The sequence below is a fragment of the Castor canadensis genome, chromosome 11, assembly GCF_047511655.1.
Source record: "Castor canadensis chromosome 11, mCasCan1.hap1v2, whole genome shotgun sequence".
Taxonomy (NCBI): domain Eukaryota; kingdom Metazoa; phylum Chordata; class Mammalia; order Rodentia; family Castoridae; genus Castor; species Castor canadensis.
Genome location: NC_133396.1, coordinates 23,789,749 through 24,305,691, shown reverse-complemented (window position 1 = coordinate 24,305,691; position 515,943 = coordinate 23,789,749). Strand labels below are relative to the sequence as shown.

The 515,943-nt window shown below is 47.6% G+C and overlaps 17 protein-coding genes, 2 long non-coding RNA genes, 13 other non-coding genes and 2 pseudogenes across 49 annotated transcripts; 13 read left to right on the top strand and 21 right to left on the bottom strand.

Moving 5' to 3' along the window:
* Positions 1-22,193: 22,193 nt before the first annotated feature.
* Trnaa-agc (transfer RNA alanine (anticodon AGC)) lies at positions 22,194-22,266 on the bottom strand. The gene has a single exon. It is a non-coding gene; the product is annotated as a tRNA-Ala (tRNA).
* Positions 22,267-49,631: 27,365 nt separating this feature from the next.
* Epop (elongin BC and polycomb repressive complex 2 associated protein) lies at positions 49,632-52,119 on the bottom strand. The gene has a single exon (XM_020153756.2). The coding sequence runs from the start codon at positions 51,651-51,653 to the stop codon at positions 50,535-50,537; it is 1,119 nt and encodes a 372-aa protein (XP_020009345.1). The 5' UTR covers positions 51,654-52,119; the 3' UTR covers positions 49,632-50,534.
* A 21,715-nt stretch (positions 52,120-73,834) lies between these two features.
* Positions 73,835-94,930, top strand: Mllt6 (MLLT6, PHD finger containing). 2 transcript variants are annotated; one of them, XM_020182881.2, is made up of 20 exons: positions 73,835-74,025; positions 75,237-75,316; positions 75,772-75,826; positions 76,064-76,173; positions 77,741-77,844; positions 78,041-78,134; positions 80,266-80,496; positions 81,143-81,241; positions 83,623-83,761; positions 84,378-84,992; positions 85,407-85,588; positions 85,781-85,889; positions 87,007-87,073; positions 87,237-87,382; positions 87,794-87,991; positions 88,073-88,161; positions 89,235-89,584; positions 89,972-90,062; positions 91,348-91,704; positions 92,258-94,930. In XM_020182881.2, the coding sequence occupies exons 1-20, from the start codon at positions 73,917-73,919 to the stop codon at positions 92,297-92,299; spliced, it is 3,267 nt and encodes a 1,088-aa protein (XP_020038470.1). In that variant the 5' UTR covers positions 73,835-73,916; the 3' UTR covers positions 92,300-94,930. The 2 variants fall into 2 exon arrangements, with proteins under 2 accessions (XP_020038470.1, XP_020038460.1); XM_020182871.2 differs by having other exon boundaries at positions 83,623-83,845.
* A 1,075-nt stretch (positions 94,931-96,005) lies between these two features.
* On the top strand, positions 96,006-99,882 carry Cisd3 (CDGSH iron sulfur domain 3). Its single transcript, XM_020182802.2, has 4 exons — positions 96,006-96,329; positions 96,605-96,637; positions 97,133-97,252; positions 99,490-99,882. Exons 1-4 carry the CDS (start codon positions 96,279-96,281, stop codon positions 99,667-99,669), a joined length of 384 nt encoding a protein of 127 aa, XP_020038391.2. The 5' UTR covers positions 96,006-96,278; the 3' UTR covers positions 99,670-99,882.
* Positions 99,883-100,095: 213 nt separating this feature from the next.
* On the bottom strand, positions 100,096-113,443 carry Pcgf2 (polycomb group ring finger 2). 4 transcript variants are annotated; one of them, XM_074045901.1, is made up of 10 exons: positions 112,933-113,443; positions 104,793-104,944; positions 104,129-104,225; positions 103,753-103,808; positions 103,621-103,671; positions 103,300-103,408; positions 103,095-103,149; positions 102,911-103,006; positions 102,118-102,198; positions 100,096-101,653 (listed from the first exon to the last, which is right to left on the bottom strand). In XM_074045901.1, the coding sequence occupies exons 2-10, from the start codon at positions 104,902-104,904 to the stop codon at positions 101,276-101,278; spliced, it is 1,035 nt and encodes a 344-aa protein (XP_073902002.1). In that variant the 5' UTR covers positions 104,905-104,944; positions 112,933-113,443; the 3' UTR covers positions 100,096-101,275. The 4 variants fall into 4 exon arrangements, with proteins under 4 accessions (XP_073902002.1, XP_020038429.1, XP_020038422.1 ...); XM_020182840.2 differs by lacking the exon at positions 112,933-113,443 and adding an exon at positions 111,829-111,997; XM_020182833.2 differs by lacking the exon at positions 112,933-113,443 and adding an exon at positions 111,506-111,814.
* A 1,840-nt stretch (positions 113,444-115,283) lies between these two features.
* Trnan-guu (transfer RNA asparagine (anticodon GUU)) lies at positions 115,284-115,357 on the bottom strand. Its single transcript has one exon. It is a non-coding gene; the product is annotated as a tRNA-Asn (tRNA).
* Positions 115,358-116,153: 796 nt separating this feature from the next.
* On the top strand, positions 116,154-126,711 carry Psmb3 (proteasome 20S subunit beta 3). Its single transcript, XM_020182790.2, has 6 exons — positions 116,154-116,304; positions 116,601-116,785; positions 119,961-120,068; positions 123,593-123,770; positions 125,490-125,584; positions 126,598-126,711. The coding sequence occupies exons 1-6, from the start codon at positions 116,302-116,304 to the stop codon at positions 126,644-126,646; spliced, it is 618 nt and encodes a 205-aa protein (XP_020038379.2). The 5' UTR covers positions 116,154-116,301; the 3' UTR covers positions 126,647-126,711.
* A 1,612-nt stretch (positions 126,712-128,323) lies between these two features.
* On the bottom strand, positions 128,324-156,979 carry Pip4k2b (phosphatidylinositol-5-phosphate 4-kinase type 2 beta). Of its 2 annotated transcripts, XM_020172261.2 has the most exons (11): positions 156,712-156,847; positions 152,388-152,440; positions 145,745-145,842; positions 143,537-143,633; positions 140,687-140,839; positions 139,635-139,781; positions 138,322-138,360; positions 137,717-137,830; positions 133,676-133,934; positions 133,153-133,256; positions 128,324-132,441 (listed from the first exon to the last, which is right to left on the bottom strand). In XM_020172261.2, the coding sequence occupies exons 3-11, from the start codon at positions 145,807-145,809 to the stop codon at positions 132,361-132,363; spliced, it is 1,059 nt and encodes a 352-aa protein (XP_020027850.1). In that variant the 5' UTR covers positions 145,810-145,842; positions 152,388-152,440; positions 156,712-156,847; the 3' UTR covers positions 128,324-132,360. The 2 variants fall into 2 exon arrangements, with proteins under 2 accessions (XP_020027850.1, XP_020027849.1); XM_020172260.2 differs by lacking the exon at positions 152,388-152,440 and having other exon boundaries at positions 156,712-156,979.
* Positions 156,980-157,894: 915 nt separating this feature from the next.
* Cwc25 (CWC25 spliceosome associated protein homolog) lies at positions 157,895-178,547 on the bottom strand. Its single transcript, XM_020172259.2, has 10 exons — positions 178,359-178,547; positions 176,051-176,223; positions 170,916-171,152; positions 169,179-169,248; positions 167,683-167,810; positions 166,912-166,975; positions 165,401-165,603; positions 164,468-164,566; positions 160,132-160,293; positions 157,895-159,269 (listed from the first exon to the last, which is right to left on the bottom strand). The coding sequence occupies exons 1-10, from the start codon at positions 178,374-178,376 to the stop codon at positions 159,155-159,157; spliced, it is 1,269 nt and encodes a 422-aa protein (XP_020027848.1). The 5' UTR covers positions 178,377-178,547; the 3' UTR covers positions 157,895-159,154.
* On the top strand, positions 160,933-161,065 carry LOC141414483 (small nucleolar RNA SNORA51). Its single transcript, XR_012439510.1, has one exon. It is a non-coding gene; the product is annotated as a small nucleolar RNA SNORA51 (small nucleolar RNA).
* LOC141414175 (U1 spliceosomal RNA) lies at positions 170,228-170,397 on the bottom strand. Its single transcript, XR_012439255.1, has one exon. It is a non-coding gene; the product is annotated as a U1 spliceosomal RNA (small nuclear RNA).
* Positions 178,548-183,335: 4,788 nt separating the features above from the next.
* On the bottom strand, positions 183,336-183,407 carry Trnac-gca (transfer RNA cysteine (anticodon GCA)). The gene has a single exon. It is a non-coding gene; the product is annotated as a tRNA-Cys (tRNA).
* Positions 183,408-184,621: 1,214 nt separating this feature from the next.
* On the bottom strand, positions 184,622-187,711 carry Spmap1 (sperm microtubule associated protein 1). The gene is made up of 3 exons (XM_020172244.2): positions 187,467-187,711; positions 185,668-185,767; positions 184,622-184,840 (listed from the first exon to the last, which is right to left on the bottom strand). The coding sequence occupies exons 1-3, from the start codon at positions 187,671-187,673 to the stop codon at positions 184,680-184,682; spliced, it is 468 nt and encodes a 155-aa protein (XP_020027833.1). The 5' UTR covers positions 187,674-187,711; the 3' UTR covers positions 184,622-184,679.
* A 3,204-nt stretch (positions 187,712-190,915) lies between these two features.
* On the bottom strand, positions 190,916-197,161 carry Rpl23 (ribosomal protein L23). The gene is made up of 5 exons (XM_020172250.2): positions 197,095-197,161; positions 196,450-196,533; positions 196,032-196,160; positions 191,266-191,379; positions 190,916-191,160 (listed from the first exon to the last, which is right to left on the bottom strand). Exons 1-5 carry the CDS (start codon positions 197,105-197,107, stop codon positions 191,078-191,080), a joined length of 423 nt encoding a protein of 140 aa, XP_020027839.1. The 5' UTR covers positions 197,108-197,161; the 3' UTR covers positions 190,916-191,077.
* Positions 196,286-196,418, bottom strand: LOC141414458 (small nucleolar RNA SNORA21). The gene has a single exon (XR_012439486.1). It is a non-coding gene; the product is annotated as a small nucleolar RNA SNORA21 (small nucleolar RNA).
* A 1,307-nt stretch (positions 197,162-198,468) lies between the features above and the next one.
* On the top strand, positions 198,469-198,571 carry LOC141414361 (U6 spliceosomal RNA). Its single transcript, XR_012439411.1, has one exon. It is a non-coding gene; the product is annotated as a U6 spliceosomal RNA (small nuclear RNA).
* Positions 198,572-202,376: 3,805 nt separating this feature from the next.
* Trnac-gca (transfer RNA cysteine (anticodon GCA)) lies at positions 202,377-202,448 on the bottom strand. The gene has a single exon. It is a non-coding gene; the product is annotated as a tRNA-Cys (tRNA).
* Positions 202,449-203,427: 979 nt separating this feature from the next.
* LOC141414555 (small nucleolar RNA U13) lies at positions 203,428-203,531 on the bottom strand. Its single transcript, XR_012439570.1, has one exon. It is a non-coding gene; the product is annotated as a small nucleolar RNA U13 (small nucleolar RNA).
* Positions 203,532-206,607: 3,076 nt separating this feature from the next.
* Positions 206,608-206,679, top strand: Trnac-gca (transfer RNA cysteine (anticodon GCA)). Its single transcript has one exon. It is a non-coding gene; the product is annotated as a tRNA-Cys (tRNA).
* A 1,573-nt stretch (positions 206,680-208,252) lies between these two features.
* On the bottom strand, positions 208,253-208,324 carry Trnac-gca (transfer RNA cysteine (anticodon GCA)). Its single transcript has one exon. It is a non-coding gene; the product is annotated as a tRNA-Cys (tRNA).
* A 634-nt stretch (positions 208,325-208,958) lies between these two features.
* On the top strand, positions 208,959-247,205 carry Lasp1 (LIM and SH3 protein 1). Its single transcript, XM_020172258.2, has 7 exons — positions 208,959-209,199; positions 215,266-215,360; positions 225,143-225,227; positions 232,311-232,418; positions 240,831-240,984; positions 241,342-241,445; positions 244,354-247,205. The coding sequence occupies exons 1-7, from the start codon at positions 209,131-209,133 to the stop codon at positions 244,525-244,527; spliced, it is 789 nt and encodes a 262-aa protein (XP_020027847.1). The 5' UTR covers positions 208,959-209,130; the 3' UTR covers positions 244,528-247,205.
* A 2,934-nt stretch (positions 247,206-250,139) lies between these two features.
* Positions 250,140-254,106, top strand: LOC141413742 (uncharacterized). The gene is made up of 3 exons (XR_012438607.1): positions 250,140-250,451; positions 251,005-251,184; positions 252,152-254,106. It is a non-coding gene; the product is annotated as an uncharacterized lncRNA (long non-coding RNA).
* A 7,068-nt stretch (positions 254,107-261,174) lies between these two features.
* Positions 261,175-283,399, bottom strand: Fbxo47 (F-box protein 47). The gene is made up of 11 exons (XM_020172251.2): positions 283,229-283,399; positions 280,269-280,475; positions 279,302-279,472; positions 276,386-276,462; positions 273,269-273,346; positions 271,022-271,130; positions 268,186-268,362; positions 267,102-267,248; positions 266,317-266,459; positions 263,077-263,236; positions 261,175-261,483 (listed from the first exon to the last, which is right to left on the bottom strand). Exons 2-11 carry the CDS (start codon positions 280,447-280,449, stop codon positions 261,371-261,373), a joined length of 1,356 nt encoding a protein of 451 aa, XP_020027840.1. The 5' UTR covers positions 280,450-280,475; positions 283,229-283,399; the 3' UTR covers positions 261,175-261,370.
* On the top strand, positions 281,155-281,244 carry LOC141414526 (small nucleolar RNA SNORA40; annotated as a pseudogene).
* A 145-nt stretch (positions 283,400-283,544) lies between the features above and the next one.
* LOC141413741 (uncharacterized) lies at positions 283,545-320,613 on the top strand. The gene is made up of 3 exons (XR_012438606.1): positions 283,545-283,691; positions 284,578-284,646; positions 320,121-320,613. It is a non-coding gene; the product is annotated as an uncharacterized lncRNA (long non-coding RNA).
* Positions 301,192-306,308, top strand: LOC109691951 (peptide chain release factor 1-like, mitochondrial; annotated as a pseudogene).
* Positions 320,614-321,478: 865 nt separating the features above from the next.
* Plxdc1 (plexin domain containing 1) lies at positions 321,479-383,617 on the bottom strand. 2 transcript variants are annotated; one of them, XR_012438605.1, is made up of 15 exons: positions 383,377-383,617; positions 374,956-375,134; positions 357,224-357,367; positions 356,930-356,999; positions 356,273-356,395; positions 355,584-355,702; positions 354,606-354,705; positions 340,388-340,483; positions 337,030-337,111; positions 333,610-333,670; positions 331,488-331,623; positions 328,477-328,512; positions 326,466-326,626; positions 324,234-325,126; positions 321,479-321,700 (listed from the first exon to the last, which is right to left on the bottom strand). XR_012438605.1 is itself a non-coding variant. In XM_020172249.2 (14 exons), the coding sequence occupies exons 1-14, from the start codon at positions 383,450-383,452 to the stop codon at positions 325,007-325,009; spliced, it is 1,503 nt and encodes a 500-aa protein (XP_020027838.2). In that variant the 5' UTR covers positions 383,453-383,617; the 3' UTR covers positions 321,790-325,006. The 2 variants fall into 2 exon arrangements, 1 of the variants encoding a protein (XP_020027838.2); XM_020172249.2 differs by lacking the exon at positions 321,479-321,700 and having other exon boundaries at positions 321,790-325,126.
* A 1,816-nt stretch (positions 383,618-385,433) lies between these two features.
* Positions 385,434-385,505, bottom strand: Trnac-gca (transfer RNA cysteine (anticodon GCA)). The gene has a single exon. It is a non-coding gene; the product is annotated as a tRNA-Cys (tRNA).
* Positions 385,506-386,162: 657 nt separating this feature from the next.
* On the bottom strand, positions 386,163-386,234 carry Trnac-gca (transfer RNA cysteine (anticodon GCA)). Its single transcript has one exon. It is a non-coding gene; the product is annotated as a tRNA-Cys (tRNA).
* Positions 386,235-386,886: 652 nt separating this feature from the next.
* Positions 386,887-398,451, bottom strand: Arl5c (ARF like GTPase 5C). Of its 2 annotated transcripts, XM_074045900.1 has the most exons (7): positions 393,616-398,451; positions 393,135-393,292; positions 392,515-392,575; positions 391,124-391,271; positions 390,218-390,301; positions 389,923-390,074; positions 386,887-387,682 (listed from the first exon to the last, which is right to left on the bottom strand). In XM_074045900.1, the coding sequence occupies exons 2-7, from the start codon at positions 393,178-393,180 to the stop codon at positions 387,634-387,636; spliced, it is 540 nt and encodes a 179-aa protein (XP_073902001.1). In that variant the 5' UTR covers positions 393,181-393,292; positions 393,616-398,451; the 3' UTR covers positions 386,887-387,633. The 2 variants fall into 2 exon arrangements, with proteins under 2 accessions (XP_073902001.1, XP_073902000.1); XM_074045899.1 differs by having other exon boundaries at positions 393,135-398,451.
* A 142-nt stretch (positions 398,452-398,593) lies between these two features.
* On the bottom strand, positions 398,594-418,948 carry Cacnb1 (calcium voltage-gated channel auxiliary subunit beta 1). Of its 6 annotated transcripts, none has more exons than XM_020172252.2 (14): positions 418,663-418,948; positions 416,070-416,156; positions 413,010-413,129; positions 410,777-410,899; positions 410,136-410,272; positions 409,848-409,924; positions 409,317-409,471; positions 408,226-408,306; positions 407,748-407,806; positions 407,449-407,558; positions 407,138-407,289; positions 402,589-402,684; positions 401,970-402,155; positions 398,594-400,456 (listed from the first exon to the last, which is right to left on the bottom strand). In XM_020172252.2, exons 1-14 carry the CDS (start codon positions 418,744-418,746, stop codon positions 399,992-399,994), a joined length of 1,932 nt encoding a protein of 643 aa, XP_020027841.2. In that variant the 5' UTR covers positions 418,747-418,948; the 3' UTR covers positions 398,594-399,991. The 6 variants fall into 6 exon arrangements, with proteins under 6 accessions (XP_020027841.2, XP_073901996.1, XP_020027842.2 ...); XM_074045895.1 differs by lacking the exon at positions 409,317-409,471 and adding an exon at positions 408,567-408,586 and having other exon boundaries at positions 418,663-418,947; XM_020172253.2 differs by lacking the exons at positions 416,070-416,156; positions 418,663-418,948 and adding an exon at positions 414,669-415,990.
* A 2,906-nt stretch (positions 418,949-421,854) lies between these two features.
* Rpl19 (ribosomal protein L19) lies at positions 421,855-425,706 on the top strand. Its single transcript, XM_020172256.2, has 6 exons — positions 421,855-421,987; positions 423,064-423,170; positions 423,725-423,847; positions 424,586-424,706; positions 425,069-425,179; positions 425,512-425,706. The coding sequence occupies exons 1-6, from the start codon at positions 421,983-421,985 to the stop codon at positions 425,633-425,635; spliced, it is 591 nt and encodes a 196-aa protein (XP_020027845.1). The 5' UTR covers positions 421,855-421,982; the 3' UTR covers positions 425,636-425,706.
* A 5,392-nt stretch (positions 425,707-431,098) lies between these two features.
* Stac2 (SH3 and cysteine rich domain 2) lies at positions 431,099-444,556 on the bottom strand. Of its 6 annotated transcripts, XM_074045893.1 has the most exons (13): positions 444,310-444,556; positions 444,032-444,202; positions 437,421-437,466; positions 437,160-437,303; positions 436,625-436,722; positions 436,390-436,480; positions 435,195-435,310; positions 435,028-435,100; positions 434,869-434,930; positions 434,126-434,223; positions 433,724-433,775; positions 433,258-433,395; positions 431,099-432,688 (listed from the first exon to the last, which is right to left on the bottom strand). In XM_074045893.1, the coding sequence occupies exons 1-13, from the start codon at positions 444,508-444,510 to the stop codon at positions 432,584-432,586; spliced, it is 1,395 nt and encodes a 464-aa protein (XP_073901994.1). In that variant the 5' UTR covers positions 444,511-444,556; the 3' UTR covers positions 431,099-432,583. The 6 variants fall into 6 exon arrangements, with proteins under 6 accessions (XP_073901994.1, XP_073901992.1, XP_020027834.2 ...); XM_074045891.1 differs by having other exon boundaries at positions 437,160-437,466; XM_020172245.2 differs by having other exon boundaries at positions 437,160-437,466; positions 444,340-444,556.
* Positions 444,557-467,032: 22,476 nt separating this feature from the next.
* On the top strand, positions 467,033-481,104 carry LOC109699892 (rho GTPase-activating protein 27-like). The gene is made up of 12 exons (XM_074045890.1): positions 467,033-467,210; positions 470,677-471,108; positions 471,828-472,010; positions 472,868-472,948; positions 474,304-474,408; positions 477,620-477,725; positions 477,859-477,981; positions 478,054-478,163; positions 478,327-478,411; positions 478,508-478,642; positions 478,742-478,847; positions 478,968-481,104. Exons 1-12 carry the CDS (start codon positions 467,154-467,156, stop codon positions 479,143-479,145), a joined length of 1,701 nt encoding a protein of 566 aa, XP_073901991.1. The 5' UTR covers positions 467,033-467,153; the 3' UTR covers positions 479,146-481,104.
* The last annotated feature ends 34,839 nt before the right edge of the window (positions 481,105-515,943 follow it).

Below are 515,943 nucleotides of genomic sequence, written 5' to 3'. Positions count from 1 at the left end.
AATTGAAATCCAAGTCTGCCTGACTCACAGGATCCCAACCTCTTTTCTATCAGCACCATCGTCTAACCTGTGGGTTAGCCTAGGATCAGGATTGCAGCTGTGACTTAAGACAGTAACAAGGACCTGGACATAGTCCTCTAGATAATAATTGGAAAGATGCTTGTCCCATCACATGGAGATTTTTCTGCCTTTACACTAAATGCCAAGAAGCCACTGGTCAGGACTGGTGGAAAAGGATCTGAGAATTACCCCGTTGGGAACAGATTCAAAGGTGTCACAAGAACAAAGAACCTATTTCCCCCCTCCCTAAGGAGCTTATTCTTGAGGGTCCCTTCCATGCTCAGAGCCTCAAATTAGACTCAGATAGTGTTTTTCATTTGTAGCTCACTTTTTTTTTTTTTCCCTAGCGGTACTAGGGTTTGAACTTAGGACCTCTAACACTTATGCCACCACCCTTTTTGCCTTAGTTATTTTTCAGATTTCTTTCTTTTTTATTCATTTATTCATATGTGCATACATTGTTTGGGCCATTTCTCCCCCTGCCCCCCACCCCCTCCCTCTCCCCCCACTCCCCTATTTTTCAGATTTTCAGATTTCTAATTAACTCAGAGCTATGAGTTAATTTGATTTCCCCTCCTCTCTAAAGATCCCTCATCCTCTGAAGATGCCTCATCCACATGGTGCCTACACACACCCAGGAAAGTTGACCCCATGGGTCCCATAGAAGAATGAGAGGAATAGGACTCATTTTGGGGGGTAGGGGGGCATTTTGGGGGGGAGGTTTGAACTCAGGACTTTGTACTTGGAAAGCAGATGCTCTTTCCAAGCACACCTCCAGTCCATTTTGCTCTTGTTATTTTGGAAATGGGATCTCAAGAACTATTTGCCCAGGCTGGCCTCAGACTTGGAGTCTCCCAGTCTCATTCTCCCAAATAGATAGGATTACAGATGTGAACCACCTATGCCTGACAGGATAGGGCCCTTGGACAGAAGCAAAGACCCCAAGGTACCAAGTGGAGCCTGAGGTAGATGGCCTGGTACCCTCACTTTTCATGGATCCCCCCTGATCCTCTGCTCTGACCCCAGGGAAGATAGATGCCCCTTCTCTTCCCATGAACCCTCCAAAAGAGGGTTATGAAGTAAGGAGGAGGCTGGAGATGCCACTTCCAGATCAGGGTGAGAGCAGCATGGGTGTTCCTTCTCCAGCCAAGAGAGGAGGATTGCTTCTATAAGCTGGCACGGTGCCCAGCACAACCAGCGTGCCAGCTGCCTCCACCTGAGATGCCTCAGGTGCCCTACCCCAGCTCTCATTCCTCAACAGGTAACCCTCCCTCCTGTGACTCTAGCAGCTCTCTGCTCCTTTGGAAGGGGCAGTTGGCACATTTGGGGATTGGAACAGCAAGTCTTAACCAGTTACTTGTCCTTCTGAAACCCTGCAGCCCTTTTGCCTGTTCTGAGGCATGCAGGAGGAAGGTATGAAGAGCACCTGGGAGATGAGGATTCTCAACCTTCCCTTTCCTTTCCCAAGACTGTAGGGACAGGGGTGACACCTGGACAGGAAGAGGGAGAGGGGCCTGCAGTGGACAGAAAGGAGCACAGGAGCTTCCAGAGTAAGGTGCAGGAAAAATGGTGATGCAGAAGTAATGGCTTGGACCCCTGGACTGCCATTCTGCACTTCGGAGTGTTCTCCTCAAGATTGCCTCCACAAAAGACCCTTCTGCCTCTCACCCGTTGGTCTGGCCGGGGCATTTTGTGAGCCCCATGGAGCCATCTACACTACACTGAGGGTGGTCAAAGGCAGTGGGAGGTCTGGGACCTGATCTTGTTCTGAGGAGAATAACCAGGCATTGGGTCAGAAGCCGGGATGGGAGAAGCTATGAAGAGCATTTTTCTTGGCCAGGCCTGCATCTGGGGCTTTTTGACCACAACCTAGTCTCCATGCTCCCCTAAGTCTGCCCTCACATTCCTGACTGTCCATTCCCACTCCCACTTCCCAGGAGAGGAGTAAGTGGCAGTAAATTTCAAAAGAGACCCTCCCTATTCCCCGAGGGCCCTCTCCCCTGCTTGTTATTGTAATGAATGCAAATGGTGCTCAATAATTTATGCTCTCATTAGCACATCAAACTGCTTTTGGAAGAATGGAAAGAGAAAGTAGAAGTGGTTCACTGGGGTCCAGCCCCCTCCAAAAACCCTTGTCCGGGCCTGACTCCCGCAGGAAGGGGCCAGAGAGGGGCTTGCAGTGAGGAGCCTGGGTGACCCCGACTGAGTGGTGATTTCTGAGCCCAAGCCTATGTCTTCCTTGTCTGATGGCAGGGGTCCTACTATCTCTTCCATCAGACTGGGAGCTCTTTGGAGCAGGTGCTAGGACTCCCTCGTTAAACTAGGGCTCCCCCTGCTGTTGGGCAGTAGCTCCAAACTGAACCCCTTGGGAGGCTTGTTGGGAGAGGGGTGCTGCCCGGTTACTGCACACCCAAGTTTCACGAGAGTTCTGAGACTGTGCTTTTCTTGAAAGTACTGCTATTCCTGCTGGGGAACTTAGAGAACCAGTGAGGTGGGGACTCTTCTTGCTTTCCCAGCCTAGGGCTTTGCCCACAAAAGTGGCTTTGAGGCAAGTACCAGCAAGGCCTAGCACTCATGGGGAGTGTCTAGGAGACCTTCCTGGTGCTAGTGAATGCCCCTCCCTGTCCCCTCCTCACACCACTGCCAAAGCCAATTCCTGTCACCATAAGCATCCCTGGTCACTCCTTCCTCCCTAGACCTTGATCTTTGATATTGAGGGACAGAGATGACCAGAAGACAGCCTCCTGCTGTGTCCAAGTTCCATGCTTCCTTCTGCTAATGCCAGTGGGAGTCCTCTGGCAGGAGGAGGAGATTATAATGGCTTCTCACTCTGGGGTGACCTCCTGGGGTGTGAAGCAGTAGTCCATGAACACACATTCAGCTCCCACCTCCTTCCCCACCTGCTCCGTGCCCTAGGCATAAGAATTGCCTTGAGCTGGGCACAGTGGTATTTGTCCATAGTCCTGATACTCAGGAGGCTGAGGAGGGAGGATAGCAAGTTCCAGGCCAGTCTGGACTACAAAGCAAAATGCTGTCTAAAAAAGAGAAAAAGAGCTGAGCACCGGTGGCCAAGCCTGGAAGCCAAGCCTGGGCAAATAGTTTGCAAGACCCTATCTTGTAAAAATAAACAAATAAATAAATAAATCACAAAAAAAGGACTGGTGGAGTAGCTCAAGCTGTAGGCCCTAAATTCAAACCCCAGTACCACAGAAAATAAATAATAATAAAATAAAATAAAAAAGAGAAAAAGAAAAAGGACTGCCTTTAGTGTGTATGGTAAGGTAAATGAACTACATCCTCTGAGCTGTAGAGGAGGAGAAGATTGAAGCAATGGAAAGGAAGGGGAGAGGAGGACAGACAGAAGAGGGATGGAGAGCAGGTGAGAGGCAGAGAAGGGGAAAGCAAGAGGGGGAGGAAGGAGAAAGAGAAGAGAAGCAAGGATGGATAGAGAGAGGGAGGAAGGAAGGATAGAAAGGAGAGAGGAAAGGGGAAGAAGAGGGGCCCACGGCAGGGAGGAGAAGGAAGGCAGTCTGACCACAAGACCAATATCTGCAGAACACACCCAGATTGGTTTCAAAGCTGTAGATTTCCCCATCTTATCAGAGACACTGTCCTTCCCCATCCAGCCAGCACCTTCCCAGGCCTGCTGACCAGTCAGACAAGCCTGCTGGGGATGAGGGTGGGGAAGCATGAGTGAATGGGGAAGACATCAACCAGATCCAGTTCACCCATGCTAGTACCTGATAGCCAGCTCCTTACCCTCCAAGGTCACACAGTCACCTGTTTAATTATGAACCCGCAGACATTGCTGGTGGAAATGAAACTGAAGTTTTGGACCCAAGGCCCAAACTCCTGAGATTCCACATGCCAGATCCAGCCACTCACCCCTAAATGTCAAAGAAGCATGGTGAAGGGCAGAGAAAAGAGATTTATTACATGACTTGGGACTTGCTGTGGGCAGAGGCAGAGTAAGCACTCAGCTCATCACCAGCCATCTTTGGGTACAGACATGAGTTACAGGTTTAAGTAGACAAAAGAACTAGGACAGGAGACAAAGTTATGCATAAACAGTTCAGTCACAAGTATGGTCTGTTTGGCCATTATCTCAGTCCTTGTTCTGAGAGGAGTTCCAGGAGAGATTCCAGAGATGTTATCTGGATTAATTGCCAACTGGCAGGTGGTCCATCCTGAGGAAGATCTACTCTTCGGAGTAGTTTCATCTGTCTGTCCTGGAATCCAAGGTGATTGCAAAGTGACTGCAAAGAGAATGGCTTAGAGCACAGACAGATACAAAACAGAGGACAGGTGCCATACTTTTCTCCTGCTATTATTAGTTATTTCATGGGCCTAAGGAAGCATGCTTTTCACAAAAGTAGTTTGAACATCTCTTAGAAAAATACAAAATGCTTCAGCAACTATGGAAAGATGTTAAGCAGTTCCTTAACCATAACATTGCAGAATGATCCAACAGCCAAATGTCCCTCTGTGGGTCACTAGATAAATGAATTGGGCTATATCCAGACAATGGAATACTGTGTATCCCATCATAAAAAGGAATGAAACCCCACTCCATGCTTCAACATGACTATCTGAACCTTCAATACATCAGGCTAAGGTGAAGTCAGTCACCAAAAGATACATGGTGTATGAGCAAGGTGCAGTGGCTTATGTCTGCAATCCTAGCTACTTGGGAGGTGGAGACTGGGAGGATCACAGCTGGAGGCTAGCCCAGGCAAAAAGTTCTGGGGACCCATCTCAACCAATAAAAGCTGAGCATGGTGTACGCACCTGTCATCCCGTTAAATAGGATCATGGTCCAGGCCTGCATAACCATGAGACTCCATTTGAAAAATAAATAAAGCAAAAAGGCCTGGGGCTCAAGTGGTAGAGCACCTAGCAAGTGCAGGATCCTGAGTTCAAACCCAGTACCACAAAAAAAAAACCAAAACGATACATGTATGATTCCACTTATATGAGATATTCAGGACTGGTAAATCTATAGACTTGCTTGCAGAGAGGGTGGTGTAGGGAAAACTGCATAATGGGTCTGGGCTTCCTTTTGGGGATGATGGGAATTAGAGGGAGGTGGTGATTGCAAGGCAAAATGAAGGCACTAGATATCACTGAGCCAATGATTTTGCTATGTGCATGTCACCTCAATAAGAAAATGAAAGGATAAAAAAGTAGGAGCTGGCCAGGGAGTTCACTGAATCAATCCATCTGAACATTTCTGTACTTCCTTTGGAAACAAGAGTTTATGCCTACGTGTCACAGCCTTTCCTGAGTGCTTGCTCTGAAAACTGTCAGAAGATGCTCAAAGGACTCCAGCGTGCTGTCTTCTGGACCCAGACAGCCCCTCAAAGCCTCCTCCTCTGCCTGACTCCCACTCTCAGGGAGTCTCCCTCCTTTCTGAGCAGCAGCAGACTCTGATCCGCACTCAGCTTCATGTCTTCAGCGAACATTGTGCCTCTGCCCAGCAGCAGGCTCACCTCTCCCTGATCTTGCTGCAAACATGGTTTTTTTTTTTTTACTTTGATAGAAAAGATCGTTTTTCTCTTTTTTTTTTCCTTTTTCTTTTATTATTCATATACAAACATGGTTTTTAAAAACGCTCTGCTTAGAAACTAAAGCAGATACCTTAAAGCAACTGAGGCCAATAGGAAAAGGGGACCAGGAACTAGAGAAAAGGTTAGATCAAAAAGAATTAACCTAGAAGGTAACACCCACACACAGGAAATCAATGTGAGTCAATGCCCTGTATAGCTATCCTTATCTCAACCAGCAAAACCCCTTGTTCCTTCCTATTATTGCTTATACTCTCTCTACAACAAAATTGGAGATAAGGGCAAAATAGTTTCTGCTGGGTATTGAGGGGGGGAGCGGGAGGGGGTGGAGTGGGTGGTAAGGGAGGGGGTGGGGGCAGGGGGGAGAAATGAACCAAGTCTTGTATGCACATATGAATAATAAAAGAAAAATGAAAAAAAAAATAAAAATAAAAAAAAAAAAAATAAAAACGCTCTGCTTTTCTTTACCACAGGCTATTTTAATCACACCTAAGTGGCCTTCCTGCTCTCTGGAATCTACATTCCTCCTAGTCCCTTCCCCAAGTTCTAGGCCCCAGGCTAGCTGTTTAGGGTACAGGCGGGGGTGTGGGGGCACCCCAGGATGAATCGTGCATGTCTATGGCTCCCCCACCCCGCCACATACACTCTTCCACTCAAAGACCCTCAATGGCTCCTCACTACCCACTGACAAAAGGTTTCACCCTCTCCCTGCTCATCTACAACAAATGTCTTGTCCTCATTGACCTCTGCAGCCCATCCAAAGACTTCTAGGATGACTCAAAGTGTGGTCCAGAAACCAGTGCTGGACTGCCCACTGGCTTCAAGAATACAGAAATGGAGAATAAGCTGGAGCAGTCTTTATACAGCAATTAGACATTACTGTGACATTGAGGCACATGACTGTTTTCCTTGTATTTTACAAAAATGTGGATGTGTAATCATTCGGAAATTAAAAATGCAGGTCCCCTTCATCACAGAAAGTTTGAAAAGCACTACTGTGATATCATACATATTTTTTATTTCTGTTTTTTGGAGTTTTTTTTCCTCCTGGTTCATAACTCCCTCTACATGGCAGGCCATATAAACTACCATTTCCCTTCCCCAAGGTGGGTCCTAGAAACTCTAACCTCCCCCCCACCTTTAGTTGGACATGAAGAAATTCTCTGCCAGGCGCTGGTGGCTGATGCCTGTAATCATAGCCACTCAAGAGGCAGAGATCAGGAGGACTGAGGTTCAAACCCAAACTGGGCAAATAGTTTGAGAGACCCTATCTCGAAAAAAAACATTACAACAAAGGGTTGGTGGAGTAGATCGAGGTGTAGGCCCTAAGTTTAAACCCCAATACTGCAAAAAAAAGGAAAAAATAAATTCTCTGGGCTGGATGCTTGAGGCTCATGCCTGTAATCCTAGCTACTTGGGAGACTGAGATTGGGAGAACCATGATTCAAGGCCAGCCTGGGCAAATAATTCAAGAGACCCCCATCTCCAAAATAACCAGAACAAAATGGAGTGGAGGTATGGCTCAAGCAGTAGAGCGCCTTTGCAAGTGTGAAACCCCTAAGTTCAAACCCCAGTTCCACCAAAAATAAAAATATTTCATAAAATAAAGTAAGAACTTCTCTGACCTACACTTCTCCAATAACAGGTCATAAGACCTCTTCATTCTTGAAGAGTCTTGCCCATACTGGGGAGGAAGGAATGCTGACAAAGCTGGACTGCCGGGCCTTGCTGGGTCACCCATGCAATGAGGCTTACACAGTGAGGTCTCCATAAAAACCCAAACAGACAGCATTTGGGGAGCTTGCGATAGCTAAACATGTGACAGTTCCTAGAGGGTGGCCCAGAAAGGGCATTTACCCCTTCCCTTTGCCTTGCCCTAAGCATCTCTTCATCTGTATCCCTTGCAATATCCTTCATTAAGGATAAACCACAACCCGGTGCCTATGGCTCACACCTGTAATCCTAACTACTCAGGAGGCAGAGATCAGGAGGATGGAGGTTCAAAGCCAGTGCCAGGCAAATAGTTTGTGAGAGCCTATCTAGAAAAAACCCTTCACAAAAAAGGGCTGGCAGAGTGGCTCAAGGTGTAGGCTCTGAGTTCAAATCCTAGTACAGCAAAAAAGAATAGACCAGTAAATGTAAGTAAGCATTTCCCTGAGTTCTTTGGGAACTTTGAGTTATAGCTGGTCATCAGAAGCACAGATAAAACAATGTGGGGCCTGTGACCAAACCCTCAAGGATGGGATCTCATGCCAATTCCAGGTAGACAATGTCAGAACTGATTTGGATTAGAGGACATCTGGCTGGTGTCCTCTGCAGAACTCCTACTCGCTGGAGGGAGAATTCCACACATCCAGCTTGGGAAGTGATCTGTGTCGTCCACGAACAAGAAGGAGACACTGAGGCTGGTGGAGTCAGTTTTTCCTTCTACATCTTCAGAACTACCTGAAGGATACTCAGGAGGCAGCGGCAGAAGGATCAAGAGTTTAATACCAATTTGGGCAAAGTTAGTGAGACCCTGTATCAAAAAACAAAACACAAACAAAAAGAGCTGAAGGCAGGGCTCGGGTGGTAAAGCATTTGTTGAATCTACTCAAACAACAACATGGCATTCTAACCCCTCCATGACTTTGTCCCAAAATCTGTCCAGCCTTTTTACCGTGGCTGCCTCCTGCAACACAACACAACACTCACACCAGCACACACCCTGTAACTTCCCTTGCCCATAATGCTCCCAGCATGGGGTTGTCCTCTCCTTCCTCTGTACTTGTGGACACCTGACTCCCACTTCGAGACCAGCTCAAATTCCATTTCTTTAAGAAAGTCCTCCCAAACCGCACCCCCACCTTCCTGGCACACATGGGCACACCCCACACTGAAGACTCAGTTTAGCTGAAGGTCCCACTGCCTGGCTTTTCACAATACACATTCAGCTTTATTGGGACTGGCTGGTCTCCACCTAGATGGGGCAAAGCTTTGTTCTAAGTCTCCTCTGGCCTCTCTGCCCTCTGAAGCATTCAGCTCTGTGCTGCATGGATTCTGGTCACTCTGCTGTCCTGGTTTGATCGCTCCTGGGCCTCTCCATGTCCATTCACCATGCTTGCTGGTCCTTTAGAGCTTCTCAACCAGGCCTCCCCCGTGCTCCTTGCTCCAGTCCTTATATCGGCCTCCTTTCCTTAGGTTCTGACTTTCTCAGCAATAATTGAGGGCCCCAAAATTAGTGACATACAAGATGTTAAGGGCTGTAATAGATATACATATTTTGGTACTGGTGTTTGAACTCAAGGTCTTGTGCTTGCTAGGCAGGTTCTCTACCTCACTCCTAGCTCTTTTTACTTTCTTTATTACTATTTTTTTTTAATAGGATCTCACTTTTGTGCCCTGGCTGACCTGGACTATTATCCTCCAATTTAGGCTTCCTGTGTAACTGGGATGACAGGCTCACCACCACAAATAATATATATATATGTATATATATATATGTCTATATATACACACTTTTTTTTTTTTTGGTGGTACTGGAGTTTGAACTAAGGGCTTGCTAGGCAGGGTGTCTACCACTTGAGCCACTCCACTGTCCTTTTTTTGTGTGTGTATTGGGTATTTTCGAGATGGGGTCTCAAGAACTATTTGCCTGGGCTGGCCTAGAACTGTGATCTCCTGATCTCTGCTTCCTAAGTAGCTAGGATTACAGGTGTGAGCCACCAGCTCCTGACTTTGCTTGTTTTTGAATAGGAAATCCTATTTGTGTGTGATGCATGATGCAAAATTCAAAAAGTGCAACAGAGAATACAGTAGAAAGTCAGTTTCCTTGCCACTGCCTCTGTCCCTAGCCACCCAGTTTCTGCTCCAGAGGTAACCACCATTCCTGGGCTCTTCAGCCCTCTTGGGCTGACCCGTGTGTGTGTGTGTGTGTGTGTGTGTGTGTGGTGTGTGTGTGTGTGCGCGTGCGCAAGGACATCGATTGTGTTCTCTTACCCAGATGGGAGCACACGATACACACCAATGACCCAAGCTGGAGTTTGTGCTGCATTGGCACACAGAAGATGCCCTGTTGATGAATGATCCAGTTGTCCCCAGTGTAGAAGGACTGATAGTTCCTTGATTTCACACAGTGTAAGCACATCTGCAGAATGAATCTCTAAAGTGGAAAAGCTGCATGAAGAAGGTGGGGGGAGGGTGACTGTTTTGTTTTTTGTTGCTGTGTTGGGAATTGAACCCTGGGCCTTGTGCATACTAGGTAAATGCTCAGCCACTGAGCTACAGACCTTTTATTTATTTTTTATGTATGTGCTAAAGATGGAACCCAGGGCCTCATACAGTCCAAACAAGTGCTCTACCACTGAGGTACACCCCTAGTTCAAGTGTTTTAAATGTGAATCATTTCTTTTTTTCTTTCTTTTTTTTTTGTGGTAGTAGAGTTTGAACTCAGGGCCTACACCTTAAGCCATTCCACCAGCCCTGTTTTTGTGATGGGTGTTTTCAAGATAGGGTCTCAGGGAACTATTTGCCGGGGCTGGCTTTGAACTGCTATCCTCCTGATCTTTGCCTCCTGAGTAGCTAGGATTACAGGCATGAGCCACCAATGCCTGGCATAAATCATTTTTTCTGTTTCTGTGGACCATAGCAACAGATCTTTCTCAATTTGGTCACTTAGTTTTTTAGCTGTGTGCCAGCTAGGGAAACTAAGACAGAGAAGGGCCTCTGTAGAATTCATAATTGGATAAGGGATCTATGCTGGATGTCCATCACTATTACAAAATGCTTGAGATAACAAGCTTATAAGGAGAAAAGGTTTAATTTGTCTCACAGTTCAAATGTTACAATCCACGATCAGTAGGCTCTATTGCTTTGGGCCTGTGGCGAGGATGTAGATCATGGTAGGAGAACATAGTGGAACAATATTGCTTTCATCGTGAGCCAAGGACAAAAAGAGAGAGGAAGGACTTGGGTCCCATGATCCCCTCCCTTCAAGGGCACATTTCCTGATGATCTAAGGACCTCCCACAAGGCCCCACCGCTTACAGATTCCACCACCTCCCATAGGGCCACCCTGGGGACCAAGTCTTAACACATGGGCCTTTAGGGGATGCTTGTTCAAACTACAGCAGGGCCCAGCAAGAAGAAGTCCAGTTTCATGAGAGTTAGAAAAATGCCTTGAGGATCCTGCTACCTTGAGAAACCAAGGGAACGAGGGCTTGTCCATCCTAAAAAGGGAGAGACTAAAATAACAATCACCTCCTGTGCAAGCCCGAGAACACCTGAGGGCTTTCATATCAGCAAGAAAGACTGAAATTAGCTCTTAGTGTGAACAGTGCAGGAAGGAGGATAAAGGCCAGCATCAGGGGAAAGGCTTCTTGCCGGGAGAGGAGGACACTCTCCCTACTCAGAGATAACTAAACCAAGATTAAAGATGGAAGCCCCCAGTCAAGCCAGCTAGAAGGCAGAGACCTGGGCAGGCGGCCCAGCCTATCCCAGGGGGCAAGGCTGAGAGCTGGATTAAGAAGACAGGGCTCAAACTGGGTGCCGGTGGCTCACGCCTGTAATCCTAGCCACTCAGGAGGCAGAGATCAGGAGGATCGACGTTCACAGCCAGCCCGGGAAAATAGTTTGAGAGACCCTATCTCAATAATACCCAACACAAAAAAGGGCTGGTAGAGTGACTCAAGTGGTAGGACCAGAGGCCCTGAGTTCAAACCCCAGTATCGCAAAAAAAAAAAAGACAGGGCTCAGAGTTTTATAGTCTTTGAAGCCACCCCACAATCCTGCCTTTGAGGAAGATAAGCAAGAATTATAAACAGCCCATTTTGCTGATGGGAAAACTGAAGGTCAGAGAAGTTCAGAAACCTGTCCAAGGCCTCACAGGTGAGCCATGACTCATGCCCAGGCCTTCTGTCCCCATGTTCAATGAGATGACTGCCATTGCCCTGCTTCCTGAGCTGGAAGCTTGCCAGATAGGACCCAGGCCTCTTTCCCTGGTTCTTCCTCCAGCTCCCCCAAGTCCTCTGCACACCTGCTCTCCCATGTCACCTTTTCCCCAACACCTCTACCACACAGCCTCAGAACGGGGTAGGGGGAAGACTGCAGAGAGGCTGCTAGTCCCACTCCTGTCTAACAACTGAGCTGAGGGAGGAAGGAGGTGGGAACAGGTCCCAAACTCTCATCTCACTTGTCCTAGTCTTCTCCGTCTCAGACTCTCTCGTGATAGGAAAGTAGGCCAGTTTGGAATATGTCACAGATATTTTAAACATCCCCATCTGTACTATAGCTTCATGCACAGCCAAGGGGGGTGGAGCCAGAGCCTTCCTGCCGGATGAGAAATACACCTGTTACCTCTGGGGATCCGAGCAGGGTGGGGGTGGGGTGTGTGCTGGGGACAGGCACCAGAGACCCTGGAGGTCACTGAATAAGCACTCAATAGGCTGGAGAGGGTGGGGCAGGAGATAAGCCATGTCTGTCCTTGTACTAGAGGGGCAGGAACAGAACAGCTGGGACCTGGGATGCCACTGTGACAGTGGAACACAGACAAAGGAGCCATCAGTCCTCCTTTATGGGGAGGTGAGTGGTATTTGAGTTGGGTCCTAAAAGGAGAGCAGGATTTTGCTGGGTGGAGAAGAGGAAGAGGGTGTTCCCAGTCAGGGAGACTACTGGAAAAGCCAACATCCTTTGGGGTGTGGTGGAGCTGGTACAGCCAGTGCTGACCAGAGGGGCAGCAGGACAGGCAAGTGGGGTGGACTGCCTTGGAGGAGCAGAGCATAAAGAACTCTCAGCTAAGGAGCTTAGGGTATATGTATCCTGCAGACGCCCACAGAGGCTTAAGTGATATAATTCAGAAAGAACATGTAGCTGTAGGGAGGGAGGAATCCCCTGGGAGGGGCAGGGATTGGGAAAGGTTGAGAATTTTCTTCCCATCGGCAAACACCCTGACTGTATCTTTCCCCACGTGGCTGGCAGGAGCACCTCTCCTGGTGGAGGAGGGGAGAGTAGTGTGAGCAATAAATTCCCTATAGAGATGAAAAACTTAGTGCTTCAAGTGCTAAGGTCAGGGTTGGGGGGCTGCATGCCAAGCAATTCTCCCGGAAAGGCTAGACGAGGCGACCCCAGGGCATTTGGCAACACTGCCTCATTTAATTCTTACAACAAGTCCTAGATGTGCATAAACTTTCCTCCTTTGTATTGATGTGGAAACAGAAGTTTGGTAAGCTCAAGTCCTGTCCCTAACAGAACTTGTAAGTGGGACCAGCTTGATAATTTAGGTCTCTGTGTCCCTTTCACCTTTCACCACCTCAAAAGTAAGAACCCAGGCTCCCCTCCAAAACGGGTGTAACCTTCACCCCTTTCTTACTGTATCTACCTGGACCAAACCTCCCCTAAGATAACTACACTCCTGAAATAACCACACTCAGATGAAGAAACCAAGGCTCAGAGCAGTCAGTGCCCCACCAAGGACACAAAGCTGGTGACCGATGGAGGCAGGACTCAGACTCAGATCCCTTCTTGCTCTGCCTGCTTCCTCCCTGAGCCTCTTTGCTCCCCAATTTTTTCATGTATAAAGTGAGCCTGAGAGAGTTAGGGGAAGAAGACACAGATATAAGCAGCTAGCATTTGTGCAACATTCAACAAATATTTATTGAGGACCTGTTAGAAGCAGGACCTGTTTTACAGGGATGTGACTGTAAACAAAAATGAACCCCTGCACTGGACACTGGTGGCTCACAGCTGTAATCCTAGTTACTTGGGAGGCTGAGATTGGGAGGGTCGCAGTTCGAGGCCAGTCCAGGCAAATATTTCATGATAGCCCACCTCCAAAAATAACCAGAGCAAAATGGAGGTGTGGCTTAATTGGTAGAGCACCTGCTTTGCAAATGCAAAGCCCTGAGTTCAAAAAAACCCCAGTCCCACAAAGAAAAAAAAAAAAAAAAAAAAAAACTGCTTTCCTAAAGCAGAAACTAAGATGAGGATTGAAAGGATCTGTCAAAAGCCTATAAAGTGCTTGATAAATGCTGTCCTGACTGCGGAGCCTGGGCCAGTCACTCTGGCATTATCTCCTTCTCAATCTAGAAAACAGGAACACATAGGTGACATGTTTCACACAGCATGGCCCAGCCATATATCTCTGTCACTGCCAGGACTCCGCCCCCTGCTGAGCAGCCTCCTTCCAAGACCAAAAAAGCCCCTTCCTTCCTCTGCTGTCCATCTCCCACACCTAGCCCATGGGGGCCAGAGCCGGTTATGACCTTGCTGACTTCGTTTCCCACCACTCCCTTTCCCAGGACCTGCAGGCTCTGCCACTGGTCCTGTTACAGACAGACAGGAGGGTTAGTCCTGAGCCTGACACATCTTCACAGAGGTTGTAGGAGCCTGGTGTTCAAAGGACACCACTCTCCCTGAATAGTGGGGCTTCTGGCTTGTCACTCTCAAGGGGTGGATAGATTCAGCCTGTGAGGGGCAGATGGCTCCCCACAGAGGGACAAACAAGTCAGCGTCCAGCACGAGAAACATAAAATAATCAGAGTGGGGCCATTCTTAAGCCCTTAGGATATTACTTTATTTTATTTAATCCTCTGTGCACAAAATCAATTCCACTTTAGAGCTGATAAAACTGAGGCTGAGAAAAGTGAAGTGGCTCACCCAGAATCTCAAGCCCCCGCTCATCACCACCTCCAGGCTGCAGGCCACACTCAGCCCTGCAGTCCCTCGGCTCTGTGTTCAATGTCCAGGCCACAGCTATACTCCAGTCCCCAAGTGTAACAGAGTTAGAAAAACTGGAACTGGCCTGAGGAGCCGTCTTGCAGCTCCCCCTTGGTCATTGCTGCACCTGTCATCTCTTCTACAGTAAGCTGCTTGGCCTACCTTATCCCCACCTCGGGAAGTGAGGCCAGGGAGGGAGTAAGGTCATGTTTCCCTTGCTGCTTCCAGAGCACTGTTCTGTCACTTTCTCTATCCCTGGTGTTACCTTCCAACACCTTTATTAGCTCTGCCCACTGGCCTCTCAGCACTGCCTCTCATTTGGCATCCTAATTCCTAGTGCATTCTGGGAAACTCCCAAGTCCCAGCTCTCTTCATGTGTCTAATTACTCTCTCCTGTAACTGAAGCTTTGTTACCATTGAAACACTGTCCTCATCTGTGAGTGCTCACATTTTCCTCTCTGACTGCATCCTCTGCTCTTTTTTTTTTTTTTAAATAACTATGTTTCCTCCTAAACTCAGGAATAAGACAGATATTCCAGGCTTATCAACCCTGTTTACTGCTGTGCTAGACAGTCATTTTCCCTGAGCAAGGGGAAGAGTCACTGAGGCCAGCCACACTTGCTCCTGCCCATAATCCCAGCTACTCAGGAGGCAGAGATGGGGAGGAGCTCAGTTTGAGGCCAGACCCCCATCTCAACCAATAAAAGCTGGATATGATGGGGCTTGCCTATCATCCCAGTTACATAGGAAGAGTAGACAGGATTGCAGTCCAGGTCCACCCAGGCATAAGTAGGAGATCCCCATTCAAAAAATACCTAAAGCAAAGAAGATGTTGTAGGCATGGCGCAAGTGGTAGAGCGCCTGCCTAGCAAGAACAAGGCCAAGTTCAAACCCCAGTACTGCTAAAAAAAAAAAAAAAAAAAAGTCATCCAGATTTGAAAGAAGTAAAACTGTTCTTATTTACAGATGGTATGAATTTCATGCGGAAAAGCTGATGAAATCTTTTCTGTCATCAGACTGGGGTTTGAACTCAGGGCTTCACTCTTGCAAAGCAGGCATACTACTGCTTCAGCCACACCTCCAGTCCATTTTGCTCTGGTTACTTTGGAGATGGAGTCTTCAGAATTATTTGCCCTGGCTGGCCTGGAACCTCAACCTTCCAGATCTCAGCATTTCAAGTAGCTAGGATTACAGGCATGAGCCGCCGGTGCCCGGCCCCTTCTCTGTTCTTGATAGAAGTAGTAGCCAGCTTCTGACACAGAAAATCAATTATATAAATCAATTATATGCAAAAATAAATTATATTTCAGCAAGTGTGAGGCCCTGAGTTCAAGTCCCAATGGTGAAAAAATAATTATATTTCTATATATTTGGACTGGGGGCATGAGGCTCTGGGTTCAATCCCCAGCTACAAAAAAAAAAAAAAATCAATTCTATTTCTATAAATTCTAGCAAATGAACAACTAGAAACTGACTTTTTTTTTTTTTGAGGTACTGGGGTTTGAACTCAGGGCCTACACCTTGAGCCACTATGCCAGCCCTTTTTTGTGAACTATTTGGCTGGGCTGGCTTTGAACTGTGATCCTCCTGATTTCTGCCTCCTGAGTAGTGAAGATTATAGGCGAGAGCCAGTGGCACCTGGCTGAAACTGACATTTTTAAAAGCTAGTATTTTAAATGCCTGGCTAGCCCAGTTGGTAGAAGAACATGAGGCTCTTAAAAGCTAGTATTTTAGGGTTAGGAGCTTGGCTCAAACGGTAAATCACCTGCCTAAGCAAGTGAGAGACTGTGAGTTCAAACTCCAATACCACCAAAAAAAAAAAAAACCAAAATAAAATAAATATAGCATCTTGTATAATAGCATTGAAAAATATAAAATACCCAGGGTTTTAAGTTTAACTAGAGGTGTATACAAGATCTATATGCCAGAAACTATAAGGCATTGTTTGGAGAAATTAAAGATGTTCTAAATAAATGGGGAAATATACCAGATTCATGGACCAGAGACTCAATGCTGTTAAGATGCCAATTCTCAGCCAGGTGTGGTGGTACATACTTGTAATCACAGCACTCAGGAGGCTGAAGCAAAAAGATTGGGAGATGGATGCTAGCATGGGCTACAGATCAAGACACTGTGTCAAAACAAAACAAAAAGATGTCAGTTCTCTCCAAACTGATCCATAAGTTGAACATAATCCCAATCAAATTCCCATCAGACTTTTTTGGTAGAAATTGACAAGCTGACTCTAAAATTATTGTCTTTTTTTGCTGTACTGGGGCTTGAACTCAGGGCCTACACCTCAAACCACTCCACCAGCCTTTTTTGTGTGTGTGTGTGATGGTTTTTTCCAAGCTAGGGTCTTGAGAACTATTTGCCCGGGCTGTCTTTGAAACTCCAGCCTCCTGATCTCTGCCTCCTGAGTAGCTAGGATTATAGGCGTGATCCACCAGCGCCCAGTGTACAGTGCTTTTTGATTTATTTTTCAGGTAGGGTCTCACCCTCTTGCCTAGGATTGGCCTCAGACCTCAATCCTACTCCTATGGCCTCCCTGTAGCTGAGACCACAGGCATTAAACACCATTCCCAGCTTCCATTGATTGAGATGGGGTCTCTAATTTTTTTCTCAGGCTGACCTTGAGCCTTAATCCTCCTGATCTCTGACTCCCAAGTAGCTGAGAGTATAGTCGTGAGCCACTGAGCCCAGAAAATAGTCAAAACAATGTGAGCCCAGGCTTGATGGCAGATGCCTATTTTCCCAACTACTCTAGAGGCTAAGATAGGATCATTTGAGCCCAAGAATATAGACCAGCCTAAGTAAAATGGTGGCACGCCCAGTGCTTCCCTCATTCAAGGTCACCCATCCTGGAAGTTGGTGGATACAGGGTCACAGGAGCCTGCCATCATTGTCTGCTGACCACCCTCAAAACTGTGATCAGTAAAGCCGGGTATAGTGGTACACACTCATAATCACAGCACCAGGTGGGGGCTGAGGCGAGCAGATCAAAAGTTCAAGGTCAGCCTGGGTTACATATGGAGATCCTGTCTTTAAAAAACAAAAAAAGTACATATTGAAGGTTTCCATTTATATGAAGTTCTAGAATAGGAATATTTCATCTGTGTGGAGAGAAAAAAGAACGGTGGTTGTCACTGGAGATTCATGGGGAAAAGGTCAGGGAATTTTCTGGAGTGATGGAAATGTCCAGCATTTTACCTGCAGCAGTGCTTACACAGGTGCACAGCTTTGTAAAGATTCTTCCATGCCTGTGCATTTTATTGTATGTAATTTAGACATCAATAAAAATTCATCATGGATAAATGATATTTAACTTAAGACAATTGTTGCTGGGTGCTGGTGGCTCACACCTGTAATCTTAGCTACTCAGGAGGCAGAGATCAAGAGGATCATGGTTCAAAGCAAACAAATAGCAATTGTTTGTATAAGAAAAAAAGTAAGCAGGGTGCCAGTGGTTCACACCTATAATTGTAGCTACTTGGGAGGCAGAGACCAGGAGAATCTTGGTTTGAGGCCAGCTCTGGCAAATAGTTCACTAGACCCTATCTTGAAAATACCCAATACAAAAAAGAGTTGGCAAAGTGGCTCAAGTGGTAGAGCACCCAAAGAGCAAGTGTGAGGCCCTGAATTCAAACCCCATTACTGCCCAAAAAAGAAAAAGAAAAACAGTAAGCAGAATGTGGTGACATATATCTATAATCTAAGTACTCGGGAGGCTGAGGCAGGAGGATCCTGAATTCAAAGCCAGCCTTGGCTACACAGAAGGCCCCTGTCTCATATTTAATGATAAAATAGTATGTAGCTCTGGAGTAGAGCACTTGCCTAGCAGGCAAGAGGGCCTGGATTTAATTCTCAGCACCACCAAAGTTTTGTTTTCCTGGTGGGACTAAGGTTTGAACTCAGGGCTTCATGTTTACAAAGCAGACACTCTACACCTCTAGTCCATTTTGTTCTGGTTATTTTAGAAATAGGGTCTCCTGAACTATCATCCAGGCGGCCTTGAACCTTGATCTTCCCAATCGTAGCCTCTCAAGTAGCTACAGGTTTGAGCCACCATCGCCCAGCTCAAAAAAAAAAAGTTTTAATGATACAATACTGACTGCTCTTCTCTGAGTTTGGGAAGGAAGCAAGAAAGTCCATTTCCACCACTTTGATTCAATATTGCATTGAAAAAGATATGCAGACTGTAAAGGGAAAAACAGAACTATAGTTATTTGAAGATTATATGATTTTGTATGTAGAAAAAGCAGCAAATCTGCAGAAAAACTATGAGAAATAAAAAGTGAAATTACCAAGATCTGTGGCTATAAGATCAATATCCAAATCAAATTATTTTTCTATACACTAACAATAAACAATTAGAAAATAAATTTTAAGAAAAAGCACAATATAACCTGGGTGCCAGTGGCTCATGCCTGTAATCCTAGCTACTCAGAAAGCAGAGATCAGGGGGCTCGTGTGGTTCAAAGCCAGCCCAGGCAAATAGTTCTTAAGACCCTATCTTGAAAAACCCCATCACAAAAAAGGGCTGGTGGAGTGGCTCAAGGTAAAGACACTAAGTTTAAACCCCAGTACTACAAAAAAGAAAAAAAGCACAATGTACAAGAGCATAAAAATTTAAAAAACTAGGAATAAATATAACAAAAGGAGTGCAAAATTACTCCACTGGAAACCTTTTTTCTTCTTCTTTTTTGGCAGTACTGAAGTTTGAACTCAAAGCCTCACACTTTCTAGGCAGGTGCTCTACCACTTGAGCCACTCCACTAGCTGTTTTGTGTTGGGTTTTTTTGAGACAGTCTTTCAAACTATTTGCCCGGGATTACTTCAAACCAAGCTCCTCCTGATCTCTGCCTTCCATGGAATTTTTTATGAGAGAAATTAAAGAAGATCAGAACAAACAAAGAGCAATTCCATGATCATGAATTAGGAGAGTCAATACCCAATATCAAAACTCTTAAGATGTTAGCTCTGGTGGTAGATAGAGCTTCTGCCTAGCAAGTTAGAGGCTCTGAGTTCAAGCCCTGGCATGGAAAAAAAAAAGTTCTGCCTCTGATCTTTCATAAATTGAATCAAAGCTGTAGGAAACTTTTTAACAGATATTGACAAACTGATTCTAAAATTTATATGGAAATGTAAAAGAACTAGATTAGCCAAGACAATCTTGAAGAACGAAGTTGAAAGACTTACATACCAGATAGGAAGACTTACTATAATCGCTTTGTGTGTGTGTGTATGTGTGTGCGCACACATGTGTTTGTAATGCTACATAAGAGATTAGAGATTACAGCAAGGACCCTATCTCGAAAAAACCCAACACAAAAAAGGCTGATGGAGTGGTAGAGTGCCTGACTAATAAGCAGACGGGTAATAAACTTATGTGTGAAAGATAAAAACAAAATTTGTAAGAAATTGTGGAAGGATAGTTTCATGGTCTTCAGGTAGGCAATATTTTTATTTTTTTGGAGGTATTGGGGTTTGAACTCAGGGCCTTGTGCTCGCAGGGCAGGCGCTGTACCACTTGAGCCACTCCACCAGCCCCAAAGCATTTTCATTCTTATTTAAACCATGCAGACTACAGTAACCTATATACAGTAGCCTATATACATCAAATTTGTTTTTTGTTTTGGTGCTGGAGACTGAACCCGGCCTTGGTCACACTAGCAAATGCTGTACATGGAACAACAGCTCCAGATCCTGCTTACATCAGTTTTTGAAATGAGGTCTCACTATGTTGCCAGGTTGGCCAGGAACTCTTAGGCTCAAGTGATTCTCCCACCTCAGCCTCCTGAGTAGCAAGGATTACAGGCTGAGCCAGGGTGCCCGGCTGAACCCAAGGTCTTTAAGCAAATGCTCTACTGTTAAGTTGTTCCCCTGGCCTGTCTTCATTATTTCCCTAACCTGTGCTATTCTATTGTGGCTGCAGAAAGAAGACTGAGACACAGACATAAGGGCCAGGGCTGTGGCTCAGTGGTAGAGCACCTGCCTGGCATGCACAAGACCCTGGGTTCAAACCCCAGCACTGCAAAAAAGACACGGACATACTGATGAAGGAAAGAAAACAGATATAAGAGAGTATGAACCACATAACTTCGTTTTCATGAAATTCAATAACAGACCACAAAAAGAACAGATAGTGCTGACAGAGTGGCTCAAGCAGTAAGAACGCCTGTCTAGCAAGCGTGAGACCCTGAGTTCAAACTCCAGTGCACCCAAAAAAAAAAAAAACAGACAAAACAGATCTAGAAAGTCAGAAACATGGCTACCTACAAGGAAGGTATGGAGTGGGGATGGCAGTTTCTGGCTACTGGAAATATTCTGTACTGTGTATGCTGTGATCTGGGAATGGTTATACCATTCAGTTATGTAAAAATTCAGCGATTCTTAAGATTTAGTCACTTTACTGTGTACACGTTATTCTTTAATAAAAACGTTTTAAAAGGTGAGAGAATGTGGGCTGTAGGCGTGGCTCAAGAGGTAGAATATCTGCTTAGGAAAGCACAAGGCCCTGAGTTCAAACCTCAGTACAGTGGAAAAAAAAAAGGTAAGAAAATGTTATGGATGATTATACGCTAATTAATTTGTAAATTCAGATGACGTTGAAAAATTCTTTAAAAAACACAACTTACCAAAACTGGTATAAGAATAGAGGTCTTGCACCCCAGTAACCAAGAAAGAAAAATTTTTAAAAGGTAACATAAACGATATAAAAATACTGCTGCAAGAATAAGCAGAAGACCTGATGAGTTTTGATCCCCAACAATGCCAAGAAAGAAGAAAATAGGAAAATCTGACTACTCCCAAAATCACTAAGGAAACTTACTCAGCAATGAAAAGCCTAGTCACAAGGAAACTCCAGGCCCAGATGGTTTCACCAGTAAATTCTTCCAAATATTTAAGGAAAAGATCTCAAACTTATCCAACAACCTCTTTCCAGATTTGAAAGAAAAGAAACATTTCCCAACTCACTTTATGAGGCCATTATAACCTTGCTGTTACAAGTCAGTCTGTTTCATGAACAGAAATGAAAAAGAAATCTAAATAAAATACTAACAAATTAATATATAAAAGAGAGGTCTGCAGCACTCAGGATGTGAAGGCAGGAGGATAGCCTGTTCCAAGCCAGCCTGAGTGACAGAGCAAGTCACAGGGGCTGGCGGAGTGGCTCAAGTGTTAGTGCACTTGCACAGACAAGACCCTGAGTTCAACTCAACCCTCGTACTTCCAAAAAAAAACTCTGTCTCTGGTGACTCATGTCTGTAATCCTATTCAGGAGGCACATATCAAGAGGATCATAGTTCGAGTCCAGTAAGACCCTATTCTCAAAAATACCCAACACCCACCCACACACACCAACACCCACACAGAAAGGACTGGTGGAATGGCTCAAATGGTAGAGTATCTGCCTAGCATGTGTGAGGCCCTGAGTTCAAACCCCATACCACTCACATGCACAGAAAACCCTCAATGGCTGGAGATGTATCTCAGTGGTTAGGGCTTGGCTGGTCCTCAGTTTGATCCCAGAACCAAAAATATATATATGTGTGTGCATATATGAAAACATACACACATATATCAGGTGCTTCATTAGCACAGCAGGTGGTATCTCAGTCATGCATATATGTGTGTGTTTGGCTATATATATATATATATATATATATATATATATATGATGAATCTGTCTATCTTTCTAACTTATCTATCTCCACACACACACATATATAAAGGAGTAATACATAACTACCAAGTTAGATTTTTTTTTGGAGGTACAGGATTTGAACTTATGGCCTCGTGCTTGCTAGGCAGGCACTCTACCACTGGAGTCATATTTCCAGACCTCGAGGGGTCTTTTTGTTTTGGTTTGGTTTTTGGTGGTACTGGGGTTTGAACTCAGGGCCTCATGCTTGCTAGGCAGGTGCTCTACCACTTGAGCCACTCCACCAGTCATGCTTTTTTTTGTTTTGTTTTTTGAGAGAGGGTCTCACTATGTAGGCTAGGCTGGTCTCAAACTCTTAATCCTCCTGCCTCAGACTTGTGAGTGTTAGAATTACAGGCCTGGGACACCATGCCTGGCTAGTCACATGTTTTGTTTTGTTTTTTAAAGAAAACGCTCAGCAAAATAGGAAGTGAAGAAGATGTACCTAAAGTGATAAATGCTAAAATATCAAAACCTTTCCTCTGAGACAGAAAACAAGATGAGTGTTTAACATTCTACTAGAAGTTCTGCTCAAAGCAATAAAACCAGAAAGTTATACAAAGGTATGCAGATGAAAAAGGAAGAAATAATCATTATTACCCACTAATAATAAACTGGGTCATAGAAAAATGTATAATGTAAACATATTATGCAAATAAGTCACGTTAGTTAATAGTATTCTTACTAATTTTTCTGTGTACTCATTTTATCAAATATTGAGAGAGGAGTGTTAAAATCTATACTATATCCAACTATACTTATAAATTTATCTAGTTCTCCTTGCAGTGCTATCCATTTTTGCTTTGTGTATTTGAAGCTCCATTATTTGGTGAGTAAACATTTAGAACTAATGTGCTCTTGCTGAAATGACCCTTTCATTATGATAAGGTGGCCATTTTTCTTATGGTTTGTAAAACTGCTCTGAAATCTATTTTGTCTGATATCAGCATCGCCCTTTCAATCAGTATTAGCATGGCATGTCTTAATACAGTCACTCCAGCATCCTTGTTATTTGTGTTAGTATGGTACATCTTTCCCCCCATATTGGGGGTTGAACTCAGGGGCTCACCCTTGCTAGGCAAGCGTTCTACCCCTTGAGTCACAACCCCAGTTCTTTTTGCTTTAGTTCTTTTTCAATTAGGGTCTCTCACTTTTTCATGAGCTAGCCTTAGGCCATGACCCTCTTCTACTTTGCCTACTGAGTAGCTGGGATTTCAGACTTGAGTCCTGGTGCCCTCACTTTTTTTCTTTGTTTTTATTTATTTATTTATTGGCAGCACTGGAGTTTGAACTCAGGGGCTCACACTTGCAAGGCAGGCGCTCTACCACTTGTGTCATTCCCCCAGCCCTGTTTTGTGATAGGTATTTTCAAGATAGAGTCTCAAAAATTCTTTGCCCGGGCTGGCCTTATACTGTGATCCTCTGATCTTTGCCTTCTGAGTAGCTAGGATTACAGTAGTGAGCCTCCAATGCCCCGGTTTGCTTTATTTATTTCCGTGGTACTGGGGTTTGAACTCAGGACCTACATCTTGAGCTACAACATCAGCCCTTTTTTGTGATGGTTTTGTTTGGAGATACTCAGGCTGGCCTCGCACTGCGATCCTCCTGATCTCTACCTCCTGAGCACCTTGAATTACAGGCACCTCCAGCTTCCGACTTTGACTTTATTTTTACAGGGGCCTTCTTAACAGCACGTAGCTAGGTTTTGCTTTTACACCTGCTTTCGAATTTGTCATCTAGATCACATATATTGACTATAATTATCAAGATAATTGAGTTTAAATCTACCATCTTGGTTGCACAGCTGTAAGAATTTGTTAATTATCATAGAATTGTTTATTAAGCATCTATAATCTTGCTATTAGTTTTCATCTGTTTTTCATTTCCCCTTTTCTGTCTTCTTTTAGATCAAGTATTCCCTCAACTTTTAATTCTGAAATTATTTTAGGTTTATAGAAAAGTTGCAAAAGTACTACTGAGAGTTCACATACATCCTCCACTCACCTTTCCCTAATGTGAACAATTTACATAATCACAGTACGTGATCAGTGACCAATTAGTACTGACACAACACTAGTAACAAAAATAATAACTTAATTCTAATTTTAACAGTCTTCCGCCTGATGTCCCTTTTCTGTTCCCTGATCCAATCTAGAATTTCAACATTTTTAATGTGGTAAAAATACAGGAAATGCCAGGTGCTGTGCCTCATGCCTATAATCCTAGCTACTCAAGAGGCAGAGATCAGGAGGATCACAGTTTGAAGCCAGCCCGGGCAAATAGTTCAAGAGACCCTATCTCAATAATACAACACAAAAAAGGGCTGGTAGAGTGGCTCAAGTGGTAGGACCAGAGGCCCTGAGTTCAAATCCCAGTACAGCCAAAAAAAAAAAACAGGGATGTAGCTCAGTGGTAGAGAGGTTGCCTAGCATGTATAAGGCCCTGAATTTGATATCCAGCACACACAAAAACAAGCAAAACATAAAATTTATCATCCTAACCATTTTTACATGTATAATTTAGAAGTGTTAACTGTATGCATCCTGGGTGCTGGGATTATAGGTGTGTATCATGATGCGTGGCTTAACTTTGTTCATGTTATTGTGCAAAAGATCTCAAAAACATTTTCATCTTATAAACCTGAAACTCTACCCACTGAGCAGCAACTTCCCATTTCCTCCTATCCCCCAGCCCCTGATAACCACTTCGTACTTTTTTTGTGTGGTACTGAAGTTTGAACTCAAGACCTATACCTTGAGCCACTCCACCAGCCCTTTTTTGTGATGAGTTTTTTCAAGATAAGGTCTCAAGGAACTATTTGCCCAGGCTGACTTCAAATTGGGATCCTCCTGAACTCTGCCTCCTGTGTAGCTAGGATTACAGGTGTGAGCCACTGGTGTTTGGCACATTCAACTTTCAGACTCTATAAATTTGACTACTTTAGATATCCTCAGTAGAATCATGCAATATTTGCCTTTTTATGACTGGCTTGTTTCATTTAGAATAATCTCAAATTTCATCCGTGTCATAGAGTATGATAGGATTTCTTTTATAAACTGAATAATTTTCCATTGTATGTATACACCACATTTTCTTCATCCAAGTCTTGGCTATTACAGAATAATGTTGCAGTGAACAGGAAAGGGCAAATATCGTTTTTGAGTTCCTGTTTTCAATTCTTTTGAGTATGTACCAAGGAGTAGTATATTGGCATACAGGGTTTCACTATGTATTCTAGCTGGCCTCAAACTCATGATCCTCCTGCCTCAGCCTCCCTAGTGCTGGATTACAGGCATGCACCACCACACTTGATTATTTTTTATTTTTTAAGGCACATACCTCCATGTGGTTTTCCCTAGCAGCCACACCACTTTACTTTTCCACTCACAATTTCTCCACATCCTTGCCACCATTTACTATTTTCTGTCTTTTTCAAAATCCAGATTTCATGTTTAATGGGGGGCGGTGCTCTGGAACATGGTGGCGGACCAAGTTTAGAAGCCAGGATTGCATAGCAGGTTGACTAGAAGGGGATGGCACAGAGTTATATATTTCTGGGGGCAGAACTGAGTGTTCACATAGAGGGGTTGTCCCCTCAGCTTCTTCCATGCCCAGAGGTCCAGAAATGCAAGTGGGGTGCATCAAGGGCTTGAGTTTTTTTTTTTTTTTTGCAGTACTAGGGTTCGAACTCAGGGCCTACACCTAGAGCCACTTCACCAGCCCTATTTTTGTGAAGGGTTTTTCGAAATAGGGTACCGTGGAACTATTTGCTGGGGCTGGATTAGAACTACTATCCTCCTGATCTCTCCTTCTAAGTAGCTAGGATTACAGGTGTGAGCCACTGGCACCTGGCTTGAGATCTTTTTTCCTTCTTTTTTTTTTTTTTTTTTACTGGAGTTTGAACTCAGGGCCTTGATTGTTAGGCAGGTAATCTACCACTGGAGACACCCCACCAACTCTTTTTGTTCTGATTTTGAGCCACCCCAGCAGGCTTGGACCTCAATCCTCCTGTTTATACTTCTCACATAGCTAGGACGACAGGCACATTTTACCAAACTCATCTTGTTAAGATGGGGGTCTCTCAGCAATTTTTGCCAGGCTGGTCTCTAACCAGGATCTTCTAGAGCTCCACCTTCCAAGTAGCTAGGATTATAGGCATGAGCCACAGGCCTGTTTTTCCTTCTAAGGAAATCCCCCTAGTCTAGAGCAGTCTGTGTCTCTTCCCCAAGATCCACCTGGGCAGAGTCCTGTCTGGTTCTATTTTCTGCTTTTTTTTTTATAGTAGTCATTCTAACACGTATAAGGGAATATCTTGTTTTGGCTTTGTGGTTGTCGAGTTGTAGTGGTTCTTTATATTTATATGTCCTTATATTTATATGTTAAACCCCCTTACTAGATACATGGTTTGAAAAGTGTTGTTGTATTTTTCCTGTGCCACAGGTTGCCTTTCAATCTGTTGATGGCTTCCTTTGTTGCATGGAAGTTTGATTTGTTTTGGTTATTTGTTTGGGATTTTTTTTGGCAGTTCTGGGACTTGAACTCAGGGCCTACACCTTGATCCACTCCACCAGCCCCTTTTGTGATTTTTTTTTTTTTTGAGATAGAGGCTCATGAAGTATTTGCCTGCGTTGGCTTTGAACTGCGATCCTCCTAATCTCTGCCTCCTGAGTAGCTAGGATTACAGGCGTGAGCCACCAGCACCTGGCTGTTAGTTTGTTTTTGAGGCAGGGTCTTACTGCCAGGCTGTCTCAAGCTCGTGATCCTTCTGCTTCAGCCTCCCAAGTGCTGATCTTATAGTCATGCGTCTCCACACATGACTGCATAGAAATTTTTAAGTTTTATGTAGTCTCATTTTTTTTTGTTTGCTTTTGTTGCCAGATTCAATGCCATGAAGTTTGTCCCCTGTGTTAAGCTCTGTTGGGCAGAGCCAGTGCAGGGTACTTCTGCCTATCTCTGAATCAATATTTTTCTAAGCACACCTGACCCCCTGTGACCTATTATCTTTTTCCTCTTTTGCTAGTAGGAGTATAAATAACCTGGTCCCGGCCATGTGTGAGTTCTGGGAATCCTTTCTTCTCATCCTCTTTGTTGGTCTTGACCTGGCCTCAGGTGACAAGCCTCTATGAGTACTCAGCTGAAGATTCAAGGGGAACAGGGTACCCCTGCAGCTCTTCAGGACTTTCTCTGCAGCTTCTTCTCTCCCGTACTATGCCCTGTGAAGTCCTGGCTTCCCTTGTGCCCCAGGTTCCCCTCAGTAACTCAGGTAGATAACCAGGCTCTTCCTGAGTTATCCTTCTCTGTGCATGGCTGACCTACCCCAAGCAGTAGGCTTGGGGTAGACTGTAGGACATACAGCTGCTCCTCTTTCATCTGGAACCACTGTCCCGTGCTGCCTGATGATCAATGTCAGAACCCCATTGTTGAGCCAGGTGTGGTGGTACACATATGCATATCCCAGCACTCCGGAATCTGAGGCAGAATCTGAGCCAGCGTGGTCAACTTGTGAGACTCTGTCTCAGAGGGAAAAAAAACAAACATTGGTCGAGGTGACTCATGCCTGCAATCCTAGCTAGCTACTTGGGAGGTAGAGATGAGGAGGATCACAGTTCAAGGACAGCCCAGGCAAAAAGTTATCCAGTCTCCATCTCATCAAAGAAGACAGGATGATGTTGCTTGCCTTTGGTCTCAACTATGTGGGAAGTATAAATCGGAGGATCAAATGTGAGACCTCATACAAAAAATAAAGTCAAATGGGCTGCAGGTGTGGCTCAAGTGGTAGAGGGCACAAGGCCCTGAATTCAAATCACAGTACCACCAAAAAAAAATTAAAACACATATATTTTGTCTTTAGTTTGGTTTTTAGTTGCTTCAGGTGGGAGGGTAAATTCATTTCCTGTTTCTCCATGTTGGAATCCTGTCCTCTCTTTCAGGAGCTCCTCTTGGTGAGGCAAGATCAGCTGAGGCCTTCTGTCTCCCCCACCACCTCTGTCTTCCTGAGAGACATTTTGAGAGCAGAAGAATTGTAGCGTTTGTGTGCTGTAATCCCCAAAGCCCCGCTCAGAGTGGGCTCACCACAAATATTTACCTGGAGAAAGGAATCTCTTCACTGTCTTTTTGAGCTGCTCTCTGGGTGATCTTTATTTTTATCTCATATCCAACTTGCTGCTTAATTTAATTTCCTACAACTCCCTACTTGATTTCATTTCCAAGAGCCCTGTGTTTTTCTTTATGACTCCATTTTTACAGCACACTATTATTTATTTATTTTTGTAGTTATTAGAGGTTTATTTATTATCAGGAGGGGGTGTCGGTTTGTTTTTTAGGTTTTTTTCTTTGTCTTTTTCCTTAGCTTTTTCTTTCCTTCTTTTTCTTAAATCTTTTTTGTTGTTGTTTGTCATTTCCTTTTCCTCTTTTGTCTTGTCATTCTTTCTCTTTCCTCCTGGGATCTTGGCAGCCATGGAAAAACCTCATCCAGACCTCACTTCAAGACAGCATTTGCAGCCTCTCCAGCTGCGGTCCTTTCCCCATCAGCTACAGCGTTTGAACTGAAGGCCACTTTCCCCATGCAGCTCCAGCCAATTACTGAGCACAGTGGGGAGTTTAGGGGTCTGGACACTTGTGCCCGGCAGAGTCTCCTCCTGGACAACCCCTGAGCTGAGGCTCTGGCTGAGTCTCCAAGTTTCATCACAGCCTGGTCCTTCTTCCTGTCCCCCTTTAATACATGTCATACATGTTGGTCCTGCATTGTGTGGCCTGAAGCTTTCTCTGTCTTCTCCTGCCCCCTTTTCATTCTCTCTCTCTCTCTCTCTCTCTCTCTCTCTCTCTCTCAGTATTTGAAGCACTTTCATTGTCAGGAGGATAGAGGAATACATGTTTTTAAAAAATGGATTAAAAAAATCCTAGCTACTTGGTAGGCTGAGATCAGAAGGATTGCAGTTTGAGGTTAGACTGGGCAAATAGTTCATGAGACCCTTTCTCCAAAATAACCAGATCAATATGGTCTGGAGGGGTGGCTCAGGTGGTAGAGCACCTGCTTGGCAAGCTTGAAGCTCTGAGTTCAAACCCCAGTCCCACTAAGAAAAAAGAAAGAAAAGAAAAAAGACACGAGAACGTCTAATGTTGCACTAGCGTGAGAATGTCCAACTTGCCTGTCATCAAGGAGATGACTTTAAACCCACAATGAGACACAAAGCAGACAAGACCCCCTAGTGAGCTCGCGGGCAGTGCCCACTGCATGCAGTGCACCCATGCACAGCGGTTCCACTCCTGCCCTGGAAACCTACAGAAATGCCCCCATCTGGGCTGAGGGTGTAGGGCAGTGGTAGAGCACTGAGATCCTGGGTTCTATCCCCAGCACTTCAAAAAGGATTCAAAAAAAAGAAAAGTGCAAGAAATGTTCCCTTGCAACATAGTGAAGACGTGGGGACATTCCTAGCAGTGTCTGCTCTGTGAAACCTGCAAGTGCCATGGCCAGGTTGGGGAGTTGGCATATTGAGGTGCATTCAGTAAGAAAGTGTCCAGTGGGATCTGGACCCAAGGGACCTTCAGAAACCAGAAGCACAGAGCCTCTATACACTCAAAAACGTCTGGGGGGTGGGGGGGAGAGGGAGGGGGCGGAGTGGGTGGTAAGGGAGGGGGTGGGGAAAGGGGGGAGAAATGATCCAAGCCTTGTATGCACATATGAATAATAAAACAAAACAAAACAAAAAAAGTCCTGGGCCTGATTCATCCATGTCTGCAATGCCAACTTTCTCTTGGTACTCAGAGTCAGAAGCCAAGAGTCTCTGGAGGGCCTCTAGGGCTTAGGGGACCTCCATGGAGCCCCAAGGTCTGACCAGAGGTGGGGTGCATAGGGAGCCCTGAGGCTACAGCATGGCTGAAATAACCAGGAAGCCCTGCTGGGTGCAGCACCCCAGGTTGTGACAGAAGCTGGGATCCACTTTGGGCAAGAACTCCTAGGGGCTGGGTGCCCACACCTAAGCTGTCCTAAGCCTGATGCCCAAACTGACTCTACCTTCACTGTACCAGCTACTCCTAGATGCTCATGATACCAGGCTCTGTTGCCTTGGGGCTGTGGTGGCACCGTACATCGTGGGAGGAGTGTGTGGCAGAGGAGGCCTGTTCAGCTGGTAGTGACTGAAAAGAAAAGAGAGGCAGAGAAGGAGATATCCCATCCTCTCAATATCTCCTTTAAGGGCACACCCCCCCCAAAGACCTAACTTGGTTCCACTAGGCTCTACCTCATCAGTTGGAGTTTTTTGGTTTTGGTTTTGGTTTTTGGCACCACTGAGGTTTGAACTCAGGGCCTCATGCTTGCTAGACAGGCACTTAGCACTTGCATTACTCCTCTAGCCTCTTCCTCCTGAAGATTCCACCGTCAACACATGGACCTTTGTGGGGGACACTCATCCAGACTTCTCCACCAGAGGCCTGGGCCTACCCCAGGAGCTTGCTTCATTTGTCAGGTGGTCCTTGGCTGGTCACTGTACTTAAGAAAAAGAATTAAAAAGCAGACTGGAAGTTCAGGTGGCATGAGCGAGGCAGGCACAACTGGTGGGTTTGCTCTTTAGTGACTAGGCAAAGAGCCAGATGTTTCACTGGGAACCTTCCAAATGTGGAAATTTTTTTGAAACCTTTTAATTTCTCCAGATAAGAAAACTCTGGTCTTCTGCCTGGAGGCAGGAAAATTCCTTCTGGCTTTCTGTGCAGGGCAGTGACAGAGTCAGTCAACGGCTTTCTACCCTGTGCCTCACCTCTGCCCCACTGCCTAATCTGGTACCTCCAGATTCTTTTCTTCCCTTTTTAACTTAATTATTTATTGACACAGAATCTCACTATGTAGCTGGTCTCAAACTTGCAATCCTCCTGCCTCAGCCTCCCAAGTGCTGGGATTACAGGTGCACACCACCACATTCAGCCTCCTTACCCCTCTCTATCATCTGTCTTTCTGTGTCTTGGTCACTCAGTCTCTATTCTATCTTTTACTTGGCAGTACTGGGGTTTGAACTCAGGGCACTCAGGGCATACACCTTGAGCCACTCCACCAGCCCTTTTTAGTGATTTTTTTTTTTTCTTTTGAGACAGTGTCTCACAAACTATTTTCCCAGGCTGGCTTCAAACCATAATTCTCCTGATATCTGACTTCTGAGTAGCTAGGATTACAGGCATGAGCCACCAGTGCCCAGCAGCTGACTCATTTCTGAAGAACACAATAGGATAGAACGTGATAGAAGTTGGGTGTGTGACTGCCAAGGTGAGGCAAGGAAAGGCATTGTGGCTTCTCTTTGCTCTCCCTCTCAATCAATCCCACTGCAGGACGCTGGAGCAGCTCTTGGGAGATGTCCACATTGTCCATGTGGCAGGGAATTAATTGAGGCTTCCTGTCAACCATCAGCACTGAGTTAGCAGGCATGTGAGTGGTCCCATTGGAAGCGGGTCCTTCAGCCCAGTCAAGCTGTTAAAAGACTGCACCCCAGGTGACCTCACTGCAGCCCTGGGGGGACGGTGAGCCTAGCTAAGCCTGCTTCTGCATCCTGACCCAGAGAGACCATTATGATGTGAGATCAAAAAATTGATTTTTTTTTTTTTGTAGTACTGGAGTTTGAACTCAGGGTCTCATGCTTGCTAAGCAGGTAAGTGGCTCTACCACTTGAGCCATTCTGCCAGCATTTTTTTGTGTTGAGTATTTTTGAGATAGGGTCTAGAGAACTATTTGCCTGGGCTGGCCTCCAACTGCAATCCTCCTGATCTCTGCCTCCTGAATAACTGGCACCTAGCCTGCTTTAGTTATTTTTGAGATAAGGTCACACATTTTTACCAGGGTTGGCCTGATCCAAGATCCTGTTACTCATACATCCTGACTAGCTGGGATGACAGTCACACCCCACCATGCCCTGTATTTTTTGTTGTTGTTGAGATGAGGGCCTCCCTGACTTTTGCCCTGGCTGGCCTTGAACAGCAATCCTCCTGATCTCTGCCTCCTGAATAACTGTGATTATAGGCATGAGCCACTGCACCCAGCAAAAATGTTTGTTATTAAAGCAACTAGTCTTGAGGAGGGGAGGGTGTGTAATGTGTTACACAGTAATGAATGACTCATACAGGGGTTGAGAGAGACATGCTCTGGAGTTTGGGGGTTTGAGAACTGAGCAAATAACAGAAGCTTTAACTGAAGTAGAGAAGTGTGAGCCAGGCATGATGGCACTTGCCTATAATTCCAGCACTCAGAGAACTGAGGCAGGAAGATCTTGAATTCCAGGCCAGCCTGGGCTACATAGTGAGACCTGTCTCAAAACAGCAAGAAAACAAACTCCTCCCAAAAAGTCACAATATTTTTGGGCATATAGGTGTAGAGCACTTGCTTAGCATTGCTGGATTCCATCCCTAACACCAAAAAAACAAAACAAAACAAAAATAAACCCAACCTGTTCTGGTCATGTGGATTTTGAGGTGCCTTTTATTTATTTAGTTAGTTTTTATTCTTTTGGTAGGACTGGGGTTTGAACTCAGGGCTTTGTGCTTGTAACACAAGCGTTTTACCACGGAGCCACACCTCCAGTCCATTTTTGCTCTGGTTATTTTGGAGATGAGATGTAGTGAACTATTTTCCTGGGCTGGCCCCAGACCGAGATCCTCTCAGTCTCAGCTTCCCAAGTAGTTAGAACTATAGGTGTGAACCCCAGTGCCCGGTGTGAGGTAATTTTAGCCTCCCAAGTGCAGGTATCAATTAGCTGTTAGTTATGAAACTCCAGGCTAGAGAAATGATTGGAGCCCCTGGCATGCAGCTAGTGTTGAAAGCTGTGAACATCCAGGAGAAAAGATAAGGGGCTCTGGGGCCCCCCAAAATCTAGAGGGAGGACAGAGGAGACGGAATTCTCAAAGAAGACCAGGCAAGAGGGAGGCTTCCAGAGAACAGTAGCCCTCAAAGCCAGGCGAACAGCATCTGTCCCAGGAAAGAAAGCGAGGTCAGCCAAGGGGCTGGCAACAGAGCAAGAAGTTCAGAGCAGCAGTTCCTCCCTGGAGACAAGGACTTCAAAGAAACCGAGCTAATGATAAGACAACAGCTCCTGTTCCTTAAATGCCTGGCACTTGCACAGAATCTCTTGTTCAGTCCTCACAGTAGTTCCATGAAGTCAGTGTCACAATCCCTACTGCACAGATAAGGAGACCGCAAGATCATACCGTCTGTGGAGTGGCAGATGGTGGGTTGTCACCAGAGGCCATAATTCCCTCTCTCTCTCTCTCTCTCTTTTTTTTTTTTCTCGTGGTACTGAGGTTTAAATTTAGGTATTCATGCTTGCAAGGCAGGTGCTGTACCACTTGAGCCACTCCACCAGCCCAAAGGCCATGATCTTGACCCTAAGGGACAGGTGGGCATTCAAGGGGTTTTTTTTGTACCCTGCAACTAACTGGCTTTCTAAGGTTTTTCTGTGCCAGGTGCCAGGGAAACTAAGTAAAAAGTGAGTGCAATAGGTAGGTGTTCCCCAGAGAGTAGGCAAACAAATAAGGCTGCAGATGGACAGGTTCTCACACAGTGGCAAAGGTAGGACAGGGGCTAGGAGATCCATGCCTTTTGACTTTAAAGGAGCAACATGCAAATTATATTCTAAGCACTATGCAAATGAGATGCAAATTGCATTGGGAATGAGCATCTGTTCTTTTTGAGTCAACAGCTCAGGCACTTGTGGGTGAGCCCTCCCAGGCTTTCTCCCAGTGTTGCAGGGTCAGGAACCCTGCAGGGCTGGTTCAATGAACAGGAGTGGTGGGTCTTGCCTCCCCCAAGGCCAAGGTGGCTCCAGACAGGAAGGGAAGGGAAGCACTACCTACCATGTGACACCCCTTTATTTGACAAATGCTTATAAAGCACCTACTCAGTGTGAGGGGCTGAGGCGGACACAGTAAACAAGCAGGAGATTCTGGGAAATATTATTTCTAATATTCCCCCTGCTAGGGGAAATCAACACAGTGAAGACTCAGGTCTCATCTATAACCTAGATCAAGCTTTCTCAGCCTCAGCACCATGGAAATTTTGCACAAGTTAAACCTTTGTGTGTGTTTGGGACGGGGGACAGGGGAGGGTGTCCTGTGCACTGTAGGATGTAGAAACATTAGATAATGTCAGTAGCAACCCCTCATTTGTGACAAAGTGTCCCCAGACGTTGCCAAATGTGGGGGAGAGTGCAAAAATCACCCCAGCAGAAAACCACCATTCAAGACTGGTGTGGTGGCACACACCAGTAATCTTACAGGAAGCTGAGGCAAGAAGATCCAAAGTTCAAAACCAGCCTGGGCTATATAATGAGACTCTGTCACAAAAACAAAGCAAAGGAAAAAAATACCACTCAATCATTTCAGGCTGTGAGCCCTTTGGGTGAGTCAACATACTCAGTGAGCTAAGAATTTAGCTTTAAGAACCTGTGTTGTGCTGTGCTGGGCGCTGTGACTCATGCCTGTAATCCTAGCTATTCAGGAGGCAGAGATCAGGAGGATCAAGGTACAAAGCCAGCCTGAGCAAATAGTTTGAGAGACTCTATCTCGAAAAAAACCTATCACAAAAAAAAAAAGGCTGGTGGAGTAGCTCATGGTGTAGGCTCTGAGTTCAAGCCCCAACACAGAAAAAGAAAAAAAGCACCTCTGTTGTTCCATAGTGTTGCACTTTTACCATTGTAGAGGGCAGTCTCTCAAATTTCTCTAATTTCTTTCTATCAAGCACAGCCCCTGGTGCCCAGCCCACACTCTGAGCATGTACTATAATTTCCTGTAGCTGCAGAGATTCTTGAGGGATCAAGGTTACCCCTAAACTAAATGCTCCCTTCCCTGCACGGCTGAGCCCTTTGGGTTTACGCAGTTTCTCCTGTGTCTTCAAGTTGGAGCCCATGGGACTGTAGGTTCCTCTCCTATCTCTCTCAGCACTCTTTGCCTTGCTTGAGTCAGCAGCTTCCAGGAGTTAAGAAAGTAGATTTTAAGGTAGGCATCAATAACTCACACCTGGAATCCTAGCTACTTGGGAGGATGAGATTAGGAGGATCCCAGTTCAAGGCCAGCCTGGGTAAAGAGACCCCCCATCTCCAAAATAACAGGAGCAAAATGGATTAGAGGCATGGCTCAAGTGATAAAGCACCTGCTTTGTAAGCACAAAGCTCTGAATTCAAATCCGGTCCCACCAAAAAAAAAAAAATGTTCCAAAGGATGGTTGCAAACAACTGACCTAGATAGGGAAATTAAGACATATTAAAAGTGTCTGTGCTTGAATACCTGGTTTGGTGGCTCTGTGGTGGTTGTTTGGAGGCCTTGCAGCTTCCTTCCCAGGTCCTTGTCATGGGTGAATGGCAGGAATACAGAAGGGACACTCTCAAATGTTCTATGTATGTGCACAGAGAATGACTGGGTGGGGGTGGCAGTCCAAGCTTCCAATCAGATCATGATGTCCAGGACAAGAAAGTCCTCACCCACCCCCATAGCAGAACTGAGAGTCATTGCACAGAAGTGACAATAGAAAGAACTGAGGCTAGACACCAGGAAGAATTTCCCAACCTGGTACCTGGGGGAGGAGTGGTTGGAAGAGGACATAGAACTGTCTGGGGTGAAGGATGCCTTGGTTGCAGGCTGAGGAAGACCATATCCACCCGTCCCCCAGAATCCCCTTCCTCAACCCTTTTCCCCCACTAGCGCCAAGTCCAGAAATTCTGCAGAGAGAGACATCCAGGGCTTGAAACTCTGTAAGGGGTGGGGGAGTAGGACCTGGGGCCATGACCCCCACTGTCTGAAAATCTTTCTGTCTGAGCCTTGCCAGGCGACTGCAGGATGTGTGGGGACCTTGTTCCCCAGGGGCCTGGGGGATGGAGCAGTCTCTCCCTTCTCCCTCCAATCACTGAACCCTCTGGACACAGGCACAATCAGGCATTTCATGCCTTGCAAGGGTCAGAATGAAAGGCTTGTGTCTGTCTGCACCCCCCTTCCATCTTCAGATTTTTCCATCTGCCCTTGGGTCAGAGCCTCCTCTTTTCCCCTCCTTTCCCTTCCTGCCCTCTAAGCAAGAGCAGAAGGGTTGCCTTCAATACTCCATGCAGCTGTCATTGACTTGGTCTGTAACATGCCAGTGAGGAAGGCTGGATACTGCTGGTCCTTCCTTACCTACAGGAACCAAGGGAACTCAAAGACTCTCCAAGGTCATAGAACACCAGCCAAACCCACTGTTCTGCGCATTGCTCCTTCCCTCCCTGTTCTCCTGGAGTGGACCCGGTACAGGATGACCTAGGAAAGAAGATGAGATTCTTGACACTTCCTCATGGAGTCAAAGTGCTTCTTCCCACTGGAAAATCCCCCGACACTAAAGTAACCAAGACCTGGTAGAGTTCCTGGACCCAAGAAGCAACTTCAAATCAAGGTTCCCCCTTTCCATTGCTGTGTACCCCAAGGAAGGGACACTGTCTGTGCAAGGTGCAGTAGCTGATTCCAATATGTCCTCCCCGATGCCACCCTGATGCTGAAACCCAGACAAGCAGCCAGGAACTGGCGTCACCATTCTCCAGTCCCCCAGACGTTCATCCCACCGCCACCACCCGTGAGCAACCATTCCAGGGTCTGACATTCTGTCGGCTTCACACCACCTCCCAGAGCCCCAGCCAGAAGCGCTTCCTGGATAAAATATTAAACATGCAAATCTGAGACAGTGCCTTAACGAGCGACAGACTGCACGACCACAGCCTGGCAAGGAGACGCACGCCGTCCGGGGGTGGGGGGAGGTATATATAGATATAGACTTTGGATCTATCCAAGCGACGGGTGTTTGAGGCAGAGAGCAGAGGGATGGAAAACTACTGCAGCAGCCTCTAGCTGGGGTGGCCTGAGGTCGGCAGGCAGAGGCTGGAGGGGTGTGGGGGGCCAAGAGGAGCCCCAAAGTCAAGCTCAGAGTGGGAGTGACAAAAGCCCTTTGTGCCTGCACTTGATTTTGGAGAAAGTTGTTTAGAGGCAAGGCCTCATGGAGGAAGAGCAGAAAGGAGAAAGAGAGAGAGAGAGAGAGAGAGAGAGAGAGAGAGGAGGCAGGGACCTGGAGTCACTGGGAGAACACCTAAAATCATCTGGGGCACAGGGACCTCTGATATGGCACCACGTGTGCCCAGGGTGTCACGGAGCTCACCTAGATGAGTCAACAAGGGTTCTTGCCTTGGTCCAGGTTGATGTGAAATTGACAGTGGTGCTTCTCAAACTGGAATGTGTGCGGGATCACCAAGGATCTTGCTGATACCGCCATCTCTGATGGGGAGGGGATGTGTCTATGTTTCTAATAACTCAGGTGGTGCCATGTCCACTCAGGGGCAAATGAGCATCTGTGAGGAACTAAAGCCATGTAGAACTCTCTTAGCACAGATGCACAAAGAACCCATAGAAATCCAGAGGGTCTTGAAGCACAAAGGAGTTTGGCCTAAGGAGAGGGCCCGACAGTACAGATGAGGATGGTGTCTGTCCATGGTGTCTAGCAGGTCAAGGACAGAGAATTCTATGGTCAACACTGACCTGGAAGCCCCATGCCAGAGCCTACAGCAGCCTCAGATGGAGTGCCTAAGATGGCGCTCAGAAAGCCTGGCGTGCCACAGAGCCCAAGGGGCTCAGTCTGGGACTGGAACTGATTAATGGAGTGCCTATATTGCTTCAGAATATCATGGAGCCCATGAGGGACAAGACTAAAGTACGGCCTGCTTTGCTCCAGAATGAGCAAAGCAATGGCTCCCTGGACTGGGAACCCACAAAGGACTGAATAAAGAGATGCCCCACTGGCTCAGGGTGACATAGAGATTATGAGGACTGGAACTGACAAGGTACCTGAAACAGTGTGGATGGACCCCATGCATGCCTGGGATGGGGGCTTTCCACAGACACCCCAGCATGCAGAAGACAGAAGGGAGGTAAGAGAAGAGGCTGGAGAAGGGAGGAGCTGGTGCCAGGGTGTGTGCCAGCTCAGGCTGCTGCAAGCGCCTGCTGCTGTGGGCTGAGTGCTACTTGGCTGGGCCCCTTTGGAAGGTGCTGAGAAGAGAGGTGCCACTGCCGCTGCTGTGCCAGCTCAGATGCTGGAGGAAGTAGGATGCAGGAGGCAGGGTGGGCACCGGGCCCTGGCATGGGCAAGCACTACACCACCATGGAGGACTGGCATCAGGAGGACCCACTGCCCTACCCAGGGCCCCATCCTGCACACTCTCTGTTTCCATTATACACAGGGCACATAGGAATGATGGGGTGAGACTTAGGCACCCAGGTTAAGGGGTGCCCAGTTCCGGGGGAGCAGACTAAAAAACATCTCCCTGTTGGAGGACTCCTCTCTCAGGAATAAGAGGCCTTTTCTACTGCCAGGTCCCTGGGCAGGTGCCCTGTCCCTATGTGTCCTTCCCTCGGGCAAAGGTAAAAAGATGCAGGTCCCTGGTGAACACCTGCTCCCCACCTCCAGGAGCTGGAGAGACACACCTGTGTCTTTGTTGTAACTAAGGTTAGCTAACCCTCAGTCCTCTTCCCACTAGGGCCCACCTGCAGCTCTACTCTGTGCCCAGGTGAATGTGGAAGAGGAAAGGGTGGAGGAGAGGTATACAATCTTGCTCCAGCAGGTCTGGTGGCATCAGTCAGGAGGGATTATCAGCCTTTTCTCCAAGGAAGAAAAGATTCTTTTCATGACTAACGCCCAGACAGCTGTTCTACCCACCCACGAGACCCAGGCCAGGACCAATGTTTCCCTCTTTCTGCCTGCCTCCCCCACCCCGTATTCCCATTGCCCTGTGACAGGTTCTCCCCTACGCTCCCCTCCTTCTTTGTCTCCCCTCCCCCCAGGAAGAGGCTGGGAGTCCAAGGTTACAACTCCCAGTCCCCCTCCCCCACCACTACCATCTTTCTCCATTCAGCCTATTACTGCTAGAGAATCGATCCCTAACTCCATCACTGCCATGCTTCTCCAGGCTGACCTAGTTTCTGCCTCAATGCAGAGGGGACATATCTTCACACACTCCTAGACACATAGCTATGCATAGCCCAGAGACACTCTCAGTGCGAATGGGACAAATGGACACAGGAACCTATGATGTGACTTACAACATGATTCCCAAACACGCTCAGATTCATGCACCATGCACATGCCTAGGGACCCCCCTCACAGGCACACCCAGGGCTTCCTGCTCGAGGGACCACACAGACACACGACACACATGGACAGATGCACAGGGTCTCATAACCAGAGGCTTGGTTGCCCACTCCCTCTCCAGCTCCTGCTTCCAGGCCCTCACACTCTAGGCCTCATGCCGTGACCATGTGATCAGAGATTCCCCACACCTGGAAATGAGTTCCCAGCCTCCCTTTCCCCTCTGCCATGCCTGCCTCAGGGAGCTGCAGGGGCCTTGTTTCCCCAGGACAGGACCAAGGTCAGGGGACCCTTCCCTTCTGTTTTCATAGCAGCAAACTTGAGGTCACATGACTATGTCTGTGGAGATCGAAACAGGTGGGAAAAGGGACAGACAGGGACTTTGCGTAGCCTACTTAATGTCTCCGGGTTCTTCCTATGTTAAAATACCTAAACTGGGTGCCGTGGCATATGCCTGTAATCCCAACTACTCAGGAGGCTAAGGCAGGAGGATCTTGTTTGAGGCCAGCCTAGGCTACGTAGCAAAACCCTTCTCAAAAATAATAAAAACAACAACAATAATAATAAAGTAAAATAAATAGCGACTTGATTTCACAAGTAGGATTTCGACAGCCCTTTATAAATGGCCAAGCAGGCCAATAGGAAGGGTCAGGGCAGAGGAAGGAGCGAAGTCACCTAGGAGGCTCCCTCCACCATGCACCTGGCTCTTCTGGAGGCTCCTCCCATGACCTTCAGATTTCAAAGACTCTGGCCCTTGATTCCCAGAATGCCTCTGTTTTTTGTTATTGTTGTGGGCTTTTGTTTTGTTTTTGTGTAGCCCAGGCTGGCCTGGAACTCACCACGTAGCCCAGGTTGGTCTCAAATTCAGGATCCTCCTGTCTCAGCCTCCCAAATGCTAGGATTACAGGTATGTGCCACTGACTCCAGAATGTCTCTGGACCCCAAGTCCTGCTCTCATTCTGGGTACCCTTGGGTCTCTACAAAATCCAGAAGGCAGGCAGCTTCCTCTGACCAACCTCCCCTCCTTTATACCTCCACACTCTCCACTTCTCCATCTTCTTAGCCCCGCCCCACCACCAATCCCCCACCTCTGGCTTTAGTTTCTTTCCTGGTCCAACCCAGACCTCTAGCTCAGTCCCTTCATCTTCATCCTTGCTGTCTCTCTCTTGGTCCTTGACCTTCTCTGCCTGAACTGGGAAGATCTCCCACCCTGGGCCTGCTGCCTGCCTGCTGCACCCCTAGACTCCAGCTGAGGTCCACTGGAAACCATCCCCAGCTCAGGAAGTTTGGTGACTCCTCCAACTCCAGCTCTCCAGCCCTCTCCTTTTGGTACTGTTAGTAGACTATTTCTCTCAACTTTGCACTTCCTCTAGGATCCTCAGCCCTTTCCCCTCCTTCCCTCCTCCACTGCACCCCTCAATCTAGTCTCCCACTTCTGAGAAAGTGAAAGCTGTCTAGAAGGTCCTCACACCGCCCCACTCCACAGCTGACAGCTTGCCTGTCTCCAGGCTCATCTGCTCTTCTATCTCAGGAGCACATGTGCACACACGTGTGTGTACAGGTGCAGGAGTCTGAGCCTGCTGGGGAACACACTTCTCCTCCCTGTCCACCTGACCTCTGGGTCCCAGCTCCTCCTCAGAGGCCTCATTCTCTCACTGGTCCTTTATCTTGTGTCATCAACCCTCCCTCTCTCCTAAGGCACTGTAATCAGCTGGATTCTGGGTCCTCTTCTAGATTCTTTTCCATCTCTGTGCTTCCTCCTTCAAGTTCCCAGAGATGCTGTACTTGCTGGATCCACCTCTCTGTCTCCTGTTCCATCCTCTCCCACCAAGGCTCATAAGGATCCCAGCAACTTCCTACTTGTCAAGGCCAGTGGACCTTCATCTTTCTTCTCCTACCTTCTCCATCTGCTCCTCCCTTCTCTCTCTTTCTTTCTCAGTGGTGGTTGAATTCAAACCCAGGACCTTGCCCATGCTGGGTCTGACTGCTGAGCTATACCCTCAGTCCCTCCCTTGGCTTTTATATTAGGATGTTATTGTTATAAGGCTTTATGTTTTAATTTTTCTAGTGCATTAGGCTAATTTTTTTCAGTACTGACTGACCTACATCCCAGCCTCACTAGTAATTTTTTATTTGGCTACCTAGTTTTGCATTGGGTTGTGCTAGACTGTGTTAGCCTAGTTAGGCCATTTGTGTTAGTTGGGCTAAACTCCTGTAACTAAGAGAGCCAAAAGAAAAAGAAAAAGACGGTGGTTTAAAAATTGTAAAGTTTATTTCTTTCTTGAATTCCAAGTGAAATTCCACTTGGGAACTCCAAGAGGGACTCTGCCCTTAGGACACTGTCCTTGTCTCATGACTAAAGCTGGGTGACTGCCATCCTGGAGTCTTGTCAGCCAGAAAGGGGGAGGGCATGGAGAGAGGTCTTTTCTAGGATCTGGAAGCCAGGCCATGGGGAAGGGCACACACCACTGCCCTCTGCAGACCAATGGAGGGAATGAAGTCATGTGGCCACACCTGCCTGCAAGGGAGGCTGAAGCAGCTGTACCTGGGTAGCTCTATACCACAGATGCTAGTGAACAACCACCTGTGGTCTTCATAGCTTCTGTGGCACCCCTTCCCCCTCCCTGGTCATGTTAATGTCCCCAGGGTTCTATTCTTGGCCCTGTTCTCACTCACCCACATCCCCTGGCCCTTCTGGTCCAACTCTGTCCATTCTGGTGGCTGCAGAGGGTACCTGCTTCCAGCCAGCTCTCCCTTGAGAGGTTGACTCACCTGGGGAGCCAGGACCAAAATCTGGGATTCCAGGTGACTTTACCCCACAATCAGGCTGCTGCCCATGCCTAGCAAGTCTGCTCTCTAAAGGCTGCTCCATGGGGCTGGTGAAGTGGCTCAAGTAGTAGAATGCCTGCCAAGCAAGCATGAAGTCCTGAGTTCAAAATCCCAGTACTGCCAAAAAGAAAGATTTTATTAAAGGCTGCTCCTCTGCGTCTCCCTGCTCACCCCCATGGATCCTCACAGCCTCTAATCAGGTCTCTCTGCTCCTCCCACCCCCTTCCTCCATAGTGCTCCAGTGACACCTGGGCATTCACTCAGGCCAGTTATGAACCCACTCCTCTTCTCTTGGGCCACTGCACCCTGCATCCCACAGACACCCTGGGGTCTCCCACGAGACTCTCTAACCCTCACCTCTTCCCTGAGCACCAGACCCCAAATATTTTCCTATGGAACCACGCCCCCAGGCGTGTTCACACATGTTAGGCAAGTATTCTACCACTGAGTCACACCCTGAGCCCCAGACTGACTCAACATTGTCACTCAGATGCCTTGAAGACACCTCAGACTCTCAGGTCCACATTTGAGCCCAGCGTGTTCCCCTGCTTCCTGTCAACCCCGGAACTGACCCTGAGACTCACTCCTGCCACCTCCCTCCCTCTCCCCTCCTCACCATATTTGGTCAATCGTACCTGTGTGCACTTCACTCTACACCTGCTCCTGTCCTCTTGGCTTAGGTGACCATCATCTCCCGCCAAGAGCAGGACGGTGGCCTCCAAGTCAGTCTCTCCACATTCACTTTTGTCCCCATGGTCACAGAGATGCCACAGTGATCACCTCTAAACACCATTTTGATTGTCACAGCCCTGCCTCCCAGGCTCCCAGAACATGCCCAAATCCTTACCTCATCCTGTAATCTGTCCCCACCCCAGCCTCTCTGCCCCCAACACTAGGCTCTGGCTACACTGCGTCTCAGGTGTTTGATACTCAGGGCTGTTCCTCGAAATCCTTAACTGCTAGTCATTCTCCAGGGTCATCACCTTTCTAGAAAGCTCTCTTCTCTTTCTTACTGGAACAAACCCTCCTGGCTTGGCCCTCGCCTCTCCTGCTACCCTCCCTCAAGCACTGCCACAGCTCAGGACTGTCAGATGTGATCTGTCCCTCTTAATGCAGGCCTCACAGGGCCAGCACCCTGACTTTCATTCACCATTGTCTCCTGGTGCCTGGCACAATGCCCGTCAGGATAAGGCACAAAGTAGGTGCTCAACTGATGTTTTTTAAACAAAGAGTAAGTGAAGCCTAGGATTGCCACAGTCTGATTGGGCTGCCCCTCAAGGGCTCCCTGTTGCCTTCAGAATAGCCCCCTTACCCTGGTGTACAAGACCTCTTGGACACCGACTGCTGTCTACCCTTTCTCTCGTCACATGCACTCCACTTGTACTCCAGCCTTAAGAATCACACACACAGCCGGGTGTGATGGTGAATGTCTGTAATCCCAGGATTTGGGAGGCTGAGGCAGGAGGATCACGACCTTGGCTAAGTAGTGAGAACTTGTCACAAAAAAAGGGCGGGGAGGGGTTGGCGGCTGGGGATGTGGCTGAGTGGTAGGGTGCTTGCCTAACAAACACAAAATAAATAATAAAATAATAAACAAATAAAAGAGTCTCACTCTTTGTGTGCCTTTGCCCATGCTTTGCCCACCTTGTGTTCTGTCCTCAGCACTTCCTGGGCTTTCTTCATGAATTCCTATTCATCCAACACTTAACTCAGATCTTGTCTCCTCCAGGAAGCCTGCTCTGACCCCCTGATGTTCTTCTCACTTGCTCCATTGTTCCCTGACCTCAGCAATCTCCATTTGCACGCTTGCCACACTGCACCAGGGCCCTTTGTCTCCCTCCTGACTAGGCAGTGAGCTCTTGGGAGAGAAACAGGGGTTGAGGCGTTTCTCACTTCAGTCTTTGGCCACTTGTCTGGGACAATCAATGATTGAGAAAGGTAAGGTCCCTTCACTTTTCTTCATTGTCTCAGGAGGCTGAGTCAGGAGAATCTTGAGTTCAAGGCCAGCCTTGGCTATAGGAAGAACCTGTTTCCAAAACTGCACCTCACAGCTTTATAAAGCTCCAAACAGGAAAAAAAAAAAAAATTCCCTTAGCAGGAGGACAGTAAGTAGCAGGCAGAGGACTGACTTGGCTAACCTTTCACAAAGCATCAGGGATAGATTCTACCTGTGTTAGGGTGAGCAAAAGAAACCAGACCTTGCTGGTGGAATGGCTTAAGTGGCAGAGTGCCTGCCTCACAAGCACGAGGGCATGGGTTCGAACCCTAGCACCACCAAAAAAAAAGAGAGAGAAAGAAAAGTAACAGAGCCCAGAAAAGTACCTTGCATTTCTATGAAGGTCAAGACCAGGCCAAATGAATCTGTGGTGACAGAGGACAGACAGCAGAGGCATGCTTGGAAGTGGGGTCCCATCCAGGGTACAGGCTGCAAGTGTTGTGCCCCTACCTCTCTTGGTGGCCACGCAGGTGTGCACACATATAAAAATTCATGCAGTATGCTGAACTGCATGAACTCAGTGCACTTTGGGTAACTCCATCTTAATTTTTTCTCAGTGCTGGAGATCAAACCCAAGACTTTCTGCATGCTAGGCAAGTGCTCTACTGCAGAGCTATACCCCAGCTACCTATATTTATTAAAAATGCTCTTGATTTGTAACAAATCACCATGGGTAACAAATCTCTCATGTTTGAGAGTTACTGTCACAGAATTCACTGATTTCAGGGGTGATGCTGAGGCACAGAGAGGGTAAACCACTCTGCTAGAGTTGCTCAGCATGTCTGTGCAACCCCAATAAAAGGACCACATGTCCTTCTCTTCCCATGCCATTAGAGGCACCTGTGGGGCAGGCTCTGGGTCTTTGTCTCTGGCAGAGAACTGTGACCTCTACATAATGACGGGGAGGCTACCCCCACCAACTGTGAAATATGGAGACACTGTGGTTACTAAGAGCACACTCAAAGGGCATAATTCTGTATCTGTAAGGGCTTAACCTTGGGTGAACCTCTGTTTCTCCATCTGGGGATGCGACTAATGCCTACTTCATAGTGTTGTTCTGAGATTTAAGCGGCTAAGCTGGATGGCTCACACCTGTAATCCTAGCTACTCGGGAGGCAGAGATCAGGAGGATCTCAGTTGGGAGCCAGCCTGGGCAAATAGTTCTCAAGTCCCTGTCAAAAAAACCAACACAAAAGAGGGCTAGTGGCTTAAGTGGTAGAGTGCTTACCTAGGGAGCATGAAGCCCTGAGTTCAAACCTCAGTACCACCAGAAAAAAAATTTTTTTTTAAAGGATGAGTGGCTAAGCATATCTGGTTCTGAGCAAGTGTAATTGAAGTGTTTGCTACGATAACGATCTGGGGGATGCAGTCAGACAGACCAGAACTAAGTTCTCCACCTCCAGGGGCTGTGTGACCTCAGGCAAGTCGATTAGCCTCTCTGAGTCTCACTTTCATCTGTTCAACGAATAATAATACCTGTCTATTGTTATGAAGGGAAAATAATGCATGCAAAGCACCTGACACCTGCCTTAAGTTCCTTGTCTGTAGGGACCACGTCACTGTTCCCCAAACCCTAGTGCAGGGTGGGGCACTGGAAGATACTCAATTGCTTAGAATTAATCCCTTCTGGCAAAATAGTTTCTGCTGGGTATTGGTGGGGGGGAAGAGGGAGGCGGGGGAGTGGGTGGTAAGGGAGGGGGTGGGGGCAGGGGGGAGAAATGAACCAAGCCTTGTATGCACATATGAATAATAAAAGAAAAAGGAAAAAAAAAAAAAAAGAATTAATCCCTTCCCCACAAGGGTCTTCTCCAGCCAGTTGCCCTCCTTCTGGTGCTAGTAGACAGCAGCATCTAGTGGACAAAATCTGGAATTGCATTTTGGCCAAGTGCCACTTGCTAGGCTATGTGCGGTCCTTTCAATAAGCCTTTTGAATATGCACTCTTCATCGGGCAAGCATTCATTAGCTGCCTGCTGTGTACAGGCACAGATCCAGGACCTAGAAGCACAGCTACAGGATAACTGTAGAGAGGATTAAGAAAAAATTCACAAATGATTATAACCCTCTTTTTATCTTTTTTATCTATCTATCTAGCTTTTTATCTATCTAGCTTTTTATCTTAAATTAAAGAAAATGCAAACACTACGTAGGGGACTTGGCACACTGGGTAGTGTCTTCTCTGGAAGGTTTTACAACTGCAGTAGTGATTCTGAAGTGGCGTTACAGAGTGACTCTCAGAGCCAAGGCCATGAAATGAAGACAGGTCAGAAGGTTCTCTCAGAAGGACACCAACTGGTGTTCCCACAGGGAGGGGGAGGGGAGTGTTTGCTCCAAAGCCTTACTCTCCCCCAGCACTCCACAGTCACACAAAAGACCCGAACAGTGTCTAGGAGTGGCACGGGTCACATCCAACTGGGATAATCAAAGAAGACTCCAGGAAAAGCTGGCATTTCCAATGGCCTTTGGAGAAGGTAAAGGAAGGGTGGGTGGCTGGGGGAGGAACTGCATTTCAGTTCGGTAGACCACACTGTGTACAAAGTGAAGTAAAGTGGCTGATGTTAGGCCAGGGGGTTAAGGTCTCACAAGCGAGGTCTCCAAGTGACAAGTCAAGGAGGCTGCCTTTAATAAAATCAGGGGACCCACTGAGTAAGATGGTAACTGATCGGAGGAGATTAGTGAAAAACCAGACAGCTAGAAACTACTTAGGTGCCTACTGCAACAGTCCAGGTTGGAGGTAGTGGGCACTAAGCCATGCTCAAGCGGAGACTATGGATGCAAGGAACCCCGGGAGGCCAGAAATAGGAGGCTCCAATGGGAAGAGTTGCCTGAGAACTCAAGGTGCTGAGTCTTGGGCAGGTGATGGGGAGAAAGGGGCGTGATGGGGAGAAAGAGAGCACAGTAACCAGAATAGGGACTTGACCAGGACTGATGTGGGCAGAGGCAGAGATGAAGAAGTTGGTGCCCAATCGGGAGAGGACAACCTACCAGTGTCCACTTGGAGATATGAAGCCAAAATTAGTTGAGGGGCTGAAGAAGGGGAGACAGGGACTCCTGTCGGGCAGGGGAGGGGAGACAAGTCCCTGGACATCATGGGGCTCCCTGTTTTTAAAGCTTCCTGAGGAGGGACTATTGGAGAGAGAACTAGGACAGGACAACCTTGGGAATGTCTGTGAGGGTCATAGGCCATGGAGAAACCCAGTCTCAGAGCAGAGAAGCAGCCATTGAATCTGTGGGTGGGGCTGTCACAGGGACCCTACCAGAAGCGGTTTCAGGAAGAAGTCAGGCTGAGAAGGCAGGCCTGAGGCAGAGGGTGTGGAGGCAGCTGAGGCTGTCAGGAGGATGGAGGTGGTAAGTAGGGAAGACCAAAACAAGTGTCACTCTAGGGACCCTGAAGAGACCCTGCAGAGGAGGGCCAGAAACCCAGAGGCTGAGGGAGAGAAAACCCTTGGAGACAGAAAGGAAAGGAGTAGAAACCAAGACCAGAGACCTCGGCGCCCTGAAGAGGAGGGGAGGAAGCAGGGCTATGAACACCTAGGGAACTCAGAGCTTAGGAAACCTGGGATGACAGCAGGCTTCCTTGGCTCTACCAGGGCTCTGGTGCACTGTTGGGAGAGGGGAGTCCCAGCATCCTGCAAGCCTGGAGTCAGAGAAAGCCATGCCCACTCCAGCCCCGATGCTCACTCCTTTACACGTTCCCTCCCTGCCCCAAGTTCGAGGCAACTTGCTTTATAAGCAGTCTGGACGCTAGGTTTCTGTAGCAGGTTGGTAGAACCCAAAAAGATGTCTATATCCTAACCCTTAGCCCCCCCAGAACCTGAAAATGCAGCCTTAATTAGAGGTCTTAAAATGTCAAAATGTGATGAGATAAAGGATGTCAAGGTGAGATCTCCCTGGATTATTGGGTGGTCTCTAAGGACAAGTGTCTTTTTAAGAGATCAAAAGAGCACGTGAAGACAAGGCAAGAGGATTGCCTGGGACCACTAGAAACTGGAAGAGAAAAGGAAGGGACTCTCCCCTAAAAGCCTTGAGTGGGAGGGAAAGCACAGCACCATGACACCTTAATTTCAAGACTTCTGGCCTCTGTAAGTGTGTGAGAATAAACAGGGTTTTGTTTCTGGGTTTTTTGTTTTTTGGGGTTTTTTTTTTTGGTGGAACTGGGGTTTGAACTCAGGGCTTCATGATTGCAAAGCAGGCTCTCTACCGCTTGAGCCACACCTCCAGTCCATTTTGGAGATGTGGTCTCGCCAACTATTTGCCTGAGCTGGTTTTGCACCTCAATCCTCCCAATCCATCTCAACCTCTCAAGTAGTTAGTATTACACGCTTGAGCCATCAGCGCCCACCAAAACTTCAGTTTTTAAAACATCAAGTTTGTGGTAATTTGCTATCCCAGCCCTAGAAAACGAATTCAGTTCTCTACTTCTGTAAAATGACTCGAAGTTTCTAGGGATGCTTACTATAGCTGTGAGTCTCCAAAAGATTTTCTTTTTAAACTGACAGCCTCTTACAGGTTTCAGTGGGAGGGAGGGGAGACAAATTACCCCATCACCTCTTGTCCCTCTGGGTAAGGGAGCCTAAGAGGCCTCAAGCCGGTATGCCCTCCTCCCTAGTCCAGAGCTGCAAAGCCCACACGGACCACATCACCAAAAGCAATTAACTTTTGAAAACTGGGGTGTCTGTCTTTCCCAATATCCCCTTGCAAACATCTTCCCATCTTCAGAGTGATTTTCTTCTCCCCGCCCCCAGGGGTCTGCCTTATTCCTCACCTCCTCCATTCTTGGGGGAAACAGAAGATACCCAGAAGCACCACAGAATGGAAGGCACTCTCCTCTCCCACCCCTCCTTCCCCCTCCTCACCACACAGCTGGAGGGGGGAGGGGGTGGGAAGGTCAGCAGGGTTCATAAAGGCCAGATGTTTAAAAGAGGGCGGTGCCCACCCCAGGCCTTCCCCACCTCCACCCTCCCCCTCCCAGGAAAGAAAAATGAAATGAGACAGCTTTGAAAACAAACAACTTTTGTGGTCCAAAACAATTTTTCTCAAGAATCTGCCCTATACAAACAGTAACAACTTTTTACAAAGCATTTTCACAGAAAAGGAAACAAGTCCTTCCCCAGTGTCCCATGTAAATTGTTTCTCCCTCATCCCGTTTTTGGGGGAAGAGGGGCCGCTATTCGGTTATGCAGTGTGGGCAGATCTGAAAGTTCAGCTGCCCTTCACACCTCTTCCCTAGACCTGGTCTTCCCAGATCTCACCTGAGCCGAGGAGAAAGTTATTCCTTGCTTCGACTCAGGGAGCCCTCCTGGGCCAGGCGTGGTCCAGGCCTATCTCCCCTCCGCCCGGAAAACACAACCTCTGACCCCAAACCTAATCCCCCGGCCCTGCCCCCTTCGGATCCATCAGATCGCTGACAACTCCCGAGATGCCAGAGGCTATCAGAGGAAGGGAAGGTAGCCCTGCCCAGGCCCCATCCAAACCCAACTTTGCCCCTTCGCGATCCAGGAGACCCTTGTGGCTAGGCCAACAGCTCTTTTCTTTACTCCCTTGCGGCTTGCTTTGTCTCCATTCTGTAAGGGGGCTAAGTATGGATGTCCAAAGAATGCACTGGGCCAGTTCTCTACTACCAACCCCCGCCCATCCAGAAATCGGTGGCGAGGACCTCGAAAGGCGACTTGTTTGGTCTGATTTTATTGATTTTTTCCACCTTCCATTACTTTCCCTGGGACAATCTAAGGCCGGTTCCCCAGGCAAAGTGTGCCCGGGGAGAGGAGGTCCCTCGGCCCTGCCCTTCAAAGGAGAAACCAGCTGGGGGAGGGGGACGTTTTACCAAGGTGGAAGGGTTCTCTTTCACCCAACAGACCTTAAGAACCGGAAGCAAACGGAGAATTGAAAAGGAAACTCCAAAACAGGACAAAAGGGAAAGTTTGGTGACTGACACTGAAGCTCACCAATTAGGGGGGGTCACCTGAACTTGCGGGGGGCGAGAGAGGGGCTAGAGGATAACAGGAAAGAGGTTATGTTCCTCCTTCCCCCATTACGACTCGATAGCGCTAGGAGCGCTTGGGAAGGCGGAGGGGAGTGAAGGGTTAAAGGTCTGGGCGGTGGGGGTGGGGGATGCCCCCAGGGAGCTGCCAATCACCTTCCCACCCCCACCACAGCTCCACACCCCCAGGCTTGCCCTCAGACACAGAAACAACCGGTTTGTCCATCACGAAGGTCCCTCTGTCCCTTTTTTTTTTTTGGTCTTTGAGCGGTGGCCTTCTTGCTCCCCTGGGGTGAAGGCCCAGCCCCCAGAGAGCCGAAGAGGAGTAGAGATTGGAATCCGTGTCATTCGGTCTTCTTCGTTTAAGCCGCGTCCCGACTCCATCCCTTCGTTCCTCTGCAAAGATGAGTGAGTTGGAGGGAACGTCACCCCGACCTCTTAGGTGCTTGACTGTCATTTGAGGTCCCTCTGCTCACTGCCCATAAAACGTAAAGGATGGGGACAAATACGGGAAACGAGGCTCTCTCCTTGAGCCCCCAGTTGGCGGTGTCTTCAACTTTCCCTCTTGCCATAAGAGGTCCCAGGCTCAATGTTATTCCAGGTTGAAACCCCAGGATTTGAGTCCGGGGGGCTCAGGGACAGCGGGCCCCCCCATCTGCCACCTCCACAGCGGGTGGGCAGGCGGCGGCTTAGCGTCTCCCAGGCGAAGTGAGGATGCCGGCGCTAAATCTCCGTCCTCGCCCACCACCAGGGACGGGGGGCAGGGGAAGCAGTCGAGGAGGCTGAAGGTGCTCGAGGTGGGGAGAGTCGGTGCGGGGCGGCGGGGCTGCGCTCTGCGCTGGGGCGGCGCCGGCCGCCGGCGTTTCTTGCTGGCTCCCCGGGCCGGCCCTTTCGCTGGCAGCCGCTCCGGTCCCCGGCGCAAACTCGGAGTGTCCAGGGCGAAGCCCTTCGCATAACACCAAAGTTTCGACCGGCGGATGAGACGATCGAAATGTTCCTGGCGGAGATCGCCGGGCGCGGCTGGGGCTGCGCTGGCCGTCGAGGGGCTAACGGCTGATGCCTCGGGGGCGGCAGGCGGGGGATTTCCATCGACTGCGGCTGCCTGGCCCGGAGGGGACCGCTCCGGAGTCTTGGGCTCGGTGGAGAGGCCCGCAGGTGGCGGCGGAGGCCGGGAACCGAGCTCCTGAGGCGGGCTGGCGGCTGGATCGGGCTGGGACTCGAGACCCGGCGCTGGCCTAGGCGGAGACAAGGAGAAGCTTGTCGCAGATTCCTGGGGACGCCAGGGCGCCGGGCAGCGGCCGGGAGGTGCGCAGGAGCGAGCACCGAAGTGCGGGAAACTGCCTCCGCCCTCTTCCTCTTCGCCGCCGCCCGGGCACACGGCAACGTCGGCATCCTCGCCCTCCGGGGAGTCCGGGTCGCCGAACCGCCCGGCCTGCCCCCCGAGGTGCTTCAGGTCATCCGGGGCCCAGCTGCTGGTGCACGGGGAGGCGCGAGGGCCCAGCAGCACGGGGGCCCGCGGCGCCGGTTCCCCAGGTCCCAGGCCCAGTGCGGACGCCCGGGATTTGGCAAGGGCGCAGAAGGCAAGGGCACGCAGGCACAGCGGAGAGAACTCCTGGGTCCCCCGACGCGGCTTCCGGGGAGTGGGGGAGCAGGGGGACCCTCGTGGGGACGCCGGCACTGCCAGGCGGGGAGTAGGGCACAAAGTCTCCATGGAGCAGCCCGGAGGTGTGCCCGCTGAGGGGGCCCTGGTCCCAACGGCGGGATGCCCGGGCTGCACGAAGAGCCCACGGGCGAGGGGAACATCGCCCCCCCTCGACGGGGAGGTCTCTGCTCACGGGCGCCCCCGGCCCGCCACCTGGGGCCGCGGCGCTCCGGCTCCCTCCTCGATCTCGTCACGCGGCCCTCCGGGCGGCCGGACTCCTGGGTCCCTACGAGTCCCGATGTGGTCACTCGCCCTTCCTGCAGCCGCGTTCTCTGAGCAGCCCCGGCGGGAGACCCTCTCCAGACGCCCGAAGCACTGAGGCTCGGAAAACAAAGCGGCCGGCGGTTGCGGGAGGCGGGAAGGACCCCAGCCCGGCACCCGGTGCCCGGGCCCAGGCGGCGGGGAGGGCGCCTTCCGCCCTCTCGGCTTCTTTCTTCCCCGCTGGCTCCCGGAGACCGCGTTATAGAGAACTGCCCCCTCGCTGCCCCAATACCAGAGCCGCGGCCGCGAGCCCGCCGCTGATTGGGCAGCACTGCCCGTGACGTTAGCCCCGACCCCACCCCTCCGGCGGCACCGCCCCCGTCCCCATTCCGCACACAGACACACACACGTGGACCCGGCGCGGCTGGGAGGGAGGGAAGGAGGGAGCGTGCGCGGGTGGGATAGCGAGGGGCCAGACGCGCCGCCGCACGTGGCTCGGTGGCGTCCTGGCTTTAAGTCCTTGCTAACAAGTCGTTTTTGCCTTTAGCAGTCACAGTTTTTCCACATCTGCGAAATGGGAACGTTCATATCTGCTCTCTTAGGGCTAATGGAGCTTCGTAAATTGACATAGATGAACACAATGTTGAGGGAAAAGATAAACGAGAAGATGGTGGCTTATAAATTTTGCGCAGCAAGGACTCCTATGAGCAGAGAATTTCCTTTTCTGTACGGCCCTTAGAACAGTGCCTGAACTACAGTGAACTCAAAAAAAGAAGTTTGTAAGAGAGTAGTTAGAAATTTAGTACGTATGTGCAAGATGCATAAAGGAAAAAAGGAATTCGGAGTAGGGATTATTATTACACCCACGGAAGACGATAAGAAGATTTTCTCAATACCTGTTTCCATTTCTCTGATGCAGCATCTAAATAACCTCCCCAATAACGGAATTCCAAAGGGCTGTCTGCCGAGAAACAGCCCTCAATCCCAGGATTCTGCTTGAGTCCGAACCTGCCAAAATGAGTTGAGGCCAGAGGAGGAGACACACAGACCCTGTCTCTGAAGTCCCGCAGAGAGAGCAAAGCAAAGCGGATTCCTATTAAATACTCTGATAATGCAGCACACTCCTCAGCACATTCTGTCTCCCTATCCTTTAGTTCCTGCATAGCTTACCTTTATGTGAAAGGCTGTGACTGTGTTTATTCCTCAATGTCTGTCTCTCCCACTAGTCTGGGATTGAGTTGATGTCCTGATTGTCCAGAAGAGCCCATGAGCAAGCAAAATACTTTGTCTTGATCGTTGCAACATCCCTACTACTGCCTCTGCCCAGACATAATAGGTGCTCAATAAGTATCTGTGAAAGAATAAGTGAATGGATGAAGGAATCCCTGGGATAATTCTCTTGATAAAAAAATCAGGTTGTTGGTAGGGAGATAAGAAAGTGTAATACAGGGTGAATATGATCAAAGTACATTATATACATGTATGGAGATAGCACAATGAAACCCTTTGTACAATTACACTAATAAAAAATAGGGTTGTTGGAATTCAACTGCGTTCCGTTTGCAGAAATACAAGAGATTGGTATAATGGCTTGGAATAAGGGAGTGGGAGGATGCTGGGGGGAAGACATAGATTATCTCCTTCTGGGGTCAAGGCAAAAGGAAGAACTTTCTTCTCCTCCTCCTCCTTTCTTTCTTTCTCTCTCTCTCTGTCTCTCTCTCTCTCTTTTGAGACAAGGTCTCACTACGTAGCCCAAACTGACTTGAAACTCTCAATCCTCTTACCTCAACTTTCCAGTGCTGGGATTATAAGCAAATGTAAGAGAGGGTTTCTGAACATCCTTGCCCTCCCAGTAGTGACAATAGGAGCACTGTTTTCTTAAATGATTTCAGATAGCATCTGGAAGACAAGGGATTGGAGGGGTCTGTCTCCCCACCTCCCTTTTGCAGAGAACCAAGGTAAGACCCAAACTGGGGCTAGGGTTTGAGGGATGGGGGGGAGGTGTACTGTTCCTCAAAACACCCCAGATGTCCTCTGCAGAAATAACTCCAGGGCAACTGTCATGACAGAGATCCCCAGGGTCCTGCCAGGTCCTACACATTGCCCCACCCTACACAGGAGGGAAGTTCTGGAAGGGTGATGTTCATGGCTAAGGAATGGCAGAGGGAAGTGATGCCACATTTCTTTTTTTGGGGGGCACAGAGGTGTCTGCTCCACTCCAGTTCTTCTCCAGCCTCTGTAGCTGAGATGCCTGGGGATGGGGCTTGGGCCCATTGCGAGAACCTGGGCTGGAAAGCTCCTTATATCCCCTGGACACTCTCTCACTCTTATTTTCATTCTTGCACCTAGCTGCACCAGCAGTGTCAACATGAGGAGAGAACACTCAAGATAACCATCCCTGGAAATAAATGAGTGACTATTATATAACGGTGCAGATCAAGGACCTCTTCCTACTCCCAGTCCAAATGTTGCCAGCTCCCTAAGTCTGAGTGGAAGGCTTTAATGAGGGGTCAGTGCTATTGAGAGTTCTTCCTGGGAGAAGGAATCCTCTCTCCAACTCCACTTCCCCTTCTTCCCTTCCTTTAATCACCCACATACAGCAGAGGGGATGCAAGTAGTGGGTGCGTCCTCTAGCTGAAGGGACCTGGGGTCATCGAGCCACTTTTCTCAGAGGGTTTGGACAGGCGGGCAGCTGTGCAACCCTGAGCAGGTCACCTAGACACTCTGAGTCTCTATGTCCCTGTCAGTGAAGGGGACAGCTGTGGCTTCCTCACAACATTGTCACCTAGACTGAAACACTCACATGAGCTGGTCCAACTACTGCAATTCCCTTTACCTCCAGTAGAGGACACCCGATCCTGTCCTCAGCCTACTAAAGATGAGAGGGGCGGCTGCCTTCTCTGACAGATATAGGGTTCCATCTGACACCTCCAGAGTAGGGGATAGAAAGCATACCTGGGAGCCTCAAAGACAGCCTTCCCCTCTCCCTGCCCATCTAGTTCTCACCCAAGGCAGAAAAGACCAAATTTGAGGATTTTGGAGTAGGGACCTGTCTAGTTTCCCTTAGTAGGCACTGCAGGGAATTGCCCCAGCCATCCATCCCAATAGGTTTTTTGGTTTTTATTGGCCAGAGTTGAACCCAGGATTTAGCACATGCTAGGCAAACACTGTACCACTGAGTGACACCCCAAGCCCTTTTATTTTTGTTTTTGAGATAGGGTCTCACCCTCTTTGCCCAGACAGACTTTGAACTCTTGATCCTTCTGTCTCTGCTTCCAGAGTAGCTGGGATTATAATCCCCTCAATGAGGAATCTAAGAGAGAAGCCATTTCTTGACCCTACCACAGCCTGGCCACCGCCATGTCAGCCATTCCTGCTTCCATAACTCCTTAATTCAGACTGTTCCAACCCAGCAGGGCTGCATCACCCCCTGGCATAATCCCCATCATACTCCACCTCCTATGGGTAATAGCTCTACTTCTGGACTCAGAGTGGTCTGCTCACATTGCAGACTCATCATTTTACCAGCTGTGTGGCTTCAGGGCAAGTTACTTAACCCCTGGAAGCTTTAGTTTCCTCATCTGTAAAACAGAATTAGCACCTTCCATCAGGCAATTAAAAATGTGTTTTGGTGGTGCATGCCTGTAATCCCACATACTCTGGAGGAGGAGGCAAAGGACATTTTGTCCTTTGCCCAGAAAAAGTTAACAAGACTTTATATCAAAAACAAAATAAAGCTGGGTGCTGGTGGCTCATGCCTGTAATCCAACTACTTAGGAGGCAGCGATCTGGATCATGGCTCAAAGCCAGCCCAGGCAAATAGGTCTAGAGACCCTATCTGGAAAAAAACCCATCACCAAAAAAAGGGGGCTGGTGGAGTGGCTCAGGTGTAGGCCCTGAGTTCTAGCACCAGTACCGCAAAACAAAAACAATAATATAAAACAAAATAAAAACAAAAGGGCTGGGGATGTAGCTCAGTCATTAGAGCATTCACTTGGCATACTGCAGGTCTTGGGTTCAATTCCCAGTACCTCAAAGAAAAAAAAGTGTTTCATTGTGGAAAATTTCAAACCTATATGAAATTAAACAGCATATAAAAAACCTTCATGTACCCAATACCCAGGTTCATCACTTACCAACTCACAGCCAGTGTCCTCTTATCCCTCCCCTATTCCCTTTAAAAAAAAAAAAAATCAGGCCGGGTGCTGGTGGCTCATACCTGTAATCCTAGCTATTCAGAAGGCAGAGATTAGAAGAATCATGGTTCAAAGCCAGCCCAGGCAAATAGTTTTGGAGACCCTATCTCAAAAAAAGGCTGGTGGAGTGGCTCAAGATGTAGGCCCTGAGTTCAAGCCCTAGTACTGCAAAAAAAAAAAGGGCTGGTGAATGGTGATTTGAAGCCAGACTGGGCAAACAATTCTCAAGACCCTGTCCCAATAATACCCAATACAAAACAGGGCTGGCCAAGTGGCTCAAGTGGTAGAGTGCCTGCCTAGCAAGCATGAAACCCTGAGTTCAAACCCCAGTACTGCCAAAATAACAACAAAAAACAAAACAACAACAACAACAAAAAGATACTAGATTATCTCTTGTCTAGAATTTCTGGATTGCATCTTCTGGTGTCGTTTACTCAAGCAACATTCACTCAAGAAGCATGTATTATGCATAGGACTGGCAAAAGCAGCAGAAAAACATAAAGCACGCTTATACTAGACAAATGATTTGTTTTTCTGTAACTTGAATGTAATTGGATATCTTATGGATTTTTTTATCTTATTTTTTTTGGTGGGACAGGGGTTTGAACTCAGGGCTTTGCACTTGTAAAGCAGGTGCTCTACTACTTGAGCTACACCTCCACTTAATTTTCAATTTTACTCTCTCTCTCTCTTTTTTTTTTGGAGATGGGGTCTCATCAAACCTTGATCCTCCAGATCTCAGCCTCCCAAGCAGCTAGAATTATAGGTGTGAGCCACCAGTGCCCAGTTCATCGCATGTTTTATGTGGCAACCCCACATGGCAGCACTATTTTAGAATTGGAAGCACAGCAGTGAGCAAGACAGATAAACTCCTCCCCAGGGGGTTTACATGCTCCTAAACTTGGGGATCCGGGTCACAGATCAACTGATGATAATTCTTCTGGGGATAAGATGAGGATACAGTGAAAACTTCCATCTGTTTAGCACCTGGTCCACAAAAACCCTTGGTAAATATCAGTGTCCTTGGTGGTAGCTTAGGCAGCCTTTTCCCTTTTCCTGTTTCTTCCCTTTTCCCACATTCCTCTGGAATTATTCCAGGCTTGCCATCCTCCTGGTATACCTCCTCCATATGTCTATAGTTAGTTCATTAATCTATTCACCCAGTGACTGAACACTCACCATGGAGCCAGGCTCAGCCAGACCCTGGGAAACACAGGTTGATGGAGAGTCTGGTGGAGAGATGGGCATTAAAGTCTATCTGAGAAGTAGTAACAGAGGGTAACTGTGATCCTGGGGACCTGAGAGAAGGGAGATCCTACAGAAAGGAAGTCTTTTAAGAGAAGGTAATCTACTAGGTGCCGGTGGTTCACGCCTGTAATCCTAGCTATCAGGAGGCAGAGATCAGGAGGATCAAAGTTCAAGACAGCCTGGGGGGAGGGGGAGCGGGGGGCGGGGGGAAGCAAAACCCCATCTCAAAAATACCCAACACAAAAAAAGGAACGGCAGAGTGGCTCAACTGGTAGAGCACCTGCTTAGCAAGTGTGGAGCCGAGTCCAAACACCAGTACCAAAAAAAAAAAGGAAGAGAGAGAAGGTAATCTTCCACCTGGGTTCTGAAGGATAGGCAGGAGAAAATTCCAACCCAGGAAATAGTATCAGCAAGGGAACAGAAATAGGCCTGTGTGCCCACAACTGACCAGTCATCACCATCTGGCCCTTCTACCTTTGGGCCTCCCCAGCCACCCTCCCAGAGTCATCTCTTATCTCTCTGGCAGAGCCAACCAATCCAGGACTGTGTCTTTCCCATTTTAAGGCCAAATCTAGGCTGAAGGTATTGTTCAGTGGTCAAACAAGCCTCAGCACCAAAAAACACCCAAGTCTACAGCCCTGTCCCTCTCTCCCCTCACAGCCAAACATCAAGAGCTGTCTGCACACGATGTCTTCCCTTTCTCACTTCCCACACTTACTCCTCAACCCACTTCCATCTGCTTCCTTACCAACCTGCCACAGAAATAGCCTCCCTTCTCATTGAAACCGGTAGGCCCTCACCAGCCCTCTTGACCTGCAGCAGCTGCAGGGTTGGCCTCTTTCACTTCCTAGAAACTCTGTGCCCTTGCCTCTGGGCACCAGCTCTCCTGCTGTCCTGCCTCATGGCTGCTCCCTCTTGGTCTTCAGCACTTCCCTTCCTCAGTCCCAAATGCCAGGGTTTCTCATGGTTCAGTCCAGAACTGTCTTCCCTGTCCACCTTTCAATCGCCATCCATCATCCTCTCAGCTCAGATTGAGACACCCCACTGATCACTCAACCTCCACCTGTGGCATTTCAATACATTTCAAAATCACTCAGAGGGCTGGTGGTGTGGCTCAAACGGTAGAGAGCCTGGGGTAGAGTTCAAACCCCAGTACCACACAAACAAACAAACACCTGTTCCAATCCATCAGTGCCTATCCCACCTGCCAGGAAACCTATCCCAGTGCATGGTTCCGCCATCCGTCCACTTCCAGGCATCATCCTGATCTCTGAGTCAATACCACAAGAAGTCACATCATCCTTATACTCAAGTCACCTTTCCAAAATACAGATTAGAGGACTGGTGCAGTGGCTCAAGTGGTAGAGCACCTGCCTAGTAAGCATGAGGCCCTGAGTTCAAACCCCAGTATTGCCAAAAGAAAAAAAAAAATCAAAACACAGATTAGCTTGTGTTGTACCCCTTCTACTCTACTGGTGAGCTACATTTGAGGCCTCAAAATCTTTCAATAGTTTCCCATTGTGTTCAGTAAAATAGTGTTACCTAAGACATAGGTCCCTCTTTCTCTCCTGCAATGGCCTCTTTCCATTCTTCAGCCAGTCAGGCCTTCTGTAGTGTCTAAAACAACAAGCTTCCTCCTTTCCTCCCTCAGCACCTGCTGTCCTACCTGTTCCTTCTCCTATTCAAAAGCTTCACGGAGTCATTCCTTCCTTCTAGCCCTGGTCAGTTTCTATCATGATGGCAATTTCAAGAACTGTGTAGCCAGTTAGGTATGGTAGTGCACGATTGTAATTCTAGTGCTCAGGAAGTTGAGGTTGGAGCATTGAGAGTGTGAGGATGAGTCTATACTACAGAGCAAGACTCCATCTCAAGCAAACAAAAACAGTGTTTATTTCCTTCAGAGTGTTTTCATTTGCTTGTAACTTTTCAATTATTAGTGTTAATATCTAATTATTCACCTTTCTCATCCCACACTATATTTCATGGGAACAGAGACTACAATGAATTTTGCCTTCCTTAGTGACAGGCACACAATTGCACTCAAATACATTTAAAAATCTTTTATTATGCACGTTTTTATTTTTATTTATTTATTGGCAGTACTGGGGATTGAACTCAGGGGCTCTACAATTGAGCCATGCTGCTAGCTCTTATACACATTTTCTTTTTTTTAAAGCAGGAGAGTTTACTGAGATAGCAATGTGTAAAGTGGGACAGTAGAGACCCCAAAGCTGGGGGGAAGGAGTCCAAGAGAGGGTGGCCCTCTTTTTTCCCATTTTGTTTCTTTATCTCTTTTAACCTAAAGAGAAGGTGTTTGCATATAGCAAACACCTAGGTTCACTAACATTTTAGTATATTTATCATTTTTGCTGAGATATCTCTAAGTGATTTTACAGTTCGCATGGCAGTTCACCCATAAATAATTCAAGAAATTTTCTTTTCTTTGGAGGTATCTGGGTTTGAACTCAGGGCTCATGCTTGCTAGGCAGGTGCTATACCACTTGAGGCATTCCACCAGCCCTTTTTTGTGATGGGTTTTTTTGAGATAGGGTCTCTCCAACTATTTGCCTGGGTTGGCTTCAAACCATGATCCTCCTGATCTCTGCCTCCTGAGTAGCTAGGATTATAGGCGTGAGCCACTGGCGCTTGGCTCAGGAACTTTTCTAGCCACATTTTGGTCACACCTCAGCAATGACAATTCCTTCCTATCATCTAATACCCTGCCTTTGTTCACACTGACCTACTTGTTCCTTTGCATTTGGTTTGTTCCAACCAGGATCTAAATAAGGTCTACATACTGCACTTGGTTATGTCTCTGAAGTCTCATTTAAATCTAGAATACCTTTTCTCCTTGCCATAGACTTGTCAAATCGCTAAAGTATTTTGAGTAAATTAGTCATCCTGTCCCACCTTCCAGATTTCTCTGATTGCTTCCTGGGGGTGTTGTTTATCCTATAAACTGCAGATTAGACCTACAGGCTTGATTAGATTCAGGCTGACTATCCCCACAAGCACACCTCATGAGCAATGCTTCCAACTCCACACTGTACTATGTTGGGGTATCCTCAATGCCTGAGTTCCACTGTTAGTGATGTCAAGTTGACTGGTGCCTTCCATTGAGTACAGCCAATCCATTCAGAAGTCTTACTTTCTTCTAAGGCCAGTGAGTTTTCTGTGCGGAGGTACTCTGTAATGATCCTGATTTCCATGAATGAAGTAGTCCATTGTGACTGAACCATAGGGAGGAAAGCAGGCAGGCAGCAGGCCCAAAGGCTTCTATTTTTCTAAGACAGGGTCATCCTATGTAGCCCCAGTCTGACCTTGAAAATGAAATCCTCCTGCCTCAGCCATCCCAGGGAGTGAGCCACCACACCCAGCTAGGCATGGCTTTGATAAGAAATTTGAACTTGGGTCTGGTGCTGATAGCTCATGACTATAATCTTAGCTATTCAGGAGGCAAAGATCTGGGTGATCACAGTTCAAAGCCAACCCTAGGCAAATAGTTCACAAGACCCTGTCTCAAAAATACTCAACACAAGAAATGGCTGTTGAGTGGCTCAAGTGGTAGAGCGCCTGCCTAGCAAGTGTGAGGCCCTGAGTTAAAACTCTAGTACTGCCAAAAAAAAAAAAAAAAAAAAAGGAATTTGGACTTTGTCTTACAGGATGGGGAATTTTGGGAATTAACCACTTTGGAGTTGGGAAAGTGGCTCAAGTAGTAGAGCACTTGCCTATCAAGTGCAAAGTCCCAAGTTCAAACCCTAGTATTGCTAGTAAATGAATAAATTTAAAAGAAGCACTTTGAAGCAATGGAAGCAGCATGGTCAAACTTGGGTGGGGTCTGCTGGGAGCACAGCTCAAGTGATAGGCTGAAGGCCCTGACTCAAGCCCCGGTACTAAAAAAAAAAAAGACAAACATACAGCACTATCAGTGCTATATGTGGACATGGGAGGGAGATTTCACTTTCTTGGGGAGGAAGGAAGGAGGGGTTAAGAAATACAGGGCAAATTGGATCAAAGTACATTATTTGCATGTATGTAGATATCACAATGAAACCCTTTTTACAATTAATTTATGTGTTCACTGGATGCCTGTGGCTCACGGCTATAATCCTAGCTACTCAAGAGGCAGAGATCAGGATTACTAGACCCTATCTCAAAAAAACCCATCACAAAATTAAAAGGACTGGTGGAGTGGCTCAAGGTGTAAGTCCTGAATTCAAGCCCCAGTACTGCAAACAAAAAAAGAAACAAACAAAAAAATTAATTTGTGCTATTAAAAAAAAAAAAAACTTGGCAAGGGGAGAGGGATTGAGGGAGGGTAGAAAGCCTGAAGAGAATGGAGGAGCATTTGCCAAATGCTTGGTTCGAACACAATACTATGCTAGTTGTTTGGCACGTTGGATCTAAGGTAAACCTCCACTGTGCTTAGAAGAAAAATCCTATTTTACAGATGAGGAAAATGGAGGTTCTGACTTGTTTGGTCACTCAACCAAGACTGCAGTAAGAGATGGTGACAACCTGAGAGTAGACAGTGGCTGCAGGAGTGGACGGGTATTTGAGGGAGAACTGGCCCATCTCTAACCGAATGGCTGTGGGGAAGAGGAGAAGCAGGAGCACTGGCTGAGACTGAGGTTCCCCCACATCTTGGGTGGGATGAACACACAGAGCTGGTGGAGGGAAAAGATAATGAACTTGCTCCCTCCCAGCTGCCCAGCTGTCTCCAAGCTGCTTTCTTGAGAAACGGTGTTTATGACATGACAATGTCTATAATTTGTCTTCTGGCATGACTTGATAATTAGCTTAAGTTACCCTTCTTTGGGATTTCATTCAAAGCAAAGCCATTCTCCATTCATTCTGATGATGAAGTCTTGTGTGATTGTCAGAGTCACAGGGGGTGTGAACCTGGAGCTGTCCAGCTCCCCCTTTGGCAGAAGTGGGCAGAGACTGAAGTCAAGGACCTGGTGAACTGTCTGCTGTGCAGCTAGTCCGTCTTGGAGCCTGGGTGTGTGGCCTGCCCTCAGAAAGGTAGTGGCCCAAGTGTGGGGTCCTGGAACCTGCACAGTACAAGTTTGGTTTCCAGGTTCTGCGTGGAGGAGGCAAGGACAAGGAGGAAGGGAGACAGAGATCTTGTCTTTGACAATGATGCTTAGGCTGAGTGAGGGCTGTTCTTAGAGGAAATGGGACCACTTTGGGATTTGAGGCCCTGGCAAGGGAGATCTATGGGTTTAGTGACTGATTTGGAGGAGTGAGGAAGATGAAGAGTTGAGCAGGACCCTAGGGCTTTGTCTCAGGCTGAGAGGAGACCTCAGGGAGGAAGGGCAGGTCTGGGGTAGGGGAGACACTCAGTTCAGGTGTGGCCTGGAGACCTGGAAAAGGGGGTCTGGGTTTGAAGTCAGGACTGGGTCACAGACACTCAAGTCAAGGCCAAAAGGATAGTCATGGAGAAGCTATTTTAGGGAAAGATACGTAGGTCAAGAAAGAGACCCCCCCACAAGGCAGCAGAGAAATGGGAGGGAGGAAGGCCAGTGGGGTGGGGGAAAGGGGAAGGGAGTTTGCAAAAGGAAGAAAGAGCCTGGGGTAAGTGCCATGGAGAGGTTAGGACAGTCATCCAGGAGCAGCTGAACCCAGTGACTCTGAGACCTAGAAGGGATGTGAAGCCTTAGATGACTGGCTAAACAAATGAGTCTCCAGATCCCTGGGGCCCTGTGGACAGAGAAGTAGAAAGAGCACGGGCTTTCTGCAGGAACAGGAAGAGGACTAGCTACCTGCTAGGTACTACTAGTGAAGCCATGGAGAAGGGCCCCAACCATAGCAGAGCACAAAGCCATCAGATCGACACAGCTTCAGTTACATGCCAACCTCTTGGCTGCCCAGGACCTGAAGACCAAGGTCAGAATTCCTTCCCCCCATTCTTTCTGTGAACATTTACTGAGAATCTAGTACCTGCTAGGCACAGTCCTAGGCCCTTGAACACAGCAACAAAAATCCACAAAGACCCTGTCTTCATGGCACTTACTTCAGAGGAGAAAGAATGACAATAAGCAAGGGACATAAATACAGAATAATATACAAGGTTAAGCACAAAGATGGGGAGTGTAGCCAGGTGCCGTGGCTCATGCCTGTAATCCTCAATACTAAGAAGGCGGAGATCAGGAGGATCACTGTTCAAAGCCAGCCTGAGCAAATAGCTCATGAGACCTTATCTCGAAAACACCCATCACAAAAAAGGGCTGGTGGAGTGGCTCAAGTGGGAAGATCACCTGACTAGCAAGTGTGAGGCCCTGAGTTAAACCCCAGCACCCCCAGAAAAACTCCCAAACACCAAACTAGAGCAAAAAAGACTGGAGGTGTGGCTCAAGCCATAGAGCACTAGCAAGTGCCCCAGCACTGCAAAAAAAAAAAAAAAAAAAGACACTGGACAGTCACAATCTCCAGAAAATATCCAGGGCAGGTGGTTACTTGTGACCTTTGGAAGAACAATTTCAGCAGGACTGAGGTAGAACCAGAAGGCCAGCCACTGTGAGCTGTGCATGTGGTTTATTGGCAGAGCAGGGATGGGAAGCAGTGAGATCTTGGAGACCAGGCCCAGGCTGAGGGAGGAGTCAGAGAGGAGGCTGCAGATCAGTATCAAGAGGCTCCAGGGAGGGAAGAAAGATGGATCTCAGCCAACGCTGAGCTAGAAAAGCAGAGGGTCAAGCTCAAGTCATTGAGAGCCTGGACCAGGGTCGGGGAACAGAGAGAAGATTCCAGAGACATTCTGATGGAAGATGCAGTCAGGCAGTGACTGCAGCGTGGGAGGAGTCAGGCGCAACTCCAGGATTTGAATCCCAGCTCCCGCCATCACCCTGAAGACCTTGCGTGAATGCCCCTGGGTCCAGGCTTCCCCATCTTCATGTCAGACCCCCCTGGCCCCAGCCTGGCCCTGCCTTGACCAAGGTTTGCTGCACCCTGGACTCCTCAGGTCTCTGAGCTCAGCCTTGAACCCTATCCCAAATCCATACAGTGGTTCTCTGCTTTTGCTGCAGCCACAATTAGGGAATACTGCTTACTTGCTGTCCTTGTCAGTCCATCCTGCCGGGTCTCTCTTATCCCATAGCCCTGTGGGGTTCCCTCTGCTGCCCTCTACTTGAATCCCTATCTCAGTCATGGCTTTGCTTCATGTTTCAAAGAGAAGGTACAGGGCCGGCCAAGCAAGAAAAGCTTAATCCAAGAGTCATATTGTACTCTTTTATGAGGTTCTAGAACCAGCAATCTATCTTGATCTACAGTGATAGAAAACAGATCAGGATTGTCTGGGGCTGGGCAACTGATTGCAATGGGATATGAAGGAACTTTCCAAAGGGATGAGAATGTCCTATATTTCTACTGGGGTGGTGGTTACATGGCTGTATACATTTGTTGAAAGTCATCACCTGTATGTTTACTTTCTTGGGAGGGCAGACAGTCTTGCTAGACAGCCCAGGCTGCCCTGGAATTCTCAATCCTCCTGCTGCAGTCTGCAAGTACTGTGATTAAGGTGTGTGCCACTATACCTGGCGCCTGCACTTTTAAAATAGGTGCACTTCAAGGGTTGAGGGCATAACTTGGTGGTAGGGTGCTTGCCTGGTAGGCAAGGGGCCCTGAGTATGATTCCTAGTACCACAAAACAAAAAAACAAATAAATAAACATCTGGTGCACATCTATGGTCCCAGGCTGTAGGTAAGAGGATCACAACTAGAGGCTGGTTTCAGGCAAAAAAAATGCAAGACTCTATCTGAAAAATAACTAAAGCAAAAAAAGGTGGGAGGTGTGGCTCAAGTAGTAGAGGACCTGCCTTGCAAATTCAATGTTTTGAGTTCAAAGCTCCAGTACTTTAAAAGAAAAAAACACAGAATCTTTTTTAGTACTGGGATTTGAACTCAGGGCCTTGCAGTCCTTAGGCAGGTGCTGTACCTCTTGAAGCCCCACCCTCAGCCTGAGAATTATTATTTATTTATTTATGTGGGACTGGATTTAAGTTTCCTGATTAAAAAGTAGGCCCTCTACCACTTGAGCCACACCTCCAGTCCATTTCTGTTTTGGTTAGTTTGGAGATGGGATCTTGAGAACTACTTGTTCATGCTGGCCTCAAACTGTGATCCTTCCAATCTCAACCTCGCCAGCAGCTAGAATTACAGGATTATCTGATTTTTTTTTTAAAGAGAAAATACATGATATCGAACAGAAGTCAGTCACACACACACACACACACACACACACACTTCTGTACCCATCTTTGGCTTCCTCCCCTTTTCTCTGGGAAAGCAGAGCACTGTCTTTGGCTACCCAAGCCCTCCTGGGTGAGACTGTTCCCACCAAAATGGACATACCATTACTTCCTCTGACCTCATACCCTGTCACTGGCTGTCCTGTGACAGGTGGCTCACAGCCAGCTCCTGTGTAAGAGTGTCTAAACTCCCTTCATCATGCTGTATCAGTTAGCTCTCTCTCTCTCTGAAACACCTGTGGGGACTTCCCTCTCTCCTCATGGGTTCCTAGCCCCACTTTCTCTGGGTTCCTCCTCCATCTCTGGACACTCTCCATGTTTCTTGTTTGGCTCCTCCTGAAGGTTGTGATCCCTGGGTCTCTGGCCTTGGCCTTGGCCTTGTTCTTTCTGTACCTGCCAGTCTCCTGGCATGACCTCACCCGCTCCAGGACTTCTGTACCATCTAATGCTAACAGTGCTCAAAGATATCCCTTATTGTTTTTTTCAGGGTATCAAGGATATGTGAAAAGAGGTAGAATGTTACATGTGCTTCAAAGTTTTTTTACAAATTTTAATGCAATATACATATATAACTCTTTTTTGGGATGGTCTGCTAGTCCTCAAACTCAACAAGCCCCAACCTGAATTCATCAACTGTCAATCCTGTTCTTCCATCCTCTTTTAGGGTTCCAGTTAAGATTGAAACCTGAAAGTCACCCTCCACTTGATGGCCACCAGCTGTCACTTATCTCCTTCTCTTGACTTCTACCCCCAAGAGTTGCCTCTCTCAATTCCCACCAACATTCCCACATGTGTAGCTCCTCTGTTGCCTCCTGAGATATTCAAACACTCACTCATTCAACAAGAATGTTGCTGGGTGCCAGCAGCTCACGCCTGTAATCCTAGCTACTCAGGAGACAGAGATCAGGAAGATTGTGGTTCAAAGCCCGCCTGGGCAAATAAATTCTCAAGACCCTATCTTGAAAAAACCCTTTACTAAAAAAAGGCTGGTGGAATGGCTCAAGGTGAGTTCAAGCCCCAGTGCTGGGGAAAAAAAAAAATGCACTGAGCTCCTCCTATGTGCTGGCCATTGGTCAGGACAATGTTGAGCTCAGACTGAACATGTAAAAACTCACTGCCCTACTCGACCTATAGTATTGTGCTTGCAATGATTTCAAATATTGTTCTGCCTTGCACCAGAGCCCCTGACCGCCAGCCCTGCTGCAGCTACAGTGAACTTCACGATGTACATCTTCAGCAGCTTCCATCAGACCTCATTCTCCTGGGGTCAAGTGTGGGCCAGGTGCAAGGTACCTAGATCCCTTCCCTCCTGTCTGTGCAGGCTCCTTGCAGGACCCTTCCCTCCAGTTGTCCTGTAGCCTATGTACGACCTTCAAGTCACAGCTGAGCCCTTGGCTCCTGTTCTTGCTTCATCTCCCATTTTTTTTCCCCCACTGGTCCTCCCCCATCCTCTGTCCATCTCTAGTTCATCCCCATTCATCTCCCATTTTAACAAGGATCACACTGTATGTGTGCTGGGCCTGCCCGTACGACTGTCTTCTCTACCTCAGCACCTGCTTATCTCCATAGATACCTGTCCTTGCCTCCAGACCCTCTCATCCCCACGGCACTGTTCCCCTTGTCCCCTGTCAGTTCTTCCCTTATCACCTCCCAATGTGCCAGCCTCCACCACCACCAGCACCTGGAACTTTCTGAGGTCAGCAGGCTCCTTGCAGAACCCTTCCCTCTTCTGTCTTCTCAGTGGCCTGTGACTTCAGCATCACTTCCTCCTTAAGTGTCCCTTTTTCTTTTTTTTTTTTGTGGTGTGGAGTTTGAACTCAGGGCCTCAAGCTTGCTGATCAGATCTCAATCCTCCTATTTATACTTCTCTGGGCAGCTGGGATGACAGGTACATAGCACTGCATCCGGCCTTGGGCTGAGATGAGGTCTCATGAGCTTTCTGTCCAGGTGGGACTCAAACAGAGGTCTTCTGGATCTCAGCCTCCCAAGTAGCTAGCATGGCATGCTTGAGTCACTAGAACACTTAAGTGTCCCTTCTCAAGTGTTCTTCCTTAAGTGACAACCTGCTTGTCTACTTTGGGGTCTCTCCAACTCAGACCTTCTGTTCAAGTCAGTGTCTCCTGAGCATTGCCAGCTCCTGTGCCACAGACACCCCTTGTCAACATGTCCACAGTGGCTTATTACCAGCCCATCACTCCATCCTACTCTTGGGTTCTGCTAGTGAGTGCATAAGTGAACCTATCCACTAAACACCTTGTACTGCACCACTAGAGTTATTGGTTTTGCCTTGCCAAGAAGTCCCAGCCTCACTCTTTTTTTTTTTTTTTTGCAATATTGGGGTTTGAACTCAGGGCCTACACCTTGAGCCACTTCAGCCTATTTTTTTGTGATGGTTGTTTTTGAGATAGGGTCTCGAGAACTATTTGCTCAGGCTGTTTTTGAACTGCAATCCTCCTGATCTCTGCCTCCTGAGTAGCTAGGATTACAGATGTGAGTCCCCCAGCGCCCAGCCAGAGGCCCACTCTTACCACCCACCTTCTTTACGTTCTCACCCCAGCTTTTTCTTCCTCTCTGCTACTGCCAGGTATTACCTGAACCCCTACAAATACCCACCACACCCTATTATTCAAGTGTGTTCTTTGGACCAACCACACAGCATCACCAGGGAGCTAGATCCCTGTTAAAAACGCTAGATCTCAGCCAGTGGAGTAGCTCAAGTGGTAGAGCACCTGCCTAGGAAGCATGAGGCCCTGAGTTCAAACCCCAATGCTGCCAAGAGAAAATAAAAGAAATATAGCCAAGCACTGGTGGCTCATGCCTGTAATCCTAACTACTTATGAGGCTGGGAGCAGAAGGATGGAGGTTTGAGACCAGCCCAGGCAAACAGTTAGTGAGACCTCCATCTCCAAAATAACCAGGGCAAAATGGACTGGAGGCATGGTTCAAGTGGTAGAGTGGCTGCTTTGCAAGTACAAAGCCCTAAATTCAAACCCGTCCCACCAAAAAAGAAAAAAAAAAAAAAAGCTAGATCTCAGGTTGTACCGCAGACCTACTGAATCTCAACCTGTACTTGAACAAAACCCCCATGGGATTCATGTGCCCTTTAAGGTTAAGAATTGCTGTCCTAACCATCTCCCAACTTCCAGCCTCCCCGAACCCTAACCAATTCCTGACTTGACCACCTATGTGCAAATATGGCCACACTCCCTTTTAACTTAAAAGCTCTCAGAAGCAGGGTGCTACCTACTTGGGAGGCTAAGACCAGGAGGATCTTTGTTCAAGGCCAGTCAAAGTAAACAGTGAAACTCCATCTACAAAATAACCAGGATGAAATGGACTGGAGGTGTGGCTCAAGCAGTAAAGTGCTTGCTTTTTGAGTATGAAGCCCTGAGTTCAAACTCCAGTAACACCAAAGGAAAAAAAAAAAAGTCCACAGGCTCTCCATGGTCCTCAGGACTAAACCCAAACTACTTCGAAAGACATTCAAGTTCCTTAATTTATTTGTTCCCTTACAGCCATCCCTCTAATCCTTTCTCCTGCCACACTTGCCACCTTGTGGTTGTTACAATACACTTCACATACTTAGCTGGTTTCTGTCCCTGTGCTCTTGAACATTCTGTTTCTCCCTGCCTGGAATGCCCTTCTGCCTCATCTACCTGCAACCCTGGCACACCTACTTGGTCTCAGCTCAGACCTTCTTGACCCCATAAACACCATTTCTTCCTCCCTGTAGACTGGGCACTGTTTATAGCACCATGATAGCCCTTACCCTGTGGAATTAAAGTGACTTCTCTTACTGTCTGTCACCCTTACCAGCCTGAGTATTAGCTGTGTGCCTTCTACAGCCAGTTCATGATTCAATAAAATGTTTGCTGGAACACTGAATAATATAACTGTTTCCACATTTGCCCTGATGATAACTATAACAGGAAGGATGAAGATTAGACTTCAGGAAGAACTGGTAGAAAACAGGAACCTGGCAAGGCAAATGGGCTAGTCATTTGTCGCCCCTAGCCTAGAAATTTCCCCAAAAGCAGAGTCATCAACCTACAGCGTGTTAACTCCAGGGGACTTTGGAGATCTAGTCACCCAGGGGGTGGGGGAATAAGAAAAGAGTAATAGAGGAGGTGGACATGATTAAAGTATATTGTATGAATGGAAATATCACAATGAAACTCCACACATTGAGCAATTAATGTTCTGATAAAAAATCTGGTCAGCCAACCAAATATCAGAGTAACTGTTTTGCCCAAGGCCACGCTGCTGGCTAGGGGCAGGGCTGGGGCTAGACTCCAAGTATCTCTGAAGTTTGGGAAGGTGGCTGTGTCATCTTTCCTACCCATCCTAACTCCCCAGAGGAAGGCCCTGATTCCCTATCCTGGTCAAGGGCTAATTCACAGCTCTTAAAGTACCTGCTAGGATCTTGGCTGGCTGGTGTTGACAAAGCCCTGCAGACTGGAGGAGGGGATCCAATTACCCCCACTTTACAGTTTGGCAAACCAAGGCTGGTAGCTAATGGCAGAGGCAGGATTTGAAACTAAGTACTGTGCTCTTCCTGTTGAAGAATTTACGAAAAGCCAAAAATCCCACATGCGCAGAGTCACTCCAAAAATCATGACTGTGTACCTCCTAATGCCTGGGGAATCCCCTCACTCCCACCAGTTCCTCTTTAGCTCGGCCTCCATTCGACTTGACTTGCTCGGGGTGTGTGACTGAGGAAAGAACCTGTCCGCCCACCCCTGCAAGATAGGCTGTGGCGGGTCACAACCTTTCCCAGCGCCCCGCATTTGTCAGGCAACTTGCTCACACCAACCCTCAGTTGGTACTACGGCCCGAGATGGGGAAACTGAGGGTCCCAGATAAGACACTACTAACCACGGTCACAGCCAATGAGTGGCGGGGATGGAAATGGAACTTAGCTAGGACTGACAGTGGAGCAGCCTTCTCCCTCCCCCGGGGCACATTGGGCCCTCCCACCCGGCCACCTGAAGCCTCTCACGGCACTGGCTGGTTACCTCGGGAAAGGAACTTAACCTCTCCAAACGCCCCCAAGGTCAGAAGCTTTGCTCTGAGGGCAGAAAACCGTACGCAAATGAGGCGCAAAGCAGGCGCAAAGCAGGCGCAAAGCAAACGCAAAGCAGCGGGCGGCGACGCAGTCTTTTTCTTCCAGCCCGGGACTGCCTAATGGCCAAGAAGAGAGGTCGCACCCCTGGCCCCCGGGACCGGTGAAACCAAAGGCCGGGCTGGCGATCGGAAGCGAAACCGCGACAGCCTCCAGCCTCCCCCGCTCGGTTCCGGGAACCGGCGAGCCAGACTTCGCGGAAACACACCCGGAGGCAGGCGCCTCGCCCCGGGGCCGTCCCGACCGCAGCCCACAGGCCGGGCGGAGAGGTGCGGGGGCCGCTGTGCTCGGGCCGGAGCTGCAGCGCGACGCGCGCTTCCGCCCCGCTCGGCTCCGGCGGCAGCCCCACAATCCCCTTCTGGCTCCGGGGACGGGCGGGGCGGGGCGGGGCGGGGCGGGCCGAGCGGGCGGAAATAATTTTCTGTTTGGTCGTCTCTGCCCCAGTCCCTTTGGATGCGCGAGGCGGGCGGAGATGCGGGAGGCGGGAAGCGGGAACAGGAACGCGCTGCCCTAGCGCGCTTAAGGAGGGTGACCGGCAGGAATTGAGCACCTACTGTGTGCCTTAGCGCTTTGCATTAGGGATATCCGTTCGATCTTCCCCACAGCCCTTCCCGAAGGGTGACTCCCCACTTACGCAGGGACTAGCTGAGCCTAGGAGAGCTTAAGTCACTTGTCAAAAGTCGTACATCCCCGACCTGCGTGACACTCCATATGAGTGATACATTACGCCACAATGAACTTGAACCATTTGTTGGCCTATTTTTGTGGATTGGAAAGTTGGAGAATGCTGGAAGTTTGAAAGTTGCTCAGTCCTTGGTACCTGCGGGGTTCCCGGAGTCCCTACCTTCCACACCCCGGACCGCGGAAGGGAACATTTGTGGAGGGTGCTTATAAGAAAAATAGACATCCCATCTCCGCACAGACACAGTATGTGTGGCGGCAACCTAGCCTTAGCTGAAGACATAATGGGTTCAAATCCCGGCTCTGCCACTTTTGGGTTGTGTGCCTTTGAGCAAGTGAGGATCTCGGTGGAGGATTAAACGAAACATTGTTCCTAAAACACTAAACGCACAAATGTCACCCGCAAGTGTTGGGGGCACACTGGGCATGGCCCTGACCCAAGACAAGTCTTCCTGGCCCCTGGCCCCACGTTACTTACCCCTGGGCAAAAGGACCAACGGGCCTTTCAGTAGCCCCCCGCACCCGTCGGGCGAAACCCGAAATTGCGGCCACTTCGGCAGTGGTGGCTTCCAAAAACAAACATCAGATATTCTGAAACTGGCGCATGGCGAGGGCTAACATTATTGAGTCTTTCTTGCAATTTTATTCTTGGGAGCAAAGGTAATTCGTTAGAAACTCTTTGTGAGACTTCTCTGCATCTTGTTTAACTTTTCGTATGAGCGAAGTTCACAAAATACGATCAAGAATCCGGCGTGCAGCAGTCCTTGTAGGAACTACTCCGACCTGCGCTCAACCATACCAACCCCATCTTCGGGCAGGGAGGACGCAAAGACAGGCTACCGCAATTTGGGTCATTAGGCGGAGCCGCTTCGTTTTGACAGCCCTGTGGGATTGTTGGTGTCCACGCAGCAGCAAGTGGAGGTGGGGGCTGCAGCCCTGAGCTCAGCTTCGCGGACTTCCCCAAACTCCCGCCTAGGCTGGATTAAGGGAGTAAATCCCTGACGCTACAGACCAGGTCAAGGACAAGTTCTCCCCCTCCCTACTCCCCCCCATCTGGGCGGGGATTCACCCCCCTTCCGGGATGAAAGGTACTAAAGAGACGCCGAGGGGGGGGCGGCGGGCCCTGGCCCCTTGATGTTCCGGTTGAACAGGTGCTGGTGAAAAGGAGGCGGACCCGGCGGAAGAGTCTGCCAGGGGGGCAGTGCGCTGAAGGGGGAGCGGCCCCCTCGATCCCCAGTCCGCCAGCCGGCCTTCCCCTCTCCTCTCCCTCTGCCCCTCCCCCTCAGGAAGCGTTCCCGGCCGAGGTCTTTGAAGTGTAGTTGAAGCCCCCAGGGCTGCCTTCTTCCCTCCGCCACCCAGCCTCCCGCTGGGGAGGGGGTTGACCTTTGGTCCCAGTAAGCACCGCCCCCCCTTTAGAAAGTGTATGGTGGGGGTGTCAGATCATGTCCCGCTAGTCTCTGGGAAGAAGCTTTCGGGCTCTGCCTCCCTCAATTTTAACTCCAGACCCAATCTGGGGGATGGTGCGGTGTGTGTGTGCGCCTAGAGGTCAAGTGTGACTAGCTCGCAAGCACTTCAGTACTTGTGGTCTGTAACTCGGGTGTTCGCCAAGCGTGCCCGTGGGTCTCTGAAAGGATCAGGTGGTGTTGATGGGTGAAGCTGTGGGTGTGTCGGGTGCCCCTATGGGATCTGAGTCCCTGTGCGTGCGTGTGTCTATGACCTGGACGGGAAGCTTCCAGAGGGCAGGAATATCTATTCCAGCGGCTTGCACATACTAAGCATCCAATAAATATTTGCGGAATGAGTAAATGTCTGCAAGTGAGAGCGTGTCTATCCTCCAGAGTAGCCTCCGAGGACAGATCCCATCCAAAGAGCTGCCAGCCAAAGAGGCATCCCCAAATTTCCCTGAGGTTGAAGACCCGGGAGGAGAGGGCTGCGGAATCCGAGACCCGGAGCGCGAGACCGAGGACAGGCAGAGGGAGGGCTCAGGAGTGACGACCGAGATCCATAAAACGAAAAAGAAAGACGGAAAAGCTGCACGGAGCGAAGGAGTGAAAAGCTCCCTACCAAGCCAGGCTTTGTTCCCTGAACCTAAGACTTTACCCAGCGGCGGGCGGGCCGGGAGCGAGCTAGCGGAGGCGCGCGGCCATGGCTGCCGCGGCCGGGCAGGGGGGCCGGGGGGGCGGCGCGTGAGCGGGCGGCGCGGGGCGGGCGGGCGCCCGCGATGTGCCACTCGGCGCCTCCCCCGCCGGGCCCGGGCTGCGCGGCGGCCGGGCGGCCCTAGTAGCGGGCGAGCGGCGCGGAGGGGGAGCCCGGCGCGCGAGTCTCATTGTTGTGGGGGGGGGAGGCCCGTCGGGGCATGAGGGCGAGAGCACGGCGGGGGGGGCGGCCAGACAGAGCGAGCGAGGAGGAGGAGGACGCCGAGGAGGAGGAAGGAGGAGGCAAAGAAAAGAAGCGGCGGCGGCGGCGGCGGAGGAGGGGGCGAGGAGGCGCGCGGCCCCCCGCTCCCTCCCTCCCCCCCTAACCTCCGACCCCCACCGGCCGGCCCCCCGCCCCAGCCCCGGAGGGAGCTCATGGGAGTATGAAGGAGATGGTAGGAGGCTGCTGCGTATGTTCGGACGAGAGGGGCTGGGCCGAGAACCCGCTGGTCTACTGCGATGGGCACGCGTGCAGCGTGGCAGTCCACCAAGGTACGGGGGTGGCCCGAGGGGGGGCAGCGGGACCCCGGGGGAGGCGCGCGCGGGGCGCCCCGGGCCGCGCCCTCCGGAGCCCTCCGGGGCTCGCGCGCCCCTCCCCCACCCACCTGAAGGGAAGGGAGGCGTGGGGCTCCCCCTGCCCGGTCCTGGAGGACCGGGTCAGGCATTGTTTTCTTGCCTATTGTTCCAGTTCCGCGCCCCCCACCCCAAGTTAAGGGAGTTTGGGGACAGTCCAGGGAGCTAGGAGTGAACTCCCCGTGCTCCGCGCCGCCGGGTGTCGGGGCTGCTGCGGGAATGTTTACCTGCGAGGTGTCCCCTCCCGCCCGGTTATTTTGGTCCCGGTTCCCGGAGGAAGAGGTCAAGGGGGGGTCATCCCCCCTCGCTTCCGGATACTGGGAGGAGCGGAATTGGGAAGGGAGGAGAAGGGTCCCTGGGGAGTAGGGACTCCTAAAATCTTCCTGAGAAGAGCTGAGAAGGAGAGTGGTTGTGCAGAGGGACGGAATGGAGGAGAGGGAGGTTTGGAGTTTCCCCCAGCAGCACATGGTTCGGGAGTTAACTCCTTGAGGAATCTTGCCGAGGGCGCAGGCTGGCATCTCCCGCCTGTCTGGCACAACCAGCTTGCCCCCCCCTCCCCCGCCCGCTTCCTGGGACAACCTTAATGCTGTGGCTGCCGGTTCTTCCCGCCACTCTTCTCTCGGTTACCTGCACTGCACTTGCCCTCGGCCTTGACTTTGTACCTGTGATAATTGGAGGCAGAAGTTGAGATCCCTGGACCCCCAACTTCCCTGCCTTATCCCTTACTGGCCCTTTAAGAAGTGCATACTACCCCCCCCCCACAACAAAACGTGTTTGACTATCATGACTGTTGTTTCTTGTTCCCGATGCCTGGGACTGGTTGGGGGCAGGAGCTGGGAAACAGGTCCAGAAAGGGCGTGTGGGGAGGATCTAGGATCTTCTACAAGTTTAAGGTCAAGGACTCAGACTTCCCGCCCTTGTTTGGAGTGCTTGGGTGTGTAAGTAAAGGCTGGTCTTTTGCTGTTGGGCATTGCTTGTGGTCTTTTGTTTAGGGATTGAGACCCCAGACCCAGGAACAGCCCCCCTCCTGCTGGAATTGGCTCCAGTCCTTTAGAGTCATTCTGTTCCCCCAGTTACTCTGGGGGAAAAGCCCGTGGCTTTGCTCAGTGACTCTCCTCCCCCACTCTTAGCTTGCTATGGCATCGTCCAGGTGCCAACCGGACCCTGGTTCTGTCGGAAATGTGAATCTCAGGAGCGAGCTGCCAGGGTGGTGAGTTCCAGACTCCTCCTCCTGGCCCCTTCCCCTTCCCACACACCTGAGCATCTCCTCCTGGTTGAGCTAGGGGACTCAGAAGCTGAGGCTGGGGTGGGACCACGCAAGACTTCCTGTTTCCTGCACACCTATCACCAGCCGCATTTCTGGCTCCCTCAGCTCATCCCTCACTCTGCTCCACCTCAGGCCTGGGGACTTGGTTTTTTTTTGCTTTAACTTCTTACCATGGGAAGTTTCCAAGGCTCCAGAAATAGAGGGACTACAATAATGAAACTCAGGTCCTCATCATCACTTAGTCTTAAACAATTATCAACTCACAGCCAATCCTCTTTCCCCTACACTCTCAGTCACCACCTTTCCCCAGATCTTATCATTTCCATTTTGGGGCCCTTTGTGTTCAGGGAGGGCCCAGCTCATCAGATCCCCCAACCCCTGTGCCCTTGCATTGGCAGAGGTGTGAGCTGTGCCCACACAAAGACGGGGCATTGAAGAGGACTGACAATGGAGGTGAGAGGGACCCTGAGCTCTTGAACCCTTGGTAAGGTCAACAAGGCTCCCTGAGCAGGTCTGGGAAAGCAGGAGTGGCTTGAAGGGTGGGGGAATGGAGGCTGGGTTCCTTTCACTGGCTGGTGCTTGAATCTGATGGGAAGGCTGTGGAGGAGGGGACAGTCTGTAACCTCAGGTTAGGAGGGGTGGGGACTCTGGCTTCCCATCCCACTGAAGCTGGACCCCACACTGCCCCAGGCTGGGCCCATGTGGTGTGTGCCCTGTACATCCCGGAGGTGCAGTTTGCCAACGTGCTCACCATGGAGCCCATCGTACTGCAGTATGTGCCTCATGATCGCTTCAACAAGGTCAGCTGCCCCTGCCATGCCCTAGTCTCCTCCCTGGCTGACCACCTTTGTGTCCCTCCGGTGCTTGCTTATTCCAGTGTAGCTAGATTCTGTCAAAACAATGCTTACAGGGCCATTGGGAAGTGGCTAGGTACCTACCCAGTTTTGTGGACACAGAGACACATACGCTCTGGAGCTCAAAGCAGTAGGTCCTTTTACAGCGACACAACCAGGTGTAGTCTCTCTCTCTCTTTTTTATTTTTATTATTTTTTCTGTTTTGGTGGAACTGGGCTTCTAACTCTGAGCTTTGTGCTTGCCAAGCAGGCACTCTGCTGCTTGAGCCACACCTCCAATCCATTTTTCTGTGTTATTTTAGAGATGGGGTCTCATGAGCTATTTGCCTGAGCTAGCCTCAAAACTTGATCCTCTTGATCTCAGCCTCCCAAGTAGCTAGGATTACAGGCCTGAGACACCAGTGCTAGGCTTAGGTGTCATCTTTAGCTAGTGGTTGATTCATCCCCAGCTAGTGGTTGATTCATCCCCCATAGATGGCCACATTTTATTTATTTAGTTAGTTTTGTGGTACTGGGGGTTTGAACTCAGGGCCTGTACCTTGAGCCACTAGCCCTTTTTTGTGTTGGATTTTTTTGAGATAGGATCTGGAGAACTATTTGCGCAGGCTGGCTTTTTTTTTTTTTTTTTTTTTTTTTGGGTGGTACTGGGGCTTGAACTCAGTACCTTGAGCCACTCCACAAACCCTATTTTTGTGAAGGGTTTTTCAAGATAGGATCTTGCAGACTTTTTGCTCCATCTGGTTTTGAACCTCAGTCCTCCTAATCTCTGCCTCCTAAGTAGCTAGGATTACAGGTGAGCCGCCGTTGCCTGGCTGTCCACATTTTATTGAGTGCCTACTGTTTGACATACCTGGTACAAGTACCAGATACATAGTGTTCTGCATTGGTCAAGACAGATGTACTGACTGCCCAATGAAACTCATGTTCTGTGTGGCAGACTAAAAATCAATGCAGGCAAATAAAGTGGGTGCAATTTGTGATAAGTACGATGAAGGAAATATAAGGCACTGACATAAAGAATACTTGCTGGGGCTCGCTTTAGACAAGGTGGTCAAGGAAGGAGACACTGAGGCTGAGACCTGGGGCATGAGAAAGATGTGGCTTTGGGGATGCTGAGTTCCAGGTTCCGGGCAGAATGTGGAGCACAGGCAGAGGCCCACAAGGGGAATAGGCTTACCAGGGAGTCAGTGGCTTTTCAACCTTCACCAAGAACTGTGCTGTCTAATGTAGTAACTGCTGGTCACAGGTGGATATGGAAATTAATTAAAATTAAGTATGATTTAGAATTCGCTTCCTCAGTCACACTAGCCACATTTCAAGTGCTTAGTGGCCCATGGAACCACTGGCTACTGACTTGAATGTGCAGGTTATAGAACTTCTCCATCCCTGTAGGATGATTAGCACTGATCTGGGATGGAGGGGAGAGGACAGAAGTGAGGGGAGGTCAAAGGACCCCTCAACTAGCATGACAGGGGCTCCTTGGAGGAGGGGACAAGTGCACTGTGTCCTGCAGACCTGTTACATCTGTGAGGAGCAGGGCCGGGAGAGCAAGGCAGCATCAGGAGCCTGCATGACCTGTAACCGCCATGGATGTCGACAAGCTTTCCATGTTACCTGGTGAGATTGATGTCCCTGACCCCTTCTCTGAAGTTTGTCATTGGGGTTGGGGGAGCGGCTGAGTGGGCTCATCCTAGCTACTATCTCTTCGGGAATGGTAACAGTGGTCTTCGGGCAGGTCTGGGATGGGAGGAGGTTGCAGCTGCTCTGCTCTGTGGTCACCCACCCCCTTTTCACCTGACCTCTCTTGGGTTAGTGCCCAAATGGCAGGCCTGCTCTGCGAGGAAGAAGTGCTGGAGGTAGACAATGTCAAGTACTGTGGCTACTGCAAATACCATTTCAGCAAGATGGTGAGTCCCATCTGCCAGTGCATGAGTGGGTTAGTCACTGAGGGTTTAGAGGGCAGGGCTCTGGACCAGGCCTGTGCCTGTGTGGGAGGCAGTAGATCCCCTGCCCTGTCGTTGAGGAGCTCTCCCTCTGATGGGGAACAAATTGCAGCTTGGGGAGTGTGAATCAGAGCTGAACCTAGCAGTCCATCCCAGAAGACAGCTCAGACTCCGCCTGTCAGGGAGGCTGCAAGGACAAGGGAGCCTTTTTAAAGGCTTCACTGAGGGGAGCTGGAAATACAAACAGCCAACAATTATGTGAGAGGTGACATCTGCTCTGTCCCAGCCTTGAACCACTCTACCAGCCCTTTTTTGTAATGGGTTTTTTCAAGATAGGGTCTCACGAAGCCCAGGCTGGTTTCAAACCTGCTGATCTCTGCCTCCTGAGTAGCTAGAATTACAGGTGTGAGTCACCAGTGCCCAGCCTCTCTACTAAGTTCTTGACACATATTATCTCGTGTGGTCTTCCTACCAACCTTAAGAGCTAGGTGTGTTGCATTTTCCCCACTGCATAGATGCATAAACTAAGGCTCCCCAAGGCCATTAACTTATCTCACAATTGGTGGATGGGATTTAGAACAGGCAGTTTAATTTGAAAGCTCTTTGAGAACCTGTTTAGCCAGCACAAAAGAAGCCCCAGCAGGGCATAGACAGAGTCCAGAGATGAGATGGAGCACTGTGAGTGGCAGAACAAGGCATTTCGTGGAGCCAGGCAGGAGTAGGTGAGGTAAGGAGATGGAGCTGAGTCTACTTCTGCCCTAGGCTGGAAGGGTACTGTCCCATGTCTGTGGGGAGACTTGCATGTTCCAGAAGCTGTGATGTGTCTGCAAAGCTAGGCTGTGGCTTGGACTCCCCCAACCAACCCCCACCCCAGGCCACAAGCTTGGAAAGCTGTATAACATGGTGAGATTTGTGTTAAAGGAAGATTACCCTGGCAGCCACAATGAGGCTGGATTGGAAGGGCTGAGGCTGGCAGGAGGGAGACAGCTGTGAGAAGGGGGGATAGAGGAATGAGTCTGGATGCTGGAGCCATTCTAGGTAGACTTTCCTAAATGGTGAGGTGGCCGAGAAGCAGGGTCCAGGCACTAGACACTAGGCGGATACAGCTTGGATCCCTGGGGGTGCAGCTGGCTTCAGTAGAGAGAGCCTATGTCTTGACTCATCCCAGATGGTCTCAATTTGTGCCTGTTACTCTGGTATAATGATTAATATAGGTCTCCCTTTCATTTTCAGAAGTGTCCTGGCTTGGGTAACAAATTATATAGTCACCTTGGTTTCAGGATTTTATGATGATTTAGGACAAGGAAGGGATCTTGATTGGGTTTTCGGGAGGTGCCAAGAGGAGTTGTTCAGGTTTCATGAATGTCAGACCCCTGGACAGGGTGGTAGGGGTTGCCCCTATAAGGCTGGGGTGGACCCCCAGGTTGTGGCCAGGATATGGGCAGGATGGCATGGCCAAGGTGTGAAGGAACCATGGAAAAGAGGGGCTGGAACTTAATAGCATAGGATCTATACCCAATACCGGGGCGATGAGGCAGGCAAGGCCTGAAATTAGCCCTCAGTTTTGACTGTTGGGGAATAGTTGGTGACCTCAGAGGGAGCAGCTGCAAGCCTAGGACAGGTGAAGCCATCAGTCCAGGCGAAGGGGGAAGCAACTCCTCCTTGTGATGGCTGGAAAAAAAGTGGGAGCAGTATGGGATGTGGAGTGCAGGGGATCGAGGCCTCCCACAAGGGCCCCCAGCACACTGTCTTTCCAAAAGAATGATGTAGAAATGGGCTCAGTCTGCTTGAGATGGGCCAAGGGATAATGAAAAGAGTAGGTAGCGGTGCACAAGAGATCCAAGCCCCAGGCTTGGATCTACTTACACTTGCACTACACCTTACTGATGGCCAAGTCATGTCCCGCCTTTCTGGGCCTCCGTTGTGGAATCTGCACATTGGATAAGCTGGTTGGGAAAGTAGAGCATGATGGAGAACATGAGTTCCTCCTAGTGATAGGGCAGATGGGATTGGCCCCAGGGTCATACGACCTTCAGGGACCTTTTCCTAAAGCTAGTAAAAAGGTTTGTCAGTTCCTCTCAATTCTCTCTCTTAGAAGACATCCAGGCACAGCAGTGGGGGAGGAGGAGGAGGAGGAGGAGGATCTGGAGCAGGAGGAGGAGGCAGCGGAGGTGGTGGTGGCAGCAGCAGCAGCAGCAGTGGTGGCAGTGGTGGCGGCACAGGGGGAGGCAGCAGTAGCTTCGTCGCTGGCAGGAGAAGCCGGTCAACCTCACCATCCGCTCAGCAGGAAAAGCACCCTACCCATCATGAGAGGGGCCAGAAGAAGGTGAAGACTCCCCCTCCACCCTCCCACTCACACGCCTCTTTCCAAAAGCCACCATGAGGTGCCCCAAGAGCTGGGGCACCTGCTCTCTTCCTCCTTCTGAGGCCACTGAGGGACAGGAAGGGCTGAGGAGTACAGCATGAGCTCTTTGTGTCTGTGTGGTTCCTCTCTCTTCCCTATAACATGTCAATATCTCCAACCCCAGACATGTGGCCAACACCTTTTGCACACAGTGCCAATCTAGCTGTGTGCCAGCCACTTCCTAATACACATGCCTGGGTCCCTTTGTGCCACTTACCACAGTGTGCCCGTCTCTCTGCATGGCATCTTGTCCTGGGTGGATACCCTTGTAGGTGTGTGCGCTTGTATGTGGTGCTCTGTGTCACTGGTGGGATAATGGGACAGGCTATTTTTAGCAGGTAGAGAGGATGAGGGGGGAGGGGCTTTTGGCTCTCAGAGGATCTTGCCTGAGCCACTCCTGTCTAGCCAGAGTCCCCCATCCCTCTGTAGGGGGGGTGACTCGCACTAAACCTCATCTCTGAGAGGGGGTCAGCTCTCCATACCCACATGCTAGGTTTATTCTCCCCCAAACAGTTTTCCAGTATCACTATCTAGTCACCTAGTCACCTAGTCACCTTTTTCTCTCCAGAGTCGAAAGGACAAAGAACGCCTTAAACAGAAGCACAAGAAGCGGCCTGAGTCTCCCCCCAGCATTCTTACCCAGCCTGTGGTCCCCACTGCTGACAAGGTACTGTTGTCCACATTCAGGAGGGATTATGTGCTGGTTCAGGAATGGCAGTGGGAGGAGGGTGAGACTGGGACTCACATGGTGACCCTCCCACAGTTTTAGGTTAGTGTCACCCCCCCCCCACCCATACCTAGCCTAGAAGGAGCCTGTGCTCCTCAGTCCAACAGAGCAGTGAGCAACCATGAGTACAGGGTAGCAGTACCACCCTACCCTGCTGGCTGCCAGATGTTTACATCTGCTCTGTCCAGACTAAGGGTCTTGGCACTGGGCTTTTGTCTACAGAGAGTGAGGCTGCAGTACTCAGCCCTGTTTTCCAAGTTCCTGGAGCTCACCCCTCCAGAGATAGGCAGAGGACCCCTCTGCCATCAGGAGGATACCCAAAGCCTGTTGCCTAACTCAGCTCCCACTCCATGGAGTGCAGGTTGGAGGGACTGAAAGTGCTGGCTGTGGTACAAGGGGGTCAGTCCCCTGGGCAATACCCCGAAATCCCTAGGCATCTCCTGCTTTCCAGTCGGGTGTTCAGTCTCAGGCCTGTCTCCAGAAATGGGCAACAGGCAGACCCTACTCTAGGCCAGGGAGTCACTAATCCAAGCCAGAACAGGCCTCCCTCTCCCTGCCTATCCCTCCAACCTGCCCTCCCCATGGAAGGAGAGCCCTGGGGGCCTGGAGAAACTGCTTCCTCCTATTGGTTCTATTGCCAGTCACCTTCACCACCTCAGATGGTTGGCAGAGCTCTGGGCATCTTAGCAGGAGGCTCAGGTATCAGGTTTCCAGGGTGAAGTTGCTGCAGCAACTGCTCCGGTAACCCTCTCCCCTCCCTGTTTCCCAGGGCTCACCTGGAAAAGCTAGTAGTTCATACCCTTGGCCTTGGCCTTATGGGGGAGGGGAGAAAGGGCTGCAGGCAGATGGAAAGACCTGGGAGTCCCCCAGTAACTAACTAACTGTCCCTGGGACATGCTCAAGGAGCCTCTCATCCCCCTCCACTGCCCAAGCATCTCAGCCACCCTCCCTCCCCCAAGTCCCTTTCTTCCCTTGCTCTCAGAACCACATCTGGCTCCTTTCAGAACTCCAGCTGCTGAAAAGAACAAAGGATAAGACAGAGACCAGGGCTCCACCCAGGGAGGGGCAGTGCAGGGTGGCTCTCATTCCCCCATCCATCCTCCCTCTGCATGCATTTGTTTACTCCGCACAATTTGCTGAATACCTGGTCTCCACCAAGAGGAAAAGCGTCTTCCCTGGCAGTAATACAAGGCACAAATGTAGACAGACCAGGCTCTCTTTTAGAACAGGAGATGGAAGGGGTATACAAGGAGGGCTTCATTTAATCTTCAAAATCCAAGGCAGTAGGTATTTTATTATTCCCATTTAATAAATGAAGCTGAGGCACAGTGAAGTTAAGTAATTTGTCTAAAAGCACACAGCTAGTAAGTGAGTCGGGTTTTGAATCCACACAGTCTGCCTTGAAGGCCTGTGCTCTTAACCAGCACACAGCTGCTACTGTCAGACTCACTATCGTTTATTGACTCCCACCATGTCTCTGGCATTCTTGTAATTCTCAAGAATCCATAATTAGCCCCATAAGGACACTGAAAGTGAATGAAGTGGTGAGACCACAATACTAAAGGCCAGAGCCTTTTATTGGGCTCATGCCTGGCCCTGTCCTGCCTGATGCTAGGGCCCATGCTCCTCCAACCACAGCTCTGCTGCCGATGTCACTGCATCAGTGACATATCTGATGTCTCAGATATGAGACAGAATATTTTAGGGCAGTATGGCAATTGCTGACGTGTAGATGTACACAGTGCTCGGGAAATAAGAAGGCAGAATGGCTTTTTCCACCCTGTATCTGGGGAGGCTTCATGGAAGGTAGGACTTTTTGGGTTTTGAGGGAACAGTAGTTCTCAGGAGGAGCAGGGATAGATTGTCCTTGAGAGGGCAGCCAGAGTGCTCAGGTTATGGAGGAAGAGCATGGAATGGTTTGAAGGGGAAGAGGCCAGGTAGCCATGGGCCAAGACAGCTCTGTCTTTTTGTGGGTCCCTTTCCTTTGTGGGCCTAGCCTTCTCAGGCATGAAGCCTTCATAAGTCAGGTGAGTCAGTCCATGCAGGGTCCCCTGTGGACTGTTCTCTTCCCTTAGCCCTCTGTCTTCCTGCCTGAGGTAGGGATAGACATGTTCTTGGGTACAGAGCATACATCTCTTGCTCTCTCACCCTCAGAATTTCACAGTTGTGTCCCCACCTTCCTGAGCTAGGAGCTCCCAGCCTGGCATGAAGCTTATTCTTGGCTCTCCCAGTGAAGACCAGGTCCTGTGCTCTCTCATATCAGAGTAAGCCAGGCCTGGCAGCTGGCTTTGATCCTCCTCTGTCTCCCCCTCCATCCTCAGGTCTCCTCTTCAGCTTCCTCTTCCTCCCACCATGAGGCCAGCACTCAGGAGACCTCTGAGAGCAGCAGGGACTCAAAGGGGAAAAAGTCTTCCAGCCATAGCCTGAGTCATAAGGGGAAGAAACTGAGCAGTGGGAAAGGTGTGAGCAGTTTTACCTCCACCTCCTCCTCCTCCTCCTCCTCTTCCTCTTCTTCCTCCTCTGGGGGGCCCTTCCAGCCTGCAGGTGAGTGTGGGCATCCTGGAGGAGGCTGGGAGCGGGGACAGCCACTCGCCCTGCACTTTCCTAGTGAGAACGTTTGTTCATTGGTTTGCATCTACTTACTTTTACAAATTGGTGCAGGGTAAAGATGGGGGATCCCACGCAGTGGCTTGTCTCTCAGCCAGCCCTCCACCCTCTGCTCTTGAACTGGACCTCTCCTCCCCGGACCCACTCCTGCAACCCCATAACAATATTCATTCAACCCCACACTTGTGCTGCAAGGGCCATTTTAAAACACCAACATTAGCATTATATCCTCTAATCTACAGTCACCCAGTGAGCTCACTGGGGTAGGAGTGCCTCTCCTCCCATTTTACCAGTGGGAAAGCTGGAGGTGGGGACTCCTATCCCAGGACACAGAGGGGCAGGACTGGGCCAGGAAACCAGGCTTCTCCATTCCCCAGCCAGACATCTCTCCCTGCAGTGTATATGGGAGTTGGGAGGGAAGGAGGAGGCCTGGGGTCCAGCCATAATTCCCTTTTCTTTCTATGCATAGGCTCATCCCTGCAGAGCTCCCCTGACTTCTCTGCATTCCCCAAACTGGAGCAGCCAGAAGACGACAAGTACTCCAAGCCCACAGCCCCTACCCCTTCAGCCCCTCCCTCGCCCACAGCCCCTGAGCCCCCCAAGGCTGACCTGTTTGACCAGAAAGTGGTCTTCTCTGGCTTTGGGCCCATCATGCGCTTTTCCACTACCACCTCCAGCTCGGGCCGGCCTCGGGCCCCGTCCCCCGGGGATTATAAATCTCCCCATGTCTTGGGGCCTGGGGCCTCAACTGGCACCCACAAGCGAATGCCTACCCTGAGCACCACCTCTGCACCTGTTGAGGAGACCCCAGAGACAGCCCTGAAGGAGAAGAAGCACAAAGCCAGCAAGAGAAGCCGACATGGGCCAGGCCGTCCCAAGGGCAGCCGGAATAAGGAGGGCCCTGGGGGCCCAGCTGTCCCTTCCTTGCCTGGTGCCCAGCTGGCTGGTTTTACTGCCACTGCTGCCTCACCCTTCTCTGGAGGTTCCCTAGTCAGCTCTGGCCTGGGGGGTCTGGCTTCCCGCACCTTTGGGCCTTCTGGGAGCTTGCCCAGCCTGAGCCTGGAGTCCCCCCTGCTGGGGGCAGGTTAGTGACCCCTTGGGGTGGAGAGCATCTCAGGGCCCAGCCAGTCTCATGAGGGGACAGAGGTATAAACATGCTGTTGGAAGGAAATGCAGTGAATAGAAACTGCTCCACAGTATAGATATAAAGAATGGAGCTAATAGTTACCTCTAGGACATTCCCCTATGTGTGTTCTGTATGATTGTGGGAGAGGTTGGGGTAGATTGCCAGCAGGATTTACCCAGTTCTGGGAGGGAAATTAGAAAAGCTTGAGTTACCCAGGCTGGGCAGGCACACCAAGGAGATGTCAGAGAGGGTTAAAGTGGTGTGTGTGCCAGACCCAGGGAGCAGGCTTTCTGGAAAGGAGCTGTCTCAGCTACCTGACTGAAGAGCAGTGAGTAGTGACTGCAGGTCTCCTTTGTGTCCTTGTGCCTGTAGGCATCTACACCAGTAATAAGGACCCCATCTCCCATGGTGGTGGGATGCTGCGGGCTGTCTGCAGCACGCCTCTCTCCTCCAGCCTGCTGGGGCCCCCAGGGACCTCAGCCCTGCCCCGCCTCAGCCGCTCCCCATTCACCAGCACCCTCCCCTCCTCCTCTGCTTCCATCTCCACCACTCAGGTAAGGCCTTGTCCCTTCCCTGAGCAAGGGCAGGGGACAGACTGCAGAGCCCTCCTTGGGAAGTCAGAGATTTGGCTTGATTGCCAATGGAACATCCCCCTCTCCCTGGTCCTTTCTCCTCCACCACCCCAGTACAGTTGTGCCCTAGATCCAAGAATAACTACCAGACTGGATTCTACCTCCTTCCCTCAGGTGTTTTCTCTGGCTGGCTCTACCTTCAGCCTCCCTTCTACCCACATCTTTGGAACCCCCTTGGGCGCCGTTAACCCCCTCCTTACCCAAGCTGAGAGCAGCCACACAGGTATGTGAGTCTCTGGCCCTGTTCCTTTTCTTTCCAAAGGCCTGAAGGATGTGAGCCCAGAAAGGATGAGAGGGCTCACTGGCCATGCTCACCCAGCCTAAAACAAACAAGAACTTTACATAGAACGAGTGGGGGCTGGGATGATACTTTAACACTAAAACCCAGTGCAGGAGCAGGACAGGGTAGAATTACTGCCCCATCTCACAGAAGAAAAAGGCCAAGAAAGGACTTGGTCAGGGCAGTTGTGGGAGCAAATGGCAGAACCAGAGCTCAAATTCCCACTCCTGACTCCAAGCCCAATGCCTTTAGCGCTTCTCCATCATTCTCCCCCGTGCTGTTGGGATCAGCAGTTATGGAGGTGCCACCAGTCGGCCTTCTGCTCTCTGAGTATTTAGGAGTTAAAGGGGAGGACCCCAAGCTCCCCGCCCTCTCCCTGAAGACTTGACCCAGCCCCAAAAGCTGATTGGTGCAGAGAAACCACCTGTCAGCCTGGGGTGGAGCTTAGCGCTGGACCTTAAGTCCAGGTAAATCGTTAAAGGAACCAAACACGATTCCAGTTTTAAGAGGAACAAAGTAGGGTGATTATGTTTTCAGTAACCCAAAGGGAGATTCTGTGGCCCAATAAAAAGTATTGCCTTCTGGCTTGGGAGTTTTTGAATATAAAAAGTCATGCAAACCATTCATAAATGCCACAATGTACCCCCACCCAGTGCAATTAAAAAAAATCATACTAAGTTAATTATGATAATAATATAATTACTAAGGGCTTGCTGCATGCCAGCTACACCCTCCAGCTAAACACTTCACATTTGTTAGCTTATTTTAATCTTAGTAGGAGGTAAATTACCAGCCCAGGGTCACACAGCAAGTTAGTATCAGGTTCAGATTCAATACAGGTTGATCTCAAATTTATCTAATTCTGAAGCTCCTAGGAAGGAGAGTGGGCGGTGGATCTTAAAGTAAGCAGACAGCAGGAGCCTTAGGTCTTAAGTCTAGATTGGCGATCTTGTGGAGGGGGTTCTGCGCTGAGGTCCCAGATCTCGCACCACCACCCTGGTGGGGACTCTGAAGTGACAGTCCTCCTACCTCGCTGATCCCTACCCTCTCTTCTTCCAAGAGCCAGACCTTGAGGACTGCAGCTTCCGGTGTCGGGGGACCTCCCCCCAGGAGAGTCTGTCTTCCATGTGAGGGAGGGGACTTGGCTGAGGGAGGGGTTGGGAGAGGGCCTGGATGGACACTGTAGGGAGGAGGGTAGAGGAGGGGCAGGGGAGAGCATGGGGACCCCTGAGTGCGGAGGGTTGAATCTTTGTGAGGTGAGCCTGAGCCTGGTCTCCCTTCTGACCCCAGGTCCCCCATCAGCAGCCTCCCTGCACTCTTCGACCAGACAGCTTCTGCACCCTCCGGTGGCATCCAGTTAGATCCAGCAGCCCCAGGAACCACTAATATGGAGCAGCTGCTGGAGAAGCAGGGCGATGGGGAGGCTGGTGTCAACAGTGAGGAGGGGTGGCATGGGGCTGGGAGACCTGCCCTTGCCCTCTGCCTCTCGCCTTTCTTCCCCAGGGCCTCAGACTTTTTTAGAGTCCCACTCTCTGCCTGTCCCATCCTTGACTACGGCCTCTTCGCCCGGCCTTCAGTCCTACCCCCTTGTACTTTCCCTTTGGCCCTTGATGCCTCTGACCCAACTTGCTCTGTTTGTATTTCCATTCTGGTGAATAGCATTAGGCCCCCGCCCCCACCCCCACCCCCGTTCCTCACACCTGTGGCCCTCAGAGCTGCCTCCCCAAGCTCATCTGCGTTGCACTAGGCTGTGGCAGTCTCTTTCCCTCTCCAGGCCCCGCCCCATCCTGCTGTCCCTGTCCTAGTCCCAACTCCCCCAGCACAGATGTCTCTTATCCTGTCTGCAGTTGTGGAGATGCTGAAGGCTCTGCATGCACTGCAGAAGGAAAACCAGCGGCTGCAGGAACAGATACTAAGCCTGACAGCCAAGAAGGAGCGGCTGCAGATTCTTAATGTGCAGCTCTCCGTGCCCTTTCCCGCCCTACCTGCTGCCCTTCCTGCCACCAACGGCCCTGTCCCTGGGCCCTATGGCCTGCCTCCCCAAGGTGAAGGGATCTTGCCCAGGATGGGGGGCCCTGCCTGACTGTTCAAACTACTTCACTCTAGCCCCCAATTCCCTCCCTCAGCGGGCAGCAGTGACTCCTTGAGCACCAGCAAGAGCCCTCCGGGCAAGAACAGCCTTGGCCTGGACAACTCTCTGTCCACGTCCTCAGAGGTAGGCACTATGAGGAGGGGGCAGGGAGGAGGTCTGGGAAACTCAAGGTCCTTCTGCTAATATTGGAGGCTGGGCAGTGAAGTGATTGGCTGAGCAATTGATCAATGCATTCATTCATTTCTTTAACAAGTATTTGTGAGGTGCCTGCTTAGTGTCTGGCATTGGCTAAGTAGTTAGTGAGCAAAATGACACAGTCCTCCTGAAGATAGGCTACATCCAGGGAAATGGCAAGTAATTATAAACTAGGAAAAGTGCTAAAATGAACTAAATTGAGGGCTATGAGAGAGAAGAGGGGAGGGATTCTTCTTGGATGTAAAGTGGTTAGGGAAGGCCTCTTTGAGAAGTATTTGTGAAGGGCTTATTATATGCCTCACACAAAATAATCCCTGTGTAATTGCTGGTGGTTGGAATAGCAGTTGCTATTGTTATTTTGTGGTTATTGTTGGAATCAAACAAACTGGTTTCTTGTTCTCTGCCATTTATTAACTGTGACTTGGGTAGTCATAATCATAAAAATAACATTAATTGCAAGCTTGCACTGAAACTTTTAAAGCATTGCTTTATTTAGTCTTCACAGTAACCTTGTGGAATGGGTATTACTATTACCACCAGTTTATGAGTGAGTAAACAGAGACAGAGAGGTTGAACCCAAGGCTACCCAGGCCATTGAGTTGTGGACATAGGATTTGAACCTGAGCATCTCACTCCAGCTGTAGTGCTCTTCCCTAAATTGTTATTTTACCTGAGTCAATGGCTTTACTCGTAAAATGGAAACAAAGTAGCACAGGTCAAGGACAAACCCCTAGATCTGGTTCCTGGGAAGTCACCATTGCTTGTTATAAAGCAAGGATGACAAGGGGTGCTGGGCCCTAAGATGTGGTCAGTAATTGTGTTTTAGGAAAATTGAATTCTTAGCCTTCATCTTTGGGCCTTGTTGCTTCCCCGCAGGGTGCCTGGGGGTGTGAGGGGGAGAGCTGTGCTCCTTGAGAATGCTGTTGGGTGCTGGGCTGGGGGCCAGAAAGGTCAAGCTGGTCCTCTGCCCTCTGACCCCTCCCTTCCCCCTCTCTCCCCAGGACCCACACTCAGGCTGCCCAAGCCGCAGCAGCTCATCACTGTCCTTCCACAGCACGCCCCCACCGCTGCCCCTGCTCCAGCAGAGCCCTGCTACTCTGCCCTTGGCCCTGCCTGGGGCCCCTGCCCCCCTCCCGCCCCAGCCACAGAATGGGTTGGGCCGGGCACCTGGGGCAGCCGGGCTGGGGGCCATGCCCATGGCTGAAGGGCTGTTGGGGGGGCTGACAGGCAGTGGGGGCCTGCCCCTCAATGGGCTACTGGGGGGATTGAATGGGGCTGCTGCCCCCAACCCTGCGGGCTTGAGCCAGGCTGGTGGGGCCCCCACACTGCAGCTGCCAGGTTGCCTGAACAGGTGAGGGAGAACTCAGCCCTGGGGAAGGGAATGGGGAGGCTGACTCTGGGAGGGACCCCCAAAACACCCCAAAAGGAAAAATGTCCAGCCCTGTAGGATATATAGTACTGTTGGCTGCCAGGGACTCCCTGGACTGTGAGTCCTGAGTGTGTCTGGATGGGAATAGTCTAGTGACAAGAGTCTGTCTTACCATCCTGGACTCCAGGTCTTCATTCTGGGCAGTTCTTCCCTCTCATCTGTGTCCCTCCCACCTCACCCTCTGCACTCAGTCAATGTTGCACATCCTTGCCTCTCCTTTGGGTCTTGCTTTGGGTCTAAGGGAGTCTGGGAGCTGGAGTGGGCTTCCCTGCGCCTCCCCCATAGCCTATGTGTCATCCCCTTGCTTAGCCTGACAGAGCAGCAGAGACACCTCCTCCAGCAGCAAGAGCAGCAGCTCCAGCAGCTCCAGCAGCTCCTTGCCTCCCCACAGCTGACCCCGGTAAGGTCCCTCCTTTCCCTGCTACCTGAGTCCATCTCTGCCTGGAAGGACCACCTCAGAGGATCTCAGCCAGCCAGGGAGGGCAGTGGGGAGGAGGCTCCAGGCTAGGCAAAGATTGATCTTGTGGGACTGGTGGGGTACAAGGAGATAAGACTGCTCTCAGGGTCCCCTGGGCATTGGGGCAGGGATGCTGTAGTGGATTGACCCCAGATTGCATCATAGTGAAAGGGTCTGAAGTGTGACAGGTCTAGTAACTGAGCATTTCAGTTCCAACATGAGAGAAACTCCAGGGAGAGGTGCCTGAGCAGGCGACGACCCCCAACCAGACCTGATTCTTTTTGGTCTGTGTCTTATGTTTGGCTTCCCTAAGATTTCCTTTGGAGGAAAGGGATTTTTGCCTTTTAAAAATAAGTGATTTGGGCTAGGAGCCTAGCATACACAAGGCTCTGGGTCCCATTTCCAGCATGATTTAAAAAAAAAAAAAGAAGGAGTCAAGAAAATAAGAAAAATAAATATTTTCATATAAAGAAATACTAGAGCCAGGCACTGGTGGCTCATGCCTATAATCTTAGCTTCTTGGAGGATCACTATTGGAGGCCATCCTGAGCAAATAGTTTGAGAAACTCCATCTCTAAAATAACCAGAGCAAAATGGACTGGAGGGTGTGGCTCAACTGGTAGAGTGCCAGCTTTGCAAATGCAAGGCCCTGAGTTCAAACCCCAGTACTGCCATAAATAAATAAAGAAACAATAGAAAGACAAGAAACCAACTCAACTGAATAGCTGTTGGGGCCAGTGGGAACTGGAATAGGAAGAAAATTTCTTAAGGTAAACTTTGACATAATATTTTGACTTTTGGAACATTCAGAATGCTTTGCCTATTCAAAACAAAAATAAATAACTCAAAAAAGAAAATGGGGAGAGTTGAAAACTTTTGATGTAGTTTAATGTTTTTTAATTGGAGGCGATACAATCCTGGAGGCATTCATGACGGTAGTAACACCTAAGGACCTAGTTTAGTGTGTATTGGGGAGGGGAGGCAAAGATGTTAAATATCTTGCACTTGACCAGCAGTGTCAAGTTGACAGATGCTGAAGATAAGCAACCATTTTCTTGTCCAGATGGGGAGACTGAGGTCCAAGTTAGAGACAGAGCCTTGGCTATTTCTCCTGACTCCTTCCTTATGGTTCCAGTGTGATGGGGTGGGGCCCAGGCCTAACAAGGCAGGCAGGCATCTGGGAGAGACAGCAGGGACTCGGCCAATGGACAGTCTGGCCTCGTTGCAGGAGCATCAGACTGTTGTCTACCAGATGATCCAACAGATCCAGCAGAAGCGGGAGCTGCAGCGGCTGCAGATGGCGGGGGGCTCCCAGCTGCCCATGGCCAGTCTGCTGGCAGGAAGCTCTACCCCACTATTGTCCGCGGGCACCCCTGGCCTTCTGCCCACAGCGTCAGCCCCACCCCTGCTGCCCGCCGGAGCCCTGGTGGCCCCCTCACTGGGCAACAATACAAGTCTCATGGCTGCAGCAGCTGCGGCTGCAGCAGTAGCAGCAGCAGGCGGACCTCCAGTCCTCACTGCCCAGACCAACCCCTTCCTTAACCTGTCAGGGGCGGACGGCAGTGGCAGTGGCCCCAAAGGAGGGGTGAGTAAGAGGTCGGGGCCTACCTGTTTCACTTCTAAGTGATGAACAAAGTCAGAAGGACCATATCAGATACATGAGCAGGGGAAGCAGCAATGCCTAAGTCAGCCAGGTTCCCTGCTCCAGACCCCAGGGCCTCTGTTTGAACATGGGTGCCTGCCTTTCTACAGAGCCAGAAAAACACTCTGAGCAGGGGCTAATAGTAATTCTAATTCTAATTCTTCCTCTGGGAAGACCAATTAGAAAAGGCCATTTCCTTTCTGAGCAGACCAGTTAGACAAAGATGACCTCTGGTCATGCCAGTGAGAGAGAGAAATACCCTGGACACAGTCTGGTGCAGGAAGCTGGCCTTGGCTGGCATGTGCTTGCAATTTCCCCACTCCCCCAACATTGACCCTGGTGAACATCTGCTAGAGCCCTGCTAGAGCCCTGCCGGAGGCTTCTATCGCTGCCTCTTCTGCACCTTTAGTGGCTTTCTTGTCCCAGGAAGATGTTCTTAATGGGCATTAGGTCCAGACACCTCCAAAATTCCCAGCCTCCCTTCCTTTCTTTTCAGACTGCTGACAAAGGAGCCTCAGCCAACCAGGAAAAAGGCTAACTCTACCAGTGCTCCTCCTGACCCCTACGTGGAGGGCTTAGACCCTGGCCTGAGATGTCCTACCCTGGAGCAGGCACCTGGGCCCAGACACTGGAGGGCCTGGCCCAGAGCATATGCTGAGACCCAGAGAGTACAGGGAACTCCTGGTGCCAAGGATGGAGACCTGGAGACCAGGAGGGGGAGTCCTTCCACCTGCCCCTTCCTTCTCCGCACTGTCTGGTTAAGAGGCCCAGAGGAAGGACAGGTTCTAAGCCTACCTAAGAGCAAATGTTTAGAGCCCCTTAAAAGAGCAAAGTGGGCTATAGCATGAGTTGGGAGGGCTGGTTGGACCCACCACATAAAATGGATCAGCACTTGAATAGTAAGAAGTGGAGGGGTGGGCGTTAGGTCTGTCCCTGGGTGGAAATCCTGTATGGAAGAAGGGCTGGCCCCACTTGACCTTCAGTTTGTTCCCAAGCTGGGCAGATGGCAGAAGGGATCCCTTCGACTGTTTCTCCCCATCCTCCCTTTCCCCCGCCAAGGGCCCTAAGCTGAGCTTGTAAAAGCCTACAGATTTGAGGCGGAGGAAGGACAGGATAGCATTAGACTCAGCCCAGGCCTCTGGCATCTCTTAGGGCCCCAGTGATTGGGGTGTGAGGAGGCCCTTGCATCCTGCCCCTTGTTTGCACTATTGGCTTGAGGAGTGCCGAGGGTTGGGAGATGGAGCTGCCTGACTCCACAGAGTGTGAGTGCGTGTGTGTGTGTGTGTGTGTGTGTGTGTGTGTCTGCCTGCCTGTCTGTCTGTCTGTCTGTCTCTTCCCCTGGACCTGGGGCAGCCTAGGGCAGGGATAGGAGTGATGGTCAGTGCCAGAGTGGGGAGCTCCCAGCTCTTGTTTGTATCCTCCCCACCTCACCAACTCTGGTTCCTTTCTAGGGCATGAATGGTTAACAAAATCTGGAACAGTACTCCAGTATTGGAGAGTAACTGGGGGGCTTTGAATCAGGGTAATATCCTGCCTTCCCTCCCCCAGGCCCCACTTGGTCTCAGGGGCCCCCCAGGGCCCTCTGACCCCACTGGTAGTTGGTTCTTCTTTACTGGCATGAGGGATTCGGAGTGGGGACAAGGGCCACTTTTAGCAAGTCTCCCTTTTATAGCCAGCCTGCCTCACAAATTCTCCAACCCCGGCCAATGAGGGGAGCCACAAAAGCTGATTAACAACCGTCCCCTCACCCACCAGCTTCTTCCTGAGGTGTAGTGGGTGGTTCTCACCATAGCAGAATCCCATCTGCCCAGGACCTTTGGCAAGAAGTCCAAGTGGGACATGGGAGAGAGGCAATGGAGGCCCGTGTCCCTTTCAAATGCACTGGGTGGAGTTGAGGGCTGGCTTCTAGCTTTCCCTAATGCCCATGTCTGTCAGTCTCTTTGCATGTGTGCATTTTTGTGTGTGTTTCTGTTTGGATTTTTGTTGTCATTGGGGTTTTTTTTTTTTTTTTTTAAATAAAGAAAAGAAGATGTATATATTTTTGGCAATGACAGAATTGTAGTGCAGATATATTTTTGCCTGTGCTGCTCAACTCTTTTTTTTTTCTGATATGGAAAATAATATTATTCCTGTTGATAAGACTTTGTAAGATGTTAGGGAGCTAATAATGGTCGGGGTGGGCGGGAACCTTCAGAGGCAATTTCTTAGGCACTTGCAAAGGCTGGGGGGGCAGTTTGATGACCTCAGAAAGACTTTTTATTACTACTAAATATCAGTGAGGAAGACATGATAGATGTATTCATTTAACCCATTAAACTGTAACTCCCTGCCCCCAAGCCGCTGAAAAAATAACCTTCAGAAATTCTTAGAAGACTTGCTCATTGACACCCACGCCCTTGCCCAAGGCTGAGCCAGCTCAGAGCTGAAGTTGCCTCTGTTCTGATGGAAGGGAAGGACATCCATGCCAAGGCTGCTACTGTGGGAAGTGAACCGAAAAGATTCAGTGCACTGGAAACAAGATACTCCCCCAGCATGCTGTGTTCTCTACCATCCCTATCACCTTGACCTCTGGGGAGTCTGGCCTCTCTAACTTCCAAGTCCTTTGCATTCCCCAGGCTGGGATACCCTGGGAGGTAGTCAGGTTAGGTTTGAGAAAAGCATATGTTAGTGCTGCTGTTGACACTGGCAGCATTCAGAGAGGTACTGACTCTTCTGGTGAACCTTAATCATAGGAAAACTGAAGATCCTCTGGAGGGAGCAGGATACCAAGGCAGAAGGATGGCTATAATGACCTCAATCACAGCTTCAGTCCATTCTTTGAGAATGAACTTGAGTGGGGAGTGGGAAGGATGCAGATTTGTGGAGCTGTCAGTCTAGGGGAGGGGAAGGATGTGGTTTGCAGAGCGGAAGTGGGGCTTGAAAACGCATGAGTGGAGCTTGGTGTGTCACCACCCTGTGTGAGGGGACATGAGTGGGTGTGCATTGCTGAACTCATGTGGTCAAGAGTCATAGCTAGTGGGTGAGTGTCATAGCTGGAGGGGACCTGTTTTTAGGGGTTGGAGCCAGCTCCTGGCTTCACAGATGACAGCTCCAAGCCTAGGAGGGGCAGACAGTGCAGAGCTGGGACCAGCTTTAGCAACTGGCCTCCTGGTTCAAAGCCCCTTTGCCCTACTACGTGACCTGTGTGTGACTGGCTGTCCACCCCTGTGTGAGTGAATGTATGGCATGAATGCAGGGCTATGCCCAGGGTGGGAGGGTGTCTGTGTAGCACTGTCTTAGCTCAGAGCTGACTGGATCCTCTCCATAGATTATGACACTTTAAGGGTTGCCTTTTTAAAACAATTTTTTACCCCACTTGTGGGATTTCCCCTCAGGCTCCTGAGTTTACTGCTGCCTCTAGGTACCCTGTCCTTCAGGCTGATGAGAACCCCTTCCATTTCCTCTGCTGAGACCTAGGGAAGTGCCCACCCCAGACTTGGTAAGAAGGGCCAGTTCCAAAAAGGGGTAACCTTCACAATTCCCTTTCCCATACTGGAGATGCTGACAGATTTAAGAGAGACCAGTGTGAGGGGTAGATAGCTTGCTCTCAGTTCTCCTTTATCCCAGCTTATTTTCCCAGGAAGAGGTACCTGGTGGGAGGGATGGTAGTAACTCCCAACGGGAATCCGGAGGAAGGTGGGCTAGTGGCCCTGGCTCGCTCCAGCTAGATCAACTGGGATTGAAAACATGTCTAGCGCCTCATGAGGCCGCTTTGTTTTGATCTACTGATGAGTGGGGTACCGCAAGATATCCTCATTCTTCTTAGTTCACTTTCTCCAACCCAACTTGGAATTTGGGTGGTGGGACTAGAAACCCAAGCCCTGCCATCCCAACCTGTTTCCATGTAGCAGACCCTCCCTAGGGAGCAGGGAAGGGGAAGCCACAGATTGCAATCCCAGGGGCTCCTTTTTCATTTTTTCTAAAACCTTTATATCCTCAGCCCAAAAGGCAATGCCCCACCCCCTGCCACCTCCAAGCCTGGAATTGTGCATAACCCGGATCTTGTATCTTTGTATAAGGGATGTTATTTGTACGAAGGGCAGTTCGTAAACAGCACTTGTTCTTTTAATAAAAGAATGTTTTACAAAAAAAAAAAAAAATCCTGCTTTGTCTGGTTTTTTCGAAGGAAGGAGGGTGGCCTGCCTGGCGGAGGGCGGGGTGTGCTCGGTGTCCTCTCTTTTTCAGCACTTGGAAGAGTAGGGTGCAGATCAAGACGCAGACGTCGGGCGGGGCGCGGGGCCTCTTAAAGTGATGCGATGGCCCCACATCGCGTGCCCTTTTAGAAACACTGCCCTTGACTGCGGGGAGATCCGGAGCACCCCAGGGCCGCGCGGGGGTTCCTGCGGCACCTACCGGCCTTCCGGGCTCGCCGGGCCCAGCCCCACCCGCGCGCGGCCGAGCGGCGTCTTCCCGGCCGAGCCGGGCCCGACGGGCAGGGGGCGGAGCGGAGAGGAAGAGTGACCCGCGGCGCGGCGGCCATGCGCGGTGTGGAAGCGAGTCTGCGGGCTGTGGCCGTGCGCGGAGCCTGGGTGAGCACCCTCGACCTTCTCCCCGCGCGGGGCCCCGGGCCTCCGGCTTCCACCTCTCGCGGCCCGCGGTCACCGACCCCAGCCAGGCCTCTTCCCAAGCTCCGCTCCTCTGCAGGCCGGGCGGTCCCCGAGTCCCCGCGCCGCCTGAGGCTTTGCAGCCTCACGTCCCCTGTGTCCCTTTTGCCTCTTCCTACATGGGCTTCCGGCGTCCTCCCCTCCACTGATTTTGTTTTGTTTCCAAAACCATCTCTGTCTGCATACGTGCCTGGTGGAAGCTATGCCAGCGGCGGGACATCTCCTCCTGGCTGGTAAGAACCCCAGGCATCCCCTCCTTCCCTCACAAGTCTCCCTGTTGTAGAGACTTCAAGGGCAAAGGCCCGACAATGAAACCAGAAAGGGACAGCCTTGCTTCCAGCCCCCAGAGCTTGCCTCCTGCTACCCCACTGGCTCTAGTGGATGTGGGATGGTCCCACAGGGCACCTTGGGGTAGGGAGCCAAGCTTCTGCGCTGACACTTCCGCCTGATAAGCAAGCCCGGCCCCCTAGCACCTAGATAAGAGCCAGGTTGAAGGAAGGCAGCTGGACCCTGAAACCTGAGTCATGAAATCCTTTCTCTCTAAAGGTCAGGGTGCATAGGGTATCCTGGTGTGGTGGTCGTCTTGCTGGGTGGCATTGGACAGCCTTCCGTAGAAGCCTGTCACTCCACTCCTGGACAAATGGGAAAATGGGCCAGGCTACAGGGGGGGGGGAAAGTGCTTCAAGGGCTTGGACTGACTCTGAACTCCTCATTTTCCATGGCCACAGGCCCGATGGTTCCCCAAAACCCCAGCAAAACCCGTGGTGGCCCTGAAAAAGCCCATCAAGGTGGAGCTGGTGGCTGGAAAAACCTATAGGTGGTGTGTGTGTGGCCGCAGCAAGAAGCAGGTGAGATTCCTGTGCTACCCTTCCCATGACATCTGTGGTTGGGGACAGTATGGTGTCTCCTAGGGATTCACCCCCTGTTCCTCTTCCCACACTTACCTGAGGGACAAGAGAAGAGTTTGGTTGGGAGGGTAAGACTGGGAGGATTGTGGTTTGAGGCAAGCCTAGAAAAATAGTTCGTGAGACCCCCATCTCCAAAATAGCCACGGCAAAATGTGTTATAGTTTGGGGGTCAAAAGAATAGCTTGCAGGCCACTGCCACCAGCCACAGAAAGTGGCCTTGAGCTGACTGTATGTATCAGCCCCTTGAAATGAAGCGGGAGACAACAGTTAGCACACAGCCAGAGCCCTCTCATGCTCTCTCCTCCCAGTGCCTTCCTGGGTGCTGCTCAGGAGAGACTCCCATCTTTCCCTCTTTCTTCCTTCCTGGAAGTACCTAGTTCCAGGTCTCTTCTTGCAGGGTACTCTCCTCTTTCTCTGTGGATGTGCCTTTCCTGGTTGCCTCAGTCTTCTCAGCCTGCTGCCCAGCCCCAGCCCCTTCTCCCTGCTGCCCAGCAGCCCTTAATCCCAGCAGGAACCTGGCTCACGTTCTTAGCCTTGCCCTTTCCTTCCGAGGCAGAGTTCAGAACTGTGTTCTTCCAAGCCATGTGGGTGGGGTCAGCAATCCCTTTACACAGATCTGCTGTGGCCTTTGAGCAGGTCTTTCTGAGGGTGGAGCACAGCTAAGGGCACACCAGGCTGGGGAATGTGGTTCGTATTGGTGGGTAGGCACTTGTGCCCCAGCCCATTGGAGTAGGTTGCTGATTTTTACTTGCAACTTCTCCCCATCCACCCTAACTCCACGGTCAAGAGGCCTTGGCTCCAGGTCTGCCCCTCACTAACAAGGTGTCCCCTCACTAGGCCTGTTTCCATCACCCAGTCTCTACTGGAACTGCTTCCAGGATGGACTTGAGTATGTACTCTTGTGCCAGGCAGGCAAGTTGTTGCAGGACAGCCCCTCCTCCCTATAACATGGATTATTTCCTAGATCCAAAATGTGATGCTCCTACAATGTGTCCACTGTGATGTCCGCAGGTGCACTCCCATCCAGAGTTTTACCCTGAGAACATGGGGAAAGAAATGATTTTCATAAACCAGTGAAGACAGAGCCATTAAAAAAGAGCCATTAAGCTGGGCCCCCGCGGTTCCTGCCTGTAATCCTAGCCACTCAGGAGGCAGAGATCAGGAGGATTGGAGTTTGAAGCCAGCCCAGGCAAATAGTTTGCAATATCTTATTTATCTCGAAAAAACTCATCACAAAAAAAAAGGGCTGGTGGAGTGTAGGCCCTGAGTTCAAGCCCCAGTACTGCAAAAAAAAAAGCCATTAAGAAAACCAAAACCTGTCAGATGCTAGTTGTTTACTCCTGTAATCCTAGCTGTTCTGGAGGCAGAAATTAGGAGGATCAAGGTTCAAAGCCACGAAAATACCTAAGAGAAAACAGGGTTGGCAGAGTGGCTCAAGTGGTAGAGCTCCTGCCAAGAAAGCGTGAAATTCTGAGTTTAAAACTTGACCAGGCATAGTGTAATCCCAACTCTTAGGGAGGCAGAAGAATTGAGGTTTGAGGCCAGTTTGGGCAAAAAGTTTCAGAGACCCTCCCCCCACCTTAACAAATAAGGCAGAGATAGTGGTACATGCTTGTGATCCCAACTGGGCTGAAGCACAGGTAGAGGACTGTAATCTGAGGGCCAGCCCAGGAAAACAAAAAATACAAGACCCTATCTGAAAAATAACCTAAAAAAAAAAAAAAAGGCAGGTGTGGTGATGCACACTTTTGACCCCAATGTTCAGGAGGCTGAAGTAGAATTGCAAATTCAAGACCAGCCAGGGCCACATAGCTGAGTTCCAGACCAGCCCAAGCAATATAGTGAAACCCTGTCTCAAAAAACTAACCCCACAATCCTGTTAGTATAAACACCGCCAATACCTAAGGCCTTGTTTCACCTTGTACCCTGCCCTGACCTCTGTCCCCTACTAGTGCTGTTAACACTTATCATACTGCACGCTTACTCTGGGCAAAGTGCACAGTGACCATTATTTCATTTTCTCATGACAACCCTATTTGTTCCCGCGCATTGAAAATTCAGGGTGGAGTAAGCCTAGGCCTTCTCTCTCATTCCAGAACCTGAGTCCTGACCACTGAGCTCCCAAGACCTACCCTGGGCCGGGGGAGCGGAGACATGATTTCTTTTTTCCTTTCCAGCCTTTCTGTGATGGCTCTCACTTCTTCCAGCGCACTGGCCTATCCCCACTCAAGTTCAAGGCCCAGGAGACCCGCACAGTGGCCCTCTGTACCTGCAAGGCCACCCAGAAGCCCCCATACTGTGATGGCACCCACAACAGTGAGCAGGTGCAGAAGGCAGAGGTGGGCTCTGCGCTCTGAGGGGTGGCCGCTGCCCAGCCCCAGGGGGCCGTGCTTTCAGGCTTCTGATAAGACACCCCTTTTGTGGGAAAGGAAACTGAGTGCTGAGTCCAAGGGGACCATCCAGGGACTGCAGCTGGCTTGTGGTCTCTAGTCACGACAGCCAGAAGTGGGCCCCTGGTTCAGCAGCTGCTGGTGGAGAATACGCTATTAAACAAGCATGCCAGCCACCGAGAGCGGTGTTCCTGTGGTCACTGATGAGGCACACGTGTGGTTTCCTGTTCTAGATACTGACCTGGGTGAGGGCTGAGGGCATCTGGTGGGCCACAGGGGCGGCAGCCCAGATCTATTCTACGGCAGGCTGTCCCCAGAGACAAGGGCCTGGTGAGGCTAGGGGAAGCCACCCACACTTTCCCCTTCCCTCTACCCCAAAGAACTCCACCTCCAGAGTATGCAGCATTTATTACAAAGCCAAGAGATACAAATGCGTCAGGGCAGGAGGGTTCAGACACAGGACAAGGTGCAAACGGGGAGGGGATTCCCAACCTCCATACAGGTTGTGACAATCTGGCCTCCTCATCTCCCAGGTCTATGTACATCTGAGGAAAACCAGGTAGGCAGGGATCTGCCCCTAAGGGATGTCCACTGACCTCTCGGGTAGAGTTGGGGTCAGAGCTTCCACTTTCTATTTTCTTGTGCTTCTAGTTGCCTCTGTCAGCCTCAGCTGGAGATGGGTGGGGGGAGCTGAAGAGCTTTTGGCCTTTGGCAAAACCTGGGGTCTGTGCTTGTCTGAGATGAACGCTGCTCCCATCCCTCCTCTCTAGGCCCCGAGCGAGGTTTCGCCCCAAGGTCTTCCTCTGGAGGGTTTGTTGGCCAAGGTAGGACAGGAGGGAGTGAAGAAGCCTTTACAATGCCGAAGCCACACGTGGACTTTGAGGGCTGGGGCCTTCCGGGGCCTGAATCTTCTCTTCCACAAGATAAATGATGCAAAGGCCACACACAGGAAAACAAAAGGAAGAAACGAAAGCGCAGAACAATCTATTCTTTGCACAAAGTTTCCGCTGCATGAGGAGGCAAGGAAGACGCCTTCTCCATTGCCACTTGCTCCTCAGAACTAGGGAACAAACTGCACTGATAAAAGGCACTGTCTTAGCAATTCTCTGCACATTCGACAATGGGGGTAAATGGACAGGGGCAGGACAGCAGCCAGCTAAAGCTTTGGGGACTGTGGACCCCAACACCCCACCTGCCTTGGGAAGGCGATGGAGGGCAGGGTAGAGCTTAACCGAGCCTCCAATGGCTTCTGGAGACTACCTGCACATACCCCTAAAAAGGACAGAGCAATTTACAAGACCCCCCCCAAATTAAACCCCTCCCCTACACATACACACACACATACAGTTTGTTTCCTGTGGCATTTAAATTAATCTGGTTGGTCCATAGAAAATAAGTATGTATATTTGTTTTTTCCTATGTACATATATATATATAGATTTATTTATAAAACCCACCTCCCACCCTGAAGATGGGAGGAGCTGGGGAAAGTAGAAGAGGTGGAAAAAAGGGGTCCAGAAAAAAGTGGAGGGTGTGGAGAGGTGGCTGCAAAGGAGGGAAAGGGTGGCTTTCCTCAAGTTAAGGGGGGCACAGGAGCTCCATTGACAGTCATCTTGCGCCCCCTGCTGGTGGATGATGGTGCCTGCAGGCAGTTCGAGGTACCCCCATTGGCAGCTGTGGTAGCCCCACTGGCTGCAGAAGGGGGAGTGGGGGAGGTGGGGTGGGTGGCTGGGGGACCATGGGAGCTGGGAGAGCCATGGGAGGGGGTGGCAGGGCTAGGCAAGGAGGAGGAGGTGGCCGGCAGGGTGGCAGGACTGGGAGCCTTGTCGCTGGCCGACTCACATTCAGATGCCCCACTGGTGTTGGTGCCCTCGGAGGGAGTTGGCACTGTGGGCAGGGCGAGCCGCTTGCAGGCTGGCTGGACACGGTACTTGAGGGGGAGAGGGCCGTTCTGCGGCAAGAGGGAGAAGAAGAGGGGGGGAAAGGGAGGGTGTCAGGAGAAAGCTAACCAAGGAGCCACCCACCCCTGCCCATAGGGTCCAGACAAGAGCAAAGGGAAGGCATGGGCCTTAGAGAAGAAGGGCAACAAGATCCAGAGGCAGGAGTATAAGACAGGTTTGGAAAGAAAAAGGAGGGAAGGAGACAGAATGCAGACAGCACAGTCACTCCTCTCCAGCCACACCTATTTCTGACCCCAAATTTGGGCACAGTGTTGGGCCAGAAGAGCCTTTTCTCCTTGTGTGGGAGGTCATCGGCAAGAGACTGCCCAAAGGCTCACCTGGTGAGGCAGGCCAACCTGGACCCACCAGGCTCCTGGAACAAGGGGAGGACTGTGATAGAGAAGGGTGGCACAGACCAATACCAGGCTCTGCAGGGGTCTCCTCCCTGCACCCCCTCCCCACCCCACAGGCTCACCCGCCGCCAGGGGTAGATGTAGGCGATGTCCATAAGGGTGTAGTACTCCTTCAGAGGCTCGTCCTCATACAGGACCTCCACCTGGGGCGGACGGGGGGACAGAGGACGTCATGAGCTTGGGTGGATTGCAGGCGGTCCTCATTACTCCAGATTGCCTCCATGGACGTGAATTCCCTGCCAGAGTTGTCTTAACCCCATGTCCCTTCCCACTCAACCAAGGGATCCTGGCCCCAGCCGTCCACACAGCTACCAGGGCCCCCTTGGACACTGGCTATCGCTCTTGCTGCATAGGGAAACCACCCAAATAATTTAAAAACCGCCAAGGCCTCATCTCAACCCCAGAGATCCTGACCTCACTGGAAGACACAAGGCAACTAATGTTGCCTCTTAACAACAGACTTAGGATCCCCTGTCCTCCCGCCTCACTAAACAAAGTGTGGTCTGAGTGGTCCAGGGACCTTCAGCATCAGTAGCTGCATCAACTGCATCAGAACCTGCATTCTAACAAGCTCAGCAGGGGAGTGTCACATGTGAGTTTGACAAACCATGTCCTAGAACTCCTCCAGCCTTCCCACAGCCAGCTTAATCCCCAGTTCTCAGTGTGCACGTATGGGTATCAGCACACACAGTCCTGGTCCCAAGCCCCTCTGTACACTTACTTCAACAGTCATAGACTGTTTGCCCCAATCTTGGGTTCAGCCACTTTTCTCCTGGGGCTCAGTTACACAACCAAGCCAGCCTCTGAACTGAACACATCCCCACAGACACTGTGTGAGTAGGCCCTAGCACTGACCTTGTACTTGCTGGGCACATCCATCTTGTTCCGGAGGAACTTGGCGAGGTGCATGACAGTCATGGCTGCTGGACATCGCAGGAAACGTACCCCTGTCTGTTGAGGAAGAGGTCCCTGTGAGGAGTTCTACTCTAGGCCACTCTCCTAGCCCATGGACCATGCCTGAGCAGGTCTTAGCACTCACCTTCTCCTTGTCCCCATCCCCATTCTCCAGTAGTCCCTTCTTCTCTTCCCGGTCCCTAAAGGAAAGAGAAGGAAGCTAGAGACCCTGGAGCAGTGAGGATCCCCTAATGCACATGTCCTGAAGGTTCCCAGGGGGTGGGACCAAAGTGGAGAAGTGGGTGACCCAACCTAGGAGGCCCAAAAGGCCAGGCTTGTGTCAAACTTGCCTGACTCCTTCGTAGAACTCGATGGAAAGGCTGACGATCTCATCATCACTCAGAGCCCCCTTCTCCTGCTCCAGGACTTCACCTCGGTCCTCGTTGGAGCCATTGGGGACTACAAAAGGAGACAGTTCAGAGTGGTTGGCCAAGCCCCTCCAAGGACTCAGGGGTCCCGTAGTTCATCGGGGTGAGCCCAGCCACCCTCTGGGATACAGTCTCGAAGGGGGTGGTCTGATAGGGGATGGGAGGTGAGAGGGGCAGCACATCCAGCCCTCAGCTGGGGCAGCGTCTCCACTCACACAGCCCCAGGCCTGGGAGCTCGCTCACCCTCTGTCAGGGGGTACGCTGCATAAAAATCCCGCCGCCGTTTCATCTCATCTGGAAGAAGGGAGCAGGGTGAGAGAAGGCAACAGGGTGGAGAAGGCATGGTGGGCAGGAGGAAGATGGGTGCACAAATACCTTTAAAAAGCCCAGGGACCAATTTGTAGACAATATCTTGGAGGGTTTTGTCAGATCTAGGAAAAAATATACAAGGGTCTTTCAGGAGCCATTCTCACCCCATTCTTCATCCCCATTTCCCCAGACAGGGACTCTCTTCCCACCCTTTCCACAAACCCCATGCCCAAGTACAGGGGTCTCTGATCTGGCCATTGTCCCTCTAGTATTTCTTAGCCTATGAAAAGCTGGATGCCACCCAGAGGGAAGGGAAGGACCTGGGCCCACACCTTGCTTCTCCTAACCCGTTGCCCTAGCTGAGAAGGCAAGGAGGGGTGAGGGGACAGTGGGAGGTGTCCCAAGGGACAGCCATAGGCAGGGGAAGCAGTGCTGGGCCCACCTGATGCTCAGCAGCGGTCGGGTTTTATGGACCTGTACATCACACATGGGGCAGTATTTGTTGGTTTCCAGGTATCGCACGATGCAGGTTTTGCAGACTTGGGGATGTGGACAGAGAGAGGACAGTCAGAGCCCCTTGCTCCCCTAGGCCCAGCTCCCACACCTCTGCTCAGACTCAGGGCCCCTTCTCCACTGTGTCCAGGTAGCTCAGGCCTGTTCAAAGGACCAACATGGCAATGTGTACTCTGCATATTTGCTCCTCACCCATCCTTGTGTCTATGTGTGTGACACGGGGTAGTGACCACTCACTCACACAAGTCCCAGGATAGAACACAAAACAAGAACCAGCCTGGGTCCTTGACCTCTTACAAGAAATGACCCCTGCATCTTCCAGGAATCAAACTTTAGCCACAGAGGTTCAAGAGAGAACAGATTTCAGATGCAGTCCTGAGATTAACTTCTAAGATGAGACAACCCCCGCCCCCCACCCCTTGCCATATACCATTGTTCCTTCCAGGCAGCCTCTTTGAGACCTAGGATTTCCTATCAGACATATGGCCATGTCTGCTCTTCAGGGCAGGGGAATCTGATCAGTCTTCCCTGGGCAGTGTCCCAGCCTAGACACAGAGGCTGCCCTCCCAAGTAGCACCCCTGCACTAACTCACAGGAATGCAAGCACTCCACGATGGTAGTGGCATCAATGAAGTACCCTCCGCAGAGGGCACACATGAGGTGTGGGTTCAGCTCTGTGATTTTGATCCTTGTGGTCCGATGCATGATGCTGGAGTTGGGACTGGGGGACCTGGAAAGTGTCACCCTGGGAAATGGAAACAGAATCAGAAACCCAGTGAGTTCACGGCCCCTCCCCCCACTTCTCCATCTACAGCTGCCTGAGCCCAAGGCCTTTCTTTGCCTTCAAGGTGGGACTGGATGTTCTCTCTGGCCCTCGTGAGTATTTGCTGTGTTGAGTGCTCAGGAGATTTATGCAACCCTATGAAACAAGATCAGCCAGGCACAGGTGACTGGCTCATGCCCTGTAATCCTAGTTACTTGGGAGGCTGAGATCAGGAGGATCGAGGTTCAAGTCTAGCCAGGGCAAACAGTGTGTAAGACCCCATCTCCAAAATAACCAGAGCAAAATGGTTCAAGCGGTAGACAGCCTATTTTGCAAGCATGATGACTTGAGTTCAAACTCCACTCCCACCAAAAAAAAACCAAAACAAAACAAAACAAGGTCATAGTCCATCTCAGAAGCATCAGGAAAGACTGAAGTCAGACCACAAGAAGTACTAGCCAACCCCCCAAGAGGACTTGGAGGGAGGCAGAAAAATGGAAGACAGCAGAGTTGGGTTTTTTTGTGGGGGGAGGGGGCAGTGGTGTGAAGTTGAATTCCACAAGTATTTACTAAGTGGCTGTTATAGGCTAGATAATTGTTCCAGGTGTCAGAACAAAACAAGGAGCCCTGCTCTCATGGAGTTTATAGTCTATCATTTATTACACTTCACCTGCATACTGCCTATGACCTTGAGCAAGTCACCGCACTTCTCTGTGTCTGTCATCAGGTTCCTAGTGGGCGGGAATAAACAGGCTCAGACAAAGATACCATGCCTGTGGCACTACAGATGGAGAATAAGGTTTTAAAAAAACCTCTCTGGGGCCGCAGATATAGCTCGAGTGGTAGAGTGTTCACAAATAAATAAATAAATAAATAAAATCTTTCTGATCCCAACCCACATCCACTCAAGTGGTCAAACATTTATGGAATACTAAGAGTGAGGAAACTCAGATAAATAAGCTACTGCCCCTGAATTTCAGGAATAAAAGAAGGGAAAAATAAATTGGCCTTATCCCCCATCATCTACCCAGTGGCATGGCTGCCCTAAATTTGGAGGCAAAAGTCTGTCACTTGTCCTTTGTCCTCTAGCTGTGTCCAGGGCAGGCTCTGCAGTACTTCCCTCCTCTAAAGTTGCCAGACACAGGCAGCAACTGAAGTACACTGACCATTTGGTTTCCAGGCCCGACAGTCAGGCAGGGAATGCTGAGGATGGTCCTTGCATGCTCCAAGTGTGGGACACACAACTCTAGCCCCACCCCAGGCCCAACCCTAGACAGGTAATGGAAGTAAAAAAGCCAAAGCAAAAAGACTACTATACAGGGTTAATTCAACTATGATGGACTGTGAGAACCTGGGTAAATGTCACAGTGTACCCCCAGTTCAACACTTAAAAAAAGCCTGCTACTGCCATGCCAGGGGAACCCATCCCACCAGGCTGATACAGCCCACTGCATAGTACCCACGAGCACAAGTGTTCCAGGATCCCCCTTTCTGTGCACACAGTTGTTTCTGTTCTTTGTGGTGGTAACAGGGGTTGAACCCAGGGCCTTCTTGATAGGCAGGTCCTCCATACTACTTGAGTCATGTGCCACTAGCTCACATGCAGGAGTTTCTTCATGTGTGTACTGTAAACCTCCCACCATTTCCCACTCTGGTACACCTCTGCCACCTGTCCATAGGCTAGCCAATAGCAAACCACAGGCTGTGCTAGATGCCTGCTGAAGCTGGGCAGAAAGTACTCTGTCCCTGGCTCTCTGAGCACCTGGGTAGGCCCTGACAGGAATTGGAGGCCAGCCCCAGGTTGGCTCTGGACTGGCAGGGCCTCCCTCCCTCTTCTCTTCCAGAGTAGAACTGCAGGGCTGGGGCTTGGGAGGGTGGCCAAGCCCCACCAGCTCCTTTATATCATCTTTACACACTTCTCTCTCTTCCAGAAGAAATTCTAAAGCTACCACACTGGGTTTTCTAGGACAAGAGATTCACAGCCGGGATCAGCAGTTTCTATAGAGACCCCAGGATGAGCCTGGCCAGGACCCAAAGAGCCAATAGAGGCCCAGGGCACCTGGCCAGAGACGGAGAGATGGAGAGACACAAAGGCCACATGTGGGACAGGCACCAAGTTGCAGAGCAGACGGAAGGAATAAGTCTGTCCCAGAGCTGGCCCAGAGACTGGGTAGAGAAGCAGCCATTCCTGAAATCTGCAGACGGGTGGTGAGGACAGAACAGGGTTCCCGCCCCACACAAGGTGGCCTCAGCCAGTCTTCCCTGTGTGGGTCCCCTTTCACAATTACGCAGAAGGCGGCTGGCTACTCCACTGTTTGGTAGTTTCCATAGTAACTGTGTCCCTGGCAAGATGCCCAAATATTATTACAGCCATCCAGAGGAGAGAACAAGCTCCAAGTGGCTGTCTCTCGAGTGTGTGTGATATCCACCGTACGGGTGCGTGCTGTCTGGGCCTTCTAAGGTATGCCATGTGACTGCTTGTCTTGGGTGTGTCTGTGTTCAGATGTGTCCATATACATATGTTTATGGACAGCCAGAAACACAACACATTATGAGTCAGATCCTGTTGGGGGTTCAGGCTGCTAGAGGTAAATCTCACCCCATCTCTCCCTCTTCCATACACAAAGCACATGTGCACACACATATACACATCGCACTGCCTTAGCCAACTCATTCACACACTGCTGTATTTGCAAAACAAATACCTACTCTTTAGGACAAACAGGAGCACAACCCCTCACTCTCTCCTTCCCAGCACTTGTGGGAATTCAGACTAAGACTAGCCCCAGGCCCCTTTCTGGGTTCTGGGAAAAGGGAAGGAAAGAGCTGCTTATTGAATGAAAATGCTGGCTTTTGAGCAAGGAACCTCTCTGCTCCCCCTCCCCCTCCCCAGGGGCCTCAGAGTGCCACCTCCGGGGCTAGGGAGAAACACTGATTGGCTCCTCACCTGATTGCCATGGTTACCTGCAGGGCCCTGCCAGCAGGTGCCAAGAGCAACTGTAAACAGGAGCTAGGTTCCCCCAGAGCATCCCCTCCACACCTTCCCAGGCCCAGGACAGGGGCCCCACATTTCTGATACCCAATTCCCTCACCTCCCAGATACCATGATTGATGTACTCTTTGGTCAGACAAGGGAAGAGGGGTGATGTCCAGCTGCCACTACTGAGGGGAGGGAAGAGCCTGGGGGAACAAGCGTGGGAGATGCAGGTCTCAAAAAACAGAAATGGGGAACAGAGGCCATTTGGAAGTAGCTTCAGTGGAAGGGGGGAGTTAAACAGGCCAGTCCTAACAATGTCACCCTGTGGACAATGTCTCCCCACAGTCAGGGTCCAAGTCTTTTACATCGTCTGCTCAGCTCACTGTCTTTGAAGGGTGTGCCCCTTAGGTGCCCCCGGGTAGGAAAGACGCCTGATCAGTATGCAGTGCCCAGGACGGTCTCCTTGCCATTCAAGCTAGCAATGTCTTTCCCTATTTTAAGACCCCTGAAAACAAAACCCTACACCTCTCCACTTTAGACCATCTCTTTATGGAAGCTGGCCTGCCATGCATTCTCTCACTGTCAAGTTACTTCATTTTCCCTTCAAGAAGGAGCTGGCCTCCCAGAGGTCCCTGCTGCTCCTTGGGACACTAGCCACAGCAAATCTGCCCCACCTTTTCATCCAAATGAAATAAGTATGCTTTGCTCAATACAAAGTCTTCAGGACTTGGGAAGAGTCACTCTAGGTCACATTCAAATGTCTAGACATAACAGAAGCGGATGGGACCTTAGAAAGCATCTTGTCCAGCCGAGCATGGTGGCGCACACCTGTAATACTAGCTATGTGGAAGGTGTAAACAGGAGCATTGCAGACTATGGCCAGTCCTGGCAAATAATTGAGACACTACCTGAAAAATAACTAAAACAAAAAAGTGCTGGGGGCATGGCTTGAGTGGTAGAGCACCTGCCTAGCAAAAACAAGATCCTGACTTCAAACTCCATTACTGCCAAATAAACAAATAAACAAACAAGTAAGTAAGTCATCCAATCTTCTCGTTTTACAAATAAAGAAACTCAGAGAGAAGTGACTTGTCTAAGGTCATATAGCAAAGTTGCAGTCCTGGGATAAGAATTTGCCTGGGCTAAGAGTACCAGTACTCTTTACCTATGGGGACCCCACTCATCTAAGGACTAATGCCATCAAGACTGGCAGGAGGCTGGGCACCGGTGGCTCATGCCTATAATCCTAGCTATACAGGAGGAAGAGATCAGGTGGATCGAGGTTCGAAACTAACCTAGGCAAACAGTTTATGAGACCCTATCTCGAAAAATACCCAACCAAAAAAAAAGGCTGGTGGAGTGGCTCAAGTGGTAGAGCTCCTGCTTAGTAAGTGTGAAGCCCTAAGTTCAAAACCCTAGTACAGCCAAAAAAAAAAAGACTGGCAGGGGGAAGGATATAAGGGCAGTTACCAGATCACTGAGTGAGTGGGCCTTCTGGGAGGGAGTCAAAGTCTGGCCAAAACATGACCACTCACACCTTGCACACACTCGCACCTTGAAGAAGGTGGGGACAGAGGCTAATCACCTTACACTACTTCCATAGTATGGATGGGGAAACTGAGGCTCCATAGAAATACAACAAGCCAGAGTGTAGCGGCAAAGACTCAGACCCTGGGTCCTCAGACTATGTGACTCCACCAGCTTCATGGGTCAATGGTGCAAGTCTAGTATATGTGTTTGGGACCAGGGTTCTGCCCTGGGCCACTGTGAACCTCAGATGTCCCTGATCCTTGACTCTGGCACAGGGCCCTGCTCTTTTTTTCCCAGCACAGAAAAAAAGCCCTCTAGGTTCCTGAAGCTGGACTTGCCTACCTCTCAGCTTCCTAAGATCAAACAAAGACAAAAACCCAAAATATATACACATCACCAGATACACACAGCCAGACACAGCCCCTCCATCTCTCACACTCACAACACACAAGGCCAGATAAACCCTACCACACACACACACATGCCAGACACTTGGCCAGACACACACAGACACAAGGAGCCAGACACACCCCACTACATACACTGCTAGACACCAGCCAGACCTGCACTTGACAGATACACAAACCATTCCCACCCACCCATCACACTAGCTGCCAACACACTAGTCTTTTGCACACCCCTGGTCCTTCTAGGGTAAATTACAACATAAGTCTTCCAGCAACAAAGGCAGTTCAGTTCCCAACCTCGCTCTGGGGCCAGAGGCTGCAGTGGGCATCTGACCTGCACAAAGATGTAACCTCTTCCTGCCATTCCCATGGCAACAGCTCCATCAACCAAGATCCCTCAGGAGCAGCAGAGAGGCCCCTTCTTGCTCACCTCCCAAACTTAGACTTGACCTCTACTTGGCTACACATGATCTGGATCCTGGGGTCTGTTTTTTTGCCTCTTCCCAAACACAGTTTTAAGTCCTCAAGCCCCAACCTCAAACCAGGGGGACTCCTGGGAGCCTCTCCACCAAAAAGCTGCAACAGAGCTGGCTTTATGCTCCTTCTCCACGTAATAACACCTTGGAGCAGAGGAGAGGGAGGGAGAAGTGAGTTTCAGGAACACCACAAACTCCAAGAGGCCCTGAGCAGGAGGCTCCAAGACAGTGAGAGGCAATCTGGAGACTGGAGACGCCCCTCCCCACTACGAGGGGAGCACAGGAGAGACTGAGGCAGCCTGTGCGGAGACTGAGGTGGGAGTGGGCTCAGAGAGACAAAGACCCCGGGAAAACTCTGGGTAACACCTCTATATATTTAAATTCACCACCGACTACCTCCTCCTCCTCCTACAAGCCAACCAGAGCAATTCTGGGCAGACAGGGGTAGTGGGGAAGGGAATGGGAGGGAATGGAAGGGGCTTGAGAGGCCACTCCGTGAGACAGGAGAGCCAAGGGGGTGTCTCGTGGCCTGGGGTCCCAGTCCTGAGGAGCTAGCAGCAGGAGGGCAGAAGCACCTGTGAAGAGAGGGGTAGCCTAGCTCCCCAGTAGAAGAGGGTCCAGATTATCAGACCCCTAGAGAAAAACAGCAGGTAATCTCCCCGCATCGCCATTTCCATTCTACCTCCTCGGCCTGGCTTCCCCAGGAGCCCGGTTCAAAGGATCATGCACCCCAATGACCGGGTGGTCACTCCCTTCTTCCCTAGAGCCAAACTTTCGGCGGGGCCCCAGGAGGGGTGTCGAGGAAAGAGCTCAGACAAGGTGGTTCAGGGAGGGGGCGGGGCGCCCCGCACTGGGACCCTGGAAAAGGATCGCTGGGGGAGGTGCCCGAAAGGATCGGGACCCGGGCAGGAAGCGCGCCCTCCCCCGGCCTCGCAGCAATCAGAAAGCAGTGTCCCTTTCCACCCGGCCTCAAGTCCTCGCGCGTCCATGACGCGCCAGCACCCACGGGAGTGTCGACCCCTGCCCAGTCGGAAAGGGGTGGATCGGCTAAAGCCAGGGGCGGCTCTGACTCATAGGAGACTAGAGGGCAGAGACCCACCCCAGCGCGTGCCCCCAAAGCCCTCATGGCTGCCGGGACCCTCCCCTTCGGTACCTCGAGAGCAGGGTCTACCAGGGGGCTGCTGCACAAAGAGGTGGTGGTCGAGGGAGACGCCAAATCATTAAGAGGGGGAATCCACTTCGGCCATCTTGGAAGGGAGGAAAGGGAAAAAGAGACGGAAAAAAGGGAGAAAGAAAGGCGGACGGGGCGAGCTTGGACAGGGGCTGCGGGGTAGGAGGGGACTCGAACAGCAGGCCCCGCTCGTGGATTCCCCTCCACAGTGGCTTGGGGGGCAGGATGGAATGGCTCCGGTCCCCATCTCCAGCTGGTCATAGGGTAGGAGAAGGGAAGGAAGCGCGAATCCCGCAGCCGCTTACCTGGGTTCGGGGTCCGGTGGGTCTCGGGGAGGGGGGGATGGGAGGGAGGGAGGGAAGGTAGGGAAGGGAAGGGGGGCGCAGCCTTGTCGCTCGCTCGGGCGGCGGGAGGGGAGAAACCTACTGTAAGAAAGGAGTTTGCGAGAGCGGCTTGGGGTGGGAGGGAGAGAGGGGAGGGGAGGGGACGGAGGGCGAGGGGAGGGACCGAAGGGGGGGGAGACAAAATGGCTTTTTTCCTCTAGACAAGAGTAGGTCCCGCCCACTACTCACCCACGTGACCTCATTCCTTCAGGGTGTTTGCCGAGAGGGGAAGAGGAGGGGAGAGGCTGGCGTGGCTGCTCCCCCCACCCGTGCTGCGCCCCCCAAATTAGGAGGAGACCCCACTTTCTCATAAAGCCTCCCTGGACCCTGAGGATGGATCCTGCAACTAACAGCCTCTGCGACTAACCTCCTCCCCCCCCAAATTTGTGTGCCCCCTTCAACAACCCTGAGATTCCCACCCTAGCTGGGGCGCCTGGAAAATGGTGAAATGAGGACTGGGCGGAAATATGGCTCGCAGTCCTCTACGCCTCAGCCTCTGCCGAAGGGCGCTCGGGTGGGGGACGCGGCGCCGCCAGCCACGCGTCCGGGCGATTTTCATTCACTCTGACACTCCTTTAAAATTACAAACTGCATCTGTGACACAGAGCATGTCCTCCCCACTTCCCTTGCCCCTCGAGGCCCCGTTGCTGGCTCAGAGACCCAGCGCACAGGGCCCGATCGCGGCGCCTTGCGGGGAGCACACGGCGGGAGGCGGTGGGGTGGAGGGAGGCCTGGGGAAGGTCTCCCGGCGGGGACTCGGTTTACTGTGGCAGAGGCTGGCGCACCCGGCGAGCTCGAGCGGAGAAGAATGGAACGCAACCCAGGGCGGGGAGGCCAGCCCAAGACGGGAACTCAGGCGCGGGGCCAGGGACACAATAACCGGCCTGATTGGAGAGGCCAGACAGAGTAGGAAACCCGGCGCCGGGACTCGAAAGTGGCCCGCGCTTTTTTCCCCTGAGGTGCACGGGGATTCCCGCATTTCTCGCTTGCGCTCTGGGCTCTACGCGGCTCGTGCACCTCCCTCACCTCCACGGCGGGAGAACCCCGGCGAGTGCAAAGCTGCCAGCCGACTCCGACCGTCGCTCTCGGCTCCACCCAGCACTCACGCTCTAGTCCCCCGTGGCTCCCGCCGGGTTAGGGCCGGGGGGTGGGGTGGGTGGAGGGAAGAACAAGGAGGTTGGCTTGAAAAAGCGGGGAGCCGGCGCCGAGAAAGCAAATCGATTCTGCATTACGGCGACGACCGTGGGGCCTCATTGGGCTGGTCGATTCACTTATTCGTTATTCGCGATTTATTAGGGATGGCCACCATGACTGTCCCTCCAAAGAGCTTCATTATCCGACGAGAAGCGCCATAAAGCGCCCCGACGGTGGGTTGACTCGAGTTAGAAAACGAATCTTCTCCGAGCCTCGGAGCGCCTCCCTCCTTCTCTTCTTGCTCACAATCAAAACATCCCCGAAGTTGGGGTGGTGAGGGGGGCACAACTGAATGTTTTCAGCCTCTAGCCGGTGATCAAGAGCCCTGCGGGCACTGGCCGCCAAATGACCCTAGTTCCAGCCTTCAGCCCACACCAGGGCGGGGAGGAAGGGCGGGAAGGATTTCCGCCCGGAGGGGGTGGTCCAAGAACCAGCGGGAGAGGCCCCTTGAGGATCCGGTCACCTGCTCCCCAGTCTCTGCACTGGGGTACTGCGAAATCACCGACTCCTGTGCAAAAGAGGTTCTTGGCATTGGACACGTTCACTCACCCCGGGGCAAGTATGTCGCCGGCATCCCGGACTCTGCCAGCGAACACTCGCTCATCCACTCGCGCTCCGCACGAAAGGGACACAGGGACTCCCGCTCACCCACTCCTCTGAGCAAGAGAAATCCATAGGGGTTTCGCAGAGATCTCGATCACACCCGCGATCCACATAGCAACCAGAGGATGCCCCTCGGAGAAGTAACAGCTAGTGGGAAGGGGATTGACGTTCCACTGTGGCCCAATCTTGGAGGGCTGCCACAGGGGGCCACCGTGCTAAACGGGGATTGGGGTCCATTAACATACCATCAGCTATTAAGCTTCAGGAGCAAACCGCTGGGAAGGAGCTTGCTGAAGACCCTGCTACCCACTAAATCTCCAATTTAATCATTTCCATCCCAAACCACCAGCCTCACATCTTGACTTTTTCTGGTTTATCAGAAGAATCTCTGTTCCAGCCCTTCCCACATCTGAAGTTCTCTGGTCTCCTAAGTCTTCATTAAGTCACTTAGAAACACCTGTCATTTGGCTGTGTCAAATACTTTGCTAGGCAATGGCAGATCAGTAGGGAGCTCACAGATCAGTGAGTGCAAACTTGAAGGGACACAGACTTCACACAGCACCAGATGTTTCTTCAGGCTCATCCCCATGGGTGTGAGAGCAACCAAGGGAGAAGGCGTCCAGAAGAGGCCTCCTTTAAGCTACATGCCCCAGAAAACTGTTGAGAGTGTGCACTCTCCAGGAAGATATAGGCTCCCACTCAGCGCCCAGAATAGGAATGCATCTCTGCAGATATGACAAGCCATGTATCTCACATAGTCCTCTAGCTGACAACTTTGTATCAAGAGGTTCACTGTCCATCACAGCCAAGAATCGGGAAGTGTAGGCAGTTACTTCCAGCACATGGTAAGAGCTAGTGTGAGGATAAGATTCCTTTAAAAACCGTGAAGACTCTAGGAGAGGGGCCCTTCCAGTGCTTTTGTGAATAGCTTTTCCTCTGCATCCTTCACTCCCTTTCGCTCCCCCAAAACAATGTCCTTTGTCATTTTCTACTTCTGTTTTCCTATCCTCCCCACTTCTTGTGTGTTTCATTATTTTGTTGTTTTCCTATGAAACACTTCTGTTTTCCCTCTCTCCATTTTCTTGGATTCTTCTCTCCCTCAACCAGCCTATTCCTCTGTTATGTCCTTCTAGCTGTCTGTTGCTCACAGCTGTTTTCCCTCTTACCTTTGTTTCTCTTCATCTTTCACTTTTTGTCCCTGCCATTCTCTCTCTCCTTACTTAACTCCCTTCCAGATGTAATATTTCTACTTTATAACATCCACTGAAACATACAATGGCAGCCTGTCTAACCTCCACTGCCAAATTCATTATTAATCAGATGAAAGATGCACGGTGAGATGCACACTGAGACAAAAACCTCGGTCTTTGGCTTTCCTGCAATTCAGCATTGGAGCAGAATGTTAGGGGAGCGGTAGAGCCACGATGGGGAGAAATTATCCCATCATTAACCACAACGAGTTTTCAACCACAAGGACCGACCTTCTGGGTTGCTGTAGAAAAATTGCTCTGCCATTTCAATATAAAATTTGTTGTTTAAACAGTTCCGATCAAAATCTCAACCTACAGAAAAAGGGTCCGCGTCCCTGGGTGGGCTCGAACCACCAACCTTTCGGTTAACAGCCGAACGCGCTAACCGATTGCGCCACAGAGACGGTGATGAGTATTGGCGTGGCAGAGAGTGAAGTCAATGGGAGCGAGCCTGGAATGGCGAAAAAGCGGTTAACAGCTCCGAAAATTGCGTGAAAGAAACCGGACCAGGAGAAAAGGAAGGTTTCCTGACCTGGGGAGGACAGCAGGGAGGGAAAGACTGTGGGACACGCTCGCCTCTCCTAGGCTTGCTCTCCGAGTGGTAGGTGCTGGGTATCCTCTGGTTGCACCTTAGATGTGGAGAGCCCGGAATGTCCGTTTTGAGGGTGGCTTGAGACCTGGAGCTACATTAAGTCGACCTACCAGGTGTCCCCAAAACAGAACAATCTCTAGTCCCCAAAACTCGCCTCTACAGATGAACCCTGGAAGCCGCAGAGTGCCCTCCCCTTCCCCCTCGCATCATTCAGTTTGCACTTAATGGGTGCCTTCCGTATACCAGGCATTGTCCAGGGTCAGTGACTATAGGGTCTCGCTAAGTGGTACACAGTAGCTGTAAGGATTTGTGGGATGAATAAAGGAAGTCAGCTAGTATGAATAAGTAAAACGCCAAATTCATATAGCACGCTCTATAAGAATCACCGTGGTCCCTCAGCTGGATCTGCAGACCCGCGAAACCCGACTGCCCAAACCCACGTGCGTGCAGACCCCGCCCCCTGTCGCGACAGCCGAGTCCAGGTCCTCCGAGATCCCAGCATGCACTCAGACGCAAGGCTCTTCCGCGCTCACAGTGACTTTTCACTTTCCGCTTTCCTCGCCTCCGTTTTGGCTTCTCAACCAAACTACCTGTATTGGTGACTGACGGGATGTATGGCCAGTAGAAAGCCAAATTAGCTATGCGCCCCTGCCTATCAGCCAATGGGGAGGAAGCAACGAGAGCGACGCGCAGTGAGAGCAAGGACCGGTTTACTGGAACTGTGGCGGCGATCGGGGGTTCCTGTACACCGCAATCATGGTGAGATTGGGGTCCAGAGAAAGGACTACAAAGTATGAATCGAGAAACGGAGAGGGTGTAAGACCGGTATTGGGGGCGGAAAGGGCCCTATGGTCGATGGAAAGGAGCGGACCGCGGGGACAATCAGGGGAATGAGTGCGGCTCCAGGCTGTCCAGCAGGTCCCATCTCAGAGTTGGGGCGTCCCGGCACCTTCAGAGCCGAGAACACTGCGTACAGGAGTCCCCGGATCGGGGACTGGGCTGGGGCTATGGCATTTGGCCTCTTGCGCTAAGCTTCTCCACGTTGTCTGCCCTAGTCTATTATGTCCTATAATGGAGGGGCCGTCATGGCCATGAAGGGGAAGAACTGTGTGGCCATAGCTGCAGACAGGCGCTTCGGGATCCAGGCCCAGATGGTGACTACGGACTTCCAGAAGATCTTTCCCATGGGTGACCGGCTGTACATCGGCCTGGCTGGACTCGCCACTGATGTCCAGACAGTGTAAGTATCAGAGATCCCCGCCCACATCCAGGCCTCTTCATAGACCAGCCTTGCCAGGTGTCTTGAGTGGCCTGGGTGTCAGTCATCTACCAAAACACCAGTGCCAGACACCACAGCAATACAGAGATGTATCCTAACCAGCTTTACCCCTATTTTCTCTGCTGGACGCTGGGAAGCGCCTGTGTGCACGGACTCATTTAATCCGCTTTCTGATATTACCAGCTTGCTGTCCCATTTGGTTAGTTAATGCCCTGGATGCAAATTAGTGAATATTACCCAGGATTCCAGTGCTGGTCTTCAGTCTAAAGCCAAAGGCTATGCTCAGTCCCTAAAGAACTTCAGGTCTAGTTGGCAGACAAAGCAGGCATACGGAAAGGTAACCAACCCATAATGCAAGATTACTTCTAGAGTTGACGGTGGTTTTGTGATTTGAGAGAAGAGAGAGTCAGAGAGAAGAAACAGCTGTTGTGATTGTCCAAGTTGTGAAGGTCATGATCTAATGGGGTAATTGGTGGCAGGAAAGCAAAGGATGGGATTTCTGAGAGTTGTTGCTCACCAGGCTTAGTGGCTACTTGGATATTGTGGATCCAAAGAAAGTCATTTATTGAGGTCAAGACCCTTGTCTTTTGCTTGTGATGCTTGGGATCGAACTCAGGGCTTTGCACACGTTAGGGAAGTGCTGTACCACGGACCTACATCCTCAGTTCTTTGTAGTTTGTCTTTTTTTTTTTTTTTTTTGTGGTACCGGAGTTTGAACTTGAGACTTAGTACTTGCTAGACAAACTCTAGTTCTAGAGCCATGTCTCCAGCCCTCCTTTTTTTTTTTTCTTTTTTTCTTTTTTTGGTTCTGGAGATTGAACCCAGGGGCTTTCAAATGCTATGCCACTCAGCTACACTCCCATACCCCATAAATTTTTGTTTTTTGTTTTCTTGAGGTACTAGGGATTGACTCAGGTCCTCAGATGCTAGACAAGTCTCCACTCCTTCAGCCCTTTTGTTTGTATTTTGTTTTTGAGATAGGGGCTGGTTCCAAACTAGAGATCCACCTGCTCTATCTCCCCTGTAGCTGACATTATAAGCATGTGCCACCATGCCTAGCTCCCTGTGTATTTTTTATCTAGTACAGTCAGCCCTCTGTACAGTCCTGGGATTGAACTGACTTTGCACGGAAAATATGCATATGGGCTGGGAATGTCACTCAGTGGTACAGTGTGTGCGTGACAGGCATGATATCAGTTATCCTTCAGGAATCTTCCAGTTCATGAGCAGATTAATGCAAGGGTTCAATTCCAAGCACCAAAAAAAAAAAGAGAAAATATTCATGACAAAAAAATTCTTGTCATTATTCCCTGAACACTGTGGTAGAACAAATATTTACATGGCATTTGCATTGTTTAGGTATGATAAGTAATCTAGAGATGATTGAAAACAGAGGAGGACTGGGCTTGGTGGTGCACACTGTAATCCCATCTGCTCAGTAGGTGAGTAGGAGGTGAAGTAGGAAGTAAAAGTAGGAGGATCACACCCTGAGGCCAGCCCAGTCAAAATCTCAAGACCCTATCTGAAAAGCAAACTAAGAGCAAAGGGACTGGTGTGTGGCTCAAGTGCTAGAGTACACCAGGCCCTTAGTTCCGTCCCCAGTACTACCAGGGAATGTATGTAAATATAACCTGTGGATTTTGGTGACCATGGGGGGTCCACAGGGACCTATGTGGTGTATAGGCAGGCGGTGAAGTGGTGTCCAAGGTGATTCCTGTTTTGATCATGTTGACTGAAACATAGGAGTTGGGAAGACTACTTACTGTAGGAGGGAAGAAGATGACACTGACTTTGACACCAATTTTGAGGGAACAAGATGTGCCAAATAGAAACACCTTGCAGGCAGGTGGGGTTTTGAAGTTACAGTCAGGGCTGGAGAGGCATTGGTGATGTGTGAGTCAATGAGAGCACATTCTGAAGAGATGGTATGTGAAGGGAGAAAAATAAGCTGTAGTTGGAAAGCTGAACCTTTATTTTTAGTAGTAGGGGAAGAAGAGAAGTCAGAAGAGAGTTGAAAAGAATTGGGATAGGATTCAAGAGGGAAAATGGGGCTAGTGGAGTGGTTCAAGTTGTAGATTGCCTGACTAGCAAGCGTGAAGCCCTGAGTTCAAACCCCAGTACTGGAAAAAAATAATTTACGAAGAGGGAATCTGTGGGCCTAAGGAGCAGTGACTTCTAGACTTCCTAAAGGCTTGAGAGATGAGCTCACTAATGGTAGGGAAGCATATCAGAAAATTCTCATTTCCTTTAAAGCTGAATAAGTCTCAAGAACACAGAACTTCCTGAGTTGAATCCAGCTTGCTCTTTCTCCTGTCCCACTGGAGTGAGACACACCAGCATGAGCCTCCTGTCAGCATGAGGCTTCGCCAGCCTTCCCCTCCTTCTCCTGCTCTCCTCACACCACATCCTTTCCCTCAGAAGCCTCTTCTCACTGAGTTTGCTTGCTGTGGGTGTAGTTACTCATTTCACTAGGTCTCAGTTTCCTGACCTGTAAGATGAAGCTCTTTGGTTTTGTGTCCTGGAAGTCACTACTGTGCCCTCAGCAGGTGTGGCATTGGTCAGCTCCATGCAGGTGGCCTATCCTGGGGCTCTGAGGTGACCCTGGGGGAGGCCAGGCCTTCTTTCTTAGGCACCTTCCAGTCAGTGAGCACAGCAACTACTTGTGATCAGTGCACATATGGCTTGGGGCAGAGCTCAATAGGGAGAGTGCCTTGTAAGCCCAAGGCTCTGGGTTCAATCCCCAGTACCGCCAAATAAAAATAAAAAATCAAGTAATACACATAAGACTTTGCAGCTTCCCTCAAGGACAGGAATTATATGTCTGTCTTTTGTGATACTGGAGCTTGAACTCAGTATCACATCTTGAGCCTACATCTTGAGCCACTCCACCAGCCCTTTTTTTTTTTTGTAATGTTTTTTCGAGGTAGGGTCTTACAGACTATTTGTCTGGGCTGGCTTCAAACTGGTATCCTCCAATCTCAGCCTACAGAGTAGCTAGAATTACAGGTATGAGCCACCAGCACCCAGCCTGGATTATACGTCTTTATATGTCTCTTGGTGTTCCTCTTGACTGCCTCAGGGTGGATACTACAGGACATTGAACAGTGACTTACCTGGTTTTTTCCTCCTACCTCAGTGCCCAGCGCCTCAAGTTCCGACTGAACCTATATGAGCTGAAGGAAGGCCGGCAGATCAAGCCTTATACCCTCATGAGTATGGTGGCCAACCTCCTGTATGAGAAAAGGTAAGAGGATTCAGGGAATTCAGGCGCCTGGCTTGGCAGCGTGGGACTGCAGTGTGGAGGGGTGCTGGCAACAGGGCTCCTTTGTCCCCCTATTTCTTATTTGCAGGATAGTGTTCTTGGTTGATGGCTCTCTTTCCTTTGGGGCTGTCTGACAACCAAGTAGGAAAGGAAAGATTCAGGTCAGAAGAAGGCAAGGAGGCTGGAGGTGTGGCTCAAGTGGTAAAGTACCTGCTTAGCAAGGGCAGGGTCCTGAGTTCAAACTCCAGTCCACAAAAACAGAAGAAGGCAAGGAATGCAAAGAACAGATGAAGTTGCTTCTAGCCAGGAGTCACTCTTCCAGAGCTTTTCTCCAGCACTAGAGTCTCTGGAATGGCAGGCAACTCAGGAATTGGTGTGTTACTTTTTGTCAATAAAATCTAGTACACTGAAGGGAGACTCAGTTATAGGTACATTTCCTACCCACCTGTGGGCAAAACTGGGTAGCCCAATACAAGTTGGGCTCTTTTTTCCTTAACCTTTCTTTTTGGTAGTCCTGGGATTTGAACTCAGTGCCTCATGCTCACTAAGCAGGCACTGTACCACTTGAGCCACTCCACCAGTCCTTTCCTTAACCTTTTATTTTGAAGTAACTTTAGGCATTTTGGCAGGAGGATGGTTTTAAACTTAGGGCTTCACACTTGCAAAGCAGGCATTCTACCACTTGAGCACTGCCTCCAGCCCAATAATTTTAGACTGTATAGAAAAAAAGAAAGCGGGATATGGTGACCATACCTGTAATCCCAGCACGTGGGAATTGAGGCAAAACAATATCCAGATCAAAGCCTCGCCCAGCATTGGTGGCTCACACCTGTAATCCTAGCTACTCAGATGGCAGAGATCAGGAGGATCAGGGTTCAAAGCCAGCCTGGGCAAATAATTTGCAAGACCCTATCTTGAAAAAATTCATCACACAAAAATAAAAAGGGCTGGCAGAATGGCTCAGAGTGTAGGCCTTGAGTTCAAACCCCATACCACAAAACAAGCAAACAAACCAAAAAACCCCAAAAAACAAAACAGATCAAAGTGTAGGCTGAGACTGTCTCAAAAAAATAAAAGAGAACAGAAAAATTGCAGAAATTCTCTTTAACTTTCAAAATTAAAAGTGTTTGCTGGCACACCTGGATTATAGTACTTTTTTTTTTTTTTTTTTTTTTTTTTTGTGGTAACTCAGGGCCTCATGCTTGCTAGGCAGGCACTCTATCACTTGAGCCATTCCACCAGACCAAAAAAGGGTTACTTGTTTTGGAAGTATATGTTACTATCCTTGCTGGGCACTGGTGGCTCATGCCTGCAATCCTAGACGGTGGAGATCAGGAGGATTGAGAAACAAAGCCAGCATGAGCAAACAGTTTGAGAGCCCTTATCTTGACAACACCCAATGCAATAAAGGCCTGGTGGAGTGGCTTAAGTGGTAGAGTACCTGCCTAGCAAGCATGAGGACCTGAGTTCAAACCCCAGTACTGCCAAAAAAGATAAGATAGATAGACAAACAGATATAGATATATAGCTGTATATATCCTTGCTGTTAATTTATATGTGGCAACTGTTTATCACAATCCCAAATTGAGAAAGACTAAGCAGAAAATGTTTAAACTGATTAATCAGATGGAGGAGAGGCAAAAATTAAACTCTGAACCCCAGGCATGGTAACCATGACTATAGTACCAGCTACTCAGGAGGCTGAGGCAGGAGGAGTTCAGAAACAGTCTGGCTATACAGCCAGACCCTAGCTCAAAAGAAAAAGAAAGTTAAGCTTTGACTTCCACGCCATGTCTTGGCAAAGCATGTTGGAACCACCACAAACTTAGGTCCTGAGCCATGTAACAGTCTTTGGTTTTAAGGTTGTTACTCAGGTGGCCTAGGATTTTCTTTTTTTAAGTTTATTGAGAAGAAAAGCAAAAATTTAAATTTCTTACAGAAATTAATACTCAGGGGGTCTGTTTGAGAAGCTCTGGGTAAATGCATCCTACCGCTGGGTGCCAATGCCTTACACCTGTAATCCTAGCTACGCGGGAGGCTGAGATTGGGAGAATCAAGGTTCAAGACCAGCCTGGACAAAGAATTGAAGAGACAAATAGTTGGAGAGACTCCATCTCCAAAATAACCAGAGCAAAATGGGCTGGAGGTATAGCTCATGCAATAAAGTACCTGCTGTGGAAGTGTGAAGCCCTGAGTTCAAAACCTCAGTCCCACCCAAAAAAAAAAAAGTATCGTAAGCCAGTAAGACATATGGGTAATGCCTTTTTATTTACTGATCCTATTGAAGATACTGGCCAGTAGTTATTGAGTATTTTATTTTTATTTATTAAGACAGAATCTTGCCCTGTGGCCCAGACTGGCCTGGAACTCACTCTGTAGCTCATGCTGGCCTCTAGCTCGTGATTCTACTAAGTGTTGTATTACAGGCATGTGCCGCCATGCCCAGCTGAGATACTGAGTATTTTATGCATGAAGATCTCTATGATTGATTGTTCTCACAGTTCAAGATTTAGAACAAGTTCCCAGTAAGCTGACATTTCAGTAAGAGTTACCCAGCCCACTGAGAGTCCCTTTCTGCTTTGCCCGCTAGGAGCATCAGAACAAACTGTCAGTCTGAATGTCTTGAGTTCTGTAGCTGCTTTTTTTTTGGTGGTACTGGGGTTGAACTCAGGGCCTTACACTTGCTAGGCAGGGACTCTACCACTTGAGCCACCCCACCAGCCCTTGAATTCTGCTTAGTTGTTGTAGTTCTGTTTTTTATTATTTTTCCTATATACTGCCTTGAGTCATTTTTCCCCCTGCCACTTTTTGAGACAGGGTCTCACAAGATAGCCCCCACTAGCCTGGAATTCTCAAATTCTCCTGCATCTACCTTTTTTTTTTTTTTTTTTTGCAGCACTGTGTTTTGAACTCAGAGCCTCATGCTTGCTAGGCAGGTGCTCTTACTGCTTGAGCCACTCTGCCAGCCCTTTTTTGTGATGGGTTTTATTGAGCTAGGTCTCTGAACTGTTTACCTAGAACCTCTTGAGTAGCTAGGATTACAGGTGTGAGCCACTGGGGCCTGGCTTCTTCCATCTATCGCTTAAGTTCTTAAGTGCTGGAATTATAGGATGTGCCACCCTGGTTGGGGTGTGTGTGTGTGTGGTGCTGGGGATCAAACCCAGGGCCTCACACATGCTAGCATTCTAGGCAAGTGTTTTACCACTGAGCTACATACCCAGCCCAGCCTCGCCTCAAGTCTTTTTCTAAAGGTGTAGAAGTATAAATGTACAAATAGAGAATTGAATAGTTGATAGGAGTTTGGATTAGGATAGGGAACTCCCAAAGAAAGGAAGAGGAAAGAAGGGCACGGGTGTGGATATGAAGTGTCAGAGAAAAGAAGAACATTGCCAGATGCCAGGGCGGGGTGTAGGGTTGAACTGAGCTAGTCTCCTTTGTCTGAACAGCCCTGCATGTGAAAGTGAGTGCTCTTGAACTCTGGTTTCTCTCTGGTCCTGGCTTCACAGGTTTGGCCCCTACTACACAGAGCCAGTCATTGCTGGGTTGGATCCGAAGACCTTTAAGCCCTTCATTTGCTCCCTAGACCTCATTGGCTGTCCTATGGTGACTGATGACTTTGTAGTCAGTGGTACCTGCTCGGAACAAATGTATGGGATGTGTGAGTCTCTCTGGGAGCCCAACATGGTGAGTTGGCCACATGGAGCTGGGCTGGCCTTGAGGTAGCCACCCTTGGCCATCAGGAACAAAATGGGAGAATGGTGAGGTAGGAGAGCAGGCCACGCTGACTATTTTTGGGAGGGTTTCCAGAAGCTCCATCTGCAGTGCTGGCTGACCTAGAGCAGAGCACATTTTGTTTGGTCACCCTGGTCAGATTTTACTACAGCCTCACATGGGGTTTCCGGTCCGCATATCCACGCGTAGAGCAAACACCTAGCACAGTACAGAATTAGGAGTAGGTGGACAGACTAAGCCTAGAGCTAGCATGTCTGGGCTGGAAACCTGGATTAGCCCACTGGCCTTAGTTTTTGTTCTTGGGTAAATCGTTTTACCTCCCCCATCTCCATTACCTCAGCTGTGAAAGGGGAATAGTAACGGAACCTTCCTCACATAAAAAGAGATCGGTGTATACCTGACAGAAATCAGAGGGAGTTGAAGACCAGCCTGGGCAAAAGTTAGGCAGACTCCCATCTCAATCAATAAGCCAGGCATTGTGGCATATGTCTGTGATCCCAGCTACCAGGAAGTCATAAGTAAGAGGATTGCCCACCAAGACCGGCTCTGGGCAAAAACTTGGAATCCTGTCTGAAGAACAGTACAAGCAAAAGAAGGGCAGGGAACATGGCTCAAGTAGTAGAGCACCTGCCTAGCAAACTCAGAGTCCTGAATTCAAATCCCAGTGCTGCCAAAACAACAAAAAACACTCAGGCAAGGCCAGGTGTGTTTAGTGACTAGCGAGCTGAGAGTGGGTGGAATGGGCAGGGTGTGGCATTAGATGAGGCTGAAGATGGAGACTGAGAGGAGACTTAAAAGGGCCTTGAAAACCTTGCTTTCCCTTCACTGTAAGGAGCCTGAGGACTCAGGGGCCTACCGCTGGATGTGATAGGCTATTGTCACCTGCAGGAGGCGCTGAAGTCCTGAGCAAAGTTAATGGTGAGGACAGCTGTTTCTTCCTTGGCTAGCCAAGTAGAGAACACAGGGGAAGAGGAGTTTTTTTGTTTTGTTTTGGTGGGAGAGGGGTTAGGGCTGGACAAGTTGAGGGTTTTTTGGTGTTTTCAGTGGTACTGGGGTTTGAACTCAGGGCCTTACACTTGCTAGGCAGGTGCTCCTCCAGCTACTGGTGTCTGGCGGACAGATGGAAGTTTTTTGGTTTTTTTTGTTTGTTTTTTTTTTGGGCTTTTTTTTTTTGCGGTATTGGGGTTTGAATTCAGTCTCCACCTTATTGCCCTTTTATTGTGATGGGTTTTTGAGATTGGTCTAGAGAACTATTTGTTCAGGCTGGCTTCAAACTGAGATCCTCCTGATCTGTGCCTCCTGAGTAGCTAGGATTACAGGCGTGAGCCACTACACCTTGCCAGGTTGAATTTTGAAGTGCCAATGGGCCATCCAGGCACTGATGGGCACTGAGAGAGCACCACAGAGCCAAGCAGAGATTCTTCTCCTTATTTTACAGCAGAGGGATTGAGGCTCAGTGAAGGACATTTTACTTGCCCAGGGCCACACAACTGGTTAGTGAAGACTCTGGATTTGAAGTATTTCCATGGTCCCATTTCCTTCCAGGGTGGAAGCTGAGAGGGAACCCTCCCTCACTTGAAGGTGCCGAGAGCTGGGGACTTAGAGTCCAGACGAAAGATTTAAGGAGCCATATTAAGTCTGTAACCTGAAAGGGTTTTCTTCTGTTGGCAGGATCCAGAGCACCTGTTTGAAACCATCTCCCAAGCCATGCTGAATGCTGTGGACCGGGATGCAGTTTCAGGCATGGGTGTCGTTGTCCATGTCGTGTGAGTATGAGTTGGGAGAACTCTAGGAGCTTTGCAAACACCTGCCTCCCCGCCTCCCCCACAAGCACGCCACTCCATCTTCTTTGCATGTTTCAGTAGAAGTTTAGCCAAATACTCACAAGTGATCTTCTGGATTAGTGTTTGTTTTTAACCTGATCTGCCCATTAAAGTCACCATGGATTCCTTGGTCCCATCTTCCCAGCCCTGGTCAGGTGTGAGATACAGAGGCCTCTGCAGGCCTGGGACAGTACAAGTCCCAGGGGCTACCCAGACTCCTAGGCCCCTATCAGGTGAGGCTCCATGACCCCAAGTCTCCTCCTCTTGCTCACAGTGAACATTTTCTTCACTAGCAGTGTCCCCAAAGCCTTAGGGATCTGTGTGGGGATGACCACAGGGGAGCTACTTCAGATTTTTTGCTAGGAGGCTCCCCATTCCCCACCAGCTCCCACCAGTCTAACCCAGACTGTGGAGATGAGCTAAGCTCTGGGAGCCATATTCCAGCCGCTAGCTAGTTCTCTACATGCCACACCCTCTCCCCATTGTTTGGGGCTGTCACCAGGAACCTGATTGGATGAAGTGAAGAATGGCCTCCCAGCTGCTTTTGCTACATCGCAGAATTAGCCTTTGGACCCTTTACCTATTCATAGGATAGCCTGCTCACTCAGCAGGAGGAACAGAACTTATCACCCAAGGTTCTTTTGTGCTCATTGGGTGAGACCCTCACCTCATGTTCTCTAGGCCTGAAGGCACCACTCCTTCTTTGGAGGCAACCTTAGTCCAGCCAGAACCATTTTGTGGGAAAGGCTCCCCTAGATGGGGACTTTCCCCTGTGGAAAGTCTTCCCAGCTGCTCACTCTTATCCTCCCTTTCCTCAATGCGGACTCTGACTGGAGCAGAACACCAGGCAGCCCCTTCACCCTTCTACCGAGCAAGGGCTTGGTGCTGAGAGCCAGAGTGGAAAGCAGCAGTCTCCACAGGTGTACGTGTTTTCTCATGGCTTTCTCCCTCTGCAGTGAGAAGGACAAGATCACCACCAGGACACTGAAGGCCCGAATGGACTAATCCTTTTCCCAGAAGCCACATTTGTTTGTTTTGTTTTTTTTTTAAATAAAATAGCCTTTCTTTCATTCCTGCTTCTTTTGTTTTTGATGCTTTCCTATAAAGAGCTCCTTAAGGTTTAATCTCAGCCCTCGGGTTTTCTTTCTTTGGTGCTGGGGATGGAACCCAGCGATTTGCACATGCTAAATTCGTGCTTACGCCCTCAGTCCTGGGTTTTCTTTTTGACTGGCCACCTGCTCCACTGGCACATCTATGGCCATAATCTACTAGTCACTATTGGATACCTGCTTTGTGCTAGGCCTTCAGCAAAGTGCTTTACACATTCTAGAATTTAGTAACAGTGAAGATTAACCTTATTTAGAAATGAAAGGCAGTTAAAAAGCTTGAAGGCCACTTTAGTAAGCAGGATAGGTGACATCCACCTGTAATCCTAGACTTGGGAGGTTGAGGCAGGAGGATCATGAGTTTGAGGCCAGTCAAGGCTACAAATTGGGACCCTTTCTCAAAAAAAAAAAAAAGTGAGCCAGATATGTAATATTCCACTAAAACCTAGATAGCTTTCCATTAAATTCTGCCTGAAACCCCTCAATGTTCTTTGTTTCAATAGGAATTTGGCCAAGTACAAGTGATCTGAGTTTGGTCCCCGGCACAGAAAAAAAAAAAGTAAACCAAGTGGTCTTCTAAATTAATGTTTTTAACCTTGTCTGCACATTAAAGTCACCATGGATTCCTTGATCCCATCTGAAGGATGCTGATTCATTAACCTTTTTTCTTTTCTGAAATTCCCTAAGAAAGCCCAGCCTCAGATATGCTCGTACACAAATGGGATGGCTGCCTGGTTCCTAAACGTTCCCCAGAATCATTCAAAGGGCTCATTCAGACATTTTTTTGGTGGTGCTGGGGCTCAAACCAAGGCACGCATGTTAGGCAAGTGTTCTGTACTGAGCTACATCCCAGACTGGTGTCTCACTCCTGGGCTCAAGTGATCCTCAACTCAATGGGTACTGAGACGTAAGTGTGGACCAGCATGCCTTGCCTTTTTTTGTGGTACTGGGGTTTGAACTTGGGGCCTACACCTTGAGCCACTTTAGCAGCCCTGTTTTGTAACGGGTTTTTTGAGATAGGGTCTCGTGAAATATTTGCCTGGCTTTGAACCACGATCCTCCTGATCCCTGAGTGGCTAGGATTACAGGTTTGAGCCACCAGCACCCGACCACATCTGTCTTTTTTGTTTCAGGTTCAAAAAATCTGGAATGAGACCTGAGAATTTACATTTCTGGATCCTAGGTGCTATTGGTACTGCTGGTTCAGGACCACACTTTGAGAACTACTAGATTTTAAGTTAAAGTGTCCAGATAGCGAATCAGGTGCACAGAGGTGCCATGTTCAAAGTCAACTGCATAGCCAGTTGAGTGCATGGCTCCTAGCCACCATCCATCCTGCACAGCTAGAGAAGGGAAGGAGGGGTGGTGGTGCATGGTAATGGCAGGTGACAGGCCACCCAATGCTGTGTTTTTAACATTGCTTATTAATTGCATCTGATAATGGGATGTCACTGACCACATTTCTCCTCAAACTGTACATTGATTTTGCTCAATCTGCCTCTGAAACTGAGGCCAAAACCTTTTTCTAAAAAAAAAGGAAGTGGGCATTTCCAAAGGATTCACACATAACCAGATGTACCAAAGCTTTTTGAGTTTTATTTTTTCCTCGGGTTGGAGATTCATCTTAACATGCATGCATTTTAAAACAGTAACATGGTCTCAAACTGTTTAGAGCAGACATTAGACAAGCACAAGGGGTTGGAAATTTCTATTTTAAAAAATGGAACTTGTGGTGGGAAATTGAGAAGTCACACACATGGTAGAGTGGTAATTTATCCTGCTTCCCCAGTGGATGACTCGGGACTTGATTCACATTCTGTGTGTTCAGTGCTGGGGCCTGCTACTGTGATGTGCTGAGCAGACTGGGTCTCCAGCTAAGGATGCTGGTTCCTTCCTCCTCCCAAAGTGTCTGTGAGCAACGAAAGGGCTCTCCTAGAAGCTCCCTTCCCAGCATCCTTCCTGGGATCTCAGCATAAGCTGTTGAAGGAGAGCTGAATCTCCTTCCCCCTGGGGGCACTCTTCATAAACGGCACATTTTAGATGGCTAGGGCCATGTCACTGCCCCCTGCAGACGGCTGGCAGATTTGGGGGTAGCTGTCCAAATATATGTTTCCCTTTGAGGACCACCCCCCACATTACTGCCATAAAGAGATGAGTTTCCTAGACTTGGGGAAGCCACACATCTAAGGCCAGATCTCTGAGGGTTGTTTAAACACATTGTTCCTTCTGGCCCCAGCTCAAATGCTGGAGAGTGCTAACATTTTCTCTCTTCCAACCTGAAATAGACAATTGGGGGTGGGATTTGGCTACTGAAAAAGTCCTGGGTCTTTGGTGACCTCCCCTGGGCAGACCTATACAGACTGTGAAGAAGGGAAAAGTCTCCAGGGCAGGAGTCCAGTCTACTGTGCTGAGCACTACCAGGGGAACTGTTTAGGCCTAAAGCACAGGGAAGAGAGGAAAAAATGGAGAGGGCAGGAAGAGCTGCCTGTGGTGGGAACTGAAGAGTGCCACAGAGTAGCCACAGGGGCCACTCATGGTGTCAGCCACAGACCAGTAACCCCTGAGCTAGATAAGGAGAGATTGAGCACTGCTTCTGGATCTGCTGGCACACTGCCTGCCTCGTAACCCCCAAGTCACAGGGCACAGGGAAGGAGCTCATGCTGGGGGACACAGAGAGTCAGTGTTAACTGACAGGAACATGGCATGAGCCATGACCTAATGGTCTGTCAGTGGAGTCTTCAGAGCCCCTCACATCGGTTGGCTGACAGTTCCTCAGCTATAGACTTTCTTGGAGAGGGATGGGGACAAGAAGTTGTGACTAGATGTCACCCAGTAAGTAGCAGGATGAGGAAATGGGAACAGAATACTGCCCATCCAGGCCTCACCCAATCAGTCATGCTCTTATACCTTTGTTTCTAGGAGACCCAAAACTACTCAGAGATGCCTAAGACTGGCTTTTCTTCATGGCCCTGGGGAGTGAGGTCAGGGGTTGTTACTTCCCCTCAGATACCTTCTACTACACAGAAAGGGAATGGCAGAGAAAAGAGGAGCAGATAAAAGGATCCATTCACTTTCAGACTGCAAGCCAAACACACACCTTTATCATTACAAAAAGAAGAGAAAGAAAACTTGTAGAAACCAAGATAAATATCTTTTAAACATATGAATACCAAAGGAATTAGGGGCCCAAACCCAAGGTTTTGAAGATAGCACAGAGAGAATGACCTTTAAAAAAAAAATCTAAAATCCACCAAACCACAGCTCAAATGTTTTGACCCAATCAACAATACTGTTAGAAAAACAAAGAGCATTTAAAACAGAGTGCTACTTCTCAAAATGTAAACAATATACAAAAAAAAAAAAAAAATCCCACAAAACTTAATGTTAAACGAGTTAATGCCTGGTAGTTGGCTTTAACTGATAAGCTCTGTTACACCTTTCATACACGTTATGGCAACTTGACTGCAGAACAAATGCAGAGGAGCCCTCCAGCCCCAAGCCATGGAGGCTACAGGACAGCCTTCCAGGTCTGGAGATACTGGGCCTGACTGGGAGCAGATCCAAATTTTCACTCTTGATAATGAGGTGGGGAAATCAAGTCCAGACATTATTCCTACATAATCCCTTTCCTAAGTCAGAATTGTTTTTTCCATGAGCCACGTGATTCTGAACGTTTCCCCAAGTCACGTGAACTTGCTACCGTTGTTCAGTGCTACCTATGCCCCTTGTGGGGCCAGGGCAGGGATCTGGCCCTGGCCTGCCTCTTCCAGAGGGCTCCCCCATGATCCAGCAGGCCCAGTGAAGTCCAAAATGCCGTCTTCATTCCTTCCTGACCTAAGTGCTACAGCGGGGAGGACAAAACAGTGCTTCTTGCTCCTGAAGCTGAGCATGGCCAGTTTTGGAGAGAGCCAAAGGAAACCATCTGTTCACCCAAAAATGGTTCCACAAACCAGCATCACATCTTTGGGATGATCTATGAATTTTACCAGCTCTCATCCCAAATTCCTGGTTCCTTCTGAAGGGGTGAGAAGATGTAGGAATGTACCTCCCCCAGTGGAGAACAACAGGGCCGTTTTCCCTCCTAGTGAACCAGCTGCTTGGTGGCTTCAGAACAACTCACGTGGCTCCCCTCTGAGGGCCTGGGCAGAAATCCTGAAGGAATTTGCAGGACGTTACTCCTTCCAAGGAGGCCTGTGGGCACAGACCTGCCACAAGTCTACAGGGAGCAACAAGTAAAAACAGCCCTAAGGCTGACACTGGGGCTGGGTCAAATGTCTCATTAGGCCTCCAAATCAGATTTCCTGGGTCGCATGAAGTGACTCAAAAGCAACCTCAAGTTTGGATACCTCACTCCAAGGTGGGGTGTCATGCTGGCTGTAGCTGTCCAGGTAAGAAACTACGGGCACAGGGAGCCAGACACCTACACGGTAGGTTGGGGCTTGGAGTGGTGTCTCTGCAAAGTGCACCAGGTGCTTGGGGCTCGGCCCCTGGTCGTAAGAAAGCTACAGATGACTGTGCCCAGAGGTCAGGAAGAAGGAAATGGATGGAGCACATAAGACCTCATTTGACACAGAGCAGTTTCTGAGATTTTCCGAAAAGGAAATAACCACTGAAACACAAAGGTCCTGTTATATCCAAAGGTGCTTTCTAGTTCCTCTTGAGCCAATGGGAAGCAAGCTTGACATAGAGAGGATGGGAACTCCTGGGGTCCACTCCTGGGGCTTGAGTGATGATCATAGGGTTCTCTCAGAACCAGCTGTCTGAAAGCCCAGATGCTCCCTGGCCCTTACCATTGCGTGAGAATGAACCTGCTCCCCTCTGAGACCTGAGTCTGATCCAAATGTCGGTGTCCACCTGCACTGTTCCTTTGCGAGGAACTGGAGAAGTGAAAATGTAACATTTCCCTTGGATCCAAGGTGGAAAAGTGGAGGAAGTTACACACAATACTCCATGAAATTAAAAAGTTAATCCAGATAAGATCAAATGTGGCAGGGCTGAGGTGTCTGACCTCTTCTCCTTGCTGGCAACAGGGACATTTGCTTTTTGAGGCCCCTCGTGCTGGGCCTGTCAGGTGCCTCTTTTAACTGAAGGAAACTGAGAGCTGGGCAGGGATGGGGAGGGTGGCTAGATGGTGACATACATCATTATAAAAAGTAAACCTGGAGCAATAAAATTTCAGAAACAAAACCCAAATAAATCCACAAAGTCATCTCTAGCCCCAAGTTATCTTAAAAGGTTGGAAGATATCAAAAAGGGACCTCCTCCTTAATTTTGTAGTACTGGGGTTTGAACTCAAGAGCCTCATGCTTGCTAGGCAGGCGCTCTACCGCTTGAGTCACGCCCTCCCCCCAGGGAACCCCTTTTTAACCTGGGTCAAATGGGGAGAAGAATCAAGGGTAAGCAGAGGTAAGGTTATATCCTGTGAGCATGTGTACACACAGCACATCCCCTCCCTTATAGAGTCACTCTCAGTGTCACAGGGTGCAGTCTCATTCCTAAAGCCCTCCCAACCTCCCACTCTGCTCCCCACCCTCCCATCTAGCCCAAATACACCCTCTCCCGATCCCCAACCCCATATGCAGCAATCAGGCTCTGGATGAAGGTAGAAGATAACTACGTCAGGATGTTGGACATGAACTCGTTGAAGCGTTTGGAGTACTGCTCGGGGTTCACAGTCGAGATCTCAGCTCCTGCCTGTAATACAAGAGGCAGACTTAGGTCAGTTCCTCAGGTCTTGTTCCTTGGGAGCCCTATTTTTTTTTTTTTTTTTTTGAGTAAGGTCTCACTATATAGTGCAGATTAGCCTCAAACTCAGAATTCTCTTGCCTTAGTCTCCTAAGTACTGGGATTAGAGAAGTGTACCACCATGCCTCTTATTCAGCTAAATACTGGTTCCCAGGTTGTGCAGGCCACCTCAGAGAAGAATATGCAGGTTTCGTAACTGTCCTGGCCCCACTCCTCTATAAGATACACCCACTAAAGCAGGGGAAAGATGGTGGGGAAGTGGTGAAGAAGCCCTGGATCTCTGAGGAGGGCCTGCATAGAGAACAGTAGCTTTAGGCCCCTGAGGAGCCAGGCCTGTGGGGAATGTGTGAGCATGTCAACAAAGCAATTGCAACAAGACGTACAGCATGCCCAGCAGCCCAGGGGAAAGAGGCCGGCAGCTCAGGCCCATAGGGCCAGAGAACGAGGGGAAAAACAAGTTGTGCGGATCACCTGGCCAGGCAGGGAGAAGGGGAGTGGAGATGGCAGGAAGCCCAAAGCAAGGCATGCAGGCTGCTCTCTGCTGGGGAGGGGAAGGGCTGTGCTTCCTAGAGCAGGAAGCAGGGACCACCCTTTCTGGGGCTACAAGGGGGCGTGCAGGCACTCTGCTGGGCTGGACCCTGGAGGAGACAGAGAGCTCACCCCATGTTTCACCGTTTTGGCAGCATGTGCAGCTTTCTTCTTAGCGTCATATGGTGTGAGGATATCAATGATGGCCATGAAATAGACCTCCTTCTTGGGAGCACCTGTAGTGGGAGGTGAAGCGGGGAAGAAGAGGGAGATGGCAGAGAGAAGAGCAGAAAGTGGCTCCTCCAGTATGAGGTTCCAATTGTCCTGTCATTCTAGAGCAAAGAAACCAAAGGGTCCTTCTCAGAAGTTTTCACATCCCTTTCTCATTTGACCTCCATGGCCATGGGTATGGTGACAGGGAAGTACATATAAGGTCTGTTCTTCCCATGAGCTAGAGAAGAACCCTGCTTCTTCACCCAGGACAGGCAGAAAGGTGAAGGAAGGTCTAACAGAAGGAACCCTGGACTCCAGCTTCTGGCAGTGACCCCATGGAGGAGCCAAGAGGCAGAAGGCCAAAGGTGCAGACAACCCTGGGTATTCCACCTGTGAGCCTGGCAGAGGTCAGGTGGGCAGGGCATCACAGGGCACTACTTACTTTCATGACTTTTCATGGCATAGACATCAACGGAAGGGTCGAACTCCCCAGGACCAAAGAACCGAGGGAAGCTGAGGAGGTTGCCAGGGCTGTCAGGAGGTGTGCCGTAGGAGCAGAGCAGACTGCCACCCATCCCATCATTCTCACACTCCTCATCCTCTGCCCGTTCCTCCACCTCCATCTCCTCCTGCTCAGCTCGGTCCACATCATGGATGCCCACCAGCAGGCTATAGTCCATGATCTTCAGCTGGGCTAGGAACTGGGGAGGCAAGGGGCAGAAATATGGAAGGAAAAAAAAAAAAAGTTACATGGGATATCCCAGCAGCATCTGGAAATGGATAAAGCATTCCTTGCAACTCAACTCTACACATGGTTCTGAACTACAACAGGGAGGAAGATACTGCAGCCTACCCTTGGTGAGCTCACTGTCTAAGGGGGAGGCAGTCACTTAATAGGCCAAAGAGTTGTGGTATGCACAGAGGTCCTGGGGAAAGGCACTGAAGCTGCAGCTGCAGGCTGAAGAGGAACTGGTCAGGCACAGACCACAGGAGGGAAGGTAGAGTGAGCACAGTAGGAAGAAAGAGCAGCCCAGAATGATTTGGGACCAATTGAGGCCATGGCAAGTTCCAGAAAAGAAGTAAAGGCATGATGCATTGTGGAAGAGGCCAGAGAGATAAAACACAGCAGTGTCTCTCAAATGCTGACTCTTAACCTGTTATGAGCAGGCTGGGACCAGGAGTTTTTCTTTCTTTCTTTTTTTTCTAATTATTAAATAGATTAGAAAATGAGTGTGCATAACATGAAGTAAGGGTAGATAGTGTTTTGGTTGCACATAAGTATTTGTTGGCTGCAAGGCAAAAGGCACTTCTAACTGAGGGTCATAGGCAAAGTGTAATTTGGTTTTTTCCTTTCTTTCTTTCTTTTCTTTCTTCCTTTGTGTGTGTGTGTGTGTGTGTGTGTGTGTGTGTGTGTGTGTGTGTCTGGGGTTTGAATCCAGGACTTTGTGCTTGCAAACCAGACACTCTACCATTTGAGCTACACCTTCAATCCATTTTGCTCTGGTTATTTTGGAGTTTGGATCTCACCAACTATTTTCCTGGGGCTGGCTTCAAACCACAATCCTTCTGATACTCAGCCTCCCACGTAGCTAGGATTGCAGGTGTGAGCATACCATCATACCTTGGGAGACTGAGGTAGGAGGATCATGCATGAATCCTGAGTTCGAGGCCAGCCTGGGCTACACAGAAAGATTTATCTCAATAAAAAAAAAAAAAGACCACCAGAAGGTCAAGAGAGACCTTGTGGAGTTGGGGGAGAATGTTTGATCCTTCCCTGCACATGGGTCCCCACCCTGCAACACCTGTTTGCTGGTGTGCATAACAATGAATGCAACCAGCAACATGCTGTCTCAGTCTCTACACCAGGATTCATGTGTGGGATGGAGCTGGCCACCTATGAACTCTAGTCACCAACAGCCTACAGCACCAGGGCACTAGCATAGGAGAAGCATCTTCACAGGACTGTGGCTACGCCTAGGTCCAGAACACAAGCAAAAGGACAAGCAACCCTGAGGCTTAGTAGAGGAAGGTGGGGGCACCTCCTGAGCAGCTCTAGACAACTCCTTAAGGTGAGGGAGAGGGGCTGGGATGTAGCTCGGTGGTACAGCGCTTGCCTAGCATGCGCGAGGCCCTGGGTTCAATCCCAGCACCAAAAAGAAAAAACAAAGGCAAGGGAGAAGCAACTGAGATCCATGATTCACATACACACCCAGTGCCTTAAGAAGAATGATAGAACAACACACATTGGAAGCAAATGACCTAAGGAAACTGACTTAAATTCATCTTGGAACCAGAATAGAAAGAGAAGAAGAAAAGGGAGAAAGAGACTCAGAACAAACTGAGCATGAACAACAGAGTGAAGGAATCATGTAGGTGAGGATGAGGAAGAAAAAGCTTCCTAGCAAAAGGCATTTGTAACACCTATGCTCCCAGCAGCATTACTTACAATAGCTACAAGGTAGAAGCAACCCAAGAATGATGTCAATTTTTTTGTCACCTTCAACTGGGCCACTGGGTACCTGGGTATTTGGTCAAAGCATTCATTTCAGAGCGTCTGTGAGGGTGTTTCTGGATGAGATTAACACTTGAATCAGTAGGCTGCCTAAAGCAGATTGCTCACCCTAATGTGAGTGGACCTCATCCAATCAGAGGAAGGCCTGAATAGAATGAAAAGACTGACACCTCCCATGAGTAAGAGAGAACCCCTGCCTAACTGTTCGATGGTCTTTGGAGCGGAACTAGTAACATCATCTCTCTCTGGCTATAATCAACTTGAAAAGTGCAGATTCCTCAGCCTCCATAATCACAAGATAGTTCCTTATTAAAATTCTTTCCAGGACTATTGGAGTGGCTCAAGTGGTAGAGGACCTGCTTTGCAAGCTTGAGGTCCCTGGGTTCAAACCCCAGTTCCACAAAAAAAAAAAAAAGTACAAAATTCTTTCTATATAGAAATTTAGCTTTTCTAGAGAATCCTGACTAATACACCAACTGTCTGTTGACAGCTGGATAAACAAAATGTGGTATATACTTACAGTGGAATATTATTCAGCCTTAAGAAGGAAAGACATTCAGACACTACAACATGGATGAACCTTAAAGACATTCTGCCAACTGAAATGAGGCACTCACAAAGGGATAAATACTGTATGATTCCACTTATGAACTTCCTAGAGTAGTCAATTTCATAAAGACAAAAAGAAGAATGTTGTTTGCCAGCTACTAGGAGAAGGGGAGAATTGGGAATTGGTATTTAATGGGGACAGTTTCAGTTGTGGAAGGTGAAAAAGCACAGCATGGTATAGTAGAACACTCCTGTCATCGCAGCTACTTGGGAGGTAGAAATGGAGAGGAACATGGTTCAAGACAGCCTAGGGCAAAAAGTTAGTGAGACACTCCTCCCAACCCCCCCCAACCCCCGATTCTCAACAAATAAGACAGGTGTGGTAACTCAAGCCTTTGATACCAGCTATGTGGGAGGCATTGGTAGGAGGCTCATGGTCCCAGGTCAGCTCTGGGCAGAAGTGTGAGACCCTATCTGGAAAAAAAAATGGGCTGGGGGTGTGGCTCAAGTGGTAGAGCTCCTGCCTAGCAAACAAGAGGCCCTGAGTTCAAACCCAGTACTGCCAAAAAAAAAAAAAATCAAAATATGGTTTCTACTGAGTGCATTTCACTTTTTCACTATTATAAAGCTGAAATCATCATAAGTCAGGGACTATTTATTTACATTTTACCACAGTGAAAAAAATAACAATTTAAGTTGTATGGTTGGTTTTAATGAGCAGCTACTCCCCCCACCACCACTTTTTTTCTCTTGAGACTGGAGCTCACTATGTAGTGCAGGCTGGCCTTGAACTCAAAATCCTCCTGCCTTAGCCTCCCAAGTGCTAGGATTACAGGCATTGTCACTATACCCAGTTCTTAATTTATTAAAAGAGAAGATTGTAGCTCAGTGATAAAGTGCTTGCCTAGCATGTGCAAGGTCCTGGATTCTATCCTCAGCTCCATAAAAAAAGCAGACATAGTTATCAGTGGTCCAGAAGACATATTCAAGTAGATAGCACCTGTCCTCCCCTGAAGGACCTCCTCCACAGGTAGTCCCATTACAACCAGGAGCTTGCTGGGGAAGTGGAGAATCAGAGCCAGATACAGCCTGCTTGGAGGATCTCAATAGCTGGTGTCCTGTGGCTCTGATTTGGGATGCCCCTCTTGAGGAAGGTGTAGGAATGAACCAGTGAAAAGACAGGGAAAAGCATCCCAAATTTGGCTACAAAATTTCCGTTGGCACACATGGCACAAATGGAATGTCCATTTGCACAAGCTTTAGGTGCAAAACTGTGCCTACACAGCTCACACCACCACCTTTCTTTTGTCTGCTTTCCTGGAAAGGAGGGAATTTCATTTTCTCTGAAGGTTAAAGAGGCTCCTGCTCTGTGTATAGGATGGACCCTGCTGGGCTATTATGAAGATGAGAGTTAATAAGTACCTCAACATCCCGCTTCAGTTTCTCCAGAAAGTTCTTTTTACTCTCCTCTCCCACATGCAGCTTCTGCCCTTCATTGAGGAAGTCATTGTCTTTGAATGTTGGCAATTCCTTAGCCTGGGAGAGCAACAGCAGCGTTAGGTTAGGCAGGCCAACTCACTTGTTCCTTTGGGAGCAGTGTGCAGGAAAGGGAAGGTCTTTAGCAGAAGATCCTCAGCCTGTTTAGTTGACAGCACAGGAGCCTATAGGCCTAGAGTTGGGATATGCAAACATGTGGCATATATAGGACAAGAAGGTCTGACCAAAGTATCCTTTCCTGCTGGGCCTGGACTCCACCAGGGTTCAGGATGCCACTAACTGATTCAGGCTGGACTGTGGCATGGAGACCATTTCTATCCCAGCTGGACACAAAGAACCCAAAGAGGGAAGAACTAAAAGTCTGGAGACCTAGCCTGTCCTGAGAACAGGCAAGTGCTTGGTGACACAGAACATCTCATGGTGACAAAGACTGCATGTCTGGGAACTGGGCTAGAGGATGTGAGGGGGAGGGATGGATTGACCAACAGAAGGTGTTTCTGATTCCAAGTGACCCTTCCACACTTGCATACCTTCTCCTTGTCACTTGCTTCTCTGGCAACAGTAGAACCCTGAAAGAATAAGAACCGTCAGAAGGCCAGCTGAGGCAAACTCCTTTGAACAAGCAAATGTGCACTAGTCTTTAGTGGGAGAGCTGGCAGTAAGCGGGAATAGGCTGGTTAGCATCCTACTAAAGAGGGGTCAGGAGGCAGCAACTGGTCCACTCCCTCCAGTGCAGTCACTTAGAGAGCTCTGACCATGCAGAGGGTGCATGGCTCAGCAACAGGACTGCACTGAGGATACTCAGTCCCTACCCTTATGGAACTTTCTTTCTAGCTGTGGCTCACAACTCATTACTTCATTCATAACAGTGGTGCTAAGTGGTGCAGAGAGGAGACACTCTGAGAGCATGTAACACAAGGCTGGCCTGGACTGAGGAAGGGTGGTGGTCAGGCCTATTTCCTGGAAGAAGTGTATCTGAGCTGAACTCAGAAGGTAAGGAGTGTTTAGGTGTGGGGAGGGGAGGGAGAGAAGGCAGGGTTGCTGGAGGGAACCTATTCAGGCAGTGTATATGAAATCCTGGGCAGGGAGAAGCACAGGCACTGAAGGGATGCAAAGGAAGCCAATATGGCTGCAGCAGAAGGAGGGAGCAGCTATATGAGGTGACAGAAGTTAGGAAGTTTGGTTTGAGAATAATAGAGCATCCTGGCTCAAAGCCATAAGTGTGTCCTTCTCAATGTCTAGAAATGCACTTGTGCTGTCACTCCACAAGGCCTGAACAGATGCCAGACTGTATGTGTCAGCACAGCCTGTCCCCATCCTGCTAACCCGGGTGTGCACAACCCACAGACAGGAGCTGAAAAGCATCAACTGTTACATACAGATGGTACATTTGTAGGGCTTAAATAACCTCTTGTCAGCTGGGCATTGGTGGCTCATGCCTATGAATCCTGGGTCCTTGGGAGGCTGAGATCAGGAGGATCACAGTTCGAGGCCAGCCAAGATAAATAGTTTGAAAGACCCCCATCTCCAAATAACCAAGAGCAAGATGGACTAGAGGTGTGATTCAAGTGCTGGAGCACCTGCTTTGCAGGTGCAAAGCCCTGAGTTCAAACTCCAGCCCCACCAAAAAAAAGAAATAAACAAATAAATAAATAAATACTTCTTGTCACTGTCACCTGGACTTCAAACAGCCTCTGGTTCATAAGAATTAGGCATATAAACTCAAGATTCACCCATCCACACTAATGCAAGGCTACAGCTTTACCAATTAAGTGAAGTTGGTAGTGGTCCCTCTCAGCCTCAGACAGAGGGCAGCACAGCGCTGGGAAACACAGCCCTTTACCTTGAGGTCATACTTGCGGTGTACAGTGAGCCGATGGCTGAACACATTCCTGGTGACCACCATGTAGGTTTCTACACCATCCACAGTAAGGCGGTACATGCCCAGAAACTGTGGCAAAAGGGTGTTACCATGACACTCCACTATGAACTAGAATAGAAAACAGAAAGAGAGGGAGGGCTAAGTAGCATGAAGTATCCAGGATGGATGGGGCTCTCCCTGGCTAAAAGCTCCCTGGCTCCATAGGATTCTACACTTAGACTAGTGGTTTTCCAAATGGGTTCTGTGAAATAATGGAGATTCCTTGGACTTACAACAGGCAATAGCCACCCTGATCCCCAGATGGCATAGCAGAGTAAGAGGTAAGCTGAGTAGGTACTGTAGAGCTCCTCTGGGAGTCTACCTAAGACTGTATTTGCAATAGGACTCCACAGCAGGACAATCAGGGATCCAGGCCCTGCATCTCCCCTACCAGTCTAACACAGCAAAATCAAGGGGCAGAGAGGGGCTGCAGAGGCAGGGTGAGACCTTGCTGTCTGGGACAATAGAATGGTTCCATACATAAAGTTCCTATCATAGCATGCCCTAGGGTTTCTGCTGTAACCCCGCCAAAGACCAGAAGTTCCCTTTATCACTTCTAGGTGCCCCAGAGAGAAGATCCAGGTGGGCTTTGGACAGGCATTCAGATGGCATCTCAGCCCTTCCCACTTTTCTCCTGGACAGGTTCCAGATGTGTGGAGAGATAGAACAGGAAAGGAAACAACACTACTGCCCAGTGGGACCTCTTTCAGAAAAAACATGGCAGATGTCAGACTGTAAAATCTTTCCAACTCAGACAACAAACAGCTGTGCATCTAGGCCTGAGTCAGTGGTGTGTCTTCAGGTGGTTCCCTTTTTCTCATGTATACAATAGGTATTTTACCTCATAAAAACATGGTGGCAGCAGACTCATTGCTTGGTTATCAGGAAGCATTTGCCCTTACCACATAGGACCTAGTCCTCCCTTCTACATCCTCCAACCCATCCTCCATGCCCTGGCGTGGGACTCACCATACCTGGTGGTATTTCTTTAAGATGTTGTGCATCTCAGCCACATCCTCACTTGACACAGTCTTGATGACAAAACGCCGGTCATAGGTGGTGAGGAAGCGCGTGCCACACCGGCCCTGGCTGTCACTGTTGATGGGAGCACTGCGTGTCACTGAGTTCTGAGGGACCAAGACAAAGGCAGCTGGTTTTGGGGAGGGGCACAGGTTTTTATTGTTTGTTTCTTGCAGTGCTGACAATGGGTCTTGCACATGCTAGGTAAGTGCTGTATCACTGAGCTACACTCCCAGTCTTCTCTTATGGGCTGGTTGCTCAAAGGCCAACAAACACTAAAACAGAGGACTTCCAGAGAGGACCTTACCATCCTGTTTCTCATATTCCTGTATGTTCATATTCCTAAAATCTTACTTCTAAATGATGAGAGTTACTCCTTACCACCTCCTCCTGAACCTCACTGTGCGTTTTCCTTTCATTCCAACCTCAGAAAGCTACCTTATAAACTAAAACTGCCTCAGTGTGAGGGGACCATGTCTTTTGATTTTTTAATGCTTTTAGCAGTACCATGATTTGAACTCAAGTCCTCATGCTTGGTAGACAGGCACAGGATCACTTGAGCCACTTCTCCAGTGCGAGAGGGGTCTTAATCCTGACCCTCACAGATAAATGACCTTGGGTGAGTCATTTAACTTTTCTAAACCTGAGTTTCCTTATTTGGAATACAAGGAGGCAGGCAAAGTGGATTGTCCCAATCTCCCAATCTCTCTCTCTCTCTTTTTTTTTTTTTGGTCTGGGAGTACTGAGATTTAAACTCGGGGCTTCCCACTGCAAGGCAGGCATTCTCTCACTTGAGCCATACCTCCAGTCCTGTTTTAGTCTCTTGGGTGACAAAGACCAAACTTAGGCAAAATGCAAAAGGCCTAGCATAAGTAGGCAATGGACACATTTACCTCTTTTCCCTGTATTGTTCCTGGTGCTGAAAAACCCTTCCCAAAGTGGGAGGCTGGTTTCATCTCTGCCTTACACCTCCCTTCACGTTGGCCTTGCTCACCTGTGCAGGACTGGGACTCTCTTTGGCTCTGTCCCTGCTCCTCCTCAAGGCCCCTCCCATTAGGGTCAGAGAGAAGAGAAGCCTCAGAGAGGGTGGGGGAAGGTGTGAGTGGACCAAAGGCATGTGTTCTCAGGGCAGACCTTTAGTAGGCAAGGCCCAGGGGAGATTCCAGCTGTTCCCGTTCCCAAGAACACACCCACAGAGATCTGCTCACAGAAATGCCTTCTCTCCAAGCCCTCTCCCAGTCTCTTCCTGAGCATCCTACTCTTTTCTGTCACCTACTACTTCCCCTCAAAACCTGGTGGGGGGGACTGGTGGAGAGGTTCCAGTGGTAGAACACCTGCCTAGCAAACATGAGGCCCTGAGTTCAAATTCCAGTATCACCTCCAGGGGTAAACTAAGGCAGAAGGGGTAAGGGGCTCTGGACATCACTTGGCAAAGGTGCTAAATTAAAGGAGTACTCCCCCAAAATGGGGTGCCCTCAATCTAGAAATGTTAAGTAGGCTATGTCAGTGAGTGCCCTTCTCCCTGTCTGGCCCTCTAGCAGTAAAACACCCAGGCTGCAGGCCAGGTGGAGGCAGAGCAGTGCCCACCTCTCATCCAGCAACATCTCCTGACTCTAAATTACTAGTAGCCCACAAGTAAGAGTTCCATCCCTGAACACCAGCCTTGCTGCCCTCATTTCAGCCTTCAGCACAGTCATGTGCCCACAAGTCTATTAGAGGCAAAATGCAGACAGAGAGGATGTGGTTAGGCAGCTGAGGGGCAAAAAAGGAACCACGGTGAGGGAAAGACGACTTAGGGCTGCTTTCACAAAACATCAGGCTCCAGTCAAATTATGATTTAGTTCCGAGTTCAGTCCTAGCAGAGGTGCTGGAGGGGGGTCCCCCTCAGTATTTCTTAGATGTAGACCTTCCTGGGTGCTCAAGCCCCTGGCATCTCAACTCCTCCTTTTGTGTCCCCTTCACCCTCATCAGGACACTAATCTCAGCAAGCAGGTATTCCAGAGCGGAGGAGGGAGGGGAAGGAGAGAAAGAAATCCCATCCCCAAGGCCTGCTCTGCTCCTGTGAACTCTGTGAAAGGCTTCCTAGGGAAGGGGGAAGGAACTAATGTTTTAAAGGATTTGGGCATCCTTTTTAGATTTCACTGTGCTGACAATCTATATCCTTACTGCTATAAGGGGGAAGTGGAAAGTTCTCCACCTTCACAGGAGGTCTATCAGGGAGGAGGGTCCAAGAAGCACAGGTAGAGAAGAGATGGAAGCCACAGACTCTGAGTGAAAACTGTAATGTTCTGATATTGGAACTGATTCCTCCCAATAGGCCAATGACAGTATTGCCCCCTGAAGGAGGCAGTTGCCCTACCATGCCTACCCCTCCCACCTCCAGGACATGGGACAAGTTTAGGAGGTAACACTCATACCTGGCAGAAGGTTACACTACCCTTGAAGTCTTCCTTTTCTAATCTGTCTTATCTGCTTTAAGAGGCCTCATCTCTCGCTGGCAACAATTTTCTCTCTTTTAAGTCAAACTACGAAGGAGAGGTTCTTCAGCCTAGACTGGGAATGTCAGACTGAAATGAAGCAGCTTCCGCACACCCCTCTCCCAACCGCTGCTCTCCCTCCCAGGGATAGGAACCTAAGAGGCACCCTTACCCCACCAAGTGCCATCAGTCCTAGGGAGACTGGTAGGGCTGGAGGGAGATGCAGCACAAGGACAGCCAACACTTTTTCCTCTCGACTTGTGCTGTGGCTTCCTGACAGCCCTCCTCCCCACTTAAGTCCTTCAGTTTTGCTAAAACAGCTTGTACCTGGTAATCCTGATCATCAATTCCAAACCTCTCCCGGAGGTTTCGGAACACCATGGGACAGTACTCCTTGAACTTGAAGCGGCTGGGGAGGTTCTCTCTAGGGGAAAAGACAGACAAGGCTTTGTGAACTGCCCCCAGCTCAGCTTAACTCTGACATCAGAATTCCTCAAAGTATGGCCCACAGATCACCAGGACCTAAAGAATCTGCTGTGCATAAAATGTAGGTTCCTAAGCCCTTAAATTCTGAAGGTGAGTCTGGAAATCTGTAAAAATACAAACACTGTTTGTGATTCTGAGCATATAAAAGCTTAAAAACTTTATGTCTCTATTTACTTACACTAGCTGTATACTTATGATTTGTGTATTTTTCGGTATGTTGTCCTTCAAAAAAGGGGGAAAAAATGTTACCCACTGGGAGGTGAGACCCAGTGTATGCCCCACTCATAACTGCTGTATTTGTTACAGGAGGTAGTTGCATGTGAGCACCTGCTGTGAGGCATCAATATGAAAAGATCCTCATCATCAAAAGGTGTCTCTTCTCTGGGATGTTCCTATGAAAACATCCTGAAGATGGTTATATCCAGGAAGCCCTGCCCAGGGCTTCCACTGGAATGAAGCTAAAGGGTGGTTTGGAGTGGAGAGGTTTGCAATCAGCTGACTGGGATCCTTTCACAAAGCCTTGTTTACTGGCTGTTGGCACCAATCTCCACCCTCCCCACTCCTTACTCAATGCCCAGACTCCCAGGCAGGGAAAAAACTTCCCTGAAATGAAGACTCCTTCCAATCCCCCATCTTTACAACAGCATCTGGGCAAAGGACTCACTTTTAGATAGAAACCCTCTAGCTACTTCAGGATAACAGACTTCCAAGAAATAAAAATGAATAGTTCCCTATGAATGAGGGGTCTATTATGCCTTATTTACCAGTCTTCTAGTGACTAGTACTGTTGTCTAACAAACAGCACATGAACAATTGTTGAACAGACAAAAGGAATAAAGATAGAAGTAAATATGAGACTGAGTGCTCTGTTCTAGGGCAACATGTCAAGGTGGAAGCTCACCAAGGTTGGGACCTTGAAAGAGAAGGTGGTGCAATGGGAACACAACAACCCCCTTGCCTTCCTGAGTCAAGGGCTGCCTCTCCTTCCTTAGGTGGCCACTTAGAAGGTGGCAGCTCTGGAGACAGATATATTCTAGAACAAGGTGTTATTACTTACTATGGCAGAGAGAGGCCACTATGAGATGTACTGAACTCAAGCTTTTCCTTTGGACTAATAGTCTGGAAATGTGGGGTGATCACACAGCTGATGAAGTGGAGACTGCAATACAATGGAGAATGGAACCAGGGGGATATGCAGAAAGGAGCAGAGTGTGAGTGGCAAAAGGTTCCTGGGGCTGCCTGCAGTGGGATGAAAAACCAAGCCTCCAAAGGACTTAAAGCAGGCCCCCAACTATGCCAGGTGAGATGGCTGCTGAGGGGTTTTCACCCATGCCTGAAACAAACTTCAGACACTGGTCTGAAGTCCAAGAAGCCACAAAGTCAAAAATAGGAAGAATTGTAGCCAGGCACCGGTGGCTCACGCTTGTAATCTTAGCTCCTTGGTAGGCTGAGATAGGGAGGCTCTTGGTTCAAGGCCAGCCTGGGGAAATAGTTCAAGAGACCCAATCTCCAAAATAGCAGAGCAAAATGGACTGGAGGTGTTGCTGAAGCAATAGAATGCCTACTTTGCAAGCCTTAAGCCTTGAGTTTATTAGTTTAAACCCCAATTACACCAAAAAAAAAAAAAAGAATTATTCTGGGTAGTGACCTTGAGCACCACCCTCAGTTCAGCCTGGTGCTCACACACTGGTGGAAGAGAAAGGCTCCTGGCTGCACCCCAGGCCAGGAAAATGCCTGGCAGCCTCCTGCCTCAGCTAGATACCTCAGCCAGCTTGGAGTAGCTCACTTCTCCAGAGCTGGTCTTTGATGAATCAATCACCCAGGCCTAGCCACATGCCCCAAGGGACACTAGAGGTAGGCTGGTAAAGTAGATAGTGGAAGGATAAAGGGCACAATGAATGCATTTTCCCTGCCAGTGTGTCAGCTCTGTGAGCCAGGTGTTGCTGTTACACTCTGCCAGGTGCTGATTTGGTACTCCACTTGTGAGGTTTCAGAAGCTTGAAGGAAGGGAATACCCACACACCTGAGCCCACTCAGTAGGCCACTTACTTATTGAAGAGATGATTGTCCACCTTGATCTTGCTGTAGGCTTTGAAGTCATCTGGCATTAGCATGACAGGGACAGGGACATTGCTCAGCTCATTGATCTGTGAAGCAAAGGCAAAGTGAGGTTCTCAAAACAGGAGGCCACCTGCCTCAAAGAGACAATATGCTACAGTGTGGAAGGCTGCATCCATTCAGATTCCTTTCTTGCCTTTACTTCTGCCCTTCTCTTTGAATAAGTTCCCAGCCTCATCTCTGCCAGTTGAAATTCCCCGTCCTGATAAGGTGCAGTTCAAGATGCACCTACTCCGTGAAGCTTTCCATGATTCTCATAGCCTTCCACCTATTGAATTAATGCTTATAAACGTCATGGTCCTGCTAGACTTCAGCTAGGCAACACATTGTTACTGATCTCTCTAAGCAAAGAGTATCTAACAAGGCTGGGCATAGTGGTGCAAGCCTATAATCGCAGCGCTTGAGAGGCAGAGGCAGGATAATGAGTTCAAGGCCAACATGGCAGCATGGGCTACATAGGGAGACCCTGTCTCAAAAAACCAACAAAAAGTTTTTTAAAGATCTAACTGATCTTTGGGGACTCCACAGTGCTTGGCAATATATACATGGTAACTATTCAATATTTATCAAGCTCAGTGCCGGTGGTTCATGCCTGTAATCCTGGCCACTTGGGAAGCTGAGATAAGTAGGATTGTGGTTTGAGGCCAGTCAAGGCCCACCCCATCTCCAAAATAACCAGAGCAAAATGGACTGGAGGCGTGGCTCAAGCAACAGAATACATGCTTGCAAGTGCAGAGCACTGAGTTCAAACCCCAGTCCCAACCAAAAAAATTAATAAAATCAGTATTTGTCAAACGCAATAATAAAAGGATCAGTGAATAAATGTCCTCTGACCTAGGTGCATATTAATTAAAGCCTCTGAACACCTTCATACAAATTGTGGGTCATCCAAGAACCTAGCTTAAGGCAGGAAAAAAAGTTTGGTTGGGCTCACGTGGGTGTAACTTATCTCTCCAAAGTAAAAGATTAAATTTAGAGTGAGCAGAAGAGGAAGACCTCTGGCGCCTGATGAAAGCAGGACCAGTTCTCCACACTATGACCTGCTTAAGCTGACCTGGGGTAGATGCCTTGCCCCTACTACAAACAAATCTCAGTCTTTCACCCCCCTTTAGGGAGCTGACTACTGGACAGGGAGCTGGCTCCCCATTGGTGCAGAGCTCAGACCAGATCCTGCCCCTCCCCATCCCGTTTTGCCAACTAGTGGTCTAATTAGCCACAGATGTCTTCTCCCTTCACAGTAGAGTAGTTGACATTTGACCCTGAATCCAGTTGCCACTAATGCATTCAAGATTTACAGAGGAAACTTTAGTCCTGACTTAATGGACTGGGGGTAGGGGAGCACAGCCTTGTGTCTCCCAGATACTTTCATTGCAAATTCTATTATCTCAATGAGGCCCCACATGGCACGGAGGGAATAACCTACAGTCATTAGGACTCCTCCAGGAGCATAAATGGAGAAATGGCACTTAATTTGCTGTCCCTTTTATGTTACAAACCTTTTTCATTTAGAAATGTCAGAGGACAGAAGAATTCAAGTTAATGCAATAACTGAGTTGGGGAACCATATCTTCCCAGAGGTAGTGAAAAGCCCAGTTCACACATGGGGAAGTTAAGGAAGGCGGAGGAGTGCATACATATGGAGAGAGGGGCAGTGGGGTGAGAGACTAAAAAAACTGCTGGTAAAAACTGGCATGGACATAAGAGTTTATCATATTTATCTGAAACCCCAGAACAGGGATCTATAGACAGAAACCACATATGAAGCTGCCTGTGCAGGTTGGGGGTTATCAGATCAAAAGGGACATGAGAAGTGTAACCAAGGGGAAAAAAAAAATCTATATGTTATTTGGAGTGATAATTCCATGGGTGCATACATTTGTCGAAACTCAGCAGACTAATGTGTGCATTTTATTGTATACAAAATTTTCCTCAATAAAGGTGATTTTAATATTCCCAGGATCAAGCAGCAGAGCTCTGCCTGGCAAGTGCAAAGCTCTGAGTTCAAACCCCAGTACCACCAAAAATACATAATTATAATTAATTAAATTTCCAGGGATGCCCTTCATTGGCTAAACCCTCCAACAGCCAAAAAGAGACACAGAGAGAGACAGAGACAGAGAGAGAGAGAGAGAGAGAGAGAGACAGAGAGAAAGAGCACCACGCCATTCCAATTGTCATTCTAGGGATGCTCGCAAGAGAATTCAATTGTCAAATGTGTGCCTGCTGAAAAGGAAACCATTCCACTTCCTTGCTTTTCTGCCAACAGAAACAATTCATGGTGGCTGTCCCACTTCCTTTTTCCTGGCATATTAAGCCTGGCTCTGAGAGTTAAAGGGGAAGAAGACACTGGGGAGCCTGAGCTACATAGTGAGTTCGAAGCCAACCTGAGCTACAAAGTGAGACCCTATTTCAAAAATAAATAAGAAAATAAAGGGGAAATAGAGACAAAGGAGGTTCAAGACTCTTACGCAAGTCTGCCTTTTCCTAGCTCATCTCTCCATGCTACAAAGAACATACTATTAGCTCAAAAAGTATATGGTTTTACCCCAAAACATTATGGAACCTGCTACAAATTGATTCTGGATAGTTCAAGATCCAAACTTGGTGCCAAGGTCAGGGCTTGGTATTTGAGGGAACTAGAAAAGACTTGTCAGGCGCCAGTGCCTCACGTCTGTAATCCTAGCTACTCAGGAGGCAGAGATCAGAAGGATCATAATTCGTAAATAGAGACCCTATCTTGAAAATATCCAACACAAAAACAGGGCTGGTGGAGTGGCTCAAGCAGTATAGACCTGCCTAGCAAGCACAAGGCCCTGAGTTCAGACTCCAGTACCACCAGAAAAAAAAAAGAGACTAAAACATTGTTTGAGGGGGTGACCTGTCCCTTAATCAGCATGAATTATTCTAATAGGACCAGGATGAACTGTTTTAACAAAACTACTCAGGAATGCTCTGTCATTAACTTTCTGTGTAACTCAGTACAGCATGATTGAAATGGTTGTAAACTGGTCAGCTTTTAGTTCTCACTTGATCTTTATTATTGATTATATACCCAGTATCAGGACATTCTTAACTCCAAGGATATATTGAACAACCCATACCTCAACTAGGTAAGATTACCCGTTCCCACTGAGCCACATGTAATGATTTGCTCTGGGGATTAGCTATAATTTTTTTTTTTTGGAGTTGTGCAAAATTTTAAATCCCCAGAGAATTTGATTCAATTTCAATTGAATGGTACTTATTAAAATAGCTACTATATGCTTTATTCTATGTTAGGTATGGGGTGGGGGCAAAGGGGAAAGCATTGTGCACACAAAGAAATGAGATTTATGCTCTTATGCTCTTATTAGGAAGATGAGACAAACCTAAGACACCGTGAAACTTGAAGTCAAAGCAGTACAGAATTAAGTAAGAACACAGGTACAGACACCGAGACCACTAGAGGTTCAGACGAGGTTGAGTGCTGTCAGAGGGACAGACCCTAGCCTTCACACATCAGGCTAGAAACAGTGCACCTAAGCCTCTCTTCTTGGTGCACCTAAGCGAAAAGCACTTGATATTGGAAGAATCCATGCAAGATCATGTCTAAAAATCTTCCATAGTTCCTCCCCAACTGCAGGTTAAAGCTTTAACTCCTCAGCCTAGCATTCAGTGTCTTTCCTGATCTGGCTTAACTTCTACTCAATTTACTATATGCCACTACCGTATCAGAAGCTGTGGATACAAAAAAAGAAGTGGCCTCCATTTGGCTGGGAAGACAGACAACAAGTAACAAATACATTGTGATGAAGTGCAGTAACTGTGTTACATATAAAGGGAGATATGGCCCAGTGACAGTGGCTCACTCCTGTAATCCTAGCTAATTGGAATGCTAAGATCGGGAAGATCATAATTCCAGGCCCGTCTGGGCAACTAGTTCACAAGGCTCCATCTCCAAAATAACCAAAGAAAAATGGACTGGGGGTGTGGCTCAAGCGTAGAGCACCTGCTTTGCAAGAGTGAAGCCCTGAGTTCAAACCCCAGTCCTCTAGGCCCCAAAAGTGACCACACGGAGAGGAGTGATCTGGCCAAGAGATTCTTTATTGCTGGGTGGGAGAGGGAGAGAGAAAAGAGAGAGAGAGAGAGAGAGAGAGAGAGAAGGGCAGGTGCTTAAATACCCCTCAGTGATTGCTTAGGATCTTATGGTTCATGCTGATTGGAGGTTGGGGCAGAGGGGAATTCAAGCTAGATTTGAGGCAGGACCATGACCCTGGGAAACAGAAGCTTAAGGGTGCAGTAAGAACCGAAACTTATCAGCACCATTACTGCCAACGAGTCCCACCAAAGGAAAAAAAAAAGATTGAGAGATGATTGATTTCTGCCCAGAAGCAGAAATGAGAGGGGTGGTTTCTAGAGGAAGCAGCAGAGAAATACATGTGAGAAAGGCCTAGGATGGTAGTCCTCCAAACAAGGAGGAAGAGAATTCCAGGGACTAGGGTCAGAAGCCAGCCTCAGAGTTGTAAAATATCCCCACTTTAGGAACACTGAGTGTGTATGTGCAAGCACATGTGGGCAGATATAGAGGGCAGCAGTGCAGTCAGAGGTAGTGAGGAGTGGGTGGGAATGACACAGCAATGACAAATGGTCTAGCATGTAACAAATATTAATAAATAACAGCTGTTTCTGTCAATAGAATGTAAGAGCTGGTGCTTTCTACCATTATATCACACGTATAATGGATATTCTGTCCTACGCTATGATTTCTAACACTTAGTAGTCACATAAAGTATTACTAATTCTGATTTTGCAAAAGAGGTTCAAAAAATAGGGTACTTTAGCCAGGCACTGGTGGCTCACACCTGTAATCCTAGCTACTCAGGAGGCAGAGATCAGGAGGATCACAGTTCAAAGCCAGCCCAGGGAAACAGTTCAACACCCTATCTCAAAAAAACCCATCACAAAAAAGGGCTGGTGGAGTGGCTCGAGGTGTAGGCCCTGACTTCAAACTCCAGTATCGCAAAAAAAAAAAAGGTACTTTATAGAGGCCACACAGCACATGCCAAATCAGGATTTTATCCCAAGTCTGTTCAATGCCAAAGCCCAGGTTCTTCACACTGTGCTGTGCAATCTTTCTTATGGACAGCCCCCTTCCTTAAGGTAGTGTTTTCTATTCTTTGCCTCTATTCTAATAGCTGTGCAAGCACACTGTTATGCCAGATTTACAGGAAATGAAAATGAAGCTCAAAAAAAAAAAAAAAATCACTGCTCCAAAGCATACTATTAATGAGGAACAGAGCCTGGGCTTAACCTCAGACTTGTCTACTGCGTGATAAATCTGAACTTGACTCTGCAGTAATGGGAAGTTCTCTCAGGTTTAAGTCTGGGAATTCTCATGATCAGAGGAGTGACAGAGAAAGGTAATTCTAGGATAAAAAGAAAAGACTGGAAAAGGTAAAGGAATGGCAAGACCATTTATGGGGCCATTACAATAGTTGAGATGATAGACTGTGGCAATAAGAACAGAAAGGATAAAAGCCAAGAGAATTATCCAAGAGCTGGCTAAATGACAGTCCTGCCTTGCTGAAGGATGGCCAGCACTAGGATAAACAGAGAACAGAGACAGCAAGGCTGGTGTGACTGTGCCAAAGTCTCATGGTCTCGAGGATGGGAAGGAAAAGGTTCGCTACCAAGGCTATGGCCATACTGTGGAGTCTCAAATGCCAGGAAGAGAAATAGCAACTTTATTTGGTAGACAAAGGGAGCAATCAAACAGTTTTGAAGTGTGAAAAGTCTTGCCTAACCAACATGCTGGGAAGATGAGCCTTTGCTTTTCTATTTCTGCACATTCCTGGCCAGTCTGTCACCTTCAGCAGCTGCAAGAGTGCTCTGTGGAACAGAGCAAGTACAATACACTGGGAAGATATGTCTTTTTTTTTTTTTGGCAGTACTGGAGCTTGAGCCACTCCACCAACCCTTTTTTGGGATGGATATTTTCAAGATAGGTCTTGAGAACTATTTGCCCAGGCTGGCTTCGAATTGGGATCCTCCTGATCTCTGCCTCCTGAGAAGCTAGGATTACAGGGGTGAGCCATCAGCGCCCGGTGAGGTTCTTGAATTTCATCTCCTGGAAGTGGTTTTGGATTAGCTACGTGATTAACTCCAAGAGCCATCAACATAATAATGAGGAGGTTAAGCAAGCTCAGTGAGAAACTATTTAGGCAGGACACGTGGTGCATGCCTATAATCTCCAGTGAAGCAGGAAGATCTTGAGTTTGCGGTCAATTTGGGCTAAGTTTGAGACCCTACTCAAAAAGAAAAAGAGAAACAATTTAGGAACAAGAGTCCACTCCATGCCAATTCTAATGGAGATGAAAATTCGGTCACTCCATCTAATCTAGTGGGCTTCTAATTCCAGAAGCCCCACTTCCCTGCATAGGCTCATCTGTTACCTGCCGTTATCTGCCGCCAGAGAACACAATGTGCTGGGAAACACATTCCTAGGACCCAGGAGGCCCAAGCAAGACCTGAAACTCCAGGGAAGAGAAGGGAGAGAACAGACACCCGCCTTTGTCTTTGGTCCTCAATTTCATACCTCTTGGTTTTTCTCCTGTTTGAGTCTCACTGTTCCCTGCAAGGTGGGAGGACCTGTTGAAAGACAAATTCATCTAAAGACCAAATTAAATGTAAAGATTTTTAAAGCAGCAGGGCAAGGAAAAACAGGTAGGTTAAGAAAGTTCTGAGTCTGCATTAAACAGAGAAAATGTGTGAACAGAATGAGGGTGAATAGGAGAGTAACAGAGCAGATACAAGAATGAATCTGTTCCACACATATATAACTCAAAATAGATTACAGACCTAAAGAGCTAAAACTATATATACTACAACACAATTCCTAAGAGCCAAGATGTAGAAACAAACCTGTGGACAGACAGATAAATAAAATGCAGAATATCCCCACACTGGAATACTATTCAGCCATAAAGAAGGAAATTCTGTCATATGTAATAACATGGATCAACTTTGAGAACATTATGCTAAGTGGAGAAAGCCAGCCACAAAAAAGACAAATGCTGTATGATTCCCATTACTGAGGTATCTAAAATAGTCAAATTCATAGAAACAAAGAGTGGACAGTGGTTGCCAGGACTGGGAAGAAGGGGAAATGAGAAGTCAATGGCATAAAGTTTCCATCAAGCAAGATGAGTAAGCTCTGGACATCTGCTCTACAGTACTGTACCAATGGTCAACAGCAATGAGTTGTACACTTTTAAACTGCTAAGGCAGTAGACCTCATGTTAAGAGTTCTGACCACAGTCAAACTTTATAAAAAAAAAAAAATTCTTAGAAGAAAATATAGGAAACCGGATGTCAGTGGCTCACTCCTGTAATCCTAGCTACTCAGGCGGCAGAGATTAGGAGGATAGTGGTTCAAAGCCAGTCTGGGCAAATAATTCCACCAGACCCTATCTTGAAAAAAACCCATCATGAAAAAGGGCTGGTGGAGTGGCTCAAGGTGTAGCCCTGAGTTCAAGCCACAGTACCAAAAAAAAGGACTAGAGACTAGAGGTTGAAGGTAGAGCTAGCACACATAAGACCCTGGGTCAGAGCCCCCCAGCACTGAAAAAAAAAAAAAGAGGAGAAAATCAAATAAAATAAAGAAAATGAGAAAGACAACTCATGAATAGGATAAAATATTTGCAAATTATATATGTGATAAGGGATTTGTATCCACAATACATAAAGAACTCTTACAACTCAATGAAAGATGGCAACCCAATTTAAAAAGAGCACAATTTTTTTTAAATGCACAAAGGATTTAATAACCATTCTCCAAAGAAAATATTACAATGGGCAATAACCACATGGAAAGATGCTTAATATGAATATGATCAGTTATCACGCGACTCAAAATCACAATGAGATATTGTTTCGTACCCACCAGAATGCCTGTACTAAAAGACAGTAACAAATATTGACAAGAATCTGGAAAAATTAGAACATTCACATGCAAATGGTAGAAATGAACATGGCGAAGCCACTCTGGAGAACAGTGTGGCAGTTTTTCAAACGAGTAAAGTTACAGGTACCATCAAGTGCTCCTATTCCTCTGATCACCTAGGTAAGGGCACACATACCTGGTTGCTAAAATGGCCAACCAGTATGGACAGATTAGCCTCCCTTGCTTCTGTGCTTCTTCCAAAGGCATCTATTTCTTAATTCCAATCCTTCTTTGTTTTTTTCCAAGATAGGGTCTCAAAAATTATTTGCCTGGGGCTGGCTTTGAACTTGATCCTCCTGATCTCTACCTTGCAAATAGCTAGGATTACAGGCATGAGCCAACAGTGCCTGGCTAGTCCAGACCCTTTGAACTATATTTCAACCACTAAAACTAGTTCTCCTGACAGGTCGAAATCCTTCTGATTTTTCTTTTTTCCTACACACTATTCCTCCAGAGACCAGGGGCTACATGTTTTATTTATGAGAGGAGCTCCTACAACAACCCTGAGTTCCACCCAGAAGTAAACCAACTGACTCATGAGAGAGTAACTGGCTTTTCCTATCAATAAAGACTATCCATCCTTCACATCTGATAAGCCATAGACCAACATGACTAAATGCCTAAATGGGGAGAAATTAACGAGTCAAAGAAAAGGTGATATCTGAACATGATGGGGGGAAAAAAGTGTGACAGCAGGTTTTTAAGGAAGGGAACCTCCAAGAAAGGCTAGCAATACACTAAGATATGGTCCTCCCTAGAGAACTGTAAGATTTTACACCCTATTCTCTGGGCACATGTCTCCCAATAGACCTTACTGTAGGCTAAGATGAAGCCATAAAATACAGGGCGGACCTCCAAAGCTTACCTGCCCAGGGCAGGAGTTCTCACAGTCATCATACTCAAAAAAGCATGGATCTTGCTTAAAGCCAATGTTTTTCCAGCTAGCCCCTGAAACTATCTTAAAGTAATCCAAGAAAGAAGGTAACATGAACATCTGCATTCAGAAGTTCCCATTTGATGCCCACATCTGGGCAGACACACTGTGTACCCATTAGAAAACAAAGCACCATGCAGGCTCCCAGGAATTGGCACACACAGGTAGGCACACCCCAGAGCATACACTTAAGTTCTCTAGTAAGATCATAGTTCTCATCTAGCCTGGAACGTGACAGAGAGAGTGAAAAGAACAGCCTGAGTGAAAGCCACTCAAGCACCACCTTTGGCCAACATAGCCCGTGGTGCTAAACAAGCTGCATCTTTTGCTGTGACCACAGGCAAGCTACTCCTCCTCCCAGGGCCTCCGTTCCATGTGTGAAATAAGAGACCCAGAGTTCCTTCCAGCACACTGTAATTTCCTGACTCTCAGGCTTCTACCAGTCCTCTACACAGACAGGATGCTTTCTAGTGAGAAGCAGGATGTAGGACAAAAATCAAGCATTGACTTCCAGAAGGGGACACAGGGTTCACATTTTGATGACCCAGTTTCTCTAGAAATGTCAGATGACCCTGGAGGCAGCAAAAAGCAGGGGGAACAAACTCTGCTGGACTGTTGGCCCAAAGTAGCTACCTACTCTTCCAGGACACTCATTCGCTCCACGGATAACAAGTGAAAACAGTAACCTGCCCAAGACATCAGCAAGGACCTCACATGTACACGTGCCTTTCTATTTTGGAGAAATACAGAAGATATAGTAGAGATCTTAAAACACTGGCTGAGACTGTGGTTCCTTACTCTCCAGCCAAAGCCACCTCTAGCTTCTCTATCAAAGCAAAGTCCCACTGGCCCAGAGCCCCTGGGTCTTCACTTGGTCTTAGGAGCAATCGCAAGTGTTCAGAAAGCCAGGGAGCCTAAACAATTGAAAGCTACAGGAAACCTGAAGCTTCATTTTCCTCATTCCAAACTTCTGGTTGGCAAAGTTGGTGTTCAGGTCATTTTACTTCCTCTGCTCATTCCCAGTGTAGGGACTCATAAAGAAATGGTCAGAAGGCAAGGAGAAAGTAGCTGGAAGAGGAAGACCGGCCCTAAACAAACAGCACATAAACAAAATCATCCATCCAGCTCACACACTGTCCAGACCCAATTTCCTGGCAAAGGCTACTGGACAATCTGGAAGCACCCAGGACTCGGGGGGCCTCTCATCTAGGACAATAATCACCACTATCACATCCTCAAAAACCGTATGACAGACGAGAAGTCAACAGACAATGTCTTTGAAATGAACACTTGGAATAGGGAAGACACATTCTTTCTACTAGGAACAGTCCTTATAATCAGGCCTCCAGTCCTCTCAGATGGTTACATTTACTCTTCTCCCTCACCCAGGGAGACCCTGGTAACCGGTGTCTATGGCTCACTGAAGCCTGTGCTTCTCCAGTTGATACATCTTGTTCAAAAAGAAGAAAAAGAAAGCCGGCGAGCATTTCCACAGTCAGGGGTAAAGAGGTCTGGAGGATGGGAAACTTTGAGCAGCCACACCACCCAAACGACCAGAAACAGAGGAATACTCAGGCAGGCCAGTGCCACTTGCCCTGTCAACGGGACAATGATCTGGCAGCCGGCTCTAAGGGACAAGAGGGAATATACATGCAACAAACACGGTGAGCTGAGAAGAGGCAGAGGGAGCGAAAGCGATCCTGCTGCACCCGGGCCTTCCCTCGGAGGTCCAGGGGCTGCCCGATCGCGCACACGACGCAGGAAGCCAGAGGGGCTGCAGGGAAAGGAGACGGCGCCCGCATACCACGGAGACACCAGGCCTCGCGTGGCGTGCGGGGAGTGCACGCCCGGCCGGACGGCGTGCAAGGGTGGGCGGGCGTGCAAGTGGCTTGGCGAGGACTGGCAGGCGTTACCCGCAGGGCCCGCAGGGCGAGGGCCGGGGGCGTGGGGGGCGTCGGGGCGCGCGCTGGGGGAGGTGGTTACCGTGTGGTTCACCCCCCACATCAGGACGCTGAGGATCGGCTCGCTAGCTCGGAATAGCTTCACTTTCTGGCATACAAAATGCTTCTTCTTGGTCTTGGTCTTGCTGGCGCTCAGCGGCGCCACCGCCACCGCCGTGGTGCTGGTGCAGTTGGACGACATGCCCGGGGCGGCGGCGGCGGCGGCGGCGAAACGGGAGGCGGCGGAGACAGCACACAAGCCAGCGGCCCCAGGCCTCCCCCGGACGGATCCCCACCCCCGCTGCCTCACCGTGCCATGGTCGCGCCCGTCCCGTTACCTCCCCACCCCGCCCCGGTGGTTCCGTCCGCCCCACGCCCCGCCCTCCCCGCCCCGCCCCAGGGAGCCGGCCAGCCCGCTCCGCACACCGCCCCCGGGCGGTACCGCTGCCTGCCGTCACCAGGCCCTCTCCTCCCCGCCTGAATGGTTCCGCCCGTCCCGGGTAGGCAGCGCCCGCCCCGCCCGCCCCTCCTCTCGGGCCCGTCAAGAAGAGGGCTGGCCTCCGCACGCCTCAGAGCCCCGCGCCGGAGAGACGAGGGGAAGAAGGATGGGCAAATTTCACTGTGTACTGTGGGAGGGGCTCCCTGACCAGGCACTCCCCCAAGGCTAGGATTTAGCTCTTTCCCTCAACCTGGGGTGCCAAGATGGCGGCGGCGCCACAGCTGCGGGAGGAGACGAGGGGCTAGAATGCGAGGAGGGTGGGACGTACCATCCCCACCCCGGGGGACAGAGCAGGAACACAGCAAGGGAAAAAGGAAGTCCAGCCTGGAAAACCAGGGAACGCCCCCTCGCTCCACCCAAGCGTGGATCTTCCCACTCCCCTGAGCCGAGGGCGCGCTCCACCCGCGGGGCACGCCCCTTTCCCCAGGGCCAATGAGAGGGGCAGACCTAGAACCCTGGGATTTATGAATGGGCCCCGCGCCCACCCACCTGTCGTCTGGCCTCTATCGGCCTAAGGGTCAAGAGACCGCCAGCACCTGCAGACACCTACCCTAATAATCGTCTCATTCTGTGGCTTGCTCTATGAATTCTAACTAAACTGCCCACGCTTTGTTACATAACTCCTCTGGGAGGAAGGATCTGTGCATATTTGACACAAATCACGGATTAACATTCGGTGTGGGAATATGAAAACCCGGTACTACGCACGTGGTCACTCTTTACACAGTTACAAAAATAAATGTAGCCTTTATTATTACCAAGTAATAGGATAAAAACCATAATTAACAGTAGCAGAGGGCAGCAGGATGAGGTGATTAATGAGTAATGTTACATTCTCTGGGGAAAAACTGGGTTTTAAGCATTACAGTGACTGGCATAAGTGCTCAAAAATAAAAACCCAAATACATTTGAAGCAGAATTAGGAATTAGTAGAACAAGGAAATTGCCCAGATAATGTGTGACAGGTCAAGAGTGCCTAGGAGTTCCCTGGTCAGATGAGGGCTCCTTGAGTCTTTTGTTTTTGTAATAGCTGACTAAAAATGACTGCTAAAAATCTAAAATTGTAAGGTTACTACATGACTAAAAAGCAGCAGCAGCAGCCATGAAACAAATAGCTTCCATTTTATTTTCTTTTAGGAGCCATAGAGAATACTGGCAGTGAGGTCCTGACTCCTCAAATCATTTGTCTTTGTTGCTGTACTCCTACATCTGAGACTAAGCAGTGGAAAAGGATACTCTAGATTCTATCAATAAACTCAGGTTCCTTCCAGACCTGCCTGATTCAGAGAGAAAAATGAGCCAATCTGCCTCACTATCACTAACAAGGTTCAATGTATTTCTATACATAGTAAAATTACAAGATGGTTTCACACATTAACTTTTTTTTTAAAACAAGTAAAAAAAATATAGATTTGTACATATACACAATATGTTTTTACCATTCAAAGACCAAATAGCTAACATTTCATTTAGGACTCTTTATTATTTTCTCTTCTAGGTTCTTTCTTGGTCACACTCTTGGATCTGCCTTAAACTGACGTCATTCTGTTACATTATCTGCTAAGCATGTAAATATTCATTTATCCTGGTAAGCACAATCTATGAGAGGTTCTGGAGAGAGGTTCTGAAAGGTCCAGTTTGTAGTGAGGCAGTGGAATAGGTCTGTTCACAGGTGGAAGGGAAGAGGTGTGACAAACATCACAAGCTCAGGGAGCATCTTTCCAGAGTAGGATGACCAACCAGTGCCTGCTCATTAAAACACAGTCAAAACCACTGTGCCCCCAGCAAAAGTTTCTGAGGGTCCCATAATCAATGGTTCTCAAAGGATGTGGTAAGGTGCTTCAGGAATCAATGGACACGGGTCACTTTGAACAGTGGTGGTTTGACATCTATAGAAGAAACCATTTGAACTCTTATAAAGAGAATTTTTAAGGGTCACCAGCCTCCCTGGAAAATTCAGAAAAGCCAGTAAGAGAGGGGATGGCTTTCATCTTTTCATAAAGTTCTTCTCCAGGTCTACTGAAGTTCTCTGCAGAGAATGGACGTTCCTCTTCACTCGATCTTCCAAGGAGGAAGTACATGCACTTTCTAGCTTCATGCGACTAGGAAGAGAACACAGGTGAATGGAAACAAAAAATGTTTTGAATTGGTCAATTCTCTGGCAGAATTAGAAGAAACAGATTGGTAGCGATAAAGCAACTGTAGAAACACAAACTCTTTTCAGCCCACATAGATAATTTCCAAGTGACTCCATCTGGAACCAAATTTTTTTAATGCCCATAAGAGAAAAATTCATGTTTTGAAAAAAAAAGTCAAAGTCTCATTGGAAAAAAAGGCTTTCTGAACCATAAATTCTTCTTTGTAAAAAGAAGGCCAAGGAATTTCAGCGATTTAGGAAAAAATACCAATTCACTTCTCTCTCCTTCAAATCAAAGACCTCCCACTGACTGGCCAAAGTGAATCACACCTGTAATCTTAGCTACTTAGGAGGCGGAGATCAGAAGAATCACAAGTTCAAGGCCAGCCCTAGCAAAAAATTCTCTAGACACAATCTCAACCAATAAAAAAAGCTGGGCGTGGTGGTACATACCTGTTATCCCAGCTGCCTGGGAACTGTAAACAAGAGGATCACTGTTCAAGGCAGTCCCCTCCCCCCACCACAGGCATAAATGTGAGACCCTATTTTTAAAAATTACTAAAAAGCAAAAGGATTGGGGATGTTGCTCAGGTGGTAGGACATCTGCTTAACAAGAACAAGGCACTGAATTCAAACTCTGGTACTGAAAAAAAAAAAAAAAGAAAGCCAACTCCAATTGTCTGAAGGAAGCAATATCAAAGGTGGTCCTGATATTTGTTCTCCCAATGCAGACACAGAAACACCCTGGAACACAAAGAACCCAAGGCCAAACTGTCTCCTGGAGACCATGCCCATATGAGCTGCAGGCAGGAAGAAGATGCACTTACTGGATGAACTTCCCGTCCCGGGAGTCCAGCTTCTCCAGCCTCTGCTCTTGTTCATCTTCCCTGGCATGCCTTTTGAGGATGTTCAGCCTCTCTTCCTCCCGCCACTTAGCATTTTCCATCATCTCATGCCGTTTTCGCTCTAGTTCCTCAGCTGAGAGTTTTCTGTTGTGCACACAAACCATCCCATCAGTTCTACCTCACTCCCAGCAAGTAAACCAGAAACAGAGAGACAGAGGTCAGGCAGGAACCCAGGCGCTCCAGCTTATGGCTGTCTCCACATACATGCGCAGCCTAGTGCCACACTACCCTGAATTCCTTCCTTTAACATCCTGAGCAGGTGGTCTCAAGCACATTTTAGACTTTCAGTGAAGGATTCCAAAATCTCACTCAGTGATTTCTAGGGTAATAAATAACAATATGAAATAAATTGAGAACTAATCAGGCACATAAGCTTACAGCAATTACATCCCCATTGCCCAACAACTTATAGAAGAACAGAGGACTAGATTATCCATGTCACTGTTGATATCTACCACCTACCCATAAGAGATGCTTAGAAATTCATGGATACAGGGACTGGTGGAGTGGCTCAAGTGGTAGAGCACCTGCCTAGCAAAAAGAAACCCCAGTACCACCAAAAAGAAAAAAGAAGAGAAATTTATAGATGTAGTCCATGAGTGCACCACTTCAGGACTCAGGGGGATGACAAAAACCTGACCTAACTTAGCCTCAGAAACTAATAGGTAGGTCTTCCCCTGGCACTCACTGCAAATAAAGTTATAGCAAGAAAAGGAGGTGAATGGCCTCCTGGTGCTCACCACAGGCTGTGTTCTTACACTGACTTTATAGAAAGAGGAGGCCAAAGAAAACATATACCATATACACTTCAGCCCAGGCACAGGGCCTGGTCTGTATTGTGAATGGGGAAACACAGGGTGGGGAAAAAAAAGAAAAGGAGGTGAAGAACCAGCTTATTATTTAACAGTGTCAGACATCCAAATCCATTATTTCTCAAATGGGTATATGTTATAGAATTATCACAATGAAATCCCCCTGTATTGTTAATGTATAGTAATTTACAAAAATAAAATTTAAAAAAGAAAAATAATTTTTGAAGTTCCATAAGGGACTCCCATTTTGAGAAATAAATTTAAACACTAAAAACTGAAATTTAGTTATCCATGGTAAAATGACTATACTCCCTTATCAAAAAAACCCACTTAATAAAATAGGTTAGACCACAAAGAGAACAGAAAAGGAGGTAACACTGGATAAGAGATGTTAATGAATCACTTGTTGGAAAAATGGAAGTGGATGGAGGAGATTGAAGAAACTGAACACAAAGTGCCTGACACTGATGAGAAGCCAGCAGATATAAGCTATACCATCCAGGGAAGGTTCAAGGACCACAGGCAGCAAGCACTTCAGAGGATGGAAGCATAGGGCTGAATACAAAGGGACTCATCTAAACCCTGTACCAGGCCCCTTGCTTTTCATGCCTAACTTGGGGAAGCCAGGGACTACTCTGCCTAACACCTCCAGGAGACCCTCAGTTTACTCTGAAGGAATGGAACCAGACAGGAGATGAGAAGATGCAAAGGCACCAGGTACAGCACAGAAAGCTGCCAGGCCAGCAAACTGCAAACAGGATGAAGTGAAAGTTCATACTCCACACTGAAACTCCCAGCTCCTGCTGGAATCTGTGCTCACTCGCAGAATGCCAGCAGCCAGACTTACAGCTCCTTGGTCAGCAACCACAAGATTTTCCTCTGGAGAAATTTATTAGTTCCTGATAAGAGAATCAAAGATACTGATAGCTGAATGTCCCAGCTAAAAAACAGTTCAAACCCAATAATCTACCAGTAGATGAGCCCTCTTAATAAATCCGTATGTCCAGCTCTTTTGTACCTCAGTCTTAAATACGAATAAATAGTGAAGTATCACCAGGAAATAGTCAAAATGAAAGACAAACACCAAAACAAATGGAAAAGGGTATTTGGACAAAAGAGAAAGCACAAACCAAAAGTTTTCAAAACTTTACAATTGTTAGGTGTGATGGTGCACACCTCTAATCCCAGCACTTGGGAGGCTGAGTCAAGAGATCACCTGTTTGAGGCCAGGCAGAGGTAGATAGCAAATTGCAGGCCGTCCTGAGACCCCACATCCCAATAAATAAATAAATACCAAAAAAAGAGATTACTTTAAATTGAGAATCTCACTGCAAAAGACAAGCTCCATCTTTTCAACGGATAAGAAAGTTGTTTTAGATCACCACACAAATGAAAACACAAAAATTTTTAGACTCACACAGAACTCTTGGGCCCTTGAGAAAACATCTAGTACCTCTCAGTCTGAGAAACAATGATTCTGTAGCACTAATCGATTAGAAAGATTTTACAGCCATAAACATTCCTTTTTTTGTCTTAATTCAATAGCAGGTTACATAAAACAATCTCAACTATCGGAACACCAACCCAAACAGCTCTTTAAACAGGCAAAAAAGGTATCGAAAGATCCATGCATTAAAATTGCTGTGGTTTTACTCCTGGAAGAGAGAAGTCCTTAAAGCTATAACTCATTTTATTTCATTTTATTTACTTCTTTTGAGATGGGGTCTTGCTATGTTGCCTGGACTGGCCCTGAACTCCTCAGTGGAAGTGATTCTCTTCCCTCAGCTGGGACTACAGCTAACTCATTTTTTTGTTTGTTTGTTTTTTGAGACAGGGTCTTGCTCTGTAGCCCAGGAAGGCCTCACACTTGAGATCCTTCTGTCTCTGACTCCTGAGTGCTGGGATTATAGGCACGTATTAGCATGCCTGGCTCTTCACTCATTTTAAATTGTAAAATTCAGCAGGAAGGGCTGGAGGAATAGCTCAGTGCATGAGACCCTGCATTTGATCACCAGCACCACAAAAAAACAGTAACAAAAAATCTAAGTGGGGGAGGTGGCACAATGTATACACATGTAAGTAAATGTAAAAATGATAAAATAGAAGTAGAAAAAAAAATCTAAGGACGATAAGAAAAGCTGGCAAAATAAGACAAATTCAAGTGATGGCAGATGGTAAGAGAAACAGAAATAAAGCAGGATCTGAAAAAGTAGAGTCATGTGCTGACCAAGAACCTTAAGATATAAATAAAAAAATACATGAGCATCCCTAAGTGCAGTGTGAATTACAGTTGGGGAGGACTGACTCCCATGTCATTAATAAGATTGAGTTATGTGAAATGTACTCTGTCTGGGAAGGCAGAGAAATAGGTAACATACTTTGGAAAGGTGCCAGTCAAAATATTAAAACCTTTTTTAAAAAGGGAATTGAGTGGCTAACTTAAAAGGGACCTTAATATTCCAAACGACATAGTGAATAAAAAATCTTCCTTTTCAATACTGGAATCACCAAGCAGCTTTAAAAATATTGGTATCTGATCCACCCCTAGAGATTATGATAAAATAGGATGAAGTGTCACAGGTCATTCTAATGTACAGCCAATTTGTTTAGAAATGCTGGTATATACAACCCAGAGAACAATAAATGGAACTTCACAAAAGTTGCCAACCTCATCTAAACTTCTACTAAGAGCAACCTAGACCCCCAATAATAGCTATTCATGGGCATAGCCATGTCTTCACAGGTCCCAGGGCCATACCCCCATGGTCTGTCTGTCCCACTCTACACACAGCTCTACCCACAAGGAAAGCATCTTGCTTCTCTTTCAGTGGATGCCTAAGAAAGAAACGTTAAAGGGTTCTTAGCCGGGCACTGGTGGTTCACACCTGTAATCCTAGCTACTCAGAAGACAGAGATTGGGTTCAAAGCCAGCCCAGGCAAATAGTTCTTGAGACCCTATCTCAAAAAAAACCCATCACAAAAAAAGCCACTAATGGGAGTGGCTCAAGGTGTAGGCCCTGAGTTCAAATCCCAGTACCTCAAAAAAAACAAAACAAAACAAAAAAAACCCCACAGTTGTTATTAAGTCAGAACTATTGACTTTGTCCTTTCAATGTACCTCACACGGTAGGAGGGTGGGAGAAAGGCCATTAGAAGGTGATCAAATGATCAAGAAGTTCGTGGGTCAAGGCCAGCCTGGGTAAATAGTTCATGAGACCTTATCTCCAAAATAACCAGAGCAAAATGAACTGGAGGTGTGACTCAAGCAGTAGAGCAAGAAGCCCTGAGTTCAAATCCCATGGCCCCACAAAAAGAAAGTCATCAATTGAATAAAAGTTGATTTGAAAAAAAAAAGGTTAGACAGATTATCCATTTGTCCTGGTGTTAGCTGCTTCAAGATGCAGTCTTACAGAATCTACAGTTAATCTACTGCACTCCTGACTTACCTGGTATATCCAGAAGCATGCCGCCTCTGGTAGACCTCCTTTTTAGGTGATGGGCTCTTAGTCTGGGTCCTCTCTCTCCTGTTTACCTTAGAGTTGTGCCTGTAATGGACACAGAGGAGAAAATTCTTAACATAGGAGTTTATTATATATCCTTCAAACAATGGAAAAAGAAAGAAGTGTCTGATGAGCACCAGTGACACATGCCTGTAATCCTAGCTACTCAGAAGCAGAGATCAGGAGGATCAACGTTTGAAGCCAGCCTGAATAAATAGTTCAAGAGACTCTCTCAAAAAAAAAAAAAAAAAAAAAACAAAACTCAAGGTGTAGGCCCTGAGTTCAAGCCCCAGTACCTCCTCCCCCACAAAAAAATGAATTCTCTTAAAATTATAATGTGGAAGAGAAGAAGAGGGAAAATCTGTTGGAGGCTCATGCCTGTAATCCTATTCAGGAGGCAGCGATCAGAAGGAACACAGTTCAAAGCCAGCCCTGTGCAAATAGCTCAGAAGACCCTATCTTAAAAAAACCCATTATAAAAAAGGGCTGACTGAGTGGCTCAAGCACTAAGAGCACCTGCAAAACAAGCATTCCCAGTGCTGCAAAAAAAAAAAAAAAAAAAAAAAAAAAAGGGAGGGGGGAATCTACAAAAATATATATTTGTATATTCCTACAAATCTATGCTCCTAGGGGGTCTAAGTTTTACATTTAGGTAAGAAAAAAAAGATGCAAAGGATGTAACATAGCACAGACATTCGAGAAAATCAATGATGGCCACTGCTAAAAGCAAATGGGTGGGGGCAACCTCAAGTACTGAAGGCCTTATCTAGCATGAGAGACACCCTGGTTCAATCCCTAGTACTACAAAAAAAAAAAAAAAAAAAAAAGCAAGTACCTACTGGGACCACAGGTTATTTCCCAGGGAATTCCAACACTCACAGTTTGCTGGGCCTTGGGGACTGTGACGTTCTGCCTGGGGATCGAGACCTCCTATCCCGGAACCCCACTTCCCTGGTGTTCTTCTTGCTGGTATGTCTAGAGGGAGAGTGGGAGTTGCTTCTGGACCTGGAACGTTTCTTCATCCCCTTTTGCTCAGCCATCAGAGGACCCTGCAGTCCCTGGTTCCGGTCACAGTCCCTGACCTATATCATTAAGGAAAGAAAGGAAAGAGAAACTTTCATAAGAAAATCCAGCAGTTCAAGAGGAAAAGAATGAGGAATGAGGTCCTGTAGGGGACGGATAGTGATTACAGATGAAACTTATCTTCAGAATTTCCTAAAATGATGTACCCACCCAATCACCTAAATTGGCTCTTCATTAGTCTAAGGAAGACCAAGAGGCAGAAGCATAAGGGACAAGAGCACAAAGGTTAAAAATACTGATGGAGCTGAGCACTGGTGGCTCACACTTGTAATCCTAGCTACTCAAGAGGGAGAAATCAGGATTGTGGCTCGAAGCCAGGCAGGCCAGGGCAAATAGTTCGAGAGACCCTATCTTAAAGATACCCAATACAAAAAAAGGGCCGGGGGAGTGGCTCAAGGTGTAGGTCCTAAGTTCAAACCCTAGTACAGCCATGGGTGCATTGACACACACCAGGTATCCCCACACTTGGGAGAGACTGAGGCAGGAGGATCAAGAGTTCAAGGCCTGATCCCCAGCACCAAAAAAAGAAAAGACAAAAAAAAAAAAATTCAAGACCAGCCTGGGTTATACAGTGAGAATCTATGTCATAGAAGAAAAAAAAAAAAGCCACACATGGTGGCAGATGCCTATAATCCCAGCCCTAGGAAGGTGAAGGCAGGAGGACTGCAAGTTCCATTCAAAGCCAGTCTAATCTACATAGTAAGCTCCAGGCCAGCATGTGCTACAGGACAAGACCTTGTCTCAAAAAAATCACGGGCTAGAGAAGTAGCTCAGTGGTACAGTACATATGCAAGGGCTTTGATTTAATGCTAAACATGAAAAAAAAAAAAAAAAAAACTAAGGGATGTCCATTGGTCAAAAGCCATGAAAATGCATACATTTCATGTAAATTATCTGCAGAGGGATAGGCAGAATGCCTAAATGCTCCACTAGTGATTTTTTTTTTTTTTGATAGGACTGGGGTTTGAACTCAGGACTTAAAGCAAGTGCTCTCTACTTGAGCCACACCTCCAGTTCATTTTGCTCTGGTTATTTTGAAGATGGGGTCTTATAAACTATTTGCCTGGGCTAGCCATGAAACTCAATCCTCCTGATCTTAGCCTCCCAAGTAGCCAGGATTACAGGCGTTAAGCCACTGGCACCCAGCTCACTAGTGAATTCTTTTCTGCTCAGAAGACCCTTGGCCATGGTAAAAGGTTTAAGTATAAGACCTAAGCAGGTCCCCAGAAGTCCCAGTCTTCACTGTTCAAACTCCCTATTTGGCCACTCCTTATTTTCTACTCCCTTTGAAAAGTCCACATCTTTACCTGTAAGCCATATCCGGGGACTTTGGACAAAACAGGAAAGGAATTTGCCACCTTCTTCTGAGACCTAAGATATTGAAACACATACACTCATTGGAGAAAAAAAAAAATGCAAACAAGGTCCAGTTTAAATCTCCCAGGCAGAAACACATGCCCTGTTTCCCATGTGACCTTTCCCACCTCCCAGCTATTACTTGACAGCATGTTTTTCTATTTGGACTGTCTTTGCTGGAAGATGCATCAGCACAGTCAAGTTTTTCCTGTGAAAACCCGTGGGTCGAGCTTCTCAGCCCCAGCACCCGAGCACATGAACACATTTTCCTCTCACCTTGTGTTGCTATTCCAGGGACTAATCGTGAGTCAGCAGCAGCGAGGCTGACTGTTCCCTCGGGAAGACACAGAATGGTCCACATGGGCCCATTAACCCATTAAAAAAAAAGCCTACATAAAACCCACTTCAGTCCTGAGAACTCAAGCTGAGATGAAATGGAGTCCCACTAGAAAGTATGACCTAAGATCTGCCAGGCTAAAGTTAGCTCTATTAGGGAGGTCTCACTACAGTAGGACACTAGACCCACGCATTTAGCATAGTCAAGGAATTCTAGTGTCAGTTGACAAGCTCTGTGGCACAGGGCCTGAATCTTAAGTTCGCCACTGAAACTCCAGTGCCTGGCAGTTCCCAGCATAGGGCAGGTGCTCTTATTCACTCCTTACAGAGGGAAGTGAATGAGCAAGACAGTCAATAAGGAGGGAGACTGGCTTCCACTTGCTCACCTCCCCCGGCTGTGCTCATCCTCACTGCTGGAATGATCACTACTCGAGCTTCTATGCTTGTGTTTCTTGTGCTTCTTTTTCTTCTCCTTCTTTTTCTTCTTCTCCTTTTTTTCCAGACTCATTTGCAACTAGAAAATGCCCAGAACATAACCATTCAAGATTACTGAGCCCCCGTCAGTCTCCTGTGTGGAGACTGGGTGTCGCATAAACTATGTTAATTCTATGCCTCTACAGAGATCCAGGATAGTATTAGGGTTTCCTGTCAACAAACCTGATTTTGTACAAATGCACCCTTGACTCCCAAACAGAACTTCTGATGGGTGGGCAAGGAATTCAAGTTTTTAAATAGTCCCCAGAACTTACTTCCTAGGAATTCTCATTCTTTTTTTTTTTTTTGCAGTACTGAGGCTTGAACTCAGGGCCTTCACCTTGAGCCACTCTACCAGCCCTATTTTTGTGTAGGGTTTTGAACTGGGATCCTCCTGATCTCTGCCTCCTGAGTAGCTAGGATTACAGGCATGAACCACCGACAGAATTCTCATTCTTAAAACAACCAAAGATTGTGAGGTCAATCTTTTTATATATATATATATATATTTTTTTTTTTTTTTTTCCCCAGTACTGGGGTTTGACCTCAGGGGCAGACGCTCTACCACTTGAGCCACTCCACCAGGCCAAAATCAATCTTTAATTTTCCTTATCAACTGATACAAGAATAATCACATAATCAGTCATATCATGTGATTGTTAAGTGAGCCCTAGAAGCTTTATACAAAAACCAAGGACACACACTCTAGTCTCCTGAACACTGCATGATCACACCTTCCACAGGCGTATCTCATACCTTTTTCCTGAAAGAAATGACAATACACAGTGCTTTTACCAACCAAAAGACAAAAGAGGAAATTAAGCTTATCTAAACTTAATGAATTAATATTACATAAAACCACCAGGAAATGGTGTCTAAAAAACAAAAGTTTTAAGGTAGACATGGTGGTACACACTTGTAATCCCAGCACATGGGAAGTGGAGGCAGGAGGAGCCTGAGTTTGAGGCCAGCCTGGGCAAAGTAATTAAGATCTTAAAACAAAATACAAACAAAAGCCAGGTGGTGGATTACAGGCATAATCCTACCTACTCAGGAGGCAGAGATCAGGAAAATTGGTTCAAAGCCAGCCCCAGGGTAATTAGTTCTGGAGATCCTGTCTCAAAAAAACCTCAAAATTCATCACAAAAAATGTCTGGCAGAGTGGCTCAAGCGATAAAAGTGCTAACAAGCATGAAGCCCTGTGTTCAAAACCCAACACAAGACAAAAAAGGACTGGTAGAGTACTCGTCTAGCAAGAGCAAGGCCCTGGTTTCAATCCCCAGAACAGGAGAAAAAAAAAAAAAAAATCATTGTTTTCCCTCCTAAAATAAGAAGAAATGGAGAAGTCCTCGTTCTCATGTTAAGTAGCTAAAGGATACTCTCCATGCTTATTTAATACACAACTTACCAATTCTTTGATTTTCTTCATTTTCACAGGATTGTTCAATACCTCTCTTTTTTTCTCTTCCTCTTTCTTCCTAAATAGAGGAAATCATAAAAATCATGACTATTTCTTTTGGAAAGGGGATTAAGTTATTCTCTCCAAATTCTATATAACAACCTGTTTTCCAAATGCATACACACAAAACCAGTGTTGAAATCTGCAAGATGCTGTGGAAGGCAGAAATGTCCCCCAAATCTAGCGAAGAGACTGCATATTGTGGAGAACATCTAGACAAGGGCATTGCTGTGCGAGCCAATGAGTTCTGTCTGTTTCTCATCAGGCTTCATGCTCAAGGCTTCCCACTGGATCAAGTAAATGGGTATCATCCTGTATAGCCACTAGTTGCAATGTTTCAAAAACTGCCTCCTCTATTCAGCATAGTAACACCTGGGGAGTAAGAGAGTGGACTGATTCCTCTTTGAGGATGTCTAACTGATATACTGTCCATAGGAGGGTAAACTGCTGGTCTCCCTGAAAGACAATTTGGTAACATTAAGCGCAGCCAGAACATACTCTTCAATCTCACAAATTCTACCTAAAGAATTTGTTATTAGGGCCAGGCACTAGTGGTTCCCATCTGTAATCCTAGCTACTTCAGCAGGCAGAGATCAGGAATATCTCCATTCAAGACCAGCCCAGGCGAATAGTTCTCAAAAATGCCCAACACACAAGATGCAAGAAAAGAAACAAACAAACAAAAAATACTCAACACAAAGAAGTGCTGGTGGTATGGTCAAGTTATAGAGCACCTGCCTAGGAAGCACAAGGCTCTGCATTCAGGGTTGGTGGAGTGGCTCAAGTGGTAAGAACACCTGCCTAGCAAGTGTGAGGCCCTGAATTCAAAGCCCAGTGCAGGTAAAAAAAAAAAAAAAAAAGCTCTGCATTCAAACCTCAGTATTGGTAAAAATAAAAATAAAAGCTAGAGGTATGCCTCAAGCAGCACCTGCCTAGCAAGCACCTGTCACATTCAAGCCCTAGGATGGCCAAAACATAAATAAACTTTTTTTTTTATTCAGGGGACAGAGCAAATGCAACCCCCCACTACCACAAATTATGCAATCAAGTTTCCCACATTTGGGGAAATTGCAGGGGTCAGCACATCTGGAGTGCAATGGATAAGCCTCGCCCCAGGGAAAATCACCTTTATGATCATGGTATCACAAACATGATACCATGTATATGAACATTTTTCAATGTTCAATTTTACACATTAGAACTTATGGAAATTAAACCAAAATAAATAAGAATCTACATAGTATGATCTCATTTAGCAGCTCTACTTTTACCTGTTACATATTAGGGTTCCAAGTTTCTAAAGTTTCTCTTTAAAGGGTTTTGCTGGTCCACACAAGAAAGATATGGGTAAGAAGGCCTATTCACCCACCTATAATACATCCACAAATTTCCAGAAAGCTGCCAACCTTTGTCACCATGTTTCTACCTCCCATTTTTGTTTAAGGGCCAGAGGTAAATGAATAATCTAGTCTGGTTTGGTGCATTTGCCAATATCTTTCCATCAGCCCAGATGTGGCACCCTTACTGGAACTCATTCTCATCATCAGGAAGCACAAATGGAGACAAATCCTTTTGTTGGGCAGATAAAAGCTAAAGAGAAACCACCGGCAAAGCAACAGGACTGCCAGCCTCGGCAATACAATGAGCATCTGTGTAACAAGCCCCTTCCCACCCCTTGAGCAGTACCTGATGATGAAAAGTGGATCCTCCCGGATTTTGCTGGCCATGTCAAGAAGGGAATTGGCACCAGATGGGGCAAAGATAGAGCCTGGGAGGAGTCCTGTCTCAGAAGAACAGCCTGCCTCCTTCTCCTCCATCTTCTCAAAAACATACTTGTCAATGGGGCGCCCCAGCAGGTACTCATCACGATTCACCATCCCACCAGGACCCTGGTACATCCAGTCCAACTTTTCTTCTTTTTTTCTGATTGAAGAAAAAAAATCTTAAAAATACAATTAAAGGGAAAGTAGACTCCTGCAAACTTACACACAAAACTGAACTAATTAGGCTGGTGGAATGACTCAAGTGGTAAGAACGCCTGCCTAGCAAGCATGAGGCCCTGAGTTCAAACCCCAGAACTGCCAAAACAAAACAAAACAAAAAAACAAAAAACAAAACAAAACAAAAAAAACTTGAACTAATCAGAGCAGGAATCACTCTATAAGCACCTACCATGGGCTAAACACCAAATCCACCTGGCAGGCATGAAAAAAAAGTGCTTGCCCTCATGGGCCCTCCGACTGAGTGAAGAGATACTTTTCACACACTCAGAGAAATTCACGAGGAAGTGTTCCTCCATTTGGGAACACTTCCAAATGGAGGAACACTCCATTACAAAGTTTTTTTGTCCATTTGTTTGTTTTTAATAACTATGCTATATTTTAACTTGTTTTTGGCAATGATGGGGTTCAGGGCTTCATGCTTGCTAGGCAAGTACTCTACCACTTGAGCCACACTTCCAGCCCACATTACAAAGTCTTTACATTATGCCTTTACCTAGAAGATAAAATAATTCATAAGCTAATTCTACCTCATCATCTTGTCACAAACAACTGATAGAGCCATTGAGCACATATCCCATTGTGTTCATTGTACATAATGGTGCATGGCACAGTGGCACCAAAAATAATACTACAAGTTTGGGGAGACAATAAGAACAGAGATAACTAATAAGCAAATGATACTTTAAGCCAAAAGAGAGGGCCCCATGAGGTCAAAGTAACATATCAAGCAAATATTTTCCTGTGGTTCTGGAGGGGAAACCTGGTGAGAAAATGGAATCTTCATGTGACAGACAGTCTAGGCATGCTGAATTCATAACAGCAGTGTAGATACAGCAATGAAACATGCATGCTGCAAGCAGTCATTTTTTTCATCAACAGTATTACCTGCAGCACTATTCACAATAGCCAAGTTATGGAATCAGCTTAGGTGCCCATCAACAGATCAATAGATAAAGAAAATGTGGGCCAGGTCCCAGTGACTCACGCCTGTAATCCTATCCACTTGGGAGGCTGAGATCTGGAGGGTCAATGTTCAAGGCCAACTCTGGCAAATAGTTTATAAAACCCTATCATCAAAGTAACCAGAGCAAAATAGAGTGCAGATGTGGCTCACGAAGTAGAGTACCAACTTTGCAAGTGCAAAGCTCTGAGTTCAAATGTGAGTCCCCCCAAAAAAAAAAAAAGAAAATGTAGTATATACACAATATTTTTTTATGAGTGAATAACATTCATGAAATCATGTTGCTTGCAACAAAATGGATGTATAGCAAGAGTATCATGTTAAGTGAAATAAGGCAGACTCAGAAAGGCAAATATTGCGTATTTTTCTCAGATGTGTAACCTAGATTAAAAAGTTTAAAAAGATAAGAAAGTAGAAGGGGAACTATTTGAAAAGAGGAAGGAGAAGGAGGGAAGTGGGGAGAAGAGAGGGTCATGGGGCAACTATGACCAAATCATATTATATATGTGTATAAAAATATTGTAATGAAATCCACTCCTGCTGGGTGCCAGTGGCTCACGCCTGTAATCCTAGTTACTCAGAAGGCAGAGATTAGAAGGATCACAGTTTGAAGCCAGCCCAGGCAAATAGTTAGAGAGACCCTATTTTGAAAAAACTTCTCACTAAAAAGTGTTGGCAGAATGACAAAAGGTATAGGCCCTGAGTTCAAACCCCAGTGCCTCAAAACAAAAGAAGAAGAAGAGAAAACAATCACTATTAACACCCAGTGTGGTGGTAAGTGCCAGTAATCATAGCATTCAGGAGGCTGAGGCAGGAGAATCTCCAGTTTGAGGCCAGCCTAGTCTACATGACAAGACCCTGCCTCAGCTAGTGGAGTGGCTCAAGTGGTAAGAGCTCCTGCCTAGCAAGCATGATGCCCTTGAGTTCAAACCCAAGTGCTGCAAAAAAAAAAAGAAAGAAAAAGATCCTGTCTGAAAAAAAAAAGCAGTATCCATATCATTAAATTGAATGTGCTTTGAATTCAATTTTTTGTTTAATTTGTGTATTTGTTTTGTTTTGAGACTATGTAAGACTGTGATCACAAAGAATGAGTTACTACTTGCATACTTGAAGTTTTTTTTTTTTTTTGGCATTACTAGGGTCTGAACTCAGGGCTCACACTTGCTAGGCATTTTGGGTGTGTGTGTGTTGCACCAGGGAAGGAGTGCTGGGGTTTGAACACGGTGCCTCATGCTTATTAGGCAGGTACTCTACCATTTGAGCCGCTCCACCAACCCTTTTTGTGTGTGTGTGTGATGGGTATTTTCAAGATAAGGTCTCACCAACTATTTGCCCAGGCTGGCTTCCAACCTCGATCCTCGTGATCTCTGCCTCCTAAGTAGGTAGAATTACAGGCGTGAGCCACCTGCACCCAGCTGTGTTGGGTACTTTTGATATAGATAGGGTCTTTCAAACTTTTTGCCCAGGCTGGCTGACCTCAAACTTCAATCCTCCTGATCTTTGCCTTTCAAGTAGCTAGGATGACAGGCATGAGCCACTGACAACCGGCCCTAAACTGTTGGTTTTTTTTTTTGCAGTGCTGGCAATTGAGCGGAGGGCCCTGCCCATGCTAGGCAACTCCTCTACCACTGAGCTATGCTCCCAGACTCAAGGACATTTTTAATGAAAATAATTTAAACCAATACTGGAAGACCATGGTCCTTTATAACTTTTTTTTTTTTGTCTTACTGGGGGCTTGAACTCAGGGCCTACACCTTGATCCACTTCACCAGCCCTTTTTTGTGATAGGTGTTTTCAAGATAGGGTCTCGTAGAACTATTTGCTCGGGGTTAGCTTCAAACCTCGATCCTCCTGATCTGCTTCCTGAGTAGCTAGGATCACTTGTGAGTTTGTTTTTTGAGATAGGATTTCACTATGTAGCATAGGCTGGTCTCAAACTGAAGATCTTCCTGCCTCAGCCTCCTAGTGCTGCAATTACAGATGGATGTCACCATGTCCAGCTAAGACAAATACTCTTATAAAGTAGTAATTGCATGGTTCTACCTGGTCTTTTTGTTTGTTTTTTGTTTGTTTGGTAGTGCTGGGGTTTGAACTCAGGGCTTCATGCTAGACAGGCACTCTACCACTTAAGCCACACTGCCAATCATTTTTTGTGCTGGGTATTTTCAAGATTAAGGCCTTAAGGAGAACTATTTGCCCAGGCTAGCTTCAAACCTTGATCCTCCTAATCTCTGCCTCCTGAGTAGCTAGGATTATAGGCATGAGTCACCAGTGCCCAGTTTGTTTGTTTGTTTTTAAGACAGTATCTCACTATGTAGTAAGAGATGGGGTTGAATTTGCATTCTCCTGCTTCTGCCTCTCATGCTCTACCTAGTCTTAAAAGGACTCAATTCATATCAGCCTACTCAGGCTCTCTAGTAAGAGAACACGTAGAACTGGGATCCAGGGCCACCACTAACCAGAAGCAATAACTGGGTCACTCTAGGCAAGTTTCTTCTGGCAGCTCTTTATCCTCCTCTCTAAAATGAGTAACTACTGCCTCTTGTTATTATTTTGAGTTTTTTAATGAGAAAATATTTAAAGAGAAAGCATGTAAAAGCAAATTGGTCCGATAGAGTTTTGCTGTTGCTAACATTAAGGATATAGACCAGGTTCTTCAACAAAGCTGCACATTTGCATCACCCCAGTGGGCTTTTAAAACACATAGATGGGGCCTACAGAGTGCTCAAGTGGTAGAGTGCCTGCCTAGCAAGCATGAGGCCCTGAGTTCAAACTCCAGTACCACTAAAAAAAAACCAAAACAACAACAAAAAGCATGTAGATGCCCTTACTCCACACAGCCTCTTCTACTCAAAGGGAATCGGCTATTGTGGGACTTGCTCTCATCTTTACTTACTTAATTTTCTAAGCCCACTCCACAGTGCAAAAGCTGAGAAACCGTTATAAACCACTGTCTAAGAAATACAATTTTATAATATTATTGTTAAATACCAAAGAAACAGTCTATTGCAAAAAAGGATTTGGAGATTCTCAATAATACATATATTAGAGGTCCTCTGTGTTATAAGCCAGATGCACTATAAGCATAGAAAAAGACTACCTAAGGCCAGGTACCAGTGGCTCACACTTGTAATCATAGCTACTCAGGAGGCAAAAATCAGGAGGCTCTTGGTTCAAAGCCAGCCCCAAGCAAATAGTTTTTGAAAACCTACCTCGAAAAAACCCATCACGTAAAAGGGCTGGTGGAGTGGCTCAGTAAGGGTGCCTGCCTAGCAAGAATGAGGCCCTGAGTTCAAACCACCAAAAAGAAAAAAATAATAATTTTTACCTTTGTATAGTAGAACACTTAATTCTTATAACTAATGAGTACACAATCTAAAATCAATGTACTTTAAAATCAAGGGTTCACAAAATCTAAAACTACACATGTCACAATTCATGGTCCCTTTATAAATTGCCCAGAATTCACTATAACATGTGAAATTTATTCACATTAAATTATAATGTAAAGTACATAATTTACATAAAGTATACAAAGTAAAATAATGTGTCTATGATTTAAAAAACTTACAAAATTTCATTCTTATTCTTATTTTTATGTATTTACACCTTAAATATATTACATTTTGTTTAAAAAAATCAACAAACCTTAATGACTTGGGTACCATGCCTTCCTCAATTCTATCCCAAACTTGCTGCAGTTACACAGCTAGTACATGTAGAGCCACTCTTAGAATCCAGGTCAGTCTGAATCCAAAATCCATGTATTTTGCCACTCACTTTCCTACATACTGATGTGGCAGCTGCAGCCAGTCCTGCCATTCTCTACACACCAATACACTAAGCTCCCTGCTTACTTGACGGCCCCGACATCCTCCGCATAGCGCTGCATCTCTTCCCGGGCCCTCTCCTCCCGCAGTTCCCGTTGCAGCTCCTCAATCTTCTTCCGCTCTGCCTCATGCTTCTGCTCAGCCTTCCAGACTTTCTCCACATTGCGAAGGGTCTGGGGGTGCCAACTCTTCTTCAGGTTCTGTGGTGAATGAAAGGATTGGGAAAGAATTCAGTAAGGGGTGAGTGATGAGTGTAACTGGCACTGCCTCACTTGCCCCTCCTATAACCAAAGCATGCCAAGGCAGGCATGTAAGGGCAAGACATCAGGCTGGGGGTATAGCTCAGTGGTAGAGCACTTGCCTAGCTCTAGCTAGGACCTGTGTAAGTTCCTGTGTGAGGACCTGTGTGAGGTCCTGGGTTCAAGCCCCAGCACCAAAAATAAAAAAAAGGCAGCAAAATGTGTTGAACCATGACAAGGTTTGCATCTTGTAATCTCTCATACGTGAGAGGGAGTTGTGCAAGTACATAAAGTTCCATAAAGTTCATAAACAGGCCCTTCCTGAGTTCATTCATCTTGTACTTCCACTGGCCATGCCTAAAGTTGGAGTTGGTGATGGCCAGGCAGAAAGGGCCAAGAAGGGAGGAAGGTGTGTTTTTTGAAAGGTAACAACTCAGTAGCACTGGACATTCATTCTTATGAATACAGTCTTTTTTATCTTGAGCCACTTAACTCCTAAATTCCTAAACTGGCAGGCTTACAATCTACCTAGGACCTCTTTCAACATTCCCTCCCAGGAATTTCCCCTTTGTTCTGATCTTCCCCTTCACCCACAAAGAATGTATCTCTTCACTTTCCTCTTCATCAGTCACTGCTTTGGGTCAGGCTGCCAATCAGGGGAAGTTTCCCTTAAGGAAGTAACATGTAAGGACAACTATAAATTAGCCTGGTGAAGTGGGAAAGGGGGAGAAGGGAGGTTCTTAATTTTTTTTTTTTTTTGGTGGTATTGGCATTTGAACTCAAGGTTTCTGAAATTGCCAGGCAAGCACTCTTGAGCTTGAGCTGTGCCCAAAGGTAAATTTCTTTCTTTTTTTGTTTTGTTTTTGGGGTACTGGGGTTTGAACTCAGGGCTTCACACTTGCCAGGCAGGCTCTCTTACTGCTTGAGCCACTCCCTAGCTTCAAGGATAGAGAAAATATCACTCTAACTGCAGTCACAGCAGTGAAAAAGAACACAGACAAATAATTCAGTGTGACTGGAGGTGAAGCTCAAGCTGATGGAGAAGGGGCACAAGATGAAACCAACTATGAAAGGGCCTTGCAAGCCATGTGAAGGGTCTGGACTTTATCCTGTCGATGGCAGGAAACACCAAAGGGTCATATGCATATGAGAGGCATGACCAGCTATCAGTTGAAGAATGGATGAGAGAGGGCCAAGATTGGAGACCAGTTGGCAAAACTAGATGAGATAATGTAATACGAGGTAACTGGCAGGTGGAAAACGTGCATCAGTGAGAACGCCTTTTTTTTTCCTTTTTTTTTTTTTTTTTTTTGTTTAGTTTGTGAGACAGGGCAGGATCTTACTATGTAGCACAGACTGGTCTCAAACTGTGAACCTCACTGCCTCAACCTCCCAAGTGCTGGGATTACAGGCATGCACTGGACTCCTGTGGGGTACCTTTCACCCATTTGACGTTTTAGCCCCTTGAGAATGAACTATACAATTTAAAAGTAATTGCCACTTAACCTATGTAGGTTGTATGAATATAGAATCTGTCACAACAGACCAGATGCAGCATTAACACAGCAGTGGAAGTCTGAAAGGTGAACATGAAGGTCCCTTCAGGCTTACAACGGACCCTTCCAAATTGTGTGGCTCACAGGTGGAGAGGAGGGGGCACAAACCACCCCTACTACAGTCCAGGACAAGACTCTGAACTACTAGTTAAGAAAGGGAGATGTGTCCCAAGAAAGATAAGGTACACAAAATCCGTGCGCCATGTTCTCAATTTCTGCCTCCTCTTTTAGCCATGGTTCCAACCGTCCCACTCCTCAGCCTTCTCAGTTTCCAGCTCTGAGGAGGGTGGATCACGCCACCAGCCACCACTCACGACACAACTCGCACTCCTTCCCAAGTCTCAGCCCAGTCCCTTCATGGTGCTAACAATCTGTCTCCTCGCCAGGGCTCCTGCCCCCTCCTCCCAAAAAGCCAGGTTTCGTTACCATGGTTATCCACCCCTAACTTACCCTCCCACTTCCACTCCAGCCCCTGCCAATTTCCCCACCCAGTTGGTCTCCGACCTCAGTTCTCCTTTACTACGGCCTCCCTGAACTTACCAGGTCTCCGCCCCCCATGACGGTGGAGACGTTTTCTCCCTACGCGGATCTGGAAGACTCAGGGAAAATCGAGAGCAAACGTAGGGAAATTGTCTGGACACCACCAAACAGAATCTAGTCCCGGGAGGATTCCGCTGCCACTTGCACCGCCCGGCGTAGAGGGCACTTCCGGGAATGGCGTCATATTACGGCGTCGCGTTGCGGAGTGATGACGTTTAGCACTGGACATCGCGCGAGCGTACCGTACTGTTTCCGCTGTTTCCGGACTCGCTGTCACGACCTATCGTCTTGCCTTCTGGCCTGGGCTTCGGAAAATGTGTTCAATTACAGCCTCCTTGCCGGGCGCCGGTGGCTCACGCCGGTAATCCTAGCTACTCAGGAGGCAGCGATCAGGATTGCTATTCGAACCCAGCCCGGGGAAATAGGGAACCCCTATCTCATAAAAAAAAACCGTCACAAAAAAAGGGCTGGTGGCGTAGCTCAAGATGTAGCCCCTGAGTTCAAGCCCCAGTACCGAAAAGAAAAAAAAAAACCTGCCTCCTTAGTCCTCCTGCCCAGTTTTCGTTGCCCTGACAGCGCACCCGGCCCGACTCAGCTTCCCCGGGTGAGACCTGGGAGTGTACCAGTCTACCACCACGTCCAGGTTTCCCAAACGGCTTTCACACCAGTGCCCCTCAAACCAGTACCAACCCTCTAAACTCCAGGTCTGTGTTACCGAGGTAAATAGAAACCATCAAATTGAAATTCCATCGGCTTGCGTGGCCAGCCAACCTTCAGAATCTGCCAGCTTCCCCACGTCTTTAACTGGGTTGCATAGAGTTTTCTGAGTTGTAATACCTTTACATATTCTGGACACCAGTTCTTTGTTAGATATATATTTTACAAATAGTTTCTCAGAGCCTGTGGCTTGCCTATATTTTATTTTTTTATTTTTGGTGGGACCAGAGTTTGAACTCAGGGCTTCAAGCTTACAAACCATCACTTGAGCCACTCCTCCAGCTCGCCTATTAATTTTCTTAACAGTATCTTTTAGTAAGACATTTTAAATTTTGGTGAAATATAATTTATCAGTATCTTCATTTGTACCTATTGTTTTTTGTGTCTCCTCTAAGAAACCTTTGACGAATACCTTCCACAGAAAGTTGTTTTCATCTAGTAGCTTTATGGTCTATGATCTTTCCAAAATTACTCTTTTGTGTGTGCTGTGAGATTCCACTTTTTCCATATGTATAACCAGATCTTTCAGTATGATATTTTTTGTTTGTTTCTTTTTGGTGTGAGGATTGAACCTAGAGCCTCTCACTTGTTTGTCCTACCACTGAGCTATACCCTCTGTCCCAGCACACGTTTTTGAAAAGACATTTTCTCCCCATCAAATTGTTTTGGTGCCTTGTTGAAAATCAAATGGCCGTATAAGTGCAGATCCATTTCTAGGCACACTATTCTCCAATGCACACTATTCTCCAATGATCTACTTGTCATTCCTTCTGCCAACACCACCTGTCTTGATTACTGTAGCTTTATAGAGAGCATGGAACTTTATTGAAAGTATGGAGAGCAGACTGTGTTGAGTCCTTCCATTTTGCCCCACTCTGTTAAGATTATATTGGATATTGTAACCCTTGTATTTCCATATGTTTTAGAATCAGCTTCTCAATTTAAAATTTTGCTGAGATTTATTAGGTTTGTGTGACTCAATTTGAGAATTGACATCATCTGAGAGCTTACTATTCAAACATGGCATATTCTTCCACTTATTCACATGTTCATCAATTTCAGCAACATTTTGTAACTGTCAGAAGTTTTTACATGTTTTGTTAAATTGATTTCTAAATCAATTTAAATATTTTTATTGTAATCACATTTTATTTATTCATTTATTTATTTTTGTAGTATTGGGGTTTGAACTCAAGGTCTTCACCAGCCCTGTTTTTTTGTTGTTGTTGTTGTTGTGTTTCTTTGGGTTTTTTTGTGATGAGTTTTTTCAAAATAGGGTGTCCCGAACTATTTGCCTGGGCTGACTTCGAACTGTGATCCTCCTAATCTCGGCCTCCTCAGTAGCTAGGATTACAGGTGTGAGCCACTGGCGCCTGGCCTATGAAACAATTTTCTTATATTAATCTTGTATTTTCAACATTGCTAAATTTATTTATTACTTCTTGTACTTGTTTTGTACTTATTCAATATTTACTTAACAAAAAATTTGTACTTAAATGTTCACAGCAGTATTATTCATAATAGTCAAAACATGGAAACAACTCAAATATCCACCAACCAATGAATGGAATAAAAGGGAATGATGTACTGACACTTTCTACCACATGTATGAACCTTAAAAATAGTACAATTGCCCAGTGTTGGTGGCTCACAGCTGTAATCCTATCAACTCAGGAGGCAGAGATCAGGAGGATAAAGGTTCAAAGCCAGCTAGGGCAAATAGGTCTCAAGACCAGCCATGGGTAATAACTAGATCTTGTCTAAAAAAAAAAAGAAAAAAGACTACCTACCCTATCGTGATATACTTCACCATGAAGCTCTGAACCCCACCAACCTAATCAGAACTTGGTATCACCAGGAAGGGTTGATGAATGGCTACAGATAGGACATTTTAGTGAGTCTGTATAAGCAGCAGTTAAGATCCCTAATCCCTGTTGCTGCTCCTAAAGAAAGAAAATTTATTCGTTGGAGAAACTGAACCTTAGGGACCCCATCCAGTTCCACAGGTAGTTGGACATTGTTAACTTGTTAGTGAAAAATTTGTTGATAATTTTTTAGACTGTTGAGAAGATTTTAATGCTTTGTATAAATAAAGAACATTCTCCTTAAGAAAAAAGAATATATGGGCCCGGGCACCAGTGATTCACGCCTGTAATCCTAGTTACTCAGGAGGCAGAGATCAGGAGGATCCATATTCAAAGCCAGTCCAGGCAAATAGTTATTGAGACTCTATCTCGGAAAAACCCTTCACAAAAAAAGGGCTGGTGACAATGGAATTTTATGCAGCCATGAAGAAGAACGAAATGTTATCATTCGCTGGTAAATGGATGGAATTGGAGAACATCATTCTGAGTGAGGTTAGCCTGGCCCAAAAGACCAAAAATCGGGTGTTCTCCCTCTTATGTGGACATTAGGTCAAGGGCAAACACAACAAGGGGATTGGACTTTGAGCACATGATAAAAGCAAGAACACACAAGGGAGGGGTGAGGATAGGTAAGACACGGGTGAGGATAGGTAAGACACCTAAAAAATTAGCTAGCATTTGTTGCCCTCAACGCAGAGAAACTAAAGCAGATACCTTAAAAGCAACTGAGGCCAAATAGTTTCTGCTGGGTATTGAGGGGGTGGGGAGGAGAGGGAGGGGGCGGAGTCAGTGGTAAGGGAGGGGGTGGGGGCAGGGGGGAGAAATGACCCAAGCCTTGCACATATAAATAATAAAAAAAAAAAAAAAGCAACTGAGGCCAATAGGAAAAGGGGACCAGGAAGTAGAGAAAAGGTTAGATCAAAAAGAATTAACCAGAAGGTAACACACAAGCACAGGAAATTAATGTGAGTCAACTCCCTGTATAGCTATCCTTATCTCAACCAGCAAAACCCCTTGTTCCTTCCTATTATTGCTTATACTCTCTCTACAACAAAATTAGAAATAAGGGCAAAATAGTTTCTGCTGGGTATTGAGGGGGTGGGGGGGAGAGGGAGGGGGCAGAGTGGGTGGTAAGGGAGGGGGTGGGGGGAGGGGGGAGAAATGACCAAGCCTTGTGTGCACATATGAATAATAAAACAATAAAAAAAAAAGGGCTGGTGGAGTGGCTCAAGGTGTAGACCCTAAATTCAAACCCCAGCACTGCAAAAAAAAAAGAAATACTCTTATCCTATGGTAATTATTATCTAAGCCATCTATTTTATATTAAATTATGTAACACATTTAATTCTTCAACTTTCCATATGGATATATCTTTTTTTTTTTTTTTTGTGGTCCTAGGGTTTGAACTCAGGGTCTACACCTTGAGCCACTCCACCAGCCCTTTTTTTCTTTTTTGTGAAGAGTTTTTTCGAGATAGGGTCTCAAAAACTATTTCCCTGGGCTGGCCTTGAACCTCAGTCTTCCCAATCTCTGCCTCCTGAGTAGCTAGGATTGCAGGCGTGAGCCACCAGCACCCAGCAGTTATTGCTTTCTGAGTTAAGTTCTCTAACTTTCTACTAACTCTTGAGTGCTCCCTCCCCTTGCCTCCAGTAGATTCCCTTTTTGCTTAAAGTGACCAGAGGATGTCTGCTCCATCTGAGAACTCTGACAGCACCATAGACAATTAAGAAAGTGGTCCCTCACCATATAGAGAAGGGATTATACAGTGACCCAGGGAACAAGTTAATGATGCACTTCAATTCAGGCAGAAATATCCCTTTGAATTGTAGGAAACCTTTGGTTAGAAACTTCTAGAAAATGTGTTTTTTTGTTTGGTTTTGCTTACAGTCCATCTCCAAACTGAGATTATTTGTGTTTAAAACTTCTGTAGTTACAGCAAGCAAATGCTCTTCTCTGACAGCTCGGTGTGAATGCATCACCTCCCGCAAAAACCAAAAGCACCCTGAGAACAGGGACACCCCCCCCTTTAGCTTTGTATGTGCTAAACTTTCAAAAATTGCATATGGAATAAACATTTTTGCCTTTACTCTGTCATACATCCAATTGGCAAATTGTGTTCACAGATCTTAGCACCAACCTCAGTTTCCTGGGGGACTTTTATTTTACCAATCCCTTGGAATGTGGGAGGAACAAATATTTTGGGACATGAATGCATTGAAAGTTCCTTGTCTTGGGCTGGGAGTGTAGTTGGGAGCCTATGTGGTAAGTGCAAGGCCCTGAGTTTAAGCCCCAGAACCAAAAAAAAAAAAAAAAAGTTCATTGTCTTTTCTAGTGATACTGTGGCTGACAGGATTTACTTTTATACCCATTATGGAAATAAAAGAATTGTAAAGGAAGGGGGCACCTAGATTTGAACCAGGGACCTCTTGATTTGCAGTCAAATGCTCTACCCCTGAGCTATACCCCCATGCTTCCCTTCCTTGTCCACTTATGGTGAGTCAATGGGATATGGTTCCACCCACATTAAAGCTCTGGCAAGCTTTGTACTCTGAGGCCTCACCTCCTTTGTATCCATCATCTGCTTTGGCTATTCTCCTGGCCTCCAATAAACTGGGTGGGGACACTAAAAACTGACATCCTGGAAACTAGCTGAAAAGAAAACTGACATAGTAAAGAAGAATCCTGTTAATTTTGTGTCAGAATCCTTGCACTAATATCCAAAATATCTTGTTCACCTCCTTCCTTCTTGATGATTTGAGGGTGGAAAGGAGAAGTAAGATGTCAAGATTTTTGGATGAGATAATTTGATATCTCAGGACATCCAAAGACCAGTGCCTTCTACACTACTGTCCACTTCTACTCCATGTTGTTTGGGGGCATTTTTTCGTGTTTTTTTTTTTTTTTTTTTTTTTGGGTTTGGGTTTTTGTTTGTTTTGAGACAGTCTCCATATGTAGCTCAGGCTGGTCTCGAACTCATGATCCTCAGCCTCCCAAGTGCTGAGATTATAGGAATGCACTACCACTCAGTTTTGTTTTGGTGTTTTTTTGGTAGAACTGGGGTTCAAACTCAGGGCTTCCTGCTTACAAAGCAGGTGCTCTACCACTTGAGCCACACCTCAACCATTTTGTTCTGGTTATTTTGGAGATGAGGCTTGTGAACTATTAGCCCAAGCTGCCTTGAACTGTGATTCTCCCGATCTCAGTTTCCCGATCTCAGTTTCCCAAGTAGCTAGGATTACAGGCATGAGCCACCGGTGCCTGGCCCCCTCCTCTGTTCTTGATGGAAATAGTAACCAGCTTCTGACACAGCCCTGCTGATATTTGTTGAAGTGCTTTGTTGAGGGTTAAGAGTGTGTTGCCAAGGGCTGGGGGCAGAACACTGGCCTAGCATGCATTAGGCCCTGGGTTCAATCTTTGACACTGGGAAAGAAAGTGTAGTTCCTTCTGATCATACCAGCCCGAGGCGGGGGGGTGGGGGGGTAAGGGGGAGACAGAGAGGCCCCTTACTGGCATAGAAGGCAAGTGGGTGGACCAGAGAATCCCTTGCCCCTCTTCCCCCCCTCCAGAGGTAGAGAAAATGAGTGGAGAAACCAGTTTGCCCCTTCCTGCCACCTTAGGAAAGAAATAGTGCACTTGGGGACATGAATAAAATGTTTTTTAATATAAAATAACATTGAGCATTCATCTAAACATGTGTCTTAGAAATTCAGGTCAAAGGCTGTGAAGGGCAGCGATGCTGTCAGAAGAGAGGGAACTGGGTGACCTCTCCGAACACAGATGGGCGCTGGCGGAGGGCTGGGGTGTTTCGGCGGTAACCAAACCGGCCATTTAACCCAACAGTTATCAGCTTCAGGTCAGCATTGTACTGGTCATGCCCGGTCACCTGCTGGACAGAATGCCCTTGTGGGGCAGGGATAGAGGCTGAGTCTTCAGGCAGCAGCACTCTCTTGCTTTCCCTACTCCTGTAGGCAGCATGGGGTGCCACCCTAGTGGAGTCCTCAGATGACTCAAAACTGAGTCCCCAAGGGCTGGGGAGGTCCAGGAGACACAGGCTTTCTAGGAATGAAATCCTACCCCAGCAGGAGCTGCAGAATGATCATGAATAGTATGTGCTGAGATATATGTAGGAGGGGCCAGAAACTTCTAGACTTGGCTTAACTTGCCTTGCTCCCAGGAGAGGGAGAAATTTTTACCCTTGCCTCTGACCCATCTGGAAAGAATGAATGAATCAATCTGGCCACATGATGTAAAGGATTGTGTAGCCAAAGGGTGGCGGAATTTGGGTAGGAGGAGATTTTACCCTGCCAAAAAATCTCAACCTTCCCTTTCCCATTGTTGCTAAACTCAGCCTGAAAAATGAGCAAGACACAGCCTGCTTGTGGAACAGTGTAGGGAATGCTGACTTTAGAGTGGACAGACAGGAATTCCAATTCCAGCTCAGCCCTCCTTAGTAAATCACTTCATGCAGACAGCTATTACCCCAGCTGTAACATGGGGATCATGTAGGAGTAAAAGTTTCCTGAAATACACTAGAATTCTCAGTGGTTGAATATTAGGACCACTGTGGCACCCTTGCTCATGGATTAAGAAGAAAAGCTGGGAGGATACATTTCCCTTGGCCTTCTCCCCACCAGGTCTCTCTGTGGCCCAATTTTGCTAAGTTATGGGGTGCACACTACTCTTCCTCAATGGGACCATGTGAGACTGTACATCAAGGTAGCACTTACCTGCCCCTGCCCAGTTTCTCCTGTTGAGGTATCTCTGTCCTTGCCCAAAAATGTGGAAATAATCGACTATCCAGCCATCCCTTCCCGTGCCACCGTGATCCTGAAAATGAAGAAGAGAATACAGAAGACTGTCAGTCACCATGCTCAGGTATAGGGTGTAGGGTGTACACTTTAAGGACTCGTTGTGGTAGGGGAAAGAGGACAGAGCCAGAGGTGACTGGGGCACAGATTATGCTTGAAGGGTTGGGGATGGGGCTCAAGTAGAGCACCTGCCTAGCAAGTGAGAGGCTATCCCCATTATCACCTAAATAAATAAATAAATAAATGCACTTAATAGGCCACTGCTGGAGAGGCAGGATAGCTTGGCAGTTAAGAGCTCTGTCTCTCTGGGCGCCAGTGGTTCATGTCTGTAATCTTAACTACTTAGGAAGCAGAGATCAGGAAAATCATGTTTCAAAGCCAAGCTGGACAAATAGTTCAAGAGACTCTATCTCAAAAAATCCCAACACAAAAAAGGGCTGGTGGAGTGGCTCAAGGTGTAGTCCTTGAGTTCAAGCTGCATCCCCACCCCACAAAAAAAAAAAAAAAAAAAAGAGCTCAGTCTTTTCTGCCAGAGTGAATTCCAACTCCAGCTCTACCACTAGCAAGAGGTGAGATCTTGGACCAGTTACACAACTTCCCTGGTTCTCAATTTTTCCTCATCTTTAAAGGAAATGTTAAGAGATTAGTGACTTAGTTCAGATAAAGGGCCTGGTCTGGCACAATAAGGGCTTTTTTGTGCCTATGTGTGCTGGGGGGAGGGGGTCTGGGGTTTGAACTCAGGGCCTCACTTTTGCAAGGCAGGCACTGTATCACTTTGAGCCATTCCACCAGCCTTTTTTTGTGTTAGATATTTTCTAGATAGGGATGGCTGACGAAATGGCACTTGCCTACCGTGAGGCCCTGAACTCAAACCCCAGAATCACAAAAACTTACATGAATAGACCCACAAGTGTATGTGCTCAAAAACGATTTTTTTTTGTTCATGTAGTACTCCCATAAGTCCTTTTCCTTTCCCACATCACAGTGTTGGGAAGCTTGGCACGGTGGCTCAAGTCCCAGATACTCAGAAGGCTGCGACAGGAGAATGGTTTGAGTATAGGAGTTTGAGAGACCAGCCTGGGCAACACAGCGAGATACCCCCACGCCCATAAAAAAAACAAAAAGAAAGTGTTGGGGAAAAAAATGGAACTATCAGCCAACACCAGTCATCAGCCTCAAAGTCTTTGATCCGGCCTGGGGAGGAACAGAGTCCGTGGAATTGGGGGAAGAGGTGGAGTCCCTTGAACCCCACCCCTGCAACTGTGACGTCACAATTCGGGAAGCGCCCTGTCGGCAGGTCAACACAATTCCTTTTGTCTTGGTCATTGAGATCACACGCAGTATTGAGGTTTTTAGAGATTTTGCAGAGTGAGGTCACCCTAAAGGGCGGGTCTATGACGTCATAAAGAACAAAGAAACCTATTTGTTGCACAGAGACAGGCTTTAAGCCCTGCTCCCAGCCTCACCGGAACTAGAAATGAGACTAAGACCGTGTTGGGGCTGGAGGCGGTCCTGTGAGCTCAGCACCCGCCATCGGTCTCCTCCACTTCTCGGGTTTTATTTTCATAACTGCGGGCGGGGAGTGCGGGACGCTCCGTGGTGCTGGGGGGACTCGAGTGCGACCCCCCGATTTGTCGAGAGGCGACACTGGGAAGACGTCCGCCGACGTGGCCAGACCGCGGGCGGAAATGGTGGGGTCCTGGGGGAGGCCCCCCTACCTGTTCGGTTTTCCGCAGGAGGGGTGGAACTACGCGGCTCTGGAAGTAGCGGCGGGCGTGGTTGTCCTGCTGTGCGTTGTAGGGCGGAATTGCCGACCACAGCTTGGGCCTCGTGAGACTGTAAGCTCGGGCAACTGTGCTAACGGCTACCCCATCCAAAATGAAGCCCTTCTCCAGTCGCAGGGGACACTCGTACAAACGCTCCATTCCAACCAGCACAGCCTCCAAGGGCCTTTCTGGCGGAAGATGAGGGCCCTAGATGGGGGCTCCCACCGCACTGTTACGAATTGTTCCATATTGTTACAGGCCGGTGTGAAGGATCCCCTACGACACAAACCCTATTATCCTCCTTCACCCTCCGCTGACTGGGTGGGTTCTTAGGCTGGCAGGGAGGTTACTTGCGTGGTCCAGAGGACACGGACTAGGCAAGGACGGGGAGATAGCAGGGGGGGAGCATTACTTGAATATAGGCGGTTTGAGCGTTCCCCTATACGGCTCCCCAAGTTATCCTTTCAGAGCAAGGTGGATGTCCTCTGCTCTCATGCTTTATTATATGCTATTTCCCCAGCAGAGCCCCAGGGAAAAGTTTGTATCCAGAATTGACCAGAGAGCTGAGAGACATCTACTTTACAGTTAGAAGTTTAAATTTATATAAAGTTTCTCAAATACAGTTAGCTGTATATACATATATACACATAATTATGGTAGGATACAGTAAAGTGTGAAGTTTTCTCTGGTTGTTATGACAACAGGTGACTATATTTCACCAGTGCTCCTCCCCCACTCCCCAATAATACACCCTTGTGTGAATGCTTTACATATCAAACCACCAAAGCACTTAAAGTGGACAGGCTTGGGGGGAGGCTTTTTTTTTTAAGTCTACTGGGGATTGAACTTTGAGTCTCAAACATTCTACGCAAGCCCTCTACCACTAACCTCTTTCCCAACCTTCCTGTTAGGGTCTTGCTAAACCCACCAGAGTGGCTCCAGCTCCAGACCTCCAGCTCAGCCTAATTTTTTTGTTGGGACTGGGGTTTAAACTCAGGGCTTCCTGCTTGCAAAGCAGCTCTATCACTTGAGCCACACCTCTGGTCCATTTTGCTCTGGTTTTTATTTTTAGGAGGTACGGGACTGTTTTTGCTGTACTGAGATTTGAACTCAGGGCCTACACCTTGCACCTCTCCACCAGCCCTTTTTGTGATGGGTTTTGTCAATATAGGGTCTCCTAGAACTATTTGCCCTGGTTGGCTTTGAACCACAATCCTCCTGATCTCTGCCTCCTGAGTAGCTAGGGTTACAGGTGTGAGCCACAGGCACCTGGCTTGGAGGTACTAGGCTTTGAACCCCAAATCTCATGCTTGCTTGGCAGAGGCTCTACTACTTGAGTCACTATGCCAGCTCTGTCTTGTGTTGGGTATTTTCTACATAGGATCTTGCTTTGCCTGAGATCCTCCTGAGTAGCTAGCATTACAGATGTGTATTTTGGAGGTAGACTCTCTCAAACTATTGCCCTGGCTGCCTTTGAACCACAATCTGACTTATTTTAGCTTCACAAGTAGCTTGGATTACAGGCGTGAGCCACCGGTACCCAGCTAATATTTAGGTTTCTTTTTGGCAGTATTAGGGTTTGAACTCAGGCCTCATGCTTTTTAGGCAGGCACGCTATTTCCTGAGCCACTTCACCAGCCTTCAGCCTCAGCTTCTTGAGTGGGTGCATATAAATGTGAGCTACACCTGAGATTTACTTTTCTACTTGCTTTTTATATGAAGGCACATGCATTTTCATATTAGAAAAAGGTTGCTTTATACCTATGTAAATCACTAATCCTGGCAATTCTTTGCTGAGCATATTTAATCCTTCTTGTTATGACAGGCAAGCTCCTATAAATTGAGATTAAAACTATAGAGCCAGGCATTATGGCTCACACCTGTAATCCTAGATACTTAGGAGGAAGAGATGAGGATCAGTTTGAAGCCAGCCAAGGAAAACAGTCGAGACCCTATCTCAAAAAAAAATCACAAAAAGGGGCTGGTGGAGTGGCTCAAGGTATAGGCCCCGAGTTCAAACCCCAGCACAGCAAAGAGAAAAAAAGCTAGGCCTTGGTGGCTCAAAGTTGTAATCCTAGCTACTTGGGAGGATTGCAGTTTGAGGATAGACCTGGCAAACAGTTTGTGGTAACCCATCTCCAAAATAACCAGATTAAAACAGACTGGAGATGTGGCTCAAGCCTGCAGTCCTTAGTTCAAACCCCAGTCCCATCAAATAAAAAGGAAAAAAATTTTTTTGTAATACTGGGTTTTGAACCCAGGGCCTCTGGTCTTACCTCGAGCCATTCCACCAGCCTTTTTGTATTGGGTATTATTGAGATAGGGGGTCTCAACTATTTCCCTGGGCTGGCTTCAAACTGCAATTCTCTTGATTTCTCCCTCCTGAGTAGCTAGGAGTATAGGTGAGCCATTGGCACCCGGCCAAAAAGAAAAAAAGTAAATATTTTAATGAAATGTTAATACCATGGTTTAAGTCAAGAAAATGAATCTTTAAAATTAATTTGAAGTAGCAGCCCAAGCTATATATATAGTTGACCCTACCTCAAAAAGAACAAAACCACAGAACCGGAGATGTAGTTCAAGTGGTGAGAGCTTGCCTTCAAAGTGCAAGGGCCTGAGCTCAATACCCAGAACTGCCACAAAAACCAAGCCAGATTTCAAACAGCAGACTAGGGTTTGACTTGACGTATGGTTCGAACTTGCAGATCTTCCTGCCTCAGCCTGTTGAGCTAAGATTGCAAAAGTATATAATGCCCAGACTTCTATTAGTTCATTAATATAGTACTCCTAAACCCCAGTCCCACCAAAAAAAACCCCAAAAATCCTCCCAAGTAGATAATCTCTGCTATCTAGTTCTGGTATATACCATACTTAGTCTCAGAGACAAAAGGGTAATAGTTATCTAGTGCTGGGTATGCACATCCTCGAGGAACTTGGTTTAATACGAATCCAAAGGGGAAGAAAAAATAAGCTATGTCATCTCACCAAGTAAACAAGTACCAGGGTCTTCACATACATTGTAATCTTTAGCCTTAAATTATACCCAACTTTCAGATCAGAACACACAAGGCAGTTTCCAAATACAGATATGAATTAAGAACATAGTCTGAAAGGCCTTATTTGGTTCAACTTTCTACCAAATTATTGATCCCAATATGAACAATCTTGATACCTTCAGGTGTAATTCCATTAATGGTGGCCAACCACCATTACAAAAGTTTCTAAAATGGATTATATATGGTCATCCTCGGGGCTGCAGCTCAATGGGATTATACTTCCTCTAGCAAAGTCCTGGGTTGGACTGATCCACAGGACCACAAATATAAGAGGGAAATGGTTAACGGGTTTCAAAAGTCTAAACTCAAAAAACTTAAAACAGGAAAGCAAGCACTGAGGCCAAATACTTTTTATTTTTTTATTTTTATTTTTTGGTGGTACAGGGGTTTGAACTCAGGGCTTTATACTGAGTAGGCAGGTGCTCTACCACTTGGGACACGCTGCCAGCCCCCAGCAAAATACTTTTTAATGAGTCTCTTTTTTTTTTTTACAAATACAGCCAATAATCATGCAATGCTGCCTGCATTGGATGCAATCCTGGGCCACAAGTCTGCACACTCCTTTGCAACTGGTCCTGTGATTGCAGAACCTGTATAAAAACAGATGAGGTGACAGGTGAGACATCAGGGGTTCCTCACTTATACTATAGACCAAATCATCATGCCTAAGACACCTATGTCAACTGCTTTCTCACCTTTCATCTCGCCTTTATTGTTTACTATGACTCCTGCATTATCTTCAAAATAAAGAAACACGCCGTCTTTTCTCCGGTATGACTTTCGTTGTCGAATAACCACTGCTGGATGTACTAAGGAGGGGACAAGGACAGCAGTTACTAATCTGTCAGTTCCTAGGGCCATCACAAAAGCAAGCAGTATATACTCCTGGACATAATGTATGGCTACCATTATTAGTTATTCATTCTTTTAAATTTATTTTATTCATATGTGCACACAAGGTTTGGGTCATTTCTCCCCCCTTCCCCCACCCCCTCTGTTAGTTTTTCATTCTAACAGCAATGGCCAACAAACTGTGCAATCATTTTCTTCTAAGTATAAATCTTCTCTTTTGGGAGGACAAATAAGAAACTTACTAAGTGCAGTCCACATTTCCCCCCACTTCACCTAGGAAGGTCAAGTCATTACCCCTCCTTAGACAATATTCCACCGCTAAGTATCAAAACCCCTGCCCCAGGAATTTGATGGGGATAAAGATGTACGTACTATGTGTCAGATCTTACCACCAGTATTAACTCATTTACCTGCCAATATTCCAAAAGAAAATCTGTGCACGTATATAGAACTTGAACTTCCTGAGCATGTTTAGGACCTTACAATACTCTCCCTTATGGCATGCCCTTCTAACTATTTGTTTTTTTAAAATGGTACAAAGGCTTGAATTCAGGGCCTATACTTTGAGTCACTCCACCAGCCCTTTTTTGAAGGTTTTTTTTTTTTCAAGATAGGGTCTAGCAAACTATTTGCTCAGTATGGCTGTGAAGCACAATCCTCCCGATCTTTGCCTCCTGAGTAGCTAAGATTACAGGTGTGAGCCACTGGTGTCTAGCTCTTTTAACTTTTCAAATGCAGAGCACATAAATACTAAAAATGATTTATCTGTAACTGCTTACACACAGGGTAGTCATTTGTGAAGCAAGAGCAGATTATGGGATGGTACTGGTTCATTTATATAAGTAATAGCAGACAAGCTCACTTTGCATAGATGTCAGGAAAGGACAGTAACAAAATGTTAACAATTATCATTTCCTGAAGCAGCTATGAAGGTCTATGAGTTGGCTAACTGAAATTCTACTTGTACCACCAAAAATTTCTATTTCTTTTTCCTTTGATGGAACTGGGGCTTGAACTCAGGGACTACACTTTGAGCCACTCCACCAGCCCTTTTTTTTGTGATTTTTTTTTTTGTTTTGAGATGGGGGTCTCAAAAAAAGCCTGTGCTGGCTTCAAACTTCTATTCTCCTGATCTCTGCCTTCTGATTACTCAGGATTACAGGCGTGAGCCACCAGTTATACTAGGTCTGACTTTTAAATCTATCTGCATCTAAGTGAAAAATCACACTTTCCCAGACCTTCAGAAGGAACCATCACCATGGAAATACACTGCAATGTTTGACAGAACTGAATCATACACATTCAGGCTCAATTTTTTCCTCCAACAGTTCTGGAGATAAAAACCTAGGGCCTTCCTGGGCTGTATTCAAGCACCAAAAAAAGGGAAGGGAAGAAAAACAAAAAAATCTCCAAAAGGGCTTGGGGAGCCAGGTGCCAGCTTTAGATCAGCAAGTTACCTCATCTCTTGGAGTTCAAATTTTCCTCCTAAAATAGAAACATACCTTCACATTCAAGTTCAAACACCTGAACTCTCTAAGGACAGGAATTTTGCTGAGGGACATGAATCAAGTGGTAGAGTGCCTGTCTAAGACAGGGATTTTGATTATCTTTAACACCAAGTACCAATGGTAACTAATATTTACTGAACCTTCTGTTAAAAGAAAGTTACAAACCCAAGAGTTTAAGTCCTGTCCCCCTTTTATCTTCTGTGTCTGTTATGTATAAATTCATTCACCTAGCAAACACAAGGGTCAAAGAGACAGTTCCTATTGGAAAAATAAACCAGTGGCTCAGGCCTGTAATCCTAGCTATTCAGGAGGCAGGTCAGGAGGATCCAAAGTCAGCCAGAGCAAATAATTCAAAAGACCCTATCTGGAAAGTACTCAACACAAAAAAGTGCTGGGGGTGCTGCAAATTGCAGACACCTGCCTGGCCATCACGAAGCCCTGAGTTCAAACCCAGTTACCACCAGAAAAATAAAGCAAAAAGAGCTGGGGACCTGGTTCAAGTAATATTGTGCCTGCCCAGCAAGTGTGAGGCCTGAAGTTCAAACCCCTGTAGCACAAATAAACTCCAAATTGTTGTGTTCCATTACTGACAGAGACCAACAGTAAATCCTGCTGTCATCTCACCCAAAAGTAAGGGTCACATGCTTTGCTCTTCCCTGACAGCACCCCAGGCCATCAAACAGACCCAGGAAGTGTTCTGAGAAGAGGAGAAACCCCTTTAAGATGTGTTCTTGTCCCAGCACACTGACTAATAAAGCTTAATCACCATTACAGAGCTATTATGCCCTCAAAGTGGTATTAAAGGGAGCAAAGGCAGATCCCTAACCAAAATGCTAAAGTCCATTAGGGATTATGGAGGAGGCAGGCAAGGGGTGGCAGCTAGGACTTGTCCATAAGAACAGTATGACCCTGAATAGAGACAGGACTTAAGGTGGCACAGGAGCTGAAAAAAAGTAAAAATTTACTCAATGTCAGAAGTTCTGCAGCCAGGCAGGACAGCACAAATGACAAGTGCTCTGATGCCTCACCTAGGTTCCCACCAGCAGCTCCCTGATTTAGTTTCTATCAGACTTATAACCAACCATGGCAAATTTTTTTTTTTTTGTCTTTGACCTGTGTTCGGTCAAGGGTTTTTTCCTTCTTTTTTTTATTCATATGTACATACGATGTTTGGGTCATTTCTCCCCCTTTCCCCCACCCCCTCCCCCCCTCACTAACCAGCAGAAACTATTTTGCCCTTACCTCTAATCTTGTTGAAGAAAGAGTATAAGCAGTAATAGTAAGGACCAAGGGTTTTTGCTAGTTGAGGTAAGGATATCTGTACAGGGAGTTGACTCGAATTGATTTCCTGTGCATGTGTGTTACCTTCTAGGTTAATTATTTTTGATCTCACCTTTTCTCTAGTTCCTGGTCCCCTTCTCCTATTGGCCTCAGTTGCTTTAAAGTATCTGCTTTAGTTTCTCTGCGTTGAGGGCAACAAATGCTAGCTAATTTTTTAGGTGTCTTACCTATCCTCATACCTCCCTTGTGTGCTCTCACTTTATCATGTGTTCAAAGTCCAATCCCCTTGTTGTGTTTGCCCTTGATCTAATGTCTGCATATGAGGGAGAACACACGATTTTTGGTCTTTTGGGCCAGGCACACTCAGAATGATAGTCTCCAATTCCATCTATTTACTAATGAATGATAACATTTCGTTCTTCTTCATGGCTGCATAAAGTTCCACTGTGTATAGATACCACATTTTCTTGATCCATTCTTCAGTGGTGGGGCATCTTGGCTGTTTCCATAACTAGGCTATTATGAATAGTGCCGCAATAAACATGGATGTGCAGGTGCCTCTGGAGTAACCTGTGTCAGTCTTTTGGGTATATCCCCAAGAGTGGTATTGCTGGATCATATGGTAAATCAATGTCTAGCTTTTTAAGTAGCCTTCAAATTTTCTTCCAGAGTGGTTGTACTAGTCTACATTCCCACCAACAGTGTAAAAGGGTTCCTTTTTCCCCACATCCTCGCCAACACCTGTTGTTGGTGGTGTTGCTGATGATGGCTATTCTAACAGGGGTGAGGTGGAATCTTAGTGTGGTTTTAATTTGCATTTCCTTTATTGCTAGAGATGGTGAGCATTTTTTCATGTGTTTTTTGGCCATTTGAATTTCTTCTGAGAAAGTTCTGTTTAGTTCACTTACTCAGTTCTTTATTGGTTCATTAATTTTGGGAAAATTTAGTTTTTTAAGTTCCCTATATATTCTGGTTATCAGTCCTTTATCTGATGCGTAGCTGGCAAATATTTTTCTCCCACTCTGTGGGTGTTCTCTTCAGTTTAGAGACCATTTCTTTTGTTGAGCAGAAGCATTTTAGTTTTATGGAGTCCCATGGCAAATTTTTCAACAGCCTGTCTTTAGTCAGTATGATTGATAAAACACAATCAACTTTAAAGTATACCTCTGAAAAACACCGTCTGCTCTTCTGTACTTACCAAGTGCTTAACAGGCCAAAACACTCACTGCCCTAACCTGGATTTCCCAATCACTTGAGAAAGTATAGGAGCACCACTGTAGCCTTTCAAATCAGTAATTCCAGAAAAGCAAACTTGCCTATGGGGCTGGGATGCAGCTTGGTGGTACAGCGCTTGCCTAGCATGTGTGAGGCCCTGGGTTAGATCCCAGCACCAAAAAAGAACAGAAAAAACAACAACAACAAAAAACACTTGTCTATGGTGGTTAAGAGTTTTTAATGCTGTAATTTCACCTATTCTATGCCACTATCAAAATTTATAAGCACTCAGTACCACTGTATGTATTCATAGCTAGGCAATCGGCAAAGAACTAACTTTCATTAAGAAATGTGCTCTGCAAGTGTCTAGTGAACTGAGCTGGAGAATCAGCAATTTAGATACTCTGGGACTTCAGCTTGCACAGAAGACTAAGGAGAAAAATGATGGTCCCTAAGACTGTAGGAGCAGATCAACTCGCAGAGTCTCTCAAGGAACAAGCATGGGGAGAAATTGAAAACTGTAAAATATAAACACCATCTTTTCCACTCACTGGAGAATCTCAACCACCCTCCAGAGATAAAAAGAGGATTCCATGTTTACCTACCCTTCTTTCTTAGCTCTGGTTTGCCTTTTTTAACTGTGGCCATCACCATGTCACCTACACCAGCAGCAGGAAGTCTGTTCAGCCGTCCCTTGATCCCCTTCACAGAGATGATGTACAGATTTTTGGCTCCTATAAAAGGATGCAAACAAAACCAAAAAACACGATTTTTTGAGTCTGTTAGGCACTTCTACTATTATATAACATCTCTCCAACACATGCAAAACCTCTCCCTCCGCTAACTGCCCAAGGTAGATATCTGTCACACCACCGATTGAAGCAAAACAACACATGCTGCCACTTCACCCAAAAGCGGTGTTTTTACTCTGCCCCTTCTTGACGGCTCAATGGGTCATTAGCAAAAGGCCCACTGAGTGCTTTTAAAAGGGGGAGGGTGTCAGGGTGCAGTCAAATGCCTCACCGGTGTTGTCTGCACAGTTGATCACAGCTCCTACCGGAAGACCCAGGGAAATCCGGAATTTCGCTCCGGAGGATCCACCACGTCCTGCGGATAGGAAAGAATAAATAAGCACCCCCTCATACTTTCAAGCTATAAATCCACTGCACATGCTTTGGAAGGCAGTACGCTGCAGGTTCGCCTCCCATAGGATTCCACTTACGCCCTGCCCGTATGCCACTCTGTTCTCACGGAATATAGCCGACCCCTCGCTATTACCAGCCTGATGTCGAGACAAGGGGGCCTGGAATTCATCCTCGCTCAAACTTCTGCAACAGGCAGTTCCTCTAGCAAGCCGAGAGACCACGCAAATCCCCTAAATTGTCGTTTAAGTCAGGCCAGCAGCCACCTACTAGTGCAGCCCTGTGTGCGGAGCTATCTCACCAGGTTTGGTTTAGAATTATGTACGGATTCCATCAGCTCAACGCTCAGGCTTCCCCCGACCCGCCAGTTTCGGAACCCTTCCAGTGCTGTGGCTGTGCCCATCCTCTCCCTCTCCGGCCCGGAGGAGAGCAAAGCGTCCCAGCTGCCCAGGGCCGCCACTGCGGGAGAGGCCGGCAGTCACCGCGCGACCGATGGAAAAGGATCCCTTAGAGCCCAAAACCTCACCCCGCTTCGACATCTTGGACGACCGGAAGGAATAGAAAGGAAGTAGGTTCAAAGGACGCTGGGATATGAACTTTACGTCCCGCCCAGTTAAGCCACGTGACCGGATGCCGGCTAAACTCGCCTCTTTCCCTCAATACGCAGCGTGATTATGTAGTTAGTTCTGGGTTTAGGTTTAAGGTGTAGCTGTAGCATGGGCGGTGGAGAGGTTGAGGTTTACAAAAAGCGAATGAGACCTGGAGTCTCCTCTGTGCTAACATGATAGTGTTGGGGAGCCGGGCGCCATGGTTCCGGTCTAATCCCGTCTACATGGCAGGCAGAGATCGGAAGGATCACAGACCCGAGCTGTCCGGAAAACCGGACGCCCTACCTGAAAACCGGACGCCCTACCTGAAAACCGGACGCCCTACCTGAAAACCGGACACCCTACCTGAAAAACAAGCCAAAAAAGGGCTGGTGGTGTGGCTCAAATGGTAGAGCCACAGCCTAGCAACTGTGAATCCCCAAGGTCGAGCTCCAAAAAAAAAAAAATAAGAAAAAGTTGAGGACGTAGACACATTGATTTGTTCATTTACCTACCAACCTCTTCTGAACACTTATGCAAGGCACTTATTTGAACAATAGGGATTGTGAAGTAATTTGAACAATTTTTGTTCTGTAGGGACAACCAAGGGGCAGAGGGCAGGGGGTGGGGAAAGCAGGCTCTACATGGTTCCATGAGGACGTGGCACAGCTCAGAAGCACTACAGTCATTTCATCTGTGCGTAGTACGATCATGTCATCTACCTTCCTTCACTGCCTCAATCACTTAAAGTCCTCATCTTCCTGGCTTCTTTCCTTCTGTCCATGTATGCATTCAGATTTTTTTTTTCAGGTATTTATTGAGCACTTACTTTACTCCAGATTCTGTCTAGGGCATACATGAGATTAGTCAGAACAAAACAGATCAACATTCTTATGCCTATGGAGCATACATTCTTCCGGGGTGGAGATACATTTGGCCACCAAACAATAATACAATTTAAAAAGTTGCAATATAGGGCTGGAATAGTGGCTCAAGTGGTAGAGTGCCTGCCTAGCAAGTGTGAGGCTCTGAGTTCAAACCCCAGTGCTGGGGGAAAAAAAAAAGCTGCAATATATGTTAGATGGGGGTAAGTATATTAAAAAACAGAGTAAGAGATTAGGAGGTGGAGAGACAAACTGCAATTTATTTCTTTATTCTACCTAATCTAATATAAACAAAACAGAGTCATTGGGCAATGTAAAGCCCTAGGCAGAAATGTGCCTAAACCATATGAGAACCAACAAGGAAGTCTGGTGTGACTGGGGAGGGCCAGTGAAGAAAGAGTAGTAGGAAAGTAGAAGTCGTGAGAAAGAGCAAAATAGTGCTCACTTCCACATACTAAAATTGGGACAGTACAGAGGAGATTAGCCCCTGTGCAAGGATGACACACAAATTTGTAGAGTGTTCCATATTTTAAATAATGATAAAAGAATAATTAAAAGGGATCATGTGAGACTTTTGGCATTTGCTGAGTGAAATGGGAAACCATTGCCTGCTTTTCAGTAGAGGCTGAAATGTTCATAACTAGTGCATTCGGAACATAGGAGAGCGTTAGGAAATGTTGCCCAGAAGAGAAATAATGGTGGTTTGGAGTAGAGTGGCAGAAGTAGAGGTAGTGTGACATAGTTCAGTTCTGGATATGTTTTGGAGGTGGAGCCACTGTGGGGTACGGAAGAGAAGTTAAGATGTTTCCAGGGCCTCAGGACTGAGCATTTGGAAGATGACATTGCCATCAGTCAATCAAGATGGGGAAGACTATGGAAATTGCAGTTGTGGGTTTTTTGTTGTTGTTTTTGTTTGTTGTGCTACAGATTGAACTCAGGGCCTTTAGCATGCTAGGCAAGCACTCCACACCCTGAAGTGGCCCTAGACCACTTCCTTTCTTTTTTTCCAGAGTGGTTTTCTTCATTGGTGCTACAACTGGTGTGTCAACCAGAAAACGGACACAGTTTTTCTCTTTTACTAGTTCCCCAGACCTAGTCACTGAAGTCTACTAATTTGGTTCTACTTTGTAAACTTTTCTGTGAGGCCTCCCAAGCTCTGCTCTTGGCTCAAAGATATTGCAGCTGCCTAGAAATGATATGGCCATAACCTCCCACTGCTTAAAACTGTGTGGTTCTTAAAACCCTGTGGTTCTTGTAGAATAAAGTCCAAGCACTTCAGCACAGCATTGTAGTCTCTTTCCAAAATGCCTGCCTCCTCCTGGCTTCATCTCCTGCCCTCTCATCTCTTACACTTCACTCTGCAGCAACATCAAATGGCTATACCCAAAAGACTGTGACACAGGTTACTCCAGAGGAACCTGCACACCCATGTTTACTGCGGCACTATTCACAATAGCCAAGTTATGGAAACAGCCAAGATGCCCCACCACTGATGAATGGATCAAGAAAATGTGGTATCTATACACAATGGAATTTTATGCAGCCATGAAGAAGAACGAAATGTTATCATTCGCTGGTAAATGGATGGAATTGGAGAACATCATTCTGAGTGAGGTTAGCCTGGCCCAAAAGACCAAAAAATCATATGTTCTCCCTCATATGTGGACATTAGATCAAGGGCAAACACAACAAGGGGATTGGACTTTGAACACATGATAAAAGCGAGAACACACAAGGGAGGGGTGAGGATAGGTAAGACACCTGAAAAATTAGCATTTGTTGCCCTTAACGCAGAGAAACTAAAGCAGATACTTTAAAAGCAACTGAGGCCAATAGGAGAAGGGGATCAGGAACTAGAGAAAAGGTTGGATCAAAAAGAATTAACCTAGAAGGTAACACCCATGCACAGGAAATCAATGTGAGTCAATGCCCTGTATAGCTATCCTTATCTCAACCAGCAAAAACACTTGTTCCTTCCTATTATTGCTTATACTCTCTCTACAACAAAATTAGAAATAAGGGCAAAATAGTTTCTGCTGGGTATTGAGGGGTGGGGGGGGAAGGGAGGGGGCGGAGTGGGTGGTAAGGGGGGGTGGGGGCAGGGGGGAAAAATGACCCAAGCCTGGTATGCACATATGAATAATAAAATAATAATAATAATAAAAACATCAAATGGCTCAGATTACTGGAAATACACATCCTTTTGTTTTACACCTCCTTATTTTTGTGCACTCTCTCCTGCTTTCCATCACCTGATCTTCAAAACTCTGTTCAGATGTCATCTCTCCCATCTGCCATCTTACAACCCCAATGTTCTCTCCCTGAAGTCACCACTTAGAGTTGTAGTGATTCTCAAATCTTTTTACTTTAGGGCTCTTACACCCTTCAACTGTTGAGGATGGAACAGAATTTCTACTTATCTACTGACACTTACCAGATCAGAAATTAAAATTGAAAAATGATGGTGGGCTAGACTTTTGGCTCAAACAGTAGAGAACCTGTTTAGCAAGTACAAAGCCCTGAGTTCAAACCCCAGTACTGCTCCCCCAAAAAAGAAAGAAAAATATTCAAATATTTATTATTATTTCATTAAAGGTAACAATAAGTCTTTTCTCTCTTTTTCCTTCCTTTTTTTCTTTTTTAGTAGGGCTAGGGTTTGAACTTATGGCTTTGTACTTACAAAGCAGGGACTCCACCTCATGAGCTACACTTCCAGCCCATTTTGTTCAGGTTTTTGGATATGAGGGTGGTCTCATGAACTATTTGCCCAGGCTGGCCCTGAACCATGATCCTTCTGATTTCAGCCTCCCAAGTAGCCAGGACCATAGGAGTGAACCACCAGTGCCTGGTTAAGATGACAGTAAGTCCTTTATCTATTTTGGGTTGGTGGAGTGGCTTAAGTAGTAGAGTTCCTGCCTAGCAAGTGTGAGGTCCTTGGTTCAAACCTTAGTGCTACCAAAAAAGAAAAAAAAATTTAAGTCCTTTATCTGTTAAAATTACTTTTTTTTTTTTTTGTAGTACTGAGGCTTAAACTCAGGGCCTACCCCTTGAACCACTCTCCCAACCCTTTTTTTTGTGAAGGGTTTTTTTCAAGATAGGGTCTCACTGAACTATTTTCCTGGGCTGGCTTTGATCCACAATCCTCCTGATCTCTGCCTCCTGAGAAGTTAGGATTACAAGCATAAGCCACAGGTGCCCAGCTACTTTTAATTTTTACTGGTGTAAATTAATTGTACAAAGGGGTTTCATTGTGATAGTTACATACATGAATATAATATACTTGGATCAAATTTGCTCCCCTTGGACTGGTAGAGTGGCTCAAGTAATAGAGCACTCTGCCTAACAAGTATGAGGTTCTGAGTTCAAACTCCAGCACTGCCAAAAAAGAAAAAAAAAAGCACCCCCTCTCTTACTCCTCCTCTCTCTCTCTCTCTTTTTTTTTTAACTGTTTTTAGTGGGTTTCATTATGCTGTTTTCACACATACTTAGTGTACTTCTATTGTATTCACCCCTATTACCCTCTCCTTTGCCCTTCTCCCTTCTTGTTGGCCCTCACTGGTTCCTCCCTTAAATAAAACACACACACACACACACACACACACACACACACACACACACACACATTATATTCTGGGCCTCACATATGCTAGAAGCCACTTCACTAGCCCCTTCAACAACATTTTTTAATTAAAAATAATTATAATTTTATTTTTCCAAACAACAGTAATATTGTAAAATGAGTGGCTTTGCCTTATTTATTTTTTGGAAATCCCTTTAACATCTGACTTAAGGAAAGATAGCTGTTTTTGCCTGTTTCTATATCTAAGCTGTTGTGATGTCACATATCATATAACCCCTGGAAAACTCCTCCCTCTGTATACCCCCAAAAGAATAAGAGAGAAACAGCAGTGAAGATGTATATAGGCCAATGGCAGAGTGCTTGCCTATCATGTATAAGGATCTGGGTTCAATTTCCAGCTCTGAAAGAGGAAAACAAACACTTCAGGGTTATTATGAGTGTACTTTTTGACAGGGTAAAGTAACATCTTAGGGTTGGTGTGAGTATAGTTTCTGACAGGGTCTCAAGACTTTTGAAGGTCTCCATACCACACATTGCCAGACACTGACAGAGGCCACTCCCAGTGCTGCAGCTATCATATGGTAGGTCCTTTCCTTGTCAGTGTGTTGACTTGGATACAATGTGAAGTTCCAGAGGACAAAGGAGTATAAGTGGCTCATAACTTTTTTTATTATCAGGACATACCAAAGGATGTTTAGGAGGGTCTTTCTCAGCTAAGTTTATCTTTGTTGCCTGCCATCTTAAAAATAGAGATAGCAGGGGGCACCTGGATTTGAACCAGGGACCTCTTGATCTGCAGTCAAATGCTCTACCCCTGAGCTATACCCCCTCTGCTGGAAGGAAGGAGGATACAGCTTAAATGTAGCTGACCAGATGTTTCCAGTGATCTACAATAGTTTGGTGTCTATGATGAATTATGTCTAATACCCTGGGAGTGCTACTGAAAAACCAAGAGAAGACTGCAGGGGTAATCCTGACCTATGTGGTGGAAGAGGAGAGAGAAGTCCCCTCTCTTCCATCTCTACAGCCTTTTCTGCCTGTGGCATCTGAGAATTCTTCAGGACTGATTTCCATCCTCCTTGTCGGCAGCCTCAACAGCCTTGAATACCCAGCCCCCTACCTTGCTCCCAAGAGGAAGTGCTTCCCTTGTCTTTCCTAAAACCCTTTCTGCTCCTGGTCAGAAGCTCCCCCATTGTCTCTAGCATCTTCAATCACTTCCTCTCCCCCTGGCTCCATTAAACATCAGTGGTTTGCCCTAAACGGCAATAGCCTTTCAGCCTCCTCCCCAGGTCTTCTTTCTCACTACCATTTTTTTTTTTTTTGGAACATGTCTCTGTAACTAGCCCAGGCCAGCCTCAAATTCACGATCCTCTTGCCTCAGACTCTCTCGCTACCAATTTTTAAGAAAGTTTATTAGACTACTTGTCTAGCATTCATAAGGGTTCAATTCCCAGCACTGCCAGAAGAAAAGAAAAAGAAAGACAGTAAGCCTGTTATTTCATTTCTCTTATCAGCAAAAGTTCTGCTCTGCATTTTATTTTGACTTTGAGATATTTTTCCCCCTTGGAATATATGTCTTATTTCCTGCAATCAGACTATACGTTTCTTGAGGGCAGGGATCATATTACATTCTATTTTTGTATTCTGCAAAATACTTTTGGTGGGCCACAGTGAACCTTAGGTTATACTCCACCAGTCCACACCTAAGTCAATTCAACTGTGGGAGTACACCAAGCCTGTCCCCACAAGCAGCTGAGTGTAACTGAAGAAAAGCACACAGGTGTTCTTTTTTTTTTTTTTTTTTTCCACATCAGATGGATAACGTACCAAAGTGGTAACAAGATTTGAGGGAGTCACATGTCATGCAAAGGTGTGAACACTCAATCATCATACTTATGAACCAAAAAAAGTCTGGCGCTGGTGGCTCAAGCCTGTAATCCTAGCAACTCAGGAAGCAGAGATCAGGAGCCAGCCCGTGCAAATAGTTTGAGAGACCCTATCTCAAAAATACCCATCACAAAAAAAAAAAAAAGGGCTAGAGGAGTGGCTCAAGGTATAGGCCCTGAGTTCAAGCTCCAATATTGCAAAAAACAACAAACAATCAAACAGAAACCCCATAATGTCATTCCTTTTATTTTTGTTTTTGTAGTGGTACTGGGGTTTGAACTCAGGGCCTCATACTTGCTAGGGAGGCACACTACCACTTGGGTCACTCCGCCAGCCCTCCCACATGTTGTTCTTGTTTTCAGTCTAGAGATTACCCATTTACAGTCTACTGAACCTGTAGTCCTCTTCCAATAAACTTTACTATCATTGTCACGACAAAAAAAATGAAAAGGAAAGCACACAAGTTTGTGTTACCCCACCTATATCAAACAGGCGCTGCCTACCCTACACCAAGACCAGAATATGTTCACTTTTTCACTTGGCAAACTATCACGCACTTTCTCTTGTCTCCAAACCTCCCACACGCTCCACCCCACCTTGGCTGAAGAGTTTGCTGCTTACTTTTTGGAGAAAACAGAACCAGCCAGTTACAACGGTGTCCTGATAAAAAGATGAACACCTGGCTTGGGAGACCTGGTTTGTAGCATCCAGATGGTGTCTGTAGTGATTGACAGTAGTTTGGTATCAATGAGAAATTGTGTCAGGTTTCCTGGGGTGGTGCTGAAAAACCAAAAAACTCCTTAGGCAATCCTGCCTCAATTTCTGGGGGAGAAAGGTCCTGTGGGGGATGTGCTGTAGGCTTTGCCAATTTCCTTGGTGCAAATATACCCCTACCAAGGTGAAATCAACTGGCTGTTTAAAAGGTTCTGAAAATTTTGACAGTGGTTCTTTTTTTTTTTTCAGTACTGGAGTTTGAACTCAGGGCCTACACCTTGAGCCACTCCACCAGCCCTTTTTGTGTTAAGTATTTTCAAGATAGGGTCTCTCGAACTATTTGCCAGGGCTAGCTTTGAAACATGATTCTCCTAATGTCAGCCTCCTGAGTAGCTGGGATTATAGGTGTGAGCCACCAGCACCTGGTATAGACAGTGGTTCTGAAAAGCCAGTTTGAGCCAAACTGAGTACATTTCTGAGATAACTTATCTCTTTCATCATTATCATCTATACACTGACAACTCCCAGAATTTTACTTCCAGCCCACTGAACTCTAGTTAGCTGGATATCCAACTGCATCATCTCCTCTTAAATGTCACTAGGAACCTCTACTGTGGGTATGGCTTAGAGGTAGAGCACTTGTCTTCAATACATTAAAGCCTAAGTTCAATTCCCAGTGTTGCCAAGGTAGAAGGGAAAAAAGTATAGACAGCTATTAAGCACCAAATACCTTAGTCTTAATTGTTGACTGTTAACATAGTTTTAAAAAGGACCTCTTTTTGGTTCTGAGGATAAAACTAGAGCCTTGGCTGTTGTAGGGAAACACTCTATCACTAAGCCTCAACCCAGAAAAGAAACTCTTGATTTTTTACTACACTTACCCCTTTCTCTCTCTCTCTTTCTTTCATAAAATGAGGAAATCACACCACCATCCACCCAGGTAGTGGAGGAAAAAAAGAATTAAATAAAAATGTATAACAGGCTGGCCTCAAACTCACGATCCTCTTGCCTCAGTTGCTCCAGTACTGGGATTACCACCACAACTGGATAGGAATAATTTTAACTCATCTCTTTCTCTATCTTCCCTGAGTCATTCAACCTATGAGTGCTGTGGCTGCCTTGCCATGGGTGATTTAGGTACCTGCATAATAATTCATGAGACCCTATCTCAAAAAGCCCCTTCACAGAAAAGGTCTGGTGGCATGACTCAAAGGTGTATGCCCTGAGTTCAAGCCCCAGGACCGCAAAACAAACAAAAAATTGTCTAGTGTCTTTTTCATTCATTCATCATAAAACCCATACTTTTTTACCTTGGCCTGTGAGGCTCCCCACAGTCCAGGATATTTCTCTAGCTCTCTTGAATTGCTTTCCTCTGGCCCAGCTTCCTGAAGCCTTAGGGACTTTGAGTAGCTATTTTCTCTCCCTGGAATGCCCCACCCCCATGGCCAAATGGCTGCCTTCTAGATATCATTGAGGTTTTAACTGCCAAATCACCTGCTCAAAAAGGCCTTCCATGTAGCTGGGGATGTAGTTCAGAGATAAAGATTCTGCCTCACATGACTAAGACCTTGGGTTTGATCCCCAACATCCCAAAAAAGGATGATGAAAAACTAAAATGCCTTCCATGGATGTCTAGCTTGAAATAGCCCCCTGGTACCTCCCTAATACATCATGTTTTTAATTTATTTTGATTTTCTTATTTTGAGACAGGATCTTGCTTATGTAGCCCAGGCTGGCCTCAAATTTACTACTTAGTCTAGGCTGGCCTTGAACTCTAGATCCTCCTACCTTAGCCTCCTGAATGCCAACATTATAGGCATATACCACCTTGCTCAGTTTTATTGTTTTTTGATTTCAACAATTTTCCTTCAAGTATTTCCTTGTTTTTTCACTTATGCATTTATTTCTAGATTATAAACTCAGTATAATAATTGTATCTTTCAATTGAAATTTTGTCCTGCCTCTAGAAAGGGTCATGAAGTGATTATTCCATTAAAAAAAAGATGAGGGACCACTAGAATGTATAGCTAGGAAGGCCTTCTATTGGATGTCTTTTTAGCTGATATTTGTATTCTGGAGAAACCAGGGGGAATGTTTTCCTATTTGTTTTTGCAAGAAGTTAGGTTATTTCTCTGACTTGTTAGGGTAGAGCCATGAGTGGGGGCTGTGGATAAAGAACCAAGCCTAGAAAAAAAGAGATTGGTGCTTAAATTCACATATTTTCAAACTGCAACTATGTTTTCAGTTGATTTTTAAATGTGTGCTTCTCTATTGGTAAATTCAGCATCATCTAGCAAAAAAGCTAGTCATTTTGAACAAATGAACAGCTTTCAGTTTGAAAATGTGCAACCCATGTGAAAAGAATTTAGCTAACATTTGTCAGCAGAGGGGGTATAGCTCAGTGGTAGAGCATTTGACTGCAGATCAAGAGGTCCCCGGTTCAAATCCGGGTGCCCCCTTATCTGTACTTTACATTTTTCACAGGCATTCAGAAGAACTCAGGTGATGATTTCTAAATCCAGAACTCATTGAAAGATTTCCTGTGTCTCTTCCACTGCCAAATTTTCCTAAATGTAATGTTTCTGATTTATAAGAATTAGAGAGGAGCAACTTCAGTAGGTTCCAGCCTAATGTCCCAACTACTGGAGAAGCCCAGTTGTACTGTCAGTAGGTGGAATGAATGCATTTGAGTTATTCTCATTTTACAGATGTCCACTAACCTACAGGTTTAATGTCAATTACAATTTGATTCTGGGTTAAAAAAAAATGGCGTGACCCTGACTCCAAAAAAGTAAGAGGATGCGTCCACGTTCAGACAGTTTATATACTGCGAAGTTTAAGAGGATATGGGATAGACATAAGATAAGTTAAAAATGAGTAAGGCAGGTCTGTAGCCTGATAACCTACAGTTGCCAAGTTGAGCCTTGCGTTCAGGAAAGGGGAGAAACACAGGTTAGCTTTTTTTCCAGTCTGGATTTTGTGCTGCAGCTTTGCACCAGCTCCCTGTCCAGCTCCACAGTTCACAGTAATGGGAACTGGGGAAAAAAATGCAGGCGAGTATTCCCCTGGGGTCTCCAAGGATGACACAATCAGATTCCGGGTTTAAAATATCTCAGCTGCCCCCTTGACACAGGCAGTATGCCTCTCCCTATCTCCTTTATTTTTCCTATTTTTGGGCAAAACCTAGTTGAGAGGGACGTCCTTTACACTTAAGGTTTTTCCCTCAGGCCCAACAGTGATACTGTCAGTCCAGCAGCCAGTAGGTTTATCTGTCCGCATCTTAAGGATATGAAACTTGATGGCCTTGTAATAACACTCCAGTGGTTCTCAAAGTGCAGTCCCTGGCTTCCACCGTCACCTGCAGAATTGTTCAAAAAGCAAATTCTTAGCCCACTCCCCACACCAGGCCTACAGAATCAGACACTTAAGGCGTTTTTACAAACCCTCCGGTAATTCTGGTGCATGCTCAAGCTTGAAAGCTTCTGCACTAATTTATATCAGTTTGTATTATAATGATGGGTGTGCATTAGCCAGTTTAACGTTTTTGAGGTGCTTTTCATTCCGGCCTTCATCATGAGCAACAGGGAAGTGTGAACACAGCATGTCTGCATCACTGGTAATAAAGAAAGTTGGACAAAACAAAAAGAAAAAGAAAGCTGAAGTTGGAGGAGGACTATGTCTGTGAGTTTCCTTCTTTGTGACCTACCCTTACCCCCATCAGAAAAGCAACGCCGACTTCGCGGAGTCATCCTGGCCCCCAAACTCGGCGTCTCCAACTGCCTGACACACCAAAGAGTGGCGGCGGTGGCCCCAGAAATCCCCACATTTTTGGCATCAGTAATGATTAGGACCTGATTGTGTCTGCACACCTCCTCCTTCCTCTGATTACAAAGTAAAACCGGAAGCTTTTTGCTAAGGTTAGAAAATGAGGAAAGAACTCTTTCGTTTTTGTTTTCTTTTAACCTAACCGAATGCTACAATCAGTATAAGAGGTGAGACGTGAAAAACAGATCAAAAGATGAAAAGTCACCGAGGGGGCACCCGGATTTGAACCAGGGACCTCTTGATCTGCAGTCAAATGCTCTACCACTGAGCTATACCCCCGCGCCGCTATAGCACTTGGAGTAGGCTGTTTTGGGAGATAAGACACTGTTGCAGCCCTTGCACAGATTGGAGTAAGGATAAGGAGAGAGTGATGAAGGGGGAAAGGGGACCAAGCTGAAAGCAGTAGGTCCCCGGATCCGAGGAACCCTGGGGAAAGCTGCCCCGCAGAGGTGCGGGGAGAGAAGTAGCCGGTTACAAGGTGCTGCTTCCAGCGGGAAGGGGCTGATTCCGCCCAACAAATGTGGTACATGATGTGGGCGGGAAGGGCTAACTCAGGGGGCGGAGCAATGTGTGGGGGTTCCCGTTCCGTCTGCAGGTTCACACCAGGTATCGACTGGTAGAAGGAAAAGTCCCCGAGGCTGGTGAATCTGCTCCGGGGTTCAGAAGCGTTCAGCCCCACCCTCGACGGGTGCGAGGGATTTGCCCGTCCCGTGGAGCCCGGGCGCCCCAGTTGTGCAGCCAATTGGATCGACGCCACCTCCAGCGCGGGAAGGGCACTGGGCTCGCACCCTGGCCCTGTAGCCCTACCCGGAACCCGCCCCCACGCAGCCCCACGTCGCTCCGGGAGCGCGCTTCACTGCGCGCGCCCTGCCCGTGGCCGAGGCGCGTCCCCGCCCCGGTGCAGCCCCTCCTCCCCGCTGTGTTTATTAGGGGAAGGAGGGCGGAGGCGGAGGCCAGTTCCTCAGATCCTGTCGCCGTCGCAGCCGCCTGCACAGTTGCAGCCGCGGCCGCCTCCCGCCAGCTAGCTTAGGGAAAGAGAACGTGCGAGAGCTCGGGCGTCCCTGCCCCAGCCTTTCCCTGTAGCCATGAACCCCAACTGCGCCCGGTGCGGCAAGATCGTGTACCCCACGGAGAAGGTGAACTGTCTGGACAAGGTGAGCTCCGACACCGGGGAAGCGTCTAGGCAATCCCCCAGCAACGCTCCCAATTGGAGGTGGAGAGAGGGGCTGGGTCTTTGCCGCCTTATCCCTGCGATCCCAGGAGAAGAGGAGGGCGAGCAGTGTCATTGGCTATGGGGACAGACCCCAGTCTGGAAGCCTTGCGATCTAGGGCGAGGCGCGCGCCTGTGCTGGAGAAGGGTGGGCTGTGTGCCCCGGGGCTGGGAGGACGGGAGAGGACAGGGAAGCCAGGCCGGGTGGCGTGTGTAGGGGGGAGTTAGAGGTGCAGTCCCGCCCCCCAGGCCCGGAGTGCGAGAGGAGGCGGCCGCTCCCTCTCCCCGCGGCGCCGAGCGCCAAGTAGGCGGAAGCGCGGGGCTCTGGGGGAGGGGGTGGCGGGGACGGGGGCGGGGCGGAGGCCGGGGGCCAGCGAAACCCGCCGCTCCGGCAGCGGGTGGCTGAGCTTCCTGGCCTGGAGGCTGGGGCGGGGGCTATTGGCCAAATTATGTCGCGTCTGGTGAATGGCGTTTTGGGGGAGGCCCTGAGCTCCACTGCGGGAACACCTTTTTTGAGCGACCTGCAACGGGGTTGATGGTTCGGTGGTTCGGGGATCTACAGACTTCCTCCATAGCTTCTCAACCCCCACCTCAAATTACAAGCCAATTCCCGGGACTGGGCGGCCCAGTCCGAACCGGGCGGGGTCGGGTGCAGGAGTAGGGTTGGGTGGGGGGCGCTTCGCACAGATCTCCTGAAATTATACTCAGCCTGGAAACCGGCTTGTAGAACAAAGAGCTAACTTTTCAAAGCAGGTTTCTGCAATGGAGGGTGGGGTTGGCTGAGTTCTGGGGAAGCTGAGGAAAGGAGGAGGTGTTTGGGGGGAGGGGAGGGTGGCCTTCTGGAAATTAACTGTCCCTTGGGGGCCCTTACCCCCCACCCCCGCCCTCCCCGCCTGTGCCGGACTCGTTCATCTGGTTGCCATTACGTTTTGGAGGGGGTGGAGAGCAGCGCTGGGTGTTTCCAGCAGTTTGGGATAGGATTCTGCGGTGGAAGCTCCCTAAGACCCTAAGGCAACGCGCTGCTCTTCTACTCCCTTCCTCCCCCTGCAGGGGAGGTTTCTGTTGTGCCCTTTTCTTCGTGCCTTGTACACACCACCCCAAGCTGGCTCCAAGTTCAGATATTCGCCCCGTTCTGTACGAACTGGCAGGAAGCGGGGCTGCAGGAGAGGGGCACGTTTTGTTTGGGAATGGGTGGTTCATTGGATACTTTGTCTCTCCCTTCCTGCTTGTGGTTGGCAGCTTCCTCCTTGATCTTTGGCCTCTGAGTCCAGGTTAGGAGGTGGGGTTTGAGATTCTGACACATTTGAACTTGCTCTTGAGGGAAGGTGACTTGAGAACTGTTGTGTCAGTGTCCTCCTGGGCTCGACTGGGCACGGAGAAAAGGAGACACATTGTAGGCACAAGGGAAGGTGCTGACCTGCCAGGTGATGGAGTCAGCGTTGGTAGGGCAGGACTTGAGCGTGGAGTTCCTAGATGGAGAAATTGACCCCTTGAGAGCTACTGTCCTGGCCTGAGGTCTTTGCCTATAGGAAGAGAGACCTTATCTTCCCTACACTAAGCCAGAGGCTTGGAATAGTCAGGAATCAAGCTTGTTCCTCCCCACCCCCTTAAGGCAGTAAGGATAGGCACTTGGATCCTATACCTGGTGGATGCTGGGCTGTTCCTTAGTAGTGGGGAAACGATCAGTCCCATAGGCACAGTTGCTAACCAAGTTCCCAAGGCTTTCCATTTACAGTCATGGAGCGTCAACTTAGACTGGTCTGATTCACTATAGTCCCCTATGGTTTGTAGCTGGTGATGTGGCGGAGGTACAAGTCCTTGGTGTGAAGCCTTTTCTCCTCCCTGAGCCTTATCTCCCAAAGGCATAGGTGGGTAAAACCTTGTCACTTCTGAAGGCCACCCTGCCCCAGCACACAGTACCAGTGTGCTCTGCATGCTGGATAAATATGTACAGCTGATGAGGAAGGAGAATGAAATTCGTTTTCCCAGAGGATTTCTGTGGTTGGAGCCTGGGGAGAAACAGGGTGACCTCATTCATTCAACAAATATTTATCGAGCACCTGTTTTGTGCACCTACTTTGTATTTGGGGAACTCCATTGTCAGGAATCTTAAATCCCTTTCTAACGGCTGGCTTGCTTCTCCCAGCTTTTGAATACAGGTGGAGACCTTCAGGGAGGCTTGGGGATTGGTCTGCTGCCAACTCCCCTGGAATTCCCCATTAGGGAGGGCTCCTGGATTCTGGTTGTCACAGTGCCCCCCTCTTCCTTCAGAGGCAAAATCCTTGCAGCTGTGGTGCCCGTTTTCCTAGTGAAGTTTAGAATACTCTTCAACCACCTTGTGACCACCCATTCATACTAGCTACTGTTACTTACTGCAGCATTGGTGCACACAACAGCCTGACAAAGCAGCTCCTGTTAGTTAGGAACCTTATAAAAGGGAAACTCAGATAGGTGGTATGGCTTGTGCCTCTTTTTAGTCAGAGCTAGAATTAACTTGCAGAGTTCTTCCTGCCAGCTCTTCTGCTGGTGTATTTGCAAAAGATACTTTTACTTACATTTTCTCATTAGTCTCAAAGTGGGTCCCACCCACCCGTCTGACTCTGGGACTGAGACTGGAGGAGCTGGAGCACTAGAAATAATAATGACCTCATGGAATTTGTGGACAAGCAGCAAAGATCTGTGCCTTTAAGCCAGCAACCCAGGTGGCCAACTGAGCTAGGCTAGTGACCTGGCAAGGGTGGGGCTGGTGTCCCTGGAGTAGGGAAAAACCATAACCCTGGGCAACCGAAAGGGAGGAGAAGGTTTCCTACTCCAACCCTGAGTCACAGTCACCCTGGGCAGTCTGGGTACAAAGGGTAAGGTGCTAGGCTGCAGGCCCAGGGACCTGAAGCTCTCCAGGCCCCTCTTCAGAGTCATGGAGAGACAGGGACTGGCCGGAGCCCAGCCCGAGTGAGGGGGATTCTTTCTTTCAGGACTTCTTTCTTTACCACCCTGTTTCCTTTCTACAGAGTGGTTGAGGACAGGGAAGGGAATGCTGAGTGTAGACATCCTCTGGAGCCTGGCATCTGAATGAGAAGCTTCTCCTGGCATCAGAGGCTTGGTCTAGGGCTGTCTGTGGTGTCTATGAATAGGGATGTCTTGGACTTTGCATACAACAGGCAAGATTAGAGCTTTCTGCCTCGAGGTACACTTAGCTCCCTGAGTCTTGAGTGCCAGGAGTACTTTCCTGGAACCTTTAAACCAGGAGCACTCTTGCTCTGGGACAAGGTTCCTGGGTCAGGGGAAGGAGGCAGAAAGGGCCACTGTGGATTGTACTAAGTTCTTCCCCTGACAGTGTCCCTTTCCCAGATTGGACCATGACAAGACAGAGTTTCTTTCATCCTGGGTCTTGACTCACAGGGGCGTTGTTAAGTGACTGGCCATTTCCTGCCTCCCCAAAGAAGAGACAGTAGCAGCTCGGTTTTTTTGAACCTTGGAACCTTCTTCCAGGGGTCGTGGGGGGTAACATGAAGCAGCTAGAGGTGTCAGGCATCAAGCCACTGTACACCATAGTGCCTTAGGAGAGTTACAGCTCTCCTTTACAGATGTGAAAACTGTACAGACTAGGTCCTTGGATTTGTTTGTTCCATTATTCTGCTGTTGAGCCCCCTGGAAGGCGAAGGTGACCACCCTCCCTTGCCACAGGCTCTGACTTATCTAGCTGAGGGCAAGGAATCTGGGGGTGGGGATGGTGAGCTGCTACTGATGGAAATGAACTCTAGCCCCTCATATAGGGCTCCCCTTTCTCCCCAGGGCAGCCTTGAGGGATCTTGTGGAGCCCATAGACCTGTGTCCAGCCCTGTGTCCCCAGCCTGGTTAGTGTACAGGGCTTGGCTGCAGGATGGGGGCCTGACCATCTGCTAAAGTAGGGGTGTCTAGCTCTTTCCCTTTGTCTCCTCTGAGTCAATCAGGAGGCAGCCATGGAGGTCCCAGACTGAGGACAGTGTGTATCCCTGCGTATATGTGTGTGAAAGTGGGTCATGGTCTGGATTCCAGAGAATGTTTTTCCTGGCAGGCCCCTGCGGGGGTGGGGGAGGCAGGGGCCCAGCCAGGGGCATGTGCAGCTGAGCAGGCAGAGGCTAGTAGACAGGGTGGGTGGTGACAGTGCTGGGGCAGTCTGCCAAGGCCTCCCAGTCATTGGGGAGGGAATGGGGCTGTCACTTTGGAGGCCCATGGGGATAGGGACCACCATGTTTTGGTTTTCCAGAGGACTAGGTGTTGGGGTTAAGTACCACACTATGGGGAGCCTGAAAGCTACTATAGGAAGGGGTGGGGTTGCCGCACTGGGAAAGGCCCAGGTTAGGGGTGAGAGCCAAGCTCAGTCCAGCCATCTCTTTACTTTCAGACTTCTAGCTGGCCTTCCCAAAGGCCATCACTTTGTCTAATATGCCACCATTAGATTTCTCCTTTGGGTCTCCTTGATAGAGAACATGCCCCTATTAGAGGGTGATCATCCTCTGAAATTACCCTGGTGGTCTCTGGGTGAGGTGGACTGTGGTTGGAAGGGTGAGTCTCAGCTTCTCAGCTTCCTTTATTCAGTCCAAGTATCTTAGAAGTACTTCCTGGTTTGGGAACTCCATTTTGGGGGAATTCCTTGACAGATGACCAAGAACCAGTCCTGTAGTTAAGTACCTTTGAAAATCTCCCTGGGCCCCTCTTTGGTCTCTGGCCTCTTTGGAGGTCAGGATTGTCTCCTTTGACTGCTGGGAAATGGGGCAGGGATGAGCCAGTCAGGCTGGATTCTGGGGTCCTGGCAGCTGATGGTTTGTGCTGATCTTGGGGCCTCATCCTGGGCTGCAGGGGTGAGTTTATATCTCATTTGCATGGGTTTGCTAGAGCATGGGTTTGCTAGAGCATCAGGGATAGGGTTGCTTCTCTTGCATTGCATTGGTTGTTTCTCTGTTCCCCTCACTGTCACCCTGGATAGGTCCTGTTGGCTCTGTTCCAGACCCCGGAGTTTGCTGACTCTTACCTGTCCCTCAGTGTGTCTGTCTGCCTCTCTCCTTTCTCTCTCTCCCTCTCTCTTTCTCTCCTTTCCTCCCTCCTTCTGTCCTTTCCACACACTGCACTCAGCCACTGGTGAAATTCATCTTTGAGATTCATCGGACTGCATTGAGACCTGTGAGGTGCCAGGTGCCGTGCTGAGGGCTCCGCAGGTGGTTTCTCATGAATCCAACAGTTCCAGGAGGGGATCGTATTTTCACATACATTCCACAAACACAGAAGTGTATTCAGAGGCGCCCAAGGTCATATAGCTAGCTGGGTGGAGCTTTGATGTTCACCTGGGAGAGTGCACCTGCAAGGCTTTGAAGGACAGCTATTTAGTCCTGTGGGGAGAACAGCTGCTGGGTGCTCTCTTGCTGTCACCCACTGGGGGTAGGAGAGATAGGAGGGGGAGGGTATGGTGCCTAGAACTGGAGCCCTCACCCTGTTCCTCTGGATGGGGGTCCCAGAGGAAGTGGCAGGCATCAGAGCTGGAGCATCATGGGGGCTCACATTTGTATGGGAACTAGGAGTACCTAGTTCTGGGCCTGTGTGCCTGGAGTCATGACCCTCCTCTTCTGCAGGCCTTGTGAGGCTGGAGGAGCTGCCCCTTCCTGTACAGTGCTGCTTCTTAGCAACCAGAGTGCCGCCATGCATAAGCAATGAGGCCTGTCTGGCTCTGGGGAGGTGGAGCTGACCTTCTGGGGGCTGCTGTCACCACTATAACTTGGCTCTTCCTCACTTGCCTTTCTCCCCATCCTGACTCCTGACAGCTCAAGTGGCTGTTTTGTGGGGAGGGTAGTGTCATCGGTCACAAGAGTCTGTGACCGGAAATGCCCTCTGCTCATCAGGGATGATTCCATGTTGTCCCCACAGCTGTGGGTCTAGGTCTGGGGTATGGAGAGCCCCTGAGCGCCCTTGCCTAGGGTCAGAGTCCCTGTCCGCAGTCCTGGTGTCTGATGGGTATCCTCCCTCTGTCTCCACCCAGTTCTGGCATAAAGCATGCTTCCATTGCGAGACCTGCAAGATGACACTGAACATGAAGAACTACAAGGGCTATGAGAAGAAGCCCTACTGCAATGCGTGAGTCTGGTGGGGGCATGCACTTGGGTGGGCACCTCAGCTCTTCCTTCCCATCTGATAATCACCAGGTGACATTGCCAGCACTTCTGCACCCTCCTTGATACGATGTAATTAAATTGTGCCAATCACAACAGTGGTAAAACAAGGGCTCTTAGTATCCCATTTTAGATGAGAAAACTGAGGTGTGGGGAAGGGAAAGGACTCTACTTCATACCCTGCCTTGGACAGTGAAGCCAGAGTGTTCCTTTCGTTGGACCCTGCTAGGAGTAAGTGACTTGCAGGGTGTCTGCCACCCACACCTGGTTGTATTTGGACTCGGGTGTGGTTCTCACCTTTGCTTTCCTCATTCTCTTGCCTAACAGCAGTTGGCAAGCTCCATCTCATATCTGGACACTTTACTGAGCTTTGGGGGCTCCTTTTCCCAGTGTCCTTTCTGGAAGATTGAAACCTTGGCTATAGCCCTTCTCATCTTTTTTTTTTTTTCTGTACTGGAGTTTGAACTCACAGCTTTCCTACATCTTGAGCCACTCCGCCAGGCCTTTTTTGTGATGAGTTTTTCGAGATAGGGTCTTGTGAACTATTTGCCCAGGTTGGCTTCGAACCTCACTCCCCCTGATCTCTGCCTCCTGAGTAGCTAGGATTATAGGTGTGAGCCATTGGTGCCCGGCCCTAGTTCATTTTTTTGAAAAGTGGGGGCAGCAAGAAGGATGTGGACCTATCCTTCCCCTGCCTGGTGAAGGAAACCATGCACATGGTATTTTTCTGGGTATAATTATCTTGGACTCTGTTCCTTGTAACCCAGAGGGTAGAGAGGTGGTGGTGTCCCCCCCCACCCCGCCAGGGACACTGCCCATCACATCTCCTGTAGTTTCAGAGAATGTGGCAGCTTTCCACCTTCAAGGTCATCTCATAAGTAGCAAGTGCAAACTCAGAGTCAGGGTCAGGTTCAGGATACATGCAAATTCTGGACCTCACAATCACCTGCTAAGTGGTGGCTTCAGAAGGTCAAATCACTTGGAAGTAGGTGGCAAGATCAGTATTTAGATAAATTTAGGATCTGATTTGAGTAGTTTTTTTTTTTTTAGCCAAACCTTTTGTGTGTGCGTGAGCATATGTGCATAGCGCTGGGGATTGAACCCAGGGCTGGTTGTGTGCTAAGCAGGTGCTCTATCACTGACTTACACTCCAGTCCTGTTATTTATTTCTTTGTTTTTAACAAAAAAATTACACACAATTTATTGCATGCCTAAGGCAGGGAGTATTCAGATTCCTGGTTTTTAATTCTCATTCAGGAGGTTCTTGTGGCTGAAGTTCACCCAGGAAGGGAAACTGAGAACTTGTCTAAAAGGGCTTGGGAGCTTAAACCCCTTTGAGGGGCTGTGTGTTTCTGCATTGCCCACTGCCAATTGTCAACTAATACCACAGCTTCAGTTCCTTGGGGTTTGAACATTTATCAGACATCTGTCACCTGTCTGTTGCTCTGTGTCAACCATGCCAGGTGCTGGAATACTGACTGGATAAATCTCCAGCCTGAGAGGCAGTGTGAAGGTTGTCCCTCCTGAAGGACTAGGCCCCTGGGAAGGTCGCCTTGGGGTAGACGAAGGGCCACAGCTCTGCTGGTTCCCTATCCAGCTGGCCTTCTTTTCTACCCCCCACCAACCCCTCCCAGCCCCAAGGGAAATGGGACATTCTTAGAATTCTTAAGGGCTCACACAAGCTCTGATTCTCTGCCACTTCCTCCTTTCTTAGGGGAGTGGGGTGGGGTTCATAGAAGCCAGGGCACTTAACCCTTTGGCTGCTGGACGACTTTGGTCTGGACTCTGAGCCTCCTTTTGGGACTGCTTCTGGGCCTCCACTTTCCAGGCGGAAATCTTACTTAGCAGGGAACCCAGTGGGTGGCATGGGCCTTTCACTTCTCTTCTTGGGTCTCCAGTGACCCACAACTCTGAGCATGCGGAGCTGGAGAAAGAAATCAGAGGTCTCTCCTTGTTTTCTCTGCATTTTCTCAGCCTAGTGTCAAAGTTCCAGGTTACTTTTTTTCCCCTGTTGCTTCTAACCTGTGAAGCAAGAGTTCTCCTGTTGCTCTCCTGGCATCCAGGCAAAGAAGCAGGCTGACCCCTCACCTTTCCTCTCTAGCCTTTACTACTCTAGCCTCAGCTATACCAGTTGACCTTTGATCTCTGTCTCAGCTGGGTGTTTGCTGGAAAGGACCCTGGATGAGGAGGAAGACTGAGGGACTGTGACCCAACTGTACTTTGTTTTAGCAGTAGCAGCACCTTGCTGAAGCCCTCTCATTCTCTGCTGGGTCCTAGCTTCTCCGTAGGTGTGTGGAGCTCTCTGTTTGGCTAGTCTGGACTGGTGGATCTGGGATAGGTGCTCTCAGCACCTGTCTGAACCTGGCTCAGTGAGGAACTGAGTCCTTGCTGGTGCCAGTCATATGCCAAGTGTTGCTGTCTTTCCTCCTTGTTTTCTGCCTACCTTTAACCCCATTCTTCAGTGATAAACCAAGTCCTGGGGTTTATGGAGTGTAGCTTTTCTCCTATTCCTGTCCTGGTCATGCTTTGTGGATGACAAGACCTCACTTCCTTCTGCCCAGTACCACCCCAGAGCAGAACCCACAGGGGCAAGTGGTCTCTCCTGGTACTCTGGGGCCCATCCAGTGAGTGAGGGTATGAGTTTGGTGTGCAGGGAGCCCTCAGTGCTCCTCCTCACCCTGGCCTGTCCTTGAGCCCCAGGGCAACTAGGATCTTCTCCGGAAGAGGAGGGCAAGAGAAAAGAAAGCCTCCTGTCTTTCCCTTTTGTTTCCCCGGCAGGGCCTCAAGACTGTGATTAAAGTTTTGGAAAGTGACTGTAAGCAGCGAAAAGGCTGCTTCTGTTTCTCTGCTTGCATCAGACTTGTTTGGGGGTGCAGCAGGGGTGTGAACACAGTACAGAGCTCTCAGCCAGCTGCCTGGCGTGGTGGGCCCTGTATGTGCAGTTATCCACGTGCCTGGTGGATCCTCAGACACGCACTTGTGCTAGCATTGTTTCTTACAGTCAGGCTTCAGCTATTTTGGCATATCTGTGGCTACGTAGAGGCTTGCACAGAAGCCTGAGAACCAGTGATGAATTCTTATTTTTATTTATTTATTTTTTTGGCAGCACTGGGGTTTGAACTCAGGGCCTCACACTTGGTAAGCAGACACTGTTACCACTTGAGCCACTCCACCAGCCCAGTGAATTCTTTCTTGAAGCTTCTAGGCGGGTAGGGAGAACCTGCACAGTTGGTTAGAGAAATATTTATGTCCTGAATTACTTACTCAAGTTTATGCCCTTTGGCTTTTTCCCAGCCCCTGGCTCATACAAACCTATTTCTTTGGCTCCATGCAAATGGTTCCAGAGTCTGGTGTCAGGGTTGGGGGTATGGTTGGAGGTGGATATGGGATCAGACTTCCTGTTCTCCCCTCCTTGGGGGCCTGCAGACAGGAGGCCTGATTGAAGGCTAGGGGAACTAGCTTTTGAAGTGTCAAGTAAGGGCAGGGCACGGGTTCAGGAAGCAAAAGGGAGGCCTTCTAGGCACCTTTCCACTCATCATTGACTGCAGATGTTGGGGTTCATAAGCTGTGGGGTGAGGGGCTGAGGAGGGTAGAGATGTCCTTGATTCTGGGGAGCCAGGGACTATGAATTCTTGTCCCTTCCCCAGGCTTTAGATAGGGGTGGGGTGGGGTCTGTGTCCCTGGATTCTAGCAACTGTGGCTAATCTCAGTGCTTTTAAAGGGTGCGTCAGGAATTCTAGGGCTTTCCTGCCTCCCCAGAATTCTCTGCCCCTCTTTCTGGGAAAATTAGATCAGATGTCCTAGGGAGTTGGGGGTAGCACAGGAATAGGAGGGGTATGTGTGGTGTTTTTGGGGAGTGGAGGCAAAGCAAAAACAGTCAGCTAGAGTGTGCAAATACAGCTCCAAGTATTGCCAACAGAGGAAGGTGTAAGCTTTTTTATTTTTTTAATTCTTCTTTTTCATTTTGTCTTTAATCCCTGAGGGCTGGTAAGTTCTTCCTCTAGTCTACCCTTGATCTTTTTGACTGCTCATTTTTTCCCTCTGGTCAGACAAAGCTTCCTTGTTACTTCCTATCCCAACCACTTCAGCCTCCTTAGGCCTGGGGGGTGGGTGAGAAACTGGGTTAACTGAGCCCTCCCTGCCGCCTGTGGGCCTGGTTCCCAGCACGGGCTTTGGGAACCAGCTGCTGTTACCAGAGGCAGGATGTCAGGGCTGGTTTTTTTTTTTTTCCTCTTTTGGTAAAACCAAAAGCTCCTTGTTGCTTTTGTTGTATTATTGTTCCTGCTTGAACACAAAGCTGTAGTTTTTTTGTTGTTGTTGTTTTGGCCTTGCTCTTGCTAGGCAGGCACTCTATCCTTAAGCCACACCACCAGCCCTTGTTTGCTTTAGTTATTTTTCAGATGGGATCTTTTATTTTTGCCTTGGGTCAATCTGAGGCCCTTGACCCTCCTATCTACCCTTCCTGCATAGTTGGAATCACAGGCACAGGCCACCATTCCCAGTTTATTAATTGAGATAACTTTGCTCGGATGGGCCTCGAATCACTATCCTGCCTGTCTCCACCTTCCAAGTAGCTGGGATTATAGGCATAAGCCACCACACCTGACTGAAAACCATAGTTTATTTATTTATTTATTTTTTGGCCGAGATTTGAACTCAGGGACTCTTGCTTGCTAGGCAGGCACTCTACCACTTGAGCTAGTCTACCATCCCTTTTTTGGTTGAGTATTTTTCAAGATAGGTTCTCCTCAACTGTTTGCCCGGGCTGGTTTTGAACTGCAGTTCTCTTGATCTCTGCCTCCTGAGTAGCTAGGATTACAGGTGTGAGCCACTGGCACCCAGCTCCAAAGCTGTAGTTTTTGAGGGGCTCCAGCCTAGAAGGAGTGAGATTCCAAGTAGAAAATGGGGGTGGGGCTTTCAGGATCTCTGATCTGTCCTTGTTTTGCCTCTGGGATGTAGTTAGCAGTAGAGCTGGGAGTGAGGCTGCTGCCCTAGGTCTGTCCCTGTTGTTACCTGGGAGCCTCTACTCCTTGAAGCTCCCCAGCACCCTCACTGCCCTCACGTCCTTCCAAGCAGGAAGTGACTCAGATTTCCTCAGGGATAACCCCTGTCCTGAGACAGAGGCCACCACCTGCATTCCCATAGGTCATTATCCAGCCACCTGAGACCCCAGAGGGTCTCATAAATGTCAGGTTTAGAAATGGACTGAGTTTGAAGGATGAAGTACTTTGTTCTGCAACCTGCTCTGTCAACTGCATCTTTCCACACAGTATTGAGGGCTGGGACTGGACTGGGGTCCATCTGACAGGACATATCAGTCTGCCCTTAGCTGGATGGGCAGCTCTGGGGTAGGGGAGAGTGCATTGGAAAGCTCTGTCCTTGATACTGAGCCCCAGTTTCTCTATCCATAAAATGGGCACAGATTGTGAGTTTGAGGGAGAGAACATGCAGGGGACATGGAGCAGCTGTTTTGTGTGCCTGAAGACTCCTGAAGGCCAAGCTGCTGCCCATAGCTGCCTGACGTCCTGCCTCCTTTTTTCTTGGCTGGCACAGGCTTTTCCTGAGTTTGCCCTCCTGGATGCCTTCCCCTGTCCCCCAGGCTTCTTGTTCTAGTGGGCTATCTCCATGCCTTTCTCTTGTCCCTGCTGTCAGCAGTGAAGGTGCACCTGCACAAGGCCCAGTCCCTGGGAATGATAACAAGGGCCTGCACAAACTGGGCCAGGAAGAGACACAGCTTTATGCTTGCGCCTCTCCCTCTGCCCCTCATTCTTTTCCTTACCATGTCCCAGTCTCTTGGGCTGGGTTCCAGCTGGGTTGTGTGGCCCCTCATTTGGCTCAGAAGCCACACTGATGCATGTACACGGACATACACACAGACATACACACACATCCACACAGCACACACACTCTATCCTACCTGGGATCTGAGGGTGATGGGTGGCGGGGAACTTCAACCTGAGGACAGGGAGGCAGAAGAAAGGTAGAATGGCCAGCAACTGTTTTGGGAAGGATTGGAATCCTCTCCAAAGCCAGTGAGTTGATGGGGGGAGGGGCAGAGCCCTGGCGATCATATAACCTCTCTTCTAGAAACAAAGCTGGTGTCTCTTTCTTACTCATCTCAGCATCTGTAAGGATCCTGCACAAACCCCTGAGCTTCTGTTTGGTTGAGGGCACCTTTGCTGTTTGTGTCTTCCCTGCCCCCATACCCTGTGGGTCTCTCTCTCTCTCTCTCTCTCTCTCTCTCTGTTGGTCTCTGCTCTCTCTGTTCTCCTGCCTGGAGCTGAGGATGAGGTTGCCATGGGAACCCGAAGCGCAGTGAGCAGGAGAAGGGAAAGGCAGGGTGTCTCGCCAGGGCTGGGGGCTTTGGGGAGGGGATGGGGCTGACCCAGCAGGAGGAATGCAGCCAGTTCTGTGCTGTGCATACTCTGCTATGCCTGCCACCCTCTGCCTGGGATTGGGTTTAGGGGGCAGGAGTAGGAGGTTGAAAGCTCCATAGCTCCTTTAATCTAGTTAATCTGACGCAGGATTAAAATCCTTCCTCACCTCTGCCGAAATAAACCAAGTCATCTAGTTGGCTTCCCACCCCCCAACGTTTCCTTTTTTGAGGGGATTAGTATTCCACCTCAGCAAGGCTGAGATTGGGATCATGGTGGCTCCAAGGGGACCATGAAGGACGTGTCAACCTCATTTGATGTACTTGCTGCTTATGGGAGGGGCTCCTGAGACCTTTTGGTGGGGATAAGGTGTGAGCAGAGGGACACAGCGGGTGGAGAAGATGTGTAAATATGGCCTGTCACACAGCAGTCGAGTGGACCTGCTGGCCTGCTGGCTTAGTATCCTGGAGACGCCCACTGCTGCAGAGGGCACGTTTATGTTTATCCATGTGAGGCAAATGCAGTGTGTGTAGGGGCTGCAGAACTGGGGAGAGGGCAGGGCAGGTGTATGCACATGTCGGGCTGTCCTTCGGCCCCTGTAGTTGGCCTTCCTCTTTAACCCCATACATCCGGGCAAATGAGAAACCCCAGGGTTTGCAGACTGGCTCTTGTGGACATGTGCTCACCCAGCTCCCACCTTGCAGCCTGTCTCCACCCTGCTCCACATAGTGTTACCTTAATGCTTAGAATCGACCCTTCCCATCTGGCCACAGCTTCCTGGAGGTCTCTTCCTGCATTCCCCCACTTCTGTCATGCGTATCTCTACTTACAGATAGATGCTGTACTCCCCCACACCCCAGATGCTTTCAGATAGGCACTGTTTAGAGGACAGAGCAGCTCTGAAGCCCTCCTTCCACCTCAAGGCCAGGCAGCTCTTGTAGAAATCTTGTTTCCATCCCTTCTGTTCTTTTCTCTCGTCTCTAGGAACAGACTCCCAGTTGATCCTCCCCTGCCCTGGACCCACTCAGGAATTTTGGATGGGCTTCTGAGCCGTGGGTGGCCCTGGCTGCGTGGTGGAGCTGGGCCAAGCTTGGAGGTTGGACCCCTGCATTCATCCAGGGACCATTTCTGTTGCCAGCTGCAGGCACCTGTGTTTGCTTTTCTCCTCCTGCTTCCCTCCCTCTCCTGGGGGAGTAGCTTGCTGGCTGATCTGGACATCCAGGGCCTGAGCAGGGCATAGCTAGAGTCGCCTAGGTCCAGGCCAGTGAAACTAACCCAGAGGGGAGAAGGACTTGCTTAAGTCATCCAGCAAGTTGGTGGCAGGGATAGAGCCTAGCATTGAGCCCTTTGTAGTCACGTTCCTCTTGGTTGAGTTCTTCACACCCCCAAATCCTGCCCTTCACCAGTGGTCTGGAGTGAAGTTCTGTGTTTACCAGCATTTCAGGGTGTGCCAGCTGGTTTGGTGAGCGCACAAGCAGATGGCAGCTCGTGGCTGGCTCTTGAGCATGTCAGGCAATCCAGGTGGGATGTGTCTGGAAGGAGGTCCTAGGAGGCCACCCATCTCCTTCTGTGAGTAAGGGATCTGCAGTGGTCACAGCTGTGGTGGGTGCGGTCACCAAGAGCTAAAAATGGCCAGACCTTGGGTTCCTGCTTCAAGAAGCCACCCACCAGTCTCTGAAATAGCTGGGGGCTCATTTGTCCTCCCTACTCCCAGCTGTGTCACATACCAACACACACACACACACACACACACACACACACGGCTCCCTCTCCTATAGCTGGGGGGCTGGGGGACTTCATCGTGACCCAGGATGTAGAAGATACAAGTTCACAAGTTCTGGACCTGGCCCAGCTTCAGTGCCTGGTGTAACTTCTGTTTATTTAACAAGTATTTGTTGAACTCTAACCACTGTTCTGGGAGCTTGGGCTGAATCAATGAACAAGAGACCAAAATATCTCTGGAGAAGTAGCAGAGAGAGAAAATGACAGTGACTTGACAAACACGTTAACTGCAGACACTGCTGAGTGGTAAGTGCCTGACTCCAGCATGCTGTTTCTTTCTCTGTGCAGGAAGAGGTTCCTGCAGGCTGGGCTCTGGGCTGCCTTGCCTCCTGCCACCTCCAAGCCAGCTCTTTCTGGGGTCTAGGACCCTGGCATGCCCCATCTGGAGACTTACAGTTAGTTCAGCAAGCTGGGTCCTGAAGAGATTGAATGCAAATCCAGATTCTGCCACTTAGTGTCTATGTGCCATGGCCACCCTGTTTAACCTCTGTGGCCTTGATTCTCCTCTCTGTCAAAGGGGACAATGACAGCACTCAATGCACAGTGTAGCTGTGAGAATTTGATGAACTAAGGCATAGAAGTCCATTGTGCAGTGCCGCACAGCATTAACTTTAACTGTTTGACAGTTCTCTGTCACCTGAACTGTAACATCTGATCTGAAAGGTCTCAAACCTATTCTCTAATTATTGGGACTTGTTAGTCCTTTGATTTTTTTTTTTTTTTGCAGCACTGGGATTTGAACTCAGGGCCTCACATTTGCTAGGCAGGCACTCTACTACTTGAGCCACTCTGCCAGCCTCTTTGTGTGTGTGCATATTGGGTATTATTTGAGATAGGGTCTCACTTTTTGCCTGGACTGGCGGCAAATGGAAATCCTTCTGATTCCTGCCTCCTGAGTAGCTAGGATTATAGGTGTGAACCACTGTGCCTGGCCTTTTTTTATTGTTTTGAGATGGTCTCACTATGTAGTCTAGGCTGGCCTTGAACTCACTATCTTCCTGACTCAGCCTCCCAAGCACTGGGATTATAGACATGCACCACCATACTTGGTTTTTTGTTAGCCCTTTGAACTATTACTGTGTACATCTGCTTTCTCTCTCTCACCACTGTCTACAGGAAGCCCCTTGGATATGTGTGTCGCTTTTCCCTTCTGTCCCACATCCCTCTTTCCATTGGTCTCCATTTCAGCCTCAGTTCTGACCCCATGCCCATCTTCTCAATCTGATGAGGCCCTCCTGGGTGGCTCAGTGTCCTTGATCCTTTGTGGAAGACTCCAAGGTATAGATTATCCTCAAAGGTGAACTGAAACCCTCGGAGAGTGTCCCAGTGGTTTCCTTGTGGCTCAGGACAGTTCTTTCTGGCCAGCAGCCACTTAGGCCTGCTCTGTCTTCCCCACTCAGCCACCCTGCTTGTCTCCTGCCAGTATTGAAGCCACTTTTCAGGATTGGTAGTGGACACCCACTGCCTCTGTGGTCCTGCTGCTGGGGATCGGGCTGCCCAGGGATAAGAGGAAATTGCCACTCTGTGAGATGCCCAGAGGTTCCTGATCCTACCTCAGAGGGACGCCCACTGTGTTTTTTCTGTTTTGCAGACACTACCCCAAGCAGTCCTTCACCATGGTGGCTGACACTCCGGAAAACCTCCGCCTCAAGCAACAGAGTGAACTCCAGAGTCAGGTGAGGGGCTGGCTGCCCTGCAGTGGTGGGGAAGGAGGGCTGTCGAAACCCAGATTTGGCAAGCACTCCTTCCCCTGAGGTTACTCAGCAAGGCCAACTCTGAAATCCTAATGCCTGCCTCCCTGCCCCCACCCTGCCTCAGTTACTTCACACTTCCTGCCTTTGGCAAGGGTGTGGAGGAGAACATGACTCCTTCTTACCTGAAGTGGGTAGGAGAGGTGTGGGAGTCTGTTTTGAGTCTGTTTTGGGACCTCTAGAGCCCACCTCCTCCAGAAAGCTGTGCCCTGGTCTCCCCTCCTTTCACACACACCATGGAGGAGGGGTTTGGGGCAGACTTGGAACTCGCCTGTCAGGCTCTTGCCGGTTTGAGTTATGTAGTCTGCCCTTTGTAGTCATGTCACCAAACCTCCACCCTTTGGAGGGCAGGTATGAAGTTGTCTGCCTCCTCTGTCTTCAAGACTGGTCCCTGGCTTATGGGGCACAGCAATAAGCAAAGGGTCTGGAGCCTGGAGTTTTTCAGAGGCCTGAACAACTAACCCTGCCTGGGACAAGCCTAGCCTGCTTGCTATAGGGGTGAGAGGGAAGGGCGGGACATCACAAGGATTAAAGGATTAAATGAGACAATATATGTACAGGGATTTACAAAGTGGGAAATGTGTTCAGGGAGGGTCTACCTGGGCCACAGCGGGATCATTCTGGGGGTTTCCAACGTGGGGCTCCTGCTGCCAGATCTTGATGTGACTTCCCTAGGTCTAGCCACTCTCCTGGCCTGCTTTCTCAGGTAATCCTCCCTGCAGCCCCGTGACAAGGGTGCTGCTTTCCCATTGTATAGATGAGGCAATCGAGCTCATGCGGGTAATAACAATATCAGCCTAAAGTCCTGCATGCTCAGTGCTCCAAGTGAATTAGCTCCTTTGATCCTCACAGCAGTCCTGTGCAGTTGGAGGCCAGCCCACTGTGCAGAAGAGCAAATAGATGCTGGCGGCTTACAGTGCAGGTTGGTACAACGTTGAGACATCTGCTCCCTCAGGACAGTCTCCCCCTGCATAAACACCATGGCCCCTTGTACTGCAGCTTAGCAAGTGCTTTAAGGTACTTCATGTCTCTCATCCTTGACTGAGTCCAGGGGGGCCTGTGGGGAACCTGTTCTCCCTGAATGACACAGGTTGGGACTTGAGAGTGAGAGAGGCACAGGGCTTTACCTGTTGACACACGCAGTTCATGGGGTCCCAGAATTTGGGCTCTGGTCTTTTTGCTCTCAAGTATGATGGCCTTGACTTTGTGCTGGCTCAGGCCAGCACATGGGACAGCTGGTTTGTTCCTCTGTCAGCTGAGGAGGACATGTGGTTCATCTGAAAGGGAGAGGGAGCCGACAGCCAGTTCTGCTTAGGCCAGACCCTTGCCAAGTTCAGACTCCAGGGTCTGCCTGTACCTCCCATCCTGTGGATGGCCACTGGGACCAGAGGTGGAGGGGGGTCAGTGGGGCCTAGAGGCAGTGGTGTTTGGAGGAGGCCTGGGCCTGGCATAGGCGCAGATCCAGAGGCCGAGAGGTGTGTGAGGTGTGCACACAGGAGGCCACACTCTCTCCCACCTCCTGCTCTCAGGAGGAGAAATTCAAACCACTCACTTCGGTCAGGCATTGTCAGTCCTACAAAAGCTGGCTGCAGCTCTTTTTGCCCCTGGAAGCCGATCCCTGAAGGGCGGGGTCTGTAGGATGAGGCACCCTGCCCTGCACCTGCCCAGGTGAGACGGGCAGGAGGGGCTTGCTGTTGACTGGGCAGCTTTGCTCCTTCCAGGACTTGAAGGCTCCTGTACCTCACCTGTGCCCTCTGCTCCAGGGGCCTGACAAGCTTACTTCCTGAGCTCCTGGAAGGTTGGAGAAATCAGAACGGCTGTCACTTTGTTAGATTCTTACTGAGGGACAAGCTGTACATGTACCGCATGTCCAAGCACTTAATCTTTACAGCCACCTGCTTTTGGAGGGACTCTTATCCCCATTGTAAGACTGGGGACACTGAGATTTGGAGAGGCCATGCCACTTGGCCAGAGCCCAGTGACAAGCAGATTTTGAGCTCAGCTGATCTGGTCCCAGAGTGCTCTGCTCATAACAGTTCTGGCAGGGCCGACTGCCCACTCACCAACCCTCACCAGTCTGCAGGAGGTTCCAGTCACCAGGAAGTATTGGGGTATTATTACAATGTAGATTCGTAAACCCCACCTTGGGTGGGGCCCAAGAATGTGCATTTTAACCCCTGGTGGTTCTGACAAGGCAGGTAGATGGGAGGGAGACAGGCAGAGCAAACAGCCTGCTCTCTGATGTGTTTCAGGATGTGAGGCAAAGAGGTAGGTAGGGCTTTGCACTGAAGCACGGCTCTGATCCCCGGACCTGGGTCCTGGGGGCTGGGGTGGTAGGTGGGGTGGAGAGGAAAGGGCCCTGTCCTCTTTGTAGCTCTGTCTTCCTCCCACCTCCCACCAGCTGTGTGGTCTGAGGCTTTTTTTTCCTCTCAAAGTTTTTTTTTTTTTTTCTTTCCAAGCAGTGAAATGGGGACAGGAGCCCATTTGTGTGGAAGCTGGTGGTTGGGGCTGTTGCTCTGAGGCTGGGAAGGGCTGAGCCTGCTTGGCTGGGGGTGGTGACAGGTTTGTTCCTGTGGCCGCCCTCACTCTCGTGGGGGCAAGGTTGGCTAAAGCTGCCTGTGGCTGTCGGGAAGGGAAGTGGGAGCCTGTCTGGCCCCACCCCAACAGGATGTCAGCGGGTGTCTTTCCAGGGCCCCAGGGCCCTGTCCTGGGCCTACGTCATGTGTCTCCGGGAAGCTGCCTGTGCTATTTCAACTTTGTTTTCCTGTCTCTATCTTGGTCCCTAAAGTGGTACTTTGGGCGTCTAGGATACCTGCAGCTAGCCTGCTGGGAGGTAACCACGGAGCTGTCCAGAAATGACCTTCTGAGTAGCTTGCGGAGCTGACAGTGGCCCTACCCCTAGTTTTGTCTTGCCCCTCCACCCCTTGCTGCCGAGGGCTGAGTGGAAGCTTGATGTAGGGCTGAGCTGCTTCTCTCTCCCCGGCAGATGTGGGAGTGGCGCTCATTTTTTCCTTTCCTTGTCATCTTTATGGTGCCCAGGGGAGTGTTCGGTGAGAGCCTTCTGACCCTGCTGAACCCTAGGGCAGTGTCCCCACTGCTGTCTTGGATCTTGTGACCAGCACAGCAGGCAGCACACTGAGAAGAATGTCATTCTTACCAGAACCAGTAGCCTAGAATCCCAGGTCTGCACCACTTCCTACTTGTGTGACCTTGGACAAGCCAGTTAAAAAAAGCCTGACACTCTATAAGCACTTAGAGAGACAGAGAGAGAGAGAGAGAGAGAGAGAGAAGAAAGGCCTAGATGCTAGGGAGGCACCTTAGTTCTCACCTAATCAGAACTTCAGTGCAGGTGACATGGCCCCCCAGGCCACTCCACCAGCCCTTTTTTTGATGACTCAGGATGTAGGCCCTGAGTTCAAACCCCAACACCACAAAAAACAAACAAAAACCAGATTACGCTGCTTTGTTTGTTTGTAGATGATGTGTCTACATTTAATTTATATTCAGCCAACACCTCTGATTTGTACCTACTGTTTGCTGGAATAAGTGATGAGCAAGACAGACCCAGAGAGAGTAACAAAGAATCTGCATCCAAAAAGTAGAGTTTCATGGCTGGTAGTGGTGTCAGGAATTTGGAATTTCCAGGGTGGGAGGCCCTGGCAAACCAGGGATGGAGTCATCTGGCCTAAGTGCTGGAGTTGTATTCTGGCAAAGCTGACACCTGGATGAGTGACCTCAGGCTGGTCTTCCACAGTAACCCCATAACATCCTTGTGATCCCTCCTAGATAAGGGCAAGCACTACAAGGAGGGAGCCTGATAGAGGGGCTCTGGGCTACTCCTCACATTCCTGGTTCCACCTTTGACCTCTACCACCCCTTCCAGAGCTAAAAGCTGCCTCTCTCCCTCACCCCCCAGAATCTTCCCCACCTCTGTTCTCCAGTTGGTCCTACAGGTGCTTAGATACAGGCCTCAGACTCCAGAGTCTGGGAAGGAGAGCTTGCGAGATCAGCTGGCCAGGTTCCCTTTGGGGAACCTCAAGACGGGCTGGCTTGTTTAGGGGCATACAGTAAAGTGGACAGAGCCCAGGTCTTCCTGTTCCCTTCCCTCCCGCCCCCAGGATGAAATGAATTATTCTGCCCCAGCAGGGAGGGGGAGGCAGTTCCTGAGCCTGGGGACCTGCTGATGTCATTGTAATGTCTCCATGGCGATTATTCCCCTGGAATAGGGACCTGACCCTTGTAAAGCCAGGAAACAGAAGGGCATGGGGCTGGCATTGGTTCAACACATTAATGTTGACAAAGCACTTTCGCAGTTGCCCTCACCAGTGTGTGCCATAGCCTCCTCTGCTTCACAGCTACTGTCTGCATCATTGATCCCCACTTTGCAGGTGTAGAAACTGAGGCTCAGGAGGTTGAATCAGTAGCCCAAGATCACTCTGCAAGTAAGGTACGGAGCCTGTTAGTCCCAGCTCTGTCTGGCTCTGTACCCACATTTAATGGCGGGAAGATCTCATCTCCCCCCAACCCCTCCTCTTTTGGAGAGAGGTCTCACTATGTAGCCCAACCTGGTCTTGAACTCATGATCTTCCTGCCTCAGCCTGTTGATTCTGGGATTACAGGCATGCACTATTTTGCCTGGCTTCCCCTGCTCCCCATGTTTGAACAGATCCCTGTGGTGTCTCTTTTTATAGATAAGAAAACCGAGGCTAAAGGCCTTAGATTCAGGGCTTCTGCATCTGGATTCACCTTTTTTTTTCTTTTTTTGTCTGTGAGCCTTACCTTCTCTGATGTTCCCTTCCTGAAAGGCTCCTCTACTGAGAGTTGTGTGTTGGCCCAGCCTTCCTAGAAGATCAGATAGATAGATGTTGGGTAGGTTCTGGGTCCTCAGGGTGGCCTGGGAGGCCATGACCCCTGCACTGAGAACTAAGGTCCCTCCCCTAGCACCTAGGCCTTTCTTCTCTCTTTCTATCTCTCTCTCTCTCTCTCTCTCTCTCTCTCTCTCTCGACAGGGTCTCACTCTCTTGCACAGTCTGGCCTAGAACTTGACATTCTCCTTCCTCAGACTTTTGAGTGAGTGCTGAAATTACAAACAGACGTGCACCACCAAGCCCCAGTTTAAGCCTTTTATGTGTGCGTGTATGTGTGCATTGTGTGGTGCTGGGGCTTGACATCTGGACTGAGCTATATTCCTTGCCCTAGCCCTTTTTTTTTTTTTGTACTAGGATTTGAACTCAGGGCCTCACGCTTGCTAGGCTGGTACTCTACAACTAGTCATTCCACCAGCCCCAAGGCCTTTCTTTTTAATCTGCCTCAGAACAAAGGAGGAAGAAGCCCACACAAGGATCCCTGCCCCTTGGGGTATGACCTGACTTGTGTGGCTCTGTGTTGTAGGTCCTTGGGGTGCCTACAGCTCAGTGCTGTGGGGATGACTCTAGGCTTGTTATTCTGGAAACTCCCAAAATCCTGGTCGTCATGTCCTGGACTGACCCCAGAAGCCCCTGTGGAGGAAATCCAGGCAGCTGGCGAGGCCTGGAACAGATGGCTGCTGAGGTGGACAGTGATCTGAGTCCAGAACAGTTCCCTGTCCCATGAGTATTTCCCAGCCTCTGTTTTGTTCTTCCAAATCCCCAGGGGAGGACAAACTGTTCCTCATAATCTTGATTCCTTTAGTGTCAGGGAAGTCCTTTCTGATGTCTGACTTGAGTCCTTCTAGTACTTGAGTTTTCGAATTCTTAGAAGAGAAGGGCAGTAGTGGGGTGGTTGAGGAAGCCCAGAGCTTAGACCCCCTGTTCTGAAATGCTGTCATCCTGTAGTAATTTCCTTCTTGTGGCAGTGGCCTGAGAAGCCAGCCTGGCAGGCTCCAGGGAGCCGCTGAAGCCTGTCAAAGGCTCATTGATGGAGCCTTTCCTGTTGCTGGCTCACCATCCTCCTTTCTGGGCACCAACTTTGTTCTTTGGCACAGCTTTCACTCAGCTGGTCACTTAAAAACTCCCCCCAGGCTCTTGGTAGGACCACATCTTGGCTGGGCAGACCTTGCAGCGCTGGCAAGAACCTTCTTCCTATAGTTTTAGAAGGGTCAGGAGTCAAGCAGGCGAACACTTGTATATTGGTGGCTCTGGACATTTGCTGCTAAGTTATGTGACCTAAAGCAGGAGATAATGCCTCTGGGCGGCTCAGTTTCTTTATCTAGAAAATGGGAGATACCTTAAAGCAACTGAGGCCAATAGGAAAAGGGGAACAGGTACTAGAGAAAAGGTGAGATCAAAAAGAATTAACCTAGAAGGTAACACCCACGCACAGGAAATCAATGTGAGTCAATGCCCTGTATAGCTATCCTTATCTCAACCAGCAAAAACCCTTGTTCCTTCCTATTATTGCTTATACTCTCTCTACAACAAAATTAGAAATAAGGGCAAAATAGTTTCTGCTGGGTATTGAGGGGGGGGAGAGGGAGAGGGCGGAGTGGGTGGTAAGGGAGGGGGTGGGGGCAGGGGGGAGAAATGAACCAAGCCTTGTATGCACATATGAATAATAAAAGAAAAATGGAAAAAAAAAAAAAGAAAATGGGGCGTACTGTGTGTGTCTATGTGTAGACTTATGAAATGTTTTACGTAGGCGCTTGATGCTGTGCCTGTCCCTCAGAACACACTGATAAATGTTAGTGGGTTATTATTGCTCTAACAGTTCTTTTAATTTTTGTGGTATTGGAGCTTGAACTCAGGACGCACACCTTGAGCCACTCCATCAGCCCTTTTTTTTGTATGAAGGTTTTTTCAAGATAGGGTTTCACAGATTATTTGTTGGAGCTGGCTTCGAACTGCAATTCTCCTGATTTTGGCCTCCTGAGTAGCTAGCATTACAGATATGAGCCCCTGGCTCCTGGCTGCTCCAACACTTTTTGACCAAAGCCTCTGCTTTGAGTTGGAAATTTCTGGCCAGGAACTTTCTCCTGGCTCCTGTGTCTTCATCTGCTGACCCCAGTCTCTCTTCCTCCCTCTTGGCCCCCAGGTGCGCTACAAGGAGGAGTTTGAGAAGAACAAGGGCAAAGGCTTCAGCGTGGTGGCAGACACACCCGAACTGCAGAGAATCAAGAAGACCCAGGACCAAATCAGCAACGTGAGTGCCTGCCCCCTGCTGTGGTGGCCACACTGTCCTCTATCTCCCTCTCAACAGGGCTTGGCTGACAGCCGCTTGAGCAGAGGGAAGGGAAGAGTTGGGGTTCCCAGATACCTTCTCTCTGTGCTCCCTCTTTGCCACACTCAGCCCACACAACACCTCCACCTTGAAGGGGCTGCCCTTCTATGGGGTGGGCAGGGCAGGGACTGTGTGCTAAGTCACCGCACACTGTCTGAAACTGGCTTTCTTGTTTCCAGGTTTGGCGGGTGTCAGGGTGTAGACTGTATGCTTCATTTTAGCACAAAGGTCAAAACTGGGGGCTGGGCAGGGAGAGCTGCCTCCTGCCTGCCTCTGGGTGCTGGTAATGCAGCCACTTCCTCCCTCCCTCGCCTGCCTCCCACCTCAGCTGCTCTTCCTTCCTGTGTGAAAACCCTAGCTGGCTTCAAGCACTGGCCCCGCACCCCTGGTCCACCCCCTTTGGGTCTGGGCTGGTCAGCATTGCCCATTCAGCCCTGGTGACACGGGTGGTTATCGAGAGTGGGCCAAGGAGCTACAGTCTCCACATTATGGCCTCCACAGCAGCTGGGGCCAGAGAACAGGTGTCAATTTCCTTCTTGGCAGAGAACCACAGACCCGCAGCCCGTGTGGCTCTGGACTTGTTGGGGGCTTTATTTGGGGGACATGTGTAGGGTGTTGCTGTAAGCCATAACCTCAGAACACAGGCAGGAGCCTGTGCTCAGAGCTGCAGGACATTCTCAGCCAGCCATGGCCAGGGCGTCCTGCAAATGAAGGACTGAGCAAAGCAGTATGATCATGTCCGTAAATGGAAGGGGCTGATGAGTTGCCCTGGTCACTGTCACTGTAAGCTCTACATCCCTTCTCATCCCTCCACCTGGCTTTCTTGGCTGGATGCTCCTTCTAGAAATTGACTGGGCCATGCCTAGAGTGGACCACAATGGGAGATCACGTGAATTTCAGAATGGCAGAGCAGCCAGCAGAACCAACTGCACCCAAGAGTGGCTTTCAAACTCTGAATTCTGCCTCTAGTAAGAAACACGTTGGGGCTACGGTACTAAAAAAAAACCAACCCACACATATATACATATTTGCTGGGCATAATGATGCATGCCTTTAATCCTAGAACTGAGGAGACTGAGGCAGGAGGATCATGATTTCACAGCCTGTGTTACATAGGGAGATTATCTCAAAAAACAAACAAAAAGACATTTTACATTGGGACCCACCAAATAGGCATGCGTTTATTTATAGAGAAAACAAAACTTTCATGAACAGGGCTAGGGGTGTAAATCAGTGGTAGAGTCTTTGCCTAGAATGTTTGAGGCCCTGGGTTCCATCCCCAGCTTCACAAAGAAAAAAATTTTCACAAGTGAGTATTTTCTACTGGAGACCTCATTCAGATCTTTTCTGTTCTCTTATTTCGCAAAGCTGCTGAGTACTGAGTACTACTTATGAACTGACTGGGTTTGGTAACTAAGTTGTGAGCCTACAGTTTGAAATTGGTGGCCTGAGGTCATAGGGCCTGAGGTCACAGGGATGGGGGTGAGGGGATGGCCTTGGGTGACAGGAAAACCTGGAGGGGCTCACGAAGCTGGAACCTTGTGGCTTTGCAGTGTGATGACTCTTCTTGTCTTTGCCTTCTTGTGCACTACCGTTGCTTTTCCCTGTGAGTTTTGGAGGAGGGGAGACAAGCAAGCCCAGTTGCCTCCCTTTCTAGAAGGCTTCGAGAATACTCTGTTCCCAGCCTATTTCACCCGATGCCCTAGCCCCCATTATCAGAGGTGTTAATTTAGTCTGAGAAGTCCTAGTAACAAAAACTCTCTGTGGCCAGGGCTGTCACACTAGGGAGATAACCATCTTATCAGCAGCCACAGGGCTGCAGTTAACTGATGGTCTTCAGCTTTGAGCCGAACCTGATCTGGTGGCTGCTTTTGCAGCTGAGCCTGGAACCTGTGAAGTGTGACCACAAAGCTGGAAGACTCTCTTTGGTTATAATGAATGCAGTTAAAAGTCTATCTGTGGCAAACCTGGGCCTCAAAACAAATGAAACAGCTCTGTCAGAATAACCAGTGGCCGGGACATTGAGAGCAAATGGAACTAAGCTCTTCCCCTCCCCTGCACCTGAATTAGCATGGGTGGAGCGGGGCCTTGGAACCAGCATTGTCACATCCCCTGGGTTCCTGCGGTGCTCACTGAAGTTTGAGAGCTATCTCTTCAACTCCAAAAAGACCTCACCAACTTCTAAATCAGGACACCAGACCTGGCCATGGCCCAGAACCCCAGGGAAACTTTAAGCCACACTCAGAACAGTGGCTAAGTTGTAAGAGCTTTGGAAAGATGATGTTCAGAGCCAGACCTTGTGTTTTGTTTCCAAAATAGCGTTCCTGTATGTGGCTTGTCTCTTCCCAGATTAGTACCCAATGACTGGGTGTTGTTTGTGGTAGAGATATTTGCTGCCCTGGAGGAATAAGCTGCAGACATTTTACCAGCTGAGCATTTGACAAACAAGTGTCTGGCCTCCTCAGCGGGTGTTTGCTCTAGCCATGTGCAGTCTGTCCTCAGTCCTAACCAGGAGGCAAAGGTGGCAAGGTGGGAAGAGACACAAAGGCTGGCATCCTAGCTCCTGTCATTCCACAACTGGGTGGGCAGCCCTGAGCCTCAGTTTCCTCATCTGTAAAAGTAAGGTGTTCCCTGTGATAAGTTGTTAACAATGTAATTTAAATGGATATATGTCTGCTTTCTACACTGTGACTGAAGAAGGGTGACGTAGAGGAGTTGGGAGTGCAGATCAGTGGTGGAACTCATGCTTAGCACGCACAAAGTCATGAATGTGACCCCCACCATCCAGAGGGAGAGGGAGATGGGAGAGAGAAAATATGAAGGGACATCATTTTTGGCTGAAATCGGCCATTGTCTAATACTAAGAACATATAGGAAGTTTTGGGAAGGGAACTTAGTTATACATCTGTGGTGATTGTGTCATCATTAAAGACATCTGAAGGGTTGAGAGGCCCAACCCTGTGCACCTGGGTGGGTGCGGGCGGGGGGCGGGGTAGGGAAGGATGCAGGCTGTATGTTTGGAATCCTGACCTTGGGTCATGAGCTCTAAGGGCTCATGGTGGGTGTGGGGGTTGGTACTGGGGTTTGAACTCAGGACTTCATGCTTTCTAGGCAGGCGCTCTACCTTTTGAGTCACTCTGCCAGCCACCACCTCCCCCCTTGTTTTGTTTTTTTTTAATGTTTTTTATATTTTGGTGTCATCAGAGTTTGAACTCAGGCCTTTGTGCTTGTTAGGCAGATACTCTACTGCTTGAATTATGCCCCGCTTCCAACTCTGCTTTAGTTATTTTGCAGATAAGGTCTCTTGCTTTTCCCTGGGCCAGCTTTGGACCTCCATCCTCCTACCTCCACCTCCCACATAGCAGGAATTACAGATGTGCTCCACTATGCCCAGCTCCTAAGAGCGTTAATGGGTAAGAAACTTCACTTACTGGAGCTCCTTTGTGAGAGCCTCTGTTTTTACAAAAGCTTGCATGTTATTTTATTTTATTTTTTCTTTAGAAGGATCATGAGGCCCCGCTTTCATGGTCTGTATTCGTACTGAAAATCAAGATCAAGCGAGCTTTTGCTCTTCTGCTCCACGGGAGGTTTCGGTCCTCCCTGAGCTCGCCTTGGAAGAGCTTACATGTTCACTAAGGCATTGCTTCTCTGTATACAGTTTTGTATTTCATGTCTTTTAACTTTTTCTTTTGTGAAATATAACACACAGTAAATACTTGTTTTTTCACCATGCAAATCCAGAAATAGAATGGGGCTGGGGGTGTAGCTCAGTGGTGGAGTACTTGCTTAGCATGCATAAGGCCTTGGGTTTGATTCCCCAGCACTACTAAATAAGTAAATAAAGGAATAACGTTGTGTTCCTGTACCCTGGTCAAAATAGTTTTAAGAGTGTTAGAACCATGGCTTTCCTATAACAAGCTCCTACCTTGTATTTATAACTAGCTAGAGACTTGACTGGCCAATAGAGAGGCAGAGGTGAATGCTTAAGAGGTGGACTCAGTGTTGCTGGCTGTACTGCCTGATGTCCTATGGGACAATAAAATCATAAACTTTGAAGATATGTGTGCTACAGAGAGAAATCCTTTGTCTTTCTGTCAGTCAGAAGTAATTCCCATTTTCTGTTCTGAAAGTTAGCTTTAGTCTTCAGAGTCTGTGCCTGATCAGTAGTAAATAGTTGAACAGTGTCATCCCCAGAAGTCAAATGGGTGGGAGGTAGGCTTGTTGGATAATTCTCTGGTTTGATTTTGAAAGCTATGTACTTTTCTTTCTTTTTATTGGGTGGGGCTGGAGTTTGAACTCAGGCTCACACTTGCAAACAAAGTGGTGTACCACTTGAGCCACATCTCCAATCCGTTTTGTTTTGGTTACTCTGGAGCTAGGGTCTCGAGAACTATTTTCCTGGGCTGTAGTCCTCCTGATCTCAGCCTCTCAAGTAGCTAGGATTATAGGTGTGAGCCACTGGTGCCCAGTGAAACATACTTTATAGTTTGCGTTTGTTTTTGTTTTTAAGATAAGGTCTCTGTGTAGCCAAGACTGGCCTCAAACTCTCCATCATCCTGCCTCAGCCTCCCTAGTACTGGGGTTACAAGCCTGTGCCACCATAGAACAAGTTTTATAAAGTATTGTGAGTCTAATTGGAACAGTATTGCATGGTGGTCAAGAACTAAGGTCCTGAGGTTAGAACTGGATTCTGACTTAACCCACTACTTACCCACTTCTCCAGCCTTGGTTTCCCCATCTGGAAAATGAGAATGAGAATAATACGTGATTCTTGGGCTGGCTGAGGAAAGAAAAGGAGTAATCCATATAAGGGCCAAAATAGGATCTCAACAAATGTTTAGGGAAAAAAAAAAAAAAAAAGGCCCAGGCCAATGAGTTGGTTATTCTATTCAAAGCCTGACACTCCCTCTTGAGTCCTGATGTAGAATTATGTGGGAGTCAGGCTTTTGTTTTCCACCACAATCAGGAAGCAGGTGCTACAGAAATCGGAACCTCAGCCAGCAGAGTTTTGGAGGGGACCCTACCTAGTCATCCTGGCGTCCTGGCTAGTAGGAGCCTGGCAGAGTGGGGCGGGTCCTTGGGCCCAGGGCCCTGAACCCAGGTGTACTTGGACCTCATGGCACAGTTGGAACATGTGTGACCTTCCATGGATCCCAGGGTAGTTCACACTCTGGGATGCTGTCAATGCCTCCACTTTGGTGACTCTCATTCAGAGCTCTTACACAATCAGAACTTGGCTGAGCTGGGAGCAGTGATCAGCCAGGCCCTTGGATTCTGGAGAATGCTTCTTTGTCTATTTGCTTAACAAACCATTAGGTGGGCCAGCAAAGCAGTATCAGTTTCCTCATTTGCTGGGTAAGGAGGGGAACGAAGTGGAGGTGTCAACCCGCAGATGGAAACTGGGACTAGGGGCACGTGGGCATATGGTCGCCTTGTTCCATGCCTGTCCTCAGGCCTTTGACCTGTGTCTCCAGCTTCCCTTAGCACTTTTTCCTCCTCTGTAAAATGAGAACCAAAGTGTACATGATTAACTTCTTTCTTTTTCTTTTTTTTTTTGAGGTACTGGGGTTTAGAACTCAGGGTCTCCCACTTTCTAGGCAGGCACTTTACCATTTGAGCCACTCCACCAGCCCTGTTATGTATTGGAATTTTTCAAGATAGGGTCTCACGAACTATTTGCCCAGACTAGCTTTGAACCATGATCCTCCTGATCTCTACTTCCTGAGTAGCTAGGATTACAGAGATGAGCTACCAGCCCCCAGCTCCAACTTATTTTTTTAGGGTGACCATTGTCAGTTGGGAGGTTATATGTGAAGAGCTTTTGTGACCTCAGGATGCAGAACTGTGCAGATGTGAAGCTTGTTAATATTTTAGTAGCAGGGGAGGCTGTCTTGTGTTCAGGCCACCACTGTGTTGGCTGCCTGGATCTTTGGGCCCTATTTTTATACACATTTATCCGTGGGTAGTGGTTTTTTAAGGAATGGATTTTATTAGCCATTTGTGGAAATACACAAGTGTCCACACTTGCTTTCGGAGTGGGTAGAGGATCCTCAGGATCACCTGGGAGCAGATAGCACCATGGCCTCATTTACAGCTGAGGAAACTGAGGCCCAGAGGGGAAAGGGACTCAAAAAAAGTCCCAAGAGTAAAGAAAGGGTTGAGGCGTGATGAAGTAGTGAGCCTACAGGACAGCGATGAAGGACAGAGGCGGGTCTTTGTTTCTTGGCTGGGCAGAGCCCTTGGTGTGGCCCAGGGTAGCTGGACCCCCAGTGCTGAGGACAGCTGGAAGGCCACCTGCTGGCACCTCCAGGGCCCAGCCTAGATGTTTGTCCCTCCACTTCTGCACTTTCCTCACTGGTCACTGGTTCTTGGGTCAGGGCTTTTTTCATTACGGGAAAGTAAACAAGGGAAACTGCTTTTCCCACTCCCAGGACTTTTGGGACAAAAATCAGAAAGGCCTGGTGAGCCTGGAGGCTTCAGGTCAGGAGCGGTTTCCCTCCCCACCACCAGGGGGCAGGGGTCACAAGGAATGAGGGTCTTTGGCCGTTCACACCCCTTGTGAGTGGGAGTTGGGGGTCCAATGGGCTTTCATTCTCTTTGAAAGGAATAGGCTTGGCCTCTTTTGCCATATGAGTATGGGTCCCTGATTGGTCACAAAAAGAAGGGACAGGGAGAATAGGGCTGGCTAGTTAGTACCCAAACCCCTAAGAGAGCTGCTGTCTGCCTTCAGACCAGACTTCTCCCATACACCATCCAGGCTGCCCTGCCTGCCCCCCAGCCCAGCCCAGCCCAGCCCAGCCCAGTCTGCAGTAAAGACCCATTATTTAGCCTTAGAAGCGACACAGGTGTTCCCAGTTGGCCACAGCTCCCTGCCCTGCTTGAGCCAAGTGTTAACTCTTGCGCACTGTGTACAGCAAATGCTAACGGCAAGAGAAGACAGCAGAGAAAGCATGGGGGGGTTGATGGCCAAGGAGGCTGCACCAGGCCATGACAGCATGGGCCAGGCCTTGGCCAGGGCTTCCAGGTCACAGAGTCCCCAGTTCCTCCCTACTACTTTAGGAAACAGCAGGCTTTGCCCTGCTCCTTTCCCTACCCCTCACCCCCCACCATTTTCCATGATCAGGAAAAGGCAAAGCAGGATCCTGGTGAACAGGAAGTGAGAGGCACCACCTGGCAGGTCCCCCCTCCCCCCATCCCCTGGGATAGGACCTCTAGGTTAGGACCTCTGAGATAAGACCAATTTCTCTGGCTGTCCTGCTTTCCAAGTCACTCTGCTCTACTTCCTCCCTGTCCCTTGGCCAGCCCAGAAGCCACAGAACACTCAGTCCCTGGGCCTTAGAATCTTTACTGTTTGTTCTCCTGCTAGTTTCTTTTGTGAAAGGGATAGGGGGGGTCCCCATGAGGATGCAAGAAGAAAGCTCTAGAATGCCTGTGTTGGCTGCTTCTACATCTCATACTTTTGTCATTCGTGTGTGTTTTACAATATGCATTCCGCATTTGTAAAGTGATACTTCTGTGAGATTTATAAAACATTACGTATTTGGGAAGATTATGCTGAAATGTATGTCACCAACAGGAGTATTCAGCCAGTCTTTTGGCAGACTCATTCTGTCAGGTGCTGCCCTGATAAAATGGGCAGACTGTGACTTAAAACACCCAGCACAACATTTGGAACATATTAAGGGCTCAATAAACAGGAGTTGCTATTGTTCCTGTCGATCAGGTTGGAAGCAGGGAAGACCTAGTCCTACCAGAGGTACATACAAATGACAACTCACATTTGGCACTAGGGCTTAAACTCAAGGCCTTCACCTTGAGCCGCTCCACTAGCCTGTTTTTGTGATGGGTATTTTCAAGGTAGGGTCTCAAAAACTATTTGTCCAGGGCTGGCTTCAAACTAAGATCCTCCTGATCTCTGTCTCCTGAGTAGCTAGTAGTAGGCGTGAGACACCGGCACTGGGCTGAAACTCACATTTGTCTGATGCCTTCATTTACACAGTTCTTTGACAGCTGTCATCTCATTGCATCCAGAGGTAGATACCGATGTCCCATTTTTAGAGGTAGAGGCTGAGGCTTGTCAAAATTAAGTTGCTTGTCCAAAATGCACACAGCTGGTGCTCTGTCTGCTTGGAGCCCTCCTCCAGGAATCTGTCCCATTCTGGGATTTCCCCCCCAAAACTGGGGTCTTACTGTGTTGCCCAGATTGGCCTTGAACTTCTGGATTTAAGTGATCCTCCTGCCTCTACACTAACTGGGACCACAGGCATGTGATACCGTGCCCAGCTTAAGTGACAACAGAAGGGGAATCCTTCACCAGATCCTTCCACCCTGCAGATCAAATACCATGAGGAGTTTGAGAAGAGCCGCATGGGCCCCAGCGGGGGCGAGGGCGTGGAGCCAGAACGCCGAGACTCCCAGGACAGCAGCTACCGGCGGCCCCCAGAGCAGCAGCAGCTGCAGCCTCACCACATCCCGACCAGTGCCCCTGGTGAGTGTCAGCCTGTGGGGACATAGGACCTGAGGTGGGGCCAATGCGACATTAGGAAAGAGGTTGGAGAGGAGCCCCAGGCAGGCACGCATGCACAAGCACACATGTGGAGGACCATCTCCCAAACCCTCAGGCCCCATCCCTGCCTGGGGGCAGGATCAGGAGGGCAGCCCCCAGGTGATGGGGCACACAGCCCCTGACGTAGAATTGACAGCACCAGCAAACATGTATGTCTAGGCATGAAAGAGTAGGGATTGAGTGAGGCTGGGGGGGAGGTGGAAATTCGTGCCTCATGGAGGGGCTGGGGTTGTTTGACAAGACACTTTCTGAGCCCTGTTTCCTCCCCACACCTTCCAGTTTACCAGCAGCCCCAGCAGCAGCAGCCCACCCAGTCCTATGGTGGTTACAAGGAGCCGGCAGCCCCAGTCTCCATACAGCGCAGTGCCCCAGGAGGAGGTGGGGTAAGTAATCCTGCTGAGGTGGGAGACTGGAGGCCTGAGGAGGCTAGAGGCTGGTGGGCCTCCTGGACACAGCTCATAGATTCTCCTGACCTTCGACCCCATCCTCTGTCATCTGTGTGGGTAATAGAGCTCTCAGCTTTCACACTGGCCTGGGTCTGGATTGGGGCCCTGTGTTGCAGCCCTGGGTACCTTAGGCAAGTCACTCCCAATACCATGGCCTGTTTCCCTATTCTGGCTACCTGGGTGCAGGTGAAGCACCTTTCTGCTTCAGCTCTCCCAGACCTGGACCCTATTCCCCCATTTGCACAGGATGACACCTCCCCCAACCCCGTCCTTCAAATCTCTTTGTGCCAGACCATACCACGTCAAGTGGGTCTCCCCTGACATTTTCTGTCACTTGATCCCACCAGTTCCTTTTAGAGCACTTTTTGCAATTTAAAGAGTTTTTTAGCCAGGTGTAGAATCACACACTTGTAATCCCAGCACTCAAGAGACTGAGGCAAGAACCATGGCAAGTTTGAGGCCAGACTGGACTGCAGGGTGGCAGGGTAGAGGTGTGGCTCAAGTAGTAGAGCACCTGCCTCACAAGCACATAAGCCCTGAGTTCAAACCCCTGTATCACCATCAATAAATAAATAAATAGCAAAAGATTTAGTAGATTCAGGAAGCATGAAGCAACTCACCTTAAAAATGATAAAGCAAAAACAAAATGGTGGAGTGCAGCTCATTGGTAGAGCCCTTGTCTGGCTTGCGCAGGCCCTGGCTTCCACAAGCCCCACAAACACTGAAATAAGAGCTCTCTGTTTGCAAACTTCCGTGTCCCGGTGCAGGCAGGGTAGCGCTCCTTGGTTCACCTTCTCTGCGCCAGGCTCAGAGCGGGGCTCCTCAGCTTTGCTGAGTGAATGAAGGAGCACAGGTAGGAAGGGAAGGTGGGACCTGGCTAGTGATCTTTTGAAAAAGTGCCAGCTGAAAGATGTAACCGCACATCTCACCACACTCTGTGCTGGGCGCCTGGGAATTCAAAGATGCTCATGTCAGAGCAGAAGAGACAACTACACAGAGAAATAAAATAGCCTGGGAGAAATGGCCTCCTAGAGCCTGGTGCCCGGACACACGCAGGGAGTGTAGGTGCAGGTGTGCTTATTGTGGGGGGTGGGGATCATCTGAAGGATTAGGTTCTAGATGGACCAGCCAGTCCTCCAGAGACTCGCCCAGCCTGTCCTGGCCATCAGGAAAGTGATCACTTCTCACCCTCTTGGAGCTTACGTTCCAGTAAGAAAGCAGTAAGCGTATGATGTCAGGCCAAATAGTGACATGTGCTTTTAGGGTAAGGGACACACAGATGGGAAGTCAAGATGAGACTTTTGAGCAAAGTCTTCAATAAAGTGTAGTAGTGAATGAGGCAGCGAGAACAGCAAGTAAAAAGGCCCTAAGGCAGGGCTCCTAGGAAAGTCCAAGGACCTGCAGGAAGAGCTAAGGTGACTAGAGAGCGGAAGAGGGTAGGAGATGAGGTCAGACCCTGTTGGGGCTGGTAGGCCACAGAAAGGCCTTTGTGACTGGTGATCTGTGTAGGCCTACTAAGTGCAAGGCCGTGAGTTCAGATTCTAGTACTGCCTAAAAAAAAAAAATCACCCTGGTGCCCATGGGGAAGAGGGAAGGTTGAGGGGGGCAGCAAGGGAGGGGACACATTAGGAGGCTTGTTGCAAGATGCAGGCATAGGTGGTGGTGGCAACTTAGTCCCAAACAGAGGCAGAGTTGGTGCTAAGAGAGACCGAAGAGTATGATCTGTAATCCTGCAGGGCTGTGTCCTACGGAATCCTGGACATGTTAGTGTCAAGGACAGTAAGGGTCAGCCCTTACCCTGCCCTGCCCACCATTGGCAGATGTCATGTGCCTTTCCTAGACATTCTCTGAGCTGGGCTTGCAGAGGGTTTGACTGAGTTAGAAGGTGGAGCGTAAGATGTCTCATGTCCCCTGAAGTTTTTTCTCCCAAAGAACAGTCTGTTCCTAATTTGGGAGTGAAACCACACTAATCATGGCTTTAAAAAGAAAACATTGGTGCTTATAATAATTCAAATCAGGGCTGGGGGCATGGCTCAAGTGGTAGAGTACCTGCCTGGCAAGTGCAGGACCCTGAGTTCAAATGCCAGTACTGCAAAAAAAAAAAAAAAAGTCTAAATCATAGAAAAACAGAGCATGTCACTTTTTTTGGTTTTTCTGTCTTTGTTTCTTTGTTTTGTAGTGCTGATGATCAAACCCAGGACCTGAGCATGTCACCTTTGTTTGTTTGGTTTAGTTGTTTCATTTATTTTTATGGTACTGGGGATTGAACTCAGAACCTCTGGCTTGCTAGGCAAGTGCTCTACCACTGGAGCCACACCCCAACTCTGTTTTGTTTTGGTTTTTTGAGACAGGGTCTCCCTGTGTAGCCCAGGCTGGCCTCAAACTCTCAATCTTCTGACCCAGCCTCCTGAGTGCTGGGATTACAGGCATGTGCTTCCATACTTGGCTTGGCATGTCATTTTTGGTCTTTTTGCAACACAACTCAGGGCCTCACACTTGCTACTTGAGCCTCTGTAGCAGAGGTAGTGTCGCAGTGTGGTGCTGTGGGGTCTGACTGTATTAGGCTGTCTCCTCAGCCTATCCTGTGTCTGACCCTTAGTAGATGCCAGATACATTGTAAAAGGGTGAGTGCACTCAGAAAGTGAGACAGACATGAGAAAATTTATAGGAGAGCACAGCCCAGGTCTCCTATCTCTTGGTTCAGTATTTCCCTAGGCCTTGCTCCAGGCTCCTCAAGAAAGGAATGCAGGGGCTAGGAGCACATCTCAGTCACAGAGTGCTTGCCAACCCTGGGTTCAGAAGAGCCTGCATTGGGTCCCCAGCTCACTGTGCCATTCCTCCCTAGAAGCGGTACCGTGCTGTGTATGACTACAGTGCTGCTGATGAGGACGAGGTCTCCTTCCAGGATGGAGACACCATCGTCAACGTGCAGCAGATCGATGATGGCTGGATGTATGGGACCGTGGAGCGCACCGGCGACACTGGGATGCTGCCAGCCAACTATGTGGAGGCCATCTGAGCCCTGTGGCACCCCCCCCCTTCCGTCTTCAGTGCATTCCATGGCATCGCATCCGTCCTGGGGCCTGACCCGTCCCCCTTCAGTGTCTCTGTTTTTTAAGATCTGCGACAGCTTGTTTGTTCCCACCCCTTCTCCAGCTTCTTTTGCCAACTGAAGCCTTGTTCTGCCTCTTTTGCGGGCTCCTTCTTCTGGCAGGTTTTCCTCTCCACCATCTTCTTGGTTTTCTCGTTGGATGGAACAGGTTGGGCTCTCTGGGGATGGCAGGGCTGCAGGGCTGGGCTGGAACAGACCTGTGGGCTCCCAGCCTCACCTGCCTCTCTTTCCAACCCCTCAGACCCTCCTCCCTGCTCCTCTCTTGCCCAGACATTCCGGGGCTGGGGTGAGCCCCAGATCCCAGGCAGCTGTCTGCATTTTCCCCTAGCACGGGGATGGAGGGCTCTGCTGTTTTGTAGGGGCAGTGTGATGGGCTTTACCTCTCCTTCTCAAAGAAGGGGCTACCAGCCCACTGAGGGGCTCTCTTCCCAGCCGCTACCTCCTCGAGGGCACTGTAAGGAGAGCAGAGTTCCCTATGTGTGTTCCTTTTCACACTGTGAGTTTGCCATCCTTTCTGCCCACGCAGGCCTGGGGTGGGCAGAGAACTCCCTGGGAAGCACTGCTGGAGTCAAGTTCTTGCCTTTCTTAATTTTAGGGACCATTACAGGAAGGAGGGGGACAGGATGTTCTCCTTCTGTAGCTCTTTTGCTCACTCCTCTCCTAATCTCCAGAGACTCTCGCCTGCCTCCCTGGCTGGAAACCATGTCCTGAAGGGTTAGGCAGGGATTGCCTCCAGTGGGATATTGATCAGCTGGGGTACTCTGTGTCCAGCCAGCAAGGACCTCTGTGTCTCCAGGACTTAGCATGTGGGGAGAGGAGTGAACATGTCTGCAGGTGTCTGTGACAGGAGAATGTGACAGTGAGAATGAGAAGAGTGGGAAGGTGTGTGTCTGCAGGTGTGTGTGTGTGTGTGTGTGTGTGTGTGTGTGTGTGAGATGCAATGAGACGCAGAGCTGTCTTCCCCTGAGATTTTCCAAGACATGGAGGAAGCCCCCATTCTTCCTCCTCTGCAGGGTGCTGGGCAGAAGTGAGAGCTGGTTGAGGAGTTGGAGTTGGTAGGGGTTGCTTTTGAGCCTGTGGCTGGGTTGCAGGTACCTTCTCTTCCCCATCTCTGTCTGGGGCTGTGGAGTAGGATACCAGAAGCTCCCAGGTCCCCCACACTATGGTACCTCACTTAGTCTCTCCCCCTCACTTACATAAAGCCCCCTTGCAGCAAGGGAGAGGGTCCTAGGGTTACAAAACTGGAAGCACCGACTCCAGGATGAGAAAGGGAGAGGTGGTGCTACATCCAGGTTCTCTCTCCCACCTGGGGGCTAGACAGGCTGCACCTGGCTTTACTCGTCTCTGGGTTTTCTTGTCCCCTCTTTGGGTCTTCCCTTCCCATCTTCATCCTGAGTCCAACATCCAGTTCCCCTATGGACTGGTGCCCTGCAGGGGAGGGCTGGGCTTCAAGGTGATGTCTTATTTAGCCTCCTAGCCAAGGATGTTTGTGTTAGTGGTGTGTCTTGGAGTATTCTTTGCAAGGAAGGTTGAAGAAATGACTGAAGGAGCCCCTGCCTGATAATTCCTTTTCTTTCTGGCTCCTGCCTAGGTGATGACAGGTGGGGTGTGCTACTGGGCAATCTGGAGAACAAGAGGGCAGAGGAGAATCTTGGGAGTCTTGGGGCGGGGGGTACTGATCCATTGTATTTCCTCTTGATCTCAAAGCACAATGTGGGTCTGGGAACAGGTCAGGAAGCTCTGTTGAAGGACCTGAAGTTGAGAGGGTGGTAGGCATGTGGGAGGAGCCAGAGACCTCCACTCAGCTAAACTCCCTTCCGAAGCAGAGCAAGCCAGCTGCTCCCTGTGTTCTTCTGTCCTAAAAATGGGGACCACTTTTTCACACATACCCCAGAGTGAGGAGGGACTGTCACACTGGTGCTGAGGGACCCAGGGCTGCTGGAGTCCAAGTTCCTTCCCAGAACCATGCACCCCTAGAAAGAACACAGAACCCCGAGGGCTGGGCTGAGCCCCTGGTCTTTTTCTTCCTTTGCAGAGGTCTTTTAGCCAATCTAATCCCAGGAAGAAGACGCCTCAGAGCTAGAATGTGAACCTAACTTTTGTGGACCAATTCTACAATGCAAGAAGTCAGATGGTGTTGAATTCTCCCAACACTGCTTCCTGTTTATCCCCCACATCCCTCCAGGGAGAAAACTTTCTTGCTTAATTTCTGCCTTTCCCCCCTTCACATAAGCACTTTTGGGCCTTTTTTTATAGCTGAAAAAACAAAACAAAAGCAAAGTACCATCCCATAAAGCCTGTATTTAAAAAGAAACAAGTGACCCTGTGAAATGCACCTGTCCAAACATTTCATCTGTGTGTGTGTGTGTGTGTGTGTGTGTGTGTGTGTGTGTGTGTGTGTGTGTAAAGCCACTCACTCATCTTTTGTATGGGTTGTCTTTCTTGGGTCTGTTTGGTCCTCTCCCTTGTGGGCTTGTGCTCATGATCAGATCTTTCTGGCCTGTTAGGATTCTCAACATTGACTTGAACCACAACTGAATCTTTCTCCTGGTGACTCAAATAAAAATATAATTTTTACCTGCGGACTTGGTTTCCTCTCTGGCTCTGCTGTGTTGTGCTGTGCTGTGTGTGTGAGTGTGTCCTGTCTGTTTGGAGTCATTGGTCCATTGCCGTGTGTTGCTTAAGGAGAGGACTAGTCTGGAAGCCAAGGGGTATTTTGCTCCCCACCAGGCTCCAACACCTGCCTCCTCGTTGAGAACTTTCTTCCAACCTGATCCTGGCTTCCACCACTCCTCTCTGCCCTACCTGATGACACTCCCAGATCCAAGGCTGACATAACCTGAGCTCCCAGTCTTTTTTTTTTTTCTCTGGGTGGGACTGGGGTTTGAGCTCAGGGCTTTGTGCTCTACCACTTGGGCTACACCTCCAGTTCATTTGCTATGGTTATTTTGGAGATGGGGAGTGTCTTATGAACTATTTGCCTGGGCTGGCCTCGAACCAAGATCCTCCCCAATCTCAACCAACTAAATAGGATTACAGGCTTGAGCCACTTGGTGCCCTGCTTCCCAGTCTTCTCTTAATGTCACACTGCCTTAGTTAAGCATCTTCCTACCCAGTAGAAGGTGAACTTCAGGCAGTGATGGGTCTAATTCATCTTGAAGTCCTTGGTTCCTGGCCATGGGCAACAAATACTCAACAAATAATTGAAACTCAACAAGTACTTGAATCTAACGAGCAAAGGCACTCAGGTTGGGGCAGTTCCAGCCCTGCCCATGCCACTGCTGGACAGGTGGTAGGAGCTCAGCATATGTGTGAAATGACAGGCTGAAAGAGCTTACAGGGGGATAAAGCCCTCCATAAAGTGGCCTGACAACCCAAAGCAGTCCTCAGAATGCCTTAGGAATGTGACTTCAGCACATCTTTTGATCTTCCCAATGATCCTACTGTAAGGGAAGGAACTAATTTGATGTCCATCTGAATGGTGCTCACTGAAGCCAGAAAGGCAAAGGGTCTCAGTGGAAGTTGCACAGCTTGTAGGAGAGCTAGGGCCTTAGGACCCCAGAGTGATGCTAACAGTCTCACACTCCTTGTGCTGGTGGGCCATGTCCCCTGCCCTGGGCATCTCTAAATACTCAACTCTCCTGCTCCAGGTTTGGCTTCAGGAGCCCAGGGTCTGATAGTGGACTTCCCCTCTTGCTCAGTGGGGCTGGGAAGGGGACCATGGTAGAGAAAATTCAGCCCCCTAGGTCCCCGCTCTGTACCATCAGTGGCTTCTAATCCAGCTGCTTTGTGGAGAGGGGCATTTCCCTCTTGGGGCTCCCCATTAAAGGGTTCTCTTTATCTCAGTACAGCAGGTAGAGAGGGACAGGGCTTCCTCAGGGCTAGGCATGTATAATCAGGAGAATGATGTGGCCTAAAATCAGTATGAGGAGTACCAGAGGCTATGCCAGGTGACACAATTAAAGGTAGCAGTGACACTGCTCCCCACAAAAAAGTTGCTGGCTGCTTACTATGTTGCCAACAGGAGGCAGAGAAGTAGGCAGAGCTGCTTGCCTCGTGGCTTGCTTCTGTCACCTGTCACCTGAGCCACTGGAGGGGGCAAGCAGTGGTCTCCCTGCTCACAGAAAGCTCTGTGCTCCATCTGGGATGGGCCAATGGGAGGAGTTTCTAGACCCCCTTGTGGAAGTGGCCTAAATTCCTAAGGTTTAGCATTGTGAAGGGAAGTACCAATGTCTTAACCCCCGGGCCCTTCAAGAGGACTATGTGGGGTGAGGCCAAGGAAGACCAGGAGTTAGAGGTGTCCCAGGGATATAATTTGATAGGAAACAATTAGCCAGGCATTGTGGCTAATTATAGGTACACCTAGAATCCTGGCACTTAGGAAGCTAAGGGAGAAGGATTGAGAGTCTGAGGCCAGGATGGTCACATAGTGAGTCCCTGCCTCAAAGAAAAGTCAAAAAGATTAAAAATAGGAAACAACTGATACAATTACAAAAGAGAGCAGCAAAAAACATAACAGTCTGAAAAAATAAGATATCAAAACTTCAATCCTGGGCTAGAGGCATGGCTCAAGTGGTAGATGGCCTGCCTAGGAAGCACAAGGTCCTGAGTTCAAACCCCAGCACCATCAAAAAAAACCCCAAAAAACTCAATCCTTTTTCTTCAGAAGAAAACACTTGAATTTGCATTTTTAGACACTTACTACACAGGGATGGGTGTGAAGATTTTTTTGGGGTCCCCTGGATAGCATGGTGCTAAGCTTCCTGACAATATAAAAGTGTGGGTGATGAAGAGACAGAGGGTAGAAAGACCTGGAAGTCAGTCCTGTAAATGAAGTCTTGTGACTCAACAAGCAGTGCAGTCAGGGTCGCCCATTGAGTCAGACTGTCTGGGGCAGGGAGAAAGCATACAGACTTTGGAGTATGGGCACCTACTTGTGCGATTCGGATCCAGGTAAGCCATTGCTAAGTCAAGGAACATCAGGCAAGCTCCAGACCACCTGAGCCCCATCTACAGAAGACTTGCAGGCGGGTTGAAATTACACCACATAAGTAACATCTGGCACAGTGTAGGAATTGTACAAATGCTAGTCCATCCCCAGGGATGCCACCTGAGACCCATGAGACCTTTGTCTATGTCTCCAGAGAACGTGACCTCTGAATTTGCCAGTGGTCCACCCAACCACCAGTCATTATTCTGCTGAGGCAATTTAGCCAGAAATGTGTGAGAGGAAAAAGGAAGAAAAAAGGCAGCCAGGAGAATCCATTTCTAGGGGATCCGGAGAGAGATCTGCTTCCCTCTCTCCTCCCCTAGCAGCAGACTCCATGTAGATACTGTGCATCTAAATGCAGATAGCAATTCTGCACAGAGAGGCTGGAGTGGTTCCTGCCAAGAAATTGAGCCTCTTAGGTTCTGCCTGACCTAAATGTAGCAGTTCCCTGGTTACCCACCCCGGGCTTTCTGATTGGTTGACTGTAGTGTGTGTGTGTGGGGCGGTGAGTAGGCTGCTGATGGAGTCACAGCATCCCTTAGGCGCCGTCTCTGGGAGGGGGAGGGGACAGGATCAAGGGTGAGGGAGCCATTTCTCTTCACTGACTGCGACCTCCGCTTTCACAGCTCGTATTTCCCTAGCATCTAGGGGCCTCCTCAGCCCAGGACGGCACAATGCTGGATATTTTCATCCTGATGTTCTTTGCCATCATAGGTCTTGTCGTTCTGTCCTACATTATCTATCTGCTGTAGTACCTGCCGCTGGAAAGATGGAGCTGAAGGGCCGAGCATCCTGCTTGCTGCCGCATCGGTGGAGTTTTTGCTTCTGGTCATTATTTCGGGTATTGATTCAAAAACAAAATGAAAAGAGAGCTTGTTTTCCTATTTATCTTTCAGATGCACTGGTGAAGCGTTTCTCAGCCCACTCTGAAAAGAATAAGAAATGCAAGCTTCCTTTTTCGGGACCTAATTTAAAATATGATTTTTTAAATTAAAAATAAACCCATGATGTACAGGATTTTTAGGTAGGATGGGTTGGGAATGATGTACGTGGCACGGAGGAAATTATCATTTCCTCTCCCAGTTAGGTGCACAGTCAAGTTGTCTGTTTTCTTCCGGCAATTAAAGGTAAAATGCATCTTTATATGTCAGCAGAGTAGTTTTACAACTATGCTGGCATAATAGCATTCATTAATTCATTAGTGACTCATTCTCACTTGAAGATGAGATAGTAAATGAAATTTATTTGGGGTGAGGTTTGGGGGGAGATATCTGTTTTTCCCAGCTGTGAAATTTGGTGGGGAGGAAGAATTCTCTTCCTAGTCACTGGCCAGTGGGATGATATCTTTGTCACTGGTCCTATCTGAGCTTTTTTGTGTCTGGGTTTTCCCACAGCTCCTGTCTGCAGTCTGACAAGAGGCTTCCTATCAACAGCAGCAGTCCTGCTGCCTGGCAGACTTCTTCCAGAACATCAGGATGTGGTTAACCCCTGGCAAGCAAGGGGCTTTGTGAGACAGAGGCAGAGGCATCAGGAGTTCACAGACTCGCAGGGCAGATGCCGCACGCCTTTGAGCTGTAGGTAGCGTGTTGAGAATACGGAAAGTTGAAATGTAGTCATTGTCATCACCATGGAGAATTGCTCTAAAATTCATATGGGTAGCCTTTCCTTAGGTCTAAATGCAACTGCACATGATACTAAAATGGATCCTTTCCTTCCTGTCTCACAGGCAGGCAGGCAGGCATTCCATTGTAAATTCCAAAGCAAGTTCAAGTTGTCTGTCTTATCAGTGTTCTTATAGATTGCACAATCTGAGGTTGTGTGGGTTTTTCCTTGTCTCGCTCTCCAGCTAGAAGGAGGTTATCATTTGATTTTTTAAGATTTGCCATTTCTTTCCCACTTCATACTACTGCCCAGCTTCAGATGTAAAGGGTGAAATGGCTATATAGTTCTCATTCTTTGTGCCTAATTACAAATTATTGAAACAAAGTTGCTATACTAATTTAGGAAAGATTTCTTATCCTAAAGTGACTGGTTTAAATTGTTTTTGTCAAATGTTCCTTTTATGGTTAAAAAACAAACAACAATAACAACAACAACAACAACAAAAAACCTGGCAACATTCTTCCCTGTCTAATTAGGTTGAAGAAACCATATATTTTGGGATTCAAAGTAGGATTGACCCCCAAATCTGTGGTGTCTATTCCTTTGAAAAGTCCATCATAATTATTCTACATTTGATTTTCCTTTCTAGCTTAAAAATAAAAAGGAGAAAGATTAATAGTTTCTAGTAATAATATTGTGCTCAATTGCTTTGGTTTTTTGTTAAAGAAGTAAAATTGAAGCAGTATACCATAGGTCACAATTAAAATAGAAAACTGGCATTTAAAAATCCTAGACAAAGCTGGGAGTGGTGGTACATACCTAGAGTCCCAGCTACTGGAGAGGCTGAGGCAGGAGGATTGCTTTGGCCCAGCAGTTCAGGGCCAGCTTGTACCAAAGTAAGACTTCCCCCCACCACCTCTTTTTCTTCTTCTTTTCCAGTGGTGATCAAACCCAGGACCTCAAACACACTAGACAAGCGTTGTACCACTGAGCAACACCCCAGCCCAAGACCCCCACCTTTTAAAAAAAAATAAAGTGAAATTATGAACAAGAAAAAACACTGTTGTCTTGGTGATAAATTATGTGACTTTCAATATGTCATTTATACTTTAGGGTTTTATTTTATGCTATCAGATGAGTTAGACCAGAAAATAATTAATATCTCATTTCTTTCAAAAATTCTAGAATTCTACAGTGCAATATCTTTGGAAATGACATCACTAAGAACAGAATTCCCACAGAAAAACCTTTTTAAGGGTTTACCAGCATTTCCTCACTCCCCACTACATGACATTTTTAAATGAAAATTCAACTGCCAAACTGCTTTGGCACCAACAGGCTCATTTTGAGGAGAAAATGGTAGTATTGATGTACTCCAAATATATATCAGTGATAATTTGCCTAAGCTTTTTAGAGACCATTAACAAGCACAACACTACATCGTGGTATGTGACAAAGGACAAATAATTGACAGATACACTAATGCAAGAAGTATGGTTCTACACATTGATATATTCAGGGACAATCTTCCATGACATTCTTCTTGACATTTCCCACTAAAATATTCCTCTGACTCTTTGGCATAACCTTGTGTTTTAAACTACAATTTTCTTTTCTTTTTTCCCATGACACAGGATCTCTCTGTGTAGCCCAGAATGGGCTCAAATTTACAGTCACAATCCTCCTGCCTCAGCCTCCTGAGCTGGAATTAATAGGCATTAGTCACCACACGAAGTTTCAAACCTATAATTTTCTACTTCAAATCAAGATATCAGCTCTACATCCTTAGCCTAGGCAAGTGTCAGTATTTTGGAGGAATCCAAAGTACACAATTATGGTGGTTAAATCCTGATAGTACAATCTCTCACCAAACTCACTCTTAAGTCTTTTATGAGACCAAAGTTCTTAAATCTGTATCCATACAAAGTCAAAACAACTCATTAATTCAGTGGGGGGAGAAAAGGGCAATTTCAGTCAAGACCTCTCATACTTGGCATGATATTAGGACAGAAAGATTACCCATCTTCTCTGTTACTTGGGAAATATCATAGTTTTAAGAAATATATTTTGGAAAAAATTTTGTGACTTTGTATCTATGTATCAATGATATATCAAGGTTTTGTTTTCTGGTGGGACTAGGGTTTAGATTTAGGTCTTCACACTTGCAAAGTAGGTGTTTACTGAGAGCCACACCTCCAGTCCATTTTGCTCTGTTTATTATGGAGAGGAGTCTTGTGAACTATTTGCCTGAGCTGGCCTCAAACTGTGATCCAATTTCAGCCTCCCAAGTAGCTAGGATTACAGGCATGAGCCACCACTATCTAGTTATAATGAATTATTGTGAGTTTTTGTCTTTGTTGTTTTTTTTTGTTCGTTTGTTTTACAGTACTGGGGCTCAAACTCAGGGCCTTCACCTTGACCCACTCCACCAGCCCTTTCTTGTGATGGATTTTTCGAGATAGGGTCTCACTAACCATTTACCTGAGCTGGCTTTGAACTGCAATCATCCTGATCTCTGCCTCCTGAGTAGCTAGGATTACAGGCATGAACCACTAGTCCCCAGCTTGTCTTTGTTTTTTTGAGACAAGGCCTCACTATTTAGCCCAGGGTGGTCTCGAACTCTTGATCATCCTCCTAATGGTTGGTATTACTTCATTTTGATAAAAAACTTTTTTTTTTGGACACAGTATCTCAATATGTGATCTTTAGCTTCTGGACTCAAGTTCTGTTCCTGGTGTAGCTTCCAGAGTTGTTGAAGATAATTTGAGTTCACATTTAAACTATTTGATATATAAGCATCCTAAGACATGATAAAACTTTGAAAAAATTACTACTATAATATGAAGTTTCATGTAAATGTTACAAATAAGTATATATTGGGCATATGTATATGTATTGGGTGTCATGCCCAATAAAATGGGTATTATATTTGGCTGTTGATGTTAAAAACATCTCTGAATAATTGTAAATTATTTAGAAAAAACGAGTGCAACAATACCTACTTTTTTCAGATGAAAAGGGGAGGTTTGATGGAAAGAAGTGATATAGCTTATTTCAGGAGAAAGGATTATTAAGAGGATAGATTTTAAGAGAGCTAAAGATAAATTTTACAAAGCTAAAACTACCTACAACTCATTTTTCTGGGTATATGGAATCAAACCCAAACTCTCTGATCTTGAAATTGGCATAACATAATTTAATTTCAGGAATTTTTCTTGCTTTTTTTTCAAAAGCCCTTAAAATCTCATTTTAATTTTAAATTACTTAAAAATAATGAGACTTTCTGTTGGGTGCCAGTGGCTCACACCTAATCCTAGCTACTCAGACGACATGATCCTATACCTTAAAGACCCAAAAAACTCTACTCAGAAGCTTCTAGACATCATCAATAGCTATAGCAAGGTAGTAAGGATATAAAATCAACATAGAAAAATCATTAGCATTTCTATACACTAACAATGAGCAAACGGAAAAAGAATGTATGAAAACAATTCTATTTACAGTAGCCTCAAACAAAATCAAATACCTAGGTGTAAACCTAACAAAAGATGTGAAAGACCTCTACAAGGAAAACTATACACTTCTGAAGAAAGAGATTGAGGAAGACTATAGAAAGTGGAGAGATCTCCCATGCTCATGGATTGGTAGAATCAACATAGTAAAAATGTCGATACTCCCCAAAGTAATCTACATGTTTAATGCAATTCCCATCAAAATTCCAATGACATTCATTAAAGAGATTGAAAAATCTACTGTGAAATTTATATGGAAACACAAGAGGCCACGAATAGCCAAGGCAATGCTCAGTCAAAAGAACAATGCAGGAGGTATCACAATACCTGACTTCAAACTATATTACAAAGCAATAACAATAAAAACAGCATGGTACTGGCACAAAAACAGACATAAAGACCAGTGGAACAGAATAGAGGATCCAGATATGAAGCCACACAACTATGAGCAACTTATCTTTGACAAAGGAGCTAAAAATATACGATGGAGAAATAGCAGCCTCTTCAACAAAAACTGCTGGGAAAACTGGTTAGCAGTCTGCAAAAAACTGAAACTAGATCCATGTATATCACCCTATACCAAGATTAACTCAAAATGGATCAAGGATCTTAATATCAGACCCCAAACTCTTAAGTTGATACAAGAAAGAGTAGGAAATACTCTGGAGTTAGTAGGTATAGGTAAGAACTTTCTCAATGAAACCCCAGCAGCACAGCAACTAAGAGATAGCATAGATAAATGGGACCTCATAAAACTAAAAAGCTTCTGTTCATCAAAAGAAATGGTCTCTAAACTGAAGAGAACACCCACAGAGTGGGAGAAAATATTTGCCAATTATACATCAGACAAAGGACTGATAACCAGAATATACAGGGAACTTAAAAAACTAAATTCTCCCAAAACTAATGAACCAATAAAGAAATGGGCATGTGAACTAAACAGAACTTTCTCAAAAGAAGAAATTCAAATGGCCAGAAAACACATGAAAAAATGCTCACCATCTCTAGCAATAAAGGAAATGCAAATTAAAACCACACTAAGATTCCACCTCACCCCTGTTAGAATAGCCATCATCAGCAACACCACCAACAACAGGTGTTGGCGAGGATGCCGGGAAAAAGGAACCCTCTTACACTGTTGGTGGGAATGTAGACTAGTACAACCACTCTGGAAAAAAATTTGGAGGCTACTTAAAAAGCTGGACATCGATCTACCATTTGATCCAGCAATACCACTCTTGGGGATATACCCAAAAGACTGTTACTCCAGAGGCACCTGCACATCCATGTTTATTGCGGCACTATTCACAATAGCCAAGTTATGGAAACAGCCAAGATGCCCCAGCACTGACGAATGGATTAAGAAAATGTGGTATCTATACACAATGGAATTTTATGCAGCCATGAAGAAGAACGAAATGTTATCATTCGCTGGTAAATGGATGGAATTGGAGAACATCATTCTGAGTGAGGTTAGCCTGGCCCAAAAGACCAAAAATCGTATGTTCTCCCTCATATGTGGACATTAGATCAAGGGCAAACACAACAAGGGGATTGGACTATGAGCACATGATAAAAGCGAGAGCACACAAGGGAGGGATGAGGATAGGTAAGACACCTAAAAAACTAGCTAGCATTTGTTGCCCTTAATGCAGAGAAACTAAAGCAGATACCTTAAAGCAACTGAGGCCAATAGGAAAAGGGGAACAGGTAGTAGAGAAAAGGTTAGATCAAAAAGAATTAACCTAGAAGGTAACACCCATGCACAGGAAATCAATGTGAGTCAATACCCTGTATAGCTATCCTTATCTCAACCAGCAAAACCCCTTGTTCCTTCCTATTATTGTTTATACTCTCTCTACAACAAAATTAGAGATAAGGGCAAAATAGTTTCTGCTGGGTATTGAGGGGGGGGGAGTGGGAGGGGGCGGAGTGGGTGGTAAGGGAGGGGGTGGGGGCAGGGGGGAGAAATGAACCAAGCCTTGTATGCACATATGAATAATAAAAGAAAAATGAAGAAAAAAAAAAAAAAAGGAGGCAGAGATTATAATAGGATCAAGGTTTGAAGCCAGCCTGGGAAATAGTTCTGAGAGACCCTGTCTCAAAATCCTTCACAAACATAGAGCTGGTAGAGTAGCTTGAGGTGAAGACCCTGAGTTTTCAAGCCCCAGTACAGCAAAGAAAAAAAAAGAAAGTCAAAGCCATATGTAAAGAAGGAAATAGAAAAAGCCATTGATACAACTTCCATTATAAATCAGATACATGAAAAATATTTAAGAACTTCTTTGTTCTTAGAAAACACTATAAAATTGATCTAGTAGCCATGGGAAATTGCAGATAATCCACAGTACTTGATTACTTTTTTGGGTTTGGAACTAGTATTAAACTATGATAATTACAACATTTCTAGTTCAGCAGCAATTGGAATATTAATTCCTTAGGGATTTGATTTCCAAATTAAATAGGAGAATGGTAGAGAATACCGTTCTACCTACAGATTACTATTCTACTTATGATAGTTGCTAGTAAGTGAAATCATTTAATTCTAATATGCTATGATATTAAGGATAAGTGTGTGTATGGGGGGGAGGAGGTGGCCCAAACAATGTAAACATGTGTGAGTAAATGTAAAAACAATAAAATAATTTTAAAAAAAGGATCAGTATACATATAGTAAAGTATAAAGCTGATTGCAATATTTTATTAAGATAATTCATGAAGACCGGGGGTATAGTTCAGTATTAGTGTGTGTCTAGCTTTGTGAGGTCCTGGGTTTAATCCCCAGCACCACAAAGAAAAAGAGAAAATTCATTTTTTTATCATAGTAGAGTTATAATTAACAGCTTTAATAAAGATAGATTCCCCAAAAATCTCAGTGACTTGCATAATGACAAACTGAACAATTTGAAAATGTTTCTAATTTTAACTTAATTTTATTAATATAAATAGCAAATTAAATAAGATTTAGCAGATACTAAATATTTATGCATCAAAGACACTTTACCACAAATATAATACTTTTGAAAAAACAATGCACATTTTTAAGTTTTATGCATCTTTAAGAAAGCAATGATCTTAGAATGTCTATAATTTTTTTTTCAAATATAAGATCCTTTCAAGGCCAGTTAGTGTGGTGTTTTTCTTTTTAGTCTTTAGTTACTTGACAAATTTTGTGGAGGTATATTTTTTTTCTTGATTTAAAAAAATATGTTCTTAGTCCTTTGGCACCTTTTCTTTGAACCTGGGTAAAACTGTCCCATCCAGCTGTGTTTCAGGTCATCTTTCCTATGGGTAATGCCTCGATAAGTCAAGGAGCATATGCCCATATCTTGGTTTCTTACAGGATGCCCAGCTTTTCCTGCTGGTGGAATTGCTATAGAAGTCCTGTTAATAAGGGCTCCAGTAACCAAACAGACTGCCGTAGCAGCTTTACTTCTTTTGCTCTTCATAATACGTATTGACATAAAAATCTGTAATCAAATAACTGAGTACTATTCATATAAAGAGGCTGACTCTTTAGTAGCAATTACACAAAGGTAGTGTGTTTATTTTTTATTGACATAACATGGTTCTGCCACTTGCACCTTCTGCTGGGTTCCTCAAACTTGTGCTCATCTCCAAAGGTGAATAATTATCCTGACAATAAAATCTTTGCTTAACCAGAGAACTGGAAGCATAAATTGGGCCAACATAGGATGGGAAAAGTGTGAAGCTGGTGCCTGTTGTTTACACTATGGAAAACAGCCTGATAAGCAATGCTGAGCTGCTTGACATCTGAACTACCACTCACTGCCCACAGTAAGAGAACAGAAGAAATTATCCAGAAAGTGTTAAAGAAAGATGTTCTATTGTCTCATAAGGTAGAGAGTATTTATCACAAGATATAAACATTAAATTAGTGTATAAGAAAAGCCCATCGTTAAGCTATTATGGTATGGTATATGTTTAGAAACAGTGATAAAGAGAAATGTAATGATGTGTTACTAAGCTTGCTTTCTAGTAAAAGTAAAAAAAAAAAAAAAAAAAAAAAATCAGCCTACAAGCCAAAGCCAAAGGAGAGTGAGGAAATCACTATAAAAAGGGGAAAAAACTGGGAGCCTGGATCTTCTAATATAGGTCAATCTTACAGTTTAGAGAAAGGGACAGCTAAATTATCTGACGGGCTAGTAGTTTACATATCTGTTACCATGACTCTTTTAGAGTTAAAGATTGATGGCTTTCTAGTGTTTTAGGCTATTCATTTTGCAAATGCTCCTTTTTTGTGGCAATATGACTGCCCATGTCATCACTTAAACATCAGTACTAATAATAACAACAAATGCTTTTGCAAGTTAACTTCCCACTTTAAAATTCAATATAACACTTTATTCCTTCAGCAAAAAACTGGACCACTGAATTGTGGAAATTGCAAATTTGGTCACAAATATTATATCTATTAATAATTGAAGAATTTTTCAGATTACTTTTTAGTGACAGCAAAATGATACTTGGGTACATTTATCTATTGTACCCAAAGAATATATAAAAATTTTTATATTTCAAGTTTCTGGGGAAGAGGAAATAATAATCCCATCATTACTGAGATTGATAAAGTAATGTGAATTTAAAAGAATTCATAACAGCAAGTCATGCCAACAAAGAGACAAAATTTAAAATCAAGATCAAAGATATCTTAAATTAAGCCATATGTCTTTTGTAAACTTGCTGAAAATAACTGCTTTGAAAACTTGGATAATTCAAGGAGTTCAAGATAACTTTATAGTGCCAAATTTATTTCTGTAAGAAAATGAAACAGTATTTATTTAGTAAAATGTTTTTAAATTTCCTATTTATATTAACATTTTTACTTTTTAAATTTTTTCCTTTCCCTCCAAAATAATCTCAACTTTGAATCACTAGTATTTTGATAAATAAATCTATTAGGAAGTAGGTATGGTAAACGAGAGACAGGAGGAAAATGAAAAGCTAATTAAAGTGTTACTTTACTTTGTACTCTGGAATCTGCCTTTACTACTGAGCAAAGTTATGGGTGAATTCTTAAACTGAGTAGAAAAAAATGACACCAGGATAAAAGCAAGAACTCTGTGCTAACAGAGTGGCTCAAGTGGTACAGTGCCTGCCTAGAAAGTGTGAGGCCCTGAGTTAATAAAAAAAAAAGCAAGAACTTTATTTTTGCATAAATCTGCAAGTGATAAACTCTGGAGGAAAAAAAGTTCCTCCCACCAGTAGAATTACAGTTGAACAATAAGAGGAAGGCAGTTAATTTCTGACCCCCCAAAACTGAAGGTGTTTTAATAGTGAAGTATTGTTAAATTCTGTTTTCACAATTTTTTTATTTTCTCCACAATTTTTACTGTTCCTCAGCCCTATCAAATCTCTCACTGAGCCTTTTTTTGCCAAAATTCAAGAATTTCCACCCCTTTTCTACAAGTAACTTCTATATTTCCATCAGCTTCAGAGGTGAGTTAAATCAAGGGCTTGGGAAAATAAAGCTAACCTCTGAGAAGTCCAGTGAGAAAGTGGCTGCCAAGAAGGAAAGTGACCAATGGTTGAGGATACAGCTCAGTGACAGAGTGCCTGCCTAGCATGTGCAAGGCTCTGGGTTTGATGTGAGGCAGGGACAAGAAGAGGAAATGAGAAATCAAGGAGCCTCCTGGATTGTGTCAGTTCAATGAGGCATTATTGTTACCTACTTTAACAGTAAAAGTGATGGTGGTAGATGCTAAGCCTACTGAAATAGTCCTGGAGCTTCTTGGAATCCACTGACTTGATTAAAAAGAAACCCACTCTCATGGGCTATTCTAACCATCCATACTTCCAGCTCCCTTTGTCAAACAAACTCTGCTTTTTGAATATGGAGAATAGCATTAGGAAGAAGGGAAAATTACTTGTGAAGATTATTCTGACAGTGGAATAATTTTCTACTTTCTTTCATTATATATTTTACTGTGATCCTCAAGAAAGTATAAAAGATGATTTGATTGTACTAAGACAATATATACTTTCCTCTATTTAGAGACCTTTTGTGTGATTGTCTTGAAGGAAATACAGGTGTGTTTGCCTGTATATATACACACACATACTTTTTTTGGATTTTTTATCTGTTAGTTCATGCAAAACATGAATATAATATGACATTCTTTGTAATCATATGCCAAGAAAGTGGTAAAGAAGAATGTGATTTACATTCTACACATTGCAAAACACCATATTGCAAATCTTTACAAAATATTATGGGCTATGTTTGCACAACCTAAGCAAAATGAACATATTCTACTATTTAGTGGATCTAAATGGTTAAATTTTGGATCTGCTCTAACCATAAAACAAAACTGTCTCTTGCTTCAAAATCCTACACAAACAGGTTGGGCTGGCTTAGATTCTTGGACAGTTAGCATCCCATTTCAGTTTGGTGTTGGGTTCACCAAAACCTGGAGAGGCAGAGCTTATTTTCCTGAGAAACTGCAACATAGTCTTGGTTTTGCCTGTTATTTTAATGTTAATAATGGTGAAGGCGTTTCTAAAATCCTATAGTGCTTCAGAACTTTTAGGTTACCTGGATGATGAAAAGCTCCATAGTTGCTATCTTCAGGTATAAAAAGGTAGTATTCTTCTAAGTGTTAGTTCAATGATATTTTCTGAGTATTTATGAAGAGACAGTATTTATAGTTAAATATAGAACCTCTTTATGGAAATTAGCCTGAGCATGTACGAGATAGAACAAATTCAGAAAGCTTCTGTCATCCTCATCACGATCTCCTATATGTCAAAGACAGGAATAGACAGTAGGAAAAAGAAAAAGTTAAAAAACTTAAATATATGACTTAGAAACATAAGATGTCCAAATGGTTTGTAATAGTATTTAAACAGAAGACTGTGTTAGTGACCTTTACAAAATCAGACAATAACCACTGAAATCATGGAATTATATCAGAACACTAGATTAGAAATCAAAGGAAAATGATGCTGGTCCGTGCTTTATTACTTCTGACTTTATGACCTTGAGGCAAGTCAGGTAATTTCTCTAAGCCTTATTTTTCTCATCTGTAAAGCAGGGTTAATTCTCATGCTGCACACCTAAAAAAACTATAAAATTTTATTTGTTGAAATCTATACAACATAAGATATTATTATGAAACCTATGATATTTTGTAAGTGAGCCAATTAAAATTTCTTGTGCATAACTGAAACTGGTTCCTTCCAGAGAAGACTCTTCACCTTTACATTCTTCCTCTCTCTCTCTCTCTCTTTTTTTTTTTTTTTTTTGAGGTTTTTTTTTTTTTTGTACTGAAGTTTGAACTCATGGCTTCACACTTGGTAGGCAGGTGCTCTACCACTTGAGCCACTCTTCCAGACCTACTTTATGTTCTCTATTGAAACCAATATCAGATATTAAAAGTGACAGAATGAGGGAACTATAGGGAGACAGGAGAGGGAAAGAGAATGCTAGAGAGTCAAAAATCTTGAAACACATTGCATCTGTGTATGAAGATAATATAATGCAATGCATTGTAAGCTTTGAACAATAGGGGAGCAGGGTGATAAAGAAAGAGGAAGAAATAGAAGGGGTTAATCTAATTAAAGCACACTAATTGAAACACCAAGGCAAAATCCCCTTGAATAGTTAAAAAAATAAAGGACAGGCTGGGTGATATAGTGATTAAGTGTTTGCCTAGCATGCATGAGGCCCTGAGTTTGATCCCTAGTACTAAAAAAAGGACAGTAAGGTAAAAATAAGTTCAGGGTGGGTAACCATTGTGCAGAGGGAGGGTAAAAGGAGAGGGTCAAGGAGGACAAATATAGTAAATATATTTTGTATTAGTGTATGAAAATAGAATAATGAAACTTGTTGAAATTGTTCTAAGAAGGGGGGATGGAGGATGAGGGAAAATGACTGGGGGCGTGAATCTAATTAAGATATTTTGTAAGCAGATATGTAAATGTTACAATGTATCCTCCATGTACAACTATATGCTAATAAAAAGTAAGAAAAAAAAAAGAATTAAAAAAAATGGCAAGCTGGGTACCAGAGGCTCACACCTGTATTCCTAGCTCCTCAGGAGGCAGAGATCAGGAGGATCGAGGTTCAAAGTTAGCCTGGGCAAATAGTTTGTGAGACCCTATGTCAAAAATACCTAACAAGAAAGGATTGGTGGAGTGGCTCAAGGTATAGGCCCTGAGTTCAAGTCCCAGTACCGGAAAAAAAAAGTGGCAGAAGCCAAGAAATAAACATATCTCACAGAAAAAGAAAAGTGTCTGTTCTTCCTATTGTTACTTTAGAAATACTGCTATACACAGAAGTTAACAAGAAGGTACTTTTACTCACATCTGTGCATCTACATTCCTACTTACCAGACATAATCGACTGCAGCATTTCCATTGTTACACAGGCAAATGCATTTGCTACATTCTGCAGGAAGTTATTTCTTTCCACTGGAGTGCTGAAGACTTTACAGACTTTTTGCATCATTTTAACTGCCCAATCCATGCAGTATAGTTCTTTCTCACACACCTGATTTAGACATACAAAGCATTATCGTAAACCTTCATGTGAAGAAAGCTGTAGAATTTGAAAATGGTATTGACAATGATGGTTTATGATTTAACATAACTTATTACATATGACAGCTTACTGAGTTTGTAAATGGGAAATGCTCTTTTTTTCGTGGCACTGGGGCTTGAACTCAGGGACTACACTTTGAGCCACTCCACCAGCCCTTTTTTGTGATGGGTTTTTCCAAGATACGGTCTTGACAACTATTTGCTCAGGCTGGCTTTGAACCATGATCCTTCTGATCTCTGCCTCCTGAGTAGCCAGGATTATAGACATGAGCCAGTGACTGGTGCCCGGCAAGGGAAATGCTCTCATATCTAATACTCCTTTGCTTGTAAATCATGAAGTTTTAGTGGAAAAAAGCATTAAGTAAATAAAAGCCTGGCTGAAGATTATCAGAGTATTGTTTATTAATATAAGAATTGATATTAAAAATAGTATTGAATATATGAAAAACATGACTTTCTGCTCATTCACTCTATAAACATTTATTGAGTATTTGCTAAAAGCTGGAGCTATATTAAGTCATTAAAGACATGGCTTGGTGCTGAGGGTATAGTTCAGTGGTAGAACACTTGCCTAGCATGTGTGAGGTGCTGGGTTTCATTCCCAGTACCATGGGAAAAATAGAAAAAAAGACATAGTTTTATTTTTAAAGAGTTCAATGAAGATGACAGGCAAATAACAATTTCAGTAGGCAAGAGAACTCTTCAGTATTATCAACTTTTCATCTTGAGAGTTTTAGGAAATAATTGTTGCTATATTATTTAAAGATTATATGTTCCTAGCTAAAGTTGTCTGAAAGGTTAAAGATTTATTTACTAACATTCTAAATGGTTAATTTAATGCACATAGCCAAATAAAAAAAGTCAATGTGAAAATAGACTATATATTAATGTAACTAAATAATGTTTATCTGACAGGAAAATTTATTGACTATTATATATAAATTACTGTACTGGATACTATGAAAGAAGTAAGTGGGAATAAGTCAATTTTGGGAATTGATTTATCCCATACATAAAATGGCTTAAGAACACTAATAGTAAATGAAGATAAAGCGAAGACAAATGGGAGGCAATTTAAAGAACATTAATGAACAGACTTGAGATATTAATCAGAGGAAGCTTTCTAGAGAAAGCTTCTCCACACATAGTGACTTTTTCTCCATTCACTACAGTGCTACCAAAGTGACTCCACACATAGTGATTTTTTTCTCCATTCACTACAGTGCTACCAAAGTGACTTTTTCAAAACACACTACTGATAATGTCTCTCTCCTTCTTAAAACTTTTCAGCATTTTCCCATTAGAAGCTGTGTTCAAGCTCACAGAATGGCCTACAAGGCTCTTTCTTAACCTAGCCTCTCCCTTCCCATCTAACCCTATTTCCAGCTGCTCCTCTTCTGCACATTTTATCCTTCAAAAATAATACTGAGGAGAAGAAAACAACAACAACGATGATAGTGATGATAGTAATAGGGACTGGGATGTGGCTCAAGTAGTAGAGTATCTGCCTTGTAAGCACAAGGCCATGAATTTAAACCCCATTGCCATGTTAAAAAAAGAAGAAAAAGCAGCTAACTCAGTTGCTTAAAATAATAAGAAGAATGATAGTAATAGTAATAATAATAATACTGGGGTCTGGAGATGTAGCTCAGAGACAGAATGCTTGCCTATCATGCTCAAGGCCCTGGGTTTGATGGGGGAAGGAAATAACTAAACTGCCTATAAAGCCCTGAATGTAGCCATTCAATTCCATTTCTCTGCTGCCCCTAAATAGTTCCCTGTTACTCATTTAACTTGGCAACATCCTCCAACTTTTATTTATTTATTTATTTATTTAGGCAATTCTGAGGCTAGAATTCAGGCCTTGGGTATACTAGACAAGCACTCTACCACTAGGCTACGTCCCCAGCTCCTTAGTGATTTTTTAAAACCTTTATCTACTGAGTTTGGGGAAGGCCTTTGTCCTCTCACCTGACATTCTCTGCTACCTCTTTTTGTATACATATTTTTGAACTTATCTCATTGAATTTATATATATATATTTCTTGATATTTAAAAAATTATATTTAAAAATGTATATATATATACATTTCTTGATATTTAAAAAAATTATAAGCAGTTTGTGGTCAGAAATTTGTCAATTAATTTCCATAGTTCTGGAATCATCCATAGTTTATAGCTCACAGTAATCCCTCAATATATTTGTGTTAAATATTAAATACATTCATAAAACTTTTTATTTCAAAAAATACCTTATTCTGGGACAGTAATGATAAGAGTACCTGCCTATCATTCTTAAGGCCCTGGTGATCCCCAGGACTCCAAAAACAAACAAAACCATTTTATGCAAAGGTAGCAAAAACGATATAATGAATCTCCAGTACCTATTTCTCAGCTTCAACAATTACCAATTTCTACCCACACTTATCCCTATATACTTTCCCCACTTCCACATTATTTTGAGGCAAACCAAAAGGGATGATTTTTTAACAATAGAGTTTTGGGCAAGGAGTACAGGTCAGTGAGAGAACACTCACTATATACAAGGCCCTGGGTTCCATCCCCAGCACATAAAACAAAACAAAGAAACAAATAAAAAACCCCAGATAACTAAGCAGAACTATATAATGACAATCTAGATGTGAAGAACTTGGTATAAGAAATGATTTAAAATACTAATGCTTATTGCATACATTGTATTCTTTGTGTGGGTGTGTGGGTGTGTGGGTGTGTGCTGCTGGGGATTGAATCCAAGGCCTCACAGATTCTAGGCAAACACTCTTAAAAAAGCCAAAAACATATACTTCAATAGTTATTCTTTCAAAATAATATTTTGTCCATCTTTCAATTCCTTCAGAACAGCTTCCTGGTAAGTTAGTTTTTGTTTTGTTTTTTAGTGCTGAGGATGGAACGTAGGGCCTGATCAGGGCATGACAGGCAAGAGGCTCTGCTACTGAGCTACAAACCCAGCTCTTCTGGTAAATCAATTGTAATGTTAAACAACTAGAGAAAAACTTACTTTTTACTTACCAAAGCCAAAAAAACTATGAGCCTTGCCAGTTCAAAGGCCTGTCCATTCACAGCTTTACTAGCCATGAAAGTGAAACAGATGTTATTCCCACTTAGGATTAGGAGATGTGCATTATTCTCTAGAAGCCACTCCCGGGGAACCACTTTTATTAGAAGAAGAACAATTATTTGATGAGAAATTACACAATAGCTATAGTAAATATTTTTAAATATATGAAATATTATATTGCTTACTGGAAATACAATTAGCACCAAGGGAAACACACAGAAAAAAATGCTTTAGTTTTTCAATTACAGCATTCAATCAGAGACAGAGATTATTGCCATGTCATGGAGGCTTTAACAACTGTACTAGTAATATATCAAAGCAATTCTCCTATGCATGTGTCAGCAGGCAAAGTGGTCTAATCTATTGCAAGAAAAAAAAATCCCTTGTAAACTTTAGACTCTGAAGCAAATTGTTTCACCTCTCCTGTAATAGCAGGAGAGGGCTTTCTATAAAAATAGCCTACAAGGGTGTTTCTGAGAACTTGCAAAATGGGAACAAACTAATTAAACTATGAAGTTTTCAAATAATGGTAATAAATATATATTTATAAAATAAAGAATTGAAAGAAAGTTGATTAAATGTATTCTCTTCAAAAATGATGTCAAACTTTTAGAGAAGTTAGTGATTTCTAATAGGTACTCCATTTGTTATATCTGCATTATTATCCTTACAGTTTTATAACTATATTCTAATAAAGCATTTTTACTACCCTATGTTAGCAAATACATATTTTTACCTGATAGTTCTTCTACAAGACTGATAATATCATCTGCTGTCCACTCTTTGGTGCCTGTGTCATAAAGTAATTTAATGGCATCAGCCAAACCTTTCAGACTGGATTCATCTGTAGGTCCTTCTATCATTTTCTGCCAAACCACCTGTCCTGGATTGAAACAAAAACTAGGCTATGACAAAACTGTTGATTTTGTGGCAAAGACTTCCCTGATTGTTTAAAATAGAAATTGGATTGCATAAGGGAATCCCATTACTTATATAATCTACTTTCATTATAAAACATCAATTCTGATAACAGCATAAATTTGAATGTTTCTTACTGATGTGATAAAAACACAACAATAGCTAACAAAGAGAAAAGGTGGTCTGACCATGAAGAATAGTGCTTTTAGTTAAAGAATGACATTAGTCCATAACAGAAATTGGAATAAGCAATTGGTATAATTTTACTAAAAAAAACAAAACAAAAAAACTATTGATATTCTTCCAAAACAGAGCATACTATTTTTGAGTATCTTTCAAAACATTTATTATCAAATCAGAGTAATTCAGTAAATTTTTGGTTATTTACCTAAGGCCAATTCTCTTTGTAAATTATACACAAAATTGTAATCTCAGATCGACTCTCAGCTGCTACTCAACACACTTTAAACTGGTTACCTCCTGATATAAGTGAAGGTGGACTAAAGAAATGCATGATAATTTTAACATTAATCTGAGCAAACTAGGTAAAAAATCAGACCATGCATTTAAAATTAAGTGAAAATTCTGATCAATATTTTGCTTCTTAGCATTATTAGTCCCCTACAGCAGCAAAACATTACCTTAAATTGAAATAACATTTAAAATTGGAAAGGTAAACCATAGATGATAAAGGCATATTTGGTAATGGCCCAAAGCAGAATAATTTCTGTCTTGAAACTTAGGTTGTGTGCAAATTAATACAGAATAACATCTATGAAATCATGAGACATAGTTTAGTCATTAGAAATGATGAAACCAAGCAGATACAAAAAGAAAGGCTTTCTAAAGCAAAAGTAATTAACCAGTTATATAACATACATCCCAGAAAAATCAGTACTCACCATCCTGAGGAGATGTTGGGCCAAAGATGATATACAGCAATCTTGCTTGATTCACCATTGGCCATGGTTTTAATATTCGTGTCAACCAAAAAGCAGAATCACTTTGATGTGTCCAGTGGTCAAGCAAGACATTCCTGCAGAACAATCTGATCCTTAGCTCCAGTTTATGGACACTTCCTATGAAGATAAAACAACTATAAATCACTTTTCTGGAAAGGTGAATTGCATGTCAGATAGCAATCAGAGCAATGTATTAACCATTGTGGTTAACATAATGATCAGAAATTGGGTCTTTAGCCCTAGGCAACCAATAATCTAGTTTTTGTCTCTATAATTTCACTATTCTGGATTTTCATTATGAATGAAATAAATATATTATACAGTATTTTGTGTCTGGGTTGTTTCACTTATCATAGTATTTATTTGTATTCACTTAGCAAGGTTCATCTATGCTACAAAGTATATCAGAGACAGGCAGAGTGGCTCAAGTGGTAGAGTACCTGTCTACCTGAGTTCAAACCCCAGTACTGTCAAAAAAAAAAAAAGTTGCCAGGTGCCAGTGGCTCACACATGTTACTCAGGAGGCTCTCCAGAGATCAGGAAGATCATGGTTCAGAGCCAAACTGGGCAAATAGTTCACAAGACCCTATGTCAAAAAAAAACAAACTCATCACAAAAAAGGGCTGGTGGAGTGGCTCAAGATGTAGGCCTTAAATTCAAGCCCCAGTACTGCAAAAAAAAAAAGGGAAAAAATGTATATTTATACTTCATTCCTTTTAATAACCAACTAATATTCCATTGTATAGATATACCACCTTTTATTTATCCATTTACCCATTGATGGATATTTGAGTTGTTGCTACCTTTTAGCTATTACAAATAATGCTACTGTTAACATTTGTATACAAGTTTCTGTGTGAAAATGTTTTCATTTCTCTTGGGGATATACCTAGCAGTGGAGTTGCTGGGTCTTATGGTAACTGTTTATCATTTGAGGAATTGCCAGACTCTCTTCCAAAGTGGCTGCAGTATTCTATATTCTCAATTAACAAGGTATGATGATTCTAATGTCTCCACATTCTTACCAACACTTGTTAACTAACTTTTATTGTAGTCATCTTAATGGATATAAAATGGTATCTGTATTTTTTAAACAGTTTATTGAGGGTTGGGGACATAGTTCAAGTGGTAGAGCACTTGAATAGGGTGTGCACGGTTATGAGTTCAATCCCCAGTCCCACAAAAAATGAAGAGTTTATTGAAATATAATTTATATACCATACAATTCCTCATCATTTGTTTATGTGCTGAATTCTGCCATTTAAAGTATATAATTTGGAGGCTGAGGGTGTGGTTCAATTGTAGAGCACTTCCTTAGCATGTAAGAGACTGAGTTCGATCTCTAGCACCATAAAATAAATAAATATTTTTTTTAAAGTATACAATTGTGCTGGGAGTGTAGTTTAGTGATACAGCACATGCTTGGCATACATGAGGTCTTGGGTTCAGTCTCCAGCACCAAAAAATAAAGTGCATGACTTAATTATTTTTGATATGGCATTAATTTTTTTAAAAATTGTGGTAAAATATATAACATAAACCTTTAATTTTAGCCATTTTTTGGTGGGACTGGGATTTGAACTCAGGGCTTTGTGCTTGCAAAGCAGACATTCTATTGCTGTACTACTTGAGCCACTCCCAACCCTAAAAATTTTTGATCAAATGAGGAACATAACAAATTAGTTGTGTTATTAATTCATTGGGTTTCTAAATCTACATTTTTTCAGGAGGCTGAGCAGGAGGATCACAAGTTTGAGGGTAGCCTAGCCTGGGCTTCACAGTGAGACTCTGTCTTAAATAGATAAACAAGCAAATAAATACTCTACCCTTTTGATCCATAATTTGTTTTACAATGAAATATTCAAGACTAGAAAAGCAGAAGTATAATAACAAATATGGTATGTGAATCAACCTAGCTTTCTTAAAGCTCTACATTTTGCTGTTTACATCAGATTTTTAAAAAATAAATGAAACATTACAGATGTGAAGCTTCTTATACATTAATTCCAATGCCTCTCCCCCTTTCTTCCCAGAAGCAATCACTATCTTGAACTTAGTTTTTGTCCCTCTTATGTTACTCAAGTTTCTCTAGAGAAACAACCATCAGGAAGGAGATCATATATATATATTATCAGTGTGTGTGTATATGTGATAGAGAGAGACAGAGAGAGAGAGAGAATATAATATTGATTTATTTTAAGTAACTGGCTTTGCAGGTGGAGGCACAGGGAAGAACTGCATGGTCAGTCTTTTTCTATTATTTCGAAATAGGATCTTGTGAACTATTTCCCCAGGACTGGCTTCAAACCAAAATCCTCCTAATCTCTGCCTCCCGAGTAACTAGGATTATAGGCGTGAGCCACCAGTGCCCAGTTCCAACTATGTTTATACCTTTTTATATTTGCATGTAATCATAAAGAATAAATATATGGCCAGGCACCAGTCATATATGTATGGGATTTTTTTTTTTTTTGTGGGACTGAGGTTTGAAGTCAGGGCAACATGCTTGCAAAGCAGGTGCTCTACCACTCGAGCTACACTTCCAGTCCATTTTTCTCTGGCTATTTTGGAGATGGAGTCTCATGAACTATTTGCCCTGGCTGGCCTTACCGCTATCCTCCCCATCTCAGCCTCCAAAATAGCTAGGATTACAGGCGTAATTCTAAACAAAATTATGAACTCAGTTTCATAATTTGTTTTTAAATACATTTTGAACTCTGCCCTTTTTTCTATTTTAATTTCTGTATAATATTATCTGTGAATTGAAGTTCTTTACCTGGTTTGCTATAGACAACAGTCTGCATCTTGCGGGAGAGATTAGTCAACTCACATAAGAAGTTATAAACACGATGGCACTCAAGTTCATCCCAACCTGCTGTTAAGCTCTGAGGAAAATAAGATAAAGGAAACATTGCAGGTGTTCAGACTATCAAATCAAAATGTAAGTCACCACTCCCTTATGAGCATAACTGCTATTAGCACATGGTCGAGGTGATGATAGCTCCACTATGGAGAACTATTTAAATTAATAAGAAATTTACATAATCACAACCTACAAATGCTCCAAAATTAGGGTTTTTTAAATCTTTTTAGAGAACTTGTAAATGGTACTGATTCCTAAACTTTGACAGTGTGGGGAAAATTAAAGATCAAAACCCTAGAACACAGTATAAGACATCCGACTCACAGTCATTCATACTGTGTCTTACTTTCTAGTTTGTTTGTTTTTTGTTTTTTTGAGACAGGTATGTAACTCAGGCTGAGAACTAGTATCACAGGCTGGTGACGATCTGCCCAGATTTGTGGCTTAGTTTTAAGATTATAGTAGAGCTCCTTTGATCGACCCCCTCACTCCAGCTGTCATTTATGATATTGCTTACAAGTGATCTAACTTTAGTGTGACGATTTATGATTTTTGGATATAACCTAAAAAGCTTTAATTAGGACAAAATTTAGTAACTATCTTTCAACATACTAAAATGCACAAGCATATAGTACATAAAAAGGAGATTCAAGGGGTATACACAACTAAAGATTTTGAAAAGTTGGTTAATCACATACATTCTTCTTAAAATAATTAACCAGGTGGGCACTGTAGGCTCACGCCTGTAATCCTAGCTACTCAGGAGGCAGAGATCAGGAAGATTGCAGTTTGAAGCCAGTCCAGGCAAATAGTTCGAGAGACCCTATCTTGAAAAACCCTATTATAAAAACTTGGACTGGTGGAGTGGCTCAAGGTGAAGGCCCTGAGTTCAAGCCCCAGTACCACACACACAAAAAAATTAACTGGATTTTAGTAGTTTAAAAATTAATTAATCTTCAGTACCCTGCTCCAAAAGAAATTAATTTTATTCTTTCTGAAAGGAAAGAAACTGTAACAGTGGTTATTTCTGTTGAAACAATCTGGGAAATCAGTACGAGGCACAGGCCTAGGAAGAAGACTTTTCACTTTATACATTTTGTACTTTTAAAATTTTACATGAATACATGTGTATGTATTACCTATTCCAAAGACAGACAAAAACAAATTGAAAAAAGTAAAAATCTGCCTTGGAAAAATTAGGAGGTCCTGGAATCTTGGTGTGTAGGAATTTGTGGCTGGCAGGCTCAGATATGTGCAAGATTTTCTCCTAAGGTTGTTGAAAGTTTTAATTTAGATAATACTTGAAAAATGTTTAGAATACTACCTGGCACATAGTAAAGGCTTAATAAATATTAATTCTTATTTTTATCTTCTTTGTTTACAATAGAAGATCAATCAAAAATGTTCTTGTGGGTGGATGTGGTGGTGCATGACTGTAATCCCAGCTACGTGGCAGGCATAGGTAGGATTGTAGTCTCAGGTCAGTCTGGTCAAAAGAACATTCTTGGGCTGGTGGGGTGGCTCAGGTGGGAGAGCTCCTGTATAGCAAATGTGAATTCAAACCCCAGTACTGCCAAAAAAAAAAAAAAGAGAGAAACCCTTGCTAAAAAATAACTTAAAGCAAAATGGACTGGGCATATGGCTCAAGTGACAGCTTGCTCAAATCCCAGTACTGCCAAAAAAAAAAGTTATTGAAATCATTCAGTCGATTTCTAAAATCAGACCTTAAATAACTAGTCCAAGAGTTTAAACTCACTATATACGTAAGTACATGCATACACACATACCACTCCAAAATATTTTTAGCAAATATGTTTGTAAATTGGCTAGATAGAGGTTGGGGATGTAGCTCATTGGTATAGTGCTTGCCTGGCATGTGTAAGGCTCTGGATTCGAACATCAGCACACACATACACACACAAAAAAAAGGCCGGAAACTCCGAGGACATTGGTATAGAGTTAAATAAATGTCAAACATTTCACACCAATTAGAAACATAAGAAAATCTGAGATGGCCACACACTATTAGCTTAGTATATTCTTTACAATTTTATTTTGCTGTCTTTATTATAATTTTGTTAACCTATAGAAGGATAGATTCCACGCTCTACTGTTAACAGTTCAAAAAGTATTCCTTTCTTCTTTCATTAAAAATTGTACCTGTAAAAACATGCCATAACATGGTAATCCTAAACATTGCATAGGAGCTGGACAGCCATTGAATTTAAAACAGGAAACCTGTAAAGAGACCAATGATTAATTCTTCCTTTGCAGTGGATTTTTATAATGATTAGATACTCAAATTTAATGGAAATAAGCAATATTTTTTTAGTGTATATTTTGATTAGCACTGTGTTACACAGACAGAGATTACTAGAGAAGCATGAAATAAATTCTCTGCCCCCAAGGGGCTCACAATTTATATAGAAGAATAAGATATACATGTGTGAAATTACTATGATAATTCAGGTTAGAACATGTATGTATAAATGTTAAAATGACTGAATAAATACTGTATCAGACAATATGAAAACAGGGAAAAGATAAATTTGGGAATGATTAAAATAAGCTTATTGAGCCAAGTGTGGTGGCTCAAGCTTGTAATTCTAGCTACTTGGGAGGCAGACACTGGGGGCAATGGTGGTTTAATGCCAGCTGGGACAAAAAGTTAGCAAGACACCATCTCAAGCAATGACTGGGCACAGTGGTGTGTACCTGTCATCCCAGCTACATAGAGCAAGCTTAAGGCCTTAAGTTCAACCCTTAGTACTGCCAAAGTGTGAATTGGAGACCAATCTTGGCCTCATAGTGAGACTCTGTCTAAAAAAAAAAAAAAAAAAGCCAGGTTATGGTGGCTCACACCTATAAATCCTAGGTACTCAGGAGGCAGAGATCAGGAGGATCACAATATGAAGCCAGTCTGGGGAAACACTTTGTGAGACCCTATCTTAAAAAAACCTAACACGCACACACAAAAAAGGCTGGTGGAGTGGCTCAAAGTGTAGATTTTGAGTTCAAATCCCAGTACAGCAAAAAAATTTAAAAAAAAAAGCTTATAATAGAAACAAGAAAAATTTGTGGTTCTGGGGTATGACTCAGAGCCTTACGCTTTCTAGACAGGCATTCTACCACGTGAGCCACCCCACTAGCCCTGTTTCGTGTTGGATATTACCAAGATAGGGTCTCACAAACTATTTACCCAGGCTGGCTTCGAATTATGAAACTCCTGATCTCTGTCTCCTGAGTAACCAGGATTACAAACATGAGACACCAATGCCTGGCTGCAATGCCTTAAAGTAAGACTCAGAGGTAACAAGTGGAAAGTATTGATGAGAGGAAACAATAAGGCCAAAGTCAACAATGTTTATTTGGTATGAAAGATATTAACAGCTTAATTAGGCTCAAAGTAGCATTGTTGGGAGAACCCTAAAAATCAGCTATGGACCTTAGGCTTTATTTTGCTGAAATCGAGTGGGCATTGAAAGATTTTCTTTTTTTCTTTTTTGGCACCACTGGGACTTGAACTCAGGGCCTCACACTTGCTAGGCAGGCTCTCTACCACTTGACCCACTCATCCAGCCTAACCACTGAAAGATTTTGAAGAGAGAAAGTTATCTTGCTGAATGTGATGCTTTGGGTTGGGGGCAAAAACCTTGAATTGGTTCACAGGACAGTTGACGAGTAGCAAGATGGATGACAGAAAGATTATCTGGGAAGCGGCTCCAATAATGCAGATCAGAACTCAGTGCAAATACTGCATGGAAAACAGTGCAGGAGAATAAGTTGCAGACTACTGAGCATAGAACTGAACCACTAGATTGGATGTATGTTTGGATTTGTAAGTAAAACTCAGCGTTTTCTGTTGTTTTTGGGACTGGGGTTTGAACTCAGGACTTCGTACTTGCAAAGCAGAAGTTCTATTGCTTGAGCCACACCTCCAGTCCATTTTGCTCTAGTTATTTTGGAGATGGGAGTCTCTTGAACTATTTGCCTAGGCTGGCCTCAAACCAACATCCTCCTGATCTCAGCCTCCAAAATAGCTAGGATTACACGTGTGAGCCACTGGTGCCCAGCTAAAAAACTCAGTCTTATATCAAGATTATGCCCAAATACACTGATATACATTTCCAATTGGTTTGTCATATTATACATTAAAAATACTTTCCTGGCTGGAGTGGTAGCTCAGTGGTAGAGCACTTGCCTAGCATGTGAGACATCCTGGGTTCCATCCCCAGGAAAAAACAAAGAAACAAACACGAACTTTTCTAAGTTTTTGTACATTTAAATAAGATTAGAACATTCAGAAATGATTTCATTTTAAAATATAAAAATAACTTCCTAGGCCTTGCACCAGCAGTTCAATGCCTGTAATCCTAGTTACTTGGGAAGCTGAGATCTGGAGGACTGGGGTTCAAGGCCAGCCCGTCTCCAAAAAATAACCAGAGCAGAATGGATTGCAGGTGTGGCTCAAGTGGTAGAGACCCTCCCTAGCAAGCATGAAGCTCTGAGTTCAAATTCCATACTGCCCCCCAAAATTTTACTTCCTCAGTATTCTTAAAAATATTTTATATTTTACTATGCTTTTTCTATGTATGCATAGCTATGGTAAATTTTAATTTATAAATTAAGCATAGTAAGAGATTAACAATAATAATAAGAAGTAAAACAATTATAAAAATATACTGTAATAAAATTACCAACATCATTACTTTTCTACTTTTGGGACCAAAATTAAGTAAAATGAGGGTTACTTGAACACAAGCACTGTGGTACCACAATAGTGGGTATGAAAATCTAGACAGCTGCTAGGTGATTAACAGGGAGCAGCATATGCAGAATGGATACACTGGGCAAAGGTATGACTCACATCCCAGGTGGGATGGAGCAGGATGATGACATTTCATCGTGCTACTCAGAATAGTGCACAATGTAAAACTTATGAATTGTTTACTTCTGGCATTTTCCCTTTAATATTTTCAGGCTGCACTGACTGTGTGATAAGGGGAGATGACTGTATTATGCTACATTTTGGTGTTATATAATCTGAGTACTTGGCAAAGTATTAGATTATCACTGATCAGTTTTATAGTACTAATTCATGAAATTCTAATAATTAAAGTTAGATTTATAGTAATATATCAGGCTAGGGGCGTGGCCCAGGAGGTAGGTTTAGCATGTGCAAGCCCTGAGTTCAATCTCCAGTAACAACTCTCCCCAACACACACAAATAATTATTGGAAATCAGAACTGTGAACTAATTCAGAAGTATGATCTTACTTCTGAAAGCATCTTGTGAATGTATTTTAGTCTTTCCTTGGTGGGTAGCAGCAACGTGCATCTTTTAAATAGTAGACCTGAGAAAGTAAAGAGACAATGCAATTAATTTAAACTCTCAATAGCACATTATGCTTCCTGGAAGTCAAATATGGTGTACAACTGTGGACTATAATATAGTTTTTCACAAGAACATTTGGGAGGGAGGGTAAAAAACACTTACACTACCAGGTATTCATCAAGTGACTCTTATGTCCATCTAAGAAGTCTGACCTATGTAAAAATGATGAAATAATAATAAAGAAGTTTGACCTAACATCTTGCAAAAAATGAAGTTGACACTGTAGGGAAGTAGAAAATATTTAGATTTAAAAAGATACAATAATAAGATAAAAAGCTGTATCAGGGAAACTTTGTCTTTATTCCATAGAAAACAGATTCCAGTATCTCTTGAAATCAATCTCATGTCACAAAGGAAAATATTTTATGAGTTGTAAAACATGGAAAGAATGGGAAAAGAGATTTTGTATTCGTTTCTCCAAATACAAAAATTTAAAGACCGGAGTACTTAAAATTTCAGAGGTTACAAGTCATTTTTGTTCACAGAGAGTATGGATGTGGTTTGGATTAGCTATCTGTATCTTCCTACAAAGATATCCTTTTATGGGGCTTGTGTGTTAAGAATGTGTAGGATTTTGTGATCAGATACTTTTTTAAAAAAGAGGAAAAAAACTCCTTCAATTTCTCATTAAGATGTGACTTGAACTATAGTGACAGGAAATATGTATGATTTGTTTCCCCTAAGTAGTTCTGTTTCCCTAAAATGGCAATACATTGTTAACATTCCTATAAGAACAAATGTCCTCAAACTAAAAACAATATACATGGTAGGAAAATATATAGTTGAATACCATGACTTTCTTCAGTTTTTATCTTCTCCAAATTTGCTTTTTTACATAATAATTATATAACTCTGAAGAATCTATAGGAATCTAATTTATTTTTAGAAGTTGCTATGTTTGGGTAACACATGATCAGAAATGAATTTTAAACATAAACCCTCCTCATTTTTGTATATAAAAAGACACTTTCAGTGTTTGGTTTTTAGGCTGAGTTCTTTTCCTTTCATATTTTGGCATCTAGTCTCATGGCATACCATAGCTGGGGACTGGAATCTATAAGCCTTTTCTACTGTAAAACTCCTATTTTTAATGGCTGCAATTTATCATAAAACCCAATATTGGGTGACTTTTTTTTTTTAAACACAGGTGCTCTGTTTTTAGTGACCAACTTCTTTAAGTTCTTCCTGCTAAAATAGAGTCAGACCTAATGTTCTTTCCATACTAGCCATCTGCTCTGTTACATATGAAAAACCAAATTAAAATTTATAATCTTCAAAGTGAAGGATTCTGCAAATGTTATTTGAATGTCTGAAAATAAGAACATATCAGATAGGAATGACAACACAAGAAAATGGTAGGTACATCAAATATTTACCAAATGAATCTGTTATAAACTAGGTGTATACAGCAAAATTAAATGGAAGGGTAAATCAATATAAGAATAATATCGTTTTTAAAAAGCCGGTTAGTAGAATCAATACATATTTGTATCTTTTAACTGAATTATCCATATAATTGTCTCTTTTGTTTTTTTGTGTGGTGCTGGGGATGGAACTCAGGGCCTTAAACAGGGATAGGCAGGTGTTCTACCACTGAGATATCCCCAAACCCATACAATTTTGAGTTTGTTTAAGCAACTAAAATTTGATCAGGAAAAAAGAAATTCTTTCAGACCAAAACCAAAGGACAAGTTCTATTATCTAGTAGTGTTATTTGAAAAAAAAAAAAAAAACCAAAACGTTATTTACCATTAGAAGTGACAAAAAGCAATAGCCACATTTGGTTACAGGCTTTCCCAAATCTAGTCATAAACATTGAAAATCAGCAGCATTTGTATTCAGAATTACATACTTTTCATTTGTTATATTTAAATGCACTTGTCAATATACTTTGATATACTTACATATCAACAATAGTCTTATTTCATTACCTTAAAGCTAGACATTTTTGGGCTACTAAAAGGCAATATCCACTCAACTATTATGCCCATATTTATTTTATTTTAATATTTAATTTTTTTGGTGGTACTGGGGTTTGAACTCTGGGCCTCATGCTTGCTAGGCAGATGCTCTACCACTTGTTTCCCTCTGCTACCTGCCCATATTTAAATCTCAACATCATCTTGATATCTGTTTTTATTCCCATGCTTTGGTTAATTATAAAGTATTTCATAATTACGTTGGTGTCATTAGTCAAATCAGAATCAGAATTTTATTTTAGCACTCTAGGGAAACTGAAATAAATTAATGGGATAAAAGATATACATGATAAAATATCAAGGAAAGAAAGATTATACAAAATTTCCTTTGGTGAGGTCAACTTAATTATAGTATAATTTATTAGTGAATGTGTAGAGTGCTTAAAAAGGAAAATAGATCCTGATAGGAGAATAAATGATCCTCCACAATAATGTGTTTAAATTTCTCTTTTTACAGACTAGATTATAGTTGAAAGGGAAAAGACACAGAGATAAAACTTTTAGATCCATAGGAAGTAAAGCATAGAAAAGTAGGTGGTTGGTAAGCCGCCTAGACAATAAGCATAGGTGACATTGTATCCACATGAAATCACAAGGACTGACACTTTACATTAAAGTGCATTTTCTCATCTTTAAAGATAAATGTAAGGAACCGTTGGTGTTAAGGGAAAGTCTTCACATTGAAGAATCAAAACATCATAGAAACATGCACATTTTAGGAAATATTTTATATTCCACTAGCCTTACAGAAATGTATAATAAAATCCTCTTAATTAAGCTTAATTCTTTATTTGTTGTAATTTTCATTTTATAAATTACCCAGAGATCTGTAGTGTTCCAATATAGCGGAATCCTTTTTCTTGCCAGGTAGCTCAAGGTTATGAAAGTCCTGTAGCAAAAGTCTTTTACTTCCTGATGAGGTTGAGATGTAATTAATAATGTGCTGGCTGACTGTTTTGGACACCATGCTTAGCATGCTGACATCCTTCACTAGCAAAAGAAACACATATGTATGTATGAATGACATCACGATTAATACAATTAACTTATAAGTTGACTAACTAATAATAAGCCTAGTGGTAAAGATCTGTTTTTCTTGCAGTACTGGGGTTTGAACTCAGGGCCTACACCTTGAGCCATTCCACCAGTTCTTTTTTGTGATTGTTTTTTCTCAAGATAGGGTCTCATGAACTATTTGTCTGGGCTGGCTTTGCACTGCGATCCTCCTGATCTCTGCCTCCAGTAGCTACCAGTGCCCAGATAAAGTGTCAGATTTTTTTTTTATTATTCATTTATTCACATGTGTGTACATTTTTTTTGGCAGCACTGGGGTTTGAACACATGGCCTCATGCTTAAAAATCTTAAAATTATTTTAAATCCAGTTCTCAACGATTAGAAACATGGTGGTATCTAACAATCAAGTTACCACTTCATAATCATTAGGAGTATTTTCTTTCTTTTTTCTTGGTTTTTTGTTTGTTTTTGTTTTGTTTTGATACAGGATCTTTGCTATATAGCCCAGGCTGGTCTGGAACTTTCCTGCTTCAGCTTCCTAAGTGCTAGGATTACAGGCATATGTCACCATACCTGGCCTGCAGATATACTTCAAAGAGTTTAAGCACTGTGCTTTCTCATTATACTCCCTACCTAACAATAATGAAACTTTAGAAAATAAACTTAGCATGAATGCTATTGATATTTTGGCAGAACCTGAGATGATAAACTAGTTTTTATGAAAAATTACAATATTCTAGTGTCTCATGTAGCCTACTCACCCAACCTCACCTGACAAATATCTTAAAATTATTTGGAATATTTCCAATGGTAAGGCTTTAAAATGTCCAAGAGTTGACAAGGGCTGAGAATCTGAATTGGCAGTGTTGGAAGTATAGGTAGATCGACGATTGCTACGTTTATATTTCTCGTTGGGAATCAAAGTGAAATTGTTATTTATTTTAGATGTCATCTTTTTTCTTATCCCATTAATTTATCCTGTTTAGAAAAACAAAGTACAAGAGACAAAGAGAAAAGGAAATTAAAGGAATGAAGCTTTTCTTCTTCTTCTTCTTCTTTTTTGTTTTTCATGCTGGGGCTCAGACCCAATGACTATGTATGCTAGGCAACCACTCTATCACTAAGCTACATCTTCAGTCATTTTTTTTTTTTTTTAATGAAGAGAGCCACACTTTCGTAGGCAATACCTATCTTTCCACATTTACAAAAGTTTTCTATGATGTGTAATTTACTATGATTTCTAATATACACCAACAGTGTATGTTTATCTTAGCATCATTTGAAAACATCTAAAATTCTTTTTTTTTTGGTGGGACTGGGGTTTGAACTCAGGGTTTCATGCTTGTAAAGAGGGCCCTCTAACCACTTTAGCCACTCCAGTCCATTTTGCTGTGGTTATTTTGGAGGTGAGGGGAGGTCTCATGAACTATTTGCTTGGGCTGGCCTTGAACCATAATCCTCACAATCTCAGCCTCCCAAGTAGGTAGGATCACAGGTGTGAGCCATTGGCCCCCAGCTTCCTTTATCTCTTGATCAAATATTCTAGATACAGTAAGAGTTTCAGTAGGAAATGAATCATGTATTTGAATGAGATATATTCTAAGAAAAGAAAAATCCAAAATAGGGAAAAAAAAGTAAAAGATTTAACTTGTAGACAAAGACTTGTAGACAGGTATAAAAAATAAATCCTCTTTTGTAACCTGGATTCATTGTTCAGTATGATTTTGATATGTAAAGAAGGAATATCATGAAAAAAATAAGCAAAAAAGAAAATAAATGCAACAGTAAAAGTCAATATAACATAAAATATATTCAATATCTGTCAAGGCTAGTGGTAGAGCACTTGCCTAGTATTTCTCAGTCCCTGGCTTCAATCCCTAGCACCACAAAAACAAAACAAACAAGAACAAACCCATAATAAAATATCTATCATTAAATACTTTAAAACTGAATAAATGAGATGTTCTTTTGTTAGAAACAGTAAAAACAAAGAAAAATAGACATTAAAAGTTTAGAGCTATTTAAATGTACTCCCTCTAACAGATTAAATAGGTAGCAATATTATTACCTATTATATGCAGTATAATATACAAATAAGCAGTGAAATTTTTATAAAATTAAAAGTTTTATAAAAATAAGGCTAGCATAAATAGATGAATAATAATTCTTCCCTCAGTTTCACTTTTTATTAATATCAGTCACTGATACATCTTAGGAAGAGCCTAAGCAACTCAGTTTTAAAGACAGTTCCTAAAGGGAACTTATTAAAGATAACTTACTAAAATCACTGATTGTTGACTTACGACAAGCAGTAATTCTTTAAAGACATACTATACGTTATACTTAGCGATTATGTGTCACTTTATCTCTCCAGTTAGAAAGCAACATATTTTGTTTTGTACATGCCTGTACAATTCCAATTTAAGGTTCCTTTTTTCTTGAGTAACAAGTAAGACATTTTATCAAAGAGTTACAAATGCACTTTTCCCTTCTTATACAAAATTGCCAAAATCACACTGTTACTTATACATCTTGTAAGGTTACAATTCAATTTATGTCAATTTGAAAACAGGGCAAAGAAATTTAGTGCTCAGTTAAAGGGATAAACTGAACCTCCTTTAAAACAATACCATAGTGCTTTGTTTCAGCATTCAGTGAACATTTAAATTAGATGATTTTTAAAAATCATTAAAATTACACAAGAAACATGCCAAACATTTACAAATTACAGCTAAATCAAAAGAAGAAAGTTAAATTCATGTATAAACACTTTGGTGTTTATATCATTCTGGCATTTTGCATATATTTCTTTTTAACAAAAAATAGGGACAAGGATTTATACTATTTTGTGATTAGCTTTTTTCAATGAATTCTCTTTCCATGCTAATAAATACACTCCTACAAGGATACATATTTTAATCCATGTACATATGCATGTAAGTCTACCAAGAAAAAAGAATCCTAATTCATTTAATTCACAAGAGTGTTTTTGACGTTTCACCGTATTTTCATGGTGATAAAATACCGATCTGGCCTAGGACTGATGGATCCTGTGATGGGAGCTGTGTGATGCAGGACTCAGTCACTCCCCATCAGGGGACTTTAGGGTGTCAACCACTATGGACATATATTTTTAAACCTCTGAGAGGAATTAGAAAATCACGGGCCCAAATTATTTTAAAAACTCAAGTCACCTCTTCTAATTCCTTATCTTCCTCACTCAGATCTGGACGCTTTTCTGGCGGGGGAGGGAGGGTGGGGAACAACAGGTTTTTCTGAAAAATTCTAAAGATACCCCAAATTATTTCTGCTTTCCTCTCACTTCCACCCCCCCCCCAACAAGAATGAGATTCACAGCTCAAAATGGTAAGAAAATGCTTTCAATGGTCGCTCATTTTTGACTGTATGTGGTGGGGTTTGGGGGCCTATTGGGTGCACTTTTCCCAAACCCTTTTAGAGAAAAGCCTTCCAACAGCAAATCGTTGGGATTTGTTTTAACAAAAACTAAACCATCGGTGAGGAGACCCACTCCGAAATTTTCGGGTATTAGCCCCAAGCATCTCCCAAGAGGTAAACTAGGAGACTACAAAGGACGAAGTGGCCAACAGGAGACTAAAATCACAAGGTGAATACATTTTTTTACCCCCTTCAGTTCTGGAAAAATACGAAATTATTTCCACAAGAAAGTATTGAGGAAAACAAGAAAAACAAAACAAAACGCCTCTTTTTACCACAGATTTCGATATTTTCCGGCAAAAGAATCACAGCAAAGTGGGATTTAGTCGTTTTTTCCCACCATCCTCAAATTTCTCAATATTTGAAAATGAAAATATCTCCTCAGGGTTTTCCCGTGGGCCAGAGAGAGAGTCCGACTCCAGCCAGCACCGGACCGGTATTCCCGCCTCGCGGGCGCCCCCGTGACCTCAGGAATATCTTAGAATCCTCCCAGGAGCCCCAGCGGGAAGGAGGCCCCGCCCTCTTATGAATAGCAATAGCCTCGGCTCTGTATGCGCTCCCCTGTGAATAACTTCAATCCCTCCCAGAAGCCTCCGCGGGAAGGAGGCCCCGCCCCCTCATGAATAGTAAGGTTCTCCTAGAGTGTGCCCTCCTTCTCAGGAGTAACCAGCAGGGGTGAGGCTCTCCCAGCGCGAACCCTGGCCGCCGCCCCTCTTCCACACCAAGTTGAAGAGGAAGGTGCTGGAACCGTCACCATTTGGGGGAGGGGTGGGAGCAGGTCATGAGCCCAAACCTAGAGACCTACATACCTGCCCATTTCCCTTCTCTTCACCTATTTTGAACCAGTTCCCCGCCCCCGACAACACCCCCCACCCCCACCCCCCCCCCCGCCGCTCCTGTCCCTACAGGGCAAGTTACAAGAGTTCTCATCAAAACCTTGGCTGGGAAAAATCGTCTAAAGGTCTTTATAAAAATCTATCCGTGGCGTAGGATCCAAGGCAGATGAGTGCCTCCAAGCCTCTCAAGATGGAGTTCAAGGCAAATCTTTGTGGCCGGGCCCTCCTCCCTTGAAGGTTATCCATTCATCAGTTCAGTGACTGTTGAAGCCTACGCTGGGCCAGGCAGTGCAGGAGGCCCTAAGGATACAACAGAGAACAGGACACATAAGTTTTCTGCTGTAATGGAGTTTATTAGTCTAATGGGGAAGATAGAGTAAACAGACAAAGTGTCTACAGATGGCGAGAGCAGTGTTACAGAGGAAATAAAGCAACAGAGATTAACAAATGCTTGTAGGGACGGGGAGCTACTTTAGTTGGACCGGTTATGAAGGTACCTTTGAGGAGGTGACATTTAATTTGAGCACTAAATGGCGAAAGAGCCAGTCGGGAGAAGGACTGAGGGAAGATGGAATAAGCAGAAAATATTCTTTTGTTTTTGCGGACCAATTCCACACTATAGCCAACAAAATAAAAAGTATAAACAAAGATAAGGAAAATAAAATAAATAAACAATTACATAAAATTTAGAATTTGACATGCTGTTATATTATGTTACTTTTATCAGTTTTGACTTTGTATTATTTTGAAGCCATTTCTTTTTGTCTTGTCTCCAACATTTTTTCTAGGTCCTTGACAAGGACTGAGCCCCTAGGCAGTGGGCCAGGAGCGCATAATGGATACAAAGATTCTGACTGGTAAGAATTTTAAGATTTTTATCCAAATGCCTTGGGAAGTCATTGAGTTTCAAGCAGAGAGTGATATGATCTGACTTACATCATTAAAAGATGTCTTAGCTTTTATGTGAAGAATGAATGAGGTTGGTGGAAGTGGAAAAGTACAATCTAGGATATTGTTGCAGGACCATGGAAAAGAGAGGTGTTTAAGATGTATTTTGGGGATAGAAATAACTGAATTTTTTGATGGATTGGATATGGGGGCAGGGAAACCAAGGAGAAAGGGATGATTCCCAGGTAAGTGTGTGAAAATTAAACCCATTTACTGACATATACAAGAAATGGGGAGTTTTTCTAGTGGAGAATTTAGTTTATTTACTTGTTTTTACAGTGCTTGGGATGGAACCCAGGGCCTCACCAGTTTTCAGCATTAAAGGAACGTTAACATTCAGTGGCCGGAAAAAGGAAGGCAAATTCTTATCAGAGATTGAAAAGGGGTATACAGTGAAGTAAGCTGGAGAAAACCAGGCAAATACGGAGTCCCAGAATCCTGAAACAGGTGCTTCAAGAATTGGGAGTAGGCAATGTGGTGGCTGAAGCAGGAGGATCATGAGTTCAAAGCACAGTGAGTTAAAAGCTAGCCTGGACTATGTAGAGAAACTCTGTCTCAAAAACCAGTTAAAAAAAAAGGAAGAATGGAGAGTGATCTCGGCATAGTGGCAAGTGCCCATAGCCCCAGTAATACAGGATTCAAGGGAACTTTTGTCCCAGTAATATGGAAATAAAAAGTGAGATGCAGAGAACATGAAGTTTCTTTTTTCTTTTTTTTTCCCCCCAATTTTTCTTATGTAGGTGCCCTCAGCCCTTTTTCTTTAGTTATTTTTCTAGATAAGGGCTGGTGTTTTTGCTCAGGACTGGCCTCAGACTTTCATTCTTTTACCTATGCCTCCCAAATAGCTGGGATTATAGAACTGTGCCACTATGCCTGGTCCTAAGATTCAGTTGTTGTTGTTGTTTTGTGGAACTAGGGTTTGAACTCAGGACTTCAGGTTGGAAAGCAGGTGCTTCAATCATTTGAGGCACACCTCCAGTCCATTTTGCTCTGATTATTTTGGATATGGGGGGGTTTCTCATGAACTATTTGCCCAGGCTGGCCTCGAACTACAATCTTCCTAGTCTCAGCCTCCAAAGTAGCTAGGATTACAGCTGTCAGCTGCTAGTGCCTGGCTAAGATTCAGGTTTTCTTTTCTTTTTCTTTCTTTTTTTTTTTCGTGGCACTGGGGTTTGAATTCAGGGCCTCATACTTGCTAGGCAGGTGCTCTCACTGCTTCAACCACTCCACCAGCCCAAGATGCAGATTTTTTTTTTTTTTACAACTATTTTTTTTTTCATTTTTCTTTTATTATTCATATGTGCATACAAGGATTGGTTCATTTCTCCCCACTGGCCCCACCCCTCCCTTACCACCCACTCCGCCCCCTCCCTCTCCCCCCCCCTCAATACCCAGCAGAAACTATTTTGCCCTTATTTCTAATTTTGTTGTAGAGAGAGTATCAGCAATAATAGGAAGGAACAAGGGTTTTTGCTGGTTGAGATAAGGATAGCTATACAGGGCATTGACTCACATTGATTTCCTGTGCGTGGGTGTTACATTCTAGGTTAATTCTTTTTGATCTAACCTTTTCTCTAGTAACCTGTTCCCCTTTTCCTATTGGCCTCAGTTGCTTTAAGGTATCTGCTTTAGTTTCTCTGCGTTAAGGGCAACAAATGCTAGCTAGTTTTTTAGGTGTCTTACCTATCCTCATCCCTCCCTTGTGTGCTCTCGCTTTTATCATGTGCTCATAGTCCAATCCCCTTGTTGTGTTTGCCCTTGATCTAATGTCCACATATGAGGGAGAACATACGATTTTTGGTCTTTTGGGCCAGGCTAACCTCACTCAGAATGATGTTCTCCAATTCCATCCATTTACCAGCGAATGATAACATTTCGTTCTTCTTCATGGCTGCATAAAATTCCATTGTGTATAGATACCACATTTTCTTAATCCATTCGTCAGTGCTGGGGCATCTTGGCTGTTTCCATAACTTGGCTATTGTGAATAGTGCCGCAATAAACATGGATGTGCAGGTGCCTCTGGAGTAACAGTCTTTTGGGTATATCCCCAAGAGTGGTATTGCTGGATCAAATGGTAGATCGATGTCCAGCTTTTTAAGTAGCCTCCAAATTTTTTTCCAGAGTGGTTGTACTAGTCTACATTCCCACCAACAGTGTAAGAGGGTTCCTTTTTCCCCGCATCCTCGCCAACACCTGTTGTTGGTGGTGTTGCTGATGATGGCTATTCTAACAGGGGTGAGGTGGAATCTTAGTGTGGTTTTAATTTGCATTTCCTTTATTGCTAGAGATGGTGAGCATTTTTTCATGTGTTTTCTGGCCATTTGAATTTCTTCTTTTGAGAAAGTTCTGTTTAGTTCACATGCCCATTTCTTTATTGGTTCATTAGTTTTGGGAGAATTTAGTTTTTTAAGTTCCCTGTATATTCTGGTTATCAGTCCTTTGTCTGATGTATAATTGGCAAATATTTTCTCCCACTCTGTGGGTGTTCTCTTCAGTTTAGAGACCATTTCTTTTGATGAACAGAAGCTTTTTAGTTTTATGAGGTCCCATTTATCTATGCTATCTCTTAGTTGCTGTGCTGCTGGGGTTTCATTGAGAAAGTTCTTACCTATACCTACTAACTCCAGAGTATTTCCTACTCTTTCTTGTATCAACTTAAGAGTTTGGGGTCTGATATTAAGATCCTTGATCCATTTTGAGTTAATCTTGGTATAGGGTGATATACATGGATCTAGTTTCAGTTTTTTGCAGACTGCTAACCAGTTTTCCCAGCAGTTTTTGTTGAAGAGGCTGCTATTTCTCCATCGTATATTTTTAGCTCCTTTGTCAAAGATAAGTTGCTCATAGTTGTGTGGCTTCATATCTGGATCCTCTATTCTGTTCCACTGGTCTTTATGTCTGTTTTTGTGCCAGTACCATGCTGTTTTTATTGTTATTGCTTTGTAATATAGTTTGAAGTCAGGTATTGTGATACCTCCTGCATTGTTCTTTTGACTGAGCATTGCCTTGGCTATTCGTGGCCTCTTGTGTTTCCATATAAATTTCACAGTAGATTTTTCAATCTCTTTAATGAATGTCATTGGAATTTTGATGGGAATTGCATTAAACATGTAGATTACTTTGGGGAGTATCGACATTTTTACTATGTTGATTCTACCAATCCATGAGCATGGATTCTATAGTCTTCCTCAATCTCTTTCTTCAGAAGTGTATAGTTTTCCTTGTAGAGGTCTTTCACATCTTTTGTTAGGTTTACACCTAGGTATTTGATTTTTTTTGAGGCTATTGTAAATGGAATTGTTTTCATATATTCTTTTTCAGTTTGTTCATTATTAGTGTATAGAAATGCTAATGATTTTTCTATGTTGATTTTATATCCTGCTACCTTGCTATAGCTATTGATGATGTCTAGAAGCTTCTGAGTAGAGTTTTTTGGGTCTTTAAGGTATAGGATCATGTCGTCTGCAAATAGGGATATTTTGACAGTTTCTTTACCTATTTGTATTCCTTTTATTCCTTCTTCTTGCCTAATTGCTCTGGCTAGGAATTCCAGTACTATGTTGAATAGGAGTGGAGATAGTGGGCATCCTTGTCTGGTTCCTGATTTTAGAGGGAATGGTCCAAGATGCAGATTTTAATGGAGACTTTTTCTCAAGAAGAAGAGGAGAGAGGGAAGGGAAAGGGGTGTGTGGGAGATAGCACTGACAAAGATCAGTCTTCTGCCAGACAGAGGAATAGGTCCCTTTATCAGGTTGTTGGAGTGGTCCAGGGTCCATTAATTTTCTACTAGTCATGAGGATGAGATTTTTAAAGATGTTTCTTCCTCATATAAGATATAGATTAGTGGACCTGTTCATCTTTGGGAACATCATAGTGCTACCCTGCACCTGGTAAGTAAGTTCTGTCCTTGGCACAAGAGTGTATGGAAGTGGATGAGGATAAGGAATGGTCACATCCCCACATTGTCCACAAAGTTGGGAAGAGACATATTTTTACTTTTACAGAATAGGAATTAAGGGCTTGATAACCTGTCTATCTCTTGTCCCCACGAGGGTCTCTTTCTCCTTCGCCAGCACTAGGGAGACTGAGGCAGGAGAATCACTTGACTTCAGGGGTTTGAGGTCAGCCTGGGCAAAAATTAAGACCCTAAGAACCCCTCAAACAAAAGAAAAAAGAATGGGGAGTAGTCACCTGTGACAAGTGCTGCTGAGCTCAGTGCTCATCTGTGCCTGATGACTGTGGTAGTGCAATTTAATTTTGGTAGAAATACAGTACTATAGTCCCTCCTTGCCATTTCCATCTTAAGAACCTGTGGTGGCCAGGCACCAGTGACTCACAGCCACAATGACAGTGTAGTCTCAATTTAGGAGTTAGTTGACTTGGTAATATGTCAAACACACACATACCTGCCCAGATGTAGGTGGAGCTGGTGTTTTTGTTGATGCTCAGAATCTTGCAAGGATCCAAATGTAAGATGACTGAACAATTGCCCTCTGTGGGCAGAAAGATTGTTTGCAATTTAAAAAATTTGTTTTGAAAATTATTTATTTTTATTTGTAGTTGTCATAGGGTTGGAATGTCCAGCCCTGCTCCAGAGACCTCTGGGCAAGGACTGAGGGGGACTAGAGACTGAGTTAATCCCTGGCCAGTGAGTTTATCACTTGTGTGAATAGAGCAGAAACCTACATCAGAGCCCCTAAACAGAGCTGGCAAATGACTCAAGTGGTAGAGGGCCTGCCTATCAAGCATGAGGCCCTAAGTTCAAACCCCAGTATTGCAAAAACAAAACTAAACTAAACAATAGGGTAAGGAGAACTTTTGGTTTTGGGAACACACAGAGGTGTGGGGAGGCTTGGCTCTCCACATAGGAAACTGAAGTTCTTCATATGCCCTCTCCATACCTCTCCATATACATCTCTTCCATTTGAGCTATTTTATTTAATGAAATAAATACATATTATTTTATTGAAATAAAATATGAAAATCTTGAATACCTTTGGCTGCTGTGTGATGAACTTACATTTTCACTCCCAAATTCCAGAGTAGTAAGAGAGCTGGCCTAAATTATTCAAGAACAGCTGTTTCCTGCTATATTATGTAGAAACTTTAGGGAAAGAGATTTCACAAATTATTTCTTCCTCTTCTTCTCCTCCTCCTCGTCCTCCTCCCTCCCCCCTCCTGTTTATTCCTTTTTAACAGACAGTACTAGGGATTGAATCCAGTGTTTTGTGCATGTTAGACAAATGCTCTACCCTTTGAGCCATGCCCCAGGCCCTTTTTGCTAGATTATGTTTTTGAGTTGTGGTCTCACTACCTTTACGTGGGGTTGGCTTCAAACTAGTGATCCTCCTGCTTCCACCTCATGAGTATCTGGGATTACAGGTCTGCACCACTATGCACAGCTCACAAATTCCTTTGATTAAAACTGTATAGGGTTTGGGGGTTGCAGCTCAATAGTACAGTGCATGCTTAACATGTGTGAGGCCCTGGCTTTACTCTGTAGCATCAAGAAGAAAAACCCATCTAATATACATGTTTTTCCATAAAAGCATTAAAAATTCCCATATACAAGTCTCCTTACTCCCCCCAAATCAACCCCATCATCCTACTACGTGGTAATTACTGATAACACTCTTGGTATATTTTCTTTTTGGTGGGATATTTTCTGACATGTTTGTGTTTGTGTGTGTGTATGCACACAAATAAATGTGTACATAATATATGAATGTATATACATATATATGATTATTTTTATGAGCCGACAGTATTTCTTTATAAAGACACATATGAATTTGTTTAACTGCTCTGCATCATTAAATTGTTTCCAATATTTTTTCCTATCTAAACAATGCTGCAATGTGCACTGTACATATTTTTCTTGGGATACATTTTAAAAAGTTAATTTCAGGTTTTAAAAGTATATCATTAAAACAAATAATAAAAGTATATCATTCAGCACACCTAATTAGCCTAGAGATTGAGCAACACTCTGGAGAAAGCAGATAAAAACCTCAGACTGCGTCACTTCTCTGGCATCCTCTTTTGGGACCTCTCCCAGTTCTGGGAGCTCTACTCTTTGGTACTTTTTCTATCTCAATAAAGTCTTCCACTTTACTAAAAAAAAAAATATATATATATATAATATATAATATATATATCATTCTATGTCTATTAAAAAAAAAAAACCCAAACAAACAGGGCATGGTTGGTAGAGTGGTTCAAGTGGTAGAGTGCCTGCCTAGCTAATCCTGAGGCTCTGAGCTCAAATTCCAGTACCACCAAAAAACAAGTTTTAAAAAACCAGGACTGGGGATGTAAAAAACAGTGATAGGTCACTTGTTTAGCGTGTACACCAGGCCCTGGGTGAAATCCCCAGCACCACATAAAAACAAACAAAAAAGCACTTTTGCTGGAGGTGTAAGCATGCCTAGCAAGGGGGAAGCCTTACTTAGTTCAAACCACAGTTTGAAGGGGGGAAGGGAGGAAACCCAAGGGCTGGGGAAGTACCCACTGACAAATGAATGGATAAAAACTAACGTGATGCATTCTTACAATGGAATATTATTCAGCCTTGAAGAAAGGAAATTAAATTTTTTTTAAGAAAGGAAATTCTGACATATGCTACTACATGGATGAACCTTGACAATATCTTTATGCTAAGTGAAATAGATCAGTCACAAAAAGACAAACATTACCTGATTCCACTTATATAAGGTAGTTAGAGTAATCAAAGTGTCAAAATCACAGAGATACCATCATAGAGGCAACACTATGCTCAGTTTTTCTTATACTTTTGTCTGTTTAACTTCTTTAAATACTAATAGTGAAGCCTATCATTCATGCTTCTTTTTTTATCTTTCATGTTTTTATTAAAAATATGTGTATTTTTCTTTTCACTCTATATTTCTAAAGACAAGTCATCTGAATCACAAAAATTTCTAGCAAAAATGACATTTTTGGGCTGGGGGGACGTAGCTCAAGTGGTAAACTGCCTGCGTGGCAAGTGCAAGGCCCTGAGTTCAAACCCCAGTACCACAAAAAGAAAAAAAAAAGACATTTCAAGTGATTTGCATAGGGCAACTGGAAAAAATACACAGACAGTGCCTCATATACATTATTTTGACTTATGATGGTGTGAAAGTAATAAGCTTTCAGTCAATAGAAATCACAGTTTGAATTTTGAAGTTTGTTTTTTTCCTGGGCCAGCGATGTGCAGTGTGATGGTATGTTGTGATGCTGGGGAAGGACCTGCAGCTCTCAGTCAGCCATGAGATCCTGGGGAGGGAGAGAAACAACTTACTCTACAGTATACTGTGTGATTAAGCTGTGATGTTTTAAATGCATTTAATACACTGGGATTTGAACTCAGGCTTCACACTTGCTAGGTAGGCACTCTACCACTTGAGGTTTGAACTCAGGGCCTCATGTTTGTCGAGCAGGTTCTCTACCACATGAGCCGCTCCACCAGCCTTATTTTGTGTTGGGTATTTTCGAGATAGGGTCTTGCAAACTATTTGCCCAGGTTGTCATCGAACCTTGATCCTCCTGATCTCTGCCTCCTGAGTAGCTAGGACTACAAGTGTGAGCCACTGATGCCCAGCTTTAAATGCATTTTTGACTTTAATATTTTCAACTTAAGATGGGTTTGTTGGTAATATAGCATCATTGTAAGTCAAGGAGCATCTGTGCTAACAAGAAAAAATACATATAAACTAAGGGTATGTGGAACTAGGAACTGTTGCATAGATCCCTTAGAATATAACGTGATGATGAGATTTCATACAAAAGTAGGCTTTAGCAGGAGAATGGTTTTTAGGGTTGGAAAAAAATTCTTCACTTTTCAGGCAAGGACACCCAGCCCAAGGAGGTTAATGTCTTTCCCAAGGTTTTTAAGCCCCATAATCCTGGCATGCAGCCAATTTGAGCAATTACATGTCAAATTTGTATGGAAAAGTGCTATTTATAAATGTCAACTATAAGATAATATGTGCAGTATTATACTATTTTAAGAGAAAAATGTATATGTAATATACAGTATACTGACAGGAATGACACTATTAACATGTCAACAGTATTTATTTTTGCATGACAAGATTAAGGGAGATTTATGTTCTTTTCTCTTTGGTACATTTCTGAGTTTTCCAAGCTCTCTTTATTGAGCCTATACTATTTGTATTATTAACAAATATTTAAAATATGTGCTGTTGTACCACAAATGGAGAGATGGAGAAGGGTTGGAAAATAGTTTTGGATATTTTTAAATGAATATCATCACAAACTGAAAGATAGCCATAAATAAATGCACTGAAATATGCAGGCCAGTGACAGCTCTGTCTGGGAAACTGCAAGGCAGAAGGACAAATGGCACAGCAGTGACTGGGCAGTACCTCCTTTTCCCAAGATCTTTTCCTGACCTCCTTTCAAAAGAAGCTCCCATCCCCAGATTCAGTTTTAGAAAAACACAGGATTCTGATCTTATTACCTGTTAGGTTGCATTAAGCTCCAGGTGGCTATACAGAAAAAGCCCAGGACAATGTGAACCCAGACTTGATGGGACTGGCTTTTGACGATTCATTCAAACCCATATCTTGTTTTATGATTGTGTTATTTGACTACACTTTTAGTGTTATGGTGGGAATTCTATAAAGTAGTTTTGTTTTAAAACTTAGGGCCAACAAGTCACAGACTGGGGAGAAAAATATTTGCAAAAAGATATTTGAGCTGGGGCTGTAGCTCAGTGATAGGTCACTGAGTTCCATCTCCAGTATCACCAAACAAACAAAGACATATTTGATAAAGGACTATTATCCAAAATATAGAAGGAGCTCTTAAAACTCAACAATAAGAAAATGAACAATCTGATTTAAAAATTGGTGTCTCTGAAGAGACACCTCACGGAAGAAGATATACAGATGACAAATAACCATGAAAGAGTGATCAGTATCATATGTCATTAAGGAATTTTGTGGTTTGGGCAGTATTGGGGTTTGAACTCAGGGTCTTGCATTTGCCAGGCGGGCACTCTACCTCTTGAGTCACACCTTCAGATCCAGGAATTAAAATTTTAAACCACAATGAACTACAATTATATTCCTATTTCGTATTTGACAATACCAAATGCTTGTGAGGATGTGGAATAACAGGAACTCCTATTGGTTGATGTGGGAATGCAGAATAGTGCAGCCATTTTGGCAGATAGTTTGGCAGTTTCTTACAAAACTAAATATACTCTTACCATATGATCTAGAAGTCACACTACTTGGTATTTACCAAATGAATTGAAAACTTAGTCTACTCAAAAACCTGCACACAGTTATTTATAGCAACTTAATTTGTAACTGACAAAGCTTGAAGCAATCAAAGTGTTCTTTGGAAGGTGACTGAATAAATAAACTGTGTTTTATTCCAACAATGGAATAGAAATTCAATTCAGTGCTAAAATGAAATAAGCTATCAAGCCATGAAAAGACATGGAGGAGGGGCACCCTCTTTTGGCACCCTACCCCCAACTCTGGGGGCTCTACTCTCCCACTTTACACTTTTCTATCTCAATACACTTTCTGCTTCACTCTCACACACACACACACACACACACACACACAAAAGACATGAAGGAAACTTAGATGGATATTACTAAGTGAACCAAGTCACTTTGTAGGGTCTGGTGGCTCACTCCTGTAATCCTAGCCATTCCAGAGGAGATCAAGAGGATCAAGGTTAGAGGCCAGGACAGAGAAGAAGTTCACAGGAGCCCATCTCAATTGCTAAAAAATCTGGGCAAGGTGGTGCATGTTTGTCATCTCAGCGATATGGGAATTGTAAATAGATTCAGGCCCACCCAGTCATAAAAACAAGGCCTTATTCGAAACATAATAAAAGCAAAAGGGGCTAGGGGCTTGACTTAAGTGGTAGAGTGCCTACCTAGAAAGTGCAAGACCCTGAAAAGGCCACATAGTATGTGATCCCAACTATAAGACATTCTGGAAAAAAACAAAACTATGGAGACAGTAAAAAGATCATGGTTACAGAGATGGTATGGGGAGGGAGGGGTGTACAGGTGGAACACAGGATTCTGAGGGCAGTGAAAACACTGATGTATAATGGTGCATACCTGTCAGTATACATTTGTCAAACCCCATGGAATATGCACCACTAAGAGTGAACCCTATGCTAGCTATGGACTTTGCGTAATAATGACACTCAATGACTCGTATTGATTATAACAAAGGAACTGCCCTGGTGGGGGCGGTAGACTGTGAGGGTGGCAGGGGGTATATGAGAAAGTAGCTGAGCATTGTTCCTCTGCTCTCGTGCTTTAGCACGACAGTGTTTCAAAAATCTTTAAAAGATAATTTAAACAAAGTATTTTTTCTGTTCTATTAAATATTTTTTATCAGACCTCATGAATGCAATACTAAAGACAACTATTAAATTAAATTCTATGTGAGTCACTTGGCAGAACAGTCACCATAGAACACTAGTCAAGTATGAAAAATACTTGCATGTGGGAAAAACTGCTAAAATACTAATTTCCAGGTGGTCAGAGTTCAGGCTTCACTCATTTGGAATGTGTTACAAATTGAAAACAGTAAAACTTGGAAACCCCAGAAAGCTATAATTCTTAGTAGTTGGCTAAGATCACTAAGCAAACAAGCCATGGTATTAGAAGGACTGAGTGTGGTTACTGAATAGAGCTCATTTTCCAACAGCGATGTGTGCTACGATGTTTCCAGCAGGTGGGAGAAGAGAGCTGTATAAGATTTAATACGTTTTTCAAATGAGGTTTGGGGGAGTCCTAAACGTAGAAAACTGGGAACCGCTTAGCTGAAAAAGAACACTTGACTTTCTTAAACTCTTCATTACAAATAAATTCCTTGAACCATGTCAGGCTATGCAAATTCATTTATAATTATATTACATTCAGTACAAATGAATTTAATTAGACATGAAAAAATATATTAAGATATTGTAGAAAAATCTTTGGAGTATTTCCAGAACTTTTCTCCCTTTTTTATTAAAACCTTGAATAAAGTCCATCTGAAAGCTTTTTCTCTGTTGTCTCTCTCTCTCTCTCTCTCTCTCTCTCTCTCTCTCTCTCTTTCCCCAGTACTGAAGATTAAACCCAGGGCCTTGACCATGCTAAGCAAACCTGCTAATACTGAGTTACCTCCCCTGCCCTCTTTTATTTATGTTTTTATTTTGAGACAGGGTCTTGCTATATAGTTCAGGCTGGTCTTGAATTTGCCATCCTCTTGCCTCAGCCTCCCAAAATAGCTGGGATTACAGAACTTGGCCCTGCCCATCTGAAAGCTTTCTAATGAGCAGTACACAGGGAAAGAACAAGATTTGATTCCTCATTCCTGTGATACCTGTTATCTCACCTTGAATACATTATGCAGGTGTTCTGTTCTTTTGTAAAGTGGAGCTATAAGATGTAGCTGATAGGGCTATGGCAAGGTTTAAATGAGATCATATTTGAAATGCACTTTGCTCATATACAGAGGCTGGGTACTTACATTTTTAATAGGACTGTCAGAATACAAGTCACCCAGTTTAAAAAAAAAACCTTTTTCTTTTGAAACAGGGTCTCGCTATGTAACCCATGCGCCTTGAACTCCCAGTCCTCCTGTCTTAGCCTCCTAAGAGCTGGAGTTATAGACATGCACCACCATACCCAGCTCCAGGTGAATTTTAATTTCAGATAAACCATGAACACTTTTTTTAGTATAAATGTGTCTCAAATTTTGGGTGGGACATCCTCACCCTTAAAATGTTCTACCTGTTTACCTGAAATTAAAATCGACCCAGGTGTCCTGTATTTCTCTTTGCTGAATCAAGCAACCCTACTTTTAAAAGCTTCTGATTTATCACAAAATGAAGAAACACAAAGCAGTGTTATAAAATGTGTAGAAAGTTTTTAACTATTTACATTTAAAAATTAGAATTCCAAACCAAGAAACATATAGCAGTATAACTGCTGGTCACAAGATGATGCTAGGAATTGTAACAAACATTAATTCATAGGACATAACGGAGTGTGTGGTCTAGTATTTGTACATATGCTTAAAGACGCATAACAAATGTCCTCATCTCATCTTCCATGTCTTTGTGACTGTGTTATTGATCTCATGTGCAGATAAGGTCAAAGGTGTAATTTTTTTTTAGTATATAATCCCACATAGAATTCAGGGCCTGTGCATGCTAGGCAACTGCTTTAACGGCTCCAAAGATCTCAATTTGAGGCCCTTTGTGATGCTGTGGGCTCAGCCAAAAGGCCCTGTGGATCCCCATGATAACAAGCCCCACTCACTTTCTGATATAAGAGTGGACATACTTGGAACTTCAGCCTAGAAATGTTTTCCTTGTCAAATATGACAGGCTGTTGTACATGGCTGACTGTATGTATTATTCCTTTGTCAATGTAGGAAAAAAAGGTAAGGAAGCAAATGAGCTGAATGCAGCCAGAGGACAGAGTGGCCCAGTTTGCACCCTTCCTGGTACCAGAGGAGCTTCAGCAAAACTTTAATAAACCCCCAAAGGAGGGCATGTTCTCATTTTATTTATTGATTTTTTTCCCATTAATTTTTGTTAGGATATACTCATTGTACATGGGGGACTCTTGTGACAATTCTAAATAGGCTTATATTGCACATTGGTTAGATTGCCCCTACCATCTCTCCCTCTCCCCGCCCCTGCCCCTCATGTTCTCATTTTAACCACTTACATAAAGAAGGGAATGATAGTTTGTTATGTACTAAGGTTTGTTCATCTTATTGCAAGTATCTTTTCAGTCTTTTATGGTCACCATATGGCACCACAAAAATACTAGGAAAGATTAGATAAATGCAACTAAGCTGATAGCCTCAATGTTTGATGCTGCAATAGTTCTACAAGTAAAACCAAAACATAAAAACTATGTTAATAGGATTTGTTGTAAAATTATATTTATTAAATATTGAATAGTGAAAAAAAGAACATTTGCAAAATATACATAAGGAATTTAAAAAATCAGCTGGGCACCAGTATCTCACACCTGTAATTCTAGCTACTCAGGAGGCAGAGATCATCGGGAGGATTGCAGTACCCAGCCCTGGCAAATAGTTCATGAAACCCTATCTTGAAAATACCCAAAATGAAAAGGGGTGGCAGAATGGCTCAGGGCGAAGGCCGAGCTCAAACCCCAATACTAAAAAAAAGAAAATTTAAAAAATCATGGACTGTAGTAAGGTGCTTGCCTAGCATGTAGGAGGCCCTGGGTTCCATCCCCAGCACCACAGGAAAAAAAAAAAAAAGGATCAAGATGCAGTGAACCCTCATGTCTCTCTATCTCTCAGCTTAGGAAACGGAGCACAACCAGGAGCTGGTTGCTCATGCCCTGTAATCCTAGCTACTTGGGAGGCTGAGATTAGGAGGATTGAAGTTTGAGGCCAGCCTGGGCAGTTTGTGAGATCCCATCTCCAAAATAACCAGAGCAAAATGAACTGGAGATATGGCTTAAGCGGTAGAGCTCCTGCTTTGCAAGTTCGAAGCCCTGAGCTCAAATCTGTCTCACTCCTTCCCTCCAAAAAAAGAAAGAAACTGAGCATAGCCAGGACTTCTAAAATCCCCTGGGATTCCTTCCCAGATCCTCTCTGTGCTTTCTGATCCTTTTCTCTCAGAGGGTAACCATTATCCTGAATTTGTGCTTATGATTTCATTTTTTCATTGTAGTTTTACTACATTTTTATCTTTGTAATATTTACATAATATATATGTATATATATATACATATATATGTATATGCTTCAACTATACACAAAAATAATGCGTGAAAAAAATGTATGTTCATGTCACTTGTGCTGGTGCGTGCTTGTAACCCCAATACTTGGAAGGCTGAGGCAGGAGGAAAGAGTTTGGGGCAGCCTGGGTCACATAGAGAGGCTGTGTCTTAAAAAAAAAAAAGCTGGGTGCCAATGACTCATGCTTGTAATCCTAGCCTATCTACTCAGGAGGTAGCGATCAGGAGGATTGAGGTTTGAAGCCAGCTGGGCAAATAATTCTTGAGACCCTGTCTTGAAAAAACCCATCACAAAAAAGTGCTGGTAGAGTGAATCAAGGTATAGGCTGTGAGTTCAAACCCCAGTACCCCCCCCACACACATACACACACACACACAATACAGTTTTAAAACAACAATAAAATGAATGTGTATGAATCTTGCTACTCAAGTAAGAAAATATCAACACACCTGAGAAGTCATATATACACCAACTGTATCTTCTTTCTTCATCACAAAGATAACTGTTATCGGGATGGGAATTTATATTAACTATTTTTATAGTGGCAAAATATACATAACAAAAAACATTTTTAAGTGCACAGCTCTGTGGTGTAAGTACATTCATATTGTTGTGCAGCTGTCATCACCTTCGTCTTCAGCACTTTCTCATCTTCCCCAAATGACACTCCATGCCCATTAAACAGTAACTTTGCATTCTCCCCTTTTCCCAGTCCCTGGCAACCACCATTCTACCTTCTGTTGCTATGATTTTGACTGCTCTTGGAATCTCATTTTAGTGGAATCATACCATATTTGTCTTTTTTGTGACTGGATTATTTCACTTACCACAAAATCTTCAAGGTTCATCCGTTGTAGCGTATGTTAGAATTTCCTTTCATTTTGTTTTATTTTATTTTGCAGCACTGGGAATTGAACCCAGGGCCTCACGTTTGCTAAGCAAGCCTCTACCACTTGAGCCACACCTCCAGCCCTGAATTTCCTTTCTTTTAATGACTACTATTCCATTGAATTAAATATTCATTCAGCTACCAATGAAGACTTTGGTTGCCTCCACCTCTTGGCCATTTTGAGAAATGCTGCTATGAGCATGGGTGTACAAATATCAGTTTGAGTCCCTGCTTTTACTTCATGGAATTTTGGGATCGTATTTTTTCTATGTTTAATTTTTTTTGATGAACTACTATATTGGCTGTACCATTTTACATTCTCATAAGCCATGTACCAGGGCTCCAATTTCTCCACACCCTTACTAACACTTGTTATTTTCTGTTTTTTGATAATAGCCATTTCAATGGGGATGAAGAGGTATTTCCTTGTAGTTTTGATTTGCATTTCCTTAATGATTATCGATGCCAAGCATCTTTTTATGTGCTAATTGGTTTGTGTATCTCCTTTAGAGAAATGTCTATTTAAGTCTATTGTCCATTTTTAATTTAAATATATTTATTTATTTTACATTTTTATTAGCATGTATTAGTTATACAGGGAGGTTTCATTGTGACATTTACATATGTGCTTACAATGAATCTTGATTGAGTTCATCCCCCCATCATTCTTCCTTATCTCCTTTTTCCCTCTTAGAACAATCGTTTCATTGTTCTGTTTTCATACATGTATATAAAGTACATTGACCACATTCACCCTCCTTCACCCTCCCTCTTTAGCTGGCATCCACCCCCAGAAAGGACCTGTTTACCTTCTTGGCCTCCATTGTTAAATGCATAGTGGTTGTTCAAAGGAGTTTCGCTGTGTAGTTCCCACATGCATATACTGTACTTGAATTTGATTACCCCCTCTATTGTTACTCTTTATCATCACCCTGATCCCCTATTATTCAATAGCTTTCAGTGCACTGAAAGTGAATAATACCAAACACATTGCATCTGTGTTATTTATTTTTGAGACAGGGTCTTGCTCTGTAGCCAGATTGGCCTCTAACTTTCCATCCTCTTGCTTCAACCTCCTGAACTGTTATTCATTTTTAAACAAGGTTGTTTGAGTTGTAGAAGTTCTTTATATATTCTGGATGTCAACCCTTCATCAGATTTATGACTTGCAAATATTTTGTCTGATTCCATGGGTCACCTTTTTACTCTGTTGATGGAGTCCTTTCATGCAAAAATGTTTTAAATTTTTATGAAGTCTGACTTACCAATTTTTCTTTGTGTTTTGGTGTCATGTCCAGGAAATCATTTCCAAATCTAATCCCATGAAGCTTTCCCATTTGTTTTCTTTTAAGAGTTTAATGGTGAGCTGTGAGTGTCTCAAGCGGTAGAGCACCTGCCTAGCAAGCGTGAGGCACTGAGTTCAAACCCCAGTGCCCCCCCCACACACACATACACACAAAGAGTTTAAGGTTTTGCCTATTAGGTTTAGTTCTTTGATCCATTTGAGTCCATTTTTGTATATAGGGTAAACTAAGGGTTCAACTTCATTTTTTTAAACTTCATTTTTTTTTGGCATGTACATATCCAGCTTTCCCAATACCATTTATTGACAAGACTGACTTTTTACTTTTGTGTGTGTGTGTGTGTGTGTGTGTGTGTGTGTGGTGCCAGGTATGGAACCCATTCCCTTTCCTGATTCAATGATCTTGACATGCCTGTTGAAAGTCATATGCAAGGATTTATCTTGGGGCTCTATTCTATTCCATTGGTCTATGTTTGTCTTTATGCCGGTACCATAACCATTTAAAAATATCTTATGACTCCTAGCAAGTATTCCTAAGTTTTAAAAATTTGTTTATTTTTGTTTCTTTGAAACAGGATCTTACTATGTAGCCCAGGCTTGCTTTGAACTCATGATCCTCCTGCTGTAGCCTCCTGAGTGCTGGGATTATAAGTATACCTGGTTGCTCTTTATTGTTTAATTTTGTGTCTTTAAAACTTTTTAGAAATGGAATCACGCAGCATATATTTTCTGTGACTTACTTATCTTTTTTTTTGTAGTGAGTGTGATAATAAAGTTTATTAAAGGTGAGGGAAAGGCACCTGCCAGGTGGGATGGGGAGGGAAAGAAAAAAAGAGTATGACTTTCTTCTTTATTTAATGTTGTGCTTTCAGGGTCTTTCATACTGATTTGTATAGCTAGAATTTATCAATTGTTCCTCATATTTCATTATACAAATGTACTATTACCTATCTATTCTATCATTGGAAAATATCTGAGTTGTTTAATTACTTTGTTACTCAAACAGTGCTGTGATGAATATGTCTTTTCAGGTCTTCTGGTGTAAATGTCCAGGAATTTATCTGGGGTATATGGGGTAGCAATTGAGTTGCTGAGTCTTAGGTACTAAGCATCTTCTACTTCCTAGGTGTTATGGTTTGGATATGAAGTGTTTTCCAAAAAGGCTCATGTGTCAGCAACTTGGTCTCCAGCTAGTGGATCAAATCATTAAGAGACGATTAGATCATGAGGGCTCTGATCTAATTAATGGATTAATCCATTGGTGGATTAATAAATTGATGGTATTATTTAGAAGTGGTGGAATGTGGGGCCTGGTTGGAGGAAGCAGTCACAGGGCTGTGCCTTTGAAGGGTGTCTTGTATCTGGCCTCTTTCTGTCTATATTTCTGCTTCCTGGCTGCCGTGAAGATAGCAACTTTGTTCTGTCCTGCCATTCTGGTGCTGATGAAGCAAGCCAATCAAGGACTGAAACCTTTGAACCCATGAGCCAAAATAAACCCTTCCTCCTTCAAGTTGTTTTCTCAGGTATTTTGTCACAGTGGTGAAAAACTGACAAACATACTAGGTAATGCCGAACTATTTGCCAAAGTGGTTGTACCAATTTATACTCCCATTCCAGTGTAGGAGATTTTTGGTCATTCCACATCCTTGCCTTACACTTTATTTATTTCTGATGCTAGAGATCAAACTCAGGCCTTGTGCATGCTATACAAGCACTCAGCTATGTCCCTAGTCATAGACTTTCTTTTTTGGTCAATTTTATGGTTGTAAATTATTATCTTATTATGATTTTAATTTATACGTATTTGATTATTAATTAAGTTGCATATCTTTTTTTTTTTTTTGAGGTTGGGCTTGTACTCAGGGCCTTTACCTTGAGCCACTTCACCAGTCCTTTTTTGTGAAGGGTTTTTCGAGCGTCTCACAGAACTGTTTGCCTGGGCTGGCTTCAAACTGTGATCCTCCTGATCTCTGCCTCCTGAGTAGCTAGGATTACAGGGGTGAGCCACCTGCAGCCAGCTACAGATGTTCTTTAATGTTAATGCGGTAGAATATCTCAGTGTTAGCACTATCGACATTCTTCTGGATAATTCTTTGGTGTATGTGCATATGAGTGTGCATGTCCTGTATGTTGTAGGATGTTTAGCTTATCCCTGGCCTCTGTCTGCTAGATACCAATAGCACACTTCTGTCTAAATTCTGACAACCAAAGATGCCTCCAAACATTGCAAATGTACCCTGAGAAGGACAGGCCACATTGCCCCGGTGGAGAGTCATGGGGTTAGTGTTTCTGGTCTCTTGTTTAAGAAATCCTCCCCTACACTGAGGTCATCAAAATATTCTCTTTTATTATCTTCTAAAAGTTTTACAGTTTTTCCTTTCACATTTGAGTCTCTGATTCACCTGGAACAGAATGGTGAAAAGTAGTGTTCCAATTTTATTTTTTCTATATAGATACTCAATGTCCTACTGCTATTTATTGTACAATCCCATCTCTCCCACTCATCTGCAAGACTCTTTTTGTTATATATCAACTGGCATGTAGGCAGGTGCATTTTGGGGCTCTCTATTCTTTTCATTGCTCTAATTTTCTGTCCTTGCTCCAATGTCACACTGTTTTAATCATTGTTGCTTCTTAAAGAGGCCAGATGTGGAAGAGGAAGTCCAGATCTTATTTTGTTTTGGTTATTTCAGGCCTTTTGTACTTTGATTACATTTTTAAATAAGCTTGCCAAACTCTTTACAAAATCTGTTGGGATTTTTGACTGGGATTGTATTGGTTCAATTTTGGGAGAACTGATATTTTTACAAATGTGAACATAGCATAGTGCCTGCTTTAGTATTTTTAGATGTCTTAAAAGTTTTATGATTTTACCTCCATAGAAGTCTGGCATATCTTTTGTTTCTAGGTGTTTCTGTTCCTTTTTTTTTTCTTTTTCCCAGTGCTGGAGACTGAACCCAGGACATTGTGCATGCCAGGCAAGCACTTAGCACTGAGCTAGCCTAGGCTAACCCTGAATTTCTGGGCTGAAGTGACTCTTCTGCCCTAACATCCCAAGTAGCTAGGACTATAGGTACACACCACCACACCTGGCTTTAAGGATACCTCTTTTAAGCTAGGCATAGTGGTACATGCCTGTAGTCCCAACTACTCAGGAGGCAGAGACAGGAGGATCATGAGTTTGAGGCCAGCCCAGGCAAAGTTAGTGAGATCTTATCTCAAAAACAAAATACAGGGCTGGCGGAGTGGCTCATGCGGTAAGCCTGCGTAGCAAGAATGAGGCCCTGAGTTCAAACCTCAGTGCTGCAAAAAAAGTAAAAGGGTTGGGGATATGTCTCAAATGGTAAAATGCTTGCCTAGCATGTGCTAGGCCCTAGATTCAATCCCCAGTGTCACATATATTCACACACAAAAAAAATGTCTCTTTTGGGCTCACAGAGTGGTTCAAGTGGTAGAGTGCCTCCATGGTAAGTGTGAGGCCCTGAGTTCAAACCCCAATACCACACACACACACACAAAATCTCTTTTAAATTACAATTTTTGTTAGTAGTACATAGAAATGTACTTGATTTTTTTTCTTTTCTGTTTTTGGTGCTGGGGATTTAACCGAGGTCCTCACATATGCTAAGTACATGCTGTGCCTCTGAGTTATACCCCCAGCTCCTTGATTTTTACTTACCGATTTTCTATCTATTATGCCTCCTTGCTAAATTCACTTACTCATCTAGTAATATATACACTGGTAGATTCTTTGAGATTATCAATGTGAACAATCATGTCATCTATAAATAATGACAATTTTGTTTCTTCCATTCCAATTTTTTGTTTTTTTCCCTTTTTGTCTTTTTCCTTGATCCTTACTTCCATTTCAATTTTTGCCATATTGTGAAGATATCCAATGTAATATTGAAATTCAAGCCTCTTTGTCTCCAACCTTAAAGAAAATGCTCTTTATAGATCACCATTACATTTATTAAGAGTTTTCCTTTTTTTAAAATCGTGAAGAGATGTTCAATTTTGTCAAAGAGTTCTTTCCCTTTCTTTGTTAATGTGGTAAATGTTATTACTGGATTTTCCTTTTTCATAATTTTTTTCTTATGAAAAAATTTCAGGGTGCATAGTATCTGGTGTTCCACAATTTTGTTATGCTGTGTTAGAATGTGGGTTTCCTTTTATTTCTATTAAGAATTCATTGAGGCCCTAGGAATGTGTTGTCAGCTTCTGTGTGACACTGCCCACTATCTGTGGGCCCACAGGGCTGGTGGCCCAGCTTGCCACTAGAGGAGCTGTTTGCCCATGGCGGGCCCTTGTGGACCTTCCTCAAGGTCCCAGCAGCCCAGTTACAAGTCAGCAGGCCTGAACTGGTGGCAATGTCCAGACTCCTGATGGAGAAGGAGCAGGAGCTGCAGGAATCCAAACCCTTGCTGCAGGATGGGAATGAAGATTTAAGGAAGCTTGCAGAGAATGAAGTGGCTTTGTGTCAGAAAGAAATAAGTCCGTTGAAGCATCAGAAGAAACAGATGAAAATGATTTGATCCTGGAGGTAACTGCAGAAGTTGGGGGCCAGGAGGCAATATTGTTTACTCCAGAGATGTTTGATATGTATCAGCAGTATGCTGCATTTAAAAGATGGCATTTTGAAACCCTGGAATATTTTCCTTAGACATGCATCTGCCAGACTGGGGGTTCAGAAGCCTATAAACACCTGAAATTTGAAGGAGGTGTGCACAGAATACAAACAGTGCCAAAGACAGATAAGCAAGGCTGCATCCGTATTAGCACCATGACAGTGGCAATAGTACTCCAGCCTACTGAGATTAATCTGGTGATCAATCCTAAAGATTTGAAAATTGATACTAAGAGAGCCAGTGGAGCTGGAGGCCAGCATGTAAATACCACAAACAGTGCTGTCCAGATAGTCCATCTTCCAACAGGTGTTGTTTATGAATGCCAACAAGAGAGGTCTCAACTGAAAAGTAGAGAGATGGCTGTGAAAAAGTGACATGCAAAGCTGTATAGTATGCTTCTAGAGGAAGAAACAAGGAAAAGATACAATGCTACAAAGATTCAGGTTGGAACTAAAGAAAGATCAGAGAAAATAAGAACAAGAACATATAATTTTCCAAAGAACCAGGTCACAGATCACAGAATAAAAAATTAACAGCACTGGTGCAGTCTGTGATCAGAAGACTTCCAAATTCTTTGTATCCCATGAGAAAGAATCCATGGCAGGACAGATGGATGTAAAGGAAATTTATTAAAAGTTAGGTAAGAGAAATACAAAGGGAAACATGGTGGGGCCTAGTTGGAAGCCAGTAGCCAAGAAAGCCTGTTTCTGTTTCTGCTCTTCAGGTGCTTTTAAAACCTAGGATAACTTATGGGAAGGGGAGAACCAGGTGATTTTCATCCAATAATCAATGAGTAGGGAGGTGGTTCCTGAGCCAAGGAATGGTTAATCTAGCTTAGCCTGCCTCAAAATCACTGCATAATCTTGAAAATTTCATGAAAGGAGATTGTCTACTGGATGAACTGATACAGTCACTGAAGGACTATGCTGATTATGAATCTTTAGTAGAAGTTATTTCCAAAAAAGATTAAGTCTATTTATTAAAGCCTTTTACAGTACAGGTTAGGAAAATTCTACTACAGCAAATTGTGTTGTGTGTAAATCCTCACCAGTATTCTCTTGAAAAGCATGAGCTAACATAGTTAGAATTATTATGCATATCTTACGCCATAGATCATTGATATAGATCTCCCAATGTATTAGTAAAACATACGATATAATTATAATATTGTCATAAAAAAAGAATTGAGACTCTTATATATAAGTATCCCTTCATTTTCCATTTTTTGTTCCACTATGCTGTCACCTTAATCATTCCTTTGACTCTGTCCTACCTTTTCTGTGTCTATCTGCTACCAAATTTGCCCACTGAGTTTAAAATTTTTATTACCTTTTTCATTTCCAGAATGGTTTCTTTTTGAAAGCTGCTTGATCATTTTTGTAATCTCTTATTATTTACTCATGCTTTTTCTTTAAAAGCTTTAAAATTGTCTTATTTTATTACTGTTACTTTCCTTTGGTGGTATGGAGTTTAGAACTCAGGATCTTTCTCGGCAAATACTTTACCACTTGAGTCATGCCCTCAACTCTTTTTGCTTTAGTTATTTTTGGAGTAGGGTCTTACATTCTTTTTCTGGAGCTGGGCTCAGACTGCTATCCTCTTACCTATGGCTTCCTACCCTAACTGGGATCACAGGCTTGGGCTATCATGCCCAGATTATTGGCTGAAATGGGGGTCTCACTAACTTTTTTTTGGGCTGACATTGAACTTCGATCCTCCTGCTCTCTGCCTCTGGAGTAGCTGGGATTGCAGTCATGAGTCATGAGGCCTGGCCTAAAGTAGTTATTTTAGATCATTCCAGTATCTAATGTTTTTGTAGGTTTGATTCCCCTGCCTATATTTCTGTTTCTTTTGCTCATGATTTTTCTGTTCTTGGGTCTTGTGATTTTTGACTGTAAACTTATATTTCTTAAAATTTTACCTGTTTGGATTTGGGGGGTGGGGCTGAGGTAAAGCTGGGTGTTTCTAGAAAGGATTGCAGTTGACTCTTCTGGTATTTCAGGTACTTTGAATTTTCTGCTGGAGCCTTTCCAGATCACCCAACTAGTAGGAATCTGGGCTGAAAACTTGTATTGGGGTTAGCTTTGGTTACAGATTTTCAGTATTTTTTTTTCACTTCATATAGTATCTGGAATCAAGGCAGGCCAGTTTGGATGCAGATCCTTCAGGTGGAAGGGTTAGATTTACTTCTAGTTTAGCCTAACAGCAAGGGCATACCTTTTGTGTCTCACCTGATGGGAGAATATCCAATCAGCATTCCCATCTCGGGATGATCTTGGCTCTGTCTTCTGTCCCTGGCTCTCCTTAAAGTCTTGAAAAATGAAAGCTCAGTGGTTTGCCAGTTGCTCCATTTTTCTCTCGGGGTGTCTATTGACACTTGGTTTGACTGAAGATTTCTTACTTTTTTTTTTTGTTTGTTTTTGAGACAGGATGGCGTCAACCTTGAGATCCTCTTGCCTCAGCCTCCTGAGTGCTGAGATTACAGACACATGCCACATCACCCAGCATATTTTTATTTATGTATTTAGAAGAAGGTGGTTTGACTTTTTTTTTTTTTGCCGTACTTGGGTTTGAACTCAGGGCCTTTACTTTGAGCCACTCCACCAGCCCTATTTTTGTGAAGGGTTTTTCGAGATAGGGTCTTGTGAACTATTTGCCTGAGATGGAGGATTGAACCTCAATCCTCCTGATCTTTGTCTCCTGAGTAGCTAGGATTATAGGTATGAGCGGTTGACTATTATACTTAGATTTTTTAGTTGCTTGTAGCAGAAGGGTCAGTTAGGGTGCCTGGGTTAATTATACCATATGAAATGGAAGTCTGTTCACTTATTTTTCAATAATATCCTTGAGGTTTCTGTAGAAAATTCCCATGCCTATATCTGCATTGGCTCTCAAATCTTTTTACATCTCTTCATATTATTCTTTTCTTCCAATATCCTGTTCTTTAAGTATGAAACATACACAGTGAATTTTAGCATGTGAAACTGATATCTTTGGCTGATGAAGAATTATGTAATTTAGGCAGAGAAAAAGATTTCAAGGGCAACTGAGGTCTGCAGTATTCATACAGTTGGGAATTTTTTTTTTCCTCTTGTTTTCTTTTATGGTTAAACTTCAATTTTGAAATACTCCTAAATAGTCCAGTTGTTTATTTTCCTTGCTAACATCTCTGGTAAACAGAACAGTTTAATGTTTATCAGAGGAAAAATTTAGGGGCAGCATGATTATATTGGAAGATATTCATTTTCAGCTTGTCTAGTTTTAAAGCACATAATAGAAACATTTGGAACATCTGACTCTCCACATTTTGTCAACTACGTACTTTATTTTCTGTGAATGCACTGATTATTGCAGCAAGAGTGAAGAGAACACAGCCAAGAGGAGAGGAGAGAGACTTGGCTTTCTCCTTCCAATTCTCAGCTTGAAAGAGCCTTTCTTTTATTTTTGTTCTATTTCCTAAAGGCCTGGAGAAAGCCATCTCCACCCCTCACCCTCCTCCCCCCAAAAAAGCAAATTATATGGAACTCTCGGCAGTACTGGAGCTTGTACTCAAGGTCTTCGCTAGGCCAGGTAGGTGCTCTACCACTTGAGCCATGCTTCCAGCCATCTTTCTTTCTTTGTTTCTTTCAGACAGGGTTTTTTACATAGCCCAGGTTGGCCTTGAACTCATGATCTTCCTGCCTTAGCCTTCCAAGTGCCAGAATTGCATGCATGTGCCACTATGCCTGGCTCTCTTTTTTTTTCCCCTCTCCTATCTCTTGGGTGTCTTCTCCTCACCTTCTTCTTCACTCTTCTCTTTCTCCTGTTCCTTAAATGCCAGATCCTCAAGCCTCCCTGCAGACACTCACCCCACAAACCACTACCTTGCAATAGTGACTCACAAAGACATATCTTCAGTTCAGCCTGCCTTGAGCTCCAGACTGCCATATCCAACTGTCTGCTGGACACCTCCATCTGGATGTCCCACAGGCTTCTCAACTAAATATATCCTGAGCTTATTTTCTACTCAAATCCCCATCGCATCAATTTCTACTTCTCTGCCTGTTTCTGGTCAAGCCAGACCTGGGAATCCTGCTAGACTCCTCCACTTTCTTTCCTTATTTCCTTCTTCCTCTAAGTCTGGCCAGTTTATCTATCTATCTATCTATCTATCCTTTCTGTAGCATTACAACTGCCACTGCCCCAGTCCAGGACCTTGTCCTTTCTTGCCAAATATAGACTACTCTATTTACATCTTCACTGGCCTCTATGCCTCCCATAATATCCTCCTTCAATTCATCCTCCACACTGCTTCCAGGGGACCTCCAGAGATTGTTTTAGAATGTACATCAGGTGAAATCTTTCCCTTGTTTAAAACTCTTCACTAGTTTAGTCAAGGGGGAAATTATAATTCTTCAGAGTAGCATGCCATTGTTCCCACCCCCTCCCATCTTGGCACACTTCTCTCTTGCACCCAGCCCCACCCACCCTGTGTTCCAGCGCAGTGCATTGCTCACAGTTCCCAAAAGCCCAGGCCCTTGCACACTAATTTTCTTTGTTGGGAATGTCTTTCTCAGCCACTTCTCAGCCAGCTCATTCCTGTTTGTCCTTCCCAACTCAGGTCAAACTTCAAAAGCTTCCCTTGCATTGGCTTCTTTCTCCAGTGTGAGAGTGCACCCATTATTCACACATCCTCTCTGCACATTTATGTCTTAGAGCACATCTGTTAGCAGAGTGGAGCCCAGTCACTGGAAGGCAGGAGCCACTACCTGTGGATCTTTGGTACCTAATATAGTGCCAGTACAGCAGGCATTTGACCTATGAGCATCTTTTGATTGACTCTTTGATTCCAAGTTTTTCTATTGATGGTCTGGGTGATCTTGGGTAAGTCATGTGACCTTGCATTTTAGTAGAGATAATATGCCGCTTGTGAGGATTAAATGAGATAAAGCATATAAAAATGCAGTGTAGATTGTATTTCAATGTTTTTCAAATGTAAGGACTTACTATTTTCACCACTGAAGTGCTTATGTGCTCCTTTCGATTTCTCTGTGTCTGTGTGTGTGTTGCTTCAGATTAAATCTAGAGCCTTGCAATGCTCTACCACTGAGCTACGTCCTTGCCTCATTAGTGTGCTTTTAAAAAAATAATTCCCTCTCTCCCTCCCTTCCTCCCTCCCTCTGTTGGTGGTACTAGGGTTTGGGCTTAGGGCTCAGGGCCTCACACTTCCTAGGCAGGCTCTCTACCACTTGAGCCAATCCACCAGCCTCCAATAATGCTGTCTTGATTTTCCTCTTCTCTGGGACCTTCTCTGCTCCATCAAATGTTCTCTGTCTCCTTTCCGTTCCACCTCACTGTTTCCTTCTCTTCCACCTACATATCCCTTCTCCTGGCACCCATTCCAAAAACATGTCTTCCTCCAGCCCCACCTTCCCTTCTAGCAGGGCCTTCTTTTCTTTTCCCCCATCCTGTCACAGCCCTTCAAAGAGTGCTTTAGTTGGCTGCTTCAGCTCTCACCACCCACTTCTTTGTTAACTGGCACAGTCTGAATCTTGCCCTTCCCATGGCATAGTTGTCATGTCCTTTAAGGACTCTCCTGTGGCTGGACCACAGGCACATCCCCAGGCTTGCTTACTGGACTTCTGGTGTATTTGGCTCCTGGCCTGCCCGAACCTCTCCTATTTGGCTGTTCTGACCTGCACTTGCCTGATTTTCCTTTTCTGTCTCCAACAATTTCTTGTTCTCTTTATGTAAGTGTTGGTGGTCCTAAGGTTCTGCTCTTAGGCCTCTTGTTTTTGTTTCTCTGCTGCTCGGTGATCTCACCCACCTACCCACTCCTATAACTGCCACTAGAACCTCTTTGTACATGTCTCCCAGTCTGTACAGCTCCCTCTGGATCTGTGGCTGCTGGCTGGGCAGCTACTTTTGGTGGTTTGTCCAAAGAGAGAGTATCCTCTTACTGCCTCTTCCCAGGCACCCACTTATGTTCCAGTTTGTCTTACTTCTATTAATGGCCCCATCATTCTCCAGTCAAGGAGATGCTTGCTCTTGCCCTTTTCCCACATCCAGTCATTTGCTAAGTCCTGTAGATCCTCATTGAAACATCTGTGACTGCTCCCTTAACTTCCCACTACCCTGTGGAAGCACTTCATTACCTCTCCCCAGACTACCTCCTACTACTGCCTCTCTCCCTTCTTTCCTGCCTTGCTCTCTCCCTCCCTCCCAACAAATATTTATTTAGTACCTACTATGTGCCAGGCACTGAGAAATAAGGAATTAATATACTGCAGATTTTGGGAACCAGAAGGTTTTCTTCTAGAGGCCCACTGTGAGCCAGTCATGGCCTATAATCCCAACCACTTGGGAGGCAGAGATCAGGAGGATTACAGTTTGAAACCAGCCTGGGGGAGGGGTGAGACCCCATCTCAACCAGTGGCTGGGCATGGTGGTATGCATCTATCTTCCCAGCCACTCCAAGAAGCACAAATAAGAGGATTGTGGTCCAAGCTAGCTTGGGCATAAAACAAGACTTTATCTGAAAACATAACCAATGCAAAAAGGGCTGGCAGAGTGGCTCAAGTGGTAGAGTACCTGCTACTGAGCACACAAACCCTGTACCACCAAAAAAAAAAAAAAAAAAGGCCCACACTTTAGCAGGGTGCACAGAGAAATAAGCCATAACAACAGGGCCTTTTAGCTGGTCCTCTGGCCTTCATATTTTCCTCCATTTCAATCCATGTTAACTGCTGGGCCAGATGAATATTCCTCAGGTCTGATGACAACCTCACCAGGCCCCTTCCTCAGCTCTGTGTTGCTGTGTAAGTCCTCAGCCTGTTTGTATGGGTCCTCAATGTGCCCCCACCTGCTTCTCTAGAGCCACCTCCCAGGGTCTCCATTCTCAGTTCCACCACAGCCAACCCTCCACTTGCACTTCTCTGAAAGCACTTTGCTCCTGCACATTTCTTATAGCTCCCTGTCCACCACCTATCCGTCAAAAGCCTAACTCTGTGCCTATCTCCAGAGGAGGAATGTCTTCCTCATTGCACCAGAAAACCATGATTCAATGAGCAAACCCTTACAGGAGAGCTGCAGCATCCCCAGGCATCCAGAGTTAATGAGCGACTCTCAGGAGCCATCTTCACCAGCAACCAGGGTCCCACGGAATGGAGCAGACAGCCCAAGCAGTCAGGGATCCCTGACTTAGACTCATTGAAGAACACAGAGAGGACCAAAGCCAGCCACTCTCCCTAAAGGCTATCACCAATGTGACTATAAGCAGTAACTGGAGAGTAAACCCAATGCGAGCCCCTAGATCCATTGATCATGGCCATGTGGAGTGAACTGCATGGAGTCCTGGGAACTTTCTATGTGTCCTCTGCTGCCCTCTCCAGTGTTCTACTGATTCCCCCATCCTGAATTGCCACTACTGGTTACCACTGTTGAGATGCTATTTCTATATCTGCTGTGCCAGTTGGTATGGTCTGCTTTGTAGATCTATTTCTTTGTGTGCAATTGACCTCCATATCCACGAGTGCCACATCTACAATTAAACCAGTTACAGACAGAAATATTAGCAACTTACTGTGCCTGTACTGAACATGTACAAACTTTCCTTTGTTCTCATTATTCCTTGATTCAGCATAACAACAATTTACATAGCATTTACATCATATTAGATATTATAAGTAATCTAGAAATAATTTAAAGTAGTGGACTATACCTAGGTTATAAGTGAACACTATACCATCTTATATAAGGGACTTGAACATCCTCAGATTTTGGCATTTGCTGGATTTCTGGAACCAATTCCCTATGGATATCAAATGATTAGTGTACTTTGTTTTTACTCCCCTACCTGACTCCCAGACTCCTTAGGACAGGGTCCATAAGCCCTGCAGTATGGAAGAGGGAGATTACTAAGTATTTGTGGACTTGAACAAGAGGAGATTTCTTCCATGGTAGGAGAAGGCAGAAAAGGGCAGAAACCATGTCTTAGACTTGATACTGTCCAGGTGACTGGCAGAGTGGCTTCTGTGTGTGTGCACACACCGATGCACCCACATTCCTAAGAAAGCTGCTGATTGACAGGTTCAGCCCCTGAAGTGATTATTATCTCTTTCATATTTCAGTGCAGGATGGAAATGGAATTCTGTACTGAATTTTGTTGTTCCAACCACAAAAATCTAGTCAGAATTTAAAACTCAAGTGCTTGGTCGCTCAGCGTCTGACACACAGTGGGTGTGTTCGATGTTAATGTTATTCCATGCGCACATGTCAGTCAACAATATAACACATTCTCTAAGCTAGTACAGCAGGGAAGACTAGTTAGATAACATTTTCCACTAGGTTTCCTTTGTAGTTGCTGCATCCCTGTTACTCGGGAAACATGCAGGTGGGTAGGGCTGCCAGACTGGCACTCCTGCTCTGGGCAGACAGTGAATGTGCCCTTTCTACACAGTGCTAAAATGCCACAGGGCTGAGGAAATGCTTTATTCCCTTATGGCTGTGATAGAAATCTTGCAATTTTTCTGTTTCAAAGAACAACAGGACATTTTTTGGTATATTTCACATGGAGTTATTATTGTGAGGGATTTAAAAACATTCTTATCTTTTAGAGATACATGCTGAACTATTTATGGATGAAGTGACATGCTGTGTAATATGTGTGTCAAAATAACCTGATGAGGGAGGATGGATAGGGGTAGAGATGTGACAAGGGCAGCCATATGTTGATAATGGAACTTAGAGATGGGTATATGTCAGTTCATAGTGTTAGCTTGTGGTGCTTTTGTATATGTTAGAAATTTTCCATAATAAAAATTTTCCTTTTTTTTTTCAAGCACGGGTTCAGAGCAAGATAGACCCAGGTTCAAATTCCCTTTCTGCTACTTTTTCATCTGAGTGACCTTGTTATGTGAGTTTTCTGAACTCAGTTTAAATGTTAAAAATTCCTGCTTCACAACTTTGGTGCCAAGGCCTGGCACATGGTTGGAAATCAGTGATGCCAATGTGGCTTTACTTGAGCCTGACTATGATGGTTCTACCAGCTCTTCAGATCACTCTGCTATTGTGGTTCCCAGCAGATGTTGGTCTTGACCAGGTATAGGGCTAGCAACTTTGCGCCCTGGCTTCTGTAGAAGAAATGGAACAGGGGTCAAGTGATAGACTTCAGCACCTTTACTAAAACTCCTAGAGGGTGTTCCTTTCATTATTTTGTAATGGGGAATGGAGATGAGAGGAGGAAGAGGGTTTGGCATGGCACTTGTCTGGGCTGTAAATGTTTGTTCTGGGTTCATGACTGTATCATTAGTGGGAGGGGACTGAAGAGGTGAGGAAGGCAAAGACCAGGAAAGCAGACCCCTGAAAACCAGTGTCACGTGGATCTCAATTGTAGATCCCTTCTCTTGTTTTCTGTCCCTATAGTCAGTCACCCATTAGCAGGCAGCCAGTGTTTAAGAGGCTGGCTTGGGACTCAGGGTTCTGTCTACCTGGGCACATTTTCAGGCTCCAGCTGGCAAGGAAGCCCTACCAATTTTTGCAGAGGCGCTAGTGCTGGAATAAGGGAGGGTGAGATCACAGGGAATTCATTAGCATCCCAGATTCGTCCTCTTCTCCTTTCTAGGCCTTCTCTCTGCCTCCCCCATACCCACCTCAGCAGTTTTTTCTTTCCCCTTAGAGTAGCTGAGGGGATCTGTCAAAGCCAGGCCAGGAGCTTGCCTTTTCTGATTTCTTTTCTAAAGACACAGCATTCAGCCCTCACCAGATGGGAACCTGTCAGCTCAGCAGGCAGATAATTATCCTTTCAGCTGTGGGAGGGCTTACCATGAATGGAAATTCAGGCATTTGTTGCAGCTGTGGCCCCAAAGCTACATCATGGAAACCATGCATTCCAAACTCAAAATTTACCTGCACCAGTCTGCAGGAAGTGCTGGGTGGTGGAGGTGGGAGATTGGGACCTTAGGGCATAATAGGGCTCCTGCCCCTGGAACCTACTGTACCCACGTGGGAGTCTGTCCCTAGAGATCAGTCCAAGACACATCCTTTCTCCCTGGCTCAAGTGGGCCACTTCCTCTGTGAGGATCCTGAACTCAAGAGCAGAGTTTTATGATAGAAAGAGTTCTCTTCATTTGATGGAGGAAAAAAAAATCTAATAACCAGCTGGCCAACAATGAAAAATGCTGCCTTAAAGGGTAATGAACTCCCCATTGGAACTATTCAAGCAGATACTAACTGGGTGCCTTTCAGATATTTCAGAAAGAACATAAGACATGGGTGAAAATTTGCCTCCTATGCCCTCCAAAGCCTCTTTTTTTTTTTTTTTTTTTTTGTGATACTGGGGTTTGAACTCAGGGCCTACACCTTGAGGCACTCCAACAGCCCCTTTTTTGTGAAGGATTTTTTCGAGATAGGGTATTGAGAACTGTTTGCATGGATTGGCTTTGAACCTCAATGCTCCTGATCTCTGCCTCCTGAGTAGTTTAGGTGTACAGGCATGAGCCTGGCTCCTCTGAAGCCTCTTAACCTCGGTGGGTTCTCTGGGGGTAATAGCATGAACTTGGAGTCATCATAGGTCCAGGATTTGAGTCCTGATTCTAAGGCTAGTTAGCTAGATGGCCTTGGGCAAGCTAGAAGCCTTGGGTAAAGTCTTCATTTAAAATATTATATAGGTATATTTTATTTTTCTGATAATGGGTGAACGTTGAAAAAAATTGTTGTAGATACTTTTCCATCTCAATTCCCAATTCATATAGTTGTTTTATTGTTCTTTTTTTGGCAGTACTGGGGTTTGAACTCAGGGCCTCATACTTGCTAGGCAGGTGCTCTACCACGTGAGTCACTCCACCAGCCCCCAATTCATATAGTTTTAATGTATCCTTTTAGTCACTATAAACCTAACTTGAGGAAGTTAAGTTTAAACCACAGCTTCCTCATCTATAAAATGGAATAGTAATGAAATTGCAGAGATGATGCAAAGATTCAATGACGGAACGGACATAAAATGCTTAGCATTTAATTAGGATTTTTTTTTTGAGACAGTGTCTCACTACATTGTCCAGGGTGGTCTCAAACTCCTGGACTCAAGTGATCCTCTTACGTCAGTCTCTTGAATAGCTGGAACTAACAGGCATGCACACCACACTAGTTTAGTTAGACATCTAAAACATGTTCATGACTGATCATTATTTGAAATGTAATGTTTCATATGTAATTTGAAATTTTCTAGTAGCCATGATAATGCAGTAACAATTAAGCCAAGTACAGTGATACATACTTGTAATCCTAGCAATCAGGAGGCTGAGGCAGGAGGATTTTGACTTCAAGGCCAGCCTGAGCTACACAGAAAGACCCTGTCAAAAAACAAAACCAAAACCAAAAAAAGTAATCCTATAATCCTAGCTCCTGGGAGGCTGAGGTTGGGAGAATCACAGTTTGAGGCCAGCCCAGGCAATAAGTTCACAAGACTCCATCTCAATAGAAAAGGCTGGGTGTGGTGGCACATGCTTGTCATCCTAGCTATGTCAGGATGACATAAACAGGAGGATCATGGTCCAGCCAACCAGGACAAAAATCAAGACCCTGTCTCAAAAATAGTCAAAGCAAAAAAGGGGTGGAGGTGAGGCTCAAAAAGGTAGAGTACCTGCCTAGCAAGTGTGAAGCCCTGATTTCAAAACCTGAGTACTGCTGGAAAAAAACAAAGTAACAATAAACAAGTGAAATGAATTTTAATGATTTAACTCAACATATTCAAAACATTATAATTTCAATGTAGAATCCATATAAAATTATTATGAGATATGATTATAGTCTTTTTTACACTAAACTTAAAAATCAGGTGTATATTTTATACTTACAGTGCATCTCAGTTCAGATTGCCACCTTTTGTGTGCTCAGTGGTCACATGTAGCAGCTGCCACATGATCTTCTTAGCTCTCCCTTGATTTATGCTAACTCTGAGAGTTTAGTCTAGTTACCAATTTAGGCCAGAAATGTGGGTTGTGTTGTATTGTTCTTTGTTCTTGTGATTTCATCTTGTCTCACTCACTGACTGGACTGTACCATAAAAGCAACTAGCTCTTAATTTCTTTTTGCAGTACTGCGGATTAAGCCCAGGGCCTCATGCATTGCTAGGCAAGAGCTCTACCACTTGAGCTACGCCCCCAGCCCTCTAATTTCTATATTTGGAAAACTACTTTGCTGGTGCAGAGAACATGTTCTGTTTCTTTCTTTTCTTTTTATTTTGTTGTTTTGAGACAGGGTCTCACTTTGTAGCCCAGGCTGGCTTGAAACTCTTGATGTTCTTGCCTCAGCCTCCCAAGTACCTAAATTACAGATGTGCACCGCCATGCCTGGCAAAAAAAAAAAAAACATGTTTGATTGGCATCCTTGGGAATCCAACAGTGAGTGAGAACTGTCTCTTCCTTTCTGTCTTCTGGTATGGAAGGCATCTAAGATTCTCAGAACCACCTGGCCCCTGAAAGACACTCTTCGAATGTCAGCTCACATTGCTGTGTTACTCGTGGTGGGGAGAGCTGAAGTTCTGATGAGGTCTTAGAAGGAGCTGCCTGTGAGAGGCAGTGGCATGGAAGAAAACCATCCAGTGCTCTAAGCTTCAGTTTACCGTAGGCTTAAAGTGGGATGCTAGGACTGGGCATTCTAATTCCCACCCTGGCACCCTCAAGAGATCTGTGATGAGATGAGACATTACACTGAGGAAGTGCTCCAGAAATTGAGATCCGTCAATACAAAGTATGATAATATTTGTGCTGAATTCAGCATCATGTTTGGCCCTGGGCTGGGGAGGGACAGTGGTGAGTGTTCAGATGGCCCCACCTGGGAATGAGCTCCGCTTGGCCTACCTTTAAGACTTGAATTTGTGTAGGTGTTTTGAGAGCCGGAAAGCTTATAGAAGGAATCCTTTTGTTCTGAGTCGGGGCAGAGGCAGGGGTGGAAGGACCAACTCTTTAAACTGATGAGGAGCTTTGTTTTATGAGACTGTAGGAAATATAACCAGCGCAACTGGGTCCATCCAGGTTCTTGTAATTGCTACTTGTCAAATCCACACAGCTGCTTGAAAAGAAGAAACTAAGATGAAGTAAGAAGCTTCCATGGTGGTATTTCACAAGACAAGTAGGAGGACTGGGAGGAACATTAGCCCCATGGAGCTTTCCTGCTTCTCTGAGGCCTCTCTGGCAGAATCACTTCCTCAAAGGGCCTGCTTGATAAGTCACCATAAGCAAAGGATGGTGTTTGATCCTAACCAGCCAACCCCACCTCTCACTGTCCTCAGTTGTGTGTGTCACAGCAAGTCCAGAAATTGCAAATCTGGATGGCAAAGATGGGGCCAGGAAGGAATTTGTTCCAGGAACACTCATAGCTCTTGGCCCTTTGCTCTGCAGTTCCTCATTTATGCCTTCCTCTGTACAATGTGCTGGCTCTGAGTCATATGTTTGGGTGCTGAGGGCTGACAGTTAATTTGTGCTTTTTTGCCAAAGAAACAGAAAACTGGCAGACCCAGCCCTGAAGCCTCTGTGAGTAGCTGTGTCTAATGCTCCTTTGTTCCTGTTCTAGGGGTTTCCAGGGACATCCACCTTCTTTGCTCAGAAGGAAAGGAAGCAGGCAAGGGAAGATAAGCATTCTAAATGTGGGTTTCTGGTGATAGTGTCATCTAGGGATTGATTAGGGGCTCCCTCTTGAGCCTAGCCTAATGCCTTCCCCTGCCCTCCCATGGGCCTATAGCTTACAGCCTCTCCAAAATCACGGCCTGTAAGAAAGCCACACCTGAGATCACTGTGGCTATCCATGCCTTTGGAAGAGCATGAAGGGCCTTCCACCTTGTTTCTTTCCATTATTATGTCCATGGACCGCTCAGGCGAGGGAAGGAGAACTTTCTGGTTGGGCCCAGCTGCATACCTCTTGTTCCACATTCATCCTTTCACCAGTAAACACTGAGCACCTGTTTGTGCCAAGTCTCATTTAACTGCTGTGTTACTTTAACCTGTTTTTTGTTTTGTTTATTTTGGTAGTGCTGGGAATCAAACCCAGGGCCTTGCATGCTAGCTGAGTCTTTACCACTGAGCTACATCCTCAGCCCTAGTTTAATCTTCTTTTAAAAAGAATTGCTACCATTAATGCAATTAAAGTAGACCAGTACTTTATCTACCCAGGCAGACAGCCTGGGTACCGAGCCCTTCCTCCCAAATCAGTCGCTTAGGGAAGTTTCCAGGCTTTGATTTCTGCAGAATGAATTCTGCAATATCCCTTTCTCATATCCTCTTTTCTTTTCTTTTTTTTTTTTTTAAGAACCTAAGAATTAGCTAGTTTTTTTGTTTGTTTGCGTGGTTTTTGAGACAGAGTCTCACTGTATAACCCAGGCTGGCTTCAAACTTATGATCCTCCTGCTTCAGCCTCCTGAGTGCTGGAATTGCAGACATGTACCACCACCTTTGACTTGTATCTTATATTTATTTGAAAATATTCCAACTTTTCTCAGATTAGCTGGACAGGATGAGCCTTAACACTTTTGAACACTCCCTTGGATCACATGGTAGCTACAGAGGAAAGACTAAGGCTGAAAAGGAAGGTTTGAACCAAGGCTCTGGGAATGTCTGATGAAATGTTATTGGCCTATATTCTTTTTCAGTGCTTTTAGCATTGTGGAAAACAGTAGGCATAATTTAGCTATCACTTAGGACCAAATGTAAAAATTTTCTATGTACATCAGAAAATATCCCCTTCCCCCCAAAAAAATTCTCTTTGGTTTTAAAGTTCAAGTAAAGACTCTTCCTTCCTTTCCTATGTCTAGGCATCTCCAGACCCCTTATGAGGATCCATTGTGATTTATTGTTCTCCACTCAAGAAGATAAATAGTATGGCCTGCTCATTCTTCATGTGAGAGGCCGCTGGAGCAGGGCCTGAGGAGATGGAGGAAGCAGCAACAGTTGGGACAATTTGCAAGCTTGTGAATCCAGTAAATAAATACATGATAAGCTCACAGTTTCAGGAGCCAATAGTGAGGACTGGCAGTCACCACCATGCATCCTACTGGGGAGCTGTACAGGCCAGGAGGATTTTGTCATAATCCACAGTGTGATTCTATATTAAGCTGTGCCATGCAGTTCTGGCACTGCTCTGAGATGTATGAAGACCAACTTCGAGTAGGAATCTGAAGACCTGCATTTGAAGATTCTTTGCTACTTACTATCTGTGTGACCTAGAGCAAGTCACTTAACAGTGCCTGGCACACAGTAAGGTGCTTAATGAATATGAATCAAATAAATAAAAAAAAACCAAGTAAACCGTCTGTCAGAGCCTCAGTTTCCTCATCTGGGAAATGGAACAGTGCTTCCCCAATAGAATGTGATCCTGAAGGGAGAAGTCTTTCTTTTATATGGATCCCTTGGTGCTGCTTAAACGCGCAGTCTGTGTCAGTAGGTCTGGGAAGGGTGGGCCTGAGTCCTGCATTTCCAGCTAACCTCAAGGATGCTCATGCTGCCTTCTGGATGCACTTGGAATAGCAAGGCTCTAGACTTCATTACTCAGGTGCTTGAAATTATTAATGTTATTTCTTCAGCCAATGGGGTGGGAGAGCTGCTCCAAGGATAGCATGTCTCCAGGTTCCCTGGATGAAGGAGCCTCCTGGGATACAGGACTTTTAGGGTCAGAACCAAGAGAGTCCTGGACCAACTAGAACAAGTTGGTCACTCTATTGGAATTATGGAAGAGAAAGAGATGCTTTCATCCAAGTTGTTTGAGTTGAAAACAAACAGGAAGGTGTTTACTAAGTTCCCACCTTGGACCAATTAGTCTAACACCTTCCATTTCACAGAGGTTTAAACAGGCCCAGGGAAGTTCAGTGATCTGGCCTACATCTCACAGCCTCTGGGGGTTGGGGAGAGAGGCCAGAGCTGCTGGTTTCTGATTCCACATGCAGCTCAACACCTTCTCTACCAGTCCACATTGCCTTTTCCAGCACATTCCTCTTTAGTTGGCAAGCACAGCATGTTTATTTATAAATTGACTTGTTTGGAGCTTGAAATTTGGCATCGTTGGTCTTGTCTGTGAGGAGTTCAAATTTTTCCTGTTTGTTTTGGTTTGCTAAACCATGTTGTGTGAGCAAAAAACACAAAGTAATAAAAACACAATACTGCTAAAGTTGTTCAAATGCAAAGCATCCAGAAATGCGACAGTATCAGCTTACTCAGATTTATTTTGTATCTCGAGATAGTAGATTAAAAATGCATGAGGTTGGCTTCCAGGGATTTACAAGCCCAACATAAGTCAATAACTGGAGTTGCTTCCCTTGGAGCTGGGGCTGGAGGTCTGGGGAAACCCTCCTGCTGGGCCGGAGGCTGGAGGCTGTTCCTTCTCTCCCAAGGACAGGTGCTTGGTGAAGATGTGAGAGAGGAGCAGTTATAATGACCAAGATGTGTGCACCCCAAATTCTTTGCATTTTACTTTGCATACAGCAGAGGTTGTAAAAGACATTCCTTTTATTATTAACACTGAAAATTCACACAAAATACATGTATTTAGGACAGCTAGGGTGCCCTCAGTCCCCAAATCCTCCTAGATGTGCTATAAGTTCAGGTATGTTTTTTTGGGGGGCAGGAGGAGGGAAAACATTTTATCTGTGACATTGATTCTTATGGTGTAAGTTTTCTTGGCCAGGGAGTCTAGGTGCAGCCCCTGAAGACTGATTTGTGCCAGTATGTGAATCCATTCCAGACCCTTTTTGGCACTGTCTTAATTTAACAAACTAAGTTAACAGCTGAGCACAGCCACACACACACACACACACACACACACACACACACACAGATATTATATTGAGGAGCCCTGGTAAAGCATACAAATTAAAAAAATTGTTTTCATTGCTCCATCAAGAACCTCTCATAGTGACCAAAGAACATTTTGGGCTCAGGCTCCAGGCTGAAACCTGAACAAGTGCCCTGGAGAGTCATGGGGGTTGGTGGGGATACCTGATTATGGCTAGCGGGAGATGGCCACCTTCAGGCTCTCCAGCCAAGCTTGGAAAGTCTGTTTGCTGTGTTCAAGGTGTTCTTGGGTATTAGGGCTGACAGCTGGGCTCATAAATCTAGGAGTGGCCAAATAAAAGAGACTGAGGTACTTGCAGCCTGATTTGGGTATGTATCCTCATATACTTAGCCCCTGAATTCTCTTTCATATTCCTTTTTTTTTTTTTTTTTTTAGTTAGCTCTTTTTTTTTTTTTCTTTTTGGTGATACTGGAGTTTGAACTCAGGGCCTTATGCTTGGCAGGCACTGAGCCACATCCCCAGCTCTTCAGTTGTTTTTCAGATAGGGTCTTGTGTTTTTGCCTGGGGCCAGCCTCAGATTTTGATCCTCCTACCTATGGCCTCCTGCAATAGCTGGGGTGACAGGTGCATTTCACCATGCCGAGCTTATTGATATAGATGGTGTCTCACTAATTTTTTGCTGGGCTGACCTTGAACCATGATCCTTCTGATTTTTGCCTCCCAAGAAGCTGGGATTACAGATCTGAGCATCTACACTCAACTTGTTTAGCTTGGGTAAAAAAAAACATAGCCTTCCTTAGACCTTCTGTTCTCTCTGAAAAACAGAGAAAACTGTCCAGTCCTAGTTCATAGAATTGAAGCTTCCTGTTGAGTGACAGATTTTTATGGGCTTCCCCTACCACACACACACACACACACACACACACACACACACACTACCAGGATACCCAAAAACACCATCTGGAGAAGGCACCTGCCAACTACTTGCTTTCCCTGGATACTGAATATGCTTGTGGGATGGAAGGGCCTGGAAATCTGGTTGATGGTGCAAGTATATGAGGTACTGCCTTGCCTTGCTGGACTTTCAGCCAGATGCAGAGTTGGGGGAGGTTCCTGAGACCTGTGTCTCCATCTGGTCACTTATTCTTGAAGCAAGTCACTCACCATCACTACCCGTCTAATATGCTCTAAACCTTGGGGTCAAACTCCTGGATCTGTGTAGAAAGGCATGTCTCTTCAGAGAACCTAAGGACAGTCAGGGACCAGGGACTCTGGGAGGCACTTGTTTCTGTTTCTTGGGGAGCTTCCCCACTGGCCATTTTAGACACAGTAGCCATAGAGGCTTTTCTGTTGGGCTTAAGCAATGACCATTGGGAGGGCTCGGTGCCAGGTCACATTTGTGAAGCTATTACAGACCATCTGTCTTCTGAAGCTTGCGGAGAACTCTACTCTGCTGCATGGTCTCTTTTCCTTCTCAAATCCTCACCACTCTCCCCCACCCCCAGCCTCTGTCCCCTCAGCTCACCCTCCTCTGGTTTGGGAAGGAGAACTGAGGTCCAGCACATTTCCCACATGTCCTCATACGGATAAACCACAGTGGCTGGGATGCTGTCAGTCAAGGCTTTGGGTATGTCTGGGTATTTGCGGACTGCCTTCCTTTCCCCCACTGAACCTTGTGTGCTCAGACTAACTTCTTTGCAGGTTCCTCATGATGTGCATGAAAAGGCATGACTAAGTGGAGACTATAACTTAACATTTGTTTGCTGCTGATAGTTTTTACTTGGAATGAGGTGAGCTCTAGATTTTAATTTTCAGTACACTTCAGAAGCAGACCCCGGCTCATTACTGGGACAGAAGTCCCTAAAAATCAGGCTAAGTTTGGGAACCTGAACTCCCAGCTTCCAAAACTTCTTGCATAGCTGAGACAGAGGCCACTTTCTAGGTCAAGGTTACTGACACCAGCTTCCTTGGGCAGTTTTGCATCTCACTGGGATCCAAATGAAGCTCTCTGCTGGGGTTGGGGGAGAGGGGAGGGGTCTCAAGGAACACTTGCCCCCCTATTTTCTTCAATGGCTTTAAAAATCCAGTTCAGTGAAGGAAAATTATGAACCAGGCAAGCTTTTCCTTCGGAGGTACCTACCAATGCTGACAGCAGAACGTGGCAGAGAGTAAATCAGACACCACACATCACTGGAGCAAGAAGCCCACATGGTACAAACGGTTGTTCCAGGCCTGGCCCACCAGGTGGGGGCCAGGCAGTAGGTGGAAAAGAGCGGGGCCACAGGCTGTGCACTTTCTGATGCAGAAGTCCTGGGTCTCCACAGAAAGGACAAAGGAAGGGAGCAAAGCCTGAAAATGCAGACCTCCCCAGGTTCTTCTCTCTCTTCTCATGTGGCTTCTGTCTGGTGACAACATGCCCTAAGGGCTAAGAGCTTCCCAGATGGAGGGAACTCCTTCCTCAGGCTTTCAGTGCCACAGGCGCTGGGGCTAAGTGTGCTGACTCCATGGCCGTGAGAACCAGCTCATTAAGTCTATGAACCCTGGAGAACAGCAGCCCCAGTTTCGACTTCAGTTAACCTGTGAACCACAAAGAGGCTTCAGGCCACCAGGAGCAGGGGATGAGGTCATCTCCAGCAAGAGGGGGCTCTGGGACAGTTACAGAGTTAGACCACTGAGAGCCCCAGAAGGGGAGACTCCTCACATTAAAACAGGATGAGATGAGGCTACTGTTCCTTCAAGAAACACACATGGTTGCTTTTTTGCACCCTCTTTGGGGCGTGAGGACTGAACTGTGGCTCTGGCACCACAGTCACTGTCTCATCTTCCTGGCCCAGGGTGAGCTCAAAGGAAGCCAGGAAAAGTCATTTCTTCTCTTGGCTATGACTCATCCCTGGGTCTTTTTGCCTGGTGCTCTTAGCACTGCTCGGCCTCCATGAAGCCTTCCTTCTCATGGCCCGAGGGTTCCACCTCTGTGTAGGTGGAGTGGTTGGGGTGGTTGCGGAACTTCATGGCTGGCCAGTGGTGAGGTCTCCGCTGGAAGGAGCACAGAGGCAAAGTCAGAGGACATATCTCCCTCCTCCCCCATGGGGACCTCGTTCCTGAGGGAAAGTGCCAAGACTTTCTCCAAAAGGGCCAATCTCCCCAAAAGACTCCCTGCTGGGAACCCGCTGGGAGGCAGTTTGAAAGGAGCACATTTTATCCCTCACTGCATGGTCTACAGAACTCATAGCTAAGAGCTTCTGCAACAGAGTAGAAACCTGAGATAGAGGGAAGGGACAGAATGGGCCAGAGATGCCTGGAATGATCCACGGGGGCTCTGGAGATGCCAAGATAATCCTCTAGATCTGCGTCAAATGCAGACCCATCCTATCAGAGTCCCTGTAGTCCCAGGACCTACAGTTCCCAGGTGATACCCAGGGAGGTAGAGAATTTAGGATGACTGGTGAGGACCCACAAGAAATAGGATCATTAAGAAGAAAAAAAAAAAAAAAAGCAAGGGAACCATCTAAGTGATGATGAAGTCAATAACCCGTGTAGAAGAGACTGAGCTCCCAAAAGGGCCACCAATGTGCCCCTTTGAAAGCCTCTGAAATGATCCCTTTCTAACAAATAACAAAGATCATAAAGAACTTTCTCTCTGATACCTTTGCCACTTAAACTCTTTCAAGAAATTCACAAAAAAACCCACCAGATTGAGACCTCCTGGAGGGCAGGGACAATGTCTTATTCATCTTCATGTCCTTAGCTCTTAGACAAAATGGCGGCCCCACCATCGTAGGCACTCCATTGGATTTTAAGGAATGAACTAAGTCCTCTGGAAGCTGATAAGTCAACTGAGAATGGAGGAGCCCAGAGCTCTGTGACTCAGAGCAAAGCAGGCTGAGCACTTCCCATGCTGCACCTCACCTGCTCCCTCAGAGTTTTGGAATATTAAAAAAATGCAGCATCATCAGCTACAGCTCCCAGAAAGCACAGTCCTCAGTATCATTTTGCTTGTCATTTGGCATCTTCTGAATAAGTCCCAAGCCTGGAATTTGGGCATGAGAAACCATAAATCACTAGGGAAAAGCTGTCCAAATGGAAATTTTGTGGCCTTTTTGTCCTCCTTTCTTTCCTCTGGGGACTTTCCTAATTTACAAATGGAGAAAGGAAAGCAGACAGGCTGTTCCACAGAGACAGGAGGGCCCATGTGCTAATTCCTAGGGCTGATGGACATAAAAGACACCAACCATTGCAAAATGTGTCAGAATAAAGTTGGTGAAGGTTTCTCAGGGATGTGGTGGGTGAGAGTTGAGATGTGGAGAGAAAGATACTGAATGGCCTAAGAAACACTGATGTAGAAGCAGACAGCAGACCTCAGGTCTATACTGACCTCGATGAAGAAGAGTGCAGCATTGGAATTGGGATGACCATTAATGTAAATCCCAGCCAGGATGATGGCTGCCACCAGAAGTACAGCCAGCACGATGCCCACAATGGTGCCCAGGCGCACAGGAGGGCCCTTTGTCTTTGGGGACAGGTTGTCCTGAAGGCCTGTGGAGAGACAAGTAGAGCAGGGAGAGGTCGTGGGGGACCACATAAGACAGAATCTTGGGTTCTGACAAAGTCCCAGAGATAAAAGCCCACAGAACCTTTGGATCCACTTACCAAATACATGGAAAGGTGGGGCAAGAATTGGTGGGATCATTATGATGTAGCCTTGGCACCTTTCAGATGTTCTCTAAAATTACTTAAAAGTTTCCCAAATGTCTAATAAGATCATAAAGGACGTCTTCTCTGATACCTGGACCACATAGTGCTCTCAAGGAATTCATAAAGGACATGTGATGGTTAAGCATTTGGGATCTAGAATTGGTTGTTTGGGTTCAAATCTATGCTCTGTCACTTACTAGCTGTGTGACTTTGGTTAAATTAACCTCTCTGGCTCTCTGCATCACTTCTGCAGAACAGGATAATAATAACAATAACTAGAGGGGTCATTGAGAAGGTTAAATGAGATGATTCATGTCAAGGCCTTACGACCCCACCTAGAACTCATATATATATATAACATATATATATGTTAGCTATTGTGACAGCAAATGACCCCAGATTGAGACCTCCTAGAGGACAAGGGCAGTGTCTTATTCATCTTTATGTCCTCAGGTCTTAGAGATAATGGGGGCTCACTGTTGGTACTCAGGCACTAGAAATTTGTCCCAAGGAGAAGAGGGAATATGTCTACAGACTAGATCTGGAAACTCATCCAGTCCTACTCCTTTCTTGGTATGACTGGGGTATTGAAAACCAGAGAGGTTAAGTGATTTGCCCAAGGACAGACAAATTCAGTGTCAGTCACTAAGAAGCCTAGTTCCCTGAGGTCACTTAGGGTAGTTGTTTGCTTCTTCCCCCTACCTGAAAAGAACATGGAGATAATGAAGTAGACAGATGCACATGTCAGCAAAAGAAATACTAAGTCTTTTTTACATAGCTAAAAAAGGGGAGGCAACAGAGGGTGGGGATTTTTAATGGGATGTTTCATGTATCAGAATTATTGTCCTTATATCCCTTTTCTCTGTTGGCACTTTAATCAGAGGAAACCCAGGACAGAAATCCAGTGCACAGCTAGTGCCTCCATCTGCCAGCAAGTGGTAGGCTTGGGGTGACATACATGCCTAGGCTAGCCTCCTCTGACCTGGTTGGACCTTGACCCTGTGATTTGATGGTCAGGACTGTGGCTGATGAGCACATAGGCAAGAGCGAGGGGAACATGGCCTGGCTCCCCACCCCAGCCACACACCCACACTTGCTGCCAAGGGAGCACTGGTGCCATCTCCACCAGGAGATGTATCAAGCTGCACTGCGTCAATAACCTGCCTCACCCACTGGACCCCCTACACAACCGTTTCCATGTCCACCCTCGGCCACGGCTGCAGCAAGGGCTGAGCTGACTAAGCAAAAGGCCAAGGGATGAGGGGCCCCTCCTGTGTCCACCATGATCATCCTCCTCATCATCCCAGAGACCACGAGAATCTCAATCTGGTACCCTGCAAAAAGTGTGGAAGACAACTTCCATGTGCTCCCTGCCAACCCAGAGAAACAGGATATCGGAGAAGCTGCCCTCTTCCATTGACTGGGAGGCCACAGGAAGGAGAGGCCACAGCCACAGCACCCCAGCCTGCCCTAGCTCAACCCTCCCCTACTCCCACCCTGTCTAGGCAGTGAACACAGGTTCATGGCTAGCATGTCTAGGCATGTTCCTTCAACCTAGTGGCCTGTGCAGAGAGGCATTCTGTCCTCCCTCCCCTCCCCCACCAAAAGAGGCCCAGAGACTTCTGCACCCTCCTTCAGATGGATCTAGAGCCAGGAATCTGATGAAGAGGGGCCTGCAGTTTGGTACTCACCATCTCCTCCTGCATAGGAATTCAACTTGGTGTCATCTTCAAAGAGACAGGACAAAGAAGCAAGATTAGTGGAATCGTTAAGGCCTGTCACCCGGGGTCTGGATGATACTTTAAGGAAGTTCAGTCCAACTTTTCATTTTAGATGCAGGAAAACTGAAGCACAGAGAGGGGAGGTGACTTGCTCAAAGTCACATAGCCATGCAATGGTAGAAGGCCCAAACAAGCCAACTTTTCCTGTCTAGTGTCCATTCATTCAACAAATATCAGTTGAGTGTTTACTATGGGCTGGGCCTTGGGAGCAGGTGCTGGTGACACTGCAGGTAACAGATAGTCATGGCCTGGCCTCAGAGTGGGGGGATGGAGGGGCATGTAAAACCCACATGATGCTCGGTGGTATAGCATATGCAGAGCATGTGTCAGGCCCTGGCACAAAACAATAAATAAAACCCACGTGATGAGGCTCTCTCTGTGTGCCTCACCCAGACCATGGGAGCCAAGGAAAGCTTCCCAGAGGCAGTGATTCTTAAGCAAATCAGGGGAATTGGTAGAGTAGGGGGCTGGGGATGTAGGGGCAAAGGTCTGGAGCCAGAAGGAATTTGGCCAGCTGAGAAATAATAGCTCAGGGGCTGGGTGTGGAGGCTTATGCCTATAATCCCAGCACTTCAGGGGCTGAGGTAGGAGAATCCTGAGTTCAAGGCCAGCCTGGGCTACATAGTAAGAGCCTGTCTAAAAAAAAAAAAAGAAAAAGAAAAAGAAAAAGAAAAAAGAAATAGCAGCCCAGTGCAGCTGGAAGGTGGAGAGATGAGGCCGGAGGAGGGGACGCTGCCTGCTGGTACCTGCTGAAGACCTGGCCTTGTGGGCAAATCACCATTCATAGTTTTTTTTTTTTTTTTTGACAAGGTTTGCCATATCCTTTTAGAACCAGAAAGACATACAGCCGTAATCATCTTCACGCTAATGGTTTTTTTGTTTTTGTTTTTGTTTTTTGGCAGTACTGGGGATTGAACTCAGGGCTTCTACCACTTGAGCCCTAGTCTTTTGGCCTTTAGTTTGTTTTTCAGACTGGGTGTCTTGCTTTTGTTCAGGGCCAGCCTCAGACTGAGATCCTCCTACCTATGCCTCCCAAGCAGCTTGGATTAGAGGCATGCACCACCACATCTAGCCTAATGAGTTTTCTATTGGGAAATATTACATAGTAAAATGAATGAGGCACATTTCTGGCCTGGTAACAAAGGCACAGAGAATGACACAAGCAAACCACACTCATTGCCACCATGTAGGGGCAGCCCAATTAAGGGTAACACAGGAGAAATGGCCCCTCAGGGGTTAGTGATTTGAACTTGACCCCCAAATGCCATGTCCTGGGCTCCCATGCCTATCACAGATGCCTTTCCAGCCTCTAATACTGCAGTTCCACTGGAAAGTAACCCTCTAAGTGTGTGTGTTTGTTGGGGAGGGGTCTGTGTCTCAGCCCAGTCTTGCTCAGAGCATGCCCTCTAAGCACAGGGTGAACTAAGGGTGACTGACCAGGGGATGCTTTCTTCTGGGTGGAGTTTTCTTTAACTGGAAGGTCTCCCCTAGACTTGAGTATTAACTCCCCAAGGGCAAGATTTCTTTCTATTTCATCTGCCCCTTGCTACTTCTCCCTGTACCCAGAATCCACACAGACCAGTTTCCATTTCTTTCAGTATAGAGAAAGGCATTGGATCAAGGAGAAAGATCACTGCTTTTGGAGCTGGATCAAACCAACATCCATCTCTTTTTGTCTGTGTGAGCCTGGGCAAGTCATCCACCTCTTTGAGCCTTAGTGTCTTCTCTATAAAACAAGGACATAACAGTATCAATATGCAGGATTGTTAGGAGAACTGAATGTCAATTTATGCATGACCTTAGCACTCTACTTGGCACAGAGTCCGTCCTTCCAAAATGTTAGCTCTCTACCATTCATCATCCTCCTCTATCACTTTCTTCAGGTCGGGTCAAAGACCCCTGTTTCCCTCCTCCCGTTCTCTGGGCGATGTTTAGAAAGGCAGGGGGAACCCCTGAGCGAACTACTTTGCCCCTTATGCGTCTATTTCTTTATCTATAAAATAGGAGTGTGGCCAAATAATATTTTAAAACATTAACTCTTCTTTCTTCTGTTGTTCCTTCCAAGCAGGAGTTTGGCTCAGGGGAAGCTTTAAAGAACCTACAAGTCTTTCAGTCTTTGCCTAAAACTTTCAAATATGTGTGTGATGTATTGGAAAGGGATAAAAGAGGAATCTCCCAGAGATAGCTGACAAATCCTAGAGGGGCCTGGGGGAAACAGAAGATTTGAGGACCCTAGGACTGGAAGAGGCTACTGGGCTTCCAGAGATGGCAGCACAGCACCTCCAGGTGCCTGGACCTCTGCCAACTTCAACCCCAGGCCTCGGGTGACCCAGATGCCCTGGGGATGGCCAGGCATTGTGGATGGGTACCACCTTAAGATGAAGGATGCCATGGACCTACCTGGACTCTGGCCACACGAGGTGGCAGGAGCAGGGAGTTAATGCCAGAATGGTCCAGGGGATTCCCACCACCCCAGCCAACTGGGGCCCGAGAATCAGAAGCAAAAAGGTAAGCTATAGAAAAATGAGGCAATCCTTCTCTCGCCTTGAGTGTGGAGACTGACTTCATGCCTACTACAGGATAAGAAGACTTCACAGATTCTGAAGATTATGATTATGATTAACTGAGATGACTTGTATAAAAAAGCTGGCACTGGGCTGACTTTAATTTTTCCCTCTGTACAGTGAGTTCAATCTCAGATCTCTTATGTGGGCCAGCACAGTGGTTCCAGCCCAGAAGTGGTGTCCACTTGTACTAAACCTGCTTCTGCTTCTCCCCAGCCAGTGAGCTAAGCTCTCTGAGCTTAAGTCCCTCATCTGGAAAAGGGCAAGCAATTCCTGTCCTGTGTGGTGGTCCTTGTCAGAGCCAGCCAGGAAACAGGTCTCCCCGGCCTCTCCCCAGCTCCAGGGCTCAGGCCTTACCTTCCGTGGTGAGACTGTCAATGAGGAGGGAAGAGACGGTGGTGGTGAGGTCGCTGTCAAAGGGGCTGAAGAAGCTCTCAGGGGAGGCTGAGTAGTGGTCCTCATCCTGGAAGTCCTTGCATGTCTTGCCCTCTTCCTGTAAGAGACCTCAGCACTGTAGTCTGGACAGAGCACTTAAACCTGTACTTAGTCCCAGCACTCAGGAGGCTGAGGTGAGAGGATTGATTGAGCCCAGGAGCTTGAGGCCAGCTGGGCAACATAGCGAGACATTGTCTCAAAAACAAACACTGAAAAAAACCAAACAAAACCAGCCTTCCACTTTATCTTGAATGTATCTTATAGGGCAATTTATCTGTCAGTTGCTTCAAATCCTTCCTCAAGGAAGACTGGCTGAGATGCCAATCAAATAAATAGAGCAAATCTGGACTTTCTCCAACAGCCAGCATCAGAAGTAGGCAGCTGGACGAGATTTTTTGGTTTTGTTTTTGGTGATACTAGGGGTTGAACTCAGGGCCTTGCACTTGCTAGGCAGTTGCTTTGTTACTTGAGGCCACACCACTAGACCCTTTTGCTTTTGTTATTTTTCCAGTAGGGTCTCGCTTTTATGCCTGTGCCGGCCTGGACAGTGATCCTCCATCCTCCTATATATACTTCACACAGAGTTGGGGGACAGGTGTGCACCACCACACCAAGACTTTTTTTCCTTTTTTTGCAGTGCTGGAGTTTGAACTCAGGGCCTACACCTTGAGGGCCTACATTCCACCAACCCATTTTTTGTGATGGGCTTTTTCGAGATAGGGTCTCGCAAACTATTTGTCTGGGCTGGGTTCAAACTGCAATCCTCCTGATCTCTGCTTCCTGAGTAGGTACAATTACAGGCATAAGCCACTGGTGCCCAGCTCACACCAAGCTTTTTATTTGTTGAGATAGGGTCTTGCAAACTGTTTGCCCTAACTAGCCTTGAAAGCAATCCAAATAGCTAGCTAGGATTACAGGTGTGAGCCACTGCACATGGCTAAGACGCCTTTCTTTTCTTTTTTAAGGCCAGATAAAGATGCTCACCAGACCCAGACTAATAAAAGGGACCTTGGTGGGTGCATGGCAGTGGAACCTGGGGTCCATCTTTAAACACTAGGCCTGGCATCTTCTAGCTGTGAGTTGGCTTCTCTAATAAGCTCAGTTTCCCCTCTGATCAATGGGGCACAGGTACCCAACTTTTTGAGTCATATTAAATATAAGTGTAGAGCAGCACACAGTTAAGTGTTTGGCACATGCAATGTGCTTGCATTACAAGAAGAGAGAGCTGGGTGTGGTGGTGCATGCCTGTAATCCCAGTACTCAAGAAGCTCAGGCAGGAAGATTATAAGTTTGATGCCAGCCTGAGCTACATAGTATAGACCCTGTCTCAAAATTTAAAAAAAACAAAAACAAATAAATAAACAAGGACTGGTGGAGTGGCTCAAGCAGTAGAGTGCCTACCTAACAAACATGAGGGCCTGAGTTCAAGCCCCATGCCACGCCAATAACAATAATAATAATAAAAAATAAATAAATAAAGAGGACAGAGAAGGAATGGGAGCAAAGAAAGATGCATGAATGAGTGCACCTGTGTGCATCAATTTGCAGTATGAGAAGAGGCTTCTCCTTATCTAGAATCAAAGTGTTGAGCGTTCTGGAAAATTCTAGCAGTGAGATGAACCTGTATGGGACTCAAAATGGTAGGTGCCTGGAACAGCCCTTCTCATCCCCAGAATGACCACCTCCCTCAAAAGCCAGAAGGGCTGGGGGCCTCGGCAGGTGCTTCATTAATGTCACCAGGTACACAGCCTCCTAAAGGATCTAGCTATGACTGAGGCCAGGCCAATGTACCTTCCACAGGGACCAGAGGAATTCTGGGAACTGTCTGCGCAGGGCCAGTCACTAGCAGTACTAGTCTCAGGGACCCTCAGGGCCTTCCAGAGTGGGCTGACTGACTTGGAGCAGTGGCAAAAACAAAGCTCAGATGGAGGGGAGGAGAAGCCACCAAGGGCTAAAGACACCTTGGGGCTTGGGGAGGGGACTGCTGGCAGCCCCTCTTCCCCACCTGGAATAGGGGCTACTGCAGATCACTCATGTCTCTTACCTCCTGGGCACAGCCAAAAGCCAGCCACTCCTGGCGGTAGCGGTCAAAGCCACTGGAGCACCTGCAGAGGGACCAAAAGGTCAGGGATGTGAGGGGCTCGACAGAGCAGCCTTCCCCTTTCATTTCTCCCTACTCTGTAACAGCTCTGTGATGATCATGAGGAGAAAGGCCCCTCCCAGGCTGGGTGGACAGGCTCCCATGGCCATAGCATAGACCTGACTCAGACCTTCCTCTCTACTCCTTCCTGGAAGAAGCGGAAGGTGTTTGTGGCACTCTCACCCTCCTAACCCAGCTCCCCAGTCCAAAGCAACATCTGTCCAGCTGGGTGGGGCTAAACTGCATGAACTCTAGAGACCTTTAAGGTCCTTTGACTCTGTGCTGTCTTGGCATCACTAAGAATTTGGGCAATCTGTACCCACTCTCTCCTCTGAGAAAGGCTTGCTCATTCACAGGCTTGTCCCATTGTTGAGGGGCCTGAAGGTGGGCAGAAGGTAGGCATCAGCGGAATTAGCCAACACCTCCCTGTGTGATTACTAAATGACAATAAGGTCCTGCCAGAGGCTGGGAGAGATTAAACTCTGGCTGACAAGGGTCTCTGGAGAGGACACTGCAGTGTGGCTGGTCTGGAAGCCATCAAGTGCCTCCCTCCCCAGGGACAGTGTGGAGCATGAATCAGAGATGTTCTCTGCAGCACTGTGCTCAAATTTCCCTTCTTCCCTCTTCAGTGCCAGGAGAAGCCACCAAACCCTACTCAAGCCCAGAACATCTGCATGGGATGAATAATATTCCACACCACCAGAACAGAGAAAGAAGTCTCCATAAGTTAACTTAACACTAGCAGCCACCCACCCGTCTGCCCAAGACCCAGTGAGGCCAACAGCACTGGTTTCTGAGGGCCATTGTTCATTGCTTCAGTAGAGGCTTCCATAGCGTCCAGGCTGCTGCTCCCGCCTGAGGATGCTGAACTGGTGCAACTACATGCTCCTTCTTTCAGGTCCTCCATACTCATGATTTGGAGGATGGTGGATTATTCAAGTTCCTTTTAGATCAAGCTAACTGCTTCTTTTAAGGACTGAACTTTCAGTATAGGTCTAAGAACATTACATGCTAAGTCCTGTCAACCAGTCCAGAGTCAAAGAAGGGCATGAGAAATGACCATTTATTGAACATCTCCTGAATGCAGACACTGCCCCAGCCACAGGCTGCTTCTGTCCCTTCTCATAGGACCTCACAGTGACATGCGGAGACAAGAATATGACAGTCACTTCCTGCGCTAATCTGAAGCTAAAGTCACCTTAGACTCCACAGTGGGTCATGGGGAGGGAGTGATATAATGACAGAAAGATGCCTGTCATAGTAAGTGAAATTGTCTAAATCAGATCCAGCCCCAGAGCAGGGAGGGGGTGCCCTGGAAGGCTACAGAGGGTAGAGTTGGTGGAGGGAAGGAAAAAGGAGAACCTGGGGTGCCACTGCACCAGATCTGCCTTCTGGCTTTTTAGGGACATGGGGTCAGCTCTCATTTGGAGCCAAGGCTCTAGACAGCTGGCAAGGCGGGGCACAGGCTGGAGTGAGCCCAAGCCAGTTGGGCATCTGGGGACCCATCGTTTCCAGCCTGTCTGCCTCACACCCACTAATGGAGGGTCCTCATGCTGCAGCTGACAACCACAGCAGAGACAGAGGCCACTGGCAGAGGCCCTGCGCTTCCCCACCAGACTAGTCTTTTCATGTTGGGGGCCCCAGTCCACCCCCTCATCACACTGTCACGATCTCTGAGCCTGAGCATGGCTGCTAACTGGAGAGGGGTGAAGGGGAGGTGAGGGTCTGTGTTCATCTGACCCATTCTGCAGTTCCTATGGCTCAGCCTGTGTTGGATGCTGAGTCACACTGTGGCAGTCAGCCCCAAGATCCCAGGGCTCATCTGAGGCCACCTAGAGCGTCTCCCCACTGCTGACAATGGTTTTCACCTTGGAAAGTGCACAAGATGAGGCACTCCAAAAGTCAGACCCCTGGGGTCCTGGTCCCAGGGGCTCGTGTTCACTGGATTGGGGTGGGTTTTCTTGTACCAAGACCTGAAGGTGATTCTGAGAACCTCACAGTCTGCAGTCTGCAAAGCAACACTCCAGGAAGAGCCAGCCTTGGGATCTGCTCTACCAGCTCTCTCAGGCTCTGCGTCCTTCCTGCGAAGGTCCCCGAGTCTTTGTTTAAATGCTGTTTGGCATTTGAGGAGTTCACATAATAGTGAGTTCCTCACCCATGACTCCCTGAGTCGCATAGCCCCCGTCCATTTTACAGGGTAAACAAACAGGTCTCATAGAATGAGTAAAAGCATAGTTGAAGGGAAGAATACCTCGGAGGCCTAGTGAGCCCCCTGCCTGCTCCTCCCTGCCAGGCAGTCCTGTGTGCCAGGCAGGCTGCCTGTAGAGGCCAGCAGTTCTGTTTCTGCTCCAGGAGGTTGGAAAGCAGCAAAGGAAATGCTGACAGCTGCACAACAGCTGCCCAGGAACTTGGAGATTACAAGTTTTGAGATTTTCAAGATTGCCTTAGAGGCTCTTAGAGTTCTTAGGACTTTCCACCCTCATGAGAGCCCTAGTCCCCAAAGGAATCCTTTTTTCCCCCTCTGCCTTTTATTTATCTTGGAGAGGAGAACAGAACTTGAAATGAGTCTAATCTGTGAGGAAATGATTTCAGAACAAGGAGTGGAAGATGAGTCAGGTTTAAGAACTTTATCCCTAGACTGGATCTCACCCAGAATTTTCTATGCTTCCAAAACCAAGCAAACACAGCTTTGTAGCTTCTCCTGTTTCCATGGGTGCCTGCAACATCCACACCCCTGGTTTTCAGGAAACTGTGTTTCAGCCCCAGAAAGAATACTTGAGGCAGTATTTTGGGATCACAGGGCTCCCCAGTAGTAATGGTTCTTTGGTTCACAGCCTGTCTCTGAGCTGGCAATTCTTATACTTGTTGGCAGACAAGGTGCCATTAAAACACAGGCTCCCAGATCTCTCCTGAAATCCTGACCCAAGGAGCCTAGAAATCTGCATGTTTAACAGGAGCCCGGTAATTATGGGATGCCCACAGCTTTGGAATGGGCACATGCCCTGCCACATGTGAAGCCCTGCTCTAGGATGTAACAGCCTTTCCTGAGGGTGCGGAGGGAGCTACCGGAGCTGGAGTCCCTGAATGGTCATCCAGAAGCCCAGCGTCAGCTCAGGCCACAGCCTGCCACCTGCATAAGCTTCAGAGAGAAACTCGCTTCTGTAACATTCCTGTCCTAAGGGTCAGAGTGGTACTGGCCAGAGAGAGAGCCTCATGCTGGCCAATTTTGGGCAGTGAAGCCTGAAGCCGGAAGTGGGCCTTTGTCACCCTTTGGCCCTCCTCCATGGTCTGTTGTTGGGATTCAGTGCATAACCTGGCACAAACCTCTGTAGGACATGGCACCAGCTGCAGTTGAAGGTTAGATCCGAGGACATGCAGGCATCACAGCTCCGATGCTGCAGGCAGGCTGCAAGAGAGGGGCAGAGGCCACTCAGCACCTCTCCATTTGCTCCAAAGGGTACAACTCCTAAATTCTGGGTCCTTCCAGAACTATGGAATCTCTGATTTAGTGGGGACCCTGGAGGCCCTTATTGCCACCCTCATTTGAAAAGCAGCCCAAATTGCTCCCTCTGTTCCTCCTTTCTTTTTATTCCTCCCTCCCTCACCACCCCCTGCTTCCTTCCTTCCATCACCCAGGGATTAAGCCCCTGAGCTGGTGCTGAGGATTCCACAGTAAAACCTAGTCCCTGCCTTCTGGGGCTTATAGTCGTATGGAGAAATAGCAGGTAATCAAACAAAAATAATCACAGGATTATGATTGTTATGAGGTCTATGAAGAAAACTTACAGGACACTGTAAGTGTGTACAGCCAGGGATGTTATTCAGTAAGCCTGCCTTATTTGCAATACACACAGTTTTGCCCAAATGAGGTAATAAATAAATAAATAATCAAAAGAAATTTCAAAAAACAAAAAATTTTAATTCCTTAGCATGCATGCTGCAGCTCAATTGGTGTGGAGAAGCTCTCAGTTCTGTGTTATCATCAGTTGTGTTTAAATCATTGTGTGATCTGCTGGGTGTTTTCCTGCCCTTAATTTTGTGAAAATATGCTTTCCAAAAAAGCAAATGGTGCCCCCAAATCAAAGTAAAAGAGATCAAGTGAAAATGTGAGATTTGTTGAAAAGCAGGGCATGTTTGCTGGCATTGTGGGAAAAATCAGTCAAGCATCTTCAGTACTGCACTGGGCGCTATGTATCCTGGGCATTCATGGTCTGTCCTCAATGGCTGTGTAGTTGGAACCATGCACCCTGAGATACCAAGTCTACTGTACTTCCGGATATACCTCCTGCATTCACACGTTGACTGAGGCATCTAAGATGCTCAGGTCTTGCTTTGCAAGTGCAAAGCCCTGAGCTCAAACCTCAGTACCACCAAAAAGAAAAGAAAGTAAAAAGTGCTGCAAAATGAGAAATTTGCAACACGTGTAATGGATAAAGAACTGATACCTAAGGTCTATAAAGAACTACTACCTATCAATAAGAAAACAGATAATCCAATAGAAAAATGGGGAAAAGACTTGAATCAGCATTTCACAGGAGAGGAAATGCAACTGAATAATAACCAAGTGGAAATATGACTCATTAGTTATCTGGGAAACATAAATTAAAACTATTATCATGACAGCACTCCAACATTGCTAAAACTTAAAAAAAGCTTAATACTAAGTGTTGAAAAGGATGCAAAAAAACCCAAAAAAACAAAAACCTGGAACACTGAAATACTATTGGTGAGGGTGTAAACTGAAATGACTACTTTGGAAAAAATTTAATGATATCTATCAATGCAGACCTTATGATCAAACAATTCCAACCCTTTAAATAGACTGTGGTATATTCACACAATGGAATATTATACAAGAATGATTAGAGGTAAACTACAGCACACAACATGGATGAATCTCACAGTAATACAACATCAAGTGAAAGATGCCACTCAAAAAGTACTTACAGTATGATTTCATCCCATACATACAATATATGTGAACAAAATTAAGCATACATACATGCACATATTGCATATCTCAAAAGATATGTATAGTACCATTCAAACCTGAATACCACCAAAAAAAAAAAGATGTATACAACACCAAAAGACACACAGCAGCATTTTTCATAACAACCCAAAACATCAACACTATCAATATCAGACTGAATAAACAGATTATGGTATATTTCTAAAATGGAATATTATACAGGAATGAAAATGCTATACACAACATGAATGAATCTCACAATACAATGTCAAGTGAAAGACACCACGCTCAGAGAAGTAGATACAGTATGATTCCAATAATATAAAGCTCAAGAATAGGCAATCTATGGTATAAAATGTCAGTATTGTGGTCATGTTTGGGGTAGGAGAAAAGGAGAAGGAGGTTGAAGAAGACTCCAATACTAGTAACTTCAAATTTCTGATCTGAGTAAATGATAACATGAGTGTGTCTGATTTGTGAAAACTCACTGAGTTGTACATTTAATATTGTGCACTTCTCCATGTTACCCTTCAATAAAAATGTTGCATTACTGAAAAAAAAAAAAAAAAAGATGCTCAGGTCTGCCCTTGCCATGCTAGCTGGCAGTCCTCACTGCCTACTCCCGACATCGAGCCCTTAGGAGGGACTGCTGCCAAAATCCCACCTGAGCCTCCTCCTAGGAAGTCTGAGCAAACCAGGTATAGGGATCCCATTCCTTTCTTCTCACTCTCCTCTAGAAAATGAGCTATTCGCAGAGCACAGGGGCCATCATCACTGCTCTTTCAGCCTACAGTTTGACTTGGAGGTTACTTCACACTCAGGTGCCTTAGTTCCCTCAATTACGAATCAGGGAATGTACTACCACCTGCCTGGGAGACTCACCGTGAGCATGAAGTGAGAGGTACTGAGGAGGAGCATCTGGTAACTGTCACTTGTTATACATTTATTTATTCCTCTTAATAAATCTGGGAGGTGTTCCTCCATCTACTCATTCATTCAACAAATACTGCCAGGCATGGTGGTATATACCTGTAATTCCATCACTGAAGAGGCAGAGGCAAGGAGGATCAGGAGTTCAAGTTCACCCTAGGCTACATAATGAGTTCTAGGCTAGTCTGAGCTATATAGTGAGACTCAGTCTTAAAAAACAAAATGAAACAAAACAAAACAAATAGTTACTGTCCACTGGGGTCAGGTACTATCCCAAGTGCTGGAGACCAGGAATGAGTTGAAAAAGGCAGAGACACCTGCAAGTGGACAAACATTAAGTCTGCTCCAGGACTTCAGGGTGGCAGAATGAGAGTGGCGGATGGGTCCCACTAGGGAGACAGAGGAAGGCCCTTGGAGCAGGGACCTTTGGACAGAGACAGAGAAGAGAGAGAGAAAGCTGACAGCTCTCCTGGGGAAAGAAAGGCCCAGGCAGAAGGCCCAAGTGTGGGCCTTCACAGAGCAGATAGATAGGAAGCAGCAGGAATGAGGACTGTCTTGATGGAGGGTGACTGGGTTAGTGGGTGGAGCTGAGACCGGAAAGATGTCCGAACCCTGTGTCCCCCTGATGTCTGGGGGGAAGTCACTGCTGAGCCCAGGCAGAGTTGGCCCAGCATTCATGACCAAACCCTCCTCCTCTGTTTGACCCCATTGCACATTCCAGGATGGCAGAATGCCCCCATCAGTGGGAACGCCCCCATCAGTGGGAACGCCCCTACTCACTTGGTAATGGGGTGAACTCCACAGCTGATGTGCTGGTGATCTTGCTAGAGTCCAGCTCCACACGGTGGTATTCAAAGATGGTCCTGCGCCGAGACTCTGAAACAGAGGTAGAATCTGTCATCAGGAGTATGTCACAGCAGAGGGCTTTGAGGCTTGTACCCAGAGCCTGCCAGGAGTTAGTCTGCAATCTCTAAGGAGGAAGTAAACCTGTCCACCTGGAATAGCGATGCTGAAACTGCAGGGAGACTGGAGGACAGGAGCTGATCCTGAGAGGAGAGCCCTCTATGATGAGCAGGGTGAGCGACACAACACAGAGGCCTAGCTGTTCCTGGTGTCAGGATGAGGGGATTTCCTGCCTCCTTATGCCTCTGAGCCATAACACCTATTGATCCCTCGACCCATATATTCTTCTGTCCTTCTCTCCTTATCTAGCATACTCTTGCAGCTCCAGCTCAAGCCCTGGTTCCTCTGAGTAGCTCCTCCTCCCCCCCCCCCGCCCCGCCCCACTTAAGCCAGGTGCCCTCCTCCTACTGCATTCATCACACTGGCTGGACAGTAGGTTCTGTTAGAATGGGGGCTGTGAGTACCTGGCCCTGAACCTGATCCACAGTGAGTACTCTGCAAGTGGAAAGACTGCGTTTTGGACAATGCTGACCACATCCCCTCCTGATGGAGGCCTGTGCAAGATTCAGGGACTGGAGCCAAGCTTAAGTCCTAAATCCCTTCAGAAACTTCCCTCAGGACCTCAGAGTCAGAAGACTCAAGTTCTGATTCAAGTTCTGCTCCTGACCTTGTTAAATAACCTTAGGCAAGTCACTGAGCCTCAGTTTCTTGTCTATGAAGTGGAAATGCAGAAACATCTGCCATGACACCTTTGAAAGGAAAAAACTGGAATTGTAAAGGCTAGTCCTGAAATGGTAATCTCACATGCTCTGATATTTCCCACTATCCCACCATGCTCAACCAAGAACCATGACTCAGGAATGGTTTCCTTCTGTGCTGAAAGGCAAGCATCCAGCTGCTGACCTTTGCAAATGAGTTTCCCCACATGGGGAAAGGGCCACTTAGTGTGTGGTCTGCCCAACACCCCTTCCTTCTTTTGGAAACAGCATTTCCTTTGGGGGATCTGTGCCCAGCCCATTTCTACATGTGGACTGCCTCAGACTCTCCATCTTCCATGATCCTGCCTCAAAGTGATTGGTTCAGGGTTGGACCAGAGACCTTCTCTGGGCCTTTTCAACTATAACCAAGAAGACTTTTGCTCTGCAGTAATGAAATTGAGAAGATGCAAGGTCAGACCCTATGAACAACCATGGTTCCAGTTTCGTGGGGAAAGCCAGAGAATTAAGCCATTTTGTGGAGAGAAATAGGAAGTACTGGTGGTGTTCTGGGACCTGTCCTGGGCCCCATCTTTCTAGGTGTTCAGCTCTTCCTTTAGTTCTCTGGGCTACTTCAGCATTCTCCAACGCAACCCACATCCCTTTCTGTTTAAACTAGTTTGGATTGGATTTTTGGCATTTGAAGCCCAGAGCTGATGGGAACATAAGCTTCTCACTTAGCTAAAGGTGGTTTGGAGGAAAATTTCTCAAGGTGTCCACAGAGATCAGTAGGAGGATCATATTGGGTCTCTCATGCCCCCACTATCCTCCTGTATGAAGAATCTAGGGGAGGAGTATCTACCACTTAGCAGAACATCTCAGCTGTGTTTCATGATTTACTTATCCTCAATCTTGGAATTGTTCCCTCCTACTAAACACAGGACTGAACCCCAGTTGACCCCAGTCTAAAGCATGCTGTCTCTCTCCATCACATCACACAGCCCTGCTGCAGGGTTACAGCAGACATCTCAGCCTCCAAAATAATTGACACCACAGAACATCATTTCATGCAATGAGAAGGAAACGGCTCTGGCATTGGTGCCAGCAAAGGTACCCTGGAACTAAACAGGAACCAGCTCTGGGGCCTGTGCTTGAAATGCCAGCACTGCCCCCTCACTCCCTTGTCACTAGGGGAGGCCACCTGTCATTCATGGGACAGGCCCTGCTCTGGTCTGGGTGTGAAGGGAAGAGAAATTGGGAGGCTGACCATGACCACAGAGAAAGAGAGGCCCTATATCAGGACAGGGACACGGGGAGTGGAGGATATGGGAGGCACTGCAACCGGGTGGACACCTGGGTGACCCTGAATGAGGGGCTGAAGCTCAGTGAACCACATCCAGCAATGAGACTAGTCATACTGCACTTACGGGGTTGTTCTGAGAATTACAAGACAGCTCCTGCACAAAAAGCACCTGAATCCCAGGAGCTGCTGCAAGCTTGAGAAACCCTCTTTCCTCTCAGCCCCAACTCCTTCTTTAAAAATTTTATTTTTATTAGTACATATTAATTGTACAAAGGAGTTTCACTCTGACATTTCCATACATGCATATAATATACTTCGATTAAAATCACTCTCTATTACTCTTTCTTATCCTCCTCCCAGCTCCTTTTTTTGTTATGTTTCTTGTGGCTGAGACTCTAAGGCACTTTTAGCCACACCTAAACCCTCAAACTCCACCCTAACCAATGTTATAAATTTCAACATGAGGAAGAAGGATGGCTCACTTCTTTCTTCTGTTCCACTTTTTTTTTTTGGTGGTGGTACTGGGCTTTGAATTCAGGTCCTCAAGCTTGCTAGGCAGGTTCACTTCTTTCTTCTTTTCCTTTCTCTCTCTCTCTCTCTCTCTCTCTCTCTCTCTCTCTCTCTCTCCTCTCTGTCTCTCTCTCTCTCTCTGATAGCATATTTCAGAGAATTTCTAGTGGACCAGCACGTCCCTTCTGCTATGGAGATTGCTGTGAGTGGAGACCCACAAAGAGACAGCTGACCACCATGCTGGCTGGCAACCTGGACATCCTGGTCCACCACCTTTACCCTCCCAGCCTTCAGTGCCATTCCCCCACTGCCCAGCATCCTGTGTGCCTCTCTTTGCCCTCTGCAAGGTCCAGGGTGCTTGCTGTTCTTCCTGGGGCTGCCACTCCTCGCCCTGGCCTCTGCTGGTTTTTTCCTGGTCCAAAGGAAATGCCGTTTTTTTCTTTTGCCCCCTCTGGATAATGAGGCAATAGAAGTGGGGGATGTTGGTGCTCAGGTGTCAAATGGGCCTGGGGGCACTAGGGGTTGGGATGAATCTCCCACTGATGCCCTGAAGGCTGCTCAGAGAGTACTGATTTAAGAATCTCCCTAAACACACACACACATGCACACACACACACACACACACATTGCATACACACTGGCTGTCATGGAGAAGGTGGTGGTGGTGGGAGGCCTTTCCTGCCAGGGAGGATGACCACTCCAGCTCTGAGGTGCCCTCCCATCCTGTGGACTCCTGAATAGAAGCTGGATAGTTTGGAATGAGATCCAGGCCTTGTCCTGCTTTCTCTCTCCATCTTCCATTCAGATAGGTCTGAGAACGTGCTACTTCTCAGGCAAACAGCTGGAAAGAGTGGGTGGGATGAGGTGTCCAGGCGACCCTATCAGGTGTGCACCAGGAGAATATCACTGGGTATGGGCTCTGTCGGAGATGAGATGGGCCACAGCTTCAGAGACTTGGCAATATCAGGCTGAGAGCTGCCAGGGAGCTAAGAAGTCAAATTGTCTTGCCATTCATTTTACAAGTGGGGAAACTGAGGTTCAGACTGATAAATTTTGTATGACACTTTACAATTTATCAAGCCTATCCACAACTTTAAATGGAAACATCTACCATAACTGAATGGGAAAACTTGCCCCAAAGCCTAGCGCCATAGGTACGGCAGTCACTCCTCAGCACACCTGTTCTGTCCCAGGGCTCTGCTAAATCTTGAGTGAGCCTTCAGTGACAGCAGGACAGACCTGGTGCTAGCCACCTTGGGGCTCATATCAGGAGGTTACCTGGTTCTGAATCATTTCACCCTCACAACTTTCTGGGGTATACAGACAGATGTCACTGTTCTCCACATTTTATAAAGGAGGAAGATGAGATTAAGGAGGGGACATTATTTGCTCAAAGCCACACAATCTTTTTTTTTTTTTCCTTTGCAGGGGCCAGACTTAAAACTCAGGTCTTAATGCCAGGACAGCTCTAGAAAGCTCCCAAACGTGTGCACAGTTCAACAACTGCCTCGGGCAAGGTGGGGAGAAGACCAGGAAGTCCCCACTTATAGCTTAGGCCAATTTTTTTTTAATTTTATTATTCATATGTGCATACAAGGCTTGGGTCATTTCTCCCACCTGCCCTCACCCCCTCCCTTACCACCCACTCCGCCCCCTCCCTCTCCCCCCCACCCCCTCAATACCCAGCAGAAACTATTTTGCCCTTATTTCTAATTTTGTTGTAGAGAGAGTATAAGCAATAATAGGAAGGAACAAGGGTTTTTGCTGGTTGAGATAAGGATAGCTATACAGGGCATTGACTCACATTGATTTCCTGTGCGTGTATGTTACCTTCTAGGTTAATTCTTCTTGATCTAACCTTTTCTGTAGTTCCTGGTCCCCTTTTCCTATTGGCCTCAGTTGCTTTAAGGTATCTGCTTTAGTTTCTCTGCGTTAATAAGGACAACAAATGCTAGCCAGTTTTTTAGGTGTCTTACCTATCCTCACCCCTCCCTTGTGTGCTCTCGCTTTTATCATGTACTCAAAGTCCAATCCCATTGTTGTGTTTGTTAGGCCAATTTCTATGGTGCAAATCTTCCCACCAGAGTTAATTTCATGTTGCTCCTTTAGTTACTGAACTAGTGCTAAGAAGAAACTGCACAACGGGCTCCCACCCATGCAAGTTAGTGATCTCCCTCCCCACTCCAACACTGCTTAGAGCATCCTCATTTGTGTTTCTAAAAGAGTCACAGAAAAACATTTACATATCTGTCTTTAAGAATAAATAATTAAGCCACACATTGGTGGCTCAAGCCTGTAATCCTTGTTACTTAGGAGGTCGAGAACAGGAGGATTGTGGTTCAAAGCCAAGCCCAGGCATACAGTTCTCGAGACCCCATCTCAAAAACTCATCACAAAAAATAGCTGGCGGTGTGGCTTAAGTGGTAGAGCACCTGCCTAGCAAGCATGAGGCCCTGAGTTCCAACCCCAGTGCTGCTCCCTCCAAATTAAATTAAATAAAAATAATTAAGTCATTGTGTTTCCTTTCCTCCTAAACAATCTTCAGGCTTAGCGACAAGAGGTCCAGGAGGCAGAACCAGGAGTGGTGGCTAATGTCTGTAATCCCAGCACTCAGGAAGTTGAGGCAGGAGGATCAAAAGTTCAAGGCCAGCCTGGGCTACATAGTAAGACCTTATCTAAAAAAAAAAAAAAAAAGGTCAAGTAGTAACTGCCAGGCATTTATAGGGTTACATGGTCCGGAACTGTGAATGAGGTCCACAGAGCCTTGTACATAGGAATGCACCTCCTCTCCAACCTCCCAAATACACAAAGCACCCACATATGCACATGCACACAGACACATGCACACAGACACCCTAAACACAGACATGCACACAGGCCCGTACGCACAAAGATGATATTGTGGTACTGGGGATCAAACCCAAGGCCCACATATGCTGTAGGGCACCCTCTGTGTGACACACTGTGAGAAGGTGCCCTGGGAGTCTGGGAAGCTCTAGGTGGAGGATGGAATGTTCCAGGCAGCCTTTCCCAAACCTACTACCTGACTTTTCAGCTGTCTCTCCGGAAAAGCCACCACTTTCAGCACCAAAATACAACAGGATAAAAAAGAAATGTGGAACTCCAGGGCTCCCCTCCTGACTTCCAAGGGGCCTGGGGCCCTGGGGTTGGAGCCTAAAGTCAACCTGTTGTCCTGATTTTGCCTTCGAGGCTCAGCTGAACAGCTCTGCTTACCCTTCTGCAGGGTCAGTGATCCCTGCTCCCAGCTCCACAACCCCCTGTGCAGTGTCCAGTGTCACCTGTCACACTGCTCAATCAATATCTAGTTTCTTGGCCAATCCTTCCCCGACCAGACTTCAATCTCCCTAGGGACAGAATCCACCTGGCCTTCTTTCTGTCCTTCCTTCCTTCCTCTCTTCCTCCCTTCCTCCCTCCCTTCTTTTTTTTTTGCACCTGCTATTTGTCTCTGCACTCCTGCCCCTGACACCAATCTTTGAATTTAACAGGGCTTCATGAAGCAGCTGGGAATGAGTGATTGGGTTACAGACTACAGAAAACCTCAGCAACCTTTTGTAACATCAGCTGTAGCCCAGAAGAAGCACACCCTTCCTCCCCCACTCACCACAGATGGAGGCCTTTCTCGAAAGGACTGTCCCCAGATGGCCACAGAAAGTCAGATCTCTTCCTAGGTTGGAACCCAAAGAGGGTGCAGAGCTGGCTTTCAGGAGCTCTCCATCTCAAGGATGAAAGACAGGTGGAACAGGAGGAACAGGGACTCAGGCATATATGGAGACATGCACCTGTCAAAGGAGCTATCTAAAGACAGAGACACACAAGCAACAGCCAGGGAAGGCAAGGCTCCTGGAAACCTCCCACTAGGATCTAGGGTGGGGGCAGAGCTGGGAATGTGCCCCCGACATGGGTGCAGCCAGAGATGGCCAGATGTTCTCGGAAAACAAGCTAGAACCTACCAGCCAGGCGGGGCAGATGAGGGTGCATGTGTAGGAGTCTGTCTCTAATTGAAAAGAGTGGCTTGCTGCAACTGCTGACTTGTACTTGAGTGTATGTCTTTGGTAATAGTTTTATTTTTTAATAAACAGAATCCTTAATATCCCTGCTTGAGTTGTTTGCCTGGGGATTATTTCACCACATGTGGGGCTTGCCCAGGAACAATGACATCCATGTGTACAACCAGCAGATCCTTTCCAGAACCAGGATGGGGGCTGTTCCCAAGCCACATTTCTGACAGTTGGCGATGTTCTGTTTTATCTCTGCTCCCAGCCATCCAATTCAGAAATGCTGAGACGGAAAACCTGCCACCCCGTCAGGAAATGTTAGCAGCTTAAAAGAAGTTTACGTATCCCACTTTGTTCCTAGACTGGCTACCAGGGGAGAGCATTGGTTTGGTCAAAAAAACTCAGGATGCTGAAAGGTCCAGCTGCCAAAGTCATCCCAGAATGGATGTAACCGTTGATATAAAAGTGTTAAAAAAAAAAAAAAGAAAAAAGAGTGAAATGGCTGGGCATGATGGTACATGTCTGTAATCCCCACTACTAGGGAGGCAGAAATGGTAGGATTACAGTTCAAGGACAGCCCAGGAAAATTTAGTGGGCAAAGATAGACAGATCCTATCTGAAAAACAAAACTAAAGGCAAAAGGACGACAAGTATGGCTCAAGTGGTAGAGCACTTGCCTAGCAAGAGTGAGGCCTGGAGTTCAAACCCCAGTAATAAAAAATAAAAATAAAAATGTAAGATAGTAGGTTGGGGCAAAGTCTTCATCCATTCATCCCTTCATTCATTCCTTTGCTCACTCATTCAATAATCATGACTCAAGCCCCTGAAGGGAACCCTGAGAAGTTTTCAGCCCAGGAGGGAAAGAAGAAGGATTTTCCCCCAGCATTTAAGAAAAGAAGAAAAACAGCAGAGAAAGAAAAGGTAAGGCTCAGGAAGAGAGTAGTGAGCAAACCAGAAGAGAAAGGGAAAAAGAAAAACCAGAAGAGAAGGGGGGAAAAAAAACCTCCAAGGAACAGCACTTTGAAGAATCCTTTATTAAGAGAGATAAGAAGAGGACATGGGCCAGATCTGGTGACCCCACCCTGTCTCCCTGTCTCCACTCACGTCCCTCTCCCTGGCTGCTCCCTCTCTCCTCAGGCCCTCTGCTCCCCACCCCCATACACACACACCAGCTGCCTGGCTCAGGCCTCTGACATACATTTGGCCTCAGCTCTGCCTTGGAAAGGAAAGTCCTAGTAAAGGAGAAGAGCCCTTGTGTTAGGGCTGTCTGAGGCCATGCTCGGACCAGCCAAAGGGCAAGCTACAATTTGGAGCCCTTGATAACCAAATCCTCATTAACCAATTCTACTAATTCAGAATCTGTCAGTTTTGACATTGCTTTTATACTTTCTGTGAAATAGTTTCTTAAGCCAATGAATAGAGGAAAACAGACTTCTGGAGGTCTCTCCATCCAGATAAAGAGCAGCTAGGCCATCCATCTACAAGTAGATGTTGGTAACTGTGCATGGCATCAAAGGTGCTCTGCAGAGTCTCCTCAAAGTAGCAGTTTGCATAAGGAAGTCATTGTAGAAGCCTGCTGGTTTTCACCATCTTCTTCCCTCAACCCCAGCAGGGGGATGGTGAAGAAACTTCCCTCTACCCCCAGTCCAGCAGGGGTGGTAGAAGGTGCTCAGAGCCTTGGGGAGAACAGAGTTCCCCAGAAAGGAACTGGCTGGGGAGGAGGGGGAGTGAGAAACCAGAGAGAAGCTCACCCATTTTGGGCTTCTGTGGAAAGAACAGGGTCTGCAGACCAGAGGCCTCTCCCTGGCCTTCTCACTTAAGCCATTGTTATTTGGGGTTAATGGTTGTTTTGTAGATCAGCCCAGTCCAAACAAATTCCCTTCTTGCCTGGTGGAATATCAGACTTTGAGGAGTCTGACTTCTTAGCCACAGAAAAGCCATGGCTCCAGAAAGCACAGGTTGTGGGCCCATTTTATTTATTTTTTCTGTGCTGGAGTTCAAACCCAGGGCTTTGCACAAACTGTATAGCCCATTTTAAAATCCAGTGAAGGCTGGGGATACTTTTCCAGAAAAATGGATGAATGTGTATGTCACTATTTATTCCATTTACAATTTTAGGAGCTCTCAGACCTCCTAGAGTCTAGGACTGGGTCCCTCAAGTTAAAATCTGATAAAGGTATGCAGTTTTCAAAACTCTCCCTCCCAAACTTGAGTGGCTCCAGGCTCCTGTTCTGACATTGAGTCACAAAGGCTCAGAGGACGGGGTCTCGGCTGTACCCATTCCCTTCTGTTGTACTCCAAATCCAGCAAGTGGATGCAGATCTTTGTATTAACTTTCCATTTCTCGAGTGCCTGCCCTGCTGCAGGCACCAGACTCAGCACTGGGGCACAGAGAGCCCCCAGGGGATTCGCAGCCCACTGGGGACGAGGCAGCTAGGGCAGGAGGATGAGTATTAGAGGCACCAGCAAAATGCAATTAGGGGAGAAGAGGAAACCGAGAGTTCTGCCTGGAGGAGGCAACATCTGGGCTGGACCGATGGATAGGAAGAATTTTGTCAGGTAGTAAAAAGGGTTGATGTAGGGAGCATTCTGTATCAAGGAACTGGGTTCAGAGAGCAAAGGGTACATATATCAGGGATTATGGGGCAGAGGCTTCGAAAGGGAGGGTTTGGAGATAAGCCACTATGGCTGCTGTGCCCAGCTGCATGGGGCCTCAAATCCACACTAAGGAGTTTGCCTTGATCTTGAAGGCAACAGGCAGCCGGAGAATGACATGATCAGAGCTGGCAGTGACAAGAAGAAATGGGAGTGGGGAGAGGAACTGGCGGCAGTGTCTTTGATCAGGTGCAGGCATTCACTAACAGGTAGACTCAACAGCACCTGGGGCTGTGCAAATCCAGCATCTTTGTGGCCCTCTGGCCTCCGCCTCCCTCTGTTGTTTCAGGTGAACTGTTTCCTCTTGGCCTTCCAGCCTTCCCTGCATCCTCTTGACTGCTCTCAAACAGCCTTTCATTCCAGAATCACAGGGGAGTTCAGATGCTGGTCCTCCCGAGATCCGACTTCCTCCATTTCACCCTCATTCAACAGCCACATCCCACATGCATTTACTGAGATTCGGCCTCACACAAAGCCCAGAGGACGACACAGATGAAAGAGACCTGTGCCTGCCAGTGATGTACACAGGATGGGGGAAGTGAGGAAACACAGCCCAGACACCTGGAACTGTCCCAGAAACAGCCCGGGGTGTGCACACAGAGCTGCACATGTCAGGGAGGAGATGCTGAGGAGGAAAGGATTCCTCTGAGAGGGACGGCAGTGGGTCAGGTTGACAAAGGCTCAGAAACCATTGTGGTGGTGCATGCCTGCAATCAGCCCTGGGGAGGCTGTAAGGCAGGAGGATCAAGGACTTGAGGCCAGTCTGTGCTACATAGTGAAATACTGTCTCAAAAAAAAAAAAAGGCTGGAAGCATGACTCAAGCGATAGAGTGCCTGCTTTGCAAAGCACAAATCCCTGAGTTCAAACCCCAGTTGCCCCCCACCCAAAAAAAAATAAAAAGGAAAAGGAAAAAAAGAAAGCTCCAGGGAGTTGGGGATTTAAGGTGAGAAGATCTTAGTTTGGGGACTTTTTCACGGTACTGGGGATCTCATGGATGCCAATCACTCTTCCACTTGAACCCCACCCTGAGCCATATCCCCATTCCTTTCATAGCTGTATGACGATGGGCAAGTTGCTACACCTCTCTGAGTCTCTGTGTCTTCATTTAGAACAGAGCACCATATTTGGGGGAAAATGTAGTGAGATGCAGTGCAGCCACTCCGGGAGAACGTGGTAAGCTGCTTGCTGGGATTCGTGCCCTTCTGGAGTTGTTCTGCAGCCCCCCGCCCCGCCCCATGTGGGCTACACCTAGTGACTTGCTTCTAACCAGAAGAATAGGGCAAAAAGAAATCAAGTTCCATTACAAAAAAACTGGCTTCCCTCTTGCTGTCTGTCTTACCATCTTGCCTGCTTGCTCTGATGAGGTGGGCTACCAGCTGTGAGCTGTCCTGTGGGGAGGCTCACAAGGCCAGGGACCAAGGGAGGCCTTGGTGAGTCCTGCCACCTACCTATGAGAGCCACTGGAAGCATATCCTCTCCCTGTCCCTGTCTCTGCTCCTGCAACAACTGTCACCTTGGCCAATATCTGGATTGCAGCTTGTAAGAGACCTTGAACCAGAGGTCTGTCTCACTTCCTGATCCCCCAGAAACTGAGATAATAAATGTGGGTGTCAGGGAGACACCAAGACCATGTGGCAACAGACATAACAGACATAATCTAGGAGTTAGAGCAGATGCTAAGGAGAGGGTTCTGGAGGCTCTTGCTCTCTCCTTGATAGAAACTTGGGAGCTTGGGGACATTGAGGAGAGCAAGAGGGGTGGTGGGGACTTGAGCCAGCAGCCAGTTACCAACGAGAATGAAAGGATGCCAGTATTTTTCTTTGCTTTGTGATGCTGGGGATCTAATCTAACTATGACTTTACAATGCTAGGCAGGCTCTCTACCACCAAGCTACACTCCTCTTCAATTGTGTTAACAACTGACACAACCAGAGTGGGATGTATAGCTGACTAACCCTAAAACCTAGGATTAGAATTGCAACTTAAAGATAAAGTGTCCCTCCACAGTATTCTACAGCATGGAAGGGAAGCCACAAATTTGGAACTAGGGGCATTGACTCAAGTGGTAAAGCCCCTGCCTAGCAAGTGTGAGGTCCTGAGTTCAAGCCCCAGTACTGCAAAAACAAAAAAATAAATAAATAAGGGAACTTTTTTGCTGTTGCCGCTTGTGATTAAGTTCAAAGATGGCTCCAAAAGAAGAAAGAAAAAAAAAAAGACAATCCTGCAGTGAAAAATACAGAGAAGCTAGGTATAGCAACACATGTCTGTAATCCCAGCACTTGGGAGGCTGAGGCAGGAGGATCTAGAGTTCCAGCCAGCCTTGGCTACATAGTGAGACACTGTCTCAAAAACAAAAATAAACAAACAAATAAAATAAATAAATAAAGAAGACCATACAATGTGATAAGAAATAACAGGGACCGGGGTAGTGGTGATGGGTGCTTTTGAGCACCCCTGGATTTTGGTATCTGTGGAGTCCTAGGACCAATCCCCATGGAAACTGAGAGCAAGTGAACTTCCATGAAGGTTTTATTACTCTGGAAGTATCCTGGTAACCCTGCTTAGCTCCAGGGGCGAGAACTGGGAACAGAAGTCAATGACACAGGGGAAAGCTCATCTTTTCTGTTCATCCTTTTGCATCTCTTGTGTTTTAGGCCATCTTCAGTTATTCATGAAAAAATATAATTTTGGCTGGGTGCCAGTAGCTCACGCCTGTAATCCTAGCTACTCAGGAGGCAGAGAACAAGAGGATCGCAGTTTGAAGCCAGCCTGGGCAAATAGTTCCGCGAGACCCTATCTTGAAAAACCCATCACAAAAAAGGGTTGGAGTGGCTCAAGGTGGCTCAAGGTGTAAGCCCTGAGTTCAAACCCCAGTACTGTTAATAATAATAATTATATATATATATATATATATATATATTTTTTTTTTTTTCCCTGTAGTGTCAGTTACCTGAGAGGCTGAGGGAGGAGAATCCATTGTGCCTAGGAGCTCAGGGCCAGCCTGGGCAACATAGTGAGATCCTATTTCTTAAAAAAGAAAAGAAAAGAAAAGAAAGATTGGGCTAACAAGCACAAGACTAAGAGTTCAAACCCCAAAAGCAAAGAAGGAAGGAAGGAAGAAAAGAAGGAAGGAGGAGGAAGGGGGAGGAAAGAAAGAAAGGAGGGAGGGAGAGAAAGAAAAAGAAAAGAAGGAGAGAGGAAAGGAAGGAGGGAAGGAAGGAAAGAAAGCATATGTCTTTATAAATGAGGACAAAAGCACTAGTAAATAATAAAATAGTAACTCATGGCTGGGGATGTCGCTCATTAGTAGAGCGCTTGCCTCTGCACAAGGCCCTGGGTTCCGGCTCCAGTAACGTGTGTGTACAGTGTGTGTTACGTGTATAGTGAGTGTGCATATGAATATATAGTGTGTGCATAATGTGTATAGTGTGTATAGTAATTTATGGAAATGACAACAGTCTCCAAAGGAGATATATAAATGAGGGAAATTTGGGAAACACTGACACTACAGCCTGTGACTTTCTGCCACAAGCCACAAAAGTCATATGAAAGTTGTAGTGGCCCCTGACCTGTGACACAACAACTCCTACTCCTGCACAGCTCGCTACAGTCCCAGTGCTGTGGGTCTGAGCTGCAAAGGTAACCTGGGGAGACATTCTAACCCAGAACCTATCAAGTGGTGGGCCACAGGCTTGAACCACAGGCTTACACCACAGCAACTATGGGGGTAGGCATCATTCCCATCCCTTCTGCACAGACGGAGAAACCGGAGGGGTGAAAGGACGTGCTAAGGGTCAGGTTGGTGCAGAGTCTGGACTCCAGCTCACCCTCCAGTCTCTGGACAAGCTACTGACACATTGCTGCCAACCTTGCACATAGAAGGTGCTGGTTAAAGCCTTGTAACTGAGCCCTGATCTTTCTCAGCAGGTTTCTGAGGACAAAGGCTCTGTCAGAGAATGAATGTCCCCAAGAGTAGGACTATCTTTTCTTCATTATACTTCACCTGCCCTGATACCCAGTGGCCTCAGAACACATATTGATTAGATTCCACCAGCACAGCCAGCCACCATGCCCTGCCAGCCCCAGATCTCACAGAATGGTGACCCCTCTATAAGGAGCCTGGGGAGCTCCCAAGCTTGTCCTTATCCTGCCTGGCATGGCTAGGGTGGGGTTCAGAATGTCCCCAGCTCAGCCGGGCACAGGTAGGAGGAAGATGAGCAGACAAGGGCTCCTCCCTAAGCCTGCATGGGTTCCTGCAGGTCACCTGGCAGAACTTCTGTTCACACTCTGCAGAGACCAGAGTAAAGTCTGAACCAGCATCACTAGCAATAGGTGGCATACCAACAGTTTGCCCCATAGTATGAGTCAAGTCCCTGGTAGTCTGGGCTAGGATCTGAAGCAGGAGGGAAAGAACTGGGGTCCCTTAAAACGTCAGCACAGTAGGAAGACCAGAGAGGTAGAAATGCCCCTCAGCTACTCCCCCATCTTAGAGTGGAGGCAACTGAGACTAGAGGTGTGTGTGGAGGGGGTGTTGCCAGAGACAGAATTTACCAATCGTTGAGGCTGAATTTCCTATCTCGTAACACCCCCAATGGTCCCTTAATCCCTTGGATCAGGAACCTCTGTGGTTGCATTCTGGGAAGCTCAGGCCCCTCACCTGGCATCTCTGGAACTTTTCTAAATGGAGCGGGTACTGAGTATGAGGGCTCTGGCTCCCCTTCTCTTAACAGCCAGTCCAGTGCCCTCCACTGGGCACGCTGGTGGGGAAAATGTCCTCTGCCATCACAAGGAAACATAGCACTAATGTCAAACTCCTCCCTCAGTCCCACTCTCCCCGCTGCTCTCCCCGCCAGCCTGGCTCCTACTGAGTTGGGTCCTAACCAGCTGAGATCTCGGCTGGACCCCTGGGGACTCACCTGGCACATCTGGAGATGGATTGAGAACCATGAAGGCATCTGACAGGCCTGCTTTGACGGGGTGCTGGGAAGAACTGATTTCCAGGACAGCCATAGGGATCTGCAGCGGGAAAAGGGGCTCTGTTCACCCCATGAGACCCTGTGGGGCCAGCCCGCTCCCCCAGAGCTCCAGCTCCACCTGCCTGCTCAGCTCCTGAGGATTCAAACATACCTTGAACCTGAACTCTCGGCTAATTTCAAATCTTCCCCTCACCATGTCCTGCATGTTTTTCCATCTCAGTGAACTGAGGCCATGCAGGCCAAAACCCCCGAGTCACCCTCGGCCCCTCCTGTCCTTTCCTTTCCTCCCTCCCTCATGTAATATACCCCCAAATCCTGTTAATTAACCCGGTGACTCTCAAATCTACCTAGTTCTCTCATCTCCCTTCTCCAAGCTGCCTCATCTCTCCTCTAAACCATCTTCCGGCCTCCCCTATGAGCCTGCAACAATCTGAGGCAGAGCAGCCTTTTTCAAAGACACATTTGGTTGTTCCCCTGCCCCACCCTGCCCCCTCCTCTCCACTCCAGCCATACTGCCTTCTTCCAGTGATTGTACCAACTATGTTCTGCCCTGCCACACACAGGACCTTTGCACATGCCTTCCCTCTCCTGGACACACTTCTCTCTCCTCTTTGCATTTCGACTTCTTCCCTCAGGGAAACCTCCTCTGGCCTCTGACAAGATAAAGAGCCCCACAACAGGCTCTGCTAGCACCAGGCACCTCTACTTGTCATATTAGCAATTCTACATTTGTCCCTGCAATCATCTCCTGTCTCTTAATCAGACTTATGGATCCACAAGGACAGTGCCCACAGGCAGGTCCCACAGCTGTCTCAGCATCAAGTCCTGTGCCTGGCACATTGCAAATTTCCCACAAATATTTGCTGAATGAAGGAAGGGCTCAAAGACCCGGCCATCTCCGCAGCTGGGCCCACTCACCTCTTTGTAGCCAAAGACAATACGGCCACCACGGTGCAGAGCTACCTGGAACGTAAAACTGCCCCTATCCTCACGGCCTTGGAGGTAGACATGGTCCCACTGAACAACAAAGACTGTCCCTGGGGAGAAGAGCAGAGATCTGGTTGAGCAGGGAAGTGGGACAGGGCCCTGCAGCCAGAGAGGACTGGCCATGGGTTGGATCCCCTAAGGATGATGGGAACTGTTTGCAAATTTGAGACAGCAGGAGCTGGGCAGCCAGACATCAGCCTAGCTTCCAAGCTATAGAGGAGCCAGATGGTTCTGCTTCCAGTCCCAGACCCGTACTCACTTGTCTCTTACCCCACAACGTGCCCCTTCCATCTTGCCTATCCTGACCCCGGGAGATAAAAAGGAGGAGTAGGAGAAACGTCTGTTCTCCAGCGTGGCGTAGTGAAAATGAGAAACAGTAAATGTTCCTAACATTGCTTTTTGCCTCTAGCAAGAGCCAAGAACTTTCATTTTGGTGTCTCCTTAGACTGCTGGGCAGCAGACAATGCTGTCCCCATCCTACAGGTGAGAACAAGTGAGAGGCTGCCTGCCTGTGTGGCTGTGTGCAAGTCCCTTGCCCTACCTGGGCATTAGATGCCTCTAAAGGAGCCAGATGCGGACCCCCAGCACCGAATGACTGACACTCTGAGATGCGGCCTCACCGTTGTCGAAGTAGGCGACCGTGGAGTTGTCCGAGTAGCCTGGATTGAAGTTGGCCATCAAGGGGGCTACGTACTGAGTAGCTGTGAGCATCCGATGGACCACGTCGCCCATGAAGATGAAGCCTAAGGAGCAGTCATCAAAGATGGCCTCCAAGATCTGCTGCTGGGGCTTTTCCCCGAGGGCAAGAGCTGGAAGTGAGCCTCACCTCCCTGTTCCCCATCCCTGACTGGTGGGCTCTGGTCCTAGTGTGTATGAAGCAAAAGCGCCCTGGACTAGAGGAGGTTCTTCCTGTGCCACCAGGGGGCACAGACTGCAGGGCTGAAGGGCAGGAGAGAATGACTCCCACCTCCCCCTGTCCCTAGGGACGTGGGACATGGAACCCAGGCTCTCAATGCCTTCCCGTCTTCCTCCCTCCCAGATTCAAAAACACAGGATGATCACACTTGGTGGCCCAGAGGGACACACACTCATGTGCACACACACACACACACACACACACACACACAGGTCAGCTGATGTGATTCCCTGACTGAGAATGGGGCACCCAAGAGACTCAAACTTGAGTCCCTCCCCAGTCCATCTAACTCCTCCAGGAGACCTCCTGAGTTTAGGCTTAGCTCTCCAAACCCTCCCCAGCCCCGCTGACTCAGCCTTACCTCCCGTTGCTATGGTGATCTGCCGCAGAGGATGCCCGTAGAAAGGGAAATCAAAGGACAAGACCACTCTCTGCAGAGGATGGGAGAGAGTCAACATGGGCCTAACCACAGGCCAAGACCTGTTTGCCCACACTGCCCCATGCTTGTCTGGACAGAGTGGGGACAAGCATGTTCAGGGCAGGACCCGTAGGACAACAGGTGGGATGCCCTTATTCTGGCTGAGGTCACAAACCTCAAGCCACAGCCCAGCTGCCTGGGAGCACCGGCTGCACTGCTGGGGACAGAGCTACTCACCGAAGCCTGCCGGTGGGTATTGGAGAGAATTCTGTGCACCTTCACTTGGCTCTGGTTGGCCGAGGCCACATCCACCCAAAGCTCCCTGCTGCGGGGCTCACCAGGGCCATAGACACGGGACACATAATAGCTGTGATTGTCCTCCTGTGGGTGCAGAGACAGCCCAAGCATGAGGAGTCAGGCAGGCCAGGAGCCACCCTTGTCCTTCCCCACCCAGACTTTTGTATATAAGAACATCCCCCAATGCACACCTGGGTCCCAGTCCCAGACCCAGGATGCTATCCCTTGGGCCCAGAGGGCTGGTTCAGGCCTGGGATCCCCTAGTTGCCCCTTGGCCCTCATCACTCCCCAGCATGTCTGTCCCCAGCCAAATCCACAACCACTACCCCTGTGCTCAGTCCTGCCATGCCCATACAGGGCAGAAGGCTTATCTTGCAGCCCCTGAGTACTTCAGAGCACAATCAAGACCAAGTGCAGCTTAGGGTCCGAGGGAGAAACAGGCAGGACAGCCCCACACAGAGCCCTAGTCTTCTGGGAACTCCCAGATTGTGGGGGACACATAGTTCCTACTCTTGGGGAGAATTCTATTTAAGGAGAAAAGAAAACTGTATCACAGAAGGTACTAATTTAAAGGAGGCAGCTGCCCTTGATCTTGATAATTTGATGGAGGAGGTCAACAGAATATCCGGCACCGACCCTCAAGCAGAGTGGGACAAAGCCCAAGGTGTAGTCACCAGAGGGCTGCTAAGGAGAGAGACACAGCAAGGAATCCTTCAAGGCATAACTTCTGATCTTTCCTATGTCCCCAGTGGGGATCAAACGGGCTGGGGTTCATTCTGCAGTGTTTCCTGCAGAGCAGCATTTGGGGCAAGGAGTTAAATGAGGCTGGGGAAATAGATGGCAGAAAGAGTGGAAGAGCCTGGGAGCAGGCGATATCATCACCCTTCCTGGAACCCACAAGGCCAGGCAGCAGAGCGCAGGGTGGCACAAATGCTCTGAGTGTTATGAGTCATTAATTAGGTTGCCCAGCGGCGGTGGCTGCAGACACAGCAGAGCAAACCATGTTCTCTCTGCCAGGCTGCAAGCTGCCCAGCAGTCCATTGCCTTGGACCCAGCAGGAGCAGGAACAGGGGCTTCTGTTCTCCTCACCTGCCTGGAAAGAGGCAGACTTTGTGCTTCTGACAAGTGACACACTCAAGGGACTGGCTGGGAAGAAATGAGTGAAGAAACATGGAATGGGGGGTATCCCATGGCCTCTGCCCTGTCTCCCCACCTGCCTCCAGACCCCCACCCTCTGCATCTTCAGCACACAGGCAAACTGATCTAACACACTTGGGGCCTATCACTCTGGTCACAGCAATCGATCTCCCTCGAGACACTTCTCTGGAGACAAAAGGCACACCTGTGAGCCTATTGGGTGAGGTTCCGGCAGGAGTGAGTGCCCTTCTCTCTGCTTTCACTTCTCTCCTCCTGTCATTCCCCCAGGCACCCCTGGGTACCCACCCATCAGACAGACTCCCTGGACAGTTGCAGGCCTCCAGCGGTCACAGCCTGGTCCTCTGCCTGGGATGACCTTGGTTCCTCAATGCTTCTTGGTGACCTTAGGCCTCTACTTGCCAATGAGGACTTTCACCCCTTGCAAATGGCCCTCATCATCCAATATTTTGGGAAGTCCTTCAGGAGTGATATATGTATACTAAGTTCAAGAGTCACAAGGGCCCAAACTTGTTGATTTTATCCAAGAGGCCACCTAACACAGCCCCCTGATGCCACTGCCCTAGGGCGAGGGCAAGTGCTCTCGCCAAGAATGCTGCCCCCCATTGCTGCCACAGCCATCAACCCTGGGGTCCAGGAGGGTGCCCAGAGGCGGGTACACCGCCTTCTGCTCTGCCCACTCCCCGCCCCCTGCACCGAAACAGCCATGCTTACACCTTGCGCTTACAGCCCTCCTAAGGAACAAACAACTTCCACTTCCACTCTGCCCCACTCTGCCCAGGAGAGATGCCTGCCTTTCCTTCCTTGGACTCTGCCTCTCCTATCTGCACCCATGTCAACCAAAAACAAACAAACAAAAAACTATCATCACCTGCCAAGGTACTAAGTAAGCTCTGTGCATACCGATCTATGCAGAGAGGTGCAGAGAGGTGGGCCTGCTGGCCCGAACCTGCTTCCTGGGATTTGCAGGCAAGCAGCTTTTATCCCACCTCAGAGCAAAAAAAAAAAAAAAAAAGAAAAAAAAATGGGGGGTGGAGGAGGGAGGATAGGGAACCCTGAATAACACTGTCCAGCTGATAGCCTGAGAACCCCAACTCTGAAACCCATTTAGGCTATGCTGGGACCACCTGCCATGGCTGCAGCTACAGCCCCCCTCACCTCCTGTTCAAACAAAACAGTCGTTTAAAAAGCATAGATTAGCCTACCACTGTGAAGAAAAGAAAGCTTAGATGTTATTTGACCTGTTGTTTTTCCTTTCCCCTCAGTACTCATGTTTGAACTCAGGGCCTCATGCTTGCTAGGCAGGCACCCTACTACTTGAGCCCTTCCACCAGTCCTTCCCCCACCCTGTTCAGAAGCCAACTCCTCATTCATCAGCCTCAATTCATCCAGGAGCTCCCCAAGTCCCTGTTACTCTCTCTGTCATCCTACCCTGAGCCTCTCTCTTAATGCCTTGCACTCAGGTGACCATTTGGCTTTTATGTCTGTCATCTCCATGTTTGTCCCCAAGGGCAGGGCCTGCCTTACCCTAGGGAGCTTGGGGGAGGAGGACAAATTGCAGCCTGGGAGGAGGGACAGCTTGGAAGGTACTCTGATGGAGGGCTTGCTGAGTGAAGCATGCCCACTAAGTCTCATTCCTTGATGGCCTGCTTATGCTTTGGTTGTGTTATTGCTACCATCACACATTCTCCCTGCAGGATGGGATCATGTTACCAAGCATCAGGACAGGAGGAGGTGGGAAATAGGTGCTCTAGGGGACTTCCGGGAGCCCACTGAACCCCACTTCCACCTGGACACCTGAGTGGGCCAGTGCTGAAGACAGCTGCTTTGAAGCTGGAAGAAGCAGTCACCAGCTGCTTCCCAAGACTCACACGGGGAACGCTTTCCCTGAACCTCCAGCCACATGACAGAAGCCACGCTCTGCAGCTGTGAAGCCCAAACAGATGCTGACACGTCCCTCACTGCCGCACTTACAACAGCTCAGGAAGGGGACACTGAGAATGAATCTCGCTGGCCCACTGCTCCCAGTCCTCTGCATCACATTGCCCTGGACCTCAGTTTTGAATTCTGGGCAGGGTGTCCTTGAGCTCATTCTTAGGGTCCCCAAGGAGCTCTGCAATGACACCTTAGTTGACACAAGTTTGTAGCTCAAGGATACCCAGACTCAAGGAGCTGTGCCTCTGTCTCAGTCCACTCCTGTTGCTAACGATGCAATACCTCAGGTTGCGTAAGTTTTAACAGGAGAGGTTTATTTCAGCTCATGGTCTGCTCCACGTTTGAGGAGAATGTCTGGCAATGACCTTCTTGCTGGCAGAGTCCAGAGGTGACACAGGGCATCACAAGGTTGACATAGGGAGCACATGCATCCCTGTGTGTGTCCATATCCTCTGGTCTCCCCCTCTTCTCATAAAGCCACCAGTATTGAATCAAGGGGCCTCCAAACCAATGATTGTACCTCATCCCAATCACCCCCCAAAACCTGGCATTGAGATTCAGTTTCTACCCTCTCTGAACCTCACAGTGGGGGTGAAATTTCAATGCATGAGCCCTTGGGGACACATCAACAGCCAAATCACAGTCACCTCCTGGGTTCAGAATCTTTCCAGGAGTCAGCAGATCCAAGGGACCATCTCTGCTTATGCCAGGTAGGCTGCAGACTCCACAGTGCCCAGGGCAGCGGCTGCCCCATGCAACACCAGGCAGAGCCCATCTCAGGTCCTAAACAGACCACCTCTCCTGACAGGGGAGACTTTGATTACCTGGGACAGTAAAGCCAGGAGTTGCACCTACTCAGAGCACTGGCCAAGGGACAATACATGGTGATGGGGGAGGGGCAAACTGCAGCCTACAATAGGAAAGGGGTCACTCCTGGATGCAGCCAAGGACAAAGTCAGGGTGGCTGGGAGAGTGGCAGGGAGGAGAAGGGGAGCTGGCACTTATAGACCTGTGGCTGCAGTGAGCTTGGGCGTTTCATAGGTAATCACTGTCTGCAATGCTGGAAGGCGAGCACTAATATTCCCATTGTCCAAGCGGGGCATCTGAGGCCATTCACCCAAAGACCTTTGCTCTGGTCACCGTCTTTCAGGTCTTTAAGTAACTGCTCCACTGGAAGGCAACTTGGACCACTTATCAGGGTTAAAATCTCTCACATCAGCCAGCACAATGATAAGCGCCGATAATCCCAGGTATTCAGGGAGCTGAAGTGGGAGTATCACAAGTTTAAGGCCAACCTGCCTGCCATATCAAGGCCCTGTCTCAAAAACAAACAACCGAGCACCAGTGGCTCATGCTTATAATCCTACCTACTAGGGAGGCTGAGATCAGGAGGATCAAGGTTCAAGGCCAGCCCAGGCAAATAGTCTGCAAGCATCCGTCTCCAATATAGAGCAAAATAGTCTAGAGGTCCGGCTCAAAATGGTAGAGCACCTGCTTTGCAAGTGCAAAACCCTGAGATCAACTCTCCCCAGTCCCACACAAAACAACAATGACAAAACAAACAAAACAAGAAAACCTGTCACATCGAGGACCATCGCGCGTCTCGTGGAGGATGGAGCACGGGAATCATGCTGAGTACATCACCTCACCCACCTGCCCTGGCATATGGTGGGCTTGGGATACGCTTGCTGAATGGGTTGAACGACAAAGATTCCAAAGCCAGCAGTGCCACGGGCCATGCTGAGAACATGCAGTGTGGCTCCAGTAAGGACAGCATTCTCCATCATCTCCAGTGGCAGGTGACACAGAAACCACTTGTGAAGGGACCAGCTGCTCCTCAGGGAATCCAAGTCCAAAGTCAGGGTGGGACTTCCTAGACACAGGGAGGCATCTCCAATTCCTGACCTCTTCTCTGAGGAAGTAAAGCTGGCATGAGACATGATTTTTTTTTTTTTTTGCTGTACTGGGGATTTGAACTCAGGGTCTACACTTTGAGCCACTCCATCAGCCCCTTTTTGTGATGGTTTTTTTCGAGATAGGGTCTCATGAACTATTTGCCCGAGCTGGCTTCTAACTGCAATCCTCCTGATCTTTGCCTCCTGAATAGCTAGGATTACAGATGTGAGCCACTGGTGCCTGGCTTAGGAGACATGCTTCTGGGAACAAGGAAAAGAAGTCCTGGGCTGACATGGCTTCAGCATGGAGGTAAAGGTTAGATCAAGTGACCCAGAGTCCAGCAGTAGGACACAGATCTCCACATGACTGCCTGGTAAGCTGAAGAAGACTGCCGGGAAGCAAGCTGCCTTGATGTTTAGGTTCAGAAAGAGGAGCCACTTACCCAGCTTGGATTGCAAGACCTTGCCTTCAGTCTGACTGAGACACTGGAGGGGCCAGGGCATGGCCAATCTGCAGCTTCCTTCTCAGGAAGGAGAAAGGGATGGAAATGGGGTGAGCAGACGCCAATGTCACGGCATCAAGGTTGATTGGGCCAGAGATCATCAACACCAACTTCGCTGGGCCTCTTCTATTCGTCCTGAGCATAAGCCGTATTTAAATCTTGGTTCATGGACAAGAGAGGAAGAGTACACATCTCCCACTGAAGGAATGTCTATACCTCAGGGAGGCTGGCCTGTGTCCCCTACCCCTGTGGACTAACACCTTCTGCCAGGGGAGCAGTATCAGCCCAAAGTAGACACCAGCAGTGAGCACCGTGCCATGGAGCCCAGGTTCCATTGCTGCTCTGCAAGGTGGTGAGGTGAAATGTATGTTGGGATATCCACCACAATGTCCACTAACTACTGAATCCTGTCAGAGAACCAACACTGTCAGAAACATTCCTTTCACTTCCTGGAGGCAAGGCTGAGTAAGGGCCAAGGTCCCCCAGTCTGTCCACATGCCGGGGGGGGCGGGGGGGGGGGAGCAATTCCACCGAGCACTCTGGCTGTGAGAAGAGCTTTCAGCTGGGCTAGGGGTCCTCTGTGGCCTGAATCAATTGTCTCTGCCCATCTGTTATGAAACTCGAGCTTATCCAGATCCCTCAGAATTGAGCACCCGTGGGGTAATTAAAGCTGTCTCCACCCACCTGGGACTTTCTGGAACCTGTCCTCTGATGCTTCGGAAACATCAATGTTATTCCCAGTGTGGCATCATATTTTAAATGATGTCCTATTACCAGACATGTTTTAGGGTGTCCTGTCCCCAAGCCCAGTAGCATCAGACTTCCACATTCATTTTGGGAGGTAGCAGGATGTGAATTTCAAACATTTTTGTCTATGAAATCCTTTCTCCCAACTAATCTTCCATGGCAACTCAGTATACAAATCACCCCAAAGCAAAGTCATCTGGGGGTGGGGGTAGGAGAACAAGCCATGAAGCATCTCTGGGAACCCCTAGGATTCCAAAGACACCATTTGAAAACCACAGCTCCAAGATCAAGTGTATGGGCTATGGTGCTGGCCAGACCCAAGTTCAAAACCTGTGCTAAGACTCTCCTCACTGGGCAACAGTCCCACCGTCAGTAACCATCCTTGCTGCATTCTTGAAAGGATTAGACAAACACAGCAACATGAAGCTTATGACCGAGTGCCTGGCCCACAGTGGGTGTTTGAGAATAATAGCTCCCATCTTAATAGTGGGAGCTATTAAGATGATTTTGTTGAACCTTTCCAGAAAAAGTCTTGATTGTGGAGGCTGCCTCCTCCAAACCAGCCCGGCTCCATCCTACACCTCTGGGTGAAACTGTCTCTTCTGCCTCAATTATTTATGCCCTGAGGCCCGCCAGGCACTTCATTTCTGACAGCAGGGGCTGCATTTACCTTGGCTAAGCTCAGGAGCTATAGCTAAGCTGTCACACTCGGCCTGTCACCTGCCAGCCAACTGGCAGATGGAGATGCTGGGCAAGCAACCAAGGGCGCCCTACAGAGCCTGCCAGAGAGCATGGTTGGCCAGGCCTATCAGGATGGCGCTGCAGGCAGCTGGGTCCAACCCAGGAAATGCTGCTGAGATTATGGGGGAGTGGGTACCCCCATCTCTGTCACCACCATTCCACCATCCTCATAAGACCAACAGGAATGTGTACTAGATCCCTGCTCCTCAAAGTGTGAACCAGGACCAACATCATAATCCACACTCAGGAGCTTGTGAGAAATACAGGTTCCTGGACCAATCCCAGAGCTGTTGAATCAGAGCCCTCCTTTACATGAGACTCTCAGGGACTTTTGCAGAGAAAGTTTGAGAAGCACAGACCTAAAAACATACAAGGAAGCACCACATCACTCATTTTTGTCCCCAAGGAGGTAGTAGATAAGAAAAAAGCTCAGACTCTGAAGGCAGAAAGACCTGGGTTCTTCTACTACTCACTAGCTGTGTGACAATAACTTCATCACTTGCCACTCATTAGCTGTATGACTTAGGTTGATAACTTCATCTCTCTGTTCTGGGTAAAGAGGAAAAAGAGTCTTAGAAACACTTGCCTCACTGGGCAGTATATGGATTAAATGTAAAGCTGTAGAAGGAGGCTGGCACTCAGGAAGGGTGCCTTTAATATCACCTGTTGTTATTCTCTCTCATCTCAGGTGAACACATGGGATGGTTTGTCCCCTCCAAAACTCATATTGAAATCTGGCACCCAACAGCAGTGAGAGGTGGTGAGACCTTTAAGAGGTGATTAGGCCCTTAGGAAGATTGATGGAGTTCTTGCAGGACTGAATTCATTTCCACAAGAGCAGGCTGTTTATAAAGCAAGGCTACCCCTTGTGTTTTCTCTCCTCTGCATACAACTCCTAGGCCTTCTGTTTTTCTGCCATGTTATGACACAGCATAAGGCGCTCACCAGATGCAGTCACTGGATTGGGACCTTCCAGCCTCCAGAATTATGAGTGAAATAAACCTTTATTCTTTACTAATTACTCTGCTTCAGGCATTACATTACAGTGACAGAAAACAGATACTACACGGTAACCTCAGGTACTCTCTGGAAGAATTCAAACATCAGGCTGAAATAAACTCACACAGAACACTTGTCATCACAGAATTGCAGAAAATGAGTCCCCTGGTATAACTGAACAGAAGGGATCCAAACAGGACAAAAGAGCTCTTGCTCTGCTGAGGGCCTGTTAAAGAGAAGCCCTGGAAATGTGGGTTTGGGTTAGGCTTGGAAGAGGGGCAGCGAGGCTGGCCTTCCAGCAACAGCATTTCTTCCTGTACCAACACTCAGGAGCATCACCTAATCCTGGTACTGATTTAGCATGTGCTCCTTTGAGGGACACCAGCCAACCAGAGAGTGATAGCACAATACGTGTCATTTAACTACAGAGAATAAGGGCAAGATTTATAACCAAGATAAATTTATTGCTCTCAGTTCTGGAGGCACCAGTGAATTCAATTGATTTATTTATGGTACTGGAGTTTGAACTCAGGCCTCAAGCTTACTAGGCAGGCACTCTACCATTTGAGCCACTCTCCCAGCCCTTTAAAGATGGTACTTTGTTGCCGGGCTTTCACATAGTGGAAGGGACAAGGTCTCTCAAATATCTTTTCTATGAGCATTAATCCCATTTATGCGGGATTAGTCTACCATTATGACCTAATCACCCCCCAAATGCCCCACCTCACTACTATTGCATTGGGGATTCCATTTCAACCTATGAATTTTCAGGGAACACAAACTTTTAGAACACAGCAGATATGCACTATCTACCTGGGACCAACGTGTTCCAGTTTGCCTGGAGCTAAGGAGTGTCCCAGGATACAGACTATTCAGTGCTAAAACAGAGAAAATCAAGATGGTTGCTCACTGTAAACCAGAGCCCAATTCAGAGTCAGCTAGTGTTTATTGTTCCCAACCCCATGCCAGGATTGTGAGACTACTGTACGACATGATGGCAGTAATAGGATCAACTTCAACAATGAAGTAGACTTGGAGGGTTTAAGAATTTCTTCCAAGACAACCTAATTTTAAAAATGAGAAAAGATAAACAGCAGGCAAAAGATTTGGGTAGGTTTTCTCCAAAGAAGATATGCAGATGGCCAATGGGGAAAGACCCTCGATCTTGTTGGTCATTAGAGAAATGCAAATCAAAAGCACAATATGGTAACACTTCACTCCCACTAGGATGGTTGTGACAAAGAAAAGTAGGTAAGTAACAAGTGTTGGCAGAGATGTGGAGAGGCAGGGGTCCTCACACATCGCTAGCTGATAGGAAAGTAAGATGGCTCAATCTCCATGGCATATGAGCCCTCAAAAAGTTAAACACAGGGCTGGCGGAGCAGATCAAGTGGTACAGCACCTGCCTAGCAAGCATGAGGCCCTGAGTTCAAATCCCAGTACTTCCTCCCCCAAAAAGTTAAACATTATGATAATTGTCATATGATAATTCTACTTCTAGATATATTCCCAAGAGAACTGAAGACAGGTACTCAAAACAAACACGGTTACACATATATTCATAGCAGCACTGTTCACAACAGCCAGAAGGTGAACACAGTCCAAACGTCCATCAATAAATGAATGAGTAACAAATTGTGGTTTATCCATGCAATAGGATATTGTCCAGCCATAACACGGGTGAGCCTCAAAAACACTATGCTGCTGACCATGGTGGTTCATTCCTGTAAATCCCAGCATTCTGGAGGCTGAGGCAGGACGATCGAGAGTTCAATCCAGCTTCAATTATATGACAAGACCCTGTCTTAGTAATAATACTAATAATAAAATGATTAACTTTATGCTATGTGAATCTCATCTCAACAGAAAAGAAAAAGGGCGGGTCGTGGTGGCGCACGCCGGTAATCAACGAGGCGAAGAGGATGAGGCAGGAGGATCACAAGTTCGAGGCCAGCCTGGGCTACACTTTAAAAAAAAAAAAGAAAGAAAGAAAAGAAAAAGGAAGGAAGAGACAAAGGAAGGAAGGGACCAAGGAAAAAGAAGGATAAACAAGAGGGACACCAGTGAGTGACAAACCCCCAAGGCCAAGCAGCCAAGCATGTAGGGAGGGGCGCACCCTTCCTGAGAGGGGTAGGGGAGACCACCAGGACCCAAAGCCTGTCAGGAGCCTCATGATTTGCCCTTTGGTCTCACTCTGAGGAATCAGTATTTACCACCTTCAGCTGGTGTTTTTGTTTGCTTGCTTGCTTGTTTTTCTTTTGTTTTTTGAGGCAAGGTCTCTGGCTGGCCCAGCCCAAGTGTTGGGATTCCAGGTGTGAGGCACCACATCGGGCAACAAAGGCATAGGAAAAATTTGAAGCTAGCAAGGGCTCCCAAGGTCAGGTTCCTTAACTGAGGGGTTAAGTGTTCAGCCCAAGGCCAGGCAGCTGGTACATATCAGGATCAGGATCAAGAGCCAGGACTGGACTCTTTCCACGGAGCTAGAGACGGGACATCTGGACTCCACCTCCCACCTCCCCTTTCTTCTCACAAAATCTCTTATGTTCTCTCTCCAAAATTTGAAGGGCTACCTTCAAACCTGAATGTTCTTTAACTTGGTTCTTCACCAACCCTGTTCCAGTCTCCCCCTCATCCCTTCCCTTTAGCACACTGACGTGAAGGGGCCCTGCTGGCTCTTTGTCAGTCTGTCTGTCCACTTCCCTAGGCTTTGAGATCTGGGCCTCCCTTTGGGAGCTGCCTTCTTTGGAAGGTTGTAGAAACCAAGTAGGTGTTGTGCTCACTTGTCTGCCTTTCTGCACAACTGTCCTGAACGACCAGTGCCCACCATGTCACAATGCCCCTCTGCCATGATGGTGTCCACGCTTGGAAGTTGTGTTTGAGCCAGAGAGAAGAGGGACTTTGGAGAAGCTAGACTGGAAGACTGGAGTGGAAGAAGGAAGTCATTTCTATTTTGGAGTGAAGGTGGTGGTGGGGGTCACCTTCAAATATGAACATCCGTTAGCCTGGTTCTTCCCAAACCCTGGCCCCAGACCAGCACTATGGAACCAAGAAAGCCTTCGAGGAACATCTGGAAATGCCCAGGCTGGAAGAGAAACTGCATCCACGGCTTCCCTCTCCAGTCTCTTGGAGAATAAACTGCAGCGTGTCCAGGGTCTCTGACTTAGCACCATGGTTCCCCCTCCCCAATGCAAGAGGGTCTCAGTTGGAACTTGTGGTAAGATGAGGAGGTCAGGCAGGGGTGCTGGGCAGAAGGGCTGAGCAGAGGGAGTGGGACTGGGAGGCTGAACAGAGAGGGAATACCCAGAAGGGCATTCTGAAGAATAAAGAAGAAAGGTGAGGGGTCCCTGGGGAGGATGTGGGGGAGGCAAAGATGAAGGAGAAGCCAGTATCACTGGGCCCCTTCTTTGAAGTCAAGGCTGCCAGGGTGGGGGTGGGCAGGCAGGCTTGGGGGTGAGGTTAACTGCGGGCAGGGGACTATCAGCATCTTTGCTTGAAATGCTCACAGCAAGGCTGAGTATAGAATAGACACAGGCCCCCTGAGGACCCTAGAACCAGACCACTGGTGGCACATGCCCTGATGTGCATAAGCACTGAAGTTCTCTTGGATCTGGTGGGGGGGGGGGCCGGAGGAGGGGCGGGGGAGGATGGTGTCAGTAGAGTTGAGGTCCTTAGAGGCCAATGAGCCCAACAGTCCACCCCAGGGTTCAATATCATATCTTCGGAGACCTCTTAGAATGGAGAAATCCCTCCTTCCCTTCTTCCCTCTGAGGAGCACCTTCCACAGTCAGGCACTGACCACAGAGTGACAAATAGCCTTAATTCTCGAGGTGCTCATGCCCCAGGGGGAAGACAATGTAAATGAACACATAAATAACCCAGTGCAGGTGGTGATCAGGGATACGGAGGAAAAGAAGTTCTACTCCTGCCCTAGCTGCAGCCCTGTAGCCCTTAGAAAACAGCCATATCTGGAGCCTTCTCTATACAGGAAGTATCCCAATGCCTTCTGCCACTCCTCCTGGGACAAAGGTTCAAGTCTCCTCACCATCCCATCTACTATCCTCGACTCCTCTAGTCTCCAGATAACCACCTGAAAGGGGCACAGAGCCCCAGCTATGATCAGGTCAAGAAACAGCCTGCAGGATTCCCCAGAGCCCTGGCCCTGGTCCCCGGGCCATCACGGATTGCTATTAGCGTGGCCGCTTCCCTGTTTCCACTCTTGGCAGCTGCTCCATGAGCCTGATTCACTCTAGCCCACAGGCAGTGAGGAGCCCCCAGTCTTTTCCTCTGGAACCACTGCTACCCTGCAGTGCCAGGGTTTATATTTCCCTAGGTAGCTTCATCTGGCCTGAGGGAGAATCGCTCCTACCCACCTTTTATGGCACCTGAACTCTTTTCCACCTCAAGGGTCTGACCCCTATCTCTTAGCAGAGCTGGAGAAAACCCCTAAGGCGATCGAGGGGCCTCCTTCCAGGTGGCCTTGCTATGCAGCGTGGACTCTTTTTTTGGTGGTACTGAGGTTTGAACTCAGGGCCTGGGCACTTTGCTAGGCAGATACTGTACCTCTTGAGTCACACCCCTGACCTTTTTGCTTTAGTTGTTTTTCAGATAGGGTCTCACATTTTTGCCCCAGCTGGCCTGGACTATGGTCCTCCTATTTTCGACTCCGCATGGCTGGGATGACAGGTGGGTCCAATTATGCCTAGCTTATCGGTTAAGATGGAGTCTCCCTAAGTATTTCCCTGGCTGGCCTCAATCTGAGATCCTCCTTATTTCTCCTTCCCAAGTAGCTGAGAATATACGCACAAGACATTGCATGTGGCCTGCAGTATGGATTCTTAATGTATGGCTGTTGAGGGGGGTCACGAAGCCCCCAAATGGTGAAAGGCACATGCTCAAATACTGCCTTATGGTGTCTAAGAAAGCCCGGTGTTCTTGACATCAACCTGGCAGGCATTAAAAAATTGGTTTAAAATCTTACAGGTCAGTATTTCTCAAACTTAGATGACCATCAGAATCATATAGGAGATATTTAGCTGAGCTAGATTAGCCCTGACAGTACCAGGGATCAAACTCAGGACCTTGTTTTGCTCTGTCTCTTGAGTCACACCCCAGTCCTTTTGCTTTCAGTTTTTTGCTTTTTTTTTTTTTTTTTTTTTAGAAAAAGTTTCATACTTTTACCTGAACTGGCTTCAAACCTCAACCCTCCTGCCTCTGCCTCCCAAGTAGCTAGGACCACAGGCTTGTGCCACCACCCAGCTTGTTTTTGAAATAGTCTCAGTAACTGTTTGCTGGGGTTGGCCTTGAACCTTGATCCTCCCATCTCTGCCTCCCACTTAGCTGGGATTACAGACATGAACAGCATGCCTAGCTCCACATAGAGAACTTTTATTTTTATTTATTTATTTATTTTTGTGGTACTGGGGTTTGAACTCAGGGCCTACACTTTGAGCCACTGCACCAGCCCTTTTTTGTGAAGGGTGTTTTTGAGGTAGGGTCTCACCAACTATTTGCCTGGGTTGGCTTTGAACTGTGATCCTCCTGATCTCTGCCTCCTGAATAACTAGGATTACAGGCATAAGCTACCAAGACCCGGCTTTATGTATAGAGCTTTTAAAGAAACAAATTCCCAGGCTTCATCTTTAATCTTTCTAAACTAGCATGTCCTGGGAGGAGCCCAGAAATGTGCAGTGTTGTTTTTTAAGGTCTGGTCTTACTGAATCCATACTGGCTCTTAATGCACCCCACTGCCCTTTCCAAATGCTCACAGACAATTGCTTCCAGAAGTCCCTGTCTCTGCGGCTATCTTCTGCAAGGTCTTCTTTGTTCAGACAGGGACACAGCCCTGCTGACTATATTGTCTGGCCCCAACCAGGTATCAGGTATTTAACCAACAGCCCAACAAGCTATAGGGTGGAGGGTGAGCTGCCAGGGTCCTCTCCTGCCCTGCCTGTCCATTCCGTCTTCCCACCATGCCTGTCCTGCCCCTTGCTTCTGCAGGATCCAGGAGACAGGGCAGGATGGGAGGTGATCAGGCAGTGTCCTTGGAGAGTCCACCTCAAGGTCAGGGACTAGGGACAGTTGAGGAAGATATTTACCTCCATTACAATATTAAGATGACACCACAAAGCTCAGGAATCAAGAAAAAAGAACATTATAAAGAGATAGTTTTAAAATAAAAAATTAGTGCTAAAAATCAATATTTTGATAAGCAAAATCTCAAAATTTTAAATAAAGATAGCATCAGTCACAGTGCCAAGCCATTTCAGAGACTGAGACAAAAGAAAAAATCAATAACATAAATGACAGAGAGCAGGGAAAAAAATCTCAAAATTTGTTAAATGTCCTCAGAGGGAGGAGATATTTCATCTGTGACACAAGAATAGGAGGCTTTTTAAAAAAAGAAAAGAAATAATCCCAAAATAATAAAGAGCTCTTAGAAATTAAAAATATAATATTCGAAGCCTGGAGGAGTGGCTCAAGTGGTAGAGAGCCTGTCTAGCAAGTGTGAGGCCCTGAGTTCAAGCCCCAGTACTGCCAACATATATGTATAATAGTTGAAAAAAATCTGTTACACTATGAAAATAAGGTGGAAAAAATCTCCCAGAAAGTGGGACAACACAATAACAAGAATATTAACAAGTAAACAGTAAAAAATGCAAAGGAAATGGAAAACAGAAGAGAGTTGAAAATTCAAGGATCAATTCCAGAAATAGATGTCTAACCAAGAGAAATTATAGAAAAGAGAGAATATGGGAGGCAGAAAACTATCAAAGAAGTAAAGCAGAAAAATTGTCTGGACCTGATGAATATGTCTCCATATTGAAACCATTCCACCAGTTCCAGTGTGGGGAAAGAAAAAAGTCAAAGTAGGGAGTTCACTGTGATTTCAGAAAGCTGGGATCACAGGGAATACCCTGAAAGCTTCCAGGAGTATATACAAAAGTCGGGAATAAGAATGACACCAAGGAAGGTAAGTTCGAGAAGAATTAATTTAGAAGGTAACACACATGCACAGGAAAGCAATGCGAGTCAACTCCCTGTATAGCTATCCTTATCTCAACTAGCAAAATACCTTGGTCCTTCCTATTATTGCTTATACTCTCTCTTCTTAAAGATAAGGGCAAAATAGTTTCTGCCGGGTAGCGAGGGGGTAGGGGGAGAGAGGGAGGGGGCAGAGGGGTAAGGGAGGGGGTGGGGGGAAGGGGGGAGAAATGACCCAAACATTGTATGCATAAATGAATGAAAGAAAAAATAAAATAATAATAATAATAAAAAAGAATGACACCAAGGCCAGGCACAGTGGCTCACATCTGTCATCACAGCTACCTGGGAGGCAGAGATCTGGAGAATCGAGGTCCAGGCCAGCCTGGACAAAAAATTGACACCCTATCGAAAATCAAAGTAAAGTAAAAAGGGCTAGGAGCATGGCTCAAGTGTAGAGCACCTGCCTAGCCAGCCTGAGGCTCTGAGTTCAAACCCCAGTACCACCAAAAAAAAAAAAAAAAAAAGGTGACATCAAGTCTTAACAGTGACATAGGAAGCCAGAAGCTTCCTTCAAGCTTTGGAAGGAAAATTATTTTTAATCTAGAAGTCTCCATTCAGCAAAATCACCAATCAAGTGGGAAGCCAGAATAAAGGCATTTTCAGACCTGCAAGTTCTCAAGAGAATTTTTCCTGCTGCTCAACCTCTGTTAGGAAGCTAAACGGCCAAGGTGGTGAAAGAGAAGAGAGAAGACCCAGAGTCAAAAGAACAGGAGGCCAAACACACGAGAGAGATGAAGGAGAAAGGTGCAGGGTCGGGGTGCAGCTGTGGGGCAGGTGAGCAAGGTTTCCAGGGGAAAGAAAGAAAGTGTGGACAGGTTTGACAGCCAAAGATGATGTACTTTCAGTAAGTACAGAAAGCTAAGCAGAGGACTGACAGGGTATAGCAAGGGTCTAGGAACAAAAATTACGCAGGGAAAAAAAAGGAGGATATTACCCCGCTTGAATTATAAGCAAACTGTACTCCCATGGTTTAATAATGATATAAGATGGAGCATTTGATTAAGCAAAAAGATTAAAAGATGGGGTAAATAATTCTGGAGGAGCCAGGTGCCCCGGGCTCACGCCTGCAATCCTAGCTACTCAGGAGACAGAGATCAGGAGGACTGTGGTTTGAAGCCAGCCCGGACAAATTGTTTGTGAGACCCCCATCTCCAAAATAACCAGAGCAAATTGGACTGGAGGTATGCATCAAGCAGTAGAGTACCTGTTTTGCAAGTGCAAAACCCTGAGTTCAAACCCTAGGCCCTCCAAAAAATAGAGGAGCAGTGCTGTCACACAGGGTACACGTCCATATTACACAAAACCCTCTGACACACGTGCAAACATGCCATCAGTGACACGCAGATTCATGCACAGACACGGAGGCCCCCTTCGGCCCTCCGGAGTGTCAGCACAGAGACCGTTCCTGCCTGTGCCACAAACTGGAACCCTCTGAGGGGAGGAGGTTCTGCCTGTAGCTGCACCCGCATTGCTTCCTCTACTCACCTGTTATGAGGCACCCTGTACTGAGTCTGAGCAGCCTGTGCCTCTGTAGCCATCAGCCTTTTGGAGCCCCATGGTCTATAGATGGGGCAAAAATAGGGTGGGGAAGGGCCTGAACTGGCAGCAGGGATGTAACTAATAATGCCACCTTTGGCTGTTCTTCCCTGTTTCTGTCAAGAAAGAGCCAAATGTCAGGAGCTCTGTGACCATGCTGTGCGTCCTGGGGGAAGTTACTTCACCTCTCTGGGCCCTGACAGAGTAGGCAGCCCTTGAAGCTCTGAGATGCTACAATTTTAGACCCAGTCTGGGTTCTGCTTCCATCCCCTCCCCTCCCCTGAGATCACTCTTTCCATGACAGAGGGCATGATCACTGGCCTAATGGACTCCACTTTGTCCCTTTCTGGGTCTTTAACTTTTTTGAGTCTTTAACTTTCTCCTCCTGAGTCTCTCCTGCAGTCTCCTTGAATTCCTAGAACTGCAGGACGGACTGCTAAACATCTTTATGACAAGAGGCTGAAATTATCCTCCAAGCAACAGCAAGCCTCACAGGACAGACCACCTATCAAATGAAAGCAGTCACCTATGATGATGAGGCTGTACCCGGGAGTGGGAGGAAGTGTCTCATGGGGACCAGATTGACTGTCAACCCCCCCACCAAGTGACCATAGTGACAACAACTTCTCTAGAACCTCTTAGAACCAGAACCAAGATAATGATTACCTGCTGTCAGCTTGCATACTTCAAACCCTTCCTTTGTCCCTCTGCTAGAAAGCTCAAAGGCAGTCGATAGATAATGTCTAAAGCTGACTCATCTACAGTAACAGTATGGTAAATCTTTGGAAAAATGGAACTGGATGCTAGGAGGAGAGCCAGAGGTGCCCTGCTGAAGATCAGCCCCTTGAAGATGGACTTACAGTCATGGAACCCCTTTATCGGTTCTCCACACAACCATGTTGAATAAATCTTTGCCTTTCACCACTGCTTCTTTAATTGGTGTACTGTGACAGTGGCACAGCCTGATCCATTGGACCCCAGTTTAGGGCTTTTCTGGTAATATCCACTCCAATCTCCAGGGTCAATCCCAAAGGATGCACCATGGCCATTCTGACAAGAGTACACAGGGCACCTGGAGAGATGCGCGTGCGCACACACACGTTCATCCAGCACTCACCACCACCCTGGTCCTATTGTCTGGCAGTGTATCAATGGCCAAGGAGCCCCCACCCAGGTCCAGGCTCAGCTGGGTCCTGTCTGGCTCTGATACTTGTCCAGGGCTGTCTTGGGTTGTCCGATTCCAGCCCTGTGTGGTCCCCTTGGCAGCCCGTCCAGAGCCTTGGCCTTCATCGTGACCTGGGAGAGGAGACAGAAAACAGTGCCAGCAGTGCAGAGTGAAGATCCGAGAGGCAGACCAGAACCAGCCCATTCATTCTGCAGAGGCCTCAACACCACGCCATCATTGACTTTGGGGACACCTGACTACCAAGACAACCAAGACAGCATGTGCCCGATTCCACAGCAAGCAACTTGCACACAGGGTGCTTTAACCCTCTTACGAACCCTCAACAATGCATGCGCTCTGTTCTGTAGACAGGAATCGGACTCAGAGGTTAAAGGTCACACGGTGGGTTAGACATGGAGCTAAGCTTCACACCCAGGTTGATCTGCCTGGAAGCGGATGGATATTTTTAACCTCAGCTTACCATGGAGTCACCCAGGAAACTTTGTGGATTCCTGATGTCCAGGCCCCACCCCAGAGGTCCAATGTGATTGGTCTATGGTGTGGCCTGCCATGAGTTTCCTAAAAGATCCCAGGGGAGCTGGACAGGGAGGTGCACACTTGGAGTCCCCAGCACTGAGGAGGCTGAGGCAGGAGGATCTCACGTTAAAGAAAAACCTGAGCTACATGGCAAATCTTTCTCAAAAAAAAAAAAAAAAATCCCTGGGGAATCTCAGCAGCCCTGATCTTGAACTCTGCAGCAATGTTGAAAACCACTGCTCTGGAAACCGGTTCCTTATTTCTCTACAAGAAATGCACGTGACCCTGGGGCCCAGGGGATACTGAAGACAGGGTAGAGACTTTTCAGTTCAGGGCTTCACAATCTTGGAAATATTGATGTTTTGGATTGGATAATTTTTTTTTCCTTCAATTTAAAAAAAACTGTGACAAATACACAGAAGACTTACCATCTTAATTATTGTTTTTTGTTTTGTTTGTCTTTGAGATGGTCTTGCATAGGCCAGGCTGGCCTCAGACTCAAGACCGTCCTGCCTCAGCCTCCAGAGTGCTGGGATTCCAGGTGTGCAACACCACACCCAGCCCCCATCTTAATTATCTTTAAATGTACAGTTCAGTGTTATTAAATACATTCAAAGTGCTATACAACCATCACTACCACCCATCTCCATCTCTTTCCTCCTGTAAAACTGAAACTCTGTACTCTTTAAACAATGGCTCCCTATTCCCCCAGCCTCAGCCCTTGGAAACCACCTTTCTACTTTCTTCGTTTTGTTTTTCTTTCCTTCTTTTTCTGCAGTCTGGGGGTTGAACTCAAAGCCTCACACATGTTAAGCAAGTGTCCTGTCACTGAGCTACATCCCCAAGTCCATCCTTCCACTATGAGTTTGACTAAGTATCTCACAAAAGTGGAATCGCACAGCATTTCTCTTTCATGATAGGCCTAGTTCACTTAATATAATGTCTTCAAAGTTCATATTGTAGAACTTACCTGGATTTTTTCTTTTTGAAGGCTGAGTAATATTCCATTGTGTATATATACCACATTTTCTTTTTCTTTTTCTTTTTTTGGCAGCACTGGGGTTAAACTCAGAGCCTCACATTTGCTAGGCAGGTGCTGCACAGTCCTTTTTTTGTGATGGGTTTTTTTGAGATAGGATCTTGCAAATTATTTGCCCAGGGCTGGCTTTGAATTGCAATCCTCCTGATCTCTGCCTCCTGAGTAGCTAAGATTACAGGCGTGAGCCACAGAAGTGGGGCAGAGATGGTTTTCTTATCCATCTGTCAATGACACTGGGTTGCTTGCACATTTTAGCTATTGTGACTAATGCTATATATATATATATATATATATCTCCAGAAGTAAAATAGCTGGATCATAAAGTCATTCTATTTTGTAAATTTTAAGGAATCACTACCCTGTTTTCCACATAAAATGGCTGAGTCACTTTATACTCCCAACAGTGTCCAAGGTTCCCTATCTCTCCACATCTGCACCAAGACCTCTTATTTCCTAAGGTGTGTGAGGTGGTTCTTTAGTTCTTCTCTGTAGCTTTGATTTGCATTTTAGTCGTATCACTACCTTCAAGCCTTGACCTTGGACAACTCACTTTCCCATGAAACAGAAGCTTAGGGACCAGCTGGGACAGCAAACTTGCATCTCAAATGCCATGTCCAATTGAGCAGTGACAGCCAGGAGTACTCCTGTTGAGAAGAACTTAGAGATTTCACTGTGTTTAGCAGGAAAAACTGTCATGATCAATTAGCAATGTCTGCCACAAGCACGATTGGAGAGTGGCTCACGCAGGAAGCTGTTCTGAGACTCTACGTTTTCTCCACTTCCCTCAAGTTATTAAATAATTTTTTTTCTTTTTGGCAGTACTGGAATTTGGACTCCGGCCTGGCACTTAACTAGGCAAGCCTTGAGCCACACCCCCAGCCTTTTTTATCTTTAGCTATTTTTTGGCTAGGGTCTCATCCTCCTACAACTGCCTCTCTTATAACTGGCATCACAGAAATACACCATCACGCCCACTTGTTGGTTGAGGTGGGGTCTCACTATTTTCCTGGGCTGGACTTGAACTCTGATCCTTCCAATCTCTGCCTCCCAAGTAATTGGAATTACAGGCATGAGCCACAGTGCCAGCCCCTAAACCAATTCTAAATGACACACACACACACACACACACACACACACACACACACACACACACCCCTTTCCATTTCAGAGAGATTTGGCCCCCAAAGTTGTGCCTCCTGATTGCCATTCCAATTGTTACATCTATTCTGGAGGTACAAAGGAAACAACCACCAGAGAGGAATCTGTTCTTCCCTACCTGTGACCTTCATTGATTTTAGTCTCATCCTAGGTCAAATGCCCTTCCTCACCTCTGACTGTGCCTACCCTGCTCTCCGGAGCTCCTGGATGTGGCTCCAGCTCTCCCAGACCACCCACTGGTGTGACCTTGTGCCCATCTCCCTTTGAGACTTGGGTTGCCCCAGGTCTGGCTCTGCCCTCTTCAAAGACTGCCTGGCAAACAGTAAGCGCTCAGTCACTGCCTAATTGAGGATACCATGATGGGGGTAATTCTTGAGAGGCAGCAAGGACAGAAGTTAAGACAAGGCTTGGCCAGGACCAGGCCTGGGGTTTTGCCAGGACAGTGCTGTGGGGCTCTGATTTGTCATTAGACATTTTATCCAATTAAGTCATTCTTGGCTGCTGGTGCCTGCTGGACCTTTGCCAGGGCTCCTCTCACTTCTCTGCCCCTAATCACAACCAGATGCTCCTGGAGAAGGTGGGAAGAGGGGCAGTCCCCAAGCACTTCCCCAGGATGCCCACTGGCTGGCTGTCCACAGATGGCCCATAGCCCAGGGCTAGGAGGCAGCCTGCCTCCTGCCCAGACCCACACCAGGACTGTCTTGTCCCCCTCAGGGGCAGCTTGAAGCTGCCTGAGAGACAAACCATTTATTCTGGGCTAGACCTGGGTCCTCCTGAAAGCAGCCCCGGGGTGTGGGCAAGACCAGAACTGGAAAGGAGCTATGCAGAACAAGTGGACGGACTGAGCCACTCAACAGCGCTGATGAGGACCTGTGGGCAGCACCAGCCTAGAAGTGACAGCAGAGGGAGGAACAGGATGGTGGAGGGCCGAGACCTGGGACAGAGAGACAACAACCCTGGGTGGGTTTACCTCTCCACCCAGGCCTGCCACCATAAGCTGGGGCCCATGGACTGTCAGTTTACCTCTGGATGCTTCAGTCTCCCACTCAGTGAGATGAGGGTGACAACCATATGTGTGGCACAGGCTGCAATGGGCTTCAGGGGAAACATCAACCAAGTTTTGCACATAGAGGGCTCAGGTCAGAGTTGAGGACATGGAGTCCATGCAGGACCATGAGGGTCAACGGGGACTGTGAGGAGCCAGGCCTCCCCTAGCCTGGCCTCCCGGCCACCTTTCCTCCTGCCATTTGGCTGGGACAGGACATCGCCCCTCAGCTCATGGCAGGAGCCAACATGGTTGGCTGCTCACAAGTGTGAGCAGGGCCATGTGTCTAATGTCAGGAAGCTTCCAGAACACAAGTTATTCATTCATTTATTCAGTCACACATGGTCACAGGAGTGCAGTCTTAAGAGCAGCAGGAGTGTGCAGCAACAGTGGTTACAATCTGGCTAACTCTTAGCGGCTGATACTCTGTACCAGCACCATTCTGAGGGCTTTAAACACATGAACTCATTTCACCCCTGCTAGTGAACGTGCTAGTTTTAGATTCATTTTACAAACAAGGAAACCAAGGCAGAAAGGTGGTAAGGAACCTCCCAAGATCATGCAACTAGTCTTGTGGCAGGATTCGAACTCAGGTGACCTGGCTCCAGAGTTGGCTTAGAATTATCAACAGTGCAAGAGGGCTCAGTTGTACAGCATTTACCTGTCAAGGGGGAGGCGCTCAGTCCCAATCCCAGCACCACAAAAAGACAAAAAAAAAAAAAAGCCGTAAGAAAGTGACTCAGCAACTCCTGGGCTGTTTCTCAAGATGCAGGTGCAGCCCCAGGGCAGGACTGACTTTGGGCTGGGTTCCAGGAAGGTCCTGTCATGGGTGCCATTGGGCCTGAACATGAGAACTGGAGACCGAGTGCCCTGGCACACAGTGGGTGATCAGGGTCAAGGTGCACCAGACCCCGACCTGGCTCTGCCCTGCTACAGGGCTAGGGGTAAATTCGGCTGACTTTGGAGCCAGGTTATGCTACCCAGAGCCTGGGCCAAGCCACCCTCATCCCAGCCATCATCCAAGCTTGCTCTTCCAGCCCCATGGCCACCACACAAGACTTCTGATCTGGTAATTTACTCATAATTCACCCTTCATGTCCTAGAGCTAGTCTCTCACACTCTAGCTAGAACAAGAGGTCTAGAAGACCAGCTTGATTCCCTCATGCTTCCTGCTCATCACATCCTCCAGCTGATCTGAGGCCTCTAGTGACCAGATTCCTGCTTGCTCTCCCACCTCCCACCTCCCTCCTGCCCCTCCAGGATCCAGCCCTGTTCTCTCCAAGCATGGGCTTGGTAGCCAAGTTCACTGTGCTCCTGAATAATTCTTCCTCCAGATGAGCTCTCGCTTGTCCTTCAAGTCTCACAAGATGTCACTGAGTCTCCTGACACCTTTTCCCCTTGCCCAGATGCCAGACGTGCCATCCCAGCTGGGATGTATCAACATCTTCACACTCAGCCCCTGGGTGTGTCTAGCCTCTGGGTGCCTGGCAGAGCAGGGGTGGGGTGGGGTGGGGGGCATGGTGGATGAGAGAGGTAGGTAGGCAGGGATGGGGAAGACCAGATCTCCAAATGCCCTGAGGGGCAGGAGACACAGGATCCCTAACCCTCTCCCCGTGGGGCACAGGCCCTCGGAAGGCCTGCGCCATGTCTCAGCAGTGAGAGAGCACAGGTTTGAGCTCAGACAAGCTCAAAGTCAAATCCCAAATCTACCACATACCAACTTGACACTGCACAAGTGATCAAGTCTCCCTAAGCCTCAGTCTTACATCTGTGAGATGGGGACTAGAGAACCTCCCCTTGGTAGGTTGTTTTGCCATATTTATTTGAAGCTCTCCTGTCCTGCCCACTTTCTGAGGAGCCTGGCAAAGAGTGCTGAATCGAAGCTGAAGTCCTGCCTCCCTGTTACCAAGCCCTCACACCTTCTCCCCTCCCACCAGCAGGCAGGGACCTGTTGAGGACTCACCTGGAGAGAAAAAGGGAGGCACAGGAAGGGGGAAGGTACCAGGTAGCAGAAGGAAAGGGGAGGGAGGTGGCAGGAGGGGAGCTGCTGATGCCACTGTAAGAGGTTTGAATTTTCGTCTGGGTTTGTTGGGAAGTCCCTGCTGTGCAAGAAGGAGGCTGGAATCAGTTGTGGCTGGAAGAGCTTCTAGAGTTAGTCTGGTTCAGCCCCCCTGCCACACACACACACTTTAGAGAAGGGGGAAACCAAGGTTTAGAAAGAGGAAGAAGTCATGATGGTACCTGGATCATTGCTGTACTTGGCCTTGTGCAGTATATTCAGGCCCAGAGGCCACCTCCAGTTGTCTGGAACTTCCTTCCGTATGTCTGTTGTGGGTGCCTCTGTTTCCTCTGGGACCAGACCCCCAAGGCCATCTTCCTGTCTGTCCGTGTGCCTTCCTGTCCCTTAGCCTCTGTCACCTGACTCTCCCTTCAGATCACTGATCCTTCTTTTTCCCATTCTAAGGATGAATGAAGGCTCAAGATTCAAACAAGTCCACTGGTCCTGAAGGAGGGGCCTGGCTGCTCCCCAGCCCCCACCAGCCTAAGGAGCCAGAGCTGGGGGCTGGGCGCACTCCCTCAGCCTCAGGTCTCACTTGGCTGCAACTTTGTTGGTCACAGGGACTCTATCATCGAGACAGCTAGCTTTGCTTAGAGACTCTCTCCCAGCCTGTCCCACTCCTACACTGTCCTCTCCAGAAGACATCCACTGCCTCCACATAGACTCTTCTTCAGATCCAGCCTAGCCTGGGAAAATAGCACTGGACTAGGAGTCTACAACTACCTCTGGCTTCCTACAACTTCCTCAGGTCTAACCTCAATCTTGCCTGCTGCAAAGAAAGTCCTTGTCTCCTGGCTGATCTCACTCAGTGCTGAGAAGACAGGGTGTCCTCTGGTTAGAGAGATGAGTTACCCTGACTGTTTCCTCCTGGCCTCCTCCTGTCTACAACCCCTCCCAGACTCTGATGAGGCAGCGCTCAGTCAGGCCTAGGTCTGGACCCCTCCTGTAGCCTAAGTCCCCTTCCCCACCCCTTTCCAGAGGTTCAGCCCCCTAGTCAACCCAGTCACTCCTGAGTTCAGAAGATCAAACCAAACCGGGGCTGCAAAGGACCTCAGAAATTAACCTGTCCAATCCCTTTCTGTTTACAATGATTAACAAAAAAAAAAAAGAAGAAAAAATTATCAGTTACCCAACTGGGTGCTGGTGGCTCATGCCTGTAATCCTAGCTACTTGGGAGGCTGAGATGGGGAGGATCATAGTTTGAAGCCAGCCTTCGTAAATAGGTCGAAAGACCCCCATCTCCAAAATAACCAGACTAAAATGGACTGGTGGTCCAATTCATGCAGTAGAGTGCCTGCTTTGCACGTGTGACAAATGCAAAGCCCTGAGTGAGTCCCACCAAAAAAAAAAAAAAGAGAACAAAGCTTCATAATCCCACGACCAATTAAGAGTCAAAGATTTTTGCCGACAGCCTCTCTTAGTAAGTGCAAAAGTAGGCCCAGAGAGGGAAAGTAACTTGCCCAAGTGAGATGGTAGGACAAGAAGCCAAATCTTTGGTCAGGCTCTGTGTGGGCTCTCGGAACACTAGCGATTCTGAACCCAAGGCCTCTGGACACATGGATTCTCTTGTCCTCTACCCGGATCTGCATCTGCACTTCTTCCCGCACATACTTTCTTAGCAAGGACCCAGGCTTTCCTTGCAACATGCTGGGACCATGAAAGCCAAGAAGACTGTTACCAACCTTGATGCTGAGACAGCAGCCAAACTACAGCATCCCCTGAACCCCTGCCCTCACCCCTCCAAGGGGCACCTAGGCCAGTGAGACATAGATGTCTGTCTTCCCAATTCTTTCTTTCAACCCCAGAGAAAGTTTGGGTGCAGAAGGAGAAAGGAGGAGAGCATAAATTATATGTTGAAAAATGGCTCTCTTTGATAACATGAGGGATTCAAGGTGGATCTTAGAAAGGATGTCCAGGTGGGAGAGATGATTTAGGAGAACTGATTTAGGGCAAGAGGACTGTGCAGGGTCCTCCCCACAACCCCCAGCCAAGGTAGTTGAAGTCCAAAGGCCACCAGAGCAGAATCGAGCAAGAGTAACAAGCGAACCCTTGATGCTGGCGGATGGGAAACAGCAAGTTGCTTCTGGATCCCCTGCCTCTCTGCTGGCACCACATGGATAGGGAAACAAGTTACAGACTATGCCCTTACTGGGAGACAGAGGCCACGCTCAGTCTGGGTCAGTGACAGGAGTGGGCAGAGAAGAGGAAAGGAAGGCAGAGCAGGAGAGGGTGGACAGGAGCTCCCCGAAATCCCCTTTCATCATCAGAATTTAGCCTTGCCTGGAGCGACCAGAGGTCCCCACGACTCTCCCACAGCCCCCTTTGAGGCCAGAGCCCACAGCCTGACAGAGACCCCTCTACCTGGGTCCTTCCAGGAGGAAGGAGGCGTGGGAGCGTCGCTGTCCAATGCTTTGAGAAAGTGGGGTCCCAGTCCACCTGCCTTCAGCCCTTTGCCCTGGCCTCCCGCTCGGGGACTCAGCAGCCTGTCCGCCCCTGCCCGCGCCCACCCCGTCCGCCCACTCCGGCGGGTCCTACCTGCTCTGGGCTGGGGGTTCAGCGCGCGGGCCGCCCCCCTGAGCATCAGCACCAGGAGCCACAGCTCGCCCCTCATGGTGGGCGCCGGACCCTCTCCCGGGCCGCTTGCTGCGGGCCGATCGCGCGGGAGGGGGCCGGGATCGGGATGCACGGTCCAGGCGGTCGCAGAGCGCGGGGACCGGAGAGCGGGAGCCGGCCACCAGCAAGCAGAGCCGCGGCGCTGCGGCCTGGGGAGCGGGCGCGGGCGCGGGCGCGAGGGGAGAGGAGCGAGGCGGGGCGGGGCGCGGCGCTCGAAGCCTCCCGCCTCCCCAGGGCTCCGCGCCGCGCCGAGGCGGGGACGAGGGGCCGGGCGGGGGACCCTCGGCCTGGGGACCTCTAGAGAGCGGTCGCCGCCCGCGCCAGGGAACGCGGGGACAAGGCCCGGGGGGGGGGGGGAGGGACCAGGAAGCGCCCGTCACCGCCCCCTCTTCCAGGATAAGCGACTTTCTGAGCGGTCCCTCCGAGTTCGGTGCGGTTCTGCTGTTTTACGCACACACAACCACGCACGCACCTGGGATCTCCCCTCGCTACCGAGACCCCCAGCTCTGAGCCCCAAGGAAGCGGGATTCCTCTCCCCTCGCATGGATCCTTCCCTCATTGCTGCTCTTGCACCCCGTTTCCAAAACCCGCCCACCGCCCCCCACCCAGCAGACCTGGGGGTGCCGGGACCTGTTTCTCCCCCACTCTAAAGTAGTAAGGGTCCCCTTTCCCCAAGGCACCGTCTTCTTTGGGGACCTCTTAGGTCAGACCCAGTCAACCAACCCAGCCCCCGAGCACGGAAGCGACCCACCCCCCTGCCACCACCAGGCTCTGGGGATGCAGCATCTTTTTTTTTTTTTTTCTTCCAGGACAGAATAAAAATACCCGCAATTTGATTCGAGAGATTTAATAGACGACGGGGAATCAGGTCAGGACTCGAAGGTGCCTCTGACCTAGTTCGTGGCAAGGCAAGGAACTGGGGCCGGAGGGCGAGAGAGGGGCGAGCGGGTCCCCGCTCCACCCACCCCGGCTTCCACGCGGCTGTGGTCTGGAAACTGGAAGACTGCAGAGGAAGAGTGTGGACGCTGAGCTCCCTAGGGGGGAAGTCGCCAGAAGGAGGGGACAGAAGGGGTGCAGTGTGGGCTGGAGGAGGCGGGCACTGAGGTCAAAAGGAAGATCTGAGGAAGGAAACAAGAACTAAAGTTTTCCTAATCCCGATTTCTCCCTCTGAGGACCCGGGATCCCAGGAGGTCGTCCTCCTCTAGCCCTAAATCCTCTATCGCCTTACTAAGGGTCAAGCTAAGGCCTGTCAGTAAATTCTTCTTGATGTCTAACTTAAATCCCTGCTTGACCGACTCACAGGATCAAATAGGCTCGGTTTCCAGCTGCGGCTTCCTACTGCCCTCTAGCGGACGGGTGATGAGCCGCAGCGCTGGTGTTTGACGAGCCCTACACACCCCGCCCCCCACCTCGCGCGCCCCATGCTTCTACGCCTGCGTAAATGCCATGAGCCCCCTCCAACACGGTCCCCTAAGGATCCACACCTGGCCACTACCTTCCAGCAGGTAGAGAGGTGAGAGGTCCCAAGATGGACTTCCAGCTCCGGTCGCGGTGTCTTTGTATATGCCCAGATTTGGGTGCCTGAGTTTCGTTTTATAAGGTCTCTTATTAGGGCTCAGACAGAAACAGCGACTTGGACGTAATAGAAGCAAAAAAAGTGTACTTTTAAAAACTCTGTAGAGTTTGAGCGTACATCAGAGTCACCTGGGGCGTTTATTAAAACACACATTTCCAGGCTCCACACTCAGGTTTCTAATTCATAGGGTCTGTACTGAGACCCAGGTGCTGCTGCTGGGACCAGACCACATTTTAACTCATCGCTCTGGAACTCCCCAGTTCCTTACGTCCCTTGCCGGTCCTCGACTGCCCGAGAGCGAGATGATGAAGGAAATACTTACAAAAACAAACAAACAAACAAACAAACAATGCTTTAAAGAAAGCTATGGCTGAAGATAGTGTTTTAAACAGAAAAACCAGCCAGGGGGCACCCGGATTTGAACCGGGGACCTCTTGATCTGCAGTCAAATGCTCTACCACTGAGCTATACCCCCTCTGCCGGGCGTCTTGAGCCAGTCGCCTCTTGGTACTAGTCATGCGCAGGCGCAGTGGCGCACTACCAAAAATGAGTGGGGAATAGGTCGAAGTTTTCAATAGACTAGATTTTCAGGTCACTCGCTTGGAAGCAGGAGTTTCCTGAAACTCTAAAGATTCCTATTGATGACGTAAGAAAAATGTAATCAGAGGAGGAGGAGGAAATCTTTTTAGGTCCCTCACTTTGGGGACACTCCTGTGAACCGAGGTTCCACTCTCTTGACCTGCAGGAATCCCACAGTGTCTCGGCGTCTCCCTCTCCCTTGCACACATCACGAGGCTTTCCCAGCCCAAACCTGGCCCCTAGAAACTCAGCCCCTTCTCTGAGGGCGAGCCGTCAGGTTCACCCACACCTGGGGTGCGCCCGGCCGCACTCTGTCATTACTCCAGCCTGTCTGGTGCGTCCTCCAGGGGTCAGCCAGGAGCCTCGGCTCACGCACGCTGCACTGCGCCCTTGGAGACACACACAGGTTAAGCGACTGCAGACCGGGAATCCATCCTCACCCACCTGCAAAAGAGTGAGTGTGCAGGAGGCTCACTCCCCTCCGATATGCCAGGCACGGTGGAAGCGGGAACTGGGGAAAACTAACAAAATAGTAAGAAAGCCCACGGCGAAGAGGGGGCACCCGGATTTGAACCGGGGACCTCTTGATCTGCAGTCAAATGCTCTACCACTGAGCTATACCCCCTACACATTGATAGGGTTTCATGCAAATGGAGTTCTGCAAAATGAAGGTGTGGCCCCATTTGATTTCTCCTGTGTTTTGGATCTAAGGGTTATTTCAAGAATCACCCAAAGACAAAAAACATAAAATACATAGTGAGAACAACTAAAATTCTAGACTTCTTCCTTCATAGTCTCGTCTCAGGAAAACTACATAATTAAGGGATTCTGGGCCCTCTATTTTCCTAGGCTCTCTGCCTGATGTCCACTGCCTGGTTTGGGCAGGGGAGAGACCTACTGTCCCCAGGACCATTCCAGGTCTTCCAGGAATATGGAAGGCAGCATGGGTCCCCATCCTGTCTCGTGCCCTATCTAGATAGGACTCTTGGGCTTTTGTGCACACCCCAGGGCAGGTGCCTCCTCCCCTTCTCCATAGGTCAGTATTCCTTAAGCCCAGGCACAGACAAGAGGTCCCAGACCTAGCTCTTAATGTACCAGTATCCTCCAGCCTGGAGAACCTTAGCTGTCCCCTAGCCAGATGGACTCTTAGGGCGGACTCCCACCCCCATTTCCAAGGTGGATTTTTCTGAGTGTTCTGCACAAAGACTAGAAGTCAGTTTGAGGAACTGGCAGAAGTAAGAAGTGAACGGTTTTTAATGGTATTTATTATACTACCTTTATTATTTTTTAAGCCTAATGCAAAGTAAAAAAAAAAAATGACACAATGATAAACTAAGCAGGCCCCGTAGGAATCTGGAACATTTAGGAGGAGTGTGATTCACACTGAAGGACCTTAGGATTGAAGGGGAGAGCAGCACACGGTGGTTTAAAGCCCAAAGACTGTGGTCAGCGGGAAGGCAAAGAGGGAGTGGAATCCTGCGATGCCAAGGACTCTCCCTGTCTGGGATGTCCTGTCCTCTCTCTCTTTCCTCCCAGCTTTGGGCCCACCTTCTTTCATCCCAGCAACCCCCTTTATCCTTTGCCCCTGAGGGTATAGGATAGAAATGACTGAGAGCCCACAAAGCTGGGGACAGTGGAGTTTTCTAGGAAAAGAAGAACAATTTCAGGGCCCTCTTAATCTGCCACTCCCTACCTGCTTCCCAAGGAGAGGGGCAGGGCCAAGAGGGAGCAGTCTCCACTTTCTGATCCCCCAACACACACAGCAGCTTCCCTGGTCTCTACAGAACACCTGCAGCCATGAAGTGCCAGTGGGGGGTGGGTGGCTTCCTCTGCTGCCCTGTCTGCATCAATTCATGGTCTATGGTCCAGCTCCTCAGTGACAATTGGGAGGAGAGTGGCAATTTCACCGTCCATAGGTGTCCTTTTCCCACCAATGAATCACAGAAAGTAGCACAATAGTCACAGGTTTCCCATGCTGACCATGCAGAACTCCCAGAGTTTCTGGTTGGCCTCAGGCTGGGATATCAGTTGGCAGTAGCCCGAGATTGCATCCACTGGAGCCCAGCAGGCAGCCTGGAAGGAGGGAGGAATGAGCAAGGATCAGCACTTCCCGTTAGATGATGGTTTTCAAGCCCAAGCCTCTGCCTGGAGCAGACTGAGAGGGTAGCCAAGGTGACATCCAATTATTTAATTAGCAAAGGGAAAAGCGACTGGAGTTCCTGCAATTCCTCCAGTCTCACCACACTAGGGGCTAGGATGCAGCCATGCCCTCTGAGTTTTACTACCTAGCAGAGGAGATGGACATTAAACAAGGGCTCCAAAGAACAAGTCTATAGCAACTTGCTGCCATAAAGAGGAAGGAAATGTACCGAGGCCTCTAGGAGTCAAGGAGGACTCCTTGGAGGAAGCAGTCTGGAGATCCACTTTCCTGGGCCCCTTAGCGGTGTCTCTAGCATGTCCCCTCCCACCTGCTCTATTACTGGCAACAGCAGCAGAGTGACTTCAAAGGCTTGGGAAGAGACTCCACAGCAAGTTCCCCATGAGATAGCAACTCCAGAGCAAGGATGGGGTCTTAGTCATCTCTGTGTCACCCCCAGCCTCGCCTGGCACAGAGCATGGCACATGGGTGGTACTTAGGAAACTCTGGTTGAATGGAACTGATTGATTATGGGTTGGGAAACACGAGGATCTTCCTGGGGGTGGGAGGCAGGAAATCTGCCAGAAATCTGTTGTCCTCAGGATTGACTTGTCTAAAATCTCCTCTTAACGTGGCGCACACTTGTAATCCTAGCACTTGGGAGGCTGAGGCAGGAGTTTGAGGCCAGCCTGGGCTACACAGGGAGATCCTGTAAATAAAAAAAAAAATTTTAAAGTTTTTGGGTTCCCAGCCTGCTAGTATTCCACTGGAGAAGGAAGAAGGGAGCCTCCCAGGCCTGCTGCAAGGCACTTTCAGGGTGGCCCAGTAACCTCAGCCCTGCAGGTATGATACCCTGCATGTATTATACTAACTCTCTCCAAGTTTCTGCAGAGAATAAATGGCACCATTTCTTCTTCAAATTGCTCTTGAACACCTACTTGTGCCAAGTACCGTTCTGGGTGTTGGAGAAATAACTACCTTCTCAGCAGCAGCCTCTCCTGCTGCCTTATCTCAAATGCAACATTCCTGGCTGGGGGTGTTGCTCTGTGGTAAAGCCTGTGCTTAGCATTCACCATGTCTTGGGTTCATCCCCAGAATCCTCCCCGCTCCCCCCGCAAAAAAATTGCAACATTTCTTCCACCTGCTCTCCATCTCCTTTCCTGGCTTTTTTTCCCCTTCCCATGTAACACTTTTTAATTTACTATGTGTTTTTCTTATTTATTTTTCATCTCCCTCACTAGAAAGTAAGCTTCAAGAGGGAGGAGTTTTTTTGTTTTTTTTTTTTAAAGCAGGGTCTTGATATGTAGTCCAAACTGGCCTTGAATTTTTTTTTTTTCTTTTTGTAGTACTGGGGCTTGAACTCAGGGCCTATACCTGGAGCCACTCCACCAGCTCTTTTTTTCTGTGATTGGGTTTTTTTGAGATAGGGTCTCTCTATTTGCCCAGGCTGGCTTCAAACCTGATCTCTGTTTCCCAAATACCTAGGATTACAGGTGTGAGCCACCAGCACCTGGCTTGGCCTTGAACTTTTGATCCTCCTGCCTCTACCTCCCAAGTGCTAGGATTACAGGTGTGAACCACCACACCTGGCAAAGGGCAGAGATTTTTGTCTGATTTGTTTACTACTGTTTCTCCAATGCCCGGAGCAGTACCTGGCACACAGTAGGTGTTCAAGAAAGATTTGATGAAAAATGGTGCTGTTTATTCTCTGCAGAAATTTAGGGGATGAGAAGAATAGTTTAATTCCTCTCCTCTTTACAGATCAGGAAACTCAAGGTCAGAAGAGTCAGTGGTTTTTGCCTTGAAAGCTTGTCTTTTCCATGGCTGTCTTCTCTTCATTAGGTTCCTGACTCAAAGCCACCTCCCAGGAGAGGCCAGCCCTGACCACCAGAGCTAAATCAGACCCATCGCTGCCCCTAGATCACTGTTACCCAATTTCGCTTTTTTCATAGTATTTCTCAGTCCCTGAAATTATTGTGTTCCCGTGGAGAGTTACCTCTTGCCATTAGAAGCCCCTGGAGAGCAGGGACTCTGTCTTGACCACAAATCATCCACAGCATCTCAGCTGTGCACAGGTGCTCATCTGGCTCAGCCCAGAGCCAACTGGGAGCCAGATTCTGACAGAAGGAAGACATGGTCAGTCATCCCTCGGGTGGGACAGGGGTCAGTCACTCACCCTTCTCCCGTGAGAGCACAGCAGCCTTGGATGTGCCATGGGTGGTCTTTAATGGCGCTAAGAGTGAGGAATTGGGAGATCTCCGCCGTGGTCATAGAGTCCTTCACATCCTGCTTGTTGGCAAAGATCAGAACTGAAGCATCTCGAAGTGCCTGTGGACAGAAAAGCCCGGCCCCAGTCAGTCAGCCAGGCCCAACCTCCTGTCCCCCTGCCCCACAAGTCCTCCTCACCTCCCTGTCCAGCTGTCTCAGCAAGAGACAGACACTGAACCCTCTCCCAACTGCAGGGGGCTTACCTCATGGGCCAGCATCTTATACAATTCCTCTCGAGTAGTCAGAAGCCGATCCCGGTCTGTGCTGTCAATCACAAGGATGAGGAACTGGCCAGCAGAGAGGAGTCATGCATAAGTGGAAGGTTTTCTCTTTGGTGAATGTGTTTCCTGCTGGCGGTGTTGTCTCTGCCCTGCCTGCATGTCAGCCCCACAGAAAAAGAACCATGCAGCCTTCAGGTCCCATCGGTCCCATTTTGACAGTCATTTCTTTTCTGTCCAAACAAGGGAAGGACATACACACCTGACTGCAAACCAGAGTCTATGCTAACTAGATCCTGGGTGTTCCTCACTCCACTTAGACCTCACCACCTAAAATGAGGTGGATCCTGACTATTCTTACCCTTTTACAGACAAAAAGAACTTGCTCACTGAGGTTAGGTATTTTGCCTTTGACCATACAACTTGTGCTGGAATTCAAACTGCTCTGTCTCACTCCAGGAATTAAACTACAGCATTCGACTCCTGCTGGAGTAAGAAAGTGAGGCCCACGGAGACAAAGATTTCTGCCATCCAAACCAATGAATAGAAAGCTACCAAAAGCAGACAAAGGCACCAGAAAGGATTAAAAAATCAAGATAGGGACTTGCTAAATTGCTCAGATTGGCCTTGAACTCAAGATCCTCCTGCTTCAGCTTCCCCAGTAGCTGGGATTACAGTTGTGCATCATCACACCCAACCTAGGTTTCAAAACTCTTAACAGACATTGCACTGTGTGAAATATTTGACACAAGTAGCAGCAATTGTTCTATTATTATTTAATTTTTACCACAAGTCAAGGAGAACATTCTTAGGAGATCACTTCACAGTTGAGACTAGCTAACATCACACATCTGCCTCAGAGATCCCCCAGAGCCCTGGCACCCTCCTCACCTCTGTGTTGGAGTAGTACGTGCTCCAGGTAGATCGAAGAGCTTCCTGCCCCCCTATGTCCCACACGAGGAAGTGGGTCTTCCGAACAACAACCTCTTCTACGTTGCTACCAATGGTGGGACACGTATGAACCACCTCATTGGTCAGGCTGGGAAGGAGAAGGTTCCAAGATCTCAGCCTTGCCCACTTCTGGCTCTGACCCCCATCCCTCTACTCCCAAGGTGGCCCTGTTCAACCCAGAACAACTTAATCCAGGTTAACCAAGCACCTGTTGGGGGTCAAGGTCCTGTAGTTGGCATGAGAAAAATGAAGTTCGGAATGAGACCAAGTAAGTGTTGCCCAGGCTTGGACTCCATTTGAGCAATCTCAAATTTTCATACACAGTTGAATCACCCGGGAGTCTTGTAAATACAGATTCTGATCTAGTAGGTCTGGGCTAGGGCCAGAGGGTTTGTGTATGTGTGTGTTGTGGGAGGGTGTTATGGGGTTTGAACTCAGGGTCTCCCTCTTGGTGCTGTACAATTGAGCCACATCTCCAGACTTTCTTTTCCCCCTCTTTCAGGGTTTTGCATTTCTTTCTTTTTTATTTTATTTTCTTTTTTTGTTGTGGTAGTAGATTTTGAACTCAGGACCTCTTGCTTACTGGGTAGGCTCTCTACCACTTGAGCCACTCTGCCTGCCCAAGGTTTTGCATTTCTATCAAGCTCCCAGATGATGTCCTTGTTTCTGGTTATGTGGACCAGACTTAGTGAGGGCCATCAGAGAGATGACCGGTTTCAAGTGACAGAAACCACAGTTTTTATATGTGAAAGGTAACCAAGAAATTATGGTTGAGGTGAGGAAGAAAATCATTTCGTACTCTGTACGTTTGAATTTTTCTAATTTTAAAAACTATTTTCATATTTATTTTTTCAGGGATAAACTTGTTCTAAGCCAACAAAGTTCTTTGGACACTGCAAATCGGAAGAGATGCCACGGTGGGGCGGGGGCGGTGTCCAGTGACTTTTTGCAGAGCTGGGAGCACAGCCGAAGGCGCGGGTTTGAAGTTGGAGGCGAAAGGAGCACGGGTGAGAAAGCAGGGATCTGCCGCCAGGTGGAGCTTAGAAGCCAGGGAGGCAGGAAAGGAGGCCGGTTTCTATGCCCCAGCAGGACTCTAAGAGGGTTTTAGCAGGGGTCTGGGGCGGATGGAGGGAGGCAATGGGAACTAGAGTCACACGCAAGATTAGGACGCCAGGCCGACGGCCACTATACCAGGAAGGTCTCACAGCGGTCCCTCATCATTCCGGGGCTACAGGGGAACCGAGAACCCAGAGAAGAGCTCCGGAGATTGGTCCAAATTCCTGTTAGTATGGCTAGAGGCCAGCTCTGCTTTTCCTTCCAGAGTCACTTACAACTGGTAGAGAATGGTGGTCTTTCCTGCATTGTCCAGTCCCACGATGATGACTTTGTGCTCTAGAGGCATCCGGAAGAAGAATAGGGTCAGATCCGATAGCCAATGCCCCACAACAGCTCTCCCAGGAAGGAGGTAAGTATTCCGGGTAGGCTAGGGGACCTCTGCCCACCGTACCACTTCTACTTCTCACCTAGCCGGGACACCAGCGCCACTCCTGGACAGTGGAAAAGAGATGCCCCACCTCCCTCCACATTTCTGGAAAAGTGGTTAAAATGTTTGGGGCGCTCTGGGCTGGCCAAGGGGCTTGGGGAAGGAGACGAGCAGTAAGTCACAATGCAGGAAGCAAATAGCGACTCCCCCGCCACCCGCCAGGTCTCAGCCGCCCGCGCCGTTTAGCCGAGAGGAAGGAGGTTCGCCCAGCCAAGCCCAGGCACGCACTGAGCGCGGGCACCCGAGGAGTGGGCTGGGAGAAGAGTTGAGGAGACCGTGGAGCAGGCGAGGAGAGCCCATGCATGACTCTAGGAGTCTAAGGTTCCCCAGCACGTCTGCCCCGACGACCCCAAATTCTGGAGACAACAGAGTCAAAGCGTTCGCTTCGGTGCCCTGTGCGCCCCTTACCCTGCTTCCCAAAGATGTCCATCAGTTTGGCGATCAGCTGTCCCATGGCGCGTCCGGAGCTGAGTAGCTGCAGGACTCCCCCGCTCGTCAGCCTGACTCTCACCCAAGTGCTCGGAGCCCCACCCCCGGAGGAGGGCCGGTCAGCTTAGCCTATGAGACTGGGGAAACCCCACGCGTCAAGGACCGGACCAGGGAATTCCCAGAGATGATGGCTCCTTGCGAACGCTAGGGACGTCATCGTGACGACGAGCTATGGGACCAGGACCCTGGAGGTGCAAGGAAAATGTGATCCCTGACTCCACATCCTCCCCTTGAGCTGAGAAAACTCTTAAAGAGTTCTCTGAGTATTCTGCTCTCCCGCTGCAAATCAAAGAAGACAGCACCGTGCACCAAAGCAGATGCCAGCTCTCCCTCCTAGGAGAGCCACTGCTAGGGGCAAACCCTCAACTGAAGCGAAAGCCAGGCGACCCCAGGAACCTACCAGCTGTAGAATAGACAGGGCCCTCTGATGTTCTCTGAGCTGGGAGAACATTCCAGCCTTCTGCAGTTCTCTAGTTGTTTCATAGGTGGGGTTCTTGTGAGTTCTCTTAGAAAGGGCAGGGTCTCCTCTCCACTTGCAGGTCCTCCCCAGGCATCTCTAAAGAGATATCAAGGTCCCTTCTACAAACTCTGACAGACCAATTGTTCAGGTAGTTGGTCCCAAGGGTAAGTGCAATCTCTCTCTCTCTGTCTCTCTGTCTCTCTCTCTCTCTCTCTCTCTCTCTCTCTGTCTCTCTCTCTCTCCCCCCTCAAGTGTGAACTAGGGCTTCGGGCTTGTACTCTACCACTTGAGCCACACTCCCTGCCCTAAGGGTGAATTTGTGAAGACAAGGATGGAGCAAGAATAGAGATCTCCCAGCCAAAGACTCTACAAAGGGGTCCCAGATACTAAAACCCTATTGGGGAGTTTGATGTGGTGGTACAGATCTGTAATCCCAGCACTAGTGAAACTGAGACAGGAGGATCCTAAATTTGATGCCAGCCCAGGCTGCATAGCAAGATCCTGTACAAAACAAACAAACAACAACAACAACAAAACACCAGCAGAGGAAGAACATTCTTTTTGTTTGTTGGTCTTTTGTTTTTGTGTTGGGGAAGGGGGTCTCTCTACGTAGCCCAGGCTGGCCTCAGACTCCAGGATTCCAGCAATCCTCAGGCAGACAGAGCAGAGGAGAACACAACCTGTTGCATTTTACCCCCAACCTGAAGCATCCTGAGGTAGAGGAATTAGAGGTAGGTTTCGGGGTCACAGGTACCACAAAACTTCAAATCCAAATATATGAGTTCTAGCACTGTGCTCTATGGCTGTATAATTGCAGGCCTTCAGAAATAGTGGTGGCTCACTCCTCGAACCTAGCTACTTGGGAGGCTGAGATCTGAAAGGTCACAAGATCAATCTGGGCAAATAGTTTGTAAGACTCCATCTCCAAAATAACCAGAGCAAAATGGACTGGAGGTGTGGCTCAAGCAATAGAGTGCTTGCTTTGTGAACGAGAACCCAAAGAGAACCAGAAGATCCAGAGGAGAGAGAAAAGGGAAAAGATTCTTGTTTGTGAATTTCCTTCTTTGCACAAACTCAGAAAACCCCAGAAAACAAAAAGAGAAGTGGGAAAGGCAAGTCACCCTCAGGCTGAGAAAAATGGAGCCCCAGCCTCCCTCTCTTCACCCTAAGAAAACTCTGGAGTTCTCTGGGTGTTCTGCTCCCTGCCCCCATTGCAAATCAAGGGAGACTCCAAGAAAGAGACTCTGGTCTTTACATCCCACCATACTGCCACTGTCTTCATACAGCCCCATGACACCTCCCTCTTGCCTTGCACTAAGGTAGAATCCTGGAACTGGCCTTTCTGCCTCCGCCTCCACCTTGCCCAGGGCATCCTCTGCCTGGCCCTATGAGAGTTCCTAAATCACAGCTCAGAGTCTGTTACTCCCCAACTCATAAGCTTTCAATGACTCTCCATTGCCCACTGGATCACAGAAGAATCCTAACCTGACATACAACAGCCTCCATGAACAGTCCCACCTGCCCTTGCAGGTTTATCTCCCCGCAAAGTCCTGGTCTACTGGTCCTTGCCCACACTGTCTCAGCTCTTCCCAGATGTGCCTTTTCTTCTCCATTTCCTCCACTCAGATGCCTTTCACCTTCTCAGAAAGGACAGTGCCTGGCCGTCTGCTGCCTTGCCATAAAAGCCACCTACTCCCCAAGTCCTGGATTGGTTCTCCAGTCACATAGGGCCTCTCTCTACACAGGGACTGTAGACTGGCCAGGCTGCTTCCCTCAATTACCTGTGAGTCCTAGTGGGGTTCATATTGTGTTCACCAGTGCATGCCCCTTCCCACCTGTCTGGCATTCAGTTAGCAATGTATTGGGTTGGCTTAGAAAGGGTTAAGCTACACCCTGAGAAATGATACTTGTGGTATTAAAAAAGGAATGTGGATACAAGTTTAAGAGGATTGAGAAAAGCTAGGAAGAGCAGAGAGAATCAGCTCAATAAATACAGAATTTCCTAACACTTAGCTTGGTGCCAGAGTTGGAAAGATGCAGAATTGACCATGTGGGCTGATTCCATTTCAGCCCTAGGAGGGAGTTGGGGCTGGGGCTTGTAGGGACTAAGGAGTGCTGAGGGAAACAGCAGCATTTTGAATACTACTACCATCTGTTTCCTGGGGGGAGAAAGGAACCTTATAGTGCATCCTGCTCCCCTCCCCTCACTGCAGAATTGTAAGTAACATTCTGCAAGCTGGGAGCATGATCAATAGACAAAAAGACCTGCCTCTAAGCCAGATGTACCCATCTATAATCCCAGTCTTTAGGAGGCTAGGACGGAGAATCAAAAGTTCAAGGCCAGCCTGGACTATAATGAGATCCTCTCTCAAAAACAAAACAAGCCAGACACCAGTGACTCACGCCTGCAATCCTAGCTACTCAGAAGACAGAGATCAAGAGGCTTGTGGTTCGAAGCCAGCCCGGGCAAATAGTTCTCAAGACTCTATCTCGCAAAAACCCTTCACAAAAATAGGGCTGGTGGAGTGACTCAAATTGTAGGCCCTGAGTTTAAACCCGAGTACTGTAAAAAGGAGTCCAGAACCTGGCTCTTCAGGGGAAATCATTCATTTATCCATTCATTTGGCAAATATAAGTCAGAAAACACACCTGGCTCAGGTGTTTTGGTCTAGAAAGGGAGACAAATACACACAAAGACAGCACGTGGGAAGACCTGATTTAGGAGGCAAGGCACACTTCTCCAAGGAGGCGATCATTGGAGCTTAAGCAAGACTTCTTTCTAGCACATTGGATTAGGACACCCCTTGGACCAGGTGATCTCTACTCAACTTACTTTATTTGAGGACACTGAAAATCTTAAGTCATACCTAGGACCTGTGGCCTGCCCCACTTCAGCTCACTCTGGGGAAGAATCACCATGAAGAGGGAGCTGCTCATCAGAGAAGCAGGTGAAGGAGGGTCGGAACGTCCCCTGTGCCTTGGTTCCTGAGTCCTAGAGGTGATCATGGTAGCAGGGCCGGTTGACATCATGACTGTTGAAATCCTCACGTTGACAACCACCAGCTTGCTGACTGAGCAGCCAGAGTAGATTGAGAGCTGTGGTTACCAAGAAACAAGAATCTCTAGTAGCTCTACACCAGCTAGAAAAGCTCTCGCCTACAAATTCTGGGCAAATGTAGTTGCAGGCAGAGGCACACGGGGAGGAGGCAGAAACATGGACACCTGCTTCCTCCTCCCCAACCCTCTATCCCCAAACTTGTGCATCATGAGGTAGAGGAATTAGCAGTGAGCTTTGGGGAGAGAGGTCACAGGTACCACAAAACTTCAAATCCAAATATCTGAGTTTGAATGCTATGCTTTATGGCTGGGTAATTACAGGCCTTCAAAATAACAAGAACTCTGCAGAGTTCTAGATAAGGCACACAGCCATTTTCCCTTTTCCTCTTGAATGTCTCACCTTGCCCAAAGCTAGACTCATTACTTCTGCCTCTAATCTGATTTTTTTTTTCACTTCCTTCTTTCACATATGGGAAGATCACCAGCATTCACCCCAGATGCCTCCCTTTCTTTCACTGACCACCTCCACTCGCTTTCCAAGAGTTCTGGATTCTGATGCCTCTGGAAGTCATTGCCTTCCTTCCCATTCAACTGCCTTGGCCTAAGGCCAGCCCTCCTTTCCCGCCTGGAGTATTGCAGCTGCTCCAGAAGTGGTCTCCAATCTATACTCCAAACTGCAAACCAAACGGTTTTGCTATTGCTTCAATTTCTCCATACTGACTTTAGAATAAAACCCAAACTCCTCAGCATGATTTAGCATGACTCACTTCCTCAGAAAGCCTTCCCTGACCTCCCCAAGTTGACAGCAGCCCCCTTTCAGTTGTCATGGTACCCAGTGCTCCTCAAAGCAGAGAGCCGAGTGTACGGTTTGGGGCTCCCACTTTGACTTGACCTAACATTTTTGCCTAGTAAATGTTCAAAGAGTGAACACAGGTGAGAATGATTGGTTTCACAGAAAGGCCGTGGGAAGAGCACTATGGTGAGAAGCAGAGACAGAATTCTCGGAGTCTTTGCCATCAACTCGTGGGGGAGCTCAGGTCAGTCACCTCACCACTGTGCCTGCCCAGTTCTCCGTCCTGTGACCTGCTGACTGCTCATCTGGAGGCCCTGAATGATCTGCCTCATTCTACACACATACACAAACACCCACTTTGCACTGGAGCATTCAGGCGGAGAAACCAGGAGCTCCAGTCCTCCAGGCCCCCATCTCAGAAACAAGAACTAGGAGGATAAGAAAGCTTGCAGGTGCTAAGTGAAGCAGGATATAGATAACAGCAAAAACAGCTGTCAGAGTCCACATCCTGCCAGGTGGCAATGACAGAGGGACCAGCCACCTACTGACTTTCTTCTCTCATCGCTCAGGTGGAACTGGTTGAGTCCCCTTTTCAATCCCCTCCACCCCACCCAAGTAGATCACCACCCCAGCCCAAGCTGATTCACAGGCTAGGCATCAGTGGAGCAGGGAGATCAGTTCCTCCCTCCATGAGATGCTGGGGCCCAGGGAGGCCAGGGCAGAAAAACAAGCACATGCCTTTAAGAAGTGCATCAGTAAATCCCACCCACTGAATGACACCCAGTTCCAATTTTCTCTGGCTTTGCTGTGGGGAGGTCTGGGCTTGAGCTAAATGGGGAGCTGAGACTAGCCACACAGCTCCTGTCATGCCTGTAGGTAATACATCAGATCCCGCAAAACAAAGCACTCTCTCTCTCCTTTTGAGTCAACACCCTGGCAATAGCTTCTTCCTGCACCTCCCCTTTGCTCCTCCCCCACCCCAGTCCCACAGGTTGGCAGCTCCCACGTGTGTTCAAGGCTGCTAGGCTGACAACCGGGTGATGGGAACAAAGAAGCAGGCTCAGGAGGTGGCTGCAAAGGACAGGATGGCGGTTTTATGTGGCAAAATATTTCTCCTAGAGGAGTACAGACAAGTAGACACATAGATGGGGCACAGGACACCAGACAGGGAGGGGAAAGGTTGGGCAGTGGTGTCTTCTACCTAGTAAATGGAAGCTGCACCCTGCCCCCAGGTGGGGGGTGGGACAACATTGGCACAGGAGGTGGTGAGACAGGCATGAGGTGCCCATCCCTGAGGTGGGCAGCCGGTCAGGGCCCAGTCCTCGTTGGCACAATCGGCTCTCTCTGGCCCAGCTGGGATGCTGGGGAGGGGCAGGGCTGCTGGGCTATATGGATGCTGAGACGGAGGGTTACCCCAGGGGAGGGGGCTACCAAGGCCTCTCCTGGGGGAAGTGGACACTGGTAAAAGACAGGATCACAAGAGGCAAATACAGAGAAGCAGCAGCAGCCAAGCCCCCCAGGGGAGACCTGGGGTCTCCAGGCAGCCCCTGGGGTAGTGGTCACTTCTTGGACACCAACCCACAGGGCCTCTCCCCTGGGGCCTCAGGGTGAAAATGAAAGAGCAGTTTTTTTGGTTTAGAATGAGGCGGACCAGAGTGTTCATGGTCTCCACACCCAGGTGGAATGGAGATGGGGGACTCAGATGCAGAGGGTCCCCCTCTTCTGATGGCAGCAGGCAGGGGACGTTGTAGGCAAAGCTCATTCCTGGGGTAGGTGAGGACTGAGGCATGGAGGTGAGGGGTGGATAGCAGCATCTCGGGTTGCCCACTCCTCAGTGTTCTAGGCCCTGGCCATGGAGGGCAGAGGGTCCACAGCCTGTACCTGTTTCCACCCAGATCCTTCCCCAAGACGTGCTCCCCATAGGTTCCCATGCTGTCGCTTTTACCCACCAGAGAATGCTGCCAGGAAGCTGGGGCAAGGGGTGGGCATGGTGAGGGATCCTAGATCTGGGGTGTGGGAAAGAGAGCCCCCATGGGGAAGATTCTGTGCCTCCCCTCCAGCAAAAGCACCCAACCCTTTCCAAATACCCCACCCAGGTTGGGAAAAGAAGGGTCCCCCATTTAGGACCTTCTCTTAGAGCCCCGAGTAGAAAGTTAAGGAAGTGCACCTTTTCTCTGGGAGAGGGGAGGACCCCCTAAGATGGGGGAAAGGGGACACTTCAGAAAGGTGGGTATCCCTACCCATCCACAGCAGGTAGGGAAAAACCTACAACCAGGGCTTAAGGGCCTCCCAGGAAGCTAGGATGATAGCCACCAAAGAAACCCCAAACCTTGAGCAAAGGCATCCGAAAGGAGAGAGACAGCGCCCCCTGGAGGCAAGACACATCTCATGTGGTGCGCCCCGCTTCCCTTCCCTTCCCCTCCCCCCGGCTCAGAGCCCTTCCTCCCACCGTGCGGCCCCTGCCTCTCAGCGGATGTAGACGCCTTGCCCCCAGCCCTCCAACTCATTCTTGTTGCGCCCCAACACCGGACCCCCACCCTCCGCGCAATAGCGGGCTTTATTCCGGCCCTGGTTTCGGTTGTCGGTCTGCTCCTCTTCGTAGTCTTCTTCCTCATCCTCCCAGGAGCCCTGCCGGGCTGGTGGGGTGCCGCCCCCTGCAGGGTCTCCAGGCCCTGGCCCCTCTGAGGGGTCAGTCTCCATGTCCACACACGAGTCTCCAGGCTCCGTGTAAGCAGAGTTTCGGCTGCCGGGGGTGTCGGCATCAAACGTGTCTTGGCGGGACAGTGCCCGCAGGGTGCCTGCCCGGCCTGGTGGGTGACTGCTGGGGTAAAGGCCCGGGGGTTGGCCCAGCTCCCCCGGGTACTCGTGCACATTGGAGTGCTCCCCGGTGGCCCGTTCCAGCGGCTGGTCCCCAGAAGCAAGGTAGGGTCCCTGGTTAGCAGACAGACGGCACACACCATGCAGATCAGGCAGGGGTGAGAAAAACACAACAAAGCAAGGCAGGTTAGTGACAGGTGCCAAAACACCCAGCCTGGCTGAAGGAGCAGGGCACTGGCTCTAGGGAAGGGGCACCCGGTACCTGGGTAAAATGGCTCTAGAGCCCAGCCATAGGGGCATTCGCGTCTGTTAGAACTGGGGGACGGCGCCCAAATTCATCGGAAGCCAGGACACAGGAACTCTCATAGTAACCATGGGAGCCCCTGAACAATTAGTCACCACTTCCTCAATGCATGTTATTAATGCTGTTTTGGGGTTAATCATCATTAACAGCTCATTAGTACTGCCACTCATTAGTGGTTGATTGGGTTAGTCAAAGCCTCCAGTATCCCAAATACATTACTGGGAATTAAAGCTCAAACTCACTGACACTAGCTTCTTCAGCCCACACCATACTTCAATCACAGGCTTCCAGAAACCCACTGCTCCTCCCATTCCTTATGCAGATGAACCTCCAAAACTGATGGGACCCCTCGGGTGCTCTCCCCCTCAACAAGGACTCAAACCAACCAGCTGGAGAAGGCTAAAAGAGCTTTCTCCCCGACTGGAAACCCCAAGGTGGCCCAATATCCTTATCACCAAATGCCCAGTGAAGGCGAGCTGACAGCCACTGACACCATAGGTTGCCAGGTAGGGCACAAAGAGGCCCAGGTTCTAGTCCTACCCCTGCCACCTCAAGCTGTATGGCCCAGAGCAAATGATTTCTCTGTGTAGCCCAGTTTTCTGGTTGTAGTGTGATGGGGATTAGACTACAGCAGCAGTTTCCAAGAGCTCTGGGGTTTTTGTTTGTTTTACCTTTGGTGGAACTGGGGTTTGAACTTGAACCACTCCCCCAGCCTCATATACTGAGCTTCCACCTAAGATTCAGTGAACAAGTGCGGGACTCTGTATAACTGGGAAAAGGATGAACGGCACAGCACCAACTTACAGGAGATGCCCCATTCTGGGTCCTTCCTGAGGGGGCTCAAGTGTTGCACTAAAGGCAACGCCTCTGAATTCAGTGGGGTTTCCCTTGATGGGTTTCCTTAGGTCTGAGAACCTCTGCTCTGTTGGGTCTAAAATGGGTGTGGAGTCTAGTGAATGAGTCTATCAGTCTTTCTCATATTTTCTTCCTAGTCCCTAGTCTTATAAGGGTCCCAATCAGACCTCACGTCCAGTAGACAGCAGATGTGCTATGGACGCGGACCCAGGGAAGCAGAACCAGCCAGTCCCAGCCCCACCAAAAACCACAGACACCTGAAGCTGCCGCTCACCACATTTTTTACAAAATAAAACTCTTCCCTTCCTTCCCCATGTTTCCTGCACTCCAGGTCGGAAGGGAAGATGGGTGAAGCACCCGCTACATGGTGTGTTCCTGCTGCTGCGCAACTGCGCCGCCGCCCCGCTGCGAGGCCTCCAGCCCGCCCCAGAAGCTGAGATTTCTCCTGAGCGAGGTCAGCACCTGTACCTGGAGGTTGGAGACCGGGGCAGGGCTGGCAGCTAGGGCTGCGGTAGCCATGGTGCGGTTCAGCAGCGGATTGGGTGGCGTGCTGCTGGGCGGGTGTGTGGCCTTCCAATAGGCTTCCAAGTACTCGGCCAGGTGTTCACAGGCATCCTCCAATTGGTTCTCGTCCAGGATGATGTCAAACATTTCCTGTGGAGGTGGGGTTAGGGGCAGGGCTGGGATGAGTGGGGGCGTGTCCAAGGGATTGAGGGTGTGGCCTGGGTGCAGTGGGTGGAGTCAAGGGGTTGAAGGACAAGGTTAAAAAGAGGCCTACAGATGTAGAGAAAGGGAAGGAGGTCTTGGCAGAAGTGCAAAAAGTCTGAAAGTCAAACTTAGCCCAACTCCCTCATTCTAGAGATAAAGCAGCCAAGGCTGGGAAAGGAGGCTTAGCTCCCCACTAAGCGGGGGTGCTTGAACCCATCTCTACCTATCTGTCCAGCCTTCCTTCCCCTCAAAGTTCAGTCTTCACCTACAGACCTGGCCCGGTGTTCCTGGTCACTCTGTCTCCAGTACAGGCCAAAAGAAAACCAGGAGAACCCAAAATGCCCTCCCTTTCTTCCCTTCCCCAGGTCTCAGCACTCACGGGGGGACACTGTGCCAGTTTCTCCGACGCTGCTATTTGGACATTGAGGTGTTTGGACTGAGACTTCCCTCGGGATTTGATGAGCCTCTGAAGTACCTGGTTTGAAAAGGAGAGGAAAAGCTAGAGGGACCCAGGCAATGTACCAAGTCAGAAAGGCAAGTTCTTGTTGGAGTCAGCCTGAGGAGTTAGTGTCAGGGCTGTGGAATGTTCCATGACTCTCAGCCCTGGGTACTTCTGCGAAAATGACCTCATCAGCCCTGTGTCCACCCTACACAATGCTCAGCCTCTCTCCTGGGTCTCGTGCCAGCCTCTCCTCGAAGGCTACATGAAGGGTAGTGATTCTCCAACTCCCAACCCTGTCTACAGGCTTCCTTCTTCCAGGCTCACTCCCCCAACCCATGTTAATGACAGTAGTCATCCTTGATGGGACACTTGCTAGGTGCCAGCACTGTTTTGTACTTTTTTATTGTCATGGCATCTTGCTATGTCACCCAGACTAACATAGAACAGGTCTGGGCCCCAGTGATCCTCCTGCCTCAGCCTCCTGAGTAGGTGGGACCACAGAGGCATGCCACCTCACCCAGGTGTTCTGTGCTTTTTACATGATCAACTTAGTCCAGACAACAGCTCAGTAACTAATGAGTTATTATCATCCTAATGATAATAATTATTACAAAATGCAAAACTTAAATGTAGTCATGAGGAAAACATCAGATGAATTTAAACTAAGGGGCAGTCTATAAAATAGCTGACCTACACTCTACCAAAATGTTGGTATCATGAAAATCCAAGAAAGGCTAAAGAATTGTTCCATATTAAAGAAAACCAAGCCAGGTGTCAGTGGCTTACACCTGTAGTCCTAGCTACTCAGGAGGCAGAGATCAGGAGGATCGAAGTTTGAAGCCAGCCCATGCATAATAGTTCGAGAGATCCTATCTCAAAAAATCCTTCACAAAAAAGGGCTGTTGGAGTAGCTCAAGGTGTAGGCCCTTAGTTCAAGTCCCAGTCCACAAAAAAAAGAAAACAGATATAACAACTACTTGCAACATGTGATCCTGGGTTGATTCCTGGATTAGGGAAAACATTACCATCAGGGGCATTATTGGGACAACTGGTGAAAGGTGAATATGGACAGCATTTGAGTTTATGGGGGTTTTTTTTTGTTGTTTTTTTTTTTTTGCAGTACTGGGGTTTGAACTCAGGGCCTATACCTTGAGTCACTCCACCAGCCCTTTTTTGTGTAGGGTTTTCTTGAAATAGTGTCTCATGAACTATCTGCCTGGGCTGGCTTTGAACCTCGATCCTTCTGATCTCTGCCTCCTAAGCAGCTAGGATTATAGGCGTGAGTCACTGGCCTGGCTTTGTTTTTTTGGCAGTACTGGGGTTGAACCCAGGGCCTCATGCTTGGTAGGCAGGCACTCTATCCCTTGAGCCACTCTGCCAGCCCTGAACAACACTTTAAATAACATTTCTTAAATTTTACAACTGTGATTGTGTAGAATAATGTTCTTGTTCTTAAGAAATACATGCTGCCAGGCACCAGGGGGCTCACGCCTGTAATAGTTCATGAGACTCTGTCTCGAAAATACCCAACACAAAAAAAGGGCAGTGAAGTGGCTCAGGTGATAGAGTGCTTGCCTAGGAAGCATGAAGTCCTGCAGTTCAAATCCCAGTACCACAAAAAAAAAAAAAAAAAGAAAGAAAGGAAATATATGGTGAAATATATAGGGATAAAAGCATAAGAGCTTTTTGTGTGCTGGGAATAGAATCCAGGACCTCACACATGCTCAGCATGCACTCTAGTAAAACAATAAAATTGGGCTGAGGATATAGTTAGTGGTATAGTTCTTGCCTAGCATTTGGGAGATTCTGGGATTGATCCTCAGCACCACAAAAAATAAAAGGTTGAGGGTATGGCTCAGTGGTAAAATGAATAATTAGTATTCATGAGGCCTCAAGTTTGATCCCCAGCATCCGCTCACAAAAATTAATTAAAAATAATTAGTTGGGCATCATGGTACACATCTATAATCCCAGCCCTCAGGAGACTGAGGCAGGAGATCAGAAAGCTTGAGATCAGCCTATGTGATTTAGTGAAACCCAGCCTGGTGCCAGTGGCTCATGCCTATAATACTAGCTACTTAGAAGGCTGAGATCGGTTCAAGGCCAGCCTGGGTTCACAAGACTCCATCTCCAAAATAACCAGAGCAAAATGGACTGGAGGTATGTGGCTTAACTGGTAGAAAAGTACAGTGCTAAAAAGTGGCAAAAAAAAAAAAGTATAGTGAAACCCTGTCTCCAAAAAAAGTCCAAAGAAAATCCCCTCAAAACAAAACAAAACAAAAATACCAAGTGTGATGGCGCATAACTGCAATCCTAGCTAGAGGACAGAGAAGTAGAGATTGGGAGGATTGAGGTTTGAGACCGGCCCAGGCAAACAGACCCCATCTCAACCAATAAAAAGCCAGGGGTGGTGGTGCATGCCTGTCATCCCAGCTGTATGGGAAGTGTAAATAGAAGGATTGAGGTCCTAGCCAGACTGTATAAATTTGAGACCCTATTCAAAAAATATCTAAAAGCATAAAGGGCTGGGGGCATGGCTCAAGTAGTAGAGTGCCTGCCTGGTAAATACACGGTCCTGAGTTCAAACCTCCCCTGCAAAATTAATGAATCTGAAAAAATTAAGACTGCACACTTTAAAATAGCTGAATTAGTAGTAGTGGCTGGGAATGTAACTCAGTGGTAGAGTGCTTGGCTAGTATGTGCATGACTCTGGATTCAATGCCCAGTACTGCTAAAAAAAAAAAAGTGAATCTGAGTAAAGGGTATTCATAGAACAAGAGCTCTTTGCCTTACTCTTTTTTTTTTTTTTTTTTTTACCTAGGATGGCCTCAAACCAAGATCCTCCTGATCTCAGCCTCCCAATGAGCTAGGATTCTAGATGTGAGCCACTAACACCCAGCTTTTTGCCCTGTTCTTGTAACAGTTCTGTAAATTTAAAAATGTTTTTAAATAAAACTCTTTAAAAAAAAAATAGAACAGGACTGGGAGCATAGCTCTTGCCCAAAAAGCATGAAGCCCTGGGTTCAATCCCTAATTCTGGGGAAGAAAAAAAATAAACAGGTAATAGTGCCTTCGTGGGTACCAGGCATTTTGCATGATCAATTCATTTATTTAATCTTCACAACAATCACTGAAGCATGCCTCTGTTGTAGATGAGGAAAGTAGGGCACAGAGTTGTTAGGTGACTTGCCAAAGGCTTGCAGTACTGTAAATGACAGCACTGGGTAGGAAACCCAGGCAGTCTGCTCCTGGGTCCCCACCCATAACCTCAGTGGGGAAATGGAAGCATCTGTTACTTTCTAGGTTACAAAGTGCTTTTGCATCCATTATCTCATTTGATCTTTTCAACCTCCTCACCCCTAAGAACTTGAATTCCATCATTCCTTTTATCTCTTTAGAAACTTAGGATCAGAAAATTTAAGAGACTGGTCCAATGTTCTCAGCTCTCAGGATGCTATCAGGGAATGACAACAGTTACCACTGCTGGCTGCCACAATGAATCAGATAGTATACTGGACTCTTTACATCAATCACCTCCAATCCCTTCGAAAAGGAGGCTGGGAGTAAGTACAGCTCAGTGGTAGGTGAATTAATTGAGGCTTAAAGACTAAATAATTCCCTCTACATCCCAAGCTTAATAAAGACAACAACAAGCCAACAACATGAAATAAATATACACACAAACCACAGCGAGGATTTGAACCCCACACTGCCTTTTAACTTCAAAACCTTAAGGGGTTGAATTCAATCAAAAGCACATTATATGCCTGTATGGGACATATCACAGCAAAACCCATTTGTACAATCAATATACACTAATTTAAAAAAAGCAAAAAACAAAACAAGAACAAAATCTTAAAGCTAGATATATAGCTCAGTGGTAGAGTTTTGCTTAGGATGCCTAAGGCCCTCAGTTTGATCCCCAGAACCAGGAAAAAAAAAAAATCCTAACTTCAAAACCTTCACATAAACTCCATGTTTTTCAAATCCCCACTAACATCTAGAAGGGAAAGTTCATAGAGCTGCAACATGACAAAGAAGAAAATCAGCCTCCCTACCAACATCCTTTCTATCAAAGTCCAAATGAGGACAGCACAGCAAAAATGGGCTGGCATCAGGAGACAGGAAAAATCAACCAACTGCCTAGTAGCTGGGTGACATTGAGACAAAAGGTCCAAAATTCTTTCAGTTTTCTGGTCCAGTGATGGGAGGTCAACCAGAGTGGAGACAAGGGCCTGGACGGTATAAACATAATAATAATAATAATAATAATAATAATAACTAATACACAATGGAGTGCATTGTACCAGATCTTATTGCTGTGCATTTGTATTAGGTTGTATTTCACAATAGCAACAAGATAGAGATTTACAGAGAAGGAAACTATGAAATCACCCCATTAAAAGGCAGTAAAGCCATGCAGCCCTACTCTAGAGCACTCATTATAAACCACTCCATCCCACCAAGGTCAGGCTGCTGGACCTACCTTGGGAGAGGTGATCTTGATGTAAACAATGATGGGGGCCAGTGAGGTCTTGGAGAGCTGGGCCGGGTGGTTGATGGTGTCAGCGTCCAGAGCAACCAACTGAAGGGTCCGGGCTAGCTCGAAGATTCGCTCAATCTCACTCTGCACCTCAGCTGGGGGCATGGAGTCACGGGGAGGGAACATAAGGCAGCATCCAGGAGGCAGTGGGTGGAGGGAAGCTTCCAGAGACCTCCTGTCCAACACCTCCCACCCTCCCTGTCTAATGCTGAAACCAAAGAAGCAGCGGGAAGTGAAGAAGGCAGGCAGCTCACCCAGGCTGGAACGTGTATTGGAGCGCTCAATGATGATGTGCTTGCTGGGGTTGTTGAGGACTGAGCGCTTGGCCAGGGAAATGTCAGCAGTCACTCGAGTGATAGAGATCCTGGGGGACAGGGCAGAGGAGGGAGTCAGGGATCAGGGTGGGCCTGGACACTGTGCCCACTCCCCGGGCTCCAGGCCTGCCCCCTGTCCCTTAGTCCAAGTGTCCTAGGGTTGTCCCTCCAGACAATCTGCTCATTCCCAGCAGCAGAGAGCCACAATGGGACTGGGGAGTCAGCTTCCAGGCTCTTACCTGCCATCAAACCGATGCTTCAAGAAGTCAAATAAAGCTTTCTGCATCATGTCTGTAACCTGCAATTAGGGATTTGGAGGGGAAGGGAGAAGTCAGGAATTGAAAACTACTCTGGGGGTTGGCTTCCTGGGTATTTGGACCCTCACATTCCACCTTCTTCTGAAATTGCTGAGATGAAGGGACTTCTGGGGGGAGGGTCCTTCTAGGGCTTGGGTCTCCAGTGCAGTCTGGTTCCAAAGGTCCTTCTAGATGGTGTCTTTGGGAAGGCTCTTTAGAAATTTCCTTGCCAGATTGGGCCCTTCTGAGTGGGTCTCCCAGGGGTCAGGCCCCTTGTGGGGTTTTTTCTGAAACTCTGTGGCCCTTTGGGGAGGACACCCTGGGATTGGGCCCTTCTGGGGGATCTCTCTGGAAAATCTTTCCATGGAATCTCACTGGAGATCTGGGCCCCTCTGGGTTCATTCCCCTCTATGACTCCTACCTCATAGCCCTTGAGCGACGGTCCCACCAGGATGATGGGCCTCATGGAAGGCACCACGTCATAGGGGGGCACATGCTCTGTCTGGGGGGAAGCAGGGAAGGGAAACCCCAGAGTGGAGATGGTATTAGCCCCTCTTCCCCAGCCTTCAGACTCCCCCATGCATCCTTGCCTCCCCCAGGTCCCAGAGCCCAAATGTGGGGATCAGGGTGGGGGTAGGGAGGGATGGCCAGGAAGGACCAGGAAGGGTGGGGAAAAGAGGGCAGATATGGGAATGGGTGTTAGAAGGTCCCCCAGCTCATCCCAAGGGTCGGGAGAGGGACACAAAAAGCTGTGATACTCACCGACTTCTGCTTCTGTTTGGCTGGGTCCAGAGATTGCCAGGAAAGGGGTGGGGAGGAAAGAGGAAAGGGTACCCAGGCAGGGGCAGAGGGCAAGGAAGGAACCAGGACCAGAAAGGGAGGAAGAGCGGGCAGACGAGGAAAGATAACAGGGCATGCGTGTTAGTGACAGACAGAGCCAGAGAGGGGACGGGAGGAACCCCATGCCAAGGGGAAGCAAAAGTGGCCCTGGATCAGGGCTGGAGGCATAATTGTCAGTCCAATACACTTGGGAATAGTTGGACAAGCCCTGGCCCCCTTCTGGGTCTTGGGAAAGAGCTGGAGAAGACAGCATCTCCTAATTTGGTGCCCACTTTCTATACCCACTGCATATCAACCTGTTCATTTTAAAGGGCTCCTAGTCTGTCTTGCTCAGCAGTCAGTAGACCCCTCACATGCCCACCCATGGAGTTGGAAATGAAGAAGGAATGCCACTCCACTCTCCTCTTGGCAAGCCAGAGTGGGACATACACTGGAATATTCCATTCCATTGGTAATGAGGGCAAAGATCAGGTCTTACCACCAGACCCTGCTTCCACAGGGTAGGGCAGACTTCCAAGGGCAAGAGCCACCCCCTCCAGCAGAGGGAGCCAGAATGGGGTTGTGTGTGGAGGGGAATGTGCCTATCCCATCCCTCCCTCCAGCTTAGCAGAGAGCCCTCTCCCTGCCAAGAGCTGCCAAGACCCCCCTTTGTAGGAACCCAACCAGAATTACCTTCTTAAAGAAGGGGATGCGCTTGCCGTGGGGTGGCGGGGTGGTTACACTGCTAACGCTAGTCTTGGCAGAGCCACTCTGCTCCCCAAACTCTGCCTCCTCATCCTCTAGTTCTAAGGGGTCTAGTTCAAAGGCTAAGTTAGTCATTTCATTACCTGGACCAGATGCAGGAGAGAGGGAGGAAGGAGGTGAGGGGAAGGAGTGAGATGAATAGGGAGACACAGTACAGAACACAGGGATGGGATGGGAAAAAAAGAAAGAAGAAGAGGTGAATGGAACAGGGCTGGGAGAAATGAATGGGGGGGCAGGGGCAGGGAGGGGCAGGCAGAGAGATGGAGCTACCAAAGAAAGGGGAGAGGAGAGACACGACAGGCCTAGGGTACCTATCCTTCATGGAGGTTGTACAGCTGCATGTATTTTGGGGACTCAGAATTTGGGTGCCTCCTACTGCAGGCAGGAAGGATCAGGCAGTAGAAAGACCACCCCACCCAGGAGTGCCTCCCCACCCCCTAGGTTGGCAGTAGCTCTTACCACTGGCAGGGGGTGTGGGGCGGCGGGTGCCAGTCACCACGTCTCCCAGACTGGAACTGGAATTGTCACCTGATTTGCTGTGTGGGCAGGGAGGCAAATGGAACAAGTGAGTAAAGGGGTGGGTGTGTGGGTGGGAGACTTTAGTCCTATCACACGCTGCATCCCCAGAAGTCCTCCAGCCCCCTGGTAATGCAGAAGCAGCTAGGTGGGGCCAGGTGACAGTTCTGAGGCCTGGTCCTGGCTGGAGGCCTCTCCTGAGATAGCAGTTCCCCATCCCCAGCCACACACCTGGAGCTGAGGCGGTTCTGGCGCAGCGTCTGTTCCTGCAGCAGGCGCAGGCTGTCCAGTTTGACAGGGCTGGGGATGAAACCAACCTCGCAGCCCTCCTTCACCAGCCTCCCGATCCACCAGTCATTATTGTATTTCTGCAAACAACAGCAGGTGGTGGGGAGACCAAGAGGGAGACTGGAGGTGCAAGCCACAATCACCCGTGAGGGGAACCACCAGATTGCCTACCCTGTATCCAGAGACACCTCCTCCCCCAGCTACAGTCCCTCAGCATAGCCTTCTAATTCTCAAGACAACTCCAGGACCAGCACCCTCTCTAGCCATGGTTCCCCCTCGCCTAGAGAAGAAGGAAGAGTCCTTCTTGCCTCCCTGGGGCCCAGGCTGCTAGAGACAGGCAGAAGGAATACATGGAGCTACCTACATACTCCTGGCACACTGTTACTCCAGTCATAGGCCTCATAACAAACCCTCCCAGTGTCCTGTGTGTGACCTGGGCATTACCACTCATTTATTCTCAGGTCTCACAGTAGAGTCTGCCCAGCTGTGCTTGGCTCAGGCTTCTTTCCCACTATAGCTCCAGCTGCCCCTCTCCTGGCACCTAGTCCCCTGCGCTCCCTCCAAGTGGCAAGGGCTTAACCCACCTCCTTGATGTGCAGGAAATCTTTGGGCTCAAAGGTAATGGCCACTCCCTGCACAGGCACCTCATCTCCTGGAGACGGATTGTAGCCAACGTTTGTCCGCACAGCAAAAGCCACTGGTTTAGTCTAAGAGGCACACCGAGGGGGATGACATCAGAGGGTGAAAGCACAGTGTACTGTATGACGGAGTGACCTGGATGTTTGCTTTGTAAATTGTTCATTAAAAATATATACTGGGGGAGGAGGAGAGGGAGGATAAGGGAGAATGATGGAAGGGGTAAATCTAATTAAGATATTGTAAGCATATATGTAAATGAAACCCTCCTGTACAATTAATGTGTGCTAAAAAAGCCTCTCCCTGCCAAATAAATAAATAAAAATATATACTGATGGGCTGATGGAGTGACTCAAGTGTCTGCCTAGCAAGTATGAGGTCCTGAGTTCAAACACCAGTACTGCCACAAAAAAAACTTTTACGATAAAAAACAAAGAGGCAGGCTTGGTATTCATAACTATAATCCCAGTTACCCCAGAGGCAGATAGGAGATCTCAGTTCCAAGCCAGCCCAGGCATAAATTAGGGAGACCTTAATCTCAAAAACAAACTAAAGCTGTGAGAGTGGCTCAAGTGGTAAGAGCACCTGCCTAGCAAGCTTGAGGCCCTGAGTTCAAACCCCAGTACCACCAAGAATACACAAATAAGCAAAAAATGGAATTTAGCCCTCTCAGGGTGGAGGGAAGCATTGGGGAATGATAAGTATTGGTGATGGAGAAGCCTGGAATGACATCCAGAAGGAATAACAATAATAATGACAGTAGTTACTGTTCAGAATGCCAGGTAATGTGGTTTCATATGAATCATCTTGTTTATTCATACAAAAATCCTATGAAGTTAGGTACTTATTAGCTCTGTTTTATTTACTTAATGTTTACTCATATGCATTTATTATATTCCTGGAAAAAGAATCCCAGGATTTTCCCTCTTGTATGTTTTCATCTTGTTTCTTCATGGTCAATGATGCCACTGAGGTAATCTGTACAATGAAATCAAACTGAGGTGTAGGAGATTATCCTGTAATTTTTTTCTTTTTCCTTTTCTTCTTTATTTGAGACAGAGTCTTGGTATGTAGTCCAGGCTGGCTTTCAACTCCTGGGTTAAATGATCCTCCTGTGTCAGCCTTCCAAGTAGCTGGGACAACTTAGTAGTATAGTAACTAAGTAGCAGCCATTTTTCTAGAGCTTTGAGCCACTGTTCATTCCATATGTTTAACCTCCCTATGAAGTTCACAATTTTCCCAGCTCTGTGATGATCAGTGACTTCAAATTCACCAATGTAACCACGTTTCATCACCACAGTTAGAAACCAGACAATGACATCAGAGCATATCCTACTAAGAACCTAGATTTAGCCAGGTGTGGTGGCACATGTCTGTAATCTTAGCTCTTTGGGAGGCAGGAGTATCAAGAGTTTGAGGACACAGCCAGGCGCTGGTGGCTCACACCTGTAATCCTAGCTACTCAGGAGGCAGAGATCAGGAGGATTGTGGTGCAAAGCCAACCAAGGCAAATAGTTTGTGAGACCCTATCTCAAAAAAACCCATCACAAAAAAAAGGGCTGGTGGAGTGGCTCAAAGTGGAGGCCCTGAGTACAAACTCCAAACTCCAGTACCACAAAAAAAAAAAAAAAAAGTTTGAGGACAGTCTTGGCAATTTAGCAAGAGCCAGTGTCAAAATTTTATAAAGGAGATGGTGTGGTGGCACACCCCTGTAATCTCAGCTCTTGGGAGGTACAAGCTGGAGGACAGTGAGGTCTAGGCCATCCTGGGCTATATACAGAGACCCTGTGTCAAGAACAAAATCAAAAAAGTAAAGAGAAAAAGAAAAAAGCAAAACAAAAACAAAAAGACTCAGGGTGTAACTCAAGTGGTAGGCCCTGGGTTCGATTCCCAGTATACATACACACACGGAATCCTGGTTGGGATTCCAGCCCAGGAAGTTTGATTCCAGGAGGAACTAGACATTTTTGGCACTTATCAAGCTCCTACTATGTGTAGAAGTAGCACCAGGCACTTGTCATACCCCATGAGGAGCCAGCTATAGCACACATCTTACAAGGGGACACCAAGTCACACTGAGGTCCATGGCTATACTGCCGGAAGCCAGGGATATGTCAGGGATCTCTCTGGCCTGGCTATGGGGACAATCATGCCAGCATGACCCTCCCACATTTCTCTCACCTTAGCTTTCTCAAGCTGAGCTAAGGCCTGGCGCTCTGCCTCCTTCCTCAAGGCCTCCCGGTCCTCTTCCAGAGACACATCAGAGTCTGATGGGCGGCTGGTGTAGGACTCCGCTGAGCCCTGAAAGCAGAGAGAGCCAGCTCAGGGCCAGCACTACATCCTCCAGCCTGGAAAGCATGGAGGTGCAAGCCCCAGTCAGCCTAGCATGATGCCACAAGACTTAGGAGGAGGTACTATTAGGTGGAAGGGGCCAGGGGCCAAGGTTTGCAGGCCCATGGGAAGAGTGTGGCCTTAGGAAGGGTGACAGCAGCAAGCAGGGAGTTAAGGCAGGTCCAAGGACAGCTGCTTGGAGCCCTGGGACGGGTGGGAACCTGATAGGGGCACAGGGCAGGGGAGGAGTGCCAGGGGACAAGTCCTGCTCCCTACTCCTCCTTCCCTACCCTGCCCCCAGCATTGCTGAGAAGACTCAACAAAAGCCCAGTGACGTCCATTCCAGGGACCACAGCACAGCTGAGGCCTGAGTCTCTGCATTGTCGCCAGTGGGCAGGCCTGCTCAGCGAGATGGGGACACCAAAAATTTTGTTATCTTCTGCTCGAGGTGGGAGTAGCCAGAATCCCATCTCTACTGCCTCTCTAATTGGTACTGTCTGAATGAGGCCACACAACTCAGAGCTAACCTCAGGCTCTCCTAAGATACAAAAGAGAACCCGCAATTCTTGGAGTAATGCAGACAGAAGAGGCAGATTAAGAGCAAGACACGGTGGGGAGGCCTTTTCCCAACACTAGGCTGCTAAGTGACAAGGCAGAGGAAGCTTAGAAGCCTGGGTTGCCAGGAAGCTGGCTCTGACCACGCTGGCCAACCCAGAGCACAAGGCTACACATATAGCCTGACTGTGCGGCCTGCATGTATGTTAGCACAGGCCAGGAACATATGTACACCTGGAAGCACAATGCAAAAGTGCTTGGGAGGGTATGTTCTGTGGTACATGCTGACTATGCATGATTTCGTCACCCAGGGACACCCAGGGGTCTGTGTCTGAGGGTGGGTTGCATGTGAGGGCAGGAGATAGGAAGTGTGGATTTGTGTGTGACTTCAGACTAGTGGCAGATGGGTAGAGGGGAGTGTGGGGAAGGAGCAGGATTGCAGGGATGTGGGGAATCATTTCTGGGGGCACAAAAGGGTCACTTGGCTGGCAATGTCCATTGCTTGGCATGGAGAGGACACAAGAGAGAAGACAAAGTCCCACCTCTTCCCAGAGGTCCCTGGTCATTAGCTGGTACAGCTGCCCATCCACTTCCCAGCCAAATCATAAAAATGAGCTGGAGATGGGTCACTAATAGAAGCTAGAAAAGAAACACAAAGCGGGGAGAGGAAAAAGCACCTTAGCCACCATTCTCCCCTCCTGATGGGAGCACTCAGAATGAATGTCTCTGGAGATAGGTACCCAGACAGCCAAAGAAACAGACTCAAAACAAACAGAAGGAGAGGTGCTCACTGACCCACCACGCGTGCACACACACACACTCACACGCACACCCAGAAATGGCGGGAGACAGTAAACAGTAAAGAGGTAAAGAGATAGGCTAGAGCACAGACTCCCCATCAGTTTTCTTAGGGGGTGCTCTATTCACCCACCACCCACCCCATCCCCAGCTCACCACCACCAGGGTCCGGCTGGGCGCCTCCATCCCGGCACCCTCAGTGCCCAGCCCTGCTGGCCTAGGGGGTGGCCCACACTGCCCGTTCCCCCAGGGGGCTCAGGTTACAAGAAGAGTTGCTACATGTGCAAAACTGTTAGGGTATATTTAGCTCAGAGATGTGGCAAGGACTGCTCCCCCCACTCCTGCCACCTACTGGGGGTAGGAGCTATGGAGTTGAGAGGAGGAATTGGAGGCTGGGGCCTGACCCCCAATTGGCAAATATGGAAGGAAGGAAAGTCTTTTCCTGCCAAGAGAGGCAACAAAAGCACAGCATCATTCTTCCTAGCCTGGCCCTGGCCAGTTCTGCCATAGGAGGGATGAGGGATGAGGGATGGGAGGGGTAACTGAAGAAAGGACTTACTGGCTATGTACTTAAGAGACACACAGATGAAGGCCTCCTTTCCTGAAACTCCCAAGCTAGGTTTGTCCTCACATGTACCAAGTGTAGAGGCAAAAGAATAAAAAAAAAAAACCCTTACTTCAAACTATGGTGGATCTGACTGTCTCTACTCTTTCCTGCCCCCCTCCAGGGGGGACTTACCCCCATGATAGTCCTACCTACCATCCTTTGCTCTCATATGCCCTGCCTGTTTCCTCTTTAATGCATTCCTTTCCTTGTCTGATCCCAATCCCCTCTTGCCTTTTTGGGGTACCAGGTTTTGTTGAGATGCTCAGTAGTCATAGCAACCACATGCCTCCTCACTGCCTCTCCCTGTGCCTAAGATGGCCCGGGGTTGAGAGGTGGGAGAGAGGCAAATAGCAGTTTCCTGGCAAGTGCAGATGGCCCAGAAAGCTCTTCTCAGCACCCCCATCAATCAAGGGTAGGGGGCTACAGTCCTCTAAAATCAAACATCTCTTGCCTCCCCCCTCACACTTTCTCTCTGCATAGTAAACAGTCAATGTTTGGATGTGAAAGAATGTCTCCCTGACCCATACCTACCTAGGAAGCTAGGGACTAAATCTCCCAGCTCCTCATTCCTAGCACCTGCCTCCGCCCGCCCCACCCTGTCACAGATTCTGGGGGAGGACATGGAAGCAGACAGCCGGCAGGGGGAGTGGGTGACAGCCCGAAGCAAGCCAGGAAGAGGCAGGCCAGGCTGTCCCTGAATGAGATGACGCAGGCAGGCAGGCAGCAGGGGCTGGTGGCTGGTGCTGGAGGTGGGGCTGGCGGGGGTTGAGGTAGTGGGTGCAGCTGACAGCACATCCAGGAGAGGTCATGGGATGTCAGGGTGTTGGGGTGGTTCCAGGCAGGTGACAAACGACATAGGGAAGGGTGCCTGGAGAACACCGAAGGCCAGCTTACCAAAGCAAGCCTCCACCAGCCAGCAGCTTTCCCCTCCCAGCCCAGCCTCTCATTACCTGGCGGACAAAGCTGTTGGATGTTGTATCCGAGGAAGTGCTCCCATCTGACCGCTTGAATCGCCCTTTCCTCTTGCTGTATTTGCCCTGGAGAGGATGGGAAGGAATAAGAGTGGAACCAAAAAGACCCCTTCCTGGTGTCATCCCACCAGAACCAGTGCTAAAGCCAAGCCTTGGGACTATCATTTCCTGATCAGCACAGCCCCACCCCCAATCCCTGCCTCTTCTTGCAGAGGTGGTACAGCCCTAGGGGAGGGAGGGTCTCCCAGTGCACAGAGAGAACCCAGACCACAGCCACTGTGGGGAACAGTGCAACAGAGCCTAGGGAACACATACAAGAACCCCCAAACCAAGCCACAGGCTGGGAACGGGAAGTCCGCCTAATGAAGCAGGAGGCTCATTAGGCAGCAAAGCTAATTAAGATGCTGGGCAGGCTGCAGAGGCCTCTGGGGAAGGGAAAGGCTGCCTGCAGGGCTGGGGGGTGGGAGGGAGAGAAGGGGAAGTCCTCTCCCACTCCCCCTCAGCTGGAACTGAGGGTGACTGAGTGCTCCAGGCCCCCAGAGAACTGGAGGATCACCAATCCAGGGCCCAGCCTTGCTTTTTCCCTAAGCCCAACTCTGCTTTCCAGAGTTGGAAGGAGAGAGCGGCTCTGAGAGCTTGTGGAGGTCCAAAACTACATTTCTGGGGAAGGGTAAGGGGCCATGGAACTTTATCTGTAAACATCCAACCCCACCTGTGGCTGTGTGCCATGGGAGCAGATTTTGCTCCCCACTGCCACCTTCACCCTGGCAGGACTTTTTCTCAGCCCTCTCCTCACAATTATAGTGACCATACCCCTCCCCAAGGGGGCAAGAGGGAGCCACTCTACCCTGTTCCCTAGCTGCCAAGGCCCACACCCCATCCCCATGATACCAACCCAGCTATGTCAATCTGAAAGCCCCTTGGCCCCGCCCCATGCCAAACCCAGGATACCATTCCACAGTCCCTGGTAGGCTGGCTGGCCTCACTGCACTACTGGCTGGGGTGGAGGGATGCTGCCTGACCTCTCAGGCAGCCACACTTTCAGATTAAGGTTTCAGGTACCTCCAGCCCTCCAGCCTCCTGACAGGGGACTGCTTCTTTACACACACACACACACACACACACACACACACACACACAGCCCTTGCCCAGTCCTGAATGGGCAAATGATTGAGGGCTCAGACTGCCCCCAGCCTTCATCTCAGACTTTCTTTGGCCAAAGAACCTAGTTGAACCACAGTCAGACTGCGGGTTCTGGCTAGTGGGACTTGGGTACAAGAAAGAGGATGAATAATGGAAGATGAGGACACTTGGGGACCCTTCAGAATCCTCTGTCCCCTCTTCTCTCAAACAAAACATACACCTAAAGTAGTTTTGAGGCTCCATACAAACCCAGAGGATCCTGCAGTGAGCCCCAGACTCTCACACCACCACCCCACCCCAGGCTGGGTAAAGGGAGTGGCACGCAGAGGGACAGGGGACAGCTGAAAGGAAGGCCCCAGTCAGCTGCCTCCCAGGCTCCAAGGGGCCTGGGGTGGAGGAAGGAGGTATTTTTAGGTCTGACCTGACCCCCCTACACACCCATCAACTCCATTATCATGGCGGATACAGTTGCTCCAGGCTGGCCACAGCAATGCAAGAGTTAATGCTATCCTTGGAGAAGGACATGTCCCAGAGAAATCCCCTGGCATGATCACTCCAGACCATGCTGGTCACTTCGGGAACCCACCACACTCAAGAATGCCCCTACCTGGTGGTTAACTCAGAGGCATAGGAAAGTGTGAGGGGGGCGGCAGACCCCCTCCCTAAGGTAAAACAGCTTCACAGCTTCTTCCCCTCCAGGACAGTGAGCTGGCATCCATCCAACTTTCCAAACTTTGGAGGCGTTTTTTTTTTTTTTCCGGGGCTGGGGGGAGGAGTAAGACAACGTCGGGGTGTGTGTGGAGGGGGAAGGGAACTGGTTCAAGGTAGGGATGGAACCCAGATGGCTGACAGGAGGGCCTGGCCCAGGGCTAGCTCCTTCCCTACCCTCAAAAGCCAGTGTCTGAGGCTTCGAAGGCCTTGTTGGCACCGCCCTCTGACCATCGCCTCGGCCATCGCCTAGTGACACCCCCGCCCCACCCACACCCTCCCAGCGCCCCCAAGTGTGCTCAGCGTCGCCCCCTTGCCTGGCTCGCTCTCTAGCCTCCCGCAGCCTCCTCTTCTCAAGGCCTGGATTTACACACACACACACACACACACACACACACACACACACACACACACACACACACACCAGCACCCCCGCTCTCAGCCCACTGGGACCGGTACCCGAGCAGCAGGGACAGGGACGCGGGGGAGACCAGGAGGCGAGTGTGACTGGCAGCTCACTCGCCCCCTCCCGGTTCCGCAGCACCGCAGACCAAGTCGGGATCAAGCGCTCATCAATCATTAACCCACAAGAGTGGGGGGCGCGCAGACATCCCTCTCCCCTAGCGCCGGCATATAACCCTTTCCTTCCCAGGACCCCTAGGGCCCACCCCAAGGTCCCCGGGAGCGGCCCCTTTCCCTCGGGCCCCGAACCGCGCCTCACCTGTGGGCTGGGATCGAAGACCTCCATGGGGATCTCCTGGGAGGGTGGGTAAGGACCCCGGGACATGCTGCTCTTCTGGACCATGGAGAGGAGTCCCCCCTTCGGCCGCCGGCCCGGCCCAGCCGGGCACCCTCAGCGCATGGGAGAGGCCGTCGGAGACCAGAGCAGCGCAGCGCAGCGCAGCGAGCACCGGGTCCAGCTACCCAGCCGGGCCTCGGGCTGCCCCCTTGCTGTCTAGCCTCCCTCCCTGCTCGAGCTCTCTCCTATGCCGCCGCCGCCGCCGCCTCCGCCCCTGAAGGCTCAGCATCTCCCCCCGCCCCCTCCGCTCCCACCGCCCCTCCCTCGCTCCCTCCCCCCGCCGCCGGCCCCGCCCCTCGCAGCCCCTCCGCAGGCTCCGCACAGACAATGGGAGGGCGGCGGAGTGGAGCGAGTCGTAGCGATGTTGGAGGGTGTAGATCGCTGGCCTCCAACTGGCCTGGGGAGAAGGCAGCCCGCTGGGAGCGAGGGCAAAACCGCCCTTGAGGCTCCAAGGTGGGTGTGTTGGGGGGAGGGAAGGCTACCAGTGTATGCCAAGCGCTGGCGGGGGTGAAGTTCAGGTTGGCATGGCTGGCACCACCTCCCTTTCTGTCCTAAACTCTTTCAGCGGGTCTCCCCAACCCATTACTGCTTGGGCCACCGGAACTTCCCTTCCTAGTCCCTGTGATCTTAGGACCTGGCTTTAACCCCTTTTCCCCAGTGTGGGGCCCAGGCCGCCTTGAACCAACCAGCAAGTCCCTCTCTCTCCAACCTGGCTCTGGGGCTGCTAGCTAGAGGCTGTGCCAGGGATGGAGTGAGCGTCCAAAGGGAAAGCCTAACAGAGACAGCAACAAGAAATCCAAGGGACGCAGGAGTACTTCAGCCCTAGTCAGTCCCTGGAGTCCTCCAGGCTTTTCCAGATGGCCAGGGGGTGAGGCTGGGTGAGGTCCCTGTTCCTTAGAAGAGAAAGGAATGAGAGGAAGAAATAAGCTGAGAGAGAAGAGACTGGCCAAAATCATGGACTTTGACCTAGCATCATTGTTCTCCCTTTTTCCTTGATTTGGGGGAGGGGGGGAAGAAACAGATATCCAAGGCCTGGACCCCACCCACGGGACTAGTGGAGACAAGTAGGGGATTCTGGCACCTTGGTGTCAGTTTGGCTCAGGCTCTTTCTGGTTGTAGGGCCCTAAACAAATCACTACACTGAACTCCAATTTCCTTTCCTGTAAAATGGAGGTGCTGGTACTGTGGTCTTTTGGTCACCTGGGATCATTGAGAGAATGAGAGAGAATAAAAAGACTGTTGAGTTTTCTAGAGATGCTGTAAGGAGCATGGCGGGGTCATTTTCGTGAGGGCCTATCTGTGCTCTTCTTCTCTGTTCCACAGAGAAAAGAAATGAGAAATAGAATGGAGACTTACCCAGATCAAGTGTCTAAAATAAGGCCAACTTGCTGTGTTTGCTGGAGTGGATACAGTAGAATCGGATTTTGTTATCAGAATTGCCCTGGAGCTGGACAAAGGTGGCTCAAGCCTATAAATCCTAGTTACTTGGGATGTTGAAATTGGAAGGATCATGGTTTGAGGTCAGACCAGACAAATAGTTCATAAGAACTCCGTCTCCAAAATAACCAGAGCAAAATGGACTGGAGGTGTGGCTTAGGAGTTGGAGCTTCTGCATTGCAACTGCAAAATCACGAGTTCAAACCCCAGTCCTACCAAAATAATAATAGTAGCTCACACATACACAAAGAATCACCTTGGATTCTGATAACAAGTGATTGGCTAGTTATTTCTCTGACCACATCACCTTGGGAAGGAAGGACTAGCATTCTTCCATGAACAGATCCAGTCATGGGCAGGGTTCCCATCTACCTACTGGAGACAAGAGCCTGGCATGACAGAGACGTGCCAGTGCTGGCTTTGCAATCAGAAAGACCTGGGTTCTCAGACTGTTTCTTTAGCTGTAAAACAAGGGTAAAAAACTGTATTATTGTGAGACAGTGGCATAAATGTTGCTTTTCTTTCTGAACTTCTCAACTATATTTAACTGCTAGGAAAGCTCAGATGAAAGAGACAGAGAGGAGGCCAGATATGGTTGTGCTACACTCCTGTAATCCAAGCACTGGGAGGGAGATGGAAGGAAGAAGAGTTCAAGGCCAGTCTGGGCTACATGGTGAGACCGTCTCAAAAACAAGCAAACAAGTGCTAAGAGCGCAGGCCTAGCAAGGGTGAGGCCCTGAAAGATACTGATCAGCTTGAACCATGCCAGAATTGAACCCAGAACGCTCAGATCTGTTTTTTTTTTTGTTTGTAGTTTTTTCTGCCCTGGGGTTAAACTCAGGGCCTTTTGCTTAGCTAGGCAGGTGCTCTACCACCTGAGCCAAATCTCCAACTAAAATACTTCCCTTGGCTTTTTGCTTAGGATGTCCAAAGCCATTGGACTTCCCCACCCACATACACTTTTGGCATTCATTCATTTACTCAGCTAATGCAGCATTTCTTCAGGTGTACTACTTGCCAGGCTCTGTGCATGCTGCATTACAGGGTGAGCCAAACAAGATTGGTTGCCTCCCTTTAAGGAGCTTGCTTTTTTTTTTTTTTTTGCTATCTTAAATGTCTTCCTTTGCTAAATTGAACTCATGTGATTTTTCACAACTGGATGACAGAAATATTAGGATTAGGTCTACTTTACAGAGGAGGAAATTAGGCACCCGAAATTAAGGGCCCTCAGTGGCACAAAAACATGAAAGTTCTGGGATTTAGCCCGTGCTCCAGGGGTTCCCATTCAACAGTGAATAAGAGGTTGCTTTTGTTAGGAATATCTGTCTTCATTATTCTCTTGTTTCATATACTGCTTCTCCCACCTCCAACCCCTCCCCCCCCATAAAATACTCTTCCCCATAAAATATTCTTTCTCATAATCATGGACGCCTGTAAAGAGTAGGCCTCCACAGCCAAATCTCTCACTCCGCCTGCGCGACCCAACACGCGACTTCCGGCCACTCAGACCCACGTGATCAAATACCCATACTGCGCATGTCTACTGTAAAGTGGGACTATACCACTTTGCCTTACAGAGGGGGTATATTTTCTATGTTTTTTTAAATTTAAAACAGTTTCTGATATTAAGCTTATATTACCCCAGGTTTTTATGAAGAATATAAGTGCGTCTGAGGTGGCAGAAGATTAAACATCAGAAGGGAATACATACAAAAGTGAAGTGGGATTTGGGCTCTCCCCTTCACAGATAATGGGAGAAGCCTGGCCAGAGCAAGTTCTTTCCTTTTGCTGCTGCGGCCGCAGCCATGAGGTAAGGGCGCGCGGGTCTCCTAAGTGGGGTGATCCGGCCTGGCGGGGACAGGAGGGGTTCGGTGCCGTAACCTCGGGTGGGGAAGAGGAGATGCAGGCAGCCTTGAAGCGGCCGGCTCCGGAGCTTGTGGTAGACGGAGCACTTTAGGCCCCGGCCTCTAAAGGATGGGGGTGGGGAGTATCGCGGGAACCGGGGACCCGGAAAGAGCTGCCCCGGCAGGCGGCGCGTCCCGCGGATGTTCGGGGCGACCCACGCGGGTAGAGCAGGGGTAGCGGCGGGAGCTAGGCTGTGGCTCCCGTGCTCGCTAAGCACACCCGGAGCCAGGCAGATCTCTGCTTCCATGTGACGTGGGACAAGCCTCGGGCAAGCCTCCGGCGGCCGAGGCCTTGCGGAGCTCTCTGGCACTGCTTCCACCCTGGTTAATTGTAACATCTCTAAAGTTAGTTATATAGTTCATTACTATAACAAAACGAAGACATGAGTCCAGAAAGTAAAGGAATATGTCTACTCTAAATACAGCTGAATACCAGAAAAGGCATAAGCTCTCTCCTTCCAATTTTGTTTTTAATGTCCGAGAACAAAACAGGCACAAAGAGGTTTAGGCATATCTTGGTTTTAAGTCTCCTACTGTGGCATCATTCATGGCTTTATCAGTGATCTCGGTTTGGGGATGATTATTATAGGATGTGTGGATGGCAAAAGTCTTGGGGATGGGGGGGTGTTTACCCATATATATGACTTTTATCCACTTGTTTTGTGTGTGTGGTACTGGGTTTCGAACTCAGGGTTTCACCCTTGCTAGGCAGCTTTATCACTTGAGCTACTCCACCAGCCCTTTATCCACTTTTTATACCTTATGTGAGGTGCACAATATTGAAAGACTAGATTAGAGCCAGGTCCTGGGCTAGAGGAGTGGCTCAAGTGGTAGAGTGCATGCGCAGCAAACGTGAGGCCCTGAGTTCAAGCCCCAGATACTGAAGAAAAGAAAAGACAGTAGAGGGCAGGTCCTGTTTGGAGTGCAAATTCTTATCCAGAAGTGCTGTCCAGTGTCTGATAGTGCTGTCTGTGTCCCCCAGTATGCTCAGGCTTCAGAAGAGGCTTGCCTCCAGTGTCCTCCGCTGTGGCAAAAAGAAGGTCTGGTTGGATCCCAATGAGACCAATGAAATCGCCAATGCCAACTCTCGTGAGTACTTAGAATCTCAGGTCCTTCTCCAGCCTATCCCTTACCTTGTTTGCATCACAGAGATGTACAAACAAGACAATTGTGTTGACCCTTTTCAAACCTAAGAAAGTTCACAATCCAAGAGACCTATAAAATAGAGATGTTAAAAATACAAAGAGAGGAGAATCCCTTTCCTGACATTTGCCTGGAGGTTACTTTTGAAGCAGATAGATTAGAGGAGATGTGGAGGTTTGTGAAAAGAAACCCTGATCTAAGACTGGGATTGAGGACTAGTGAGACTAGAGTGCAGATGAAGTGATGCAGTAGAAAGATCTGAAGCCTCAGATTTTTCAGTAGAGGCCTATTGGCATATGGTTATTCAGGCAATTAAAGAACTTAAAAAGTAGAAATGTGGGGTCTTCTTTTTTTTTTTTTTTTTTTTTTTTAAAACAAATAATAACCTTTAAGTGTTTCCAGTTTTTGAGCTCTTTGGGCCCAGGATATGAACAGTATCTGGCCTGTCCTAGGTTGCAGCTGGGACCCACTCAGTCCCTAGGCGCATTGTGCTCTTCCAGGTCAGCAGATCCGGAAGCTGATCAAAGATGGACTGATCATCCGCAAGCCTGTGACAGTGCATTCTCGGGCTCGATGCAGGAAAAACACCTTGGCTCGCCGAAAGGGCAGGCATATGGGCATAGGTAAGCATGATTTCCCCTTTTTCTCTATAATTTAAATACTAGGTGCAGGGATTGGGGCTTAGCTCTCTGGTGGAAACTTTCCAACCTTGTGGGAGGCCCTAGGTTTCCTCCCCAGCACTGCCAAAAAAATAAATGATAGGTGTTGATCCACAGGATCTTTTTTTCTTTTTTTTCAAGATGTTACCTCACGACTGGCAGAGTGGCTCAAGTGGTAGAGTGCCTACCTAGCAAACATGAGGCTCTGAGTTCAAACCCCAGTGCCACCAAAAAAGAAAAGAAAGGTCCTACATTCATGCTCTTAAGAAGTTAATGAGAATGGGGAATACTTGCCATGTTTGAGCCAGGTGTGGTGGCACACAACCTTTAATTCCAGCACTGGAGAGGCCTGGATCTCAAGTTCAAGGCCAGGCTGGGCTTTGTAGTAAGACCCCCATCTCTTCTCCCCACCCCACAAAAAAGAAAAAAGTTGTTTGTGTAAGTGTGATTGAAGGTGTGGCTGGAGTGGTAGAACCCTCAGTTTAATCCCCAGTAGTATAAACAAGTAAATGGGAAGGAAAAAAAAGGAAAATCTGTACAATCATAATATGTGGGGGCTGGCTGAGTGGGTCAAGTGGTAAAGCACCTGCCTAGCAATGATGAGGCCCTGAGTTCAAACCCCAGAACTGCCAAAAAATAAAACAAAAAACGTGAAGCTACAGTGGTCCTGGGTAACTGATTTCTAATTCCCTTACCCCGCAGGGAAGCGAAAGGGTACCGCCAATGCCCGGATGCCAGAGAAAGTGACCTGGATGAGGAGGATGCGAATTCTGCGCAGGCTGCTCAGGAGATACCGTGAATCTAAGAAGATTGACCGCCACATGTGAGCTCACGGCAAGACCGGTTTGCCACCTAGATTGCTCAGTCTTTGTACAATTCTTTCCGTCACTGTGGCCTTAGGGAGGAATCTTTTCTAAGAAATTTATCCCATTCTGGTCTGTTTTTCTTTGTTGTCTCCTATGGCATCATGATAGCCCAAGAATTGAATTTATTTGCCAAGCAACTTCTTTGTGTGTAGGAACTGCACCAAAGTCTTGATTTGGGAAAAGTCATCCCTACAGCAGTAGGAAAGAAACTGTACAAACTTAGTGGTCCTTGAGTTAGAGGTACAGCTCAGCTCACAGGGGCCAGCCTCTAATGCCATCACTAACCAGAACATCTGCTTTTGTTCCTTGTACACTGCAGGTATCACAGCCTGTACCTGAAGGTGAAGGGGAATGTGTTTAAAAACAAGCGGATTCTCATGGAACACATTCACAAGCTGAAGGCAGACAAAGCCCGCAAGAAGCTTCTGGCGTAAGTGTCTTTAGGAATTGGCCTTAAATGTCATAGGCACTGGTTCTTTGACCTTGGTTGTAAGGATACTTCTGAGGTGAGATGTGCTGCTTCCTGAATCTTGGCTCGCATGCAGTCTGTTGGGAACGGCTGTAATGCTAGAGGTATATGCTCCTTCATTCTACACATGCCTGCACCACATCATTGTCCAGTAGGAACTGTAGGTTTGTTGAGGCAGGAGCTCTCATTTCTTAAACTCACTAGACCCAAAGGGTTTAGAGGTCTGATGTGCTTCTGTCTCACCAGCAGTTCATCTCTTCCCAAACTGACCATCTTTTCTCTTCCCTTACCAGTGACCAGGCTGAGGCCCGCAGGTCTAAGACCAAGGAAGCACGCAAGCGCCGTGAGGAGCGCCTCCAGGCCAAGAAGGAGGAGATCATCAAGACTCTATCCAAAGAGGAAGAGACCAAGAAGTGAAGTTTGCCCTCTCGTGTCTGTACATAGTGGCCTCGGTGATCAGTCATTAAAATAGAAAAAGTCTATCTTAACTGTTGCCTCTGCTTCTTGTAGTTTCTGGCTGCTCAGTGAGTTGGTGATTTGATATTCAGAGCTGGCCACACTGGGGCCTGGGATATAGGCCCACGTCAAGGGTTATTGTTCTGTTTCTTCCTCCTGACCCCTCCATCCATAAGAAAAAATGTCTTCCAGCTCATCTGTGTGGGATGTGGGGCCATCTTAGAAGTGACATAAAGATTGGCTTAGATCCACGCCTCCATGAAACTGCTTTTTAGGGCTGGGGTATGACTCAAGTGGTAGAGCACCTGCCTAGCAAGTGTAAGGCTCTGAGTTCAACCCCCAGCACCACTTAACAAAAAAAGCTTCAGGCAGCTGAAGAAGGAGGATTGAGTTTAGCCAGCCTGGGCAAAATACTGATACCCTGTCCTAAAAAGCAAGAAAACGAGCCAGGTGTCCATAATCTTATAATCTAATCGGCTCAGGAGGTAGAGATCAAGAGGGTTGTGGTTTAAGCCAGATAAAGAGTAGCTCAAGTGGTAGAGTACCGCCCTAGCAAACCTGAGGTCCTGAGTTTGAATTCTAGTACTGACAAAAAATATTCTTGCCCTTTACAAAAGCTCATTAGTTTTGCCTAGGAAGTGGTCTCAGGGTGTTGGTGAGAGGTCAGTTGTGACAACTGGTTACTTTTTTGTTAGCCAGTTATGCTTTCCTAGGTAGGTCATAGACTAGTGGGTTCAAGTGATGCTTTTGCCTCCAGAGTAGCTGGAACACACTGGGGAAATAGATTGCTAGTAGTCACTAATGATTCTACCAACTTTTCCTTTTAAATGTCCTGCTGTGGCTCTGTAAGAATAGAGTTGTCTGGAAGGGGAGGCAATGAAAAGCAATGAACCCAAAGTTAAGGAAATCAAAGAAACATTTTGAGACTACAAAGGACTCCTTTCAGCCAGAATGTGCCTCTAAATAGGCATTAAGGGAAGAAAGTACATCCTCAACTGAAAACCACCCATAGAAAACGGTGTGCTTATGCTTTCAGCTGTGCACTGAGATCTACACTTGAAATCTGCCCTGGGGTTCCAGGACAGTTGGGGATTCAAGCACTACTCTAAAACTCTTCTTCCTGCCCAAGAGTTCTTGTCTGGTTTTTATCTTGGTTTACACGAGCCACGTGGAGTACAAAGACTCCTCACCCAGCAGGAACTGGGATACAGACAACACGAATGCCAACCTTGTCATACCCATTGACTTGCTTAATTTGTGTCTGTTTAATTAATTTGTATCTGCTCTTAACAGGAAGTGGATTTTATTTTCCTACTTAACTGGTAATAATAACTGCCAATTTTTTAATAAAAAATCTGTTCTGTGAGCCAAGTACTGTGAGCCACTTTACATTGATTTTTACTGGTTTTCTAATCTTTACAACACCGTGAAGTAGTCACGATCTTCATTTCTCAGATGAGAAAATAGGTGAGGTGGCATGGGCTTCACAGCCTGAATGTAGGTAGCAGTAGGGTAAAATGGAATTTGGTAGACATGAGGTGGAGGCAGTGTAGCTTGATCCCCAAGACCTTGCTTTAGTTTGAGTCTTCAAGCCTTAGGTGATCCTGTGGAAGAATCAACCAGTGGAGGTGGGGAGAGTAGCTAGAGTTTTGGGTTAGTGAGGGTTTGGTAGTGTGAGGGACAGATGTCTAGTAGAAGGGATCAAACAGGAGTTAAGTACAAGGGTCAGCTGTGAGCTCTGGGTAAGACATTGGAAAGGAAAGCTGGGCCAAGAGAGCCACCTCCTTAGTACTGGGCATACCTTAAACTGATTGCCCTCTACCATTACCTCTGCCCCTCACTCCGATCCTGAGGAACCCTTGTCTTAGGGTGAACAATCAGTAGCAGCACCCTTCAAGGGGTGTGCAAAGCACATGGGGAAAAGCAGCACCCACGAGGAAGGGGCAGGTCTGCAGTGGTATTTTAACCAACAGACCCCTCAGCTCTGCCCCCAGTTCTGAGGAGGATGGGAGATCCAGAGGACTCCTCCCTCTATCGTCCATGTGGGGAAGGGAACACTGATTATTTCTGTACTCCCTTGTCCACTCAGCAGTCTCTGATTTATCTTTGGGTGCTTCTTGTTCTAAAACTTGGTGAGGCCTAGAAGGTTCTGGAAAAGCCTTGGCCAACTTCCCAGCTTGATGCAGAGATGTGTCCTTCCCAGGATTGGATCGGAGGGGAATGGTGTTGGAGACCACCTTACCCCTCTGCAGCAGAAAGACAGGGATGACAGGAGAATGAGGTATCCTAAGCACAGGTCACAGACTGAGCAGGAAGCATAGGAGCTGGTTCCTCCCTGAGCCAGGAGATGGTGCTGTTCTCTTGCAGTCTCCACGGGAACAGGCTGCAGCCTCACAGAACTCTTTGGTTAGTTGGCTGGATGGTGTTTCTGTTTTGATGGTACTGGGATTGAGGCTTTCTCAGAAAGTGGAAGAAAGAAGGGGCTGGTTGGGTTGAGTCTACCTCTTGGGAAGCCTTAAGCTTTGTCACTTTTCTGTTTTCACACATGCTAGACAAACAGCTCTACCACTGAGCTTTCCCACCTAACCTAGCCCCATGTCACTTTTCTAAACCTCACCTGCTGCTGTGTGGCCAGCACTTTACTCCTGGAGGGTACTTCTTTCCACCATGGGCCTCTAACCCCTTTGCAGGGCAGTACCCAGTGAGGGGGTGGTTCCTATTTCTAGGGAGCCTCAAGCAGAAAGAACCCCTAAATAAGTATCTCTTCTAGGTCCCAGAGCCCTGTGAAAATCCAATTAACAGCTATGTCTTGGGCTGGGGGTGCAGCTCAGTGGTGAGAGCATGTGCTTAGCATATGTAAGGCTCTGGATTCCATTCCCCTCCCAAAGGTGTGTCCTCATCATAGAATTTGTACACCTTTCCAGGGGGTTCATGGTTCCCCTAGGAAAGACTCCCTGAGCAAGCCCAACTCCTCATTTTCTAGATGAGGAAACCGAGGCCCAGATGAACCAATGACTCCCCAGAACCTCAGCGTTGCCTAAATACTAGTACCACCTGAATCCAATCTGGGTCCACACCATGGGTGGGTGTGACTCAGAGCTGGTACTGTGGAAGCACAGAGCAGAGCTGCTGCTGTGGGACTTCAAGCTGGATAAGGGCTACACGGGGCTTTGGCCTCCTTCCTGGTACTCTCTGAGGCCGAGACAGGGACAAGGTAGGCCAGCTCCCACAAAGCACAGGAGGCCAAGGCTGGACATGTGTGACTGCCTTCTTTGCATTCTTTTTTTTTTTTTTTTTTCTATGGTACTGGAATTTGAACTCAGGGCCTACACCTTGAGCCACTCCACCAGCCCTTTTTTTGTGAAGGGTTTTTCTGAGATAGGGTCTCGAGAACTGTTTGCCTGGGCTGGCTTCTAAACCACGATCCTCCTGATCTCTGCCTCCTGAGTTGCTGGGATTACAGGCGTGAACCATTGGCACCCAGTTTACTTCTTTGCATTCTTCAGTGGGTCCCCCAGTTGGTCTAAGCCCTGGGTGGCTTGGGAATGAAGACATCCAGGCCGAGGGGAGTCTCACTGTCTGTCTTTCCCTACCTCTAGTATCTACCTCTGCCGTTTTCGGCCTCCCCATCTCTGGCTCCCAGACTCCTTTCTGCATCTCCCCTGAATCCAGGTAAACTTTCCCCGACACAGGGCATACCAGTTGAAGCTCAGGCTGAGGTGGGGGTGAAGGGCATGTGTAGGTCAGAGACAGCAGAGCCAAATGTTGGATGGCCCTGCTAATGTGTTCCTGGGCATCCTTGCCCCAGGCTAATGGTGTCATGGGCCCAGACCCACAAGAGTGGGCACAGAGGCAGCAGAGGCTACCATGGGGACACCAGCTGTTCCCAGCCCCTAGGCTGTGAACATGCTGTCAGTGGCTCAGCCACCCGAAAAAGCTGCTGTGCTCAGCAGTGCAGCAAACAGGCTGGGGAGGAGGAGGGTCTAGGCCAGCTGCTGGCTGATAGAACACTGGGGGTGCAGAAGACTTGGCTACAAGGTTCTCACTGTCTTCAGTGAGGTGGAATTCTCAATCCCTGGAGCCCTTGTCCCAGCATCTCATGCTGTCTCTCTCCATCATGGTGGCTTAAGACACTGAGGGACTCAGGGCAGGGCAGGGAAAGATCTAATTGGACTGTCGTGACCACTGATTTACCCTGTGACCACGGACTATTCATTGGCCAGCTCTGGATCTCAGTTTGTTTGAAAAGGGCAGGGTTGGGCTATGTAGACTCTATGATCTTTGATAAAGCACTTACCTCTCTATGCCTCAGTGTTCTCATCTATGAAAAGGGTTCAGTATCGCTTTCCCTGCTGAGTTATTGAGTGGATGGAAGAGCATGAAGTTCCTGGCATGCTCCCCTGGGCACAGCAGGTATCTATTTATGTGCCTTCCCCTTTCTATAACCCTTCCAACTGGGTGGGTGACCCCTTTTTCCACTTCCATGGCCAGGGATCTTAGGAAAGGAGAAGACTGTGGTCTTTCTCACTCCTCCACCTTACCTCTATGGCCTTCCTCAGGTGAAGGGGCCCAGAGAAAGCTCAAGGAGGGGGACCCACGGTCTGGCCCCACCTGGCCTACCTAGCTTGGGTTGGGACACAGACCAGGGTGCAGGAGGGAAGGGAGTACCTGTCAGGAGGAACAGGCCTCTACCCTCTGCAGCCTGGCAGCGCCCGCGCTGCCCTGGCACCCCTGCAGCCCGCCTAGTGCTTGTTCACTCTGCCCTCAGACTATAAATAGCACTGGACGTGCTCGCCACGGCGGTGACGCGGCTAGGCAGGCGCTGGAAGGAGGGTGCTCTGCCGGAGCAGGTGGGCGGCAGGCCGGCTGCTCCGGGAGGGGCCAACGCCAGGCCCCCCATGCCAGGCTCGCGATGATGGGTTCCCAATGACAGGCGGGACTGAGTCATCTCAGGGTCTCAATGTCCGCAACTGTCCCGGCTGTCAGCGTCTTGGTCTCGGGCTTGGGGATCGCGGGGCGACGCTGATCTCCAGTGGGTACCGCGCTGTCCGGGGCTGGGAAGGGCAGGTCTCGGGGGAAAGGTCACCTCCGGGTAGCAAGCTCAGTCCTGATGCCCCGGAGATGGGGGGCCGCCCCCTGCGCGATTGAAGTGCCCATCGAACTGGAAAGTGACCGCCTCCCCACCCCTCCTTCCAGCGTCCCCAAACCTCCATTTGCCCCTTTCCTCAGGCCCTTTCTGCATCTTTCCCAGCTGTTGGCAGTCCCAGATCCCGCCCTCCTCGGGCTACCTCCGTGGAAGAGTGTGAGGAGGCATGTGCTGTGCCATGTTAGTGCCAGCCCCTTGCTGTCCTCTCAGAGGTCCACGATCTCAACTTCCTGCTCATGTCCTTCCTCTATCTCAGTCAGATACACGGAGCAGACAGGTGAGACAGAAACATTTAATTAGGGGTCTGGGGCTCAGCAGTGCCCCAACAGACCCATCATGCAGCCTCAAGTACAGTGGGCATCCGGCCTTCCCCGGAGTTTGCTGGGGGTGGGCCTCATGGCAGCAAACAGGGCAGTGTGGCTTGAGCCCCTCCCCACCTTTGCTGGGGAGAAAGAGGGGCAGGGTCTTTTGGGTAGGAGAGTCTGTGTCCCTCTCACTGTATGGAGGGTGTGACTATGCCCAATATGGGGGTGGCACTGGCTGGTATAACAAAGGACACAAAAGGAGACTCTGAGCTTGGAGGCAGTGGGGCTGCAGCCAGCAAGGGAGAGGTCTTCTTTGTATTGCCCCCTCCCAGGGGTTCCTACTACCCCTATATAACGGTGGCGTGGCCGTGGCTGAGCAGACCATTTCACCTACCTTGTCTGCTTCCCATGCCTTCCTTCTCCCAGAGCTCTGTGTCCAGGACAAGGGAGCAGACACAGCAAAAAAAAAAAAAAGAAAAAAGGGACCCCCAAAACATCAACAACTCTGTGCCCTGGAGATCCCAGTGAGAGGGGGTACGAAGGTCAGCCCTGAGGGTGGGACTCCTGGAGAGACCTAAACTGACAATCCCAGGCTCCCTTGGCTGGTTGTTCTTGGAGAGTGCAGGGAGGGTGAGTGGGGTGGGGGTGGGGGCACTTTTGGAGTCCTGACAGTGAAATGGGGTTGCTTTGACCAAGCATGGGCCAGTCTTCTCAGTTGTGTTTTTGTGTCCAGGTTGCTCTTTTCCAGTAGACAAAGGTAGGGTGAGACTGCTCTGTGGTGATTATCCTTATTGAAGGGACAGTCTCATATTTGTCACACCCTTCTCAGCCTTTCCCTGCTTTGTCGGCCCAAGTTTCAAGTAATAGGAGATTCTTGCAGAACTTTCCTGAGAATTGACGGGTTGACAGAGGTGGTGAGACCAAGAGGTGGACTCAGGGCCCTCTTGTAGCCCTGGGTCCCCTCCCAAGCCAGGGTGGAGGGCTGAGAGACACAGAAAGGCCCCCTTCCAAGGCCCCACTAGCAAAGGGGCAGACGCACATAGACCCAAGCACAGGCTCTGTGGGCAGAGGCAGGTCAGGCATGCAAAGTCAAATGGGCAGGTGAAGAGTCTCTGGACGATACAGCAGGGGACTCCCCAGAGACCCTCCCCAGGGTGGGACTCAGCGCAGCAACCAGATTAGGGGTACCTGGATACTGGGTGGACCTACCTGCAGCTTCCTCATTCCTTCCCACTTTCTCCTTTCCCCTCCCAAGTCCCAGAAGATCAACCCAGTCAGGGCATCCCACCCAAGAAATAAACCTCCCTCAGTGCTGAAGGCTCCTAAGCCACTGTTCGTGGCACCAAGGAGAGAGGCAAGGAGAAGAAGGGTGTTGCCAGGGTGCCTTCTCCCCCAGCCTGGTCCAGAAGCAAGGGCCAGGCATGGGCCAGGGTGGCAGCTGGGTTCTCTTGGCTCTCATCAGACCTCAGTCAGGGCGTTGGCTGGCACCAAACCCCGCTTCTTGCCACTGCTGACGCGGATGAAGCCATCAGCATCCTTGCTTCTGCCCACACCCACACAGATCTAGGTGGGAGACACACAGAGCTGAGGCCTGACATGGTCTGAAGCACTGGCCCAAGTGCTGCTGCTGGCCTCCAGGGATGTCGGACCCAGTGTGAGATGTGAATGGAGTCCTTCTCCGGGTTGATGGCAGCAGATGCCATGAGGGTGCAGTGCTTAGCAGCAGGACCAGGACCCAGCAGACACCAGCTTCAGGGCTGACCCTGGACACTAGTTGGTCCAATGCCTTGCCCCACCCCCATTTCACAGAGGAGGTAACAGAGGGAAAAGGACCCACACAAGGTGACAAAGCAAACCAGAGGCAGAGTCAGCATTTAAACCCAAGCCTCTGGACTCCTAGCCCAGCGCTCCTGCCCTACTCCAAATGCCTCCAATGTCATTCAGCCCCCTGTCTCTGTCAGCCATCATGCCAAATTCTCTATAGGGATGCTGGGAGGTCCCTATGGCCCTTCTTCTAATCTGCTTTCCCTCTTGTGCCAGTCTACAAGATCCTTCCCCAGGGCATTTGCCCCCACCCTGGCACCCCTTTCTCGTGCTCTCAGCAGGGCCTAAGTTAGGGCCCAGAGACCCACCTGGTTCTCCTTGAGGCTCATGTAACCCTGTTCCTTGTTCCCGGAGAAGGGCTGGCAGCAGCGCCAAACGTTCTCGCCTGGCCTCACCCGCTGCACAAAATTGGCTGGGAAGAAGCCAACCCGGTCGCCGATCTTGCCCTGGGGATGAGGTTGGCAGTGAGCCCCCCACCCCTCACCCCCACTCCTTTCTCTAGACCCAGTTTCCATCCAGAGCCAGTGCCAACATCCTCAGATCCTGGCTGACATGATTCCAGCCCCTAGTCTGTGGCTTCTGGGCCAGGAAGGGCATGAGGTGGGAAGGCGACAAAGCTAAGGCAGGGAAGATCAAACTGACAGCAAAGCCCAAGGGTTGGTCCTTGGCTTTGCCAGGGGTGGTGGTTGGAAGAAGGGAGGTTTTTGGGGCCTGGAGAGAAACTGGGGGCAGTGCCTAACCAGAGTGCCTCCATGCCCTGCCCTGCAAAATCACCTTCCACCAGTCTTCGTTAGAGTCATCCACCAGCATGATCCGGTCTCCAGGTCTGCAAAGGAGGGAGCTGGGGCAGCATGTGGACATCAAGGCACCCTGCATGCCCCTCTCAGCTAGGAGAGGCCTCCCGTTGCTCCTGGAGGACACTGTGGCCATAGTACAGCAGCAGGCTGTCTCCAGAACAGCCCAGAAAGAGGGGCAGGTGATAGAATGCACCGATCACTTTTAGACCATGGGCAACTCAGGCTCTGTTTGGGCCCAGCAGCTTCAAATGTGTCAGGAGAAGGTCCCTGAAAGTCCCCCTCACCCTCCTGTTCCAAGGTCAGCAGGGGGGAGGGGGCAGAGCCCTGAGGTTGGAGCCCAACAACTGTCCAGTGGGACCAGACCACAGGGAGGACTTACTGCAGAGCCAGGTCGTTGTTCTCCTGGGGCAGAAACTTGTAGAGTGCAACATAGGAGTACATGGGCCCCACATCCTTCCGCAAGGATAACCTGGGGGGCTGTGGGAGAAGCTCTAGGTCAGTGATGGTGGGTAACACATTTGCTCCCCTCACTGTCTACTTGCACTGAGGATGCCTGCCCAGGGGCACCATGAGGTGGGATGTGGTGGGTCCCAAAAAGTAAGCAAAAAGCTGGGCATGGTGGTACATGCCTGTAATTCCATAACCCAGGAGGCTGAGACAAGAGGATCTCGAGTTTGAGGCCAGCCTGGGCTAAATAGCAAGACCTCGTCTCAAAGAAACAAAACAAACTGGGGCATGTGTAAAGAGGTAGTGTGCATGCCAAGCATACATAAGGCCTTGGGTTCAATCCCTAGTACCGAGAAAAAAAGAAAAAGAGCCTCCTACTGGCTATGCTCGCCCACCCTGGGGATTGGGCTAACTTGGAGAGGGGGGACACCCTCTGCCTGCTGTGCCCTGAAATTGCCTGCACTTAGGGGAGCAGGAGTGGGAGCAACAGGCAGTGGATCAGTAAAGTGGGAAGGTTCCAGCATCTCTTGTGCCTCTCACCTTGACATTTACCTGTCCCTAGAGCAGGGGGGTTCCCCCTTCACCATGCTCTCACTGACCTATGGACCAGTGATAAGGAGAAGTGATAGCCCCTTTTGCCCCCACATCTGGGGCTCCACGCCACCTCGGGCTTACCTGCTGTCCAGGGCTCCTCTCCTCTGGTCCTGACCCTTCGCTCTCAGCTGGGGCTGTGAATACTGGAGACACCAGGATGGGGCCAGGCTGTGAGGCAATGGGGAGCAGCTCCCCCATAACCCTTCCTGCTACTTGGTCCTTTCCACCACTCCCACTCACCACTGTCACTGGGCCCCTCCTCTGAGCTGCGGATGCTGCCTTCCCCATCCTCAGTCAGCTCATCCCGCTCACTCTGGCAACAGGGAGAGGGACAGGCTCAGCCCTGAGCTCAATGTCAGGCTCAGGGACCCCCCTCCCCTGAGGCTTTCCTTCTGTGGCCACCATACCAGGCTCCGCGTGGGAGACTCAGATGCGCTGCTGAAGCTGGAGCGGTTCATCAGTGCCAGAGAAGTGCCATAGCGCAGGGTCTCATAGACTGGGTCCACCTTCCCACTGGTCCCTGCTGAGCATCCACCCTCAAGGCCTGGCACGAGCTGCCAGCCTGAGTCCATCCTGAAGCCCTGCACTCCCATCCTTGGCTTCCTGGTCAGGTCACCTGGCTCAGCATCCCCCCCTCACCTGCCTCTCCTATGTCTTCCTCAACCCAATGGAATCCTGTGTCTTTCCAAGGTGCCCACGCAGAGAGCTGGAGCCTCCTAACTCCTCGCTGCCCTCACTGCCCTCACTCCCCAGAGCTACTGCAAGCCCTTGTCCTACCCCCAGCATCCCTAGAATCTGCTGTCTCTCCATCTGCACTGCCTCCAGACTAGCCAAGTTAAACTTTTTTTTTTGGCGGTACTGGGGATTGAACTCTGGGCCTGGCGCTTGCTACCAAGCAGGCATTCTATCACTTGGGCTACAACCCTAATCCTACCAAACTCTCTTGACAACCGTCCTAGCTTCCCAATTCAATTTCTTATCTCACCCCAGCCTCGCCAATCCACACAGTAGCCAGGGGCTGTCATAAAAACACAAGATTTCTCTTAGAAGTCCAAAACGCTCTCCTAAAATGGATCCCAAGGCCTGGTACCCATTGTTTCCTTGCATACCTCCTATTCCCTCTGCCCCAGTTTTTGTCCTTCTTTTATTGCCTCTTTGCCCATTGCTGCCTCAGACCTCCCTCGGCTACAGGTCTTCCCCAGATCCTCATCATTCATGTCTCCAGGAAGCCTTCCCTGATTGCAGATGAAGACAGAATGCCTTTTATTCTTTGTTCTTTATTGAGGCACTCATTTGAACGGTTATTGATGAAAAATTGTGAAATTGTCCATTTCCTTTATTAGACCTTAAAGTCCACCCTCAGTGTTATGTCCCAGTGTCTAGCACAGTGCCTGGCACTTCGTAGGTACTGAAAAAAGTGCTGGTTGAAGGGAGGGTGGTTGGATGCATGAATGAATGGGACCTACATTCAGAACAAAGGCATCCAGAGAAGAGAAGCACTAGGAGCACCAAGTAGGCATTGCCAGAGTGACACAGTTGTCCAGCTGAGGAATACAATTTCTCCACACTGCTGTGAGCACGAGGAGGGGGGGGGACACTCACCAGTAGGTGGGGACTCTCTGCTCATGGCACAGGCTGGTGATGACTCATGCACCAGGAGGGGAGAGCTGAAGTTACGGCGGAAGGAAGTGGACTGTGGCAAGAGGACACAGAAAAAAGACAAGGGGAGGTCATGCCCATGGAGAGATTGGTCCTTCCCAAGCCCAGGGACCACTCCACAGGAGGAACCAGCTTGAGGGATCCATTCACTCATTCCCCCTGACAGTCCCCCACTCACTGTCTTTCCCGGGCATTGCTGGTGGGAGATCTCCTCGGAGCACCAGAGGTGGACACCCGCTTTGCAGGTCTTACATCGCAAGCCCTGCTTGGAGTTCCCTAAAAAGGATTTGGGTTCAACAAAGGGATTTGAGAAGAGATGGCACCCCCACTCACAAGAACAAAGAAGGCCAGAGAGGGCTCCGGGAGAGAGCAGCCTCGGAGCCTGGCAACTGCCTTGTTACAGTCAGGATATGAAGTGGCAGCAAAGCCAAGGTGTAGTGAACACAGTGCAACATTAGGTACACAGTCACCCTCTGGTGACACTCTATTTATTTATGTATCTTGTGGTACTGGGGATGGAACCGAGGGTCTCATACATGCTAGGCAAGTGCTGTACCACTGAGCTACACCCCAGCGCCCACGATGCTCATAAGGAGGCACAGTTAACAGTTACTGCTGGGGCTCCGTGTAGCAGGAGCCCAATATCAGGCAATTCCGTGGCCTGCTTCCCTTGTCCACAGGCCTCCCCTTGCCCACAGGGCTCAGGTGCCTACCAACAATGAGCTGATGGCACAACTCGCAAGGGCTGGCTCGCTTGAAGACATGTTCCTGGAAGCTGTGCAGTCTCACTGGTTTGATCGGTGCCAGGGGGCGTGGGACTGGGCACGGGGAGGGGGTTGGGGTGGGCAGGCCCCTGTCTGTGGACATGGGTGGTGGAGAGGGAGGGGGCAGAGGGGTTGGGGGCGTCAGCAGCACCTCGGTCGGGCACTTGAGCTCAGAGCCCGAGCGAAGGAGGAAGTTCTCCACACTCTTACTTCGGAGGATGGTCTTGAGGGAGAGCGAGCGCTTGAATCTCTGGAGCTGAGAGAAGAAGAGGAGCAGAGTGGGAGGCTAGAGGAGGCTGGTCTGCAGTCAGCTTCCCACAGGGTGTCTCCTGTGGCACCCTCCTAGAGGATGTGGGGGATAAGGAGAAGCACTGAGAAAGGCTCCCATGTTCCAGCCTCCCAGAGCCTGCAGGAATCTGACAGGGCTGGTAGAGTGGCTGAGTAACAAGCACAAGCCCCAGTGCTGCCGAAAACAAATAAGCAAACAAAAACTTAAGGAAGTTCTGACTGGGCAAGTGCACAATTGCTGCTGGTCTCCTGTAGCCAGTGGAAGTTCTCTATAAGGCTAGTCCAACGTAGTCAAGTTTTCCACTTTTCAAAAGAAATCCAGACTTTTAACTGGGTGTGGTGGTTCACACCTATAATCCCAGCACTCAGGAGGCTGAGGCAGGAGGAACAAGAGTTCAAGGACAGCGTGGGCTGCATAGCAAAACCCTGTCTCAAAAACACAATGCTCGCCTGGCAAGCACAATGGCTTGCGTTCAAATCCCAGTACCACCAAAACAAACAAAGAAACAAAACAAAACTAGATTTTATGTGAAATTGGATAGAAACAATTTTAGGAGTCTTTCTTTTTTCTTTGCAGAGAAGGTATTATACTATTTTTCCTACACCTTAATTTTTTCATTTAGTAGTAAATCTTGGAAATCATTCTGTACGAATGCATAAAGAGTTCCATCATTCTTTTTTATGGCTACACAGCATTTCATCATATGGGTGTACCTTTTACTCAAGTTAGAAAACAAAAACAAAACCTCTTTGGGGGCCAAGCATTCATGGGCCTCAATTTTCCACCTGTGTTCTCCAGCAGGCTGAGAGGGAGAGAAGTGTTCATCTAGAACCTCAGGTGACCCTCCAAATATCTCTCTAGCCCATCCCCTGCAGCCACCTCATAACCCCCACAGTCCTGTCTTAGTATAGACCCAATTTCCCCAGTCCAGTTCAGGGTCATGGACCCCTGCCCTGCTTTTGGCTTCCAACCCTTACCGGTTCCACTATGCTCCACATGGCTGTCAAGGAGGTGCTCCTCAACCCTTTCAAAAACCTTTCATGGTTCCTCAGAACACAGTCAAAGGCCCTTGCCACAAGCCTCGAGATTTTCCTTGCAATTTGGTCAAACCTGTCCTTTCCTACCCATGCCTTCCACTGCAGCCCAGATTAGAGGGTTCCTGAACTCATCCATGATTTTAGGCCCCAGAACTTGACCTCTTCCCAGCCTTATCTAATTACTACTACTACAACTACTACTACTACTACTCTCTCTCTTTTTGGCAGCACTGGGGTTTGAACTCAGGGCCTCATGCTTGTTAGACAGGCACTCTAGCACTTAAGATGCTCCATCAGCTCTTTTTTTACGCTGGGTATTTTTGAGATACGGTCTTACTTTTTGCTCAGTCTGGCCTTGAATCGTGATCCTCCTTATCTCTGCCTCCCAAGTAGCTAGGATTATAGGTGTGTGACCCCTGTGTCTGGCTACTACCCTCTTTATCCACCCGATACCCTCCCAGGGGCCCCTGCCCCTCTGGCTCTTCTGCAGGAAGTCCATTAGTGGAACCACTTCCTCCTCTGCACCTGTGCCAGAACCAACCTGCATTACAGCTCAATCAGGTTCCTCTTGCTATCTACTTTTCATTCTCTATGGAGACGGTGAGCCTCTTGGGGGCAGCCATGGTCACCACAATTCTCCCCACAGGGCTTCAGCACACAGTAGGTGCTCAGTCAGTGTGCCTCTGTTGAATACATAATGAGCAAGTGGCTGGAACCCTAGATGGAGTCCATGTTCTGGAGCTCAGGGTCAGAACTCAGAGAAGCTGGAGTTCTTTCCGCTGTTCACCCAAACACACCCTTATGGAGTCTGCCCACAGCAAGGTGTGGGGACCTTTCTTCCCTCCCTGTCCACTCCTTTCTACCAGTGATAGCAAAGGGGGGCTGTAGGCCCGGCTCCAGGTAAGGGAGTCTTGGCCAGGGCTCCTGGCTGGCATACCAGGCAGCCTATGTGCTATGTGCTGTGGCTGCCTGCCTGGCACATGTGCCAAGGGGATGGAAGTAGTGGCCCCTCCAGCTGCTGGGAGGCCAGAAGGCAGCAAGATGGAGGGGAAGCAGAGGGGATGTTTGGGCACAAGGCAGGCCCTGGTGTGCCAGCTGGGAAGTGAGAGCCCTGGGGTGTCTGGCACACTGAATTGCTCCAGCTTCCTGGAGAGCATTGTAGGTTCTTTGTGCATCTATGAGAAGCAAGGCCCTGGGCCCCAGATGCCTGGGCACTGGAATAGAGCTGGCATGCCAGAGAGACAATTAACTAGACTACAAATATCAGCCCAGGTCAGGCTGTGGCCATCCAGAGCTGAATGGGACTCTGGGGGCTTCTGTGGGCCCCAAAAGGCAACTGAACCCCCACACTACTCTGCCCAGGGATCTCAGACATAGAGCACATGGGAAGCATAACTAGGGAGACGTGCTGCTTGCACACAAATCACTTTACTTCCTTTCTCTGAACCTGCTTCCCCACGTCCAAGAGGGAGGCCACTAGATACTCTCTCATACCTGTAATCCTAGCTACTTGGGAGGCTGAGATTGGAAGGATCGTGGTTTGAGGTCAGTCCTGACAAATAGGTTGCAAGACCCCCATTTCCAAAATAATCACAGCCAAATAGATTGGAGGTATGGCTCAAGCAGTAGAGTGCCTGCTTTGCAAGTGCGAAACCCTGAGTTACAACCAAAAGAGAGAGAGAGAGAGAGAGTCTGGGCAATACAAGCCTCTATCTGGGTCCAAATGAATGAATAACTTAGAAACTTGCATCTATGAGAAGCAGTCATTCTCAGAGCACTGGAATTGAACTAGCACTTTCTATATGGCATTCCATTAATCCTGATGCTACCTTCTGAGGCTGTGACCATTATTGTCCCAGTTTTCAGGTAAAGAACTGAGGCTCCCAGGGGTTAAATCACTTACCCATGAGTCCTAAGCTGATGACTACTAGAGTTAGAACCTGAATCAGTATCTCTAGCTGCTGAATCTAAATGACCAGAAACATCCCGCTGCTTGGGGCTCTTCTTTGGCCCCCACTTCTGCCTTCAGCTGGTGGCTTGTCCACCAGCTCCATCGAGGAATTTAGGGTTAGAAGGGACCTGAAGGACTGGCCATCTATAGCAGTCTCCACCCCATCATGCTGCAATGCTCTGGCACCTCCCCTTTGAACAGGTGTTGGTCACCTTTCACCTCTTGCAATAGGAAGCACACGCTGTCTTGGGACAGTCATTTCATCTTTGGGCAGCTATAATCAGTGGAAAGTGCTTCCCTATATAGAGCTGAAACCTGCCTCCCTGTAACTTTGAACTATGAGCCCTCATCCCTCCCTTGGCTCCAGCAAGGGCTACTCCCTCTTAGACACATCAGCCCTTCCAATATGTGAAGACATTGATCTCATGCCCCTCCCAAAGCCATTACTTCCATAATGATTGTTGTATGCTGAGATTTCAAGTCTCCCCACTCTCCAGCCTATGCCCTTTCCTGGTACAGTACTCCCAAGGTCTCAGTGCCAACAGCCATCTCTGCAAGGTACCAGAGGCCTCTGGAACACAATGTTCCCTAGCACCAGGGCAGCCTCAACTCTGCCTACCAACTCCCTGGCTCAGTTGCAGGCCCCAGATCCCAGGAGGGTGGAGAAGTGGAAAAGAATAACATGCCACCTGGGGTGACTGGCAGATGTCTCGGGTTATGGCCAGAGGGTAGGATGGTGGCACCTCTGCCAAATGGCTTCATGTTTGCCTACTCCAGAGATATCTAGCTTAGCTACTCTGCCAGGCCAGGTATTCTTGCTCCTGGTCTCTGCAGTGGACCTTTCTCTAACTCCCCACTATCTATTTTACTGGTGCCTCCACTGTCCTGGGACTTATTCCTTGCATGTACCCTGGCAAGCTGGTCGGCCCAGATCCTCTTTCCTCCCAACGTACCTGACCTGCAGCCCATCTGGCTTGGGGCCTGGGCCACCAGGTCTGTTCTTCTAAATTCCCTCGCAGAGCCAGGGTCTGGCTGGCCTGCTTCCTCCCCACCTTATCAATCCCTGGAGGCCCCTTCTTTCCTCAATTTCCCATAGCATCTCTTGAAAGGGCACTAGGCAGCTGGCAGTGGGTGGTGGCGGATGTGGCATAAGCTGACTCAGATGGCAGAGCTGGCATGGTGGGGTCCTCCCAGGGGATGGCACTGAGCAAGCCCAGTGTGGTAGGATATGACTGGAGACCCAAAGAGGTGGGGAGACCCACTAGGAAGATCATTGAGTAGGTGAAGTGCAGGGCTGAAACCCAGCCTTAGGGTCAGTTGGGGACTGGGCTCAGGCTGGCAAGAAATGTCCTGGGGGAACTAAACTGATGAATAAGCCTGGAATGTTGGCTTAGGTGCCTTATGGGCACCAGGCCCTTTACTGTACCTGCCTCATAGTGAGCTGGATGGGCCAATCCTTCCTCTTCTCTCCCATCTCTCTATCCTTAAAGTCTAGCGACACAAGCTTCTGTGGGTCAGGTTTATGTGGGGGATTGGAAGGAGGCCGGCAAGGGCTCTGAATTCTCCCCCTGTCCACCTCTTTCCTGCTGAATAGCCCTCTGATGCCTCCACAGCCCGGTCACTATGTCATTTCTGAATACTTCACCAGGGTGAAGGGGGTGGGGGGCAGGCAGCAAAGGCCAAGTCTCCAACTGGCCTGGCACAGAGGGGTCCAGTAAGGTGTAAGATCCCTCTTCTCCTCTGCTCCTTGAATCTCCATGGTTCAGACCCAGAGCTGGTGACACTGGAGGGTCCTTGGACTGGGAGGAGGGAGGCAGGGCTCTGCCAGGCCCTGACCCCTCCTCATATTGCTGAGCTTGCAGCCTGCAGTATTGCTGAGGCGGCATTGCCCCTGCTCCTGCCTGCCTTGGGTAGCTCCTAGGGGACTGCAGCAGACAGGCCTTGATGTGGGAAGCCTTTGGAGGCCCCAAGTCCCTGGAAAGCAAGCAGGGGGACTGTGGATTTGGAGGTCAGGGGTGTTGGAACTTAGGGTGGGGCTCATCTCCTGTGATTCTGCTTGACAAGCTGTTACAAATATTCCAAGAAATGTCCTTCCATCTCAGTATCTCCTCATTCCTTTCCCAGGACAGACTTGGCTTTCTAAGGGGGACTTAATTCTGTGGTCTGAGAGCCCAGAGTCTCATTTTCAGAAGGAAGCAGGTCAAGTGCGCACAGATACTTGGCCTAATGGGTTCCCTGTTCAGGAGGGGGAGCTAGCTAGTGCACCTCAGTTAGCCTCCACCTTAGCCTCATTCACCCTGGTCATGCTTTTGATGACCTTGACCTTGAATTAACCTCATGTTTTGAGGGGTGGTCAAGAAAGAGTAAGGAGGAAGAGGGACAGTAGGAAGAGCTACAGAGGAGCTGGCTGTACTAGGGAGCCCAAGACCTCTCACATTTTTGGTCCTCATAGCCCTTCTCCCCTGGGTAGCAGTAGCAGAATGGGAACAAAACACCACCAGGCTGAGGGAGAGGGAAGTCTTGGCCTGAAGTCTGGGGAGGGGCACTGCCCCTTCTTTCCCTATCCTCAGGCAGGCTCAGGTTGCTTCCGGCAGAACTTCTTGCGGGAAGAACTTGGGGAAGGAGCAGACAGATTAGAGGAGGGGGGAGTCGAATGTGAACGAAGGTCTCCCCCCACCCCTTTCAACGCCTGAGTCTGGGCTCCGCCTGCCTTCACTGGGGAATAATTTATTCATTGCGACTCCCGCAGGAATAACAATCATACATAATTAGGGTTAATTATGACATTCATTAATTACGATGACCTTTGCTTCTGCCCGCCCCCCCCACCCCGCTCCCGGAGTTGGGGGTGGGGCTGCTTTTCTTGCTGCTCTCGAGCCGCGACAACACTCGGGGTCCCCGCCCGGGACTGACGGCCCCGCGTTGCGGCAGCCCCCAGCCTGGACTCGCAAGCTGCGCACCCCGGCCATCGTCCCCAAGCCTAACGCGGCTGGGAGGGGCAATGCGAGCCTGCTGTGGGTCAGAGAAAGACACCCTGAGATTCAGAGAGAAGATTGTAGAGACGCCGAGAAAAACCGAGAGGGACGCACAGAGAGGACACCAAGACAGACAGACAGTTGTAGAGACCATTCCGAGAGACACGGCTTTAAGGAAAGAAGGACGGACGGAACTGCAGACAGAGATCTGGCGGCCACGGGAGGGCGTGCGCCTCGCACGCACACACGCGCGCGTACACCGACCCACAGCCGCTACACACACAGCCACACACTGCGCCGATTCCCTCCAACAAAGCCGAGTTACAACCTTCCCGGAGGTGGCGAGAGCGCGTCCGCTCCTCTCCCGATTCCCTGTGTGTGTGTGTGCGGGGGGGGGCGGGGGGGGCTCCTTGAGTCCCCTGGTCACGAACCCACTGCTCCCTCCAGGTCAAGGCGCGCAGTCTTAGGGATCACGCGGGCCCCGATCGCTGCCTTGACCCCAAGGCTCCTGAGCCCATAGAGGCCAGGGCGCCCCGGACAGGGGTCAGGCTTCACGCCCCCCGAGTTACCTTGGTTTCCTGGAGGGCAGAGACAGTCCCCGGGGGGGTGTGGGTGGCCGCGTCATCCGGTTCGTTCTCCTTCTCGCTCATTTCGGTCATGGTTGGTGGACAGGGGAATAGGGGGCGCCGAGACCCGACGGCAGGCCCGCTGGGAGCAGAATGCAGGTGGCGGGCGTCTCCCTGGGATCCAGAAGCCCTTCTCCAGAGGCTGCCCCCCACTGAACCCCAGGAGAAACCCTCCCAGGCAGCGCAGCCCCCCACCCCCGGGCGCAGGTGGAGAAAGTTGCCTGGGTGGAAGGTGTGCTGAAAGCAATTACTCGGAGCCGCGGAAGCGGGACGACCCCGGGCGTGAGGACCGAGGGTCTGAAGAGGATGCTGCTCGCAGCGGGAGGAGGAGGGAAGTGGGGATGCGGGGATGAGCCGAGGGCGGGAGCGACGGAGCTGTCCGTGTCGGGTCGGCTCCTCCGTCCTCTGCGCCCGCCCCCCATTCCCCTCCCCCTCCCCGCTCCGGCCCCAGCCCGGCACCCGGCGGCCCCTCCGCCCAGTCCTCGCCTCCCAACTTTGATTTAGGAGGTCGCCTGGTCCCTCCCCCTTTCCTCCAACGTGCCCCCGCGCCGCTATGCAAATGAAGGTTCTCAGCTATTGGCTGCCGCGGTGGCCAGGAGGGCCTGATGGGCGGAGTCTTTGGGGGGCTCGACAAGATGGGGAGGGGCTTAGAGGGTAAAGAGGTGGAAGAGGTAGTTTTATACCAAAAACCCCGAGATGCGGGGGCAGGGGGCGTAACGTGATTGAAGGAAGGCTGGGACGATCGTAGTGGAGTCTGAATGGGGTGTCAGGAAATAGAAATAGGTTGGGCAGAATAGCTGAGAATGAGATGATAGTGCAGTAGGAAGATGCTGCACCTGGGTGAAGGAAGAATGGGGACCTGCCCTCTGTCCCATTAACTTGATGCCTCTCTGCCCTGGAGAGGATCTCTTCAAATACATGGATCATGGCATAGGGGTTTTGCTGGGGTTTGAACTCAGGGCCTCATACTTGATAGCAGGCGCTTTACCACTTGAGCCACTCTGCCAGCCCTTTTCTTGTGCTGGGTATTTTCGGGTTAGTGTCTCGCGAACCATTTGCCTGCGCTGGCCTCAAACCGCCGTCCTCCTGATCTGTACCTCCCTAGTTGCTAGGATTACAGAAGTGAGCCACTGGTGCCTGGTCCTTTTTTTTTTTTTTTTTTGAGTTAAGGGTTCACTACATAGCTCAGGCTGGCCCGGAACTAGCAATCCTCTGCCCTAGCTTCCAGAGTGCTAGGATTACAGGCATGTACCACCACGCCCCTCAAGAAGAAACAACTTTAATGGGCCAAATTTCAGGCTAGATAATTTTTCCTTGTGTAAAGCAGGGCAATCGTAATTCTTTCTAGTCTTGGGGTATGGACTCCACCCTCACACTCAAAGTTCCCAAGCCTCTCTAAGATGCACCTTCTCAAAGTTCCTGCCACAACCACAACTGGAGTTAGAGCAGGATAGGGTAGGGGAAGAGGTTCTTACTCTCCAAAGTGTCCTGTCCCTGGCTGGTCTGAAGACGCTTCTACTAAAGCATGTTGATAACCTGGGACCCATTTCTCCAAGTCCCCTCACCTCCAGTCCCTTCTTTTCTGTTGCTTCTGGCCCTGACTAACAAGGAAAGAGAGATAAGGAGGGTGTGGATGGAGAGACTTCTGAGTTTAACTCCACCTCCTCCTCTGCTGTGGATGGTGGCACTGGGGTGTCCTGCCTTATGTGACGCCTGAAGGATGGGCTGAACGGCTCGGGATTGCTGGCCTCTCAAGGATGAGCTCACCATTGGAGCAGGTCACTGAGGCCAGGAATAGAGATTTATTTGGCAGAAGTAGGGCAAGGGCAAATGACAGAGTTTGTGGTAGTGGGTGCTTAGTTCCCCCTCCTTCAGATCCACTCCCTCTGACTCCTGGTTTTCCTGAAAGGACTTGGGGTGAAGCCTGAGTTCAGCCTTCAAACCTGTCTCACCAAAGGTCCACTCACTACCAGCCTTTTTTTTTTTTTTTTTTGTGGTACTGGGGCTTGAATTCAGGGCCTTCACCTTGAGCCACTCCACCAGACCTATTTTTGTGAAGCCTTTTTTTGAGATAGAGTCTCACGAATTATTTGCCCAGGCTGGCTTCAAACTACAATCCTCCTGATCTCTCCTCCTGAGTAGCTAGGATTACAGGCATGAGCCACCAGCACCCGCCTCACTACCAGCCTTCTAAGAACCCTGTTCCCTCTGAAGATTGTCTTTCTCCCTCTTGCCCAGTCAGGAAGCCCAGTTTTCCCTCCCTGGGAAGTTCCAGCATTGATGCTTGGAGCATGCCCTCCATGTATACTGGGCAAGAAAAAACAGGCTTCCTCTGTGTTTGGAGGCTTCTTAGCAGAGGTACCCCGTTTCTTCCGAAGAGCTGGGGCTTTGGGTTCCTTAGGGTCCAATGCCTGTATAGTCATTAATTAACTGTAGCATTGGGCAGCACCAAGGCAACAAAATCTTTTAGAACCTGACTTCACTGTCTGCAAGATGGTGGCTCTGCCACTGTCTGCCACCCCACCCTCGCTGTTGGACAACGCAGGAGACCTCGCAGTAAGGCACTCAGTCCAGGCAAGACCACAAGGAGAGTTTTTTTTTTTTTTTTTTTCTGTCTGGGAGATTTATGCTTTTCCAATACTTTTTACTTTGTTTTCTTCTACAAAATAATGGGTTTCATTATGACATTTCGCATATGTATACAATGTAATTTGTTCATATTCACCTCCCCCATACCCCACAATTATCCCAGTACTTTTGCCAAGGCAGAAAGAAGAAAACATCTTCCTTTCCTCACTCTCCTTGGCCATTTGGAGCCTGGCAGTCCATGGGGGAGCAGATGAAGAAGCAGCTATCCATGGACAGATTCTGACTAATCACAGGGAAGAATTCCCAGAGGAACCAGTGGTACCAGCAGCCAAGGAAAACCAGGGCAGTGGAAGTGGGGGGACCCATCTGGGCTGGACATCAGAAAGAAGTCTGTAGGGCCAGTGTGGAGGAGACAGGGGGTTGGATCTCATGACCTCTGGATGTCCTTTCTGGCTGCAGGCTTGTGTTTCAGAGCAGTCTTTCATGAACTCAGTCTGAGTCATTGCTCTCAGTGCCGACAACTCCCACTGCAGTGGCTCAGAGACAGAGCTGAAGCAGCCAGGCCAGCTTCTCCTGGGGAGGGAGGACCCTATCTCTGTTAGGATTCAGAGGGCAGAAATGACGGGTGGGCAGAGCAAGGGTCAGGTGCTCCAGGAAAGTAAAAGGCAGTTGCACCTTAGAAAGGTCCTTCAGGAGAGGCAAGAAGACTACTTATGTACCTCTTAGTAGGAGAGCTAAGTTAGGAGAGTGATGGGCGCCTTTGGGACCCCTGGGATGGAGGATGAACTAGGTGACTTCAGATTTGTGTGCAGTATGATGTCAGAGTGTTGAGAGAGCCTGTTCTCATCTCATTTCTTTCTTTCCTTCTTTTTTTTTTTTTTTTTTTTTTTTTTTGCTGTACTGGGGCTTGAATTCAGGGCCTACACCTTGAGCCACTCCACCAGTCCTTTTTTGTGAAGGGTTTTTTGAGATAGGGTCTCGTGGAAATATTTGCCCAGGCTGGCAAATATTCTCCTGCTAGGATTACAGGCGTAAGTCACAAGTGCCTGCCTCTTATCTCATCTCTGCTCTCTCTCTCTCTTTTTTTTTTGGTGGGACTGGGGTTAGAACTCAGGGCTTCATACTTGCAAAGCAGGCATGCTACAGCTTGGGCCACACATCCAGTCCATTTTCCTTTGGTTATTTTGGAGCTGGGGGGGGTGGTCTCTCAAAGTAATTTCTTGGGCTGGCCTAGAACAGAGATCTTCCCAATCTCAGCTAGGATTACAGGTGTGAGCCACCAGCGCCTGGCCTCTGTTCTCCCCCCACCCCACCCCATCCCCTGTTTTATGACCCTGGGAAAAGAGATGTTTATCTTTGGAGGGACTTTGGTTTCCTTTCTAGATTGACAGAATTTGATTAGATTAGATTGAAAAGGAGTTGGATTAAAATAGGTGCAATAATAGAATATTTCTTAGTGTTCTTTTGAGGACTAAAAGAGTATAATATATGTAAAAACCTGGACAGAACACAACAAATAGGTATTTTTATTGCTGTTGTTCTTCGGCATTCTTTTGTGTGTGTGTGTGTATGTGTGTGTCTTAGGAATTCTTAATTTTGAACTTTTGCTTGAACTACTTGAAGCTGGATGAGATTTTGGAGGATAATAAGCATTTTCTGAAGGAGAGAACACAAAATGGACAGAGGGTGGTCTACCTGGCTCTTAGAATCCAGAGCTTTCCATCTGCTCCTCAGAGAATCTGAAACCCCAAAAGATTAAGAATCACTGAAAGTCAGATGTAGTGGTTTACGCCTATAATCCCAGCACTTGGGAGGCAGAGACAGGTCAGCCTGAGCTACATAGTGAGACTCTGACTTAAAAAACAATGCCTATAATCCTAGCTACTCAGGAGGCAGAGATCAGGAGGATTTCTGGCGAGGAGGGCAGCGTAGGGGCGGCGGGGCCGCGACGCGAAAGGGCGATAGACGTCTAGCCCTAGCCGCGATCCCAAATCCCTGGTTGCCTTGAGGCACTCCGGCTTCTCAGTCTTCAGCCCTTCCCAGCCCTCTCTCCATTCCCGCCCTAGCCTTCGGCGCTGCTGCTGCTGGCCGGTCCCCTCCATTTTTCCCCATCGTAACCCGACCTCAGCCCTTGCCCGCATGCCCTCATCACCGCTCTTGCGTAAATGCACCCTCACTCGTGACCCCTCTTTAGCGCAGTTGCAATGCGAACCCCGTCACATCCCTTCACCTCCTCTTACCTCATCCTCACCTCTCAACCCCTCTGGCAAAAAAATGCTCCGCGCTGACCCCTCTCATTGTAGAACCACCACCAAAGTAGGTACCCTGTTGAGTTCACCCCTTTCTTCTTGATAACTGATCTCAGCCTCACCCCAAGTTTAATGTGTACCTTCTTGTCCTCACAGACTCGCCCCCTAACTTCCTAGTTCATCATGTAGATCTTTTCCCTCTCTTACCATCCTGAGGACACCCGCTTCCTAAGTCTTTGCTAAACTGTCCCCAACTCTTGTTGCCTCAGTTCCTACCACTTCCTAGTCTTGTTAACAGAGAGATAGATCTCCATGTCCTGTCTCCTTTGCTGTCCCCATGGCAACTCTTCACCCCAACTCTGTGCCCATTCTTCCCTTGGCCCACCTCTCAATCTGAGAACTTAGTATATAGCCTCTGCCAGCCCCACCAGTGCCCCTCAACAGCCAAGTCTAGGCGCTTGCTCAGAGCTGGGCAATTAGAGACTGAACTTGACCGGTGTGTGCAGGGCCTCAGTAAATAAATGTGGAGGAGTAGAGATCCCTCCCCTACTGTGATTGGGGGTTTAAGCCGTCCCCTCTGGTCTCCTGTACCTGTCCCCAGGGATTGTTTTTCTGGCATTCCTATTAAAGATCTTGTGCTGGCTGTTGGAATGGTAGGTGTCATTCAAATACCTGGAAGGTGAGAGATGGCCACTCATCCATTTATTCAGCCTGGGGCAATGAAAGCCATCACCTCTTTTTGACTGGTGTTCTGGCTCTGGAGGACCTCAGGGAGTGTCACTGTTGGGATTGCTGTGATCACAGAGCCATGTCCATGTGTCTTGTCCTGGCACTTGTCCTGACCCTCTCCCAGTGCTCCTCCCTGCCAATGCTGATTGCAGCTCAGTCCCATTGCTGGGACACAGGGGACATGATGAATGTCAAAAGCATGTTACTTCTTGGGATATGATAGGTGAGCGGGTCACTCAATCCAAGTTCTGTACTAAGTAGGTACAGAACAGGTGGATTTGCTCCCTCTTTTTATAGGTGCTGGGTCACTGAGTGTTAGCTTTCTGGGTTCTGCAAACACAGGAAACCAAATTATCTCTCATTACCTGATGCAGAGGGATGTTCCTGAAGCACTGAGGTCCCAGACTCACAGCATTTATAGTTTCCTGGGGTCCTTTTGGTATATATTTCCTCTGAATTCTGATGACCTGGCAACAAATGATGGTGATGTGTGTGTGTGTGTGTGTGTGTGTGTGTGTGTGTGTGTGTCTGTGTGTGTGAGATGCTGGATCTTGGTCATGTTAGGCAAGGCTTGTACCACTAAGGGACATCCCTACCTGTGGTGATAATTTTAAAGGGCCCCAAAAGGACCCATATCCATGGTCTCTTTCCTTTGAAAGCTGAAAGCAATTCTATCTTCAATAGATAAAAATTACATCCATTTTGGTACAACCTTTTGAATGGCTTCCACTCTATTGGCAGCTGGGTTAAAGGTCAGTCATTCCACAGCAGGTCTATCACATTAGAATTAGGTGCCTCAACTTACCAGTCTGTGAAATGGACATACCTGCCTTATTCCTGGCTTTTATTTTATTCATCAAGTCACTGAACAAGTATTTTTTGAGCACAACCATGTGCCAAGCACTGTTCTAGGTACATGAAATGCAATGGTGAATGAATCTTGAAGTTCTTGTTTTTATTCATTCACAGTTTGCTTCTTGCTAGAATCCTACAACATATGGGGTAAGATTATGGTACTAGTTAGAAGGAAAGAGGAAGGAAAGAATGATACCCAGTGTTTACTGACTTCACAATTCTTCCCCATGAACCCAGGCTATTACTTAGATAGTTGAGGTCTGAGTCTCAGGGTCCTGGCCATAGGTGACTGAGAGAAGGGCGAATCTGGAGCTTGAGGGCTCTGTCTCATACAGTGGACCTGAGGGAGAGTCATGGGCCACAGAACTGTGGATTGAGGCCAGAGGCTAGGAATCACAGGCTAGAAGTTTCTCACCCTCCAGCATATTTAATTTGAAGCTATTGCTTAAAAGACCTCTTCCCTCTTCCCCATCTCCAGCCAGTGTCCAAGAAAGGACACTTGTCCAGAAATCCAACTTTCTTTAGGTGGAAGGAGGTGCTGTTTACTCACTTAGCACTCACATGTCTGAAAGATCAGCTGCCTTTCTGAATCAGAAGGTAATTTTGTCATTCTTTTCCAACTGAAATAACATGACTCATCAATTGGTACCATAGCCGGATGGCATAAACACCAGGCTATTCTGAATAGCCAGGAACGCACAGGATTCAGGCCGTGGTGAGAAGGCTGTGGGAGTGTCTGGGAGATCTCTAAACAGAAGCAGTTGCTACTTACTGATGGATCGAGTATTTTGAGACTAAAGCCAGGTTATCCATTCCTTCTGTTGATGTAAGTCCCATCTAAGCCATTTTTCTCTTTTCTTCCTTCCTTGAAGCAGAAGTAGACAAAGCATATACAGAAGACAAGCAATATAATCAAAAATATCCAGGGCAATTCCTTCCTGTGTGTTGAACACTTAAGAAAAGACAACCCTGAAACCTGGGTACTGTGGGAAGGTCCTGTGGCTCAGCAGGTTGGGGCTATAAGTGTGTTTGAGGAGACAATGTCTTATTGCTTTCAGGCTTTAATAAAAAAAAAAAAAGAGCCTCTGAGTACCTTCGAAGAATATGTAAGTAATAATTTGCCTGAGAAGTTTCAAACCAAGGATCTGAGACAGTTTGATTTGGTGAAAGGAGGAAGGAAACCTGAGAATTCTATCCCTTACCTGAGGCCTGTTTTTACTGAGCCTCAGTAAAATAGGGATGACCATCTCTCACAAGATTGTTCTAAGAATTCAGTGAGGTTGGAAAATGAGATCAGAGAAGCTCGCTTTGTTCACACTGGAAAGCCGTGAAAGGGGTGGACCAATGCCTTGGGTGGAAATAGATTTGGTGCAATTTGGGATTTCCTAAATGGCACGAGTTACCTTTCCCTTCTATCCCCAGTAATGTTGTAGAGCCCCCGTAGTGTTTCTCAGGCTCTCTTTTTACTTCTATCCTTGAAAGCCGTGCCTCTACCCAGTCTTGTTCTTGGGGTCAGTGAAGAATTTCCTGAGGACAGCAAGTGACACCAGTCCCATACAGTGGTAGATTTGGAGTCTGAGCAGCCATGTGGATAGTGGTGCACTGACCCAGCTATCAAGAGATCTAGAGCCTTGGTCAGGTTCCATCAGCAATGTCACTGATGGTCACATTCCTGCCTCCCTGAAGTACTATAGCATAGGCATGAATAAGTAGGGTGTTTTGGCTTCCTATAGAGAAAGATACAGGTGTCATGAATTGTGGCCTGATCCCCAAAGTCTTGGTCCTAATTCTGTGAATTGTGAAATGTCTGTTTTGGATTTCTCTGAGCAGCTGGAGTCAGTCATTTTGTGGCTCTTCTCACAGATTTAGGCAACAGTTACTTGTCCCTTGTCAGGGCCCTCTGTCCTCTCTCCATTTCAATTTACTTTCTTATCTTTTCTTTTTTCTTTTTGGTGCTACTAGAGTTTGAACTCAGGGCCTTGCACTTGCTAGTCAGGCGCTCTACCACTTGAACCATGCACCAGCCCTTTCTGCTTTAGTTACTTCTTGAATAGGGTCTCATGTTTGTGCCCAGGTTGGACTGCACTCTTCCTATTTATGCTTCCTGCATAACTGGGGTGAGAGGTGTGTATCACCACACCCAGCTTTTATTGGTTGAGATGAGGTCTCATGAACTTTTTGCCCAGGCCGGCCTCCAACCCCTATCTTCGTAATCTCTGTCTCCTGAACAGCTACAGTTGGTAGGATTATAGTGTGGAACTACCACACCCTGGCCTATTATTTTTCTTTACCAGACTGTTACTTGACCAGAGCAGCCACTAATAGCCCCCCAGTGAATACTCTAGTACTCTCAGCTAATTAGTGAATAAGGCTTTAATGAACCCAGGCTATTATTTAGATTGTTGAGGTCTAAGCCTCAGAGGCCAAGGCTTTGTACTGACTGAGGGAAGGGCAACCCTGGGGCTTAAGAGCTCTGCCTAGAGGGGCAGGCCTTGGAGAGAGGCATGGGCTACTCGGTTGTACATTGGGGTTGGAACCCAGGGTCTTGGAGCCAGAGATGCTAGAGTTTGCCACTGAACTGCACAATGGTAACCTCAGAGGAACCCAGCTTCCGGGACCGGGCATGTTGCCAGGAGTGACTGTGTTTGACTACAGCACATACACTTTTCCCATTGTTCTCGTGACTGGAATGCGGTTGGGTGGGTGGAATCTAATGTGGTAATGGGTGAGGCAGTCAGCCAGGGTCCAGGGCTCTCCCTGGCAGTCTGCATAGACCACCCTCCCCATACACCTGTTTCCCTCTGCGTGGCCTGAATTAGGAGGTCCACAGCAGGGTGACTCCCTGTGCCTTGTTTACTCTCTGCCAACCCCAGAGGCCAGAGATTGCCTCAGCAGCCTCGCCTCATTGAAGACCACAGTGTTTCCCTGCTTCCCAGATGTCGTGTTCCATGCTGTTCTGTAAGCCTTGCTTGCCAGACTGGCCTTAATACTCCCTGTACCCCATGCCTTGGCCCCCAGCCAAAGTGTCCTCCTTGCAGCCCACCCTGAGTCCAGCTCTGAGGATGGCACTCTCTCGGGCCTCTGGGGTTTCCCCTCACCTGGGATTGGTGTCACTCAGGTCCAGCAGTGGAACCAAGCCACTATCAGCCATGGCATCTCCAGTACTTCCTTGAGCTGGGACAGCTCCATGTCCTTATCTAGCAGGTGGAGATAATAAAATGGCACTCCTAGGACAATTAGGAAGAGCACAAATGATGCAATCTAGGTACCATTTCTTGGTTGTGTTAACTTCTTTGGACCATAATTATTTGAAAGCATGTCTGCTTAACATTTTTTTTTTTTTTTGGTGGCAGTGGGGTTTGAACTCAGTGCTTCATGCTTGCTAGGTAGGAGCTCTACCACTTGAGCCACACTGAGGGATTGAATAATAGACTGACTTCAACTGTTGGTACCCATATTTCAGACGTTGGCATTCTTTGTAGATTTGGGTGGCTACATCCACTGGGATTATAGTTACCATTTATACGTGGAACACATCAGGCACTGTGCTGGGTGTTTTACTTGGTCATACTCTCTGTCTGAGGAATCTGATGTTGTGCCTGGCATGACTTGCTGGTTAGAGGCAAATTGCTGTCAGAATCCATGTTGGTCTGTTTAGACTGTCCCTGTGCTGCTCAAGCTGAACTTTTGCTGCCCAGTGGAGAAGCAGAGTGTGGCAACAGACCCTATCTCCTTTTGAAGCTGCTTGGTTGTACCCACCATCACTCAGCTAGCAGACCCTAGACAGGGACAGGAGTCGGGCTGGTGCAGGGCTGAGGACTTGAATGTGAATTGTGAGCCCTGCTTCCTGGTCCTCATGGGTTCTTGGCACCTTCAGCTGAAGCGTCTCCCTCATGCCCTGAAGCAGCCTTTGGCTTCCTGCCCCCACACTCCCATCCACTCTCAGTTTTTACTTTTGTGTTGCTCAGAGGCCTTTCAGTTGCCCTTTGAGTGAGCTGAAATGATCGCCTGCTGCTTGCTGGGAGGGGACTGTGGTTGCGGGGTGGGTTGGGAGCATGCTCATCTGGCCACCACCTGTCCCTGCAGGTGGCTTCTTGGGGGAAGCCAGATTTCCCTTTTCTCCCCATTGCTGTTCTCCACTTCAGAGAACATTCTGCTTGAAAGGAGAAAGCCCTCAGAGGTGTGCCTTCCCCTCCTAGCCACTAGACAGCTCCATCTGTCTCCTGCTGGCTTTCATGCAAAGACCCTTTCCCTATCCCACCCAGACCTCCCTAGAGCTGCAGCTGAGCCCCCAGTGAGCTCAGCCCCCTACAAGGGCAGCATAGACTGACTCCTTGAGGGTGTGGGCTTCTTGAAAGTGCGTGCTATTTACCCCTTCATGCCCTGACCAACACCTAGCAAATACTCAGAAGTAGTGTTTATACTTTTAATATAACTACTGGTAATATCTTGCATTTAAAATTGGACTTCTTCAGGGTTAAAACCTTCTGTGCTTCAAAGAATACTATGAAGAAAGTGAAAAAACAGCCCTCAGAAAAAGGAGATATTTGCCAATCCTATATCTGATAATGGTCTAGTGTATCCAGAATATATAAAGAACTTATAATTCAGCAATACAAAGACAAACCAGTTATAAAATGGATAAAGGATTTGAACAGCATTTCTCCAAAGAAATAAGCAAATGACCAATAAGTACATGAAAAGATCCCCATTACCATTAGACTCAGGGAAATGCAAATCCAAATCACAATGAGATACTACTTCATACCCACTAGGATGACTATAATCAGTAAGACAATAACAAATGTTGACAAAAATATGAAAAATTGGTTGGGCTTGGTAGTGCAAGCCTGAGATTCCAGCTATTCAGGAGGCAGAGAAAGGAGGATTGCAGTTCGAGGACAGCCTAGGAAAAATGGCAATGAAAGCCTATTTCAACCAATAAGCCCACCATGATGGCACATGTCTATAATCTCTGTAATCCCAGTTACTGGGGAGGCAGAGGATCACAGTCTGAAACCAGCCCAGGCAAAAAACCAGAGATCCTATCTAAAAACAAACTAAAGCAATAAAAGGGCTGGGAGCATGGCTCAAGTGGTCGAGCACTTGCCTAGCAAGCACAAGGCCCTGAGTTCAATCCCCAAGTACTGCCCCTCTCCCCAAAAAAAGTGGAAAAATTGGACCTGTGAGACATTTGCTGGTGGGAATGTGAAATAATGCAGACACTTTCAAAAACAGTTCAGTATTTCCTAGAAAAGTTAAACACAGGGGTTTTGTTTGTTTGTTTGGTTGGTTGGTTTGTGTGGTATTGGGGATCAAACCCAGGACCTCATGCATGCTAGGCAGGTATTCTGTCACTGTGCTATGTCCCCAGCCCAGCACAGGGTTTTATATGACTTAGCAATTCCATGCCTGAGTACATACCCAAGAGATTTGGAAACACGTCTACATAAGAACTTGGACATGAATGTTCATAGCATTGTAGCCAACATTGGGAACAACTCAAATGTCCATTACTGATAGATCAATAAAACATGGTATATCCATGTAGTTGAATAAGGAATGAAGTACTGATACATCTTATAGCATAGATAAACCTTGAAAACAGGCTGAGTGAGAGAAACCAGACACAAAAGGTCACATGGTGCATGACTCCATTCATATGAAATGTGCAGAACAGGCAAATCTGTAGAAGCAGAAAGCAGATGACTGACTGCAGTCACTCCCAATTCCCTTCTCTTCCAGCCCCTGTGACCATTAATATACAGTGTTTCTTTTGGGAGTGATGGAAAGGCCTAAAATTAGACAGTGGTGAAGGTTGCACAATTCTCTGAATAAGCATTAAACTCTATAATTTAAATGGGTGAATTTTATGATATGTGAATGTAGCTCATTAATTTTTTAAATTTAATTTTCTAAAGAATATTAACATTTACTGTTTGCACTAAATTCAAAATAAAAGAGTTAAATATTTATCCATAACCCTAACACTTAACTCAAACCAGTTTTTCTGTAATCCCTTCTAGTCTTGTGTGTTTGGGAAAAAAAAGCACTTCTGTAATTTTGACATAATTATGATTAAATAACTTTTGCTTTTCCCAAGGACTTTGTGTACAGTTTGTGATGTATTCATCACATGTCTTTACTGTGTCCCAGGCATAGTGCCAAGTGATGGAGACATAAGGATTGATAAAAATCCAGTCCTGTCCTCAAGGAGCATTGCCCCCAGTGTGAAGATCAGGAAGTATTATTTCATCTGACAGATGGGGAAACTGAGGCTCAGAGAGGTTAAGTGAAAGGTCTGAGGTGCCCCCGCCGGTTATGACAGAGCTGAGACTGAATGGAAGCGTTTGGCTGCCAGGCCCAGATCTTTCCTAACGTAACCATGCTATTTCCTTGTTGTTTGGCCCCGTGCTGGGATCTACCACAGGCCCTGAGCATAGGCTCAGCATGCCCTCTACCGCGGAACCCCACCCCAGCCCTTTTCCATGTTTTTATTGTTCTACAGTGGCACATTCTGTCCCGTAGCTCATCTCTGCAGAATCCCGGCCATGTAAGTTAGCTGGGAAGCCTAAGCCCTGCCCTTCCCAGTCACCCCTAGACATAACTGTGATGGAGCCAGAATTTAAACACAAGATTACATAGCTATAAGTTCACTGAAGTTTGGTTAGAAAACAAGAAGAATCCGCAATGAAGAATATCCAAATAGTATCTTCTCTATGCTGTGTCTTTATTTGTCATAATGTGCAGAAGGAATCTATAGATACACACATTGGTGCGTGCGCACTGTATTTGAACGCGCATTGAACGACAGGCCAAGGGTTACATTTTAGGGGCACTCTGTAGGATTGTCCCCTAAAGGTGTCTTCTGTTTGGCACTGCCTAGGTCATCAAGAAGAAACTGGTGGGATCCATGAAGGCACTGCAGAAGCAGTCTGTGTCCCTGGACACAGTGGTCACTAGTGAAGACGGAGATGCCAACACCACGTGCAGTGCCTTGGAGGCCGTGTTTATTCACGGCCTGCATCCCAAACACATCCGTGCTGAGGCTGGAGGAAAAAGGAAGAAACACGCCTACCAGAAGCCTCTGCCTCAGCCTGTCTTCTGGCCCCTCCTGAAAGCTGTCACCCACAAGTGAGATCAGCTGGAGAGGGTTTGGTTGAGGAAGGAGCTTCAGTGTGGGAACTTGGCTCTTTCCAGCTGTGCGGAAGACACCCTGTGCTGTAGTGTAGAGATAGTGAGATAGGCCCAGAGAATCGACTAGAAAGGTTTATCTCCAGACCAAGCTGCCCAGCCAGCCACTAGACCTTTCAACCCTCAGCCTTCAGGCAAGAGCCTGTGGCTGCTTCCCACCCCAGGGCTTCTGACTTTTTTGACTGCACCTGGAAGAGTGAGGCACTTATAAGAGCTTATGTGGCCTTCAAAGCCTAAAATACTTACTCTGTGACCTTTACAGAAAAAGTTTACTGAAACTGCCTTTGAATATTTGAACATCTGTGTCCTAATTATGACATTCATTACGAGGCTTGGGGATCTTTATCAAAGAGTGGAATCCAGGTGGAATATCTGAATTTCACCTGGGGACCCTGTCTTTGGCCTTGCCTCTAATTGCCTGGGCTTTTGAGTAAGTAGCTGTCACTGCACCTCTAAGGAATATTAAATGCCACCTTCATTTAGGCACTGAGCAAAGGTGCCTTGTCAGCCTCTGATCTGTATTTCCATGCCTGCTGACACTCTCCTAGGTCAGGTTCTTACCCCTTTCCTGGGTGACATTGGCTTTCTAATTGTCCTCCTACCTTACTCTGTGTTTTCTTAGGCCAGTCAGCTGGTAGCATGTACTTAGCTGAAGCTAGCTGGAACTCAGCCACACTGTCCAGGGGAGTGTGGTCTGCACTTCCACACAGGAGGCATGCACAGGGCACTGTGGTAGCACAGATGAGGGGCATTTATGTCAGACGGCAGCATCTGGGACCTGAGTTTGGTACACCCAAGGTCTGATCTCCTTACCCAGAGCAGTCCACCCTATAGTGTACATAGCTGTGGCCAGGTCACTTTCCCGTGCAGAAATCTTTAGCTCCCATATGCAACCCTGGAGTCTGATTCACTAAGTTGGGGCCCCTGCATCTGTACCTGATAAGTTCTCCAGGGGCTTCTGCTGCACTTCCGTGTTGGGAACCTTTGCTGCATGTGCCCTTAACAGTTTAATATTCAAGACCCTCCATTACCTGGCCTTGCAATCTAATCAGCCACTCTCCCTTCACTGTTGTAATTGGAGTGTTTTCACTCCTGTTACAGGCCTGTTGCTTCTCTACCCTTTATGCCTTTTTCCTTTCAGAACATTGTGCCTAGAAGGTTCTTCGTCTTTGCCTCTGGAAAGCCTTCAGGGCCCCAGCTCAGCTGCTGACCTTTCTATGGCATTTTTCTTACTCTAAGGCAGAAATGATGGCCCAAACTCCCACACCAGCTCCACCAAAAGAAGGGCTCCATGACAGTTACTTGGGGCTGGGGGTATAGCTCAGTTGTAGAGTACTGCCTAGCATGCATAAGGCCCTGGGTTTTGGTTTTAGTTTTTAAATCAGAGCACTATTGAGCACTTAGTGAGTCTCATGCACACCTCGTTTCTTTGCCCTGTCTTCCATCAGTTCACAAGTCACTTCATTCATTCATTCTTTATTCTTCCAGAGTTTCTTTATACAAATGTAAACTAGTATGAATAGATATCCGGTGACTTGATTTTCTGTGTCTGTCCCACAAAACACTGTCCTGTGCCTTGGTTACTTTTTGCCTTTTTTTTTTTTGGTGGTACTGGGTTTGAACTCAGGACCTCACACTTGCTAGGCAGGTACTCTTAACTACTAGAGCCGCTCCACCAGCCCAGCTTTTTGCCTTTTGATGAACAATGTACCTCAGGGATTGCATGTAGAGAGGATTCTTCTTCCTTACAGATACATGGTTTTCCATTGTAGGAAGGTAGCATAATGCATTTAACCAGTCTCCTGTTGGTGAACACTTGGACCATGTTTCATCTTTTCCTAATTCCAACAGTGCTATAATGAATTAGCTTTTGTTTGTGTGCAAGTATATATAGGGAAAATTCCAGAAGGCTTTCTGGGTCAAAGGGTAAAGGGTAGGTATTGCCAAATTGCCATCCATGAAGTGTAAACCAATTTGCTCTCCCACCAATACAAATGAGTGCCTATTTGCCCACAGCTTTGCCAGCTGAGTGTTGCCAAGTTTCACTTTCTGCCAATCTGATAGTAAAATACATAGTTTGTCTTAAAGTGGCTTGCATTTGCATTTCTCTTTCCAGATATTTAAGGGTTGTTGGTTTCTCTTTATCTTAAATAGTCTATTCATGTCTTTAGCCCATTCCTACTGAGTTATTTGTCTTTTTTTAATACATTTTTTTATTAGGATATATTTGTTATACAGGGGGGATTAATAGTGACACTTCTGATTAGGCTTGCATTGTAATTAGTTACATCATCCCCATCATCTCTCCCCCTCAACCTCTTCCCTATCCTACTTAAAGCAATTGCAAGCTGTTTCTTTGTTCTATTTCATATATGAAGTCTGTCAAACATATTCCCTTACTTTAATCTCCTTGTTAGCCTTCCTCCCCTCCCACTAGTAACCCCCACACACACCTGTACCTATTTTACAGTCCCATCTTTTGTTATTAATATATTTGTCTTTTCTTATTGATGTCTAGGAGCTTTTTCTATATTAGGGAAAAAGCTCTATTACATGAGTTGTGATTACTCCTCTCCTTTTTTGCAGCTGGTTCTCACTATGTTGCCCAGGCTGACCTCAAACTCCTGGACTCAAGCAATCCTGCTGTCCAGCTTCCTGAGTAGCTGGGACTACAGGTGCCAAGCCAAGAGTGTCTTTGGAGTTTGCTAATAGTTTTATTTTACTGCACAAGTTTTCTTTATTTTTTAAATATATTTTTATTTGACACAGGAAATATAATATTTGTGGGGCACAGTGACCTCTCCAGATGTGTGTGAAATGCAGAATAATCAAGGTAGTTGACATATCTATCCCCACAGATGTTTATCATTTCTTTGTGTTGGGAACATTCAAAGTCCTCTGTACTAGCTATTTTACATATTTACTCCATTGCTGTCAAACATAGTTCTCCAGTGCTATGAATTTAGAAGTTATTCCTCCTACCCAGCCTCACCCCCATACCCATGAGCCGTCCTCTCTCCACACTCTCCATCACTCCTCCCCTACACCCTTCCTAGGCTCTGGTAACTGCCATTCTATGCTCTTTCTTTGAGAACAACTTTTCAGTTTGCACATATCAACGAGAACACAGAGTATCTGTTCTGTGCCTGATTTATTTCACTTAACATAGTGTCCTCCAGTTCCATCCATGAGATGAAGAATGACAGGATTAGTATCCCGTTGTGTGGGTACACGCTCTTTCTCATCCATCAGTGGACACCTAGAGCTGCACTAAGCCTTCGAGTGACGATGTCTCTCCACCCTACTGATTTCATTCCCTTGGGTGTTTACCCATAGTGGGGCTCTGGAGACATGGCAGTTTTATTTGGAGCTCTTTGAGGAACTTTCAGACCATTTTGCATAACAGCTGCCTCAGTTTACATTCCCACTAACACTGTGTGGGATTTCCCTTTCTCCACATCCTCCCAGCATTGTTACTTTTTTTGTCTTATAAATGTTCTTGCCAGGCATGGTAGCCTGCGCTTATAGAGTAAGGTACGCTTAGGAAGCTGAGGCAGGAGGATTGAAAGTTCAAGGCCAGGCTAGGTAACTTAGGGAGACCCTGTTTAAAATAAAAAATTTAAAAAGGCTAGAGGGAGCTTGGTAGTGGAGTGCTTCTTTAGCATGCACAAAGCTCTGGGTTTAATCCCCAGTACAACACACACAAAAGAGTTATGTAATGTATCAGTTATTTTATAGCTTTTCAATTTTGAGTCTTTGTTATAGACTCAGTTGAATTGTTACAAGTCAACTAAGTCTTTGTCTTAGTCTGTCTCTACATACACACAGTCATGAGAACACATTCTGAAAAATGCACCATTAGGTGATTTGTTGTCATGTGAACATCCTGCAGTGTACTCACGTAAACCTACGTGGTGCAGCTCACACCGTTTGATGTGGTCTGCATGGAGTCATAGCAACCAATGTGTGAAGCAGCTGCTGGTGTAACGCACACACTTTCACAGTAAACTTTTTTTTTTTTGGTGAGACTGGATTTTGAACTCAGAGCTTTACACTTGCAAAGCAGGTATTCTACTACTTGAGTCACACCTCCAGACCATTTTGCTCTGATTATTTTGGAGATGGGCGTCTCAAACTATTTGCTTGGGCTGTCCTTGAACCACAATCCTCCCAATCTCAGCCTCCTAAGTAGCTAGGATTACAGGTGTGAACCACTGGTGCCTGGCTAACCTATTTTTGTTTAAAGGAAAACACTCTGAAATATGGATAAAAAGTGCAGGTTAATAAATAAATAAACCATTAACACAAGTATTAATTATTGTTATCAAGTATTATGTACTTTACATAGCTAATTATATGTGCTGTGCTTTTTTTGCCAGTGCTGGGATTTGAACTCAGGGCTTCATCCTTGCAAGGCAGGTACTCTATAGCTACAGCCATGCTTCCAGCCCTGAGTGCTATACTTTTATATAACTGGTGACACAATAAGTTTATTTACACAGCATTGCCCCAAATGTATGAGTAATGTGTGGTACTCTGACTTTACCATGGCTGCAGTACTACAGTATCACTAAGTGATAAGAATTTTTCAGTTCCTTTATAACCTTGTGTGACCACCATCACATCTGTAGTCTGTCATTAACCAAACCCTCATTATGTGGTACATACTCTCTCTCTCTCTCTCTCTCTCTCTCTCTCTCTGGGTATGTGTGTGTGTGTGTGTGTAGAAATTTTTCCATTTTTTTCTTCCAGTGTTTTTATGGCTTCATTTTATTACATTTAACTCTTTAACCCTTTGAGGGTTTCTCATATGGACAGAGAGTCCTAGGCCCACCTTTATTTATTTTCCATCTAGATGGCGGCCACCTGTGCCATGATTTTTTACTGTCCGGTTCTTCTTTCCCCTGGGATTTGTGAGGGCGTCTTCAGCAGGGCCAGTCCAAGCTGCATGGGGTCTGGTGGCAGTAGCTGGCTGATTGTTCTCTTTCTTCTGCCTCTTTCCAGCTGCGGTGCCATCTGAGGGGTGCACCTTACACCTCTTTATTCCCCAGTGCAGGTGGAGTAGCCCACCTGAGAGTGGGGAAGGGCCTGTGGAGTGGGTGGAGGCCCCAGCAGGAGTTCTCTTGCTCCCTGCTTCCCTCCCCTCCCTGCACTTCTAGCCTCTGTGTGACCTCCCTCAGCTCTTGGGGACTAGAGGGCTGGTTCAGGACACCCTACTCTCTCCTGGGGCCTCATGACAGGCTCAGTGTGCCCCAGCATTCCTGGGATTGCAGCCTCGCCCTCAGGCACAGTCTCTCACCTGGACTAGGTCCTACACACCCACCTGCCCAGCCCTGTGTGACTCAGACAGGAGACGGTTGCAGCTGGGAAAAGAGGAGGAGCAGGTCATGTGACTTGTGGCAGCCACCTTGTTCCCAAGACCCCACCTCAGGGTTGCATCCTCAAGGAAAGAATCCCCAGGATGTCTGTGACTGAACGGGGGTTGGGGGAGCTGGAAAAGCAAGTCTGCTTCCAGAAGAGAAATAACGGGCAACTCATATGGTGGTAACAGTGAGGGAGGTCAGACATGATAGTGCATGCCTTTAATACCAGCACTGGGGAGGCTGAGGATTTTAAATTTGAGGCCAGTCTGGGCTTCAGAGAGAGACCCTGTCTCAAAAAAAAAAAAGGTTTATAAAAATAAATACAAGAGCCAGGCATGGTGGTGCATGCCTATAATCCTGGCTACTTGGGAGGCAGAGGTTGGAGGATCTTAATCTGAGGCCAGCCCAGACTAAAGCTCAAAACCCTATCTGAAAAATAAACTAAAGCAAAGAGATGTGGGCTCAAGTGGTACAGTGCTCAAAGTGCGAGGACTTGAGTTTAATCCTCAGCACCAAAAAAAAAAAAAAAATTCCTATTACCTAGATTTAACAATGTTGACCATATTTATTTTTATTTTGCTAAAGAATTATAAATTCCAAACACCATTATGTTTCATGCATGAAAACTTCAGCGTGCGTCTCAAAATTCTATCCTTCTTAAACACTCTTCCATTACGATAGCTAGCAAAATTAATAAGAACCCCTTCGTATCAGCCAAGACCTGGGCCATGGTCAGTCCCCCATTGTTCTCAAACACTGCTGGCTTGCTTGACCCAGAGGCTAGCCAAAGGCCACACGTGGCACTCAGATGTCTCTCCTGTCTCTCTTCAACACCCGTACTCTTCTCCCTGCCTGACACTGATGTACTAAAGAGAAAGACAAGAATGTGTGTCTGCCCTGTGCCTGTGTGCTTCCTGGGGGCAGTGAACCCATGGTCCTCTGAAAGGCTTAGGTGAGCACAGGTCACCAGACTCAGTGGCTACTGGTGTGGAGGCTCCTTTTCCAGGCAGTGGCCCAAGAGCATTCAGATGGCAATAAAACAGGAGCCTAGAGATGGAGCTGTGTTGTTAGCCTCAGCAGGTTCACAGTCACAGGGTGGTAGGGTGAGAAGCAAGGTGAGACCGTCAACATTGAGCGAGGGCAGAGGAGGTAGAGGAGCCTGAGCCCAAATGGCTGGAGAGAGAAGGAGAACCAAGAGGCATGGTTCCACTTTCAGAGGACACACTTTTTCTTTTTAAGTGGGAGAGACCTTGAGTTTGTGGAGGTGACTGGGAAGAAGGGTGGGGATTAGAGGGGAGACCTCTCCCCAGCAAGCAGATGCCATGGTGGCCCAGGCTGGAGAGGCTGGCTTAGACAGGAGACCCCTGAGCCCTCCACTGGGGAGGGAGGAGACGAAGGCAGATGCAGATGTTTGGGGTGTAGACAGAAGGTGGCCACCCCTTGCCACACTTTCTCAACTCTCTAGCATGGCTCAAAACCCTTTGCTGGCCAGGAGATTCCTTAAGGAGCCATTTCAGATCACTGCTGGCCCTGATGGGCCCCTGCCTGCCTTACACAGAGCTGCAGGTAGTATGAACAGGTGAGGAGCTGCACCCCAGACCCCACCCATGCGGTCAGCTAAGACTGGGATAGAGTCCAGTGCTGAGGGCGCCCAATCAAAACCCAAAGGCAGAAAAGCAGAAGTGCACTCTGCTTTCTCACCATGTCCCTGTTTGTGTAGGAACTCAGGGCATGCTTGGCTGTCACAGAAACTGGCCTTGGGGCAGGCGGCGGGGGGGACAGTCCCATTTTGCTGCTAGAAACTTAAGCCCAGAAATTCCATCAGTTGCTAAGAGAGAAGCTGAAGTAGAGCGACCCAAAAAGTTTCTTTTCATCAAGAAACAAAATGCTTCACCCAGGCCCCAGCCCACACCAGTTCCAGACCAGCTCCCTCAGGCATTCTGAGGTTGGGGACCAAGAACCTGCAGTGGGACCTCGTTCCCCTCTCCCTGAACATTAGTGGACATGTAGCTGGGGGCCATGCCAGGCCAGAGTGATACAGAGAAAGATCCAGTTACTGTCCTAGAAAAGGTGTGGCGGGGAGGGTCTCACTGTGTCACATCACTGAGCTTTCCTTAAGACAAAGAACACAGTTCCTTCCTGCTGTCCCTCCACCCAGCCTGGGGGGCACAGAGCAGGCACAGTGAGTGAAGAAGGGGGCTTTGTCCCTTACCAGCTCCCAAGCCAGTTCCTGGGCTGAGTCTCTAATTTGGGGTTTTTCTCTTTTTTCTTTTTCGAGGCATTGGGATCTTGCACATACTAGGCAAGTGTTCTACCACTTGAGCTACACTCCCAGCCCTTTTGTTCTTGTTTTGATTTTGAAACAGGGTCTCATTACCACCTTCCCTGGGCTGGCCTCAAACTTGAGGTCCTCCTGCCTCTACTTCCTGAGTATCTGGGATTACAGACATGAGCCACTGTGTCTGGCTTTTGTTTTGTTTTTGAGACCGGAGTCTCACTAAGTAGCCAAGGCTGTCCTGGAACAGCCTTGCTATGTAGCCTTGCCACAGACTCTTTTAAGTGCTCGATTACAGGTGTATGCCACCACAACTGACATGACTTGGGGCCTTTCCTTTGCCTTTTGCCCCAGAGGATAGTATTCCTCTTGTACCTGCTCCTGCCAGACCCTTCCTAAGGGAGAGGGTGAGGCCTGAGGGCAGGATGGTGTGGTGTACAACTGGTCTGTTTTTATGTCCCCCCCTTGACCCCATGTGCCTCTCAGAGGGGTGAAGGTGTGTTTGAGGGAGGAGGACACTGGTCATCACCTCCTCTTGCTGGACGAGGAGAAGGCCACTAGAAGCCTGAAAGCCAGCTTTTAAAGCAAATAGCTGGTGGAGCTGTGTGAGTTTGCTCAGTCCCTGGAGTGTGGATCTGTATGAAGCCTCTTACTTTCCATCCTTGGCCAAGAGGAGGGATTGATTTGTCCCGGGGTTTGGGCTTCTTGGGGAGCCCAGCCATAGACTTGAAGGACAGAGGACAGTGGAAGCCCCAGCCCACCTGTGCTCTTGCCAAGTGTCCCATGCCCCAAATCTATGCCATATCTCATGCTACCTGGGTGCCTTTTTCCTGAGCCCACAGGGAGTGTAGGAGAGAGAGGCCAGGGGATGTGAGCAACTGAGAAAAAATTGCCATGGTGCTGCCTGTTCCTGGGGCCTGGCAAGAAAGAACCTTGGAGAGGGAGGGAAGACAAGAAGGTCCCTGAGGGCTTAGAGGGTGCGCTGTGTCTACTGCGTGTGGCTGGGGTCTGAACACCCACATGCACGAGGAGGTGGAGGGAGAGGTCAGGGAGGGAGGGGAGAGCAGGTGCCCACTCCCCACTGGGTCAATAGAGTGGAGGGTGGGGCACGGGCAGACTCGTACATGGATGTGGACACACAGGCCGAGAGGAGGTACATCTTGGTGACCAAGTCTGGCGTTCAGGCAGGCAAATAGTGATGTGGTCAAAATCTTTCCTGTCCACATTCTGGCAGGGTCCACACATCAGCTCCCTGATACCATATCTGCCCAGACCTCTTCCTCTTTGGAAGCCTCTCCCCCTTCCCCCACAAGCTTCTTTTTTCTCTGCATCCTCCCTAGGCCTTGAGGGAGTGGACAGCTACTCACTGTCCTGTCTCCATGCCAGAAGCTACTACACCGGGTCACCTCAGGCCTGAGTCCTCATCTGCCTCTGTCTGCCATTGTCTGTGTCGCATTCCCCACCCCACCCATGACTCAAATGTGACCATCTGTGCAAGCTGTTCCAGGCTGCATCTGGGCCTGGGCATCAGACCACCTTGGTCACCAGAGCGCTGAGTGGGGCAGCCATCAGAGTTGAGGAAGCCTAAGAATGCCCCCAACCAGCATCCCCACCCTGCCCGTCAGGCAGCCTTTCTCAGGCTGCACTTCCGCAGTCCTGACAGGAAACCAGCTGCAGTCTGGGCCTCCCGCCATCTCAAGGCAACTTCTTGTTTCCCAGTTGCCCTGTGCCAGCCCTAGGGTTGTGCCCCTTGGCTCCTCCCCGCCCCCAAACATTCCCAGGCTCTGTCCCAGCAGCTCATAGGGGCTGGGATGGTGGAGATGATTGCCAAACTAACCAGGAGGCAGAGTCGGGCTCTATGGGAACAGGTAGTGGTAGAGGGCCTCGGGAGCAAGCTCAGAGGGCCTTATGTGGTCATGGCGGGGTGGAGGGGGGCTCCCAGCAAGCCTGCATCCCCATCCTGATAGGAGTTAGGTGCTCTGGGGCTCAGAGCAGGGAGTCTCAGGGAGGTGGGGGCTTTTCCGTTTTCACCTCTTTCCTACTCCGGGCTCTGTGTATCTGAGTGTGGCTGAGGTACTCAGCTTAGGGCAAGAAAGGCAAGGCTTCCACCTGCTTGTGGACAGGCTAGGGGACTGGAGGCAGGGGAGCACTGCCTCCATGAGGAAGTGAGAAGGAGCGGTGGGTGTGGTGAGAGCTGGGTCCCTCTTGACTGAGTCCTCTGGCCTGAGGTGGGGCAACCACTTCCTCTTTTCCACTCTGCACCTCCTGTGTCTCTAGGATACTACTCAAAAACCCTCAGTGATGTCAGACCCCTGTTGCTGAGCTGTGGCTGAATCTGGGCCTCCAGGAGTGGGGCTCAGGGTGGCAAGCCCTGCTATGCCCTTAAAGCCCCAGTGGTGTGCCTGGCACCACCTGGCTCCCAAGAGCAGTCAGAAACCAGTGAGGCCCTGCCAGGAGAAGATAGCAGTTCTATCTTGGCACTGTGGGGCTCCGCAGAAAGTTCTAGAACTTGAAGAGGCCTCAGGGGTGCTGTTCTGTCACACATACCCTGCCCCTAGGGCTACAGCATTGCAAAGAGGGAGTGGCTCTGCCTGCTCACCGCTCTGAGGGCCCCACTGCTCCTCAAAGCAGCCTGTGTGTCTGGGACAGCCTGTCTGGGCAGTATTGGAAGACTTCTTCCTTCCTTCCTCCTCCTCCCTGCCCTCACAGTGTGCTCTGCATCTTGTCTTGCTTGTGAGAGCCCTGTCACGAAACTTCTCTCTCCAAAATCTCCTGTACCTGCTGAAGTGTCCCCTGTGCAAGATCCTGTCAGCCCCACGACCCTGGGACTGCTCAGGAACGCAGAGCCAGTCCATGCAGCCCAGGTGGAAAGCTCTGCTCCAAAGAACTCCTTTGTTGGCTCTTTCACTCCCCATGGCCCTCCCAACTCCTGCCCCAGAGATAGGCAAGGCCACTACTCCAGTGGGTCCAGCAGGGGTGGTAGGAGGCACATCCAGCTCCCTCAGCTTCCTCTCCTCCTGGCCTCCAGGATGTCCTCCCAGGGCATCTCCTAGGTTCTGTGGCTTAAATCCTCATCCTCAGCAAGTCCTTGCTTAAAGCCTTCTCCTGTAGTTCCAGGTGTGTGTAGGATGTGTGTGTGTGTGTGTGTGTGTGTGTGTGTGTTGCTGACATTTGGATTGACAAGTATTAAAGCAGTGTTTTTGGCAGACCTGCTGTGTGCTTGGGATGGAGCAGTGGGAGGCATTAGTTGCATCATCCTGTGTCTTACTCGAAAGAAACTCTTGTTTGGAGGGAAGAAAGGTGGGCAGACCAGTAGGCAGCTAACTGACCACCAAGGCAGGACGCCATCAGGCCCTAGCAGAGCAACAGACAAAGTTTCAGCACATTAGACTTCTCTCTAGAGAAGCTGTGAGCAGAGGCCCTCAGAGGAGCAGAACTTGAGTAGGCAGGGAATGAGAGCAGGGAATTCAGGCCAAGCAGACAGCCAGAGCAAAGGCACAGAGGTGGGAAGGTGACTTTCGTGTTGGAGGTGGGTGAGCAGTACAGCGTGGCTGGAATATGGGGTTGCCATGAGGCCTGGGGTGGGGGAAAAGGAAAAGTGGGTAGATGGTCCCATCCCAACCACACAGGAGCCTGGCAGAATGAAGAGAGGAACTGGTGGCCTGGTGTTCCTGGGGACTGGCCACCCTAAAATTGCAACTCTGTTTCTCTGACAGTAGTTTTGCTTTCTTGCTTAGTGGAGTCATCAATACCATGCTCTGCATTTCCCCTGTCACTGTCCCCTCACATGTGCACTCCAGGGCCGATCCTGCCAGGAGGGGACTTGGGTCCATTTGTTCCTGTTGCATTTCCAGTTTCAGGAGCAGTTCCTGGCATGCAACAGATAGGCAAATGTTCACGGGACGAATGAGTGTATTTTAGGCCCAGCAAAAGGCCATCTTGACTAGGACATGCTTCCCCTCTTGTGGTTTTGAAGATTTATTGTACAAAATTTTGAGACTACACAAAGTTTAAAGACAAAGCAAAACAAAACAAAAACTGGGCTGGGGCTGTAGCTCACTTAAAGAGCACTTGCCTACTGTGCATTATGTCTGGGGTTCAATCTCCCCAGCATCAGCAGAAAACCAAAATGAAAACAAATATAAACTCTGTAATCACACTCCCCACATAAGTCCTATCCAAAATGATAGCATTTCATATGATTTCCAAAAACACAAAATTGGAACTTCCATTGGGGTCTACCATTTTGAGATCTGCTGTTCGCCTGGAGCATTACGTATTCTCAGGAAACAGAACTAACATCCCCACATTCCACTCTGTAGTTTGATAATGTAGTTTGATGATGTAGTTATCTCTCCAGTCGGCTCACAGTGCTGGGCACACTGGAGGAGTCTCAGGAGAGATCTGGAGCCTGGCACTTGAGCTGAGTCCTGATAAAGGAATAGGAGTCACTCAGGTGAGAAAAGGAGATGAGTCCAGGTAGGCTGTGACTGAGCCAATGCCTTCAGGACACACAGAACAGAGGGTGGGGACCTGTAACCACTCAGTACTATGGAGCTTGAAGTTCAAGGGAAGGGGCAAGGAGTGGCAGGAAATCAGGGGTGAGCCCAGGCAGGTGGCAGATGTCCTCTTGCACCTAGCTGAGGCCTTAGACTTTGCCCTGTAGACAGCCAGGAGCCAGGAGGTGCGACTCAGGCCAACTTCTGTTCTGTGAGGGCATGAAGCATGGAGCGCTTGTATTCCAGGTGGTCTGCCACCCATGATGAACCCCCAGAGGTCCCCACTTCCTTTGGAGAGGGGGAAGAGACTCCTTTTTTTGACTTTCCATTCTCCAGCCCATCTGGCTGTTCGCTCTCTCTTTCTCTCTCTCTCTCTCATCTGAAACTGATTCCCATGTGTGCAAACCCAACCCAATCCCAGAGCTTTCTAGACTGGGAGGGAAGGAATGGGTGGAAGCTCTCATTGGAGCTGTGAAAGGCAAAGCTGAAGCTGAAAAGGGGACCACTGAACGGAGGTCCCAGGCCATTTCTCTGTCCCTGCCTCTTTGAGTATACAGTCATGAAAACTGGATTATCAATGTTTTATTGTTAATAATAAATAATAACATAATCACCCACCCATCTGTGGGGCTAACTACTTTACAAAGTACTTTCAAGAACATCTTATTCTGGTCACTACAACTTCTGGAATGGGCAGAGCACATGTCTTACACCCAGGGAAACTGAGTCAGAGAGGTAATGGGACTGGCTGAAGGTCGCCCAGGTGGCAAGTAGCCGAGTTGGCACTATGTGACCCTCGAGCTGCCCTGAAAGTCGTCTCCTTCGCCTTCCACAGGTGGACGAACCCCCGGAGCCCGTGTACGCAAACGTAGAACGGCAGCCGCGGGCCACTTCGCCCCACGCAGCCGCTGCTCCTCCATCCGGCCCGGTGTGGGAGACGCACACGGACGCGAGCACCGGGCGCCCCTATTACCACGATCCCGACACGGGCGTGACCACCTGGGAGTCGCCCTTCGAGACTGCTGAAGGCGCCACTGGCCCGGCCACCTCCCCGGCCTCAGTGGGCAGCCAGGAGAGCCTTGAGGCAGAGTGGGGCCAGTACTGGGATGAGGAGAGCCGCAGGGTGTTCTTCTACAACCCGCTGACGGGCGAGACAGTCTGGGAGGACGAGCCAGAGGAGGAGCCGGAGGAAGAGCCCCAGGAAGAGGCCGAGGAAGAGCTGGAGATGCAGCCCTGCATGAGCCCTGGCAGCCCCAGGGACCAGAGGGTGAGGGGCGGGGGCCGGTGGGTGGGGCTGTTCTCCTCCAGGGCCTCTGACTCCGCCTCCTGACCCTCAGGGACCAGAGGGTGAGGGGCGGGGCCCGGTGGGTGGGGCTGTGCTCCTCCTCCAGGGCCTCTGACTCCGCCTCCTGACCCTCAGGGACCAGAGGGTGAGGGGCGGGGCCCGGTGGGTGGGGCTGTGCTCCTCCTCCAGGGCCTCTGACTCCGCCTCCTGACCCTCAGGGACCCGAGAGCGAGGGGCGGGGCCCGGTAGGTGGGGCTGTACCTGAATGCCTCTGACCCCGCCTCCCACTCCTCAGGGAGTCGAGGATGGGGGCGGGGCCCGGTGGGTGGGGCTGTTCTCCAGGGCCTCTGACTCCGCCTCCTGACCCTCAGGGACCTGAGAGCGAGGGGCGGGGCCCGGTAGGTGGGGCTGTGCTCCTCCTCCAGGGCCTCTGACTCCGCCTTCCACTCCTCAGGGAGTCGAGGATGGGGGCGGGGCCCGGTGGGTGGGGCTGTTCTCCTCCAGGGCCTCTGACCCCGCCTCCCACTCCTCAGGGAGTCGAGGATGGGGGCGGGGCCTAGTGGGTGGGGCTGAGTCTGAGCGCCTCTGACAAGCCTCCCCCTGTGCCACAGGGAGTGATGGGTTGGGTCTGGCACAGAAGGTGGGGGCAGGGGACGGTGCTCTCACTGAGAACCTCTGACTCCATCTTCTGGTCCCTGCAGCCCCCCACCCCTGAGACAGACTACCCCGAATTGCTGACCAGTTACCCGGAAGAGGACTATTTCCCCGTGGGTTCCTTCAGTGAGCCTGGCCCCTCCTCTCCCTTAACTGCACCCCCTGGCTGGTCCTGTCACATCAGCCCCGACAAACAGATGCTCCACACCAACCACTTCACCCAAGAGCAGGTAGGGGCAGCACTGGCAGATGGGCCCAGACAGACCCAGGGTCACTGCTCTCAACTTTCCTCACTAGGAGCTCCCCTTAAGACTTTTTGTGTGTGTGGTGGACTTTTTGTGTGTGTGTGGTGGAGGAGACTAGAGTTTGAACTCAGGCCTTCTGGTTTGAGACATACCTCCAGTCCATTTTGCTCTGTTTATTTTGGAGATGGTGTTTTAAAATGTATTTGTGCTGGCTGGCCTTGAACTATGATCCTCCCGATGTCAGCCACCCAAGTAGCTAGGCTTACAGGCATGAGCGATCTGCACCTGGTTTCCCCTTAAGACTCTAAACTGCAACTCCTACAAAGACCCAAACCCAGCCCACAACAGTCACCTGCAACTGCCCCTGGTGCTATTGTTGCGGGAGTTTGCTAGCTGACATACAGGACTCGAGGCAATTAGCAGGAAGCAACGTTTTATTGTGCCAGCACAGACTCAGCAGACTCATGTCCAAAGGCTGAGCCCTGAGAACAAAGGGGTCTCACCTTAGATACCCTTGCAAGCAGGTTGCAGAAGCAAAAAGCAAGGTCTAATCCGTATATGGTTATATTTAATTTTATTGGCTACTTTACTCTAGTGCTTATGTGATTTTCCCCTCCCTGGTGCTACGTGACCTTCCTCATGTTCAGATTTCTTGGGTTTTATCTCTCTGTTGTTCCATCTCTACCTCCCTGCTACTTTCTCAGGACTCAGGCCTAGCCGGTTTTGTTCTGATTCTCCTCCCTGCTACACTATCCTGGACTCTGGTTGAAGGGAGCCTTCGCCCATCCCCACCCCCATCTAATGAGCTTGGCTAGGGGCCCTGACCATCCCTGTCTCCACAGTGGGTGAGGTTGGAGGACCAGCATGGGAAGCCATACTTCTACAAGCCAGAGGACTCCTCTGTTCAGTGGGAGCTGCCCCAGGTAACCAACAGGCGAAGGGAGAGCGCTGGGAAAAGTGGAGGGGGTGATATATGACAGGTCTAACTTTCCAAGTCCCTGTCCCTGCCCCACGAAATATCCGCAAATCCAGCCAGGACAGTGACACCCCAGCCCAGGCCAGCCCTCCGGAGGAGAAGGTAGAGAAAGGCCATGAAGACTCTGACAGGACAGAGAAAATAGGGGGTTCTGGAGGTCCTGGGGGCAGGTGGGATATAACCACAGGTCCCGGTGCCAGGCCTCAGAGTAGGGAGAGGGTGGGAGCTGAGAGGAAGTCTCACCTGAGGCTCAGGCCCAGGCTGTTGAGAGCTGCCAACTGAGAGGGAGATAGATGTGCTCCTCATGGCTCACCCTCTGACTGCACCTTTTCCCACTTCTATCTCTTAGATCAAGACTCTGGACAAGGCAGGGGTGCTCCATCGCACCAAGACGGTGGACAAGGGGAAGCGGCTCCGATGAGAGCCTGTCAGCATTCAGAACCAGGCAGGGTGGGCCTGAATGGCGATGTTCACTGAGTGCTTCCCCAGTACCAGGCTCTCACTGATCCTCACGGGGACTTCACAGGAGGTCCTGTGAGGAAACTGAGGCACCAAGAAATAGATGCCCAAGGTCCCTTGGCTACCAGCTGTTAGAGGCAGGAGTCCAGTTCTCCCAAGTGGTCCCCCAGGCTGTGTTCTTAAGCTCTGTGCCCTGCTCCTGGGACTGAAGGGGGCCCAGCCCAGGAGCAAATCTAAGTCTTGCCCAACCCACTGCCCCACCCACCTAGGAAGAAGCACTGGAGTACCTCCTGGACCGTGTTGGAGGGTGGTGTCCTAATCTTCCTCAAGGATTCAAAGACCTCAGCTGCAAGTGGCCTTGAGGCCCACCCATCCTGGAGCAGGGACCGTACCCTCTGCTCTTTGTCTGATTTACTTTGGGAAAGACCAGTCTGAGAGAGCAGTGCCCAAGTGCCAAAGGAGCTGGGCCTTGGCTGGGAGGGGTTGATGGCAGCAGAATCACTGCTGGACAAGACGTCCCAGCCACCTTGAGAGTGGCCAGCTCCAGCCTGGAGGGCAGGGAGACTGGGGCCTGGTGCTCACAGGGACAGGGGTGGGCTCCTTTTCCTTCTTTCCCTGGGTGAACAGGTGGCAGAGGACAGCCAGTCAGAAGGCTCTGGGACTAAGAAACACCAGGACCTTGGAGTTTGGGGAACCCTTGGGCCCCTTTCTCCCAGGGCTGTGGCCTAGCCACACCAGTGACCTCAGCCTGTCCCTCAAGCTGGGGAGCCTGGTGTGTCAGAGCCAGGGTGTTGTAGCAGACACATCTGCTGAGGGCTCCCCATTCCTCCTCTCTCTCCACAGAGGCACCCTTCCAAGCTCTCCACCCCTGAGTACACAGTGGAGCTGAAGGGGGCCTCTCTCTCCTGGGCCCCCAAAGAGAAATCCAGCAAGAAGAATGTGTTGGAGGTAAGTGGTGAGGGTGGGCAGGAGAGAGGAGCTTACTAATGGACTGGGACCCTCACTGCAGGCAACCCCCAGAAAGGAGAACCTGGGAAGAACTTGGGACTGGAAATCTCAGGGCTCAAGGTCAAAGCTGTCCTAATCCCAGGTCCAGTGTTTCTGCCGGGCCATCATGGATTCTGCAGTTTCCTCTCTGAGTTAATAATCCTTGCCCCAGAGAGTAGTAAAAAGCAAGGTTTTTGGGAGACGAAATTGATGCCTACAATGGCCACCCTCCTTCCATCTGCTGGCCTAAGAGAAATCAGGAGATTCTGTTCAGGCTGCTTACTCTGATAGGCTGGGCCAGGAAAACTGCTCTCACTTGCCAGAGCCTAGCTTTCATCTGGACTGGGTCCCCAGTAAACAAATCAGGGCAATGACAAGCTAGTCAGGCTCCCCCAGCAGGAAGAAAGAGAAGACAGGCAAGGGCCTCATAGTGCCACACCCTTTGCTGTCTCAGGGTTGTCTTGTTTTTTTTTTTTTTTTTTTTAGATTTTTTTTTAATTATTCACATGTACATACAATGCTTGATTGTCTTGTTTTTAAACAGTCCTTAAGAGCTGTAAGGCAAAGCACAACAAAAGCACAGGCAGTGAACTGATAACATCCACAAAAAAAATCCAGAACGAGAAAAACAAGTTAGAGATGGTGTCAGGATGGATGATTAGGGAAGATGATTGACTCATGCCAAGGTGGTTGTTGAGAGAAATTTAACTCCAGTTTTCCTGGCAGCAAAGGTGAAAAGAGAAACTCCATCAGTTACATGGCTCTTATTGCTGAAAACAATAACAACATAAAAACATCCTATCCAGATTTTCAGGGAATCAAAGCTAACCCTCAGCTTTTAAAAAAATTTCTAATAGACAGTTCTATGATCATGGGGTGTGGAGTGATGAGACCAGTGTCCTGCCAAAGAGCTCCATGGAGGTCAATGTAGGGATTTTAGGGCTGCTTTAGGTAGCATATTATGAAGAAAGCCAAAAGTGAAGCCTTGCATCCCAGCTCAGACAAAGCAGTTTTGCAAGGAATTGATGATTCACCAAGTTTCATTCTGTTCAAGAACCAGAAACCTGATCTATATTCACAGATCAGGGTTGGTAAACCAGTTTCATTCATGAGTAACTCTTCCCATTAGGTCTGGAGCCTTCTTGAGAATTCTAGAGCTTTCTTGAAGCTTGGCAGGATAGAGTTCTGTGATCAACTAGCAATGTCTGCCATGGCATCAAATTGAGCAGGGACATTACATTGCTAGGTATGTTCCTTTCTGGACCTCAAGGGACAGCCTTCTAACTGTTCTCTGTAAAGGTCACCTCTCTGACCAAGCTTCTGATGAAAGTTTCAGAGGAGGCCTGTTTGAGTTGTCTTTTCTAGCAAAGCTAGGGAGGCAGGAAGCTGTTTGAGTAGATGGGAAGGCTGACGGGCCTGAGCAGAAGTCAGGGAGCCCTCTACCTCCTGGCTGGCTGGTGGTCATCCTCCCTCTACTCAGGGTGGTCTGTAGACCACTCCAGAATTTTCCTCAAGAGACAGCTCCAAATTCTCTGTCCTGAAGAATGGACAGCTTTGTGGGGCCCAGGAAGCCCTCACAGCACACTTTCCTCATTTTCCTAGAGTGACAGTCCCCAGAGGGCCGCCCTGGGGGCAGCTCAGCTTGCCTGTGCATTCAACAGGATAAATGCTTTATGAATTATATTGCTATGAGGGCTGGAGGGGTGGCTCAAATGGTACAGCACCTGCCTAGCAAGCACAAGGGCCTGAGTTCAAACCCCAGTACAAAAAAATATATAGAAGAAAAGAGAAAGAAATATTGTTTCATAACTAGACAACGTAGCTTTCAACTTTATTTTATTTTCATCTTCTTCAGCGCTGGGAATCAAACCCAGGGCCTTTTGTATGCCAGAAAAGCTCTCTGCCCCTGAGCTACACTCCCAACCTCCTTTTTGTCATTTTAAAAAGCAGTTTAAATAGTATTCAATTTATAATTTTTAAAGGAAGGCAGCCAAAAGGCAGTCCTCTTGACTCTAGAAGTTGCTCCCTGCTGTCTGAGCCAGGTTCTGTTGTCTCTGCCTCTCACTGCGTGGGGTTGGTGAGCAGTTCTGCAGCTGAGCACTTCCATTAGCCAGAGCCAGAGACCCATGAGGGAAACTTCCAAGTCAGCAAGGCTGCCAGTTCTGTGTCACAAAGCTTCCCTCTGGAGTTTTGGTTCATCTACACTTCTTCATGATAGCTGTGAGAGGACTCACTGGCCAGGCTCAGATTTAGGGCAAGCTGGGGCAATGTTCCAAGCAGCTCAGTGTGTTTGGAATCAGCCATGGACCAGCCATGATCCAGTTTCAGATTCTCTCTCAGGTTTTCTTCATTGTTGTTCCAGCAGCCAGGGTCTCCCATGGGAAGTTTCTGTCACTTGCCTTTTTGCAGGCCAGTGCTCTGGGTGAGGCCTGCCATGCTCTGTGGCTCACAGGGAGACAGGATGGGGCCCTGCAGTTGACCCCTGCACAGCTGTACTCCTTCTCTTGCTGGCTGTGTGCCCAGGAGGAAGTTGCTAAAACTTGATGGGCCTCTTCTGAGTAGCCAAGCTACCACACCCAGCCTTTTTTGGGTGTGTGTTTGCCGAGGATATAACCCAGGGCCATCTGCATACTAGGTAAGTGCTCTGCCACTGAGCTACATGCCCTGTTCCAGGAGTCCACCATTTTTTAGGTTCAGAATATCAATTACATAAGTAGAGATGGGGCAGGGCCTCTCTGACAACTATTTATCTGGCAATGACACGGTGTTTTTGACTCTTTAATTCCCTATGAGCTAACATCAGGAATGTCAGCAGTTTGGGGCTGTATTAATCCAGATGCAGGAATCCAGATGCAGGGAAATGATGCTGGTGCAGTTAACAGTGCCCCAACTGGAATTGCATGACTGGGAGTCAGTCTAGTGGAGTGTATATAGCTGAGGAAAATATGAAAAGTGAGGCCAAAAACTGGGGGGTGGTAGGGGTGGCTAGGATAAGAAAGGGTGGAAGAGAACAGAATGCTCTGCAGTCAAGGAACGTTCTGATTCCCTGGAAGAGGTGAGGGAAGTTTACCCATTAAGGGAAAGGAGAACTCCACCTGGGGGGCATATCCGGTCCATTCTGAGAGACCCCAGCTGGCCTCAGGCCCTGCCTCTCTGAGGCTGCTGATTCCAGTCTGCAGATCTTCCCCTGGGAGAGGAAAGTGAGATCAGCAGCGCAGACTTCGGGTCTAGTGAGCGCCTGGGAAACTGGCAAGAGGATGATGCGTGCCAGAGTGCAGGTGTGTGGAGGTGGGGAAGAGGGAGAGCAGAGCATCCTGGAGTCTTATCTCTTGGGGGTGGGAGGTAATGCTCTGGTTGGGGACTGCCAGGCAAGCCCCAAGGCTACAGACCAACCGGGTTCCCCTGTGGCAGCCTCACTAGCACTGAGCACCGCGAGCGTGGAGAGCGACTTGAGTAGGGTCCGGCATAAGCTCCGCAAGTTCCTACAGAGGAGGCCCACAATGCAGTCGCTACGGGAGAAGGGCTACATCAAAGGTATCCGTGGCTGGCCGGAGACTGGGCACAGATGGCGCGGGACCAGGTGGCGCTGATGACCTTCTCTCCCAGACCAGGTGTTCGGCTGCGCACTGGCTGCCCTGTGTGAACGCGAGAGGAGCCCGGTGCCAAGCTTTGTGCAGCAGTGCATCCGCACGGTCGAGGCTCGGGGTATGCACCACGTGAGCTGAGCAAGGCTTCCGGTGTTCGGTGGCCTCCCTCCAGCTCTAAAGCCGGGAGGTCCTTGGGTGGGCACAGGATGGAGGGAGAGAGAACCGGAAGCCGGAGACAGAATCAGCAGGGACTCTAGCCCCACCCAGGGTCAGTATCTCCCTCTCCCCTCAGGGCTGGACATTGGACATTGACGGGCTCTACCGCATCAGTGGACACCTGGCCACCATCCAGAAGCTGCGCTATAAGGTAGACCACGGTGAGGCCTGACCCCAACCCCTGTCCCAGGGCCTGAAGGCATGATGCAGGGGTGCTGACCTCCCCTTGGTCCTCTCTTCCCCCTCCCTGGCCGCAGATGAGCGTCTGGACCTGGACGATGGGCTCTGGGAGGACGTCCACGTGATCACGGACGCCCTGAAGCTCTTCTTCCCAGAGCTGCCTGAGCCCCTTTTCCCCTTCTCACACTTCAGCCAGTTCATCGCGGCCATCAGTGAGCAGCTGGGGAGAGGGAAGGGAGAGAGGACGGGGACGCTAGCAGACCCCTTCCACACTCTAAGCGGACCCCATCTCTGGCCCTTCCCTTGCGCAGAGCTGCAGGACCATGCCCAGCGCAGCCGCTGTGTGCGTGACCTGGTGCGCACCTTGCCCGCCCCCAACCTCGACACGCTGCGGGTGCTCTTCCAGCACCTGTGCAGGTGAGTAGGGCAGCCTTCCCATGGTGGGAAGACGGTGGATCGTGGCTGAAGCACCCATGCCCGCCCTACCCCGTCCCCACTCCCAGCTCTGGGCGCTGATCCCACCCCACCCCTGCCCAGGGTGATCGAGCACGGGGAGCAGAACCGCATGTCGGTGCAGAGCGTGGCCATTGTGTTCGGGCCCACATTGCTGCGGCCTGAGACGGAGGAGACCACCGTGCCCGTGACCATGGTGTTCCAGAACCAGGTGGTGGAGCTCATCCTGCAGCAGTGCTCGGAGATCTTCCCACCGCACTGACTGCGGAGCTGGGATGTGCAGCGGCGACCGTGGTCTGGCCACGCAGGTTGGTGGCTGGAGGCCATGAGGCTGGACTTTGTGAGAACCTTCGCCTCCCACAGTCCGCAGGCACAGTGATCGCTGCAGCCCTCGATCACGAGGGTATGGTGACCCCTGGTGGGGTCACAGTTTGCAAAATGTGATTTTTTTTCCTTCCCTGGTGTGTCCTGTTTCGGGTTCGTTAGGTTCTGTTCTTTATTACAGCGCCACCTACTGTTCAGGTCTGCGAATGTGAGTGGGGGGGATGAGCATTTGTTTTCAGGGACCACTGCTGGGAGGAGGAATTTGGAGAGGGACTGCATCTGGTCCAGGCCTTCGCAGAGACCCCGTGAGCGCCAGCCCTGTGCAAGCCCCGTCCCAGTCAGGAAGCAGCTATTGACAATATCCCTGCCACTGACAAGGCAGGACTGACCCCTACTTCCAGCCCAGGCCACCCAACCTGCCTCCTTCTGCCTAACCGATGACAGTGGCTCCTGCGCCATGTGGCTGACTGAGGACAGTTTCATCTGCTTTCTTGTTTGGAGTTCCTCACCTCTGCCCTCCCTGAACCACTCGTGTTCTGTGCAAGGGTTCTTCCCACCGACTAGATGTGTACCCAGGTCCTGCTACCTGGCATGCTCCTTTGCCACCGGCCATCCCATCTTACCAATGAAGAAAGGGAGGTTTGCAGAGGTGAAGTGGCTTATTCCGGGTCCAGGGAGTGATGTGATTCCCAGCAAAGCTCCTCCTACACCAGACAAAACCTCCGGTGTGGAGGGGGTACCAATCCTTTCAGCCCCCACCACCACCGCTGCAGTATGGGCCTATGGGCAGAGCAAAGAAGCTAAGCTGGGCAAGTTCAGCTTAGCCCCAGGCCATCCCTGAAGGCAAAGAAGGAAACTAACCCAGCTGTTCTTTTTTTGGGAGGGGGACATAGCACTGGTCAGAGCCCCCATCCCTCTCAGAACCCTGGCTGTCACATGTACCTATCTGGTGCCTACTTTGCTGTGAAGAGCCGGGAGAGGCCTGTGAGGTAGAGAGAGGAAAAAATGGCCTTAGGAAAGGAGGGGTGAAGCCGGGAGTCAGCAGAGTCTCTTCCCTCCTTGTGCACAACCCACCTCACTTGATGGATCTCGACCCCCAGCCCCACCCACCCTCATTGATTCAACAGACAAAAATAGCTAGTATTCATTGGGCATTCGCACCATGCCAGCATTTTATGTGAATTATCCCACTTGATCCTCACTGTCAATATTTATTGTGTGCCCTCATGTGCCAGGCACTGTGCTCTGGGGCAGGGGTACAGCACATGCATCTGCCCTGGTGGAGCTTAGGGTCCAGTGGAGGAGGCTGTCCCAAGTCATCCTGCACCTCCACCTGTGCCACTAGGTGGTGATGACCAGAGAGCCCATATGGCCAGGTCTATTTAAAAAAACAACAACAACCACAACTTTTTTGTTGTTGCTGTTGTTTGGGTTTTTTTGTTTTTGCTTTTTTGTGGTACTGGAGTTTGAACTCAGGGCCTCGAGCTTGCAAGGCAGGTGCTCTACCGCTTAAGCTGTGCCTCCAGCCCCTAACATTTTATTTGGAAAGAATCACTGACCCACAAGAAGTTGCATAAATGGTAGACAGGTATCTGTCACCCAGCTTCCTCCTGGTGATATCTTACATAATTGCAGTGAACGATCAAATCTGGGAACTGATAAGGGACCACACATCCTGGTAGACTACAGAGCTTACCTGAAATCACTGGTCTTTGCACACACTCATTTTCGTTCGTCTTTGTGGAGAACCCATGACGTTTTATCACAGGCACAGATTAGCATAGCCACCGACAGTCAAAACACCAAATGGTTCCATCACCTCAAAGGAAATTGCTGGTGTAGCTCTGTGGTAGAGTGCTTGCTTAGCATGTGCAAAGCACTAGATTTAATCAGAAAGAGGGAGGGAGGGAGGGAGGGAGAGAGAGACTAACTTACTCCCAGCACTCCCAGCTGTGGGTGAAAGATGGAGGGAGACACATCAGATCAATCAGAAAGCTTCCAGTGTCCAGGTATATACTACAAGCCAGACTTCCATCCTGGCAGAGCCCCCTCTCTGCTGCCTGCAATTGGCCCAAACATTTTCAGGCAATGCTAGTTCAGGGTCTGTAGTTAAGGGATTTGGGGACTTTTGAAGCAGAGTTGCTAACCGGGGGCATCAGAGGCCTTTCACCCAGGGTTTGTTTGCAAAGATCCACCAGGATGAGACAGGGAAAGGCCTGACTGGGAGGAGGTAGGCTAGGATCAGGCAGAAAGAGGCCCTCAGTCAGCCTGGGGCTCCCCTGTAGAAGTGGCTCTAGTTCCAGTGGGCCTTGGCACCTCCACCTGCCCATCCTCCCCTGCTCCCATTTCAAGACCTTGGACTGCATACTCTCTCCTCTTTGCTCCACACTCTATGGTCTTCTCTCACACGCCTATCTGCAGGACTCCTTCCCAGTGCCCCCTTCCCTTAGAGTCTTCAGTGTGCTTTCCCAGTGTGGGTCTGACCTTTGTGTAGGACACTGAGTGAGCCCTTGCCCTGGACTGGCACCTGCTAACCCTGGGGAGCCAGAAGGGGAGCCCTACCACAGCATCCTAGGGTGGCAGGATGTAGTGCCTCTGGACCTTGCCCACTTGGTGGCATGCTACTGAGCGCAGGCACTCTCCTCAAAGCCTGCACTGCCCTCCTCGTCTACAGAATTCATGCCTCCCCCCAACACAGAATCTTCCCCACATCCCCCACTCCTCATCCCCTGGCTTGCTCCGCCCACTGTGCAAGCCTCCCTGCACACCTGCATCCAGCACACACCATGTGGGTGCCCACCTCCACAGCCTTGCTCCAGCTGTTTTCTGTGTCTGCTGTCTCTGTCCCATTCTCTACTGCCCTGCCCACTCCTTCATGAAGCCTTCCTCACTGCCTAGCACATAGGAGAGCAACTTCACAATAGAATCTTGCTCATGAAGCTTTCCTAAATTGTTTGTAATCCACATGCTTATCTTCCCCAGAGACTGTTCATTCATCTCTGCGTTTGTTTGTTTATACAGTGCTGGATCAAACTCAGAGCCTTACGTATGCTAGGCAAGCATTCTAAACTGAGTCATGTCACCAGCCCTTGCTCATCTCTGATTGCTTAGAGTCTGGCCCGTTAAAGGGACTAAGTAAAGTCTGATAAATGAATGTGTCAGTTGTCAAATCTTTGAAACCTATGAACTGCTTCCACTCTCTTCCTCCCCCTCACCCCGATAGTCACTCAGTTGTGGATTTCTTTGTGGGTTGGATTTCTGGGCAGGCACTCCTCTCCCTGCCACCCCCAGATGCTGGCCTGCCACCCTCCCTCTGCTTTGCTCTCTCTGCCCCTCTCCCTGGGCAGGCTTACCTTCCCAGACAGCTCTAACTGCTACTGTCCTTATGCTGCCAGGCCCCAAGACCACCAGCAGCCCTGGTCCCTGAGCCTGTACATAACTCCACCACTTCCTCTTTGCCTGCTTGTCTCTGCCTTCCCCAGTCTGTCTTTCCCATAAACACTCAGCTCCATCAGAGCAGGAGTCTTTCTGTATGACAGACTGCTGCACCCTGGCACCACACGTGCTTGGTCGATATTTGTAAAATGAATGAATGAATGAATGACACTGTCTCTGAGGTCCTGTGGACACTTCAGTTTCAACAGATCCCATGTTGATTCCACCATCTCCTCCCTCCCCTCAGTGTTCTTCTCCTGTCTTCTCCTCTCCCCTCCCAGTCTCCCAACTTAGAAATCCCAGAGTTGAAACTATTCTAAGAAGTGGGGGAGATAAAGGAGAATGATGGAGGGGGTGAATTTGACTAAGATATATTGTAAGCACTTTTGTAAATGTCACAGTGTACCCCAGTACAACAATAATACGATAATAAAGAGACCAAATTAAAGAAGGAAATCCCAGAATTGCCCCAGAAGTTTCCCTATCCTCTCTTACATGAACAAAATACCATGTCACCCAGATTCTCCCTCATATTTTTTCAGTCCCCACTCCACCCAGTCCTCCTAGTTTAGACCCTGTGGCCTCACCACCTGGACTTCCTCGTCTGCTCCTAATTTGCTCTGTCCACTTGACGCCTGACCAGTTTTCCTCAACTGTCAATCTCATTGTGTCAGCCCCTTCTGAAAACCCATACAATTTTATTTCCCAAAGTGAGAGAGAGAGTCATGAAACAGGTGGCACATAACATAGGCTCAAGTGTGCCAAAGGTACAACTGGGGTGACAATGAACATGGAGCAGCAAGATAAGAAGTTGTTTCTTAGCCAGACGCAGTGGTTCATGCTTGTAATCCTAGCTACTCAGGAGGTAGAGATTGAAAGTGTTGTAGTTCAAAGCCAGCCCAGTCAAAAAGTTAGCAAGACCCCATCTCAACCTAAAAGCTGGGTGTGATGGTGTTTGCCTGTGTGCCAGCTACACGAGAAGTGTGAATAGCAGGATAGCAGTACAGGCCAGCCTGGACATAAAGGGAGACCTTATTCCAAAAACAATCTGGGCTGGGGGTGTGGCTCAAGTGGTAGAACACCTGCCTATCAAGCACAAGGCTCTGAGCTCAAAACCCAGTGCTGCCAAAGAAGAAGGAGTTGTGTCTTTTCTCTGTGCAGAAACCCAGGTTTCCAGGGTTCTTCTTGCCTTTTTCACTTGCTAATCTCTCCTTTTCCCATGGATGGGGACTCCAGCCACAGGTGCCAGCTAGCAGGATAGCTAGCTAGAATATAAAGGTAACATCACCTTATTTTTATTCTATTTATTTTGCCATTACCTGTGCATGTGCTATTGGGTTTCAGTCAAGATAATAATGTCCCATAAAGTAAAACTAATTAAAAGAAGATATTGTAAATCAAGTATCTATCAGAGTATTAACCTAATACCCAGAGTATATAATGAACCCTTACTTATGAATAGAAGTAAAATATCAAATAGAAAAACAGGCAAAAGACTCAATACTTCACGAGAGGATATACAGCCAGTAAGCATAAGTGCTCAATTTCATTAGTCATCAGAGAAATACAAATTAAAACCACACCGTGGTGTCACTGTACGCCCACCAGGGCTGAGAAGGAAGGCTGCAGTTTCAAATGTTGGCGAGCATGTAGAGCAGCTGGAAGTCCCATTCGCTGGTAGGGGGATGGAGCAACTTCTTTGGGAAACTGTCCTGTTGACTGAAGCTGAGCAGATCAAGGATGCAGGAATTCAGCTCCGAGGTATACTTCCAACAGAAGTGAGTACGTGGAGCTCACCAAAAGTCATGCACATAACAGCTTTGTTCCTAATTGCCCTAAACTGAAAACAGCCATTTGTCAATCAGCAGTAGGAAGGCTAACATACCATGACATATACACACAATGACAAGAGAAGTCAGACAAAAAAGAACAGTTTATATTTCCATTTCATAGAATTCAAAAGCAGGCAAAGCTAATCTATGCTGTTAAAACTGGGAAGAGGTTACCTTGTGGACAGGAGGAAATTGCTGAAGGGCTCATACTATGCTGCCTTTAATGTGGGTGAAAAATTACTGTTTTTGTTTGCTTGGTTTTTTGGGGGGGCTGGGGTTTGAACTCAGTTCTTCACACTTACAAAAGCAGGCGGTCTACCACTTGAGCCATGCCTCCAGTCCATTTTGCTCTGGTTATTTTGGAGATGTGGGTCTTACAAACTATTTTCCCAGGCTGGCCTCAAACTCAATCCTCCCTATCTCAGTCTCCCAAGTATCTAGGATTACAAGTGTGAGCTACAAGTGCCTGGAAAATTACTGTTTTTCACATGATGAAAGTAATTGGTTTTTGTACTTCATTATGTATGTTATATTTTAAGAAAAATTACTTAGGGTTGGGAGTGTAGCTCAGTGGTAGAGAAACTGCCTAGTATGCACAGACCCTGGGTTCCATCAGCACCACCCCACCAAAAAAAGTCAAAGATTAAAATTTACCTTAAGATTTTAAAATAGAAAATTTTTTTTTTTTAAGTTCAAGGTTCTAGCTGGACACCAGTGGCTCACATCTGTAATCCTAGCTATTTGGGAGGCTGAGATTTAGAGGATCTCAGTTTGAGGCCAGCCCTGGCAAATAGTTGGCCAGACTCCATCTCCAAAATAGCCAGAGCAAAATGGATGGGAGGTGCAGCTCGAGCTGAGCTGTAGAGCTCCTGCTTTGCAAGTGTGAAGCCCTGAGTTCAAACCTAGTCCCACCATCCCTCCCCAAAAAAAAGGCTCTGAGAGATATATGACAGGCACAGAGCCCACGGTGGGCCTTTAGGGAGCCCTGATCCCTAGGATCAAGTCCACATTGTCATGCCTGGCTCTGTAGGTCCCACCTCACGCTATGGCAACAGTTCAACTTGGTGGTTAGGTGCACAGATTTGGGGAGCTGATGAACTTGGATTTGAATGTGAGCTCTGGCCCTGGTTTAGGTGACTTTAGGTGAGTCACCTGCCTCCCTGAGCATCAGCTTCCTCACCCGCAAATCTACCTTAGGATGACAGCTTGACCAGAGGATGAAGTGTCTTGCCCTGGACACACTGGGTGAGCGGAACAATGGAACCATGCCCAGCTGCTCCCCAAAGGAGCCTGCCTGTTTCATAGTCGCCATTTTACCTCCAGGTATCTGTACACACTGTTCCCTGGGATGTCCTTCCACCGCCCACACTGCCCATCCTTCAGTGCCCCAGGTGAGGTCAACGCCACCCCTCTGCACCATCCTACCCAGGAACACGCCCCCAATGTATTATCAGCTAATACTTACTGTTGGGCCATTTATATAGTTTGCTGTTCCCTTGGTGATTGGCACTTACTTGGCTCATAGAAGCAGGATCTTGATACCTAGCTATTTTGGGAATGAAAGAATGAACGGTTCTTCAGATTATTGTAATCTGTCCCCAGTTTCAGGGACAGCAGACTTGCAGCCATGGGTTAGGGACCTCATCCATCTCTACAGAGAACTGGTACCACGAGATAGATGTGCTGTGGGTGAGTGGTTATCATGATGACATCAGCTGCAAAGGTTAGGGACGTCCCCAAGTCAGCCCAGTTTCCTTTACACCCTATATGGATAGGTCACCCATAAGAGTGCATTGAACTTCTCCACAACCTCTGGTAGCATAGCAGGTTCTCTAATCCAGGCACGAGTCATACGAGAAAGGGACACTTGGTTTTAAGCCATCACAAGTCAGCGGCACAGGAGGGGGAGGGGAGCACTTGTTCTAATGTGACCTCACGTGTGGTTTCATAAGTCAAGTCATGTTCTTGTAGTAAGAAAAGCACTATAGAAGCCCTTTGAAACCTGTGTTGCACTCCAGCATCTGGTGTGGCGATGATGGTGACACTTCACCCCACTCCCCTGAACCCCATCTTCTTTCCAAATCTGCAGGTGCTTACACAGCACCCTGCCTTTTCTGCATCTTTTCCACCTATGAAATTCAACCACAGGCACAATGAGCACCACAGGCCTCCTGGTGTTGATTAGAATAAGATGGGAGACAGGAACTCTTCTGTCCTACTCAGAGACAGACTCTTCAAGGAGGTGTGGGTGTTGGGAGACAGGAGATCTGGAGCTGGGCGAGGGAAGGCTTCCTGGAAGAGGTGATTTGTGGCTGGCTACTATGCATTCTGTCCCACTAGAATGGAAGCTTCCGGAGGGCAGGAATCTCCCTGTCTTGTCCTCAGCTGTTTCCCCCCATGCCTGAGTGCCTGGGGTAGGGGTAGGCATACGTGGCGTTCAGTCAACGCTGTGAAGGAAGCAGGGAGTCGCTGAGCTAAACCATGAGGGCTGCGTGGAGGTGGCCTTGTGAAGATGTTCCAGGAGGGATGGACTTGGTGAACAAAGGCCTGGAGGTGGGAGACAGCAGGACATGTAGGATGCAGTCAGCAGGGGCAGAGCAATGAGTCAGAGCCTGAGAGGCAAGTGGAGCCCCCGCTCTCTCCACCCCTTTCCTCTTAGGAGACCCCACTGCCCCAGGGCTTTGCATCCTAAATCCTGCCTCGTGCATTTGCAGGCACCAACAGAGCAGCTCCTGTGGGCCAGGTGTGGAACTGGAGACACCTGCAATGTGCACCACAGCCCGTCTGCAGCAGGATTCCCGTTAGGTGTCACGCTCATCCTCACAGCAACCCCAGAGGAAGGAACCATTCCTCCTTCCATTAATCCATTTGTTCATGTGTTTCCCAAACACATACTGAGTACTGAACAGGCATCAGGTGTGTGGGGCAAGAGACGCAAGGACCCTGTCTCACTCGTTAGGCAGTGGGCGGGGGGACAGGGGACAAGATAAACTCCTGTACAAACCAACAAGGTAATCTGCAAAATGGTCAATTCTGCGACGTGATGGGGAGTGATGGGACAACTGGTCAGGGAAGGGTCTCCAGAAGATGACATCTGAGAAGCACCAGTTCTGGAAAGGACATGACAGGCAGAGTGCACAGCAGGTGCAAAGGTACCGAGGTGGGACAGTGCTTGGGCTCTGGAGGAACAGATGGAAGGCAATTATGTCACTGGAGAACCAGAATGTTCAATGGGGACAAAGTGGGAAGGGAGGGGCTGAGATGGAAGAGGAAGGCAGCAACTGCATTGGGAAGGCCTTGTAGACACTTGGATTCATTCTACAGTGAGATGTGAATCCATTATAAGGTTTCATGGAGGGCCGGGCATGGTGGTACACACCTGTAATTCCAGCTACTCAGTAGGTGTAGGTAGGATGATCATGGTCCTAGGCTAGTCCAAGAAAAGGGGTGAGACCCTATCTGAAAAACAAACTAAAGCTTGCCTAACAAGCATAAGGACCTGAGTTCAAACCCCAGTACCACTAGAAGAAGAAGAAGGAGGAGGAGGAGGAGGAGGAGAAGGAGGAGGAGGAGGAGGAAGAAGAAAAAAGAGGAGTAGTAGGAGGAGAAGAGAGCCAGGCACTGGTGGCTCACACCTGTAATCCCAGCTACTCAGGAGGCAGAGATCAGGAGAATTGCAGTTCAAGCCAGCCTGGAGAAATAGCTCATGAGACCTTATCTCAAAAAAACCCTTCACAAAAATAGGACTGCTGGGGTGGCTCAAGGTGAAGGACCTGAGTTTGAGCCCCAGTACCACAAAAAAAATGAAAGAAAGGAAGGAAGGAAGGAAGAAAAGAAAAAAAAGGAAGAAAGGTTTCATGGAGGTGAGGCAATGCATCCTTGTTGGCGTTTTTGTTTCTTGGCTTTTGCCATACTGGGGATGGAGCCTAGGGCCTCTTGCATGCTAACCATGTGCTCTGCAGCCGAGCTACCCACCCCAGCCTTTTCTGATTGATGTCTCAATAAGACCACTTGGCCGAACGAGAGGCAGCAGAGACAGAGAGCCAATGGGAACTGATCTATGCGGGAGGTAAAACTGTCCCAACCAACTGCTGGAGCCTTGATTTCTCTTCCAAACCTGTTTCTTCCCATCTTCCCAGAACATGGCAGTACCACACACCCTATTGCTCCAGCCAGACATTTCTAAGTCCCTTCCAGGTCCTTTCTTCCTTTCACTTCACACTTCCAATCTGCTCTGTTGGTGACAACCCTGAGAAACCAGCAGAGCTTCCAGCAGTACTGAGGCACATTTAAGGCAGGTGTACCCAGGCCATCTGACCATGGATTCTCTCAGCACCTTCCTGCTTCCTTAGTGCAGATGGGGAGAAAGGGGACAGTGGCTTCAGCCAATGAGGTTCTTCCAGGCGAAGATGACCCTGGGAGCAGGGAACAGGGCTAGGATTGTTGCAAGAGAATAATCAAAATGGTAGATCATGGATACCAAGTAAGGAAGGAAGGCAAAGGGTGATGGCCCAGGCGAAGGGAGCTTGCCCCAGATTAGGTGTGCTGGAAGGATGAGAGGAGAGGCCGGGGGGGGGGGGAAATCCAGGTTGGTACTTTAGCAATGAGGACAAAGTTGACGGTGTGGCTGTGGGAATGGGTGGCTGCGCGGAGAAGATAAGGTACTGTTTGGTGCTGAGAAGGTCAGGATGCTGATGGCTGCTGGAGTCATCTAGAATGAGGCTGGAGTGGCTGCTGGGCAGTGAACCAGAAGTCTAAGTGCAGTTCTGTCTTGGGGGGAGTGACTGGAAGGTGACGGGATGACAGTACCCGCAGAAGCAGGGGTGGCTGGTGTGAGTTCAGAGGAGCAGGGATTGAGGAGGAAGAAAGGGGAATGGCTTGCAAGCTGCAAGAGGGGAACAAGTAGGACGCCACCTACTTGTCCTGGCCCTCAAGTGCCGCCTTTCGGATGGCTGCTGGGAAGTCTCTCCTGGGACCAGGAGGCGGCCATCTGGGAATGGTCCCTAGAAATGGCTGTAAAGGAGTTCAGAGGGAAGCACTGCATTATTTGTGTGAGCAGGTGGGACCCACAAATGCTCTCATCTCCTTTGTCAACTCCCCCATAGGATGGGCAGGAGCTCCCATCCTCTGGTGGGAAGTGAGGAGCGCCTGGCTGTGTGGGCCACCATGGTGGCTGCTGTAGGACAGGAATGCTTGCCATGGGATGCTGGGACCGTGTGTTTCAGGACACAGTCTGGTGAGCGGGAGAGCATCAGGCCATCTCAGGAGAGGCTCTGACCAGCTCAGTCACTGCCTTATTCATACTTCAGCGCTGGGCAGGAGTGGAGCCAGGGATACCAGGGGGTGACACCCTCTCTTGAAACCTTGGGATTTCACAAACTAGCAAATGATCAGTGTGTCAGGGAGGTGACTACACGTGGAGCTGAGTAGAACAGCCCTAAGGAGGACCCTTATCTGCCTGGAGGTCACAGTGCTTATAGGTTGGGTACCTTCATGGAGCCTGGGCCAAGGTACATCAGGAAGCCTGAATTTGCCTTTCTGGTTGACGGATACTCTCCTTGTGGCCCTATGAAAACCAATAAAGATAATGAGCACAGCAATCCACATTCGAGCACCAGTGACATACTAGGCATGAGCTCTAGAGGCAGGTCCATCCTCTCAAGCCACCCTCACCACACTTCTGGTGTGTAGACAGCACCACAGCCCCATCTCCCACAGGAGGAAGCTGTCCCTCGTCTGTAGCTGACCTAAGCATCCATCCATCCACTCATTCATTTATTCAGGGGATGTCTATTGAACGCTCACTATGTGCCAGGCACCGTTGGAGGTGCTCACGATGTAGGATTGTCACACCCTTGCCACATGGAGCTCACACTCTACTGGGGAATGAGCTAAATAACAAACAGCTAAAGGAAATGTCAATCAGATCAGAGAGCCCTCTTGGCTTAGTAGCCCAGAGCAGCGGGCCCTCTCAGCACACCTGCCCACAAGAGCTCTCTGCCTGGGAAGCCCTTGGGAGGGAAGATTCTGACTCAAGAGCTGGAGGCCCAGCCCAAGGGCCTCTTATATTGTGAGCCCAGGTCACAGGGTGGAGTTTGGCCCCTGAGCCCTTCTCTCTCTGGAGGCCCAAACAACATTGAGTTTCCAGGCTTAACACAGATTGGGGTCAAGGTGACAGTCCATGGCTTGGTAAGTCCTGACCAGGGAGCTCCCAGCATTGCTGGCAGCTGGCTGATCCATTTCTCTGTAAGTGCAGCTCTCCTCACCGCCTGTGGTTGACGCTGGCTCTCAGCAGTGTCCCTAGCCCGGGCCTTTAGCCAGAGCCTTGCACGTGTCAGGGCTTCCTTCTAACATGGCGGCCTTGCCCTGTTCCTATGGCAGCTCAGGCTCAACAGTGAGTGTCCTTGGAGTAGTTGAAGGGAACTGAATTGTCCTTAAGACCCAGCCTCAGACGTCACGTAGCATTGCTTCTGCCCTACCCTATGGTCACCATCTCCTGTAAGTTTGGCTCAGCCTCAAGGAGAGGAGACGTAGACACCACCTCTCAATGAGAGAGTGCTGAGGAAGTTGTGGGCTTGCCTCAGAGCCGGCAGACACAGCTTGGAGTGGTGCACCAGGTGAACTTAGGACGTCTCATACAGAGCTCCCTTGAGCCCTAAGACCTCACATGATACCAGGCTGGCAGGAGAGGGGAGGTCTTCCCTGAGATGGTAGATGTGGGTATAGAGAGGGGACTTAAGGGGTCACACTAGGAGGTGACGTGCTGACCTGTTCATTGTGGGCCTTGAAGCAGGTCATACGGAGGGTCAGGGACCAATCTGGATTGGTGTTTCTGGAGGCTGGAAGTGCACATGCCCAGGGAGCCCCTCCACCAGCCTGGGGGCCAGCAAGGAGGGAGGGGCCTGCACTTGGTGAGCCCTGATAGACAGGCGTTAGGGGCATTGGGAACGTCAGGCTACGGCCACCGCAGCACGTGGGAAGTAAAACTCTTTCAGTGCCACCTTTCTTATTTGTTGCTTGAGGTTGGGTCGGCTATTCGTGGCTCCCTGCCCTGGTGGCAGAGAGGCCCTGAAACGCAATGAAACTTGCCCTGGGGATGTGGGAGAGTGGGGACCATGACTCCCAAGTGACCATTGGTGGGGATTCCCAGTTTGGGAGAAGGACCATGAACTCAAGCCCTTCTCCTTTAGCAGTGGGGGTGAGGTGGGGACTCAGTGGGGAGTCAGCCTGGGGTTTGGTGGCAGCACCATCAGGAAAGATCTGTGTGACCTTCAGAAGTCACTTCCCTCTTGAGTGCTATTTCCTCATCCATCAAATGTCAGGTTGACTGATTTTTATTTTTATCTTTGGTGCACTGTGGTTTGAATTCAGGGCCTCACATTTGCTAGGCAGGCACTCTACCACTTGAGCCACTCCACCGGCCCTTTTTTTGTGTTGGGTATTTTTGAGATAGGGTCTCAGTTTTTGCTCAGGCTGTCCTCAAACTGCAATCCTTCTGATCTCTGCCTCTCCAGTAGCTAGGATTATAGGCATGAGCCACCGGTACCCAGCAGGTTAACTGATTTTTGAGACCCTCTCTTCCCTTGACATTGCCAGAGATGGTTCGTCCTGAACTCCTTCTCGAAGCCCTCACCCAGAGCCTGCTGGCTGTACGAGCGCCTGGATTCAGCTCAGATACCTGTGATCTCACAACGGCTCTCTCCTCGGCTCCACCTGTCCCCTCCCAACTTGCTGCATTCAGGGGGGAGTCAGGGAAAGATTGAGCAGCTTGGGGTGGGCCAGAACCCCCATTGAGAGCACCTCTGGACATATCTTCCCTCTGTCCCAGGGTCAGTGTTCCTTGCCAAGTTTTTTGTCTCAGTAGCACTGCCCAGGCATCCACAGTGTGGGGGTCGCTGAAGGCAGGAGCATGAGGGAGGAGATGGAAGTAGGAGCTGCACCCCCCGCCCAAGACCAATTTGGGCCCATCCTAGACTGTCATAGGACTTTTCAGGGCTTGCCACAATGTTTATTGATCACTTGGCTGTTGAATATTCATCTTCCCCCCTAGACTGGAAGCTCCATGAAGGCAGGGACCAGGTCTGGTTCAGTGCTGTATCCTCAAGGCTCAGAACTGTGATGTGCATATAGTAGGTACCAATAAATAACTCTTGGGGGTGGGGCTGAAGAAGTGGCTCAAATGGTAGAGTGCCTGCCTAGCAAGTGTGAGGCCCTGAGTTCAAATCCCAATGCTGCCAAAAAATAGTATTTGGGGGGTGGCCCAAATAATGTATACACATGTAAGTAAATATAAAAATGATAAAATAAAATTAAAAAATAAAAGTAACTTTTAGGGGAGCCAGGTGCCAGTGGCTCATGTCTTGAAATCCTAGGTATATGTAGATTAAGATTGGGAGGATGGAAGTTTGAGGCCAGCCCTGACAAATGTTTCTTGCAACCCTCTCTCCAAAATAACCAGAGCAAAATGGACTGGAGATAGAGCACCTGCTTTGTAAGCACTAAGACCTGAGTTCAAATCGCAGTCCTACCAAAAAAAAACTGTTAAGGGAAGGAATGGATAAATGTTCTTGAAGTACTTTTAATCTAGTGGGGAAGATTAGATACATACAATATAATAAAAAGTTTCCCATGTCATTTAGCATTAATTGTTGTTATTATCTGGAGCTGGGGACTGAACACACTGAGCTACACTCACAGCCCCTCAATATTTGTTGCTAAGATACCAACTAATGTATACTGGAAATTAAACTCCATGCCAAACTAAAGTTGCCAGGCTTAGCAAATAAAAATACAGGATGTCCAGTTAAGTCTGAATTTCAGGCAAATAATGAATAAGATTTTAGCATAAGTATGTCCCATGCAATAGGAGTGTCCTGGACTTGATCTGGCAGCCCTATGTCTGCCACATTCTCTAGCTCACCTCAACCCTAGGATGGGGCTATTATTATTGACCTGTACAGATTAGGGTCCTGGGGCACAGAAGGGATAAATAACCTGCCCAAGGTCACACAGCTGAAAAGTCAGCAAACCAAGGCTAAGCCCTTGTAGTCAGAGGGCAACTTTAATCACCAAGATCTCTTGCCTCCCAGCAAGTGCCCATTAGTAGGGACACTGTGGTAGCCTCTGCCCCCAACAGAGACTTCATTTGCCATGAAGAACAATAGCGCGACTGAGATGGACAGGAAAAGGTTCCCAGAGGAGGGACAGGAGAGGGAGGTGGGACAGAGAGGGTGAGCGGAGCCTTGCTGCAGGTTGCAACACAGGGAGAGAACCCAAGGGCTCATTCCCAGCTATGACTTGACCTCTCTGACCTTGACTTTGCTCTATAAAATGGGTCTGCACAGATCTACAATCTCTTATTTAAAACCCTGGGGACCAGATACGTTTTGGAGCTTGGAACGTCTAGGCATTTAGAAAGGAAATTTGGTGGGTAAAATGTATGTTGTGTAGCCCCTTGGGGACATGGTGACACCCCGCAGCCGGGCAAGGTACTATTTGGCAAAATAGAGCATTCGCGTGCAGTGGGATTACCAAAGTTTAGATCGCATCAGGATTTGCCCCCCTGTAAATTCTGTTTTCAGCGATTTATGGATTGTGGAATGGGGAGAAGGGCGAGTGGGGTCCCGGCACCGGGAGGGCACCTTGTCCCCGGGTTTCCTTCCCCTGCTCTTTGGCAGCAGGGGCGGCTAAGGAGTTTGCAAACGGGACAACCGGCGGCTGCACACCCAGGACGTGATCGGAGAGCCGCAGGCCTGTCCGCGAGCGCGCATTCCTGCGCTGCCTGCGCCCTGAGTCACCGCGGCACCGCGGCCAGGGCGGCGGGCGGCGGGCGGCCGCTGCGGGACTCAGCCAGACCCCTGCGGGCTGGCCCCGCACAGTCTGTCTGCTGCCTGCTGCAGGGACTGGGGACACTCTGCCTTGTCCCCTGCTCACCCCCCACAAAGCAGCCGTTCTCTCAAAACCCCCTTCTCCCCCGCCAAGAGCTGGGCGCGGGGGAGGGGTGCGGGGGGGGCACGGGGTGCGGGGTCGTCTCCAAAAGGGAACGCGGAAAGTAGTATATTTCTACTTATTTTTAGTTCTTCCTTTTCATTTATTTCTAAATAATATCTTCATGCTTGAAAAGTGCAAAGATAGGGAGGGGAGAGTGGATGGACGTTAAGGTGAGGGAGTGTGGCTGATGGGCTTCATGTACAAAATAAAACAAAGAAACCTCTTGCAATGGCTCTAAGTGTGGCGGGGAGGGGTGGAGGGGGAAGAGATGGTGGGGGTGATCTAACCAATGTAGGATGTAAGTCTGTTCGGATTTATCTCAATGAATCCCCCCTGTACAAGGAATATAAAAAATTAATGAATATAAAAAAGACAAATGTAAAGATAACAGGGATCTTGAAGAAATAGTTGGACGTCCATGTTCACAGCAACACATTAGCACACACGGAAGTCACCAACTGCCCATGGAGGAATGGATGGATGGAGAAACTGTGTGGCACACAGACACTGGCATATGCCTAGCTTTAAAAAGAAAGGTGATTTTGACACATGCTCTAACATGGATGAACCTTGAAGCTATACTAAGGCAGGCACTGGTGGCTAGCTACTCAGGAGGCAGAGTTCAGAAGGCTGGAGGTTCCAAGCCAGCCCTGGGCAAATAGTTCCCCAGGCCCTATCTCAGAAAAACCCAACACAAAAAAAGAACTGGTGAAGTGGCTCAAAGTATAGGCCCTGAGTTCAAACCACAGTATCAAAAAAAAAAAAAAAAAAGATACTAAATAAACCAGTCACAAAACGATGAATACTATATATCCTGCTTATATAGGCTACCCAGAGTTGCCTTACTCATGGAGACAGACAGTAGAGTGGTGGTGGCCAGGGGCTGGGGGAGAGGGGATGGGAGTCACGGTTTAATGGGTACCGAGTTGCAGTTTTACAAGCTGAAACTTGCTCTGGAGATGGATGGTGGTGATGGTTGCACAAAAAACACAGATTTAATTCTGCTGAACTGTAGCTTAAAAATAGCTAAGTGTAGCTGGGCACAAGAGATCCAGCCTCTAGTCTTGGCTACTCAGGAGGCTGAGGCAGAAAGCTCACTTGAGACCAGGAGTTCGAGACCAAAAGTAAAAATGTAAATCTGTGTAAGGGAGACCTATACACACCCTTTCCCCTTTACAAAGTGCTAATGGTTGTGTGCTCTGCACTTTGCATTTTCCATTTAAAAGTACATTGTGAGCCTGGCGCCTGTGGCTGGAGCCTCTAATCCTGGCTACTCAGAAGGCAGAGAGCAGGAGGGTTATGGGTCAAAGCCAGTCCCTGACAAATAGTTCACGAGACCCCCATCTCAAGAAAACATTTCACAAAAAAGGGCTGGTGGAGTGACTCAAGGTGTAGGCCCTGAGTTCAAGCCCCAGTACCACAATAAATAAATAAATAAAAGTGCATCGTGGAAGCTGGGCACTGGTGGCTCACCTTTGTAATCCTAGCTACTTGGGAGGCTAAGGTCAGGAGGATTGTGGTTTGAGGCCAGCCCAGGCAAATAGTTCATGAGAACCCATCTTCAAAATAACCACAGCAAAATGGACTGAAGGTGTGGCTCAAGTGGTAGAGCACCTGCTTTGTAAACTCGAAGACCTTATTTCAAACCCCAGTAACCCCCGAAAAGAAAAAGTAAATCATAAAGACTTACAAAACTAATGCTAATTAGCTTCCTCATTTTGTTTATTCTAAAACAGCTTTGTTGAGATCAAATTTATCCATCATAGGTGTTCCATGCAACGATTTTTAGCAAATGTACGGAGTTGTGTGACTGTCACTATGATCCAGTTTTAGACAGTTCCATTGTCCCCAGAAGATCCTTTGGGTCTGCTGTCAGTTAATCTCCACTCCTGCCCCAGCCCCAGGTGACCACTGAACTTCTATCTCTAAGAATTTTTCTGGAAATTTCACGTAAATGGAATCACACAATATGTGACTTTTGTGTCTGGCTTCTTTCGCTGAGATAATGTTTTGGGGTTCATCCGTGTTGTGGCATGTTTCGGTAGTCTGTTCCTTTTTATTTCATTGTATAGACAGTTTGTTATCCATTTGCCAGATGACGGACGCTTGCATGTTTCCAGGCCTACCATTGTCATCAGGAGCAGTATTAGTGTCATCATTGGTCACCGTGCTGCTGTGAACATTCACGTGCAAGTCCTTGCGTGGACATGTTTGCATTTCTCTCAGGTGGACACCTCTGAGTAGAATTCTGGGCTATCTGGTTAAATTTAGCTTTTCTTTCTTTCTTTCTTTCTTTTTTTGGCAGGACTGGTGTTTAAACTCAGGGCTTTGGGTTTGCAAAGCAGGAACTCCCACTGGAGCCACACCGCCAGTCCACCATTCCTTTGTATAGCTCGGTAGTACTTCATTGTACAGATGGGCCTTGATTTGTTTAACTTGTTTACTACTGACACCTCTCTCTCTATCACTGAGCTAGAGTCCCGGCCCCAGGTATCTCTTTTGGAATTTTACTTTTACATTTAGGTTATAATGGCATAATATATAAGTAAATAAATACACTTATTGGGTTATATTCTCAAATTATTTTGCTGAGAAGGAATCGCTTAAGCTCGTGACCCTCCCTGGCTTAAGCCTTCCTCCACGATCCACCCCCTCCTCTCCAGTTCCACCCCATCCATTGGGCCCATTCCAGCCATCCCAACCTTTGCAGACACCCTATTAAAAGCCTGCTCCTCTGGCAGCCCCTGGACCTCAAAGAGCCCGACCAGGATCCTGTGACTGATGGGGGAAACTGAGGCTTAGAGGGAGGTCTACTTAGGGCAGTGTTGGCACAGTCTGACTTTCCAGGGCCTTCTGGCATGAGGAGCCAGAGCCCACCCCTCCCTTAATTTGATGAGCTGTAGGCTGGATGGCATTAGGGAAGAAATTGGTGGCACTAGGGAAGAAATCTCAAGCCCTGGATGGTGGTGTGGGGCTGGTGCTGCCTTTGGCCTCTGTGTTCTGTCCTGGTCACCCTTTATCTGTGTCTGCCTAGTCTGGCAAAAATAAATCCTTTTGAATTTGGTTCAGTGTTGGATAAGTCAAAATTGGGACTTAGGATACCAGCTAATTTAGGAGATCAGCAGAAGGTGGGAAGGAGAAAGGAAGGGAGGGAGGAATGAAGGAAGGAAGGAGAGAGGGAGGGAGGGAAAGAAGGAAGGAAAAGTTTCATTTTTGATAAACTTTTTTAAAATTTTGCAATCAGAAAATCTAAAATGGTACCTTTAATTCTGGCACACACAAACACATACATTAATTTAAAATAATAACCTTTGAAACAGAATGATTTTCAGAAGTGAGAGCAATCTTTTCTCTCCCTAGATCTCGCTCTGGCTCCGGGCTCCTGTCATTGTCAAGTGAAAAATCCCCTAACCCATTGCTCCCTTGCAAAGTTTCTGTGGCTCATGTCTGCCTGAGCTTACAGGATGGAAGCTTCCAGAAGGCAGGTGCCACAACCTCTTCGTGTTCCCACAGCACCGAGTGCAGGGCTAGGTACAGACATGGTCTGTGGGGCTTTGGGGAACTGAAAGGAGGAAACTCACTGTCCTGCCTTCCCTGCACCCTCCACCTTCTCCCCATGGCCCGCCTGGCGCTGGGCAGGCTTCCTGGGTTGCTGTGGGGCTAGGCGCTGAGGAGGCTCCTTTCCCTGGTCATTACCATCAGCGTACTTGAGGGAAAGACAGATCTGCCAACCAATGGCGGCCATGGCAGCCCTGCAGTCAGAGCATTTTAATACTGATGCAGATCGGATCTGAACTGGCTCCCAAAGGCCCATGCTGGAGGCACCACTGGGAGGTGGTGGAGACTAAGAGGTGGGGCCTAGTTGGAGGAAGTCTGTCTCTAGGGACACGCCATTGAAGGGTGTGCCTTGTCCCTCCCCCTTGTTCCTTTAACTCTTCTCTGTCTCTGTCTGTCTCTCTCTCTCTCTCTCTCTCTCACTCTCCTGCTAGCTCTCTTCCTCCTTTCTAGTCACAGGAGGTGAGCCATTTTGCTCCACCACACACTCCCACCTTGATGTTCTGTCTCACCACAGGCCCAGAAACAATGCACCCAAGTTAACCTCTGAAACTGTGAGCCAAAATGAACCTTTCCTCCTTTAAGCTGATTTTCTCAGGTACTTTGTCACAGACCAAGAGCTGACTAACACAGACACCTAGATAATAAACAAAGAGGAAGTTGTCTCCACGTTGCCCCCAGTCCCCCACCAAGGATGAGCCAGTTTACATAGTTTCCTTTTCTTGGAACTGTTCATTTTTGTTATAAAGGCTGAATCTTTCCTAAAAACAGTCACTTCCATAGTCTTGTCTGGCCCTAGGATTTAGGTTAATGTCTCTAGTATAAAAACCCTGAAAAACTTCTGTTTTGCTATTCTAGATGTATATGAAGCAGGGTTCAGGGCTGCAAGAAACAGCAAGGGCTTGGTAAATGTGAACCAAACAGGAAGGTACTGGAAAGAGATCAGGAAATTGTGGCTTCTTCAAGAAGCTGGAGAGCCTGGCAGTGAGGCAGCAGAAGTCTAACCATGGAGCCCCAGTCAGCACGACTTCCACTGTGACCACTGTGACTAATCCACCTCCTCTTGTTTTTTAAGCCAGAGTTCTTTCATTTGTACAGAAAACCACTGACTTTAAAAATCTTCTTACCTGGTTTTAAGTGTACAATTCAACACCATTGAGTGTGTCCACATGGTAGTGTAACCATCACCGCCATCCAACTCTAGAACCTGTTATCTCCTTGAACTGAAACTGTACCCATTAAATAACAATTCCTCACTCACTGCTGCCCCCAACGCCGCCATTCTACTCTTAGTCTCTATGAATTTGATAAATCATATAAGCACACAACGTTTGTCCTTTAGTGACAATCACAATGTCATTAAGGTCCATTCAATGTTGTAGAATGTATCATTACTTCATTCCATCTTATGACTGAATAATATTCCATCACATAAATATGCCACATATTTTTTATTTATTTATTTTATTTTCACTTCTCTTGGGTGTGTGATGAGGAAGGGAGTTGTTCTAGTAATGGTTAGGGACAACTATGAGAGTCATTCTGTATTGTTCCTTATATGGTCCCCAACAGGATGGTGCCCCAATGCTCATGATGTGAGTAAGCTCAGTGACCCAGGCTGGATCTGTACTTCCTCATTCAACACCTCTTTTCCCAGTCCACCAACCAGCTCCAAAAGAAATTCCTAACACCCGAGTCCTCGTCTCTGCCTCTGCTGTCAGGCAATCCAAATTAAGATATGGAAGTCCATGATTGTCCAAATCTGTTCAAATACCTGCTCTCCAAGTATCCAGGTAGACATAAAAGCAGACAGGGTCACTGTCTAAGGTGTTCTGATGTGAAGTAGGAAAAACCAAATAACACCAACAACCACAAAAAGCAAAAAGTCCATGCTGATCCCAGTGTGTGGAGAAAGAGTGGTCAGTGTGTGATGCTAACAGGAACCCATTCCCCCTCCCCACTCCCATCCACTTCCCACAACAGCCCTGAGAGGTGGGTGTCAGAGAGGCTGGAAATTTGCCAGGTTGGTCAGGACAGGGAGGAGCCCAGCTCAGCCTCCAGGTTCCTCTGGCTCCAGCATCTGTCCTCTTTCGCCGCTTCCGTCCTCCCTGTAGTGCTCCTCCCAGCACGACCGCAATTCCCTAACCACACTGAAGTGAGAGTATCTTTTTGGCTCCACGCCTCCTGCGAATGAAGCTAGTGCTGGGTTTTCATTCCTGTGAACTTCGAACTCCTGGCAAGTGCCTGGCTCTTCCTGTGTTCCCTGGATAGAAGGAAATTTCCATTTGCTTTTCAGCAACCCTTGACTGAACACGCGCTCTGCATCTTTTCATCCTTGACACGTTGCCTCCAACGCAGTCCTATGGGGCTGGGATCTTCCCTGTTGAAGAGGCAAGTCCAAAGCAAGGCAGCATTTCTTGTGTAATCAGTGTCTTCAGCTTATTCCTTGGTTAAAACTGAGCATGCCTCAGTGACAAATGCTAAGAAAGCAGCCCTACCTGCTGCCTGGGGGCTACTCTTGGGGGCTGCAGGTGATAAAGTCACGCAACTTTTGGACTTTGCAGTGGATGATCCATTTCATTAAGGCCTTTGAGATGTATGGTAACAAAAATAAAAACAAAAACCAAGTTACAATATCAATGGAAAATAATAAAGGCGCCAGTGGAAATACTGATTGGGATAGAAAATCTGAGTTTGAGTCCAGGCTCTGTCACTTTCCAGCTGTGTGACTTTGAGCCAATCAATTAACCTCTCTGAACCTCAATGAGCTATGATGAAGAGCAAAGAAAATTATTCTTGAGGAAGAATGTTGGCTTTGTTACTAACCGTTTCTACAAATAAGGACTGTAATAGATGGTCTTTGCTGCAGAAATAATTTCTTGCAGCGCAAGGTGATATATGAAGGATGGAGGGATTGTTAATAGGATCTGTGTGAAACAAATGATTCAAAATTCTAAGGCTTGTGTTAGGGACTCCCACAGCATGACTAAGGGAGAATAAAGAGAATTTGTTAACACCATACGTGTAAGTCTCCAAAGAGCTTGAAGCTTAAAAGCCGTGGTTCTCAACGTCTGGTTCCAGGAGCAGCAATATCAGCCTCAAAGCTGAGACTTGTTCTAAGTGCAAATTCCCAGGTCCCATCTGAACCTACCGTCAGGAATTCTGGGGGAGGTGGGGCCCTGCAGTCTGTACTTTCGCAGCTCCTTCGGGTGGCTGACATGCTGGAAGCGCTGTTTTAAATACACCAGGTCTGCTGTCCCTTACAGCACCACTGGGAAGTGCGCCCATTATCCCATCTTCTAGTCAGCAACACTGAGGTTCGGCACAGAAACAGAAGTTGCCCCAAGTCTCGGGCCTTTCATTTCTCCCTGCCTCATTACTACGCTGCAGATTTAGAAGAATTGCCTGGCTAAGGCAGACTTTCTAGTAGATAACTTGGTAAGCCTGCACAAACTGCCAGACCCGGACGATGTCTCACTCAGAAAGCAGAACCGAGGGCTGGGATGTAGCTCGGTGGTACAGCGCTTGCCTAGCATGCGCTGGGTAGGCCCTGCGTTCGATCCCAGCACCAAAACCCAGGGCTGCGTAGGCCCTGGGTTCGATCCCTGCACCAAAAAAGAAAAAAGACAAAAAAAAAAAAAAAAAAAAAACAGAAAGCAGAACCGGCAGGGCTATGCATTGTGCCACAGTGACTCTCCCAAGCCACAAGGCCCTGGAGACTAGGGGTGTGACTAGGGTGTTCCCTAGTGACTTCTGTGTGCTTGGGGATCTTTTCCTTCTTGGCAGCAAAATCAACCCTGCCCCACCCGCCTGGGGGTTCAGGTTGACTGGTGACTTTCCAGGGACCCCCACAGAGCACTCCATCCTCCCAGCCTTCCCAGCACAACAGGAACCTGGGCCTTTCCATCTTGCTTTAGCTAAGAGATCTTGCTGGTGCCTAGGGTGGGTCTGGCTCTCCCTCCTTTCTCCCTGCAGCTCTAAAGTCTCTGAATGTCACCTGCATACAGAAAGGACATTCCCAATGCTTCTTACAGAGACTATTCTCCCAATGAAATCAACTTCACTTCCCTCACCAGGGACCACAAAGGCCATCGCTACAGCTCCGCAAGACACTTATTCCAAAGGAGGACACATGTCACACCTGTGTTGGGGGGAAGGAAGAATTTCATTAGGACTGAACTCTCCTTACGTTCTACAGAAAATTTTCCTCACTGCTTTCAGGTCTCCAAGGCCCTGGCTAGGTGGGAAAAGGAGCCTGTAATGGTCAGGGTTCCATGACAGCCACAGAGGGCTGACTGAAGACCTCGAAAGCTGCTCTTCTCTCTCCTGCTTATCTCTCACTGGTCTCTTTCAGCTGCCAAGGAAGCTAGAAATGTAGCATTTTAGGGGATAGCAAGGAAGAGGGGTGATTGGAGTTGGGTGGACAGCTAGCATTACCAGAAGTTAGGGCCAGTGCTGGCTACAGGAAAAGTCAGTTTCAAGGTTAGCTGTGCCAGTATCACACAGACTAAGAAATGTCTTGTGATTTGGAAACCAAGAGGCTACTAATGGCCTTTGAACTACAGGCTCAGTACAGTGGGTGTGGCAGGAGACAGTTGACTGGGTTAAGCTACCAGTGGGAGGGAGGAAGTGGAGACTCAGAAGCCAGATTGCAGAGAGGTGTTTCAGTGGGGAGGGAGAGGGAAAGAGGAGGGAGGAGGAAGAGAAGGAGGGAGGAGGAAAGAGAGAGAGAGAGAGAGAGAGAGAGAGAGAGAGAGAGAGAGAGAGAGAAGTAGGGAGGAAGAGGGGGAGAGAGAGAGAGAGGAGGGAAGGAGGGAGAGGAAGAGGGAGGGAGAAGGAAAGAGAGAGAGGGAAGAAGTAGGGAGGAAGGGAGGGAAAGGGAGAGAAAGAGAGGGAGAGAGAGGGAGAGAGTGAGGTCATGGCAACTTCTATTGTGACTACTTCTTTTCTTCCCCAGCTCAATCTTGTCAAGCTTTGACAAGACCTGATGTGCAGCTCTTCTCTCTCCCTCTTCCCAGGGAAGGTGCTAATGAGGAATGAAATGGCCAAAAGCTGAACCACAGAGGGAAAAGAGAGGAGGCCCTTGAACATGCGCCAGCTGAGCACTGAGCATTTTCTCTCCCACAAAGAAGTGTTTTGTTTGATTTTTACTCTTACTCCCTGGCTCTCACTTTCCTCTTCCTTGTCTTCTTCTTATTCCTCCTTTATGATCCCTTCTTTCTTCCACCTCCAATGTACATTTGTGCCAGGTACTGGGCTTGGGGCCTCGTGTGTATTAATACCAGCAGCTTTTGTGGTGCTGTACATTACTACCCCCATTGTACAAAAAAGGAAACTGAAGCTAAGAGAGGTTAAACAGCACCTCAAGTTCACACAGCAAAGTGCACTGCTGCTGGGAGTTGCATCCAGAGACCTGTTTGACTCCAAAATGCTTATTCCCTGCTTTTGAAGCGTAATCCAGGAACTACAAAAATGTACTTATTTTCTTGAGTATGAATTCATGTGGCAGACATGGAATTCCTGTTTGTGTTGTATGAAGTACAGATCTTTCAATCAGGTGTCTAGTGGAATTCTTGCAAGGAAGCACTTAAGGAGTCTGAGGGTTTTATGGTCTGTCTTGATTTTCTGTGAGCCTGAGCAGGTAAACAAGCCTCCAGATGCTCTGCTGGCCCCTCCAGGGGCACACGAGCCACGTGTGAGCAGCAGTCGCGGGTGGCCACTGTTTACATTGTCCCTCAGACAGTGGACAAGAAAGTAGGAACTTTCATAACAACTTGACATTGATAGAGTTTTTAATAAACGTGAATGTTTTCTAGTGTTACTGCTCCCATGTTTTTCATAAAAAAAAGTGTAGGAGGGTTTTGACACTCACTTGGATTATCAGTAGCAATAAGACATCTGGAATAAATCTGTGTGTTGGAATAAATGCCAACACTCATTCTCTCAGCACCCCCAACCTCTGCAAATCTATCTTAAGATGCATTTTGTGCAGCGAGGGAGGCCAAACGTGATGGGTGCTTGCTTATTTGTTATTTTCTCAGGAAATACCCCTTTAGACAGTGAAGATAATTTATCCAATCAACAAACATTTGTTGATCACTTCTGAGACTGAGTAATGCCAAAAAAAATTATTTGATGTGATTTGTCAAGATATCATAAGCTATGGCTAGCCGTGTAATTCCAAATGTCTGATGGAACCAATTTGTTGATACTTTTTTTTTTTTTTAAGCAAACAGATTGGGCATGGCAGTTGGTCAGTATGTAGATGCAAAGCATTTTTTCATAGCTTTTTGGTATTTTTTATTGTCAATATATTTTAAAATTGACCCCTAGTAACTGTGCATGTTTATAAAGTGTGATGTGGCCTTTGATATATTATGTAATGTGCAATGATCAGAGCAGCGTAACTGGCATATCCACGGCCTCAGATATAGGTCACTTCTTTGTGCTGGAAATATTTAAAGCCCTTCTTACAGCTGGGCGTGGTGGTACATGCCTGTAATCCCAGCACTCAGGAGGCTGAGGCAGGAGAATCATGTGAGGTCACCCTGGGCTACATAGCTAGTTCAAGGTCAGCCTGGGCAATATAGTGAGACCCTGTGTCAAAAGTAAAATAAAATAAAACCCTCCCCACTAGCTAGTTTTGAAATATTCAATTAATTATTGTCAACCATAGTTACTGTACTGTGCTATGGAACATTGGAAGCTATTCCTCCAGACCACCTGTAGCCCTAGACCCATTAACCATCCTCTTTCCATCCCTCAGTCTCCCTCCATCTTCCCAGGCTCTGGAAACTGCTATTCTATCCTCCACCTTTTTGAAATTAACTTTAGCTTCCACGTATAAGTAAGAACATGCAGTCTTATTTTTCCATGCCTGGCATTTAACTTAACATAATTTCTTCCAGTTCCATCTACATTGCTGCAAATAACACTTTTTATTTTTTATAGCCGAATACTATTCCATTGTGGATACATCCATTCACGTGGAAAAATGGCCCTTGTTTTATCATTTTATTCAATCACCCACTGATGGACACCGAGGTTGATATTGAGAATAGCTGCAATAAACATGCGAGTGCAGGTGTCACTCAGACATACTTATTTCACTTCCTCAGGGTATGTACCCAGTAGTGAGATCACTGGATCATATGGCAGCTCGGTTGCTAGTTTCTCTCATCCCCTCCATCCTGTTTTCCACAATGGCCACACTATTTTACAACACTAACACTGTGTAAGACTTGCCCTTTCTCAGCCAGGCGCCTGTGGCTCATGCTTGTAATCCTAGCTACTTGGGAGGCTGAGATGGGGCAGATCACACACCAGGCCAGCCTAGGAAAAAGATGAACAAGATCCCGTCTCAATCAATAGTGGGTGTGGTAGCAGAGGCCTGTCATCCCAGCTGCAGCGGGAAGCCTAAAATAGGAAACTCATGGTCCAGGTTGTCCTAGGCAAAAAGCAAGATCCTATCTCCAAAATAACCAGAGCAAAAAGGGCTGGAGGCAGGCCCAAGCGGCAGAAAGCACAAAGCCCTGAGTTCAACCATCTCCCCTCCAAAAGAAAGAGTTCCCCTTTCTCTGTGTCCTCACCAGCATTATCCAAGGCATTTTGTCTTTCACTTCTGAAGAACTCAGCTCAAGATCCTGTGTTATGCAGTATCTTCTTCTTTTCTTCACAAGGAAAGTACCTGTGGAGGTTGTCTCTTAGGGTCAGAGAGGTGACAGACCTGGGAGAAAACCACTGTCTAGTATTTGTAGTTTAACGTTTGCCTCGCTGAGTCTTTGCTATGGTTTGGGGATGGCTTGACTGTGTCTCTCATCGGTCCATATGATGCAGGCTTGGTCCTCAGGATGGTGTTGAGGGAGTGGGATTTTTAAGAGCTGGAGTCTAGTGCGAGGTCACAGGGGCGCTGCCTTTGGAAGGGATTGAGCAGTTCTCATGGGACCCCAGCTAGATCTTGAGAGAATGAGCTGTTATAAAAACTGCAAGAAAGACCTCTCCCTTGCTCTAGTTTTCTGTTTTTTATATAGGTGATCTCTCTGTCTCTGTCTCTCTCTCCCTCCGTCCCCCGCCATCTCTTAAGCTCCCTCCATTATGATGCCATCCACTTTGAGGTCCTAACCAGAGTCTAAACTTTCAGTCTCCAAAACTGTGAGCTAAATAAACCTCTTTCTTTATATATTCACCCAGCCTGAGTATTTTGTTATACTAATGGAAAACGGAGTAATCCAGATTTTTTTTAAAAAATAAAATCTAGTTCAAATGAACAAAAAAGAAAAAAACAGCTACCCCAAAAGCAGGAATTGAAATGCAAGCTGCTTTTAAAGAAACACCCCGCATACAAGTTTCTGTCATTTCTTTCAAGCCAGCATGCCCATTGTAAGTCTGGCAATGCACCTCAGTTACTAAGATCACTGAAGCAGAAATGAGGGTAGGAGGTTTCAGGTTTTTCTTTTGTCCTCTGAGTTGCTCTGGTTGATTATTTGTGTCACAATGAACCCAAGAAGGGGTGACATTCCTTCATGAATGGTAAGACTGTGGTCCCCAAAAATTCAGGAGAAATCATTTTTGGGGGCTGTAATTAGCTGGGTATTTCAGGCAAAATCACCAGACTTTAACTCTCCACTTTCATTTGGGCCTCTGCCCCAGCCTCCCCATTTGTAAAGCAGAGGCTGCTTCTAGTGCAGGGATTCATAATATACAGCCCATGCCCAACTGTGCACAAAGGATGAGGGCTCCCAGACTTAATCAGCCATATCAGCAATCCTTGCAGAATCTCAACTAATAAATAGGAATTCATTTTGCATATTCCTACAGGCACTCGACTGCAGTGCTGAGAGAGAACAGCACAGGATGCCTCTCTCTATATTCGGCATATCCCTAAAACATGCATTAATCTCTCCCTCTGATGAAACAGTGGGCGACAGGCTGGTGATCGTTGAGCCATTTCTTTAACAATGGCGTTTGATAGTTCACTCTAATAAACCAACATTGTCTAGATACTGGAGCAGGTAGAAATGGATATAGTTCTTATTTTAAGAAACTCTATGTCTGAAAATTCAATTGCATAAGAAAATAAGGAGGAGTTGTGAATTTTTTGCAGTAAATCCTGAAGCTCTTCTGCACTGTAGAAGTGGTACTGCTGCCCTGTGACTGCAGGAGTCCTGGAGTTGGCATCGGGTAGGAGCCTCTGGATGAACTGGAGGAAGGTCTGTTCTCAGTGCAGGGAGGGGAAGAAGAGAAAGAGCTCTCTTTTTTTCCTTTCTAAAACTTACTTTTTAGGTACCCTTTAGGCTCTTCTCTTGCTAAGCTACTAGAGTTCTGGGCAGAGTTTCTGTGCCTTACATCACAGGTTTTCCCTTTAGGCGACACTTGACAGAGTGTTTCAATTTAAAATGTGAGAGCAGACTTCCTGCCAAGAAGCTTAGGAGGACAAAGGAAGTAATGTTTCTGTAGTTTTTGGTTGAGAACTTGCTTTATGCTAAAACAGTTGTTCAAATACAGGTATCTTTGTAGTCTTCAATTACCTCAGCAAATTCACCATCTAAAGATTTCCATAAACTCTTGTGTAAATGTTCAGTTCTTTGCCTACTCATGAAAGGGCTTGAGCAGAAAGAAAGAGTCAAGCATGGATACCTAGAAATGGTTGTCTGCTTGATAACTGAGTTTTTTCTAGAATCCATGGCCCTTCAGCTTTAGGGTTTAAGTCAGAGGCACTGCTGTTAGCAAATGCAGCAGAGCAGGCCCTGTGGCTAATGCACAGGTAGGAGCCAGAGCATCTGTTCTCCCACCAAACCTCTCTCAGTGCATGTGATGCAAGAAGGCAAGGGTCTGTAGGGGGCAGAGCTTCCACTTGTCAGTTGGAAATCAGTGGCCTTCAGTTTCAATAAGACAATAAAGTTACTGTGAAAAGGTAAATGGTTGAAAATGTGGATATCTAAAACACTCCATATTATGCTTTCATTTACTATATTCTTTCATAACAATGGTCTCATTTGTCTCGTGACATTTGTGAGAAATGACTGCAAATATTGTCTCTGTAGACCAAAAGTCTAATGGCTCTTAGTTTGCTTTGAGGAAAGTTGTATTGTATATAAGATACATGGTGCAGTGTCTGCCAATAAAAGTTTCTAATGCTTTCTCTAGAGCTGTGCACATTGTATCCAGTGGATTTTTGGTTGGTAAGGAGTACAGAATTGCCCTTTGCTTCTAATGTGAGGTGTCTACTAGTCCAGTGGTCTCTCCACCAGTTTTGAACTCACTTTGCCCCCACCCCGTGTCTTACTATTCAATCTTTGAACATTTTTGAATCCAAATTTCTATCATTAGTCCTAGTTCCTGTCCCTTAAATTAGAGTTCTTTGAAACAAACATAGTTGCTATTTCATATGTGTTTTTAAACAATTGTTTATATTAGAAATTGTAGTGTAAGATGAGGACATTTTTAGGAAAATTTTTTCCCTTTTTGCTTTTTGAAATCCAAAGACCATCTCATACCAGGCATGGTGATGTAGGTCTGTAATCTCAGCATGGGGAGGCTGAGGCAAGAGCACTGTGAGTTCAAGACCAGCCTAAGCTACACAATGAGACTCTGTCTCAAAAAAAAAATTAAAATTAAAAAAAAATGAGTCATTATTGGGTGCTATTATTATATGCAGGATGTTTAGAACAAGAAAAAAATCTCAATTGATCTTTATTAACTTTATTTCAGTAGTGGTAAAAGAGCTGTAGAATACAGACTCACCGAAGAGACAATAGATGCCAGAAGTGAAGAAGAACTACACAAGTTAATTCAAGTATGTGGAGAGGAAAGCTCAAGGGTTCCTTAGCCAGTGTAGCAATGATTGAAAATAGCCAACAGGATTTGGAGGATTTGCCTGTGTATCATTCTTAGCAACTGGGAAACTCTGAAGCTGAATTGAATACAGGGGATTTCTGGGGCTTTTCCAAAATTTCCAGCCTTGACTCTGAGCTCTTGTTTGAAGTATGGAGAGCAGGACTGAGGCCTCTGAGTACTAGTACAGTTGTGGACCCAAGAGAGGAGCTAGGCTCCCTCTGCAGGGGTTGGAGAGGCCATGGTGCTTGAACATAAGTCTTTTTAGATCTCTTCCCAAACAGGATCCCAGGGAGTAGGAACAAAATAAGAACTTCAACCCTATGCCATTATATTACAGCTGTGAAAGCCATTATGCCTATGTAGTACTGCCTAAATTTCAGCATCAGCTCATGTCTCAAGGAGAATATTTTGCTTTCCAAAGATGCTTTCTATAAATCAATTATATGAAAGTCCTTAATCAAGGATTAAGTAGCCAGGTAGTTTCTAGAAGGAAATAGATACTACTTACCATGTATAGGATGCTTTAAAAGGGAAGGAGCAAAAAGTGTGTTTCATGTCAGTGGGAACTCAGGGTTTTTTTGATCATTTAACTTACCCTGAAATTGTGTTTTGTCTTGAAATGGTAGAGAGAAAGTGGTTTCCTTCTTGATCTGCAGGTGATACCAGGAATTTTCAGGTGTTAAGGGTTCTTGGTCTGATCTGAGATAGAAATCAAAGTGGACTCAAGCAGCCAAGGTCAGAAAGATTTTATTTGTAGGGAAGGGAAAAGCTGCATGGAGGGATGCAGTGGGCCTGCAAACTGGTGGTTCCGTGGGTCAGGTTGGAAATTGGGTTTTATAGGTTTTTTTTTTTTTTTTTAATTGCTGGAGGAAGGAGGTGTCTCTCTGGTGCAAACAGATGTTTCCTGGGAAGGAGAAGTGTCTCCCTGGCTAATTACCACCTTTAGGGACCTCCTACAGTCTGCCCTTCATTCTGAAAAAGTATTTGAAGCTTTTTCCATGTAAAATAATGATTTTAGTTCAGTTTAAATGAAACCAGTCAAGGACACTTCACACTCTAGGAGGCCTAAGCTTCCTGTGAAATGAAAAAGAAGTCAGCATTGATTGTAGAAATCTGATTATAACAGATCCATCCTTAAATGAGGTGACTTTTGGAATCTGTTCCATTTTAAAACCATCAGCATGTGTCCAGCCCTGTGCAAGTCAAGAGGAATAAACAGGATGAAGCCTGTTCTGGGACTTTACATGCTAGGCAGTGGTGGACAATAAACATACAGTAAAATAGATCATTGTAAGAAGGGCTCTGAAGAAAGTCAGTGTCTTGTCCACATGTGCACACGGGGTAGACCTCTATCTAGATTCTCGCTGTGTTGAGCCAAGGCAATGTAAGGGGCCATCTCAGATAGCCTGTGTCAGGCCCAAGACTCCTCCTGCAGAGCTTTTGGAGTCAACCCTGATTCTCTGGTAGCCCCAACTAAGGGAGTGGTGGATCATAAACCATGGAACTGGGAGTTTAGAGGAAATGGCAGCATTGTCGAGTAAATAACTGTAATGTACACTCTTTTGCCTGCACCCTAATTGGCCCTGATTTTCGCAGGTGAGTTGCTTTTCTTATAGAAGCAGTTCAGCCAGGGGGAGGAAGAGTCTCTGGGTGTCAGCTTGGGAGAGGAGGAACTCAGGCCCTGCCCTTCCACGCCATATCCAATGGGCTGCTGCTCCCCCGCCGCCGCCCCCCCGCCCCCCAGCTCCAACCCTGCCTCACTGTGGGGGAGGGGCCCTGTACAAGGCTTTTGTGCCTCCTCTAGGGGAATGGAGTTTGGGTCCTGTCTCTGTGGGAAAAGGCTCCTTACTGCAGAGTGTGGAGCCCAACTGGGCTAAGCCTTATAGAGGTTTCTGTTTCCTAAACAAAGGTGTCATAAAGAAAGGGTGGGGCGGGGCAGGCACTGTTGCCAAGGTGAGCTAGGGAAGAAGCTGCCGGAGGCTTTACTCTCTTAACTCCCGCTTAGTCTACGACATGTCCCTGTTGCATGTCATGCCCCCTCTAATGATTTGGGCCCCAAGGCTCCTTCTCATGTCGCTAGAGTTGTGGTTGTTGGTCCAGGGATTTCCCATTCCGAGGAGGGCCCAGGACTTGGTCCAGCTGACCTCCAAAGCACCTGAGCCAACTGAGCCCTGGTCCTCACACTCCTTGAACCTCCTTCCTGACTCACAGCAGATGCTCACACCCCCGGCCGACTTGGGGGCCTTTGACTACCTGGGGTCATCTGCTCCTTCTCAGATGCTCGCCCCACCTCATTTGTTGACTGAAAGTTTGCTTCCGTTCCTGGACCGGGATTCTGCTAGGCAGCCATCTCCAGAGCCAGATCCATTTGCTGTTGCACAGCAGGAGCTGAATGACAAGCTAAATCTGCCTGAGAGACCCCCAGAAGCAGTGGTGATGCCCAGTGGGGAACAGAATCAGGCTCCCGGTCTGCCTCCTCCACTCAGAAGTAAGACTCAGACTGTCAGTGTTGATCAGACTTCAGATGGCCAAGCATTTGATATTCTTGTTCCACCTCTTGATTGTCAGAGATCAAAAGCAGCAAAGTTTATTGTTTCACCCCGGAAACTGAAGGAGGATGTTGCTCAACATCAGGACTTAATGAGATTGTGGCTGGAACTCCACACAAATTTGCAAACCTTCAGCTTCATATACAACCCTTGCAGGATGACTACATAGATCCAGGAATGAGCACAGCTGATTCTGACAGCCCTCCTCTGAAACCCCAGGAGAGCACAGATGAGCCTCCAGAGCCCTTGAGCAAGTTGAACCTTCTGCAGTCCAGTAAGAAGCCCCAGTTCAACAACTTGGTAGTGAGGAGGTAGAGCAATTACTACACCTGTTGGGGTCCGAGGTTGACAACTCCTCAGAGGAACAAAAGACACTGACGATAATGTAAGCCACAAAGCGAGGTTTATATTTCCAGCTAGCTGGGGTCCGGGTATCCACCCGACGCAGCGGGGTTTCAAGTTCAGGCTGCTTTTATATTTTTTAGACATTAGTCATGGTCACACAGCAATTTTTATGGCCCCTGAGGTCACATATTTCTGATATCATCCACATCCTGGTGGTGGGGCAAGATTACTTGAAGATTATTTATCAGGAACTTGATAAACACCAGGTGTCTTAACTCACTGACTCACATACCGTTCTAGCAAGATTAACCAGAAACCGTCCCACCTCCCTTTATTCCAGTAAGTGGCGGCTTGGGTCATGTTAGTCATGGCCGGTTGAGTGGTCTGCAAGCCTCGAAGGTACCCTAACATTCCCCCCTTTAGTTGTTCATAATGAGGAATCATGCTCATCTAGGTGATGAGCATAAACATCCTCAGGGCTAGGTAACTTTTCATATTGCTTATTCAGAATACAAGGACCAAAGGTTAAGATAAGCAGTAGTATGACCAGAGGGCCCACCAGGGTAGAGACCAAGGTAGTGAACCAGGGGGACCTACTGAACCAAGCTTCAAACAAATTTTCTTGGGCTTCCCTTTCCCGTTTCCTTTTTGCCAGTCACTCCCTCACTTTAGCCATAGAATCCCTAACTACCCCTGAATGATCAGCATAAAAACAACATCCCTCCCCTAGGGCTGCACATAGTCCCCCCTGCTGGAGGAAAAATAAGTCTAGGCCCCGTCGGTTCTGAAGCACTACCTCAGATAGAGAGGTAAGGGATTTTTCTAGGTGACTAATGGAGGCTTCTATCCTCTCTATATCCTCGTCTATGGCCGCACGCAGCGAGGACATCCCTTTATGTTGAGTAGCCAGGGAGGCTATGCCAGTTCCTGCCCCAGCCACTCCTAGGCTAAGTAGGGTAGCAATAGTTAATGCAGAAATAGGCTCTCTCTTCTTTCTCTCACCTGTTCCTGTATTCCAGTATGAATACAGGCTCTCTTCAGAATGATAGATGATGCGGGACAGCAGAGTCACTAGGACACAGAATTCTTTAGAGCCATTAAACACATTAGTTGATAGGCAAGGGGTGAGCCCAGACTGTGAGCATACCCATCATCCATTGCCTTTTGGAATTACCCACTTAATACCATCGCCCCAGGCGGGGTTGTTATCTATAGTAGCACATAGGTCCTGTTTTTCCGCCAGCACCTTCCCTAAGCAGGTTCCTTGGCTGCTCACTTGTATGGTCAGACCTCTCTTACAGTCTCCACAGGAACATTGAGTGGGGTTTTCACTAGTCGAGATATCGTAGGTGACATTTAGCCCTATTGCCTCATAGAATGGGGGCCTCACATCATAGCACAGCCAGCAGGAGGTAGTCATATTAGGGTTGGTGTGGTTCAATGTTAGGAATGCAGCATTTACCAAATTCCAGAGGGGGTCTGTGGACCCGGTCATGAGACTGGGCTTCACCAAGGGAGGGCCGGTGCCTAATGGTCCTGGAGTTTTAATACTAGCCTTTGTGTGAGGCCAGGTAGGGACTGGGGTTGTGCGAGGTCAGAGAGGTGGCTCTACATAGGGCGGCTTGAGTACTTTGTTGGGGCCTACCATTTTGGACAGTGGCCCCATGGGCTCAACTTTTAATCTGATTACTACGGTCGAGCCAGAATGTCCACCATATTTATAAAACACAAGTCCCCACACCTTGCCTTGTATCCACCCGGGGGTGTCCTCTTTGCCACTGTCAGTGAAGGTGCCCTTGATTCTATCTGTATCTGTGGGCTGGCATTCATGGGTGGGTGACGGAATTCTGCACCCCCAGGGTACCCTGTTTACAAAGGCAAATTTGACTAGGTCCGGTTTTGATATCCCCCACTTCCATTCACCATCGTTGGATGTGACGCATGCCCATGACTTACAGAAGGAGTATTGTATCCCCCACAGTCCTTGTTTTTTTGTGGCCAGGGCAAGCATAAAAACCATAACATTGGGCTGACTCCAGGGCAGTAGACTTGTAGGCAGGATTGATGTCTCTAAAGCAGAATTGAAGCTCCAGCCACCAAGTTCCTATGGGGGCAGTGCGAGTAGTCTCGTTAAGGGTGGTATGAGTCTCCCCGTTGGTGAGTATCCAGGTTTGCTTATAGGGCTGGTGAGGGTTGGTTTCTGCAAGGCTTCTGCTCTGGGCGTTGAGCAAGATCAGAGCGACCAGCGAACCCATCTGTGGCTGCTCTTGAAGACTCTGCATGTTCCCGGGGTCGCAAAAGCTTCAGCTTCAATGGGTTATCTGGGTGCCGCTGCGCGGTCCACTCTCTAGCCTCTTTCTGTTCCTGCTGATTGGCTTGATGCATGTGGGAGTGATGGACCCAAGGCCCGACGCCATCAACCTTAAGAGCAGTGGGGGTAACCAGAATGACCAGGTAGGGCCTTTCCATCTTTCTTCCAGAGTGCGGGCTCTGTGCCTCTTTACCCATACCCAATCCCCTGGGATGATGCCATGTTCTGGGTTCGATGTGTCCTTTGTCTCATACAAGGTGCACACTATGGGCCAGATTTCACGTTGGACCTCCTGTAGGGCTTTTAAGCTCACCAAGTAATTTGGGGCCGTACTGGGGTCTTGGTCCGGTAGGGTTCGGACAACAATGGGGGGCAGAGCCCCGTATAGAATTTCAAAAGGTGTCAGTCCATGTACATATGGTGAATTTCGAACCCGGAAGATGGCATAGGGTAGGAGAGCCACCCAGTCTCCACCAGTCTCGATGGCTAATTTAGATAAGGTCTCCTTCAGGGTCCGATTCATTCTTTCTACCTGCCCTGAGCTCTGGGGGTTATATTCACAATGCAGTTTCCAATTAGTCCCCACTGCCCGGGCCAGCCCTTGTAGGACGTTACTGATGAAAGCCGGACCATTATCAGAGCCTAGAGTTTTGGGGATGCCATATCTGGGTATGATTTCCTCCAGCAAAACCTTAGCTACAACTTGGGCTGTCTCTCATTTTGTAGGAAAGGCTTCCACCCAGCCTGAGAAGGTGTCTATCAGAACCAACAAATACTTATACCCATACCTTCCTGGCTTCACTTCAGTAAAATCCACTTCCCAGCTCTGTCCCAGTGCCCTCCCCCATACCCGTGTACCTGTATGTAAGAGTCCCCTTTTGCTGGGTTTCATAGCCTGGCACCCAGCACATTGGTCCACAATCTTTTGAATCTGGGCTGTTTGATGCGGGAACCGGAGGCGGGCCGACTCGAGGAGGGCAAGTAGTTTCTTCTTGCCTAAATGGTTGGCTTGATGTAAATTGGAGAGGAGAAACAGTCCTAACTTTTCAGGAAGGATCAGCCGCCCTTCGATATCACGATACCAGCCTTGCTGATTGGGCTCCGGGCATCAGTGATCTTGGATCCACTGTTTGTCTTCCAGGGTGTACTCGGGTCATGGTGGCAAGCGTGGAAGCTTGGGCACGGGTAAGGTCAGCGCTAGGGTCGTGGAGGCCAAAACAGCATTTCGGGCCACTTTGTCCACACGCGGGTTCCCCGTAGCTTCCGGAGTCTGGGCAGATTGGTGACCAGGAACATGTACTACTGCAACAGCTTGGGGCTTCTGCACTGCAGTCACTAGTCTCTGGATCTCCGGGAGGTTACGTAGCTCTTTTCCTTCCACTGTAATGAAACCCCTTTCCTGGTAGATGGTGCCATGTACATGGACAGTGCCGAAAGCGTAACGGCTGTTGGTATAAACAGTCACTCGTTTTCCTTCAGCCCGCTCGAGTGCCTCTGCCAGCGTGATCAGTTTGGCCTTCTGGGCTGAGGTCCCTGGGGGCAGCGGGGCACTCCAAATTATGTTCCCACCTTGGTCCATCACCGCTGCACCCACCTTACGCACCCCATCCGAGACGAAGCTACTCCCATCTGTATACCATACCAGCTCACTGTTGGGTAGGGCTGAGTCCTGGAGATCGGGGTGCACTTGGGTGATTTCAGCTATAATCTCCTGACAGTCATGTAGAGGTGCTTCCAGGTCCGGATTTGGCAGCAAGGTGGCCGGATTCAGAGAAACGGGTTCGGAGAAGAGGATTCGGGGAGCATCCAGAAAGAGCCCTTGGTAATGAGTCAGTTGGATGTTGGTCATCCATCTACCTGGAGGGTGCTTTAGGACCCACTCT

What these genes read in the sequence shown, in the direction of transcription:
- Pip4k2b (XM_020172260.2), bottom strand. Translation starts at nt 156,870, where the DNA reads ATGTCGTCCAACTGCACCAGCACCACGGCGGTGGCGGTGGCGCCGCTG. An exon ending in TGTGGGGGGTGAACCACACG is followed by an intron (nt 145,843 to 156,711) that starts GTAACCACCTCC and finishes TTTGCTTCACAG; the next exon opens with ATCAATGAGCTGAGCAATGT. An exon ending in AAGCAAGTGACAAGGAGAAG is followed by an intron (nt 137,831 to 138,321) that starts GTATGCAAGTGT and finishes TTGCTCTCCCAG; the next exon opens with GCTAAGGAATTGCCAACATT.
- Arl5c (XM_074045899.1), bottom strand. Translation starts at nt 393,180, where the DNA reads ATGGGACAGCTGATCGCCAAACTGATGGACATCTTTGGGAAGCAGG. An exon ending in GGACATCTTTGGGAAGCAGG is followed by an intron (nt 392,576 to 393,134) that starts GTAAGGGGCGCA and finishes GGATGCCTCTAG; the next exon opens with AGCACAAAGTCATCATCGTG. An exon ending in ATAAGATGCTGGCCCATGAG is followed by an intron (nt 390,075 to 390,217) that starts GTAAGCCCCCTG and finishes TTCTGTCCACAG; the next exon opens with GCACTTCGAGATGCTTCAGT.
- Cwc25 (XM_020172259.2), bottom strand. An exon ending in GATGAGCACAGCCGGGGGAG is followed by an intron (nt 166,976 to 167,682) that starts GTGAGCAAGTGG and finishes TCAATATCTTAG; the next exon opens with GTCTCAGAAGAAGGTGGCAA. An exon ending in TCCCCGGATATGGCTTACAG is followed by an intron (nt 165,604 to 166,911) that starts GTAAAGATGTGG and finishes TTAATGATATAG; the next exon opens with GTCAGGGACTGTGACCGGAA.
- LOC109699892 (XM_074045890.1), top strand. Translation starts at nt 467,154, where the DNA reads ATGGTGGAGATGATTGCCAAACTAACCAGGAGGCAGAGTCGGGCTCTA. An exon ending in ACCACTTCACCCAAGAGCAG is followed by an intron (nt 472,011 to 472,867) that starts GTAGGGGCAGCA and finishes CTGTCTCCACAG; the next exon opens with TGGGTGAGGTTGGAGGACCA. An exon ending in GGAGAAGGGCTACATCAAAG is followed by an intron (nt 477,982 to 478,053) that starts GTATCCGTGGCT and finishes CTTCTCTCCCAG; the next exon opens with ACCAGGTGTTCGGCTGCGCA.
- Epop (XM_020153756.2), bottom strand. Translation starts at nt 51,653, where the DNA reads ATGGAGACTTTGTGCCCTACTCCCCGCCTGGCAGTGCCGGCGTCCCCA.
- Psmb3 (XM_020182790.2), top strand. An exon ending in GCCACTGATGTCCAGACAGT is followed by an intron (nt 116,786 to 119,960) that starts GTAAGTATCAGA and finishes CTCCTACCTCAG; the next exon opens with TGCCCAGCGCCTCAAGTTCC. An exon ending in CTCTCTGGGAGCCCAACATG is followed by an intron (nt 123,771 to 125,489) that starts GTGAGTTGGCCA and finishes TTCTGTTGGCAG; the next exon opens with GATCCAGAGCACCTGTTTGA.
- Rpl23 (XM_020172250.2), bottom strand. An exon ending in ACCAGAGCTAAGAAAGAAGG is followed by an intron (nt 191,380 to 196,031) that starts GTAGGTAAACAT and finishes TCCCCTCCTTAG; the next exon opens with TACATCCAGCAGTGGTTATT. An exon ending in CAATAAAGGCGAGATGAAAG is followed by an intron (nt 191,161 to 191,265) that starts GTGAGAAAGCAG and finishes GTTTTTATACAG; the next exon opens with GTTCTGCAATCACAGGACCA.
- Fbxo47 (XM_020172251.2), bottom strand. Translation starts at nt 280,449, where the DNA reads ATGACATCTAAAATAAATAACAATTTCACTTTGATTCCCAACGAGAAA. An exon ending in CCCAACATCTCCTCAGGATG is followed by an intron (nt 267,249 to 268,185) that starts GTGAGTACTGAT and finishes GTTTCAATCCAG; the next exon opens with GACAGGTGGTTTGGCAGAAA. An exon ending in TCATAGTTTTTTTGGCTTTG is followed by an intron (nt 263,237 to 266,316) that starts GTAAGTAAAAAG and finishes TGTCTAAATCAG; the next exon opens with GTGTGTGAGAAAGAACTATA.
- Plxdc1 (XM_020172249.2), bottom strand. Translation starts at nt 383,452, where the DNA reads ATGAGGGGCGAGCTGTGGCTCCTGGTGCTGATGCTCAGGGGGGCGGCC. An exon ending in TTGTCTTTGGCTACAAAGAG is followed by an intron (nt 354,706 to 355,583) that starts GTGAGTGGGCCC and finishes TTCCCGCTGCAG; the next exon opens with ATCCCTATGGCTGTCCTGGA. An exon ending in TGGTGCCATGTCCTACAGAG is followed by an intron (nt 333,671 to 337,029) that starts GTTTGTGCCAGG and finishes GTCCCTCTGCAG; the next exon opens with GTGCTCCAGTGGCTTTGACC.
- Rpl19 (XM_020172256.2), top strand. An exon ending in GGGCAGGCATATGGGCATAG is followed by an intron (nt 423,848 to 424,585) that starts GTAAGCATGATT and finishes CTTACCCCGCAG; the next exon opens with GGAAGCGAAAGGGTACCGCC. An exon ending in AAGAAGATTGACCGCCACAT is followed by an intron (nt 424,707 to 425,068) that starts GTGAGCTCACGG and finishes TGTACACTGCAG; the next exon opens with GTATCACAGCCTGTACCTGA.
- Mllt6 (XM_020182871.2), top strand. Translation starts at nt 73,917, where the DNA reads ATGAAGGAGATGGTAGGAGGCTGCTGCGTATGTTCGGACGAGAGGGGC. An exon ending in ATGAGAGGGGCCAGAAGAAG is followed by an intron (nt 80,497 to 81,142) that starts GTGAAGACTCCC and finishes TTTTCTCTCCAG; the next exon opens with AGTCGAAAGGACAAAGAACG. An exon ending in GTCCCCCCTGCTGGGGGCAG is followed by an intron (nt 84,993 to 85,406) that starts GTTAGTGACCCC and finishes TTGTGCCTGTAG; the next exon opens with GCATCTACACCAGTAATAAG.
- Cisd3 (XM_020182802.2), top strand. Translation starts at nt 96,279, where the DNA reads ATGCGCGGTGTGGAAGCGAGTCTGCGGGCTGTGGCCGTGCGCGGAGCC. An exon ending in TGGCCGTGCGCGGAGCCTGG is followed by an intron (nt 96,330 to 96,604) that starts GTGAGCACCCTC and finishes GCCTGGTGGAAG; the next exon opens with CTATGCCAGCGGCGGGACAT. An exon ending in GTGGCCGCAGCAAGAAGCAG is followed by an intron (nt 97,253 to 99,489) that starts GTGAGATTCCTG and finishes TTTCCTTTCCAG; the next exon opens with CCTTTCTGTGATGGCTCTCA.
- Lasp1 (XM_020172258.2), top strand. Translation starts at nt 209,131, where the DNA reads ATGAACCCCAACTGCGCCCGGTGCGGCAAGATCGTGTACCCCACGGAG. An exon ending in AGAGTGAACTCCAGAGTCAG is followed by an intron (nt 225,228 to 232,310) that starts GTGAGGGGCTGG and finishes CTTGGCCCCCAG; the next exon opens with GTGCGCTACAAGGAGGAGTT. An exon ending in CCCAGGACCAAATCAGCAAC is followed by an intron (nt 232,419 to 240,830) that starts GTGAGTGCCTGC and finishes TCCACCCTGCAG; the next exon opens with ATCAAATACCATGAGGAGTT.
- Pcgf2 (XM_074045901.1), bottom strand. Translation starts at nt 104,904, where the DNA reads ATGCATCGGACCACAAGGATCAAAATCACAGAGCTGAACCCACACCTC. An exon ending in CGTGGAGTGCTTGCATTCCT is followed by an intron (nt 104,226 to 104,792) that starts GTGAGTTAGTGC and finishes CACATCCCCAAG; the next exon opens with TCTGCAAAACCTGCATCGTG. An exon ending in ACATCTACCCCTGGCGGCGG is followed by an intron (nt 101,654 to 102,117) that starts GTGAGCCTGTGG and finishes CTCTTGCCGCAG; the next exon opens with AACGGCCCTCTCCCCCTCAA.
- Stac2 (XM_074045891.1), bottom strand. Translation starts at nt 444,510, where the DNA reads ATGGGGGGCGGGCGCAGAGGACGGAGGAGCCGACCCGACACGGACAGC. An exon ending in CAGAGAGTCCCCACCTACTG is followed by an intron (nt 435,311 to 436,389) that starts GTGAGTGTCCCC and finishes GTGGATGCTCAG; the next exon opens with CAGGGACCAGTGGGAAGGTG. An exon ending in AGTCTCCCACGCGGAGCCTG is followed by an intron (nt 435,101 to 435,194) that starts GTATGGTGGCCA and finishes CCCTGTTGCCAG; the next exon opens with AGTGAGCGGGATGAGCTGAC.
- Spmap1 (XM_020172244.2), bottom strand. Translation starts at nt 187,673, where the DNA reads ATGGAGCGTTTGTACGAGTGTCCCCTGCGACTGGAGAAGGGCTTCATT. An exon ending in TCCTGCGGAAAACCGAACAG is followed by an intron (nt 185,768 to 187,466) that starts GTAGGGGGGCCT and finishes CTTCATTTTCAG; the next exon opens with GATCACGGTGGCACGGGAAG. An exon ending in GAGAAACTGGGCAGGGGCAG is followed by an intron (nt 184,841 to 185,667) that starts GTAAGTGCTACC and finishes CTGCCCCACAAG; the next exon opens with GGCATTCTGTCCAGCAGGTG.
- Cacnb1 (XM_020172252.2), bottom strand. Translation starts at nt 418,746, where the DNA reads ATGGTCCAGAAGAGCAGCATGTCCCGGGGTCCTTACCCACCCTCCCAG. An exon ending in CCAACAGCTTTGTCCGCCAG is followed by an intron (nt 413,130 to 416,069) that starts GTAATGAGAGGC and finishes CTCTGCTTTCAG; the next exon opens with GGCTCAGCGGAGTCCTACAC. An exon ending in CCCCGGTCTCCAACCTCCAG is followed by an intron (nt 400,457 to 401,969) that starts GTACAGGTGCTG and finishes TCTGCTAACCAG; the next exon opens with GGACCCTACCTTGCTTCTGG.